The 547,500-nt window shown below is 45.4% G+C and overlaps 3 protein-coding genes, 3 long non-coding RNA genes and 11 other non-coding genes across 18 annotated transcripts in view; 11 read left to right on the top strand and 6 right to left on the bottom strand.

Annotated features, from left to right (window-relative positions):
• The window catches only part of LOC135821038 (spectrin beta chain-like), a 181,080-nt gene extending 154,041 nt beyond the window's left edge, over positions 1–27,039 (top strand). Inside the window, exons 75-90 of the mRNA XM_065334099.1 lie at positions 1–17; positions 4,670–4,825; positions 5,161–5,378; positions 5,806–5,995; positions 6,738–6,914; positions 7,139–7,243; positions 13,655–13,816; positions 15,671–15,991; positions 16,486–16,704; positions 18,242–18,313; positions 18,671–18,757; positions 19,393–19,484; positions 20,022–20,107; positions 20,605–20,640; positions 21,522–21,805; positions 26,176–27,039. The exon at positions 1–17 is cut by the window's left edge and continues 175 nt beyond it. Of these exons, the coding sequence (XP_065190171.1) occupies positions 1–17; positions 4,670–4,825; positions 5,161–5,378; positions 5,806–5,995; positions 6,738–6,914; positions 7,139–7,243; positions 13,655–13,816; positions 15,671–15,991; positions 16,486–16,704; positions 18,242–18,313; positions 18,671–18,757; positions 19,393–19,484; positions 20,022–20,107; positions 20,605–20,640; positions 21,522–21,805; positions 26,176–26,589 (2,636 nt within the window). The 3' untranslated portion in view covers positions 26,590–27,039. The remainder of the gene's footprint in view (positions 18–4,669; positions 4,826–5,160; positions 5,379–5,805; positions 5,996–6,737; positions 6,915–7,138; positions 7,244–13,654; positions 13,817–15,670; positions 15,992–16,485; positions 16,705–18,241; positions 18,314–18,670; positions 18,758–19,392; positions 19,485–20,021; positions 20,108–20,604; positions 20,641–21,521; positions 21,806–26,175) is intronic.
• Positions 7,585–7,658, top strand: Trnan-guu (transfer RNA asparagine (anticodon GUU)). The gene has a single exon. It is a non-coding gene; the product is annotated as a tRNA-Asn (tRNA).
• On the bottom strand, positions 7,718–7,789 carry Trnae-uuc (transfer RNA glutamic acid (anticodon UUC)). Its single transcript has one exon. It is a non-coding gene; the product is annotated as a tRNA-Glu (tRNA).
• On the bottom strand, positions 13,001–13,074 carry Trnan-guu (transfer RNA asparagine (anticodon GUU)). The gene has a single exon. It is a non-coding gene; the product is annotated as a tRNA-Asn (tRNA).
• On the top strand, positions 18,858–18,929 carry Trnap-agg (transfer RNA proline (anticodon AGG)). Its single transcript has one exon. It is a non-coding gene; the product is annotated as a tRNA-Pro (tRNA).
• Positions 21,220–21,291, top strand: Trnap-ugg (transfer RNA proline (anticodon UGG)). The gene has a single exon. It is a non-coding gene; the product is annotated as a tRNA-Pro (tRNA).
• Positions 25,060–25,131, top strand: Trnap-ugg (transfer RNA proline (anticodon UGG)). The gene has a single exon. It is a non-coding gene; the product is annotated as a tRNA-Pro (tRNA).
• Trnap-ugg (transfer RNA proline (anticodon UGG)) lies at positions 26,025–26,096 on the top strand. The gene has a single exon. It is a non-coding gene; the product is annotated as a tRNA-Pro (tRNA).
• A 40,483-nt stretch (positions 27,040–67,522) lies between the features above and the next one.
• On the top strand, positions 67,523–75,992 carry LOC135821039 (transcription factor btd-like). Its single transcript, XM_065334100.1, has 6 exons — positions 67,523–67,705; positions 68,341–68,431; positions 68,961–69,046; positions 69,449–69,484; positions 70,350–70,633; positions 75,081–75,992. Exons 3-6 carry the CDS (start codon positions 69,040–69,042, stop codon positions 75,501–75,503), a joined length of 750 nt encoding a protein of 249 aa, XP_065190172.1. The 5' UTR covers positions 67,523–67,705; positions 68,341–68,431; positions 68,961–69,039; the 3' UTR covers positions 75,504–75,992.
• On the top strand, positions 67,807–67,878 carry Trnap-agg (transfer RNA proline (anticodon AGG)). The gene has a single exon. It is a non-coding gene; the product is annotated as a tRNA-Pro (tRNA).
• Trnap-ugg (transfer RNA proline (anticodon UGG)) lies at positions 70,063–70,134 on the top strand. Its single transcript has one exon. It is a non-coding gene; the product is annotated as a tRNA-Pro (tRNA).
• Positions 74,931–75,002, top strand: Trnap-ugg (transfer RNA proline (anticodon UGG)). The gene has a single exon. It is a non-coding gene; the product is annotated as a tRNA-Pro (tRNA).
• Positions 75,993–84,027: 8,035 nt separating the features above from the next.
• On the bottom strand, positions 84,028–367,526 carry LOC135820714 (uncharacterized). 2 transcript variants are annotated; one of them, XR_010554184.1, is made up of 3 exons: positions 367,467–367,526; positions 196,746–196,803; positions 84,028–84,085 (listed from the first exon to the last, which is right to left on the bottom strand). It is a non-coding gene; the product is annotated as an uncharacterized LOC135820714 (long non-coding RNA). The 2 variants fall into 2 exon arrangements; XR_010554185.1 differs by lacking the exon at positions 367,467–367,526 and adding an exon at positions 204,447–204,506.
• On the top strand, positions 160,728–160,799 carry Trnap-agg (transfer RNA proline (anticodon AGG)). The gene has a single exon. It is a non-coding gene; the product is annotated as a tRNA-Pro (tRNA).
• A 4,342-nt stretch (positions 367,527–371,868) lies between the features above and the next one.
• Positions 371,869–379,527, bottom strand: LOC135820600 (uncharacterized). Its single transcript, XR_010554130.1, has 2 exons — positions 379,462–379,527; positions 371,869–371,928 (listed from the first exon to the last, which is right to left on the bottom strand). It is a non-coding gene; the product is annotated as an uncharacterized LOC135820600 (long non-coding RNA).
• Positions 379,528–397,811: 18,284 nt separating this feature from the next.
• Positions 397,812–400,441, bottom strand: LOC135821437 (uncharacterized). The gene is made up of 3 exons (XR_010554353.1): positions 400,381–400,441; positions 399,280–399,337; positions 397,812–397,869 (listed from the first exon to the last, which is right to left on the bottom strand). It is a non-coding gene; the product is annotated as an uncharacterized LOC135821437 (long non-coding RNA).
• Positions 400,442–535,543: 135,102 nt separating this feature from the next.
• Positions 535,544–546,394, bottom strand: LOC135821036 (uncharacterized). The gene is made up of 8 exons (XM_065334097.1): positions 546,243–546,394; positions 545,648–545,753; positions 544,854–544,899; positions 544,225–544,320; positions 542,561–542,809; positions 541,561–541,872; positions 536,937–540,632; positions 535,544–535,920 (listed from the first exon to the last, which is right to left on the bottom strand). The coding sequence occupies exons 2-8, from the start codon at positions 545,750–545,752 to the stop codon at positions 535,904–535,906; spliced, it is 4,521 nt and encodes a 1,506-aa protein (XP_065190169.1). The 5' UTR covers position 545,753; positions 546,243–546,394; the 3' UTR covers positions 535,544–535,903.
• Positions 546,395–547,500: the final 1,106 nt, after the last annotated feature.

Genomic DNA, 547,500 nt, shown 5'->3' with positions numbered 1-547,500 from the left:
CCCAACTGCGACGTGAGGTGAGTTTCATGATGTTAGTGAAGGTGATGGTTTTGTTGATGGTTGTCTGTGTGTGTGTGTGGGGGGGGGGGCATGTGGGTGTGGGTGTGGTGGGGGGGGGGACATGTGGGTGGGTGTATGTGTGTGTGGGTGGGGGGAGGGGGGGGGCATGTGGGTGGGTGTATGTGTGTGTGTGGGGGGGGGGGGGGGGGGCACGCTTGTGCATGTGGGTGTGTGTGGGTGCGTGTGTGTGTTTATGCTTGGCGTTGTGTTGTGTAGCACCATAGCTCTGTAGACCAGAGCCCCGTAGCACCAGTACTGTATTCCCTAGACCCCATCAGAATAGCATGGACATTCATACACATGCCGACGTACACACCACGAGCAACGCAATTGCCCCGATGACTGTCCTTGAGCGACTGTTTCGCACGACTGCTGCACATGACCGTGTTTGTGCAGGGGCTGGTGGTGCACTTGCTGTGCTGTGTGTATTGCTACTTGTAGCTATTTTGGACCGTGCAGTTCACAGCTGTTTGAGTGTGTGCAGACCACCTGCTCATGCCCGGTGGTCAGAAGACATACTGTACAAGCCGAAGGATAGTGTGCGCATTTGCTGGATAAAATTCATCCAACTCCCAACAAGGCGGTTCGGCTGAACATTTCACGTTGCGTACTGTGAAACGTGTTGAAAGGCCAGGCAACTCATTGCTTGGCTGGCATTCTATTTAGTCCGAAAGTTCTTTAGGAGAAAGCGATGCACGTCGGTTCCCGGATAAATAGTTCTGATCGTACCATGCTGAGTAGTAGGGAGATGCATGCGTACTATCACTAGTGATCCCACTACCCCCCCCCCCCCCACACACACATACACACACTTACACACACGCACACCGCAATAGCATGTATGTGTACATGTACTTGAAAGCATTGCTATGACCACAGAACATACTACCACCAGACTAAACTCCACTTTCAACAGGAATAGCATTCCCCACTCACTGGCTTGCCTAGAATTCTCGCCCCAAAAAAACTCTCCCGATTTTGAGCAGCCCTCCATGTCTTCTGTAGCTGCTACATCTTCACGTAGGAATGGCTATCACCTTGTGTAGTGTGGGTGACACCGCTAGCCCCCCATGAATCATGATGTACCGAAGACAATGACAGTAGCTAATTGCCCGCACGAGGTTTACTACACCACCACCACCACAGCACGTGAACACAGGAGAAGATCGGATGTTAAAATGAAATCTGTCGTACTTGTAGCCATGTGCCATGAATTTGAAACGCCAGAGCAGCATTATCATTACGGCTGAACAAGAGAGCTATCGCCATTGAGTACTGTGTGACTGCTGTAAAACGAGAGGTAAGGCATGCTTTATATTAAAAAAATTCAAACTGAAGAACCACACACCCAACTCGCAAGGGAGAAAAAAGCGAGGAAATGATAAGAACTGTGTGTTAGCAAAGAAATGTGGCGGGTGAGTTCTGCGGCTGTGCCATCAGCAGCAGCAGTATCGAGCACACACTGGCTGCCGGCTTACTTGCGATCCTCCATAGGCATGGGTACGGGCAGGGCACGCTGGTTGTTCTCGATTGAGGCACGCTCTCTCAGCTGCTGAATCCAGTTGTCTTCGCTCTCGCTGTAGTCTTCGTCATCATTGGAGGCGGCAGCAGCTTCTTCGTCCAGTTCGCTGCGCTCAAAGTCGTCACCCACGAGAGCGTTGTAGTCGTCGAACACGGAGTCGTAATTGTCGCTCTCCAAACTCTGTCGCTCTTCCGTGTCCTGCTGTCTATCCATGGCGTCTGTCATGTACTCCAGGTCTTGGTCTTCGTCCTGGTCTCCCTCCGCTAGGTCTTCCTCGTTTTCTACTTCCTCTTCTTCATCATTGTAGTCACTCTCTTGCTCCTCCTCGTTGTCAAATTCGCTTTCCATGTCCTCGTCACTGTTGTATACTGCGTCTGCGTCTTCGTCGGCATCATCATCGCTGTACCCTGTCAGCTTGCTTTCCAAGTCACTTAGAAAGCCATTTAGTTCCGCACTCTCTTCCTCTTCCTCCTCCTCCTCTTCTTCTTCGTTGTAGTTGTCACTGAAGTCGTTCTCTTCCTCAGCAGCAGCAGCAGCAGCAGCAGCATCAAAGTCTTGTCCCATGTCCTCCTGCTGGCCATCCATATCCAGTGCGATGTCGTCTCCATTCTCCTCCTCAGTGACCATGTCTGTCAGCGCAGAGGCGATTTCACCGGTCAGCTCATCTAGGTCTTCTTCGCTGTTGTCTTCTTCGCTGTTGTCTTCATTGCTGTCAGTAGCCTCCTCTTCATTGACACTGTAGTTGTCTTCGTACTGGTCAACCTCATCTTCAATAGCATCCTCAAGGGCATCCTCGACCATCTCTCCCACTGCATCCTCGACGACATCCTCCAGCTCTTCCCTGGCCTGTTCGCCTTCTGCCACCTCCTCTTCATCGTTGTCTTGGTCAGTAGAGGCCACCAGGCTGTCGTCCTGCTCGTTTGTCTCCGAAGCCAGCTGTTCAACGGTCTCCTGGTCAGAGTCCTGGGCAATGGCGCCCAAGAACTCCTGCATGTTGTCGTAGGCCGAGTCCTCTTGCTGCTGCTCGCTTTGCTCAGCATCCTCGTATACAGCACTATCATCGTTCGCAAATTCAAGTTCGCTGTCATCATTGTTGGCAAAGTCAAGTTCGCTGTCATCATTGTTGGCAAATTCAAGTTTGCTCTCATCGTTGCTCTCGCCGGCATTGTAGTACTCGTTGTCATTGGTAGCAGCTGCGTCCTCCAGAGCCTCGGTCAGTTCTTCTGCCAGCGTGTTGGCAACTAGCTCCACGGCGCCCTCCTCCAACTCGGCAAGCTCCTTCTGCTGCTGTTCCCTCTCGTTTGCAGCCTCTTGACTGATCGGATAGGCATGGCTGTTTGCAATGAATGCCACAATGGCGACTGATAGTAGCAAACACTTCATTTTGCCTGCAAGTTCTCCTTCTTCTTGTCTACAAAGATTGAGCACTGAAAGCCAAAAGCAATGTGGCTACTGCTAAAGGATTCTGGTCGGTTCTCTGCACTGTCTAAGCCTTTTCTGCTGCTCACTTTCAGGCCAGGTTGGTTGTGGCCAGGCTTTGCGCTCGTATTAGTAGCAGGTGGTTTCCACACGTGTGTGTGTGTGTGTGTGTTTATGTGTGTGTGTGTGTGTGTGTGTTTATGTGTGTGTGTGTGTGTGTGTGTGTGTGTGTGTCAGTGTGTGTGTGTGTGTGTGTGTGTGTGTGTGTGTGTGTGTGTGTGTGTGTGTGTGTATGTGTGTGTGTGTGTGTGTGTGTGTGTGTCAGTGTGTGTCAGTGTAGGTGTGTGCTGTTATGCCTGAATGATTTCCAGCTGTGTGATTGTCACTGACCCAGTAGTGTACATGTATATGTATGTCTGGTGACCACACTGCAATGCAGGAAGTACTCTACCACTCTAGCTTACTGATGGATGTATATGGACATTTGTGTGTGCATGCACATGCACATACATGCACATGCCCCCCCCCCCAACACACAAATACACACATGCACACACACCGCTGTGTGTGTGTCGCGTTCCTTGTGAACTGCGGATGCTCCGATGATGCAATGCCACACGGGCGTGGCCAAACTTTAAAATCAGGAGCACGTCTGTTTTCCAGATGTCGCCATTGTCTGGGTAGCTTGAGCAATCAGTCGTCATGTCACCTTGGCCGGGCAGATTGTACTGTAGACATGCTGCTCACACGTCACACAGTAGTATCCTACATGCAGCAAGTGTATGTCTGTACATGTACGTGTGTGTGTGCCTTCACTATGTGCTCACATAGCAAATGTCTGTCCGTGTATTGTGCTTTCACAGTGTTTGCGTGTTGTAAGTGTCAGTGTGTTTGTCTGTACATGTGTGTGTGTATGTGTATGTGTATGTGCCGTCACTATGTTCGTACATGGTGGCAAGTGTGCGTCTGTGTATTGTGTCGTCACAGTGTTTACATATTTGAAGTGTCTGTGTGTGTGTGTGTGTGTGTGTGTGTGTGTGTGTGTGTGTGTGTGTGTGTGTGTGTGTGTGTGTGTGTGTGCGTGTGCGTGTGTGTGCACATGTATGCGCCAGTGCTACTGCCAGTGTGTACTGCACAATTGCCAATGTTTGAAGTATACTGCACTGCACCACAGCTAGTCACAGCTAGTCACAGCCAGTCACAGCTACATGTAGTTTGCACCTGTCACCTTTATGTCCTATCATGCAATGTCTAGTCGTGTTTCTGTAGTCGTCTTGTAATAAATCGTCTTCCAAATGCAAATTTTCGTCCACTGTATATTGTATAAGTGTGGAGATGGCCCGGGGCTGGGAGCAGGTGAAGAAAGTCCAGATACAACATATCCACACATGAGACAGACACCACTAGTCATCCTCTTCCACTTGTTGAGACAAAGACACCCACACAGGACACTGTGCTACACACCAAATTCATGCTGTTGTTATTGTTGTCGTCTGTCTTCAAAACCTGTCTGTAATGATGGCCACATTGGCCTCTAAGGAGTCTCTCTCTCACTCACTCTCTCTCTCACTCACTCACTCACTCACTCACTCACTCACTCACTCTCTCTCTCTCTCTCTCTCTCTCTCTCTCTCTCTCTCTCCCTCTTGTGTACATTTCTGCACACAGTCTCTGGCTGGGGCAAAGCAGATACATACGTTCGACCATGATGCAGATGAGACACGTACATGGATACAGGAGAAGGAAGCCGCCGTGTCATCTGAAGACTATGGCCGTGACCTGGCCAGTGTGCAGGCTTTGAAGCGAAAACACGAAGGATTTGAGGTGAGTAACTTAACATACTATAAAGGAATAGAACACTCTGGCTTTGTCAGTATGTGCAAGTCATTGCCAGTTGTTCCTAGGTACAATGTAGGTCTTTGTTTGTTGGACTACGTACATACAGTGTATTGCTCTCTGAATGTGTGTGTGTGTGCCTGTCTGTGTGTGTGTGTGTGTGTGTGTGTGTGTGTGTGTGTGTGTGTGCGTGTGTGCGTGTGTGTCTGTGTGTGTGGGCGTGCGCATGTGTGCATGTGTGGGCGTGTATGTTTTGTGTACATGTGTCTACTTGTGTGCGTATGCATATGCAATGCCACAATCATTCCCACACCTGTGTACAGAGAGACATTGCAGCTCTGGAAGAGCGGGTGCACATTCTCGACAAGGAATGCCAGCGTCTTGTGTCCACATTCCCGGACTCGTCTGATCGCCTGGCCAGTAAACAAAGTGAGCTGGCTGCGCTGTGGCAACAGCTGAAAGAGCTGACTGCCAGCAGGAAGACACGACTGGAGGAGTCGGAGCAGCTACACCGCTACCTCAACACATTCAGAGATCTCAAGTACGTGTGTGGGTGTGTGCTCTTGTTGTTCATGATCACTTCGTCCACTTCCCCTGCACCATAGCAGTTTCTCCCAGCGGAGTGTGTGATTGATTAGCGGGGTGCCTGGGGCAAAGAGTTATATGGTGCATACTACTGTAATGTCTGTAGCGTGTCCGACGTCCCGTGGTACATGTACAGTGAAACCTGTCCAAGTCAACCGCTCAAGGGACCTTCAAAAGGTGATCGCTGTGTACAGGTGGCCGCTATGTACAGGTGGTTGCTATGTACAGGTGGTCTCCTTAGCAGGGTCATGTGACTGGAAATAACACCTCTTGGTTCTTGTTGTAGTGGTCCTCTGGTACAGGTGGTCTCCTTGACAGGGTTTACTGTGCTGGTGGAGGTACAGAACACTGACCATGTTTTCTGACCATGTGCTTTACCGTAGCTCCTGGATTGATGAGATGCTCAACTTGATCAAATCAGACAACTTGGCCAGAGATGTGACTAGTGCCGAAGCACTGCTGACGCGTCATCGAGAGCACCGTGCTGAGATCGACGCTAGGGAGACCGGCTTCTCCACATTTGTCAGCGATGGAGCCGAGATGATTGGACGCAAGCATTTTGCATCGGACGAGGTGAGCACATGTTGACTGTATGCACACACATCCTAGGCCGGCAGCACTGTATGCATTATCATCCTAGGCTGGCTGCACTGTATGCAGTATCATCCTAGGCCGGCAGAACTCTATACACACGAACATTGAGCAGACAGTTTGATCCCACATATAGCCACAATCCCTGCCAGAGATAATTGCGTCCTAGAGGGCAAGTTTAGAGAGGTTTTCAATGGAGAATGACTGATCCCCATCTGTTTGCTGGGATTGGGTAGGGTGGTCTGAGTGTAACAGCTGTTTATAAACTCATCACAAACATCTAGTCCTTGCCCAGCCTGCCATACAGTGTATCCTGCGCTGCATGGGACAGTGGGACATTGGGAGTCTGTGTGTACTATGCTGCATGGGACAGTGGGACATTGGGAGTCTGTGTGTACTCTGCTGCATGGGACAATGGGACATTGGGAGTCTGTGTGTACTCTGCTGCATGGGACAATGGGACATTGGGAGTCTGTGTGTACTCTGCTGCATGTTTATGGGTCTCTGTGAGTCTGTGTGTATTGTGCTGCATGTATAGGTCTGTGTGTGTACTGTGCTGCATGGGAGAGTGGGACAATGGGAGTCTGTGTGTTTGTCTGTGCTGCATGGGAGAGTGGGACAGTGGGAGTCTGTGTGTTTGTCTGTGCTGCATGGGAGAGTGGGATAATGGGAGTCTGTGTTTGTCTGTGCCTATCGTGTGTGCTTGCCGCTGTGCATTATTCAGATACGTGAAAAGATTGACACCCTGGCTGCAGCTAAGAGCGTGTTGTTATCGCTATGGGAAGACAGGCAACAGCAGTATGAGCATTGTCTGGACACACAACAGTTCATCAAGGAGGCACAGCAGGCCGGGGCTTGGATTGCGCTGCGCGAGGCATTCCTGGCCAATGAAGAGCTTGGCGTAAGTCATGTTGATGGTGCCGAGGTGATGACGGTGGTGGTGGTGTGCGCGTGTGCGTGTATGTGTGTGTATGTGTGTGTGTATGCATGTGTTCTGCCTCCAAAGAGGCTTCTAATACCAAGAGTAAAAAAATTCTTTAAAAATTCTTTTAAAGTGTATTTCACAAAGCGTAATCATTTGTTCTCTCTGGGGTTTTTTTTTCACTGTGGCTGCACACCTACCAGGCATCGCTGGAAGAAGTGGAAGAGCTGCTGAAGAAACAGGATGATTTTGAGAAGACGCTGGCTGCTCAGGTGGAGAAGTTCTCCGGTCTGAATCGCGAAACTGCGGTGAGTCTAGACTGGCCAGTCCCACAAGCCAAATATGGGGTGCCATTGCATGCACAATGTCCATACTTCTTTCTGTTTTGGACGTTCAGTTGGCATTCCGTTGAACAAAGCAGGATTCACAGAAGCTGTTTTGCGATTCGAACTGGCTCAACCAGTTGCGACGGTTGCGTGAGCTGTGTGGTGGGTGCGATTTGGGGATTTCTTGGCTTTGCGGCCGTCGCATCGTGCATCGCATCGCAAAAATGCTTCTGTGAATCCCGCTTGACAGTTACCTGTAACCCGATGGGGTTCATGCGACGACGTCAATGAAATTATTTGTTTGCTGCTTGGATGTCATGGGTGTCTCCGTGGCGCAATCGGTTAGCGCGTTCGGCTGTTAACCGAAAGGTTGGTGGTTCAAGCCCACCCGGGGACGAACTTTCCTTTTTGCATTCTTTTCCAAAATTTAACTAAGGCAAGAAAAAAAGTAAGCTGTTCCCACACCGGGAATTGAACCCGGGCCGTCTGGGTGAAAACCAGAAATCCTAACCACTAGACCATATGGGAGATGGCTGGAAGTTAATCATGTAGGAGGCCACTAGAACTGGTAGTTCTATGCAGGTTTCATCACAAATACAGGTGAAGGGGGCAGGAACACATAGAACGTTGGTAATTACCCAGGGTATGATCGATTGGGCGAATCCCGACCAAGTGCGCTCCGAGTGAGTGTGATCGTTTGGCCCAATCCGGAGTACTAGTAGGTGTACTTGGAGTGGAATCCGACCACACCGGCCCCCACCGTGATCAGGTGTGGCTGGAGTGGAAATGGACTTTGACGTTTTTTAACAGCTTCCAAAGAATCTTTGTGCGATTTGCGTACCTGTTGCGTACTACACCCTTGCTTTGTTCGATTGGGCCAGCGTTGCTTGGAACACACCGTCTGCTCGCACTCAATCCAGATCCGCCAATCGATGACACCCCTAAAGTGTTGGGGAAGCTTTGGTGCCAAACAAGTTACGGCTAAGCTTAGTCAAATCGATGCAGATGCGCAGGCCACCGTTGGATTTCGGGGCCAGAACGAGCGGGTGGCACCAATCAGTGGGCACGTCTCCGAGTGGCGTTATCACGCCTTGCCGTACCATGGTGTCCAGCTAAGCCTTGACATCGTCTCGATGTGCATATGGCACTGGACGGGTGCCGTGAACGCAGGCCGGGATAGCGTCCTCCTGCACATGGATGCGCATAGGTGGGCCGGCCATGGTCTGCAGAGTGTCCTCAGATGTAAACACGGATGAAAAGTGAGCAATTAGCTGATTACGGATACGGGCTCGATCTGACTCTGAGTGCGTGTCCGGAATGCGTCGTCCCAGCGAGGAGATATCAGTGAGTTGCTGCACCTGTGTATCGCCGTCAGTCGTGCAGATGTTCGGGGTTTCCACTTGCGCAATCTGGATGGGGTTCGGGTAGTCCTCCGGGATTATCTGCAACTGCCGACAGACTTCCCAGAAGAGGAGCATGCCATCATGGTTGCTGCACACAAATACCGTACCACCCTGTCGCCGTAGCGAGGGAAAGAGTGTCAATGCATGTCAGGCCGGATCTGTTGGCAGCGATGATCTGGGTAGCCTGAAAAGGGCATGATCTGATTTGGGTGGACAGTAAGAAACTCTAAGGGCCGGGTTCCACTGCGGCTCCGCTGCTCCGCTGCTCGTCTTTCGTGGCTTGAAACGTCATCATTACCATAGTGACCGCGGCTCGAGCTGGAGCAGCGAGGCCGCGGCTCACCGCGAGCTTTTGCTACGATTCTTGACCAAAAACTGTGAGCCGCGGTCGCGGCTCGACCTGTTTCCTGTACTTTACATTGTTTCGTACGCCAGAATTTAAAATTCAAAATTTAATTCGTTGCGCAGGCCAGAACACGAGGATTTTTTTGATTTCGCGCGCGCGCGCGCGCGCGCGCGCGCGTAGGCAGGTGAAACGTCATCAAAAAGTGTGGACCACGACCGCGGTACCACCAATGGCGAGTGTCAGTGGAACCGCGCTGCTCCGCTGCATGCAGCCAAGTGCCGCGGAGCAGCGGAGCCGCAGTGGAACCCGGCCCTAACAAGGAGTGGCCCATGATGCAGGCATCCGCCCCCGTGTCCGGAGTTGCCAAACATGTGCCGTAATCTTCCTTGTGAAATATACTGCCCAGCTGCACTCGGATCCTGGAGGCACGTGCTGTGCTGTGCTGCTTCCATAATGCATACTGACCGAGCTTCCGATTTGGAGGAGTGTGCCGATGCTGTGGACGTCTTCTCGCACACCCGAGCGTAATGTCCCTTCACCCCGCATGCGTTACACGTACTACCACGTGCGGGACATTTCCTGGCGACACCGCGCGGGGTGCCTCCGCAGTAACGACACTTTGTTTGGGGTGTCACCTCAGTCTTTGCTGCCTGGACCATGACCTCCGGTGACTTTGAGGTGGACAATATGGCGTTGTCCTTGACGGCTGCCCCCCCGCGAACGGCAGATATCCATGACGGATTTTAATGAGGGAAACGGGTGGACAGATAGCAACTTACGGCGCGTCTCCACGCAACGCACCCCACACATGATCCTGGTGACCATCTGCTGCTCCAAACAGTGATCACAAAGATCGGCATTCTTTGCAATGGCCTTGAGGGCCACGACGAAGTCGTCGAACGACTCGCCTGCCTCCTGCCGACGCTCCGCAAACACTGTGCGGTCCAGGGCAGCGTTGCGCTAGCTCCTGAGAAAGCCGTAAATGGCGTCCAGCACATCGGTGACGGACGCACACGAGCCTATGTCAATAGCGTGCTCCAGCGTGGCACGCATGTTGCTGGTCAGGCAAGTCCGCAAGTGGGCCAACTGCTCCCGTGTACTCAGTCTATCCAATCGGATTAGGGTGGCATAGTCATCCCACCGGGCTCTCCAGCCAGAGAAATCGTGGAGAGAGATTCTGGAGTCTAACTCGAGAGGGGGCTTGGCATTTGTTGCCCGTCCGACACTGGCAGCACTGGCAACCAATTCCTCCGTCGTGCGCCCTGGGGCCTCGTGCTCTGAGTGAGGTGATCCAGAAAAATCTATCGGGGTGCTGGAAACACGCTCGTCCATGTCAACGGAAGAAGACGCCGGATCATGTCGTGGGTGGCCTGACAATTTGGCCAGCAATGCTTCCTCCCGTCGACGGCTGTCGTCCTGCATTTGCTGGAGGATAGGCAGAAGCCAAGCCGGTGGCGCGTCTGCCTGAATTTCCTCACTGAAGGACGCCACGCTGGCTGATTGTCGCTTTTTCAAGTTTTTCTTGCCCATCACCGACGAGGTGCTACACGTAGGTTCAAACTACTACAAATACATACATGAAACTGTTGACTGCGCCATGTTTTGTTCGCCTCTAGCTCTGCGTGTCCATCTCTCACTCTCAGACAACACAAGGAGTCCTGGGACAAACATCTAACTTCTTCACGAAACTCCAACGAATATCTGAGCTCACGGACAGGGTTGCCCTGACCCGTCGCAAAGCGGTTTCCATGACGTCACGTCACCATGCACATCAGAAATAACATCCTTAGGTCCTGGTTTCAGTGGTCTTCTAGGACAGGTGGTCGCCTTATCCGAGTGGTCGCCTTGACAAGTTTTACTGTATACGATCTTGTGTTGAGTGAGATAGCAGTGGCCACGCCACTACAGTCCATTCATAAAAAAGATGAGCGCTGGCTCTGGCGAGCTCCCGTATTTGGCGATTTTTCGTGGTTTTATCGTACACAGTGCAGTGCCGCGGATTTTGAGGTTACAAAGTTGGTCCAAAAAAAGTACCTCAATTGGGGTTCGAACCGGACAATGCAGTGATGCAAGTGGCGTGAAACGGATTGGATTTTCATGGACTTTCCCAATTCAGTGCTTACAAGACAAAACCTGGCCGAAATCCTATTCTTGTTATGGCTTGCTTTTCGGAGAAATGGACTTCAGAAACATAATTAGAAGAGCATTCCAGAGGGGATTGCAGAAAAAATTGTGAAAAATCGAAATTTGACCCATTTAGGCCACACCAAGTTAATTCTATGTTTCGCGTCGGATATTTTCTGGAAAAGGCACGCGGGCGGGCGGAAAAAAAACAAAAACAGAAGAAAAAACAAAACTCCATTCTATGGGTACTGAGCCATGTTGCACACAGAATACCACTACTAAACTGTCACTTCTATCCAAAACGACAAGTCGTTACAGGACAGCTGGCAGACTGGGCTGGAGCGATACAATAAGAGATTTCATGGATGGCTCCTTCTGCATTTTTACATGAGTCGAGTGGGATCCCGCTCCATCACAATCGTGGAAAATCTCGAAGTCCTTGACACCTGGAATCTCTGCTCGCTCGCTTGGTGAGCAGGCCCTAGGCCTACCGCACGGCTTGGAAAAATAGAAATTTTCATCTCTCTCACCTTCTACGTACCATCGCCTGGAATGCAAGATTATCGAGAACCTGATAACCTCTGATCTGCCATACTGGCTAGAGTCTACTTGGTCCGTTTCATCGCAATTGTCGCTTATCTATCGCAACTAAGAACAGGAGTTTTTTTACAGCTCTGTGAAATTTCCAATACGCATAGTGAAGAAGCATGATACAGGATTCCTGTCCGCCACAAGAAATAAATTCAGCGATGGAATCTGATGAAGCAAGTCGAAGAAAGGAAGCAAGGTTACAAAAAATGTACAAAAGAAAACATCGACGGAGCGCCTTCTTGCACTCAGGCTTTAGTTTATCGGACTCTGGCTCTGTATCACTCGAGCTGATGCCACTTGAGCTCACATTCACTGGTGTGTATAGCTGCTAGCGTAGAGTACCGTATCTCTTGCTTTCTCCGCTTGGCGTATAGCAGCGATGGGAAAGGAACAGTCGCGGTTGTCACTTTGGCACTTGCAGGAACGTGGGCAGCGTGACCCGTCTGTCACTACAGTACTGTGTGTTCAACAATGTTTTTGAATCAGGCACACATCCCTCTCCAGACAGCTGTCATACGCTCTGCTGGATACGCTGACCACGACTCTTGTACTGCCGCTGCCAGGTCGGACAATGTCTTCTTTGCCACCATCTCGCCATTAGTTTGCAGGCTTGCAAAGAATACCAGGTCATTGCAGTTCAAACATTGCAGTTCAAACAACTGAGCTGGCTGGCCTGGCCGTGACTGTCACGCTCTCCAGGTCAGGATGTCGATTTCCCCTGCTACAGTTCCGGTCTTTGAGCTGCGCTTGGCTTTTCGCCGCAGTGAATGTGTGCATTCACTGCAGTGCATTCACTGCAGCGAAAAGTTTCCCACTTTCCCATCAAAATTGTATGAATCGCGATGCTACTGGCGCTAGTCGCGATGGTTTTTTTCTTTCTGGTCTCCTCTGATCTTGCCATCACAACCTCCCAAACGAATGTGAGTTAGATATCGAGATCGGACTGGGTTTTACCTGTCAAAAGGTGCGTGGGAGATAAGCGACAATTGCGATGAAACGGACCAAGTAGAATGTTAGCCAGAACATGGCAGCCATCGATTGGCTCGTCTAGGTTCTTTTTTTTCTTGTCAAGGATTCGAAAAGGTACGCGCGCGGGTGACGCGAAACATAGAAATAACTTGGTGTGGCCTTATGGCCAAAAGCTAGGATATCAAGCTTGATTACCACCTCGACTCCCAAACCCCGAAGAAGTGGTCAAAGCTTCCAGGTGTCCTCTCCCTCTTCTCTTTTTTTGGCACAACATGAAAATTAAAGAAAAAGAAAAAAAGAAATGCTCGTCCCCGGGTGGGCTTGAACCACCAACCTTTCGGTTAACAGCCGAACGCGCTAACCGATTGCGCCACGGAGACATGCTTGGCAACAATAGCAGTCCGGGAGGTATTCCTTGAGTTACAGGCAGGGAAAAGGAATTGCAATTCCGAATTCATCTGGGGACAATACCCCGATGGGTCAACTAGCATAACACTTGGCCAACTAGTCCTGTGTGGAGTTTTTCTACCATCCACGGTAGTATGAGTAAGCATTCGTATGTCCATTGCGCATTGCCAAATATGGAAGGTATGAGTAATGCATGTGAGTACGCTAGGACAAGGAATACACTGTTCAACACCGGCCCCAGACGACCATACCCAGGTGGGCTGAGGTGGTAGCGTGTGGGGTGTGTTTATGGTTCAAATTACGTCAGTGCACAATGGGCATATCGCTATGTGTCTACAACGTGCGGTTGAATGTAAGCCTAGTCTGCACCTCGGCTTGTACAGAAACAAGGCCAGCGTGCATGTGCACCATTGCGCTGTGTCCAGGCATTGTGTGAATCCGATGCTGACAAAACTCTAACGGCCAGGTGGTCTTCAACTGCAGAGGTTGCGTCACATCGCGTAACATTGCGTGTATTTAGCACCAAGTTCGCTGTGTGATTTGCTTCCGCAGATTGAAAACGAGGAGCGCCAACAGCTAGAGGCCGAGCAGCGCAAACGCGAGGTGCAACGCAAGGAAGCAGAGGAGCGTAAGCGCCAGGCCGAGGAGGAGAAGAAACGGCGAACGGCTGCGCTGCGTGCCAAGCAAGACGAAGAGCGACGTCAGAAAGAGGAGGTGAGTAGCATGGCGATGGTCCATGCTTTTGTCACGGCCGCGCTTTGGCGGGTTTGTGACTTGGCTTAGATCAGTCTAGTGGCTACCCAGGTAGACGACCAATATAGTCGCCATCCAAGTTAGCTAGCTCACACAGAACGACAGGTTTATAATTCCACTTGAGACAGTGTTTATTCAACCATTGCAATGCTAGATCGAAGATCAAGCGTGAAGAGTCAAAAGACCCAAAGCAGGAGAGAGTCGGAGTGACTCTCTCAGAATCGAGAGGAGTAGTGAGCTCCCCGGATCGAGGATGAATGTTAGCAAAACAGCTCCTTATATATGCTACATTATGAGATCAAAAGTATACAGCGGCAAGAATGCGTAAGGATTATTTCTATATTACAAACAGTGGTGCAATATATGCAATCAGCCAAACTAGAATATAGTACAAAGATCAATCAATACGGGGAGCTCGCTCACCCAAATGTGAATATCAGTGATCTCCAAGTGCTGGCATGATCTTCGTCCGCGATCCGGTGCTGGGTTGCATTGCAGCAGTACAGGCGGGAAGCGTAGCTGCGTCCTTCGGTTCACCCAATATGAGCTCTTCCCCCAAACATAGCAGCAGACGGCAATGCCGTGTTCCCTCCAACGGGCCTGGGGTCTAGAGTACGTGAAGTACTGTCGACCCTTTGCGTCTTACGACACGAGAAGAGGCGCCATGCTTGCTCGACTAACAAAGGTATCAGCTCCCTTGCAGGACTAAGCAGGGTCCCCTCAAGCTCAACAGTGTAGTGAGTACAATGCTGACGACTTGTACTGAAGGTGTGGTCGACGTACGACCACACTTTGCGGCTCTAGGCCACGAGTTGTAAGCCATGATTGCTCAACTAACGAAAGTGCCAAATCCTTCGCAGGACTAATCATGGTTCTTACAGAACTCTAGTATATTTCGGAGTCCAGCTTTTGGCTGCTGAGCTCCATGCGTGGTCGCTTTCACGACGAGTCTGATCCGGGTCATGACACTTTGATGGTTTGTGGAATCGGGAGTGTAGATAATGCCTGTGACCTTCGGTAGAGCGTACAGAACAATGCAACCTGAATCCAAGTGAGATGAAAATGCATGGCATGAACCGGCAACCCAGACCAACAAGTGCATCTCCTTAGAAACAAACCCGGTAGTCCTATTTCATTGAGTACTCCATACGCCCCTCGTCACAGATCATGTGACATCTCTATAATCATGACTTTTGACGCCTCTATGATCATGTGACATCTCACTGACCATGTGCCATCGATGATCAATACGGCTGCTGCGTGGAGGAACTGATCTCGCTGTGTAATAGTCTTGTTGCTGGTGTGGCGAGCGAGATTACCTGAAGAGCACATGCAGTGGGAAGTTTAGACTACTGTAAAAGCCATTATTCTAATGAGGCGCATATATAACGATTTCCCAAAATTGACTAGTTTACGTGTACCAAACGTAACGATTCTCACTCATTCTCAACGCTCAATAGGACAGTATATGTGTCGATTTCTGTATAACGATTTCTATTCTAACGACAGACTTCTCCTCGTTAACTTGTTAAGAGTTAGCACTTCGTTATGTATATGGCTTTTACAGTATAGCAAAGAAATCTTTGTGGAGTATGTGTTGTCGTCATCGTCGTTGTCGTCGTCACCGCTATTGTCATTGCCGTCGTTGTTTCAAATCTTTAACCTCACAATGGCCTGAGGTAAATAAGAGATAATAATTATAGTGAGATTAGTATGATGTGGAAAATGTCATGGCTAGCAGTGATCAAACTAGATGTACTTGTTGCTGCATGTACCGTACTATTTACTCCTTGTTCCTCTTCCCGGTGTGTGCAGGAGCAGAGGAAGGCGGAAGAAGAGAAAGCTCGCCAGCTCAAGGTGGAGGAGCGCAAGCGGCAAGAAGCCGAACGCAAGCTGCAGGCCGAGCTGGAACTGAAGCGCCAGCAAATAAAGGCAGAGCAAGAGAGAAAGGAGAAAGCTGCTGCCGCCGCCACTGCTGCTCTCCTGGTGGAGAAGAAGCGGAAAGAGAACGACGACGTGTTGCCGGCATCTACTGTGACGGGAATTCCAGGCGAGAAGAAAACCCCAGGTCGTGTAGCAGTACTACCTGCTGGTACTTCTCCGGATGCTGCTCTATCCACAACTGCCAGCAAACAGGTACACGGACATTGCACTACTGTCGGTCGTCAAAGAACTGGGGGGGGGGGGGGGGGGGGGGGGGGGCAGCCTCCTAGCCTAGACCGTTCTAATGTTCATGTATTACAGTCTATGCGCAGTTGAGTCACCGCGTATACATTGGTATGCTGGGCTTGGTGAAATCCTAGGCGGGTCGTTCTTCGACAGTACATTATCTCCCTGGTGCTGCTGTGATGTCACATCCAGTAGCAATCACAGCACCTCAGTGGATGTGACACCAGTACGTAAATGACATGATGTCATACACAACTGAATTTGGTCACGTCAAACTGTGACGCCATGCCGTGACGTCATCCAGCACTGTGCAGTGTGACATGGTAAAGTCATACTGTGACATGATGCCATGATGTCGTACTCCACTAGATTACGTGGCAACATCATGCTGTGAGATACTCATAGTGCCATGATCTCATATCCTGTGTAATATTACTGCTTTGCCTCGGTTTTGCCTTCAGGCGATCTCGCCAGTTTCCCCACTGTCATCGTCACTATCTGACAAGCGTCTGTCGTCGGACAGCACTGACTCCAAACCCGGCCATCGCAGCTCCTCTGGCTTGGACAGCAGTACTGAGAGATCTGCCAGTCCTATCGCACACCAACCAGCCAGTAGCACAGCTAACACTCACCCCCCAACTGTAGCCGTCACACCAGCAAACAAGGACCATGCTAACAAGGTACAGAGGCAGACATTGTTCTGCTGCATCTGCTTTACAACCCTTCAGTTCTCAGAGTTTACTCTGCACCTGCGGGCACATGTCATTGCTGAGCGGGCCATCCTCTGCCACCCTATAGATGGTTTCTAAATGCAATGAAGAGCAGTATTACACACAACCAATAGGATGTGTTCGGATGGTGGGCATTCGGTGATCAAACACATCTTTGAACTCAAAGTGGTTTTGGTGGTGGTGCTGCTGCTACTGCTACTGCTGCTACTGCTGCCGCCACTACTGTTGTCGTTGTTGTTCTTTTATGTAAAGTGGCATCGCAAGCAGGAATCTATTCCTTATTACATGTAGCACACTGGCAGACTTGTACTAGGACTAGCATAACATGAGCCGGTGTACCCTGTTTCTTGAGACGTACCGTCAACTCTGCGTATAACGACACTCGGCGGGGCATCAGAAAAGTGTCCTTATTCGCAAAGTGTCCTCATACCCGAAGTCTCAATATATGCATTACAGTTAAATGGGACATTGCTCTGGGCATGGAAATTCTGTCGTTATTCGCGAGTTGTTATATCCGCAGTCGTTGTTAGCCAAGTTGACTGTACTTGTGTACCTGAACAAGTATACTTTTAAACCATCGTAGGCCTAGTACAGCAATACAGCAATACAGCAATACAGCAATACAGCAATACAGCCTCACCATCACTATGCTCCCACTATGCAATTTTTGGTCTTTGCCTGTGAGCTGTGATCAATGTAAAAAAATAAAAAAATAAACCAGCAATACAGCAATACAGCAAAACAGTAATGCAACAATACAGTATAGGCATATTCCGCAATGTGTAGACCCTTACCAGTGGTTATTTGCACCTCCGTGTTCTCTGCATGTGCCCGAGCACTATACTAACGAGCTATGTGATACTGACTACAGACAAAGAGTTGAAGAATATGGTGCTGTGTGCCCGACTAAGCGGCACATTTGGTGCATGAGCACCCTATCCGACAATATTGTCTGATAACCCCTCCCCCGGTCTGTCATACTGTAAAAGCCATATAATTATATAACGAAGTGCTAATTCTAACGATTTAACGAGGAGAAATCTGTCGTTAAAATAGAAATCGTTATACAGAAATCGATACATTGTACTTCTCTATTGAGCGTAGGGAATGCGTGAGAATCGTTGCCTTTCGTACACGTAAGCCAGTCAATTTTGGGAAATCGTTATATATGCGCCTCGTTAGAATAATGGCTTTTACAGTATACGATCATACCTCATTTACCCGGGCGGTCCGGGACCGGGCACTGCTCGATACTTCGAAATATCCATAACTCCGAATCGCATACATTTTGATGGGGAAAGGCCATAGATATGGCATGTGACGTCACCATTTCCACATAAAGTGACAAAAGAGTGGTAATATTACCACTAAAACTCGCCCAAAGGGCTCCCGGTCGATCGAAGTGCCCGTAACTTCGGGTCCGGATAACCGAGGTACGAGTTACATGTATTTCTGTATTTGTGTTGTTGATTTCCCCGTGTTCTAGGTAACGATACTAAGCTGGGAATGCGAAGGAGTGCTGCAGAGAAAGAACGAGCTGGATGAGGGTGGACGGAAGGTAAACAGACGCCTCTATGCTCACGCACGCGCACATGCACGCGCACACACACACACACGCGCATACACCTCCCACCACACACGCGTGCACACGTTTCATTTCCTCATTTCATGCATGTGCTGTGCTATCGATTTTAAGTGTCCTTGTGTAATTTGTATGTGTGTATTGTGGGGGGGGGGGGCATGCGGTGCATGCTGATGCACTAAAAAGAGAGTAAATTATCGTGTCCGTTCCCAGAGGGAACTCACGACGGCCGCTAACACCCGGTAAACCCACTGCTGCATTGCTATCTAGATAATGACCATACTGACTTCGTTTTTTCTGTTCTTTCTTTGCATCAACTGCCCTTGGCTATAGTCTGCTGCTCGTTCTTGGAAAGCTTACTACACCGTGCTGAGTGGCCAACTACTCCACTTCTTCAAAGACAAGAGAGAATTTCAACAGGTACTGATATGTCATACCTCTGACGTCACGCGGTGGATTTTATCTCTTGGTACCAGAAAGATGCCAGAAAGTCTGTAATGTTTCAGTGTGCAGTGTGGTTGGTCTGTTGGTCTAGGGGTATGATTCTCGCTTAGGGTGCGAGAGGTCCCGGGTTCAAATCCCGGACAGACCCAACTTTTTTTCTTCCTTTACGCTGACGGCTGGTGCCGACGAAAGGATTACATCGTATTACTCATGCAGTATGTCTGGGTCAGATGTGCTGAATGCTATATCCATTTTGTTTCTAATTACGGAGCAGTCGATTTGATTTGCTGTCACGTATTAAAAGCCTGGCAATTGCTTGTTTGATTGTCCAGGACTAGTGTCCAATGTGCTGGTCTCTGAACAATGGTGGAGGCACTGGTATAAGTCTGTATTGTTGTTAGTTGCTTGACTATGACTGTTGCAGAAACCCCATGTAACAGTGGCGTACAAGGTGGCCGCTCATTCTCGCGTGCTTCCTCTGTGTGGTGTGTTGTGTGTGGTGTGTGTATGTGTGCGTTGTGTGTGAGTGTGTGTGCGCGTGCGTGCACGCGTGTTGTTTGTGTGCATGCGTCACGATGTGTATGTGTGTCTGTGCTGCTGTGTTTGTACAGCGTAACCCCTCAGCCCCAGCAATCAACATCACAGGCGGCCACTGCGAAGCGGCCACGGATTACACAAAGCGGAAAAACGTGCTGCGGCTAAAGTAAGCCGCTTTGCCGTGTGTACCCTTCAGCACTGGTGAATTCCGGTCTGCAGGGTTTGTTTAGAGCATTGCGTCCCACACTGTGACGGTGGGGGCTTGTACATCAGGGCGGTGGGAGACTGGAACATGATGTGATGTGGGTTTGTCTGCTGGATTACCGTTCTGGTTGCCCTTGGGTCACTTTATGCACACTCGCGTGACATCACTGTCTGAACCGTATTGGGGTTAGCAGATCAGAACTGTGATGGCATTCGTGTGTTGCACAGACTGCGAATCGTATAGAAGTGCTAATGCGTGTGTGTGTGTTTGTGTGTGTGTGTGTGTGCGTGCGCGTGAGCGTGCGTGTGCGTGCGTGTGTGTATGTGTGTGTACATGTGTTTGTACATGTATGCATGTGCATGCCTCGTACATGTGTGTGTATGTGTGTGTACGTATGCGTACGTGTTTATGCGTGTGTGGGCATATGCTTGTGCCTACTTGTGTGTGTATGTGTGTGTATGTGTGTGTATGTGTGTGTACCGCAATGTCTGTGTGTAGACTTCACAACGGAGCAGAATACCTATTTCTGGCCAACGACGGTGCAGAACGGCAACAGTGGGTCAGCAAGTTGCAGATGATGGCTGGTATGTTTTTAAACACACTCACCGTATTACCGTGACGACAGTGTGGTGCATCAAGTTAACAACTTATCATTTCTTCTGACCCCAGCGTTGTGTTTGACCTCTATCTAGTGCAGTAAAACCTGTGTTTGCCGGACCCTATACCAAGCGGAATCCTGTATTGACCGGATACATTTTCATGCACCAAAGTGCTTTGGATCGAATGTGCATCCCTGGATCAAGCGGACACCGACATACAAGTTATTCAACAGCAATGAATGGAGATCGGATGCCCTTATTGCAGCGGAAACTGATTGTATCAGTTTCCACTGCAATAAGGGCATCCGGTCTCCATTCATTGCTGTTGAATAACTTGTATGTCGGTGTCCGCTCTCTCTCTCTCTCTCTCTCTCTCTCTCTCTCTCTCTCTCTCTCTCTCTCTTTCTCTTTTTCTCTCTCTCTCTCTCTCTCTCACACACACTCACTCACTCACTCACTCTCTCTCCTATCTGCTGGTGTAGCACAAGGGAAGACAGACAGCGATGGCGATGATGACGGTACGTGAATTCACTCTCTCACACATGGTCTCCTAAACCAGACTGTACAACTCTGCATGAGTTGGAAAAGCGGGATCCATCATTTGCATAGTTTTCATGACTAATTCGAAGGCAGATCCGCAACTACTGTCTAGTGTCACATCGAGTACGACAAGTGGCATCAATATTTACCATGTTTTGACATCTACAATGACGTACACAACGAATGGCGGTGTCCTAGACCAATCTTTGTAGTTGCCCGGATTAGGGGTGTCCATATAAGGAGAGTTTTTACTGTACATCCAGTTTTTAGAGGCCTGTGCCGGTGGAAATGAAAGAAGGTTACGAAGTTGTTAGAAAAAAAGGTTGTGAAGTGTTTAGAAAAGGATTACAATGTTACTTCTACACCATGGCTCATATTGCTGGTGTGTTATTTGCTCTTTTCCTTTCCATAAAGAGGACAGAAGTAGATCATTTCTAAAGTTGGGCATGGACAAGACAAGTTTGGATTTAAACTGTGTGGAATCCTGCTGGTCTGTGTAGGTTGTTTGGTTGAGTAGCTTGTTCAGGGACAGTTAGCAATGTATTTTTCTTGTAGGTGGCCTGTTGGTCTAGGGGTATGATTCTCGCTTTGGGTGCGAGAGGTCCCGGGTTCAAATCCCGGACAGGCCCAATTTTTTTCTCCCTGCGCTGCTGCAGTCCACTGCATCGTTTTGGTAAGGAGAGCTGTGGTCGTGTGTGCAAACTGTTTTGAATAATCGCAAGCCAGCCGCATACATGTTTTGTTTTCTCACGCTTTCCTGACGACTTGCCTTTGTACCCGACTGACTCACGACTGCCAACACAAACACTTCTTTGTATTCCACTCCTATTTTTGTCTTATTTGTCTGCTTGCCTCACAGATCTACCCGGGGTTTCCCCTGGTCGTTTCAGCGCTGCTCTGGCATCTCCAAGTTCACCCACAACTCCTGTGACACCGCTGTCGGCTTCTCTACCGGCGTCTGCATACCTTTCACACCAACATCAGCAACAACAACAGCAACAACAGCATAGATCTGCGTCACCACAACACAGGTCAATCTCACCATTAGCAGAGAGTCTGCCGTCCACATCACCCCTAAGTGCTGGTGGTCCTGGTGGTGGTCCTGGTGGCGGTGGAAGTGCTGGTGGAGCTAGTGATACTCAGGTATGGGCGTGATGCTGTTGGCTTCTGAAGGGATCATCGTTGGGGTTTGTAGAGAGAGAAAGGGAGTTGGAAGTTGTGAACAATATGCTTGGAGAATAGGGGTTGTGTGGGGGGGGGGGGGATACTGATGGTTTGTAAAGGTGAACCTGAAAAGGAAGAGGGAGGGGAGGGGAGGGAAGGGAAGGGGAAGGGGGAGGGGGGATTTGGGTGATGACAGAAGTGAACAATAGTACCGCGGTGCTCAATGAAATTCTCAGCAGTATTAGGGGCACGGTGACATGATTTGTCCTCAGTGTGACTAATTGGTGACATTGAACGGATAGATCACGAACAGCACAAGAGACCATCATGATAATTCTACGTCGTGTTTTCATAATCCAAGGGAGTCCTAAAACAACCACTGGCTTCCAACTACCAAGGGAAAAGCAAGCCCTTTTCTCCAAGTGACAAAACAGCGAAAGGAGCCAGCCAGCCAGTAAAGGATACGGGAAAATACAAGTGGAACACTACGACGTTTGGACTTGGCACGACACACCCGCTCAAATGCCCCTTTTCGGTGACAGTACCAGCATCGGGTCTGCTTGTGCTGACACCTGTCAGCTAAGTGCCTTCTCGTGATGCTCCGTACTATTATGCCCTTGCACGGAGTCCGCATACGACATGATGGGCTGAGAGTTCCGTACGGCATTCCTCGTACCTGCTTCACCTGGGCAGTCTTTGGCCAGATGGCCAGAGACACTGCAGCGTTAACACGTTTGAACTTGACGTTTGTGCCATACTCTTACGGTACGGGAACCCGCTCGCAAGCTAGAAGGCACGACCTTCCTCAGGGAAACGTTGACATACCTGGTCCCGGTATCGACTGCAAAGCGCTCATGCCTAACCACCTTTCTCTTTGGAGGACAATGTACCCGACCATGCAATGAAAATTAATGCACAAGAGCACCATCTTGCAATGACAGGGGGCATCCGAATACATGGAGAGTAGTAACTGACACGCCTCGCATTACAACTTCAACACTCTTACTGACGACTACGAAATCCTCCTCAGACGTCAAGAGGCGGTCGCGCACTCCTTGGGTGACGAAGGTGACATTGCACCAGCCGGGCTTGCCGTTAAGGTCCAATTGGCTGAGTTTGGAGGGCTAAACACCCAGTCTAGGCTGCTCTTTGATAAGCAATGGTAATGAGTGCCCAGAAGATGGAGGCGGTGAAATGGATATGGCGTGAGAGGCCTTGAAGCTGCTCGTCGTATCGCTGGACTTCTTTGGAGGGCAAAGGCGATCTGCCGCTTCGTGTGCAGCAATGTACGCTCCAATAGCGTCTCTCAAGTCCTGACAGGTCCACGGCGTTGGGCCCTTTTTTTAACTCAAGGGTCACAAGTGTGGCACTTGGAAGCTTGCTAGTGATGATGGAGATGATAACACCCGAATCAATCTTTTCGCCGAGAGCATCGAGGATACACAAGTAGATTTTTAGTTGGTCACTCAACTTGCGTAAAGAGGTCGTGGTGTTTGATGCTGACGGCAAGTCAAGCATTGAAGTGTAATGAGAATCAACTAGTACTTGTTTAGTACCGAATCTGTCGCGGAGGATGTCTAGCGCAGCAGTGTCATTTGTGTTGGACAACGGTAGGCCGGAGATGGCGTCATGGGCCAACCCAGTAACGTGATCTTTGAGGTAGGTCAGTTTTTGGATGTCTGACAGTCCCTTGTTGCTGTCAATTGAGGACATGAACATATCATGGAACTCACTGCATTTCAAGAAATCTCCAGAAAATTTGGAAATTTCAATTTTGGTAACTTGACAGAAGTTGTAGGTGTTGTAGTGCGAGGCTGAGACTGAGATTGTAGCGTGTTGAGGAGAGCTGTCTGTTGTGGCACGAGCTGTGATTGTGTTTGAGCCATGGACTTGTGTTGTTCTTGTGTGGCACATAGCAGTTTTGTTGCGGTAGCGTGCAGAGAAGCTGAGGCTAAGGCATGTTGATCGTGTGAGTCTGGGTCGCTAGAGCTAGTTGTGTTTCCGATCGCGCTAGGCGATGATGTGTGCAACGTGCGTTTGAGGGCAGTGATTGTGGAGTGTACAGATGATGAGCACTTTACACAATCGTCTAACTCAGCTTCAACCTCTTCTTTAGAGATACCCAGATTCTAAGGAACCAAAATCTCAGCTTAACTACCACAAAAATCGTCATATGCTAACAAGGAAGATTCTAAAACACAGCACAAGAAACTTAGCTTTTGCAAGGTGTACGGATCGGGAGATGCAGCATCGATGGTGGCAAGCAGAGCAGAGGCTTCTTTGATGTCTATCGGAATGGCCACTTGCTGCGCCTGCACCTGCCTATGTCTGAGGAACAAAGTTCCAACGGGCATCTTATCCTTCTTCGCTGGCATCTACTTAGTAGGGTTTTGGCACCAGTTTGTCGTCGTTGTCATCGCATCGACAAGATTTTTTTGTCTTTTGTTAGTTTTGTTATTGCTATTGATGTAGCTCTGAGCTATATGGTGCCAAAAAAGGGGGCACAGAAATGATCACGACTCATGTTCGTGACAAAAAAATACATGGTCAATCCTTATGGACCACCGTACATGTAGAGGAGGCAGGAGCAGGAGCTCCAGAAGTGCTCCTGTCCTCCATGGTACAAAAGTATTGTTATCATCATTAGTTTTTTTGTTTGTATTCTTTATTTAAAGTGTGAAGTCCAAAACAAGCCCTAGCCTAATAACAATGGTCCCACTGGTGAGGGACTGCTGTATATCTGTGCATAAGGATCAGTGAGTGTAACAGCAACTGGTAGGGAAAAAAGAGAGAAGAAAAACAACTCAAAACAGGAGTTGCGACTTGCATAGGAAGAAAATAGTTGCCATGTACGAACACACAAGAGATGAGACCACACAACAGGGGTGCAGGGGCAAGCCAGGGGAGGGGTGCAGGGGCAAGCCAGGGGAGGGATGCAGGGGCAGGGGAGGGGGTGCAGGGGCAGGGCAGGGGAGAGGTGCAGGGGCAGGGGAGGGGAGGGGTGCAGGGGCAGGGGAGGGGTGCAGGGGCAGGGGAGGGGAGGGGTGCAGGGGCAGGGGAGGGGAGGGAATACTTACTACATAGTGAAGAAGAAGCATGTGCCACAGGAATGGCAATAAACAGGGAAATGTGACGGGTCAGACGGCTCAGATAGTATGGTACCAGTTCATCCATTACTAGTGTTCACGTTTAGTGTTCACATGAGCAGTCTCCTTCTATGCTATTCATGTGCAGGCCTGTTGGTCTAGGGGTATGATTCTCGCTTTGGGTGCGAGAGGTCCCGGGTTCAAATCCCGGACAGGCCCAATTTTTTTATTATTGCAAAATTTGGTACAATTATGCTGTCAAACGTAGACCAAATTTTGCGACTCAGCATTTACATGTGTGCTGCTGCATGGAACCAATTCCGCGGAGAAGTTTTTTTTATTAATTAAGTTGTCATGAATCCTGGGATATCATGTCACGGCCGTAGGTTGCCAAATCACCGCATCACCAAGTTGATATCGGAAAAAAATCGTGTGCACCCTTTGTAACTGCACATCGCAAGCATTGCCTTGGTGTTCTATACTGTATTTATACAGTGGTCCGTTTGTAATCCGGCACCATTTGTTCTAAAGAAATTCTGCTGGATTAGGGAGGGTGCTGGATTAACAAATCCGATTTACTGTTGTAATGTGCATGAAGAGGACATTTTGGCTAATGAAAATTGTGCTGGTTTATAGAGGGTGCTGGTTTATAAAGTGCCGGATTTAAAGAGTGGCCACTGTAGTGGGAATTCAAAACAGGCGTAGGCCTAATAAAAAATGGACCCTTTGTTGATAGGGTGGAACAGCCATGTAGGCCGGTGTGAGGTATGCAGCAAACATGACTCTCTATGACCTTTTAAACAGAAACATTGCCATGAGCTCTGTCTAGCATTGACGTCCATTTGCGGTGTTGTCCCCTGCCAGTATGGCGAGTGTCGAATGTTGCTTGCCACGCCCCTCTTCTTTCTTTCTTCTTTTTTTACAACTTCATTGATGTCCTTCTCCCGAGTGGGTCTATTTTTATTGGGCAGATGTCTGTTATACTGATAGTCACTACTATAAATAAAATCCGATCCAATCCACAACTGCAGAACCCATATTAACGGCCTCAGCTACGGCTCCACAGGGTAGTTTTCACATGGGGAGAATCGTTTCTAGTATGTTCGTGAGCAGGCCTGTTGGTCTTGGGGTATGATTCTCGCTTTGGGTGCGAGAGGTCCCGGGTTCAAATCCCGGACAGGCCCATTTTTTAAAATTTTTTTACCCGGCAGCATAACGTGAGAATGTGTTCGATTGCATGTGCGTGCGTGTATGCTTTTGCAGAGACACTCACACGACTCCCCGTCATCATTACGGCCCAGCATGGATACTGGATCAAGTCCAATGTCGCACGTGCCGCCACCCTCAGCGGCTCCAGCCGCAGGCAGCACTGCACCGGGGGTGAGCCGAGGGGGTACTTCACCATTGCAGCACACACCCTCACAGTCACACGCACAGCCACCACCATCCTCTGCTTCCAGTGCAACAGCAGGTAGTAGTGCTGCGAGCGGCTCACAGTGGCCCAGCACAACACAAGTAGCATCATCGGCACCGCCGGCCACAGCAGCAGCGGCAGAAGCAGGTACTCCAGCGGACGGTGGTAAACCCGGAGTCGTTGATGTTGCTGCTCTGGCACTGGACAGTCGGAAGAAGAAAGGCCGGCTTGGCTCCATATTTGGACGCAAGGATAAGAAGTAATTCCAATGTCGGACAGGCCCGGTACTGGAACAAGACCAACATTTGTCTAGTAACTGCTTTCCCTTCTTTTCTACAGCTTCTGGTAGTATATTTTAATAGATTTTTTTAATCACCAACTATATTTTCCCTCAACCAGTGAAAAAATATTTTTATTCGCCTTCTGCTTGCATCTTCCCAGTGCAATGTTGTGTCCACTTCTTTATGGAATCATGTTGTTTTTCTTCCCCCGTTACTTGTATTGCGCCGCAGTGTACTCACGGCTGGCCCTGTGCTGGCCCTTAGTGCTGCTGGCGTTTCGTAGCTTGCTCTTTTTTTGCATTTCCCCAGGCTCGAGTGGGTATTCTCATTTTCATTCTATGCTACTTTTTTCATGTTAGCGAATACCTGTTATGTTCAACAGCTCTGTTGATTGCAGTTTCCAAGCAGTGACTGGAAAGCTGGTCTGCGGAGTCCTCTCTTGCTGGTGCTAATCAGGGAATCGTATCTTTATGACTCCCCGGTGCTGATCAATTCAATGCCAGTGTGGTCCTCTGGTGATTGTGGGGGGGGGGGGGGGGGAGAGACAGGACGGGAGTGGTGGCCCCTATGGGCTATGGGCCCATGGACAGGTTTTCATGGCTCTGCATCTAGCGCTGCTACAACATGCACTCATGCTGAGTCATAGAACTCCCTTGTTTGTGATGCGGGGTAGGGACCGGCGGATTCTGTGTTTGTGATGCGGGGTAGGGACCGGCGGATTCTGTGTTTGTGATGCGGGGTAGGGACCGGCGGATTCTGTGTTTGTGATGCGGGGTAGGGACCGGTGGATTCTGTGCTTGTGATGCGGGGTAGGGACCGGCGGATTCTGTGTTTGTGATGCGGGGCAGGGACCGGCGGATTCTGTGTTTGTGATGCGGGGTAGGGACCGGCGGATTCTGTGTTTGTGATGCGGGGTAGGGACCGGCGGGTTCTGCTCGAAAAGGTGGCAGATTCTGCTCGAAAAGCCGTGAAATTGGCAGAACCATACAAAACTTATGGCGGGCAATTCCTCGAATTCTGCGCCATTTTTTTTATCCCAAACATGCATGAAACTTACCAGAAAAAGTACCGAATTCTGCCAATTTTTCTGCCGGCAGAATCCGCCGGGCCCTAATACAGGGCAGTGTGGAGCAGCCCCATGCCAGAGTACACGACTCTCTGGACCCTGATGATCCGTGACTGTACACCGATTGCGGTGGCAATAGAAATTTGCCACTTTGTCCGCACGACCGGCCCGGCACCCGGGTTCTCGGTGCGGGGGACCATTTGGGTTTGCCTGTAGACCTACCGGTGCTTTGTACCGTAATCTCGCGCACATAAGACCATGGTCTTGTAATCGAAAAGTCGCTGTTTTCGGTCCTTTCACAAGTGCGTTTTCGTTCGATTATAAGACCATGGTCTTATAATTATGCGAGGGACAAGCATCGCATCGCATCGACATGTACATGTGCAAGTACGCATACTAATGGTGAATGCCAGTACAATGGAACCATGATGAACCTCGTGTGGTCGTCCGATCAGATCAACCATCTCCACGTAGATCTACTACGTGACGTAGCTATTCCAAACTCTTCGAAACTAATCCACCTCTCCCATCGGATGAGGTTGTGGAGTTTCGAGAAGTTTCGAGGAGGTTCGTTTTTCTGAAGAGGCCAATAAGGCCACCTCTTCAGAAAAACGAAACTCCTCGAAAAGTCAATGAGTGACAATTCGAACGCGCTTTTAGTATGTAACGAACCTGCTGGTGGAGTGATCTAACGAAAGATTTCGTAAACGAAAATTTGTACTTTAGAAAGTTTAGTTATTATGCAGTATACTTTACAAGGTAACGAAACTCAAAAAAAGACGAAAGCCTGAACTGGATAATTTTGTGGTGTGCTTTCGTATCTAAGCAAAGTCATGTTGTCAAGAACTTCATTCTTGGCAGCAGAAGAACTGGAACTGTGCGCGCATCGTGGCATAGTGCGCTATGGAACGGCCCTTGACATAAGAAGTCAGTAGGTAGCGGTTGATGGGGAGATACAGATCGTCACCATTGGCATTGCAGGCTCTGTACGCTAGATATAAAACATCAGATGAATTTCTTGCCGATGGATGTGGTTCATGTTCATTCTTGGAATGCTGAGTCAAGATCGATGCTAAATGCTGAAAACAATGCAAAGCGTCCCTACGTTTACGTTAGCAGCTGGACAAGTGCAAGACAGCAGGAAACCAGAGGCATTTGATTGGAAACCTCGCTCGTAAACTGAGACTGGGCAGAAGTTTTGACCAGCCTAAGTCAGGTAAGTGAAGAATTGAGGAAACTGCATGATGATATCTTGGACTGGGATCTTACCACGTGATAATATCATGGCCATTGTGCAGTGACTGGATGAAAGACCGTGTGCGCTGAGGACGGACATGATGGAAGGAAGATGTCAAATTCTGCACAAAATTGACGTAGCTGTGGCAACCTGTACACCTCAGTGTTAGTTGCACTGATGAGTGGTGAAGCTGACTAGTCATACCTGAAGAGACTGGGATCTAGGAATGGCTCGCAGTGTATTCGAAGACGGCCATAATCGTGCAGGGCCGTCCGGGCACAGCCAGTGTCTAGGGCAGTGCAGCGACTGGTGTGAGTGCATCGCTAAAGACGAAGAGAGCCACCCACTGTCTGAAGGTGAGTTGCCGTATTTTCCGTGGTTTGGTCGTAAAGTCCGGAGCCACCAGCGAACCCCCCCCCCCCCCAACTTTTTAAAAGATACCGGTAGGTTAATTTCAGCTTTCAGCCGTTCTACGCAAGTTGTTTGGAGTAATGACACTCTTTTCGAGTCGTTTCTTCTGTGCACTACCCTTTACCCAGCTATTGGAGGAAATTAGGATGGCTCGGTCAGTCTTTGAGCTATGAATGGACGGAAAGGTGTTAAGGAGGTTCCCACCTAAAGACGTAAAAATAAAAGGTCCATGGACACCCTGTTTTTTATGCATAGAATGGTGGAGTGAAGTCTCTTCTTCAATTTGGTATAGTTTTTAGGTAGGGTCACCAGGCATATAAGAGGTATTCTGGTGTATTTAGTTAGTGTACAATTTCTTGATTTTCGGAAAAAAATGGTAAAACAATTTGGTTTTTGACCCAAAGAAGCCTCCTGGAAGGAGGATACTAAGCATTTTCTTCATCATGTGTTTAAGAACCACATTTGGAGGTATCTTGGCTACACAAGATAGACTGTGTCTTGGTTTTGCCCTTGGCGAGCCATTTTTTCGAAATTATGGGTACCGAAATTTCCATCGGGTGCTGAATTGTGAAAATGGTTCAGCCTGCAACATTTTGTCCATGGACATATTGATTTTTGTGGCTTTCTGTGATCCTTGAGCCCAAGAAGACCGATAATGGACAGTTTTGATGGTGTCACCAGGCACTTTAGGCGCCTACCAAACAGTATAGGTATCAAAATATGGCATTTTTAGACCAATTCTGAAAATAGCATTTTAGAAAATCTGACCATTCTTGCCTTCTTGACTAAATATCACTACCAATGACATGGTACACGGCTGTCAAGAAGCGGCAACTTAGACAGATGGCGTCGGTTCGAGATGGCATGGTAACCGCGCACGTGCCGTGGTTCGTGACTTGCTCATGTATGCACGCAAATGCAAGTCACAAACTCACAAAGATCGTCTTTGCATTTGGAGAAAATATCTTCGACTCTTGTTGGAGGTTGGCGAGGTTTGCCTAATCTTTACTTGATTGCGATGCTGGTATGTCCTCTCAATAATTAGAACAAAGAGAGCTGATGATCGCTTCATTGCTGAGCAGAAGTAACAATCAACTCTCCTCAGGTCCTCAGTGGCAAAGGCAGACAGACACTGCAATTCCACAACACTCATTTCACGATGATGGAAACAATAATAATTCACACTTGGACAATTTGGTCATCCCTATTCTAGCGGCTAGTCCGCCCAGCAAGCAGATATTGACTATTACGATAAGGAGAAATGCGTGAACGAGAGCTCGCCCAGCAAATACAATTCAAGTCGTGCCTCCAGTCAAGAATTAGGGTCTTACTCGAGAACTTCACAAATACAGGCCTAGGCACCCCACAAAACTGATAGGTGGCACGAACGAAAGACAAATAGGCTAGACAAAGTGTCCCAAGTGACTGAAAACAGCAGATCTACCAAATAAGACAGCTACAGGTGCCTAAACAACGATTCCAATACAGTAGAGAGTAGTATCAGGCAGAATGAAAGCCTTGGAAGTGCACAAATATAGCCACGACCGCCACAAAAAAATTCTCATTGCTCTACCTCCTTGAAGGGTGAAAATTACCAGTTATCCTATGGCGATGTCAGTTTATGCCTGTTGGAATCCCCCACAGCCCGCACGAAATACCTTTCAAATAATTCCAGGATTCAATTGCAGCTCCAGACAGGAGGAAGAAGAACACCGTGAAAAAGAACGGCAACGATGCCCAAACTCTCGGGATACGGCTGAAGTCTCCCTGAAGATGTTAACATTGAATAGCCATCGATTACCAGTGTGGTTTGGTGACTTTAGAACTGTTTTGAGACTTAGAACGAAGCGATATCTCAAATTTGATGGAATTGTTACCTGTCAAATGCGTGGGCGAGCAGGCCAGCTGACTGGTTATGCATGAGCATGCATTGATTTTTCATGGTTCACGTGCAGAAAACTAAGTTGCCGCGATCCAAGTGCAGCTAACAGCCGTGGGTAGTATGGTAATATTATTTTAGAAGAAGTTATTTTCATGCTGCAACCTCCTTTGGACATACCAGACAGTCTGTGCTTGGAAAGGTACATGTATCATTACATGTATGTCATGTAGCCTTCAGTCCTAGCACATTGATATACAAGTAGTGTACATGACTGTACATGTCAGGCAGCGAGGTTTCATAACAACCTCGACCATGAAACTGGCACATGAATAATGTGAAAGCAGGCATTCAAAACAGTGAACACTCACACGCGTGCATGCACACGCACATAAACACCAGATCAACATTGCGAACCCACACATGCGGGCACGAGCACGCGCGCACACACACACACACATGCGTACACACACACTCATACACCTGCCCAACGCTGAAGCAAGGATAGCAAACAAACTACGTTATACATACATGTAGCAACCTGTGCTCGGATTACACCTTTCAACAGCTTGCACACACACATACACACACACACACGCGCGCGCATGCGCGCACGTACACACACACGCGCGTGCGCGCGAGTACACACACACACACGCGCGCGCGCGCGCACGCACGTGCACACACACACACGCGCGTGCGCGTGAGTATACACACACACACGCGCGTGCGCGCACGCGCGTACACACAAACGCATGTACTTGCGCATAGGAAAGGATTCAAAATAATCAACCATAGGCATTTACCCAATACACACCTGAGTGTGCACATCTTAGTTGTGGCATCCCCATTTTTACAAAACTAGGATTTAGAAGTTCGTCCCTGGTTCAGAACACAAGCTTCTGGTCAGCGTTTTCCTTACACCATCAGCGCAGTACAATTGTTGACACGAACCTCATTCCTACAGGGACAGTAGCCCAAGTTCAGCAGCTCTGAGATGCGTCGTCCACTGAGCTCAGGATACTTAAGGATCCACAGAAAGTTTCAAACGGCACTCGTGCGACTGGAGCTGCAAGTGGGTCCACTTACCAGCGAGTGGGCAGCCACTTCACGCTCCACAGGTAGTCCATGCTAAATTCCAGTACCAGTACTAGTATCACTACGTTCGATATCGATGTCTTCACTGACTTCAGCCTGCTTTTCTCACCCTTCTTCGTCAGTAATATATTTGTTCTTCGTGGCCACCACGTACCGCTTCAACAAAGTTTTCACAAAAAATCAAGCAGCGTAGGAATTAACTGCCTTTGTTTTGCATTAGCCATGGCCAGTGATTCTTTCCAGCGTAGAAACAGCCACGGCTACAGGAACACTGCAACGAGTAAAACTACATCCTGGAACAACAGCGAGCACAGAGAAATCAAACAAATTCTTTCTGAACAACAGTTTGTTTCCGCATGGAACACGACATTTTTTGAATCTCGAGGCAAAAAACAGATTTCGGAGGTGCCCTTTTTACACTGCGCTGCGCAACTGTTCGGAGCCCCCTTAATTTGTGAATTTTTGACGACTTGCGTCAATACTCATACTCAGAGATACGTTGAAAGTGACACGTGGGCACAAATGGTCAAGAAGCGACAATTTCTCCCCTTTCTGCCCGTTCGAAGCTCAACAACTGACCATCGCCACCCTGATCTTGTTGTATAGCAGGACATAGGAAAGAGCACCAAGAAAAATTCCACATTTGAATAAACACTTCGCCCAGGGCTGCTCAAAGCTGAAATCAACCTATCTCGAAGTTTTGGGCCTTTTTGCCCGTGATTCTTCACTTTGCGACTAAACTATTCACAGGAGTGCCAAATTTTCGGCGTCACTGAATGTGGTTGCCAGCGGCCCACAAGCAAACCAAAACGATCAAATCAATGGGACCACTCATATCACAGCTGGGTCATGTTATAGAGAGGTACGTTGAAAGTGACACGTGGGCAGAAATGGTCAAAAAGCGACAATTTCTCACCTTTCTGCCCGTTCGAAACTCAAGAACTGACCATCGCCACCCTAATCTTGTTGTATAGCTGGACATAGGGTAGTGCACCAAGAAAAATTTCCACATTTCAATAAACACTTCGCCCAGGGCTGCTCAAAGCAGAAATCAACCTATCTCGAAGTTTTGAGCCTTTTTGCCCATGATACTTCACTTTGCGACTAAACTATTCACAGCAGTGCCAAATATCAGGCGTCACTGAATGCGGGTGCCAGCGGCCTACAAGCCAACCAAAAATCATATCAATGCGACCACTCACATCACAGCTGGGTCACGTTATAGAGAGGTACGTTGAAAGTGACACGTGGGCACAAATGGTCAAAAAGCGACAATTTCTCACCTTTCTGCCCGTTCGAAGCTCAAGAACTGACCGTCGCCACCCCAATCTTGTTGTATAGCTGGACATAGGGAAGTGCACCAAGACAAAATTCCACATTTCAATAAACACTTCGCCCAGGGCTGCTCAAAGCTGAAATCAACCTATCTCAAAGTGTTGGGCCTTTTTGCCCGTGATTCTTCACTTTGCAACTAGACTATTCACCTCAGTGGCAAATATCAGGCGTCACTGAATGCGGGTGCCAGCGGCCTACAAGCCAACCAAAAATCAAATGAATGTGACCACGCACAGCACAGCTGGGTCATGTTATAGAGACGTACGTTGAAAGTGACACGTGGGCACAAATGGTCAAGAAGCGACAATTTCTCACCTTTCTGCCTGTTCGAAGATCAGGAACTGACCATCGCCACCCTGATCTTGTTGTATAGCTGGACATAGGGAAGTGCAGCAAGACAAAATTCCACATTTCAATAAACACGCCGCCCAGGGCTGCTCAAAGCTGAAATCAACCTATCTCAAAGTGTTGGGCCTTTTTGCCCGTGATTCTTCACTTTGCGACTAGACTATTCACCTCAGTGCCAAATATCAGGCGTCACTGAATGCGGGTGCCAGCGGCCTACAAGCCAACCAAAAATCAAATGAATGTGACCACGCACAGCACAGCTGGGTCATGTTATAGAGAGGTACGTTGAAAGTGACACGTGGGCACAAATGGTCAAGAAGCGACAATTTCTCACCTTTCTGCCCGTTCGAAGATCAGGAACTGACCATCGCCACCCTGATCTTGTTGTATAGCTGGACATAGGGAAGTGCAGGAAGACAAAATTCCACATTTCAATAAACACTTCGCCCAGGGTTGCTCAAAGCTGTAATCAACTTATCTCAAAGTTTTGGGCCTTTTTGCCCGTGATTCTTCACTTTGTGACTAAACTATTCCCAGGAGTGCCAGATATCAGGCGTCACTGAATGCGGGTGCCAGCGGCTTACAAGCAAACCAAAAATCAAATCAATGCGACCACTCACATCACAGCTGGGTCATGTTATAGAGAGGTACGTCGAAACTGACACATGGGCGCAAATGGTCAAAAAGCGACAATTTCTCACCTTTCTGCCCGTTCGAAGCTCAAGAACTGAGTTATAAAGAGGTCCGTCGAAAGTGACACATGGGCGCAAATGGTCAAAAAGCGACAATTTCTCACGTTTCTGCCCATTCGAAGCTCAAGAACTGACCATCGCCACCCTGATCTTGTTGTATAGCTGGACATAGGGAAGTGCACCAAGAAAAATTTCCACATTTCAATAAACACTTCGCCCAGGGCTGCTCAAAGCTGAAATCAACCTATCTCGAAGTTTTGAGCCTTTTTGCCCATGCTTCTTCACTTTGCGACTAAACTATTCACAGCAGTGCCAAATAGCAGGCGTCACTGAATGCGGGTGCCAGCGGCCTACAAGCCAACCAAAAATCAAATCAATGCGACCACTCACATCACAGCTGGGTCATGTTATAGAGAGGTACGTTGAAAGTGACACGTGGGCACAAATGGTCAAAAAGCGACAATTTCTCACCTTTCTGCCCGTTCGGAGCTCAAGAACTGACCGTCGCCACCCCGATCTTGTTGTATAGCTGGACATAGGGAAGTGCACCAAGACAAAATTCCACATTTCAATAAACACTTCGCCCAGGGCTGCTCAAAGCTGAAATCAACCTATGTCGAAGTTTTGGGCCTTTTTGCCCGTGATTCTTCACTTTGCGACTAGACTATTCACCTCAGTGCCAAATGTTCGACGTCACTGAATGCGGGTGCCAGCGGCCTACAAGCCAACCAAAAATCAAATCAATGTGACCACTCACAGCACAGCTGTGTCATGTTATAGAGAGGTACGTCGAAAGTGACACATGGGCACAAATGGTCAAAAAGCGACAATTTCTCACCTTTCTGCCCGTTCGAAGCTCAAGAACTGACCGTTGCCACCCCGATCTTGTTGTATAGCTGGACATAGGGAAGTGCACCAAGACAAAATTCCACATTTGAATAAACACTTCGCCCAGGGCTGCTCAAAGCTGAAATCAAACTATCTCGAAGTTTTGGGCCTTTTTGCCCGTGATTCTTCACTTTGTGACTAAACTATTCCCAGGAGTGCCAGATATCAGGCGTCACTGAATGCGGGTGCCAGCGGCCTACAAGCCAACCAAAAATCAAATCAATGGAACCACTCACATCACAGCTGGGTCATGTTATAAAGAGGTACGTTGAAATTGAAAGGTGAGTACAAATGGTCAAAATCCGACATTTTCTCACCTTTATGCCCGTTCGCAGCTCAGAAAATGACAATGACCATCCTCATCTTGTTGTGTAGCTGGACATAGACAAGGGCACCCAGAAAAAGACTCACATTTCTCTAAAGAACTCGCCCACGGCTGCTGAAAGCTGAATACTAACCTATCACCAAGTTCGGGGCTTTTTACCCTTGCATCTTCACTTTGCGACTAAACTATTCACAGCAGTGCCAAATTTTCTCGGTCACTTAATGTGGGTGCCTGCGCCCTACAAGCAAACCAAAAATCAAACCAATGCGACTACTGACATTACAGCTGGATCATGTCGTAGAGAGGTACGTTGAAATTGAAAGGTGAGCACAAATGGTCAAAATCCGACATTTTCTAACCTTTATTCCCGTCTGCAGCTCAGAAAATGACAATGACCATCCTCATCTCGTTTTGTAGCTGGACATAGACAAGGGTACCCAGAAAAAGACCCACATTTCTCTTAAGAACTCGCCCACGGCTGCTGAAAGCTGAATAATAACCTATCACCAAATTCGCGGCTTTTTACCCGTGAATCTTCACTTTGTGACTAAACTATTCACAGCAGTGCCAAATTTTCTCGGTCACTGAATGTGGGTGCCTGCGCCCTGAAAGAAACCAAAAATCAAACCAATGCGACTACTGACAATACAGCCAGATCATGTCATAGAGAGGTACGTAGAAATTGAAAGGTGAGCACAAATGGTCAAAATCCGACATTTTCTAACCTTTATGCCCGTTCGCAGCTCAGAAAATGACAATGACCATCCTCATCTCGTTGTGTAGCTGGACATAGACAAGGGCACCCAGAAAAAGACTCACATTTCTCTAAAGAACTCGCCCACGGCTGCTGAAAGCTGAATAATAACCTATCTCCAAGTTTGGGGCTTTTTACCCGTGAATCTTCACTTTGCGACTAAACTATTCACAGCAGTGCCAAATTTTCTGGGTCACTGAATGTGGGTGCCTGCGCCCTACAAGCAAACCAAAAATCAAACCTACGTTGAAATTGAAAGGTGAGCACAAATGGTCAAAATCCGATTTGTGCTCAAGTTTCAATTTCAACGTACCTCTCTATAAAATGACCCAGCTGTAATGTCAATAGTCGCATTGGTTTGATTTTTGGTTTGCTTGTACGGCGCAGGCACCCACATTCAGTGACCCAGAAAATTTGGCACTGCTGTGAATAGTTTAGTCGCAAAGTGAAGATTCACGGGTAAAAAGCCCGAAACTTGGAGAAAAGTTATTATTCAGCTTTCAGCAGCCGTGGGCGAGTTCTTTAGAGAAATGTGGGTCTTTTTGTGGGTGCCCTTGTCTATGTCCAGCTACACAACGAGATGAGGATGGTCATTGTCATTTTCTGAGCAGCGAACGGGCATAAAGGTTAGAAAATGTCGGATTTTGACCATTTGTGCTCACCTTTCAATTTCAACGTACCTCTCTATAAAATGACCCAGCTGTAATGTCAGTAGTCGCATTGGTTTGATTTTTGGTTTTCTTGTAGGGCGCAGGCACCCACATTCAGTGACCGAGAAAATTTGGCACTGCTGTGAATAGTTTAGTCGCAAAGTGAAGATTCACGGGTAAAAAGCCCCAAACTTGGAGATAGGTTATTATTCAGCTTTCAGCAGCCGTGGGCGAGTTCTTTAGAGAAATGTGGGTCTTTTTCTGGGTGCCCTTGTCTATGTCCAGCTACACAACGAGATGAGGATGGTCATTGTCATTTTCTGAGCTGCGAACGGGCATAAAGGTTAGAAAATGTCGGATTTTGACCATTTGTGCTCACCTTTCAATTTCAACGTACCTCTCTATAAAATGACCCAGCTGTAATGTCAGTAGTCGCATTGGTTTGATTTTTGGTTTGCTGGTAGGGCGCAGGCACCCACATTCAGTGACCGAGAAAATTTGGCACTGCTGTGAATAGTTTAGTCGCAAAGTGAAGATTCACGGGTAAAAAGCCCGAAACTTGGAGAAAGGTTATTATTCAGCTTTCAGCAGCCGTGGGCGAGTTCTTTAGAGAAATGTGGGTCTTTTTGTGGGTGCCCTTGTCTATGTCCAGCTACACAACGAGATGAGGATGGTCATTGTCATTTTCTGAGCTGCGAAGGGCCATAAAGGTTAGAAAATGTCGGATTTTGACCATTTGTGCTCACCTTTCAATTTCAACGTACCTCTCTATAAAATGACCCAGCTGTAATGTCAGTAGTCGCATTGGTTTGATTTTTGGTTTGCTTGTAGGGCGCAGGCACCCACATTCAGTGACCCAGAAAATTTGGCACTGCTGTGAATAGTTTAGTCGCAAAGTGAAGATTCACGGGTAAAAAGCCCCAAACTTGGAGATAGGTTATTATTCAGCTTTCAGCAGCCGTGGGCGAGTTCTTTGGAGAAATGTGGGTCTTTTTGTGGGTGCCCTTGTCTATGTCCAGCTACACAACGAGATGAGGATGGTCATTGTCATTTTCTGAGCAGCGAACGGGCATAAAGGTTAGAAAATGTCGGATTTTGACCATTTGTGCTCACCTTTCAATTTCAACGTACCTCTCTATAAAATGACCCAGCTGTAATGTCAGTAGTCGCATTGGTTTGATTTTTGGTTTTCTTGTAGGGCGCAGGCACCCACATTCAGTGACCGAGAAAATTTGGCACTGCTGTGAATAGTTTAGTCGCAAAGTGAAGATTCACGGGTAAAAAGCCCCAAACTTGGAGATAGGTTATTATTCAGCTTTCAGCAGCCGTGGGCGAGTTCTTTAGAGAAATGTGGGTCTTTTTCTGTGTGCCCTTGTCTATGTCCAGCTACACAACGAGATGAGGATGGTCATTGTCATTTTCTGAGCTGCGAACGGGCATAAAGGTTAGAAAATGTCGGATTTTGACCATTTGTGCTCACCTTTCAATTTCAACGTACCTCTCTATAAAATGACCCAGCTGTAATGTCAGTAGTCGCATTGGTTTGATTTTTGGTTTGCTGGTAGGGCGCAGGCACCCACATTCAGTGACCGAGAAAATTTGGCACTGCTGTGAATAGTTTAGTCGCAAAGTGAAGATTCACGGGTAAAAAGCCCGAAACTTGGAGAAAGGTTATTATTCAGCTTTCAGCAGCCGTGGGCGAGTTCTTTAGAGAAATGTGGGTCTTTTTGTGGGTGCCCTTGTCTATGTCCAGCTACACAACGAGATGAGGATGGTCATTGTCATTTTCTGAGCTGCGAAGGGCCATAAAGGTTAGAAAATGTCGGATTTTGACCATTTGTGCTCACCTTTCAATTTCAACGTACCTCTCTATAAAATGACTCAGCTGTAATGTCAGTAGTCGCATTGGTTTGATTTTTGGTTTGCTTGTAGGGCGCAGGCACCCACATTCAGTGACCCAGAAAATTTGGCACTGCTGTGAATAGTTTAGTCGCAAAGTGAAGATTCACGGGTAAAAAGCCCCAAACTTGGAGATAGGTTATTATTCAGCTTTCAGCAGCCGTGGGCGAGTTCTTTAGAGAAATGTGGGTCTTTTTCTGTGTGCCCTTGTCTATGTCCAGCTACACAACGAGATGAGGATGGTCATTGTCATTTTCTGAGCAGCGAACGGGCATAAAGGTTAGAAAATGTCGGATTTTGACCATTTGTGCTCACCTTTCAATTTCAACGTACCTCTCTATAAAATGACCCAGCTGTAATGTCAGTAGTCGCATTGGTTTGATTTTAGGTTTTCTTGTAGGGCGCAGGCACCCACATTCAGTGACCGAGAAAATTTGGCACTGCTGTGAATAGTTTAGTCGCAAAGTGAAGATTCACGGGTAAAAAGCCCCAAACTTGGAGATAGGTTATTATTCAGCTTTCAGCAGCCGTGGGCGAGTTCTTTAGAGAAATGTGGGTCTTTTTGTGGGTGCCCTTGTCTATGTCCAGCTACACAACGAGATGAGGATGGTCATTGTCATTTTCTGAGCTGCGAAGGGCCATAAAGGTTAGAAAATGTCGGATTTTGACCATTTGTGCTCACGTTTCAATTTCAACGTACCTCTCTATAAAATGACCCAGCTGTAATGTCAGTAGTCGCATTGGTTTGATTTTTGGTTTGCTTGTAGGGCGCAGGCACCCACATTCAGTGACCCAGAAAATTTGGCACTGCTGTGAATAGTTTAGTCGCAAAGTGAAGATTCACGGGTAAAAAGCCCCAAACTTGGAGATAGGTTATTATTCAGCTTTCAGCAGCCGTGGGCGAGTTCTTTAGAGAAATGTGGGTCTTTTTGTGGGTGCCCTTGTCTATGTCCAGCTACACAACGAGATGAGGATGGTCATTGTCATTTTCTGAGCTGCGAACGGGCATAAAGGTGAGAAAATGTCGGATTTTGACCATTTGTGCTCACCTTTCAATTTCAACGTACCTCTCTATAAAATGACCCAGCTGTAATGTCAGTAGTCGCATTGGTTTGATTTTTGGTTTGCTTGTAGGGCGCAGGCACCCACATTAAGTGACCGAGAAAATTTGGCACTGCTGTGAATAGTTTAGTCGCAAAGTGAAGATTCACGGGTAAAAAGCCCCAAACTTGGAGATAGGTTATTATTCAGCTTTCAGCAGCCATGGGCGAGTTCTTTCGAGAAATGTGGGTCTTTTCTGGGTGCCCTTGTCTATGTCCAGCTACACAACGAGATGAGGATGGTCATTGTCATTTTCTGAGCTGCAGACGGGCATAAAGGTTAGAAAATGTCGGATTTTGACCATTTGTGCTCACCTTTCAATTTCAACGTACCTCTCTACAAAATGACCCAGCTGTAATGTCAGTAGTCGCATTGGTTTGATTTTTAGTTTGCTCTTAGGGCGCAGGCACCCACATTCAGTGACGGAGAAAATTTGGCACTGCTGTGAATAGTTTAGTCGCAAAGTGAAGATTCACGGGTAAAAAGCCCCAAACTTGGAGATAGGTTATTATTCAGCTTTCAGCAGCCGGGGGCGAGTTCTTTCGAGAAATGTGGGTCTTTTTGTGGGTGCCCTTGTCTATATCCAGCTACACAACGAGATGAGGATGGTCATTGTCATTTTCTGAGCTGGGAACGGGCATAAAGGTTAGAAAATGTCGGATTTTGACCATTTGTGCTCACCTTTCAATTTCAACGTACCTCTCTATAAAATGACCCAGCTGTAATGTCAGTAGTCGCATTGGTTTGATTTTTGGATTGCTGGTAGGGCGCAGGCACCCACATTCAGTGACCGAGAAAATTTGGCACTGCTGTGAATAGTTTAGTCGCAAAGTGAAGATTCACGGGTAAAAAGCCCGAAACTTGGAGAAAGGTTATTATTCAGCTTTCAGCAGCCGTGGGCGAGTTCTTTAGAGAAATGTGGGTCTTTTTGTGGGTGCCCTTGTCTATGTCCAGCTACACAACGAGATGAGGATGGTCATTGTCATTTTCTGAGCTGCGAAGGGCCATAAAGGTTAGAAAATGTCGGATTTTGACCATTTGTGCTCACCTTTCAATTTCAACGTACCTCTCTATAAAATGACCCAGCTGTAATGTCAGTAGTCGCATTGGTTTTATTTTTGGTTTGCTTGTAGGGCGCAGGCAACCACATTCAGTGACCCAGAAAATTTGGCACTGCTGTGAATAGTTTAGTCGCAAAGTGAAGATTCACGGGTAAAAAGCCCCAAACTTGGAGATAGGTTATTATTCAGCTTTCAGCAGCCGTGGGCGAGTTCTTTAGAGAAATGTGGGTCTTTTTCTGTGTGCCCTTGTCTATGTCCAGCTACACAATGAGATGAGGATGGTCATTGTCATTTTCTGAGGTGCGAACGGGCATAAAGGTTAGAAAATGTCGGATTTTGACCATTTGTGCTCACCTTTCAATTTCAACGTACCTCTCTATAAAATGACCCAGCCGTAATGTCAGTAGTCGCATTGGTTTGATTTTTGGTTTGCTGGTAGGGCGCAGGCACCCACATTCAGTGACCGAGAAAATTTGGCACTGCTGTGAATAGTTTAGTCGCAAAGTGAAGATTCACGGGTAAAAAGCCCGAAACTTGGAGAAAGGTTATTATTCAGCTTTCAGCAGCCGTGGGCGAGTTCTTTAGAGAAATGTGGGTCTTTTTGTGGGTGCCCTTGTCTATGTCCAGCTACACAACGAGATGAGGATGGTCATTGTCATTTTCTGAGCTGCGAAGGGCCATAAAGGTTAGAAAATGTCGGATTTTGACCATTTGTGCTCACCTTTCAATTTCAACGTACCTCTCTATAAAATGACCCAGCTGTAATGTCAGTAGTCGCATTGGTTTGATTTTTGGTTTGCTTGTAGGGCGCAGGCACCCACATTCAGTGACCCAGAAAATTTGGCACTGCTGTGAATAGTTTAGTCGCAAAGTGAAGATTCACGGGTAAAAAGCCCCAAACTTGGAGATAGGTTATTATTCAGCTTTCAGCAGCCGTGGGCGAGTTCTTTAGAGAAATGTGGGTCTTTTTCTGTGTGCCCTTGTCTATGTCCAGCTACACAACGAGATGAGGATGGTCATTGTCATTTTCTGAGCAGCGAACCGGCATAAAGGTTAGAAAATGTCGGATTTTGACCATTTGTGCTCACCTTTCAATTTCAACGTACCTCTCTATAAAATGACCCAGCTGTAATGTCAGTAGTCGCATTGGTTTGATTTTTGGTTTTCTTGTAGGGCGCAGGCACCCACATTCAGTGACCGAGAAAATTTGGCACTGCTGTGAATAGTTTAGTCGCAAAGTGAAGATTCACGGGTAAAAAGCCCCAAACTTGGAGATAGGGTATTATTCAGCTTTCAGCAGCCGTGGGCGAATTCTTTAGAGAAATGTGGGTCTTTTTCTGGGTGCCCTTGTCTATGTCCAGCTACATAACGAGATGAGAATGGTCATTGTCATTTTCTGAGCTGCGAACCGGCATAAAGGTTAGAAAATGTCGGATTTTGACCATTTGTGCTCACCGGCTTTCAATTTCAACGTACCTCTCTACGACATGATCCAGCTGTAATGTCAGTAGTCGCATTGGTTTGATTTTTAGTTTGCTCTTAGGGCGCAGGCACCCACATTCAGTGACCGAGAAAATTTGGCACTGCTGTGAATAGTTTAGTCGCAAAGTGAAGATTCACGGGTAAAAAGCCCAAAACTTGGAGATAGGTTATTATTCAGCTTTCAGCAGCCGTGGGCTAGTTCTTTAGAGAAATGTGGGTCTTTTTGTGGGTGCCCTTGTCTATGTCCAGCTACACAACGAGATGAGGATGGTCATTGTCATTTTCTGAGCTGCGAAGGGCCATAAAGGTTAGAAAATGTCGGATTTTGACCATTTGTGCTCACCTTTCAATTTCAACGTACCTCTCTATAAAATGACCCAGCTGTAATGTCAGTAGTCGCATTGGTTTTATTTTTGGTTTGCTTGTAGGGCGCAGGCACCCACATTCAGTGACCCAGAAAATTTGGCACTGCTGTGAATAGTTTAGTCGCAAAGTGAAGATTCACGGGTAAAAAGCCCTAAACTTGGAGATAGGTTATTATTCAGCTTTCAGCAGCCGTGGGCGAGTTCTTTAGAGAAATGTGGGTCTTTTTCTGTGTGCCCTTGTCTATGTCCAGCTACACAACGAGATGAGGATGGTCATTGTCATTTTCTGAGCTGCGAACGGGCATAAAGGTTAGAAAATGTCGGATTTTGACCATTTGTGCTCACCTTTCAATTTCAACGTACCTCTCTACGACATGATCCAGCTGTTATGTCAGTAGTCGCATTGGTTTGATTTTTGCTTTGCTGGTAGGGCGCAGGCACCCACATTCAGTGACCCAGAAAATTTGGCACTGCTGTGAATAGTTTAGTCGCAAAGTGAAGATTCACGGGTAAAAAGCCCCAAACTTGGAGATAGGTTATTATTCAGCTTTGAGCAGCCATGGGCGAGTTCTTTCGAGAAATGTGGGTCTTTTTCTGGGTGCCCTTGTCTATGTCCAGCTACACAACGAGATGAGAATGGTCATTGTCATTTTCTGAGCTGCGAACGGGCATAAAGGTTAGAAAATGTCGGATTTTGACCATTTGTGCTCACCTTTCAATTTCAACGTACCTCTCTACGACATGATCCAGCTGTAATGTCAGTAGTCGCATTGGTTTGATTTTTGGTTTGCTGGTAGGGCGCAGGCACCCACATTCAGTGATGGAGAAAATTTGGCACTGCTGTGAATAGTTTAGTCGCAAAGTGAAGATTCACGGGTAAAAAGCCCCAAACTTGGAGATAGGTTATTATTCAGCTTTCAGCAGCTGTGGGCGAATTCTTTAGAGAAATGTGGGTCTTTTTCTGTGTGCCCTTGTCTATTTTGTGCTCACCGGCTTTCAATTTCAACGTACCTCTCTATAAAATGACCCAGCTGTTATGTCAGTAGTCGCATTGGTTTGATTTTTGGTTTGCTGGTAGGGCGCAGGCACCCACATTCAGTGACCCAGAAAATTTGGCACTGCTGTGAATAGTTTAGTCGCAAAGTGAAGATTCACGGGTAAAAAGCCCCAAACTTGGAGATAGGTTATTATTCAGCTTTCAGCAGCTGTGGGCGAATTCTTTAGAGAAATGTGGGTCTTTTTCCGTGTGCCCTTGTCTATGTCCAGCTACACAACGAGATGAGGATGGTCATTGTCATTTTCTGAGCTGGGAACGGGCATAAAGGTTAGAAAATGTCGGATTTTGACCATTTGTGCTCACCTTTCAATTTCAACGTACCTCTCTACGACATGATCCAGCTGTAATGTCAGTAGTCGCATTGGTTTAATTTTTTGTTTGCTTGTAGGGCGCAGGCACCCACATTCAGTGACCGAGAAAATTTGGCACTGCTGTGAATAGTTTAGTCGCAAAGTGAAGATTCACGGGTAAAAAAGCCCCAAACTTGGAGATAGGTTATTATTCAGCTTTCAGCAGCCGTGGGCGAGTTCTTTCGAGAAATGTTTGTCTTTTTGTGGGTGCCCTTGTCTATGTCCAGCTACACAACGAGATAAGGATGGTCATTGTCATTTTCTGAGCTGCGATTGGGCATAAAAGTTAGAAAATGTCGGATTTTGACCATTTGTGCTCACCTTTCAATTTCAACGTACCTCTTTATAAAATGACCCAGCTGTAATGTCAGTAGTCGCATTGGTTGGATTTTTGGTTTGCTTGTAGGGCGCAGGCAGCCACATTCAGTGACCGAGAAAATTTGGCACTGCTGTGAATAGTTTAGTCGCAAAGTGAAGATTCACGGGTAAAAAGCCCCAAACTTGGAGATAGGTTATTATTCAGCTTTCAGCAGCCGTGGGCGAGTTCTTTCGAGAAATGTGGGTCTTTTTCTGGGTGCCCTTGTCTATGTCCAGCTACACAACGAGATGAGGATGGTCATTGTCATTTTCTGAGCTGCGAACGGGCATAAAGGTTAGAAAATGTCGGATTTTGACCATTTGTGCTCACCTTTCAATTTCAACGTACCTCTCTATAAAATGACCCAGCTGTTATGTCAGTAGTCGCATTGGTTTGATTTTTGGCTTGCTGGTAGGGCGCAGGCACCCACATTCAGTGACCCAGAAAATTTGGCACTGCTGTGAATAGTTTAGTCGCAAAGTGAAGATTCACGGGTAAAAAGCCCCAAACTTGGAGATAGGTTATTATTCAGCTTTCAGCAGCCGTGGGCGAGTTCTTTAGAGAAATGTGGGTCTTTTTCTGGGTGCCCTTGTCTATGTCCAGCTACACAACGAGATGAGGATGGTCATTGTCATTTTCTGAGCTGCGAACCGGCATAAAGGTTAGAAAATGTCGGATTTTGACCATTTGTGCTCACCTTTCAATTTCAACGTACCTCTCTATAAAATGACCCAGCTGTAATGTCAGTAGTCGCATTGGTTTGATTTTAGGTTTTCTTGTAGGGCGCAGGCACCCACATTCAGTGACCGAGAAAATTTGGCACTGCTGTGAATAGTTTAGTCGCAAAGTGAAGATTCACGGGTAAAAAGCCCCAAACTTGGAGATAGGTTATTATTCAGCTTTCAGCAGCCGTGGGCGAGTTCTTTAGAGAAATGTGGGTCTTTTTGTGGGTGCCCTTGTCTATGTCCAGCTACACAACGAGATGAGGATGGTCATTGTCATTTTCTGAGCTGCGAAGGGCCATAAAGGTTAGAAAATGTCGGATTTTGACCATTTGTGCTCACGTTTCAATTTCAACGTACCTCTCTATAAAATGACCCAGCTGTAATGTCAGTAGTCGCATTGGTTTGATTTTTGGTTTGCTTGTAGGGCGCAGGCACCCACATTCAGTGACCCAGAAAATTTGGCACTGCTGTGAATAGTTTAGTCGCAAAGTGAAGATTCACGGGTAAAAAGCCCCAAACTTGGAGATAGGTTATTATTCAGCTTTCAGCAGCCGTGGGCGAGTTCTTTAGAGAAATGTGGGTCTTTTTGTGGGTGCCCTTGTCTATGTCCAGCTACACAACGAGATGAGGATGGTCATTGTCATTTTCTGAGCTGCGAACGGGCATAAAGGTGAGAAAATGTCGGATTTTGACCATTTGTGCTCACCTTTCAATTTCAACGTACCTCTCTATAAAATGACCCAGCTGTAATGTCAGTAGTCGCATTGGTTTGATTTTTGGTTTGCTTGTAGGGCGCAGGCACCCACATTAAGTGACCGAGAAAATTTGGCACTGCTGTGAATAGTTTAGTCGCAAAGTGAAGATTCACGGGTAAAAAGCCCCAAACTTGGAGATAGGTTATTATTCAGCTTTCAGCAGCCATGGGCGAGTTCTTTCGAGAAATGTGGGTCTTTTCTGGGTGCCCTTGTCTATGTCCAGCTACACAACGAGATGAGGATGGTCATTGTCATTTTCTGAGCTGCAGACGGGCATAAAGGTTAGAAAATGTCGGATTTTGACCATTTGTGCTCACCTTTCAATTTCAACGTACCTCTCTACAAAATGACCCAGCTGTAATGTCAGTAGTCGCATTGGTTTGATTTTTAGTTTGCTCTTAGGGCGCAGGCACCCACATTCAGTGACGGAGAAAATTTGGCACTGCTGTGAATAGTTTAGTCGCAAAGTGAAGATTCACGGGTAAAAAGCCCCAAACTTGGAGATAGGTTATTATTCAGCTTTCAGCAGCCGGGGGCGAGTTCTTTCGAGAAATGTGGGTCTTTTTGTGGGTGCCCTTGTCTATATCCAGCTACACAACGAGATGAGGATGGTCATTGTCATTTTCTGAGCTGGGAACGGGCATAAAGGTTAGAAAATGTCGGATTTTGACCATTTGTGCTCACCTTTCAATTTCAACGTACCTCTCTATAAAATGACCCAGCTGTAATGTCAGTAGTCGCATTGGTTTGATTTTTGGATTGCTGGTAGGGCGCAGGCACCCACATTCAGTGACCGAGAAAATTTGGCACTGCTGTGAATAGTTTAGTCGCAAAGTGAAGATTCACGGGTAAAAAGCCCGAAACTTGGAGAAAGGTTATTATTCAGCTTTCAGCAGCCGTGGGCGAGTTCTTTAGAGAAATGTGGGTCTTTTTGTGGGTGCCCTTGTCTATGTCCAGCTACACAACGAGATGAGGATGGTCATTGTCATTTTCTGAGCTGCGAAGGGCCATAAAGGTTAGAAAATGTCGGATTTTGACCATTTGTGCTCACCTTTCAATTTCAACGTACCTCTCTATAAAATGACCCAGCTGTAATGTCAGTAGTCGCATTGGTTTTATTTTTGGTTTGCTTGTAGGGCGCAGGCAACCACATTCAGTGACCCAGAAAATTTGGCACTGCTGTGAATAGTTTAGTCGCAAAGTGAAGATTCACGGGTAAAAAGCCCCAAACTTGGAGATAGGTTATTATTCAGCTTTCAGCAGCCGTGGGCGAGTTCTTTAGAGAAATGTGGGTCTTTTTCTGTGTGCCCTTGTCTATGTCCAGCTACACAATGAGATGAGGATGGTCATTGTCATTTTCTGAGGTGCGAACGGGCATAAAGGTTAGAAAATGTCGGATTTTGACCATTTGTGCTCACCTTTCAATTTCAACGTACCTCTCTATAAAATGACCCAGCCGTAATGTCAGTAGTCGCATTGGTTTGATTTTTGGTTTGCTGGTAGGGCGCAGGCACCCACATTCAGTGACCGAGAAAATTTGGCACTGCTGTGAATAGTTTAGTCGCAAAGTGAAGATTCACGGGTAAAAAGCCCGAAACTTGGAGAAAGGTTATTATTCAGCTTTCAGCAGCCGTGGGCGAGTTCTTTAGAGAAATGTGGGTCTTTTTGTGGGTGCCCTTGTCTATGTCCAGCTACACAACGAGATGAGGATGGTCATTGTCATTTTCTGAGCTGCGAAGGGCCATAAAGGTTAGAAAATGTCGGATTTTGACCATTTGTGCTCACCTTTCAATTTCAACGTACCTCTCTATAAAATGACCCAGCTGTAATGTCAGTAGTCGCATTGGTTTGATTTTTGGTTTGCTTGTAGGGCGCAGGCACCCACATTCAGTGACCCAGAAAATTTGGCACTGCTGTGAATAGTTTAGTCGCAAAGTGAAGATTCACGGGTAAAAAGCCCCAAACTTGGAGATAGGTTATTATTCAGCTTTCAGCAGCCGTGGGCGAGTTCTTTAGAGAAATGTGGGTCTTTTTCTGTGTGCCCTTGTCTATGTCCAGCTACACAACGAGATGAGGATGGTCATTGTCATTTTCTGAGCAGCGAACCGGCATAAAGGTTAGAAAATGTCGGATTTTGACCATTTGTGCTCACCTTTCAATTTCAACGTACCTCTCTATAAAATGACCCAGCTGTAATGTCAGTAGTCGCATTGGTTTGATTTTTGGTTTTCTTGTAGGGCGCAGGCACCCACATTCAGTGACCGAGAAAATTTGGCACTGCTGTGAATAGTTTAGTCGCAAAGTGAAGATTCACGGGTAAAAAGCCCCAAACTTGGAGATAGGGTATTATTCAGCTTTCAGCAGCCGTGGGCGAATTCTTTAGAGAAATGTGGGTCTTTTTCTGGGTGCCCTTGTCTATGTCCAGCTACATAACGAGATGAGAATGGTCATTGTCATTTTCTGAGCTGCGAACCGGCATAAAGGTTAGAAAATGTCGGATTTTGACCATTTGTGCTCACCGGCTTTCAATTTCAACGTACCTCTCTACGACATGATCCAGCTGTAATGTCAGTAGTCGCATTGGTTTGATTTTTAGTTTGCTCTTAGGGCGCAGGCACCCACATTCAGTGACCCAGAAAATTTGGCACTGCTGTGAATAGTTTAGTCGCAAAGTGAAGATTCACGGGTAAAAAGCCCAAAACTTGGAGATAGGTTATTATTCAGCTTTCAGCAGCCGTGGGCTAGTTCTTTAGAGAAATGTGGGTCTTTTTGTGGGTGCCCTTGTCTATGTCCAGCTACACAACGAGATGAGGATGGTCATTGTCATTTTCTGAGCTGCGAAGGGCCATAAAGGTTAGAAAATGTCGGATTTTGACCATTTGTGCTCACCTTTCAATTTCAACGTACCTCTCTATAAAATGACCCAGCTGTAATGTCAGTAGTCGCATTGGTTTTATTTTTGGTTTGCTTGTAGGGCGCAGGCACCCACATTCAGTGACCCAGAAAATTTGGCACTGCTGTGAATAGTTTAGTCGCAAAGTGAAGATTCACGGGTAAAAAGCCCTAAACTTGGAGATAGGTTATTATTCAGCTTTCAGCAGCCGTGGGCGAGTTCTTTAGAGAAATGTGGGTCTTTTTCTGTGTGCCCTTGTCTATGTCCAGCTACACAACGAGATGAGGATGGTCATTGTCATTTTCTGAGCTGCGAACGGGCATAAAGGTTAGAAAATGTCGGATTTTGACCATTTGTGCTCACCTTTCAATTTCAACGTACCTCTCTACGACATGATCCAGCTGTTATGTCAGTAGTCGCATTGGTTTGATTTTTGCTTTGCTGGTAGGGCGCAGGCACCCACATTCAGTGACCCAGAAAATTTGGCACTGCTGTGAATAGTTTAGTCGCAAAGTGAAGATTCACGGGTAAAAAGCCCCAAACTTGGAGATAGGTTATTATTCAGCTTTCAGCAGCTGTGGGCGAATTCTTTAGAGAAATGTGGGTCTTTTTCTGTGTGCCCTTGTCTATTTTGTGCTCACCGGCTTTCAATTTCAACGTACCTCTCTATAAAATGACCCAGCTGTTATGTCAGTAGTCGCATTGGTTTGATTTTTGGTTTGCTGGTAGGGCGCAGGCACCCACATTCAGTGACCCAGAAAATTTGGCACTGCTGTGAATAGTTTAGTCGCAAAGTGAAGATTCACGGGTAAAAAGCCCCAAACTTGGAGATAGGTTATTATTCAGCTTTCAGCAGCTGTGGGCGAATTCTTTAGAGAAATGTGGGTCTTTTTCCGTGTGCCCTTGTCTATGTCCAGCTACACAACGAGATGAGGATGGTCATTGTCATTTTCTGAGCTGGGAACGGGCATAAAGGTTAGAAAATGTCGGATTTTGACCATTTGTGCTCACCTTTCAATTTCAACGTACCTCTCTACGACATGATCCAGCTGTAATGTCAGTAGTCGCATTGGTTTAATTTTTTGTTTGCTTGTAGGGCGCAGGCACCCACATTCAGTGACCGAGAAAATTTGGCACTGCTGTGAATAGTTTAGTCGCAAAGTGAAGATTCACGGGTAAAAAAGCCCCAAACTTGGAGATAGGTTATTATTCAGCTTTCAGCAGCCGTGGGCGAGTTCTTTCGAGAAATGTTTGTCTTTTTGTGGGTGCCCTTGTCTATGTCCAGCTACACAACGAGATAAGGATGGTCATTGTCATTTTCTGAGCTGCGATTGGGCATAAAAGTTAGAAAATGTCGGATTTTGACCATTTGTGCTCACCTTTCAATTTCAACGTACCTCTTTATAAAATGACCCAGCTGTAATGTCAGTAGTCGCATTGGTTGGATTTTTGGTTTGCTTGTAGGGCGCAGGCAGCCACATTCAGTGACCGAGAAAATTTGGCACTGCTGTGAATAGTTTAGTCGCAAAGTGAAGATTCACGGGTAAAAAGCCCCAAACTTGGAGATAGGTTATTATTCAGCTTTCAGCAGCCGTGGGCGAGTTCTTTCGAGAAATGTGGGTCTTTTTCTGGGTGCCCTTGTCTATGTCCAGCTACACAACGAGATGAGGATGGTCATTGTCATTTTCTGAGCTGCGAACGGGCATAAAGGTTAGAAAATGTCGGATTTTGACCATTTGTGCTCACCTTTCAATTTCAACGTACCTCTCTATAAAATGACCCAGCTGTTATGTCAGTAGTCGCATTGGTTTGATTTTTGGCTTGCTGGTAGGGCGCAGGCACCCACATTCAGTGACCCAGAAAATTTGGCACTGCTGTGAATAGTTTAGTCGCAAAGTGAAGATTCACGGGTAAAAAGCCCCAAACTTGGAGATAGGTTATTATTCAGCTTTCAGCAGCCGTGGGCGAGTTCTTTAGAGAAATGTGGGTCTTTTTCTGGGTGCCCTTGTCTATGTCCAGCTACACAACGAGATGAGGATGGTCATTGTCATTTTCTGAGCTGCGAACCGGCATAAAGGTTAGAAAATGTCGGATTTTGACCATTTGTGCTCACCTTTCAATTTCAACGTACCTCTCTACGACATGATCCAGCTGTAATGTCAGTAGTCGCATTGGTTTGATTTTTTGTTTGCTTGTAGGGCGCAGGCACCCACATTCAGTGACCGAGAAAATTTGGCACTGCTGTGAATAGTTTAGTCGCAAAGTGAAGATTCACGGGTAAAAAGCCCCAAACTTGGAGATAGGTTATTATTCAGCTTTCAGCAGCCATGGGCGAGTTCTTTCGAGAAATGTGGGTCTTTTTGTGGGTGCCCTTGTCTATGTCCAGCTACACAACGAGATGAGGATGGTCATTGTCATTTTCTGAGCTGCGAACGGGCATAAAGGTTAGAAAATGTCGGATTTTGACCATTTTGTGCTCACCTTTCAATTTCAACGTACCTCTCTACAAAATGACCCAGCTCTAATGTCAGTAGTCGCATTGGTTTGATTTTTAGTTTGCTTGTAGGGCGCAGGCACCCACATTCAGTGACCGAGAAAATTTGGCACTGCTGTGAATAGTTTAGTCGCAAAGTGAAGATTCACGGGTAAAAAGCCCCAAACTTTGAGATAGGTTATTATTCAGCTTTCAGCAGCCGGGGGCGAGTTCTTTCGAGAAATGTGGGTCTTTTTCTGGATGCCCTTGTCTATGTCCAGCTACACAACGAGATGAGGATGGTCATTGTCATTTTCTGAGCTGCGAACGGGCATAAAGGTTAGAAAATGTCGGATTTTGACCATTAATTTGTGCTCACCTTTCAATTTCAACGTACCTCTCTATAAAATGAGCCAGCTCTAATGTCAGTAGTCGCATTGGTTTGATTTTTGGTTTGCTTGTAGGGCGCAGGCAGCCACATTCAGTGACCCAGAAAATTTGGCACTGCTGTGAATAGTTTAGTCGCAAAGTGAAGATTCACGGGTAAAAAGCCCCAAACTTGGAGATAGGTTATTATTCAGCTTTCAGCAGCCGTGGGCGAGTTCTTTCGAGAAATGTGGGTCCTTTTCTGGGTGCCCTTGTCTATGTCCAGCTACACAACGAGATGAGGATGGTCATTGTCATTTTCTGAGCTGCGAACGGGCATAAAGGTTAGAAAATGTCGGATTTTGACCATTTGTGCTCACGTTTCAATTTCAACGTACCTCTCTGTAAAATGACCCAGCTGTAATGTCAGTAGTCGCATTGGTTTGATTTTTGGTTTGCTGGTAGGGCGCAGGCACCCACATTCAGTGACCGAGAAAATTTGGCACTGCTGTGAATAGTTTAGTCGCAAAGTGAAGATTCACGGGTAAAAAGCCCCAAACTAGGAGATAGGTTATTATTCAGCTTTCAGCAGCTGTGGGTGAATTCTTTAGAGAAATGTGGGTCTTTTTGTGGGTGCCCTTGTCTATGTCCAGCTACACAACGAGATGAGGATGGTCATTGTCATTTTCTGAGCTGGGAACGGGCATAAAGGTTAGAAAATGTCGGATTTTGACCATTTGTGCTCACCGGCTTTCAATTTCAACGTACCTCTCTACGACATGATCCAGCTGTAATGTCAGTAGTCGCATTGGTTTGATTTTTGGTTTACTGGTCGGACGCAGGCACCCACATTCAGTGACCCAGAAAATTTGGCACTGCTGTGAATAGTTTAGTCGCAACGTGAAGATTCACGGGTAAAAAGCCCCAAACTTGGAGATAGGTTATTATTCAGCTTTCAGCAGCCGTGGGCGAGTTCTTTAGAGAAATGTGGGTCTTTTTGTGGGTGCCCTTGTCTATGTCCAGCTACACAACGAGATGAGGATGGTCATTGTCATTTTCTGAGCTGCGAACGGCCATAAAGGTTAGAAAATGTCGGATTTTGACCATTTGTGCTCACCTTTCAATTTCAACGTACCTCTCTATAAAATGATCCAGCTGTAATGTCAGTAGTCGCATTGGTTTGATTTTTTGTTTGCTTGTAGGGCGCAGGCACCCACATTCAGTGACCGAGAAAATTTGGCACTGCTGTGAATAGTTTAGTCGCAAAGTGAAGATTCACGGGTAAAAAGCCCCAAACTTGGAGATAGGTTATTATTCAGCTTTCAGCAGCCGTGGGCGAGTTCTTTAGAGAAATGTGGGTCTTTTTGTGGGTGCCCTTGTCTATGTCCAGCTACACAACGAGATGAGGATGGTCATTGTCATTTTCTGAGCTGCGAACGGCCATAAAGGTTAGAAAATGTCGGATTTTGACCATTTGTGCTCACCTTTCAATTTCAACGTACCTCTCTATAAAATGATCCAGCTGTAATGTCAGTAGTCGCATTGGTTTGATTTTTTGTTTGCTTGTAGGGCGCAGGCACCCACATTCAGTGACCGAGAAAATTTGGCACTGCTGTGAATAGTTTAGTCGCAAAGTGAAGATTCACGGGTAAAAAGCCCCAAACTTGGAGATAGGTTATTATTCAGCTTTCAGCAGCCATGGGCGAGTTCTTTCGAGAAATGTGGGTTTTTTTGTGGGTGCCCTTGTCTATGTCCAGCTACACAACGAGATGAGGATGGTCATTGTCATTTTCTGAGCTGCGAACGGGCATAAAGGTTAGAAAATGTCGGATTTTGACCATTTTGTGCTCACCTTTCAATTTCAACGTACCTCTCTACAAAATGACCCAGCTGTAATGTCAGTAGTCGCATTGGTTTGATTTTTAGTTTGCTTGTAGGGCGCAGGCACCCACATTCAGTGACCGAGAAAATTTGGCACTGCTGTGAATAGTTTAGTCGCAAAGTGAAGATTCACGGGTAAAAAGCCCCAAACTTGGAGATAGGTTATTATTCAGCTTTCAGCAGCCGGGGGCGAGTTCTTTCGAGAAATGTGGGTCTTTTTCTGGATGCCCTTGTCTATGTCCAGCTACACAACGAGATGAGGATGGTCATTGTCATTTTCTGAGCTGCGAACGGGCATAAAGGTTAGAAAATGTCGGATTTTGACCATTAATTTGTGCTCACCTTTCAATTTCAACGTACCTCTCTATAAAATGAGCCAGCTCTAATGTCAGTAGTCGCATTGGTTTGATTTTTGGTTTGCTTGTAGGGCGCAGGCAGCCACATTCAGTGACCCAGAAAATTTGGCACTGCTGTGAATAGTTTAGTCGCAAAGTGAAGATTCACGGGTAAAAAGCCCCAAACTTGGAGATAGGTTATTATTCAGCTTTCAGCAGCCGTGGGCGAGTTCTTTCGAGAAATGTGGGTCCTTTTCTGGGTGCCCTTGTCTATGTCCAGCTACACAACGAGATGAGGATGGTCATTGTCATTTTCTGAGCTGCGAACGGGCATAAAGGTTAGAAAATGTCGGATTTTGACCATTTGTGCTCACGTTTCAATTTCAACGTACCTCTCTGTAAAATGACCCAGCTGTAATGTCAGTAGTCGCATTGGTTTGATTTTTGGTTTGCTGGTAGGGCGCAGGCACCCACATTCAGTGACCCAGAAAATTTGGCACTGCTGTGAATAGTTTAGTCGCAAAGTGAAGATTCACGGGTAAAAAGCCCCAAACTAGGAGATAGGTTATTATTCAGCTTTCAGCAGCTGTGGGTGAATTATTTAGAGAAATGTGGGTCTTTTTGTGGGTGCCCTTGTCTATGTCCAGCTACACAACGAGATGAGGATGGTCATTGTCATTTTCTGAGCTGGGAACGGGCATAAAGGTTAGAAAATGTCGGATTTTGACCATTTGTGCTCACCGGCTTTCAATTTCAACGTACCTCTCTACGACATGATCCAGCTGTAATGTCAGTAGTCGCATTGGTTTGATTTTTGGTTTACTGGTCGGACGCAGGCACCCACATTCAGTGACCCAGAAAATTTGGCACTGCTGTGAATAGTTTAGTCGCAACGTGAAGATTCACGGGTAAAAAGCCCCAAACTTGGAGATAGGTTATTATTCAGCTTTCAGCAGCCGTGGGCGAGTTCTTTAGAGAAATGTGGGTCTTTTTGTGGGTGCCCTTGTCTATGTCCAGCTACACAACGAGATGAGGATGGTCATTGTCATTTTCTGAGCTGCGAACGGGCATAAAGGTTAGAAAATGTCGGATTTTGACCATTTGTGCTCACCTTTCAATTTCAACGTACCTCTCTATAAAATGACCCAGCTGTAATTTCAGTAGTCGCATTGGTTTGATTTTTGGTTTGCTGGTCGGGCGCAGGCACCCACATTCAGCGACCGAGAAAATTTGGCACTGCTGTGAATAGTTTAGTCGCAAAGTGAAGATTCACGGGTAAAAAGCCCCAAACTTGGAGATAGGTTATTATTCAGCTTTCAGCAGCCATGGGCGAGTTCTTTCGAGAAATGTGGGTCTTTTTCTGGGTGCCCTTGTCTATGTCCAGCTACACAACGAGATGAGGATGGTCATTGTCATTTTCTGAGCTGCGAACGGGCATAAAGGTTAGAAAATGTCGGATTTTGACCATTTGTGCTCACCTTTCAATTTCAACGTACCTCTCTATAAAATGACCCAGCTGTTATGTCAGTAGTCGCATTGGTTTGATTTTTGGCTTGCTGGTAGGGCGCAGGCACCCACATTCAGTGACCCAGAAAATTTGGCACTCCTGTGAATAGTTTAGTCGCAAAGTGAAGATTCACGGGTAAAAAGCCCCAAACTTGGAGATAGGTTATTATTCAGCTTTCAGCAGCCGTGGGCGAGTTCTTTAGAGAAATGTGGATCTTTTTGTGGGTGCCCTTGTCTATGTCCAGATACACAACGAGATGAGGATGGTCATTGTCATTTTCTGAGCTGCGAACGAACATAACGGTTAGAAAATGTCGGATTTTGACCATTTGTGGTCACCTTTCAATTTCAACGAACCTCTCTATAAAATGACCCAGCTGTAATGTCAGTAGTCGCATTGGTTTGATTTTTGGTTTGCTTGTAGGGCGCAGGCACCCACATTCAGTGACCCAGAAAATTTGGCACTGCTGTGAATAGTTTAGTCGCAAAGTGAAGATTCACGGGTAAAAAGCCCCAAACTTGGAGATAGGTTATTATTCAGCTTTCAGCAGCCGTGGGCGAGTTTTTTCGAGAAATGTGGGTCTTTTTGTGGGTGACCTTGTCTATGTCCAGCTACACAACGAGATGAGGATGGTCATTGTCATTTTCTGAGCTGCGAACGGCCATAAAGGTTAGAAAATGTCGGATTTTGACCATTTGTGCTCACCTTTCAATTTCAACGTACCTCTCTATAAAATGACCCAGCTGTAATGTCAGTAGTCGCATTGGTTTGATTTTTGGTTTGCTGGTAGGGCGCAGGCACCCACATTCAGTGACCCAGAAAATTTGGCACTGCTGTGGATAGTTTAGTCGCAAAGTGAAGATTCACGGGTAAAAAGCCCCAAACTTGGAGATAGGTTATTATTCAGCTTTCAGCAGCCGTGGGCGAGTTCTTTCGAGAAATGTGGGTCTTGTTGTGGGTGCCCTTGTCTATGTCCAGCTACACAACGAGATGAGGATGGTCATTGTCATTTTCTGAGCTGCGAACGGCCATAAAGGTTAGAAAATGTCGGATTTTGACCATTTGTGCTCACCTTTCAATTTCAACGTACCTCTCTATAAAATGACCCAGCTGTTATGTCAGTAGTCGCATTGGTTTGATTTTTGGCTTGCTGGTAGGGCGCAGGCACCCACATTCAGTGACCCAGAAAATTTGGCACTCCTGTGAATAGTTTAGTCGCAAAGTGAAGATTCACGGGTAAAAAGCCCCAAACTTGGAGATAGGTTATTATTCAGCTTTCAGCAGCCGTGGGCGAGTTCTTTAGAGAAATGTGGATCTTTTTGTGGGTGCCCTTGTCTATGTCCAGATACACAACGAGATGAGGATGGTCATTGTCATTTTCTGAGCTGCGAACGAACATAAAGGTTAGAAAATGTCGGATTTTGACCATTTGTGGTCACCTTTCAATTTCAACGTACCTCTCTATAAAATGACCCAGCTGTAATGTCAGTAGTCGCATTGGTTTGATTTTTGGTTTGCTGGTAGGGCGCAGGCACCCACATTCAGTGACCCAGAAAATTTGGCACTGCTGTGGATAGTTTAGTCGCAAAGTGAAGATTCACGGGTAAAAAGCCCCAAACTTGGAGATAGGTTATTATTCAGCTTTCAGCAGCCGTGGGCGAGTTCTTTCGAGAAATGTGGGTCTTGTTGTGGGTGCCCTTGTCTATGTCCAGCTACACAACGAGATGAGGATGGTCATTGTCATTTTCTGAGCTGCGAACGGCCATAAAGGTTAGAAAATGTCGGATTTTGACCATTTGTGCTCACCTTTCAATTTCAACGTACCTCTCTATAAAATGACCCAGCTGTTATGTCAGTAGTCGCATTGGTTTGATTTTTGGCTTGCTGGTAGGGCGCAGGCACCCACATTCAGTGACCCAGAAAATTTGGCACTCCTGTGAATAGTTTAGTCGCAAAGTGAAGATTCACGGGTAAAAAGCCCCAAACTTGGAGATAGGTTATTATTCAGCTTTCAGCAGCCGTGGGCGAGTTCTTTAGAGAAATGTGGATCTTTTTGTGGGTGCCCTTGTCTATGTCCAGATACACAACGAGATGAGGATGGTCATTGTCATTTTCTGAGCTGCGAACGAACATAAAGGTTAGAAAATGTCGGATTTTGACCATTTGTGCTCCCATTTCAATTTCAACGAACCTCTCTATAAAATGACCCAGCTGTAATGTCAGTAGTCGCATTGGTTTGATTTTTGGTTTGCTTGTAGGGCGCAGGCACCCACATTCAGTGACCCAGAAAATTTGGCACTGCTGTGAATAGTTTAGTCGCAAAGTGAAGATTCACGGGTAAAAAGCCCCAAACTTGGAGATAGGTTATTATTCAGCTTTCAGCAGCCGTGGGCGAGTTCTTTCGAGAAATGTGGGTCTTTTTGTGGGTGACCTTGTCTATGTCCAGCTACACAACGAGATGAGGATGGTCATTGTCATTTTCTGAGCTGCGAACGGCCATAAAGGTTAGAAAATGTCGGATTTTGACCATTTGTGCTCACCTTTCAATTTCAACGTACCTCTCTATAAAATAACCCAGCTGTAATGTCAGTAGTCGCATTGGTTTGATTTTTGGTTTGCTGGTAGGGCGCAGGCACCCACATTCAGTGACCCAGAAAATTTGGCACTGCTGTGGATAGTTTAGTCGCAAAGTGAAGATTCACGGGTAAAAAGCCCCAAACTTGGAGATAGGTTATTATTCAGCTTTCAGCAGCCGTGGGCGAATTCTTTAGAGAAATGTGGGTCTTTTTGTGGGTGCCCTTGTCTATGTCCAGCTACACAATGAGATGAGGATGGTCATTGTCATTTTCTGAGCTGCGAACGGGCAGAAAGGTGAGAAAATGTCGGATTTTGACCATTTGTGCTCACCTTTCAATTTCAACGTACCCCTCTATAACATGACCCAGCTGTAATGTCAGCAGTCGCATTGGTTTGATTTTTGGTTTGCTTGTAGGGCGCAGGCACCCACATTCAGTGACGGAGAAAATTTGGCACTGCTGTGAATAGTTTAGTCGCAAAGTGAAGATTCACGGGTAAAAAGCCCCAAACTTGGAGATAGGGTATTATTCAGCTTTCAGCAGCCGTGGGCGAGTTCTTTCGAGAAATGTGGGTCTTTTTGTGGGTGCCCTTGTCTATGTCCAGCTGCACAACGAGATGAGGATGGTCATTGTCATTTTCTGAGCTGCGAACAGGCATAAAGGTTAGAAAATATCGGATTTTGACCATTTGTGCTCACCTTTCAATTTCAACGTACCTCTCTACGACATGACCCAGCTGTAATGTCAGTAGTCGCATTGGTTTGATTTTTTGGTTTGCTTGTAGGGCGCAGGCACCCACATTCAGTGACCGAGAAAATTTGGCCCTGCTGTGAATAGTTTAGTCGCAAAGTGAAGATTCACGGGTAAATAGCCCCAAATTTGGAGATAGGTTATTATTCAGCTTTCAGCAGCCGTGGGCGAGTTCTTTAGAGAAATGTGGATCTTTTTGTGGGTGCCCTTGTCTATGTCCATATACACAACGAGATGAGGATGGTCATTGTCATTTTCTGAGCTGCGAACGAAAATAACGGTTAGAAAATGTCGGATTTTGACCATTTGTGCTCACCTTTCAATTTCAACGTACCTCTTTATAAAATGACCCAGCTGTAATGTCAGTAGTCGCATTGGTTGGATTTTTGGTTTGTTTGTAGGGCGCAGGCAGCCACATTCAGTGACCGAGAAAATTTGGCACGGCTGTGAATAGTTTAGTCGCAAAGTGAAGATTCACGGGTAAAAAGCCCCAAACTTGGAGATAGGTTATTATTCAGCTTTCAGCAGCCGTGGGCGAGTTCTTTCGAGAAATGTGGGTCTTTTTCTGGGTGCCCTTGTCTATGTCCAGCTACACAACGAGATGAGGATGGTCATTGTCATTTTCTGAGCTGCGAACGGGCATAAAGGTTAGAAAATGTCGGATTTTGACCATTTGTGCTCACCTTTCAATTTCAACGTACCTCTCTATAAAATGACCCAGCTGTTATGTCAGTAGTCGCATTGGTTTGATTTTTGGGTTGCTGGTAGGGCGCAGGCACCCACATTCAGTGACCCAGAAAATTTGCCACTGCTGTGAATAGTTTAGTCGCAAAGTGAAGATTCACGGGTAAAAAGCCCCAAACTTGGAGATAGGTTATTATTCAGCTTTCAGCAGCCGTGGGCGAGTTCTTTAGAGAAATGTGGGTCTTTTTCTGGGTGCCCTTGTCTATGTCCAGCTACACAACGAGATGAGGATGGTCATTGTCATTTTCTGAGCTGCGAACCGGCATAAAGGTTAGAAAATGTCGGATTTTGACCATTTGTGCTCACCTTTCAATTTCAACGTACCTCTCTACGACATGATCCAGCTGTAATGTCAGTAGTCGCATTGGTTTGATTTTTTGTTTGCTTGTAGGGCGCAGGCACCCACATTCAGTGACCGAGAAAATTTGGCACTGCTGTGAATAGTTTAGTCGCAAAGTGAAGATTCACGGGTAAAAAGCCCCAAACTTGGAGATAGGTTATTATTCAGCTTTCAGCAGCCATGGGCGAGTTCTTTCGAGAAATGTGGGTCTTTTTGCGGGTGCCCTTGTCTATGTCCAGCTACACAACGAGATGAGGATGGTCATTGTCATTTTCTGAGCTGCGAACGGGCATAAAGGTTAGAAAATGTCGGATTTTGACCATTTTGTGCTCACCTTTCAATTTCAACGTACCTCTCTACAAAATGACCCAGCTGTAATGTCAGTAGTCGCATTTGTTTGATTTTTAGTTTGCTTGTAGGGCGCAGGCACCCACATTCAGTGACCGAGAAAATTTGGCACTGCTGTGAATAGTTTAGTCGCAAAGTGAAGATTCACGGGTAAAAAGCCCCAAACTTTGAGATAGGTTATTATTCAGCTTTCAGCAGCCGGGGGCGAGTTCTTTCGAGAAATGTGGGTCTTTTTCTGGATGCCCTTGTCTATGTCCAGCTACACAACGAGATGAGGATGGTCATTGTCATTTTCTGAGCTGCGAACGGGCATAAAGGTTAGAAAATGTCGGATTTTGACCATTAATTTGTGCTCACCTTTCAATTTCAACGTACCTCTCTATAAAATGAGCCAGCTCTAATGTCAGTAGTCGCATTGGTTTCATTTTTGGTTTGCTTGTAGGGCGCAGGCAGCCACATTCAGTGACCCAGAAAATTTGGCACTGCTGTGAATAGTTTAGTCGCAAAGTGAAGATTCACGGGTAAAAAGCCCCAAACTTGGAGATAGGTTATTATTCAGCTTTCAGCAGCCGTGGGCGAGTTCTTTCGAGAAATGTGGGTCCTTTTCTGGGTGCCCTTGTCTATGTCCAGCTATACAACGAGATGAGGATGGTCATTGTCATTTTCTGAGCTGCGAACGGGCATAAAGGTTAGAAAATGTCGGATTTTGACCATTTGTGCTCACGTTTCAATTTCAACAAACCTCTCTGTAAAATGACCCAGCTGTAATGTCAGTAGTCGCATTGGTTTGATTTTTGGTTTGCTTGTAGGGCGCAGGCACCCACATTCAGTGACCGAGAAAATTTGGCACTGCTGTGAATAGTTTAGTCGCAAAGTGAAGATTCACGGGTAAAAAGCCCCAAACTAGGAGATAGGTTATTATTCAGCTTTCAGCAGCTGTGGGTGAATTCTTTAGAGAAATGTGGGTCTTTTTGTGGGTGCCCTTGTCTATGTCCAGCTACACAACGAGATGAGGATGGTCATTGTCATTTTCTGAGCTGGGAACGGGCATAAAGGTTAGAAAATGTCGGATTTTGACCATTTGTGCTCACCGGCTTTCAATTTCAACGTACCTCTCTACGACATGATCCAGCTGTAATGTCAGTAGTCGCATTGGTTTGATTTTTGGTTTACTGGTCGGACGCAGGCACCCACATTCAGTGACCCAGAAAATTTGGCACTGCTGTGAATAGTTTAGTCGCAACGTGAAGATTCACGGGTAAAAAGCCCCAAACTTGGAGATAGGTTATTATTCAGCTTTCAGCAGCCGTGGGCGAGTTCTTTAGAGAAATGTGGGTCTTTTTGTGGGTGCCCTTGTCTATGTCCAGCTACACAACGAGATGAGGATGGTCATTGTCATTTTCTGAGCTGCGAACGGGCATAAAGGTTAGAAAATGTCGGATTTTGACCATTTGTGCTCACCTTTCAATTTCAACGTACCTCTCTATAAAATGACCCAGCTGTAATTTCAGTAGTCGCATTGGTTTGATTTTTGGTTTGCTGGTCGGGCGCAGGCACCCACATTCAGCGACCGAGAAAATTTGGCACTGCTGTGAATAGTTTAGTCGCAAAGTGAAGATTCACGGGTAAAAAGCCCCAAACTTGGAGATAGGTTATTATTCAGCTTTCAGCAGCCATGGGCGAGTTCTTTCGAGAAATGTGGGTCTTTTTCTGGGTGCCCTTGTCTATGTCCAGCTACACAACGAGATGAGGATGGTCATTGTCATTTTCTGAGCTGCGAACGGGCATAAAGGTTAGAAAATGTCGGATTTTGACCATTTGTGCTCACCTTTCAATTTCAACGTACCTCTCTATAAAATGACCCAGCTGTTATGTCAGTAGTCGCATTGGTTTGATTTTTGGCTTGCTGGTAGGGCGCAGGCACCCACATTCAGTGACCCAGAAAATTTGGCACTCCTGTGAATAGTTTAGTCGCAAAGTGAAGATTCACGGGTAAAAAGCCCCAAACTTGGAGATAGGTTATTATTCAGCTTTCAGCAGCCGTGGGCGAGTTCTTTAGAGAAATGTGGATCTTTTTGTGGGTGCCCTTGTCTATGTCCAGATACACAACGAGATGAGGATGGTCATTGTCATTTTCTGAGCTGCGAACGAACATAAAGGTTAGAAAATGTCGGATTTTGACCATTTGTGCTCACCTTTCAATTTCAACGTACCTCTCTATAAAATGACCCAGCTGTAATGTCAGTAGTCGCATTGGTTTGATTTTTGGTTTGCTGGTAGGGCGCAGGCACCCACATTCAGTGACCCAGAAAATTTGGCACTGCTGTGGATAGTTTAGTCGCAAAGTGAAGATTCACGGGTAAAAAGCCCCAAACTTGGAGATAGGTTATTATTCAGCTTTCAGCAGCCGTGGGCGAGTTCTTTAGAGAAATGTGGGTCTTTTTGTGGGTGCCCTTGTCTATGTCCAGCTACACAACGAGATGAGGATGGTCATTGTCATTTTCTGAGCTGCGAACGGGCAGAAAGGTGAGAAAATGTCGGATTTTGACCATTTGTGCTCACCTTTCAATTTCAACGTACCTCTCTATAAAATGACCCAGCTGTAATTTCAGTAGTCGCATTGGTTTGATTTTTGGTTTGCTGGTCGGGCGCAGGCACCCACATTCAGCGACCGAGAAAATTTGGCACTGCTGTGAATAGTTTAGTCGCAAAGTGAAGATTCACGGGTAAAAAGCCCCAAACTTGGAGATAGGTTATTATTCAGCTTTCAGCAGCCATGGGCGAGTTCTTTCGAGAAATGTGGGTCTTTTTCTGGGTGCCCTTGTCTATGTCCAGCTACACAACGAGATGAGGATGGTCATTGTCATTTTCTGAGCTGCGAACGGGCATAAAGGTTAGAAAATGTCGGATTTTGACCATTTGTGCTCACCTTTCAATTTCAACGTACCTCTCTATAAAATGACCCAGCTGTAATGTCAGTAGTCGCATTGGTTTGATTTTTGGCTTGCTGGTAGGGCGCAGGCACCCACATTCAGTGACCCAGAAAATTTGGCACTCCTGTGAATAGTTTAGTCGCAAAGTGAAGATTCACGGGTAAAAAGCCCCAAACTTGGAGATAGGTTATTATTCAGCTTTCAGCAGCCGTGGGCGAGTTCTTTAGAGAAATGTGGATCTTTTTGTGGGTGCCCTTGTCTATGTCCAGATACACAACGAGATGAGGATGGTCATTGTCATTTTCTGAGCTGCGAACGAACATAACGGTTAGAAAATGTCGGATTTTGACCATTTGTGCTCCCATTTCTATTTCAACGAACCTCTCTATAAAATGACCCAGCTGTAATGTCAGTAGTCGCATTGGTTTGATTTTTGGTTTGCTTGTAGGGCGCAGGCACCCACATTCAGTGACCCAGAAAATTTGGCACTGCTGTGAATAGTTTAGTCGCAAAGTGAAGATTCACGGGTAAAAAGCCCCAAACTTGGAGATAGGTTATTATTCAGCTTTCAGCAGCCGTGGGCGAGTTCTTTCGAGAAATGTGGGTCTTTTTGTGGGTGACCTTGTCTATGTCCAGCTACACAACGAGATGAGGATGGTCATTGTCATTTTCTGAGCTGCGAACGGCCATAAAGGTTAGAAAATGTCGGATTTTGACCATTTGTGCTCACCTTTCAATTTCAACGTACCTCTCTATAAAATGACCCAGCTGTAATGTCAGTAGTCGCATTGGTTTGATTTTTGGTTTGCTGGTAGGGCGCAGGCACCCACATTCAGTGACCCAGAAAATTTGGCACTGTTGTGGATAGTTTAGTCGCAAAGTGAAGATTCACGGGTAAAAAGCCCCAAACTTGGAGATAGGTTATTATTCAGCTTTCAGCAGCCGTGGGCGAGTTCTTTAGAGAAATGTGGGTCTTTTTGTGGGTGCCCTTGTCTATGTCCAGCTACACAACGAGATGAGGATGGTCATTGTCATTTTCTGAGCTGCGAACGGCCATAAAGGTTAGAAAATGTCGGATTTTGACCATTTGTGCTCACCTTTCAATTTCAACGTACCTCTCTATAAAATGACCCAGCTGTTATGTCAGTAGTCGCATTGGTTTGATTTTTGGCTTGCTGGTAGGGCGCAGGCACCCACATTCAGTGACCCAGAAAATTTGGCACTCCTGTGAATAGTTTAGTCGCAAAGTGAAGATTCACGGGTAAAAAGCCCCAAACTTGGAGATAGGTTATTATTCAGCTTTCAGCAGCCGTGGGCGAGTTCTTTAGAGAAATGTGGATCTTTTTGTGGGTGCCCTTGTCTATGTCCAGATACACAACGAGATGAGGATGGTCATTGTCATTTTCTGAGCTGCGAACGAACATAAAGGTTAGAAAATGTCGGATTTTGACCATTTGTGCTCCCATTTCAATTTCAACGAACCTCTCTATAAAATGACCCAGCTGTAATGTCAGTAGTCGCATTGGTTTGATTTTTGGTTTGCTTGTAGGGCGCAGGCACCCACATTCAGTGACCCAGAAAATTTGGCACTGCTGTGAATAGTTTAGTCGCAAAGTGAAGATTCACGGGTAAAAAGCCCCAAACTTGGAGATAGGTTATTATTCAGCTTTCAGCAGCCGTGGGCGAGTTCTTTCGAGAAATGTGGGTCTTTTTGTGGGTGACCTTGTCTATGTCCAGCTACACAACGAGATGAGGATGGTCATTGTCATTTTCTGAGCTGCGAACGGCCATAAAGGTTAGAAAATGTCGGATTTTGACCATTTGTGCTCACCTTTCAATTTCAACGTACCTCTCTATAAAATAACCCAGCTGTAATGTCAGTAGTCGCATTGGTTTGATTTTTGGTTTGCTGGTAGGGCGCAGGCACCCACATTCAGTGACCCAGAAAATTTGGCACTGCTGTGGATAGTTTAGTCGCAAAGTGAAGATTCACGGGTAAAAAGCCCCAAACTTGGAGATAGGTTATTATTCAGCTTTCAGCAGCCGTGGGCGAATTCTTTAGAGAAATGTGGGTCTTTTTCTGTGTGCCCTTGTCTATGTCCAGCTACACAATGAGATGAGGATGGTCATTGTCATTTTCTGAGCTGCGAACGGGCAGAAAGGTGAGAAAATGTCGGATTTTGACCATTTGTGCTCACCTTTCAATTTCAACGTACCCCTCTATAACATGACCCAGCTGTAATGTCAGCAGTCGCATTGGTTTGATTTTTGGTTTGCTTGTAGGGCGCAGGCACCCACATTCAGTGACGGAGAAAATTTGGCACTGCTGTGAATAGTTTAGTCGCAAAGTGAAGATTCACGGGTAAAAAGCCCCAAACTTGGAGATAGGGTATTATTCAGCTTTCAGCAGCCGTGGGCGAGTTCTTTCGAGAAATGTGGGTCTTTTTGTGGGTGCCCTTGTCTATGTCCAGCTGCACAACGAGATGAGGATGGTCATTGTCATTTTCTGAGCTGCGAACAGGCATAAAGGTTAGAAAATATCGGATTTTGACCATTTGTGCTCACCTTTCAATTTCAACGTACCTCTCTACGACATGACCCAGCTGTAATGTCAGTAGTCGCATTGGTTTGATTTTTTGGTTTGCTTGTAGGGCGCAGGCACCCACATTCAGTGACCGAGAAAATTTGGCCCTGCTGTGAATAGTTTAGTCGCAAAGTGAAGATTCACGGGTAAATAGCCCCAAATTTGGAGATAGGTTATTATTCAGCTTTCAGCAGCCGTGGGCGAGTTCTTTAGAGAAATGTGGATCTTTTTGTGGGTGCCCTTGTCTATGTCCAGATACACAACGAGATGAGGATGGTCATTGTCATTTTCTGAGCTGCGAACGAACATAACGGTTAGAAAATGTCGGATTTTGACCATTTGTGCTCCCATTTCAATTTCAACGAACCTCTCTATAAAATGACCCAGCTGTAATGTCAGTAGTCGCATTGGTTTGATTTTTGGTTTGCTTGTAGGGCGCAGGCACCCACATTCAGTGACCCAGAAAATTTGGCACTGCTGTGAATAGTTTAGTCGCAAAGTGAAGATTCACGGGTAAAAAGCCCCAAACTTGGAGATAGGTTATTATTCAGCTTTCAGCAGCCGTGGGCGAGTTCTTTCGAGAAATGTGGGTCTTTTTGTGGGTGACCTTGTCTATGTCCAGCTACACAACGAGATGAGGATGGTCATTGTCATTTTCTGAGCTGGGAACGGGCATAAAGGTTAGAAAATGTCGGATTTTGACCATTTGTTCTCACCTTTCAATTGTGGTGTGTGTGGAGGGGGGGGGGGGGGGAGGGGGAGATATGCAGCTTTCGAACACCAGCGGCCAGGGCCCTAGGATGGGAAACGACGACAGAAGAATAGAGCCCGTACACGCGTACGAGCGTATTGTCTCACCTGTCCTTTCTCGCCCAAAATGTGCCCGGTCGATCGAAGTGCCCGTGACTTCGGGTCCGGATACCCGAGGTGCGAGGTTCATGTATTTCTGTATTTCTGTATTTCTGTTGTTGATTCGTCATGTTCTAGGTGATGATACTAAGCTGGGAATGTGAAGGAGTGCTGCAGAGAAAGAATGAGCTGGATGAGGGTTGACGGAATGTAAACCGTACCTCTATGCACCCGCACGCGCGCATGCACACGCACACACACACACACACACACACACACACACACACACACACACACACGCACACACCTCCCACCACACACGCGTGCACACGTTTCATTTCATCATTTCATGCATGTGCTGTGCTATCGATTTTAAGTGCCCTTGTGTAATTTGTATGTGTGTATTGTGGGGGGGGGGGGCATGCGGTGCATGCTGATGCACTAAAACGAGAGTAAATTATCGTGTCCGTTCCCAGAGGGAACTCGCGACGGCCGCTAACACCCGGTAAACCCACTGCTGCATTGCTATCTAGATAATGACCATGCTGACTTCGTTTTTTCTGTTCTTTCTTTGCATCAACTGCCCTTGGCTATAGTCTGCTGCTCGTTCTTGGAAAGCTTACTACACCGTGCTCAGTGGCCAACTACTCCGCTTTTTCAAAGACAAGAGAGAATTTCAACAGGTACTGATTATGTCATACCTCTGACGTCACGCGGTGGATTTTATCTCTTGGTACCAGAAAGATGCCAGAAAGTCTGTAATGTTTCAGTGTGGTGTGTGGTTGGTCTGTTGGTCTAGGGGTATGATTCTCGCTTAGGGTGCGAGAGGTCCCGGGTTCAAATCCCGGACAGACCCAACTTTTTTCTTCCTTTTCGCTGACGGCTGGTGGCGACGAAAGGATTACATCGTATTACTCATGCAGTATGTCTGGGTCAGATGTGCTGAATGCTATATCCATTTTATTTCTAATTACGGAGCAGTCGGTTTGATTTGCTGTCACGTATTAAAAGCCTGGCAATTGTTTGTTTGATTGTGCAGGACTAGTGTCCAATGTGCTCGTCTCTGAACAATGGTGGAGGCACTGGTATAAGTCTGTATTGTTGTTAGTTGCTTGACTATGACTCTTGCAGAAACCCCATGTAACAGTGGCGTACAAGCTGGCCGCTCATTCTCGCGTGCTTCCTCTGTGTGGTGTGTTGTGTGTGGTGTGTGTATGTGTGTGTGTTGTGTGAGAGTGTGTATGCGCGTGCGTGCACGCGTGTTGTTTGTGTGCATGCGTCACGATGTGTATGTGTGTGTGCTGCTGTGTTTGTACAGCGTAACCCCTCAGCCCCAGCAATCAACATCACAGGCGGCCACTGTGAAGCGGCCACGGATTACACAAAGCGGAAAACGTGCTGCGGCTAAAGTAAGCCGCTTTGCCGTGTGTACCCTTCAGCACTGGTGAATTCCGGTTTGCAGGGTTTTTGTTTAGAGCATTGCGTATCACACTGTGACGGTGGGTGCTTGTACACCAGGGTGGTGGGGGACTGGAACATGAAGTAATCTGGGTTTGTCTGCCGGATTACCGTTCTGGTTGCCCTTGGGTCACTTTATGCACACGTGGCATTGCTGTCTGAACCGTATTGGGGTAAACAAAATTCATGACTGTGATGGCATTCGTGTGTTGCACAGACTGCGAATCGTATAGAAGTGCTAATACGTGTGTGTTTGTGTGTATGTGTGTGCGTGCGCGTGAGCGTGCGTGAGCGTGTGCGTGTGTGTATGTGTGTGTACATGTGTTTGTACATGTATGCATGCATATGTGCATGCCTCGTACATGTGTGTGTATGTGTGTGTACGTATGCGTACGTGTTTATGCGTGTGTGGGCATATGCTTGTGCCTACTTGTGTGTGTATGTGTGTGTATGTGTGTGTACCGCAATGTCTGTGTGTAGACTTCACAACGGAGCAGAATACCTATTTTTGGCCAACGACGGTGCAGAACGGCAACAGTGGGTCAGCAAGTTGCAGTTGATGGCTGGTATGTTTTTAAACACACTCACCCTATTACCGTGACGACAGTGTGGTGCATCAAGTTAACAACTTAGCATTTCTTCTGACCCCAGCGTTGTGTTTGACCTCTATCTAGTGCAGTAAAACCTGTGTTTGCTGGACCCTGTACCAAGCGGAATCCTGTATTGACCAGACTCTGTACCAAGCGGAATCCTGCATTGACCGGACAAATTTTCATGCACGAAAGTGCTTTGGATCGAACGTGCATCCCAGGAGCAAGCGGAATCCTGTTATATCAGTTTCCGCTGCCCTAAGGGCATCCGGTCTCCATTCATTGCTTCTGTTGAATAACTTGTATGTCGGTGTCCGTTCTCTCTCTCTCTCTCTCTCTCTCACTCACTCTCTCTCTCTCTCCTATCTGCTGGTGTAGCACAAGGGAAGACAGACAGCGATGGCGATGATGACGGTACGTGAATTCACTCTCTCACACATGCTCTCCTAAACCAGACTGTACAACTCTGCATGAGTTGGAAAAGCGGGATCCATCATTTGCATAGTTTTCATGACTGATCCGAAGGCAGATCCGCAACTACTGTCTAGTGTCACATCAGTACGACACGTGGCATCAATATTTACCATGTTTTGACATCTACAATGACGTACACAACGAATAGCGGTGTCCTAGACCAATCTTTGTAGTTGCCCGGATTAGGGGTGTCCATATAAGGAGAGTTTTTACTGTACATCCAGTTTTTAGAGGCCTGTGCCAGTGGAAATGCAAAAAAGGTTACGAAGTTTTTAGAAAAAAAAGGTTGTGAAGTGTTTAGAAAAGGAATACAATGTTACTTCTACACCATGGCTCGTATTGCTGATGCTAAATTTGCTCTTTTCCTTTCCATAGAGGACAGAAGTGGATATTTTCTAAAGTTGGGCATGGGCAATGCCAGTTTGGATTTGAACTGTGTGGAATCCTGCTGGTCTGTGTAGGTTGTTTGGTTGAGTAGCTTGTTCAGGGACAGTTAGCAATGTATTCTTCTTGTAGGTGGCCTGTTGGTCTAGGGGTATGATTCTCGCTTTGGGTGCGAGAGGTCCCGGGTTCAAATCCCGGACAGGCCCAAATTTTTTCCTGTTCTGCTCCAGTCCACTGCATCGTTTTGGTAAGGAGAGCTGTGGTCGTGTGTGCAAACTGGTTTGAATAATCGCAACCAGCCTCATGCATGCTTTTTTCTTCTCACGCTTGCCTTTGTACCCGACTGACTCACGACTGCCAACACAAACACTTATTTGTATTCCACTCCGATTTTTGTCTTGTCTGTCTGCTTGCCTCACAGATCTACCCGGGGTCTCCCCTGGTCGGTTCAGCGCTGCTCTGGCATCACCAAGTTCACCCACAACCCCCGTGACACCACTCTCGGCTTCTCTACCGGCGTCTGCATACCTTTCACACCAACATCAGCAACAACAACAGCAACAACAGCACAGATCTGCGTCACCACAGCACAGGTCAATCTCACCGTTAGCAGAGAGTCTGCCGTCCACATCACCCCTAAGTGCTGGCGGTCCTGGTGGTGGTCCTGGTGGTGGTGGAAGTGCTGGTGGAGCTAGCGATACTCAGGTATGGGCGTGATGCTGTTGGCTTCTGAAGGGATCATGGTGGGGGGGGGGGTTGCTAGAGTGACATGGGAGGGGGGGGGGTGGAAGTTGTGAACAATATGCTTGGAGAAGGGGGTTGTGTGTGTGCGGGGGGGGGGGGGGGGAGAGATACTGATTGTTTGTAAAGGTGAACCTGAAAAAGAAGAGGGGAAGGGGGGGGGGCATTGGGTGATGACCGCAGTGAACAATAGTACCGCGGTGCTCAATGAAATCCTCAGCAGTATTAAGGGCACGATGACACGATTTGCCCCCAGCGTGACGATTTGGTGACACCGGACGAATAGATCACGAACAGCACAGGAGACAATTATGATAATTCTACGTTGTGTTTGCATAATCCAAGGGAGTCCTAAAACAACCACTGGCTTCCAACTACCAAGGGAAAAGCAAGCCCTTTTCTCCAAGGGACAAAACAGCAAAAGGAGCCAGCCAGCCAGTAAAGGATACGGGAAAATACAAGTGGAACACTACGACGTTTGGACTTGGCACGACACACCCGCTCAAATGCCCCTTTTCGGTGACAGTACCAGCATCGGGTCTGCTTGTGCTGACACCTGTCAGCTAAGTGCCTTCTCATGATGCTCCGTACTCTTAAGCCCTTGCACGGAGTCCTCATACGACATGTTGGGTTGAGAGTTCCGTACAGCATTTCTCGTACCTGCTGTACCTGGGCAGTCTTTGGCCAGATGGCTAGAGATGCTGCAGCGTTAACACGTTTGAAATTGGACTTTGTGTCATACTCTTACGGTACGGGAACCCACTCGCAAACTAGAAGGCACGGCCTTCCTCAGGGAAACTTTGACATACCTGGTCCCGGTGTCAACTGCAAAGCCCTCATGGCTAACAACCTTCCTCTTTGGAGGACCGTGTACCTGACCATAGAGTGAAATTTCATGCGCAAGAGCAGCATCTTGCAATGACAGGGGGCATCCGAATGCATGGAGAGTAGTAACTGACATGCCTCGCATTACAACTTCAACACTTTTACTGACGAATACGAAATCCTCCTCAGACGTCAAGAGGCGGTCGCGCACTCCGTGGGTGACGATGGTGACATTGCAGCAGCCGGGTTTGCTGTTTAGGTCCAATTGGCTGAGTTCGGAGGGCTAAACACCCAGTCTAGACTGCTCTTTGATAAGCAACGGTAATGAGTGCTCAGAAGATGGAGACGGTGAAATGGATGTGGTGTGAGAGGCCTTGAAGGTGCTCGTCGTATCGCTGGACTTCTTTGGAGGGCAAAGGCGATCTGCCGCTTCGTGTGCAGCAATGTATGCTCCTATAGCGTCTCTCAAGTCCCGACAGGTCCACAGCGTTGGGCCCTTTTTTAACTCAAGGGCCACAAGTGTGGCACGTGGAAGCTTGCTAGTGATGATAGAGACGATAACACCCGAATCAATCTTTTCGCCGAGAGCATCGAGGCTACGCAAGTGGATTTCTAATTGGTCACACAACTTGCGTAAGGAGGTCGTGGTGTTTGATGCTGACGGCAAGTCAAGCATTGAAGTGTAATGAGAATCAACTAGTACTTGTTTAGTATCGAATCTGTCGCGAAGGATGTCCAGCGCAACAGTGTCATTTGTGTTGGACAACGGTAGGCCGGAGATGGCGTCATGGGCCAACCCAGTAACGTGATCTTTGAGGTAGGTCAGTTTTTGGATGTCTGACAGTTCCTTGTTATTGTCAATTGAGGACATGAACATGTCATGGAACTCACTTCATTTCAAGAAATCTCCAGAAAATTTGGAAATTACAAATTTTGGTAACTTGACAGAAGTTGTAGGTGTTGTAGTGCGAGGCTGAGACTGAGATTGTAGCGTGTTGAGGAGAGCTGTCTGTTGTTGCACGGGCTGTGATTGTGTTTGAGCCATGGGCTTGTGTTGTTCTTGTGTGACAGATAGCAGTTTTGTTGCGGTAGCGTGCAGTGAAGCCGAGGCTAAGGCATGTTGATCGTGTGAGTCTGGGTCGCTAGAGCCAGCTGTGTTTCCGATCGCGCTAGGCGATGATGTGAGCAACGTGCGTTTGAGGGCAGTGACTGTGGAGTGTACAGATGATGAGCACTTTACACAATCGTCTACCTCAGCTTCAACCTCTTCTTTAGAGATACCCAGATTCTAAGGAACCAAAAATCTCAGCTAAACTACCGCAAAAATCGTCATATGCTAACAAGGAAGATTCTAAAACACAGCACAAGAAACTTAGCTTTTGCAAGGTGTACGGATCGGGAGATGCAGCATCGATGGTGGTGCGCAGAGCAGAGGCTTCTTTGATGTCTATCGGAATGGCCACTTGCTGCGCCTGCACCTGCCTACGTCTGAGGAACAAGTCCCGACGGGCGTCTTATCCTTCTTCGCTGGCATCTACTTAGTAATGTTTTGGCACCAGTTTGTCGTCGTTGTCATCGCATCGACAATACCTTTTTTGTCTTTTAATATTGCTATCGATGTAGCCCTGAGGCACTGTTTAGAGCATGAAAACTGGTCTCTACTCTAAGAAGAGACACGAAGAAGACTAGAGAAAATCTGCTTGTAGAGCAGCAAAATGTAAAGTCGGCAATTCTCGCTGGAAACAGAGCTACATTCGGATCACTGGATCCATACTAGGCTCACGCGATTCCTCAGGGGTTAACACGGAGGCAGAAATAGACATGTGTGTATACATAGGAGAGCAAGGGACGTGCACCGCGAGCTGTAGCAGCCAGAAACGGATACGTGCGCAAAGGGGGGGGGGGGGCACACCGCGACATATGCACGGCAGCCAGAAATGGGTACATGCATACAACGGAGAGCAAGGGGAGCACACTGCGACATGCACAGCAGCTAGAAATGGGCATGTGCATACAAAGGGGAGCCCTTTGGTGCCAAAAAAAGGGGCACAGAAATGGTCACGACTCATGTAGGGTACCCTGTAAAAAGGCTTTAGGCCTGTGGGACGGGGATTGCCCTATTCAAAATTTAAATAATAAAGATTATAATAATAATGTTTCGAAATACCTTTTACCCTTATAAATTATACCCTTTCTTACAAAATAATGTTCATGACAAAAGAAATATGTGGTCAATCCTTGTGGACCCCAAATGTACAGGACGCAAGAGCATGAGCTCCCAAAGTGCTCCTGTCCTCCATCGTACAAAGCGGTATTGTTATTATCATTAGTAGCTGCCATGCACGGACACACAGGAGAGGAGACCACACAGCAGGAGTGCAGGGGCAAGCCTGGGGAGGGGGTGCAGGGGCAGGGCAGGGGTGCAGGGGCAGAGCAGGGGCAGGGGAGGGGTGCAGGGCCAGGGCAGGGGAAGGGTACATACTACATAGTGAAGAAGAAGCACGTGCCACAGGAATGGCAATAAAAATGGTCATGTGACGGGGCAGACAACTCAAATAGCACGGTACCAGTTCATCCATTACTAGTGTCCCCGTTTAGTGTTCACATGGGCAGTCTCATTTCCATATTGTTCATGTGCAGGCCTGTTGGTCTCAGGGTATGATTCTCGCTTTGGGTGCGAGAGGTCCCGGGTTCAAATCCCGGACAGCCCAATTTTTATTTTATTATTGCTAAAATCTGCTACAGTTTATATGCTGTCAAACGTAGACCAAATTTTGCGACTCAGCATTTGAATACATGTGTGCTGCTGCATGGAACCAATTCCGCGGAGAAGTTGTTTTATTAGGTTGTCATGAATCCTAGGATATCCATCCCGTCACGATCGACCGTAGGTTGCCAAATCACTGCATCACCAAGGCGATATCGAAAAAAAAATCGCGTGCACCCTTTGTGATTGCACATCGCCAGCATTGCCATACAGTGTTGTGTACTTTATTTATAGTGGGAATTCAAAACAGGCATAGGTCTAATAAAAATGGACCCTTTGGTGATAGGGTGGAAGAGCCATGTAAGCCGGTGTGAGATGCAGCAAACATGACTCACTATGACCTTTAAAATAACAGAAACATTGCCATGAGCTCTGTCTATTATTGACATCCATTTGCGGTGGTGTCCCCTACCAGTATGGAGAGTGTCGAATGTTGCTTGCCGAATCCCTCTTCTTACTTTCTTCTTGTTTCATTTTATTTCCTTCTCTCGTGTGGGTCTATTGTGATTGGGCAGATGTCTGTTATCGTCACCACTATAAATAAAATCCGATCCAATCCACCACTGTGCAGATTCTGCAAAGCCAATAAGGCAATATGAACGGCCTCAGCTACAGCTCCACTGGGTAGTTTTCACATGGGGAGTATCGTTTCTAGTATGTTCGTGAGCAGGCCTGTTGGTCTAGGGGTATGATTCTCGCTTTGGGTGCGAGAGGTCCCGGGTTCAAATCCCGGACAGGCCCATTTTTTAAATTTTTTTCCCCGGCAGCATAACGTGAGAATGTGTTCGACTGCATGTGCGTGCGTGTATGCTTTTGCAGAGACTCTCACACGACTCCCCGTCATCATTACGGCCCAGCATGGATACCGGATCAAGTCCAATGTCGCACGTGCCACCACCCTCAGCGGCCCCAGCAGCAGGCAGCAGTGCACCGGGGGTGAGCCGAGGGGGTACTTCACCATTGCAGCACACACCCTCACAGTCACATGCACAGCCACCACCATCCTCTGCTGCCAGTGCAACAGCAGGTAGTAGTGCTGCGAGCGGCTCACAGTGGCCCAGCACAAAACAAGTAGCATCATCGGCACCGCCGGCCACAGCAGCAGCAGCAGCAGCGGCAGAAGCAGGTACTCCAGCGGACGGTGGTAAACCCGGTGTCGCTGATGTTGCTGCTCTGGCACTGGACAGTCGCAAGAAGAAAGGCCGGCTTGGCTCCATATTTGGACGCAAGGATAAGAAGTAAATCCAATGTCGGACAGGCCCGGTACTGGAACAAGACCAACATTTGTCTAGTAACTGTTTTCCCTTCTTTTCTACCGCTTCTGGTAGAATATTTTAATAGATTTTTTTATCACCAACTATATTTCCCTCAACCAGTGAAAAAATATTTTTATTCGCCGTCTGCTTGCATCTTCCCAGTGCAATGTTGTGTCCACTTCTCTGTAGAATCATGTTGGCTTTCCTCCTCCGTTACTTGTATTGCGCCGCAGTGTACTCACGGCTGGCCCTGTGCTGGCCCTCAGTGCTGCTGACGTTTCGTAGCTTGCTCTTTTTTGCATTTCCCCAGGCTCGAGTGGGTATTCTCATTTTCATTCTATGCTACTTCTTTCATGTCAGCGAATACCTGTTATGTTCAACAGCTCTGTTGATTGTAGTTTCCAAGCAGTGACTGGAAAGCTGGTCTACGGAGTCCTCTGTTGCTGGTGCTAATCAGGGAATCGTATCTTTATGACTCCCCGGTGCCAATCAATTCAATGCCAGTGTGGTCCTCTGGTGATTGGGGGGGGGGGGGGAGGAGAGATAGGACGGGAGTGGTGGCCCCTATGGGCTATGGGCTATGGGCCCATGGACAGGTTTTCATGGCTCTGCATCTACCGCTGCTACAACATGCACTCATACTGAGTCATAGAACTCCCTTGTTTGTGATGCGGGGTAGGGACCGGCGGATTCTGCTCGAAAAGGTGGCAGATTCTGCTCGAAAAGCAGTGGAATTGGCAGAACCATACAAACCTTATGGCGGGCAATTCCTCGAATTCTGCTCCATTTTTTTAATACCAAACATGCATGAAACTTACCAGAAAAAGTACCGAATTCTGCCAATTTTTCTGCCGGCAGAATCCGCCGGACCCTAATGCAGGGCAGTGTGGAGCAGCCCCATGCCAGAGTACACAACTCTCTGGGCCCTGATGATCCGTGACTGTACACCGATTGCGGTAAAAAATATATAAAAAAAGTAAATTATCGTGTCCGTTCCGGAAGGGAACTCACGACGGCCGCTAACACCCGGTAAACCCTTGCGGTGGCAATTGAAATTTGCATGGTCTTGTAATCGAAAAGTCGCTGTTTTCGGTCCTTTCACAAGTGCGTTTTCGTTCGATTATAAGACCATGGTCTTATAATTATGCGAGGGACAAGCATCGCATCGCATCGACATGTACATGTGCAAGTACGCATACCAATGGTGAATGCCAGTACAATGGAACCATGATGAACCTTGTGTGGTCGTCCGATCAGATCAACCACCTCCACGTAGATCTACTACGTGTGACGTAGCTATTCCAAACTCTTCGAAACTAATCCACCTCTCCCATCGGATGAGGTTGTGGAGTTTCGAGGAGCTTCGTTTTTCTGAAGAGGCCAATAAGGCCACCTCTTCAGTAAAACGAAACTCCTCGAAAAGTCAATGAGTGACAATTCGAACGCGCTTTTAGTATGTAACGAACCTGCTGGTGGAGTGATCTAACGAAAGATTTCGTAAACGAAAATTTGTACTTTAGAAAGTTTAGTTATGCAGTATACTTTACAAGGTAACGAAACTCAAAAAAAGACGAAAGCCTGAACTGGATAATTTTGTGGTGTGCTTTTGTATCTAAGCAAAGTCATGTTGTCAAGAACTTCATTCTTGGCAGAAGAAGAACTGGAACTGTGCGCGCATCGTGGCATAGTGCGCTATGGAACGGCCCTTGACATAAGAAGTCAGTAGGTAGCGGTTGATGGGGAGATACAGATCGTCACCATTGCAGGCTCTGTACGCTAGATATAAAACATCAGATGAATTTCTTGCCGATGGATGTGGTTCATGTTCATTCTTGGAATGCTGAGTCAAGATCGATGCTAAATGCTGAAAACAATGCAAAGTGTCCCTGCGTTTACGTTAGCAGCTGGACAAGTGCAAGACAGCAGGAAACCAGAGGCATTTGATTGGAAACTTCGCTCGTAAACTCAGACTGAGCAGAAGTTTTGACCAGCCTAAGTCAGGTAAGTGAAGAATTGAGGAAACTGCATGATGATATCTTGGACTGGGATCTTACCACGTGATAATATCATGGCCATTGTGCAGTGACTGTCTGGATGAAAGACCGTGTGCGCTGAGGACGGACATGATGGAAGGAAGATGTCAAATTCTGCCCAAAATTGACGTAGCTGTGGCAACCTGTACACCTCAGTGTTAGGTGCACTGATGAGTGGTGAAGCTGACTAGTCATACCTGAAGAGACTGGGATCTAGGAATGGCTCGCAATGTATTCGAAGACGGCCATAATCGTGCAGGGCTGTCCGGGCACAGCCAGTGTCTAGGACAGTGCAGCGACTGGTGTGAGTGCATCGCTAAAGTCGAAGAGAGCCACCCACTGTCTGAAGGTGAGTTGCCGTATTTTCCGTGGTTTGGTCGTAAAGTCCGGAGCCACCAGCGAAACCCCCCAACTTTTTAAAAGATACCGGTAGGTTAATTTCAGCTTTCAGCCGCTCTACGCAAGTTGTTTGGAGTAATGACACTCTTTTCAAGTCTTTTCTTCTGTGCACTACCCTTTACCCAGCTATTGGAGGAAATTAGGATGGCTCGGTCAGTCTTTGAGCTATGAATGGACGGAATGGTGTTAAGGAGGCTCCCACCTAAAGACGTAAAAATAAAAGGTCCATGGACACCCTGTTTTTATGCATAGAATGGTGGAGTGATGTCTCTTCTTCAATTTGGTATAGTTTTTAGGTAGGGTCACCAGGCATATAAGAGGTATTCCGGTGTATTTAGTTAGTGTACAATTTCTTGATTTTCGGAAAAAAATGGTAAAACAATTTGGTTTTTAACCCAAAGAAGCCTCCTGGAAGGAGGATACTAAGCATTTTCTTCATCCTGTGTTTAAGAACCACATTTGGAGGTATCTTGGCTACACAAGATAGACTGTGTCTTGGTTTTGCCCTTGGCGAGCCATTTTTTTTCGAAATTATGGGTACTGAAATTTCCATCGGGTGCTGAATTGTGAAAATGGTTCAGCCTGCAACATTTTGTCCATGGACATATTGATTTTTGTGGCTTTCTGTGATCCTTGAGCCCAAGGAAACCGATAATGGACAGTTTTGATGGTGTTACCAGGCACTTTAGACCCCTACCAAACAGTATAGGTATCAAAATATGGTATTTTTAGACCAATTCTGAAAATAGCATTTTTAGAAAATCTGACCATTCTTGCCTTCTTGACTAAATATCACTACCAATGACATGGTACACGGCTGTCAAGAAGCGGCAACTTAGACAGATGGCGTCGGTTCGAGATGGCATGGTAACCGCGCACGTGCCGTGGTTCGTGACTTGCTCATGTATGCACGCAAATGCAAGTCACAAACTCACAAAGATCGTCTTTGCATTTGGAGAAAATATCTTCGACTCTTGTTGGAGGTTGGCGAGGTTTGCCTAATCTTTATTTGATTGCGATGCTGGTATGTCCTCTCAATAATTAGAACAAAGAGAGCTGATGATCGCTTCATTGCTGAGCAGAAGTAACAATCAACTCTCCTCAGGTCCTCAGTGGCAAAGGCAGACAGACACTGCAATTCCACAACGCTCATTTCACGATGATGGAAACAATAATAATTCACACTTGGACAATTTGGTCATCCCTATTCTAGCAGCTAGTCCGCCCAGCAAGCAGATATTGACTATTACGATAAGGAGAAATGCGTGAACGAGAGCTCGCCCAGCAAATACAATTCAAGTCGTGACTCCAGTCAAGAATTAGGGTCTTACTCGAGAACTTCACAAATACAGGCCTAGGCACCCCACAAAACTGATAGGTGGCACGAACGAAAGACAAATAGGCTAGACAAAGTGTCCCAAGTGACTGAAAACAGCAGATCTACCAAATAACACAGCTACAGGTGCCTAAACAACGATTCCAATACAGTAGAGAGTAGTATCAGGCAGAATGAAAGCCTTGGAAGTGCACAAATATAGCCACGACCGCCACGAAAAAATTCTCATTGCTCTACCTCTTTGAAGGGTGAAAGTTACCAGTTATCCTATAGCGATGTCAGTTTATGCCTGTTGGAATCCCCCACAGCCCGCACGAAATACCTTTCAAATAATTCCAGGATGCAATTGCAGCTCCAGACAGGAGGAAGAAGAACACCGTGAAAAAGAACGGCAACGATGCCCAAACTCTCGGGATACGGCTGAAGTCTCCCTGAAGATGTTAACATTGAATAGCCATCGATTACCAGCGTGGTTTGGTGACTTTAGAACTGTTTTGAGACTTAGAACGAAGCGATATCTCAAATTTGATGGAATTGTTACCTGTCAAATGCGTGGGCGAGCAGGCCAGCTGACTGGTTATGCATGAGCATGCATTGATTTTTCATGGTTCACGTGCAGAAAACTAAGTTGCCGCGATCCAAGTGCAGCTAACAGCCGTGGGTAGTATGGTAATATTATTTTAGAAGAAGTTATTTTCATGCTGCAACCTCCTTTGGACATACCAGACAGTCTGTGCTTGGAAAGGTACATGTATCATTACATGTATGTCATGTAGCCTTCAGACCTAGCACATTGATATACAAGTAGTGTACATGACTGTACATGTCAGGCAGCGAGGTTTCATAACAACCTCGACCATGAAACTGGCACATGAATAATGTGAAAGCAGGCATTCAAACAAGGCACAGTAAACACTCACACACGTGCGTGCGCACGCACATAAACACCAGATCAACATTGCGAACCCACACATGCGGGCACGAGCACGCGCGCGCACACACACACACATGCGTACACACACACACACTCATACACCTGCCCAACGCTGAAGCGAGGATAGCGAACAAACTACGTTATACATACATGTAGCAACTTGTGCTCGGATTACACCTTTCAACAGCTTGCACACACACACACACACACACACACGCGCGCGCATGCGCGCACGTACACACACACGCGCGCGTGCGCGCGCGAGTACACATACACACACGCGCGCGCGCACGCACGTGCACACACACACACGCGCGTGCGCGTGAGTATACACACACACACGCGCGTGCGCGCACGCGCGTACACACAAACGCATGTACTTGCGCATAGGAAAGGATTCAAAATAATCAACCATAGGCATTTACCCAATACACACCTGAGTGTGCACATCTTAGTTGTGGCATCCCCATTTTTACAAAACTAGGATTTAGAAGTTCGTCCCTGGTTCAGAACACAAGCTTCTGGTCAGCGTTTTCCTTACACCATCAGCGCAGTACAGTGGTTGACACGAACCTCATTCCTACAGGGACAGTAGCCCAAGTTCAGCAGCTCTGAGATGCGTCGTCCACTGAGCTCAGGATACTTAAGGATCCACAGAAAGTTTCAAACGGCACTCGTGCGACTGGAGCTGCAAGTGGGTCCACTTACCAGCGAGTGGGCAGCCACTTCACGCTCCACAGGTAGTCCATGCTAAATTCCAGTACAAGTACTAGTATCACTACGTTCGACATCGATGTCTTCACTGACTTCAGCCTGCTTTTCTCACCCTTCTTCGTCAGTAATATATTTGTTCTTCGTGGCCACCACGTACCCCTTCAACAAAGTTTTCACAAAAAATCAAGCAGCGTAGGAATTAACTGCCTTTGTTTTGCATTAGCCATGGCCAGTGATTCTTTCCAGCGTAGAAACAGCCACGGCTACAGGAACACTGCAACGAGTAAAACTACATCCTGGAACAACAGCGAGCACAGAGAAATCAAACAAATTCTTTCTGAACAACAGTTTGTTTCCGCATGGAACACGACATTTTTTGAATCTCGCGGCAAAAAACAGATTTCGGAGGTGCCCTTTTTACACTGCGCTGCGCAACTGTTCGGAGCCTCCTTAATTTGTGAATTTTTGACGACTTGCGTCAATACTCATACTCAGAGATACGTTGAAAGTGACACGTGGGCACAAATGGTCAAGAAGCGACAATTTCTCCCCTTTCTGCCCGTTCGAAGCTCAACAACTGACCATCGCCACCCTGATCTTGTTGTATAGCAGGACATAGGAAAGAGCACCAAGAAAAATTCCACATTTGAATAAACACTTCGCCCAGGGCTGCTCAAAGCTGAAATCAACTTATCTCGAAGTTTTGGGCCTTTTTGCCCGTGATTCTTCACTTTGCGACTAAACTATTCACAGGAGTGCCAAATTTTCGGCGTCACTGAATGTGGTTGCCAGCGGCCCACAAGCAAACCAAAACGATCAAATCAATGGGACCACTCATATCACAGCTGGGTCATGTTATAGAGAGGTACGTTGAAAGTGACACGTGGGCAGAAATGGTCAAAAAGCGACAATTTCTCACCTTTCTGCCCGTTCGAAACTCAAGAACTGACCATCGCCACCCTAATCTTGTTGTATAGCTGGACATAGGGTAGTGCACCAAGAAAAATTTCCACATTTCAATAAACACTTCGCCCAGGGCTGCTCAAAGCAGAAATCAACCTATCTCGAAGTTTTGAGCCTTTTTGCCCATGATTCTTCACTTTGCGACTAAACTATTCACAGCAGTGCCAAATATCAGGCGTCACTGAATGCGGGTGCCAGCGGCCTACAAGCCAACCAAAAATCATATCAATGCGACCACTCACATCACAGCTGGGTCACGTTATAGAGAGGTACGTTGAAAGTGACACGTGGGCACAAATGGTCAAAAAGCGACAATTTCTCACCTTTCTGCCCGTTCGAAGCTCAAGAACTGACCGTCGCCACCCCAATCTTGATTCTTCACTTTGCAACTAGACTATTCACCTCAGTGGCAAATATCAGGCGTCACTGAATGCGGGTGCCAGCGGCCTACAAGCCAACCAAAAATCAAATGAATGTGACCACGCACAGCACAGCTGGGTCATGTTATAGAGACGTACGTTGAAAGTGACACGTGGGCACAAATGGTCAAGAAGCGACAATTTCTCACCTTTCTGCCTGTTCGAAGATCTGGAACTGACCATCGCCACCCTGATCTTGTTGTATAGCTGGACATAGGGAAGTGCAGCAAGACAAAATTCCACATTTCAATAAACACGCCGCCCAGGGTTGCTCAAAGCTGAAATCAACCTATCTCAAAGTGTTGGGCCTTTTTGCCCGTGATTCTTCACTTTGCGACTAGACTATTCACCTCAGTGCCAAATATCAGGCGTCACTGAATGCGGGTGCCAGCGGCCTACAAGCCAACCAAAAATCAAATGAATGTGACCACGCACAGCACAGCTGGGTCATGTTATAGAGAGGTACGTTGAAAGTGACACGTGGGCACAAATGGTCAAGAAGCGACAATTTCTCACCTTTCTGCCCGTTCGAAGATCAGGAACTGACCATCGCCACCCTGATCTTGTTGTATAGCTGGACATAGGGAAGTGCAGGAAGACAAAATTCCACATTTCAATAAACACTTCGCCCAGGGTTGCTCAAAGCTGTAATCAACTTATCTCAAAGTTTTGGGCCTTTTTGCCCGTGATTCTTCCCTTTGTGACTAAAATATTCCCAGGAGTGCCAGATATCAGGCGTCACTGAATGCGGGTGCCAGCGGCTTACAAGCAAACCAAAAATCAAATCAATGCGACCACTCACATCACAGCTGGGTCATGTTATAGAGAGGTACGTCGAAAGTGACACATGGGCGCAAATGGTCAAAAAGCGACAATTTCTCACCTTTCTGCCCGTTCGAAGCTCAAGAACTGAGTTATAGAGAGGTCCGTCGAAAGTGACACATGGGCGCAAATGGTCAAAAAGCGACAATTTCTCACGTTTCTGCCCATTCGAAGCTCAAGAACTGACCGTCGCCACCCCGATCTTGTTGTATAGCTGGACATAGGGAAGTGCACCAAGACAAAATTCCACATTTCAATAAACACTTCGCCCAGGGCTGCTCAAAGCTGAAATCAACCTATGTCGAAGTTTTGGGCCTTTTTGCCCGTGATTCTTCACTTTGCGACTAGACTATTCACCTCAGTGCCAAATGTTCGACGTCACTGAATGCGGGTGCCAGCGGCCTACAAGCCAACCAAAAATCAAATCAATGTGACCACTCACAGCACAGCTGTGTCATGTTATAGAGAGGTACGTCGAAAGTGACACAAGGGCACAAATGGTCAAAAAGCGACAATTTCTCACCTTTCTGCCCGTTCGAAGCTCAAGAACTGACCGTTGCCACCCCGATCTTGTTGTATAGCTGGACATAGGGAAGTGCACCAAGACAAAATTCCACATTTGAATAAACACTTCGCCCAGGGCTGCTCAAAGCTGAAATCAAACTATCTCGAAGTTTTGGGCCTTTTTGCCCGTGATTCTTCACTTTGCGACTAGACTATTCGCCTCAGTGCCAAATTTTCGCCGTCACTGAATGCGGGTGCCAGCGGCCTACAAGCCAACCAAAAATCAAATCAATGGAACCACTCACATCACAGCTGGGTCATGTTATAAAGAGGTACGTTGAAATTGAAAGGTGAGTACAAATGGTCAAAATCCGACATTTTCTCACCTTTATGCCCGTTCGCAGCTCAGAAAATGACAATGACCATCCTCATCTTGTTGTGTAGCTGGACATAGACAAGGGCACCCACAAAAAGACTCACATTTCTCTAAAGAACTCGCCCACGGCTGCTGAAAGCTGAATAATAACCTATCACCAAGTTCGGGGCTTTTTACCCTTGCATCTTCACTTTGCGACTAAACTATTCACAGCAGTGCCAAATTTTCTCAGTCACTGAATGTGGGTGCCTGCGCCCTACAACCAAACCAAAAATCAAACCAATGCGACTACTGACATTACAGCTGGATCATGTCGTAGAGAGGTACGTTGAAATTGAAAGGTGAGCACAAATGGTCAAAATCCGACATTTTCTAACCTTTATTCCCGTCTGCAGCTCAGAAAATGACAATGACCATCCTCATCTCGTTTTGTAGCTGGACATAGACAAGGGTACCCAGAAAAAGACCCACATTTCTCTTAAGAACTCGCCCACGGCTGCTGAAAGCTGAATAATAACCTATCACCAAATTCGCGGCTTTTTACCCGTGAATCTTCACTTTGTGACTAAACTATTCACAGCAGTGCCAAATTTTCTGGGTCACTGAATGTGGGTGCCTGCGCCCTGAAAGAAACCAAAAATCAAACCAATGCGACTACTGACAATACAGCCAGATCATGTCATAGAGGTACGTTGAAATTGAAAGGTGAGCACAAATGGTCAAAATCCGACATTTTCTAACCTTTATGCCCGTTCGCAGCTCAGAAAATGACAATGACCATCCTCATCTCGTTGTGTAGCTGGACATAGACAAGGGCACCCAGAAAAAGACCCACATTTCTCTAAAGAACTCGCCCACGGCTGCTGAAAGCTGAATAATAACCTATCTCCAAGTTTGGGGCTTTTTACCCGTGAATCTTCACTTTGAGACTAAACTATTCACAGCAGTGCCAAATTTTCTGGGTCACTGAATGTGGGTGCCTGCGCCCTACAAGCAAACCAAAAATCAAACCTACGTTGAAATTGAAAGGTGAGCACAAATGGTCAAAATCCGATTTGTGCTCAAGTTTCAATTTCAACGTACCTCTCTATAAAATGACCCAGCTGTAATGTCAATAGTCGCATTGGTTTGGTTTTTGGTTTGCTTGTACGGCGCAGGCACCCACATTCAGTGACCCAGAAAATTTGGCACTGCTGTGAATAGTTTAGTCGCAAAGTGAAGATTCACGGGTAAAAAGCCCCAAACTTGGAGATAGGTTATTATTCAGCTTTCAGCAGCCGTGGGCGAGTTTTGTTTAGAGATATGCGGGTCTTTTCTTGTGTGCCCTTGTCTATGTCCAGCTACACAACGAGATGAGGATGGTCATTGTCATTTTCTGAGCTGCGAACGAACATAAAGGTTAGAAAATGTCGGATTTTGACCATTTGTGCTCCCATTTCAATTTCAACGAACCTCTCTATAAAATGACCCAGCTGTAATGTCAGTAGTCGCAATGGTTTGATTTTTGGTTTGCTTGTAGGGCGCAGGCACCCACATTCAGTGACCCAGAAAATTTGGCACTGCTGTGAATAGTTTAGTCGCAAAGTGAAGATTCACGGGTAAAAAGCCCCCAACTTGGAGATAGGTTATTATTCAGCTTTCAGCAGCCGTGGGCGAGCTCTTTAGAGAAATGTGGGTCTTTTTCTGGGCGCCCTTGTCTATCTCCAGCTACACAACGAGATGAGGATGGTCATTGTCGTTTTCTGAGCTGCGAACGGGCAGAAAGGTGAGAAAATGTCGGATTTTGACCATTTGTGCTCGCCTTTCAATTTCAACGTACCTCTCTATAACATGACCCAGCTGTAATGTCAGTAGTCGTATTTTTGTGATTTTTGGTTTGCTTGTAGGGCGCAGGCACGCACATTCATTGACCCAGAAAATTTGGCACTGCTGTGAATAGTTTAGTCGCAAAGTGAAGATTCACGGGTCAAAAGCCCCAAACTTGGAGATAGGGTATTATTCAGCTTTCAGCAGCCGTGGGCGAGTTCTTTAGAGAAATGTGGGTCTTTTTCTGGGTGCCCTTGTCTATGTCCAGCTACACAACGAGATGAGGATGGTCATTGTCATTTTCTGAGCTGCGAACGGGCAGAAAGGTGAGAACATGTCGGATTTTGACCATTTGTGGTCACCTTTCAATTTCAACGTACCTCTCTATAACATGACCCAGCTGTAATGTCAGTAGTCGCATTTTTTTGATTTTTGGTTTGCTTGTAGGGCGCAGGCACCCACATTCAGTGACCCAGAAAATTTGGCACTGCTGTGAATAGTTTAGTCGCAAAGTGAAGATTCACGGGTCAAAAGCCCCAAACTTGGAGATAGGGTATTATTCAGCTTTCAGCAGCCGTGGGCGAGTTCTTTAGAGAAATGTGGGTCTTTTTCTGGGTGCCCTTGTCTATGTCCAGCTACACAACGAGATGAGGATGGTCATTGTCATTTTCTGAGCTGCGAACGGGCAGAAAGATGAGAAATGTCGGATTTTGACCATTTGTGCTCACCTTTCAATTTCAACGTACCTCTCTATAACATGAGCCAGCTGTAATGTCAGTAGTCGCATATGTTTGATTTTTGGTTTGCTTGTAGGGCGCAGGCACCCACATTCAGTGACCCAGAAAATTTGGCACTGCTGTGAATAGTTTAGTCGCAAAGTGGAGATTCACGGGTAAAAAGCCCCAAACTTGGAGATAGGTTATTATTCAGCTTTCAGCAGCCGTGGGCGAGTTCTTTAGAGAAATGTGGGTCTTTTTCTGGGTGCCCTTGTCTATGTCCAGCTACACAACGAGATGCGGATGGGCATTGTCATTTTCTGAGCTGCGAACGGGCATAAAGGTTAGAAAATGTCGGATTTTGACCATTTGTGCTCGCCTTTCAATTTCAACGTACCTCTCTATAAAATGACCCAGCTGTAATGTCAGTAGTCACATTGGTTTGATTTTTTGTTTGCTTGTAGGGCGCAGGCACCCACATTCAGTGACCGAGAAAATTTGGCACTGCTGTGAATAGTTTAGTCGCAAAGTGAAGATTCACGGGTGAAAATCCCCAAACTTGGAGATAGGTTATTATTGAGCTTTCAGCAGCCGTGGGCGAGTTCTTTAGAGAAATGTGGGTCTTTTTCTGGGTGCCCTTGTCTATGTCCAGCTACACAACGAGATGAGGATGGTCATTGTCATTTTCTGAGCTGCGAACGGGCAGAAAGCCGAGAAAATGTCGGATTTTGACCATTTGTGCTCACCTTTCAATTTCAACGTACCTCTCTATAACATGAGCCAGCTGTAATGTCAGTAGTCGCATATGTTTGATTTTTGGTTTGCTTGTAGGGCGCAGGCACCCACATTCAGTGACCCAGAAATTTGGCACTGCTGTGAATAGTTTAGTCGCAAAGTGAAGATTCACGGGTAAAAAGCCCCAAACTTGGAGATAGGTTATTATTCAGCTTTCAGCAGCCGTGGGCGAGTTCTTTAGAGAAATGTGGGTCTTTTTCTGGGTGCCCTTGTCTATGTCCAGCTACACAACGAGATGAGGATGGTCATTGTCATTTTCTGAGCTGCGAACGGGCAGAAAGGTGAGAAAATGTCGGATTTTGACCATTTGTGCTCACCTTTCAATTACCACGTACCTCTCTATAACATGAGCCAGCTGTAATGTCAGTAGTCGCATATGTTTGATTTTTGGTTTGCTTGTAGGGCGCAGGCACCCACATTCAGTGACCGAGAAAATTTGGCACTGCTGTGAATAGTTTAGTCGCAAAGTGAAGATTCACGGGTAAAAAGCCCCAAACTTGGAGATAGGTTATTATTCAGCTTTCAGCAGCCGTGGGCGAGCTCTTTAGAGAAATGTGGGTCTTTTTCTGGGCGCCCTTGTCTATCTCCAGCTACACAACGATATGAGGATGGTCATTGTCGTTTTCTGAGCTGCGAACGGGCAGAAAGGTGAGAAAATGTCGGATTTTGACCATTTGTGGTCACCTTTCAATTTCAACGTACCTCTCTATAACATGACCCAGCTGTAATGTCAGTAGTCGCATTTTTTTGATTTTTGGTTTGCTTGTAGGGCGCAGGCACGCACATTCAGTGACCCAGAAAATTTGGCACTGCTGTGAATAGTTTAGTCGCAAAGTGAAGATTCACGGGTCAAAAGCCCCAAACTTGGAGATAGGGTATTATTCAGCTTTCAGCAGCCGTGGGCGAGTTCTTTAGAGAAATGTGGGTCTTTTTCTGGGTGCCCTTGTCTATGTCCAGCTACACAACGAGATGAGGATGGTCATTGTCATTTTCTGAGCTGCGAACGGGCAGAAAGGTGAGAAAATGTCGGATTTTGACCATTTGTGGTCACCTTTCAATTTCAACGTACCTCTCTATAACATGACCCAGCTGTAATGTCAGTAGTCGCATTTGTTTGATTTTTGGTTTGCTTGTAGGGCGCAGGCACGCACATTCAGTGACCCAGAAAATTTGGCACTGCTGTGAATAGTTTAGTCGCAAAGTGAAGATTCACGGGTCAAAAGCCCCAAACTTGGAGATAGGGTATTATTCAGCTTTCAGCAGCCGTGGGCGAGTTCTTTAGAGAAATGTGGGTCTTTTTCTGGGTGCCCTTGTCTATGTCCAGCTACACAACGAGATGAGGATGGTCATTGTCATTTTCTGAGCTGCGAACGGGCAGAAAGGTGAGAAAATGTCGGATTTTGACCATTTGTGGTCACCTTTCAATTTCAACGTACCTCTCTATAACATGAGCCAGCTGTAATGTCAGTAGTCGCATATGTTTGATTTTTGGTTTGCTTGTAGGGCGCAGGCACCCACATTCAGTGACCCAGAAAATTTGGCACTGCTGTGAATAGTTTAGTCGCAAAGTGGAGATTCACGGGTAAAAAGCCCCAAACTTGGAGATAGGTTATTATTCAGCTTTCAGCAGCCGTGGGCGAGTTCTTTAGAGAAATGTGGGTCTTTTTCTGGGTGCCTTTGTCTATGTCCAGCTACACAACGAGATGCGGATGGGCATTGTCATTTTCTGAGCTGCGAACGGGCAGAAAGGTGAGAAAATGTCGGATTTTGACCATTTGTGCTCACCTTTCAATTTCAACGTACCTCTCTATAACATGACCCAGCTGTAATGTCAGTAGTCGCATATGTTTGATTTTTGGTTTGCTTGTAGGGCGCAGGCACACACATTCAGTGACCCAGAAAATTTGGCACTGCTGTGAATAGTTTAGTCGCAAAGTGAAGATTCACGGGTAAAAAGCCCCAAACTTGGAGATAGGTTATTATTCAGCTTTCAGCAGCCGTGGGCGAGTTCTTTAGAGAAATGTGGGTCTTTTTCTGGGTGCCCTTGTCTATGTCCAGCTACACAACGAGATGCGGATGGGCATTGTCATTTTCTGAGCTGCGAACGGGCCGAAAGGTGAGAAAATGTCGGATTTTGACCATTTGTGGTCACCTTTCAATTTCAACGTACCTCTCTATAACATGACCCAGCTGTAATGTCAGTAGTCACATTTGTTTGATTTTTGGTTTGCTTGTAGGGCGCAGGCACCCACATTCATTGATCCAGAAAATTTGGCACTGCTGTGAATAGTTTAGTCGCAAAGTGAAGATTCACGGGTAAAAAGCCCCAAACTTGGAGATAGGTTATTATTCAGCTTTCAGCAGCCGTGGGCGAGTTCTTTAGAGAAATGTGGGTCTTTTTCTGGGTGCCCTTGTCTATGTCCAGCTACACAACGAGATGAGGATGGTTATTGTCATTTTCTGAGCTGCGAACGGGCAGAAAGGTGAGAAAATGTCGGATTTTGACCATTTGTGCTCACCTTTCAATTTCAACGTAGCTCTCTATAACATGACCCAGCTGTAATGTCAGTAGTCGCATTTGTTCGATTTTTGGTTTGCTTGTAGGGCGCAGGCACCCACATTCAGTGACCCAGAAATTTGGCACTGCTGTGAATAGTTTAGTCGCAAAGTGAAGATTCACGGGTAAAAAGCCCCAAACTTGGAGATAGGTTATTATTCAGCTTTCAGCAGCCGTGGGCGAGCTCTTTAGAGAAATGTGGGTCTTTTTCTGGGCGCCCTTGTCTATCTCCAGCTACACAACGATATGAGGATGGTCATTGTCGTTTTCTGAGCTGCGAACGGGCAGAAAGGTGAGAAAATGTCGGATTTTGACCATTTGTGGTCACCTTTCAATTTCAACGTACCTCTCTATAACATGACCCAGCTGTAATGTCAGTAGTCGCATTTTTTTGATTTTTGGTTTGCTTGTAGGGCGCAGGCACGCACATTCAGTGACCCAGAAAATTTGGCACTGCTGTGAATAGTTTAGTCGCAAAGTGAAGATTCACGGGTCAAAAGCCCCAAACTTGGAGATAGGGTATTATTCAGCTTTCAGCAGCCGTGGGCGAGTTCTTTAGAGAAATGTGGGTCTTTTTCTGGGTGCCCTTGTCTATGTCCAGCTACACAACGAGATGAGGATGGTCATTGTCATTTTCTGAGCTGCGAACGGGCAGAAAGGTGAGAAAATGTCGGATTTTGACCATTTGTGGTCACCTTTCAATTTCAACGTACCTCTCTATAACATGACCCAGCTGTAATGTCAGTAGTCGCATTTGTTTGATTTTTGGTTTGCTTGTAGGGCGCAGGCACGCACATTCAGTGACCCAGAAAATTTGGCACTGCTGTGAATAGTTTAGTCGCAAAGTGAAGATTCACGGGTCAAAAGCCCCAAACTTGGAGATAGGGTATTATTCAGCTTTCAGCAGCCGTGGGCGAGTTCTTTAGAGAAATGTGGGTCTTTTTCTGGGTGCCCTTGTCTATGTCCAGCTACACAACGAGATGAGGATGGTCATTGTCATTTTCTGAGCTGCGAACGGGCAGAAAGGTGAGAAAATGTCGGATTTTGACCATTTGTGGTCACCTTTCAATTTCAACGTACCTCTCTATAACATGAGCCAGCTGTAATGTCAGTAGTCGCATATGTTTGATTTTTGGTTTGCTTGTAGGGCGCAGGCACCCACATTCAGTGACCCAGAAAATTTGGCACTGCTGTGAATAGTTTAGTCGCAAAGTGGAGATTCACGGGTAAAAAGCCCCAAACTTGGAGATAGGTTATTATTCAGCTTTCAGCAGCCGTGGGCGAGTTCTTTAGAGAAATGTGGGTCTTTTTCTGGGTGCCTTTGTCTATGTCCAGCTACACAACGAGATGCGGATGGGCATTGTCATTTTCTGAGCTGCGAACGGGCAGAAAGGTGAGAAAATGTCGGATTTTGACCATTTGTGCTCACCTTTCAATTTCAACGTACCTCTCTATAACATGACCCAGCTGTAATGTCAGTAGTCGCATATGTTTGATTTTTGGTTTGCTTGTAGGGCGCAGGCACACACATTCAGTGACGGAGAAAATTTGGCACTGCTGTGAATAGTTTAGTCGCAAAGTGAAGATTCACGGGTAAAAAGCCCCAAACTTGGAGATAGGTTATTATTCAGCTTTCAGCAGCCGTGGGCGAGTTCTTTCGAGAAATGTGGGTCTTTTTCTGGGTGCCCTTGTCTATGTCCAGCTACACAACGAGATGCGGATGGGCATTGTCATTTTCTGAGCTGCGAACGGGCCGAAAGGTGAGAAAATGTCGGATTTTGACCATTTGTGCTCACCTTTCAATTTCAACGTAGCTCTCTATAACATGACCCAGCTGTAATGTAAGTAGTCGCATTTGTTTGATTTTTGGTTTGCTTGTAGGGCGCAGGCACCCACATTCAGTGACCCAGAAAATTTGGCACTGCTGTGAATAGTTTAGTCGCAAAGTGAAGATTCACGGGTAAAAAGCCCCAAACTTGGAGATAGGTTATTATTCAGCTTTCAGCAGCCGTGGGCGAGTTCTTTAGAGAAATGTGGGTCTTTTTCTGGGTGCCCTTGTCTATGTCCAGCTACACAACGAGATGAGGATGGTCATTGTCATTTTCTGAGCTGCGAACGGGCAGAAAGGTGAGAAAATGTCGGATTTTGACCATTTGTGCTCACCTTTCAATTTCAACGTACCTCTCTATACCATGACCCAGCTGTAATGTCAGTAGTCGCATATGTTTGATTTTTGGTTTGCTTGTAGGGCGCAGGCACCCACATTCAGTGACGGAGAAAATTTGGCACTGCTGTGAATAGTTTAGTCGCAAAGTGAAGATTCACGGGTAAAAAGCCCCAAACTTGGAGATAGGTTATTATTCAGCTTTCAGCAGCCGTGGGCGAGTTCTTTAGAGAAATGTGGGTCTTTTTCTGGGTGCCCTTGTCTATGTCCAGCTATACAACGAGATGAGGATGGGCATTGTCATTTTCTGAGCTGCGAACGGGCCGAAAGGTGAGAAAATGTCGGATTTTGACCATTTGTGGTCACCTTTCAATTTCAACGTACCTCTCTATAATATGACCCAGCTGTAATGTCAGTAGTCACATTTGTTTGATTTTTGGTTTGCTTGTAGGGCGCAGGCACCCACATTCATTGATCCAGAAAATTTGGCACTGCTGTGAATAGTTTAGTCGCAAAGTGAAGATTCACGGGTAAAAAGCCCCAAACTTGGAGATAGGTTATTATTCAGCTTTCAGCAGCCGTGGGCGAGTTCTTTCGAGAAATGTGGGTCTTTTTCTGGGTGCCCTTGTCTATGTCCAGCTACACAACGAGATGCGGATGGGCATTGTCATTTTCTGAGCTGCGAACGGGCCGAAAGGTGAGAAAATGTCGGATTTTGACCATTTGTGCTCACCTTTCAATTTCAACGTAGCTCTCTATAACATGACCCAGCTGTAATGTCAGTAGTCGCATTTGTTCGATTTTTGGTTTGCTTGTAGGGCGCAGGCACCCACATTCAGTGACCCAGAAAATTTGGCACTGCTGTGAATAGTTTAGTCGCAAAGTGAAGATTCACGGGTAAAAAGCCCCAAACTTGGAGATAGGTTATTATTCAGCTTTCAGCAGCCGTGGGCGAGTTCTTTAGAGAAATGTGGGTCTTTTTCTGGGTGCCCTTGTCTATGTCCAGCTACACAACGAGATGAGGATGGTCATTGTCATTTTCTGAGCTGCGAACGGGCAGAAAGGTGAGAACATGTCGGATTTTGACCATTTGTGGTCACCTTTCAATTTCAACGTACCTCTCTATAACATGACCCAGCTGTAATGTCAGTAGTCGCATTTGTTTGATTTTTGGTTTGCTTGTAGGGCGCAGGCACCCACATTCAGTGACCCAGAAAATTTGGCACTGCTGTGAATAGTTTAGTCGCAAAGTGAAGATTCACGGGTAAAAAGCCCCAAACTTGGAGATAGGTTATTATTCAGCTTTCAGCAGCCGTGGGCGAGTTCTTTAGAGAAATGTGGGTCTTTTTCTGGGTGCCCTTGTCTATGTCCAGCTACACAACGAGATGAGGATGGTCATTGTCATTTTCTGAGCTGCGAACGGGCAGAAAGGTGAGAAAATGTCGGATTTTGACCATTTGTGCTCACCTTTCAATTTCAACGTACCTCTCTATACCATGACCCAGCTGTAATGTCAGTAGTCGCATATGTTTGATTTTTGGTTTGCTTGTAGGGCGCAGGCACCCACATTCAGTGACGGAGAAAATTTGGCACTGCTGTGAATAGTTTAGTCGCAAAGTGAAGATTCACGGGTAAAAAGCCCCAAACTTGGAGATAGGTTATTATTCAGCTTTCAGCAGCCGTGGGCGAGTTCTTTAGAGAAATGTGGGTCTTTTTCTGGGTGCCCTTGTCTATGTCCAGCTACACAACGAGATGAGGATGGGCATTGTCATTTTCTGAGCTGCGAACGGGCCGAAAGGTGAGAAAATGTCGGATTTTGACCATTTGTGGTCACCTTTCAATTTCAACGTACCTCTCTATAATATGACCCAGCTGTAATGTCAGTAGTCACATTTGTTTGATTTTTGGTTTGCTTGTAGGGCGCAGGCACCCACATTCATTGATCCAGAAAATTTGGCACTGCTGTGAATAGTTTAGTCGCAAAGTGAAGATTCACGGGTAAAAAGCCCCAAACTTGGAGATAGGTTATTATTCAGCTTTCAGCAGCCGTGGGCGAGTTCTTTAGAGAAATGTGGGTCTTTTTCTGGGTGCCCTTGTCTATGTCCAGCTACACAACGAGATGAGGATGGTTATTGTCATTTTCTGAGCTGCGAACGGGCAGAAAGGTGAGAAAATGTCGGATTTTGACCATTTGTGCTCACCTTTCAATTTCAACGTAGCTCTCTATAACATGACCCAGCTGTAATGTCAGTAGTCGCATTTGTTCGATTTTTGGTTTGCTTGTAGGGCGCAGGCACCCACATTCAGTGACCCAGAAAATTTGGCACTGCTGTGAATAGTTTAGTCGCAAAGTGAAGATTCACGGGTAAAAAGCCCCAAACTTGGAGATAGGTTATTATTCAGCTTTCAGCAGCCGTGGGCGAGTTCTTTAGAGAAATGTGGGTCTTTTTCTGGGTGCCCTTGTCTATGTCCAGCTACACAACGAGATGAGGATGGTCATTGTCATTTTCTGAGCTGCGAACGGGCAGAAAGGTGAGAACATGTCGGATTTTGACCATTTGTGGTCACCTTTCAATTTCAACGTACCTCTCTATAACATGACCCAGCTGTAATGTCAGTAGTCGCATTTGTTTGATTTTTGGTTTGCTTGTAGGGCGCAGGCACCCACATTCAGTGACCCAGAAAATTTGGCACTGCTGTGAATAGTTTAGTCGCAAAGTGAAGATTCACGGGTAAAAAGCCCCAAACTTGGAGATAGGTTATTATTCAGCTTTCAGCAGCCGTGGGCGAGTTCTTTAGAGAAATGTGGGTCTTTTTCTGGGTGCCCTTGTCTATGTCCAGCTACACAACAAGATGAGGATGGTCATTGTCATTTTCTGAGCTGCGAACGGGCAGAAAGGTGAGAAAATGTCGGATTTTGACCATTTGTGCTCACCTTTCAATTTCAACGTACCTCTCTATACCATGACCCAGCTGTAATGTCAGTAGTCGCATATGTTTGATTTTTGGTTTGCTTGTAGGGCGCAGGCACCCACATTCAGTGACCCAGAAAATTTGGCACTGCTGTGAATAGTTTAGTCGCAAAGTGAAGATTCACGGGTAAAAAGCCCCAAACTTGGAGATAGGTTATTATTCAACTTTCAGCAGCCGTGGGCGAGTTCTTTAGAGAAATGTGGGTCTTTTTCTGGGTGCCCTTGTCTATGTCCAGCTACACAACGAGATGAGGATGGGCATTGTCATTTTCTGAGCTGCGAACGGGCAGAAAGGTGGGAAAATGTCGGATTTTGACCATTTGTGCTCACCTTTCAATTTCAACGTACCTCTCTATAACATGACCCAGCTGTAATGTCATTAGTCGCATTTGTTTGATTTTTGGTTTGCTTGTAGGGCGCAGGCACCCACATTCAGTGACCCAGAAAATTTGGCACTGCTGTGAATAGTTTAGTCGCAAAGTGAAGATTCACGGGTAAAAAGCCCCAAACTTGGAGATAGGGTATTATTCAGCTTTCAGCAGCCGTGGGCGAGTTCTTTAGAGAAATGTGGGTCTTTTTCTGGGTGCCCTTGTCTATGTCCAGCTACACAACGAGATGAGGATGGGCATTGTCATTTTCTGAGCTGCGAACGGGCAGAAAGGTGGGAAAATGTCGGATTTTGACCATTTGTGCTCACCTTTCAATTTCAACGTACCTCTCTATAACATGACCCAGCTGTAATGTCAGTAGTCGCATTTGTTTGATTTTTGGTTTGCTTGTAGGGCGCAGGCACCCACATTCAGTGACCCAGAAAATTTGGCACTGCTGTGAATAGTTTAGTCGCAAAGTGAAGATTCACGGGTAAAAAGCCCCAAACTTGGAGATAGGGTATTATTCAGCTTTCAGCAGCCGTGGGCGAGTTCTTTAGAGAAATGTGGGTCTTTTTCTGGGTGCCCTTGTCTATGTCCAGCTACACAACGAGATGAGGATGGTCATTGTCATTTTCTGAGCTGCGAACGGGCAGAAAGATGAGAAAATGTCGGATTTTGACCATTTGTGCTCACCTTTCAATTTCAACGTACCTCTCTATAACATGAGCCAGCTGTAATGTCAGTAGTCGCATATGGTTGATTTTTGGTTTGCTTGCAGGGCGCAGGCACCCACATTCAGTGACCCAGAAAATTTGGCACTGCTGTGAATAGTTTAGTCGCAAAGTGAAGATTCACGGGTAAAAAGCCCCAAACTTGGAGATAGGTTATTATTCAGCTTTCAGCAGCCGTGGGCGAGCTCTTTAGAGAAATGTGGGTCTTTTTCTGGGTGCCCTTGTCTATGTCCAGCTACACAACGAGATGAGGATGGGCATTGTCATTTTCTGAGCTGCGAACGGGCAGAAAGGTGAGAAAATGTCGGATTTTGACCAGTTGTGCTCACCTTTCAATTTCAACGTACCTCTCTATAACATGAGCCAGCTCTAATGTCAGTAGTCGCATATGTTTGATTTTTGGTTTGCTTGTAGGGCGCAGGCACCCACATTCAGTGACCCAGAAAATTTGGCACTGCTGTGAATAGTTTAGTCGCAAAGTGAAGATTCACGGGTAAAAAGCCCCAAACTTGGAGATAGGTTATTATTCAGCTTTCAGCAGCCGTGGGCGAGTTCTTTAGAGAAATGTGGGTCTTTTTCTGGGTGCCCTTGTCTATGTCCAGCTACACAACGAGATGGGGATGGGCATTGTCATTTTCTGAGCTGCGAACGGGCAGAAAGGTGAGAAAATGTCGGATTTTGACCATTTGTGCTCACCTTTCAATTTCAACGTACCTCTCTCTAACATGACCCAGCTGTAATGTCAGTAGTCACATTTGTTTGATTTTTGGTTTGCTTGTAGGGCGCAGGCACCCACATTCATTGACCCAGAAAATTTGGCACTGCTGTGAATAGTTTAGTCGCAAAGTGAAGATTCACGGGTAAAAAGCCCCAAACTTGGAGATAGGTTATTATTCAGCTTTCAGCAGCCGTGGGCGAGTTCTTTAGAGAAATGTGGGTCTTTTTCTGGGTGCCCTTGTCTATGTCCAGCTACACAACGAGATGAGGATGGTCATTGTCATTTTCTGAGCTGCGAACGGGCAGAAAGGTGAGAAAATGTCGGATTTTGACCATTTGTGCTCACCTTTCAATTTCAACGTACCTCTCTATACCATGACCCAGCTGTAATGTCAGTAGTCGCATATGTTTGATTTTTGGTTTGCTTGTAGGGCGCTGGCACCCACATTCAGTGACTCAGAAAATTTGGCACTGCTGTGAATAGTTTAGTCGCAAAGTGAAGATTCACGGGTAAAAAGCCCCAAACTTGGAGATAGGTTATTATTCAGCTTTCAGCAGCCGTGGGCGAGTTCTTTAGAGAAATGTGGGTCTTTTTCTGGGTGCCCTTGTCTATGTCCAGCTACACAACGAGATGAGCATGGTCATTGTCATTTTCTGAGCTGCGAACGGGCAGAAAGGTGAGAAAATGTCGGATTTTGACCATTTGTGCTCACCTTTCAATTTCAACGTACCTCTCTATAACATGACCCAGCTGTAATGTCAGTAGTCGCATTTGTTTGATTTTTGGTTTGCTTGTAGGGCGCAGGCACCCACATTCAGTGACCCAGAAAATTTGGCACTGCTGTGAATAGTTTAGTCGCAAAGTGAAGATTCACGGGTAAAAAGCCCCAAACTTGGAGATAGGGTATTATTCAGCTTTCAGCAGCCGTGGGCGAGTTCTTTAGAGAAATGTGGGTCTTTTTCTGGGTGCCCTTGTCTATGTCCAGCTACACAACGAGATGAGGATGGTCATTGTCATTTTCTGAGCTGCGAACGGGCATAAAGGTGAGAAAATGTCGGATTTTGACCATTTGTGCTCACCTTTCAATTTCAACGTACCTCTCTATAACATGACCCAGCTGTAATGTCAGTAGTCGCATATGTTTGATTTTTGGTTTGCTTGTAGGGCGCAGGCACCCACATTCAGTGACCCAGAAAATTTGGCACTGCTGTGAATAGTTTAGTCGCAAAGTGAAGATTCACGGGTAAAAAGCCCCAAACTTGGAGATAGGTTATTATTCAGCTTTCAGCAGCCATGGGCGAGCTCTTTAGAGAAATGTGGGTCTTTTTCTGGGTGCTCTTGTCTATGTCCAGCTACACAACGAGATGAGGATGGTCATTGTCATTTTCTGAGCTGCGAACGGGCAGAAAGGTGGGAAAATGTCGGATTTTGACCATTTGTGCCCACCTTTCAATTTCAGCGTACCTCTCTATAACATGACCCAGCTGTAATGTCAGTAGTCGCATTTGTTTGATTTTTGGTTTGCTTGTAGGGCGCAGGCACCCACATTCAGTGACCCAGACAATTTGGCACTGCTGTGAATAGTTTAGTCGCAAAGTGAAGATTCACGGGTAAAAAGCCCCAAACTTGGAGATAGGGTATTATTCAGCTTTCAGCAGCCGTGGGCGAGTTCTTTAGAGAAATGTGGGTCTTTTTCTGGGTGCCCTTGTCTATGTCCAGCTACACAACGAGATGAGGATGGTCATTGTCATTTTCTGAGCTGCGAACGGGCAGAAAGATGAGAAAATGTCGGATTTTGACCATTTGTGCTCACCTTTCAATTTCAACGTACCTCTCTATAACATGAGCCAGCTGTAATGTCAGTAGTCGCATATGTTTGATTTTTGGTTTGCTTGTAGGGCGCAGGCACCCATGTTCAGTGACCCAGAAAATTTGGCACTGCTGTGAATAGTTTAGTCGCAAAGTGAAGATTCACTGGTAAAAAGCCCCAAACTTGGAGATAGCTTATTATTCAGCTTTCAGCAGCCATGGGCGAGCTCTTTAGAGAAATGTGGGTCTTTTTCTGGGTGCTCTTGTCTATATCCAGCTACACAACGAGATGAGGATGGTCATTGTCATTTTCTGAGCTGCGAACGGGCAGAAAGGTGGGAAAATGTCGGATTTTGACCATTTGTGCTCACCTTTCAATTTCAGCGTACCTCTCTATAACATGACCCAGCTGTAATGTCAGTATTCGCATATGTTTGATTTTTGGTTTGCTTGTAGGGCGCAGGCACCCACATTCAGTGACCGAGACAATTTGGCACTGCTGTGAATAGTTTAGTCGCAAAGTGAAGATTCACGGGTAAAAAGCCCCAAACTTGGAGATAGGGTATTATTCAGCTTTCAGCAGCCGTGGGCGAGTTCTTTAGAGAAATGTGGGTCTTTTTCTGGGTGCCCTTGTCTATGTCCAGCTACACAACGAGATGAGGATGGTCATTGTCATTTTCTGAGCTGCGAACGGGCAGAAAGATGAGAAATGTCGGATTTTGACCATTTGTGCTCACCTTTCAATTTCAACGTACCTCTCTATAACATGAGCCAGCTGTAATGTCAGTAGTCGCATATGTTTGATTTTTGGTTTGCTTGTAGGGCGCAGGCACCCACATTCAGTGACCCAGAAAATTTGGCACTGCTGTGAATAGTTTAGTCGCAAAGTGAAGATTCACGGGTAAAAAGCCCCAAACTTGGAGATAGGTTATTATTCAGCTTTCAGCAGCCGTGGGCGAGCTCTTTAGAGAAATGTGGGTCTTTTTGTGGGTTCCCTTGTCTATGTCCAGCTACACAACGAGATGAGGATGGTCATTGTCATTTTCTGAGCTGCGAACGGGCAGAAAGGTGAGAAAATGTCGGATTTTGACCATTTGTGCTCACCTTTCAATTTCAACGTACCTCTCTATAACATGAGCCAGCTGTAATGTCAGTAGTCGCATATTTTTGATTTTTGGTTTGCTTGTAGGGCGCAGGCACCCACATTCAGTGACCCAGAAAATTTGGCACTGCTGTGAATAGTTTAGTCGCAAAGTGAAGATTCACGGGTAAAAAGCCCCAAACTTGGAGATAGGTTATTATTCAGCTTTCAGCAGCCGTGGGCGAGTTCTTTAGAGAAATGTGGGTCTTTTTCTGGGTGCCCTTGTCTATGTCCAGCTACACAACGAGATGAGGATGGTCATTGTCATTTTCTGAGCTGCAAACGGGCAGAAAGGTGGGAAAATGTCGGATTTTGACCATTTGTGCTCACCTTTCAATTTCAGCGTACCTCTCTATAACATGACCCAGCTGTAATGTCAGTAGTCGCATTTGTTTGATTTTTGGTTTGCTTGTAGGGCGCAGGCACCCACATTCAGTGACCCAGACAATTTGGCACTGCTGTGAATAGTTTAGTCGCAAAGTGAAGATTCACGGGTAAAAAGCCCCAAACTTGGAGATAGGGTATTATTCAGCTTTCAGCAGCCGTGGGCGAGTTCTTTAGAGAAATGTGGGTCTTTTTCTGGGTGCCCTTGTCTATGTCCAGCTACACAACGAGATGAGGATGGTCATTGTCATTTTCTGAGCTGCGAACGGGCAGAAAGATGAGAAATGTCGGATTTTGACCATTTGTGCTCACCTTTCAATTTCAACGTACCTCTCTATAACATGAGCCAGCTGTAATGTCAGTAGTCGCATATGTTTGATTTTTGGTTTGCTTGTAGGGCGCAGGCACCCACATTCAGTGACCCAGAAAATTTGGCACTGCTGTGAATAGTTTAGTCGCAAAGTGAAGATTCACGGGTAAAAAGCCCCAAACTTGGAGATAGGTTATTATTCAGCTTTCAGCAGCCGTGGGCGAGCTCTTTAGAGAAATGTGGGTCTTTTTGTGGGTGCCCTTGTCTATGTCCAGCTACACAACGAGATGAGGATGGTCATTGTCATTTTCTGAGCTGCGAACGGGCAGAAAGGTGAGAAAATGTCGGATTTTGACCATTTGTGCTCACCTTTCAATTTCAACGTACCTCTCTATAACATGAGCCAGCTGTAATGTCAGTAGTCGCATATTTTTGATTTTTGGTTTGCTTGTAGGGCGCAGGCACCCACATTCAATGACCCAGAAAATTTGGCACTGCTGTGAATAGTTTAGTCGCAAAGTGAAGATTCACGGGTAAAAAGCCCCAAACTTGGAGATAGGTTATTATTCAGCTTTCAGCAGCCGTGGGCGAGTTCTTTAGAGAAATGTGGGTCTTTTTCTGGGTGCCCTTGTCTATGTCCAGCTACACAACGAGATGAGGATGGGCATTGTCATTTTCTGAGCTGCGAACGGGCAGAAAGGTGAGAAAATATCGGATTTTGACCATTTGTGCTCACCTTTCAATTTCAACGTACCTCTCTATAACATGAGCCAGCTGTAATGTCAGTAGTCGCATATGTTTGATTTTTGGTTTGCTTGTAGGGCGCAGGCACCCACATTCAGTGACCCAGAAAATTTGGCACTGCTGTGAATAGTTTAGTCGCAAAGTGAAGATTCACGGGTCAAAAGCCCCAAACTTGGAGATAGGTTATTATTCAGCTTTCAGCAGCCGTGGGCGAGCTCTTTAGAGAAATGTGGGTCTTTTTCTGGGTGCCCTTGTCTATGTCCAGCTACACAACGAGATGAGGATGGTCATTGTCATTTTCTGAGCTGCGAACGGGCAGAAAGGTGAGAAAATGTCGGATTTTGACCATTTGTGCTCACCTTTCAATTTCAACGTACCTCTCTATAACATGACCCAGCTGTAATGTCAGTAGTCGCATTTGTTTGATTTTTGGTTTGCTTGTAGGGCGCAGGCACCCACATTCAGTGACCCAGAAAATTTGGCACTGCTGTGAATAGTTTAGTCGCAAAGTGAAGATTCACGGGTAAAAAGCCCCAAACTTGGAGATAGGTTATTATTCAGCTTTCAGCAGCCGTGGGCGAGTTCTTTAGAGAAATGTGGGTCTTTTTCTGGGTGCCCTTGTCTATGTCCAGCTACACAACGAGATGAGGATGGTCATTGTCATTTTCTGAGCTGCGAACGGGCAGAAAGGTGAGAAAATGTCGGATTTTGACCATTTGTGCTCACCTTTCAATTTCAACGTACCTCTCTATAACATGACCCAGCTGTAATGTCATTAGTCGCATATGTTTGATTTTTGGTTTGCTTGTAGGGCGCAGGCACCCACATTCAGTGACCCAGAAAATTTGGCACTGCTGTGAATAGTTTAGTCGCAAAGTGAAGATTCACGGGTAAAAAGCCCCAAACTTGGAGATAGGGTATTATTCAGCTTTTAGCAGCCGTGGGCGAGTTCTTTAGAGAAATGTGGGTCTTTTTCTGGGTGCCCTTGTCTATGTCCAGCTACACAACGAGATGAGGATGGTCATTGTCATTTTCTGAGCTGCGAACGGGCAGAAAGGTGAGAAAATGTCGGATCTTGACCATTTGTGCTCACCTTTCAATTTCAACGTACCTCTCTATAACATGACCCAGCTGTAATGTCAGTAGTCGCATTTGTTTGATTTTTGGTTTGCTTGTAGGGCGCAGGCACCCACATTCAGTGACCCAGAAAATTTGGCACTGCTGTGAATAGTTTAGTCGCAAAGTGAAGATTCACGGGTAAAAAGCCCCAAACTTGGAGATAGGTTATTATTCAGCTTTCAGCAGCCGTGGGCGAGTTCTTTAGAGAAATGTGGGTCTTTTTCTGGGTGCCCTTGTCTATGTCCAGCTACACAACGAGATGAGGATGGTCATTGTCATTTTCTGAGCTGCAAACGGGCAGAAAGGTGGGAAAATGTCGGATTTTGACCATTTGTGCTCACCTTTCAATTTCAGCGTACCTCTCTATAACATGACCCAGCTGTAATGTCAGTAGTCGCATTTGTTTGATTTTTGGTTTGCTTGTAGGGCGCAGGCACCCACATTCAGTGACCCAGAAAATTTGGCACTGCTGTGAATAGTTTAGTCGCAAAGTGAAGATTCACGGGTCAAAAGCCCCAAACTTGGAGATAGGTTATTATTCAGCTTTCAGCAGCCGTGGGCGAGTTCTTTAGAGAAATGTGGGTCTTTTTCTGGGTGCCCTTGTCTATGTCCAGCTACACAACGAGATGAGGATGGTCATTGTCATTTTCTGAGCTGCGAACGGGCAGAAAGGTGAGAAAATGTCGGATTTTGACCATTTGTGCTCACCTTTCAATTTCAACGTACCTCTCTATAACATGACCCAGCTGTAATGTCAGTAGTCGCATTTGTTTGATTTTTGGTTTGCTTGTAGGGCGCAGGCACCCACATTCAGTGACCCAGAAAATTTGGCACTGCTGTGAATAGTTTAGTCGCAAAGTGAAGATTCACGGGTAAAAAGCCCCAAACTTGGAGATAGGTTATTATTCAGCTTTCAGCAGCCGTGGGCGAGTTCTTTAGAGAAATGTGGGTCTTTTTCTGGGTGCCCTTGTCTATGTCCAGCTACACAACGAGATGAGGATGGTCATTGTCATTTTCTGAGCTGCGAACGGGCAGAAAGGTGAGAAAATGTCGGATTTTGACCATTTGTGCTCACCTTTCAATTTCAACGTACCTCTCTATAACATGACCCAGCTGTAATGTCATTAGTCGCATATGTTTGATTTTTGGTTTGCTTGTAGGGCGCAGGCACCCACATTCAGTGACCCAGAAAATTTGGCACTGCTGTGAATAGTTTAGTCGCAAAGTGAAGATTCACGGGTAAAAAGCCCCAAACTTGGAGATAGCTTATTATTCAGCTTTCAGCAGCCATGGGCGAGCTCTTTAGAGAAATGTGGGTCTTTTTCTGGGTGCTCTTGTCTATGTCCAGCTACACAACGAGATGAGGATGGTCATTGTCATTTTCTGAGCTGCGAACGGGCAGAAAGGTGAGAAAATGTCGGATCTTGACCATTTGTGCTCACCTTTCAATTTCAACGTACCTCTCTATAACATGACCCAGCTGTAATGTCAGTAGTCGCATTTGTTTGATTTTTGGTTTGCTTGTAGGGCGCAGGCACCCACATTCAGTGACCCAGAAAATTTGGCACTGCTGTGAATAGTTTAGTCGCAAAGTGAAGATTCACGGGTAAAAAGCCCCAAACTTGGAGATAGGTTATTATTCAGCTTTCAGCAGCCGTGGGCGAGCTCTTTAGAGAAATGTGGGTCTTTTTCTGGGTGCCCTTGTCTATGTCCAGCTACACAACGAGATGAGGATGGTCATTGTCATTTTCTGAGCTGCGAACGGGCAGAAAGGTGAGAAAATGTCGGATTTTGACCATTTGTGCTCACCTTTCAATTTCAACGTACCTCTCTATAACATGACCCAGCTGTAATGTCAGTAGTCGCATTGGTTTGATTTTTGGTTTGCTTGTAGAACGGAGGCACCCACATTCAGTCACCCAGAAAATTTGGCACTGCTGTGAATAGTTTAGTCGCAAAGTGAAGATTCACGGGTAAAAAGCCCCAAACTTGGAGATAGGGTATTATTTAGCTTTCAGCAGCCGTGGGCGAGTTCTTTAGAGAAATGTGGGTCTTTTTCTGGGTGCCCTTGTCTATGTCCAGCTACACAACGAGATGAGGATGGTCATTGTCATTTTCTGAGCTGCGAACGGGCAGAAAGGTGAGAAAATGTCGGATCTTGACCATTTGTGCTCACCTTTCAATTTCAACGTACCTCTCTCTAACATGACCCAGCTGTAATGTCAGTGGTCGCATTTGTTTGATTTTTGGTTTGCTTGTAGGGCGCAGGCACCCACATTCAGTGACCCAGAAAATTTGGCACTGCTGTGAATAGTTTAGTCGCAAAGTGAAGATTCACGGGTAAAAAGCCCCAAACTTGGAGATAGGTTATTATTCAACTTTCAGGAGCCGTGGGCGAGTTCTTTAGAGAAATGTGGGTCTTTTTCTGGGTGCCCTTGTCTATGTCCAGCTACACAACGAGATGAGGATGGTCATTGTCATTTTCTGAGCTGCGAACGGGCAGAAAGATGAGAAAATGTCGGATTTTGACCATTTGTGCTCACCTTTCAATTTCAACGTACCTCTCTATAACATGAGCCAGCTGTAATGTCAGTAGTCGCATATGTTTGATTTTTGGTTTGCTTGTAGGACGCAGGCACCCATATTCAGTGACCCAGAAAATTTGGCACTGCTGTGAATAGTTTAGTCGCAAAGTGAAGATTCACTGGTAAAAAGCCCCAAACTTGGAGATAGGTTATTATTCAGCTTTCAGCAGCCATGGGCGAGCTCTTTAGAGAAATGTGGGTCTTTTTCTGGGTGCTCTTGTCTATGTCCAGCTACACAACGAGATGAGGATGGTCATTGTCATTTTCTGAGCTGCGAACGGGCAGAAAGGTGGGAAAATGTCGGATTTTGACCATTTGTGCTCACCTTTCAATTTCAGCGTACCTCTCTATAACATGACCCAGCTGTAATGTCAGTAGTCGCATTTGTTTGATTTTTGGTTTGCTTGTAGGGCGCAGGCACCCACATTCAGTGACCCAGACAATTTGGCACTGCTGTGAATAGTTTAGTCGCAAAGTGAAGATTCACGGGTAAAAAGCCCCAAACTTGGAGATAGGGTATTATTCAGCTTTCAGCAGCCGTGGGCGAGTTCTTTAGAGAAATGTGGGTCTTTTTCTGGGTGCCCTTGTCTATGTCCAGCTACACAACGAGATGAGGATGGTCATTGTCATTTTCTGAGCTGCGAACGGGCAGAAAGATGAGAAATGTCGGATTTTGACCATTTGTGCTCACCTTTCAATTTCAACGTACCTCTCTATAACATGAGCCAGCTGTAATGTCAGTAGTCGCATATGTTTGATTTTTGGTTTGCTTGTAGGGCGCAGGCACCCACATTCAGTGACCCAGAAAATTTGGCACTGCTGTGAATAGTTTAGTCGCAAAGTGAAGATTCACGGGTAAAAAGCCCCAAACTTGGAGATAGGTTATTATTCAGCTTTCAGCAGCCGTGGGCGAGTTCTTTAGAGAAATGTGGGTCTTTTTCTGGGTGCCCTTGTCTATGTCCAGCTACACAACGAGATGAGGATGGGCATTGTCATTTTCTGAGCTGCGAACGGGCAGAAAGGTGAGAAAATGTCGGATTTTGACCATTTGTGCTCACCTTTCAATTTCAACGTACCTCTCTATAACATGAGCCAGCTGTAATGTCAGTAGTCGCATATGTTTGATTTTTGGTTTGCTTGTAGGGCGCAGGCACCCACATTCAGTGACCCAGACAATTTGGCACTGCTGTGAATAGTTTAGTCGCAAAGTGAAGATTCACGGGTCAAAAGCCCCAAACTTGGAGATAGGTTATTATTCAGCTTTCAGCAGCCGTGGGCGAGCTCTTTAGAGAAATGTGGGTCTTTTTCTGGGTGCCCTTGTCTATGTCCAGCTACACAACGAGATGAGGATGGTCATTGTCATTTTCTGAGCTGCGAACGGGCAGAAAGGTGAGAAAATGTCGGATTTTGACCATTTGTGCTCACCTTTCAATTTCAACGTACCTCTCTATAACATGACCCAGCTGTAATGTCAGTAGTCGCATTTGTTTGATTTTTGGTTTGCTTGTAGGGCGCAGGCACCCACATTCAGTGACCCAGAAAATTTGGCACTGCTGTGAATAGTTTAGTCGCAAAGTGAAGATTCACGGGTAAAAAGCCCCAAACTTGGAGATAGGTTATTATTCAGCTTTCAGCAGCCGTGGGCGAGTTCTTTAGAGAAATGTGGGTCTTTTTCTGGGTGCCCTTGTCTATGTCCAGCTACACAACGAGATGAGGATGGTCATTGTCATTTTCTGAGCTGCGAACGGGCAGAAAGGTGAGAAAATGTCGGATTTTGACCATTTGTGCTCACCTTTCAATTTCAACGTACCTCTCTATAACATGACCCAGCTGTAATGTCATTAGTCGCATATGTTTGATTTTTGGTTTGCTTGTAGGGCGCAGGCACCCACATTCACTGACCCAGAACATTTGGCACTGCTGTGAATAGTTTAGTCGCAAAGTGAAGATTCACGGGTAAAAAGCCCCAAACTTGGAGATAGGGTATTATTCAGCTTTTAGCAGCCGTGGGCGAGTTCTTTAGAGAAATGTGGGTCTTTTTCTGGGTGCCCTTGTCTATGTCCAGCTACACAACGAGATGAGGATGGTCATTGTCATTTTCTGAGCTGCGAACGGGCAGAAAGGTGAGAAAATGTCGGATCTTGACCATTTGTGCTCACCTTTCAATTTCAACGTACCTCTCTATAACATGACCCAGCTGTAATGTCAGTAGTCGCATTTGTTTGATTTTTGGTTTGCTTGTAGGGCGCAGGCACCCACATTCAGTGACCCAGAAAATTTGGCACTGCTGTGAATAGTTTAGTCGCAAAGTGAAGATTCACGGGTAAAAAGCCCCAAACTTGGAGATAGGTTATTATTCAGCTTTCAGCAGCCGTGGGCGAGCTCTTTAGAGAAATGTGGGTCTTTTTCTGGGTGCCCTTGTCTATGTCCAGCTACACAACGAGATGAGGATGGTCATTGTCATTTTCTGAGCTGCGAACGGGCAGAAAGGTGAGAAAATGTCGGATTTTGACCATTTGTGCTCACCTTTCAATTTCAACGTACCTCTCTATAACATGACCCAGCTGTAATGTCAGTAGTCGCATTGGTTTGATTTTTGGTTTGCTTGTAGAACGCAGGCACCCACATTCAGTCACCCAGAAAATTTGGCACTGCTGTGAATAGTTTAGTCGCAAAGTGAAGATTCACGGGTAAAAAGCCCCAAACTTGGAGATAGGGTATTATTTAGCTTTCAGCAGCCGTGGGCGAGTTCTTTAGAGAAATGTGGGTCTTTTTCTGGGTGCCCTTGTCTATGTCCAGCTACACAACGAGATGAGGATGGTCATTGTCATTTTCTGAGCTGCGAACGGGCAGAAAGGTGAGAAAATGTCGGATCTTGACCATTTGTGCTCACCTTTCAATTTCAACGTACCTCTCTCTAACATGACCCAGCTGTAATGTCAGTAGTCGCATTTGTTTGATTTTTGGTTTGCTTGTAGGGCGCAGGCACCCACATTCAGTGACCCAGAAAATTTGGCACTGCTGTGAATAGTTTAGTCGCAAAGTGAAGATTCACGGGTAAAAAGCCCCAAACTTGGAGATAGGTTATTATTCAACTTTCAGGAGCCGTGGGCGAGTTCTTTAGAGAAATGTGGGTCTTTTTCTGGGTGCCCTTGTCTATGTCCAGCTACACAACGAGATGAGGATGGTCATTGTCATTTTCTGAGCTGAGAACGGGCAGAAAGGTGAGAAAATGTCGGATTTTGACCATTTGTGCTCACCTTTCAATTTCAACGTACCTCTCTATAACATGACCCAGCTGTAATGTCAGTAGTCGCATATGTTTGATTTTTGGTTTGCTTGTAGGGCGCAGGCACCCACATTCAGTGACCCAGAAAATTTGGCACTGCTGTGAATAGTTTAGTCGCAAAGTGAAGATTCACGGGTAAAAAGCCCCAAACTTGGAGATAGGTTATTATTCAGCTTTCAGCAGCCGTGGGCGAGTTCTTTAGAGAAATGTGGGTCTTTTTCTGGGTGCCCTTGTCTATGTCCAGCTACACAACGAGATGAGGATGGTCATTGTCATTTTCTGAGCTGCGAACGGGCAGAAAGGTGAGAAAATGTCGGATCTTGACCATTTGTGCTCACCTTTCAATTTCAACGTACCTCTCTATAACATGACCCAGCTGTAATGTCAGTAGTCGCATTTGTTTGATTTTTGGTTTGCTTGTAGGGCGCAGGCACCCACATTCAGTGACCCAGAAAATTTGGCACTGCTGTTAATAGTTTAGTCGCAAAGTGAAGATTCACGGGTAAAAAGCCCCAAACTTGGAGATAGGGTATTATTCAGCTTTTAGCAGCCGTGGGCGAGTTCTTTAGAGAAATGTGGGTCTTTTTCTGGGTGCCCTTGTCTATGTCCAGCTACACAACGAGATGAGGATGGTCATTGTCATTTTCTGAGCTGCGAACGGGCAGAAAGGTGAGAAAATGTCGGATCTTGACCATTTGTGCTCACCTTTCAATTTCAACGTACCTCTCTATAACATGACCCAGCTGTAATGTCAGTAGTCGCATTTGTTTGATTTTTGGTTTGCTTGTAGGGCGCAGGCACCCACATTCAGTGACCCAGAAAATTTGGCACTGCTGTGAATAGTTTAGTCGCAAAGTGAAGATTCACGGGTAAAAAGCCCCAAACTTGGAGATAGGTTATTATTCAGCTTTCAGCAGCCGTGGGCGAGTTCTTTAGAGAAATGTGGGTCTTTTTCTGGGTGCCCTTGTCTATGTCCAGCTACACAACGAGATGAGGATGGGCATTGTCATTTTCTGAGCTGCGAACGGGCAGAAAGGTGAGAAAATGTCGGATTTTGACCATTTGTGCTCACCTTTCAATTTCAACGTACCTCTCTATAACATGAGCCAGCTGTAATGTCAGTAGTCGCATATGTTTGATTTTTGATTTGCTTGTAGGGCGCAGGCACCCACATTCAGTGACCCAGAAAATTTGGCACTGCTGTGAATAGTTTAGTCGCAAAGTGAAGATTCACGGGTAAAAAGCCCCAAACTTGGAGATAGGTTATTATTCAGCTTTCAGCAGCCGTGGGCGAGCTCTTTAGAGAAATGTGGGTCTTTTTCTGGGTGCCCTTGTCTATGTCCAGCTACACAACGAGATGAGGATGGTCATTGTCATTTTCTGAGCTGCGAACGGGCAGAAAGGTGAGAAAATGTCGGATTTTGACCATTTGTGCTCACCTTTCAATTTCAACGTACCTCTCTATAACATGACCCAGCTGTAATGTCAGTAGTCGCATATGTTTGATTTTTGGTTTGCTTGTAGGGCGCAGGCACCCACATTCAGTGACCCAGAAAATTTGGCACTGCTGTGAATAGTTTAGTCGCAAAGTGAAGATTCACGGGTAAAAAGCCCCAAACTTGGAGATAGGTTATTATTCAGCTTTCAGCAGCCGTGGGCGAGTTCTTTAGAGAAATGTGGGTCTTTTTCTGGGTGCCCTTGTCTATGTCCAGCTACACAACGAGATGAGGATGGTCATTGTCATTTTCTGAGCTGCGAACGGGCAGAAAGGTGAGAAAATGTCGGATTTTGACCATTTGTGCTCACCTTTCAATTTCAACGTACCTCTCTATAACATGACCCAGCTGTAATGTCAGTAGTCGCATTTGTTTGATTTTTGGTTTGCTTGTAGGGCGCAGGCACCCACATTCAGTGACCCAGAAAATTTGGCACTGCTGTTAATAGTTTAGTCGCAAAGTGAAGATTCACGGGTAAAAAGCCCCAAACTTGGAGATAGGGTATTATTCAGCTTTCAGCAGCCGTGGGCGAGTTCTTTAGAGAAATGTGGGTCTTTTTCTGGGTGCCCTTGTCTATGTCCAGCTACACAACGAGATGAGGATGGTCATTGTCATTTTCTGAGCTGCGAACGGGCAGAAAGTTTAGAAAATGTCGGATTTTGACCATTTGTGCTCACCTTTCAATTTCCACGTACCTCTCTATAACATGAGCCAGCTGTAATGTCAGTAGTCGCATATGTTTGATTTTTGGTTTGCTTGTAGGGCGCAGGCACCCACATTCAGTGACCCAGAAAATTTGGCACTGCTGTGAATAGTTTAGTCGCAAAGTGAAGATTCACGGGTAAAAAGCCCCAAACTTGGAGATAGGGTATTATTCAGCTTTCAGCAGCCGTGGGCGAGTTCTTTAGAGAAATGTGGGTCTTTTTCCTGGGTGCCCTTGTCTATGTCCAGCTACACAACGAGATGAGGATGGTCATTGTCATTATTTGAGCTGCGAACGGGCAGAAAGGTGAGAAAATGTCGGATTTTGACCATTTGTGCTCACCTTTCAATTTCAACGTACCTCTCTATAACATGACCCAGCTGTAATGTCAGTAGTCGCATTTGTTTGATTTTTGGTTTGCTTGTAGGGCGCAGGCACCCACATTCAGTGACCCAGAAAATTTGGCACTGCTGTGAATAGTTTAGTCGCAAAGTGAAGATTCACGGGTAAAAAGCCCCAAACTTGGAGATAGGTTATTATTCAGCTTTCAGCAGCCGTGGGCGAGCTCTTTAGAGAAATGTGGGTCTTTTTCTGGGTGCCCTTGTCTATGTCCAGCTACACAACGAGATGAGGATGGTCATTGTCATTTTCTGAGCTGCGAACGGGCAGAAAGGTGAGAAAATGTCGGATTTTGACCATTTGTGCTCACCTTTCAATTTCAACGTACATCTCTCTATAACATGACCCAGCTGTAATGTCAGTAGTCGAATTTGTTATATTTTTGGTTTGCTTGTAGGTCGCAGGCACCCACATTCAGTGACCCAGAAAATTTGGCACTGCTGTGAATACTTTAGTCGCAAAGTGAAGATTCACGGGTAAAAAGCCCCAAACTTGGAGATAGGTTATTATTCAGCTTTCAGCAGCCGTGGGCGAGTTCTTTTTAGAGAAATGTGGGTCTTTTTCTTGGTGCCCTTGTCTATGTCCAGCTACACAACGAGATGAGGATGGTCATTGTCATTTTCTGAGCTGCGAACGGGCAGAAAGGTGAGAAAATGTCGGATTTTGACCATTTGTGCTCACCTTTCAATTTCAACGTACCTCTCTATAACATGAGCCAGCTTTAATGTCAGTAGTCCCATGTGTTTGATTTTTGGTTTGCTTGTAGGGCGCAGGCACCCACATTCAGTGACCCAGAAAATTTGGCACTGCTGTGAATAGTTTAGTCGCAAAGTGAAGATTCACGGGTAAAAAGCCCCAAACTTGGAGATAGGGTATTATTCAGCTTTCAGCAGCCGTGGGCGAGTTCTTTAGAGAAAAGTGGGTCTTTTTCTGGGTGCCCCTGTCTATGTCCAGCTACACAACGAGATGAGGATGGTCATTGTCATTATTTGAGCTGCGAACGGGCAGAAAGGTGAGAAAATGTCGGATTTTGACCATTTGTGCTCACCTTTCAATTTCAACGTACCTCTCTATAACATGACCCAGCTGTAATGTCAGTAGTCGCATTGGTTTGATTTTTGGTTTGCTTGTAGGGCGCAGGCACCCACATTCAGTGACCGAGAAAATTTGGCCCTGCTGTGAATAGTTTAGTCGCAAAGTGAAGATTCACGGGTAAATAGCCCCAAACTTGGAGATAGGTTATTATTCAGCTTTCAGCAGCCGTGGGCGAATTCTTTAGAGAAATGTGGGTCTTTCTCTGGGTGCCCTTGTCTATGTCCAGCTACACAACGAGATGAGGATGGTCATTGTCATTTTCTGAGTTGCGAACGGGCAGAAAGATGAGAAAATGTCGGATTTTGACCATTTGTGCTCACCTTTCAATTTCAACGTACCTCTCTATAACATGACCCAGCTGTAATGTCAGTAGTCGCATGTGTTGTATTTTTGGTTTGCTTGTGGGGCGCAGGCACCCACATTCAGTGACCCAGAAAATTTGGCACTGCTGTGAATAGTTTAGTCGCAAAGTGAAGATTCACGGGTAAAAAGCCCCAAACTTGGAGATAGGTTATTATTCAGCTTTCAGCAGCCGTGGGCGAGTTCTTTAGAGAAATGTGGGTCTTTTTGTGGGTGCCCTTGTCTATGTCCAGCTACACAACGAGATGAGGATGGTCATTGTCATTTTCTGAGCTGCGAACGGGCAGAAAGGTGAGAAAATGTCGGATTTTGACCATTTGTGCTCACCTTTCAATTTCAACGTACCTCTCTATAACATGAGCCAGCTGTAATGTCAGTAGTCGCATATGTTTGATTTTTGGTTTGCTTGTAGGGCGCAGACACCCACATTCAGTGACCCAGAAAATTTGGCACTGCTGTGAATAGTTTAGTCGCAAAGTGAAGATTCACGGGTAAAAAGCCCCAAACTTGGAGATAGGTTATTATTCAGCTTTCAGCAGCCATGGGCGAGTTCTTTCGAGAAATGTGGGTCTTTTTGTGGGTGCCCTTGTCTATGTCCAGCTACACAACGAGATGAGAATGGTCATTGTCATTTTCTGAGCTGCGAACGGGCATAAAGGTGAGAAAATGTCGGATTTTGACCATTTGTGCTCACCTTTCAATTTCAACGTACCTCTCTACAAAACCACCCAGCTGTAATGTCAGTAGTCGCATTGGTTGGATTTTTGGTTTGCTTGTAGGGCGCAGGCACCCACATTCAGTGACCCAGAAAATTTGGCACTGCTGTCAATAGTTTAGTCGCAAAGTGAAGATTCACGGGTAAAAAGCCCCAAACTTGGAGATAGGTTATTATTCAGCTTTCAGCAGCCGTGGGCGAGTTCTTTAGAGAAATGTGGGTCTTTTTCTGGGTGCCCTTGTCTATGTCCAGCTACACAACGAGATGAGGATGGTCATTGTCATTTTCTGAGCTGCGAACGGGCAGAAAGGTGAGAAAATGTCGGATTTTGACCATTTGTGCTCACCTTTCAATTTCAACGTACCTCTCTATAACATGACCCAGCTGTAATGTCAGTAGTCGCATTTGTTTGATTTTTGGTTTGCTTGTAGGGCGCAGGCACCGACATTCAGTGACCCAGAAAATTTGGCACTGCTGTGAATAGTTTAGTCGCAAAGTGAAGATTCACGGGTAAAAAGCCCCAAACTTTGAGATAGGGTATTATTCAGCTTTCAGCAGCCGTGGGCGAGTTCTTTAGAGAAATGTGGGTCTTTTTCTGGGTGCCCTTGTCTATGTCCAGCTACACAACGAGATGAGGATGGTCATTGTCATTTTCTGAGCTGCGAACGGGCAGAAAGGTGAGAAAATGTCGGATTTTGACCATTTGTGCTCACCTTTCAATTTCAACGTACCTCTCTATAACATGACCCAGCTGTAATGTCAGTAGTCGCATATGTTTGATTTTTGGTTTGCTTGTAGGGCGCAGGCACCCACATTCAGTGACCCAGAAAATTTGGCACTGCTGTCAATAGTTTAGTCGCAAAGTGAAGATTCACGGGTAAAAAGCCCCAAACTTGGAGATAGGTTATTATTCAGCTTTCAGCAGCCGTGGGCGAGTTCTTTAGAGAAATGTGGGTCTTTTTCTGGGTGCCCTTGTCTATGTCCAGCTACACAACGAGATGAGGATGGTCATTGTCATTTTCTGAGCTGCGAACGGGCAGAAAGGTGAGAAAATGTCGGATTTTGACCATTTGTGCTCACCTTTCAATTTCAACGTACCTCTCTATAACATGACCCAGCTGTAATGTCAGTAGTCGCATTTGTTTGATTTTTGGTTTGCTTGTAGGGCGCAGGCACCCACATTCAGTGACCCAGAAAATTTGGCACTGCTGTGAATAGTTTAGTCGCAAAGTGAAGATTCACGGGTAAAAAGCCCCAAACTTGGAGATAGGGTATTATTCAGCTTTCAGCAGCCGTGGGCGAGTTCTTTAGAGAAATGTGGGTCTTTTTGTGGGTGCCCTTGTCTATGTCCAGCTACACAACGAGATGAGGATGGTCATTGTCATTTTCTGAGCTGCGAACGGGCATAAAGGTGAGAAAATGTCGGATTTTGACCATTTGTGCTCACCTTTCAATTTCAACGTACCTCTCTATAACATGACCCAGCTGTAATGTCAGTAGTCGCATATGTTTGATTTTTGGTTTGCTTGTAGGGCGCAGGCACCCACATTCAGTGACCCAGAAAATTTGGCACTGCTGTGGATAGTTTAGTCGCAAAGTGAAGATTCACGCGTAAAAAGCCCCAAACTTGGAGATAGGTTATTATTCAGCTTTCAGCAGCCGTGGGCGAGTTCTTTAGAGAAATGTGGGTCTTTTTCTGGGTGCCCTTGTCTATGTCCAGCTACACAACGAGATGAGGATGGGCATTGTCATTTTCTGAGCTGCGAACGGGCAGAAAGGTGAGAAAATGTCGGATTTTGACCATTTGTGCTCACCTTTCAATTTCAACGTACCTCTCTATAACATCAGCCAGCTGTAATGTCAGTAGTCGCATATGTTTGATTTTTGGTTTGCTTGTAGGGCGCAGGCACCCATATTCAGTGACCCAGAAAATTTGGCACTGCTGTGAATAGTTTAGTCGCAAAGTGAAGATTCACGGGTAAAAAGCCCCAAACTTGGAGATAGGTTGTTATTCAGCTTTCAGCAGCCATGGGCGAGCTCTTTAGAGAAATGTGGGTCTTTTTCTGGGTGCTCTTGTCTATGTCCAGCTACACAACGAGACGAGGATGGTCATTGTCATTTTCTGAGCTGCGAACGGGCAGAAAGGTGGGAAAATGTCGGATTTTGACCATTTGTGCTCACCTTTCAATTTCAACGTACCTCTCTATAACATGACCCAGCTGTAATGTCAGTAGTCGCATTTGTTTGATTTTTGGTTTGCTTGTAGGGCGCAGGCACCCACATTCAGTGACCCAGAAAATTTGGCACTGCTGTGAATAGTTTAGTCGCAAAGTGAAGATTCACGGGTAAAAAGCCCCAAACTTGGAGATAGGGTATTATTCAGCTTTCAGCAGCCGTGGGCGAGTTCTTTAGAGAAATGTGGGTCTTTTTCTGGGTGCCCTTGTCTATGTCCAGCTACACAACGAGATGAGGATGGTCTTTGTCATTTTCTGAGCTGCGAACGGGCAGAAAGATGAGAAAATGTCGGATTTTGACCATTTGTGCTCACCTTTCAATTTCAACGTACCTCTCTATAACATGAGCCAGCTGTAATGTCAGTAGTCGCATATGTTTGATTTTTGGTTTGCTTGTAGGGCGCAGGCACCCATATTCAGTGACCCAGAAAATTTGGCACTGCTGTGAATAGTTTAGTCGCAAAGTGAAGATTCACTGGTAAAAAGCCCCAAACTTGGAGATAGCTTATTATTCAGCTTTCAGCAGCCATGGGCGAATTCTTAAGAGAAACGTGGGTCTTTTTGTGGGTGCCCTTGTCTATGTCCAGCTACACAACGAGATGAGGATGGTCATTGTCATTTTCTGAGCTGCGAACGGGCATAAAAGTTAGAAAATGTCGGATTTTGACCATTTGTGCTCACCTTTCAATTTCAACGTACCTCTCTATAAAATGACCCAGCTGTAATGTCAGTAGTCGCATTGGTTTGATTTTTGGTTTGCTTGTAGGTCGCAGGCACCCACATTCAGTGACCCAGAAAATTTGGCACTGCTGTGAATAGTTTAGTCGCAAAGTGAAGATTCACGGGTAAAAAGCCCCAAACTTGGAGATAGGTTATTATTCAGCTTTCAGCAGCCATGGGCGAGTTCTTTCGAGAAATGTGGGTCTTTTTGTGGGTGCCCTTGTCTATGTCCAGCTACACAACGAGATGAGAATGGTCATTGTCATTTTCTGAGCTGCGAACGGGCATAAAGGTGAGAAAATGTCGGATTTTGACCATTTGTGCTCACCTTTCAATTTCAACGTACCTCTCTACAAAACCACCCAGCTGTAATGTCAGTAGTCGCATTGGTTGGATTTTTAGTTTGCTTGTAGGGCGCAGGCACCCACATTCAGTGACCGAGAAAATTTGGCACTGCTGTGAATAGTTTAGTCGCAAAGTGAAGATTCACGGGTAAAAAGCCCCAAACTTGGAGATAGGTTATTATTCAGGTTTCAGCAGCCGTGGGCGAGTTCTTTAGAGAAATGTGGGTCTTTTTCTGGGTGCCCTTGTCTATGTCCAGCTACACAACGAGATGAGGATGGTCATTGTCATTTTCTGAGCTGCGAACGGGCAGAAAGGTGAGAAAATGTCGGATTTTGACCATTTGTGCTCACCTTTCAATTTCAACGTACCTCTCTATAACATGACCCAGCTGTAATGTCAGTAGTCGCATATGTTTGATTTTTGGTTTGCTTGTAGGGCGCAGGCACCCACATTCACTGACCCAGAAAATTTGGCACTGCTGTCAATAGTTTAGTCGCAAAGTGAAGATTCACGGGTAAAAAGCCCCAAACTTGGAGATAGGTTATTATTCAGCTTTCAGCAGCCGTGGGCGAGTTCTTTAGAGAAATGTGGGTCTTTTTCTGGGTGCCCTTGTCTATGTCCAGCTACACAACGAGATGAGGATGGTCATTGTCATTTTCTGAGCTGCGAACGGGCAGAAAGGTGAGAAAATGTCGGATTTTGACCATTTGTGCTCACCTTTCAATTTCAACGTACCTCTCTATAACATGACCCAGCTGTAATGTCAGTAGTCGCATTTGTTTGATTTTTGGTTTGCTTGTAGGGCGCAGGCACCCACATTCAGTGACCCAGAAAATTTGGCACTGCTGTGAATAGTTTAGTCGCAAAGTGAAGATTCACGGGTAAAAAGCCCCAAACTTGGAGATAGGGTATTATTCAGCTTTCAGCAGCCGTGGGCGAGTTCTTTAGAGAAATGTGGGTCTTTTTCTGGGTGCCCTTGTCTATGTCCAGCTACACAACGAGATGAGGATGGTCATTGTCATTTTCTGAGCTGCGAACGGGCATAAAGGTGAGAAAATGTCGGATTTTGACCATTTGTGCTCACCTTTCAATTTCAACGTACCTCTCTATAACATGACCCAGCTGTAATGTCAGTAGTCGCATATGTTTGATTTTTGGTTTGCTTGTAGGGCGCAGGCACCCACATTCAGTGACCCAGAAAATTTGGCACTGCTGTGAATAGTTTAGTCGCAAAGTGAAGATTCACGCGTAAAAAGCCCCAAACTTGGAGATAGGTTATTATTCAGCTTTCAGCAGCCGTGGGCGAGTTCTTTAGAGAAATGTGGGTCTTTTTCTGGGTGCCCTTGTCTATGTCCAGCTACACAACGAGATGAGGATGGGCATTGTCATTTTCTGAGCTGCGAACGGGCAGAAAGGTGAGAAAATGTCGGATTTTGACCATTTGTGCTCACCTTTCAATTTCAACGTACCTCTCTATAACATCAGCCAGCTGTAATGTCAGTAGTCGCATATGTTTGATTTTTGGTTTGCTTGTAGGGCGCAGGCACCCATATTCAGTGACCCAGAAAATTTGGCACTGCTGTGAATAGTTTAGTCGCAAAGTGAAGATTCACGGGTAAAAAGCCCCAAACTTGGAGATAGGTTGTTATTCAGCTTTCAGCAGCCATGGGCGAGCTCTTTAGAGAAATGTGGGTCTTTTTCTGGGTGCTCTTGTCTATGTCCAGCTACACAACGAGACGAGGATGGTCATTGTCATTTTCTGAGCTGCGAACGGGCAGAAAGGTGGGAAAATGTCGGATTTTGACCATTTGTGCTCACCTTTCAATTTCAACGTACCTCTCTATAACATGACCCAGCTGTAATGTCAGTAGTCGCATTTGTTTGATTTTGGGTTTGCTTGTAGGGCGCAGGCACCCACATTCAGTGACCCAGAAAATTTGGCACTGCTGTGAATAGTTTAGTCGCAAAGTGAAGATTCACGGGTAAAAAGCCCCAAACTTGGAGATAGGGTATTATTCAGCTTTCAGCAGCCGTGGGCGAGTTCTTTAGAGAAATGTGGGTCTTTTTCTGGGTGCCCTTGTCTATGTCCAGCTACACAACGAGATGAGGATGGTCTTTGTCATTTTCTGAGCTGCGAACGGGCAGAAAGATGAGAAAATGTCGGATTTTGACCATTTGTGCTCACCTTTCAATTTCAACGTACCTCTCTATAACATGAGCCAGCTGTAATGTCAGTAGTCGCATATGTTTGATTTTTGGTTTGCTTGTAGGGCGCAGGCACCCATATTCAGTGACCCAGAAAATTTGGCACTGCTGTGAATAGTTTAGTCGCAAAGTGAAGATTCACGGGTAAAAAGCCCCAAACTTGGAGATAGCTTATTATTCAGCTTTCAGCAGCCATGGGCGAATTCTTAAGAGAAACGTGGGTCTTTTTGTGGGTGCCCTTGTCTATGTCCAGCTACACAACGAGATGAGGATGGTCATTGTCATTTTCTGAGCTGCCAACGGGCATAAAAGTTAGAAAATGTCGGATTTTGACCATTTGTGCTCACCTTTCAATTTCAACGTACCTCTCTATAAAATGACCCAGCTGTAATGTCAGTAGTCGCATTGGTTTGATTTTTGGTTTGCTTGTAGGTCGCAGGCACCCACATTCAGTGACCCAGAAAATTTGGCACTGCTGTGAATAGTTTAGTCGCAAAGTGAAGATTCACGGGTAAAAAGCCCCAAACTTGGAGATAGGTTATTATTCAGCTTTCAGCAGCCATGGGCGAGTTCTTTCGAGAAATGTGGGTCTTTTTGTGGGTGCCCTTGTCTATGTCCAGCTACACAACGAGATGAGAATGGTCATTGTCATTTTCTGAGCTGCGAACGGGCATAAAGGTGAGAAAATGTCGGATTTTGACCATTTGTGCTCACCTTTCAATTTCAACGTACCTCTCTACAAAACCACCCAGCTGTAATGTCAGTAGTCGCATTGGTTGGATTTTTAGTTTGCTTGTAGGGCGCAGGCACCCACATTCAGTGACCGAGAAAATTTGGCACTGCTGTGAATAGTTTAGTCGCAAAGTGAAGATTCACGGGTAAAAAGCCCCAAACTTGGAGATAGGTTATTATTCAGCTTTCAGCAGCCGTGGGCGAGTTCTTTAGAGAAATGTGGGTCTTTTTCTGGGTGCCCTTGTCTATGTCCAGCTACACAACGAGATGAGGATGGTCATTGTCATTTTCTGAGCTGCGAACGGGCAGAAAGGTGAGCAAATGTCGGATTTTGACCATTTGTGGTCACCTTTCAATTTCAACGTACCTCTCTATAACATGACCCAGCTGTAATGTCGGTAGTCGCATATGTTTGATTTTTGGTTTGCTTGTAGGGCGCAGGCACCCACATTCAGTGACCCAGAAAATTTGGCACTGCTGTGAATAGTTTAGTCGCAAAGTGAAGATTCACGCGTAAAAAGCCCCAAACTTGGAGATAGGTTATTATTCAGCTTTCAGCAGCCGTGGGCGAGTTCTTTAGAGAAATGTGGGTCTTTTTCTGGGTGCCCTTGTCTATGTCCAGCTACACAACGAGATGAGGATGGGCATTGTCATTTTCTGAGCTGCGAACGGGCAGAAAGGTGAGAAAATGTCGGATTTTGACCATTTGTGCTCACCTTTCAATTTCAACGTACCTCTCTATAACATCAGCCAGCTGTAATGTCAGTAGTCGCATATGTTTGATTTTTGGTTTGCTTGTAGGGCGCAGGCACCCATATTCAGTGACCCAGAAAATTTGGCACTGCTGTGAATAGTTTAGTCGCAAAGTGAAGATTCACGGGTAAAAAGCCCCAAACTTGGAGATAGGGTATTATTCAGCTTTCAGCAGCCGTGGGCGAGTTCTTTAGACAAATGTGGGTCTTTTTCTGGGTGCCCTTGTCTATGTCCAGCTACACAACGAGATGAGGATGGTCTTTGTCATTTTCTGAGCTGCGAACGGGCAGAAAGGTGAGAAAATGTCGGATTTTGACCATTTGTGCTCACCTTTCAATTTCAACGTACCTCTCTATAACATGAGCCAGCTGTAATGTCAGTAGTCGCATATGTTTGATTTTTGGTTTGCTTGTAGGGCGCAGGCACCCATATTCAGTGACCCAGAAAATTTGGCACTGCTGTGAATAGTTTAGTCGCAAAGTGAAGATTCACTGGTAAAAAGCCCCAAACTTGGAGATAGCTTATTATTCAGCTTTCAGCAGCCATGGGCGAGCTCTTTAGAGAAATGTGGGTCTTTTTCTGGGTGCTCTTGTCTATGTCCAGCTACACAACGAGATGAGGATGGTCATTGTCATTTTCTGAGCTGCGAACGGGCAGAAAGGTGGGAAAATGTCGGATTTTGACCATTTGTGCTCACCTTTCAATTTCAGCGTACCTCTCTATAACATGACCCAGCTGTAATGTCAGTAGTCGCATTTGTTTGATTTTTGGTTTGCTTGTAGGGCGCAGGCACCCACATTCAGTGACAAAGAAAATTTGGCACTGCTGTGAATAGTTTAGTCGCAAAGTGAAGATTCACGGGTAAAAAGCCCCAAACTTGGAGATAGGGTATTATTCAGCTTTCAGCAGCCGTGGGCGAGTTCTTTAGAGAAATGTGGGTCTTTTTCTGGGTGCCCTTGTCTATGTCCAGCTACACAACGAGATGAGGATGGTCATTGTCATTTTCTGAGCTGCGAACGGGCAGAAAGATGAGAAATGTCGGATTTTGACCATTTGTGCTCACCTTTCAATTTCAACGTACCTCTCTATAACATGAGCCAGCTGTAATGTCAGTAGTCGCATATGTTTGATTTTTGGTTTGCTTGTAGGGCGCAGGCACCCACATTCAGTGACCCAGAAAATTTGGCACTGCTGTGAATAGTTTAGTCGCAAAGTGAAGATTCACGGGTAAAAAGCCCCAAACTTGGAGATAGGTTATTATTCAGCTTTCAGCAGCCGTGGGCGAGCTTTTTAGAGAAATGTGGGTCTTTTTCTGGGTGCCCTTGTCTATGTCCAGCTACACAACGAGATGAGGATGGTCATTGTTATTTTCTGAGCTGCGAACGGGCAGAAAGGTGAGAAAATGTCGGATTTTGACCATTTGTGCTCACCTTTCAATTTCAACGTACCTCTCTATAACATGAGCCAGCTGTAATGTCAGTAGTCGCATATTTTTGATTTTTGGTTTGCTTGTAGGGCGCAGGCACCCACATTCAGTGACCCAGAAAATTTGGCACTGCTGTGAATAGTTTAGTCGCAAAGTGAAGATTCACGGGTAAAAAGCCCCAAACTTGGAGATAGGTTATTATTCAGCTTTCAGCAGCCGTGGGCGAGTTATTTAGAGAAATGTGGGTCTTTTTCTGGGTGCCCTTGTCTATGTCCAGCTACACAACGAGATGAGGATGGGCATTGTCATTTTCTGAGCTGCGAACGGGCAGAAAGGTGAGAAAATGTCGGATTTTGACCATTTGTGCTCACCTTTCAATTTCAACGTACCTCTCTATAACATGAGCCAGCTGTAATGTCAGTAGTCGCATATGTTTGATTTTTGGTTTGCTTGTAGGGCGCAGGCACCCACATTCAGTGACCCAGAAAATTTGGCACTGCTGTGAATAGTTTAGTCGCAAAGTGAAGATTCACGGGTAAAAAGCCCCAAACTTGGAGATAGGTTATTATTCAGCTTTCAGCAGCCGTGGGCAAGCTCTTTAGAGAAATGTGGGTCTTTTTCTGGGTGCCCTTGTCTATGTCCAGCTACACAACGAGATGAGGATGGTCATTGTCATTTTCTGAGCTGCGAACGGGCAGAAAGGTGAGAAAATGTCGGATTTTGACCATTTGTGCTCACCTTTCAATTTCAACGTACCTCTCTATAACATGACCCAGCTGTAATGTCAGTAGTCGCATTTGTTTGATTTTTGGTTTGCTTGTAGGGCGCAGGCACCCACATTCAGTGACCCAGAAAATTTGGCACTGCTGTGAATAGTTTAGTCGCAAAGTGAAGATTCACGGGTAAAAAGCCCCAAACTTGGAGATAGGTTATTATTCAGCTTTCAGCAGCCGTGGGCGAGTTCTTTAGAGAAATGTGGGTCTTTTTCTGGGTGCCCTTGTCTATGTCCAGCTACACAACGAGATGAGGATGGTCATTGTCATTTTCTGAGCTGCGAACGGGCAGAAAGGTGAGAAAATGTCGGATCTTGACCATTTGTGCTCACCTTTCAATTTCAACGTACCTCTCTATAACATGACCCAGCTGTAATGTCAGTAGTCGCATTTGTTTGATTTTTGGTTTGCTTGTAGGGCGCAGGCACCCACATTCAGTGACCCAGAAAATTTGGCACTGCTGTGAATAGTTTAGTCGCAAAGTGAAGATTCACGGGTAAAAAGCCCCAAACTTGGAGATAGGTTATTATTCAGCTTTCAGCAGCCGTGGGCGAGTTCTTTAGAGAAATGTGGGTCTTTTTCTGGGTGCCCTTGTCTATGTCCAGCTACACAACGAGATGAGGATGGGCATTGTCATTTTCTGAGCTGCGAACGGGCAGAAAGGTGAGAAAATGTCGGATTTTGACCATTTGTGCTCACCTTTCAATTTCAACGTACCTCTCTATAACATGAGCCAGCTGTAATGTCAGTAGTCGCATATGTTTGATTTTTGATTTGCTTGTAGGGCGCAGGCACCCACATTCAGTAACCCAGAAAATTTGGCACTGCTGTGAATAGTTTAGTCGCAAAGTGAAGATTCACGGGTAAAAAGCCCCAAACTTGGAGATAGGTTATTATTCAGCTTTCAGCAGCCGTGGGCGAGCTCTTTAGAGAAATGTGGGTCTTTTTCTGGGTGCCCTTGTCTATGTCCAGCTACACAACGAGATGAGGATGGTCATTGTCATTTTCTGAGCTGAGAACGGGCATAAAGGTGAGAAAATGTCGGATTTTGACCATTTGTGCTCACCTTTCAATTTCAACGTACCTCTCTATAACATGACCCAGCTGTAATGTCAGTAGTCGCATTGGTTTGATTTTTGGTTTGCTTGTAGAACGCAGGCACCCACATTCAGTGACCCAGAAAATTTGGCACTGCTGTGAATAGTTTAGTCGCAAAGTGAAGATTCACGGGTAAAAAGCCCCAAACTTGGAGATAGGTTATTATTCAACTTTCAGGAGCCGTGGGCGAGTTCTTTAGAGAAATGTGGGTCTTTTTCTGGGTGCCCTTGTCTATGTCCAGCTACACAACGAGATGAGGATGGTCATTGTCATTTTCTGAGCTGAGAACGGGCAGAAAGGTGAGAAAATGTCGGATTTTGACCATTTGTGCTCACCTTTCAATTTCAACGTACCTCTCTATAACATGACCCAGCTGTAATGTCAGTAGTCGCATATGTTTGATTTTTGGTTTGCTTGTAGGGCGCAGGCACCCACATTCAGTGACCCAGAAAATTTGGCACTGCTGTGAATAGTTTAGTCGCAAAGTGAAGATTCACGGGTAAAAAGCCCCAAACTTGGAGATAGGTTATTATTCAGCTTTCAGCAGCCGTGGGCGAGTTCTTTAGAGAAATGTGGGTCTTTTTCTGGGTGCCCTTGTCTATGTCCAGCTACACAACGAGACGAGGATGGTCATTGTCATTTTCTGAGCTGCGAACGGGCAGAAAGGTGAGAAAATGTCGGATTTTGACCATTTGTGCTCACCTTTCAATTTCAACGTACCTCTCTATAACATGACCCAGCTGTAATGTCATTAGTCGCATATGTTTGATTTTTGGTTTGCTTGTAGGGCGCAGGCACCCACATTCAGTGACCCAGAAAATTTGGCACTGCTGTGAATAGTTTAGTCGCAAAGTGAAGATTCACGGGTAAAAAGCCCCAAACTTGGAGATAGGGTATTATTCAGCTTTCAGCAGCCGTGGGCGAGTTCTTTAGAGAAATGTGGGTCTTTTTCTGGGTGCCCTTGTCTATGTCCAGCTACACAACGAGATGAGGATGGTCATTGTCATTTTCTGAGCTGCGAACGGGCAGAAAGGTGAGAAAATGTCGGATTTTGACCATTTGTGCTCACCTTTCAATTTCCACGTACCTCTCTATAACATGAGCCAGCTGTAATGTCAGTAGTCGCATATGTTTGATTTTTGGTTTGCTTGTAGGGCGCAGGCACCCACATTCAGTGACCCAGAAAATTTGGCACTGCTGTGAATAGTTTAGTCGCAAAGTGAAGATTCACGGGTAAAAAGCCCCAAACTTGGAGATAGGGTATTATTCAGCTTTCAGCAGCCGTGGGCGAGTTCTTTAGAGAAATGTGGGTCTTTTTCTGGGTGCCCTTGTCTATGTCCAGCTACACAACGAGATGAGGATGGTCATTGTCATTATTTGAGCTGCGAACGGGCAGAAAGGTGAGAAAATGTCGGATTTTGACCATTTGTGCTCACCTTTCAATTTCAACGTACCTCTCTATAACATGACCCAGCTGTAATGTCAGTAGTCGCATTTGTTTGATTTTTGGTTTGCTTGTAGGGCGCAGGCACCCACATTCAGTGACCCAGAAAATTTGGCACTGCTGTGAATAGTTTAGTCGCAAAGTGAAGATTCACGGGTAAAAAGCCCCAAACTTGGAGATAGGTTATTATTCAGCTTTCAGCAGCCGTGGGCGAGCTCTTTAGAGAAATGTGGGTCTTTTTCTGGGTGCCCTTGTCTATGTCCAGCTACACAACGAGATGAGGATGGTCATTGTCATTTTCTGAGCTGCGAACGGGCAGAAAGGTGAGAAAATGTCGGATTTTGACCATTTGTGCTCACCTTTCAATTTCAACGTACCTCTCTATAACATGACCCAGCTGTAATGTCAGTAGTCGAATTTGTTATATTTTTGGTTTGCTTGTAGGGCGCAGGCACCCACATTCAGTGACCGAGAAAATTTGGCACTGCTGTGAATAGTTTAGTCGCAAAGTGAAGATTCACGGGTAAAAAGCCCCAAACTTGGAGATAGGTTATTATTCAGCTTTCAGCAGCCGTGGGCGAGTTCTTTTTAGAGAAATGTGGGTCTTTTTCTTGGTGCCCTTGTCTATGTCCAGCTACACAACGAGATGAGGATGGTCATTGTCATTTTCTGAGCTGCGAACGGGCAGAAAGGTGAGAAAATGTCGGATTTTGACCATTTGTGCTCACCTTTCAATTTCAACGTACCTCTCTATAACATGAGCCAGCTTTAATGTCAGTAGTCCCATGTGTTTGATTTTTGGTTTGCTTGTAGGGCGCAGGCACCCACATTCAGTGACCCAGAAAATTTGGCACTGCTGTGAATAGTTTAGTCGCAAAGTGAAGATTCACGGGTAAAAAGCCCCAAACTTGGAGATAGGGTATTATTCAGCTTTCAGCAGCCGTGGGCGAGTTCTTTAGAGAAAAGTGGGTCTTTTTCTGGGTGCCCCTGTCTATGTCCAGCTACACAACGAGATGAGGATGGTCATTGTCATTATTTGAGCTGCGAACGGGCAGAAAGGTGAGAAAATGTCGGATTTTGACCATTTGTGCTCACCTTTCAATTTCAACGTACCTCTCTATAACATGACCCAGCTGTAATGTCAGTAGTCGCATTTGTTTGATTTTTGGTTTGCTTGTAGGGCGCAGGCACCCACATTCAGTGACCCAGAAAATTTGGCACTGCTGTGAATAGTTTAGTCGCAAAGTGAAGATTCACGGGTAAATAGCCCCAAACTTGGAGATAGGTTATTATTCAGCTTTCAGCAGCCGTGGGCGAATTCTTAAGAGAAATGTGGGTCTTTTTGTGGGTGCCCTTGTCTATGTCCAGCTACACAACGAGATGAGGATGGTCATTGTCATTTTCTGAGCTGCGAATGGGCATAAAGGTTAGAAAATGTCGGATTTTGACCATTTGTGCTCTCCTTTCAATTTCAACGTACCTCTCTACGACATGACCCAGCTGTAATGTCAGTAGTCGCATTGGTTTGATTTTTGGTTTGCTTGTAGGGCGCAGGCACCCACATTCAGTGACCGAGAAAATTTGGCCCTGCTGTGAATAGTTTAGTCGCAAAGTGAAGATTCACGGGTAAATAGCCCCAAACTTGGAGATAGGTTATTATTCAGCTTTCAGCAGCCGTGGGCGAGTTCTTTTTAGAGAAATGTGGGTCTTTTTCTTGGTGCCCTTGTCTATGTCCAGCTACACAACGAGATGAGGATGGTCATTGTCATTTTCTGAGCTGCGAACGGGCAGAAAGGTGAGAAAATGTCGGATTTTGACCATTTGTGCTCACCTTTCAATTTCAACGTACCTCTCTATAACATGAGCCAGCTTTAATGTCAGTAGTCCCATGTGTTTGATTTTTGGTTTGCTTGTAGGGAGCAGGCACCCACATTCAGTGACCCAGAAAATTTGGCACTGCTGTGAATAGTTTAGTCGCAAAGTGAAGATTCACGGGTAAAAAGCCCCAAACTTGGAGATAGGGTATTATTCAGCTTTCAGCAGCCGTGGGCGAGTTCTTTAGAGAAAAGTGGGTCTTTTTCTGGGTGCCCCTGTCTATGTCCAGCTACACAACGAGAGGAGGATGGTCATTGTCATTATTTGAGCTGCGAACGGGCAGAAAGGTGAGAAAATGTCGGATTTTGACCATTTGTGCTCACCTTTCAATTTCAACGTACCTCTCTATAACATGACCCAGCTGTAATGTCAGTAGTCGCATTTGTTTGATTTTTGGTTTGCTTGTAGGGCGCAGGCACTCACATTCAGTGACCCAGAAAATTTGGCACTGCTGTCAATAGTTTAGTCGCAAAGTGAAGATTCACGGGTAAATAGCCCCAAACTTGGAGATAGGTTATTATTCAGCTTTCAGCAGCCATGGGCGAATTCTTAAGAGAAACGTGGGTCTTTTTCTGGGTGCCCTTGTCTATGTCCAGCTACACAACGAGATGAGGATGGTCATTGTCATTTTCTGAGCTGCGAATGGGCATAAAGGTTAGAAAATGTCGGATTTTGACCATTTGTGCTCTCCTTTCAATTTCAACGTACCTCTCTACGACATGACCCAGCTGTAATGTCAGTAGTCGCATTGGTTTGATTTTTGGTTTGCTTGTAGGGCGCAGGCACCCACATTCAGTGACCGAGAAAATTTGGCCCTGCTGTGAATAGTTTAGTCGCAAAGTGAAGATTCACGGGTAAATAGCCCCAAACTTGGAGATAGGTTATTATTCAGCTTTCAGCAGCCGTGGGCGAATTCTTTAGAGAAATGTGGGTCTTTCTCTGGGTGCCCTTGTCTATGTCCAGCTACACAACGAGATGAGGATGGTCATTGTCATTTTCTGAGTTGCGAACGGGCAGAAAGATGAGAAAATGTCGGATTTTGACCATTTGTGCTCACCTTTCAATTTCAACGTACCTCTCTATAACATGACCCAGCTGTAATGTCAGTAGTCGCATGTGTTTGATTTTTGGTTTGCTTGTGGGGCGCAGGCACCCACATTCAGTGACCCAGAAAATTTGGCACTGCTGTGAATAGTTTAGTCGCAAAGTGAAGATTCACGGGTAAAAAGCCCCAAACTTGGAGATAGGTTATTATTCAGCTTTCAGCAGCCGTGGGCGAGTTCTTTAGAGAAATGTGGGTCTTTTTGTGGGTGCCCTTGTCTATGTCCAGCTACACAACGAGATGAGGGTGGTCATTGTCATTTTCTGAGCTGCGAACGGGCAGAAAGGTGAGAAAATGTCGGATTTTGACCATTTGTGCTCACCTTTCAATTTCAACGTACCTCTCTATAACATGAGCCAGCTGTAATGTCAGTAGTCGCATATGTTTGATTTTTGGTTTCAGTCACATTCAGTGACCCAGAAAATTTGGCACTGCTGTGAATAGTTTAGTCGCAAAGTGAAGATTCACGGGTAAAAAAGCCCCAAACTTGAAGATAGGTTATTATTCAGCTTTCAGCAGCCGTGGGCGAGTTCTTTCGAGAAATGTGGGTCTTTCTGTGGGTGCCCTTGTCTATGTCCAGCTACACAACGAGATGAGGATGGTCATTGTCATTTTCTGAGCTGCGAACGGGCATAAAAGTTAGAAAATGTCGGATTTTGACCATTTGTGCTCACCTTTCAATTTCAACGTACCTCTCTATAAAATGACCCAGCTGTTATGTCAGTAGTCGCATTGGTTTGATTTTTGGCTTGCTGGTAGGGCGCAGGCACCCACATTCAGTGACCCAGAAAATTTGGCACTGCTGTGAATAGTTTAGTCGCAAAGTGAAGATTCACGGGTAAAAAGCCCCAAACTTGGAGATAGGTTATTATTCAGCTTTCAGCAGCCGGGGGCGAGTTCTTTTGAGAAATGTGGGTCTTTCTCTGGGTGCCCTTGTCTATGTCCAGCTACACAACGAGATGAGGATGGTCATTGTCATTTTCTGAGCTGCGAACGGGCATAAAGGTTAGAAAATGTCGGATTTTGACTATTTGTGCTCACCGGCTTTCAATTTCAATGTACCTCTCTACGACATGATCCAGCTGTAATTTCAGTAGTCGCATTAGTTTGATTTTTGGTTTGCTAGTCGGACGCAGGCACCCAAATTCAGTGACCCAGAAAATTTGGCCCTGCTGTGAATAGTTTAGTCGCAAAGTGAAGATTCACGGGTAAAAAGCCCCAAACTTGGAGATGGTTATTATTCAGCTTTCAGCAGCCGTGGGCGAGTTCTTTAGAGAAATGTGGGTCTTTTTGTGGGTGCCCTTGTCTATGTCCAGCTACACAACGAGATGAGGATGGTCATTGTCATTTTCTGAGCTGCGAATGGGCATAAAGGTTAGAAAATGTCGGATTTTGACCATTTGTGCTCTCCTTTCAATTTCAACGTACCTCTCTACGACATGACCCAGCTGTAATGTCAATAGTCGCATTGGTTTGATTTTTGGTTTGCTTGTAGGGCGCAGGCACCCACATTCAGTGACCGAGAAAATTTGGCCCTGCTGTGAATAGTTTAGTCGCAAAGTGAAGATTCACGGGTAAATAGCCCCAAACTTGGAGATAGGTTATTATTCAGCTTTCAGCAGCCGTGGTTGAATTCTTTAGAGAAATGTGGGTCTTTCTCTGGGTGCCCTTGTCTATGTCCAGCTACACAACGAGATGAGGATGGTCATTGTCATTTTCTGAGTTGCGAACGGGCAGAAAGATGAGAAAATGTCGGATTTTGACCATTTGTGCTCACCTTTCAATTTCAACGTACCTCTCTATAACATGACGGGTAAAAAAGCCCCAAACTTGAAGATAGGTTATTATTCAGCTTTCAGCAGCCGTGGGCGAGTTCTTTCGAGAAATGTGGGTCTTTTTGTGGGTGCCCTTGTCTATGTCCAGCTACACAACGAGATGAGGATGGTCATTGTCATTTTCTGAGCTGCGAACGGGCATAAAAGTTAGAAAATGTCGGATTTTGACCATTTGTGCTCACCTTTCAATTTCAACGTACCTCTCTATAAAATGACCCAGCTGTAATGCCAGTAGTCGCATTGGTTTGATTTTTGGTTTGCTTGTAGGTCGCAGGCACCCACATTCAGTGACCCAGAAAATTTGGCACTGCTGTGAATAGTTTAGTCGCAAAGTGAAGATTCACGGGTAAAAAGCCCCAAACTTGGAGATAGGTTATTATTCAGCTTTCAGCAGCCATGGGCGAGTTCTTTCGAGAAATGTGGGTCTTTTTGTGGGTGCCCTTGTCTATGTCCAGCTACACAACGAGATGAGAATGGTCATTGTCATTTTCTGAGCTGCGAACGGGCATAAAGGTGAGAAAATGTCGGATTTTGACCATTTGTGCTCACCTTTCAATTTCAACGTACCTCTCTACAAAACCACCCAGCTGTAATGTCAGTAGTCGCATTGGTTGGATTTTTAGTTTGCTTGTAGGGCGCAGGCACCCACATTCAGTGACCGAGAAAATTTGGCACTGCTGTGAATAGTTTAGTCGCAAAGTGAAGATTCGCGGGTAAAAAGCCCCAAACTTGGAGATAGGTTATTATTCAGCTTTCAGCAGCCGGGGGCGAGTTCTTTTGAGAAATGTGGGTCTTTCTCTGGGTGCCCTTGTCTATGTCCAGCTACACAACGAGATGAGGATGGTCATTGTCATTTTCTGAGCTGCGAACGGGCATAAAGGTTAGAAAATGTCGGATTTTGACTATTTGTGCTCACCGGCTTTCAATTTCAATGTACCTCTCTACGACATGATCCAGCTGTAATTTCAGTAGTCGCATTAGTTTGATTTTTGGTTTGCTAGTCGGACGCAGGCACCCACATTCAGTGACCCAGAAAATTTGGCCCTGCTGTGAATAGTTTAGTCGCAAAGTGAAGATTCACGGGTAAAAAGCCCCAAACTTGGAGATGGTTATTATTCAGCTTTCAGCAGCCGTGGGCGAGTTCTTTAGAGAAATGTGGGTCTTTTTGTGGGTGCCCTTGTCTATGTCCAGCTACACAACGAGATGAGGATGGTCATTGTCATTTTCTGAGCTGCGAATGGGCATAAAGGTTAGAAAATGTCGGATTTTGACCATTTGTGCTCTCCTTTCAATTTCAACGTACCTCTCTACGACATGACCCAGCTGTAATGTCAATAGTCGCATTGGTTTGATTTTTGGTTTGCTTGTAGGGCGCAGGCACCCACATTCAGTGACCGAGAAAATTTGGCCCTGCTGTGAATAGTTTAGTCGCAAAGTGAAGATTCACGGGTAAATAGCCCCAAACTTGGAGATAGGTTATTATTCAGCTTTCAGCAGCCGTGGGCGAATTCTTTAGAGAAATGTGGGTCTTTCTCTGGGTGCCCTTGTCTATGTCCAGCTACACAACGAGATGAGGATGGTCATTGTCATTTTCTGAGTTGCGAACGGGCAGAAAGATGAGAAAATGTCGGATTTTGACCATTTGTGCTCACCTTTCAATTTCAACGTACCTCTCTATAACATGACCCAGCTGTAATGTCAGTAGTCGCATATGTTTGATTTTTGGTTTGCTTGTGGGGCGCAGGCACCCACATTCAGTGACCCAGAAAATTTGGCACTGCTGTGAATAGTTTAGTCGCAAAGTGAAGATTCACGGGTAAAAAGCCCCAAACTTGGAGATAGGTTATTATTCAGCTTTCAGCAGCCGTGGGCGAGTTCTTTCGAGAAATGTGGGTTTTTTTCTGGGTGCCCTTGTCTATGTCCAGCTACACAACGAGGTGAGGATGGTCTTTGTCATTTTCTGAGCTGCGAACGGGCATAAAGGTTAGAAAATGTCGGATTTTGACCATTTGTGCTCACCGGCTTTCAATTTCAACGTACCTCTCTACGACATGATCCAGCTGTAATGTCAGTAGTCGCATTGGTTTGATTTTTGGTTTGCTGGTCGGACGCAGGCACCCACATTCAGTGACCCAGAAAATTTGGCACTGCTGTGAATAGTTTAGTCGCAAAGCGAAGATTCACGGGTAAAAAGCCCCAAACTTGGAGATAGGTTATTATTCAGCTTTCAGCAGCCGTGGGCGAGTTCTTTAGAGAAATGTGGGTCTTTTTGTGGGTGCCCTTGTCTATGTCCAGCTACACAACGAGATGAGGATGGTCATTGTCATTTTCTGAGCTGCGAAGGGCCATAAAGGTTAGAAAATGTCGGATTTTGACCATTTGTGCTCACCTTTCAATTTCAACGTACCTCTCTATAAAATGACCCAGCTGTAATGTCAGTAGTCGCATTGGTTTGATTTTTGGTTTGCTTGTAGGGCGCAGGCACCCACATTCAGTGACCCAGAAAATTTGGCACTGCTGTGAATAGTTTAGTCGCAAAGTGAAGATTCACGGGTAAAAAGCCCCAAACTTGGAGATAGGTTATTATTCAGCTTTCAGCAGCCGTGGGCGAGTTCTTTAGAGAAATGTGGGTCTTTTTGTGGGTGCCCTTGTCTATGTCCAGCTACACAACGAGATGAGGATGGTCGTTGTCATTTTCTGAGCTGCGAACGGGCATAAAGGTGAGAAAATGTCGGATTTTGACCATTTGTGCTCACCTTTCAATTTCAACGTTCCTCTCTATAAAATGACCCAGCTGTAATGTCAGTAGTCGCATTGGTTTGATTTTTAGTTTGCTGGTCGGACGCAGGCACCCACATTCAGTGACCCAGAAAATTTGGCACTGCTGTGAATAGTTTAGTCGCAAAGCGAAGATTCACGGGTAAAAAGCCCCAAACTTGGAGATAGGTTATTATTCAGCTTTCAGCAGCCGTGGGCGAGTTCTTTAGAGAAATGTGGGTCTTTTTGTGGGTGCCCTTGTCTATGTCCAGCTACACAACGAGATGAGGATGGTCATTGTCATTTTCTGAGCTGCGAAGGGCCATAAAGGTTAGAAAATGTCGGATTTTGACCATTTGTGCTCACCTTTCAATTTCAACGTACCTCTCTATAAAATGACCCAGCTGTAATGTCAGTAGTCGCATTGGTTTGATTTTTGGTTTGCTTGTAGGACGCAGGCACCCACATTCAGTGACCCAGAAAATTTGGCACTGCTGTGAATAGTTTAGTCGCAAAGTGAAGATTCACGGGTAAAAAGCCCCAAACTTGGAGATAGGTTATTATTCAGCTTTCAGCAGCCGTGGGCGAGTTCTTTAGAGAAATGTGGGTCTTTTTGTGGGTGCCCTTGTCTATGTCCAGCTACACAACGAGATGAGGATGGTCATTGTCATTTTCTGAGCTGCGAACGGGCATAAAGGTGAGAAAATGTCGGATTTTGACCATTTGTGCTCGCCTTTCAATTTCAACGTACCTCTCTATAAAATGACCCAGCTGTAATGTCAGTAGTCGCATTGGTTTGATTTTTGGTTTGCTTGTAGGGCGCAGGCACCCACATTCAGTGACCGAGAAAATTTGGCACTGCTGTGAATAGTTTAGTCGCAAAGTGAAGATTCACGGGTAAAAAGCCCCAAACTTGGAGATAGGTTATTATTCAGCTTTCAGCAGCCATGGGCGAGTTCTTTCGAGAAATGTGGGTCTTTTCTGGGTGCCCTTGTCTATGTCCAGCTACACAACGAGATGAGGATGGTCATTGTCATTTTCTGAGCTGCAGACGGGCATAAAGGTTAGAAAATGTCGGATTTTGACCATTTGTGCTCACCTTTCAATTTCAACGTACCTCTCTACAAAATGACCCAGCTGTAATGTCAGTAGTCGCATTGGTTTGGTTTTTAGTTTGCTCTTAGGGCGCAGGCACCCACATTTAGTGACCGAGAAAATTTGGCACTGCTGTGAATAGTTTAGTCGCAAAGTGAAGATTCACGGGTAAAAAGCCCCAAACTTGGAGATAGGTTATTATTCAGCTTTCAGCAGCCGGGGGCGAGTTCTTTCGAGAAATGTGGGTCTTTTTGTGGGTGCCCTTGTCTATGTCCAGCTACACAACGAGATGAGGATGGTCATTGTCATTTTCTGAGCTGGGAACGGGCATAAAGGTTAGAAAATGTCGGATTTTGACCATTTGTGCTCACCTTTCAATTTCAACGTACCTCTCTATAAAATGACCCAGCTGTAATGTCAGTAGTCGCATTGGTTTGATTTTTGGTTTGCTGGTAGGGCGCAGGCACCCACATTCAGTGACCGAGAAAATTTGGCACTGCTGTGAATAGTTTAGTCGCAAAGTGAAGATTCACGGGTAAAAATCCCGAAACTTGGAGATAGGTTATTATTCAGCTTTCAGCAGCCGTGGGCGAGTTCTTTAGAGAAATGTGGGTCTTTTTGTGGGTGCCCTTGTCTATGTCCAGCTACACAACGAGATGAGGATGGTCATTGTCATTTTCTGAGCTGCGTAGGGCCATAAAGGTTAGAAAATGTCGGATTTTGACCATTTGTGCTCACCTTTCAATTTCAACGTACCTCTATATAAAATGACCCAGCTGTAATGTCAGTAGTCGCATTGGTTTGATTTTTGGTTTGCTTGTAGGGCGCAGGCACCCACATTCAGTGACCGAGAAAATTTGGCACTGCTGTGAATAGTTTAGTCGCAAAGTGAAGATTCACGGGTAAAAATCCCGAAACTTGGAGAAAGGTTATTATTCAGCTTTCAGCAGCCGTGGGCGAGTTCTTTAGAGAAATGTGGGTCTTTTTGTGGGTGCCCTTGTCTATGTCCAGCTACACAACGAGATGAGGATGGTCATTGTCATTTTCTGAGCTGCGAAGGGCCATAAAGGTTAGAAAATGTCGGATTTTGACCATTTGTGCTCACCTTTCAATTTCAACGTACCTCTCTATAAAATGACCCAGCTGTAATGTCAGTAGTCGCATTGGTTTGATTTTTGGTTTGCTTGTAGGGCGCAGGCACCCACATTCAGTGACCCAGAAAATTTGGCACTGCTGTGAATAGTTTAGTCGCAAAGTGAAGATTCACGGGTAAAAAGCCCCAAACTTGGAGATAGGTTATTATTCAGCTTTCAGCAGCTGTGGGCGAATTCTTTAGAGAAATGTGGGTCTTTTTCTGTGTGCCCTTGTCTATTTCCAGCTACACAACGAGATGAGGATGGTCATTGTCATTTTCTGAGCTGCGAACGGGCATAAAGGTTAGAAAATGTCGGATTTTGACCATTTTTGCTCACCTTCAATTTCAACGTACCTTTCTACGACATGATCCAGCTGTAATGTCAGTAGTCGATTTGGTTTGATTTTTGGTTTGCTTGTAGGGCGCAGGCACCCACATTCAGTGACCGAGAAAATTTGGCACTGCTGTGAATAGTTTAGTCGCAAAGTGAAGATTCACGGGTAAAAAGCCCCAAACTTGGAGATAGGTTATTATTCAGCTTTCAGCAGCCGTGGGCGAGTTTTTTTAGAGAAATGTGGGTCTTTTTGTGGGTGCCCTTGTCTATGTCCAGCTACACAACGAGATGAGGATGGTCATTGTCATTTTCTGAGCTGCGAACGGGCAGAAAGGTGAGAAAATGTCGGATTTTGACCATTTGTGCTCACCTTTCAATTTCAACGTACCTCTCTATAAAATGACCCAGCTGTAATGTCAGTAATCGCATTGGTTTGATTTTTGGTTTGCTTGTAGGACGCAGGCACCCACATTCAGTGACCCAGAAAATTTGGCACTGCTGTGAATAGTTTAGTCGCAAAGTGAAGATTCACGGGTAAAAAGCCCCAAACTTGGAGATAGGTTATTATTCAGCTTTCAGCAGCCGTGGGCGAGTTCTTTAGAGAAATGTGGGTCTTTTTGTGGGTGCCCTTGTCTATGTCCAGCTACACAACGAGATGAGGATGGTCATTGTCATTTTCTGAGCTGCGAACGGGCATAAAGGTGAGAAAATGTCGGATTTTGACCATTTGTGCTCGCCTTTCGATTTCAACGTACCTCTCTATAAAATGACCCAGCTGTAATGTCAGTAGTCGCATTGGTTTGATTTTTGGTTTGCTTGTAGGGCGCAGGCACCCACATTCAGTGACCCAGAAAATTTGGCACTGCTGTGAATAGTTTAGTCGCAAAGTGAAGATTCACGGGTAAAAAGCCCCAAACTTGGAGATAGGGTATTATTCAGCTTTCAGCAGCCGTGGGCGAGTTCTTTAGAGAAAAGTGGGTCTTTTTCTGGGTGCCCCTGTCTATGTCCAGCTACACAACGAGAGGAGGATGGTCATTGTCATTATTTGAGCTGCGAACGGGCAGAAAGGTGAGAAAATGTCGGATTTTGACCATTTGTGCTCACCTTTCAATTTCAACGTACCTCTCTATAACATGACCCAGCTGTAATGTCAGTAGTCGCATTTGTTTGATTTTTGGTTTGCTTGTAGGGCGCAGGCACTCACATTCAGTGACCCAGAAAATTTGGCACTGCTGTCAATAGTTTAGTCGCAAAGTGAAGATTCACGGGTAAATAGCCCCAAACTTGGAGATAGGTTATTATTCAGCTTTCAGCAGCCATGGGCGAATTCTTAAGAGAAACGTGGGTCTTTTTGTGGGTGCCCTTGTCTATGTCCAGCTACACAACGAGATGAGGATGGTCATTGTCATTTTCTGAGCTGCGAATGGGCATAAAGGTTAGAAAATGTCGGATTTTGACCATTTGTGCTCTCCTTTCAATTTCAACGTACCTCTCTACGACATGACCCAGCTGTAATGTCAGTAGTCGCATTGGTTTGATTTTTGGTTTGCTTGTAGGGCGCAGGCACCCACATTCAGTGACCGAGAAAATTTGGCCCTGCTGTGAATAGTTTAGTCGCAAAGTGAAGATTCACGGGTAAATAGCCCCAAACTTGGAGATAGGTTATTATTCAGCTTTCAGCAGCCGTGGGCGAATTCTTTAGAGAAATGTGGGTCTTTCTCTGGGTGCCCTTGTCTATGTCCAGCTACACAACGAGATGAGGGTGGTCATTGTCATTTTCTGAGCTGCGAACGGGCAGAAAGGTGAGAAAATGTCGGATTTTGACCATTTGTGCTCACCTTTCAATTTCAACGTACCTCTCTATAACATGAGCCAGCTGTAATGTCAGTAGTCGCATATGTTTGATTTTTGGTTTGCTTGTAGGGCGCAGACACCCACATTCAGTGACCCAGAAAATTTGGCACTGCTGTGAATAGTTTAGTCGCAAAGTGAAGATTCACGGGTAAAAAAGCCCCAAACTTGGAGATAGGTTATTATTCAGCTTTCAGCAGCCGTGGGCGAGTTCTTTCGAGAAATGTGGGTCTTTTGTGGGTGCCCTTGTCTATGTCCAGCTACACAACGAGATGAGGATGGTCATTGTCATTTTCTGAGCTGCGAACGGGCATAAAAGTTAGAAAATGTCGGATTTTGACCATTTGTGCTCACCTTTCAATTTCAACGTACCTCTCTATAAAATGACCCAGCTGTAATGCCAGTAGTCGCATTGGTTTGATTTTTGGTTTGCTTGTAGGTCGCAGGCACCCACATTCAGTGACTCAGAAAATTTGGCACTGCTGTGAATAGTTTAGTCGCAAAGTGAAGATTCACGGGTAAAAAGCCCCAAACTTGGAGATAGGTTATTATTCAGCTTTCAGCAGCCATGGGCGAGTTCTTTCGAGAAATGTGGGTCTTTTTGTGGGTGCCCTTGTCTATGTCCAGCTACACAACGAGATGAGAATGGTCATTGTCATTTTCTGAGCTGCGAACGGGCATAAAGGTGAGAAAATGTCGGATTTTGACCATTTGTGCTCACCTTTCAATTTCAACGTACCTCTCTACAAAACCACCCAGCTGTAATGTCAGTAGTCGCATTGGTTGGATTTTTAGTTTGCTTGTAGGGCGCAGGCACCCACATTCAGTGACCGAGAAAATTTGGCACTGCTGTGAATAGTTTAGTCGCAAAGTGAAGATTCACGGGTAAAAAGCCCCAAACTTGGAGATAGGTTATTATTCAGCTTTCAGCAGCCGTGGGCGAGTTCTTTTGAGAAATGTGGGTCTTTCTCTGGGTGCCCTTGTCTATGTCCAGCTACACAACGAGATGAGGATGGTCATTGTCATTTTCTGAGCTGCGAACGGGCATAAAGGTTAGAAAATGTCGGATTTTGACTATTTGTGCTCACCGGCTTTCAATTTCAATGTACCTCTCTACGACATGATCCAGCTGTAATTTCAGTAGTCGCATTAGTTTGATTTTTGGTTTGCTAGTCGGACGCAGGCACCCACATTCAGTGACCCAGAAAATTTGGCCCTGCTGTGAATAGTTTAGTCGCAAAGTGAAGATTCACGGGTAAAAAGCCCCAAACTTGGAGATAGGTTATTATTCAGCTTTCAGCAGCCGTGGGCGAGTTCTTTAGAGAAATGTGGGTCTTTTTGTGGGTGCCCTTGTCTATGTCCAGCTACACAACGAGATGAGGATGGTCATTGTCATTTTCTGAGCTGCGAATGGGCATAAAGGTTAGAAAATGTCGGATTTTGACCATTTGTGCTCTCCTTTCAATTTCAACGTACCTCTCTACGACATGACCCAGCTGTAATGTCAATAGTCGCATTGGTTTGATTTTTGGTTTGCTTGTAGGGCGCAGGCACCCACATTCAGTGACCGAGAAAATTTGGCCCTGCTGTGAATAGTTTAGTCGCAAAGTGAAGATTCACGGGTAAATAGCCCCAAACTTGGAGATAGGTTATTATTCAGCTTTCAGCAGCCGTGGGCGAATTCTTTAGAGAAATGTGGGTCTTTCTCTGGGTGCCCTTGTCTATGTCCAGCTACACAACGAGATGAGGATGGTCATTGTCATTTTCTGAGTTGCGAACGGGCAGAAAGATGAGAAAATGTCGGATTTTGACCATTTGTGCTCACCTTTCAATTTCAACGTACCTCTCTATAACATGACCCAGCTGTAATGTCAGTAGTCGCATATGTTTGATTTTTGGTTTGCTTGTGGGGCGCAGGCACCCACATTCAGTGACCCAGAAAATTTGGCACTGCTGTGAATAGTTTAGTCGCAAAGTGAAGATTCACGGGTAAAAAGCCCCAAACTTGGAGATAGGTTATTATTCAGCTTTCAGCAGCCGTGGGCGAGTTCTTTCGAGAAATGTGGGTTTTTTTCTGGGTGCCCTTGTCTATGTCCAGCTACACAACGAGGTGAGGATGGTCTTTGTCATTTTCTGAGCTGCGAACGGGCATAAAGGTTAGAAAATGTCGGATTTTGACCATTTGTGCTCACCGGCTTTCAATTTCAACGTACCTCTCTACGACATGATCCAGCTGTAATGTCAGTAGTCGCATTGGTTTGATTTTTGGTTTGCTGGTCGGACGCAGGCACCCACATTCAGTGACCCATAAAATTTGGCACTGCTGTGAATAGTTTAGTCGCAAAGCGAAGATTCACGGGTAAAAAGCCCCAAACTTGGAGATAGGTTATTATTCAGCTTTCAGGAGCCGTGGGCGAGTTCTTTAGAGAAATGTGGGTCTTTTTGTGGGTGCCCTTGTCTATGTCCAGCTACACAACGAGATGAGGATGGTCATTGTCATTTTCTGAGCTGCGAAGGGCCATAAAGGTTAGAAAATGTCGGATTTTGACCATTTGTGCTCACCTTTCAATTTCAACGTACCTCTCTATAAAATGACCCAGCTGTAATGTCAGTAGTCGCATTGGTTTGATTTTTGGTTTGCTTGTAGGGCGCAGGCACCCACATTCAGTGACCCAGAAAATTTGGCACTGCTGTGAATAGTTTAGTCGCAAAGTGAAGATTCACGGGTAAAAAGCCCCAAACTTGGAGATAGGTTATTATTCAGCTTTCAGCAGCCGTGGGCGAGTTCTTTAGAGAAATGTGGGTCTTTTTGTGGGTGGCCTTGTCTATGTCCAGCTACACAACGAGATGAGGATGGTCGTTGTCATTTTCTGAGCTGCGAACGGGCATAAAGGTGAGAAAATGTCGGATTTTGACCATTTGTGCTCACCTTTCAATTTCAACGTTCCTCTCTATAAAATGACCCAGCTGTAATGTCAGTAGTCGCATTGGTTTGATTTTTAGTTTGCTGGTCGGACGCAGGCACCCACATTCAGTGACCCAGAAAATTTGGCACTGCTGTGAATAGTTTAGTCGCAAAGCGAAGATTCACGGGTAAAAAGCCCCAAACTTGGAGATAGGTTATTATTCAGCTTTCAGCAGCCGTGGGCGAGTTCTTTAGAGAAATGTGGGTCTTTTTGTGGGTGCCCTTGTCTATGTCCAGCTACACAACGAGATGAGGATGGTCATTGTCATTTTCTGAGCTGCGAAGGGCCATAAAGGTTAGAAAATGTCGGATTTTGACCATTTGTGCTCACCTTTCAATTTCAACGTACCTCTCTATAAAATGACCCAGCTGTAATGTCAGTAGTCGCATTGGTTTGATTTTTGGTTTGTTTGGAGGGCGCAGGCACCCACATTCAGTGACCCAGAAAATTTGGCACTGCTGTGAATAGTTTAGTCGCAAAGTGAAGATTCACGGGTAAAAAGCCCCAAACTTGGAGATAGGTTATTATTCAGCTTTCAGCAGCCGTGGGCGAGTTCTTTAGAGAAATGTGGGTCTTTTTGTGGGTGCCCTTGTCTATGTCCAGCTACACAACGAGATGAGGATGGTCATTGTCATTTTCTGAGCTGCGAACGGGCATAAAGGTGAGAAAATCTCGGATTTTGACCATTTGTGCTCACCTTTCAATTTCAACGTACCTCTCTATAAAATGACCCAGCTGTAATGTCAGTAGTCGCATTGGTTTGATTTTTGGTTTGCTTGTAGGGCGCAGGCACCCACATTCAGTGACCGAGAAAATTTGGCACTGCTGTGAATAGTTTAGTCGCAAAGTGAAGATTCACGGGTAAAAAGCCCCAAACTTGGAGATAGGTTATTATTCAGCTTTCAGCAGCCATGGGCGAGTTATTTCGAGAAATGTGGGTCTTTTCTGGGTGCCCTTGTCTATGTCCAGCTACACAACGAGATGAGGATGGTCATTGTCATTTTCTGAGCTGCAGACGGGCATAAAGGTTAGAAAATGTCGGATTTTGACCATTTGTGCTCACCTTTCAATTTCAACGTACCTCTCTACAAAATGACCCAGCTGTAATGTCAGTAGTCGCATTGGTTTGGTTTTTAGTTTGCTCTTAGGGCGCAGGCACCCACATTTAGTGACCGAGAAAATTTGGCACTGCTGTGAATAGTTTAGTCGCAAAGTGAAGATTCACGGGTAAAAAGCCCCAAACTTGGAGATAGGTTATTATTCAGCTTTCAGCAGCCGGGGGCGAGTTCTTTCGAGAAATGTGGGTCTTTTTGTGGGTGCCCTTATCTATGTCCAGCTACACAACGAGATGAGGATGGTCATTGTCATTTTCTGAGCTGGGAACGGGCATAAAGGTTAGAAAATGTCGGATTTTGACCATTTGTGCTCACCTTTCAATTTCATTGTACCTCTATATAAAATGACCCAGCTGTAATGTCAGTAGTCGCATTGGTTTGATTTTTGGTTTGCTGGTAGGGCGCAGGCACCCACATTCAGTGACCGAGAAAATTTGGCACTGCTGTGAATAGTTTAGTCGCAAAGTGAAGATTCACGGGTAAAAATCCCGAAACTTGGAGAAAGGTTATTATTCAGCTTTCAGCAGCCGTGGGCGAGTTCTTTAGAGAAATGTGGGTCTTTTTGTGGGTGCCCTTGTCTATGTCCAGCTACACAACGAGATAAGGATGGTCATTGTCATTTTCTGAGCTGCGAAGGGCCATAAAGGTTAGAAAATGTCGGATTTTGACCATTTGTGCTCACCTTTCAATTTCAACGTACCTCTCTATAAAATGACCCAGCTGTAATGTCAGTAGTCGCATTGGTTTGATTTTTGGTTTGCTTGTAGGGCGCAGGCACCCACATTCAGTGACCCAGAAAATTTGGCACTGCTGTGAATAGTTTAGTCGCAAAGTGAAGATTCACGGGTAAAAAGCCCCAAACTTGGAGATAGGTTATTATTCAGCTTTCAGCAGCTGTGGGCGAATTCTTTAGAGAAATGTGGGTCTTTTTCTGTGTGCCCTTGTCTATGTCCAGCTACACAACGAGATGAGGATGGTCATTGTCATTTTCTGAGCTGCGAACGGGCATAAAGGTTAGAAAATGTCGGATTTTGACCATTTTTGCTCACCTTCAATTTCAACGTACCTTTCTACGACATGATCCAGCTGTAATGTCAGTAGTCGCATTGGTTTGATTTCTGGTTTGCTTGTAGGGCGCAGGCACCCACATTCAGTGACCGAGAAAATTTGGCACTGCTGTGAATAGTTTAGTCGCAAAGTGAAGATTCACGGGTAAAAAGCCCCAAACTTGGAGATAGGTTATTATTCAGCTTTCAGCAGCCGTGGGCGAGTTTTTTTAGAGAAATGTGGGTCTTTTTGTGGGTGCCCTTGTCTATGTCCAGCTACACAACGAGATGAGGATGGTCATTGTCATTTTCTGAGCTGCGAACGGGCAGAAAGGTGAGAAAATGTCGGATTTTGACCATTTGTGCTCACCTTTCAATTTCAACGTACCTCTCTATAAAATGACCCAGCTGTAATGTCAGTAGTCGCATTGGTTTGATTTTTGGTTTGCTTGTAGGACGCAGGCACCCACATTCAGTGACCCAGAAAATTTGGCACTGCTGTGAATAGTTTAGTCGCAAAGTGAAGATTCACGGGTAAAAAGCCCCAAACTTGGAGATAGGTTATTATTCAGCTTTCAGCAGCCGTGGGCGAGTTCTTTAGAGAAATGTGGGTCTTTTTGTGGGTGCCCTTGTCTATGTCCAGCTACACAACGAGATGAGGATGGTCATTGTCATTTTCTGAGCTGGGAACGGGCATAAAGGTTAGAAAATGTCGGATTTTGACCATTTGTGCTCACCTTTCAATTTCAACGTACCTCTATATAAAATGACCCAGCTGTAATGTCAGTAGTCGCATTGGTTTGATTTTTGGTTTGCTGGTAGGGCGCAGGCACCCACATTCAGTGACCGAGAAAATTTGGCACTGCTGTGAATAGTTTAGTCGCAAAGTGAAGATTCACGGGTAAAAATCCCGAAACTTGGAGAAAGGTTATTATTCAGCTTTCAGCAGCCGTGGGCGAGTTCTTTAGAGAAATGTGGGTCTTTTTGTGGGTGCCCTTGTCTATGTCCAGCTACACAACGAGATGAGGATGGTCATTGTCATTTTCTGAGCTGCGAAGGGCCATAAAGGTTAGAAAATGTCGGATTTTGACCATTTGTGCTCACCTTTCAATTTCAACGTACCTCTCTATAAAATGACCCAGCTGTAATGTCAGTAGTCGCATTGGTTTGATTTTTGGTTTGCTTGTAGGGCGCAGGCACCCACATTCAGTGACCCAGAAAATTTGGCACTGCTGTGAATAGTTTAGTCGCAAAGTGAAGATTCACGGGTAAAAAGCCCCAAACTTGGAGATAGGTTATTATTCAGCTTTCAGCAGCTGTGGGCGAATTCTTTAGAGAAATGTGGGTCTTTTTCTGTGTGCCCTTGTCTATGTCCAGCTACACAACGAGATGAGGATGGTCATTGTCATTTTCTGAGCTGCGAACGGGCATAAAGGTTAGAAAATGTCGGATTTTGACCATTTTTGCTCACCTTCAATTTCAACGTACCTTTCTACGACATGATCCAGCTGTAATGTCAGTAGTCGCATTGGTTTGATTTTTGGTTTGCTTGTAGGGCGCAGGCACCCACATTCAGTGACCGAGAAAATTTGGCACTGCTGTGAATAGTTTAGTCGCAAAGTGAAGATTCACGGGTAAAAAGCCCCAAACTTGGAGATAGGTTATTATTCAGCTTTCAGCAGCCGTGGGCGAGTTTTTTTTAGAGAAATGTGGGTCTTTTTGTGGGTGCCCTTGTCTATGTCCAGCTACACAACGAGATGAGGATGGTCATTGTCATTTTCTGAGCTGCGAACGGGCAGAAAGGTGAGAAAATGTCGGATTTTGACCATTTGTGCTCACCTTTCAATTTCAACGTACCTCTCTATAAAATGACCCAGCTGTAATGTCAGTAGTCGCATTGGTTTGATTTTTGGTTTGCTTGTAGGACGCAGGCACCCACATTCAGTGACCCAGAAAATTTGGCACTGCTGTGAATAGTTTAGTCGCAAAGTGAAGATTCACGGGTAAAAAGCCCCAAACTTGGAGATAGGTTATTATTCAGCTTTCAGCAGCCGTGGGCGAGTTCTTTAGAGAAATGTGGGTCTTTTTGTGGGTGCCCTTGTCTATGTCCAGCTACACAACGAGATGAGGATGGTCATTGTCATTTTCTGAGCTGCGAACGGGCATAAAGGTGAGAAAATGTCGGATTTTGACCATTTGTGCTCGCCTTTCAATTTCAACGTACCTCTCTATAAAATGACCCAGCTGTAATGTCAGTAGTCGCATTGGTTTGATTTTTGGTTTGCTTGTAGGGCGCAGGCACCCACATTCAGTGACCGAGAAAATTTGGCACTGCTGTGAATAGTTTAGTCGCAAAGTGAAGATTCACGGGTAAAAAGCCCCAAACTTGGAGATAGGTTATTATTCAGCTTTCAGCAGCCATGGGCGAGTTCTTTCGAGAAATGTGGGTCTTTTCTGGGTGCCCTTGTCTATGTCCAGCTACACAACGAGATGAGGATGGTCATTGTCATTTTCTGAGCTGCAGACGGGCATAAAGGTTAGAAAATGTCGGATTTTGACCATTTGTGCTCACCTTTCAATTTCAACGTACCTCTCTACAAAATGACCCAGCTGTAATGTCAGTAGTCGCATTGGTTTGGTTTTTAGTTTGCTCTTAGGGCGCAGGCACCCACATTTAGTGACCGAGAAAATTTGGCACTGCTGTGAATAGTTTAGTCGCAAAGTGAAGATTCACGGGTAAAAAGCCCCAAACTTGGAGATAGGTTATTATTCAGCTTTCAGCAGCCGGGGGCGAGTTCTTTCGAGAAATGTGGGTCTTTTTGTGGGTGCCCTTGTCTATGTCCAGCTACACAACGAGATGAGGATGGTCATTGTCATTTTCTGAGCTGGGAACGGGCATAAAGGTTAGAAAATGTCGGATTTTGACCATTTGTGCTCACCTTTCAATTTCAACGTACCTCTCTATAAAATGCCCCAGCTGTAATGTCAGTAGTCGCATTGGTTTGATTTTTGGTTTGCTGGTAGGGCGCAGGCACCCACATTCAGTGACCGAGAAAATTTGGCACTGCTGTGAATAGTTTAGTCGCAAAGTGAAGATTCACGGGTAAAAATCCCGAAACTTGGAGATAGGTTATTATTCAGCTTTCAGCAGCCGTGGGCGAGTTCTTTAGAGAAATGTGGGTCTTTTTGTGGGTGCCCTTGTCTATGTCCAGCTACACAACGAGATGAGGATGGTCATTGTCATTTTCTGAGCTGCGAACGGGCATAAAGGTGAGAAAATGTCGGATTTTGACCATTTGTGCTCGCCTTTCAATTTCAACGTACCTCTCTATAAAATGACCCAGCTGTAATGTCAGTAGTCGCATTGGTTTGATTTTTGGTTTGCTTGTAGGGCGCAGGCACCCACATTCAGTGACCGAGAAAATTTGGCACTGCTGTGAATAGTTTAGTCGCAAAGTGAAGATTCACGGGTAAAAAGCCCCAAACTTGGAGATAGGTTATTATTCAGCTTTCAGCAGCCATGGGCGAGTTCTTTCGAGAAATGTGGGTCTTTTTGTGGGTGCCCTTGTCTATGTCCAGCTACACAACGAGATGAGGATGGTCATTGTCATTTTCTGAGCTGCAGACGGGCATAAAGGTTAGAAAATGTCGGATTTTGACCATTTGTGCTCACCTTTCAATTTCAACGTACCTCTCTACAAAATGACCCAGCTGTAATGTCAGTAGTCGCATTGGTTTGGTTTTTAGTTTGCTCTTAGGGCGCAGGCACCCACATTTAGTGACCGAGAAAATTTGGCACTGCTGTGAATAGTTTAGTCGCAAAGTGAAGATTCACGGGTAAAAAGCCCCAAACTTGGAGATAGGTTATTATTCAGCTTTCAGCAGCCGGGGGCGAGTTCTTTCGAGAAATGTGGGTCTTTTTGTCGGTGCCCTTGTCTATGTCCAGCTACACAACGAGATGAGGATGGTCATTGTCATTTTCTGAGCTGGGAACGGGCATAAAGGTTAGAAAATGTCGGATTTTGACCATTTGTGCTCACCTTTCAATTTCAACGTACCTCTCTATAAAATGACCCAGCTGTAATGTCAGTAGTCGCATTGGTTTGATTTTTGGTTTGCTGGTAGGGCGCAGGCACCCACATTCAGTGACCGAGAAAATTTGGCACTGCTGTGAATAGTTTAGTCGCAAAGTGAAGATTCACGGGTAAAAATCCCGAAACTTGGAGATAGGTTATTATTCAGCTTTCAGCAGCCGTGGGCGAGTTCTTTAGAGAAATGTGGGTCTTTTTGTGGGTGCCCTTGTCTATGTCCAGCTACACAACGAGATGAGGATGGTCATTGTCATTTTCTGAGCTGCGTAGGGCCATAAAGGTTAGAAAATGTCGGATTTTGACCATTTGTGCTCACCTTTCAATTTCAACGTTCCTCTCTATAAAATGACCCAGCTGTAATGTCAGTAGTCGCATTGGTTTGATTTTTGGTTTGCTTGTAGGGCGCAGGCACCCACATTCAGTGACCCAGAAAATTTGGCACTGCTGTGAATAGTTTAGTCGCAAAGTGAAGATTCACGGGTAAAAAGCCCCAAACTTGGAGATAGGTTATTATTCAGCTTTCAGCAGCCGTGGGCGAGTTCTTTAGAGAAATGTGGGTCTTTTTCTGGATGCCCTTGTCTATGTCCAGCTACACAACGAGATGAGGATGGTCATTGTCATTTTCTGAGCTGCGAAAGGGCATAAACGTTAGAAAATGTCGGATTTTGACCATTTGTGCTCACCTTTCAATTTCAACGTACCTCTCTATAAAATGACCCAGCTGTAATGTCAGTAGTCGCATTGGTTTGATTTTTGGTTTGCTGGTCGGACGCAGGCACCCACATTCAGTGACCCAGAAAATTTGGCACTGCTGTGAATAGTTTAGTCGCAAAGTGAAGATTCACGGGTCAAAAGCCCCAAACTTGGAGATAGGTTATTATTCAGCTTTCAGCAGCCGTGGGCGAGTTCTTTAGAGAAATGTGGGTCTTTTTCTGGATGCCGTTGTCTATGTCCAGCTACACAACGAGATGAGGATGGTCATTGTCATTTTCTGAGCTGCGAACGGGCATAAACGTTAGAAAATGTCGGATTTTGACCATTTGTGCTCACCTTTCAATTTCAACGTACCTCTCTATAAAATGACCCAGCTGTAATGTCAGTAGTCGCATTGGTTTGATTTTTGGTTTGCTGGTCGGACGCAGGCACCCACATTCAGTGACCCAGAAAATTTGGCACTGCTGTGAATAGTTTAGTCGCAAAGCGAAGATTCACGGGTAAAAAGGCCCAAACTTGGAGATAGGTTATTATTCAGCTTTCAGCAGCCGTGGGCGAGTTCTTTAGAGAAATGTGGGTCTTTTTGTGGGTGCCCTTGTCTATGTCCAGCTACACAACGAGATGAGGATGGTCATTGTCATTTTCTGAGCTGCGAAGGGCCATAAAGGTTAGAAAATGTCGGATTTTGACCATTTGTGCTCACCTTTCAATTTCAACGTACCTCTCTACAAAATGACCCAGCTGTAATGTCAGTAGTCGCATTGGTTTGATTTTTGGTTTGCTTGTAGGGCGCAGGCACCCACATTCAGTGACCCAGAAAATTTGGCACTGCTGTGAATAGTTTAGTCGCAAAGTGAAGATTCACGGGTCAAAAGCCCCAAACTTGGAGATAGGTTATTATTCAGCTTTCAGCAGCCGTGGGCGAGTTCTTTAGAGAAATGTGGGTCTTTTTGTGGGTGCCCTTGTCTATGTCCAGCTACACAACGAGATGAGGATGGTCATTGTCATTTTCTGAGCTGCGAACGGGCATAAAGGTGAGAAAATGTCGGATTTTGACCATTTGTGCTCACCTTTCAATTTCAACGTACCTCTCTATAAAATGACCCAGCTGTAATGTCAGTAGTCGCATTGGTTTGAGTTTGGTTTGCTGGTCAGACGCAGGCACCCACATTCAGTGACCCAGAAAATTTGGCACTGCTGTGAATAGTTTAGTCGCAAAGCGAAGATTCACGGGTAAAAAGCCCCAAACTTGGAGATAGGTTATTATTCAGCTTTCAGCAGCCGTGGGCGAGTTCTTTAGAGAAATGTGGGTCTTTTTGTGGGTGCCCTTGTCTATGTCCAGCTACACAACGAGATGAGGTTGGTCATTGTCATTTTCTGAGCTGCGAAGGGCCATAAAGGTTAGAAAATGTCGGATTTTGACCATTTGTGCTCACCTTTCAATTTCAACGTACCTCTATATAAAATGACCCAGCTGTAATGTCAGTAGTCGCATTGGTTTGATTTTTGGTTTGCTTGTACGGCGCAGGCACCCACATTCAGTGACCCAGAAAATTTGGCACTGCTGTGAATAGTTTAGTCGCAAAGTGAAGATTCACGGGTAAAAAGCCCCAAACTTGGAGATAGGTTATTATTCAGCTTTCAGCAGCCATGGGCGAGTTCTTTCGAGAAATGTGGGTCTTTTCTGGGTGCCCTTGTCTATGTCCAGCTACACAACGAGATGAGGATGGTCATTGTCATTTTCTGAGCTGCGAACGGGCATAAAGGTTAGAAAATGTCGGATTTTGACCATTTGTGCTCACCTTTCAATTTCAACGTACCTCTATATAAAATGACCCAGCTGTAATGTCAGTAGTCGCATTGGTTTGATTTTTGGTTTGCTGGTAGGGCGCAGGCACCCACATTCAGTGACCGAGAAAATTTGGCACTGCTGTGAATAGTTTAGTCGCAAAGTGAAGATTCACGGGTAAAAAGCCCGAAACTTGGAGAAAGGTTATTATTCAGCTTTCAGCAGCCGTGGGCGAGTTCTTTAGAGAAATGTGGGTCTTTTTGTGGGTGCCCTTGTCTATGTCCAGCTACACAACGAGATGAGGATGGTCATTGTCATTTTCTGAGCTGCGAAGGGCCATAAAGGTTAGAAAATGTCGGATTTTGACCATTTGTGCTCACCTTTCAATTTCAACGTACCTCTCTATAAAATGACCCAGCTGTAATGTCAGTAGTCGCATTGGTTTGATTTTTGGTTTGCTGGTAGGGCGCAGGCACCCACATTCAGTGACCCAGAAAATTTGGCACTGCTGTGAATAGTTTAGTCGCAAAGTGAAGATTCACGGGTAAAAAGCCCCAAACTTGGAGATAGGTTATTATTCAGCTTTCAGCAGCCGGGGGCGAGTTCTTTCGAGAAATGTGGGTCTTTTTGTGGGTGCCCTTGTCTATGTCCAGCTACACAACGAGATGAGGATGGTCATTGTCATTTTCTGAGCTGGGAACGGGCATAAAGGTTAGAAAATGTTTGATTTTGACCATTTGTGCTCACCTTTCAATTTCAACGTACCTCTATATAAAATGACCCAGCTGTAATGTCAGTCGTCGCATTGGTTTGATTTTTGGTTTGCTGGTAGGGCGCAGGCACCCACATTCAGTGACCGAGAAAATTTGGCACTGCTGTGAATAGTTTAGTCGCAAAGTGAAGATTCACGGGTAAAAAGCCCGAAACTTGGAGAAAGGTTATTATTCAGCTTTCAGCAGCCGTGGGCGAGTTCTTTAGAGAAATGTGGGTCTTTTTCTGGGTGCCCTTGTCTATGTCCAGCTACACAACGAGATGAGAATGGTCATTGTCATTTTCTGAGCTGCGAAGGGCCATAAAGGTTAGAAAATGTCGGATTTTGACCATTTGTGCTCACCTTTCAATTTCAACGTACCTCTCTATAAAATGACCCAGCTGTAATGTCAGTAGTCGCATTGGTTTGATTTTTGGTTTGCTTGTAGGGCGCAGGCACCCACATTCAGTGACCCAGAAAATTTGGCACTGCTGTGAATAGGTTAGTCGCAAAGTGAAGATTCACGGGTAAAAAGCCCCAAACTTGGAGATAGGTTATTATTCATCTTTCAGCAGCCGTGGGCGAATTCTTTAGAGAAATGTGGGTCTTTTTCTGGGTGCCCTTGTCTATGTCCAGCTACATAACGAGATGAGAATGGTCATTGTCATTTTCTGAGCTGCGAACCGGCATAAAGGTTAGAAAATGTCGGATTTTGACCATTTGTGCTCACCGGCTTTCAATTTCAACGTACCTCTCTACGACATGATCCAGCTGTAATGTCAGTAGTCGCATTGGTTTGATTTTTGGTGTGCTGGTCGGACGCAGGCACCCACATTCAGTGACCCAGAAAATTTGGCACTGCTGTGAATAGTTTAGTCGCAAAGCGAAGATTCACGGGTAAAAAGCCCCAAACTTGGAGATAGGTTATTATTCAGCTTTCAGCAGCCGTGGGCGAGTTCTTTAGAGAAATGTGGGTCTTTTTGTGGGTGCCCTTGTCTATGTCCAGCTACACAACGAGATGAGGTTGGTCATTGTCATTTTCTGAGCTGCGAAGGGCCATAAAGGTTAGAAAATGTCGGATTTTGACCATTTGTGCTCACCTTTCAATTTCAACGTACCTCTATATAAAATGACCCAGCTGTAATGTCAGTAGTCGCATTGGTTTGATTTTTGGTTTGCTTGTAGGGCGCAGGCACCCACATTCAGTGACCCAGAAAATTTGGCACTGCTGTGAATAGTTTAGTCGCAAAGTGAAGATTCACGGGTAAAAAGCCCCAAACTTGGAGATAGGTTATTATTCAGCTTTCAGCAGCCATGGGCGAGTTCTTTCGAGAAATGTGGGTCTTTTCTGGGTGCCCTTGTCTATGTCCAGCTACACAACGAGATGAGGATGGTCATTGTCATTTTCTGAGCTGCGAACGGGCATAAAGGTTAGAAAATGTCGGATTTTGACCATTTGTGCTCACCTTTCAATTTCAACGTACCTCTCTACAAAATGACCCAGCTGTAATGTCAGTAGTCGCATTGGTTTGATTTTTAGTTTGCTCTTAGGGCGCAGGCACCCACATTCAGTGACCGAGAAAATTTGGCACTGCTGTGAATAGTTTAGTCGCAAAGTGAAGATTCACGGGTAAAAAGCCCCAAACTTGGAGATAGGTTATTATTCAGCTTTCAGCAGCCGGGGGCGAGTTCTTTCGAGAAATGTGGGTCTTTTTGTGGGTGCCCTTGTCTATGTCCAGCTACACAACGAGATGAGGATGGTCATTGTCATTTTCTGAGCTGGGAACGGGCATAAAGGTTAGAAAATGTCGGATTTTGACCATTTGTGCTCACCTTTCAATTTCAACGTACCTCTATATAAAATGACCCAGCTGTAATGTCAGTAGTCGCATTGGTTTGATTTTTGGTTTGCTGGTAGGGCGCAGGCACCCACATTCAGTGACCGAGAAAATTTGGCACTGCTGTGAATAGTTTAGTCGCAAAGTGAAGATTCACGGGTAAAAAGCCCGAAACTTGGAGAAAGGTTATTATTCAGCTTTCAGCAGCCGTGGGCGAGTTCTTTAGAGAAATGTGGGTCTTTTTGTGGGTGCCCTTGTCTATGTCCAGCTACACAACGAGATGAGGATGGTCATTGTCATTTTCTGAGCTGCGAAGGGCCATAAAGGTTAGAAAATGTCGGATTTTGACCATTTGTGCTCACCTTTCAATTTCAACGTACCTCTCTATAAAATGACCCAGCTGTAATGTCAGTAGTCGCATTGGTTTGATTTTTGGTTTGCTGGTAGGGCGCAGGCACCCACATTCAGTGACCCAGAAAATTTGGCACTGCTGTGAATAGTTTAGTCGCAAAGTGAAGATTCACGGGTAAAAAGCCCCAAACTTGGAGATAGGTTATTATTCAGCTTTCAGCAGCCGGGGGCGAGTTCTTTCGAGAAATGTGGGTCTTTTTGTGGGTGCCCTTGTCTATGTCCAGCTACACAACGAGATGAGGATGGTCATTGTCATTTTCTGAGCTGGGAACGGGCATAAAGGTTAGAAAATGTCGGATTTTGACCATTTGTGCTCACCTTTCAATTTCAACGTACCTCTATATAAAATGACCCAGCTGTAATGTCAGTCGTCGCATTGGTTTGATTTTTGGTTTGCTGGTAGGGCGCAGGCACCCACATTCAGTGACCGAGAAAATTTGGCACTGCTGTGAATAAGTAGTTTAGTCGCAAAGTGAAGATTCACGGGTAAAAAGCCCGAAACTTGGAGAAAGGTTATTATTCAGCTTTCAGCAGCCGTGGGCGAGTTCTTTAGAGAAATGTGGGTCTTTTTCTGGGTGCCCTTGTCTATGTCCAGCTACACAACGAGATGAGGATGGTCATTGTCATTTTCTGAGCTGCGAAGGGCCATAAAGGTTAGAAAATGTCGGATTTTGACCATTTGTGCTCACCTTTCAATTTCAACGTACCTCTCTATAAAATGACCCAGCTGTAATGTCAGTAGTCGCATTGGTTTGATTTTTGGTTTGCTGGTAGGGCGCAGGCACCCACATTCAGTGACCCAGAAAATTTGGCACTGCTTTTGAATAGTTTAGTCGCAAAGTGAAGATTCACGGGTAAAAAGCCCGAAACTTGGAGAAAGGTTATTATTCAGCTTTCAGCAGCCGTGGGCGAGTTCTTTAGAGAAATGTGGGTCTTTTTCTGGGTGCCCTTGTCTATGTCCAGCTACACAACGAGATGAGAATGGTCATTGTCATTTTCTGAGCTGCGAAGGGCCATAAAGGTTAGAAAATGTCGGATTTTGACCATTTGTGCTCACCTTTCAATTTCAACGTACCTCTCTATAAAATGACCCAGCTGTAATGTCAGTAGTCGCATTGGTTTGATTTTTGGTTTGCTTGTAGGGCGCAGGCACCCACATTCAGTGACCCAGAAAATTTGGCACTGCTGTGAATAGTTTAGTCGCAAAGTGAAGATTCACGGGTAAAAAGCCCCAAACTTGGAGATAGGTTATTATTCATCTTTCAGCAGCCGTGGGCGAATTCTTTAGAGAAATGTGGGTATTTTTCTGGGTGCCCTTGTCTATGTCCAGCTACATAACGAGATGAGAATGGTCATTGTCATTTTCTGAGCTGCGAACCGGCATAAAGGTTAGAAAATGTCGGATTTTGACCATTTGTGCTCACCGGCTTTCAATTTCAACGTACCTCTCTACGACATGATCCAGCTGTAATGTCAGTAGTCGCATTGGTTTGATTTTTGGTGTGCTGGTCGGACGCAGGCACCCACATTCAGTGACCCAGAAAATTTGGCACTGCTGTGAATAGTTTAGTCGCAAAGCGAAGATTCACGGGTAAAAAGCCCCAAACTTGGAGATAGGTTATTATTCAGCTTTCAGCAGCCGTGGGCGAGTTCTTTAGAGAAATGTGGGTCTTTTTGTGGGTGCCCTTGTCTATGTCCAGCTACACAACGAGATGAGGTTGGTCATTGTCATTTTCTGAGCTGCGAAGGGCCATAAAGGTTAGAAAATGTCGGATTTTGACCATTTGTGCTCACCTTTCAATTTCAACGTACCTCTATATAAAATGACCCAGCTGTAATGTCAGTAGTCGCATTGGTTTGATTTTTGGTTTGCTTGTAGGGCGCAGGCACCCACATTCAGTGACCCAGAAAATTTGGCACTGCTGTGAATAGTTTAGTCGCAAAGTGAAGATTCACGGGTAAAAAGCCCCAAACTTGGAGATAGGTTATTATTCAGCTTTCAGCAGCCATGGGCGAGTTCTTTCGAGAAATGTGGGTCTTTTCTGGGTGCCCTTGTCTATGTCCAGCTACACAACGAGATGAGGATGGTCATTGTCATTTTCTGAGCTGCGAACGGGCATAAAGGTTAGAAAATGTCGGATTTTGACCATTTGTGCTCACCTTTCAATTTCAACGTACCTCTCTACAAAATGACCCAGCTGTAATGTCAGTAGTCGCATTGGTTTGATTTTTAGTTTGCTCTTAGGGCGCAGGCACCCACATTCAGTGACCGAGAAAATTTGGCACTGCTGTGAATAGTTTAGTCGCAAAGTGAAGATTCACGGGTAAAAAGCCCCAAACTTGGAGATAGTTTATTATTCAGCTTTCAGCAGCCGGGGGCGAGTTCTTTCGAGAAATGTGGGTCTTTTTGTGGGTGCCCTTGTCTATGTCCAGCTACACAACGAGATGAGGATGGTCATTGTCATTTTCTGAGCTGGGAACGGGCATAAAGGTTAGAAAATGTCGGATTTTGACCATTTGTGCTCACCTTTCAATTTCAACGTACCTCTATATAAAATGACCCAGCTGTAATGTCAGTAGTCGCATTGGTTTGATTTTTGGTTTGCTGGTAGGGCGCAGGCACCCACATTCAGTGACCCAGAAAATTTGGCACTGCTGTGAATAGTTTAGTCGCAAAGTGAAGATTCACGGGTAAAAAGCCCGAAACTTGGAGAAAGGTTATTATTCAGCTTTCAGCAGCCGTGGGCGAGTTCTTTAGAGAAATGTGGGTCTTTTTGTGGGTGCCCTTGTCTATGTCCAGCTACACAACGAGATGAGGATGGTCATTGTCATTTTCTGAGCTGCGAAGGGCCATAAAGGTTAGAAAATGTCGGATTTTGACCATTTGTGCTCACCTTTCAATTTCAACGTACCTCTCTACGACATGATCCAGCTGTAATGTCAGTAGTCGCATTGGTTTGATTTTTGGTGTGCTGGTCGGACGCAGGCACCCACATTCAGTGACCCAGAAAATTTGGCACTGCTGTGAATAGTTTAGTCGCAAAGCGAAGATTCACGGGTAAAAAGCCCCAAACTTGGAGATAGGTTATTATTCAGCTTTCAGCAGCCGTGGGCGAGTTCTTTAGAGAAATGTGGGTCTTTTTGTGGGTGCCCTTGTCTATGTCCAGCTACACAACGAGATGAGGATGGTCATTGTCATTTTCTGAGCTGCGAACGGGCATAAAGGTCAGAAAATGTCGGATTTTGACCATTTGTGCTCACCTTTCAATTTCAACGTACCTCTCTATAAAATGACCCAGCTGTAATGTCAGTAGTCGCATTGGTTTGATTTTTGGTTTGCTTGTAGGGCGCAGGCACCCACATTCAGTGACCGAGAAAATTTGGCACTGCTGTGAATAGTTTAGTCGCAAAGTGAAGATTCACGGGTAAAAAGCCCCAAACTTGGAGATAGGTTATTATTCAGCTTTCAGCAGCCATGGGCGAGTTCTTTCGAGAAATGTGGGTCTTTTTGTGGGTGCCCTTGTCTATGTCCAGCTACACAACGAGATGAGGATGGTCATTGTCATTTTCTGAGCTGCAGACGGGCATAAAGGTTAGAAAATGTCGGATTTTGACCATTTGTGCTCACCTTTCAATTTCAACGTACCTCTCTACGACATGATCCAGCTGTAATGTCAGTAGTCGCATTGGTTTGATTTTTGGTGTGCTGGTCGGACGCAGGCACCCACATTCAGTGACCCAGAAAATTTGGCACTGCTGTGAATAGTTTAGTCGCAAAGCGAAGATTCACGGGTAAAAAGCCCCAAACTTGGAGATAGGTTATTATTCAGCTTTCAGCAGCCGTGGGCGAGTTCTTTAGAGAAATGTGGGTCTTTTTGTGGGTGCCCTTGTCTATGTCCAGCTACACAACGAGATGAGGATGGTCATTGTCATTTTCTGAGCTGCGAACGGGCATAAAGGTCAGAAAATGTCGGATTTTGACCATTTGTGCTCACCTTTCAATTTCAACGTACCTCTCTATAAAATGACCCAGCTGTAATGTCAGTAGTCGCATTGGTTTGATTTTTGGTTTGCTTGTAGGGCGCAGGCACCCACATTCAGTGACCGAGAAAATTTGGCACTGCTGTGAATAGTTTAGTCGCAAAGTGAAGATTCACGGGTAAAAAGCCCCAAACTTGGAGATAGGTTATTATTCAGCTTTCAGCAGCCATGGGCGAGTTCTTTCGAGAAATGTGGGTCTTTTTGTGGGTGCCCTTGTCTATGTCCAGCTACACAACGAGATGAGGATGGTCATTGTCATTTTCTGAGCTGCAGACGGGCATAAAGGTTAGAAAATGTCGGATTTTGACCATTTGTGCTCACCTTTCAATTTCAACGTACCTCTCTACAAAATGACCCAGCTGTAATGTCAGTAGTCGCATTGGTTTGATTTTTAGTTTGCTCTTAGGGCGCAGGCACCCACATTCAGTGACCGAGAAAATTTGGCACTGCTGTGAATAGTTTAGTCGCAAAGTGAAGATTCACGGGTAAAAAGCCCCAAACTTGGAGATAGGTTATTATTCAGCCTTCAGCAGCCGGGGGCGAGTTCTTTAGAGAAATGTGGGTCTTTTTCTGGGTGCCCTTGTCTATGTCCAGCTACACAACGAGATGAGGATGGTCATTGTCATTTTCTGAGCTGCGAACGGGCATAAAGGTTAGAAAATGTCGGATTTTGACCATTTGTGCTCACCTTTCAATTTCAACGTACCTCTCTATAAAATGACCCAGCTGTAATGTCAGTAGTCGCATTGGTTTGATTTTTGGTTTGCTGGTAGGGCGCAGGCACCCACATTCAGTGACTGAGAAAATTTGGCACTGCTGTGAATAGTTTAGTCGCAAAGTGAAGATTCACGGGTAAAAAGCCCCAAACTTGGAGATAGGTTATTATTCAGCTTTCAGCAGCCGTGGGCGAGTTCTTTAGAGAAATGTGGGTCTTTTTGTGGGTGCCCTTGTCTATGTCCAGCTACACAACGAGATGAGGATGGTCATTGTCATTTTCTGAGCTGCGATTGGGCATAAAAGTTAGAAAATGTCGGATTTTGACCATTTGTGCTCACCTTTCAATTTCAACGTACCTCTTTATAAAATGACCCAGCTGTAATGTCAGTAGTCGCATATGTTTGATTTTTGGTTTGCTTGTAGGGCGCAGGCACCCACATTCAGTGACCCAGAAAATTTGGCACTGCTGGTAATAGTTTAGTCGCAAAGTGAAGATTCACTGGTAAAAAAGCCCCAAACTTGGAGATAGGTTATTATTCAGCTTTCAGCAGCCGTGGGCGAGTTCTTTCGAGAAATGTTTGTCTTTTTGTGGGTGCCCTTGTCTATGTCCAGCTACATAACGAGATGAGAATGGTCATTGTCATTTTCTGAGCTGCGAACCGGCATAAAGGTTAGAAAATGTCGGATTTTGACCATTTGTGCTCACCTTTCAATTTCAACGTACCTCTCTACGACATGATCCAGCTGTAATGTCAGTAGTCGCATTGGTTTAATTTTTTGTTTGCTTGTAGGGCGCAGGCACCCACATTCAGTGACCGAGAAAATTTGGCACTGCTGTGAATAGTTTAGTCGCAAAGTGAAGATTCACGGGTAAAAAAGCCCCAAACTTGGAGATAGGTTATTATTCAGCTTTCAGCAGCCGTGGGCGAGTTCTTTCGAGAAATGTTTGTCTTTTTGTGAGTGCCCTTGTCTATGTCCAGCTACACAACGAGATGAGGATGGTCATTGTCATTTTCTGAGCTGCGATTGGGCATAAAAGTTAGAAAATGTCGGATTTTGACCATTTGTGCTCACCTTTCAGTTTCAACGTACCTCTCTACGACATGATCCAGCTGTAATGTCAGTAGTCGCATTGGTTTAATTTTTTGTTTGCTTGTAGGGCGCAGGCAGCCACATTCAGTGACCGAGAAAATTTGGCACTGCTGTGAATAGTTTAGTCGCAAAGTGAAGATTCACGGGTAAAAAGCCCCAAACTTGGAGATAGGTTATTATTCAGCTTTCAGCAGCCATGGGCGAGTTCTTTCGAGAAATGTGGGTCTTTTTCTGGGTGCCCTTGTCTATGTCCAGCTACACAACGAGATGAGGATGGTCATTGTCATTTTCTGAGCTGCGAACGGGCATAAAGGTTAGAAAATGTCGGATTTTGACCATTTGTGCTCACCTTTCAATTTCAACGTACCTCTCTATAAAATGACCCAGCCGTTATGTCAGTAGTTGCATTGGTTTGATTTTTGGCTTGCTGGTAGGGCGCAGGCACCCACATTCAGTGACCCAGAAAATTTGGCACTGCTGTCAATAGTTTAGTCGCAAAGTGAAGATTCACGGGTAAAAAGCCCCAAACTTGGAGATAGGTTATTATTCAGCTTTCAGCAGCCGTGGGCGAGTTCTTTAGAGAAATGTGGGTCTTTTTCTGGGTGCCCTTGTCTATGTCCAGCTACACAACGAGATGAGGATGGTCATTGTTATTTTCTGAGCTGCGAACCGGCATAATGGTTAGAAAATGTCGGATTTTGACCATTTGTGCTCACCTTTCAATTTCAACGTACCTCTCTACGACATGATCCAGCTGTAATGTCAGTAGTCGCATTGGTTTGATTTTTTGTTTGCTTGTAGGGCGCAGGCACCCACATTCAGTGACCGAGAAAATTTGGCACTGCTGTGAATAGTTTAGTCGCAAAGTGAAGATTCACTGGTAAAAAAGCCCCAAACTTGGAGATAGGTTATTATTCAGCTTTCAGCAGCCGTGGGCGAGTTCTTTCGAGAAATGTTTGTCTTTTTGTAGGTGCCCTTGTCTATGTCCAGCTACACAACGAGATGAGGATGGTCATTGTCATTTTCTGAGCTGCGAACGAACATAAAGGTTAGAAAATGTCGGATTTTGACCATTTGTGCTCCCATTTCAATTTCAACGAACCTCTCTATAAAATGACCCAGCTGTAATGTCAGTAGTCGCATTGGTTTGATTTTTGGTTTGCTTGTAGGGCGCAGGCACCCACATTCAGTGACCCAGAAAATTTGGCACTGCTGTGAATAGTTTAGTCGCAAAGTGAAGATTCACGGGTAAAAAGCCCCAAACTTGGAGATAGGTTATTATTCAGCTTTCAGCAGCCGTGGGCGAGTTCTTTCGAGAAATGTGGGTCTTTTTGTGGGTGACCTTGTCTATGTCCAGCTACACAACGAGATGAGGAAGGTCATTGTCATTTTCTGAGCTGCGAACGGCCATAAAGGTTAGAAAATGTCGGATTTTGACCATTTGTGCTCACCTTTCAATTTCAACGTACCTCTCTATAAAATGACCCAGCTGTAATGTCAGTAGTCGCATTGGTTTGATTTTTGGTTTGCTGGTAGGGCGCAGGCACCCACATTCAGTGACCCAGAAAATTTGGCACTGCTGTGGATAGTTTAGTCGCAAAGTGAAGATTCACGGGTAAAAAGCCCCAAACTTGGAGATAGGTTATTATTCAGCTTTCAGCAGCCGTGGGCGAATTCTTTAGAGAAATGTGGGTCTTTTTCTGTGTGCCCTTGTCTATGTCCAGGTACACAACGAGATGAGGATGGTCATTGTCATTTTCTGAGCTGCGAACGGGCAGAAAGGTGAGAAAATGTCGGATTTTGACCATTTGTGCTCACCTTTCAATTTCAACGTACCCCTCTATAACATGACCCAGCTGTAATGTCAGCAGTCGCATTGGTTTGATTTTTGGTTTGCTTGTAGGGCGCAGGCACCCACATTTAGTGACGGAGAAAATTTGGCACTACTGTGAATAGTTTAGTCGCAGAGTGAAGATTCACGGGTAAAAAGCCCCAAACTTGGAGATAGGGTATTATTCAGCTTTCAGCAGCCGTGGGCGAGTTCTTTCGAGAAATGTGGGTCTTTTTGTGGGTGCCCTTGTCTATATCCAGCTGCACAACGAGATGAGGATGGTCATTGTCATTTTCTGAGCTGCGAACAGGCATAAAGGTTAGAAAATATCGGATTTTGACCATTTGTGCTCACCTTTCAATTTCAACGTACCTCTCTACGACATGACCCAGCTGTAATGTCAGTAGTCGCATTGGTTTGATTTTTGGTTTGCTTGTAGGGCGCAGGCACCCACATTCAGTGACCGAGAAAATTTGGCCCTGCTGTGAATAGTTTAGTCGCAAAGTGAAGATTCACGGGTAAATAGCCCCAAATTTGGAGATAGGTTATTATTCAGCTTTCAGCAGCCGTGGGCGAATTCTTTAGAGAAATGTGGGTCTTTCTCTGGGTGCCCTTGTCTATGTCCAGCTACACAACGAGATGAGGATGGTCATTGTCATTTTCTGAGCTGGGAACGGGCATAAAGGTTAGAAAATGTCGGATTTTGACCATTTGTTCTCACCTTTCAATTGTGGTGTGTGTGGAGGGGGGGGGGGGGAGATATGCAGCTTTCGAACACCAGCGGCCGGGGCCCTAGGATGGGAAACGACGACAGAAGAATAGAGCCCGTACACGCGTACGAGCGTATTGTCTCACCTGTCCTTTCTCGCCCAAAATGTGCCCGGTCGATCGAAGTGCCCGTGACTTCGGGTCCGGATAACCGAGGTGCGAGGTTCATGTATTTCTGTATTTCTGTATTTCTGTTGTTGATTCGTCATGTTCTAGGTGATGATACTAAGCTGGGAATGTGAAGGAGTCATGCAGAGAAAGAATGAGCTGGATGAGGGTTGACGGAAGGTAAACCGTACCTCTATGCACCCGCACGCGCGCATGCACACGCACACACACACACACACACACACACACACACGCACACACCTCCCACCACGCACGCGTGCACACGTTTCATTTCATCATTTCATGCATGTGCTGTGCTATCGATTTTAAGTGCCCTTGTGTAATTTGTATGTGTGTATTGTGGGGGGGGGGGGGCATGCGGTGCATGCTGATGCACTAAAACGAGAGTAAATTATCGTGTCCGTTCCCAGAGGGAACTCGCGACGGCCGCTAACACCCGGTAAACCCACTGCTGCATTGCTATCTAGATAATGACCATGCTGACTTCGTTTTTTCTGTTCTTTCTTTGCATCAACTGCCCTTGGCTATAGTCTGCTGCTCGTTCTTGGAAAGCTTACTACACCGTGCTCAGTGGCCAACTACTCCGCTTTTTCAAAGACAAGAGAGAATTTCAACAGGTACTGATAATGTCATACCTCTGACGTCACGCGGTGGATTTTATCTCTTGGTACCAGAAAGATGCCAGAAAGTCTGTAATGTTTCAGTGTGGTGTGTGGTTGGTCTGTTGGTCTAGGGGTATGATTCTCGCTTAGGGTGCGAGAGGTCCCGGGTTCAAATCCCGGACAGACCCAACTTTTTTCTTCCTTTTCGCTGACGGCTGGTGGCGACGAAAGGATTACATCGTATTACTCATGCAGTATGTCTGGGTCAGATGTGCTGAATGCTATATCCATTTTATTTCTAATTACGGAGCAGTCGGTTTGATTTGCTGTCACGTATTAAAAGCCTGGCAATTGTTTGTTTGATTGTGCAGGACTAGTGTCCAATGTGCTCGTCTCTGAACAATGGTGGAGGCACTGGTATAAGTCTGTATTGTTGTTAGTTGCTTGACTATGACTGTTGCAGAAACCCCATGTAACAGTGGCGTACAAGCTGGCCGCTCATTCTCGCGTGCTTCCTCTGTGTGGTGTGTTGTGTGTGGTGTGTGTATGTGTGTGTGTTGTGTGAGAGTGTGTATGCGCGTGCGTGCACTCGTGTTGTTTGTGTGCATGCGTCACGATGTGTATGTGTGTGTGTGCTGCTGTGTTTGTACAGCGTAACCCCTCAGCCCCAGCAATCAACATCACAGGCGGCCACTGTGAAGCGGCCACGGATTACACAAAGCGGAAAACGTGCTGCGGCTAAAGTAAGCCGCTTTGCCGTGTGTACCCTTCAGCACTGGTGAATTCCGGTTTGCAGGGTTTTGTTTAGAGCATTGCGTATCACACTGTGACGGTGGGTGCTTGTACACCAGGGTGGTGGGGGACTGGAACATGAAGTAATCTGGGTTTGTCTGCCGGATTACCGTTCTGGTTGCCCTTGGGTCACTTTATGCACACGTGGCATTGCTGTCTGAACCGTATTGGGGTAAACAAAATTCATGACTGTGATGGCATTCGTGTGTTGCACAGACTGCGAATCGTATAGAAGTGCTAATACGTGTGTGTTTGTGTGTATGTGTGTGCGTGCGCGTGAGCGTGCGTGAGCGTGTGCGTGTGTGTATGTGTGTGTACATGTGTTTGTACATGTATGCATGCATATGTGCATGCCTCGTACATGTGTGTGTATGTGTGTGTACGTATGCGTCGTGTTTATGCGTGTGTGGGCACATGCTTGTGCCTACTTGTGTGTGTATGTGTGTGTATGTGTGTGTACCGCAATGTCTGTGTGTAGACTTCACAACGGAGCAGAATACCTATTTCTGGCCAACGACGGTGCAGTTTGGGGCTTTTTACCCGTGAATCTTCACTTTGCGACTAAACTATTCACAGCAGTGCCAAATTTTCTGGGTCACTGAATGTGGGTGCCTGCGCCCTACAAGCAAACCAAAAATCAAACAAATGCGACTACTGACATTACAGCCGGATCATGTTATAGAGAGGTACGTTGAAATTGAAAGGTGAGCACAAATGGTCAAAATCCGACATTTTCTCACCTTTCTGCCCGTTCGCAGCTCAGAAAATGACAATGACCATCCTCATCTCGTTGTGTAGCTGGACATAGACAAGGGCACCCAGAAAAAGACCCACATTTCTCTAAAGAGCTCGCCCACGGCTGCTGAAAGCTAAATAATAACCTATCTCCAAGTTTGGGGCTTTTTACCCGTGAATCTTCACTTTGCGACTAAACTATTCACAGCAGTGCCAAATTTTCTGGGTCACTGAATGTGGGTGCCTGCGCCCTACAAGCAAACCAAAAATCAAACATATGCGACTACTGACATTACAGCTGGCTCATGTTATAGAGAGGTACGTTGAAATTGAAAGGTGAGCACAAATGGTCAAAATCCGACATTTTCTCACCTTTCTGCCCGTTCGCAGCTCAGAAAATGACAATGACCATCCTCATCTCGTTGTGTAGCTGGACATAGACAAGGGCACCCAGAAAAAGACCCACATTTCTCTAAAGAACTCGCCCACGGCTGCTGAAAGCTGAATAATACCCTATCTCCAAGTTTGGGGCTTTTTACCCGTGAATCTTCACTTTGCGACTAAACTATTCACAGCAGTGCCAAATTTTCTGGGTCACTGAATGTGGGTGCCTGCGCCCTACAAGCAAACCAAAAATCAAACAAATGCGACTACTGACATTACAGCCGGGTCATGTTATAGAGAGGTACGTTGAAATTGAAAGGTGAGCACAAATGGTCAAAATCCGACATTTTCTCACCTTTCTGCCCGTTCGCAGCTCAGAAAATGACAATGACAATCCTCATCTCGTTGTGTAGCTGGACATAGACAAGGGCACCCAGAAAAAGACCCACATTTCTCTAAAGAACTCGCCCACGGCTGCTGAAAGCTGAATAATAACCTATCTCCAAGTTTGGGGCTTTTTACCCGTGAATCTTCACTTTGCGACTAAACTATTCACAGCAGTGCCAAATTTTCTGGGTCACTGAATGTGGGTGCCTGCGCCCTACAAGCAAACCAAAAATCAAACATATGCGACTACTGACATTACAGCTGGCTCATGTTATAGAGAGGTACGTTGAAATTGAAAGGTGAGCACAAATGGTCAAAATCCGACATTTTCTCACCTTTCTGCCCGTTCGCAGCTCAGAAAATGACAATGACCATCCTCATCTCGTTGTGTAGCTGGACATAGACAAGGGCACCCAGAAAAAGACCCACATTTCTCTAAAGAACTCGCCCACGGCTGCTGAAAGCTGAATAATAACCTATCTCCAAGTTTGGGGCTTTTTACCCGTGAATCTTCACTTTGCGACTAAACTATTCACAGCAGTGCCAATTTTTCTGGCTCACTGAATGTGGGTGCCTGCGCCCTACAAGCAAACCAAAAATCAAACATATGCGACTACTGACATTACAGCTGGCCCATGTTATAGAGAGGTACGTTGAAATTGAAAGGTGAGCACAAATGGGCAAAATCCGACATTTTCTCACCTTTCTGCCCGTTCGCAGCTCAGAAAATGACAATGACCATCCTCATCTCGTTGTGTAGCTGGACATAGACAAGGGCACCCAGAAAAAGACCCACATTTCTCTAAAGAACTCGCCCACGGCTGCTGAAAGCTGAATAATACCCTATCTCCAAGTTTGGGGCTTTTTACCCGTGAATCTTCACTTTGCGACTAAACTATTCACAGCAGTGCCAAATTTTCTGGGTCACTGAATGTGGGTGCCTGCGCCCTACAAGTAAACCAAAAATCAAACAAATGCGACTACTGGCATTACAGCCGGGTCATGTTATAGAGAGGTACGTTGAAATTGAAAGGTGAGCACAAATGGTCAAAATCCGACATTTTCTCACCTTTCTGCCCGTTCGCAGCTCAGAAAATGACAATGACCATCCTCATCTCGTTGTGTAGCTGGACATAGACAAGGGCACCCAGAAAAAGACCCACATTTCTCTAAAGAACTCGCCCACGGCTGCTGAAAGCTGAATAATAACTTATCTCCAAGTTTGGGGCTTTTTACCCGTGAATCTTCACTTTGCGACTAAACTATTCACAGCAGTGCCAGATTTTCTGGCTTACTGAATGTGGGTGCCTGCGCCCTACAAGCAAACCAAAAATCAAACATATGCGACTACTGACATTACAGCTGGCCCATGTTATAGAGAGGTACGTTGAAATTGAAAGGTGAGCACACATGGTCAAAATCCGACATTTTCTCACCTTTCTGCCCGTTCGCAGCTCAGAAAATGACAATGACCATCCTCATCTCGTTGTGTAGCTGGACATAGACAAGGGCACCCACAAAAAGACCCACATTTCTCTAAAGAACTCGCCCACGGCTGCTGAAAGATGAATAATACCCTATCTCCAAGTTTGGGGCTTTTTACCCGTGAATCTTCACTTTGCGACTAAACTATTCACAGCAGTGCCAAATTTTCTGGGTCACTGAATGAGGGTGCCTGCGCCCTACAAGCAAACCAAAAATCAAACAAATGCGACTACTGACATTACAGCTGGGTCATGTTATAGAGAGGTGCGTTGAAATTGAAAGGTGAGCACAAATGGTCAAAATCCGACATTTTCTAACCTTTATGCCCGTTCACAGCTCAGAAAATGACAATGACCATCCTCATCTCGTTGTGTAGCTGGACATAGACAAGGGCACCCAGAAAAAGACCCACATTTCTCTAAAGAACTCGCCCACGGCTGCTGAAAGCTGAATAATAACCTATCTCCAAGTTTGGGGCTTTTTACCCGTGAATCTTCACTTTGCGACTAAACTATTCACAGCAGTGCCAAATTTTCTGGGTCACTGAATGTGGGTGCCTGCACCCTACAAGCAAACCAAAAATCAAACAAATGCGACTACTGACATTACAGCTGGGTCATGTTATAGAGAGGTACGTTGAAATTGAAAGGTGACCACAAATGGTCAAAATCCGACATTTTCTCACCTTTCTGCCCGTTCGCAGCTCAGAAAATGACAATGACCATCCTCATCTCGTTGTGTAGCTGGACATAGACAAGGGCACCCAGAAAAAGACCCACATTTCTCTAAAGAACTCGCCCACGGCTGCTGAAAGCTGAATAACACCCTATCTCCAAGTTTGGGGCTTTTTACCCGTGAATCTTCACTTTGCGACTAAACTATTCACAGCAGTGCCAAATTTTCTGGCTCACTGAATGTGGGTGCCTGCGCCCTACAAGCAAACCAAAAATCAAACATATGCGACTACTGACATTACAGCTGGCCCATGTTATAGAGAGGTACGTTGAAATTGAAAGGTGAGCACAAATGGGCAAAATCCGACATTTTCTCACCTTTCTGCCCGTTCGCAGCTCAGAAAATGACAATGACCATCCTCATCTCGTTGTGTAGCTGGACATAGACAAGGGCACCCAGAAAAAGACCCACATTTCTCTAAAGAACTCGCCCACGGCTGCTGAAAGCTGAATAATACCCTATCTCCAAGTTTGGGGCTTTTTACCCGTGAATCTTCACTTTGCGACTAAACTATTCACAGCAGTGCCAAATTTTCTGGGTCACTGAATGTGGGTGCCTGCGCCCTACAAGTAAACCAAAAATCAAACAAATGCGACTACTGGCATTACAGCCGGGTCATGTTATAGAGAGGTACGTTGAAATTGAAAGGTGAGCACAAATGGTCAAAATCCGACATTTTCTCACCTTTCTGCCCGTTCGCAGCTCAGAAAATGACAATGACCATCCTCATCTCGTTGTGTAGCTGGACATAGACAAGGGCACCCAGAAAAAGACCCACATTTCTCTAAAGAACTCGCCCACGGCTGCTGAAAGCTGAATAATAACTTATCTCCAAGTTTGGGGCTTTTTACCCGTGAATCTTCACTTTGCGACTAAACTATTCACAGCAGTGCCAGATTTTCTGGCTTACTGAATGTGGGTGCCTGCGCCCTACAAGCAAACCAAAAATCAAACATATGCGACTACTGACATTACAGCTGGCCCATGTTATAGAGAGGTGCGTTGAAATTGAAAGGTGACCACAAATGGTCAAAATCCGACATTTTCTCACCTTTATGCCCGTTCGCAGCTCAGAAAATGACAATGACCATCCTCATCTCGTTGTGTAGCTGGACATAGACAAGGGCACCCACAAAAAGACGCACATTTTTCTAAAGAGCTCGCCCACGGCTGCTGAAAGCTGAATAATAACCTATCTCCAAGTTTGGGGCTTTTTACCCATGAATCTTCACTTTGCGACTAAACTATTCACAGCAGTGCCAAATTTTCTGGGTCACTGAATGTGGGTGCCTGCGCCCTACAAGCAAACCAAAAATCAAACATATGCGACTACTGACATTACAGCTGGCTCATGTTATAGAGAGGTACGTTGAAATTGAAAGGTGACCACAAATGGTCAAAATCCGACATTTTCTCACCTTTCTGCCCGTTCGCAGCTCAGAAAATGACAATGACCATCCTCATCTCGTTGTGTAGCTGGACATAGACAAGGGCACCCAGAAAAAGACCCACATTTCTCTAAAGAACTCGCCCACGGCTGCTGAAAGCTGAATAATACCCTATCTCCAAGTTTGGGGCTTTTTACCCGTGAATCTTCACTTTGCGACTAAACTATTCACAGCAGTGCCAAATTTTCTCGGTCACTGAATGAGGGTGCCTGCGCCCTACAAGCAAACCAAAAATCAAACAAATGCGACTACTGACATTACAGCTGGGTCATGTTATAGAGAGGTGCGTTGAAATTGAAAGGTGAGCACAAATGGTCAAAATCCGACATTTTCTCACCTTTCTGCCCGTCCACAGCTCAGAAAATGACAATGACCATCCTCATCTCGTTGTGTAGCTGGACATAGACAAGGGCACCCAGAAAAAGACCCACATTTCTCTAAAGAACTCGCCCACGGCTGCTGAAAGCTGAATAATAACCTATCTCCAAGTTTGGGGCTTTTTACCCGTGAATCTTCACTTTGCGACTAAACTATTCACAGCAGTGCCAAATTTTCTGGCTCACTGAATGTGGGTGCCTGCACCCTACAAGCAAACCAAAAATCAAACAAATGCGACTACTGACATTACAGCTGGGTCATGTTATAGAGAGGTACGTTGAAATTGAAAGGTGACCACAAATGGTCAAAATCCGACATTTTCTCACCTTTCTGCCCGTTCGCAGCTCAGAAAATGACAATGACCATCCTCATCTCGTTGTGTAGCTGGACATAGACAAGGGCACCCACAAAAAGACCCACATTTTTCTAAAGAGCTCGCCCACGGCTGCTGAAAGCTGAATAATAAGCTATCTCCAAGTTTGGGGCTTTTTACCCATGAATCTTCACTTTGCGACTAAACTATTCACAGCAGTGCCAAAATTTCTGGCTCACTGAATGTGGGTGCCTGCGCCCTACAAGCAAACCAAAAATCAAACATATGCGACTACTGACATTACAGCTGGCCCATGTTATAGAGAGGTACGTTGAAATTGAAAGGTGAGCACACATGGTCAAAATCCGACATTTTCTCACCTTTCTGCCCGTTCGCAGCTCAGAAAATGACAATGACCATCCTCATCTCGTTGTGTAGCTGGACATAGACAAGGGCACCCAGAAAAAGACCCACATTTCTCTAAAGAACTCGCCCACGGCTGCTGAAAGCTGAATAATACCCTATCTCCAAGTTTGGGGCTTTTTACCCGTGAATCTTCACTTTGCGACTAAACTATTCACAGCAGTGCCAAATTTTCTGGGTCACTGAATGAGGGTGCCTGCGCCCTACAAGCAAACCAAAAATCAAACAAATGCTTCACAGCAGTGCCAAATTTTCTGGCTCACTGAATGTGGGTGCCTGCACCCTACAAGCAAACCAAAAATCAAACAAATGCGACTCCTGACATTACAGCTGGGTCATGTTATAGAGAGGTACGTTGAAATTGAAAGGTGACCACAAATGGTCAAAATCCGACATTTTCTCACCTTTCTGCCCGTTCGCAGCTCAGAAAATGACAATGACCATCCTCATCTCGTTGTGTAGCTGGACATAGACAAGGGCACCCACAAAAAGACGCACATTTTTCTAAAGAGCTCGCCCACGGCTGCTGAAAGCTGAATAATAAGCTATCTCCAAGTTTGGGGCTTTTTACCCATGAATCTTCACTTTGCGACTAAACTATTCACAGCAGTGCCAAATTTTCTGGGTCACTGAATGTGGGTGCCTGCGCCCTACAAGCAAACCAAAAATCAAACATATGCGACTACTGACATTACAGCTGGCTCATGTTATAGAGAGGTACGTTGAAATTGAAAGGTGACCACAAATGGTCAAAATCCGACATTTTCTCACCTTTCTGCCCGTTCGCAGCTCAGAAAATGACAATGACCATCCTTATCTCGTTTTGTAGCTGGACATAGACAAGGGCACCCAGAAAAAGACCCACATTTCTCTAAAGAACTCGCCCACGGCTGCTGAAAGCTGAATAATAACCTATCTCCAAGTTTGGGGCTTTTTACCCGTGAATCTTCACTTTGCGACTAAACTATTCACAGCAGTGCCAAATTTTCTGGGTCACTGAATGTGGGTGCCTGCGCCCTACAAGCAAACCAAAAATCAAACATATGCGACTACTGACATTACAGCTGGCTCATGTTATAGAGAGGTACGTTGAAATTGAAAGGTGAGCACAAATGGTCAAAATCCGACATTTTCTCACCTTTCTGCCCGTTCGCAGCTCAGAAAATGACAATGACCATCCTCATCTCGTTGTGTAGCTGGACATAGACAAGGGCACCCAGAAAAAGACCCACATTTCTCTAAAGAGCTCGCCCACGGCTGCTGAAAGCTGAATAATAACCTATCTCCAAGTTTGGGGCTTTTTACCCGTGAATCTTCACTTTGCGACTAAACTATTCACAGCAGTGCCAAATTTTCTGGGTCACTGAATGTGGGTGCCTGCGCACTACAAGCAAACCAAAAATCAAACATATGCGACTACTGACATTACAGCTGGGTCATGTTATAGAGAGGTACGTTGAAATTGAAAGGTGAGCACAAATGGTCAAAATCCGACATTTTCTCACCTTTCTGCCCGTTTGCAGCTCAGAAAATGACAATGCCCATCCTCATCTCGTTGTGTAGCTGGACATAGACAAGGGCACCCAGAAAAAGACCCACATTTCTCTAAAGAACTCGCCCACGGCTGCTGAAAGCTGAATAATACCCTATCTCCAAGTTTGGGGCTTTTTACGCGTGAATCTTCACTTTGCGACTAAACTATTCACAGCAGTGCCAAATTTTCTGGCTCACTGAATGTGGGTGCCTGCGCCCTACAAGCAAACCAAAAATCAAACAAATGCGACTACTGACATTACAGCTGGGTCATGTTATAGAGAGGTCCGTTGAAATTGAAAGGTGAGCACAAATGGTCAAAATCCGACATTTTCTCACCTTTCTGCCCGTTCGCAGCTCAGAAAATGACAATGACCATCCTCATCTCGTTGTGTAGCTGGACATAGACAAGGGCACCCAGAAAAAGACCCACATTTCTCTAAAGAGCTCGCCCACGGCTGCTGAAAGCTGAATAATAACCTATCTCCAAGTTTGGGGCTTTTTACCCGTGAATCTTCACTTTGCGACTAAACTATTCACAGCAGTGCCAAATTTTCTGGGTCACTGAATGTGGGTGCCTGCGCCCTACAAGCAAACCAAAAATCAAACATATGCGACTACTGACATTACAGCTGGCTCATGTTATAGAGAGGTACGTTGAAATTGAAAGGTGAGCACAAATGGTCAAAATCCGACATTTTCTCACCTTTCTGCCCGTTCGCAGCTCAGAAAATGACAATGCCCATCCTCATCTCGTTGTGTAGCTGGACATAGACAAGGGCACCCAGAAAAAGACCCACATTTCTCTAAAGAACTCGCCCACGGCTGCTGAAAGCTGAATAATACCCTATCTCCAAGTTTTGGGCTTTTTACGCGTGAATCTTCACTTTGCGACTAAACTATTCACAGCAGTGCCAAATTTTCTGGGTCACTGAATGTGGGTGCCTGCGCCCTACAAGCAAACCAAAAATCAAACATATGCGACTATTGAGATCACAGCTGGCTCATGTTATAGAGAGGTACGTTGAAATTGAAAGGTGACCACAAATGGTCAAAATCCGACATTTTCTCACCTTTCTGCCCGTTCGCAGCTCAGAAAATGACAATGACCATCCTCATCTCGTTGTGTAGCTGGACATAGACAAGGGCACCCAGAAAAAGACCCACATTTCTCTAAAGAACTCGCCCACGGCTGCTGAAAGCTGAATAATAACCTATCTCCAAGTTTGGGGCTTTTTACCCGTGAATCTTCACTTTGCGACTAAACTATTCACAGCAGTGCCAAATTTTCTGGCTCACTGAATGTGGGTGCCTGCGCCCTACAAGCAAACCAAAAATCAAACATATGCGACTACTGACATTACAGCTGGCTCATGTTATAGAGAGGTACGTTGAAATTGAAAGGTGACCACAAATGGTCAAAATCCGACATTTTCTCACCTTTCTGCCCGTTCGCAGCTCAGAAAATGACAATGCCCATCCTCATCTCGTTGTGTAGCTGGACATAGACAAGGGCACCCAGAAAAAGACCCACATTTCTCTAAAGAACTCGCCCACGGCTGCTGAAAGCTGAATAATAACTTATCTCCAAGTTTGGGGCTTTTTACCCGTGAATCTTCCCTTTGCGACTAAACTATTCACAGCAGTGCCAAATTTTCTGGCTTACTAAATGTGGGTGCCTGCGCCCTACAAGCAAACCAAAAATCAAACATATGCGACTACTGACATTACAGCTGGCCCATGTTATAGAGAGGTACGTTGAAATTGAAAGGTGAGCACAAATGGTCAAAATCCGACATTTTCTCACCTTTCTGCCCGTTCGCAGCTCAGAAAATGACAATGACCATCCTCATCTCGTTGTGTAGCTGGACATAGACAAGGGCACCCAGAAAAAGACCCACATTTCTCTAAAGAGCTCGCCCACGGCTGCTGAAAGCTGAATAATACCCTATCTCCAAGTTTGGGGCTTTTTACCCGTGAATCTTCACTTTGCGACTAAACTATTCACAGCAGTGCCAAATTTTCTGGGTCACTGAATGTGGGTGCCTGCGCCCTACAAGCAAACCAAAAATCAAACATATGCGACTACTGACATTACAGCTGGCTCATGTTATAGAGAGGTACGTTGAAATTGAAAGGTGACCACAAATGGTCAAAATCCGACATTTTCTCACCTTTCTGCCCGTTCGCAGCTCAGAAAATGACAATGACCATCCTCATCTCGTTGTGTAGCTGGACATAGACAAGGGCACCCAGAAAAAGACCCACATTTCTCTAAAGAACTCGCCCACGGCTGCTGAAAGCGTAATAATACCCTATCTCCAAGTTTGGGGCTGTTTACCCGTGAATCTTCACTTTGCGACTAAACTATTCACAGCAGTGCCAAATTTTCTCGGTCATTGAATGAGGGTGCCTGCGCCCTACAAGCAAACCAAAAATCAAACAAATGCGACTCCTGACATTACAGCTGGGTCATGTTATAGAGAGGTACGTTGAAATTGAAAGGTGACCACAAATGGTCAAAATCCGACATTTGCTCACCTTTCTGCCCGTTCGCAGCTCAGAAAATGACAATGACCATCCTCATCTCGTTGTGTAGCTGGACATAGACAAGGGCACCCACAAAAAGACGCACATTTTTCTAAAGAGCTCGCCCACGGCTGCTGAAAGCTGAATAATAAGCTATCTCCAAGTTTGGGGCTTTTTACCCATGAATCTTCACTTTGCGACTAAACTATTCACAGCAGTGCCAAATTTTCTGGGTCACTGAATGTGGGTGCCTGCGCCCTACAAGCAAACCAAAAATCAAACATATGCGACTACTGACATTACAGCTGGCTCATGTTATAGAGAGGTACGTTGAAATTGAAAGGTGACCACAAATGGTCAAAATCCGACATTTTCTCACCTTTCTGCCCGTTCGCAGCTCAGAAAATGACAATGACCATCCTCATCTCGTTTTGTAGCTGGACATAGACAAGGGCACCCAGAAAAAGACCCACATTTCTCTAAAGAACTCGCCCACGGCTGCTGAAAGCTGAATAATAACCTATCTCCAAGTTTGGGGCTTTTTACCCGTGAATCTTCACTTTGCGACTAAACTATTCACAGCAGTGCCAAATTTTCTGGGTCACTGAATGTGGGTGCCTGCGCCCTACAAGCAAACCAAAAATCAAACATATGCGACTACTGACATTACAGCTGGCTCATGTTATAGAGAGGTACGTTGAAATTGAAAGGTGAGCACAAATGGTCAAAATCCGACATTTTCTCACCTTTCTGCCCGTTCGCAGCTCAGAAAATGACAATGACCATCCTCATCTCGTTGTGTAGCTGGACATAGACAAGGGCACCCAGAAAAAGACCCACATTTCTCTAAAGAGCTCGCCCACGGCTGCTGAAAGCTGAATAATAACCTATCTCCAAGTTTGGGGCTTTTTACCCGTGAATCTTCACTTTGCGACTAAACTATTCACAGCAGTGCCAAATTTTCTGGGTCACTGAATGTGGGTGCCTGCGCACTACAAGCAAACCAAAAATCAAACATATGCGACTACTGACATTACAGCTGGGTCATGTTATAGAGAGGTACGTTGAAATTGAAAGGTGAGCACAAATGGTCAAAATCCGACATTTTCTCACCTTTCTGCCCGTTTGCAGCTCAGAAAATGACAATGCCCATCCTCATCTCGTTGTGTAGCTGGACATAGACAAGGGCACCCAGAAAAAGACCCACATTTCTCTAAAGAACTCGCCCACGGCTGCTGAAAGCTGAATAATACCCTATCTCCAAGTTTGGGGCTTTTTACGCGTGAATCTTCACTTTGCGACTAAACTATTCACAGCAGTGCCAAATTTTCTGGCTCACTGAATGTGGGTGCCTGCGCCCTACAAGCAAACCAAAAATCAAACAAATGCGACTACTGACATTACAGCTGGGTCATGTTATAGAGAGGTCCGTTGAAATTGAAAGGTGAGCACAAATGGTCAAAATCCGACATTTTCTCACCTTTCTGCCCGTTCGCAGCTCAGAAAATGACAATGACCATCCTCATCTCGTTGTGTAGCTGGACATAGACAAGGGCACCCAGAAAAAGACCCACATTTCTCTAAAGAGCTCGCCCACGGCTGCTGAAAGCTGAATAATAACCTATCTCCAAGTTTGGGGCTTTTTACCCGTGAATCTTCACTTTGCGACTAAACTATTCACAGCAGTGCCAAATTTTCTGGGTCACTGAATGTGGGTGCCTGCGCCCTACAAGCAAACCAAAAATCAAACATATGCGACTACTGACATTACAGCTGGCTCATGTTATAGAGAGGTACGTTGAAATTGAAAGGTGAGCACAAATGGTCAAAATCCGACATTTTCTCACCTTTCTGCCCGTTCGCAGCTCAGAAAATGACAATGCCCATCCTCATCTCGTTGTGTAGCTGGACATAGACAAGGGCACCCAGAAAAAGACCCACATTTCTCTAAAGAACTCGCCCACGGCTGCTGAAAGCTGAATAATACCCTATCTCCAAGTTTTGGGCTTTTTACGCGTGAATCTTCACTTTGCGACTAAACTATTCACAGCAGTGCCAAATTTTCTGGGTCACTGAATGTGGGTGCCTGCGCCCTACAAGCAAACCAAAAATCAAACATATGCGACTATTGAGATCACAGCTGGCTCATGTTATAGAGAGGTACGTTGAAATTGAAAGGTGACCACAAATGGTCAAAATCCGACATTTTCTCACCTTTCTGCCCGTTCGCAGCTCAGAAAATGACAATGACCATCCTCATCTCGTTGTGTAGCTGGACATAGACAAGGGCACCCAGAAAAAGACCCACATTTCTCTAAAGAACTCGCCCACGGCTGCTGAAAGCTGAATAATAACCTATCTCCAAGTTTGGGGCTTTTTACCCGTGAATCTTCACTTTGCGACTAAACTATTCACAGCAGTGCCAAATTTTCTGGCTCACTGAATGTGGGTGCCTGCGCCCTACAAGCAAACCAAAAATCAAACATATGCGACTACTGACATTACAGCTGGCTCATGTTATAGAGAGGTACGTTGAAATTGAAAGGTGACCACAAATGGTCAAAATCCGACATTTTCTCACCTTTCTGCCCGTTCGCAGCTCAGAAAATGACAATTCCCATCCTCATCTCGTTGTGTAGCTGGACATAGACAAGGGCACCCAGAAAAAGACCCACATTTCTCTAAAGAACTCGCCCACGGCTGCTGAAAGCTGAATAATAACTTATCTCCAAGTTTGGGGCTTTTTACCCGTGAATCTTCACTTTGCGACTAAACTATTCACAGCAGTGCCAAATTTTCTGGCTTACTAAATGTGGGTGCCTGCGCCCTACAAGCAAACCAAAAATCAAACATATGCGACTACTGACATTACAGCTGGCCCATGTTATAGAGAGGTACGTTGAAATTGAAAGGTGAGCACAAATGGTCAAAATCCGACATTTTCTCACCTTTCTGCCCGTTCGCAGCTCAGAAAATGACAATGACCATCCTCATCTCGTTGTGTAGCTGGACATAGACAAGGGCACCCAGAAAAAGACCCACATTTCTCTAAAGAGCTCGCCCACGGCTGCTGAAAGCTGAATAATACCCTATCTCCAAGTTTGGGGCTTTTTACCCGTGAATCTTCACTTTGCGACTAAACTATTCACAGCAGTGCCAAATTTTCTGGGTCACTGAATGTGGGTGCCTGCGCCCTACAAGCAAACCAAAAATCAAACATATGCGACTACTGACATTACAGCTGGGTCATGTTATAGAGAGGTACGTTGAAATTGAAAGGTGAGCACAAATGGTCAAAATCCGACATTTTCTCACCTTTCTGCCCGTTCCCAGCTCAGAAAATGACAATGCCCATCCTCATCTCGTTGTGTAGCTGGACATAGACAAGGGCACCCAGAAAAAGACCCACATTTCTCTAAAGAACTCGCCCACGGCTGCTGAAAGCTGAATAATACCCTATCTCCAAGTTTGGGGCTTTTTACCCGTGAATCTTCACTTTGCGACTAAACTATTCACAGCAGTGCCAAATTTTCTGGGTCACTGAATGTGGGTGCCTGCGCCCTACAAGCAAACCAAAAATCAAACATATGCGACTACTGACATTACAGCTGGGTCATGTTATAGAGAGGTACGTTGAAATTGAAAGGCGAGCACAAATGGTCAAAATCCGACATTTTCTCATCTGTCTGCCCGTTCGCAGCTCAGAAAATGACAATAACCATCCTCATCTCGTTGTGTAGCTGGACATAGACAAGGGCACCCAGAAAAAGACCCACATTTCTCTAAAGAACTCGCCCACAGCTGCTGAAAGCTGAATAATAACCTATCTCCAAGTTTGGGGCTTTTTACCCGTGAATCTTCACTTTGCGACTAAACTATTCACAGCAGTGCCAAATTTTCTGGGTCACTGAATGTGGGTGCCTGCGCCCTACAAGCAAACCAAAAATCAAACATATGCGACTACTGACATTACAGCTGGGTCATGTTATAGAGAGGTACGTTGAAATTGAAAGGTGAGCACAAATGGTCAAAATCCGACATTTTCTCACCTTTCTGCCCGTTCGCAGCTCAGAAAATGACAATGACCATCCTCATCTCGTTGTGTAGCTGGACATAGACAAGGGCACCCAGAAAAAGACCCACATTTCTCTAAAGAACTCGCCCACGGCTGCTGAAAGCTGAATAATAACCTATCTCCAAGTTTGGGGCTTTTTACCCGTGAATCTTCACTTTGCGACTAAACTATTCACAGCAGTGCCAAATTTTCTGGGTCACTGAATGTGGGTGCCTGCGCCCTACAAGCAAACCAAAAATCAAACATATGCGACTACTGACATTACAGCTGGGTCATGTTATAGAGAGGTACGTGGAAATTGAAAGGTGAGCACAAATGGTCAAAATCCGACATTTTCTCACCTTTCTGCCCGTTCGCAGCTCAGAAAATGACAATGCCCATCCTCATCTCGTTGTGTAGCTGGACATAGACAAGGGCACCCAGAAAAAGACCCACATTTCTCTAAAACACTCGCCCACGGATGCTGAAAGCTGAATAATAACCTATCTCCAAGTTTGGGGCTTTTTACCCGTGAATCTTCACTTTGCGACTAAACTATTCACAGCAGTGCCAAATTTTCTGGGTCACTGAATGTGGGTGCCAGCGCCTTACAAGCAAACCAAAAATCAAACATATGCGACTACTGACATTACAGCTGGGTCATGTTATAGAGAGGTACGTTGAAATTGAAAGGCGAGCACAAATGGTCAAAATCCGACATTTTCTCATCTGTCTGCCCGTTCGCAGCTCAGAAAATGACAATGACCTTCCTCATCTCGTTGTGTAGCTGGACATAGACAAGGGCACCCAGAAAAAGACCCACATTTCTCTAAAGAGCTCGCCCACGGCTGCTGAAAGCTGAATAATAACCTATCTCCAAGTTTGGGGCTTTTTACCCGTGAATCTTCACTTTGCGACTAAACTATTCACAGCAGTGCCAAATTTTCTGGGTCACTGAATGTGGGTGCCTGCGCCCTACAAGCAAACCAAAAATCAAACATATGCGACTACTGACATTACAGCTGGGTCATGTTATAGAGAGGTACGTGGAAATTGAAAGGTGAGCACAAATGGTCAAAATCCGACATTTTCTCACCTTTCTGCCCGTTCGCAGCTCAGAAAATGACAATGACCATCCTCATCTCGTTGTGTAGCTGGACATAGACAAGGGCACCCAGAAAAAGACCCACATTTCTCTAAAGAACTCGCCCACGGCTGCTGAAAGCTGAATAATAACCTATCTCCAAGTTTGGGGCTTTTTACCCGTGAATCTTCACTTTGCGACTAAACTATTCGCAGCAGTGCCAAATTTTCTGGCTCACTGAATGTGGGTGCCTGCGCCCTACAAGCAAACCAAAAATCAAACATATGCGACTACTGACATTACAGCTGGCTCATGTTATAGAGAGGTACGTTGAAATTGAAAGGTGAGCAAAAAATTAATGGTCAAAATCCGACATTTTCTCACCTTTCTGCCCGTTCGCAGCTCAGAAAATGACAATGACCATCCTCATCTCGTTGTGTAGCTGGACATAGACAAGGGCACCCAGAAAAAGACCCACATTTCTCTAAAGAGCTCGCCCACGGCTGCTGAAAGCTGAATAATAACCTATCTCCAAGTTTGGGGCTTTTTACCCGTGAATCTTCACTTTGCGACTAAACTATTCACAGCAGTGCCAAATTTTCTGGGTCACTGAATGTGGGTGCCTGCGCCCTACAAGCAAACCAAAAATCAAACATATGCGACTAATGACATTACAGCTGGCTCATGTTATAGAGAGGTACGTTGAAATTGAAAGGTGACCACAAATGGTCAAAATCCGACATTTTCTCACCTTTCTGCCCGTTCGCAGCTCAGAAAATGACAATGACCATCCTCATCTCGTTGTGTAGCTGGACATAGACAAGGGCACCCAGAAAAAGACCCACATTTCTCTAAAGAACTCGCCCACGGCTGCTGAAAGCTGAATAATAACCTATCTCCAAGTTTGGGGCTTTTTACCCGTGAATCTTCACTTTGCGACTAAACTATTCACAGCAGTGCCAAATTTTCTGGCTTACTTAATGTGGGTGCCTGCGCCCTACAAGCAAACCAAAAATCAAACATATGCGACTACTGACATTACAGCTGGCCCATGTTATAGAGAGGTACGTTGAAATTGAAAGGTGAGCACAAATGGTCAAAATCCGACATTTTCTCACCTTTCTGCCCGTTCGCAGCTCAGAAAATGACAATGACCATCCTCATCTCGTTGTGTAGCTGGACATAGACAAGGGCACCCAGAAAAAGACCCACATTTCTCTAAAGAACTCGCCCACGGCTGCTGAAAGCTGAATAATAACCTATCTCCAAGTTTGGGGCTTTTTACCCGTGAATCTTCACTTTGCGACTAAACTATTCGCAGCAGTGCCAAATTTTCTGGCTCACTGAATGTGGGTGCCTGCGCCCTACAAGCAAACCAAAAATCAAACATATGCGACTACTGACATTACAGCTGGCTCATGTTATAGAGAGGTACGTTGAAATTGAAAGGTGAGCACAAATGGTCAAAATCCGACATTTTCTCACCTTTCTGCCCGTTCGCAGCTCAGAAAATGACAATGCCCATCCTCATCTCGTTGTGTAGCTGGACATAGACAAGGGCACCCAGAAAAAGACCCACATTTCTCTAAAGAACTCGCCCACGGCTGCTGAAAGCTGAATAATACCCTATCTCCAAGTTTGGGGCTTTTTACCCGTGAATCTTCACTTTGCGACTAAACTATTCACAGCAGTGCCAAATTTTCTGGGTCACTGAATGTGGGTGCCTGCGCCCTACAAGCAAACCAAAAATCAAACATATGCGACTAATGACATTACAGCTGGCTCATGTTATAGAGAGGTACGTTGAAATTGAAAGGTGAGCACAAATGGTCAAAATCCGACATTTTCTCACCTTTCTGCCCGTTCGCAGCTCAGAAAATGACAATGACCATCCTCATCTCGTTGTGTAGCTGGACATAGACAAGGGCACCCAGAAAAAGACCCACATTTCTCTAAAGAACTCGCCCACGGCTGCTGAAAGCTGAATAATAACCTATCTCCAAGTTTGGGGCTTTTTACCCGTGAATCTTCACTTTGCGACTAAACTATTCACAGCAGTGCCAAATTTTCTGGCTTACTTAATGTGGGTGCCTGCGCCCTACAAGCAAACCAAAAATCAAACATATGCGACTACTGACATTACAGCTGGCCCATGTTATAGAGAGGTACGTTGAAATTGAAAGGTGAGCACAAATGGTCAAAATCCGACATTTTCTCACCTTTCTGCCCGTTCGCAGCTCAGAAAATGACAATGACCATCCTCATCTCGTTGTGTAGCTGGACATAGACAAGGGCACCCAGAAAAAGACCCACATTTCTCTAAAGAACTCGCCCACGGCTGCTGAAAGCTGAATAATACCCTATCTCCAAGTTTGGGGCTTTTTACCCGTGAATCTTCACTTTGCGACTAAACTATTCACAGCAGTGCCAAATTTTCTGGGTAACTTAAAAGTGGGTGCCTGCGCCCTACAAGCAAACCAAAAATCAAACATATGCGACTACTGACATTACAGCTGGGTCATGTTATAGAGAGGTACGTGGAAATTGAAAGGTGAGCACAAATGGTCAAAATCCGACATTTTCTCACCTTTCTGCCCGTTCGCAGCTCAGAAAATGACAATGACCATCCTCATCTCGTTGTGTAGCTGGACATAGACAAGGGCACCCAGAAAAAGACCCACATTTCTCTAAAGAGCTCGCCCACGGCTGCTGAAAGCTGAATAATAACCTATCTCCAAGTTTGGGGCTTTTTACCCGTGAATCTTCACTTTGCGACTAAACTATTAACAGCAGTGCCAAATTTTCTGGGTCACTGAATGTGGGTGCTTGCGCCCTACAAACAAACCAAAAATCAAACATATGCGACTACTGACATTACAGCTGGCTCATGTTATAGAGAGGTACGTTGAAATTGAAAGGTGAGCACAAATGGTCAAAATCCGACATTTTCTCACCTTTCTGCCCGTTCGCAGCTCAGAAAATGACAATGCCCATCCTCATCTCGTTGTGTAGCTGGACATAGACAAGGGCACCCAGAAAAAGACCCACATTTCTCTAAAGAACTCGCCCACGGCTGCTGAAAGCTGAATAATAACCTATCTCCAAGTTTGGGGCTTTTTACCCGTGAATCTTCACTTTGCGACTAAACTATTCACAGCAGTGCCAAATTTTCTGGCTTACTTAATGTGGGTGCCTGCGCCCTACAAGCAAACCAAAAATCAAACATATGCGACTACTGACATTACAGCTGGCCCATGTTATAGAGAGGTACGTTGAAATTGAAAGGTGAGCACAAATGGTCAAAATCCGACATTTTCTCACCTTTCTGCCCGTTCGCAGCTCAGAAAATGACAATGACCATCCTCATCTCGTTGTGTAGCTGGACATAGACAAGGGCACCCAGAAAAAGACCCACATTTCTCTAAAGAACTCGCCCACGGCTGCTGAAAGCTGAATAATAACCTATCTCCAAGTTTGGGGCTTTTTACCCGTGAATCTTCACTTTGCGACTAAACTATTCGCAGCAGTGCCAAATTTTCTGGCTCACTGAATGTGGGTGCCTGCGCCCTACAAGCAAACCAAAAATCAAACATATGCGACTACTGACATTACAGCTGGCTCATGTTATAGAGAGGTACGTTGAAATTGAAAGGTGAGCAAAAAATTAATGGTCAAAATCCGACATTTTCTCACCTTTCTGCCCGTTCGCAGCTCAGAAAATGACAATGACCATCCTCATCTCGTTGTGTAGCTGGACATAGACAAGGGCACCCAGAAAAAGACCCACATTTCTCTAAAGAGCTCGCCCACGGCTGCTGAAAGCTGAATAATAACCTATCTCCAAGTTTGGGGCTTTTTACCCGTGAATCTTCACTTTGCGACTAAACTATTCACAGCAGTGCCAAATTTTCTGGGTCACTGAATGTGGGTGCCTGCGCCCTACAAGCAAACCAAAAATCAAACATATGCGACTAATGACATTACAGCTGGCTCATGTTATAGAGAGGTACGTTGAAATTGAAAGGTGACCACAAATGGTCAAAATCCGACATTTTCTCACCTTTCTGCCCGTTCGCAGCTCAGAAAATGACAATGACCATCCTCATCTCGTTGTGTAGCTGGACATAGACAAGGGCACCCAGAAAAAGACCCACATTTCTCTAAAGAACTCGCCCACGGCTGCTGAAAGCTGAATAATAACCTATCTCCAAGTTTGGGGCTTTTTACCCGTGAATCTTCACTTTGCGACTAAACTATTCACAGCAGTGCCAAATTTTCTGGCTTACTTAATGTGGGTGCCTGCGCCCTACAAGCAAACCAAAAATCAAACATATGCGACTACTGACATAACAGCTGGCCCATGTTATAGAGAGGTACGTTGAAATTGAAAGGTGAGCACAAATGGTCAAAATCCGACATTTTCTCACCTTTCTGCCCGTTCGCAGCTCAGAAAATGACAATGACCATCCTCATCTCGTTGTGTAGCTGGACATAGACAAGGGCACCCAGAAAAAGACCCACATTTCTCTAAAGAACTCGCCCACGGCTGCTGAAAGCTGAATAATACCCTATCTCCAAGTTTGGGGCTTTTTACCCGTGAATCTTCACTTTGCGACTAAACTATTCACAGCAGTGCCAAATTTTCTGGGTCACTGAATGTGAGTGCCTGCGCCCTACAAGCAAACCAAAAATCAAACAAATGCGACTACTGACATTACAGCTGGGTCATGTTATAGAGAGGTACGTGGAAATTGAAAGGTGAGCACAAATGGTCAAAATCCGACATTTTCTCACCTTTCTGCCCGTTCGCAGCTCAGAAAATGACAATGACCATCCTCATCTCGTTGTGTAGCTGGACATAGACAAGGGCACCCAGAAAAAGACCCACATTTCTCTAAAGAGCTCGCCCACGGCTGCTGAAAGCTGAATAATAACCTATCTCCAAGTTTGGGGCTTTTTACCCGTGAATCTTCACTTTGCGACTAAACTATTAACAGCAGTGCCAAATTTTCTGGGTCACTGAATGTGGGTGCTTGCGCCCTACAAACAAACCAAAAATCAAACATATGCGACTACTGACATTACAGCTGGCTCATGTTATAGAGAGGTACGTTGAAATTGAAAGGTGAGCACAAATGGTCAAAATCCGACATTTTCTCACCTTTCTGCCCGTTCGCAGCTCAGAAAATGACAATGCCCATCCTCATCTCGTTGTGTAGCTGGACATAGACAAGGGCACCCAGAAAAAGACCCACATTTCTCTAAAGAACTCGCCCACGGCTGCTGAAAGCCGAATAATACCCTATCTCCAAGTTTGGGGCTTTTTACCCGTGAATCTTCACTTTGCGACTAAACTATTCACAGCAGTGCCAAATTTTCTGGGTCACTGAATGTGGGTGCTTGCGCCCTACAAACAAACCAAAAATCAAACATATGCGACTACTGACATTACAGCTGTCTCATGTTATAGAGAGGTACGTTGAAATTGAAAGGTGAGCACAAAATTAATGGTCAAAATCCGACATTTTCTCACCTTTCTGCCCGTTCGCAGCTCAGAAAATGACAATGACCATCCTCATCTCGTTGTGTAGCTGGACATAGACAAGGGCACCCAGAAAAAGACCCACATTTCTCTAAAGAACTCGCCCACGGCTGCTGAAAGCTGAATAATAACCTATCTCCAAGTTTGGGGCTTTTTACCCGTGAATCTTCACTTTGCGACTAAACTATTCACAGCAGTGCCAAATTTTCTGGGTCACTGAATGTGGGTGCCTGCGCCCTACAAGCAAACCAAAAATCAAACATATGCGACTACTGACATTACAGCTGGCTCATGTTATAGAGAGGTACGTTGAAATTGAAAGGTGAGCACAAATGGTCAAAATCCGACATTTTCTCACCTTTCTGCCCGTTCGCAGCTCAGAAAATGACAATGACCATCCTCATCTCGTTGTGTAGCTGGACATAGACAAGGGCACCCAGAAAAAGACCCACATTTCTCTAAAGAACTCGCCCACGGCTGCTGAAAGCTGAATAATAACCTATCTCCAAGTTTGGGGCTTTTTACCCGTGAATCTTCACTTTGCGACTAAACTATTCACAGCAGTGCCAAATTTTCTGGGTCACTGAATGTGGGTGCCAGCGCCTTACAAGCAAACCAAAAATCAAACATATGCGACTACCGACATTACAGCTGGGTCATGTTATAGAGAGGTACGTTGAAATTGAAAGGCGAGCACAAATGGTCAAAATCCGACATTTTCTCATCTGTCTGCCCGTTCGCAGCTCAGAAAATGACAATAACCATCCTCATCTCGTTGTGTAGCTGGACATAGACAAGGGCACCCAGAAAAAGACCCACATTTCTCTAAAGAGCTCGCCCACGGCTGCTGAAAGCTGAATAATAACCTATCTCCAAGTTTGGGGCTTTTTACCCGTGAATCTTCACTTTGCGACTAAACTATTAACAGCAGTGCCAAATTTTCTGGGTCACTGAATGTGGGTGCTTGCGCCCTACAAACAAACCAAAAATCAAACATATGCGACTACTGACATTACAGCTGTCTCATGTTATAGAGAGGTACGTTGAAATTGAAAGGTGAGCACAAAATTAATGGTCAAAATCCGACATTTTCTCACCTTTCTGCCCGTTCGCAGCTCAGAAAATGACAATGACCATCCTCATCTCGTTGTGTAGCTGGACATAGACAAGGGCACCCAGAAAAAGACCCACATTTCTCTAAAGAACTCGCCCACGGCTGCTGAAAGCTGAATAATAACCTATCTCCAAGTTTGGGGCTTTTTACCCGTGAATCTTCACTTTGCGACTAAACTATTCACAGCAGTGCCAAATTTTCTGGCTCACTGAATGTGGGTGCCTGCGCCCTACAAGCAAACCAAAAATCAAACAAATGCGACTACTGACATTACAGCTGGGTCATGTTATAGAGAGGTACGTTGAAATTGAAAGGTGAGCACAAATGGTCAAAATCCGACATTTTCTCACCTTTCTGCCCGGTCGCAGCTCAGAAAATGACCATGCCCATCCTCATCTCGTTGTGTAGCTGGACATAGACAAGGGCACCCAGGAAAAGACCCACATTTCTCTAAAGAACTCGCCCACGGCTGCTGAAAGCTGAATAATACCCTATCTCCAAGTTTGGGGCTTTTTACCCGTGAATCTTCACTTTGCGACTAAACTATTCACAGCAGTGCCAAATTTTCTGGGTCACTGAATGTGGGTGCCTGCGCCCTACAAGCAAACCAAAAATCAAACATATGCGACTACTGACATTACAGCTGGGTCATGTTATAGAGAGGTACGTTGAAATTGAAAGGTGAGCACAAATGGTCAAAATCCGACATTTTCTCACCTTTCTGCCCGTTCGCAGCTCAGAAAATGACAATGCCCATCCTCATCTCGTTGTGTAGCTGGACATAGACAAGGGCACCCAGAAAAAGACCCACATTTCTCTAAAGAACTCGCCCACGGCTGCTGAAAGCTGAATAATAACCTATCTCCAAGTTTGGGGCTTTTTACCCGTGAATCTTCACTTTGCGACTAAACTATTCACAGCAGTGCCAAATTTTCTGGGTCACTGAATGTGGGTGCCTGCGCCCTACAAGCAAACCAAAAATCAAACATATGCGACTACTGACATTACAGCTGGCTCATGTTATAGAGAGGTACGTTGAAATTGAAAGGTGAGCACAAATGGTCAAAATCCGACATTTTCTCACCTTTCTGCCCGTTCGCAGCTCAGAAAATGACAATGACCATCCTCATCTCGTTGTGTAGCTGGACATAGACAAGGGCACCCAGAAAAAGACCCACATTTCTCTAAAGAACTCGCCCACGGCTGCTGAAAGCTGAATAATACCCTATCTCCAAGTTTGGGGCTTTTTACCCGTGAATCTTCACTTTGCGACTAAACTATTCACAGCAGTGCCAAATTTTCTGGGTCACTGAATGTGGGTGCCTGCGCCCTACAAGCAAACCAAAAATCAAACATATGCGACTACTGACATTACAGCTGGGTCATGTTATAGAGAGGTACGTTGAAATTGAAAGGTGAGCACAAATGGTCAAAATCCGACATTTTCTCACCTTTCTGCCCGTTCGCAGCTCAGAAAATGACAATGCCCATCCTCATCTCGTTGTGTAGCTGGACATAGACAAGGGCACCCAGAAAAAGACCCACATTTCTCTAAAGAACTCGCCCACGGCTGCTGAAAGCTGAATAATAACCTATCTCCAAGTTTGGGGCTTTTTACCCGTGAATCTTCACTTTGCGACTAAACTATTCACAGCAGTGCTAAATTTTCTGGGTCACTGAATGTGGGTGCCTGCGCCCTACAAGCAAACCAAAAATCAAACATATGCGACTACTGACATTACAGCTGGCTCATGTTATAGAGAGGTACGTTGAAATTGAAAGGTGAGCACAAATGGTCAAAATCCGACATTTTCTCACCTTTCTGCCCGTTCGCAGCTCAGAAAATGACAATGACCATCCTCATCTCGTTGTGTAGCTGGACATAGACAAGGGCACCCAGAAAAAGACCCACATTTCTCTAAAGAACTCGCCCACGGCTGCTGAAAGCTGAATAATAACCTATCTCCAAGTTTGGGGCTTTTTACCCGTGAATCTTCACTTTGCGACTAAACTATTCACAGCAGTGCCAAATTTTCTGGGTCACTGAATGTGGGTGCCAGCGCCTTACAAGCAAACCAAAAATCAAACATATGCGACTACCGACATTACAGCTGGGTCATGTTATAGAGAGGTACGTTGAAATTGAAAGGCGAGCACAAATGGTCAAAATCCGACATTTTCTCATCTGTCTGCCCGTTCGCAGCTCAGAAAATGACAATAACCATCCTCATCTCGTTGTGTAGCTGGACATAGACAAGGGCACCCAGAAAAAGACCCACATTTCTCTAAAGAACTCGCCCACGGCTGCTGAAAGCTGAATAATAACCTATCTCCAAGTTTGGGGCTTTTTACCCGTGAATCTTCACTTTGCGACTAAACTATTCACAGCAGTGCCAAATTTTCTGGCTTACTTAATGTGGGTGCCTGCGCCCTACAAGCAAACCAAAAATCAAACATATGCGACCACTGACATTACAGCTGGGTCATGTTATAGAGAGGTACGTTGAAATTGAAAGGTGAGCACAAATGGTCAAAATCCGACATTTTCTCACCTTTCTGCCCGTTCGCAGCTCAGAAAATGACAATGACCATCCTCATCTCGTTGTGTAGCTGGACATAGACAAGGGCACCCAGAAAAAGACCCACATTTCTCTAAAGAACTCGCCCACGGCTGCTGAAAGCTGAATAATACCCTATCTCCAAGTTTGGGGCTTTTTACCCGTGAATCTTCACTTTGCGACTAAACTATTCACAGCAGTGCCAAATTTTCTGGGTAACTTAAAAGTGGGTGCCTGCGCCCTACAAGCAAACCAAAAATCAAACATATGCGACTACTGACATTACAGCTGGGTCATGTTATAGAGAGGTACGTGGAAATTGAAAGGTGAGCACAAATGGTCAAAATCCGACATTTTCTCACCTTTCTGCCCGTTCGCAGCTCAGAAAATGACAATGACCATCCTCATCTCGTTGTGTAGCTGGACATAGACAAGGGCACCCAGAATAAGACCCACATTTCTCTAAAGAGCTCGCCCACGGCTGCTGAAAGCTGAATAATAACCTATCTCCAAGTTTGGGGCTTTTTACCCGTGAATCTTCACTTTGCGACTAAACTATTAACAGCAGTGCCAAATTTTCTGGGTCACTGAATGTGGGTGCTTGCGCCCTACAAACAAACCAAAAATCAAACATATGCGACTACTGACATTACAGCTGGCTCATGTTATAGAGAGGTACGTTGAAATTGAAAGGCGAGCACAAATGGTCAAAATCCGACATTTTCTCATCTGTCTGCCCGGTCGCAGCTCAGAAAATGACAATAACCATCCTCATCTCGTTGTGTAGCTGGACATAGACAAGGGCACCCAGAAAAAGACCCACATTTCTCTAAAGAACTCGCCCATAGCTGCTGAAAGCTGAATAATAACCTATCTCCAAGTTTGGGGCTTTTTACCCGTGAATCTTCACTTTGCGACTAAACTATTCACAGCAGTGCCAAATTTTCTGGGTCACTGAATGTGGGTGCCTGCGCCCTACAAGCAAACCAAAAATCAAACATATGCGACTACTGACATTACAGCTGGGTCATGTTATAGAGAGGTACGTTGAAATTGAAAGGTGAGCACAAATGGTCAAAATCCGACATTTTCTCACCTTTCTGCCCGTTCGCAGCTCAGAAAATGACAATGACCATCCTCATCTCGTTGTGTAGCTGGACATAGACAAGGGCACCCAGAAAAAGACCAACATTTCTCTAAAGAACTCGCCCACGGCTGCTGAAAGCTGAATAATACCCTATCTCCAAGTTTGGGGCTTTTTACCCGTGAATCTTCACTTTGCGACTAAACTATTCACAGCAGTGCCAAATTTTCTGGGTTACTTAAAAGTGGGTGCCTGCGCCCTACAAGCAAACCAAAAATCAAACATATGCGACTACTGACATTACAGCTGGGTCATGTTATAGAGAGGTACGTGGAAATTGAAAGGTGAGCACAAATGGTCAAAATCCGACATTTTCTCACCTTTCTGCCCGTTCGCAGCTCAGAAAATGACAATGACCATCCTCATCTCGTTGTGTAGCTGGACATAGACAAGGGCACCCAGAAAAAGACCCACATTTCTCTAAAGAGCTCGCTCACGGCTGCTGAAAGCTGAATAATAACCTATCTCCAAGTTTGGGGCTTTTTACCCGTGAATCTTCACTTTGCGACTAAACTATTAACAGCAGTGCCAAATTTTCTGGGTCACTGAATGTGGGTGCTTGCGCCCTACAAACAAACCAAAAATCAAACATATGCGACTACTGACATTACAGCTGTCTCATGTTATAGAGAGGTACGTTGAAATTGAAAGGTGAGCACAAAATTAATGGTCAAAATCCGACATTTTCTCACCTTTCTGCCCGTTCGCAGCTCAGAAAATGACAATGACAATCCTCATCTCGTTGTGTAGCTGGACATAGACAAGGGCACCCAGAAAAAGACCCACATTTCTCTAAAGAACTCGCCCACGGCTGCTGAAAGCTGAATAATAACCTATCTCCAAGTTTGGGGCTTTTTACCCGTGAATCTTCACTTTGCGACTAAACTATTCACAGCAGTGCCAAATTTTCTGGCTCACTGAATGTGGGTGCCTGCGCCCTACAAGCAAACCAAAAATCAAACATATGCGACTACTGACATTACAGCTGGGTCATGTTATAGAGAGGTACGTTGAAATTGAAAGGTGAGCACAAATGGTCAAAATCCGACATTTTCTCATCTTTCTGCCCGTTCGCAACTCAGAAAATGACAATGAACATCCTCATCTCGTTGTGTAGCTGGACATAGACAAGGGCACCCAGAAAAAGACCCACATTTCTCTAAAGAGCTCGCCCACGGCTGCTGAAAGCTGAATAATAACCTATCTCCAAGTTGGGGGCTTTTTACCCGTGAATCGTCACTTTGCGACTAAACTTTTCACAGCAGTGCCAAATTTTCTGGGTCACTGAATGTGGGTGCCTGCGCCCTACAAGCAAACCAAAAATCAAACATATGCGACTACTGACATTACAGCAGGGTCATGTTATAGAGAGGTACGTTGAAATTGAAAGGTGAGCACAAATGGTCAAAATCCGACATTTTTTCATCTTTCTGCCCGTTCGCAGCTCAGAAAATGACAATGACCATCCTCATCTCGTTGTGTAGCTGGACATAGACAAGGGCACCCAGAAAAAGACCCACATTGCTCTAAAGAACTCGCCCACGGCTGCTGAAAGCTGAATAATAACCTATCTCCAAGTTTGGGGCTTTTTACCCGTGAATCTTCACGTTGCGACTAAACTATTCACAGCAGTGCCAAATTTTCTGGGTCACTAAATGTGGGTGCCTGCGCCCTACAAGCAAACCAAAAATCAAACAAATGCGACTACTGACATTACAGCTGGGTCATGTTATAGAGAGGTACGTTGAAATTGAAAGGTGAGCACAAATGGTCAAAATCCGACATTTTCTCACCTTTCTGCCCGTTCGCAGCTCAGAAAATGACAATGACCATCCTCATCTCGTTGTGTAGCCCGACATAGACAAGGGTACCCAGAAAAAGACCCACATTTCTCTAAAGAACTCGCCCACGGCTGCTGAAAGCTGAATAATAACCTATCTCCAAGTTTGGGGCTTTTACCCGTGAATCTTCACTTTGCGACTAAACTATTCACAGCAGTCCCAAATTTTCTGGCTCATTGAATGTGGGTGCCTGCGCCCTACAAGCAAACCAAAAATCAAACATATGCGACTACTGACATTACAGCTGGCTGGTGTTATAGAGAGGTACGTTGAAATTGAAAGGTGAGCACAAATGGTCAAAATCCGACATTTTCTTACCTTTCTGCCGGTCGCAGCTCAGAAAATGACAATGCCCATCCTCTTCTCGTTGTGTAGCTGGACATAGACAAGGGCACCCAGAAAAAGACCCACATTTCTCTAAAGAACTCGCCCACGGCTGCTGAAAGCTGAATAATAACCTATCTCCAAGTTTGGGGCTTTTTACCCGTGAATCTTCCCTTTGCGACTAAACTATTCACAGCAGTGCCAAATTTTCTGGGTCACTGAATGTGGGTGCCTGCGCCCTACAAGCAAACCAAAAATCAAACATATGCGACTACTGACATTAAAGCTGGGTCATGTTATAGAGAGGTACGTTGAAATTGAAAGGCGAGCACAAATGGTCAAAATCCGACATTTTCTCATCTTTCTGCCCGTTCGCAGCTCAGAAAATGACAATGACCATCCTCATCTCGTTGTGTAGCTGGACATAGACAAGGGCACCCAGGAAAAGACCCACATTTCTCTAAAGAACTCGCCCACGGCTGCTGAAAGCTGAATAATAACCTATCTCCAAGTTTGGGGCTTTTTACCCGTGGATCATCACTTTGCGACTAAACTATTGACAGCAGTGCCAAATTTTCTGGGTCACTGAATGTGCGTGCCTGCGCCCTACAAGCCAACCAAAAATCAAACATATGCGACTACTGACATTACAGCTGGGTCATGTTATAGAGAGGTACGTTGAAATTGAAAGGTGACCACAAATGGTCAAAATCCGACATTTTCTCACCTTTCTGCCCGTTCGCAGCTCAGAAAATGACAATGACCATCCTCATCTCGTTGTGGAGCTGGACATAGACAAGGGCACCCAGGAAAAGACCCACATTTATCTAAAGAACTCGCCCACGGCTGCTGAAAGCTGAATAATAACCTATCTCCAAGTTTGGGGCTTTTTACCCGTGAATCTTCACTTTGCGACTAAACTATTCACAGCAGTGCCAAATTTTCTGGGTCACTGAATGTGGGTGCCTGCGCCCTACAAGCAAACCAAAAATCAAACAAATGCGACTACTGACATTACAGCTGGGTCATGTTATAGAGAGGTACGTTGAAATTGAAAGGTGAGCACAAATGGTCAAAATCCGACATTTTCTCACCTTTCTGCCCGTTCGCAGCTCAGAAAATGACAATGACCATCCTCATCTCGTTGTGTAGCTGGACATAGACAAGGGCACCCAGAAAAAGACCCACATTTCTCTAAAGAACTCGCCCACGGCTGCTGAAAGCTGAATAATAACCTATCTCCAAGTTTGGGGCTTTTTACCCGTGAATCTTCACTTTGCGACTAAACTATTCACAGCAGTGCCAAATTTTCTGGGTCACTGAATGTGGGTGCCTGCGCCCTACAAGCAAACCAAAAATCAAACATATGCGACTACTGACATTACAGCTGGGTCATGTTATAGAGAGGTACGTTGAAATTGAAAGGCGAGCACAAATGGTCAAAATCCGACATTTTCTCATCTTTCTGCCCGTTCGCAGCTCAGAAAATGACAATGACCATCCTCATCTCGTTGTGTAGCTGGACATAGACAAGGGCACCCAGGAAAAGACCCACATTTCTCTAAAGAACTCGCCCACGGCTGCTGAAAGCTGAATAATAACCTATCTCCAAGTTTGGGGCTTTTTACCCGTGAATCTTCACTTTGCGACTAAACTATTGACAGCAGTGCCAAATTTTCTGGGTCACTGAATGTGCGTGCCTGCGCCCTACAAGCAAACCAAAAATCAAACATATGCGACTACTGACATTACAGCTGGGTCATGTTATAGAGAGGTACGTTGAAATTGAAAGGTGACCACAAATGGTCAAAATCCGACATTTTCTCACCTTTCTGCCCGTTCGCAGCTCAGAAAATGACAATGACCATCCTCATCTCGTTGTGTAGCTGGACATAGACAAGGGTACCCAGAAAAAGACCCACATTTCTCTAAAGAACTCGCCCACGGCTGCTGAAAGCTGAATAATAACCTATCTCCAAGTTTGGGGCTTTTTACCCGTGAATCTTCACTTTGCGACTAAACTATTCACAGCAGTGCCAAATTTTCTGGGTCACTGAATGTGCGTGCCTGCGCCCTACAAGCAAACCAAAAATCAAACATATGCGACTACTGACATTACAGCTGGGTCATGTTATAGAGAGGTACGTTGAAATTGAAAGGTGACCACAAATGGTCAAAATCCGACATTTTCTCACCTTTCTGCCGGTTCGCAGCTCAGAAAATGACAATGACCATCCTCATCTCGTTGTGTAGCTGGACATAGACAAGGGCACCCAGAAAAATACCCACATTTCTCTAAAGAACTCGCCCACGGCTGCTGAAAGCTGAATAATAACCTATCTCAAGGTTTGGGGCTTTTTACCCGTGAATCTTCACTTTGCGACTAAACTATTCACAGCAGTGCCAAATTTTCTGGGTCACTGAATGTGGGTGCCTGCGCCCTACAAGCAAACCAAAAATCAAACAAATGCGACTACTGACATTACAGCTGGGTCATGTTATAGAGAGGTACGTTGAAATTGAAAGGTGAGCACAAATGGTCAAAATCCGACATTTTCTCACCTTTCTGCCCGTTCGCAGCTCAGAAAATGACAATGACCATCCTCATCTCGTTGTGTAGCTGGACATAGACAAGGGCACCCAGAAAAAGACCCACATTTCTCTAAAGAACTCGCCCACGGCTGCTGAAAGCTGAATAATAACCTATCTCCAAGTTTGGGGCTTTTTACCCGTGAATCTTCACTTTGCGACTAAACTATTCACAGCAGTGCCAAATTTTCTGGGTCACTGAATGTGGGTGCCTGCGCCCTACAAGCAAACCAAAAATCAAACATATGCGACTACTGACATTAAAGCTGGCTCATGTTATAGAGAGGTACGTGGAAATTGAAAGGTGAACACAAATGGTCAAAATCCGACATTTTCTCACCTTTCTGCCCGTTCGCAGCTCAGAAAATGACAATGACCATACTCATCTCGTTGTGTAGCTGGACATAGACAAGGGCACCCAGAAAAAGACCCACATTTCTCTAAAGAACTCGCCCACGGCTGCTGAAAGCTGAATAATAACCTATCTCCAAGTTTGGGGCTTTTTACCCGTGAATCTTCACTTTGCGACTAAACTATTCACAGCAGTGCCAAATTTTCTGGGTCACTGAATGTGGGTGCCTGCGCCCTACAAGCAAACCAAAAATCAAACATATGCGACTACTGACATTACAGCTGGCTCATGTTATAGAGAGGTACGTGGAAATTGAAAGGTGAGCACAAATGGTCAAAATCCGACATTTTCTCGCCTTTCTGCCCGTTCGCAGCTCAGAAAATGACAATGCCCATCCTCATCTCGTTGTGTGGCTGGACATAGACAAGGGCACCCAGAAAAAGACCCACATTTCTCTAAAGAACTCGCCCACGGCTGCTGAAAGCTGAATAATAACCTATCTCCAAGTTTGGGGCTTTTTACCCTTGAATCTTCACTTTGCGACCAAACTATTCACAGCAGTGCCAAATTTTCTGGGTCACTGAATGTGGGTGCCTGCGCCCTACAAGCAAACCAAAAATCAAACAAATGCGACTACTGACATTACAGCTGGCTCATGTTATAGAGAGGTACGTGGAAATTGAAAGGTGAGCACAAATGGTCAAAATCCGACATTTTCTCACCTTTCTGCCCGTTCGCAGCTCAGAAAATGACAATGACCATCCTCATCTCGTTGTGAAGCTGGACATAGACAAGGGCACCCAGAAAAAGACCCACATTTCTCTAAAGAACTCGCCCACGGCTGCTGAAAGCTGAATAATAACCTATCTCCAAGTTTGGGGCTTTTTACCCGCGAATCTTCACTTTGCGACTAAACTATTCACAGCAGTGCCAAATTTTCTGGCTCACTGAATGTGGGTGCCTGCGCCCTACAAGCAAACCAAAAGTCAAACATATGCGACTACTGACATTACAGCTGGCTCATGTTATAGAGAGGTACGTTGAAATTGAAAGGTGAGCACAAATGGTCAAAATCCGACATTTTCTCACCTTTCTGCCGGTCGCAGCTCAGAAAATGACAATGCCCATCCTCTTCTCGTTGTGTAGCTGGACATAGACAAGGGCACCCAGAAAAAGACCCACATTTCTCTAAAGAACTCGCCCACGGCTGCTGAAAGCTGAATAATAACCTATCTCCAAGTTTGGGGCTTTTTACCCGTGAATCTTCACTTTGCGACTAAACTATTCACAGCAGTGCCAAATTTTCTGGGTCACTGAATGTGGGTGCCTGCGCCCTACAAGCAAACCAAAAATCAAACATATGCGACTACTGACATTACAGCTGGGTCATGTTATAGAGAGGTACGTTGAAATTGAAAGGCGAGCACAAATGGTCAAAATCCGACATTTTCTCATCTTTCTGCCCGTTCGCAGCTCAGAAAATGACAATGACCATCCTCATCTCGTTGTGTAGCTGGACATAGACAAGGGCACCCAGAAAAAGACCCACATTTCTCTAAAGAACTCGCCCACGGCTGCTGAAAGCTGAATAATAACCTATCTCCAAGTTTGGGGCTTTTTACCCGTGAATCTTCACTTTGCGACTAAACTATTCACAGCAGTGCCAAATTTTCTGGGTCACTGAATGTGGGTGCCTGCGCCCTACAAGCAAACCAAAAATCAAACAAATGCGACTACTGACATTACAGCTGGCTCATGTTATAGAGAGGTACGTGGAAATTGAAAGGTGAGCACAAATGGTCAAAATCCGACATTTTCTCACCTTTCTGCCCGTTCGCAGCTCAGAAAATGACAATGACCATCCTCATCTCGTTGTGAAGCTGGACATAGACAAGGGCACCCAGAAAAAGACCCACATTTCTCTAAAGAACTCGCCCACGGCTGCTGAAAGCTGAATAATAACCTATCTCCAAGTTTGGGGCTTTTTACCCGTGAATCTTCACTTTGCGACTAAACTATTCACAGCAGTGCCAAATTTTCTGGGTCACTGAATGTGGGTGCCTGCGCCCTACAAGCAAACCAAAAATCAAACATATGCGACTACTGACATTACAGCTGGCTCATGTTATAGAGAGGTACGTGGAAATTGAAAGGTGAGCACAAATGGTCAAAATCCGACATTTTCTCGCCTTTCTGCCCGTTCGCAGCTCAGAAAATGACAATGCCCATCCTCATCTCGTTGTGTGGCTGGACATAGACAAGGGCACCCAGAAAAAGACCCACATTTCTCTAAAGAACTCGCCCACGGCTGCTGAAAGCTGAATAATAACCTATCTCCAAGTTTGGGGCTTTTTACCCTTGAATCTTCACTTTGCGACCAAACTATTCACAGCAGTGCCAAATTTTCTGGGTCACTGAATGTGGGTGCCTGCTCCCTACAAGCAAACCAAAAATCAAACAAATGCGACTACTGACATTACAGCTGGCTCATGTTATAGAGAGGTACGTGGAAATTGAAAGGTGAGCACAAATGGTCAAAATCCGACATTTTCTAACCTTTCTGCCCGTTCGCAACTCAGAAAATGACAATGACCATCCTCATCTCGTTGTGAAGCTGGACATAGACAAGGGCACCCAGAAAAAGACCCACATTTCTCTAAAGAACTCGCCCACGGCTGCTGATGGCTGAATAATAACCTATCTCCAAGTTTGGGGCTTTTTACCCGCGAATCTTCACTTTGCGACTAAACTATTCACAGCAGTGCCAAATTTTCTCGGTCACTGAATGTGGGTGCCTGCGCCCTACAAGCAAACCAAAAGTCAAACATATGCGACTACTGACATTACAGCTGGCTCATGTTATAGAGAGGTACGTTGAAATTGAAAGGTGAGCACAAATGGTCAAAATCCGACATTTTCTCACCTTTCTGCCGGTCGCAGCTCAGAAAATGACAATGCCCATCCTCTTCTCGTTGTGTAGCTGGACATAGACAAGGGCACCCAGAAAAAGACCCACATTTCTCTAAAGAACTCGCCCACGGCTGCTGAAAGCTGAATAATAACCTATCTCCAAGTTTGGGGCTTTTTACCCGTGAATCTTCACTTTGCGACTAAACTATTCACAGCAGTGCCAAATTTTCTGGGTCACTGAATGTGGGTGCCTGCGCCCTACAAGCAAACCAAAAATCAAACATATGCGACTACTGACATTACAGCTGGGTCATGTTATAGAGAGGTACGTTGAAATTGAAAGGCGAGCACAAATGGTCAAAATCCGACATTTTCTCATCTTTCTGCCCGTTCGCAGCTCAGAAAATGACAATGACCATCCTCATCTCGTTGTGTAGCTGGACATAGACAAGGGCACCCAGAAAAAGACCCACATTTCTCTAAAGAACTCGCCCACGGCTGCTGAAAGCTGAATAATAACCTATCTCCAAGTTTGGGGCTTTTTACCCGTGAATCTTCACTTTGCGACTAAACTATTCACAGCAGTGCCAAATTTTCTGGGTAACTGAATGTGGGTGCCTGCGCCCTACAAGCAAACCAAAAATCAAACAAATGCGACTACTGACATTACAGCTGGCTCATGTTATAGAGAGGTACGTGGAAATTGAAAGGTGAGCACAAATGGTCAAAATCCGACATTTTCTCACCTTTCTGCCCGTTCGCAGCTCAGAAAATGACAATGACCATCCTCATCTCGTTGTGAAGCTGGACATAGACAAGGGCACCCACAAAAAGACCCACATTTTTCTAAAGAACTCGCCCACGGCTGCTGAAAGCTGAATAATAACCTATCTCCAAGTTTGGGGCTTTTTACCCGTGAATCTTCACTTTGCGACTAAACTATTCACAGCAGTGCCAAATTTTCTGGGTCACTGAATGTGGGTGCCTGCGCCCTACAAGCAAACCAAAAATCAAACAAATGCGACTACTGACATTACAGCTGGGTCATGTTATAGAGAGGTACGTTGAAATTGAAAGGTGAGCACAAATGGTCAAAATCCGACATTTTCTCACCTTTCTGCCCGTTCGCAGCTCAGAAAATGACAATGACCATCCTCATCTCGTTGTGTAGCTGGACATAGACAAGGGCACCCACAAAAAGACCCACATTTCTCTAAAGAACTCGCCCACGGCTGCTGAAAGCTGAATAATAACCTATCTCCAAGTTTGGGGCTTTTTACCCGTGAATCTTCACTTTGCGACTAAACTATTCACAGCAGTGCCAAATTTTCTGGGTCACTGAATGTGGGTGCCTGCGCCCTACAAGCAAACCAAAAATCAAACATATGCGACTACTGACATTACAGCTGGGTCATGTTATAGAGAGGTACGTTGAAATTGAAAGGTGACCACAAATGGTCAAAATCCGACATTTTCTCACCTTTCTGCCCGTTCGCAGCTTAGAAAATGACAATGACCATCCTCATCTCGTTGTGTAGCTGGACATAGACAAGGGTACCCAGAAAAAGACCCACATTTCTCTAAAGAACTCGCCCACGGCTGCTGAAAGCTGAATAATAACCTATCTCCAAGTTTGGGGCTTTTTACCCGTGAATCTTCACTTTGCGACTAAACTATTGACAGCAGTGCCAAATTTTCTGGGTCACTGAATGTGCGTGCCTGCGCCCTACAAGCAAACCAAAAATCAAACATATGCGACTACTGACATTACAGCTGGGTCATGTTATAGAGAGGTACGTTGAAATTGAAACGTGACCACAAATGGTCAAAATCCGACATTTTCTCACCTTTCTGCCCGTTCGCAGCTCAGAAAATGACAATGACCATCCTCATCTCGTTGTGTAGCTGGACATAGACAAGGGCACCCAGAAAAGACCCACATTTCTCTAAAGAACTCGCCCACGGCTGCTGAAAGCTGAATAATACCCTATCTCCAAGTTTGGGGCTTTTTACCCGTGAATCTTCACTTTGCGACTAAACTATTCACAGCAGTGCCAAATTTTCTGGGTCACTGAATGTGGGTGCCTGCGCCCTACAAGCAAACCAAAAATCAAACAAATGCGACTACTGACATTACAGCTGGGTCATGTTATAGAGAGGTACGTTGAAATTGAAAGGTCAGCACAAATGGTCAAAATCCGACATTTTCTCACCTTTCTGCCCGTTCGCAGCTCAGAAAATGACAATGACCATCCTCATCTCGTTGTGTAGCTGGACATAGACAAGGGTACCCAGAAAAAGACCCACATTTCTCTAAAGAACTCGCCCACGGCTGCTGAAAGCTGAATATTAACCTATCTCCAAGTTTGGGGCTTTTTACCCGTGAATCTTCACTTTGCGACTAAACTATTGACAGCAGTGCCAAATTTTCTGGGTCACTGAATGTGCGTGCCTGCGCCCTACAAGCAAACCAAAAATCAAACATATGCGACTACTGACATTACAGCTGGGTCATGTTATAGAGAGGTACGTTGAAATTGAAACGTGACCACAAATGGTCAAAATCCGACATTTTCTCACCTTTCTGCCCGTTCGCAGCTCAGAAAATGACAATGACCATCCTCATCTCGTTGTGTAGCTGGACATAGACAAGGGCACCCAGAAAAGACCCACATTTCTCTAAAGAACTCGCCCACGGCTGCTGAAAGCTGAATAATAACCTATCTCCAAGTTTGGGGCTTTTTACCCGTGAATCTTCACTTTGCGACTAAACTATTCACAGCAGTGCCAAATTTTCTGGGTCACTGAATGTGGGTGCCTGCGCCCTACAAGCAAACCAAAAATCAAACAAATGCGACTACTGACATTACAGCTGGGTCATGTTATAGAGAGGTACGTTGAAATTGAAAGGTCAGCACAAATGGTCAAAATCCGACATTTTCTCACCTTTCTGCCCGTTCGCAGCTCAGAAAATGACAATGACCATCCTCATCTCGTTGTGTAGCTGGACATAGACAAGGGCACCCAGAAAAAGACCCACATTTCTCTAAAGAACTCGCCCACGGCTGCTGAAAGCTGAATAATAACCTATCTCCAAGTTTGGGGCTTTTTACCCGTGAATCTTCACTTTGCGACTAAACTATTCACAGCAGTGCCAAATTTTCTGGGTCACTGAATGTGGGTGCCTGCGCCCTACAAGCAAACCAAAAATCAAACATATGCGACTACTGACATTAAAGCTGGCTCATGTTATAGAGAGGTACGTGGAAATTGAAAGGTGAACACAAATGGTCAAAATCCGACATTTTCTCACCTTTCTGCCCGTTCGCAGCTCAGAAAATGACAATGACCATCCTCATCTCGTTGTGTAGCTGGACATAGGCAAGGGCACCCAGAAAAAGACCCACATTTCTCTAAAGAACTCGCCCACGGCTGCTGAAAGCTGAATAATAACCTATCTACAAGTTTGGGGCTTTTTACCCGTGAATCTTCACCTTGCGACCAAACTATTCACAGCAGTGCCAAATTTTCTGGGTCACTGAATGTGGGTGCCTGCGCCCTACAAGCAAACCAAAAATCAAACAAATGCGACTACTGACATTACAGCTGGCTCATGTTATAGAGAGGTACGTGGAAATTGAAAGGTGAGCACAAATGGTCAAAATCCGACATTTTCTCACCTTTCTGCCCGTTCGCAGCTCAGAAAATGACAATGACCATCCTCATCTCGTTGTGAAGCTGGACATAGACAAGGGCACCCAGAAAAAGACCCACATTTCTCTAAAGAACTCGCCCACGGCTGCTGAAAGCTGAATAATAACCTATCTCCAAGTTTGGGGCTTTTTACCCGCGAATCTTCACTTTGCGACTAAACTATTCACAGCAGTGCCAAATTTTCTGGCTCACTGAATGTGGGTGCCTGCGCCCTACAAGCAAACCAAAAGTCAAACATATGCGACTACTGACATTACAGCTGGCTCATGTTATAGAGAGGTACGTTGAAATTGAAAGGTGAGCACAAATGGTCAAAATCCGACATTTTCTCACCTTTCTGCCGGTCGCAGCTCAGAAAATGACAATGCCCATCCTCTTCTCGTTGTGTAGCTGGACATAGACAAGGGCACCCAGAAAAAGACCCACATTTCTCTAAAGAACTCGCCCACGGCTGCTGAAAGCTGAATAATAACCTATCTCCAAGTTTGGGGCTTTTTACCCGTGAATCTTCACTTTGCGACTAAACTATTCACAGCAGTGCCAAATTTTCTGGGTCACTGAATGTGGGTGCCTGCGCCCTACAAGCAAACCAAAAATCAAACATATGCGACTACTGACATTACAGCTGGGTCATGTTATAGAGAGGTACGTTGAAATTGAAAGGCGAGCACAAATGGTCAAAATCCGACATTTTCTCATCTTTCTGCCCGTTCGCAGCTCAGAAAATGACAATGACCATCCTCATCTCGTTGTGTAGCTGGACATAGACAAGGGCACCCAGAAAAAGACCCACATTTCTCTAAAGAACTCGCCCACGGCTGCTGAAAGCTGAATAATAACCTATCTCCAAGTTTGGGGCTTTTTACCCGTGAATCTTCACTTTGCGACTAAACTATTCACAGCAGTGCCAAATTTTCTGGGTCACTGAATGTGGGTGCCTGCGCCCTACAAGCAAACCAAAAATCAAACAAATGCGACTACTGACATTACAGCTGGCTCATGTTATAGAGAGGTACGTGGAAATTGAAAGGTGAGCACAAATGGTCAAAATCCGACAGTTTCTCACCTTTCTGCCCGTTCGCAGCTGAGAAAATGACAATGACCATCCTCATCTCGTTGTGAAGCTGGACATAGACAAGGGCACCCAGAAAAAGACCCACATTTCTCTAAAGAACTCGCCCACGGCTGCTGAAAGCTGAATAATAACCTATCTCCAAGTTTGGGGCTTTTTACCCGTGAATCTTCACTTTGCGACTAAACTATTCACAGCAGTGCCAAATTTTCTGGGTCACTGAATGTGCGTGCCTGCGCCCTACAAGCAAACCAAAAATCAAACATATGCGACTACTGACATTACAGCTGGGTCATGTTATAGAGAGGTACGTTGAAATTGAAAGGTGACCACAAATGGTCAAAATCCGACATTTTCTCACCTTTCTGCCGGTCGCAGCTCAGAAAATGACAATGCCCATCCTCTTCTCGTTGTGTAGCTGGACATAGACAAGGGCACCCAGAAAAAGACCCACATTTCTCTAAAGAACTCGCCCACGGCTGCTGAAAGCTGAATAATAACCTATCTCCAAGTTTGGGGCTTTTTACCCGTGAATCTTCACTTTGCGACTAAACTATTCACAGCAGTGCCAAATTTTCTGGGTCACTGAATGTGGGTGCCTGCGCCCTACAAGCAAACCAAAAATCAAACATATGCGACTACTGACATTACAGCTGGGTCATGTTATAGAGAGGTACGTTGAAATTGAAAGGCGAGCACAAATGGTCAAAATCCGACATTTTCTCATCTTTCTGCCCGTTCGCAGCTCAGAAAATGACAATGACCATCCTCATCTCGTTGTGTAGCTGGACATAGACAAGGGCACCCAGAAAAAGACCCACATTTCTCTAAAGAACTCGCCCACGGCTGCTGAAAGCTGAATAATAACCTATCTCCAAGTTTGGGGCTTTTTACCCGTGAATCTTCACTTTGCGACTAAACTATTCACAGCAGTGCCAAATTTTCTGGGTCACTGAATGTGGGTGCCTGCGCCCTACAAGCAAACCAAAAATCAAACAAATGCGACTACTGACATTACAGCTGGCTCATGTTATAGAGAGGTACGTGGAAATTAAAAGGTGAGCACAAATGGTCAAAATCCGACATTTTCTCACCTTTCTGCCCGTTCGCAGCTGAGAAAATGACAATGACCATCCTCATCTCGTTGTGAAGCTGGACATAGACAAGGGCACCCAGAAAAAGACCCACATTTCTCTAAAGAACTCGCCCACGGCTGCTGAAAGCTGAATAATAACCTATCTCCAAGTTTGGGGCTTTTTACCCGTGAATCTTCACTTTGCGACTAAACTATTCACAGCAGTGCCAAATTTTCTGGGTCACTGAATGTGCGTGCCTGCGCCCTACAAGCAAACCAAAAATCAAACATATGCGACTACTGACATTACAGCTGGGTCATGTTATAGAGAGGTACGTTGAAATTGAAAGGTGACCACAAATGGTCAAAATCCGACATTTTCTCACCTTTCTGCCCGTTCGCAGCTCAGAAAATGACAATGACCATCCTCATCTCGTTGTGTAGCTGGACATAGACAAGGGCACCCAGAAAAAGACCCACATTTCTCTAAAGAACTCGCCCACGGCTGCTGAAAGCTCAATAATAACCTATCTCCAAGTTTGGGGCTTTTTACCCGTGAATCTTCACTTTGCGACTTAACTATTCACAGCAGTGCCAAATTTTCTGGGTCACTGAATGTGGGTGCCTGCGCCCTACAAGCAAACCAAAAATCAAACAAATGCGACTGCTGACATTACAGCTGGGTCATGTTATAGAGAGGTACGTTGAAATTGAAAGGTGAGCACAAATGGTCAAAATCCGACATTTTCTCACCTTTCTGCCCGTTCGCAGCTCAGAAAATGACAATGACCATCCTCATCTCGTTGTGTAGGTGGACATAGACAAGGGCACCCAGAAAAAGACCCACATTTCTCTAAAGAACTCGCCCACGGCTGCTGAAAGCTGAATAATAACCTATCTAAGTTTGGGGCTTTTTACCCGTGAATCTTCACTTTGTGACTAAACTATTCACAGCAGTGCCAAATTTTCTGGGTCACTGAATGTGGGTGCCTGCGCCCTACAAGGAAACCAAAAATCAAACATATGCGACTACTGACTTTACAGCTGGCTCATGTTATAGAGAGGTACGTGGAAATTGAAAGGTCAGCACAAATGGTCAAAATCCAACATTTTCTCACCTGTCTGCCCGTTTGCAGCTCAGAAAATGACAATGACCATCCTCATCTCGTTGTGTAGCTGGACATAGACAAGGGCACCCAGAAAAAGACCCACATTTCTCTAAAGAACTCGCCCACGGCTGCTGAAAGCTGAATAATAACCTATCTCCAAGTTTGGGGCTTTTTACCCGTGAAACTTCACTTTGCGACTAAATTATTCACAGCAGTGCCAAATTTTCTGGGTCACTGAATGTGGGTGCCTGCGCCCTACAAGCAAACCAAAAATCAAACATATGCGACTACTGACATTACAGCTGGCTCATGTTATAGAGAGGTACGTGGAAATTGAAAGGAGAGCACAAATGGTTAAAATCCGACATTTTCTCACCTTTCTGCCCGTTCGCAGCTCAGAAAATGACAATGACCATCCTCATCTCGTTGTGTAGCTGGACATAGACAAGGGCACCCAGAAAAAGACCCACATTTCTCTAAAGAACTCGCCCACGGCTGCTGAAAGCTGAATAATACCCTATCTCCAAGTTTGGGGCTTTTTACCCGTGAATATTCACTTTGCGACTAAACTATTCACAGCAGTGCCAAATTTTCTCGGTCACTGAATGTGGGTGCCTGTGCCCTACAAGCAAACCAAAAATCAAACATATGCGACTACTGACATTACAGCTGGGTCATGTTATAGAGAGGTACGTTGAAATTGAAAGGTGAGCACAAATGGTCAAAATCCGACATTTTCTCATCTTTCTGCCCGTTCGCAACTCAGAAAATGACAATGACCATCCTCATCTCGTTGTGTAGCTGGACATAGACAAGGGCACCCAGAAAAAGATCCACATTTCTCTAAAGAACTCGCCCACGGCTGCTGAAAGCTGAATAATACCCTATCTCCAAGTTTGGGGCTTTTTACCCGTGAATCTTCACTTTGCGACTAAACTATTCACAGCAGTGCCAAATTTTCTGGGTCACTGAATGTGCGTGCCTGCGCCCTACAAGCAAACTAAAAATCAAACAAATGCGACTACTGACATTACAGCTGGGTCATGTTATAGAGAGGTACGTTGAAATTGAAAGGTGAGCACAAATGGTCAAAATCCGACATTTTCTCACCTTTCTGCCCGTTCGCAGCTCAGAAAATGACAATGCCCATCCTCATCTCGTTGTGTAGCTGGACATAGACAAGGGCACCCAGGAAAAGACCCACATTTCTCTAAAGAGCTCGCCCACGGCTGCTGAAAGCTGAATAATAACCTATCTCCAAGTTTGGGGCTTTTTACCCGTGAATCTTCACTTTACGACTAAACTATTCACAGCAGTGCCAAATTTTCTGGGTCACTGAATGTGGGTGCCTGCGCCCTACAAGCAAACCAGAAATCAAACATATGCGACTACTGACATTACAGCTGGGTCATGTTATAGAGAGGTACGTGGAAATTGAAAGGTGAGCACAAATGGTCAAAATCCGACATTTTCTCACCTTTCTGCCCGTTCGCAGCTCAGAAAATGACAATGCCCATCCTCATCTCGTTGTGTAGCTGGACATAGACAAGGGCCCCAAGAAAAAGACCCACATTTCTCTAAAGAACTCGCCCACGGCTGCTGAAAGCTGAATAATAACCTATCTCCAAGTTTGGGGCTTTTTACCCGTGAATCTTCACTTTGCGACTAAACTATTCACAGCAGTGCCAAATTTTCTGGGTCACTGAATGTGGGTGCCTGCGCCCTACAAGCAAACCAAAAATCAAACAAATGCGACTACTGACATTACAGCTGGGTCATGTTATAGTTAGGTACGTTGAAATTGAAAGGTGAGCACAAATGGTCAAAATCCGACATTTTCTCACCTTTCTGCCCGTTCGCAGCTCAGAAAATGACAATGACCATCCTCATCTCGTTGTGTAGCTGGACATAGACAAGGGCACCAAGAAAAAGACCCACATTTCTCTAAAGAACTCGCCCACGGCTGCTGAAAGCTGAATAATAACCTATCTCCAAGTTTGGGGCTTTTTACCCGTGAATCTTCACTTTGCGACTAAACTATTCACAGCAGTGCCAAATTTTCTAGGTCACTGAATGTGGGTGCCTGCGCCCTACAAGCAAACCAAAAATCAAACATATGCGACTACTGACTTTACAGCTGGCTCATGTTATAGAGAGGTACGTGGAAATTGAAAGGTCAGCACAAATGGTCAAAATCCGACATTTTCTCACCTTTCTGCCCGTTTGCAGCTCAGAAAATGACAATGACCATCCTCATCTCGTTGTGTAGCTGGACATAGACAAGGGCACCCAGAAAAAGACCCACATTTCTCTAAAGAACTCGCCCACGGCTGCTGAAAGCTGAATAATAACCTATCTCCAAGTTTGGGGCTTTTTACCCGTGAATCTTCACTTTGCGACTAAATTATTCACAGCAGTGCCAAATTTTCTGGGTCACTGAATGTGCGTGCCTGCGCCCTACAAGCAAACCAAAAATCAAACATATGCGACTACTGACATTACAGCTGGCTCATGTTATAGAGAGGTACGTTGAAATTGAAAGGTGAGCACAAATGGTCAAAATCCGACATTTTCTTATCTTTCTGCCCGTTCGCAACTCAGAAAATGACAATGACCATCCTCATCTCGTTGTGTAGCTGGACATAGACAAGGGCACCCAGAAAAAGATCCACATTTCTCTAAAGAACTCGCCCACGGCTGCTGAAAGCTGAATAATACCCTATCTCCAAGTTTGGGGCTTTTTACCCGTGAATCTTCACTTTGCGACTAAACTATTCACAGCAGTGCCAAATTTTCTGGGTCACTGAATGTGGGTGCCTGCGCCCTACAAGCAAACTAAAAATCAAACAAATGCGACTACTGACATTACAGCTGGGTCATGTTATAGAGAGGTACGTTGAAATTGAAAGGTGAGCACAAATGGTCAAAATCCGACATTTTCTCACCTTTCTGCCCGTTCGCAGCTCAGAAAATGACAATGCCCATCCTCATCTCGTTGTGTAGCTGGACATAGACAAGGGCACCCAGGAAAAGACCCACATTTCTCTAAAGAGCTCGCCCACGGCTGCTGAAAGCTGAATAATAACCTATCTCCAAGTTTGGGGCTTTTTACCCGTGAATCTTCACTTTGCGACTAAACTATTCACAGCAGTGCCAAATTTTCAGGGGCACTGAATGTGGGTGCCTGCGCCCTACAAGCAAACCAAAAATCAAACATATGCGACTACTGACATTACAGCTGGGTCATGTTATAGAGAGGTACGTGGAAATTGAAAGGTGAGCACAAATGGTCAAAATCCGACATTTTCTCACCTTTCTGCCCGTTCGCAGCTCAGAAAATGACAATGCCCATCCTCATCTCGTTGTGTAGCTGGACATAGACAAGGGCACCAAGAAAAAGACCCTCATTTCTCTAAAGAACTCGCCCACGGCTGCTGAAAGCTGAATAATAACCTATCTCCAAGTTTGGGGCTTTTTACCCGTGAATCTTCACTTTGCGACTAAACTATTCACAGCAGTGCCAAATTTTCTGGGTCACTGAATGTGCGTGCCTGCGCCCTACAAGCAAACCAAAAATCAAACAAATGCGACTACTGACATTACAGCTGGCTCATGTTATAGAGAGGTACGTTGAAATTGAAAGGTGAGCACAAATGGTCAAAATCCGACATTTTCTCACCTTTCTGCCCGTTCGCAGCTCAGAAAATGACAATGCCCATCCTCATCTCGTTCTGTAGCTGGACATAGACAAGGGCACCCAGAAAAAGACCCACATTTCTCTAAAGAACTCGCCCACGGCTGCTGAAAGCTGAATAATAACCTATCTCCAAGTTTGGGGCTTTTTACTCGTGAATCTTCACTTTGCGACTAAACTATTCACAGCAGTGCCAAATTTTCCGGGTCACTGAATGTGGGTGCCTGCGCCCTACAAGCAAACCAAAAATCAAAAATATGCGACTACTGACATTACAGCTGGCTCATGTTATAGAGAGGTACGTTGAAATTGAAAGGTGAGCACAAATGGTCAAAATCCGACATTTTCTCACCTTTCTGCCCGTTCGCAGCTCAGAAAATGACAATGACCATCCTCATCTAGTTGTGTAGCTGGACATAGACAAGGGCACCCAGAAAAAGACCCACATTTCTCTAAAGAGCTCGCCCACGGCTGCTGAAAGCTGAATAATAACCTATCTCCAAGTTTGGGGCTTTTTACCCGTGAATCTTCACTTTGCGACTAAACTATTCACAGCAGTGCCAAATTTTCTGGGTCACTGAATGTGGGTGCCTGCGCCCTAAGAGCAAACCAAAAATCAAACATATGCGACTACTGACATTACAGCTGGCTCATGTTATAGAGAGGTACGTTGAAATTGAAAGGTGAGCACAAATGGTCAAAATCCGACATTTTCTCATCTTTCTGCCCGTCCGCAGCTCAGAAAATGACAATGACCATCCGCATCTCGTTGTGTAGCTAGACATAGACAAGGGCACCCAGAAAAAGACCCACATTTCTCTAAAGAACTCGCCCACGGCTGCTGAAAGCTGAATAATACCCTATCTCCAAGTTTGGGACTTATTACCCGTGAATCTTCACTTTGCGACTAAACTATTCACAGCAGTGCCAAATTTTCTGGGTCACTGAATGTGGGTGCCTGCGCCCTACAAGCAAACCAAAAATCAAACAAATGCGACTACTGACATTACAGCTGGGTCATGTTATAGAGAGGTACGTTGAAATTGAAAGGTGACCACAAATGGTCAAAATCCGACATTTTCCCACCTTTCTGCCCGTTCGCAGCTCAGAAAATGACAATGCCCATCCTCATCTCGTTGTGTAGCTGGACATAGACAAGGGCACCCAGAAAAAGACCCACATTTCTCTAAAGAACTCGCCCACGGCTGCTGAAAGCTGAATAATAACCTATTTCCAAGTTTGGGGCTTTTTACCCGTGAATCTTCACTTTGCGACTAAACTATTCACAGCAGTGCCAAATTTTCTGGGTCACTGAATGTGGGTGCCTGCGCCCTACAAGCAAACCAAAAATCAAACATATGCGACTACTGACATTACAGCTGGGTCATGTTATAGAGAGGTACGTTGAAATTGAAAGGTGAGCACAAATGGTCAAAATCCGACATTTTCTCACCTTTCTGCCCGTTCGCAGCTCAGAAAATGACAATGACCATCCTCATCTCGTTGTGTAGCTGGACATAGACAAGGGCACCCAGAAAAAGACCCACATTTCTCTAAAGAACTCGCCCACGGCTGCTGAAAGCTGAATAATAACCTATCTCCAAGTTTGGGGCTTTTTACCCGTGAATCTTCACTTTGCGACTAAACTATTCACAGCAGTGCCAAATTTTCTGGGTCACTGAATGTGGGTGCCTGCGCCCTAAAAGCAAACCAAAAATCAACCAAATGTGGCTACTGACATTACAGCTGGGTCATGTTATCGAGAGGTACGTTGAAATTGAAAGGTGAGCACAAATGGTCAAAATCCGACATTTTCTCATCTTTCTGCCCGTTCGCAGCTCAGAAAATGACAATGACCATCCTCATCTCGTTGTGTAGCTAGACATAGACAAGGGCACCCAGAAAAAGACCCACATTTTTCTAAAGAACTCGCCCACGGCTGCTGAAAGCTGAATAATAACCTATCTCCAAGTTTGGGGCTTTTTACCCGTGAATCTTCACTTTGCGACTAAACTATTCACAGCAGTGCCAAATTTTCTGGGTCACTGAATGTGGGTGCCTGCGCCCTACAAGCAAACCAAAAATCAAACAAATGCGACTACTGACATTACAGCTGGGTCATGTTATAGAGAGGTACGTTGAAATTGAAAGGTGACCACAAATGGTCAAAATCCGACATTTTCCCACCTTTCTGCCCGTTCGCAGCTCAGAAAATGACAATGCCCATCCTCATCTCGTTGTGTAGCTGGACATAGACAAGGGCACCCAGAAAAAGACCCACATTTCTCTAAAGAACTCGCCCACGGCTGCTGAAAGCTGAATAATAACCTATCTCCAAGTTTGGGGCTTTTTACCCGTGAATCTTCACTTTGCGACTAAACTATTCACAGCAGTGCCAAATTTTCTGGGTCACTGAATGTGCGTGCCTGCGCCCTACAAGCAAACCAAAAATCAAACAAATGCGACTACTGACATTACAGCTGGCTCATGTTATAGAGAGGTACGTTGAAATTGAAAGGTGAGCACAAATGGTCAAAATCCGACATTTTCTCACCTTTCTGCCCGTTCGCAGCTCAGAAAATGACAATGCCCATCCTCATCTCGTTCTGTAGCTGGACATAGACAAGGGCACCCAGAAAAAGACCCACATTTCTCTAAAGAACTCGCCCACGGCTGCTGAAAGCTGAATAATAACCTATCTCCAAGTTTGGGGCTTTTTATTCGTGAATCTTCACTTTGCGACTAAACTATTCACAGCAGTGCCAAATTTTCCGGGTCACTGAATGTGGGTGCCTGCGCCCTACAAGCAAACCAAAAATCAAAAATATGCGACTACTGACATTACAGCTGGCTCATGTTATAGAGAGGTACGTTGAAATTGAAAGGTGAGCACAAATGGTCAAAATCCGACATTTTCTCACCTTTCTGCCCGTTCGCAGCTCAGAAAATGACAATGACCATCCTCATCTAGTTGTGTAGCTGGACATAGACAAGGGCACCCAGAAAAAGACCCACATTTCTCTAAAGAGCTCGCCCACGGCTGCTGAAAGCTGAATAATAACCTATCTCCAAGTTTGGGGCTTTTTACCCGTGAATCTTCACTTTGCGACTAAACTATTCACAGCAGTGCCAAATTCTCTGGGTCACTGAATGTGGGTGCCTGCGCCCTAAGAGCAAACCAAAAATCAAACATATGCGACTACTGACATTACAGCTGGCTCATGTTATAGAGAGGTACGTTGAAATTGAAAGGTGAGCACAAATGGTCAAAATCCGACATTTTCTCATCTTTCTGCCCGTCCGCAGCTCAGAAAATGACAATGACCATCCGCATCTCGTTGTGTAGCTAGACATAGACAAGGGCACCCAGAAAAAGACCCACATTTCTCTAAAGAACTCGCCCACGGCTGCTGAAAGCTGAATAATACCCTATCTCCAAGTTTGGGACTTATTACCCGTGAATCTTCACTTTGCGACTAAACTATTCACAGCAGTGCCAAATTTTCTGGGTCACTGAATGTGGGTGCCTGCGCCCTACAAGCAAACCAAAAATCAAACAAATGCGACTACTGACATTACAGCTGGGTCATGTTATAGAGAGGTACGTTGAAATTGAAAGGTGACCACAAATGGTCAAAATCCGACATTTTCCCACCTTTCTGCCCGTTCGCAGCTCAGAAAATGACAATGCCCATCCTCATCTCGTTGTGTAGCTGGACATAGACAAGGGCACCCAGAAAAAGACCCACATTTCTCTAAAGAACTCGCCCACGGCTGCTGAAAGCTGAATAATAACCTATCTCCAAGTTTGGGGCTTTTTACCCGTGAATCTTCACTTTGCGACTAAACTATTCACAGCAGTGCCAAATTTTCTGGGTCACTGAATGTGGGTGCCTGCGCCCTACAAGCAAACCAAAAATCAAACATATGCGACTACTGACATTACAGCTGGGTCATGTTATAGAGAGGTACGTTGAAATTGAAAGGTGAGCACAAATGGTCAAAATCCGACATTTTCTCACCTTTCTGCCCGTTCGCAGCTCAGAAAATGACAATGACCATCCTCATCTCGTTGTGTAGCTGGACATAGACAAGGGCACCCAGAAAAAGACCCACATTTCTCTAAAGAACTCGCCGACGGCTGCTGAAAGCTGAATAATAACCTATCTCCAAGTTTGGGGCTTTTTACTCGTGAATCTTCACTTTGCGACTAAACTATTCACAGCAGTGCCAAATTTTCCGGGTCACTGAATGTGGGTTCCTGCGCCCTACAAGCAAACCAAAAATCAAAAATATGCGACTACTGACATTACAGCTGGCTCATGTTATAGAGAGGTACGTTGAAATTGAACGGTGAGCACAAATGGTCAAAATCCGACATTTTCTCACCTTTCTGCCCGGTCGCAGCTCAGAAAATGACAATGACCATCCTCATCTAGTTGTGTAGCTGGACATAGACAAGGGCACCCAGAAAAAGACCCACATTTCTCTAAAGAACTCGCCCACGGCTGCTGAAAGCTGAATAATACCCTATCTCCAAGTTTGGGACTTATTACCCGTGAATCTTCACTTTGCGACTAAACTATTCACAGCAGTGCCAAATTTTCTGGGTCACTGAATGTGGGTGCCTGCGCCTACAAGCAAACCAAAAATCAAACAAATGCGACTACTGACATTACAGCTGGGTCATGTTATAGAGAGGTACGTTGAAATTGAAAGGTGACCACAAATGGTCAAAATCCGACATTTTCCCACCTTTCTGCCCGTTCGCAGCTCAGAAAATGACAATGCCCATCCTCATCTCGTTGTGTAGCTGGACATAGACAAGGACACCCAGAAAAAGACCCACATTTCTCTAAAGAACTCGCCCACGGCTGCTGAAAGCTGAATAATAACCTATCTCCAAGTTTGGGGCTTTTTACCCGTGAATCTTCACTTTGCGACTAAACTATTCACAGCAGTGCCAAATTTTCTGGGTCACTGAATGTGGGTGCCTGCGCCCTACAAGCAAACCAAAAATCAAACATATGCGACTACTGACATTACAGCTGGGTCATGTTATAGAGAGGTACGTTGAAATTGAAAGGTGAGCACAAATGGTCAAAATCCGACATTTTCTCACCTTTCTGCCCGTTCGCAGCTCAGAAAATGACAATGACCATCCTCATCTCGTTCTGTAGCTGGACATAGACAAGGGCACCCAGAAAAAGACCCACATTTCTCTAAAGAACTCGCCCACGGCTGCTGAAAGCTGAATAATAACCTATCTCCAAGTTTGGGGCTTTTTACTCGTGAATCTTCACTTTGCGACTTAACTATTCACAGCAGTGCCAAATTTTCCGGGTCACTGAATGTGGGTGCCTGCGCCCTACAAGCAAACCAAAAATCAAAAATATGCGACTACTGACATTACAGCTGGCTCATGTTATAGAGAGGTACGTTGAAATTGAAAGGTGAGCACAAATGGTCAAAATCCGACATTTTCTCACCTTTCTGCCCGGTCGCAGCTCAGAAAATGACAATGACCATCCTCATCTAGTTGTGTAGCTGGACATAGACAAGGGCACCCAGAAAAAGACCCACATTTCTCTAAAGAACTCGCCCACGGCTGCTGAAAGGTGAATATACCCTATCTCCAAGTTTGGGACTTATTACCCGTGAATCTTCACTTTGCGACTAAACTATTCACAGCAGTGCCAAATTTTCTGGGTCACTGAATGTGGGTGCCTGCGCCCTACAAGCAAACCAAAAATCAAACAAATGCGACTACTGACATTACAGCTGGGTCATGTTATAGAGAGGTACGTTGAAATTGAAAGGTGAGCACAAATGGTCAAAATCCGACATTTTCCCACCTTTCTGCCCGTTCGCAGCTCAGAAAATGACAATGCCCATCCTCATCTCGTTGTGTAGCTGGACATAGACAAGGGCACCCAGAAAAAGACCCACATTTCTCTAAAGAACTCGCCCACGGCTGCTGAAAGCTGAATAATAACCTATCTCCAAGTTTGGGGCTTTTTACCCGTGAATCTTCACTTTGCGACTAAACTATTCACAGCAGTGCAAAATTTTCTGGGTCACTGAATGTGGGTGCCTGCGCCCTAAGAGCAAACCAAAAATCAAACATATGCGACTACTGACATTACAGCTGGCTCATGTTATAGAGAGGTACGTTGAAATTGAAAGGTGAGCACAAATGGTCAAAATCCGACATTTTCTCATCTTTCTGCCCGTCCGCAGCTCAGAAAATGACAATGACCATCCGCATCTCGTTGTGTAGCTAGACATAGACAAGGGCACCCAGAAAAAGACCCACATTTCTCTAAAGAACTCGCCCACGGCTGCTGAAAGCTGAATAATACCCTATCTCCAAGTTTGGGACTTATTACCCGTGAATCTTCACTTTGCGACTAAACTATTCACAGCAGTGCCAAATTTTCTGGGTCACTGAATGTGGGTGCCTGCGCCCTACAAGCAAACCAAAAATCAAAAATATGCGACTACTGACATTACAGCTGGCTCATGTTATAGAGAGGTACGTTGAAATTGAAAGGTGAGCACAAATGGTCAAAATCCGACATTTTCTCACCTTTCTGCCCGGTCGCAGCTCAGAAAATGACAATGACCATCCTCATCTAGTTGTGTAGCTGGACATAGACAAGGGCACCCAGAAAAAGACCCACATTTCTCTAAAGAGCTCGCCCACGGCTGCTGAAAGCTGAATAATAACCTATCTCCAAGTTTGGGGCTTTTTACCCGTGAATCTTCACTTTGCGACTAAACTATTCACAGCAGTGCCAAATTTTCTGGGTCACTGAATGTGGGTGCCTGCGCCCTAAGAGCAAACCAAAAATCAAACATATGCGACTACTGACATTACAGCTGGCTCATGTTATAGAGAGGTACGTTGAAATTGAAAGGTGAGCACAAATGGTCAAAATCCGACATTTTCTCATCTTTCTGCCCGTCCGCAGCTCAGAAAATGACAATGACCATCCGCATCTCGTTGTGTAGCTAGACATAGACAAGGGCACCCAGAAAAAGACCCACATTTCTCTAAAGAACTCGCCCACGGCTGCTGAAAGCTGAATAATACCCTATCTCCAAGTTTGGGACTTATTACCCGTGAATCTTCACTTTGCGACTAAACTATTCACAGCAGTGCCAAATTTTCTGGGTCACTGAATGTGGGTGCCTGCGCCCTACAAGCAAACCAAAAATCAAACAAATGCGACTACTGACATTACAGCTGGGTCATGTTATAGAGAGGTACGTTGAAATTGAAAGGTGAGCACAAATGGTCAAAATCCGACATTTTCCCACCTTTCTGCCCGTTCGCAGCTCAGAAAATGACAATGCCCATCCTCATCTCGTTGTGTAGCTGGACATAGACAAGGGCACCCAGAAAAAGACCCACATTTCTCTAAAGAACTCGCCCACGGCTGCTGAAAGCTGAATAATAACCTATCTCCAAGTTTGGGGCTTTTTACCCGTGAATCTTCACTTTGCGACTAAACTATTCACAGCAGTGCAAAATTTTCTGGGTCACTGAATGTGGGTGCCTGCGCCCTACAAGCAAACCAAAAATCAAACATATGCGACTACTGACATTACAGCTGGGTCATGTTATAGAGAGGTACGTTGAAATTGAAAGGTGAGCACAAATGGTCAAAATCCGACATTTTCTCACCTTTCTGCCCGTTCGCAGCTCAGAAAATGACAATGACCATCCTCATCTCGTTGTGTAGCTGGACATAGACAAGGGCACCCAGAAAAAGACCCACATTTCTCTAAAGAACTCGCCCACGGCTGCTGAAAGCTGAATAATAACCTATCTCCAAGTTTGGGGCTTTTTACCCGTGAATCTTCACTTTGCGACTAAACTATTCACAGCAGTGCCAAATTTTCTGGGTCACTGAATGTGGGTGCCTGCGCCCTAAAAGCAAACCAAAAATCAAACAAATGTGACTACTGACATTACAGCTGGCTCATGTTATAGAGAGGTACGTTGAAATTGAAAGGTGAGCACAAATGGTCAAAATCCGACATTTTCTCACCTTTCTGCCCGGTCGCAGCTCAGAAAATGACAATGACCATCCTCATCTAGTTGTGTAGCTGGACATAGACAAGGGCACCCAGAAAAAGACCCACATTTCTCTAAAGAGCTCGCCCACGGCTGCTGAAAGCTGAATAATAACCTATCTCCAAGTTTGGGGCTTTTTACCCGTGAATCTTCACTTTGCGACTAAACTATTCACAGCAGTGCCAAATTTTCTGGGTCACTGAATGTGGGTGCCTGCGCCCTAAGAGCAAACCAAAAATCAAACATATGCGACTACTGACATTACAGCTGGCTCATGTTATAGAGAGGTACGTTGAAATTGAAAGGTGAGCACAAATGGTCAAAATCCGACATTTTCTCATCTTTCTGCCCGTCCGCAGCTCAGAAAATGACAATGACCATCCGCATCTCGTTGTGTAGCTAGACATAGACAAGGGCACCCAGAAAAAGACCCACATTTCTCTAAAGAACTCGCCCACGGCTGCTGAAAGCTGAATAATACCCTATCTCCAAGTTTGGGACTTATTACCCGTGAATCTTCACTTTGCGACTAAACTATTCACAGCAGTGCCAAATTTTCTGGGTCACTGAATGTGGGTGCCTGCGCCCTACAAGCAAACCAAAAATCAAACATATGCGACTACTGACATTACAGCTGGCTCATGTTATAGAGAGGTACGTTGAAATTGAAAGGTGAGCACAAATGGTCAAAATCCGACATTTTCTCACCTTTCTGCCCGGTCGCAGCTCAGAAAATGACAATGACCATCCTCATCTAGTTGTGTAGCTGGACATAGACAAGGGCACCCAGAAAAAGACCCACATTTCTCTAAAGAGCTCGCCCACGGCTGCTGAAAGCTGAATAATAACCTATCTCCAAGTTTGGGGCTTTTTACCCGTGAATCTTCACTTTGCGACTAAACTATTCACAGCAGTGCCAAATTTTCTGGGTCACTGAATGTGGGTGCCTGCGCCCTAAGAGCAAACCAAAAATCAAACATATGCGACTACTGACATTACAGCTGGCTCATGTTATAGAGAGGTACGTTGAAATTGAAAGGTGAGCACAAATGGTCAAAATCCGACATTTTCTCATCTTTCTGCCCGTCCGCAGCTCAGAAAATGACAATGACCATCCGCATCTCGTTGTGTAGCTAGACATAGACAAGGGCACCCAGAAAAAGACCCACATTTCTCTAAAGAACTCGCCCACGGCTGCTGAAAGCTGAATAATACCCTATCTCCAAGTTTGGGACTTATTACCCGTGAATCTTCACTTTGCGACTAAACTATTCACAGCAGTGCCAAATTTTCTGGGTCACTGAATGTGGGTGCCTGCGCCCTACAAGCAAACCAAAAATCAAACAAATGCGACTACTGACATTACAGCTGGGTCATGTTATAGAGAGGTACGTTGAAATTGAAAGGTGAGCACAAATGGTCAAAATCCGACATTTTCCCACCTTTCTGCCCGTTCGCAGCTCAGAAAATGACAATGCCCATCCTCATCTCGTTGTGTAGCTGGACATAGACAAGGGCACCCAGAAAAAGACCCACATTTCTCTAAAGAACTCGCCCACGGCTGCTGAAAGCTGAATAATAACCTATCTCCAAGTTTGGGGCTTTTTACCCGTGAATCTTCACTTTGCGACTAAACTATTCACAGCAGTGCCAAATTTTCTGGGTCACTGAATGTGGGTGCCTGCGCCCTACAAGCAAACCAAAAATCAAACATATGCGACTACTGACATTACAGCTGGGTCATGTTATAGAGAGGTACGTTGAAATTGAAAGGTGAGCACAAATGGTCAAAATCCGACATTTTCTCACCTTTCTGCCCGTTCGCAGCTCAGAAAATGACAATGACCATCCTCATCTCGTTGTGTAGCTGGACATAGACAAGGGCACCCAGAAAAAGACCCACATTTCTCTAAAGAACTCGCCCACGGCTGCTGAAAGCTGAATAATAACCTATCTCCAAGTTTGGGGCTTTTTACCCGTGAATCTTCACTTTGCGACTAAACTATTCACAGCAGTGCCAAATTTTCTGGGTCACTGAATGTGGGTGCCTGCGCCCTAAAAGCAAACCAAAAATCAAACAAATGTGACTACTGACATTACAGCTGGGTCATGTTATAGAGAGGTACGTTGAAATTGAAAGGTGAGCACAAATGGTCAAAATCCGACATTTTCTCACCTTTCTGCCCGTTCGCAGCTCAGAAAATGACAATGACCATCCTCATCTCGTTGTGTAGCTGGACATAGACAAGGGCACCCAGAAAAAGACCCACATTTCTCTAAAGAGCTCGCCCACGGCTGCTGAAAGCTGAATAATAACCTATCTCCAAGTTTGGGGCTTTTTACCCGTGAATCTTCACTTTGCGACTAAACTATTCACAGCAGTGCAAAATTTTCTGGGTCACTGAATGTGGGTGCCTGCGCCCTACAAGCAAACCAAAAATCAAACATATGCGACTACTGACATTACAGCTGGGTCATGTTATAGAGAGGTACGTTGAAATTGAAAGGTGAGCACAAATGGTCAAAATCCGACATTTTCTCACCTTTCTGCCCGTTCGCAGCTCAGAAAATGACAATGACCATCCTCATCTCGTTGTGTAGCTGGACATAGACAAGGGCACCCAGAAAAAGACCCACATTTCTCTAAAGAACTCGCCCACGGCTGCTGAAAGCTGAATAATAACCTATCTCCAAGTTTGGGGCTTTTTACCCGTGAATCTTCACTTTGCGACTAAACTATTCACAGCAGTGCCAAATTTTCTGGGTCACTGAATGTGGGTGCCTGCGCCCTAAAAGCAAACCAAAAATCAAACAAATGTGACTACTGACATTACAGCTGGCTCATGTTATAGAGAGGTACGTTGAAATTGAAAGGTGAGCACAAATGGTCAAAATCCGACATTTTCTCACCTTTCTGCCCGGTCGCAGCTCAGAAAATGACAATGACCATCCTCATCTAGTTGTGTAGCTGGACATAGACAAGGGCACCCAGAAAAAGACCCACATTTCTCTAAAGAGCTCGCCCACGGCTGCTGAAAGCTGAATAATAACCTATCTCCAAGTTTGGGGCTTTTTACCCGTGAATCTTCACTTTGCGACTAAACTATTCACAGCAGTGCCAAATTTTCTGGGTCACTGAATGTGGGTGCCTGCGCCCTAAGAGCAAACCAAAAATCAAACATATGCGACTACTGACATTACAGCTGGCTCATGTTATAGAGAGGTACGTTGAAATTGAAAGGTGAGCACAAATGGTCAAAATCCGACATTTTCTCATCTTTCTGCCCGTCCGCAGCTCAGAAAATGACAATGACCATCCGCATCTCGTTGTGTAGCTAGACATAGACAAGGGCACCCAGAAAAAGACCCACATTTCTCTAAAGAACTCGCCCACGGCTGCTGAAAGCTGAATAATACCCTATCTCCAAGTTTGGGACTTATTACCCGTGAATCTTCACTTTGCGACTAAACTATTCACAGCAGTGCCAAATTTTCTGGGTCACTGAATGTGGGTGCCTGCGCCCTACAAGCAAACCAAAAATCAAAAATATGCGACTACTGACATTACAGCTGGCTCATGTTATAGAGAGGTACGTTGAAATTGAAAGGTGAGCACAAATGGTCAAAATCCGACATTTTCTCACCTTTCTGCCCGGTCGCAGCTCAGAAAATGACAATGACCATCCTCATCTAGTTGTGTAGCTGGACATAGACAAGGGCACCCAGAAAAAGACCCACATTTCTCTAAAGAGCTCGCCCACGGCTGCTGAAAGCTGAATAATAACCTATCTCCAAGTTTGGGGCTTTTTACCCGTGAATCTTCACTTTGCGACTAAACTATTCACAGCAGTGCCAAATTTTCTGGGTCACTGAATGTGGGTGCCTGCGCCCTAAGAGCAAACCAAAAATCAAACATATGCGACTACTGACATTACAGCTGGCTCATGTTATAGAGAGGTACGTTGAAATTGAAAGGTGAGCACAAATGGTCAAAATCCGACATTTTCTCATCTTTCTGCCCGTCCGCAGCTCAGAAAATGACAATGACCATCCGCATCTCGTTGTGTAGCTAGACATAGACAAGGGCACCCAGAAAAAGACCCACATTTCTCTAAAGAACTCGCCCACGGCTGCTGAAAGCTGAATAATACCCTATCTCCAAGTTTGGGACTTATTACCCGTGAATCTTCACTTTGCGACTAAACTATTCACAGCAGTGCCAAATTTTCTGGGTCACTGAATGTGGGTGCCTGCGCCCTACAAGCAAACCAAAAATCAAACAAATGCGACTACTGACATTACAGCTGGGTCATGTTATAGAGAGGTACGTTGAAATTGAAAGGTGAGCACAAATGGTCAAAATCCGACATTTTCCCACCTTTCTGCCCGTTCGCAGCTCAGAAAATGACAATGCCCATCCTCATCTCGTTGTGTAGCTGGACATAGACAAGGGCACCCAGAAAAAGACCCACATTTCTCTAAAGAACTCGCCCACGGCTGCTGAAAGCTGAATAATAACCTATCTCCAAGTTTGGGGCTTTTTACCCGTGAATCTTCACTTTGCGACTAAACTATTCACAGCAGTGCCAAATTTTCTGGGTCACTGAATGTGGGTGCCTGCGCCCTACAAGCAAACCAAAAATCAAACATATGCGACTACTGACATTACAGCTGGGTCATGTTATAGAGAGGTACGTTGAAATTGAAAGGTGAGCACAAATGGTCAAAATCCGACATTTTCTCACCTTTCTGCCCGTTCGCAGCTCAGAAAATGACAATGCCCATCCGCATCTCGTTGTGTAGCTGGACATAGACAAGGGCACCCAGAAAAAGACCCACATTTCTCTAAAGAACTCGCCCACGGCTGCTGAAAGCTGAATAATAACCTATCTCCAAGTTTGGGGCTTTTTACCCGTGAATCTTCACTTTGCGACTAAACTATTCACAGCAGTGCCAAATTTTCTAGGTCACTGAATGTGGGTGCCTGCGCCCTACAAGCAAACCAAAAATCAAACATATGCGACTACTGACATTACAGCTGGGTCATGTTATAGAGAGGTACGTTGAAATTGAAAGGTGACCACAAATGGTCAAAATCCGACATTTTCTCACCTTTCTGCCCGTTCGCAGCTCAGAAAATGACAATGACAATCCTCATCTCGTTGTGTAGCTGGACATAGACAAGGGCACCCAGAAAAAGACCCACATTTCTCTAAAGAACTCGCCCACGGCTGCTGAAAGCTGAATAATACCCTATCTCCAAGTTTGGGGCTTTTTACCCGTGAATCTTCACTTTGCGACTAAACTATTCACAGCAGTGCCAAATTTTCTGGGTCAATGAATGTGGGTGCCTGCGCCCTACAAGCAAACCAAAAATCAAACAAATGCGACTACTGACATTACAGCTGGGTCATGTTATAGAGAGGTACGTTGAAATTGAAAGGTGACCACAAATGGTCAAAATCCGACATTTTCCCACCTTTCTGCCCGTTCGCAGCTCAGAAAATGACAATGCCCATCCTCATCTCGTTGTGTAGCTGGACATAGACAAGGGCACCCAGAAAAAGACCCACATTTCTCTAAAGAACTCGCCCACGGCTGCTGAAAGCTGAATAATAACCTATCTCCAAGTTTGGGGCTTTTTACCCGTGAATCTTCACTTTGCGACTAAACTATTCACAGCAGTGCCAAATTTTCTCGGTCACTGAATGTGGGTGCCTGCGCCCTACAAGCAAACCAAAAATCAAACATATGCGACTACTGACATTACAGCTGGGTCATGTTATAGAGAGGTACGTTGAAATTGAAAGGTGAGCACAAATGGTCAAAATCCGACATTTTCTCACCTTTCTGCCCGTTCGCAGCTCAGAAAATGACAATGCCCATCCGCATCTCGTTGTGTAGCTGGACATAGACAAGGGCACCCAGAAAAAGACCCACATTTCTCTAAAGAACTCGCCCACGGCTGCTGAAAGCTGAATAATAACCTATCTCCAAGTTTGGGGTTTTTTACCCGTGAATCTTCACTTTGCGACTAAACTATTCACAGCAGTGCCAAATTTTCTAGGTCACTGAATGTGGGTGCCTGCGCCCTACAAGCAAACCAAAAATCAAACATATGCGACTACTGACATTACAGCTGGGTCATGTTATAGAGAGGTACGTTGAAATTGAAAGGTGACCACAAATGGTCAAAATCCGACATTTTCTCACCTTTCTGCCCGTTCGCAGCTCAGAAAATGACAATGACAATCCTCATCTCGTTGTGTAGCTGGACATAGACAAGGGCACCCAGAAAAAGACCCACATTTCTCTAAAGAACTCGCCCACGGCTGCTGAAAGCTGAATAATACCCTATCTCCAAGTTTGGGGCTTTTTACCCGTGAATCTTCACTTTGCGACTAAACTATTCACAGCAGTGCCAAATTTTCTGGGTCAATGAATGTGGGTGCCTGCGCCCTACAAGCAAACCAAAAATCAAACAAATGCGACTACTGACATTACAGCTGGGTCATGTTATAGAGAGGTACGTTGAAATTGAAAGGTGACCACAAATGGTCAAAATCCGACATTTTCCCACCTTTCTGCCCGTTCGCAGCTCAGAAAATGACAATGCCCATCCTCATCTCGTTGTGTAGCTGGACATAGACAAGGGCACCCAGAAAAAGACCCACATTTCTCTAAAGAACTCGCCCACGGCTGCTGAAAGCTGAATAATAACCTATCTCCAAGTTTGGGGCTTTTTACCCGTGAATCTTCACTTTGCGACTAAACTATTCACAGCAGTGCCAAATTTTCTCGGTCACTGAATGTGGGTGCCTGCGCCCTACAAGCAAACCAAAAATCAAACATATGCGACTACTGACATTACAGCTGGGTCATGTTATAGAGAGGTACGTTGAAATTGAAAGGTGAGCACAAATGGTCAAAATCCGACATTTTCTCACCTTTCTGCCCGTTCGCAGCTCAGAAAATGACAATGACCATCCTCATCTCGTTGTGTAGCTGGACATAGACAAGGGCACCCACAAAAAGACCAACATTTCTCTAAAGAACTCGCCCACGGCTGCTGAAAGCTGAATAATAACCTATCTCCAAGTTTGGGGCTTTTTACCCGTGAATCTTCACTTTGCGACTAAACTATTCACAGCAGTGCCAAATTTTCTGGGTCACTGAATGTGGGTGCCTGCGCCCTAAAAGCAAACCAAAAATCAAACAAATGTGACTACTGACATTACAGCTGGGTCATGTTATCGAGAGGTACGTTGAAATTGAAAGGTGAGCACAAATGGTCAAAATCCGACATTTTCTCACCTTTCTGCCCGTTCGCAGCTCAGAAAATGACAATGCCCATCCTCATCTCGTTGTGTAGCTGGACATAGACAAGGGCACCCAGAAAAAGACCCACATTTCTCTAAAGAACTCGCCCACGGCTGCTGAAAGCTGAATAATACCCTATCTCCAAGTTTGGGGCTTTTTACCCGTGAATCTTCACTTTGCGACTAAACTATTCACAGCAGTGCCAATTTTTCTCGGTCACTGAATGTGGGTGCCTGCGCCCTACAAGCAAACCAAAAATCAAACATATTCGACTACTGACATTACAGCTGGGTCATGTTATAGAGAGGTACGTTGAAATTGAAAGGTGAGCACAAATGGTCAAAATCCGACATTTTCTCACCTTTCTGCCCGTTCGCAGCTCAGAAAATGACAATGACCATCCTCATCTCGTTGTGTAGCTGGACATAGACAAGGGCACCCAGAAAAAGACCCACATTTCTCTAAAGAACTCGCCCACGGCTGCTGAAAGCTGAATAATAACCTATCTCCAAGTTTGGGGCTTTTTACCCGTGAATCTTCACTTTGCGACTAAACTATTCACAGCAGTGCCAAATTTTCTGGGTCACTGAATGTGGGTGCCTGCGCCCTACAAGCAAACCAAAAATCAAACATATGCGACTACTGACATTACAGCTGGGTCATGTTATAGAGAGGTACGTTGAAATTGAAACGGGAGCACAAATGGTCAAAATCCGACATTTTCTCACCTTTCTGCCCGTTCGCAGCTCAGAAAATGACAATGACCATCCTCATCTCGTTGTGTAGCTGGACATAGACAAGGGCACCCAGAAAAAGACCCACATTTCTCTAAAGAACTCGCCCACGGCTGCTGAAAGCTGAATAATAACCTATCTCCAAGTTTGGGGCTTTTTACCCGTGAATCTTCACTTTGCGACTAAACTATTCACAGCAGTGCCAAATTTTCTGGGTCACTGAATGTGGGTGCCTGCGCCCTAAAAGCAAACCAAAAATCAAACAAATGTGACTACTGACATTACAGCTGGGTCATGTTATCGAGAGGTACGTTGAAATTGAAAGGTGAGCACAAATGGTCAAAATCCGACATTTTCTCACCTTTCTGCCCGTTCGCAGCTCAGAAAATGACAATGCCCATCCGCATCTCGTTGTGTAGCTGGACATAGACAAGGGCACCCAGAAAAAGACCCACATTTCTCTAAAGAACTCGCCCACGGCTGCTGAAAGCTGAATAATAACCTATCTCCAAGTTTGGGGCTTTTTACCCGTGAATCTTCACTTTGCGACTAAACTATTCACAGCAGTGCCAAATTTTCTAGGTCACTGAATGTGGGTGCCTGCGCCCTACAAGCAAACCAAAAATCAAACATATGCGACTACTGACATTACAGCTGGGTCATGTTATAGAGAGGTACGTTGAAATTGAAAGGTGACCACAAATGGTCAAAATCCGACATTTTCTCACCTTTCTGCCCGTTCGCAGCTCAGAAAATGACAATGACAATCCTCATCTCGTTGTGTAGCTGGACATAGACAAGGGCACCCAGAAAAAGACCCACATTTCTCTAAAGAACTCGCCCACGGCTGCTGAAAGCTGAATAATACCCTATCTCCAAGTTTGGGGCTTTTTACCCGTGAATCTTCACTTTGCGACTAAACTATTCACAGCAGTGCCAAATTTTCTGGGTCAATGAATGTGGGTGCCTGCGCCCTACAAGCAAACCAAAAATCAAACAAATGCGACTACTGACATTACAGCTGGGTCATGTTATAGAGAGGTACGTTGAAATTGAAAGGTGACCACAAATGGTCAAAATCCGACATTTTCCCACCTTTCTGCCCGTTCGCAGCTCAGAAAATGACAATGCCCATCCTCATCTCGTTGTGTAGCTGGACATAGACAAGGGCACCCAGAAAAAGACCCACATTTCTCTAAAGAACTCGCCCACGGCTGCTGAAAGCTGAATAATAACCTATCTCCAAGTTTGGGGCTTTTTACCCGTGAATCTTCACTTTGCGACTAAACTATTCACAGCAGTGCCAAATTTTCTCGGTCACTGAATGTGGGTGCCTGCGCCCTACAAGCAAACCAAAAATCAAACATATGCGACTACTGACATTACAGCTGGGTCATGTTATAGAGAGGTACGTTGAAATTGAAAGGTGAGCACAAATGGTCAAAATCCGACATTTTCTCACCTTTCTGCCCGTTCGCAGCTCAGAAAATGACAATGACCATCCTCATCTCGTTGTGTAGCTGGACATAGACAAGGGCACCCACAAAAAGACCAACATTTCTCTAAAGAACTCGCCCACGGCTGCTGAAAGCTGAATAATAACCTATCTCCAAGTTTGGGGCTTTTTACCCGTGAATCTTCACTTTGCGACTAAACTATTCACAGCAGTGCCAAATTTTCTGGGTCACTGAATGTGGGTGCCTGCGCCCTAAAAGCAAACCAAAAATCAAACAAATGTGACTACTGACATTACAGCTGGGTCATGTTATCGAGAGGTACGTTGAAATTGAAAGGTGAGCACAAATGGTCAAAATCCGACATTTTCTCACCTTTCTGCCCGTTCGCAGCTCAGAAAATGACAATGCCTATCCTCATCTCGTTGTGTAGCTGGACATAGACAAGGGCACCCAGAAAAAGACCCACATTTCTCTAAAGAACTCGCCCACGGCTGCTGAAAGCTGAATAATACCCTATCTCCAAGTTTGGGGCTTTTTACCCGTGAATCTTCACTTTGCGACTAAACTATTCACAGCAGTGCCAATTTTTCTCGGTCACTGAATGTGGGTGCCTGCGCCCTACAAGCAAACCAAAAATCAAACATATTCGACTACTGACATTACAGCTGGGTCTTGTTATAGAGAGGTACGTTGAAATTGAAAGGTGAGCACAAATGGTCAAAATCCGACATTTTCTCACCTTTCTGCCCGTTCGCAGCTCAGAAAATGACAATGACCATCCTCATCTCGTTGTGTAGCTGGACATAGACAAGGGCACCCAGAAAAAGACCCACATTTCTCTAAAGAACTCGCCCACGGCTGCTGAAAGCTGAATAATACCCTATCTCCAAGTTTGGGGCTTTTTACCCGTGAATCTTCACTTTGCGACTAAACTATTCACAGCAGTGCCAAATTTTCTGGGTCACTGAATGTGGGTGCCTGCGCCCTAAAAGCAAACCAAAAATCAAACAAATGCGACTACTGACATTACAGCTGGGTCATGTTATCGAGAGGTACGTTGAAATTGAAAGGTGAGCACAAATGGTCAAAATCCGACATTTTCTCACCTTTCTGCCCGTTCGCAGCTCAGAAAATGACAATGCCCATCCGCATCTCGTTGTGTAGCTGGACATAGACAAGGGCACCCAGAAAAAGACCCACATTTCTCTAAAGAACTCGCCCACGGCTGCTGAAAGCTGAATAATAACCTATCTCCAAGTTTGGGGCTTTTTACCCGTGAATCTTCACTTTGCGACTAAACTATTCACAGCAGTGCCAAATTTTCTAGGTCACTGAATGTGGGTGCCTGCGCCCTACAAGCAAACCAAAAATCAAACATATGCGACTACTGACATTACAGCTGGGTCATGTTATAGAGAGGTACGTTGAAATTGAAAGGTGACCACAAATGGTCAAAATCCGACATTTTCTCACCTTTCTGCCCGTTCGCAGCTCAGAAAATGACAATGACCATCCTCATCTCGTTGTGTAGCTGGACATAGACAAGGGCACCCAGAAAAAGACCCACATTTCTCTGAAGAACTCGCCCACGGCTGCTGAAAGCTGAATAATAACCTATCTCCAAGTTTGGGGCTTTTTACCCGTGAATCTTCACTTTGCGACTAAACTATTCACAGCAGTGCCAAATTTTCTCGGTCACTGAATGTGGGTGCCTGCGCCCTTCAAGCAAACCAAAAATCAAACATATGCGACTACTGACATTACAGCTGGCTCATGTTATAGAGAGGTACGTTGAAATTGAAAGGTGAGCACAAATGGTCAAAATCCGACATTTTCTCACCTTTCTGCCCGTTCGCAGCTCAGAAAATGACAATGACCATCCTCATCTCGTTGTGTAGCTGGACATAGACAAGGGCACCCAGAAAAAGACCCACATTTCTCTAAAGAACTCGCCCACGGCTGCTGAAAGCTGAATAATAACCTATCTCCAAGTTTGGGGCTTTTTACCCGTGAATCTTCACTTTGCGACTAAACTATTCACAGCAGTGCCAAATTTTCTGGGTCACTGAATGTGGGTGCCTGCGCCCTAAAAGCAAACCAAAAATCAAACAAATGTGACTACTGACATTACAGCTGGGTCATGTTATCGAGAGGTACGTTGAAATTGAAAGGTGAGCACAAATGGTCAAAATCCGACATTTTCTCACCTTTCTGCCCGTTCGCAGCTCAGAAAATGACAATGCCCATCCGCATCTCGTTGTGTAGCTGGACATAGACAAGGGCACCCAGAAAAAGACCCACATTTCTCTAAAGAACTCGCCCACGGCTGCTGAAAGCTGAATAATAACCTATCTCCAAGTTTGGGGCTTTTTACCCGTGAATCTTCACTTTGCGACTAAACTATTCACAGCAGTGCCAAATTTTCTGGGTCACTGAATGTGGGTGCCTGCGCCCTACAAGCAAACCAAAAATCAAACATATGCGACTACTGACATTACAGCTGGGTCATGTTATCGAGAGGTACGTTGAAATTGAAAGGTGAGCACAAATGGTCAAAATCCGACATTTTCTCACCTTTCTGCCCGTTCGCAGCTCAGAAAATGACAATGCCCATCCTCATCTCGTTGTGTAGCTGGACATAGACAAGGGCACCCAGAAAAAGACCCACATTTCTCTAAAGAACTCGCCCACGGCTGCTGAAAGCTGAATAATAACCTATCTCCAAGTTTGGGGCTTTTTACCCGTGAATCTTCACTTTGCGACTAAACTATTCACAGCAGTGCCAATTTTTCTCGGTCACTGAATGTGGGTGCCTGCGCCCTACAAGCAAACCAAAAATCAAACATATGCGACTACTGACATTACAGCTGGGTCATGTTATAGAGAGGTACGTTGAAATTGAAAGGTCAGCACAAATGGTCAAAATCCGACATTTTCTCACCTTTCTGCCCGTTCGCAGCTCAGAAAATGACAATGACCATCCTCATCTCGTTGTGTAGCTGGACATAGACAAGGGCACCCAGAAAAAGACCCACATTTCTCTAAAGAACTCGCCCACGGCTGCTGAAAGCTGAATAATAACCTATCTCCAAGTTTGGGGCTTTTTACCCGTGAATCTTCACTTTGCGACTAAACTATTCACAGCAGTGCCAAATTTTCTGGGTCACTGAATGTGGGTGCCTGCGCCCTAAAAGCAAACCAAAAATCAAACAAATGCGACTACTGACATTACAGCTGGGTCATGTTATCGAGAGGTACGTTGAAATTGAAAGGTGAGCACAAATGGTCAAAATCCGACATTTTCTCACCTTTCTGCCCGTTCGCAGCTCAGAAAATGACAATGCCCATCCGCATCTCGTTGTGTAGCTGGACATAGACAAGGGCACCCAGAAAAAGACCCACATTTCTCTAAAGAACTCGCCCACGGCTGCTGAAAGCTGAATAATAACCTATCTCCAAGTTTGGGGCTTTTTACCCGTGAATCTTCACTTTGCGACTAAACTATTCACAGCAGTGCCAAATTTTCTAGGTCACTGAATGTGGGTGCCTGCGCCCTACAAGCAAACCAAAAATCAAACATATGCGACTACTGACATTACAGCTGGGTCATGTTATAGAGAGGTACGTTGAAATTGAAAGGTGACCACAAATGGTCAAAATCTGACATTTTCTCACCTTTCTGCCCGTTCGCAGCTCAGAAAATGACAATGACCATCCTCATCTCGTTGTGTAGCTGGACATAGACAAGGGCACCCAGAAAAAGACCCACATTTCTCTAAAGAACTCGCCCACGGCTGCTGAAAGCTGAATAATAACCTATCTCCAAGTTTGGGGCTTTTTACCCGTGAATCTTCACTTTGCGACTAAACTATTCACAGCAGTGCCAAATTTTCTGGGTCACTGAATGTGGGTGCCTGCGCCCTACAAGCTTACCAAAAATCCAACAAATGTGACTACTGACATTACAGCTGGGTCATGTTATCGAGAGGTACGTTGAAATTGAAAGGTGAGCACAAATGGTCAAAATCCGACATTTTCTCACCTTTCTGCCCGTTCGCAGCTCAGAAAATGACAATGCCCATCCGCATCTCGTTGTGTAGCTGGACATAGACAAGGGCACCCAGAAAAAGACCCACATTTCTCTAAAGAACTCGCCCACGGCTGCTGAAAGCTGAATAATAACCTATCTCCAAGTTTGGGGCTTTTTACCCGTGAATCTTCACTTTGCGACTAAACTATTCACAGCAGTGCCAAATTTTCTGGGTCACTGAATGTGGGTGCCTGCGCCCTACAAGCAAACCAAAAATCAAACATATGCGACTACTGACATTACAGCTGGGTCATGTTATAGAGAGGTACGTTGAAATTGAAAGGTGACCACAAATGGTCAAAATCCGACATTTTCTCACCTTTCTGCCCGTTCGCAGCTCAGAAAATGACAATGACCATCCTCATCTCGTTGTGTAGCTGGACATAGACAAGGGCACCCAGAAAAAGACCCACATTTCTCTAAAGAACTCGCCCACGGCTGCTGAAAGCTGAATAATACCCTATCTCCAAGTTTGGGGCTTTTTACCCGTGAATCTTCACTTTGCGACTAAACTATTCACAGCAGTGCCAACTTTTCTGGGTCACTGAATGTGGGTGCCTGCGCCCTACAAGCAAACCAAAAATCAAACAAATGCGACTACTGACATTACAGCTGGGTCATGTTATAGAGAGGTACGTTGAAATTGAAAGGTGAGCACAAATGGTCAAAATCCGACATTTTCTCACCTTTCTGCCCGTTCGCAGCTCAGAAAATGACAATGACCATCCTCATCTCGTTGTGTAGCTGGACATAGACAAGGGCACCCAGAAAAAGACCCACATTTCTCTAAAGAGCTCGCCCACGGCTGCTGAAAGCTGAATAATACCCTATCTCCAAGTTTGGGGCTTTTTACCCGTGAATCTTCACTTTGCGACTAAACTATTCACAGCAGTGCCAAATTTTCTGGGTCACTGAATGTGGGTGCCTGCGCCCTACAAGCAAACCAAAAATCAAACAAATGCGACTACTGACATTACAGCTGGGTCATGTTATAGAGAGGTACGTTGAAATTGAAAGGTGACCACAAATGGTCAAAATCCGACATTTTCCCACCTTTCTGCCCGTTCGCAGCTCAGAAAATGACAATGCCCATCCGCATCTTGTTGTGTAGCTGGACATAGACAAGGGCACCCAGAAAAAGACCCACATTTCTCTAAAGAACTCGCCCACGGCTGCTGAAAGCTGAATAATAACCTATCTCCAAGTTTGGGGCTTTTTACCCGTGAATCTTCACTTTGCGACTAAACTATTCACAGCAGTGCCAAATTTTCTCGGTCACTGAATGTGGGTGCCTGCGCCCTACAAGCAAACCAAAAATCAAACATATGCGACTACTGACATTGCAGCTGGGTCATGTTTTAGAGAGGTACGTTGAAATTGAAAGGTGAGCACAAATGGTCAAAATCCGACATTTTCTCACCTTTCTGCCCGTTCGCAGCTCAGAAAATGACAATGACCATCCTCATCTCGTTGTGTAGCTGGACATAGACAAGGGCACCCAGAAAAAGACCCACATTTCTCTAAAGAACTCGCCCACGGCTGCTGAAAGCTGAATAATAACCTATCTCCAAGTTTGGGGCTTTTTACCCGTGAATCTTCACTTTGCGACTAAACTATTCACAGCAGTGCCAACTTTTCTGGGTCACTGAATGTGGGTGCCTGCGCCCTACAAGCAAACCAAAAATCAAACAAATGTGACTACTGACATTACAGCTGGGTCATGTTATAGAGAGGTACGTTGAAATTGAAAGGTGAGCACAAATGGTCAAAATCCGACATTTTCTCATCTTTCTGCCCGTTCGCAGCTCAGAAAATGACAATGACCATCCTCATCTCGTTGTGTAGCTGGACATAGACAAGGGCACCCAGAAAAAGAGCCACATTTTTCTAAAGAACTCGCCCACGGCTGCTGAAAGCTGAATAATACCCTATCTCCAAGTTTGGGGCTTTTTACCCGTGAATCTTCACTTTGCGACTAAACTATTCACAGCAGTGCCAAATTTTCTGGGTCACTGAATGTGGGTGCCTGCGCCCTACAAGCAAACCAAAAATCAAACAAATGCGACTACTGACATTACAGCTGGGTCATGTTATAGAGAGGTACGTTGAAATTGAAAGGTGACCACAAATGGTCAAAATCCGACATTTTCCCACCTTTCTGCCCGTTCGCAGCTCAGAAAATGACAATGCCCATCCTCATCTCGTTGTGTAGCTGGACATAGACAAGGGCACCAAGAAAAAGACCCACATTTCTCTAAAGAACTCGCCCACGGCTGCTGAAAGCTGAATAATAACCTATCTCCAAGTTTGGGGCTTTTTACCCGTGAATCTTCCCTTTGCGACTAAACTATTCACAGCAGTGCCAAATTTTCTCGGTCACTGAATGTGGGTGCCTGCGCCCTACAAGCAAACCAAAAATCAAACATATGCGACTACTGACATTACAGCTGGGTCATGTTATAGAGAGGTACGTTGAAATTGAAAGGTGAGCACAAATGGTCAAAATCCGACATTTTCTCACCTTTCTGCCCGTTCGCAGCTCAGAAAATGACAATGACCATCCTCATCTCGTTGTGTAGCTGGACATAGACAAGGGCACCCACAAAAAGACCCACATTTCTCTAAAGAACTCGCCCACGGCTGCTGAAAGCTGAATAATAACCTATCTCCAAGTTTGGGGCTTTTTACCCGTGAATTTTCACTTTGCGACTAAACTATTCACAGCAGTGCCAACTTTTCTGGGTCACTGAATGTGGGTGCCTGCGCCCTACAAGCAAACCAAAAATCAAACAAATGCGAATACTGAGATTACAGCTGGGTCATGTTATAGAGAGGTACGTTGAAATTGAAAGGTGAGCACAAATGGTCAAAATCCGACATTTTCTCATCTTTCTGCCCGTTCGCAGCTCAGAAAATGACAATGACCATCCTCATCTCGTTGTGTAGCTAGACAAAGACAAGGGCACCCAGAAAAAGACCCACATTTTTCTAAAGAACTCGCCCACGGCTGCTGAAAGCTGAATAATACCCTATCTCCAAGTTTGGGGCTTTTTACCCGTGAATCTTCACTTTGCGACTAAACTATTCACAGCAGTGCCAAATTTTCTGGGTCACTCACTGAATGTGGGTGCCTGCGCCCTACAAGCAAACCAAAAATCAAACAAATGCGACTACTGACATTACAGCTGGGTCATGTTATAGAGAGGTACGTTGAAATTGAAAGGTGAGCACAAATGGTCAAAATCCGACATTTTCTCATCTTTCTGCGCGTTCGCAGCTCAGAAAATGACAATGACCATCCTCATCTCGTTGTGTAGCTAGACATAGACAAGGGCACCCAGAAAAAGACCCACATTTTTCTAAAGAACTCGCCCACGGCTGCTGAAAGCTGAATAATACCCTATCTCCAAGTTTGGGGCTTTTTACCCGTGAATCTTCACTTTGCGACTAAACTATTCACAGCAGTGCCAAATTTTCTGGGTCACTGAATGTGGGTGCCTGCGCCCTACAAGCAAACCAAAAATCAAACAAATGCGACTACTGACATTACAGCTGGGTCATGTTATAGAGAGGTACGTTGAAATTGAAAGGTGAGCACAAATGGTCAAAATCCGACATTTTCTCATCTTTCTGCCCGTTCGCAGCTCAGAAAATGACAATGACCATCCTCATCTCGTTGTGTAGCTAGACATAGACAAGGGCACCCAGAAAAAGACCCACATTTTTCTAAAGAACTCGCCCACGGCTGCTGAAAGCTGAATAATACCCTATCTCCAAGTTTGGGGCTTTTTACCCGTGAATCTTCACTTTGCGACTAAACTATTCACAGCAGTGCCAAATTTTCTGGGTCACTCACTGAATGTGGGTGCCTGCGCCCTACAACAGTACAAGCAAACCAAAAATCAAACAAATGCGACTACTGACATTACAGCTGGGTCATGTTATAGAGAGGTACGTTGAAATTGAAAGGTGACCACAAATGGTCAAAATCCGACATTTTCCCACCTTTCTGCCCGTTCGCAGCTCAGAAAATGACAATGCCCATCCGCATCTTGTTGTGTAGCTGGACATAGACAAGGGCACCCAGAAAAAGACCCACATTTCTCTAAAGAACTCGCCCACGGCTGCTGAAAGCTGAATAATAACCTATCTCCAAGTTTGGGGCTTTTTACCCGTGAATCTTCACTTTGCGACTAAACTATTCACAGCAGTGCCAAATTTTCTCGGTCACTGAATGTGGGTGCCTGCGCCCTACAAGCAAACCAAAAATCAAACATATGCGACTACTGACATTGCAGCTGGGTCATGTTATAGAGAGGTACGTTGAAATTGAAAGGTGAGCACAAATGGTCAAAATCCGACATTTTCTCACCTTTCTGCCCGTTCGCAGCTCAGAAAATGACAATGACCATCCTCATCTCGTTGTGTAGCTGGACATAGACAAGGGCACCCACAAAAAGACCCACATTTCTCTAAAGAACTCGCCCACGGCTGCTGAAAGCTGAATAATAACCTATCTCCAAGTTTGGGGCTTTTTACCCGTGAATCTTCACTTTGCGACTAAACTATTCACAGCAGTGCCAACTTTTCTGGGTCACTGAATGTGGGTGCCTGCGCCCTACAAGCAAACCAAAAATCAAACAAATGTGACTACTGACATTACAGCTGGGTCATGTTATAGAGAGGTACGTTGAAATTGAAAGGTGAGCACAAATGGTCAAAATCCGACATTTTCTCATCTTTCTGCCCGTTCGCAGCTCAGAAAATGACAATGACCATCCTCATCTCGTTGTGTAGCTGGACATAGACAAGGGCACCCAGAAAAAGACCCACATTTTTCTAAAGAACTCGCCCACGGCTGCTGAAAGCTGAATAATACCCTATCTCCAAGTTTGGGGCTTTTTACCCGTGAATCTTCACTTTGCGACTAAACTATTCACAGCAGTGCCAAATTTTCTGGGTCACTGAATGTGGGTGCCTGCGCCCTACAAGCAAACCAAAAATCAAACAAATGCGACTACTGACATTACAGCTGGGTCATGTTATAGAGAGGTACGTTGAAATTGAAAGGTGACCACAAATGGTCAAAATCCGACATTTTCCCACCTTTCTGCCCGTTCGCAGCTCAGAAAATGACAATGCCCATCCTCATCTCGTTGTGTAGCTGGACATAGACAAGGGCACCAAGAAAAAGACCCACATTTCTCTAAAGAACTCGCCCACGGCTGCTGAAAGCTGAATAATAACCTATCTCCAAGTTTGGGGCTTTTTACCCGTGAATCTTCCCTTTGCGACTAAACTATTCACAGCAGTGCCAAATTTTCTCGGTCACTGAATGTGGGTGCCTGCGCCCTACAAGCAAACCAAAAATCAAACATATGCGACTACTGACATTACAGCTGGGTCATGTTATAGAGAGGTACGTTGAAATTGAAAGGTGAGCACAAATGGTCAAAATCCGACATTTTCTCACCTTTCTGCCCGTTCGCAGCTCAGAAAATGACAATGACCATCCTCATCTCGTTGTGTAGCTGGACATAGACAAGGGCACCCACAAAAAGACCCACATTTCTCTAAAGAACTCGCCCACGGCTGCTGAAAGCTGAATAATAACCTATCTCCAAGTTTGGGGCTTTTTACCCGTGAATCTTCACTTTGCGACTAAACTATTCACAGCAGTGCCAACTTTTCTGGGTCACTGAATGTGGGTGCCTGCGCCCTACAAGCAAACCAAAAATCAAACAAATGCGAATACTGAGATTACAGCTGGGTCATGTTATAGAGAGGTACGTTGAAATTGAAAGGTGAGCACAAATGGTCAAAATCCGACATTTTCTCATCTTTCTGCCCGTTCGCAGCTCAGAAAATGACAATGACCATCCTCATCTCGTTGTGTAGCTAGACAAAGACAAGGGCACCCAGAAAAAGACCCACATTTTTCTAAAGAACTCGCCCACGGCTGCTGAAAGCTGAATAATACCCTATCTCCAAGTTTGGGGCTTTTTACCCGTGAATCTTCACTTTGCGACTAAACTATTCACAGCAGTGCCAAATTTTCTGGGTCACTCACTGAATGTGGGTGCCTGCGCCCTACAAGCAAACCAAAAATCAAACAAATGCGACTACTGACATTACAGCTGGGTCATGTTATAGAGAGGTACGTTGAAATTGAAAGGTGACCACAAATGGTCAAAATCCGACATTTTCCCACCTTTCTGCCCGTTCGCAGCTCAGAAAATGACAATGCCCATCCTCATCTCGTTGTGTAGCTGGACATAGACAAGGGCACCCAGAAAAAGACCCACATTTCTCTAAAGAACTCGCCCACGGCTGCTGAAAGCTGAATAATAACCTATCTCCAAGTTTAGGGCTTTTTACCCATGAATCTTCACTTTGCGACTAAACTATTCACAGCAGTGCCAAATTTTCTCGGTCACTGAATGTGGGTGCCTGCGCCCTACAAGCAAACCAAAAATCAAACATATGCGACTACTGACATTACAGCTGGCTCATGTTATAGAGAGGTACGTTGAAATTGAAAGGTGAGCACAAATGGTCAAAATCCGACATTTTCTCACCTTTCTGCCCGTTCGCAGCTCAGAAAATGACAATGACCATCCTCATCTCGTTGTGTAGCTGGACATAGACAAGGGCACCCAGAAAAAGACCCACATTTCTCTAAAGAACTCGCCCACGGCTGCTGAAAGCTGAATAATAACCTATCTCCAAGTTTGGGGCTTTTTACCCGTGAATCTTCACTTTGCGACTAAACTATTCACAGCAGTGCCAAATTTTCTGGGTCACTGAATGTGGGTGCCTGCGCCCTACAAGCAAACCAAAAATCAAACAAATGTGACTACTGACATTACAGCTGGGTCATGTTATAGAGAGGTACGTTGAAATTGAAAGGTGAGCACAAATGGTCAAAATCCGACATTTTCTCATCTTTCTGCGCGTTCGCAGCTCAGAAAATGACAATGATCATCCTCATCTCGTTGTGTAGCTAGACATAGACAAGGGCACCCAGAAAAAGACCCACATTTTTCTAAAGAACTCGCCCACGGCTGCTGAAAGCTGAATAATACCCTATCTCCAAGTTTGGGGCTTTTTACCCGTGAATCTTCACTTTGCGACTAAACTATTCACAGCAGTGCCAAATTTTCTGGGTCACTGAATGTGGGTGCCTGCGCCCTACAAGCAAACCAAAAATCAAACAAAATGCGACTACTGACATTACAGCTGGGTCATGTTATAGAGAGGTACGTTGAAATTGAAAGGTGAGCACAAATGGTCAAAATCCGACATTTTCCCACCTTTCTGCCCGTTCGCAGCTCAGAAAATGACAATGCCCATCCTCATCTCGTTGTGTAGCTGGACATAGACAAGGGCACCCAGAAAAAGACCCACATTTCTCTAAAGAACTCGCCCACGGCTGCTGAAAGCTGAATAATAACCTATCTCCAAGTTTGGGGCTTTTTACCCGTGAATCTTCACTTTGCGACTAAACTATTCACAGCAGTGCCAAATTTTCTCGGTCACTGAATGTGGGTGCCTGCGCCCTACAAGCAAACCAAAAATCAAACATATGCGACTACTGACATTACAGCTGGGTCATGTTATAGAGAGGTACGTTGAAATTGAAAGGTGACCACAAATGGTCAAAATCCGACATTTTCTCACCTTTCTGCCCGTTCGCAGCTCAGAAAATGACAATGACCATCCTCATCTCGTTGTGTAGCTGGACATAGACAAGGGCACCCAGAAAAAGACCCACATTTCTCTAAAGAACTCGCCCACGGCTGCTGAAAGCTGAATAATACCCTATCTCCAAGTTTGGGGCTTTTTACCCGTGAATCTTCACTTTGCGACTAAACTATTCACAGCAGTGCCAACTTTTCTGGGTCACTGAATGTGGGTGCCTGCGCCCTACAAGCAAACCGAAAATCAAACAAAATGCGACTACTGACATTACAGCTGGGTCATGTTATAGAGAGGTACGTTGAAATTGAAAGGTGAGCACAAATGGTCAAAATCCGACATTTTCTCACCTTTCTGCCCGTTCGCAGCTCAGAAAATGACAAAGACCATCCTCATCTCGTTGTGTAGCTTGACATAGACAAGGGCACCCAGAAAAAGACCCACATTTCTCTAAAGAACTCGCCCACGGCTGCTGAAAGCTGAATAATACCCTATCTCCAAGTTTGGGGCTTTTTACCCGTGAATCTTCACTTTGCGACTAAACTATTCACAGCAGTGCCAAATTTTCTGGGTCACTGAATGTGGGTGCCTGCGCCCTACAAGCAAACCAAAAATCAAACAAATGCGACTACTGACATTACAGCTGGGTCATGTTATAGAGAGGTACGTTGAAATTGAAAGGTGAGCACAAATGGTCAAAATCCGACATTTTCTCATCTTTCTGCCCGTTCGCAGCTCAGAAAATGACAATGACCATCCTCATCTCGTTGTGTAGCTAGACATAGACAAGGGCACCCAGAAAAAGACCCACATTTTTCTAAAGAACTCGCCCACGGCTGCTGAAAGCTGAATAATACCCTATCTCCAAGTTTGGGGCTTTTTACCCGTGAATCTTCACTTTGCGACTAAACTATTCACAGCAGTGCCAAATTTTCTGGGTCACTCACTGAATGTGGGTGCCTGCGCCCTACAAGCAAACCAAAAATCAAACAAATGCGACTACTGACATTACAGCTGGGTCATGTTATAGAGAGGTACGTTGAAATTGAAAGGTGACCACAAATGGTCAAAATCCGACATTTTCCCACCTTTCTGCCCGTTCGCAGCTCAGAAAATGACAATGCCACTCCTCATCTCGTTGTGTAGCTGGACATAGACAAGGGCACCCAGAAAAAGACCCACATTTCTCTAAAGAACTCGCCCACGGCTGCTGAAAGCTGAATAATAACCTATCTCCAAGTTTGGGGCTTTTTACCCGTGAATCTTCACTTTGCGACTAAACTATTCACAGCAGTGCCAAATTTTCTCGGTCACTGAATGTGGGTGCCTGCGCCCTACAAGCAAACCAAAAATCAAACATATGCGACTACTGACATTACAGCTGGGTCATGTTATAGAGAGGTACGTTGAAATTGAAAGGTGAGCACAAATGGTCAAAATCCGACATTTTCTCACCTTTCTGCCCGTTCGCAGCTCAGAAAATGACAATGACCATCCTCATCTCGTTGTGTAGCTGGACATAGACAAGGGCACTCAGAAAAAGACCCACATTTCTCTAAAGAACTCGCCCACGGCTGCTGAAAGCTGAATAATAACCTATCTCCAAGTTTGGGGCTTTTTACCCGTGAATCTTCACTTTGCGACTAAACTATTCACAGCAGTGCCAACTTTTCTGGGTCACTGAATGTGGGTGCCTGCGCCCTACAAGCAAACCAAAAATCAAACAAATGTGACTACTGACATTACAGCTGGGTCATGTTATAGAGAGGTACGTTGAAATTGAAAGGTGAGCACAAATGGTCAAAATCCGACATTTTCTCATCTTTCTGCCCGTTCGCAGCTCAGAAAATGACAATGACCATCCTCATCTCGTTGTGTAGCTAGACATAGACAAGGGCACCCAGAAAAAGACCCACATTTTTCTAAAGAACTCGCCCACGGCTGCTGAAAGCTGAATAATACCCTATCTCCAAGTTTGGGGCTTTTTACCCGTGAATCTTCACTTTGCGACTAAACTATTCACAGCAGTGCCAAATTTTCTGGGTCACTGAATGTGGGTGCCTGCGCCCTACAAGCAAACCAAAAATCAAACAAAATGCGACTACTGACATTACAGCTGGGTCATGTTATAGAGAGGTACGTTGAAATTGAAAGGTGAGCACAAATGGTCAAAATCCGACATTTTCCCACCTTTCTGCCCGTTCGCAGCTCAGAAAATGACAATGCCCATCCTCATCTCGTTGTGTAGCTGGACATAGACAAGGGCACCCAGAAAAAGACCCACATTTCTCTAAAGAACTCGCCCACGGCTGCTGAAAGCTGAATAATAACCTATCTCCAAGTTTGGGGCTTTTTACCCGTGAATCTTCACTTTGCGACTAAACTATTCACAGCAGTGCCAAATTTTCTCGGTCACTGAATGTGGGTGCCTGCGCCCTACAAGCAAACCAAAAATCAAACATATGCGACTACTGACATTACAGCTGGGTCATGTTATAGAGAGGTACGTTGAAATTGAAAGGTGAGCACAAATGGTCAAAATCCGACATTTTCTCACCTTTCTGCCCGTTCGCAGCTCAGAAAATGACAATGACCATCCTCATCTCGTTGTGTAGCTGGACATAGACAAGGGCAACCAGAAAAAGACCCACATTTCTCTAAAGAACTCGCCCACGGCTGCTGAAAGCTGAATAATAACCTATCTCCAAGTTTGGGGCTTTTTACCCGTGAATCTTCACTTTGCGACTAAACTATTCACAGCAGTGCCAAATTTTCTGGGTCACTGAATGTGGGTGCCTGCGCCCTACAAACAAACCAAAAATCAAACAAATGTGACTACTGACATTACAGCTGGGTCATGTTATCGAGAGGTACGTTGAAATTGAAAGGTGAGCACAAATGGTCAAAATCCGACATTTTCTCACCTGTCTGCCCGTTCGCAGCTCAGAAAATGACAATGCCCATCCGCATCTCGTTGTGTAGCTGGACATAGACAAGGGCACCCAGAAAAAGACCCACATTTCTCTAAAGAACTCGCCCACGGCTGCTGAAAGCTGAATAATAACCTATCTCCAAGTTTGGGGCTTTTTACCCGTGAATCTTCACTTTGCGACTAAACTATTCACAGCAGTGCCAAATTTTCTCGGTCACTGAATGTGGGTGCCTGCGCCCTACAAGCAAACCAAAAATCAAACATATGCGACTACTGACATTACAGCTGGGTCATGTTATAGAGAGGTACGTTGAAATTGAAAGGTGAGCACAAATGGTCAAAATCCGACATTTTCTCACCTTTCTGCCCGTTCGCAGCTCAGAAAATGACAATGACCATCCTCATCTCGTTGTGTAGCTGGACATAGACAAGGGCACCCAGAAAAAGACCCACATTTCTCTAAAGAACTCGCCCACGGCTGCTGAAAGCTGAATAATAACCTATCTCCAAGTTTGGGGCTTTTTACCCGTGAATCTTCACTTTCCGACTAAACTATCCACAGCAGTGCCAAATTTTCTGGGTCACTGAATGTGGGTGCCTGCGCCCTACAAGCAAACCAAAAATCAAACATATGCGACTACTGGCATTACAGCTGGGTCATGTTATAGAGAGGTACGTTGAAATTGAAAGGTGAGCATAAATGGTCAAAATCCGACATTTTCTCACCTTTCTGCCCGTTCGCAGCTCAGAAAATGACAATGCCCATCCGCATCTCGTTGTGTAGCTGGACATAGACAAGGGCACCCAGAAAAAGACCCACATTTCTCTAAAGAACTCGCCCACGGCTGCTGAAAGCTGAATAATAACCTATCTCCAAGTTTGGGGCTTTTTACCCGTGAATCTTCACTTTGCGACTAAACTATTCACAGCAGTGCCAAATTTTCTCCGTCACTGAATGTGGGTGCCTGCGCCCTACAAGCAAACCAAAAATCAAACAAATGTGACTACTGACATTACAGCTGGGTCATGTTATCGAGAGGTACGTTGAAATTGAAAGGTGAGCACAAATGGTCAAAATCCGACATTTTCTCACCTTTCTGCCCGTTCGCAGCTCAGAAAATGACAATGCCCATCCGCATCTCGTTGTGTAGCTGGACATAGACAAGGGCACCCAGAAAAAGACCCACATTTCTCTAAAGAACTCGCCCACGGCTGCTGAAAGCTGAATAATAACCTATCTCCAAGTTTGGGGCTTTTTACCCGTGAATCTTCACTTTGCGACTAAACTATTCACAGCAGTGCCAAATTTTCTGGGTCACTGAATGTGGGTGCCTGCGCCCTACAAGCAAACCAAAAATCAAACATATGCGACTACTGACATTACAGCTGGCTCATGTTATAGAGAGGTACGTTGAAATTGAAAGGTGAGCACAAATGGTCAAAATCCGACATTTTCTCACCTTTCTGCCCGTTCGCAGCTCAGAAAATGACAATGACAATCCTCATCTCGTTGTGTAGCTGGACATAGACCAGGGCACCCAGAAAAAGACCCACATTTCTCTAAAGAACTCGCCCACGGCTGCTGAAAGCTGAATAATAACCTATCTCCAAGTTTGGGGCTTTTTACCCGTGAATCTTCACTTTGCGACTAAACTATTCACAGCAGTGCCAAATTTTCTCGATCACTGAATGTGGGTGCCTGCGCCCTACAAGCAAACCAAAAATCAAACAAATGCGACTACTGACATTACAGCTGGGTCATGTTATAGAGAGGTGCGTTGAAATTGAAAGGTGAGCACAAATGGTCAAAATCCGACATTTTCTCATCTTTCTGCCCGTTCGCAGCTCAGAAAATGACAATGACCATCCTCATCTCGTTGTGTAGCTAGACATAGACAAGGGCACCCAGAAAAAGACCCACATTTTTCTAAAGAACTCGCCCACGGCTGCTGAAAGCTGAATAATACCCTATCTCCAAGTTTGGGGCTTTTTACCCGTGAATCTTCACTTTGCGACTAAACTATTCACAGCAGTGCCAAATTTTCTGGGTCACTGAATGTGGGTGCCTGCGCCCTACAAGCAAACCAAAAATCAAACAAATGCGACTACTGACATTACAGCTGGGTCATGTTATAGAGAGGTACGTTGAAATTGAAAGGTGACCACAAATGGTCAAAATCCGACATTTTCTCATCTTTCTGCCCGTTCGCAGCTCAGAAAATGACAATGACCATCCTCATCTCGTTGTGTAGCTAGACATAGACAAGGGCACCCAGAAAAAGCCCCACATGTCTCTAAAGAACTCGCCCACGGCTGCTGAAAGCTGAATAATACCCTATCTCCAAGTTTGGGGCTTTTTACCCGTGAATCTTCACTTTGCGACTAAACTATTCACAGCAGTGCCAAATTTTCTGGGTCACTGAATGTGGGTGCCTGCGCCCTACAAGCAAACCAAAAATCAAACAAATGCGACTACTGACATTACAGCTGGGTCATGTTATCGAGAGGTACGTTGAAATTGAAAGGTGACCACAAATGGTCAAAATCCGACATTTTCCCACCTTTCTGCCCGTTCGCAGCTCAGAAAATGACAATGCCCATCCTCATCTCGTTGTGTAGCTGGACATAGACAAGGGCACCCAGAAAAAGACCCACATTTCTCTAAAGAACTCGCCCACGGCTGCTGAAAGCTGAATAATAACCTATCTCCAAGTTTGGGGCTTTTTACCCGTGAATCTTCACTTTGCGACTAAACTATTCACAGCAGTGCCAAATTTTCTGGGTCACTGAATGTGGGTGCCTGCGCCCTACAAGCAAACCAAAAATCAAACAAATGCGACTACTGACATTACAGCTGGGTCATGTTATAGAGAGGTACGTTGAAATTGAAAGGTGACCACAAATGGTCAAAATCCGACATTTTCTCATCTTTCTGCCCGTTCGCAGCTCAGAAAATGACAATGACCATCCTCATCTCGTTGTGTAGCTGGACATAGACAAGGGCACCCAGAAAAAGACCCACATTTCTCTAAAGAACTCGCCCACGGCTGCTGAAAGCTGAATAATAACCTATCTCCAAGTTTGGGGCATTTTACCCGTGAATCTTCACTTTGCGATTAAACTATTCACAGCAGTGCCAAATTTTCTCGGTCACTGAATGTGGGTGCCTGCGCCCTACAAGCAAACCAAAAATCAAACAAATGCGACTACTGACATTACAGCTGGGTCATGTTATCGAGAGGTACGTTGAAATTGAAAGGTGAGCACACATGGTCAAAATCCGACATTTTCTCACCTTTCTGCCCGTTCGCAGCTCAGAAAATGACAATGCCCATCCGCATCTCGTTGTGTAGCTGGACATAGACAAGGGCACCCAGAAAAAGACCCACATTTCTCTAAAGAACTCGCCCACGGCTGCTGAAAGCTGAATAATAACCTATCTCCAAGTTTGGGGCATTTTACCCGTGAATCTTCACTTTGCGACTAAACTATTCACAGCAGTGCCAAATTTTCTCGGTCACTGAATGTGGGTGCCTGCGCCCTACAAGCAAACCAAAAATCAAACAAATGCGACTACTGACATTACAGCTGGGTCATGTTATCGAGAGGTACGTTGAAATTGAAAGGTGAGCACACATGGTCAAAATCCGACATTTTCTCACCTTTCTGCCCGTTCGCAGCTCAGAAAATGACAATGACCATCCTCATCTCGTTGTGTAGCTGGACATAGACAAGGGCACCCAGAAAAAGACCCACATTTCTCTAAAGAACTCGCCCACGGCTGCTGAAAGCTGAATAATAACCTATCTCCAAGTTTGGGGCATTTTACCCGTGAATCTTCACTTTGCGACTAAACTATTCACAGCAGTGCCAAATTTTCTCGGTCACTGAATGTGGGTGCCTGCGCCCTACAAGCAAACCAAAAATCAAACAAATGCGACTACTGACATTACAGCTGGGTCATGTTATCGAGAGGTACGTTGAAATTGAAAGGTGAGCACACATGGTCAAAATCCGACATTTTCTCACCTTTCTGCCCGTTCGCAGCTCAGAAAATGACAATGCCCATCCGCATCTCGTTGTGTAGCTGGACATAGACAAGGGCACCCAGAAAAAGACCCACATTTCTCTAAAGAACTCGCCCACGGCTGCTGAAAGCAGAATAATAACCTATCTCCAAGTTTGGGGCATTTTACCCGTGAATCTTCACTTTGCGACTAAACTATTCACAGCAGTGCCAAATTTTCTCGGTCACTCAATGTGGGTGCCTGCGCCCTACAAGCAAACCAAAAATCAAACAAATGCGACTACTGACATTACAGCTGGGTCATGTTATCGAGAGGTACGTTGAAATTGAAAGGTGAGCACACATGGTCAAAATCCGACATTTTCTCACCTTTCTGCCCGTTCGCAGCTCAGAAAATGACAATGCCCATCCGCATCTCGTTGTGTAGCTGGACATAGACAAGGGCACCCAGAAAAAGACCCACATTTCTCTAAAGAACTCGCCCACGGCTGCTGAAAGCTGAATAATAACCTATCTCCAAGTTTGGGGCTTTTTACCCGTGAATCTTCACTTTGCGACTAAACTATTCACAGCAGTGCCAAATTTTCTCCGTCACTGAATGTGGGTGCCTGCGCCCTACAAGCAAACCAAAAATCAAACAAATGCGACTACTGACATTACAGCTGGGTCATGTTATCGAGAGGTACGTTGAAATTGAAAGGTGAGCACAAATGGTCAAAATCCGACATTTTCTCACCTTTCTGCCCGTTCGCAGCTCAGAAAATGACAATGCCCATCCGCATCTCGTTGTGTAGCTGGACATAGACAAGGGCACCCAGAAAAAGACCCACATTTCTCTAAAGAACTCGCCCACGGCTGCTGAAAGCTGAATAATAACCTATCTCCAAGTTTGGGGCTTTTTACCCGTGAATCTTCACTTTGCGACTAAACTATTCACAGCAGTGCCAAATTTTCTGGGTCACTGAATGTGGGTGCCTGCGCCCTACAAGCAAACCAAAAATCAAACATATGCGACTACTGACATTACAGCTGGCTCATGTTATAGAGAGGTACGTTGAAATTGAAAGGTGAGCACAAATGGTCAAAATCCGACATTTTCTCACCTTTCTGCCCGTTCGCAGCTCAGAAAATGACAATGACCATCCTCATCTCGTTGTGTAGCTGGACATAGACAAGGGCACCCAGAAAAAGACCCACATTTCTCTAAAGAACTCGCCCACGGCTGCTGAAAGCTGAATAATAACCTATCTCCAAGTTTGGGGCTTTTTACCCGTGAATCTTCACTTTGCGACTAAACTATTCACAGCAGTGCCAAATTTTCTCGGTCACTGAATGTGGGTGCCTGCGCCCTACAAGCAAACCAAAAATCAAACATATGCGACTACTGACATTACAGCTGGCTCATGTTATAGAGAGGTACGTTGAAATTGAAAGGTGAGCACAAATGGTCAAAATCCGACATTTTCTCACCTTTCTGCCCGTTCGCAGCTCAGAAAATGACAATGACCATCCTCATCTCGTTGTGTAGCTGGACATAGACAAGGGCACCCAGAAAAAGACCCACATTTCTCTAAAGAACTCGCCCACGGCTGCTGAAAGCTGAATAATAACCTATCTCCAAGTTTGGGGCTTTTTACCCGTGAATCTTCACTTTGCGACTAAACTATTCACAGCAGTGCCAAATTTTCTGGGTCACTGAATGTGGGTGCCTGCGCCCTACAAGCAAACCAAAAATCAAACAAATGCGACTACTGACATTACAGCTGGGTCATGTTATAGAGAGGTACGTTGAAATTGAAAGGTGACCACAAATGGTCAAAATCCGACATTTTCTCATCTTTCTGCCCGTTCGCAGCTCAGAAAATGACAATGACCATCCTCATCTCGTTGTGTAGCTGGACATAGACAAGGGCACCCAGAAAAAGACCCACATTTCTCTAAAGAACTCGCCCACGGCTGCTGAAAGCTGAATAATAACCTATCTCCAAGTTTGGGGCATTTTACCCGTGAATCTTCACTTTGCGATTAAACTATTCACAGCAGTGCCAAATTTTCTCGGTCACTGAATGTGGGTGCCTGCGCCCTACAAGCAAACCAAAAATCAAACAAATGCGACTACTGACATTACAGCTGGGTCATGTTATCGAGAGGTACGTTGAAATTGAAAGGTGAGCACACATGGTCAAAATCCGACATTTTCTCACCTTTCTGCCCGTTCGCAGCTCAGAAAATGACAATGCCCATCCGCATCTCGTTGTGTAGCTGGACATAGACAAGGGCACCCAGAAAAAGACCCACATTTCTCTAAAGAACTCGCCCACGGCTGCTGAAAGCTGAATAATAACCTATCTCCAAGTTTGGGGCATTTTACCCGTGAATCTTCACTTTGCGACTAAACTATTCACAGCAGTGCCAAATTTTCTCGGTCACTGAATGTGGGTGCCTGCGCCCTACAAGCAAACCAAAAATCAAACAAATGCGACTACTGACATTACAGCTGGGTCATGTTATCGAGAGGTACGTTGAAATTGAAAGGTGAGCACACATGGTCAAAATCCGACATTTTCTCACCTTTCTGCCCGTTCGCAGCTCAGAAAATGACAATGACCATCCTCATCTCGTTGTGTAGCTGGACATAGACAAGGGCACCCAGAAAAAGACCCACATTTCTCTAAAGAACTCGCCCACGGCTGCTGAAAGCTGAATAATAACCTATCTCCAAGTTTGGGGCTTTTTACCCGTGAATCTTCACTTTGCGACTAAACTATTCACAGCAGTGCCAAATTTTCTGGGTCACTGAATGTGGGTGCCTGCGCCCTACAAGCAAACCAAAAATCAAACATATGCGACTACTGACATTACAGCTGGCTCATGTTATAGAGAGGTACGTTGAAATTGAAAGGTGAGCACAAATGGTCAAAATCCGACATTTTCTCACCTTTCTGCCCGTTCGCAGCTCAGAAAATGACAATGACCATCCTCATCTCGTTGTGTAGCTGGACATAGACAAGGGCACCCAGAAAAAGACCCACATTTCTCTAAAGAACTCGCCCACGGCTGCTGAAAGCTGAATAATAACCTATCTCCAAGTTTGGGGCTTTTTACCCGTGAATCTTCACTTTGCGACTAAACTATTCACAGCAGTGCCAAATTTTCTCGGTCACTGAATGTGGGTGCCTGCGCCCTACAAGCAAACCAAAAATCAAACATATGCGACTACTGACATTACAGCTGGCTCATGTTATAGAGAGGTACGTTGAAATTGAAAGGTGAGCACAAATGGTCAAAATCCGACATTTTCTCACCTTTCTGCCCGTTCGCAGCTCAGAAAATGACAATGACCATCCTCATCTCGTTGTGTAGCTGGACATAGACAAGGGCACCCAGAAAAAGACCCACATTTCTCTAAAGAACTCGCCCACGGCTGCTGAAAGCTGAATAATAACCTATCTCCAAGTTTGGGGCTTTTTACCCGTGAATCTTCACTTTGCGACTAAACTATTCACAGCAGTGCCAAATTTTCTGGGTCACTGAATGTGGGTGCCTGCGCCCTACAAGCAAACCAAAAATCAAACAAATGCGACTACTGACATTACAGCTGGGTCATGTTATAGAGAGGTACGTTGAAATTGAAAGGTGACCACAAATGGTCAAAATCCGACATTTTCTCATCTTTCTGCCCGTTCGCAGCTCAGAAAATGACAATGACCATCCTCATCTCGTTGTGTAGCTGGACATAGACAAGGGCACCCAGAAAAAGACCCACATTTCTCTAAAGAACTCGCCCACGGCTGCTGAAAGCTGAATAATAACCTATCTCCAAGTTTGGGGCATTTTACCCGTGAATCTTCACTTTGCGATTAAACTATTCACAGCAGTGCCAAATTTTCTCGGTCACTGAATGTGGGTGCCTGCGCCCTACAAGCAAACCAAAAATCAAACAAATGCGACTACTGACATTACAGCTGGGTCATGTTATCGAGAGGTACGTTGAAATTGAAAGGTGAGCACACATGGTCAAAATCCGACATTTTCTCACCTTTCTGCCCGTTCGCAGCTCAGAAAATGACAATGCCCATCCGCATCTCGTTGTGTAGCTGGACATAGACAAGGGCACCCAGAAAAAGACCCACATTTCTCTAAAGAACTCGCCCACGGCTGCTGAAAGCTGAATAATAACCTATCTCCAAGTTTGGGGCATTTTACCCGTGAATCTTCACTTTGCGACTAAACTATTCACAGCAGTGCCAAATTTTCTCGGTCACTGAATGTGGGTGCCTGCGCCCTACAAGCAAACCAAAAATCAAACAAATGCGACTACTGACATTACAGCTGGGTCATGTTATCGAGAGGTACGTTGAAATTGAAAGGTGAGCACACATGGTCAAAATCCGACATTTTCTCACCTTTCTGCCCGTTCGCAGCTCAGAAAATGACAATGACCATCCTCATCTCGTTGTGTAGCTGGACATAGACAAGGGCACCCAGAAAAAGACCCACATTTCTCTAAAGAACTCGCCCACGGCTGCTGAAAGCTGAATAATAACCTATCTCCAAGTTTGGGGCATTTTACCCGTGAATCTTCACTTTGCGACTAAACTATTCACAGCAGTGCCAAATTTTCTCGGTCACTGAATGTGGGTGCCTGCGCCCTACAAGCAAACCAAAAATCAAACAAATGCGACTACTGACATTACAGCTGGGTCATGTTATCGAGAGGTACGTTGAAATTGAAAGGTGAGCACACATGGTCAAAATCCGACATTTTCTCACCTTTCTGCCCGTTCGCAGCTCAGAAAATGACAATGCCCATCCGCATCTCGTTGTGTAGCTGGACATAGACAAGGGCACCCAGAAAAAGACCCACATTTCTCTAAAGAACTCGCCCACGGCTGCTGAAAGCAGAATAATAACCTATCTCCAAGTTTGGGGCATTTTACCCGTGAATCTTCACTTTGCGACTAAACTATTCACAGCAGTGCCAAATTTTCTCGGTCACTCAATGTGGGTGCCTGCGCCCTACAAGCAAACCAAAAATCAAACAAATGCGACTACTGACATTACAGCTGGGTCATGTTATCGAGAGGTACGTTGAAATTGAAAGGTGAGCACACATGGTCAAAATCCGACATTTTCTCACCTTTCTGCCCGTTCGCAGCTCAGAAAATGACAATGCCCATCCGCATCTCGTTGTGTAGCTGGACATAGACAAGGGCACCCAGAAAAAGACCCACATTTCTCTAAAGAACTCGCCCACGGCTGCTGAAAGCTGAATAATAACCTATCTCCAAGTTTGGGGCTTTTTACCCGTGAATCTTCACTTTGCGACTAAACTATTCACAGCAGTGCCAAATTTTCTCCGTCACTGAATGTGGGTGCCTGCGCCCTACAAGCAAACCAAAAATCAAACAAATGCGACTACTGACATTACAGCTGGGTCATGTTATCGAGAGGTACGTTGAAATTGAAAGGTGAGCACAAATGGTCAAAATCCGACATTTTCTCACCTTTCTGCCCGTTCGCAGCTCAGAAAATGACAATGCCCATCCGCATCTCGTTGTGTAGCTGGACATAGACAAGGGCACCCAGAAAAAGACCCACATTTCTCTAAAGAACTCGCCCACGGCTGCTGAAAGCTGAATAATAACCTATCTCCAAGTTTGGGGCTTTTTACCCGTGAATCTTCACTTTGCGACTAAACTATTCACAGCAGTGCCAAATTTTCTGGGTCACTGAATGTGGGTGCCTGCGCCCTACAAGCAAACCAAAAATCAAACATATGCGACTACTGACATTACAGCTGGCTCATGTTATAGAGAGGTACGTTGAAATTGAAAGGTGAGCACAAATGGTCAAAATCCGACATTTTCTCACCTTTCTGCCCGTTCGCAGCTCAGAAAATGACAATGACCATCCTCATCTCGTTGTGTAGCTGGACATAGACAAGGGCACCCAGAAAAAGACCCACATTTCTCTAAAGAACTCGCCCACGGCTGCTGAAAGCTGAATAATAACCTATCTCCAAGTTTGGGGCTTTTTACCCGTGAATCTTCACTTTGCGACTAAACTATTCACAGCAGTGCCAAATTTTCTCGGTCACTGAATGTGGGTGCCTGCGCCCTACAAGCAAACCAAAAATCAAACATATGCGACTACTGACATTACAGCTGGCTCATGTTATAGAGAGGTACGTTGAAATTGAAAGGTGAGCACAAATGGTCAAAATCCGACATTTTCTCACCTTTCTGCCCGTTCGCAGCTCAGAAAATGACAATGACCATCCTCATCTCGTTGTGTAGCTGGACATAGACAAGGGCACCCAGAAAAAGACCCACATTTCTCTAAAGAACTCGCCCACGGCTGCTGAAAGCTGAATAATAACCTATCTCCAAGTTTGGGGCTTTTTACCCGTGAATCTTCACTTTGCGACTAAACTATTCACAGCAGTGCCAAATTTTCTCGGTCACTGAATGTGGGTGCCTGCGCCCTACAAGCAAACCAAAAATCAAACATATGCGACTACTGACATTACAGCTGGCTCATGTTATAGAGAGGTACGTTGAAATTGAAAGGTGAGCACAAATGGTCAAAATCCGACATTTTCTCACCTTTCTGCCCGTTCGCAGCTCAGAAAATGACAATGACCATCCTCATCTCGTTGTGTAGCTGGACATAGACAAGGGCACCCAGAAAAAGACCCACATTTCTCTAAAGAACTCGCCCACGGCTGCTGAAAGCTGAATAATAACCTATCTCCAAGTTTGGGGCTTTTTACCCGTGAATCTTCACTTTGCGACTAAACTATTCACAGCAGTGCCAAATTTTCTCGGTCACTGAATGTGGGTGCCTGCGCCCTACAAGCAAACCAAAAATCAAACATATGCGACTATTGACATTACAGCTGGCTCATGTTATAGAGAGGTACGTTGAAATTGAAAGGTGAGCACAAATGGTCAAAATCCGACATTTTCTCACCTTTCTGCCCGTTCGCAGCTCAGAAAATGACAATGACCATCCTCATCTCGTTGTGTAGCTGGACATAGACAAGGGCACCCAGAAAAAGACCCACATTTCTCTAAAGAACTCGCCCACGGCTGCTGAAAGCTGAATAATAACCTATCTCCAAGTTTGGGGCTTTTTACCCGTGAATCTTCACTTTGCGACTAAACTATTCACAGCAGTGCCAAATTTTCTCGGTCACTGAATGTGGGTGCCTGCGCCCTACAAGCAAACCAAAAATCAAACAAATGCGACTACTGACATTACAGCTGGGTCATGTTATAGAGAGGTGCGTTGAAATTGAAAGGTGAGCACAAATGGTCAAAATCCGACATTTTCTCACCTTTCTGCCCGTTCGCAGCTCAGAAAATGACAAAGACCATCCTCATCTCGTTTTGTAGCTGGACATAGACAAGGGCACCCAGAAAAAGACCCACATTTCTCTAAAGAACTCGCCCACGGCTGCTGAAAGCTGAATAATAACCTATCTCCAAGTTTGGGGCTTTTTACCCGTGAATCTTCACTTTCCGACTAAACTATCCACAGCAGTGCCAAATTTTCTGGGTCACTGAATGTGGGTGCCTGCGCCCTACAAGCAAACCAAAAATCAAACATATGCGACTACTGGCATTACAGCTGGGTCATGTTATAGAGAGGTACGTTGAAATTGAAAGGTGAGCACAAATGGTCAAAATCCGACATTTTCTCACCTTTCTGCCCGTTCGCAGCTCAGAAAATGACAATGCCCATCCGCATCTCGTTGTGTAGCTGGACATAGACAAGGGCACCCAGAAAAAGACCCACATTTCTCTAAAGAACTCGCCCACGGCTGCTGAAAGCTGAATAATAACCTATCTCCAAGTTTGGGGCTTTTTACCCGTGAATCTTCACTTTGCGACTAAACTATTCACAGCAGTGCCAAATTTTCTGGGTCACTGAATGTGGGTGCCTGCGCCCTACAAGCAAACCAAAAATCAAACATATGCGACTACTGACATTACAGCTGGGTCATGTTATAGAGAGGTACGTTGAAATTGAAAGGTGAGCACAAATGGTCAAAATCCGACATTTTCTCACCTTTCTGCCCGTTCGCAGCTCAGAAAATGACAATGACCATCCTCATCTCGTTGTGTAGCTGGACATAGACAAGGGCACCCAGAAAAAGACCCACATTTCTCTAAAGAACTCGCCCACGGCTGCTGAAAGCTGAATAATACCCTATCTCCAAGTTTGGGGCTTTTTACCCGTGAATCTTCACTTTGCGACTAAACTATTCACAGCAGTGCCAAATTTTCTGGGTCACTGAATGTGGGTGCCTGCGCCCTACGAGCAAACCAAAAATCAAACAAATGCGACTACTGACATTACAGCTGGGTCATGTTATAGAGAGGTACGTTGAAATTGAAAGGTGAGCACAAATGGTCAAAATCCGACATTTTCTCATCTTTCTGCCCGTTCGCAGCTCAGAAAATGACAATGACCATCCTCATCTCGTTGTGTAGCTAGACATAGACAAGGGCACCCAGAAAAAGACCCACATTTTTCTAAAGAACTCGCCCACGGCTGCTGAAAGCTGAATAATAACCTATCTCCAAGTTTGGGGCTTTTTACCCGTGAATCTTCACTTTGCGACTAAACTATTCACAGCAGTGCCAAATTTTCTGGGTCAATGAATGTGGGTGCCTGCGCCCTACAAGCAAACCTAAAAGCAAACAAATGCGACTACTGACATTACAGCTGGGTCATGTTATAGAGAGGTACGTTGAAATTGAAAGGTGACCACAAATGGTCAAAATCCGACATTTTCTCACCTTTCTGCCCGTTCGCAGCTCAGAAAATGACAATGACCATCCTCATCTCGTTGTGTAGCTAGACATAGACAAGGGCACCCAGAAAAAGACCCACATTTTTCTAAAGAACTCGCCCACGGCTGCTGAAAGCTGAATAATACCCTATCTCCAAGTTTGGGGCTTTTTACCCGTGAATCTTCACTTTGCGACTAAACTATTCACAGCAGTGCCAAATTTTCTCGGTCACTGAATGTGGGTGCCTGCGCCCTACAAGCAAACCAAAAATCAAACATATGCGACTACTGACATTACAGCTGGCTCATGTTATAGAGAGGTACGTTGAAATTGAAAGGTGACCACAAATGGTCAAAATCCGACATTTTCTCACCTTTCTGCCCGTTCGCAGCTCAGAAAATGACAATGACCATCCTCATCTCGTTGTGTAGCTGGACATAGACAAGGGCACCCAGAAAAAGACCCACATTTCTCTAAAGAACTCGCCCACGGCTGCTGAAAGCTGAATAATAACCTATCTCCAAGTTTGGGGCTTTTTACCCGTGAATCTTCACTTTGCGACTAAACTATTCACAGCAGTGCCAAATTTTCTGGGTCACTGAATGTGGGTGCCTGCGCCCTACAAGCAAACCAAAAATGAAACAAATGTGACTACTGACATTACAGCTGGGTCATGTTATCGAGAGGTACGTTGAAATTGAAAGGTGAGCACAAATGGTCAAAATCCGACATTTTCTCATCTTTCTGCCCGTTCGCAGCTCAGAAAATGACAATGCCCATCCGCATCTCGTTGTGTAGCTGGACATAGACAAGGGCACCCAGAAAAAGACCCACATTTCTCTAAAGAACTCGCCCACGGCTGCTGAAAGCTGAATAATAACCTATCTCCAAGTTTGGGGCTTTTTACCCGTGAATCTTCACTTTGCGACTAAACTATTCACAGCAGTGCCAAATTTTCTCGGTCACTGAATGTGGGTGCCTGCGCCCTACAAGCAAACCAAAAATCAAACATATGCGACTACTGACATTACAGCTGGCTCATGTTATAGAGAGGTACGTTGAAATTGAAAGGTGAGCACAAATGGTCAAAATCCGACATTTTCTCACCTTTCTGCCCGTTCGCAGCTCAGAAAATGACAATGACCATCCTCATCTCGTTGTGTAGCTGGACATAGACAAGGGCACCCAGAAAAAGACCCACATTTCTCTAAAGAACTCGCCCACGGCTGCTGAAAGCTGAATAATAACCTATCTCCAAGTTTGGGGCTTTTTACCCGTGAATCTTCACTTTGCGACTAAACTATTCACAGCAGTGCCAAATTTTCTCGGTCACTGAATGTGGGTGCCTGCGCCCTACAAGCAAACCAAAAATCAAACATATGCGACTATTGACATTACAGCTGGCTCATGTTATAGAGAGGTACGTTGAAATTGAAAGGTGAGCACAAATGGTCAAAATCCGACATTTTCTCACCTTTCTGCCCGTTCGCAGCTCAGAAAATGACAATGACCATCCTCATCTCGTTGTGTAGCTGGACATAGACAAGGGCACCCAGAAAAAGACCCACATTTCTCTAAAGAACTCGCCCACGGCTGCTGAAAGCTGAATAATAACCTATCTCCAAGTTTGGGGCTTTTTACCCGTGAATCTTCACTTTGCGACTAAACTATTCACAGCAGTGCCAAATTTTCTCGGTCACTGAATGTGGGTGCCTGCGCCCTACAAGCAAACCAAAAATCAAACAAATGCGACTACTGACATTACAGCTGGGTCATGTTATAGAGAGGTGCGTTGAAATTGAAAGGTGAGCACAAATGGTCAAAATCCGACATTTTCTCACCTTTCTGCCCGTTCGCAGCTCAGAAAATGACAAAGACCATCCTCATCTCGTTTTGTAGCTGGACATAGACAAGGGCACCCAGAAAAAGACCCACATTTCTCTAAAGAACTCGCCCACGGCTGCTGAAAGCTGAATAATAACCTATCTCCAAGTTTGGGGCTTTTTACCCGTGAATCTTCACTTTCCGACTAAACTATCCACAGCAGTGCCAAATTTTCTGGGTCACTGAATGTGGGTGCCTGCGCCCTACAAGCAAACCAAAAATCAAACATATGCGACTACTGGCATTACAGCTGGGTCATGTTATAGAGAGGTACGTTGAAATTGAAAGGTGAGCACAAATGGTCAAAATCCGACATTTTCTCACCTTTCTGCCCGTTCGCAGCTCAGAAAATGACAATGCCCATCCGCATCTCGTTGTGTAGCTGGACATAGACAAGGGCACCCAGAAAAAGACCCACATTTCTCTAAAGAACTCGCCCACGGCTGCTGAAAGCTGAATAATAACCTATCTCCAAGTTTGGGGCTTTTTACCCGTGAATCTTCACTTTGCGACTAAACTATTCACAGCAGTGCCAAATTTTCTGGGTCACTGAATGTGGGTGCCTGCGCCCTACAAGCAAACCAAAAATCAAACATATGCGACTACTGACATTACAGCTGGGTCATGTTATAGAGAGGTACGTTGAAATTGAAAGGTGAGCACAAATGGTCAAAATCCGACATTTTCTCACCTTTCTGCCCGTTCGCAGCTCAGAAAATGACAATGACCATCCTCATCTCGTTGTGTAGCTGGACATAGACAAGGGCACCCAGAAAAAGACCCACATTTCTCTAAAGAACTCGCCCACGGCTGCTGAAAGCTGAATAATACCCTATCTCCAAGTTTGGGGCTTTTTACCCGTGAATCTTCACTTTGCGACTAAACTATTCACAGCAGTGCCAAATTTTCTGGGTCACTGAATGTGGGTGCCTGCGCCCTACGAGCAAACCAAAAATCAAACAAATGCGACTACTGACATTACAGCTGGGTCATGTTATAGAGAGGTACGTTGAAATTGAAAGGTGAGCACAAATGGTCAAAATCCGACATTTTCTCATCTTTCTGCCCGTTCGCAGCTCAGAAAATGACAATGACCATCCTCATCTCGTTGTGTAGCTAGACATAGACAAGGGCACCCAGAAAAAGACCCACATTTTTCTAAAGAACTCGCCCACGGCTGCTGAAAGCTGAATAATAACCTATCTCCAAGTTTGGGGCTTTTTACCCGTGAATCTTCACTTTGCGACTAAACTATTCACAGCAGTGCCAAATTTTCTGGGTCAATGAATGTGGGTGCCTGCGCCCTACAAGCAAACCTAAAAGCAAACAAATGCGACTACTGACATTACAGCTGGGTCATGTTATAGAGAGGTACGTTGAAATTGAAAGGTGACCACAAATGGTCAAAATCCGACATTTTCTCACCTTTCTGCCCGTTCGCAGCTCAGAAAATGACAATGACCATCCTCATCTCGTTGTGTAGCTAGACATAGACAAGGGCACCCAGAAAAAGACCCACATTTTTCTAAAGAACTCGCCCACGGCTGCTGAAAGCTGAATAATACCCTATCTCCAAGTTTGGGGCTTTTTACCCGTGAATCTTCACTTTGCGACTAAACTATTCACAGCAGTGCCAAATTTTCTCGGTCACTGAATGTGGGTGCCTGCGCCCTACAAGCAAACCAAAAATCAAACATATGCGACTACTGACATTACAGCTGGCTCATGTTATAGAGAGGTACGTTGAAATTGAAAGGTGACCACAAATGGTCAAAATCCGACATTTTCTCACCTTTCTGCCCGTTCGCAGCTCAGAAAATGACAATGACCATCCTCATCTCGTTGTGTAGCTGGACATAGACAAGGGCACCCAGAAAAAGACCCACATTTCTCTAAAGAACTCGCCCACGGCTGCTGAAAGCTGAATAATAACCTATCTCCAAGTTTGGGGCTTTTTACCCGTGAATCTTCACTTTGCGACTAAACTATTCACAGCAGTGCCAAATTTTCTGGGTCACTGAATGTGGGTGCCTGCGCCCTACAAGCAAACCAAAAATGAAACAAATGTGACTACTGACATTACAGCTGGGTCATGTTATCGAGAGGTACGTTGAAATTGAAAGGTGAGCACAAATGGTCAAAATCCGACATTTTCTCATCTTTCTGCCCGTTCGCAGCTCAGAAAATGACAATGCCCATCCGCATCTCGTTGTGTAGCTGGACATAGACAAGGGCACCCAGAAAAAGACCCACATTTCTCTAAAGAACTCGCCCACGGCTGCTGAAAGCTGAATAATAACCTATCTCCAAGTTTGGGGCTTTTTACCCGTGAATCTTCACTTTGCGACTAAACTATTCACAGCAGTGCCAAATTTTCTCGGTCACTGAATGTGGGTGCCTGCGCCCTACAAGCAAACCAAAAATCAAACAAATGCGACTACTGACATTACAGCTGGGTCATGTTATAGAGAGGTGCGTTGAAATTGAAAGGTGAGCACAAATGGTCAAAATCCGACATTTTCTCACCTTTCTGCCCGTTCGCAGCTCAGAAAATGACAAAGACCATCCTCATCTCGTTTTGTAGCTGGACATAGACAAGGGCACCCAGAAAAAGACCCACATTTCTCTAAAGAACTCGCCCACGGCTGCTGAAAGCTGAATAATAACCTATCTCCAAGTTTGGGGCTTTTTACCCGTGAATCTTCACTTTCCGACTAAACTATCCACAGCAGTGCCAAATTTTCTGGGTCACTGAATGTGGGTGCCTGCGCCCTACAAGCAAACCAAAAATCAAACATATGCGACTACTGGCATTACAGCTGGGTCATGTTATAGAGAGGTACGTTGAAATTGAAAGGTGAGCACAAATGGTCAAAATCCGACATTTTCTCACCTTTCTGCCCGTTCGCAGCTCAGAAAATGACAATGCCCATCCGCATCTCGTTGTGTAGCTGGACATAGACAAGGGCACCCAGAAAAAGACCCACATTTCTCTAAAGAACTCGCCCACGGCTGCTGAAAGCTGAATAATAACCTATCTCCAAGTTTGGGGCTTTTTACCCGTGAATCTTCACTTTGCGACTAAACTATTCACAGCAGTGCCAAATTTTCTGGGTCACTGAATGTGGGTGCCTGCGCCCTACAAGCAAACCAAAAATCAAACATATGCGACTACTGACATTACAGCTGGGTCATGTTATAGAGAGGTACGTTGAAATTGAAAGGTGAGCACAAATGGTCAAAATCCGACATTTTCTCACCTTTCTGCCCGTTCGCAGCTCAGAAAATGACAATGACCATCCTCATCTCGTTGTGTAGCTGGACATAGACAAGGGCACCCAGAAAAAGACCCACATTTCTCTAAAGAACTCGCCCACGGCTGCTGAAAGCTGAATAATACCCTATCTCCAAGTTTGGGGCTTTTTACCCGTGAATCTTCACTTTGCGACTAAACTATTCACAGCAGTGCCAAATTTTCTGGGTCACTGAATGTGGGTGCCTGCGCCCTACGAGCAAACCAAAAATCAAACAAATGCGACTACTGACATTACAGCTGGGTCATGTTATAGAGAGGTACGTTGAAATTGAAAGGTGAGCACAAATGGTCAAAATCCGACATTTTCTCATCTTTCTGCCCGTTCGCAGCTCAGAAAATGACAATGACCATCCTCATCTCGTTGTGTAGCTAGACATAGACAAGGGCACCCAGAAAAAGACCCACATTTTTCTAAAGAACTCGCCCACGGCTGCTGAAAGCTGAATAATAACCTATCTCCAAGTTTGGGGCTTTTTACCCGTGAATCTTCACTTTGCGACTAAACTATTCACAGCAGTGCCAAATTTTCTGGGTCAATGAATGTGGGTGCCTGCGCCCTACAAGCAAACCTAAAAGCAAACAAATGCGACTACTGACATTACAGCTGGGTCATGTTATAGAGAGGTACGTTGAAATTGAAAGGTGACCACAAATGGTCAAAATCCGACATTTTCTCACCTTTCTGCCCGTTCGCAGCTCAGAAAATGACAATGACCATCCTCATCTCGTTGTGTAGCTAGACATAGACAAGGGCACCCAGAAAAAGACCCACATTTTTCTAAAGAACTCGCCCACGGCTGCTGAAAGCTGAATAATACCCTATCTCCAAGTTTGGGGCTTTTTACCCGTGAATCTTCACTTTGCGACTAAACTATTCACAGCAGTGCCAAATTTTCTCGGTCACTGAATGTGGGTGCCTGCGCCCTACAAGCAAACCAAAAATCAAACATATGCGACTACTGACATTACAGCTGGCTCATGTTATAGAGAGGTACGTTGAAATTGAAAGGTGACCACAAATGGTCAAAATCCGACATTTTCTCACCTTTCTGCCCGTTCGCAGCTCAGAAAATGACAATGACCATCCTCATCTCGTTGTGTAGCTGGACATAGACAAGGGCACCCAGAAAAAGACCCACATTTCTCTAAAGAACTCGCCCACGGCTGCTGAAAGCTGAATAATAACCTATCTCCAAGTTTGGGGCTTTTTACCCGTGAATCTTCACTTTGCGACTAAACTATTCACAGCAGTGCCAAATTTTCTGGGTCACTGAATGTGGGTGCCTGCGCCCTACAAGCAAACCAAAAATGAAACAAATGTGACTACTGACATTACAGCTGGGTCATGTTATCGAGAGGTACGTTGAAATTGAAAGGTGAGCACAAATGGTCAAAATCCGACATTTTCTCATCTTTCTGCCCGTTCGCAGCTCAGAAAATGACAATGCCCATCCGCATCTCGTTGTGTAGCTGGACATAGACAAGGGCACCCAGAAAAAGACCCACATTTCTCTAAAGAACTCGCCCACGGCTGCTGAAAGCTGAATAATAACCTATCTCCAAGTTTGGGGCTTTTTACCCGTGAATCTTCACTTTGCGACTAAACTATTCACAGCAGTGCCAAATTTTCTGGGTCACTGAATGTGGGTGCCTGCGCCCTACAAGCAAACCAAAAATCAAACATATGCGACTACTGACATTACAGCTGGCTCATGTTATAGAGAGGTACGTTGAAATTGAAAGGTGAGCACAAATGGTCAAAATCCGACATTTTCTCACCTTTCTGCCCGTTCGCAGCTCAGAAAATGACAATGACCATCCTCATCTCGTTGTGTAGCTGGACATAGACAAGGGCACCCAGAAAAAGACCCACATTTCTCTAAAGAACTCGCCCACGGCTGCTGAAAGCTGAATAATAACCTATCTCCAAGTTTGGGGCTTTTTACCCGTGAATCTTCACTTTGCGACTAAACTATTCACAGCAGTGCCAAATTTTCTGGGTCACTGAATGTGGGTGCCTGCGCCCTACAAGCAAACCAAAAATCAAACAAATGCGACTACTGACATTACAGCTGGGTCATGTTATCGAGAGGTACGTTGAAATTGAAAGGTGAGCACAAATGGTCAAAATCCGACATTTTCTCACCTTTCTGCCCGTTCGCAGCTCAGAAAATGACAATGCCCATCCGCATCTCGTTGTGTAGCTGGACATAGACAAGGGCACCCAGAAAAAGACCCACATTTCTCTAAAGAACTCGCCCACGGCTGCTGAAAGCTGAATAATAACCTATCTCCAAGTTTGGGGCTTTTTACCCGTGAATCTTCACTTTGCGACTAAACTATTCACAGCAGTGCCAAATTTTCTGGGTCACTGAATGTGGGTGCCTGTGCCCTACAAGCAAACCAAAAATCAAACATATGCGACTACTGACATTACAGCTGGCTCATGTTATAGAGAGGTACGTTGAAATTGAAAGGTGAGCACAAATGGTCAAAATCCGACATTTTCTCATCTTTCTGCCCGTTCGCAGCTCAGAAAATGACAATAACCATCCTCATCTCGTTGTGTAGCTGGACATAGACAAGGGCACCCAGAAAAGACCCACATTTCTCTAAAGAACTCGCCCACGGCTGCTGAAAGCTGAATAATAACCTATCTCCAAGTTTGGGGCTTTTTACCCGTGAATCTTCACTTTCCGACTAAACTATCCACAGCAGTGCCAAATTTTCTGGGTCACTGAATGTGGGTGCCTGCGCCCTACAAGCAAACCAAAAATCAAATATATGCGACTACTGACATTACAGCTGGGTCATGTTATAGAGAGGTACGTTGAAATTGAAAGGTGAGCACAAATGGTCAAAATCCGACATTTTCTCACCTTTCTGCCCGTTCGCAGCTCAGAAAATGACAATGACCATCCTCATCTCGTTGTGTAGCTGGACATAGACAAGGGCACCCAGAAAAAGACCCACATTTCTCTAAAGAACTCGCCCACGGCTGCTGAAAGCTGAATAATAACCTATCTCCAAGTTTGGGGCTTTTACCCGTGAATCTTCACTTTGCGACTAAACTATTCACAGCAGTGCCAAATTTTCTGGGTCACTGAATGTGGGTGCCTGCGCCCTACAAGCAAACCAAAAATCAAACAAATGCGACTACTGACATTACAGCTGGGTCATGTTATAGAGAGGTCCGTTGAAATTGAAAGGTGAGCACAAATGGTCAAAATCCGACATTTTCTTACCTTTCTGCCCGTTCGCAGCTCAGAAAATGACAATGCCCATCCTCATCTCGTTGTGTAGCTGGACATAGACAAGGGCACCCAGAAAAAGACCCACATTCCTCTAAAGAACTCGCCCACGGCTGCTGAAAGCTGAATAATAACCTATCTCCAAGTTTGGGGCTTTTTACCCGTGAATCTTCACTTTGCGACTAAACTATTCACAGCAGTGCCAAATTTTCTGGGTCACTGAATGTGGGTGCCTGCGCCCTACAAGCAAACCAAAAATCAAACATATGCGACTACTGACATTACAGCTGGCTCATGTTATAGAGAGGTACGTTGAAATTGAAAGGTGAGCACAAATGGTCAAAATCCGACATTTTCTCATCTTTCTGCCCGTTCGCAGCTCAGAAAATGACAATGACCATCCTCATCTCGTTGTGTAGCTGGACATAGACAAGGGCACCCAGAAAAAGACCCACATTTCTCTAAAGAACTCGCCCACGGCTGCTGAAAGCTGAATAATACCCTATCTCCAAGTTTGGGGCTTTTTACCCGTGAATCTTCACTTTGCGACTAAACTAATCACAGCAGTGCCAAATTTTCTGGGTCACTGAATGTGGGTGCCTGCGCCCTACAAGCAAACCAAAAATCAAACAAATGCGACTACTGACATTACAGCTGGCTCATGTTATAGAGAGGTACGTTGAAATTGAAAGGTGAGCACAAATGGTCAAAATCCGACATTTTCTCACCTTTCTGCCCGTTCGCAGCTCAGAAAATGACAATGACCATCCTCATCTCGTTGTGTAGCTGGACATAGACAAGGGCACCCAGAAAAAGCCCCACATTTCTCTAAAGAACTCCCCCACGGGTACTGAAAGCTGAATAATAACCTATCTCCAAGTTTGGGGCTTTTTACCCGTGAATCTTCACTTTGCGACTAAACTATTCACAGCAGTGCCAAATTTTCTTGGTCACTGAATGTGGGTGCCTGCGCCCTACAAGCAAACCAAAAATCAAACATATGCGACTACTGACATTACAGCTGGGTCATGTTATAGAGAGGTGCGTTGAAATTGAAAGGTGAGCACAAATGGTCAAAATCCGACATTTTCTCACCTTTCTGCCCGTTCGCAGCTCAGAAAATGACAAAGACCATCCTCATCTCGTTTTGTAGCTGGACATAGACAAGGGCACCCAGAAAAAGACCCACATTTCTCTAAAGAACTCGCCCACGGCTGCTGAAAGCTGAATAATAACCTATCTCCAAGTTTGGGGCTTTTTACCCGTGAATCTTCACTTTCCGACTAAACTATCCACAGCAGTGCCAAATTTTCTGGGTCACTGAATGTGGGTGCCTGCGCCCTACAAGCAAACCAAAAATCAAACATATGCGACTACTGGCATTACAGCTGGGTCATGTTATAGAGAGGTACGTTGAAATTGAAAGGTGAGCACAAATGGTCAAAATCCGACATTTTCTCACCTTTCTGCCCGTTCGCAGCTCAGAAAATGACAATGCCCATCCGCATCTCGTTGTGTAGCTGGACATAGACAAGGGCACCCAGAAAAAGACCCACATTTCTCTAAAGAACTCGCCCACGGCTGCTGAAAGCTGAATAATAACCTATCTCCAAGTTTGGGGCTTTTTACCCGTGAATCTTCACTTTGCGACTAAACTATTCACAGCAGTGCCAAATTTTCTGGGTCACTGAATGTGGGTGCCTGCGCCCTACAAGCAAACCAAAAATCAAACATATGCGACTACTGACATTACAGCTGGCTCATGTTATAGAGAGGTACGTTGAAATTGAAAGGTGAGCACAAATGGTCAAAATCCGACATTTTCTCACCTTTCTGCCCGTTCGCAGCTCAGAAAATGACAATGACCATCCTCATCTCGTTGTGTAGCTGGACATAGACAAGGGCACCCAGAAAAAGACCCACATTTCTCTAAAGAACTCGCCCACGGCTGCTGAAAGCTGAATAATACCCTATCTCCAAGTTTGGGGCTTTTCACCCGTGAATCTTCACTTTGCGACTAAACTATTCACAGCAGTGCCAAATTTTCTCGGTCACTGAATGTGGGTGCCTGCGCCCTACAAGCAAACCAAAAATCAAACATATGCGACTACTGACATTACAGCTGGCTCATGTTATAGAGAGGTACGTTGAAATTGAAAGGTGACCACAAATGGTCAAAATCCGACATTTTCTCACCTTTCTGCCCGTTCGCAGCTCAGAAAATGACAATGACCATCCTCATCTCGTTGTGTAGCTGGACATAGACAAGGGCACCCAGAAAAAGACCCACATTTCTCTAAAGAACTCGCCCACGGCTGCTGAAAGCTGAATAATAACCTATCTCCAAGTTTGGGGCTTTTTACCCGTGAATCTTCACTTTGCGACTAAACTATTCACAGCAGTGCCAAATTTTCTGGGTCACTGAATGTGGGTGCCTGCGCCCTACAAGCAAACCAAAAATGAAACAAATGTGACTACTGACATTACAGCTGGGTCATGTTATCGAGAGGTACGTTGAAATTGAAAGGTGAGCACAAATGGTCAAAATCCGACATTTTCTCATCTTTCTGCCCGTTCGCAGCTCAGAAAATGACAATGCCCATCCGCATCTCGTTGTGTAGCTGGACATAGACAAGGGCACCCAGAAAAAGACCCACATTTCTCTAAAGAACTCGCCCACGGCTGCTGAAAGCTGAATAATAACCTATCTCCAAGTTTGGGGCTTTTTACCCGTGAATCTTCACTTTCCGACTTAACTATCCACAGCAGTGCCAAATTTTCTGGGTCACTGAATGTGGGTGCCTGCGCCCTACAAGCAAACCAAAAATCAAACATATGCGACTACTGACATTACAGCTGGCTCATGTTATAGAGAGGTACGTTGAAATTGAAAGGTGACCACAAATGGTCAAAATCCGACATTTTCTCACCTTTCTGCCCGTTCGCAGCTCAGAAAATGACAATGACCATCCTCATCTCGTTGTGTAGCTGGACATAGACAAGGGCACCCAGAAAAAGACCCACATTTCTCTAAAGAACTCGCCCACGGCTGCTGAAAGCTGAATAATAACCTATCTCCAAGTTTGGGGCTTTTTACCCGTGAATCTTCACTTTGCGACTAAACTATTCACAGCAGTGCCAAATTTTCTGGGTCACTGAATGTGGGTGCCTGCGCCCTACAAGCAAACCAAAAATGAAACAAATGTGACTACTGACATTACAGCTGGGTCATGTTATCGAGAGGTACGTTGAAATTGAAAGGTGAGCACAAATGGTCAAAATCCGACATTTTCTCATCTTTCTGCCCGTTCGCAGCTCAGAAAATGACAATGCCCATCCGCATCTCGTTGTGTAGCTGGACATAGACAAGGGCACCCAGAAAAAGACCCACATTTCTCTAAAGAACTCGCCCACGGCTGCTGAAAGCTGAATAATAACCTATCTCCAAGTTTGGGGCTTTTTACCCGTGAATCTTCACTTTGCGACTAAACTATTCACAGCAGTGCCAAATTTTCTGGGTCACTGAATGTGGGTGCCTGCGCCCTACAAGCAAACCAAAAATCAAACATATGCGACTACTGACATTACAGCTGGCTCATGTTATAGAGAGGTACGTTGAAATTGAAAGGTGAGCACAAATGGTCAAAATCCGACATTTTCTCACCTTTCTGCCCGTTCGCAGCTCAGAAAATGACAATGACCATCCTCATCTCGTTGTGTAGCTGGACATAGACAAGGGCACCCAGAAAAAGACCCACATTTCTCTAAAGAACTCGCCCACGGCTGCTGAAAGCTGAATAATAACCTATCTCCAAGTTTGGGGCTTTTTACCCGTGAATCTTCACTTTGCGACTAAACTATTCACAGCAGTGCCAAATTTTCTGGGTCACTGAATGTGGGTGCCTGCGCCCTACAAGCAAACCAAAAATCAAACAAATGCGACTACTGACATTACAGCTGGGTCATGTTATCGAGAGGTACGTTGAAATTGAAAGGTGAGCACAAATGGTCAAAATCCGACATTTTCTCACCTTTCTGCCCGTTCGCAGCTCAGAAAATGACAATGCCCATCCGCATCTCGTTGTGTAGCTGGACATAGACAAGGGCACCCAGAAAAAGACCCACATTTCTCTAAAGAACTCGCCCACGGCTGCTGAAAGCTGAATAATAACCTATCTCCAAGTTTGGGGCTTTTTACCCGTGAATCTTCACTTTGCGACTAAACTATTCACAGCAGTGCCAAATTTTCTGGGTCACTGAATGTGGGTGCCTGTGCCCTACAAGCAAACCAAAAATCAAACATATGCGACTACTGACATTACAGCTGGCTCATGTTATAGAGAGGTACGTTGAAATTGAAAGGTGAGCACAAATGGTCAAAATCCGACATTTTCTCATCTTTCTGCCCGTTCGCAGCTCAGAAAATGACAATAACCATCCTCATCTCGTTGTGTAGCTGGACATAGACAAGGGCACCCAGAAAAGACCCACATTTCTCTAAAGAACTCGCCCACGGCTGCTGAAAGCTGAATAATAACCTATCTCCAAGTTTGGGGCTTTTTACCCGTGAATCTTCACTTTCCGACTAAACTATCCACAGCAGTGCCAAATTTTCTGGGTCACTGAATGTGGGTGCCTGCGCCCTACAAGCAAACCAAAAATCAAATATATGCGACTACTGACATTACAGCTGGGTCATGTTATAGAGAGGTACGTTGAAATTGAAAGGTGAGCACAAATGGTCAAAATCCGACATTTTCTCACCTTTCTGCCCGTTCGCAGCTCAGAAAATGACAATGACCATCCTCATCTCGTTGTGTAGCTGGACATAGACAAGGGCACCCAGAAAAAGACCCACATTTCTCTAAAGAACTCGCCCACGGCTGCTGAAAGCTGAATAATAACCTATCTCCAAGTTTGGGGCTTTTACCCGTGAATCTTCACTTTGCGACTAAACTATTCACAGCAGTGCCAAATTTTCTGGGTCACTGAATGTGGGTGCCTGCGCCCTACAAGCAAACCAAAAATCAAACAAATGCGACTACTGACATTACAGCTGGGTCATGTTATAGAGAGGTCCGTTGAAATTGAAAGGTGAGCACAAATGGTCAAAATCCGACATTTTCTTACCTTTCTGCCCGTTCGCAGCTCAGAAAATGACAATGCCCATCCTCATCTCGTTGTGTAGCTGGACATAGACAAGGGCACCCAGAAAAAGACCCACATTCCTCTAAAGAACTCGCCCACGGCTGCTGAAAGCTGAATAATAACCTATCTCCAAGTTTGGGGCTTTTTACCCGTGAATCTTCACTTTGCGACTAAACTATTCACAGCAGTGCCAAATTTTCTGGGTCACTGAATGTGGGTGCCTGCGCCCTACAAGCAAACCAAAAATCAAACATATGCGACTACTGACATTACAGCTGTCTCATGTTATAGAGAGGTACGTTGAAATTGAAAGGTGAGCACAAATGGTCAAAATCCGACATTTTCTCATCTTTCTGCCCGTTCGCAGCTCAGAAAATGACAATGACCATCCTCATCTCGTTGTGTAGCTGGACATAGACAAGGGCACCCAGAAAAAGACCCACATTTCTCTAAAGAACTCGCCCACGGCTGCTGAAAGCTGAATAATACCCTATCTCCAAGTTTGGGGCTTTTTACCCGTGAATCTTCACTTTGCGACTAAACTAATCACAGCAGTGCCAAATTTTCTGGGTCACTGAATGTGGGTGCCTGCGCCCTACAAGCAAACCAAAAATCAAACAAATGCGACTACTGACATTACAGCTGGCTCATGTTATAGAGAGGTACGTTGAAATTGAAAGGTGAGCACAAATGGTCAAAATCCGACATTTTCTCACCTTTCTGCCCGTTCGCAGCTCAGAAAATGACAATGACCATCCTCATCTCGTTGTGTAGCTGGACATAGACAAGGGCACCCAGAAAAAGCCCCACATTTCTCTAAAGAACTCCCCCACGGGTACTGAAAGCTGAATAATAACCTATCTCCAAGTTTGGGGCTTTTTACCCGTGAATCTTCACTTTGCGACTAAACTATTCACAGCAGTGCCAAATTTTCTGGGTCACTGAATGTGGGTGCCTGCGCCCTACAAGCAAACCAAAAATCAAACATATGCGACTACTGACATTACAGCTGGGTCATGTTATAGAGAGGTACGTTGAAATTGAAAGGTGACCACAAATGGTCAAAATCCGATATTTTCTCATCTTTCTGCCCGTTCGCAGCTCAGAAAATGACAATGACCATCCTCATCTCGTTGTGTAGCTGGACATAGACAAGGGCACCCAGAAAAAGACCCACATTTCTCTAAAGAACTCGCCCACGGCTGCTGAAAGCTGAATAATACCCTATCTCCAAGTTTGGGGCTTTTTACCCGTGAATCTTCTCTTTGCGACTAAACTAATCACAGCAGTGCCAAATTTTCTGGGTCACTGAATGTGGGTGCCTGCGCCCTACAAGCAAACCAAAAATCAAACAAATGCGACTACTGACATTACAGCTGGCTCATGTTATATAGAGGTACGTTGAAATTGAAAGGTGAGCACAAATGGTCAAAATCCGACATTTTCTCACCTTTCTGCCCGTTCGCAGCTCAGAAAATGACAATGACCATCCTCATCTCGTTGTGTAGCTGGACATAGACAAGGGCACCCAGAAAAAGACCCACATTTCTCTAAAGAACTCGCCCACGGCTGCTGAAAGCTGAATAATAACCTATCTCCAAGTTTGGGGCTTTTTACCCGTGAATCTTCACTTTGCGACTAAACTATTCACAGCAGTGCCAAATTTTCTGGGTCACTGAATGTGGGTGCCTGCGCCCTACAAGCAAACCAAAAATCAAACAAATGCGACTACTGACATTACAGCTGGGTCATGTTATAGAGAGGTGCGTTGAAATTGAAAGGTGAGCACAAATGGTCAAAATCCGACATTTTCTCACCTTTCTGCCCGTTCGCAGCTCAGAAAATGACAAAGACCATCCTCATCTCGTTTTGTAGCTGGACATAGACAAGGGCACCCAGAAAAAGACCCACATTTCTCTAAAGAACTCGCCCACGGCTGCTGAAAGCTGAATAATACCCTATCTCCAAGTTTGGGGCTTTTCACCCGTGAATCTTCACTTTGCGACTAAACTATTCACAGCAGTGCCAAATTTTCTCGGTCACTGAATGTGGGTGCCTGCGCCCTACAAGCAAACCAAAAATCAAACATATGCGACTACTGACATTACAGCTGGCTCATGTTATAGAGAGGTACGTTGAAATTGAAAGGTGACCACAAATGGTCAAAATCCGACATTTTCTCACCTTTCTGCCCGTTCGCAGCTCAGAAAATGACAATGACCATCCTCATCTCGTTGTGTAGCTGGACATAGACAAGGGCACCCAGAAAAAGACCCACATTTCTCTAAAGAACTCGCCCACGGCTGCTGAAAGCTGAATAATAACCTATCTCCAAGTTTGGGGCTTTTTACCCGTGAATCTTCACTTTGCGACTAAACTATTCACAGCAGTGCCAAATTTTCTGGGTCACTGAATGTGGGTGCCTGCGCCCTACAAGCAAACCAAAAATGAAACAAATGTGACTACTGACATTACAGCTGGGTCATGTTATCGAGAGGTACGTTGAAATTGAAAGGTGAGCACAAATGGTCAAAATCCGACATTTTCTCATCTTTCTGCCCGTTCGCAGCTCAGAAAATGACAATGCCCATCCGCATCTCGTTGTGTAGCTGGACATAGACAAGGGCACCCAGAAAAAGACCCACATTTCTCTAAAGAACTCGCCCACGGCTGCTGAAAGCTGAATAATAACCTATCTCCAAGTTTGGGGCTTTTTACCCGTGAATCTTCACTTTCCGACTAAACTATCCACAGCAGTGCCAAATTTTCTGGGTCACTGAATGTGGGTGCCTGCGCCCTACAAGCAAACCAAAAATCAAACATATGCGACTACTGGCATTACAGCTGGGTCATGTTATAGAGAGGTACGTTGAAATTGAAAGGTGAGCACAAATGGTCAAAATCCGACATTTTCTCACCTTTCTGCCCGTTCGCAGCTCAGAAAATGACAATGCCCATCCGCATCTCGTTGTGTAGCTGGACATAGACAAGGGCACCCAGAAAAAGACCCACATTTCTCTAAAGAACTCGCCCACGGCTGCTGAAAGCTGAATAATAACCTATCTCCAAGTTTGGGGCTTTTTACCTGTGAATCTTCACTTTGCGACTAAACTATTCACAGCAGTGCCAAATTTTCTGGGTCACTGAATGTGGGTGCCTGCGCCCTACAAGCAAACCAAAAATCAAACATATGCGACTACTGACATTACAGCTGGGTCATGTTATAGAGAGGTACGTTGAAATTGAAAGGTGAGCACAAATGGTCAAAATCCGACATTTTCTCACCTTTCTGCCCGTTCGCAGCTCAGAAAATGACAATGACCATCCTCATCTCGTTGTGTAGCTGGACATAGACAAGGGCACCCAGAAAAAGACCCACATTTCTCTAAAGAACTCGCCCACGGCTGCTGAAAGCTGAATAATACCCTATCTCCAAGTTTGGGGCTTTTTACCCGTGAATCTTCACTTTGCGACTAAACTATTCACAGCAGTGCCAAATTTTCTGGGTCAATGAATGTGGGTGCCTGCGCCCTACAAGCAAACCAAAAATCAAACAAATGCGACTACTGACATTACAGCTGGGTCATGTTATAGAGAGGTACGTTGAAATTGAAAGGTGAGCACAAATGGTCAAAATCCGACATTTTCTCACCTTTCTGCCCGTTCGCAGCTCAGAAAATGACAATGATCATCCTCATCTCGTTGTGTAGCTGGACATAGACAAGGGCACCCAGAAAAAGACCCACATTTTTCTAAAGAACTCGCCCACGGCTGCTGAAAGCTGAATAATACCCTATCTCCAAGTTTGGGGCTTTTCACCCGTGAATCTTCACTTTGCGACTATACTATTCACAGCAGTGCCAAATTTTCTCGGTCACTGAATGTGGGTGCCTGCGCCCTACAAGCAAACCAAAAATCAAACATATGCGACTACTGACATTACAGCTGGCTCATGTTATAGAGAGGTACGTTGAAATTGAAAGGTGACCACAAATGGTCAAAATCCGACATTTTCTCACCTTTCTGCCCGTTCGCAGCTCAGAAAATGACAATGACCATCCTCATCTCGTTGTGTAGCTGGACATAGACAAGGGCACCCAGAAAAAGACCCACATTTCTCTAAAGAACTCGCCCACGGCTGCTGAAAGCTGAATAATAACCTATCTCCAAGTTTGGGGCTTTTTACCCGTGAATCTTCACTTTGCGACTAAACTATTCACAGCAGTGCCAAATTTTCTGGGTCACTGAATGTGGGTGCCTGCGCCCTACAAGCTAACCAAAAATGAAACAAATGTGACTACTGACATTACAGCTGGGTCATGTTATCGAGAGGTACGTTGAAATTGAAAGGTGAGCACAAATGGTCAAAATCCGACATTTTCTCATCTTTCTGCCCGTTCGCAGCTCAGAAAATGACAATGCCCATCCGCATCTCGTTGTGTAGCTGGACATAGACAAGGGCACCCAGAAAAAGACCCACATTTCTCTAAAGAACTCGCCCACGGCTGCTGAAAGCTGAATAATAACCTATCTCCAAGTTTGGGGCTTTTTACCCGTGAATCTTCACTTTCCGACTAAACTATCCACAGCAGTGCCAAATTTTCTGGGTCACTGAATGTGGGTGCCTGCGCCCTACAAGCAAACCAAAAATCAAACATATGCGACTACTGGCATTACAGCTGGGTCATGTTATAGAGAGGTACGTTGAAATTGAAAGGTGAGCACAAATGGTCAAAATCCGACATTTTCTCACCTTTCTGCCCGTTCGCAGCTCAGAAAATGACAAAGCCCATCCGCATCTCGTTGTGTAGCTGGACATAGACAAGGGCACCCAGAAAAAGACCCACATTTCTCTAAAGAACTCGCCCACGGCTGCTGAAAGCTGAATAATAACCTATCTCCAAGTTTGGGGCTTTTTACCCGTGAATCTTCACTTTGCGACTAAACTATTCACAGCAGTGCCAAATTTTCTGGGTCACTGAATGTGGGTGCCTGCGCCCTACAAGCAAACCAAAAATCAAACATATGCGACTACTGACATTACAGCTGGGTCATGTTATAGAGAGGTACGTTGAAATTGAAAGGTGAGCACAAATGGTCAAAATCCGACATTTTCTCATCTTTCTGCCCGTTCGCAGCTCAGAAAATGACAATGACCATCCTCATCTCGTTGTGTAGCTAGACATAGACAAGGGCACCCAGAAAAAGACCCACATTTTTCTAAAGAACTCGCCCACGGCTGCTGAAAGCTGAATAATACCCTATCTCCAAGTTTGGGGCTTTTTACCCGTGAATCTTCACTTTGCGACTAAACTATTCACAGCAGTGCCAAATTTTCTGGGTCAATGAATGTGGGTGCCTGCGCCCTACAAGCAAACCAAAAATCAAACAAATGCGACTACTGACATTACAGCTGGGTCATGTTATAGAGAGGTACGTTGAAATTGAAAGGTGAGCACAAATGGTCAAAATCCGACATTTTCTCACCTTTCTGCCCGTTCGCAGCTCAGAAAATGACAATGATCATCCTCATCTCGTTGTGTAGCTGGACATAGACAAGGGCACCCAGAAAAAGACCCACATTTTTCTAAAGAACTCGCCCACGGCTGCTGAAAGCTGAATAATACCCTATCTCCAAGTTTGGGGCTTTTTACCCGTGAATCTTCACTTTGCGACTAAACTATTCACAGCAGTGCCAAATTTTCTCGGTCACTGAATGTGGGTGCCTGCGCCCTACAAGCAAACCAAAAATCAAACATATGCGACTACTGACATTACAGCTGGCTCATGTTATAGAGAGGTACGTTGAAATTGAAAGGTGACCACAAATGGTCAAAATCCGACATTTTCTCACCTTTCTGCCCGTTCGCAGCTCAGAAAATGACAATGACCATCCTCATCTCGTTGTGTAGCTGGACATAGACAAGGGCACCCAGAAAAAGACCCACATTTCTCTAAAGAACTCGCCCACGGCTGCTGAAAGCTGAATAATAACCTATCTCCAAGTTTGGGGCTTTTTACCCGTGAATCTTCACTTTGCGACTAAACTATTCACAGCAGTGCCAAATTTTCTGGGTCACTGAATGTGGGTGCCTGCGCCCTACAAGCAAACCAAAAATGAAACAAATGTGACTACTGACATTACAGCTGGGTCATGTTATCGAGAGGTACGTTGAAATTGAAAGGTGAGCACAAATGGTCAAAATCCGACATTTTCTCATCTTTCTGCCCGTTCGCAGCTCAGAAAATGACAATGCCCATCCGCATCTCGTTGTGTAGCTGGACATAGACAAGGGCACCCAGAAAAAGACCCACATTTCTCTAAAGAGCTCACCCACGGTTGCTGAAAGCTGAATAATAACCTATCTCCAAGTTTGGGGCTTTTTACCCGTGAATCTTCTCTTTGCGACTAAACTAATCACAGCAGTGCCAAATTTTCTCGGTCACTGAATGTGGGTGCCTGCGCCCTACAAGCAAACCAAAAATCAAACAAATGCGACTACTGACATTACAGCTGGCTCATGTTATATAGAGGTACGTTGAAATTGAAAGGTGAGCACAAATGGTCAAAATCCGACATTTTCTCACCTTTCTGCCCGTTCGCAGCTCAGAAAATGACAATGACCATCCTCATCTCGTTGTGTAGCTGGACATAGACAAGGGCACCCAGAAAAAGACCCACATTTCTCTAAAGAACTCGCCCACGGCTGCTGAAAGCTGAATAATAACCTATCTCCAAGTTTGGGGCTTTTTACCCGTGAATCTTCACTTTGCGACTAAACTATTCACAGCAGTGCCAAATTTTCTGGGTCACTGAATGTGGGTGCCTGCGCCCTACAAGCAAACCAAAAATCAAACAAATGCGACTACTGACATTACAGCTGGGTCATGTTATAGAGAGGTGCGTTGAAATTGAAAGGTGAGCACAAATGGTCAAAATCCGACATTTTCTCACCTTTCTGCCCGTTCGCAGCTCAGAAAATGACAAAGACCATCCTCATCTCGTTTTGTAGCTGGACATAGACAAGGGCACCCAGAAAAAGACCCACATTTCTCTAAAGAACTCGCCCACGGCTGCTGAAAGCTGAATAATAACCTATCTCCAAGTTTGGGGCTTTTTACCCGTGAATCTTCACTTTCCGACTAAACTATCCACAGCAGTGCCAAGTTTTCTGGGTCACTGAATGTGGGTGCCTGCGCCCTACAAGCAAACCAAAAATCAAACATATGCGACTACTGGCATTACAGCTGGGTCATGTTATAGAGAGGTACGTTGAAATTGAAAGGTGAGCACAAATGGTCAAAATCCGACATTTTCTCACCTTTCTGCCCGTTCGCAGCTCAGAAAATGACAATGCCCATCCGCATCTCGTTGTGTAGCTGGACATAGACAAGGGCACCCAGAAAAAGACCCACATTTCTCTAAAGAACTCGCCCACGGCTGCTGAAAGCTGAATAATAACCTATCTCCAAGTTTGGGGCTTTTTACCCGTGAATCTTCACTTTGCGACTAAACTATTCACAGCAGTGCCAAATTTTCTGTGTCACTGAATGTGGGTGCCTGCGCCCTACAAGCAAACCAAAAATCAAACATATGCGACTACTGACATTACAGCTGGGTCATGTTATAGAGAGGTACGTTGAAATTGAAAGGTGAGCACAAATGGTCAAAATCCGACATTTTCTCACCTTTCTGCCCGTTCGCAGCTCAGAAAATGACAATGACCATCCTCATCTCGTTGTGTAGCTGGACATAGACAAGGGCACCCAGAAAAAGACCCACATTTCTCTAAAGAACTCGCCCACGGCTGCTGAAAGCTGAATAATACCCTATTTCCAAGTTTGGGGCTTTTTACCCGTGAATCTTCACTTTGCGACTAAACTATTCACAGCAGTGCCAAATTTTTTGGGTCACTGAATGTGGGTGCCTGCGCCCTACGAGCAAACCAAAAATCAAACAAATGCGACTACTGACATTACAGCTGGGTCATGTTATAGAGAGGTACGTTGAAATTGAAAGGTGAGCACAAATGGTCAAAATCCGACATTTTCTCATCTTTCTGCCCGTTCGCAGCTCAGAAAATGACAATGACCATCCTCATCTCGTTGTGTAGCTAGACATAGACAAGGGCACCCAGAAAAAGACCCACATTTTTCTAAAGAACTCGCCCACAGCTGCTGAAAGCTGAATAATACCCTATCTCCAAGTTTGGGGCTTTTTACCCGTGAATCTTCACTTTGCGACTAAACTATTCACAGCAGTGCCAAATTTTCTGGGTCAATGAATGTGGGTGCCTGCGCCCTACAAGCAAACCAAAAATCAAACAAATGCGACTACTGACATTACAGCTGGGTCATGTTATAGAGAGGTACGTTGAAATTGAAAGGTGAGCACAAATGGTCAAAATCCGACATTTTCTCACCTTTCTGCCCGTTCGCAGCTCAGAAAATGACAATGACCATCCTCATCTCGTTGTGTAGCTAGACATAGACAAGGGCACCCAGAAAAAGACCCACATTTTTCTAAAGAACTCGCCCACGGCTGCTGAAAGCTGAATAATACCCTATCTCCAAGTTTGGGGCTTTTTACCCGTGAATCTTCACTTTGCGACTAAACTATTCACAGCAGTGCCAAATTTTCTCGGTCACTGAATGTGGGTGCCTGCGCCCTACAAGCAAACTAAAAATCAAACATATGCGACTACTGACATTACAGCTGGCTCATGTTATAGAGAGGTACGTTGAAATTGAAAGGTGAGCACAAATGGTCAAAATCCGACATTTTCTCACCTTTCTGCCCGTTCGCAGCTCAGAAAATGACAAAGACCATCCTCATCTCGTTTTGTAGCTGGACATAGACAAGGGCACCCAGAAAAAGACCCACATTTCTCTAAAGAGCTCACCCACGGTTGCTGAAAGCTGAATAATAACCTATCTCCAAGTTTGGGGCTTTTTACCCGTGAATCTTCACTTTGCGACTAAACTATTCACAGCAGTGCCAAATTTTCTGGGTCACTGAATGTGGGTGCCTGCGCCCTACAAGCAAACCAAAAATCAAACATATGCGACTACTGACATTACAGCTGGCTCATGTTATAGAGAGGTACGTTGAAATTGAAAGGTGAGCACAAATGGTCAAAATCCGACATTTTCTCATCTTTCTGCCCGTTCGCAGCTCAGAAAATGACAATGACCATCCTCATCTCGTTGTGTAGCTGGACATAGACAAGGGCACCCAAAAAAGACCCACATTTCTCTAAAGAACTCGCCCACGGCTGCTGAAAGCTGAATAATAACCTATCTCCAAGTTTGGGGCTTTTTACCCGTGAATCTTCACTTTCCGACTAAACTATCCACAGCAGTGCCAAATTTTCTGGGTCACTGAATGTGGGTGCCTGCGCCCTACAAGCAAACCAAAAATCAAACATATGCGACTACTGACATTACAGCTGGGTCATGTTATAGAGAGGTACGTTGAAATTGAAAGGTGAGCACAAATGGTCAAAATCCGACATTTTCTCACCTTTCTGCCCGTTCGCAGCTCAGAAAATGACAATGACCATCCTCATCTCGTTGTGTAGCTGGACATAGACAAGGGCACCCAGAAAAAGACCCACATTTCTCTAAAGAACTCGCCCACGGCTGCTGAAAGCTGAATAATAACCTATCTCCAAGTTTGGGGCTTTTACCCGTGAATCTTCACTTTGCGACTAAACTATTCACAGCAGTGCCAAATTTTCTGGGTCACTGAATGTGGGTGCCTGCGCCCTACAAGCAAACCAAAAATCAAACAAAGTCGACTACTGACATTACAGCTGGGTCATGTTATAGAGAGGTCCGTTGAAATTGAAAGGTGAGCACAAATGGTCAAAATCCGACATTTTCTTACCTTTCTGCCCGTTCGCAGCTCAGAAAATGACAATGCCCATCCTCATCTCGTTGTGTAGCTGGACATAGACAAGGGCACCCAGAAAAAGACCCACATTCCTCTAAAGAACTCGCCCACGGCTGCTGAAAGCTGAATAATAACCTATCTCCAAGTTTGGGGCTTTTTACCCGTGAATCTTCACTTTGCGACTAAACTATTCACAGCAGTGCCAAATTTTCTGGGTCACTGAATGTGGGTGCCTGCGCCCTACAAGCAAACCAAAAATCAAACATATGCGACTACTGACATTACAGCTGGCTCATGTTATAGAGAGGTACGTTGAAATTGAAAGGTGACCACAAATGGTCAAAATCCGACATTTTCTCATCTTTCTGCCCGTTCGCAGCTCAGAAAATGACAATGACCATCCTCATCTCGTTGTGTAGCTGGACATAGACAAGGGCACCCAGAAAAAGACCCACATTTCTCTAAAGAACTCGCCCACGGCTGCTGAAAGCTGAATAATACCCTATCTCCAAGTTTGGGGCTTTTTACCCGTGAATCTTCACTTTGCGACTAAACTAATCACAGCAGTGCCAAATTTTCTGGGTCACTGAATGTGGGTGCCTGCGCCCTACAAGCAAACCAAAAATCAAACAAATGCGACTACTGACATTACAGCTGGCTCATGTTATAGAGAGGTACGTTGAAATTGAAAGGTGAGCACGAATGGTCAAAATCCGACATTTTCTCACCTTTCTGCCCGTTCGCAGCTCAGAAAATGACAATGACCATCCTCATCTCGTTGTGTAGCTGGACATAGACAAGGGCACCCAGAAAAAGACCCACATTTCTCTAAAGAACTCCCCCACGGGTACTGAAAGCTGAATAATAACCTATCTCCAAGTTTGGGGCTTTTTACCCGTGAATCTTCACTTTGCGACTAAACTATTCACAGCAGTGCCAAATTTTCTGGGTCACTGAATGTGGGTGCCTGCGCCCTACAAGCAAACCAAAAATCAAACATATGCGACTACTGACATTACAGCTGGGTCATGTTATAGAGAGGTACGTTGAAATTGAAAGGTGAGCACAAATGTTCAAAATCCGATATTTTCTCATCTTTCTGCCCGTTCGCAGCTCAGAAAATGACAATGACCATCCTCATCTCGTTGTGTAGCTGGACATAGACAAGGGCACCCAGAAAAAGACCCACATTTCTCTAAAGAACTCGCCCACGGCTGCTGAAAGCTGAATAATACCCTATCTCCAAGTTTGGGGCTTTTTACACGTGAATCTTCACTTTGCGACTAAACTAATCACAGCAGTGCCAAATTTTCTGGGTCACTGAATGTGGGTGCCTGCGCCCTACAAGCAAACCAAAAATCAAACAAATGCGACTACTGACATTACAGCTGGGTCATGTTATAGAGAGGTCCGTTGAAATTGAAAGGTGAGCACAAATGGTCAAAATCCGACATTTTCTTACCTTTCTGCCCGTTCGCAGCTCAGAAAATGACAATGCCCATCCTCATCTCGTTGTGTAGCTGGACATAGACAAGGGCACCCAGAAAAAGACCCACATTCCTCTAAAGAACTCGCCCACGGCTGCTGAAAGCTGAATAATAACCTATCTCCAAGTTTGGGGCTTTTTACCCGTGAATCTTCACTTTGCGACTAAACTATTCACAGCAGTGCCAAATTTTCTCGGTCACTGAATGTGGGTGCCTGCGCCCTACAAGCAAACCAAAAATCAAACAAATGCGACTACTGACATTACAGCTGGGTCATGTTATAGAGAGGTGCGTTGAAATTGAAAGGTGAGCACAAATGGTCAAAATCCGACATTTTCTCACCTTTCCGCCCGTTCGCAGCTCAGAAAATGACAAAGACCATCCTCATCTCGTTTTGTAGCTGGACATAGACAAGGGCACCCAGAAAAAGACCCACATTTCTCTAAAGAGCTCACCCACGGTTGCTGAAAGCTGAATAATAACCTATCTCCAAGTTTGGGGCTTTTTACCCGTGAATCTTCACTTTGCGACTAAACTATTCACAGCAGTGCCAAATTTTCTGGGTCACTGAATGTGGGTGCCTGCGCCCTACAAGCAAACCAAAAATCAAACATATGCGACTACTGACATTACAGCTGGCTCATGTTATAGAGAGGTACGTTGAAATTTAAAGGTGAGCACAAATGGTCAAAATCCGACATTTTCTCATCTTTCTGCCCGTTCGCAGCTCAGAAAATGACAATGACCATCCTCATCTCGTTGTGTAGCTGGACATAGACAAGGGCACCCAGAAAAGACCCACATTTCTCTAAAGAACTCGCCCACGGTTGCTGAAAGCTGAATAATAACCTATCTCCAAGTTTGGGGCTTTTTACCCGTGAATCTTCACTTTCCGACTAAACTATCCACAGCAGTGCCAAATTTTCTGGGTCACTGAATGTGGGTGCCTGCGCCCTACAAGCAAACCAAAAATCAAACAAATGCGACCACTGACATTACAGCTGGCTCATGTTATAGAGAGGTACGTTGAAATTGAAAGGTGAGCACGAATGGTCAAAATCCGACATTTTCTCACCTTTCTGCCCGTTCGCAGCTCAGAAAATGACAATGACCATCCTCATCTCGTTGTGTAGCTGGACATAGACAAGGGCACCCAGAAAAAGACCCACATTTCTCTAAAGAACTCCCCCACGGGTACTGAAAGCTGAATAATAACCTATCTCCAAGTTTGGGGCTTTTTACCCGTGAATCTTCACTTTGCGACTAAACTATTCACAGCAGTGCCAAATTTTCTGGGTCACTGAATGTGGGTGCCTGCGCCCTACAAGCAAACCAAAAATCAAACATATGTGACTACTGACATTACAGCTGGGTCATGTTATAGAGAGGTACGTTGAAATTGAAAGGTGAGCACAAATGGTCAAAATCCGATATTTTCTCATCTTTCTGCCCGTTCGCAGCTCAGAAAATGACAATGACCATCCTCATCTCGTTGTGTAGCTGGACATAGACAAGGGCACCCAGAAAAAGACCCACATTTCTCTAAAGAACTCGCCCACGGCTGCTGAAAGCTGAATAATACCCTATCTCCAAGTTTGGGGCTTTTTACACGTGAATCTTCACTTTGCGACTAAACTAATCACAGCAGTGCCAAATTTTCTGGGTCACTGAATGTGGGTGCCTGCGCCCTACAAGCAAACCAAAAATCAAACAAATGCGACTACTGACATTACAGCTGGCTCATGTTATATAGAGGTACGTTGAAATTGAAAGGTGAGCACAAATGGTCAAAATCCGACATTTTCTCACCTTTCTGCCCGTTCGCAGCTCAGAAAATGACAATGACCATCCTCATCTCGTTGTGTAGCTGGACATAGACAAGGGCACCCAGAAAAAGCCCCACATTTCTCTAAAGAACTCCCCCACGGGTACTGAAAGCTGAATAATAACACATCTCCAAGTTTGGAGCTTTTTACCCGTGAATCTTCACTTTGCGACTAAACTATTCACAGCAGTGCCAAATTTTCTGGGTCACTGAATGTGGGTGCCTGCGCCCTACAAGCAAACCAAAAATCAAACATATGCGACTACTGACATTACAGCTGGATCATGTTACAGAGAGGTACGTTGAAATTGAAAGGTGAGCACAAATGGTCAAAATCCGACATTTTCTCACCTTTCTGCCCGTTCGCAGCTCAGAAAATGACAATGACCATCCTCATCTCGTTGTGTAGCTGGACATAGACAAGGGCACCCAGAAAAAGACCCACATTCCTCTAAAGAACTCGCCCACGGCTGCTGAAAGCTGAATAATAACCTATCTCCAAGTTTGGGGCTTTTTACCCGTGAATCTTCACTTTGCGACTAAACTATTCACAGCAGTGCCAAATTTTCTGGGTCACTGAATGTGGTTGCCTGCGCCCTACAAGCAAACCAAAAATCAAACATATGCGACTACTGACATTACAGCTGGCTCATGTTATAGAGAGGTACGTTGAAATTGAAAGGTGAGCACAAATGGTCAAAATCCGACATTTTCTCACCTTTCTGCTCGTTCGCAGCTCGGAAAATGACAATGACCATCCTCATCTCGTTGTGTAGCTGGACATAGACAAGGGCACCCAGAAAAAGCCCCACATTTCTCTAAAGAACTCCCCCACGGGTACTGAAAGCTGAATAATAACCTATCTCCAAGTTTGGGGCTTTTTACCCGTGAATCTTCACTTTGCGACTAAACTATTCACAGCAGTGCCAAATTTTCTGGGTCACTGAATGTGGGTGCCTGCGCCCTACAAGCAAACCAAAAATCAAACATATGCGACTACTGACATTACAGCTGGCTCATGTTATAGAGAGGTACGTTGAAATTGAAAGGTGAGCACAAATGGTCAAAATCCGACATTTTCTCATCTTTCTGCCCGTTCGCAGCTCAGAAAATGACAATGACCATCCTCATCTCGTTGTGTAGCTGGACATAGACAAGGGCACCCAGAAAAAGACCCACATTTCTCTAAAGAACTCGCCCACGGCTGCTGAAAGCTGAATAATACCCTATCTCCAAGTTTGGGGATTTTTACCCGTGGATCTTCACTTTGCGACTAAACTATTCACAGCAGTGCCAAATTTTCTGGGTCACTGAATGTGGGTGCCTGCGCCCTACAAGCAAACCAAAAATCAAACAAATGCGACTACTGATATTACAGCTGGCTCATGTTATATAGAGGTACGTTGAAATTGAAAGGTGAGCACAAATGGTCAAAATCCGACATTTTCTCACCTTTCTGCCCGTTCGCAGCTCAGAAAATGACAATGACCATCCTCATCTCGTTGTATAGCTGGACATAGACAAGGGCACCCAGAAAAAGCCCCACATTTCTCTAAAGAACTCCCCCACGGGTACTGAAAGCTGAATAATAACATATCTCCAAGTTTGGAGCTTTTTACCCGTGAATCTTCACTTTGCGACTAAACTATTCACAGCAGTGCCAAATTTTCTGGGTCACTGAATGTGGGTGCCTGCGCCCTACAAGCAAACCAAAAATCAAACATATGCGACTACTGACATTACAGCTGGCTCATGTTATAGAGAGGTACGTTGAAATTGAAAGGTGAGCACAAATGGTCAAAATCCGACATTTTCTCACCTTTCTGCCCGTTAGCAGCTCAGAAAATGACAATGCCCATCCTCATCTCGTTGTGTAGCTGGATATAGACAAGGGCACCCAGAAAAAGACCCACATTCCTCTAAAGAACTCGCCCACGGCTGCTGAAAGCTGAATAATAACCTATCTCCAAGTTTGGGGCTTTTTACCCGTGAATCTTCACTTTGCGACTAAACTATTCACAGCAGTGCCAAATTTTCTGGGTCACTGAATGTGGGTGCCTGCGCCCTACAAGCAAACCAAAAATCAAACATATGCGACTACTGACATTACAGCTGGCTCATGTTATAGAGAGGTACGTTGAAATTGAAAGGTGAGCACAAATGGTCAAAATCCGACATTTTCTCACCTTTCTGCTCGTTCGCAGCTCGGAAAATGACAATGACCATCCTCATCTCGTTGTGTAGCTGGACATAGACAAGGGCACCCAGAAAAAGCCCCACATGTCTCTAAAGAACTCCCCCACGGGTACTGAAAGCTGAATAATAACCTATCTCCAAGTTTGGGGCTTTTTACCCGTGAATCTTCACTTTGCGACTAAACTATTCACAGCAGTGCCAAATTTTCTGGGTCACTGAATGTGGGTGCCTGCGCCCTACAAGCAAACCAAAAATCAAACATATGCGACTACTGACATTACAGCTGGGTCATGTTATAGAGAGGTACGTTGAAATTGAAAGGTGAGCACAAATGGTCAAAATCCGACATTTTCTCATGTTTCTGCCCGTTCGCAGCTCAGAAAATGACAATGACCATCCTCATCTCGTTGTGTAGCTGGACATAGACAAGGGCACCCGGAAAAAGACCCACATTTCTCTAAAGAACTCGCCCACGGCTGCTGAAAGCTGAATAATAACCTATCTCCAAGTTTGGGGCTTTTTACCCGTGAATCTTCACTTTGCGACTAAACTAATCACAGCAGTGCCAAATTTTCTGGGTCACTGAATGTGGGTGCCTGCGCCCTACAAGCAAACCAAAAATCAAACAAATGCGACTACTGACATTACAGCTGGGTCATGTTATAGAGAGGTACGTTGAAATTGAAAGGTGAGCACAAATGGTCAAAATCTGACATTTTCTCACCTTTCTGCCCGTTCGCAGCTCAGAAAATGACAATGCCCATCCTCATCTCGTTGTGTAGCTGGACATAGACAAGGGCACCCAGAAAAAGACCCACATTCCTCTAAAGAACTCGCCCACGGCTGCTGAAAGCTGAATAATAACCTATCTCCAAGTTTGGGGCTTTTTACCCGTGAATCTTCACTTTGCGACTAAACTATTCACAGCAGTGCCAAATTTTCTGGGTCACTGAATGTGGGTGCCTGCGCCCTACAAGCAAACCAAAAATCAAACATATGCGACTACTGACATTACAGCTGGCTCATGTTATAGAGAGGTACGTTGAAATTGAAAGGTGAGCACAAATGGTCAAAATCCGACATTTTCTCATCTTTCTGCCCGTTCGCAGCTCAGAAAATGACAATGACCATCCTCATCTCGTTGTGTAGCTGGACATAGACAAGGGCACCCAGAAAAAGACCCACATTTCTCTAAAGAACTCCCCCACGGGTACTGAAAGCTGAATGATAACCTATCTCCAAGTTTGGGGCTTTTTACCCGTGAATCTTCACTTTGCGACTAAACTAATCACAGCAGTGCCAAATTTTCTGGGTCACTGAATGTGAGTGCCTGCGCCCTACAAGCAAACCAAAAATCAAACAAATGCGACTACTGATATTACAGCTGGCTCATGTTATATAGAGGTACGTTGAAATTGAAAGGTGAGCACAAATGGTCAAAATCCGACATTTTCTCACCTTTCTGCCCGTTCGCAGCTCAGAAAATGACAATGACCATCCTCATCTCGTTGTATAGCTGGACATAGACAAGGGCACCCAGAAAAAGCCCCACATTTCTCTAAAGAACTCCCCCACGGGTACTGAAAGCTGAATAATAACATATCTCCAAGTATGGAGCTTTTTACCCGTGAATCTTCACTTTGCGACTAAACTAATCACAGCAGTGCCAAATTTTCTGGCTCACTGAATGTGGGTGCCTGCGCCCTACAAGTAAACCAAAAATCAAACATATGCGACTACTGACATTACAGCTGGGTCATGTTATAGAGAGGTACGTTGAAATTGAAAGGTGAACAAATGGTCAAAATCCGACATTTTCTCACCTTTCTGCCCGTTCGCAGCTCAGAAAATGACAATGCCCATCCTCATCTCGTTGTGTAGCTGGACATAGACAAGGGCACCCAGAAAAAGACCCACATTCCTCTAAAGAACTCGCCCACGGCTGCTGAAAGCTGAATAATAACCTATCTCCAAGTTTGGGGCTTTTTACCCGTGAATCTTCACTTTGCGACTAAACTATTCACAGCAGTGCCAAATTTTCTGGGTCACTGAATGTGGGTGCCTGCGCCCTACAAGCAAACCAAAAATAAAACATATGCGACTACTGACATTACAGCTGGCTCATGTTATAGAGAGGTACGTTGAAATTGAAAGGTGAGCACAAATGGTCAAAATCCGACATTTTCTCACCTTTCTGCTCGTTCGCAGCTCGGAAAATGACAATGACCATCCTCATCTCGTTGTGTAGCTGGACATAGACAAGGGCACCCAGAAAAAGCCCCACATGTCTCTAAAGAACTCCCCCACGGGTACTGAAAGCTGAATAATAACCTATCTCCAAGTTTGGGGCTTTTTACCCGTGAATCTTCACTTTGCGACTAAACTATTCACAGCAGTGCCAAATTTTCTGGGTCACTGAATGTGGGTGCCTGCGCCCTACAAGCAAACCAAAAATCAAACATATGCGACTACTGACATTACAGCTGGGTCATGTTATAGAGAGGTACGTTGAAATTGAAAGGTGAGCACAAATGGTCAAAATCCGACATTTTCTCATGTTTCTGCCCGTTCGCAGCTCAGAAAATGACAATTACCATCCTCATCTCGTTGTGTAGCTGGACATAGACAAGGGCACCCGGAAAAAGACCCACATTTCTCTAAAGAACTCGCCCACGGCTGCTGAAAGCTGAATAATAACCTATCTCCAAGTTTGGGGCTTTTTACCCGTGAATCTTCACTTTGCGACTAAACTAATCACAGCAGTGCCAAATTTTCTGGGTCACTGAATGTGGGTGCCTGCGCCCTACAAGCAAACCAAAAATCAAACAAATGCGACTACTGACATTACAGCTGGGTCATGTTATAGAGAGGTACGTTGAAATTGAAAGGTGAGCACAAATGGTCCAAATCTGACATTTTCTCACCTTTCTGCCCGTTCGCAGCTCAGAAAATGACAATGACCATCCTCATCTCGTTGTGTAGCTGGACATAGACAAGGGCACCCAGAAAAAGACCCACATTTCTCTAAAGAGCTCGCCAACGGCTGCTGAAAGCTGAATAATAACCTATCTCCAAGTTTGGGGCTTTTTACCTGTGAATCTTCACTTTGCGACTAAACTATTCACAGCAGTGCCAAATTTTCAGGGTCACTTAATGTGGGTGCCTGCGCCCTACAAGCGAACCAAAAATCAAACATATGCGACTACTGACATTACAGCTTGCTCATGTTATAGATAGGTACGTTGAAATTGAAAGGTGAGCACAAATGGTCAAAATCCGACATTTTCTCACCTTTCTGCCCGTTCGCAGCTCAGAAAATGACAATGCCCATCCTCATCTCGTTGTGTAGCTGGACATAGACAAGGGCACCCAGAAAAAGACCCACATTCCTCTAAAGAACTCGCCCACGGCTGCTGAAAGCTGAATAATAACCTATCTCCAAGTTTGGGGCTTTTTACCCGTGAATCTTCACTTTGCGACTAAACTATTCACAGCAGTGCCAAATTTTCTGGGTCACTGAATGTGGGTGCCTGCGCCCTACAAGCAAACCAAAAATCAAACATATGCGACTACTGACATTACAGCTGGCTCATGTTATAGAGAGGTACGTTGAAATTGAAAGGTGAGCACAAATGGTCAAAATCCGACATTTTCTCATCTTTCTGCCCGTTCGCAGCTCAGAAAATGACAATGACCATCCTCATCTCGTTGTGTAGCTGGACATAGACAAGGGCACCCAGAAAAAGACCCACATTTCTCTAAAGAACTCCCCCACGGGTACTGAAAGCTGAATGATAACCTATCTCCAAGTTTGGGGCTTTTTACCCGTGAATCTTCACTTTGCGACTAAACTAATCACAGCAGTGCCAAATTTTCTGGGTCACTGAATGTGAGTGCCTGCGCCCTACAAGCAAACCAAAAATCAAACAAATGCGACTACTGACATTACAGCTGGGTCATGTTATAGAGAGGTACGTTGAAATTGAAAGGTGAGCACAAATGGTCAAAATCCGACATTTTCTCACCTTTCTGCCCGTTCGCAGCTCAGAAAATGACAATGACCATCCTCATCTCGTTGTGTAGCTGGACATAGACAAGGGCACCCAGAAAAAGACCCACATTACTCTAAAGAGCTCGCCCTCGGCTGCTGAAAGCTGAATAATAACCTATCTCCAAGTTTGGGGCTTTTTACCTGTGAATCTTCACTTTGCGACTAAACTATTCACAGCAGTGCCAAATTTTCAGGGTCACTTAATGTGGGTGCCTGCGCCCTACAAGCAAACCAAAAATCAAACATATGCGACTACTGACATTACAGCTGGCTCATGTTATAGAGAGGTACGTTGAAATTGAAAGGTGAGCACAAATGGTCAAAATCCGACATTTTCTCACCTTTCTGCCCGTTCGCAGCTCAGAAAATGACAATGACCATTCTCATCTCGTTGTGTAGCTGGACATAGACAAGGGCACCCAGAAAAAGACCCACATTTCTCTAAAGAACTCGCCCACGGCTGCTGAAAGCTGAATAATAACCTATCTCCAAGTTTAGGGCTTTTTACCCCTGAATCTTCACTTTGCGACTAAACTATTCACAGCAGTGCCAAATTTTCTGGGTCACTGAATGTGAGTGCCTGCGCCCTAAAAGCAAACCAAAAATCAAACAAATGCGACTACTGACATTACAGCTGGGTCATGTTATAGAGAGGTTTGTTGAAATTGAAAGGTGAGCACAAATGGTCAAAATCCGACATTTTCTCACCTTTCTGCCCGTTCGCAGCTCAGAAAATGACAATGACCATCCTCATCTCGTTGTGTAGCTGGACATAGACAAGGGCACCCAGAAAAAGACCCACATTTCTCTAAAGAACTCGCCCACGGCTGCTGAAAGCTGAATAATACCCTATCTCCAAGTTTGGGGCTTTTTACCCGTGAATCTTCACTTTGCGACTAAACTATTCACAGCAGTGCCAACTTTTCTGGGTCACTGAATGTGGGTGCCTGCGCCCTACAAGCAAACCAAAAATCAAACAAATGCGACTACTGAAATTACAGCTGGGTGATGTTATAGAGAGGTACGTTGAAATTGAAAGGTGAGCACAAATGGTCAAAATCCGACATTTTCTCACCTTTCTGCCCGTTCGCAGCTCAGAAAATGACAATGACCATCCTCATCTCGTTGTGTAGCTGGACATAGACAAGGGCACCCAGAAAAAGACCCACATTTCTCTAAAGAACTCGCCCACGGCTGCTGAAAGCTGAATAATAACCTATCTCCAAGTTTGGGGCTTTTTACCCGTGAATCTTCACTTTGCGACTAAACTATTCACAGCAGTGCCAAATTTCTGGGTCACTGAATGTGGGTGCCTGCGCCCTACAAGCAAACCAAAAATCAAACATATGCTACTACTGACATTACAGCTGGCTCATGTTATAGAGAGGTACGTTGAAATTGAAAGGTAAGCACAAATGGTCAAAATCCGACATTTTCTCACCTTTCTGCCCGTTCGCAGCTCAGAAAATGACAATGACCATCCTCATCTCGTTGTGTAGCTGGACATAGACAAGGGCACCCAGAAAAAGACCCACATTTCTCTAAAGAACTCCCCCACGGGTACTGAAAGCTGAATAATAACCTATCTCCAAGTTTGGGGCTTTTTACCCGTGAATCTTCACTTTGCGACTAAACTATTCACAGCAGTGCCAAATTTTCTGGGTCACTGAATGTGGGTGCCTGCGCCCTACAAGCAAACCAAAAATCAAACATATGCGACTACTGATATTACAGCTGGGTCATGTTATAGAGAGGTACGTTGAAATTGAAAGGTGAGCACAAATGGTCAAAATCCGACATTTTCTCACCTTTCTGCCCGTTCGCCGCTCAGAAAATGACAATGACCATCCTCATCTCGTTGTGTAGCTGGACATAGACAAGGGCACCCAGGAAAAGACCCACATTTCTCTAAAGAACTCGCCCACGGCTGCTGAAAGCTGAATAATACCCTATCTCCAAGTTTGGGGCTTTTTACCCGTGAATCTTCACTTTGCGACTAAACTATTCACAGCAGTGCCAAATTTCTGGGTCACTGAATGTGGGTGCCTGCGCCCTACAAGCAAACCAAAAATCAAACATATGCTACTACTGACATTACAGCTGGCTCATGTTATAGAGAGGTACGTTGAAATTGAAAGGTAAGCACAAATGGTCAAAATCCGACATTTTCTCACCTTTCTGCCCGTTCGCAGCTCAGAAAATGACAATGACCATCCTCATCTCGTTGTGTAGCTGGACATAGACAAGGGCACCCAGAAAAAGACCCACATTTCTCTAAAGAACTCCCCCACGGGTACTGAAAGCTGAATAATAACCTATCTCCAAGTTTGGGGCTTTTTACCCGTGAATCTTCACTTTGCGACTAAACTATTCACAGCAGTGCCAAATTTTCTGGGTCACTGAATGTGGGTGCCTGCGCCCTACAAGCAAACCAAAAATCAAACATATGCGACTACTGATATTACAGCTGGGTCATGTTATAGAGAGGTACGTTGAAATTGAAAGGTGAGCACAAATGGTCAAAATCCGACATTTTCTCACCTTTCTGCCCGTTCGCCGCTCAGAAAATGACAATGACCATCCTCATCTCGTTGTGTAGCTGGACATAGACAAGGGCACCCAGGAAAAGACCCACATTTCTCTAAAGAACTCGCCCACGGCTGCTGAAAGCTGAATAATACCCTATCTCCAAGTTTGGGGCTTTTTACCCGTGAATCTTCACTTTGCGACTAAACTATTCACAGCAGTGCCAAATTTTCTGGGTCACTGAATGTGGGTGCCTGCGCCCTACAAGCAAACCAAAAATCAAACCAATGCGACTACTGACATTACAGCTGGGTCATGTTATAGAGAGGTACGTTGAAATTGAAAGGTGAGCACAAATGGTCAAAATCCGACATTTTCTCACCTTTCTGCCCGTTCGCAGCTCAGAAAATGACAATGCCCATCCTCATCTCGTTGTGTAGCTGGACATAGACAAGGGCACCCAGAAAAAGACCCACATTTCTCTAAAGAACTCGCCTACGGCTGGTGAAAGCTGAATAATAACCTATCTCCAAGTTTGGGGCTTTTTACCCGTGAATCTTCACTTTGCGACTAAACTATTCACAGCAGTGCCAAATTTTCTGGGTCACTGAATGTGGGTGCCTGCGCCCTAAAAGCAAACCAAAAATCAAACATATGCGACTACTGATATTACAGCTGGGTCATGTTATAGAGAGGTACGTTGAAATTGAAAGGTGACCACAAATGGTCAAAATCCGACATTTTCTCACCTTTCTGCCCGTTCGCAGCTCAGAAAATAACAATGCCCATCCTCATCTCGTTGTGTAGCTGGACATAGACAAGGGCACCCAGAAAAAGACCCACATTTCTCTAAAGAACTCGCCCACGGCTGCTGAAAGCTGAATATTAACCTATCTCCAAGTTTAGGGCTTTTTACCCGTGAATCTTCACTTTGCGACTAAACTATTCACAGCAGTGCCAAATTTTCTGGGTCACTGAATGTGAGTGCCTGCGCCCTAAAAGCAAACCAAAAATCAAACAAATGCGACTACTGACATTACAGCTGGGTCATGTTATAGAGAGGTACAGTCAACCTACCCTTATAACGATAACCTCTATAACGATATTACCCTTATAACGATATTTTTCTGCCAAACCAAATCACTCCATTGACTTGTGTATACAATGCCTTACCTCTATAACAATATTGCTATAACGATAGTACCCCTATAACAATATAAAATGGGCTGACCAATCGACATTTTCCATTTTATAACAATATCTAGCAGGGAATATGTAGAGCCCACTATCCAGGTAAGGCAAGCTTCACTTGATAAGTCGCTGGGACACGACGAAATGCAACAGGGGCACCAGTGGGCACCTTGCTGTGTACATAATGTGCATGTAAAATGATGTACATTTTTTGTTTATCAGTTTTTATGCTATGAAGAGTGTAAAAAATGAACAAAATCCATGCATTATTACGTATGTGTATGAAATGAACCAGTTACCCCTATAACAATATTACCCTTATAACAATATTTCTTGGTCTGACGCAAATATCGTTATAAGGGTAGGTCGACTGTACGTTGAAATTGAAAGGTGAGCACAAATGGTCAAAATCCGACATTTTCTCACCTTTCTGCCCGTTCGCAGCTCAGAAAATGACAATGACCATCCTCATCTCGTTGTGTAGCTGGACATAGACAAGGGCACCCAGAAAAAGACCCACATTTCTCTAAAGAACTCGCCCACGGCTGCTGAAAGCTGAATAATAACCTATCTCCAAGTTTGGGGCTTTCTACCCGTGAATCTTCACTTTGCGACTAAACTATTCACAGCAGTGCCAAATTTTCTGGGTCACTGAATGTGGGTGCCTGCGCCCTACAAGCAAACCAAAAATCAAACATATGCGACTACTGACATTACAGCTGGCTCATGTTATAGAGAGGTACGTTGAAATTGAAAGGTGAGCACAAATGGTCAAAATCTGACATTTTCTCACCTTTCTGCCCGTTCGCAGCTCAGAAAATGACAATGCCCATCCTCATCTCGTTGTGTAGCTGGACATAGACAAGGGCACCCAGAAAAAGACCCACATTTCTCTAAAGAACTCGCCCACGGCTGCTGAAAGCTGAATAATAACCTATCTCCAAGTTTGGGGCTTTTTACCCGTGAATCTTCACTTTGCGACTAAACTATTCACAGCAGTGCCAAATTTTCTGGGTCACTGAATGTGGGTGCCTGCGCCCTACAAGCAAACCAAAAATATAACAAATGCGACTACTGACATTGCAGCTGGGTCATGTTATAGAGAGGTACGTTGAAATTGAAAGGTGAGCACAAATGGTCAAAATCCGACATTTTCTCACCTTTCTGCCCGTTCGCAGCTCAGAAAATGACAATGACCATCCTCATCTCGTTGTGTAGCTGGACATAGACAAGGGCACCCAGAAAAAGACCCACATTTCTCTAAAGAACTCGCTCACGGCTGCTGAAAGCTGAATAATACCCTATCTCCAAGTTTGGGGCTTTTTACCCGTGAATCTTCACTTTGCGACTAACCTATTCACAGCAGTGCCAAATTTTCTGGGTCACTGAGTGTGGGTGCCTGCGCCCTACAAGCAAACCAAAAATCAAACATATGCGACTACTGACATTACAGCTGGCTCATGTTATAGAGAGGTACGTTGAAATTGAAAGGTGAGCACAAATGGTCAAAATCCGACATTTTCTCACCTTTCTGCCCGTTCGCAGCTCAGAAAATGACAATGCCCATCCTCATCTCGTTGTGTAGCTGGACATAGACAAGGGCACCCAGAAAAAGACCCACATTCCTCTAAAGAACTCGCCCACGGCTGCTGAAAGCTGAATAATAACCTATCTCCAAGTTTGGGGCTTTTTACCCGTGAATCTTCACTTTGCGACTAAACTATTCACAGCAGTGCCAAATTTTCTGGCTCACTGAATGTGGGTGCCTGCGCCCTACAAGCAAACCAAAAATCAAACATATGCGACTACTGACATTACAGCTGGCTCATGTTATAGAGAGGTACGTTGAAATTGAAAGGTGAGCACAAATGGTCAAAATCCGACATTTTCTCACCTTTCTGCCCGTTCGCAGCTCAGAAAATGACAATGACCATCCTCATCTCGTTGTGTAGCTGGACATAGACAAGGGCACCCAGAAAAAGACCCACATTTCTCTAAAGAACTCGCCCACGGCTGCTGAAAGCTGAATAATGACCTATCTCCAAGTTTGGGGCTTTTTACCCGTGAATCTTCACTTTGCGACTAAACTATTCACAGCAGTGCCAAATTTTCTGTGTCACTGAATGTGGGTGCCTGCGCCCTACAAGCAAACCAAAAATCAAACATATGCGACTACTGACATTACAGCTGGCTCATGTTATAGAGAGGTACGTTGAAATTGAAAGGTGAGCACAAATGGTCAAAATCCGACATTTTCTCACCTTTCTGCCCGTTCGCAGCTCAAAAAATGACAATGACCATCCTCATCTCGTTGTGTAGCTGGACATAGACAAGGGCACCCAGAAAAAGACCCACATTTCTCTAAAGAACTCGCCCACGGCTGCTGAAAGCTGAATAATAACCTATCTCCAAGTTTGGGGCTTTTTAACCGTGAATCTTCACTTTGCGACTAAACTATTCACAGCAGTGCCAAATTTTCTGGGTCACTGAATGTGGGTGCCTGCGCCCTACAAGCAAACCAAAAATCAAACATATGCGACTACTGACATTACAGCTGGCTAATGTTATAGAGAGGTACGTGGAAATTGAAAGGTGAGCACAAATGGTCAAAATCCGACATTTTCTCACCTTTCTGCCCGTTCGCAGCTCAGAAAATGACGATGACCATCCTCATCTCGTTGTGTAGCTGGACATAGACAAGGGCACCAAGAAAAAGACCCACATTTCTCTAAAGAACTCGCCCACGGCTGCTGAAAGCTGAATAATAACCTATCTCCAAGTTTGGGGCTTTTTACCCGTGAATCTTCACTTTGCGACTAAACTATTCACAGCAGTGCCAAATTTTCTGGCTCACTGAATGTGGGTGCCTGCGCCCTACAAGCAAACCAAAAATCAAACAAATGCGACTACTGACATTACAGCTGGGTCATGTTATAGAGAGGTGCGTTGAAATTGAAAGGTGAGCACAAATGGTCAAAATCCGACATTTTCTCACCTTTCTGCCCGTTCGCAGCTCAGAAAATGACAAAGACCATCCTCATCTCGTTGTGTAGCTGGACATAGACAAGGGCACCCAGAAAAAGACCCACATTTCTCTAAAGAGCTCGCCCACGGCTGCTGAAAGCTGAATAATAACCTATCTCCAAGTTTGGGGCTTTTTACCCGTGAATCTTCACTTTGCGACTAAACTATTCACAGCAGTGCCAAATTTTCTGGGTCACTGAATGTGGGTGCCTGCGCCCTACAAGCAAACCAAAAATCAAACATATGCGACTACTGACATTACAGCTGGCTAATGTTATAGAGAGGTACGTGGAAATTGAAAGGTGAGCACAAATGGTCAAAATCCGACATTTTCTCACCTTTCTGCCCGTTCGCAGCTCAGAAAATGACGATGACCATCCTCATCTCGTTGTGTAGCTGGACATAGACAAGGGCACCAAGAAAAAGACCCACATTTCTCTAAAGAACTCGCCCACGGCTGCTGAAAGCTGAATAATAACCTATCTCCAAGTTTGGGGCTTTTTACCCGTGAATCTTCACTTTGCGACTAAACTATTCACAGCAGTGCCAAATTTTCTGGCTCACTGAATGTGGGTGCCTGCGCCCTACAAGCAAACCAAAAATCAAACATATGCGACTACTGACATTACAGCTGGCTCATGTTATAGAGAGGTACGTTGAAATTGAAAGGTGAGCACAAATGGTCAAAATCCGACATTTTCTCACCTTTCTGCCCGTTCGCAGCTCAGAAAATGACAATGACCATCCTCATCTCGTTGTGTAGCTGGACATAGACAAGGGCACCCAGAAAAAGACCCACATTTCTCTAAAGAACTCGCCCACGGCTGCTGAAAGCTGAATAATGACCTATCTCCAAGTTTGGGGCTTTTTACCCGTGAATCTTCACTTTGCGACTAAACTATTCACAGCAGTGCCAAATTTTCTGTGTCACTGAATGTGGGTGCCTGCGCCCTACAAGCAAACCAAAAATCAAACATATGCGACTACTGACATTACAGCTGGCTCATGTTATAGAGAGGTACGTTGAAATTGAAAGGTGAGCACAAATGGTCAAAATCCGACATTTTCTCACCTTTCTGCCCGTTCGCAGCTCAGAAAATGACGATGACCATCCTCATCTCGTTGTGTAGCTGGACATAGACAAGGGCACCAAGAAAAAGACCCACATTTCTCTAAAGAACTCGCCCACGGCTGCTGAAAGCTGAATAATAACCTATCTCCAAGTTTGGGGCTTTTTACCCGTGAATCTTCACTTTGCGACTAAACTATTCACAGCAGTGCCAAATTTTCTGGCTCACTGAATGTGGGTGCCTGCGCCCTACAAGCAAACCAAAAATCAAACAAATGCGACTACTGACATTACAGCTGGGTCATGTTATAGAGAGGTGCGTTGAAATTGAAAGGTGAGCACAAATGGTCAAAATCCGACATTTTCTCACCTTTCTGCCCGTTCGCAGCTCAGAAAATGACAAAGACCATCCTCATCTCGTTGTGTAGCTGGACATAGACAAGGGCACCCAGAAAAAGACCCACATTTCTCTAAAGAGCTCGCCCACGGCTGCTGAAAGCTGAATAATAACCTATCTCCAAGTTTGGGGCTTTTTACCCGTGAATCTTCACTTTGCGACTAAACTATTCACAGCAGTGCCAAATTTTCTGGGTCACTGAATGTGGGTGCCTGCGCCCTACAAGCAAACCAAAAATCAAACATATGCGACTACTGACATTACAGCTGGCTAATGTTATAGAGAGGTACGTGGAAATTGAAAGGTGAGCACAAATGGTCAAAATCCGACATTTTCTCACCTTTCTGCCCGTTCGCAGCTCAGAAAATGACGATGACCATCCTCATCTCGTTGTGTAGCTGGACATAGACAAGGGCACCAAGAAAAAGACCCACATTTCTCTAAAGAACTCGCCCACGGCTGCTGAAAGCTGAATAATAACCTATCTCCAAGTTTGGGGCTTTTTACCCGTGAATCTTCACTTTGCGACTAAACTATTCACAGCAGTGCCAAATTTTCTGGCTCACTGAATGTGGGTGCCTGCGCCCTACAAGCAAACCAAAAATCAAACATATGCGACTACTGACATTACAGCTGGCTCATGTTATAGAGAGGTACGTTGAAATTGAAAGGTGAGCACAAATGGTCAAAATCCGACATTTTCTCACCTTTCTGCCCGTTCGCAGCTCAGAAAATGACAATGACCATCCTCATCTCGTTGTGTAGCTGGACATAGACAAGGGTACCCAGAAAAAGACCCACATTTCTCTAAAGAACTCGCCCACGGCTGCTGAAAGCTGAATAATAACCTATCTCCAAGTTTGGGGCTTTTTACCCGTGAATCTTCACTTTGCGACTAAACTATTCACAGCAGTGCCAAATTTTCTCGGTCACTGAATGTGGGTGCCTGCGCCCTACAAGCAAACCAAAAATCAAACAAATGCGACTACTGACATTACAGCTGGGTCATGTTATAGAGAGGTGCGTTGAAATTGAAAGGTGAGCACAAATGGTCAAAATCCGACATTTTCTCACCTTTCTGCCCGTTCGCAGCTCAGAAAATGACAAAGACCATCCTCATCTCGTTGTGTAGCTGGACATAGACAAGGGCACCCAGAAAAAGACCCACATTTCTCTAAAGAACTCGCCCACGGCTGCTGAAAGCTGAATAATAACCTATCTCCAAGTTTGGGGCTTTTTACCCGTGAATCTTCACTTTGCGACTAAACTATTCACAGCAGTGCCAAATTTTCTGGCTCACTGAATGTGGGTGCCTGCGCCCTACAAGCAAACCAAAAATCAAACATATGCGACTACTGACATTACAGCTGGCTCATGTTATAGAGAGGTACGTGGAAATTGAAAGGTGAGCACAAATGGTCAAAATCCGACATTTTCTCACCTTTGTGCCCGTTCGCAGGTCAGAAAATCACGATGACCATCCTCATCTCGTTGTGTAGCTGAACATAGACAAGGGCACCCAGAAAAAGACCCACATTTCTCTAAAGAACTCGCCCACGGCTGCTGAAAGCTGAATAATACCCTATCTCCAAGTTTGGGGCTTTTTACCCGTGAATCTTCACTTTGCGACTAAACTATTCACAGCAGTGCCAAATTTTCAGGGTCACTGAATGTGGGTGCCTGCGCCCTACAAGCAAACCAAAAATTAAACATATGCGACTACTGACATTACAGCTGGCTCATGTTATAGAGAGGTACGTGGAAATTGAAAGGTGAGCACAAATGGTCAAAATCCGACATTTTCTCACCTTTCTGCCCGTTCGCAGCTCAGAAAATGACGATGACCATCCTCATCTCGTTGTGTAGCTGGACATAGACAAGGGCACCCAGAAAAAGACCCACATTTCTCTAAAGAACTCGCCCACGGCTGCTGAAAGCTGAATAATAACCTATCTCCAAGTTTGGGGCTTTTTACCCGTGAATCTTCACTTTGCGACTAAACTATTCACAGCAGTGCCAAATTTTCTGGGTCACTGAATGTGGGTGCCTGCGCCCTACAAGCAAACCAAAAATCAAACATATGCGACTACTGACATTACAGCTGGCTCATGTTATAGAGAGGTACGTTGAAATTGAAAGGTGAGCACAAATGGTCAAAATCCGACATTTTCTCACCTTTCTGCCCGTTCGCAGCTCAGAAAATGACAATGACCATCCTCATCTCGTTGTGTAGCTGGACATAGACAAGGGTACCCAGAAAAAGACCCACATTTCTCTAAAGAACTCGCCCACGGCTGCTGAAAGCTGAATAATAACCTATCTCCAAGTTTGGGGCTTTTTACCCGTGAATCTTCACTTTGCGACTAAACTATTCACAGCAGTGCCAAATTTTCTCGGTCACTGAATGTGGGTGCCTGCGCCCTACAAGCAAACCAAAAATCAAACAAATGCGACTACTGACATTACAGCTGGGTCATGTTATAGAGAGGTGCGTTGAAATTGAAAGGTGACCACAAATGGTCAAAATCCGACATTTTCTCACCTTTCAGCCCGTTCGCAGCTCAGAAAATGACAAAGACCATCCTCATCTCGTTGTGTAGCTGGACATAGACAAGGGCACCCAGAAAAAGACCCACATTTCTCTAAAGAGCTCGCCCACGGCTGCTGAAAGCTGAATAATAACCTATCTCCAAGTTTGGGGCTTTTTACCCGTGAATCTTCACTTTGCGACTAAACTATTCACAGCAGTGCCAAATTTTCTGGGTCACTGAATGTGGGTGCCTGCGCCCTACAAGCAAACCAAAAATCAAACATATGCGACTACTGACATTACCGCTGGGTCATGTTATAGAGAGGTGCGTTGAAATTGAAAGGTGACCACAAATGGTCAAAATCCGACATTTTCTCACCTTTCTGCCCGTTCGCAGCTCAGAAAATGACAATGACCATCCTCATCTCGTTGTGTAGCTGGACATAGACAAGGGCACCCAGAAAAAGACCCACATTTCTCTAAAGAACTCGCCCACGGCTGCTGAAAGCTGAATAATAACCTATCTCCAAGTTTGGGGCTTTTTACCCGTGAATCTTCACTTTGCGACTAAACTATTCACAGCAGTGCCAAATTTTCTGGGTCACTGAATGTGGGTGCCTGCGCCCTACAAGCAAACCAAAAATCAAACATATGCGACTACTGACATTACAGCTGGCTCATGTTATAGAGAGGTACGTGGAAATTGAAAGGTGAGCACAAATGGTCAAAATCCGACATTTTCTCACCTTTCTGCCCGTTCGCAGGTCAGAAAATGACGATGACCATCCTCATCTCGTTGTGTAGCTGGACATAGACAAGGGCACCCAGAAAAAGACCCACATTTCTCTAAAGAACTCGCCCACGGCTGCTGAAAGCTGAATAATACCCTATCTCCAAGTTTGGGGCTTTTTACCCGTGAATCTTCACTTTGCGACTAAACTATTCACAGCAGTGCCAAATTTTCTGTGTCACTGAATGTGGGTGCCTGCGCCCTACAAGCAAACCAAAAATCAAACATATGCGACTACTGACATTACAGCTGGCTCATGTTATAGAGAGGTACGTTGAAATTGAAAGGTGAGCACAAATGGTCAAAATCCGACATTTTCTCACCTTTCTGCCCGTTCGCAGCTCAGAAAATGACAATGACCATCCTCATCTCGTTGTGTAGCTGGACATAGACAAGGGCACCCAGAAAAAGACCCACATTTCTCTAAAGAACTCGCCCACGGCTGCTGAAAGCTGAATAATAACCTATCTCCAAGTTTGGGGCTTTTTACCCGTGAATCTTCACTTTGCGACTAAACTATTCACAGCAGTGCCAAATTTTCTGGCTCACTGAATGTGGGTGCCTGCGCCCTACAAGCAAACCAAAAATCAAACATATGTGACTACTGACATTACAGCTGGCTCATGTTATAGAGAGGTACGTTGAAATTGAAAGGTGAGCACAAATGGTCAAAATCCGACATTTTCTCACCTTTCTGCCCGTTCGCAGCTCAGAAAATGACAATGACCATCCTCATCTCGTTGTGTAGCTGGACATAGACAAGGGCACCCAGAAAAAGACCCACATTTCTCTAAAGAACTCGCCCACGGCTGCTGAAAGCTGAATAATAACCTATCTCCAAGTTTGGGGCTTTTTACCCGTGAATCTTCACTTTGCGACTAAACTATTCACAGCAGTGCCAAATTTTCTGGGTCACTGAATGTGGGTGCCTGCGCCCTACAAGCAAACCAAAAATCAAACATATGCGACTACTGACATTACAGCTGGCTCATGTTATAAAGAGGTACGTTGAAATTGAAAGGTGAGCACAAATGGTCAAAATCCGACATTTTCTCACCTTTCTGCCCGTTCGCAGCTCAGAAAATGACAATGACCATCCTCATCTCGTTGTGTAGCTGGACATAGACAAGGGCACCCAGAAAAAGACCCACATTTCCCTAAAGAACTCGCCCACGGCTGCTGAAAGCTGAATAATAACCTATCTCCAAGTTTGGGGCTTTTTACCCGTGAATCTTCACTTTGCGACTAAACTATTCACAGCAGTGCCAAATTTTCTCGGTCACTGAATGTGGGTGCCTGCGCCCTACAAGCAAACCAAAAATCAAACATATGCGACTACTGACATTACAGCTGGGTCATGTTATAGAGAGGTGCGTTGAAATTGAAAGGTGACCACAAATGGTCAAAATCCGACATTTTCTCACCTTTCTGCCCGTTCGCAGCTCAGAAAATGACAATGACCATCCTCATCTCGTTGTGTAGCTGGACATAGACAAGGGCACCCAGAAAAAGACCCACATTTCTCTAAAGAACTCGCCCACGGCTGCTGAAAGCTGAATAATACCCTATCTCCAAGTTTGGGGCTTTTTACCCGTGAATCTTCACTTTGCGACTAAACTATTCACAGCAGTGCCAAATTTTCTGGGTCACTGAATGTGGGTGCCTGCGCCCTACAAGCAAACCAAAAATCAAACATATGCGACTACTGACATTACAGCTGGCTCATGTTATAGAGAGGTACGTGGAAATTGAAAGGTGAGCACAAATGGTCAAAATCCGACATTTTCTCACCTTTGTGCCCGTTCGCAGGTCAGAAAATGACGATGACCATCCTCATCTCGTTGTGTAGCTGGACATAGACAAGGGCACCCAGAAAAAGACCCACATTTCTCTAAAGAACTCGCCCACGGCTGCTGAAAGCTGAATAATACCCTATCTCCAAGTTTGGGGCTTTTTACCCGTGAATCTTCACTTTGCGACTAAACTATTCACAGCAGTGCCAAATTTTCTGTGTCACTGAATGTGGGTGCCTGCGCCCTACAAGCAAACCAAAAATCAAACATATGCGACTACTGACATTACAGCTGGCTCATGTTATAGAGAGGTACGTTGAAATTGAAAGGTGAGCACAAATGGTCAAAATCCGACATTTTCTCACCTTTCTGCCCGTTCGCAGCTCAGAAAATGACAATGACCATCCTCATCTCGTTGTGTAGCTGGACATAGACAAGGGCACCCAGAAAAAGACCCACATTTCTCTAAAGAACTCGCCCACGGCTGCTGAAAGCTGAATAATAACCTATCTCCAAGTTTGGGGCTTTTTACCCGTGAATCTTCACTTTGCGACTAAACTATTCACAGCAGTGCCAAATTTTCTGGCTCACTGAATGTGGGTGCCTGCGCCCTACAAGCAAACCAAAAATCAAACATATGTGACTACTGACATTACAGCTGGCTCATGTTATAGAGAGGTACGTTGAAATTGAAAGGTGAGCACAAATGGTCAAAATCCGACATTTTCTCACCTTTCTGCCCGTTCGCAGCTCAGAAAATGACAATGACCATCCTCATCTCGTTGTGTAGCTGGACATAGACAAGGGCACCCAGAAAAAGACCCACATTTCTCTAAAGAACTCGCCCACGGCTGCTGAAAGCTGAATAATAACCTATCTCCAAGTTTGGGGCTTTTTACCCGTGAATCTTCACTTTGCGACTAAACTATTCACAGCAGTGCCAAATTTTCGGGGTCACTGAATGTGGGTGCCTGCGCCCTACAAGCAAACCAAAAATCAAACATATGCGACTACTGACATTACAGCTGGCTCATGTTATAAAGAGGTACGTTGAAATTGAAAGGTGAGCACAAATGGTCAAAATCCGACATTTTCTCACCTTTCTGCCCGTTCGCAGCTCAGAAAATGACAATGACCATCCTCATCTCGTTGTGTAGCTGGACATAGACAAGGGCACCCAGAAAAAGACCCACATTTCCCTAAAGAACTCGCCCACGGCTGCTGAAAGCTGAATAATAACCTATCTCCAAGTTTGGGGCTTTTTACCCGTGAATCTTCACTTTGCGACTAAACTATTCACAGCAGTGCCAAATTTTCTCGGTCACTGAATGTGGGTGCCTGCGCCCTACAAGCAAACCAAAAATCAAACATATGCGACTACTGACATTACAGCTGGGTCATGTTATAGAGAGGTGCGTTGAAATTGAAAGGTGACCACAAATGGTCAAAATCCGACATTTTCTCACCTTTCTGCCCGTTCGCAGCTCAGAAAATGACAATGACCATCCTCATCTCGTTGTGTAGCTGGACATAGACAAGGGCACCCAGAAAAAGACCCACATTTCTCTAAAGAACTCGCCCACGGCTGCTGAAAGCTGAATAATACCCTATCTCCAAGTTTGGGGCTTTTTACCCGTGAATCTTCACTTTGCGACTAAACTATTCACAGCAGTGCCAAATTTTCTGGGTCACTGAATGTGGGTGCCTGCGCCCTACAAGCAAACCAAAAATCAAACATATGCGACTACTGACATTACAGCTGGCTCATGTTATAGAGAGGTACGTGGAAATTGAAAGGTGAGCACAAATGGTCAAAATCCGACATTTTCTCACCTTTGTGCCCGTTCGCAAGTCAGAAAATGACGATGACCATCCTCATCTCGTTGTGTAGCTGAACATAGACAAGGGCACCCAGAAAAAGACCCACATTTCTCTAAAGAACTCGCCCACGGCTGCTGAAAGCTGAATAATACCCTATCTCCAAGTTTGGGGCTTTTTACCCGTGAATCTTCACTTTGCGACTAAACTATTCACAGCAGTGCCAAATTTTCTGGGTCACTGAATGTGGGTGCCTGCGCCCTACAAGCAAACCAAAAATCAAACATATGCGACTACTGACATTACAGCTGGCTCATGTTATAGAGAGGTACGTGGAAATTGAAAGGTGAGCACAAATGGTCAAAATCCGACATTTTCTCACCTTTCTGCCCGTTCGCAGCTCAGAAAATGACGATGACCATCCTCATCTCGTTGTGTAGCTGGACATAGACAAGGGCACCAAGAAAAAGACCCACATTTCTCTAAAGACCTCGCCCACGGCTGCTGAAAGCTGAATAATAACCTATCTCCAAGTTTGGGGCTTTTTACCCGTGAATCTTCACTTTGCGACTAAACTATTCACAGCAGTGCCAAATTTTCTGGCTCACTGAATGTGGGTGCCTGCGCCCTACAAGCAAACCAAAAATCAAACATATGCGACTACTGACATTACAGCTGGCTCATGTTATAGAGAGGTACGTTGAAATTGAAAGGTGAGCACAAATGGTCAAAATCCGACATTTTCTCACCTTTCTGCCCGTTCGCAGCTCAGAAAATGACAATGACCATCCTCATCTCGTTGTGTAGCTGGACATAGACAAGGGTACCCAGAAAAAGACCCACATTTCTCTAAAGAACTCGCCCACGGCTGCTGAAAGCTGAATAATAACCTATCTCCAAGTTTGGGGCTTTTTACCCGTGAATCTTCACTTTGCGACTAAACTATTCACGGCAGTGCCAAATTTTCTCGGTCACTGAATGTGGGTGCCTGCGCCCTACAAGCAAACCAAAAATCAAACAAATGCGACTACTGACATTACAGCTGGGTCATGTTATAGAGAGGTGCGTTGAAATTGAAAGGTGAGCACAAATGGTCAAAATCCGACATTTTCTCACCTTTCTGCCCGTTCGCAGCTCAGAAAATGACAAAGACCATCCTCATCTCGTTGTGTAGCTGGACATAGACAAGGGCACCCAGAAAAAGACCCACATTTCTCTAAAGAGCTCGCCCACGGCTGCTGAAAGCTGAATAATAACCTATCTCCAAGTTTGGGGCTTTTTACCCGTGAATCTTCACTTTGCGACTAAACTATTCACAGCAGTGCCAAATTTTCTGGGTCACTGAATGTGGGTGCCTGCGCCCTACAAGCAAACCAAAAATCAAACATATGCGACTACTGACATTACAGCTGGGTCATGTTATAGAGAGGTGCGTTGAAATTGAAAGGTGACCACAAATGGTCAAAATCCGACATTTTCTCACCTTTCTGCCCGTTCGCAGCTCAGAAAATGACAATGACCATCCTCATCTCGTTGTGTAGCTGGACATAGACAAGGGCACCCAGAAAAAGACCCACATTTCTCTAAAGAACTCGCCCACGGCTGCTGAAAGCTGAATAATAACCTATCTCCAAGTTTGGGGCTTTTTACCCGTGAATCTTCACTTTGCGACTAAACTATTCACAGCAGTGCCAAATTTTCTGGGTCACTGAATGTGGGTGCCTGCGCCCTACAAGCAAACCAAAAATCAAACATATGCGACTACTGACATTACAGCTGGCTCATGTTATAGAGAGGTACGTGGAAATTGAAAGGTGAGCACAAATGGTCAAAATCCGACATTTTCTCACCTTTGTGCCCGTTCGCAGGTCAGAAAATGACGATGACCATCCTCATCTCGTTGTGTAGCTGAACATAGACAAGGGCACCCAGAAAAAGACCCACATTTCTCTAAAGAACTCGCCCACGGCTGCTGAAAGCTGAATAATACCCTATCTCCAAGTTTGGGGCTTTTTACCCGTGAATCTTCACTTTGCGACTAAACTATTCACAGCAGTGCCAAATTTTCTGGGTCACTGAATGTGGGTGCCTGCGCCCTACAAGCAAACCAAAAATCAAACATATGCGACTACTGACATTACAGCTGGCTCATGTTATAGAGAGATACGTTGAAATTGAAAGGTGAGCACAAAAGGTCAAAATCCGACATTTTCTCATCTTTCTGCCCGTTCGCAGCTCAGAAAATGACAATGACCATCCTCATCTCGTTGTGTAGCTGGACATAGACAAGGGCACCCAGAAAAAGACCCACATTTCTCTAAAGAACTCGCCCACGGCTGCTGAAAGCTGAATAATAACCTATCTCCAAGTTTGGGGCTTTTTACCCGTGAATCTTCACTTTGCGACTAAACTATTCACAGCAGTGCCAAATTTTCTGGGTCACTGAATGTGGGTGCCTGCGCCCTACAAGCAAACCAAAAATCAAACATATGCGACTACTGACATTACAGCTGGGTCATGTTATAGAGAGGTGCGTTGAAATTGAAAGGTGACCACAAATGGTCAAAATCCGACATTTTCTCACCTTTCTGCCCGTTCGCAGCTCAGAAAATGACAATGACCATCCTCATCTCGTTGTGTAGCTGGACATAGACAAGGGCACACAGAAAAAGACCCACATTTCTCTAAAGAACTCGCCCACGGCTGCTGAAAGCTGAATAATAACCTATCTCCAAGTTTGGGGCTTTTTACCCGTGAATCTTCACTTTGCGACTAAACTATTCACAGCAGTGCCAAATTTTCTGGGTCACTGAATGTGGGTGCCTGCGCCCTACAAGCAAACCAAAAATCAAACATATGCGACTACTGACATTACAGCTGGCTCATGTTATAGAGAGGTACGTGGAAATTGAAAGGTGAGCACAAATGGTCAAAATCCAACATTTTCTCACCTTTCTGCCCGTTCGCAGGTCAGAAAATGACGATGACCATCCTCATCTCGTTGTGTAGCTGGACATAGACAAGGGCACCCAGAAAAAGACCCACATTTCTCTAAAGAACTCGCCCACGGCTGCTGAAAGCTGAATAATACCCTATCTCCAAGTTTGGGGCTTTTTACCCGTGAATCTTCACTTTGCGACTAAACTATTCACAGCAGTGCCAAATTTTCTGGGTCACTGAATGTGGGTGCCTGCGCCCTACAAGCAAACCAAAAATCAAACATATGCGACTACTGACATTACAGCTGGGTCATGTTATAGAGAGGTGCGTTGAAATTGAAAGGTGACCACAAATGGTCAAAATCCGACATTTTCTCACCTTTCTGCCCGTTCGCAGCTCAGAAAATGACAATGACCATCCTCACCTCGTTGTGTAGCTGGACATAGACAAGGGCACACAGAAAAAGACCCACATTTCTCTAAAGAACTCGCCCACGGCTGCTGAAAGCTGAATAATAACCTATCTCCAAGTTTGGGGCTTTTTACCCGTGAATCTTCACTTTGCGACTAAACTATTCACAGCAGTGCCAAATTTTCTGGGTCACTGAATGTGGGTGCCTGCGCCCTACAAGCAAACCAAAAATCAAACATATGCGACTACTGACATTACAGCTGGCTCATGTTATAGAGAGGTACGTGGAAATTGAAAGGTGAGCACAAATGGTCAAAATCCGACATTTTCTCACCTTTCTGCCCGTTCGCAGGTCAGAAAATGACGATGACCATCCTCATCTCGTTGTGTAGCTGGACATAGACAAGGGCACCCAGAAAAAGACCCACATTTCTCTAAAGAACTCGCCCACGGCTGCTGAAAGCTGAATAATACCCTATCTCCAAGTTTTCGGCTTTTTACCCGTGAATCTTCACTTTGCGACTAAACTATTCACAGCAGTGCCAAATTTTCTGGCTCACTGAATGTGGGTGCCTGCGCCCTACAAGCAAACCAAAAATCAAACATATGCGACTACTGACATTACAGCTGGCTCATGTTATAGAGAGGTACGTTGAAATTGAAAGGTGAGCACAAATGGTCAAAATCCGACATTTTCTCACCTTTCTGCCCGTTCGCAGCTCAGAAAATGACAATGACCATCCTCATCTCGTTGTGTAGCTGGACATAGACAAGGGCACCCAGAAAAAGACCCACATTTCTCTAAAGAACTCGCCCACGGCTGCTGAAAGCTGAATAATAACCTATCTCCAAGTTTGGGGCTTTTTACCCGTGAATCTTCACTTTGCGACTAAACTATTCACAGCAGTGCCAAATTTTCTGGCTCACTGAATGTGGGTGCCTGCGCCCTACAAGCAAACCAAAAATCAAACATATGCGACTACTGACATTACAGCTGGCTCATGTTATAGAGAGGTACGTTGAAATTGAAAGGTGAGCACAAATGGTCAAAATCCGACATTTTCTCACCTTTCTGCCCGTTCGCAGCTCAGAAAATGACAATGACCATCCTCATCTCGTTGTGTAGCTGGACATAGACAAGGGCACCCAGAAAAAGACCCACATTTCTCTAAAGAACTCGCCCACGGCTGCTGAAAGCTCAATAATAACCTATCTCCAAGTTTGGGGCTTTTTACCCGTGAATCTTCACTTTGCGACTAAACTATTCACAGCAGTGCCAAATTTTCTGGGTCACTGAATGTGGGTGCCTGCGCCCTACAAGCAAACCAAAAATCAAACATATGCGACTACTGACATTACAGCTGGCTCATGTTATAAAGAGGTACGTTGAAATTGAAAGGTGAGCACAAATGGTCAAAATCCGACATTTTCTCACCTTTCTGCCCGTTCGCAGCTCAGAAAATGACAATGACCATCCTCATCTCGTTGTGTAGCTGGACATAGACAAGGGCACCCAGAAAAAGACCCACATTTCCCTAAAGAACTCGCCCACGGCTGCTGAAAGCTGAATAATAACCTATCTCCAAGTTTGGGGCTTTTTACCCGTGAATCTTCACTTTGCGACTAAACTATTCACAGCAGTGCCAAATTTTCTGGGTCACTGAATGTGGGTGCCTGCGCCCTACAAGCAAACCAAAAATCAAACATATGCGACTACTGACATTACAGCTGGCTCATGTTATAGAGAGGTACGTTGAAATTGAAAGGTGAGCACAAATGGTCAAAATCCAACATTTTCTCACCTTTCTGCCCGTTCGCAGGTCAGAAAATGACGATGACCATCCTCATCTCGTTGTGTAGCTGGACATAGACAAGGGCACCCAGAAAAAGACCCACATTTCTCTAAAGAACTCGCCCACGGCTGCTGAAAGCTGAGTAATACCCTATCTCCAAGTTTGGGGCTTTTTACCCGTGAATCTTCACTTTGCGACTAAACTATTCACAGCAGTGCCAAATTTTCTGGGTCACTGAATGTGGGTGCCTGCGCCCTACAAGCAAACCAAAAATCAAACATATGCGACTACTGACATTACAGCTGGGTCATGTTATAGAGAGGTGCGTTGAAATTGAAAGGTGACCACAAATGGTCAAAATCCGACATTTTCTCACCTTTCTGCCCGTTCGCAGCTCAGAAAATGACAATGACCATCCTCATCTCGTTGTGTAGCTGGACATAGACAAGGGCACACAGAAAAAGACCCACATTTCTCTAAAGAACTCGCCCACGGCTGCTGAAAGCTGAATAATAACCTATCTCCAAGTTTGGGGCTTTTTACCCGTGAATCTTCACTTTGCGACTAAACTATTCACAGCAGTGCCAAATTTTCTGGGTCACTGAATGTGGGTGCCTGCGCCCTACAAGCAAACCAAAAATCAAACATATGCGACTACTGACATTACAGCTGGCTCATGTTATAGAGAGGTACGTGGAAATTGAAAGGTGAGCACAAATGGTCAAAATCCGACATTTTCTCACCTTTCTGCCCGTTCGCAGGTCAGAAAATGACGATGACCATCCTCATCTCGTTGTGTAGCTGGACATAGACAAGGGCACCCAGAAAAAGACCCACATTTCTCTAAAGAACTCGCCCACGGCTGCTGAAAGCTGAATAATACCCTATCTCCAAGTTTGGGGCTTTTTACCCGTGAATCTTCACTTTGCGACTAAACTATTCACAGCAGTGCCAAATTTTCTGGGTCACTGAATGTGGGTGCCTGCGCCCTACAAGCAAACCAAAAATCAAACATATGCGACTACTGACATTACAGCTGGCTCATGTTATAGAGAGGTACGTTGAAATTGAAAGGTGAGCACAAATGGTCAAAATCCGACATTTTCTCACCTTTCTGCCCGTTCGCAGCTCAGAAAATGACAATGACCATCCTCATCTCGTTGTGTAGCTGGACATAGACAAGGGCACCCAGAAAAAGACCCACATTTCTCTAAAGAACTCGCCCACGGCTGCTGAAAGCTGAATAATAACCTATCTCCAAGTTTGGGGCTTTTTACCCGTGAATCTTCACTTTGCGACTAAACTATTCACAGCAGTGCCAAATTTTCTGGGTCACTGAATGTGGGTGCCTGCGCCCTACAAGCAAACCAAAAATCAAACATATGCGACTACTGACATTACAGCTGGCTCATGTTATAGAGAGGTACGTTGAAATTGAAAGGTGAGCACAAATGGTCAAAATCCGACATTTTCTCACCTTTCTGCCCAATCGCAGCTCAGAAAATGACAATGACCATCCTCATCTCGTTGTGTAGCTGGACATAGACAAGGGCACCCAGAAAAAGACCCACATTTCTCTAAAGAACTCGCCCACGGCTGCTGAAAGCTGAATAATAACCTATCTCCAAGTTTGGGGCTTTTTACCCGTGAATCTTCACTTTGCGACTAAACTATTCACAGCAGTGCCAAATTTTCTGGGTCACTGAATGTGGGTGCCTGCGCCCTACAAGCAAACCAAAAATCAAACATATGCGACTACTGACATTACAGCTGGCTCATGTTATAAAGAGGTACGTTGAAATTGAAAGGTGAGCACAAATGGTCAAAATCCGACATTTTCTCACCTTTCTGCCCGTTCGCAGCTCAGAAAATGACAATGACCATCCTCATCTCGTTGTGTAGCTGGACATAGACAAGGGCACCCAGAAAAAGACCCACATTTCCCTAAAGAACTCGCCCACGGCTGCTGAAAGCTGAATAATAACCTATCTCCAAGTTTGGGGCTTTTTACCCGTGAATCTTCACTTTGCGACTAAACTATTCACAGCAGTGCCAAATTTTCCGGGTCACTGAATGTGGGTGCTAGCGCCCTACAAGCAAACCAAAAATCAAACATATGCGACTACTGACATTACAGCTGGGTCATGTTATAGAGAGGTGCGTTGAAATTGAAAGGTGACCACAAATGGTCAAAATCCGACATTTTCTCACCTTTCTGCCCGGTCGCAGCTCAGAAAATGACAATGACCATCCTCATCTCGTTGTGTAGCTGGACATAGACAAGGGCACCCAGAAAAAGACCCACATTTCTCTAAAGAACTCGCCCACGGCTGCTGAAAGCTGAATAATAACCTATCTCCAAGTTTGGGGCTTTTTACCCGTGAATCTTCACTTTGCGACTAAACTATTCACAGCAGTGCCAAATTTTCTGGGTCACTGAATGTGGGTGCCTGCGCCCTACAAGCAAACCAAAAATCAAACATATGCGACTACTGACATTACAGCTGGCTCATGTTATAGAGAGGTACGTGGAAATTGAAAGGTGAGCACAAATGGTCAAATCCGACATTTTCTCACTGTTCGTATTTTCTACTCACACGCACACGAACCCTTCGAAGACTGTATATTCATGCACTCGAGTACTCATACACTCGAATCATCACACAAACTGTGGGGCTTGATCTGTCTTACAACGTTCTTGCAAGACGATACAACAACAGCTCCTGTTCTCTACAAATCCTTACACACACACCACTAAAACACTATCAACTAAAACCAGCTTATTTATGCACAGAACATATCCTGAAAAGCAGCGAAACAAAGGAAGCCAAAGCAGCAGGCATGGAAAGATCCCGTACGCACTATGAACTCTTGCACTCTAGATATGTGCAGCGTACGATACTAGTTCAGCGGCTACTAACACTAGCATGACAGACATGAATGAAACCGCAACCAAGTGAGCGTGACACAGATTACGAAGGTAATGAAAAGAACCAGACTGTCATCGCACAACCCCCTATTGTCGGCTCACACACAGAAACCAGATAGTCTAGCAATATATGAAATGCGACGGAACATAATCCCCCTCTCACACGAAGGGTATAAGACTGAGTGTGATACCAAACAGTAACGATAGAACATGAAAAGACAAAGAACTAAAAGGAAATATGCAGGTCCATTCTATGCTGCTACTGTCACTACGGTGGGCTAAGGCACTGAATTCCTCAGCCACTATCTGCACACAATGGAACAAGCTGGTAAACACTCCGGCGCTTGATCTTGTCGGCGATCTTCACGTCCACTACCCTTACATGACCATCGGCTCCTGGATGGGTTCCTACGACTCTGCCTAGTGGCCACTGGCCACGTGTCACATCCGGACTTGGGCACAGCACCAAGTCGCCTTTCTGCAGCTCTCTTCTCTCTGCTCTCCATTTCTTCCTGAGGTTCAATAGCGGAACCAGTTCCTTCATCCAGCGGGTCCATACATGACACACATGCTGCTGTACTACTTGCCAACGCTTCCGCGGGTGGACGGCGTCAGAGGCATTCACTTCCATCTCCAAATCAAGTGGTTGCACTATGCGGCCAACGAGGAAATGATTCGGGGTCAGCACATCGGCATCCTGCGGGTCAGTGCTGAGCTGTGTGAGAGGACGGGAATTCAGGATATTCTCAACCTCGGTGAAGGCAGTGACGAGCTCCTCATCAGTCAAGCTGGCCTTGCCCAGCACATGAGTGAGTGCACGCTTTGCTGCTTTCACTACTGCTTCGAAGATACCGCCAAAGTGGGGAGAACGTGGTGGATTGAAACGCCATTTGATACCATCATCGGCGGACCGACGTTCTACCTTCTGCCAATCAATCTGCTCGGCAGCTTCACGAAGCTCTCTCTCAGCGGCAACGAAATTGGTGCCGTTGTCGGATATCATTACGGATGGATTTCCCCGACGCTTTACGAATCTAGAGAACGCCATCAAGAAGCTGTCTGCGTTCAACGATGTCGCCATCTCTAGGTGACAGGCCCGGGTCTCCACACAAGTGAAGACGCACAGATAGCGTTTCTGCTGTGCCCGACTGCGGCCTTGTTTCGTGAGAAATGGGCCCGCGAAGTCGACTCCACAATTGCTGAAGGGTTTGAACGACTGAGTTGTTCGTACACTGGGCACAGGTCCCATCAGCTGTTCTGCTGGTTTAGCATTCATCCGCTGGCACCTCACACAGCTTCGGCGTGCGCGTTTTACAGCTGAAAGGCCGTTCACGATCCAGAACCTCTGCCTGAGATTCGCCAGTAGGTGTTGGGACCCTGCAGAATGGTGGCATTGTTGATCCTCTTGCATGATCAACAGCTGTGTCACCCGATGGTTTGGTGGCAGCAACATGGGCTGCTGTAGACCACGGCCGAGATGTGCCGATTCCTTTAGTCGTCCACTCAGTGTCAGTATAGGAACACCTTCAATTGTGAGCAACACCGGATTCAGCCGTTGTAGCGGGTCGGATGCTGGCAGAGTCTTTCCAAGTGCAAGTCGCTGGATTGTGCCTCCATAGGTGTCGACTTGAGCCGCTCTAATCCAGTGTAGTTCCGCATTCTGCAGTTCTTGCGGCGACAACTCCTCCGTAGCGTGTTGTTCTGTGGAGTTGCTGGCTGCACTCTTTGCAGACGTCCCGTCAGTCTGTTGCAATGGTACCACTACCGCGCTGGTGGGAACCGCTCGCCCCCTCGTGATCCTTGCTCTCAGGTTGCCTAGGAATCGCAAGCACCATGCCGTGATGCGTACTAGCCGCGACCAGGACGAGTACGTAGATGGGCTTAGCCTGATCTGTTCATGTTCGACGGCGAACGTGATGGCTGGCTTCTTCTTCAGTTGTCCGGGGAGCTGAGCTGGCACAGTGAGGTTGGTTTTCGGCCATTCTGCCGGTGCCGACTGCAGAAACTGGGGTCCTCTCCACCAGGTATCGTTCCGTATGAAGTCGGCTGCGCGCTCGCCACGGGTGCCGAGGTCGGCTGGATTGACTTTGCCTGGCACATGGCGCCATTGATCGGCTGTAGTACTCTTCTGGATCTCAACAATACGAGTGGCAATGTCGCTCCGGAAGTTCTTGGCGTTGCTGCGCAGCCAGTACAGAACGTTGGTTGAGTCAGTCCAGTATACATGCTTCTCTACTGGTATGTCTAGCGCTCGAGCTACGACTTGACTCGCACGTACTCCCAGGGCTGCGCCACGAAGTTCGAGCTTCGGGATGGTGGTTGGCTTGATTGGTGCGGTCTTGGCTTTGGCGAATGCGAGCGTGACTATCATGAAGCCATCAGGGTACTCGCAGCGCACGTATACTGCTGTAGCGACTGCATGCGATGACGCATCGGTGAAGACGTGCACTGAGAGTGCCGCGGACTCTGGAGGACGACGTGCATCCTTGAAACATCGATCTGCCTTGATCTCTGCCAGCAATGGTAATTCCGCAAACCACCGCTGCCACTTAGAGCTCTGTTCATCAGACAGTGCGGCGTCCCAATCCTTCTGCTGCGTACATAGCTCTTGGAACATCAGCCGTGCACGGATAGTGAAGGGTGACAGCTGACCTCGTGGATCATAGATGGTAGCCATCTTGGACAACACTGATCGTTTCGTGAGTTGCTGCGGTGATGTTGCTTTGTAAACGAAGGTGAACACATCATCTCTCGCATTCCAAGCTACGCCGAGTGTCTTGACTGGATTGGAGATGGTCGGGTTGTCGTTGCTACTGAGATGCAGTAGCGAATCTGTAGCACGGTCAGCCTCGGGTATAGCCTCCAGCACTTGGCGGTCGTTGCTCCGCCATTTGCGCAGGTGGAATGAACCATGTTGCAGGAGGGACTGGACTTCCCGCTGAGTGGTGATAGCGCTATCAGTTGTAGGACAGGACTTGAGCAGGTCGTCCACGTACAGAGACCGGTCGATAGCACTACGAGCCATGTCACTGTAGTTAGAGCCAAATCTGCTTCCAACCTCCTTGACGGCACGGCAGGCTAGATATGGCGACGCCTTGAGGCCAAATACCAATCGGTTGAATTCAAACGCTTCCATGGTGGATTGTGGGGACTCTCGCCACAAGAATCTCACATACCGCCTATCTGCGGGTTTGAGGCCGACTTGCAGGAACATCTCAGCGATGTCGCCGACGAGTGCAACAGGTTCCTGACAGAATCCTAGCAGGACCTCCACCAGGTCTTGCTGTAGTTTCGGCCCAGCATACATATGGTCATTCAGTGACTGGCCGTCGTGGGTGGCTGCAGCGTCAAAGACCATACGCACTTTCGTTGTCTCCTTGTCCTGCCGCACTATTGGAAAATGGGGCAGGAACCACTGGTCTGGCTCGGTGAGAACGTCGGCATCGCACCTCGTGATGTAACCCTTCTCTAGATGTTGAGCTACAAGCTGACGGTACTGGTCGTATACTGGTGGGCGCCGAGCTAGCGAGCGCTCCAGGTTGAATAAGCGGCTCTTGGCTGTCGCGATGTTGCTTGTCAGTTGCGGCCGACCACCGTCACTCGTCCATGGGATGCCAGTGACGATCCGAGTACCATCGTGCGTAGTCATCTCACGTACCAGACGGTCGGCTTCGATTTCAGCCTGGGTGAGGGTAGACTGTGTCACAGTCCCAACATCGTCCCACAACCAGAACTTCTCCACAATAGCGTCCAATCGCTGCTGTGGTGTCATGTCATCTGCTGGCGTGACGGCTGTGGTCATCGAGCACTGTGAGGGCGTCACTACTGGTCCAAAGCACACCCAGCCCAATGGTAGGCGACGAGCGATTGGGTCACCATCATTGCCAACGACTTCTTCCAGTGTAGTATGTGCTCCCGGCACATTCAGGCCTACTAGTAGCTCCGGAGTGCGGGTGTTGGTTGGTGGTAATGGAATATCTCTCAGGTGCTCATAACAGCATTTGATCTTGTCCCAGTTGACCGGTGCTGTGTGGGTGGTAATCTGTGGCTGGGTCCACACCTCGAGGTCCGCACTGTAGTTGCCATCCACACTTCTCATAGTGACCTCGACACACTGGTGTTGTCCTGTCACTGTCTTACCGCCCAGAACAGTTGTCTGGAGCGACTGGGGCTTGCCGACTATGCCAAGCTTACTCGCAGCGTCATCCGTCAGAAAGCTGGTAGTAGAGGCTGGGTCCAGCAATGCGGTGACGCGCTGTTGGCGACCCTCATACTCCAGCACTACTGGCACAGTCATGAAGGCAATCTGATCTCCCATCGATGCACTGGTTTGATGGTTGGTCGCTGCCTGGGGCTGTGTTCCGTCAGTGTTCGAGCCCTCTCGTGCTCCACTCGTTCCGTCAGTCGTCGAGCCCTCTCGTGCTCCACTCGTTCCGTCAGTCGTCGAGCCCCCTCGTGCTCCACTAGTCCGCTGGGTACGCTCTTGGTGGAGCAGAGTGTGGTGCCTGGCTGGACAACGTTCGCATCCTCCCGACTGACACGCTGCCCTCCAGTGCCCGGACCTCAGGCAGCAGGTGCATAGCTTCCATTCGTATACTAATTCCCGGCGCTGTTTCACTGGCAGTGCCTTGAAGCTTCGGCACCAGGTGATGCAGTGGCTGCCGTTGCAATTCCGGCAGGACCGAACTGGTTTGTCTCGCCTGGCCTCATTTGCAGATGAGCTGGCGGCGTGCAGTGCTGTCTGCCTGCGAGGCTTGTACGTTGTCGTTGGTTGTGCAAGGCTCTTGGCTGGCGCCACCAGCGCTGCAGCCTCAGCTCGCTCTCCCAGCCAGGACGAGAACGTGTCGAGTCCGAGCTGATCTGTCGTCAACCCTTGCGTCTTTAGATACTCTCCCCATTGCATCCGTTGAGCTGGTGGTAACTTCGTGACCAACTCGTTGCGCAATGCAGGGTTGGTCAGGTGGCCCTGGCTGTTGAGCAGCTTCATTGTCAGCACGATGTTGTTGATGGCCGTTGCCAGTCCGATCAAGCTGTCGGGGTCGTCTGCCCTCACGGGTTTGAGTGATTTGGCTTGCTCGATCAGCTCAGTTACGACGAGCTCCGGCCTGCCAAACCGTCGCTCGAGCGTCTGCACGGCCTGCTCCACATTGTCGGGCACGGAGAGCATCAGCTGTACCGCATCCCGTGCTTTGCCCTTCAGGCACGCTTGCAGGCGTTGAACGTTCTCGGCATTGCTGAATCCGCACTGCTTGGTGCTGCTCCTGTATGTGCTGATGAACGTTGGCCATTCCTCAGGTCTCCCAGAGAACGTGGGCAGCTTGGTGTTGATGGAGCTGTGTCGGGCTGCTAGCTGGTGTAGGCCAGTGTCAGGGTCAGGAGTAGTACTGTGGCTGGTGGTGGTGTTGTTGCCACTACTCCGTAGTGCTGCTGTCAAAGCACCCATAAACTCCTGTGCCATGTTGGCGATGCCTATGGTGCCCTGGCCAGTACACTGGTCTGAGTCAGCATTGCCAGCTGTACTGCTACAATCATTACTAGAGTCACTGCTGGCTGGCACGGGCACTTGACTGCTGGCCTCATCTCTGACCACTCGACTGTGACTGCCACTCATCTGACAGGCAGACAGCCCGTGCGTTACACACTTGGCACCATCACGACTGTCTGTACTATTCACGGATTGAGGAGAATTCACACGTGATGCAACTACAGCTGTGGACTCGTCACATACCTTGCTGTGTGCATACTGCACGCGCCGCTCCATCTCCGCGAGTTCGTGCCGCGCTTGCTCCAGCTCACTGTACATGCTCTTCTCCTTTTCGTAGCTGGTTTGCAACAGGTCTCGATTCTCCCGCTGTGCGACCCTAAGCTTGCTTTCGGCGACCTCCAGCTTCTGGACGATCGATTGAGCACGGTCTTTTACCCTTCTCGACTCCTTTCGGCACTCGTTCAACTGCTCGCCGAGGTAGCCGATTTCCTGCTCGTACCTGAGTTCCTTCAGCTGGAACTCGCGTTGGAGGTGACTTTCGGCGTCCGACTCTATCTCCTGGACGTGTCCTGCTACGTCCCCGACATCTCCTGCAACCAGTCCGACGACTACTGCGTCCGGTTGAGAGTTGTCGTGTGGCTCTCCTTGTGGTGCCTCCTCGCCTGCATCAAGCACTTCTGCGGCCTCCGCAAACACTTGTTGTTGCATCCCGAGAGACGGGGACCTCCCTGTCCCGGAGCCTGGCGAACGAACACTACTTGTCCTTACAAGAGTTTCCGCTGCCAATTCAGATTCTCGCAGTTCCAACTGCGCCTTTGCGACTCGAATCTCAGCTTCCAACACTGCTCGTCGCGAGCTACCACTGTGCTGGGCTGATGATGTCCGCGATCGAGCACTCACAGCTCGACTTCCATTGCCGGACGTCGGCACTGCTCCTTGCTGGTCACGATTACCTTCGACAGCTTCGGTCTCGAAACCCCATCGCTGAGGAGGTACACCTATCGTGGAACGGCTGCTCCTACGCATACCAGGATCCGACTCCATGCCACGATCCGACGCCATGCCACGATCCGGCTCGAAGGACCAGATATGTTCGTATTTTCTACTCACACGCACACGAACCCTTCGAAGACTGTATATTCATGCACTCGAGTACTCATACACTCGAATCATCACACAAACTGTGGGGCTTGATCTGTCTTACAACGTTCTTGCAAGACGATACAACAACAGCTCCTGTTCTCTACAAATCCTTACACACACACCACTAAAACACTATCAACTAAAACCAGCTAATTTATGCACAGAACATATCCTGAAAAGCAGCGAAACAAAGGTCGCCAAAGCAGCAGGCATGGAAAGATCCCGTACGCACTATGAACTCTTGCACTCTAGATATGTGCAGCGTACGATACTAGTTCAGCGGCTACTAACACTAGCATGACAGACATGAATGAAACCGCAACCAAGTGAGCGTGACACAGATTACGAAGGTAATGAAAAGAACCAGACTGTCATCGCACAACCCCCTATTGTCGGCTCACACACAGAAACCAGATAGTCTAGCAATATATGAAATGCGACGGAACACTCACCTTTCTGCCCGTTCGCAGGTCAGAAAATGACGATGACCATCCTCATCTCGTTGTGTAGCTGGACATAGACAAGGGCACCCAGAAAAAGACCCACATTTCTCTAAAGAACTCGCCCACGGCTGCTGAAAGCTGAATAATACCCTATCTCCAAGTTTGGGGCTTTTTACCCGTGAATCTTCACTTTGCGACTAAACTATTCACAGCAGTGCCAAATTTTCTGGGTCACTGAATGTGGGTGCCTGCGCCCTACAAGCAAACCAAAAATCAAACATATGCGACTACTGACATTACAGCTGGCTCATGTTATAGAGAGGTACGTTGAAATTGAAAGGTGAGCACAAATGGTCAAAATCCGACATTTTCTCACCTTTCTGCCCGTTCGCAGCTCAGAAAATGACAATGACCATCCTCATCTCGTTGTGTAGCTGGACATAGACAAGGGCACCCACAAAAAGACCCACATTTCTCTAAAGAACTCGCCCACGGCTGCTGAAAGCTGAATAATACCCTATCTCCAAGTTCGGGGCTTTTTACCCGTGAATCTTCACTTTGCGACTAAACTATTCACAGCAGTGCCAAATTTTCTCGGTCACTGAATGTGGGTGCCTGCGCCCTACAAGCAAACCAAAAATCAAACATATGCGACTACTGACATTACAGCTGGCTCATGTTATAGAGAGGTACGTTGAAATTGAAAGGTGAGCACAAATGGTCAAAATCCGACATTTTCTCACCTTTCTGCCCGTTCGCAGCTCAGAAAATGACAATGACCATCCTCATCTCGTTGTGTATCTGGACATAGACAAGGGCACCCAGAAAAAGACCCACATTTCTCTAAAGAGCTCGCCCACGGCTGCTGAAAGCTGAATAATAACCTATCTCCAAGTTTGGGGCTTTTTACCCGTGAATCTTTACTTTGCGACTAAACTATTCACAGCAGTGCCAAATTTTCTGGGTCACTGAATGTGGGTGCCTGCGCCCTACAAGCAAACCAAAAATCAAACATATGCGACTACTGACATTACAGCTGGCTCATGTTATAGAGAGGTACGTTGAAATTGAAAGGTGACCACAAATGGTCAAAATCCGACATTTTCTCACCTTTCTGCCCGTTCGCAGCTCAGAAAATGACAATGACCATCCTCATCTCGTTGTGTAGCTGGACATAGACAAGGGCACCCAGAAAAAGACCCACATTTCTCTAAAGAACTCGCCCACGGCTGCTGAAAGCTGAATAATACCCTATCTCCAAGTTTGGGGCCTTTTACCCGTGAATCTTCACTTTGCGACTAAACTATTCACAGCAGTGCCAAATTTTCTGGGTCACTGAATGTGGGTGCCTGCGCCCTACAAGCAAACCAAAAATCAAACATATGCGACTACTGACATTACAGCTGGCTCGTGTTATAGAGAGGTACGTTGAAATTGAAAGGTGAGCACAAATGGTCAAAATCCGACATTTTCTCATCTTTCTGCCCGTTCGCAGCTCAGAAAATGACAATGACCATCCTCATCTTGTTGTGTAGCTGGACATAGACAAGGGCACCCAGAAAAAGACCCACATTTCTCTAAAGAACTCGCCCACGGCTGCTGAAAGCTGAATAATACCCTATCTCCAAGTTTGGGGCTTTTTACCCGTGAATCTTCACTTTGCGACTAAACTATTCACAGCAGTGCCAAATTTTCTGGGTCACTGAATGTGGGTGCCTGCGCCCTACAAGCAAACCAAAAATCAAACATATGCGACTACTGACATTACAGCTGGCTCATGTTATAGAGAGGTACGTTGAAATTGAAAGGTGACCACAAATGGTCAAAATCCGACATTTTCTAACCTTTCTGCCCGTTCGCAGCTCAGAAAATGACAATGACCATCCTCATCTCGTTGTGTAGCTGGACATAGACAAGGGCACCCAGAAAAAGACCCACATTTCTCTAAAGAACTCGCCCACGGCTGCTGAAAGCTGAATAATACCCTATCTCCAAGTTTGGGGCTTTTTACCCGTGAATCTTCACTTTGCGACTAAACTATTCACAGCAGTGCCAAATTTTCTCGGTCACTGAATGTGGGTGCCTGCGCCCTACAAGCAAACCAAAAATCAAACATATGCGACTACTGACATTACAGCTGGCTCATGTTATAGAGAGGTACGTTGAAATTGAAAGGTGAGCACAAATGGTCAAAATCCGACATTTTCTCACCTTTCTGCCCGTTCGCAGCTCAGAAAATGACAATGACCATCCTCATCTCGTTGTGTATCTGGACATAGACAAGGGCACCCAGAAAAAGACCCACATTTCTCTAAAAAACTCGCCCACGGCTGCTGAAAGCTGAATAATAACCTATCTCCAAGTTTGGGGCTTTTTACCCGTGAATCTTTACTTTGCGACTAAACTATTCACAGCAGTGCCAAATTTTCTGGGTCACTGAATGTGGGTGCCTGCGCCCTACAAGCAAACCAAAAATCAAACATATGCGACTACTGACATTACAGCTGGCTCATGTTATAGAGAGGTACGTTGAAATTGAAAGGTGACCGCAAATGGTCAAAATCCGACATTTTCTCACCTTTCTGCCCGTTCACAGCTCAGAAAATGACAATGACCATCCTCATCTCGTTGTGTAGCTGGACATAGACAAGGGCACCCAGAAAAAGACCCACATTTCTCTAAAGAACTCGCCCACGGCTGCTGAAAGCTGAATAATACCCTATCTCCAAGTTTGGGGCTTTTTACCCGTGAATTTTCACTTTGCGACTAAACTATTCACAGCAGTGCCAAATTTTCTGGCTCACTGAATGTGGGTGCCTGCGCCCTACAAGCAAACCAAAAATCAAACATATGCGACTACTGACATTACAGCTGGCTCATGTTATAGAGAGGTACGTTGAAATTGAAAGGTGAGCACAAATGGTCAAAATCCGACATTTTCTCACCTTTCTGCCCGTTCGCAGCTCAGAAAATGACAATGACCATCCTCATCTCGTTGTGTATCTGGACATAGACAAGGGCACCCAGAAAAAGACCCACATTTCTCTAAAGAACTCGCCCACGGCTGCTGAAAGCTGAATAATAACCTATCTCCAAGTTTGGGGCTTTTTACCCGTGAATCTTCACTTTGCGACTAAACTATTCACAGCAGTGCCAAATTTTCTGGGTCACTGAATGTGGGTGCCTGCGCCCTACAAGCAAACCAAAAATCAAACATATGCGACTACTGACATTACAGCTGGCTCATGTTATAGAGAGGTACGTTGAAATTGAAAGGTGACCACAAATGGTCAAAATCCGACATTTTCTCACCTTTCTGCCCGTTCGCAGCTCAGAAAATGACAATGACCATCCTCATCTCGTTGTGTAGCTGGACATAGACAAGGGCACCCAGAAAAAGACCCACATTTCTCTAAAGAACTCGCCCACGGCTGCTGAAAGCTGAATAATACCCTATCTCCAAGTTTGGGGCTTTTTACCCGTGAATCTTCACTTTGCGACTAAACTATTCACAGCAGTGCCAAATTTTCTGGGTCACTGAATGTGGGTGCCTGCGCCCTACAAGCAAACCAAAAATCAAACAAATGCGACTACTGACATTACAGCTGGGTCATGTTATAGAGAGGTACGTTGAAATTGAAAGGTGAGCACAAATGGTCAAAATCCGACATTTTCTCACCTTTCTGCCCGTTCGCAGCTCAGAAAATGACAATGACCATCCTCATCTCGTTGTGTAGCTGGACATAGACAAGGGCACCCAGAAAAAGACCCACATTTCTCTAAAGAACTCGCCCACGGCTGCTGAAAGCTGAATAATAACCTATCTCCAAGTTTGGGGCTTTTTACCCGTGAATCTTCACTTTGCGACTAAACTATTCACAGCAGTGCCAAATTTTCTAGCTCACTGAATGTGGGTGCCTGCGCCCTACAAGCAAACCAAAAATCAAACATATGCGACTACTGACATTACAGGTGGCTCATGTTATAGAGAGGTACGTTGAAATTGAAAGGTGAGCACAAATGGTCAAAATCCGACATTTTCTCACCTTTCTGCCCGTTCGCAGCTCAGAAAATGACAATGACCATCCTCATCTCGTTGTGTATCTGGACATAGACAAGGGCACCCAGAAAAAGACCCACATTTCTCTAAAGAACTCGCCCACGGCTGCTGAAAGCTGAATAATAACCTATCTCCAAGTTTGGGGCTTTTTACCCGTGAATCTTCACTTTGCGACTAAACTATTCACAGCAGTGCCAAATTTTCTGGGTCAATGAATGTGGGTGCCTGCGCCCTACAAGCAAACCAAAAATCAAACAAATGCGACTACTGACATTACAGCTGGGTCATGTTATAGAGAAGTGCGTTGAAATTGAAAGGTGACCACAAATGGTCAAAATCCGACATTTTCTCACCTTTCTGCCCGTTCGCAGCTCAGAAAATGACAAAGACCATCCTCATCTCGTTGTGTAGCTGGACATAGACAAGGGCACCCAGAAAAAGACCCACATTTCTCTAAAGAGCTCGCCAACGGCTGCTGAAAGCTGAATAATAACCTATCTCCAAGTTTGGGGCTTTTTACCCGTGAATCTTCACTTTGCGACTAAACTATTCACAGCAGTGCCAAATTTTCTGGGTCACTGAATACGGGTGCCTGCGCCCTACAAGCAAACCAAAAATCAAACATATGCGACTACTGACATTACAGCTGGGTCATGTTATAGAGAGGTACGTTGAAATTGAAAGGTGAGCACAAATGGTCAAAATCCGACATTTTCTCATCTTTCTGCCCGTTCGCAGCTCAGAAAATGACAATGCCCATCCTCATCTCGTTGTGTAGCTGGACATAGACAAGGGCACCCAGAAAAAGACCCACATTTCTCTAAAGAACTCGCCCACGGCTGCTGAAAGCTGAATAATACCCTATCTCCAAGTTTGGGGCTTTTTACCCGTGAATCTTCACTTTGCGACTAAACTATTCACAGCAGTGCCAAATTTTCTGGGTCAATGAATGTGGGTGCCTGCGCCCTACAAGCAAACCAAAAATCAAACATATGCGACTACAGACATTACAGCTGGCTCATGTTATAGAGAGGTACGTTGAAATTGAAAGGTGAGCACAAATGGTCAAAATCCGACATTTTCTCACCTTTCTGCCCGTTCGCAGCTCAGAAAATGACGATGACCATCCTCATCTCGTTGTGTAGCTGGACATAGACAAGGGCACCAAGAAAAAGACCCACATTTCTCTAAAGAACTCGCCCACGGCTGCTGAAAGCTGAATAATAACCTATCTCCAAGTTTGGGGCTTTTTACCCGTGAATCTTCACTTTGCGACTAAACTATTCACAGCAGTGCCAAATTTTCTGGGTCACTGTATGTGGGTGCCTGCGCCCTACAAGCAAACCAAAAATCAAACATATGCGACTACTGACATTACAGCTGGGTCATGTTATAGAGAGGTACGTTGAAATTGAAAGGTGAGCACAAATGGTCAAAATCCGACATTTTCTCACCTTTCTGCCCGTTCGCAGCTCAGAAAATGACAATGACCATCCTCATCTCGTTGTGTAGCTGGACATAGACAAGGGCACCCAGAAAAAGACCCACATTTCTCTAAAGAACTCGCCCACGGCTGCTGAAAGCTGAATAATAACCTATCTCCAAGTTTGGGGCTTTTTACCCGTGAATCTTCACTTTGCGACTAAACTATTCACAGCAGTGCCAAATTTTCTGGGTCACTGAATGTGGGTGCCTGCGCCCTACAAGCAAACCAAAAATCAAACATATGCGACTACTGACATTACAGCCGGCTCATGTTATAGAGAGGTACGTGGAAATTGAAAGGTGAGCACAAATGGTCAAAATCCGACATTTTCTCACCTTTCTGCCCGTTCGCAGCTCAGAAAATGACGATGACCATCCTCATCTCGTTGTGTAGCTGGACATAGACAAGGGCACCCAGAAAAAGACCCACATTTCTCTAAAGAACTCGCCCACGGCTGCTGAAAGCTGAATAATAACCTTTCTTTTCTCACTCACACGTCAGTACTGCACACATACTCACACACACACTCTCTCTCTCTCTCTCACATACACACACACACACACTCACACACACTCATCACAGAATAACAACTGCGGGGGGACAGCCACAGCAAGGCTGGTTGCACTCTTGTGTCCAGAACACAGACAGAAAAACGTCCAGCGAAAACAGCGAAAACAACACCTCATAGAGTGACAGCATTGTGCGAGGTGAATCATACAGAAAAGCACAGCAATCGACAGAGCATCCGCACATTCCACACCTCGCACAACTTATAACCTGTATTGTAGCAGCAATATTGAGAAATCTATCAGAGAGAGAGAGTAACGCAGCGCTCTCACAATCATGATCTGTGTGTGAAAACCGTACAAAGCTCCTCATTGGGAGGGAGGGTGGGAAACCAGCTTGCAAAGCAAGAAAACAAAAGATGAGGGACTGCGGCGTACCAGTACGCCCAAAACTGTTGGACCTCGGTCCCAGACCTGTTCGTTCGAAAAGAACAACATTTCTTGTTTATTTCGTAAAACTCAGCCAACAAGAAATGAAAACTTCTTTTCTCACTCACACGTCAGTACTGCACACATACTCACACACACACTCTCTCTCTCTCACATACACACACACACACACTCACACACACTCATCACAGAATAACAACTGCGGGGGGACAGCCACAGCAAGGACACTAAAGCATAGCAGTAGAGTCACACAGCTAGCACTTGAGACACCTGCAGCAGATTGGGCAGGGATTCCTGAATGTAAGCCTTCATAGCATCACTTCTCCATCCTCCCTGTCGCTGAATGAGCCTATCTGGTACTCCTGCTGCAGCAGCCGTGGATGCACCTCCCGATCTCAAACTGTGTAAACCATACTCATCTGGGTTTACGCCGATACGCTTCAGAGCTTCACGCACTAACTCTCTTGCTCTGCTGTAGGATAGCGAGTGCTTGATGGCGGTCCTGCCCTTTACACGAGCTATACGCCCGAACAGCTTGACATGACCTTGGTGCCCTCCTTTTTCAATCAGATGCTCCACTAGCGATACCGGGCACAGGTCACTCTCCCACCGGCTGATGAACACCCAGCTACCTTGCCTCAGTTGGTCGTTCTTGCGAACTTGCAGGAAGACCGCCATATGTGATGACTTGATGGCTACCTCATCCACGAAGATGTTGGCCAAATCATCCCACCTCATCATACCGGCATAACCCAGTACTATGAGGGTTAGGGTCTGCAGGTCTTGCAGTGATGAGCTTGACAGTTCCCGATGGAGGCGCTCCAGAAGTGGTTTTGATAATGGCAATTTTCTATCCTTCGGTCGAGCCAGAGAGCGCTTGGCTGCCTGCATCACATTCTTCACCACTCCGTTAGAGCATGGGTTCGAGTATCCCTGGATATCATGTTTCCATGACAAGGCGCACACGGCTGAGACCAATGGGCTGACAGTTTTGGCATCTTGCATGATGTAGACCAGATATAGGGCTACGTGAAATGGGTCTGCTGGCAGATGAGGCACCTTCTGACGCTCTGCCCATTTGCTCCATCTACAGAAAGCAGAGTCGTACTTCTTCACAGTTCTTGGTGCCCGACTCATATTCATAATGGATGGCAGACATTGTTCCAGCGCCTTCATGTCCTCTGAGAGGTTGTCCTTGGCTGGTTCTGAACAGAGAATAGAATGGTTTCTGTCAATGCTTCCTAGCTGGCTATGTCAGAGCAGTCGACTCGTCAGCTTCCTTCTTCCCCCAGGGGGATGTCGTCGCTATACCTGGCGATCTTCCACCACTCCTGCCATTCACTCGCACCCACAGCTTTCCACTGCCAGGCAGTTGCTTACGTGCTCAGAGCACAATCACCTCCCCACAGTGGGGACATCCTGCAGCAGGACCTCGCAGACACTGCATGCACGCATTCTCGCTCATCACCACATGCTCCACAAACAGACATCTTTCCGTCAGAGAAAAACTCCAGCGGCCGGCGAATTTCAGCATCCCTCTTCTAACAAACACAGTTTGTCACTGTACAAATGCGTAGTGCGTACACGTCACAAGGACTCACACTGCCCCCAAAGAAATTGTATGGACAAGTACCCTCCAGGAAGGTATCATGAGACTTTGGCAGGCTGATTGCCTCCTTAACGAAATCTGCCCACTTTGGGCCGCAACGCAACTTTGGCCACCATGGCGCCGATTGCCATTCTGGAACAACCAAAGTACCGTGGCATTTTGACACGATCAACATATCTACCACACGCCCTATCAAGTACATTGGTGGTACCAGCCAAACTCTTTCTCCGCTCCAATTCACAGTGAATGCATCAATACCCGAGCACCCCGGGTTCCACCACCTTGAGCAGAATCTACTCATTTGCTTTGTTCTGCTGCTTGCAAAGCAATCAATGCTGTGAGGGCCCCACATCGAATCAAGCCAATCGAACAATTTGGGATTTAACTGCCAGTCATCCGTATCAGACAGCTTTGAAAGGTAATCGGCCAGCTCATTTTCTTCGCGAGGCACCCATTCTGCCAGCAACTGAATACCATGCACGGCGCACAGCTTGTGAATCTCCAGTGCTTCGCTCTGCAAATGAGATTTTGAACTGCCTACTTGTATTATGTGCACGGCTGCCTGGTTATCGCTTCTGTGAATGCAAACGCCACCTTCAATCTCTTTCGACAGCGAACTCAGAACCAACAAAATAGCTCGCAGCTCACGCCATGTGGAGCTGGCACCAGCCTGCACAATTTCTTTGGTCCATTCCCCTTTAGCTAATTCAGTTCCTTTTGATGTAACTGAGAAACCTCCCCAGCCAGAGTCGCTCGCGTCGGACCACGAGAGCACTGTCACCCTGGGGTCTTTTTTCCAAAAAGGTTGACCGTGGCATTGACTAAACGAGCCAGACCAAAACTCCAGATCTTGAAGCGCCATTTGAGACCAGCTGAGTTTTGCATGCCACGACTCACGGTTCATAATCAGTGCATAAAATGACCTCGTCCTCAACCTGCACACGGGGCCCAATGCCAGCGACATAGATAGCAAATACCCCGTAAGCCTGGCCAATTGTCTGGCAGTTGGATATTCGACCTGTGACAGCTTTTCTACAAACGTCTTCAGCTTTTCCACCCGTCCCTTAGTGACCCGTATGATCCCTTCCCTCATGTCGACTTCCATGCCAAGCATTTCTACCGTCTGTGAGGGCTCCCAGTGGCACTTATTTTCGTTTGGAACAAATCCGGCCTGAACTAGATCTGATTTCAATCTTTTCGCTACTGCCTGTGCACCCTCAACTGTAGAGTGCCCACCCGACCCGTCATCCATGTAAAGCTGGCATCTGATGCCGTCCCTCCGCCAGTGTCTTAGTAAGACACGGGTTACCTTCGTGAAAATGTATGGGGCAGTGGATAAACCGAAGGGGAGAACACGGAAAACGAACCACCTGCGATCACCCCCCTTCCCCACCCAGGAGAAACCTAAGTACTTCCAATACGCCTTCGCAATTTCAATATGATGGTACCCACTCTTCAAATCGAACGTAACCAAATAATCTCCCTGAGAGTACACATTTGCCACGACCTTCATGTCCTCGAGCTTGAACTTAAAGTTTTGCAAATGCTTGTTTACATACCTCAAGTCCACAATGAGTCGTAGCTTCTTGCCGTTGTTCACAACGCCTAACGGACTGGTGACTACAACATCCTCCCTTTTTACTTCTTGAATGCAACCCTGGTTCAGCAGACTTTCCACCGAGTCACAAACAAACTCGGCATTCTCGCATGCACTGCGGTGGTTTGCAAATTCTCTTGCACGCGGGACCTCTATGAAGGGCAGTGCGTATCCATGCAGTACTATGGTTTGAATAAACCTAGATGCCCCCATCATGCGCCAAAATTGCATACATTTAGCTAGGCTACCTACTTGAACATCTTGAACACCAACTTCACGCACATCCCACCCACCATCAGCCTCCATCAAATAAGAATCAACATCTCTTTCTTCATCGGAATGAATTGGTGCAACAACAGCAGGCTTATTTTCTAGCAGCGGGGGCAGAGATGGTCTGGGTGCAGAATCTGACGAAGTGGTCAGCGCTGCCGCAGCGGTGGCACACAGGCCTGGGGGGTCTGGGGGGAACTGCTGGGGCAGGGGTTGCTGTGACGCCCGGCGTGAAGGGGATTGGGGAATTGCCCCAGCTCCTGGACGAGGTGGCTGGGGCACTGCCACGAAAGGGCTGCCTAACGTTAACAGTGGGGGCTCTTTGCTTCGTGCTTTGAATCGCAGCGATTAGCTTTTTTGACTTTTCGGAGGACGACAGGATGTCGACCAGCTCACCCCCCTCTTGAAACCTGCTGGCCGCCTCGTGGCCATGCACATCCGCCACCACCAACCATTCTTGTCTAGCAGACAGCAACGACTCACCTCTTCTGAGCCTCTTAGAGAGACTTCGGCCACCCTTCAGCTTCCGCAGGTCCCGCCTGGTCTTCTTGAGTTGGCGTTGCAGCTGCTCATTCAGGCCGTGCTGCACTTCATAAGACCTTGTCTTCCACTTTCGCGCTGACATCGAGGTGGAGGATCTTCGCGACTTCTTCGATTTTTTGAATTTTTTGGTTTTTCTTTTCCGGCGGGAGTCATCCGACGAGTCAGACGAATCTGATGACGAGGACGATGAAGAAGATGATGACGAAGAAGATGAAGACGACGACGACACAGAAACATTACGGCGTTTACGCTTGGACGAGGACGACTCATTTCCCCGTTCCAGCTGTCCCTCGAGGAGCCTGATTCTCAGGGCGCTCTCTTCCTTTTCCGCCTCAAACTTCTCCCTCATTGCATTGAGCTCCACGGTCAGCTGCGCTGCCGAGGGGGCCTTGGATTTTTTCCTTGGAGGTACCAGCTGCGCTGCCGAGGGGGCCTTGGATTTCCTTGGAGGCATAACGGAAAGGCAGGTAGATCTACGACTGACGAAATCAAGGGAGTCCAGAAAAAGGCAACCAGCTTGCAAAGCAAGAAAACAAAAGATGAGGGACTGCGGCGTACCAGTACGCCCAAAACTGTTGGACCTCGGTCCCAGACCTGTTCGTTCGAAAAGAACAACATTTCTTGTTTATTTCGTAAAACTCAGCCAACAAGAAATGAAAACATCTCCAAGTTTGGGGCTTTTTACCCGTGAATCTTCACTTTGCGACTAAACTATTCACAGCAGTGCCAAATTTTCTGGCTCACTGAATGTGGGTGCCTGCGCCCTACAAGCAAACCAAAAATCAAACATATGCGACTACTGACATTACAGCTGGCTCATGTTATAGAGAGGTACGTTGAAATTGAAAGGTGAGCACAAATGGTCAAAATCCGACATTTTCTCACCTTTCTGCCCGTTCGCAGCTCAGAAAATGACAATGACCATCCTCACCTCGTTGTGTAGCTGGACATAGACAAGGGCACCCAGAAAAAGACCCACATTTCTCTAAAGAACTCGCCCACGGCTGCTGAAAGCTGAATAATAACCTATCTCCAAGTTTGGGGCTTTTTACCCGTGAATCTTCACTTTGTGACTAACCTATTCACAGCAGTGCCAAATTTTCTGGGTCACTGAATGTGGGTGCCTGCGCCCTACAAGCAAACCAAAAATCAAACATATGCGACTACTGACATTACAGCTGGGTCATGTTATAGAGAGGTGCGTTGAAATTGAAAGGTGACCACAAATGGTCAAAATCCGACATTTTCTCACCTTTCTGCCCGTTCGCAGCTCAGAAAATGACAATGACCATCCTCATCTCGTTGTGTAGCTGGACATAGACAAGGGCACCCAGAAAAAGACCCACATTTCTCTAAAGAACTCGCCCACGGCTGATGAAAGCTGAATAATAACCTATCTCCAAGTTTGGGGCTTTTTACCCGTGAATCTTCACTTTGCGACTAAACTATTCACAGCAGTGCCAAATTTTCTGGGTCACTGAATGTGGGTGCCTGCGCCCTACAAGCAAACCAAAAATCAAACATATGCGACTACTGACATTACAGCTGGCTCATGTTATAGAGAGGTACGTGGAAATTGAAAGGTGAGCACAAATGGTCAAAATCCGACATTTTCTCACATTTCTGCCCGTTTGCAGCTCAGAAAATGATGATGACCATCCTCATCTCGTTGTGTAGCTGGACATAGACAAGGGCACCCAGAAAAAGACCCACATTTCTCTAAAGAACTCGCCCACGGCTGCTGAAAGCTGAATAATAACCTATCTCCAAGTTTGGGGCTTTTTACCCGTGAATCTTCACTTTGCGACTAAACTATTCACAGCAGTGCCAAATTTTCTGGGTCACTGAATGTGGGTGCCTGCGCCCTACAAGCAAACCAAAAATCAAACATATGCGACTACTGACATTACAGCTGGGTCATGTTATAGAGAGGTGCGTTGAAATTGAAAGGTGACCACAAATGGTCAAAATCCGACATTTTCTCACCTTTCTGCCCGTTCGCAGCTCAGAAAATGACAATGACCATCCTCATCTCCTTGTGTAGCTGGACATAGACAAGGGCACCCAGAAAAAGACCCACATTTCTCTAAAGAACTCGCCCACGGCTGCTGAAAGCTGAATAATAACCTATCTCCAAGTTTGGGGCTTTTTACCCGTGAATCTTCACTTTGCGACTAAACTATTCACAGCAGTGCCAAATTTTCTGGGTCACTGAATGTGGGTGCCTGCGCCCTACAAGCAAACCAAAAATCAAACATATGCGACTACTGACATTACAGCTGGCTCATGTTATAGAGAGGTACGTGGAAATTGAAAGGTGAGCACAAATGGTCAAAATCCGACATTTTCTCACCTTTCTGCCCGTTCGCAGCTCAGAAAATGACGATGACCATCCTCATCTCGTTGTGTAGCTGGACATAGACAAGGGCACCCAGAAAAAGACCCACATTTCTCTAAAGAACTCGCCCACGGCTGCTGAAAGCTGAATAATAACCTATCTCCAAGTTTGGGGCTTTTTACCCGTGAACCTTCACTTTGCGACTAAACTATTCACAGCAGTGCCAAATTTTCTGGCTCACTGAATGTGGGTGCCTGCGCCCTACAAGCAAACCAAAAATCAAACATATGCGACTACTGACATTACAGCTGGCTCATGTTATAGAGAGGTACGTTGAAATTGAAAGGTGAGCACAAATGGTCAAAATCCGACATTTTCTCACCTTTCTGCCCGTTCGCAGCTCAGAAAATGACGATGACCATCCTCATCTCGTTGTGTAGCTGGACATAGACAAGGGCACCCAGAAAAAGACCCACATTTCTCTAAAGAACTCGCCCACGGCTGCTGAAAGCTGAATAATAACCTATCTCCAAGTTTGGGGCTTTTTACCCGTGAATCTTCACTTTGCGACTAAACTATTCACAGCAGTGCCAAATTTTCTAGGTCACTGAATGTGGGTGCCTGCGCCCTACAAGCAAACCAAAAATCAAACATATGCGACTACTGACATTACAGCTGGGTCATGTTATAGAGAGGTGCGTTGAAATTGAAAGGTGACCACAAATGGTCAAAATCCGACATTTTCTCACCTTTCTGCCCGTTCGCAGCTCAGAAAATGACAATGACTATCCTCATCTCGTTGTGTAGCTGGACATAGACAAGGGCACCCAGAAAAAGACCCACATTTCTCTAAAGAACTCGCCCACGGCTGCTGAAAGCTGAATAATAACCTATCTCCAAGTTTGGGGCTTTTTACCCGTGAATCTTCACTTTGCGACTAAACTATTCACAGCAGTGCCAAATTTTCTGGGTCACTGAATGTGGCTGCCTGCGCCCTACAAGCAAACCAAAAATCAAACATATGCGACTACTGACATTACAGCTGGCTCATGTTATAGAGAGGTACGTGGAAATTGAAAGGTGAGCACAAATGGTCAAAATCCGACATTTTCTCACCTTTCTGCCCGTTCGCAGCTCAGAAAATGACGATGACCATCCTCATCTCGTTGTGTAGCTGGACATAGACAAGGGCACCCAGAAAAAGACCCACATTTCTCTAAAGAACTCGCCCACGGCTGCTGAAAGCTGAATAATAACCTATCTCCAAGTTTGGGGCTTTTTACCCGTGAATCTTCACTTTGCGACTAAACTATTCACAGCAGTGCCAAATTTTCTGGGTCACTGAATGTGGCTGCCTGCGCCCTACAAGCAAACCAAAAATCAAACATATGCGACTACTGACATTACAGCTGGCTCATGTTATAGAGAGGTACGTGGAAATTGAAAGGTGAGCACAAATGGTCAAAATCCGACATTTTCTCACCTTTCTGCCCGTTCGCAGCTCAGAAAATGACGATGACCATCCTCATCTCGTTGTGTAGCTGGACATAGACAAGGGCACCCAGAAAAAGACCCACATTTCTCTAAAGAACTCGCCCACGGCTGCTGAAAGCTGAATAATAACCTATCTCCAAGTTTGGGGCTTTTTACCCGTGAATCTTCACTTTGCGACTAAACTATTCACAGCAGTGCCAAATTTTCTCGGTCACTGAATGTGGGTGCCTGCGCCCTACAAGCAAACCAAAAATCAAACAAATGCGACTACTGACATTACAGCTGGGTCATGTTATAGAGAGGTACGTTGAAATTGAAAGGTGAGCACAAATGGTCAAAATCCGACATTTTCTCACCTTTCTGCCCGTTCGCAGCTCAGAAAATGACAATGACCATCCTCATCTCGTTGTGTAGCTGGACATAGACAAGGGCACCCAGAAAAAGACCCACATTTCTCTAAAGAACTCGCCCACGGCTGCTGAAAGCTGAATAATAACCTATCTCCAAGTTTGGGGCTTTTTACCCGTGAATCTTCACTTTGCGACTAAACTATTCACAGCAGTGCCAAATTCTCTGGGTCAATGAATGTGGGTGCCTGTGCCCTACAAGCAAACCAAAAATCAAACATATGCGACTACAGACATTACAGCTGGCTCATGTTATAGAGAGGTACGTGGAAATTGAAAGGTGAGCACAAATGGTCAAAATCCGACATTTTCTCACCTTTCTGCCCGTTCGCAGCTCAGAAAATGACGATTACCATCCTCATCTCGTTGTGTAGCTGGACATAGACAAGGGCACCAAGAAAAAGACCCACATTTCTCTAAAGAACTCGCCCACGGCTGCTGAAAGCTGAATAATAACCTATCTCCAAGTTTGGGGCTTTTTACCCGTGAATCTTCACTTTGCGACTAAACTATTCACAGCAGTGCCAAATTTTCTGGGTCACTGAATGTGGGTGCCTGCGCCCTACAAGCAAACCAAAAATCAAACATATGCGACTACTGACATTACAGCTGGCTCATGTTATAGAGAGGTACGTTGAAATTGAAAGGTGAGCACAAATGGTCAAAATCCGACATTTTCTCACCTTTCTGCCCGTTCGCAGTTAAGAAAATGACAATGACCATCCTCATCTCGTTGTGTATCTGGACATAGACAAGGGCACCCAGAAAAAGACCCACATTTCTCTAAAGAACTCGCCCACGGCTGCTGAAAGCTGAATAATACCCTATCTCCAAGTTTGGGGCTTTTTACCCGTGAATCTTCACTTTGCGACTAAACTATGCACATCAGTGCCAAATTTACTGGGTCACTGAATGTGGGTGCCTGCGCCCTACAAGCAAACCAAAAATCAAACCAGTGCCACTACTGACATTACAGCTGGGTCATGTTATAGAGAGGTACGTTGAAATTGAAAGGTGAGCAGAACTGGTCAAAATCCGACATTTTCCCACCTTTCTGCCCGTTCGCAGCTCAGAAAATGACAATGACCATCCTCATCTCGTTGTGTAGCTTGACATAGACAAGGGCACCCACAAAAAGACCCACATTTCTCTAAAGAACTCGCCCATGCCTGCTGAAAGCTGAATATTAACCTATCTCCAAGTTTGGGGCTTTTTACCCGTGAATCTTCACTTTGCGACTAAACTATTCACAGCAGTGCCAAATTTTCTGGGTCACTGAATAGGGGTGCCTGCGCCCTACAAGCAAACCAAAAATCAAACCAGTGCGACTACTGACATTACAGCTGGGTCATGTTATAGAGAGGTATGTTGAAATTGAAAGGTGAGCACAAATGGTCAAAATCCGACATTTTCTCACCTTTCTGCCCGTTCGCAGCTCAGAAAATGACAATGACCATCCTCATCTCGTTGTGTATCTGGACATAGACAAGGGCACCCAGAAAAAGACCCACATTTCTCTAAAGAAATCGCCCACGGCTGCTGAAAGCTGAATAATAACCTATCTCCAAGTTTGGGGCTTTTTACACGTGAATCTTCACTTTGCGACTAAACTATTCACAGCAGTGCCAAATTTTCTGGGTCACTGAATGTGGGTGCCTGCGCCCTACAAGCAAACCAAAAATCAAACATATGCGACTACTGACATTACAGCTGGCTCATGTTATAGAGAGGTACGTTGAAATTGAAAGGTGAGCACAAATGGTCAAAATCCGACATTTTCTCACCTTTCTGCCCGTTCGCAGCTCAGAAAATGACAATGACCATCCTCATCTCGTTGTGTAGCTGGACATAGACAAGGGCACCCAGAAAAAGACCCACATTCCTCTAAAGAACTTGCCCACGGCTGCTGAAAGCTGAATAATAACCTATCTCCAAGTTTGGGGCTTTTTACCCGTGAATCTTCACTTTGCGACTAAACTATGCACAGCAGTGCCAAATTTACTGGGTCACTGAAAGTGGGTGCCTGCGCCCTACAAGCAAACCAAAAATCAAACCAGTGCCACTACTGACATTACAGCTGGGTCATGTTATAGAGAGGTACGTTGAAATTGAAAGGTGAGCAGAAATGGTCAAAATCCGACATTTTCCCACCTTTCTGCCCGTTCGCAGCTCAGAAAATGACAATGACCATCCTCATCTCGTTGTGTAGCTGGACATAGACAAGGGCACCCAGAAAAAGACCCACATTTCTCTAAAGAACTCGCCCACGCCTGCTGAAAGTTGAATAATAACCTATCTCCAAGTTTAGGGCTTTTTACCCGTGAATCTTCACTTTGCGACTAAACTATTCACAGCAGTGCCAAATTTTCTAGGTCACAAAATGTGAGTGCCTGCGCCCTACAAGCAAACCAAAAATCAAACATATGCGACTACTGACATTACAGCTGGGTCATGTTATAGAGAGGTACGTTGAAATTGAAAGGTGAGCACAAATGGTCAAAATCCGACATTTTCTCACCTTTCTGCCCGTTCGCAGCTCAGAAAATGACAATGACCATCCTCATCTCGTTGTGTAGCTGGACATAGACAAGGGCACCCAGAAAAAGACCCACATTCCTCTAAAGAACTTGCCCACGGCTGCTGAAAGCTGAATAATAACCTATCTCCAAGTTTGGGGCTTTTTACCCGTGAATCTTCACTTTGCGACTAAACTATTCACAGCAGTGCCAAATTTTCTGGGTCAATGAATGTGGGTGCCTGCGCCCTACAAGCAAACCAAAAATCAAACATATGCGACTACAGACATTACAGCTGGCTCATGTTATAGAGAGGTACGTGGAAATTGAAAGGTGAGCACAAATGGTCAAAATCCGACATTTTCTCACCTTTCTGCCCGTTCGCAGCTCAGAAAATGACGATTACCATCCTCATCTCGTTGTGTAGCTGGACATAGACAAGGGCACCAAGAAAAAGACCCACATTTCTCTAAAGAACTCGCCCACGGCTGCTGAAAGCTGAATAATAACCTATCTCCAAGTTTGGGGCTTTTTACCCGTGAATCTTCACTTTGCGACTAAACTATTCACAGCAGTGCCAAATTTTCTGGGTCACTGAATGTGGGTGCCTGCGCCCTACAAGCAAACCAAAAATCAAACATATGCGACTACTGACATTACAGCTGGCTCATGTTATAGAGAGGTACGTTGAAATTGAAAGGTGAGCACAAATGGTCAAAATCCGACATTTTCTCACCTTTCTGCCCGTTCGCAGTTAAGAAAATGACAATGACCATCCTCATCTCGTTGTGTATCTGGACATAGACAAGGGCACCCAGAAAAAGACCCACATTTCTCTAAAGAACTCGCCCACGGCTGCTGAAAGCTGAATAATACCCTATCTCCAAGTTTGGGGCTTTTTACCCGTGAATCTTCACTTTGCGACTAAACTATGCACATCAGTGCCAAATTTACTGGGTCACTGAATGTGGGTGCCTGCGCCCTACAAGCAAACCAAAAATCAAACCAGTGCCACTACTGACATTACAGCTGGGTCATGTTATAGAGAGGTACGTTGAAATTGAAAGGTGAGCTGAAATGGTCAAAATCCGACATTTTCCCACCTTTCTGCCCGTTCGCAGCTCAGAAAATGACAATGACCATCCTCATCTCGTTGTGTAGCTTGACATAGACAAGGGCACCCACAAAAAGACCCACATTTCTCTAAAGAACTCGCCCATGCCTGCTGAAAGCTGAATATTAACCTATCTCCAAGTTTGGGGCTTTTTACCCGTGAATCTTCACTTTGCGACTAAACTATTCACAGCAGTGCCAAATTTTCTGGGTCACTGAATGTGGGTGCCTGCGCCCTACAAGCAAACCAAAAATCAAACCAGTGCGACTACTGACATTACAGCTGGGTCATGTTATAGAGAGGTATGTTGAAATTGAAAGGTGAGCACAAATGGTCAAAATCCGACATTTTCTCACCTTTCTGCCCGTTCGCAGCTCAGAAAATGACAATGACCATCCTCATCTCGTTGTGTATCTGGACATAGACAAGGGCATTCAGAAAAAGACCCACATTTCTCTAAAGAAATCGCCCACGGCTGCTGAAAGCTGAATAATAACCTATCTCCAAGTTTGGGGCTTTTTACACGTGAATCTTCACTTTGCGACTAAACTATTCACAGCAGTGCCAAATTTTCTGGGTCACTGAATGTGGGTGCCTGCGCCCTACAAGCAAACCAAAAATCAAACATATGCGACTACTGACATTACAGCTGGCTCATGTTATAGAGAGGTACGTTGAAATTGAAAGGTGAGCACAAATGGTCAAAATCCGACATTTTCTCACCTTTCTGCCCGTTCGCAGCTCAGAAAATGACAATGACCATCCTCATCTCGTTGTGTAGCTGGACATAGACAAGGGCACCCAGAAAAAGACCCACATTCCTCTAAAGAACTTGCCTACGGCTGCTGAAAGCTGAATAATAACCTATCTCCAAGTTTGGGGCTTTTTACCCGTGAATCTTCACTTTGCGACTAAACTATGCACACCAGTGCCAAATTTACTGGGTCACTGAATGTGGGTGCCTGCGCCCTACAAGCAAACCAAGAATCAAACCAGTGCCACTACTGACATTACAGCTGGGTCATGTTATAGAGAGGTACGTTGAAATTGAAAGGTGAGCAGAAATGGTCAAAATCCGACATTTTCCCACCTTTCTGCCCGTTCGCAGCTCAGAAAATGACAATGACCATCCTCATCTCGTTGTGTAGCTGGACATAGACAAGGGCACCCAGAAAAAGACCCACATTTCTCTAAAGAACTCGCCCACGCCTGCTGAAAGTTGAATAATAACCTATCTCCAAGTTTAGGGCTTTTTACCCGTGAATCTTCACTTTGCGACTAAACTATTCACAGCAGTGCCAAATTTTCTAGGTCACAAAATGTGAGTGCCTGCGCCCTACAAGCAAACCAAAAATCAAACATATGCGACTACTGACATTACAGCTGGGTCATGTTATAGAGAGGTACGTTGAAATTGAAAGGTGAGCACAAATGGTCAAAATCCGACATTTTCTCACCTTTCTGCCCGTTCGCAGCTCAGAAAATGACAATGACCATCCTCATCTCGTTGTGTAGCTGGACATAGACAAGGGCACCCAGAAAAAGACCCACATTTCTCTAAAGAACTCGCCCACGGCTGCTGAAAGTTGAATAATAACCTATCTCCTAGTTTGGGGCCTTTTACCCGTGAATCTTCACTTTGCGACTAAACTATTCACAGCAGTGCCAAATTCTCTGGCTCACTGAATGTGGGTGCCTGCACCCTACAAGCAAACCTAACATCAAACCAGTGCGACTACTGACATTACAGCTGGGCCATGTTATAGAGAGGCACCTTGAAATTGAAAGGTGATCACAAATGGTCAAAATCCGACATTTTCTCACCTTTCTGCCCGTTCGCAGCTCAGAAAATGACAATGACCATCCTCATCTCGTTGTGTAGCTGGACATAGACAAGGGCGCCCAGAAAAAAGACCCACATTTCTCTAAAGAACTCGCCCACGGCTGCTGAAAGCTTAATAATAACCTATCTCCAAGTTTGGGGCTTTTTACCCGTGAATCTTCACTCTGCGACTAAACTATTCACAGGAGTGCCAAATTTTCTTGGTCACTGAATGTGGGTGCCTGCGCCCTACAAGCAAACCAAAAATCAAACATATGCGACTTCTGATATTACGGCTGGCTCATGTTATAGAGAGGTACGTTAAAATTGAAAGGTGAGCACAAATGGTTAATACCCGACATTTTCTCACCTTTCTGCCCGTTCGCAGCTCAGAAAATGACAATGACCATCCTCATCTCGTTGTGTATCTGGACATAGACAAGGGCACGCAGAAAAAGACCCACATTTCTCTAAAGAACTCGCCCACGGCTGCTGAAAGCTGAATAATAACCTATCTCCAAGTTTGGGGCTTTTTACACGTGAATCTTCACTTTGCGACTAAACTATTCACAGCAGTGCCAAATTTTCTCGGTCACTGAATGCGGGTTACTGCGCCCTACAAGCAAACCAAAAATCAAACATATGCGACTACTGACATTACAGCTGGCTCATGTTATAGAGAGGTACGTTGAAATTGAAAGGTGAGCACAAATGGTCAAAATCCGACATTTTCTCACCTTTCTGCCCGTTCGCAGCTCAGAAAATGACAATGACCATCCTCATCTCGTTGTGTAGCTGGACATAGACAAGGGCACCCACAAAAAGACCCACATTTCTCTAAAGAACTCGCCCACGGCTGCTGAAAGCTGAATAATAACCTATCTCCAAGTTTGGGGCTTTTTACCCGTGAATCTTCACTTTGCGACTAAACTATGCACAGCAGTGCCAAATTTACTGGGTCACTGAATGTGGGTGCCTGCGCCCTACAAGCAAACCAAAAATCAAACCAGTGCCACTACTGACATTACAGCTGGGTCATGTTATAGAGAGGTACGTTGAAATTGAAAGGTGAGCAGAAATGGTCAAAATCCGACATTTTCCCACCTTTCTGCCCGTTCGCAGCTCAGAAAATGACAATGACCATCCTCATCTCGTTGTGTAGCTGGACATAGACAAGGGCACCCAGAAAAAGACCCACATTTCTCTAAAGAACTCGCCCACGCCTGCTGAAAGTTGAATAATAACCTATCTCCAAGTTTAGGGCTTTTTACCCGTGAATCTTCACTTTGCGACTAAACTATTCACAGCAGTGCCAAATTTTCTAGGTCACAAAATGTGAGTGCCTGCGCCCTACAAGCAAACCAAAAATCAAACATATGCGACTACTGACATTACAGCTGGGTCATGTTATAGAGAGGTACGTTGAAATTGAAAGGTGAGCACAAATGGTCAAAATCCGACATTTTCTCACCTTTCTGCCCGTTCGCAGCTCAGAAAATGACAATGACCATCCTCATCTCGTTGTGTAGCTGGACATAGACAAGGGCACCCAGAAAAAGACCCACATTTCTCTAAAGAACTCGCCCACGGCTGCTGAAAGTTGAATAATAACCTATCTCCTAGTTTGGGGCCTTTTACTCGTGAATCTTCACTTTGCGACTAAACTATTCACAGCAGTGCCAGATTTTCTGGGTCACTGAATGTGGGTGCCTGCGCCCTACAAGCAAACTTAACATCAAACCAGTGCGACTACTGACATTACAGCTGGGCCATGTTATAGAGAGGCACGTTGAAATTGAAAGGTGATCACAAATGGTCAAAATCCGACATTTTCTCACCTTTCTGCCCGTTCGCAGCTCAGAAAATGACAATGACCATCCTCATCTCGTTGTGTAGCTGGACATAGAGAAGGGCACCCAGAAAAAAGACCCACATTTCTCTAAAGAACTCGCCCACGGCTGCTGAAAGCTGAATAATAACCTATCTCCAAGTTTGGGGCTTTTTACCCGTGAATCTTCACTTTGCGACTAAACTATTCACAGCAGTGCCAAATTTTCTTGGTCACTGAATGTGGGTGCCTGCCCCCTACAAGCAAACCAAAAATCAAACATATGCGACTTCTGATATTACGGCTGGCTCATGTTATAGAGAGGTACGTTAAAATTGAAAGGTGAGCACAAATGGTTAATACCCGACATTTTCTCACCTTTATGCCCGTTCGCAGCTCAGAAAATGACAATGACCATCCTCATCTCGTTGTGTAGCTGGACATAGACAAGGGCACCCAGAAAAAGACCCACATTTCTCTAAAGAACTCGCCCACGGCTGCTGAAAGCTGAATAATAACCTATCTCCAAGTTTGGGGCTTTTTACCCGTGAATCTTCACTTTGCGACTAAACTATTCACAGGAGTGCCAAATTTTCTGGGTCACTGAATGTGGGTGCCTGCGCCCTACAAGCAAACCAAAAATCAAATATATGCGACTACTGACATTACAGCTGGGTCATGTTATAGAGAGGTACGTTGAAATTGAAAAGGTGAGCACAAATGGTCAATATCCGACTTTTTCTCACCTTTCTGCCCGTTCGCAGCTCAGAAAATGACAATGACCATCCTCATCTCGTTGTGTAGCTGGACATAGACAAGGGCACCCAGAAAAAGACCCACATTTCTCTAAAGAACTCGCCCACGGCTGCTGAAAGCTGAATAATATCCTATCTCCAAGTTTGGGGCTTTTTACCCGTGAATCTTCACTTTGCGACTAAACTATTCACAGCAGTGCTAAATTTTCTGGGTCACTGAATGTGGGTGCCTGCGCCCTACAAGCAAACCAAAAATCAAACATATGCGACTACTGACATTACAGCTGGGTCGTGTTATAGAGAGGTACATTGAAATTGAAAGGTGATCACAAATGGTCAAAATCCGACATTTCCTCACCTTTCTGGCCGTTCGCAGCTCAGAAAATGACAATGACCATCCTCGTTTTGTTGTGTAGCTGGACATAGACAAGGGCACCCAGAAAAAGACCCACATTTCCCTAAAGAACTCGCCCACGGCTGCTGAAAGCTGAATATTAACCTATCTTCAAGTTTGGGGCTTTTTACCCGTGAATCTTCACTTTGCGACTAAACTATTCACAGCAGTGCCAAGTTTCCTGGGTCACTGAATGTGGGTGCCTGCGCCCTACAAGCAAAACAAAAATCAAACCAGTGCGACTACTGACATTACAGCTGGGTCATGTTATAGAGAGGTACGTTGAAATTGAAAGGTGATCACAAATGGTCAAAATCCGACATTTTCTCACCTTTCTGCCCGTTCGCAGCTCAGAAAATGACAATGACCATCCTCATCTCGTTGTGTAGCTGAACATAGACAAGGGCACCCAGAAAAAGACCCACATTTCTCTAAAGAACTCGCCCACGGCTGCTGAAAGCTGAATAATATCCTATCTCCAAGTTTGGGGCTTTTTACCCGTGAATCTTCACTTAGCGACTAAACTATTCACAGGAGTGCCAAATTTTCTGGGTCACTGAATGTGGGTGCCTGCGCCCTACAAGCAAACCAAAAATCAAACATATGCGACTACTGAAATTACAGGTGGGTCATGTTATAGAGAGGTACGTTGAAATTGAAAGGTGAGCACAAATGGGCAAAATCCGACATTTTCTCGTCTATATGCCCGTTCGCAGCTCAGAAAATGACAATGACCATCCTCATCTCGTTGTATAGCTGGACATAGAGAAGGGCACCCAGAAAAAGACACATATTTCTTGAAAGAACTCGCCCAAGGCTGCTGAAAGCTGAATCGTCAGGCGAAATTACTGGTCAGTCGGCGACACGCATTTTTCACAAAAATTTGCGTTTCACCTGCTGGGAGAGTATGCGTGTACTCGAGTCTCATCCTGAGCACGTTCTTTTCTTCTTTTTTTCAGCTCCAGTATAGCTGTATTTTTCATTGCAAAGCCGTCCTCGATTGTTGTGTTCGTTGTTCAAACGAAGTGGACATTCAATCATGAAGGCAGAGGACATAGGAGCCTGATTGGAGTTTCTCGTGGCATAGGACGGCCACACAGAGACACTTTGGGATTTTCTGAATATAAAATACCGTACGCACGATGCTGAGATCAATTTGTGCGATATCAAATTGTTTGTGATCTACCACATCGAGCAGAACGGGATCCAAACACAAGCTTACCGACGGTTAGGCTGCCGACCTGACTGGACAAATGATCCCTGGCTTCACCAGACGCCAGAAGTCGGAGACCATGTCCTTTGCCGCGACGTCCATCTCCAAAAAGAACTCCATCTTCGTCGTGAAAAGGCTTGAAATACTCAATATTCAACCGAGATTCGCGGACTCGCGCTTTCTCAGATCGATTAATTTCCTGTTGGAACAGTTGTAGGGCAGCTTCCCACCACTGTTTCAACAGGCGATAGCTCCAAAGCAAGCCTGGAACAAGCCATATCGAGGTTGCAAGCCACCCCTCTATGCAAAAAATTCGAAGAAATTCGAAATTTCAGTGGTGGAAGATATACTATGAAGAGAATTTCAAAAAGGATGTTTCGCGGAGCGATCGCTCAACCTACGTCATTCAAACTTTGCAGGATGGTTCAGACGTACATGCTAGGCATGGAACCACAGGCGATGATGCCATAGCTGACACAGAGAGTAACACACACAGCAGATTCGTGTGCACAGATACTAAATTAGTGGACGTCGTTATCTTCTTCCCGCTGATCTCGAATGTACTATGACGTGCTATTTCGCCTGACGAATAACCTATCTCCAAGTTTGGGGCTTTTTACCCGTGAATCTTCACTTTGCGACTAAACTATTCACAGCAGTGCCAAATTTTCTGGCTCACTGAATGTGGTTGCCTGCGCCCTACAAGCAAACCAAAAACCAAACATATGCGACTACTGACATTACAGCTGGGTCATGTTATAGAGAGGTACGTTGAAATTGAAAGGTGACCACAAATGGTCAAAATCCGACATTTTCTCACCTTTCTGCCCGTTCGCAGCTCAGAAAATGACAATGACCATCCTCATCTCGTTGTGTAGCTGGACATAGACAAGGGCACCCAGAAAAAGACCCACATTTCTCTAAAGAACTCGCCCACGGCTGCTGGAAGCTGAATATTAACCTATCTCCAAGTTTGGGGCTTTTTACCCTTGAATCTTCACTTTGCGACTAAACTATTCACAGCAGTGCCAAATTTTCTGGGTCACTGAATATGAGTGTTTGCGCCCTACAAGCAAACCAAAAATCAAACCAGTGCGACTACTGACATTACAGCTGGGTCATGTTATAGAGAGGTACGTTGAAATTGAAAGGTGAGCACAAATGGTCAAAATCCGACATTTCTCACCTTTCTGCCCATTCGCAGCTCAGAAAATGACAATGACCATCCTCATCTCGTTGTGTAGCTGGACATAGACAAGGGCACCCAGAAAAAGACCCACATTTCTCTAAAGAACTCGCCCACGGCTGCTGAAAGCTGAATAATAACCTATCTCCAAGTTTGGGGCTTTTTACCCGTGAATCTTCACTTTGCGACTAAACTATTCACAGCAGTGCCAAGTTTTCTGGGTCACTGAATGTGGGTGCCTGCGCCCTACAAGCAAACCAAAAATCAAACATATTCGCCTACTGACATTACAGCTGGGTCATGTTATAGAGAGGTACGTTGAAATTGAAAGGTGAGCACAAATGGTCAAAATCCGACATTTTCTCACCTTTCTGCCCGTTCGCAGCTCAGAAAATGACAATGACCATCCTCATCTCGTTGTGTAGCTGGACATAGACAAGGGCACCCAGAAAAAGACCCACATTTCTCTAAAGAACTCGCCCACGGCTGCTGAAAGCTGAATAATATCCTATCTCCAAGTTTGGGGCTTTTTACCCGTGAATCTTCACTTTGCGACTAAACTATTCACAGCAGTGCCAAGTTTCCTGGGTCACTGAATGTGGGTGCCTGCGCCCTACAAGCAAAACAAAAATCAAACCAGTGCGACTACTGACATTACAGCTGGGTCATGTTATAGAGAGGTACGTTGAAATTGAAAGGTGATCACAAATGGTCATAATCCGACATTTTCTCACCTTTCTGCGCGTTCGCAGCTCAGAAAATGACAATGACCATCCTCATCTCGTTGTGTAGCTGAACATAGACAAGGGCACCCAGAAAAAGACCCACATTTCTCTAAAGAACTCGCCCACGGCTGCTGAAAGCTGAATAATATCCTATCTCCAAGTTTGGGGCTTTTTACCCGTGAATCTTCACTTAGCGACTAAACTATTCACAGGAGTGCCAAATTTTCTGGGTCACTGAATGTGGGTGCCTGCGCCCTACAAGCAAACCAAAAATCAAACATATGCGACTACTGAAATTACAGGTGGGTCATGTTATAGAGAGGTACGTTGAAATTGAAAGGTGAGCACAAATGGGCAAAATCCGACATTTTCTCGTCTATATGCCCGTTCGCAGCTCAGAAAATGACAATGACCATCCTCATCTCGTTGTATAGCTGGACATAGAGAAGGGCACCCAGAAAAAGACACATATTTCTTGAAAGAACTCGCCCAAGGCTGCTGAAAGCTGAATAATAACCTATCTCCAAGTTTGGGGCTTTTTACCCGTGAATCTTCACTTTGCGACTAAACTATTCACAGCAGTGCCAAATTTTCTGGCTCACTGAATGTGGTTGCCTGCGCCCTACAAGCAAACCAAAAACCAAACATATGCGACTACTGACATTACAGCTGGGTCATGTTATAGAGAGGTACGTTGAAATTGAAAGGTGACCACAAATGGTCAAAATCCGACATTTTCTCACCTTTCTGCCCGTTCGCAGCTCAGAAAATGACAATGACCATCCTCATCTCGTTGTGTAGCTGGACATAGACAAGGGCACCCAGAAAAAGACCCACATTTCTCTAAAGAACTCGCCCACGGCTGCTGGAAGCTGAATATTAACCTATCTCCAAGTTTGGGGCTTTTTACCCTTGAATCTTCACTTTGCGACTAAACTATTCACAGCAGTGCCAAATTTTCTGGGTCACTGAATGAGAGTGTTTGCGCCCTACAAGCAAACCAAAAATCAAACCAGTGCGACTACTGACATTACAGCTGGGTCATGTTATAGAGAGGTACGTGGAAATTGAAAGGTGAGCACAAATGGTCAAAATCCGACATTTTCTCACCTTTCTGCCCATTCGCAGCTCAGAAAATGACAATGACCATCCTCATCTCGTTGTGTAGCTGGACATAGACAAGGGCACCCAGAAAAAGACCCACATTTCTCTAAAGAACTCGCCCACGGCTGCTGAAAGCTGAATAATAACCTATCTCCAAGTTTGGGGCTTTTTACCCGTGAATCTTCACTTTGCGACTAAACTATTCACAGCAGTGCCAAGTTTTCTGGATCACTGAATGTGGGTGCCTGCGCCCTACAAGCAAACCAGAAATCAAACATATTCGCCTACTGACATTTTAGCTGGCTCATGTTATAGAGAGGTACGTTGAAATTGAAAGGTGAGCACAAATGGTCAAAATCCGACATTTTCTCACCTTTCTGCCCATTCGCAGCTCAGAAAATGACAATGACCATCCTCATCTCGTTGTGTAGCTGGACATAGACAAGGGCACCCAGAAAAAGACCCACATTTCTCTAAAGAACTCGCCCACGGCTGCTGAAAGCTGAATAATATCCTATCTCCAAGTTTGGGGCTTTTTACCCGTGAATCTTCACTTTGCGACTAAACTATTTACAGCAGTGCCAAATTTTCTGGGTCACTGAATGTGGGTGCCTGCGCTCTACAAGCAAACCAAAAATCAAACATATGCGACTACTGACATTACAGCTGGCTCATGTTATAGAGAGGTACGTTGAAATTGAAAGGTGAGCACAAATGGTCAAAATCCGACATTTTCTCACCTTTCTGCCCGTTCACAGCTCAGAAAATGACAATGACCATCCTCATCTCGTTGTGTAGCTGGACATAGACAAGGGCACCCAGAAAAAGACCCACATTCCTCTAAAGAACTTGCCCACGGCTGCTGTAAGCTGAATAATATCCTATCTCCAAGTTTGTGGTTTTTTACCCGTGAATCTTCACTTTGCGACTAAACTATTCACAGCAGTGCCAAATTTTCTGGGTCACTGAATGTGGGTGCCTGCGCCCTACAAGCAAACCAAAAATCAAACCAGTGCGACTACTGACATTACAGCTGAGTCATTTTATAGAGAGGTACGTTGAAATTGAAAGGTGAGCACAAATGGTCAAAATCCGACATTTTCTCGTCTATATGCCCGTTCGCAGCTCAGAAAATGACAATGACCATCCTCATCTCGTTGTATAGCTGGACATAGAGAAGGGCACCCAGAAAAAGACACATATTTCTTGAAAGAACTCGCCCAAGGCTGCTGAAAGCTGAATAATAACCTATCTCCAAGTTTGGGGCTTTTTACCCGTGAATCTTCACTTTGCGACTAAACTATTCACAGCAGTGCCAAATTTTCTGGCTCACTGAATGTGGTTGCCTGCGCCCTACAAGCAAACCAAAAACCAAACATATGCGACTACTGACATTACAGCTGGGTCATGTTATAGAGAGGTACGTTGAAATTGAAAGGTGACCACAAATGGTCAAAATCCGACATTTTCTCACCTTTCTGCCCGTTCGCAGCTCAGAAAATGACAATGACCATCCTCATCTCGTTGTGTAGCTGGACATAGACAAGGGCACCCAGAAAAAGACCCACATTTCTCTAAAGAACTCGCCCACGGCTGCTGGAAGCTGAATATTAACCTATCTCCAAGTTTGGGGCTTTTTACCCTTGAATCTTCACTTTGCGACTAAACTATTCACAGCAGTGCCAAATTTTCTGGGTCACTGAATGAGAGTGTTTGCGCCCTACAAGCAAACCAAAAATCAAACCAGTGCGACTACTGACATTACAGCTGGGTCATGTTATAGAGAGGTACGTGGAAATTGAAAGGTGAGCACAAATGGTCAAAATCCGACATTTTCTCACCTTTCTGCCCATTCGCAGCTCAGAAAATGACAATGACCATCCTCATCTCGTTGTGTAGCTGGACATAGACAAGGGCACCCAGAAAAAGACCCACATTTCTCTAAAGAACTCGCCCACGGCTGCTGAAAGCTGAATAATAACCTATCTCCAAGTTTGGGGCTTTTTACCCGTGAATCTTCACTTTGCGACTAAACTATTCACAGCAGTGCCAAGTTTTCTGGATCACTGAATGTGGGTGCCTGCGCCCTACAAGCAAACCAGAAATCAAACATATTCGCCTACTGACATTTTAGCTGGCTCATGTTATAGAGAGGTACGTTGAAATTGAAAGGTGAGCACAAATGGTCAAAATCCGACATTTTCTCACCTTTCTGCCCATTCGCAGCTCAGAAAATGACAATGACCATCCTCATCTCGTTGTGTAGCTGGACATAGACAAGGGCACCCAGAAAAAGACCCACATTTCTCTAAAGAACTCGCCCACGGCTGCTGAAAGCTGAATAATATCCTATCTCCAAGTTTGGGGCTTTTTACCCGTGAATCTTCACTTTGCGACTAAACTATTTACAGCAGTGCCAAATTTTCTGGGTCACTGAATGTGGGTGCCTGCGCTCTACAAGCAAACCAAAAATCAAACATATGCGACTACTGACATTACAGCTGGCTCATGTTATAGAGAGGTACGTTGAAATTGAAAGGTGAGCACAAATGGTCAAAATCCGACATTTTCTCACCTTTCTGCCCGTTCACAGCTCAGAAAATGACAATGACCATCCTCATCTCGTTGTGTAGCTGGACATAGACAAGGGCACCCAGAAAAAGACCCACATTCCTCTAAAGAACTTGCCCACGGCTGCTGTAAGCTGAATAATATCCTATCTCCAAGTTTGTGGTTTTTTACCCGTGAATCTTCACTTTGCGACTAAACTATTCACAGCAGTGCCAAATTTTCTGGGTCACTGAATGTGGGTGCCTGCACCCTACAAGCAAACCAAAAATCAAACCAGTGCGACTACTGACATTACAGCTGAGTCATTTTATAGAGAGGTACGTTGAAATTGAAAGGTGAGCACAAATGGTCAAAATCCGACATTTTCTCACCTTTCTGCCCGTTCGCAGCTCAGAAAATGAAAATGACCATCCTCATCTCGTTGTGTATCTGGACATAGACAAGGGCACCCAGAAAAAGACCCACATTTCTCTAAAGAACTCGCCCACGGCTGCTGAAAGCTGAATAATAGCCTATCTGCAAGTTTGGGGCTTTTTACCCGTGAATCTTCACTTTGCGACTAAACTATTCACAGCAGTGCCAAATTTTCTGGGTCCCTGAATGTTGGTGTCTGCGCCCTACAAGCAAACCAAAAATCAAACAAATGCGACTACTGACATTACAGCTGGGTCATGTTATAGAGAGGTACGTTGAAATTGAAAGGTGAGCACAAATGGTCAAAATCCGACATTTTCTCACCTTTCTGCCCGTTCGCAGCTCAGAAAATGACAATGACCATCCTCATCTCGTTGTGTAGCTGGACATAGACAAGGGCACCCAGAAAAAGACCCACATTTCTCTAAAGAACTCGCCCACGGCTGCTGAAAGCTGAATAATAACCTATCTCCAAGTTTGGGGCTTTTTACCCGTGAATCTTCACTTTGCGACTAAACTATTCACAGCAGTGCCAAGTTTCCTGGGTCAATGAATGTGGGTGCCTGCGCCCTACAAGCAAACCAAAAATCAAACATATGCGACTACTGACATTACAGCTGGCTCATGTTATAGAGAGGTACGTTGAAATTGAAAGGTGAGCACAAATGGTCAAAATCCGACATTTTCTCACCTTTCTGCCCGTTCGCAGCTCAGAAAATGACAATGACCATCCTCATCTCGTTGTGTAGCTGGACATAGACAAGGGCACCCAGAAAAAGACCCACATTTCTCTAAAGAACTCGCCCACGGCTGCTGAAAGCTGAATAATAACCTATCTCCAAGTTTGGGGCTTTTTACCCGTGAATCTTCACTTTGCGACTAAACTATTCACAGCAGTGCCAAATTTTCTCGGTCACTGAATGTGGGTGCCTGCGCCCTACAAGCAAACCAAAAATCAAACATATTCGCCTACTGACATTTTAGCTGGCTCATGTTATAGAGAGGTACGTTGAAATTGAAAGGTGAGCACAAATGGTCAAAATCCGACATTTTCTCACCTTTCTGCCCATTCGCAGCTCAGAAAATGACAATGACCATCCTCATCTCGTTGTGTAGCTGGACATAGACAAGGGCACCCAGAAAAAGACCCACATTTCTCTAAAGAACTCGCCCACGGCTGCTGAAAGCTGAATAATATCCTATCTCCAAGTTTGGGGCTTTTTACCAGTGAATCTTCACTTTGCGACTAAACTATTCACAGCAGTGCCAAATTTTCTCGGTCACTGAATGTGGGTGCCTGCGCCCTACAAGCAAACCAAAAATCAAACATATTCGCCTACTGACATTTTAGCTGGCTCATGTTATAGAGAGGTACGTTGAAATTGAAAGGTGAGCACAAATGGTCAAAATCCGACATTTTCTCACCTTTCTGCCCATTCGCAGCTCAGAAAATGACAATGACCATCCTCATCTCGTTGTGTAGCTGGACATAGACAAGGGCACCCAGAAAAAGACCCACATTTCTCTAAAGAACTCGCCCACGGCTGCTGAAAGCTGAATAATATCCTATCTCCAAGTTTGGGGCTTTTTACCAGTGAATCTTCACTTTGCGACTAAACTATTCACAGCAGTGCCAAATTTTCTGGGTCACTGAATGTGGGTGCCTGCGCTCTACAAGCAAACCAAAAATCAAACATATGCGACTACTGACATTACAGCTGGCTCATGTTATAGAGAGGTACGTTGAAATTGAAAGGTGACCACAAATGGTCAAAATCCGACATTTTCTCACCTTTCTGCCCGTTCACAGCTCAGAAAATGACAATGACCATCCTCATCTCGTTGTGTAGCTGGACATAGACAAGGGCACCCAGAAAAAGACCCACATTCCTCTAAAGAACTTGCCCACGGCTGCTGAAAGCTGAATAATATCCTATCTCCAAGTTTGTGGTTTTTTACCCGTGAATCTTCACTTTGCGACTAAACTATTCACAGCAGTGCCAAATTTTCTCGGTCACTGAATGTGGGTGCCTGCGCCCTACAAGCAAACCAAAAATCAAACCAGTGCGACTACTGACATTACAGCTGAGTCATTTTATAGAGAGGTACGTTGAAATTGAAAGGTGAGCACAAATGGTCAAAATCCGACATTTTCTCACCTTTCTGCCCGTTCGCAGCTCAGAAAATGACAATGACCATCCTCATCTCGTTGTGTATCTGGACATAGACAAGGGCACCCAGAAAAAGACCCACATTTCTCTAAAGAACTCGCCCACGGCTGCTGAAAGCTGAATAATAGCCTATCTGCAAGTTTGGGGCTTTTTACCCGTGAATCTTCACTTTGCGACTAAACTATTCACAGCAGTGCCAAATTTTCTGGGTCCCTGAATGTTGGTGCCTGCGCCCTACAAGCAAACCAAAAATCAAACAAATGCGACTACTGACATTACAGCTGGGTCATGTTATAGAGAGGTACGTTGAAACTGAAAGGTGAGCACAAATGGTCAAAATCCGACATTTTCTCACCTTTCTGCCCGTTCGCAGCTCAGAAAATGACAATGACCATCCTCATCTCGTTGTGTAGCTGGACATAGACAAGGGCACCCAGAAAAAGACCCACATTTCTCTAAAGAACTCGCCCACGGCTGCTGAAAGCTGAATAATAACCTATCTCCAAGTTTGGGGCTTTTTACCCGTGAATCTTCACTTTGCGACTAAACTATTCACAGCAGTGCCAAATTTTTAGGTCACTGAATGTGGGTGCCTGCGCCCTAAAAGCACACCAAAAATCAAACAAATGCGACTACTGACATTACAGCTGGGTCATGTTATAGAGAGGTACGTTGAAATTGAAAGGTGGGCACAAATGGTCAAAATCCGACATTTTCTCACCTTTCTGCCTGTTCGCAGCTCAGAAAATGACAATGACCATCCTCATCTCGTTGTGTAGCTGGACATAGACAAGGGTACCCAGAAAAAGACCCACATTTCTCTAAAGAACTCGCCCACGGCTGCTGAAAGCTGAATAATAACCTATCTCCAAGTTTGGGGCTTTTTACCCGTGAATCTTCACTTTGCGACTAAACTATTCACAGCAGTGCCAAATTTTCTGGGTCACTGAATGTGGGTGCCTGCGCCCTACTAGCAAACCAAAAATCAAACATATGCGACTACTGACATTACAGCTGGGTCATGTTATAGAGAGGTACGTTGAAATTGAAAGGTGACCACAAATGGTCAAAATCCGACATTTTCTCACCTTTCTGCCCGTTTGCAGCTCAGAAAATGACAATGACCATCCTCATCTCGTTGTGTAGCTGGACATAGACAAGGGCACCCAGAAAAAGACCCACATTCCTCTAAAGAACTTGCCCACGGCTGCTGAAAGCTGAATAATATCCTATCTCCAAGTTTGTGGTTTTTTACCCGTGAATCTTCACTTTGCGACTAAACTATTCACAGCAGTGCCAAATTTTCTCGGTCACTGAATGTGGGTGCCTGCGCCCTACAAGCAAACCAAAAATCAAACCAGTGCGACTAATGACATTACAGCTGAGTCATTTTATAGAGAGGTACGTTGAAATTGAAAGGTGAGCACAAATGGTCAAAATCCGACATTTTCTCACCTTTCTGCCCGTTCGCAGCTCAGAAAATGACAATGACCATCCTCATCTCGTTGTGTATCTGGACATAGACAAGGGCACCCAGAAAAAGACCCACATTTCTCTAAAGAACTCGCCCACGGCTGCTGAAAGCTGAATAATAGCCTATCTGCAAGTTTGGGGCTTTTTACCCGTGAATCTTCACTTTGCGACTAAACTATTCACAGCAGTGCCAAATTTTCTGGGTCCCTGAATGTTGGTGCCTGCGCCCTACAAGCAAACCAAAAATCAAACAAATGCGACTACTGACATTACAGCTGGGTCATGTTATAGAGAGGTACGTTGAAACTGAAAGGTGAGCACAAATGGTCAAAATCCGACATTTTCTCACCTTTCTGCCCGTTCGCAGCTCAGAAAATGACAATGACCATCCTCATCTCGTTGTGTAGCTGGACATAGACAAGGGCACCCAGAAAAAGACCCACATTTCTCTAAAGAACTCGCCCACGGCTGCTGAAAGCTGAATAATAACCTATCTCCAAGTTTGGGGCTTTTTACCCGTGAATCTTCACTTTGCGACTAAACTATTCACAGCAGTGCCAAATTTTTAGGTCACTGAATGTGGGTGCCTGCGCCCTAAAAGCAAACCAAAAATCAAACAAATGCGACTACTGACATTACAGCTGGGTCATGTTATAGAGAGGTACGTTGAAATTGAAAGGTGGGCACAAATGGTCAAAATCCGACATTTTCTCACCTTTCTGCCTGTTCGCAGCTCAGAAAATGACAATGCCCATCCTCATCTCGTTGTGTAGCTGGACATAGACAAGGGTACCCAGAAAAAGACCCACATTTCTCTAAAGAACTCGCCCACGGCTGCTGAAAGCTGAATAATAACCTATCTCCAAGTTTGGGGCTTTTTACCCGTGAATCTTCACTTTGCGACTAAACTATTGACAGCAGTGCCAAATTTTCTGGGTCACTGAATGTGGGTGCCTGCGCCCTACTAGCAAACCAAAAATCAAACATATGCGACTACTGACATTACAGCTGGGTCATGTTATAGAGAGGTACGTTGAAATTGAAAGGTGACCACAAATGGTCAAAATCCGACATTTTCTCACCTTTCTGCCCGTTCGCAGCTCAGAAAATGACAATGACCATCCTCATCTCGTTGTGTAGCTGGACATAGACAAGGGCACCCAGAAAAAGACCCACATTTCTCTAAAGAACTCGCCCACGGCTGCTGAAAGCTGAATAATAACCTATCTCCAAGTTTGGGGCTTTTTACCCGTGAATCTTCACTTTGCGACTAAACTATTCACATCAGTGCCAAATTTTCTGGCTCACTGAATGTGGGTGCCTGCGGCCTACAAGCAAACGAAAAATCAAACATATGCGACTACTGACATTACAACTGGCTCATGTTATAGAGAGGTATGTTGAAATTGAAAGGTGAGCACAAATGGTCAAAATCCGACATTTTCTCACCTTTCTGCCCGTTCGCAGCTCAGAAAATGACAATGACCATCCTCATCTCGTTGTGTAGCTGGACATAGACAAGGGCACCCAGAAAAAGATCCACATTTCTCTAAAGAGATCGCCCACGGCTGCTGAAAGCTGAATAATAACCTATCTCCAAGTTTGGGGCTTTTTACCCGTGAATCTTCACTTTGCGACTAAACTATTCACAGCAGTGCCAAATTTTCTGGCTCACTGAATGTGGGTGCCTGCGCCCTACGAGCAAACCAAAAATCAAACATATGCGACTACTGACATTACAGCTGGCTCATGTTATAGAGAGGTATGTTGAAATTGAAAGGTGAGCACAAATGGTCAAAATCCGACATATTCTCATCTTTCTGCTCGTTCGCAGCTCAGAAAATGACAATGACAATCCTCATCTCGTTGTGTAGCTGGACATAGACAAGGGCACCCAGAAAAAGACCCACATTTCTCTAAAGAACTCGCCCACGGCTGCTTAAAGCTGAATAATAACCTATCTCCAAGTTTGGGGCTTTTTACCCGTGAATCTTCACTTTGCGACTAAACTATTCACAGCAGTGCCAAATTTTCTCGGTCACTGAATGTGGGTGCCTGCGCCCTACAAGCAAACCAAAAATCAAACAAATGCGACTACTGACATTACAGCTGGGTCATGTTATAGAGAGGTACGTTGAAATTGAAAAGTGAGCACAAATGGTCAAAATCCGACATTTTCTCACCTTTCTGCCCGTTCGCAGCTCAGAAAATGACAATGACCATCCTCATCTCGTTGTGTAGCTGGACATAGACAAGGGCACCCAGAAAAAGACCCACATTTCTCTAAAGAGCTCGCCCACGGCTGCTGAAAGCTGAATATTAACCTATCTCCAAGTTTGGGGCTTTTTACCCGTGAATCTTCACTTTGCGACTAAACTATTCACAGCAGTGCCAAATTTTCTGGGTCACTGAATGTGGGTGCCTGCGCCCTACAAGCAAACCAAAAATCAAACATATGCGACTACTGACATTACAGCTGGCTCATGTTATAGAGAGGTACGTTGATATTGAAAGGTAAGCACAAATGGTCAAAATCCGACATTTTCTCATCTTTCTGCCCGTTCCCAGCTCAGAAAATGACAATGACCATCCTCATCTCGTTGTGTAGCTGGACATAGACAAGGGCACCCAGAAAAAGACCCACATTTCTCTAAAGAACTCGCCCACGGCTGCTGAAAGCTGAATAATAACCTATCTCCAAGTTTGGGGCTTTTTACCCGTGAATCTTCACTTTGCGACTAAACTATTCACAGCAGTGCCAAATTTTTAGGTCACTGAATGTGGGTGCCTGCGCCCTAAAAGCAAACCAAAAATCAAACAAATGCGACTACTGACATTACAGCTGGGTCATGTTATAGAGAGGTACGTTGAAATTGAAAGGTGGGCACAAATGGTCAAAATCCGACATTTTCTCACCTTTCTGCCTGTTCGCAGCTCAGAAAATGACAATGCCCATCCTCATCTTGTTGTGTAGCTGGACATAGACCAGGGTACCCAGAAAAAGACCCACATTTCTCTAAAGAACTCGCCCACGGCTGCTGAAAGCTGAATAATAACCTATCTCCAAGTTTGGGGCTTTTTACCCGTGAATCTTCACTTTGCGACTAAACTATTCACAGCAGTGCCAAATTTTCTGGGTCACTGAATGTGGGTGCCTGCGCCCTACTAGCAAACCAAAAATCAAACATATGCGACTACTGACATTACAGCTGGGTCATGTTATAGAGAGGTACGTTGAAATTGAAAGGTGACCACAAATGGTCAAAATCCGACATTTTCTCACCTTTCTGCCCGTTCGCAGCTCAGAAAATGACAATGACCATCCTCATCTCGTTGTGTAGCTGGACATAGACAAGGGCACCCAGAAAAAGACCCACATTTCTCTAAAGAACTCGCCTACGGCTGCTGAAAGCTGAATAATAACCTATCTCCAAGTTTGGGGCTTTTTACCCGTGAATCTTCACTTTGCGACTAAACTATTCACAGCAGTGCCAAATATTCTGGCTCACTGAATGTGGGTGCCTGCGCCCTACAAGCAAACCAAAAATCAAACATGCGACTACTGACATTACAGCTGGGTCATGTTATAGAGAGGTACGTTGAAATTGAAAGGTGAGCACAAATGGTCAAAATCCGACATTTTCTCACCTTTCTGCCCGTTCGCAGCTCAGAAAATGACAATGACCATCATCATCTCGTTGTGTAGCTGGACATAGACAAGGGCACCCAGAAAAAGACCCACATTTCTCTAAAGAACTCGCCCACGGCTGCTGAAAGCTGAATAATAACCTATCTCCAAGTTTGGGGCTTTTACCCGTGAATCTTCACTTTTCGACTAAACTATTCACAGCAGTGCCAAATTTTCTGGGTCACTGAATGTGGGTGCCTGCGCCCTACAAGCAAACCAAAAATCAAACATATTCGCCTACTGACATTTTAGCTGGCTCATGTTATAGAGAGGTACGTTGAAATTGAAAGGTGAGCACAAATGGTCAAAATCCGACATTTTCTCACCTTTCTGCCCATTCGCAGCTCAGAAAATGACAATGACCATCCTCATCTCGTTGTGTAGCTGGACATAGACAAGGGCACCCAGAAAAAGACCCACATTTCTCTAAAGAACTCGCCCACGGCTGCTGAAAGCTGAATAATATCCTATCTCCAAGTTTGGGGCTTTTTACCGGTGAATCTTCACTTTGCGACTAAACTATTCACAGCAGTGCCAAATTTTCTGGCTCACTGAATGTGGGTGCCTGCGCTCTACAAGCAAACCAAAAATCAAACATATGCGACTACTGACATTACAGCTGGCTCATGTTATAGAGAGGTACGTTGAAATTGAAAGGTGACCACAAATGGTCAAAATCCGACATTTTCTCATCTTTCTGCCCGTTCGCAGCTCAGAAAATGACAATGACAATCCTCATCTCGTTGTGTAGCTGGATATAGACAAGGGCACCCAGAAAAAGACCCACATTTCTCTAAAGAACTCGCCCACGGCTGCTGAAAGCTGAATAATAACCTATCTCCAAGTTTGGGGCTTTTTACCCGTGAATCTTCACTTTGCGACTAAACTATTCACATCAGTGCCAAATTTTCTGGCTCACTGAATGTGGGTGCCTGCGGCCTACAAGCAAACCAAAAATCAAACATATGCGACTACTGACATTACAGCTGGCTCATGTTATAGAGAGGTATGTTGAAATTGAAAGGTGAGCACAAATGGTCAAAATCCGACATTTTCTCACCTTTCTGCCCGTTCGCAGCTCAGAAAATGACAATGACCATCCTCATCTCGTTGTGTAGCTGGACATAGACAAGGGCACCCAGAAAAAGATCCACATTTCTCTAAAGAGATCGCCCACGGCTGCTGAAAGCTGAATAATAACCTATCTCCAAGTTTGGGGCTTTTTACCCGTGAATCTTCACTTTGCGACTAAACTATTCACAGCAGTGCCAAATTTTCTGGCTCACTGAATGTGGGTGCCTGCGCCCTACGAGCAAACCAAAAATCAAACATATGCGACTACTGACATTACAGCTGGCTCATGTTATAGAGAGGTATGTTGAAATTGAAAGGTGAGCACAAATGGTCAAAATCCGACATTTTCTCATCTTTCTGCCCGTTCGCAGCTCAGAAAATGACAATGACAATCCTCATCTCGTTGTGTAGCTGGACATAGACAAGGGCACCCAGAAAAAGACCCACATTTCTCTAAAGAACTCGCCCACGGCTGCTTAAAGCTGAATAATAACCTATCTCCAAGTTTGGGGCTTTTTACCCGTGAATCTTCACTTTGCGACTAAACTATTCACAGCAGTGCCAAATTTTCTCGGTCACTGAATGTGGGTGCCTGCGCCCTACAAGCAAACCAAAAATCAAACAAATGCGACTACTGACATTACAGCTGGGTCATGTTATAGAGAGGTACGTTGAAATTGAAAAGTGAGCACAAATGGTCAAAATCCGACATTTTCTCACCTTTCTGCCCGTTCGCAGCTCAGAAAATGACAATGACCATCCTCATCTCGTTGTGTAGCTGGACATAGACAAGGGCACCCAGAAAAAGACCCACATTTCTCTAAAGAGCTCGCCCACGGCTGCTGAAAGCTGAATAATAACCTATCTCCAAGTTTGGGGCTTTTTACCCGTGAATCTTCACTTTGCGACTAAACTATTCACAGCAGTGCCAAATTTTCTGGGTCACTGAATGTGGGTGCCTGCGCCCTACAAGCAAACCAAAAATCAAACATATGCGACTACTGACATTACAGCTGGCTCATGTTATAGAGAGGTACGTTGATATTGAAAGGTAAGCACAAATGGTCAAAATCCGACATTTTCTCATCCTTCTGCCCGTTCCCAGCTCAGAAAATGACAATGACCATCCTCATCTCGTTGTGTAGCTGGACATAGACAAGGGCACCCAGAAAAAGACCCACATTTCTCTAAAGAACTCGCCCACGGCTGCTGAAAGCTGAATAATAACCTATCTCCAAGTTTGGGGCTTTTTACCCGTGAATCTTCACTTTGCGACTAAACTATTCACAGCAGTGCCAAATTTTTAGGTCACTGAATGTGGGTGCCTGCGCCCTAAAAGCAAACCAAAAATCAAACAAATGCGACTACTGACATTACAGCTGGGTCATGTTATAGAGAGGTACGTTGAAATTGAAAGGTGGGCACAAATGGTCAAAATCCGACATTTTCTCACCTTTCTGCCTGTTCGCAGCTCAGAAAATGACAATGCCCATCCTCATCTTGTTGTGTAGCTGGACATAGACCAGGGTACCCAGAAAAAGACCCACATTTCTCTAAAGAACTCGCCCACGGCTGCTGAAAGCTGAATAATAACCTATCTCCAAGTTTGGGGCTTTTTACCCGTGAATCTTCACTTTGCGACTAAACTATTCACAGCAGTGCCAAATTTTCTGGGTCACTGAATGTGGGTGCCTGCGCCCTACTAGCAAACCAAAAATCAAACATATGCGACTACTTACATTACAGCTGGGTCATGTTATAGAGAGGTACGTTGAAATTGAAAGGTGACCACAAATGGTCAAAATCCGACATTTTCTCACCTTTCTGCCCGTTCGCAGCTCAGAAAATGACAATGACCATCCTCATCTCGTTGTGTAGCTGGACATAGACAAGGGCACCCAGAAAAAGACCCACATTTCTCTAAAGAACTCGCCCACGGCTGCTGAAAGCTGAATAATAACCTATCTCCAAGTTTGGGGCTTTTTACCCGTGAATCTTCACTTTGCGACTAAACTATTCACAGCAGTGCCAAATTTTCTGGCTCACTGATTGTGGGTGCCTGCGCCCTACAAGCAAACCAAAAATCAAACATGCGACTACTGACATTACAGCTGGGTCATGTTATAGAGAGGTACGTTGAAATTGAAAGGTGAGCACAAATGGTCAAAATCCGACATTTTCTCACCCTTCTGCCCGTTCGCAGCTCAGAAAATGACAATGACCATCATCATCTCGTTGTGTAGCTGGACATAGACAAGGGCACCCAGAAAAAGACCCACATTTCTCTAAAGAACTCGCCCACGGCTGCTGAAAGCTGAATAATAACCTATCTCCAAGTTTGGGGCTTTTTACCCGTGAATCTTCACTTTTCGACTAAACTATTCACAGCAGTGCCAAATTTTCTGGGTCCCTGAATGTTGATGCCTGCTCCCTACAAGCAAACCAAAAATCAAACAAATGCGACTACTGACATTACAGCTGGGTCATGTTATAGAGAGGTACGTTGAAATTGAAAGGTGAGCACAAATGGTCAAAATCCGACATTTTCTCACCTTTCTGCCCGTTCGCAGCTCAGAAAATGACAATGACCATCCTCATCTCGTTGTGTAGCTGGACATAGACAAGGGCACCCAGAAAAAGACCCACATTTCTCTAAAGAACTCGCCCACGGCTGCTGAAAGCTGAATAATAACCTATCTCCAAGTTTGGGGCTTTTTACCCGTGAATCTTCACTTTTCGACTAAACTATTCACAGCAGTGCCAAATTTTCTGGGTCCCTGAATGTTGGTGCCTGCGCCCTACAAGCAAACCAAAAATCAAACAAATGCGACTACTGACATTACAGCTGGGTCATGTTATAGAGAGGTACGTTGAAATTGAAAGGTGAGCACAAATGGTTCAAATCGGACATTTTCTCACCTTTCTGCCCGTTCGCAGCTCAGAAAATGACAATGACCATCCTCATCTCGTTGTGTAGCTGGACATAGACAAGGGCACCCAGAAAAAGACCCACATTTCTCTAAAGAACTCGCCCACGGCTGCTGAAAGCTGAATAATACCCTATCTCCAAGTTTGGGGCTTTTTACCCGTGAATCTTCACTTTGCGACTAAACTATTCACAGCAGTGCCAAATTTTCTCGGTCACTGAATGTGGGTGCCTGCGCCCTACAAGCAAACCAAAAATCAAACAAATGCGACTACTGACATTACAGCTGGGTCATGTTATAGAGAGGTGCGTTGAAATTGAAAGGTGAGCACAAATGGTCAAAATCCGACATTTTCTCACCTTTCTGCCCGTTCGCAGCTCAGAAAATGACAAAGACCATCCTCATCTCGTTGTGTAGCTGGACATAGACAAGGGCACCCAGAAAAAGACCCACATTTCTCTAAAGAACTCGCCCACGGCTGCTGAAAGCTGAATAATAACCTATCTCCAAGTTTGGGGCTTTTTACCCGTGAATCTTCACTTTGCGACTAAACTATTCACAGCAGTGCCAAATTTTTAGGTCACTGAATGTGGGTGCCTGCGCCCTAAAAGCAAACCAAAAATCAAACAAATGCGACTACTGACATTACAGCTGGGTCATGTTATAGAGAGGTACGTTGAAATTGAAAGGTGGGCACAAATGGTCAAAATCCGACATTTTCTCACCTTTCTGCCTGTTCGCAGCTCAGAAAATGACAATGCCCATCCTCATCTTGTTGTGTAGCTGGACATAGACAAGGGTACCCAGAAAAAGACCCACATTTCTCTAAAGAACTCGCCCACGGCTGCTGAAAGCTGAATAATAACCTATCTCCAAGTTTGGGGCTTTTTACCCGTGAATCTTCACTTTGCGACTAAACTATTCACAGCAGTGCCAAATTTTCTGGGTCACTGAATGTGGGTGCCTGCGCCCTACTAGCAAACCAAAAATGAAACATATGCGACTACTTACATTACAGCTGGGTCATGTTATAGAGAGGTACGTTGAAATTGAAAGGTGACCACAAATGGTCAAAATCCGACATTTTCTCACCTTTCTGCCCGTTCGCAGCTCAGAAAATGACAATGACCATCCTCATCTCGTTGTGTAGCTGGACATAGACAAGGGCACCCAGAAAAAGACCCACATTTCTCTAAAGAACTCGCCCACGGCTGCTGAAAGCTGAATAATAACCTATCTCCAAGTTTGGGGCTTTTTACCCGTGAATCTTCACTTTGCGACTAAACTATTCACAGCAGTGCCAAATTTTCTGGCTCACTGATTGTGGGTGCCTGCGCCCTACAAGCAAACCAAAAATCAAACATGCGACTACTGACATTACAGCTGGGTCATGTTATAGAGAGGTACGTTGAAATTGAAAGGTGAGCACAAATGGTCAAAATCCGACATTTTCTCACCTTTCTGCCCGTTCGCAGCTCAGAAAATGACAATGACCATCATCATCTCGTTGTGTAGCTGGACATAGACAAGGGCACCCAGAAAAAGACCCACATTTCTCTAAAGAACTCGCCCACGGCTGCTGAAAGCTGAATAATAACCTATCTCCAAGTTTGGGGCTTTTTACCCGTGAATCTTCACTTTGCGACTAAACTATTCACAGCAGTGCCAAATTTTCTGGCTCACTGATTGTGGGTGCCTGCGCCCTACAAGCAAACCAAAAATCAAACATGCGACTACTGACATTACAGCTGGGTCATGTTATAGAGAGGTACGTTGAAATTGAAAGGTGAGCACAAATGGTCAAAATCCGACATTTTCTCACCTTTCTGCCCGTTCGCAGCTCAGAAAATGACAATGACCATCATCATCTCGTTGTGTAGCTGGACATAGACAAGGGCACCCAGAAAAAGACCCACATTTCTCTAAAGAACTCGCCCACGGCTGCTGAAAGCTGAATAATAACCTATCTCCAAGTTTGGGGCTTTTTACCCGTGAATCTTCACTTTTCGACTAAACTATTCACAGCAGTGCCAAATTTTCTGGGTCCCTGAATGTTGATGCCTGCGCCCTACAAGCAAACCAAAAATCAAACAAATGCGACTACTGACATTACAGCTGGGTCATGTTATAGAGAGGTACGTTGAAATTGAAAGGTGAGCACAAATGGTCAAAATCCGACATTTTCTCACCTTTCTGCCCGTTCGCAGCTCAGAAAATGACAATGACCATCCTCATCTCGTTGTGTAGCTGGACATAGACAAGGGCACCCAGAAAAAGACCCACATTTCTCTAAAGAACTCGCCCACGGCTGCTGAAAGCTGAATAATAACCTATCTCCAAGTTTGGGGCTTTTTACCCGTGAATCTTCACTTTTCGACTAAACTATTCACAGCAGTGCCAAATTTTCTGGGTCCCTGAATGTTGGTGCCTGCGCCCTACAAGCAAACCAAAAATCAAACAAATGCGACTACTGACATTACAGCTGGGTCATGTTATAGAGAGGTACGTTGAAATTGAAAGGTGAGCACAAATGGTTCAAATCGGACATTTTCTCACCTTTCTGCCCGTTTGCAGCTCAGAAAATGACAATGACCATCCTCATCTCGTTGTGTAGCTGGACATAGACAAGGGCACCCAGAAAAAGACCCACATTTCTCTAAAGAACTCGCCCACGGCTGCTGAAAGCTGAATAATACCCTATCTCCAAGTTTGGGGCTTTTTACCCGTGAATCTTCACTTTGCGACTAAACTATTCACAGCAGTGCCAAATTTTCTCGGTCACTGAATGTGGGTGCCTGCGCCCTACAAGCAAACCAAAAATCAAACAAATGCGACTACTGACATTACAGCTGGGTCATGTTATAGAGAGGTGCGTTGAAATTGAAAGGTGAGCACAAATGGTCAAAATCCGACATTTTCTCACCTTTCTGCCCGTTCGCAGCTCAGAAAATGACAAAGACCATCCTCATCTCGTTGTGTAGCTGGACATAGACAAGGGCACCCAGAAAAAGATCCACATTTCTCTAAAGAGATCGCCCACGGCTGCTGAAAGCTGAATAATAACCTATCTCCAAGTTTGGGGCTTTTTACCCGTGAATCTTCACTTTGCGACTAAACTATTCACAGCAGTGCCAAATTTTCTGGCTCACTGAATGTGGGTGCCTGCGCCCTACGAGCAAACCCAAAATCAAACATATGCGACTACTGACATTACAGCTGGCTCATGTTATAGAGAGGTACGTTGAAATTGAAAGGTGAGCACAAATGGTCAAAATCCGACATTTTCTCACCTTTCTGCCCGTTCGCAGCTCAGAAAATGACAATGACCATCCTCATCTCGTTGTGTAGCTGGACATAGACAAGGGCACCCAGAAAAAGACCCACATTTCTCTAAAGAACTCGCCCACGGCTGCTGAAAGCTGAATAATAACCTATCTCCAAGTTTGGGGCTTTTTACCCGTGAATCTTCACTTTGCGACTAAACTATTCACAGCAGTGCCAAATTTTCTGGGTCACTGAATGTGGGTGCCTGCGCCCTACAAGCAAACCAAAAATCAAACAAATGCGACTACTGACATTACAGCTGGCTCATGTTATAGAAAGGTACGTTGAAATTGAAAGGTGAGCACAAATGGTCAAAATCCGACATTTTCTCACCTTTCTGCCCGTTCGCAGCTCAGAAAATGACAATGACCATCCTCATCTCGTTGTGTAGCTGGACATAGACAAGGGCACCCAGAAAAAGACCCACATTTCTTTAAAGAGCTCGCCCACGGCTGCTTAAAGCTGAATAATAACCTATCTCCAAGTTTGGGGCTTTTTACCCGTGAATCTTCACTTTGCGACTAAACTATTCACAGCAGTGCCAAATTTTCTCGGTCACTCAATGTGGGTGCCTGCGCCCTACAAGCAAACCAAAAATCCAACAAATGCGACTACTGGCATTACAGCTGGGTCATGTTATAGAGAGGTACGTTGAAATTGAAAGGTGAGCACAAATGGTCAAAATCCGACATTTTCTCACCTTTCTGCCCGTTCGCAGCTCAGAAAATGACAAAGACCATCCTCATCTCGTTGTATAGCTGGACATAGACAAGGGCACCCAGAAAAAGATCCACATTTCTCTAAAGAGATCGCCCACGGCTGCTGAAAGCTGAATAATAACCTATCTCCAAGTTTGGGGCTTTTTACCCGTGAATCTTCACTTTGCGACTAAACTATTCACAGCAGTGCCAAATTTTCTGGCTCACTGAATGTGGGTGCCTGCGCCCTACGAGCAAACCAAAAATCAAACATATGCGACTACTGACATTACAGCTGGCTCATGTTATAGAGAGGTACGTTGAAATTGAAAGGTGAGCACAAATGGTCAAAATCCGACATTTTCTCATCTTTCTGCCCGTTCGCAGCTCAGAAAATGACAATGACCATCCTCATCTCGTTGTGTAGCTGGACATAGACAAGGGCACCCAGAAAAAGACCCACATTTCTCTAAAGAACTCGCCCACGGCTGCTGAAAGCTGAATAATACCCTATCTCCAAGTTTGGGGCTTTTTACCCGTGAATCTTCACTTTGCGACTAAACTATTCACAGCAGTGCCAAATTTTCTGGGTCACTGAATGTGGGTGCCTGCGCCCTACAAGCAAACCAAAAATCAAACATATGCGACTACTGACATTACAGCTGGGTCATGTTATAGAGAGGTACGTTGAAATTGAAAGGTGAGCACAAATGGTCAAAATCCGACATTTTCTCATCTTTCTGCCCGTTCGCAGCTCAGAAAATGACAATGACCATCCTCATCTCGTTGTGTAGCTGGACATAGACAAGGGCACCCAGAAAAAGACCCACATTTCTCTAAAGAACTCGCCCACGGCTGCTGAAAGCTGAATAATAACCTATCTCCAAGTTTGGGGCTTTTTACCCGTGAATCTTCACTTTACGACTAAACTATTCACAGCAGTGCCAAATTTTCTGGCTCACTGAATGTGGCTGCCTGCGCCCTACAAGCAAACCAAAAATCAAACATATGCGACTACTGACATTACAGCTGGCTCATGTTATAGAGAGGTACGTTGAAATTGAAAGGTGAGCACAAATGGTCAAAATCCGACATTTTCTCACCTTTCTGCCCGTTCGCAGCTCAGAAAATGACAATGACCATCCTCATCTCGTTGTGTAGCTGGACATAGACAAGGGCACCCAGAAAAAGACCCACATTTCTTTAAAGAACTCGCCCACGGCTGCTTAAAGCTGAATAATAACCTATCTCCAAGTTTGGGGCTTTTTACCCGTGAATCTTCACTTTGCGACTAAACTTTTCACAGCAGTGCCACATTTTCTCGGTCACTGAATGTGGGTGCCTGCGCCCTACAAGCAAACCAAAAATCAAACAAATGCGACTACTGACATTGCAGCTGGGTCATGTTATAGAGAGGTACGTTGAAATTGAAAGGTGACCACAAATGGTCAAAATCCGACATTTTCTCACCTTTCTGCCCGTTCGCAGCTCAGAAAATGACAATGACCATCCTCATCTCGTTGTGTAGCTGGACATAGACAAGGGCACCCAGAAAAAGACCCACATTTCTCTAAAGAACTCGCCCACGGCTGCTGAAAGCTGAATAATAACCTATCTCCAAGTTTGGGGCTTTTTACCCGTGAATCTTCACTTTGCGACTAAACTATTCACAGCAGTGCCAAATTTTCTGGGTCACTGAATGTGGGCGCCTGCGCCCTACAAGCAAACCAAAAATCAAACATATGCGACTACTGACATTACAGCTGGCTCATGTTATAGAGAGGTACGTGGAAATTGAAAGGTGAGCACAAATGGTCAAAATCCGACATTTTCTCACCTTTCTGCCCGTTCGCAGCTCAGAAAATGACAATGACCATCCTCATCTCGTTGTGTAGCTGGACATAGACAAGGGCACCCAGAAAAAGACCCACATTTCTCTAAAGAACGCGCCCACGGCTGCTGAAAGCTGAATAATAACCTATCTCCAAGTTTGGGGCTTTTTACCCGTGAATCTTCACTTTGCGACTAAACTATTCACAGCAGTGCCAAATTTTCTGGGTCACTGAATGTGGGTGCCTGGGCCCTACAAGCAAACCAAAAATCAAACATATGCGACTACTGACATTACAGCTGGGTCATGTTATAGAGATAATAATAATAATAATAATAATAATAATACCACAGCACGCGTAATAATATAATTATGTGGGTATAATTATACGTTCCGCTTCTGTCCTATCTCCTATGATCAAATTCCATTATCAAGGTAATTATTAACACGGCGCACTGATGACCTGTGACGCCAGATCATGGATTGTCGGCCAGATTTCTCCATGTAGGCTTGTCCAGAGCGATGGCCCTCACATTCCCCAGCTGACTGCTGCGCTTCAAGTCGATGTTCCTCCTCTGTAAGTCGCTTGTGATGCGCGTCGCAATGGATGTCCTAGGACGTCCACGCCCAGCCTTGGCATCTCCCGCAAAATAGCCCGTCAGCGCGATCCATGGCGGCGCATCCCTGTCCATACGGAGAATATGGCCGGTTAGCTGCCATCTTCTCCTGTCCACGATGTCAGATAGTGGTTCCGTGTTGCACCTCTCATACAGCTCAGTATTTGATATCCTGGCTGGGTAGACTATGCCAATGAGCCGTCGGAGCTGCTTCCGGTGGAAAACGTTAAGCGATTCTGCTTGTGCTGCCGTGAGCCCCCATGCGCCGCAGTTATACAAAAGGACGGGCAGAACCAGGGCATTATACAGGCGGATGCGCCTCTGCTCACTGACCTTCCCACGCCTCAGCCAGAGGCTATACATCCTGCCGTATGCACTCGAAGCGAGGTCTTTCCTCCGCTCCAGGTCCTCACTGTCGCCAATGAGGGACCCTAGCTGCCTGCTGGACCGCCAGGAGTCTGAAGTTGATGTCAGATGCAAGAATTCGGTCTTGGTCTCGTTTACTGTAAGGGACCAATCCCCGAGTTCTGCGCTAATGATGGGGAGGCTTCGCTTCAGCCACTCCTCACTGGTTGAGTACAATGTCACATCATCGGCGTAACCTGTTTCTCCGGGTATGTGACGGTCGGCGAAAGGGCGTTCGGGAAGGTTTGCTCTCACTTGGCGCAGTGCTGCCTCCAGGTAACAAATAAAAAGAACAGGGCTCAAGCCATCTCCCTGGGGGGTGCCGATGGTGCTGAGAAACGGATTGGCAGTTGCCTTTCCTACTTTCACTGATATTTGTGTGTGGAACAGTAGGTGCTGGATCATGCGCACTTCATCGGGGCCAGTCACTAATGCCATGACGTCTAACAGTTTGGTGCGATCGATCGTGTCGAACGCACGGGACATGTCAATCCCCAGCATGTGGCATTCCCAGTTGTATCGAGTCGCCTTGGCCGCAATCCATCGCTGTGTCCATACCACATCTGTTGTACTTCGGCCTTGTCTGAAGCCAGATTGAGTTGGACCAACATAACGAGCAACGTCCTTTGCGATTCGGCAGAGCACTACAAGGGAGAAAACTTTTCGGATGGTGTTCAGGAGGACAATGGGACGCAGGCTAGTCACGGGTCCCCTAGGTTTTTTTGGTTTTTGTAAAGGAATCAATGTGCCAAGTCCGATGAACGATGACATGTCGGCACCCTCTGCTACGCTTTGGTTGATGATGTCTGCCGCTACGATGGATAGCTGTGATGTTCCATACTTCAGTAATTCTCCAGGGACTTTGTCCGGCCCACAAGCCTTTCCGTTTTTGAGTCGTTTCATCGCTGTTTCCACCTCCGCTGGAGACACTGCCACACTTAGCCGGTGAGGGACTGGCTTCTGGATAGCAGCTGATTGATCTCTACAGAATAGATCCTTGAAGTGCTCCGTGACGCGCTCTGCCTTCTGCTTATCTGAAGCCAAAATGTGGCCATCAGCAGAGCTGACCATGATACTGGATGGCTGAGATCCACTTTTCATGGCCGAAGCAGCAAGGAACATCTGTGCTGAGTCAGGTGCCTGCTCCACCTTCTCTGCCAGTCTGTCGAGGCGTTCATTGGCATCCGCCCGCTGAATGGAACGGATCTTGTGCTGTATCTGGTTCCGCTGCCTCTTTAGCTCTGCCAAGGAGTGGCGACCCGACTCTGCAAGAAGCCGAACCTCCCGCTGCTGCTCCGATAGGCGTGCCACTTCCTGGTTGGGCAGAGTTAACCTCCCGGATGTGGATCTGTGCATATGGCCAACACTGCTCTCTGCCGCTTTCAGGGTGCCATTTACTGCGCTGGACCATTTCTGAGATGGAGAATGTTTATGAGTTTCTTCTGAGCAAGGGTTGGTATGGCTGATGGAAACGCTTTCTTTGAGTTTTGCTTTGTAGTCTTGCCTCACCGTGGCGTCCGACGAAAGCCTCCGTACAGCCAATGGACCAACGGACCTCTTTGTTTTTGGGTTTGAGCGATAAGCTTTGAACAATCGTTGGAAATCCATGTCGGCGATGACAATTTTATGGTCGCTTGATGTCAGTGTCCCTGCATACGAGCGAGCACGTTTGATAAGGGGCCTGCAGCGAGCCGGTACTGCGATAAAATCAATCATATTGTATACTCTGCTGATTACACCAGTATCTCTGTTTGTGACTGAGCCAGTCCACGTTGTCCTGTAACGCATGGAATAACGGAAAAGGGTGTTGGCAAGGACAATTTCCCACGAATTTGCCCACTGAACTAGCGCCTGGCCGTTGTTATTCCGCACTCCTTTACCGTATAGACCAATGCAGGGCGTCTTGCTGGTGCCGACTTTGCTGTTAAAATCGCCCAAACCAAACATCAGAGTTCGGCTGTTGGGAGTATTCCATGCTTTAGAGAGGCAGTCGTAGAAATCTTCTCTCAGCGATGGGGTCTTGTCTGCCGACGGGGCTGTGGGTCCATACGCCACAACGAATCTCACATCGACAGAGGTCTCTGAGGAGCTCTTTGCGGGCAGCGAGAAGTCAGCGTAGCCGACTCGGTCCGACAGCTTTTTATGTTTTCTCAGGAATTCGTTGAAATATTTCGACACGGCGAATCCAATTCCTCCGTGGTGACCCGCGTCCTGGCCAAAGCCCACAAGCCTGTATCCGTCGTCGATAGACCTGTCAAACGGCTCAGCAATTTTTAGCTCCTGGAGGCCGCAGACGTCCACTCTGTAGGACAATAGGTCTTTCGCTAGCTGTTGTTTCTTGACATTTGAAGTTAGGCCGCGTACATTGAACGTTGCAATTCTCGCTTTAGCGAGGGTCGGTGAACTACGAGCCAGCATGCTACAGGCTGGCATTTCTCACAAGGATAAGCGTTGACAGAGATAGGTAGAGTAGAAGGATGAAGAAGAGAGACAGGAGAGAAAGGGAGAGAGAGAGAAAAAGAACGCTGAGCAGTCAGCCCAACACCAGTTATAGAGAGGTACGTTGAAATTGAAAGGTGAGCACAAATGGTAAAAATCCGACATTTTCTCACCTTTCTGCCCGTTCGCAGCTCAGAAAATGACAATGACCATCCTCATCTCGTTGTGTAGCTGGACATAGACAAGGGCACCCAGAAAAAGACCCACATTTCTCTAAAGAACTCGCCCACGGCTGCTGAAAGCTGAATAATAACCCATCTCCAAGTTTGGGGCTTTTTACCCGTGAATCTTCACTTTGCGACTAAACTATTCACAGCAGTGCCAAATTTTCTGGGTCACTGAATGTGGGTGCCTGCGCCCTACAAGCAAACCAAAAATCAAACAAATGCGACTACTGACATTACAGCCGGATCATGTTATAGAGAGGTACGTTGAAATTGAAAGGTGAGCACAAATGGTCAAAATCCGACATTTTCTCACCTTTCTGCCCGTTCGCAGCTCAGAAAATGACAATGACCATCCTCATGTCGTTGTGTAGCTGGACATAGACAAGGGCACCCAGAAAAAGACCCACATTTCTCTAAAGAACTCGCCCACGGCTGCTGAAAGCTGAATAATAACCCATCTCCAAGTTTGGGGCTTTTTACCCGTGAATCTTCACTTTGCGACTAAACTATTCACAGCAGTGCCAAATTTTCTGGGTCACTGAATGTGGGTGCCTGCGCCCTACAAGCAAACCAAAAATCAAACAAATGCGACTACTGACATTACAGCCGGGTCATGTTATAGAGAGGTACGTTGAAATTGAAAGGTGAGCACAAATGGTCAAAATCCGACATTTTCTCACCTTTCTGCCCGTTCGCAGCTCAGAAAATGACAATGACCATCCTCATCTCGTTGTGTAGCTGGACATAGACAAGGGCACCCAGAAAAAGACCCACATTTCTCTAAAGAACTCGCCCACGGCTGCTGAAAGCTGAATAATAACCTATCTCCAAGTTTGGGGCTTTTTACCCGTGAATCTTCACTTTGCGACTAAACTATTCACAGCAGTGCCAAATTTTCTGGCTCACTGAATGTGGGTGCCTGCGCCCCACAAGCAAACCAAAAATCAAACATATGCGACTACTGACATTACAGCTGGCCCATGTTATAGAGAGGTACGTTGAAATTGAAAGGTGAGCACAAATGGTCAAAATCCGACATTTTCTCACCTTTCTGCCCGTTCGCAGCTCAGAAAATGACAATGACCATCCTCATCTCGTTGTGTAGCTGGACATGGACAAGGGCACCCAGAAAAAGACCCACATTTCTCTAAAGAACTCGCCCACGGCTGCTGAAAGCTGAATAATACCGTATCTCCAAGTTTGGGGCTTTTTACCCGTGAATCTTCACTTTGCGACTAAACTATTCACAGCAGTGCCAAATTTTCTGGCTCACTGAATGTGGGTGCCTGCGCCCTACAAGCAAACCAAAAATCAAACAAATGCGACTACTGACATTACAGCTGGGTTATGTTATAGAGAGGTCCGTTGAAATTGAAAGGTGAGCACAAATGGTCAAAATCCGACATTTTCTCACCTTTCTGCCCGTTCGCAGCTCAGAAAATGACAATGACCATCCTCATCTCGTTGTGTAGCTGGACATAGACAAGGGCACCCAAAAAAAGACCCACATTTCTCTAAAGAACTCGCCCACGGCTGCTGAAAGCTGAATAATAACCTATCTCCAAGTTTGGGGCTTTTTACCCGTGAATCTTCACTTTGCGACTAAACTATTCACAGCAGTGCCAAATTTTCTGGCTCACTGAATGTGGGTGCCTGCGCCCTATAAGCAAACCAAAAATCAAACAAATGCGACTACTGACATTACAGCTGGGTCATGTTATAGAGAGGTCCGTTGAAATTGAAAGGTGAGCACAAATGGTCAAAATCCGACATTTTCTCACCTTTCTGCCCGTTCGCAGCTTAGAAAATGACAATGACCATCCTCATCTCGTTGTGTAGCTGGACATAGACAAGGGCACCCAGAAAAAGACCCACATTTCTCTAAAGAGCTCGCCCACGGCTGCTGAAAGCTGAATAATAACCTATCTCCAAGTTTGGGGCTTTTTACCCGTGAATCTTCACTTTGCGACTAAACTATTCACAGCAGTGCCAAATTTTCTGGGTCACTGAATGTGGGTGCCTGCGCCCTACAAGCAAACCAAAAATCAAACATATGCGACTACTGACATTACAGCTGGCTCATGTTATAGAGAGGTACGTTGAAATTGAAAGGTGAGCACAAATGGTCAAAATCCGACATTTTCTCACCTTTCTGCCCGTTCGCAGCTCAGAAAATGACAATGACCATCCTCATCTCGTTGTGTAGCTGGACATAGACAAGGGCACCCAGAAAAAGACCCACATTTCTCTAAAGAACTCGCCCAAGGCTGCTGAAAGCTGAATAATAACCTATCTCCAAGTTTGGGGCTTTTTACCCGTGAATCTTCACTTTGCGACTAAACTATTCACAGCAGTGCCAAATTTTCTGGCTCACTGAATGTGGGTGCCTGCGCCCTACAAGCAAACCAAAAATCAAACATATGCGACTACTGACATTACAGCTGGCCCATGTTATAGAGAGGTACGTTGAAATTGAAAGGTGAGCACAAATGGGCAAAATCCGACATTTTCTCACCTTTCTGCCCGTTCGCAGCTCAGAAAATGACAATGACCATCCTCATCTCGTTGTGTAGCTGGACATAGACAAGGGCACCCAGAAAAAGACCCACATTTCTCTAAAGAACTCGCCCACGGCTGCTGAAAGCTGAATAATACCCTATCTCCAAGTTTGGGGCTTTTTACCCGTGAATCTTCACTTTGCGACTAAACTATTCACAGCAGTGCCAAATTTTCTGGCTCACTGAATGTGGCTGCCTGCGCCCTACAAGCAAACCAAAAATCAAACAAATGCGACTACTGACATTACAGCCGGGTCATGTTATAGAGAGGTACGTTGAAATTGAAAGGTGAGCACAAATGGTCAAAATCCGACATTTTCTCACCTTTCTGCCCGTTCGCAGCTCAGAAAATGACAATGACCATCCTCATCTCGTTGTGTAGCTGGACATAGACAAGGGCACCCAGAAAAAGACCCACATTTCTCTAAAGAACTCGCCCACGGCTGCTGAAAGCTGAATAATAACCTATCTCCAAGTTTGGGGCTTTTTACCCGTGAATCTTCACTTTGCGACTAAACTATTCTTAGCAGTGCCAAATTTTCTGGGTCACTGAATGTGGGTGCCTGCGCCCTACAAGCAAACCAAAAATCAAACATATGCGACTACTGACATTACAGCTGGCTCATGTTATAGAGAGGTACGTGGAAATTGAAAGGTGACCACAAATGGTCAAAATCCGACATTTTCTCACCTTTCTGCCCGTTCGCAGCTCAGAAAATGACAATGACCATCCTCATCTCGTTGTGTAGCTGGACATAGACAAGGGCACCCAGAAAAAGACCCACATTTCTCTAAAGAACTCGCCCAAGGCTGCTGAAAGCTGAATAATAACCTATCTCCAAGTTTGGGGCTTTTTACCCGTGAATCTTCACTTTGCGACTAAACTATTCACAGCAGTGCCAAATTTTCTGGCTCACTGAATGTGGGTGCCTGCGCCCTACAAGCAAACCAAAAATCAAACATATGCGACTACTGACATTACAGCTGGCCCATGTTATAGAGAGGTACGTTGAAATTGAAAGGTGAGCACAAATGGGCAAAATCCGACATTTTCTCACCTTTCTGCCCGTTCGCAGCTCAGAAAATGACAATGACCATCCTCATCTCGTTGTGTAGCTGGACATAGACAAGGGCACCCAGAAAAAGACCCACATTTCTCTAAAGAACTCGCCCACGGCTGCTGAAAGCTGAATAATACCCTATCTCCAAGTTTGGGGCTTTTTACCCGTGAATCTTCACTTTGCGACTAAACTATTCACAGCAGTGCCAAATTTTCTGGGTCACTGAATGTGGGTGCCTGCGCCCTACAAGCAAACCAAAAATCAAACAAATGCGACTACTGACATTACAGCCGGGTCATGTTATAGAGAGGTACGTTGAAATTGAAAGGTGAGCACAAATGGTCAAAATCCGACATTTTCTCACCTTTCTGCCCGTTCGCAGCTCAGAAAATGACAATGACCATCCTCATCTCGTTGTGTAGCTGGACATAGACAAGGGCACCCAGAAAAAGACCCACATTTCTCTAAAGAACTCGCCCACGGCTGCTGAAAGCTGAATAATAACCTATCTCCAAGTTTGGGGCTTTTTACCCGTGAATCTTCACTTTGCGACTAAACTATTCACAGCAGTGCCAAATTTTCTGGGTCACTGAATGTGGGTGCCTGCGCCCTACAAGCAAACCAAAAATCAAACATATGCGACTACTGACATTACAGCTGGCTCATGTTATAGAGAGGTACGTTGAAATTGAAAGGTGACCACAAATGGTCAAAATCCGACATTTTCTCACCTTTCTGCCCGTTCGCAGCTCAGAAAATGACAATGACCATCCTCATCTCGTTGTGTAGCTGGACATAGACAAGGGCACCCAGAAAAAGACCCACATTTCTCTAAAGAACTCGCCCAAGGCTGCTGAAAGCTGAATAATAACCTATCTCCAAGTTTGGGGCTTTTTACCCGTGAATCTTCACTTTGCGTCTAAACTATTCACAGCAGTGCCAAATTTTCTGGCTCACTGAATGTGGGTGCCTGCGCCCTACAAGCAAACCAAAAATCAAACATATGCGACTACTGACATTACAGCTGGCTCATGTTATAGAGAGGTACGTTGAAATTGAAAGGTGAGCACAAATGGGCAAAATCCGACATTTTCTCACCTTTCTGCCCGTTCGCAGCTCAGAAAATGACAATGACCATCCTCATCTCGTTGTGTATCTGGACATAGACAAGGGCACCCAGAAAAAGACCCACATTTCTCTAAAGAACTCGCCCACGGCTGCTGAAAGCTGAATAATAACCTATCTCCAAGTTTGGGGCTTTTTACCCGTGAATCTTCACTTTGCGACTAAACTATTCACAGCAGTGCCAAATTTTCTGGGTCACTGAATGTGGGTGCCTGCGCCCTACAAGCAAACCAAAAATCAAACATATGCAACTACTGAAATTACAGCTGGCTCATGTTATAGAGAGGTACGTTGAAATTGAAAGGTGAGCACAAATGGTCAAAATCCGACATTTTCTCACCTTTCTGCCCGTTCGCAGCTCAGAAAATGACAATGACCATCCTAATCTCGTTGTGTAGCTGGACATAGACAAGGGCACCCAGAAAAAGACCCACATTTCTCTAAAGAACTCGCCCACGGCTGCTGAAAGCTGAATAATACCCTATCTCCAAGTTTGCGGCTTTTTACCCGTGAATCTTCACTTTGCGACTAAACTATTCACAGCAGTGCCAAATTTTCTGGGTCACTGAATGTGGGTGCCTGCGCCCTACAAGCAAACCCAAAATCAAACAAATGCGACTACTGACATTACAGCTGGGTCATGTTATAGAGAGGTCCGTTGAAATTGAAAGGTGAGCACAAATGGTCAAAATCCGACATTTTCTCACCTTTCTGCCCGTTCGCCGCTTAGAAAATGACAATGACCATCCTCATCTCGTTGTGTAGCTGGACATAGACAAGGGCAACCAGATAAAGACCTACATTTCTCTAAAGAGCTCGCCCACGGCTGCTGAAAGCTGAATAATAACCTATCTCCAAGTTTGGGGCTTTTTACCCGTGAATCTTCACTTTGCGACTAAACTATTCACAGCAGTGCCAAATTTCCTGGCTCACTGAATGTGGGTGCCTGCGCCCTACAAGCAAACCAAAAATCAAACATATGCGACTACTGACATTACAGCTGGCTCATGTTATAGAGAGGTACGTTGAAATTGAAAGGTGAGCACAAATGGTCAAAATCCGACATTTTCTCACCTTTCTGCCCGTTCGCAGCTCAGAAAATGACAATGCCCATCCTCATCTCGTTGTGTAGCTGGACATAGACAAGGGCACCCAGAAAAAGACCCACATTTCTCTAAAGAACTCGCCCACGGCTGCTGAAAGCTGAATAATACCCTATCTCCAAGTTTGGGGCTTTTTACCCGTGAATCTTCACTTTGCGACTAAACTATTCACAGCAGTGCCAAATTTTCTGGCTCACTGAATGTGGCTGCCTGCGCCCTACAAGCAAACCAAAAATCAAACATATGCGACTACTGACATTACAGCTGGCTCATGTTATAGAGAGGTACGTTGAAATTGAAAGGTGAGCACAAATGGTCAAAATCCGACATTTTCCCAGCTTTCTGCCCGTTCGCAGCTCAGAAAATGACAATGACCATCCTCATCTCGTTGTGTAGCTGGACATAGACAAGGGCACCCAGAAAAAGACCCACATTTCTCTAAAGAACTCGCCCACGGCTGCTGAAAGCTGAATAATAACCTATCTCCAAGTTTGGGGCTTTTTACCCGTGAATCTTCACTTTGCGACTAAACTATTCACAGCAGTGCCAAATTTTCTGGGTCACTGAATGTGGGTGCCTGCGCCCTACAAGCAAACCAAAAATCAAACATATGCGACTACTGACATTACAGCTGGCTCATGTTATAGAGAGGTACGTTGAAATTGAAAGGTGAGCACAAATGGTCAAAATCCGACATTTTCTCACCTTTCTGCCCGTTCGCAGCTCAGAAAATGACAATGACCATCCTAATCTCGTTGTGTAGCTGGACATAGACAAGGGCACCCAGAAAAAGACCCACATTTCTCTAAAGAACTCGCCCACGGCTGCTGAAAGCTGAATAATACCCTATCTCCAAGTTTGGGGCTTTTTACCCGTGAATCTTCACTTTGCGACTAAACTATTCACAGCAGTGCCAAATTTTCTGGCTCACTGAATGTGGGTGCCTGCGCCCTACAAGCAAACCAAAAATCAAACATATGCGACTACTGACATTACAGCTGGCCCATGTTATAGAGAGGTACGTTGAAATTGAAAGGTGAGCACACATGGTCAAAATCCGACATTTTCTCACCTTTCTGCCCGTTCGCAGCTCAGAAAATGACAATGACCACCCTAATCTCGTTGTGTAGCTGGACATAGACAAGGGCACCCAGAAAAAGACCCACATTTCTCTAAAGAACTCGCCCACGGCTGCTGAAAGCTGAATAATACCCTATCTCCAAGTTTGGGGCTTTTTACCCGTGAATCTTCACTTTGCGACTAAACTATTCACAGCAGTGCCAAATTGTCTGGGTCACTGAATGTGGGTGCCTGCACCCTACAAGCAAACCAACAATCAAACAAATGCGACTACTGACATTACAGCTGGGTCATGTTATAGAGAGGTACGTTGAAATTGAAAGGTGACCACAAATGGTCAAAATCCGACATTTTCTCACCTTTCTGCCCGTTCGCAGCTCAGAAAATGACAATGACCATCCTCATCTCGTTGTGTAGCTAGACATAGACAAGGGCACCCAGAAAAAGACCCACATTTCTCTAAAGAGCTCGCCCACGGCTGCTGAAAGCTGAATAATAACCTATCTCCAAGTTTGGGGCTTTTTACCCGTGAATCTTCACTTTGCGACTAAACTATTCACAGCAGTGCCAAATTTTCTGGGTCACTGAATGTGGGTGCCTGCGCCCTACAAGCAAACCAAAAATCAAACAAATGTGACTACTGACATTACAGCCGGGTCATGTTATAGAGAGGTACGTTGAAATTGAAAGGTGAGCACAAATGGTCAAAATCCGACATTTTCTCACCTTTCTGCCCGTTCGCAGCTCAGAAAATGACAATGACCATCCTCATCTCGTTGTGTAGCTGGACATAGACAAGGGCACCCAGAAAAAGACCCACATTTCTCTAAAGAACTCGCCCACGGCTGCTGAAAGCTGAATAATAACCTATCTCCAAGTTTGGGGCTTTTTACCCGTGAATCTTCACTTTGCGACTAAACTATTCACAGCAGTGCCAAATTTTCTGGCTCACTGAATGTGGGTGCCTGCGCCCCACAAGCAAACCAAAAATCAAACATATGCGACTACTGACATTACAGCTGGCCCATGTTATAGAGAGGTACGTTGAAATTGAAAGGTGAGCACAAATGGGCAAAATCCGACATTTTCTCACCTTTCTGCCCGTTCGCAGCTCAGAAAATGACAATGACCATCCTCATCTCGTTGTGTAGCTGGACATAGACAAGGGCACCCAGAAAAAGACCCACATTTCTCTAAAGAACTCGCCCACGGCTGCTGAAAGCTGAATAATACCCTATCTCCAAGTTTGGGGCTTTTTACCCGTGAATCTTCACTTTGCGACTAAACTATTCACAGCAGTGCCAAATTTTCTGGGTCACTGAATGTGGGTGCCTGCGCCCTACAAGCAAACCAAAAATCAAACATATGCGACTACTGACATTACAGCTGGCTCATGTTATAGAGAGGTACGTTGAAATTGAAAGGTGAGCACAAATGGTCAAAATCCGACATTTTCTCACCTTTCTGCCCGTTCGCAGCTCAGAAAATTACAATGCCCATCCTCATCTCGTTGTGTAGCTGGACATAGACAAGGGCACCCAGAAAAAGACCCACATTTCTTTAAAGAACTCGCCCACGGCTGCTGAAAGCTGAATAATACCCTATCTCCAAGTTTGGGGCTTTTTACCCGTGAATCTTCACTTTGCGACTAAACTATTCACAGCAGTGCCAAATTTTCTGGGTCACTGAATGTGGGTGCCTGCGCCCTACAAGCAAACCAAAAATCAAACAAATGTGACTACTGACATTACAGCCGGGTCATGTTATAGAGAGGTACGTTGAAATTGAAAGGTGAGCACAAATGGTCAAAATCCGACATTTTCTCACCTTTCTGCCCGTTCGCAGCTCAGAAAATGACAATGACCATCCTCATCTCGTTGTGTAGCTGGACATAGACAAGGGCACCCAGAAAAAGACCCACATTTCTCTAAAGAACTCGCCCACGGCTGCTGAAAGCTGAATAATAACCTATCTCCAAGTTTGGGGCTTTTTACCCGTGAATCTTCACTTTGCGACTAAACTATTCACAGCTGTGCCAAATTTTCTGGCTCACTGAATGTGGGTGCCTGCGCCCCACAAGCAAACCAAAAATCAAACATATGCGACTACTGACATTACAGCTGGCCCATGTTATAGAGAGGTACGTTGAAATTGAAAGGTGAGCACAAATGGTCAAAATCCGACATTTTCTCACCTTTCTGCCCGTTCGCAGCTCAGAAAATGACAATGACCATCCTCATCTCGTTGTGTAGCTGGACATAGACAAGGGCACCCAGAAGAAGACCCACATTTCTCTAAAGAACTCGCCCACGGCTGCTGAAAGCTGAATAATACCCTATCTCCAAGTTTGGGGCTTTTTACCCGTGAATCTTCACTTTGCGACTAAACTATTCACAGCAGTGCCAAATTTTCTGGGTCACTGAATGTGGGTGCCTGCGCCCTACAAGCAAACCAAAAATCAAACATATGCGACTACTGACATTACAGCTGGCTCATGTTATAGAGAGGTACGTTGAAATTGAAAGGTGAGCACAAATGGTCAAAATCCGACATTTTCTCACCTTTCTGCCCGTTCGCAGCTCAGAAAATGACAATGACCATCCTCATCTCGTTGTGTAGCTGGACATAGACAAGGGCACCCAGAAGAAGACCCACATTTCTCTAAAGAACTCGCCCACGGCTGCTGAAAGCTGAATAATACCCTATCTCCAAGTTTGGGGCTTTTTACCCGTGAATCTTCACTTTGCGACTAAACTATTCACAGCAGTGCCAAATTTTCTGGGTCACTGAATGTGGGTGCCTGCGCCCTACAAGCAAACCAAAAATCAAACATATGCGACTACTGACATTACAGCTGGCTCATGTTATAGAGAGGTACGTTGAAATTGAAAGGTGAGCACAAATGGTCAAAATCCGACATTTTCTCACCTTTCTGCCCGTTCGCAGCTCAGAAAATTACAATGCCCATCCTCATCTCGTTGTGTAGCTGGACATGGACAAGGGCACCCAGAAAAAGACCCACATTTCTCTAAAGAACTCGCCCAAGGCTGCTGAAAGCTGAATAATAACCTATCTCCAAGTTTGGGGCTTTTTACCCGTGAATCTTCACTTTGCGACTAAACTATTCATAGCAGTGCCAAATTTTCTGGCTCACTGAATGTGGGTGCCTGCGCCCTACAAGCAAACCAAAAATCAAACATATGCGACTACTGACATTACAGCTGGCTCATGTTATAGAGAGGTACGTGGAAATTGAAAGGTGAGCACAAATGGTCAAAATCCGACATTTTCTCACCTTTCTGCCCGTTCGCAGCTCAGAAAATGACAATGACCATCCTCATCTCGTTGTGTAGCTGGACATAGACAAGGGCACCCAGAAAAAGACCCACATTTCTCTAAAGAACTCGCCCAAGGCTGCTGAAAGCTGAATAATAACCTATCTCCAAGTTTGGGGCTTTTTACCCGTGAATCTTCACTTTGCGACTAAACTATTCACAGCAGTGCCAAATTTTCTGGCTCACTGAATGTGGGTGCCTGCGCCCTACAAGCAAACCAAAAATCAAACATATGCGACTACTGACATTACAGCTGGCCCATGTTATAGAGAGGTACGTTGAAATTGAAAGGTGAGCACAAATGGGCAAAATCCGACATTTTCTCACCTTTCTGCCCGTTCGCAGCTCAGAAAATGACAATGACCATCCTCATCTCGTTGTGTAGCTGGACATAGACAAGGGCACCCAAAAAAAGACCAACATTTCTCTAAAGAACTCGCCCACGGCTGCTGAAAGCTGAATAATACCCTATCTCCAAGTTTGGGGCTTTTTACCCGTGAATCTTCACTTTGCGACTAAACTATTCACAGCAGTGCCAAATTTTCTCGGTCACTGAATGTGGGTGCCTGCGCCCTACAAGCAAACCAAAAATCAAACAAATGCGACTACTGACATTACAGCTGGGTCATGTTATAGAGAGGTCTGTTGAAATTGAAAGGTGAGCACAAATGGTCAAAATCCGACATTTTCTCACCTTTCTGCCCGTTCGTAGCTTAGAAAATGACAATGACCATCCTCATCTCGTTGTGTAGCTGGACATAGACAAGGGCAACCAGATAAAGACCCACATTTCTCTAAAGAGCTCGCCCACGGCTGCTGAAAGCTGAATAATAACCTATCTCCAAGTTTGGGGCTTTTTACCCGTGAATCTTCACTTTGCGACTAAACTATTCACAGCAGTGCCAAATTTTCTGGGTCACTGAATGTGGGTGCCTGCGCCCTACAAGCAAACCAAAAATCAAACATATGCGACTACTGACATTACAGCTGGCTCATGTTATAGAGAGGTACGTTGAAATTGAAAGGTGAGCACAAATGGTCAAAATCCGACATTTTCTCACCTTTCTGCCCGTTCGCAGCTCAGAAAATGACAATGCCCATCCTCATCTCGTTGTGTAGCTGGACATAGACAAGGGCACCCAGAAAAAGACCCACATTTCTCTAAAGAACTCGCCCACGGCTGCTGAAAGCTGAATAATACCCTATCTCCAAGTTTGGGGCTTTTTACCCGTGAATCTTCACTTTGCGACTAAACTATTCACAGCAGTGCCAAATTTTCTGGGTCACTGAATGTGGGTGCCTGCGCCCTACAAGCAAACCAAAAATCAAACATATGCGACTACTGACATTACAGCTGGCTCATGTTATAGAGAGGTACGTGGAAATTGAAAGGTGACCACAAATGGTCAAAATCCGACATTTTCTCACCTTTCTGCCCGTTCGCAGCTCAGAAAATGACAATGACCATCCTCATCTCGTTGTGTAGCTGGACATAGACAAGGGCACCCAGAAAAAGACCCACATTTCTCTAAAGAACTCGCCCAAGGCTGCTGAAAGCTGAATAATAACCTATCTCCAAGTTTGGGGCTTTTTACCCGTGAATCTTCACTTTGCGACTAAACTATTCACAGCAGTGCCAAATTTTCTGGCTCACTGAATGTGGGTGACTGCGCCCTACAAGTAGGCACTTCAGTCACGTGACACGACCTGTCAAAAAGTGCTAACGCTGAATCGCGTACATGCGTGGCACCACGGAAAGGCGCATGCATAGATCGATCTGTAGCTGCACGGAATCTGCGCAGGGCCTTCTCGTGTGGCGCAGCGTGTAGCTGAGGCCCTCAGCTTTCGTTTGAGCCCACATACGTCATGATGCGGCAATTTTTTGAACTCACGTACAGTTCGAGTAAAATCGGCAAGGATTTTTCGGGCATTTCACTTGATTGCACGCATTTGCCATGTAGCTCATCGTCTTCAGCGTCGTATTTCCTTTCGGAATCAGTTGTCCTCGTTTGTCCAACACTTTGCGCATTGCTGCGCAAGAAGAAATAATGCGAGGTGTTATTAAAAGCGAGCCGCGGCAGGCGTCCTCCCGGCAGTAGTCCTTGTTCGTCGGAGCCCATGCGCATGGCTGCGCAAGAAGAAAAATTAATATTGCCAGGTATTATTGGAGTCGCATCGGAGCAGTCGTCCTCTCCTGCAGGCAACGAGTAGGACAGTATATACTTCGGCGACTGGACCAAGAGAGCTGACATCAAAACGGCCTGCTTGGAACAAATCGTCAGCTGATCAGCAGGTGGCTTCCAGCGACCAAGAAAAGCATTGACGGTGATATAATACCAAGAATCCAGCACACACTCTATGCACAAAATCTCTCATGCTGGAGTTGCTGAAGTTTCAGTAGTCCCAAACATTTGCAAACGATGTTCTACATGTAATAGTTTGTCATTTCTTTCCGTCAAATACTCTGTAAAATTCTAGTTTGCTCCGTCTGTGGCTCATTGTTCTTCTGTACTCATCACCACGTCAGTACTGTACATGTAGCAACAATGTGTTCTGGCACTGAATTATTGTAGTTACTTTATCTTACCTCAAAGTCTCATCTTATGCTTTTCCAAAGGCTTCTCTGCACTGTTTTCATGCTGTTGCGATGGAGTTGCTATGGAGTTGCCATGGTGACCACACCCGATATCTTCGTCTGAGCTGCCGGACGGATGAAAAATGCGAAGTTTTTCCAAACCATGCTGTTTCTGCATTCATCTGGTTATTTTGACCTGCTTCGAGCGAGCCTGGAATTTTGCCACTATAGACACTGAAGCAAGTCCTACCAATTTCTGATATGCTGCTGGTGCCGTCGAAATACTGAAATTGCCGTTATTCAATTCTCCGACTTTGGATGGCTATATCTCTGTGCCAAGTTATTCTTTTTGCTTCAAATTTTCTGTGGAGTCTTCCTAAACCTATCTGAATCGGATACAAGAAAGAAATACGAGTATTTCTGGTTTTGAAAAAACCGCCTGAAGTGCCTACTACAAGCAAACCAAAAATCAAACATATGCGACTACTGACATTACAGCTGGCCCATGTTATAGAGAGGTACGTTGAAATTGAAAGGTGAGCACAAATGGGCAAAATCCGACATTTTCTCACCTTTCTGCCCGTTCGCAGCTCAGAAAATGACAATGACCATCCTCATCTCGTTGTGTAGCTGGACATAGACAAGGGCACCCAGAAAAAGACCCACATTTCTCTAAAGAACTCGCCCACGGCTGCTGAAAGCTGAATAATACCCTATCTCCAAGTTTGGGGCTTTTTACCCGTGAATCTTCACTTTGCGACTAAACTATTCACAGCAGTGCCAACTTTTCTGGGTCACTGAATGTGGGTGCCTGCGCCCTACAAGCAAACCAAAAATCAAACAAATGCGACTACTGACATTACAGCCGGGTCATGTTATAGAGAGGTACGTTGAAATTGAAAGGTGAGCACAAATGGTCAAAATCCGACATTTTCTCACCTTTCTGCCCGTTCGCAGCTTAGAAAATGACAATGACCATCCTCATCTCGTTGTGTAGCTGGACATAGACAAGGGCAACCAGATAAAGACCCACATTTCTCTAAAGAGCTCGCCCACGGCTGCTGAAAGCTGAATAATAACCTATCTCCAAGTTTGGGGCTTTTTACCCGTGAATCTTCACTTTGCGACTAAACTATTCACAGCAGTGCCAAATTTTCTGGGTCAATGAATGTGGGTGCCTGCGCCCTACAAGAAAACCAAAAATCAAACATATGCGACTACTGACATTACAGCTGGCTCATGTTATAGAGAGGTACGTGGAAATTGAAAGGTGAGCACAAATGGTCAAAATCCGACATTTTCTCACCTTTCTGCCCGTTCGCAGCTCAGAAAATGACAATGCCCATCCTCATCTCGTTGTGTAGCTGGACATAGACAAGGGCACCCAGAAAAAGACCCACATTTCTCTAAAGAACTCGCCCACGGCTGCTGAAAGCTGAATAATACCCTATCTCCAAGTTTGGGGCTTTTTACCCGTGAATCTTCACTTTGCGACTAAACTATTCACAGCAGTGCCAAATTTTCTGGCTCACTGAATGTGGGTGCCTGCGCCCTACAAGCAAACCAAAAATCAAACATATGCGACTACTGACATTACAGCTGGCTCATGTTATAGAGAGGTACGTTGAAATTGAAAGGTGACCACAAATGGTCAAAATCCGACATTTTCTCACCTTTCTGCCCGTTCGCAGCTCAGAAAATGACAATGCCCATCCTCATCTCGTTGTGTAGCTGGACATAGACAAGGGCACCCAGAAAAAGACCCACATTTCTCTAAAGAACTCGCCCACGGCTGCTGAAAGCTGAATAATACCCTATCTCCAAGTTTGGGGCTTTTTACCCGTGAATCTTCACTTTGCGACTAAACTATTCACAGCAGTGCCAAATTTTCTGGGTCACTGAATGTGGGTGCCTGCGCCCTACAAGCAAACCAAAAATCAAACATATGCGACTACTGACATTACAGCTGGCCCATGTTATAGAGAGGTACGTTGAAATTGAAAGGTGAGCACACATGGTCAAAATCCGACATTTTCTCACCTTTCTGCCCGTTCGCAGCTCAGAAAATGACAATGACCATCCTCATCTCGTTGTGTAGCTGGACATAGACAAGGGCACCCAGAAAAAGACCCACATTTCTCTAAAGAACTCGCCCACGGCTGCTGAAAGCTGAATAATACCCTATCTCCAAGTTTGGGGCTTTTTACCCGTGAATCTTCACTTTGCGACTAAACTATTCACAGCAGTGCCAAATTTTCTGGGTCACTGAATGTGGGTGCCTGCGCCCTACAAGCAAACCAAGAATCAAACAAATGCGACTACTGACATTACAGCTGGGTCATGTTATAGAGAGGTCTGTTGAAATTGAAAGGTGAGCACACATGGTCAAAATCCGACATTTTCTCACCTTTCTGCCCGTTTGCAGCTTAGAAAATGACAATGACCATCCTCATCTCGTTGTGTAGCTCTACATAGACAAGGGCAACCAGATAAAGACCCACATTTCTCTCAAGAGCTCGCCCACGGCTGCTGAAAGCTGAATAATAACCTATCTTCAAGTTTGGGGCTTTTTACCCGTGAATCTTCACTTTGCGACTAAACTATTCACAGCAGTGCCAAATTTTCTGGGTCACTGAATGTGGGTGCCTGCGCCCTACAAGCAAACCAAAAATCAAACATATGCGACTACTGACATTACAGCTGGCTCATGTTATAGAGAGGTACGTGGAAATTGAAAGGTGACCACAAATGGTCAAAATCCGACATTTTCTCACCTTTCTGCCCGTTCGCAGCTCAGAAAATGACAATGACCATCCTCATCTCGTTGTGTAGCTGGACATAGACAAGGGCACCCAGAAAAAGACCCACATTTCTCTAAAGAACTCGCCCACGGCTGCTGAAAGCTGAATAATAACCTATCTCAAAGTTTGGGGCTTTTCACCCGTGAATCTTCACTTTGCGACTAAACTATTCACAGCAGTGCCAAATTTTCTGGCTCACTGAATGTGGGTGCCTGCACCCTACAAGCAAACCAAAAATCAAACAAATGCGACTACTGACATTACAGCTGGGTCATGTTATAGAGAGGTACGTTGAAATTGAAAGGTGACCACAAATGGTCAAAATCCGACATTTTCTCACCTTTCTGCCCGTTCGCAGCTCAGAAAATGACAATGACCATCCTCATCTCGTTGTGTAGCTAGACATAGACAAGGGCACCCAGAAAAAGACCCACATTTCTCTAAAGAGCTCGCCCACGGCTGCTGAAAGCTGAATAATAACCTATCTCCAAGTTTGGGGCTTTTTACCCGTGAATCTTCACTTTGCGACTAAACTATTCACAGCAGTGCCAAATTTTCTGGGTCACTGAATGTGGGTGCCTGCGCCCTACAAGCAAACCAAAAATCAAACAAATGTGACTACTGACATTACAGCCGGGTCATGTTATAGAGAGGTACGTTGAAATTGAAAGTTGAGCACAAATGGTCAAAATCCGACATTTTCTCACCTTTCTGCCCGTTCGCAGCTCAGAAAATGACAATGACCATCCTCATCTCGTTGTGTAGCTGGACATAGACAAGGGCACCCAGAAAAAGACCCACATTTCTCTAAAGAACTCGCCCACGGCTGCTGAAAGCTGAATAATACCCTATCTCCAAGTTTGGGGCTTTTTACCCGTGAATCTTCACTTTGCGACTAAACTATTCACAGCAGTGCCAAATTTTCTGGCTCACTGAATGTGGGTGCCTGCGCCCTACAAGCAAACCAAAAATCAAACATATGCGACTACTGACATTACAGCTGGCTCATGTTATAGAGAGGTACGTTGAAATTGAAAGGTGAGCACAAATGGTCAAAATCCGACATTTTCTCACCTTTCTGCCCGTTCGCAGCTCAGAAAATGACAATGCCCATCCTCATCTCGTTGTGTAGCTGGACATAGACAAGGGCACCCAGAAAAAGACCCACATTTCTCTAAAGAACTCGCCCACGGCTGCTGAAAGCTGAATAATACCCTATCTCCAAGTTTGGGGCTTTTTACCCGTGAATCTTCACTTTGCGACTAAACTATTCACAGCAGTGCCAAATTTTCTGGGTCACTGAATGTGGGTGCCTGCGCCCTACAAGCAAACCAAAAATCAAACATATGCGACTACTGACATTACAGCTGGCTCATGTTATAGAGAGGTACGTGGAAATTGAAAGGTGAGCACAAATGGTCAAAATCCGACATTTTCTCACCTTTCTGCCCGTTCGCAGCTCAGAAAATGACAATGACCATCCTCATCTCGTTGTGTAGCTGGACATAGACAAGGGCACCCAGAAAAAGACCCACATTTCTCTAAAGAACTCGCCCAAGGCTGCTGAAAGCTGAATAATAACCTATCTCCAAGTTTGGGGCTTTTTACCCGTGAATCTTCACTTTGCGACTAAACTATTCACAGCAGTGCCAAATTTTCTGGCTCACTGAATGTGGGTGCCTGCGCCCTACAAGCAAACCAAAAATCAAACATATGCGACTACTGACATTACAGCTGGCTCATGTTATAGAGAGGTACGTGGAAATTGAAAGGTGACCACAAATGGTCAAAATCCGACATTTTCTCACCTTTCTGCCCGTTCGCAGCTCAGAAAATGACAATGACCATCCTCATCTCGTTGTGTAGCTGGACATAGACAAGGGCACCCAGAAAAAGACCCACATTTCTCTAAAGAACTCGCCCACGGCTGCTGAAAGCTGAATAATACCCTATCTCCAAGTTTGGGGCTCTTTACCCGTGAATCTTCACTTTGCGACTAAACTATTCACAGCAGTGCCAAATTTTCTCGGTCACTGAATGTGGGTGCCTGCGCCCTACAAGCAAACCAAGAATCAAACAAATGCGACTACTGACATTACAGCTGGGTCATGTTATAGAGAGGTCTGTTGAAATTGAAAGGTGAGCACAAATGGTCAAAATCCGACATTTTCTCACCTTTCTGCCCGTTCGCAGCTTAGAAAATGACAATGACCATCCTCATCTCGTTGTGTAGCTCTACATAGACAAGGGCAACCAGATAAAGACCCACATTTCTCTCAAGAGCTCGCCCACGGCTGCTGAAAGCTGAATAATAACCTATCTCCAAGTTTGGGGCTTTTCACCCGTGAATCTTCACTTTGCGACTAAACTATTCACAGCAGTGCCAAATTTTCTGGCTCACTGAATGTGGGTGCCTGCACCCTACAAGCAAACCAAAAATCAAACAAATGCGACTACTGACATTACAGCTGGGTCATGTTATAGAGAGGTACGTTGAAATTGAAAGGTGACCACAAATGGTCAAAATCCGACATTTTCTCACCTTTCTGCCCGTTCGCAGCTCAGAAAATGACAATGACCATCCTCATCTCGTTGTGTAGCTAGACATAGACAAGGGCACCCAGAAAAAGACCCACATTTCTCTAAAGAGCTCGCCCACGGCTGCTGAAAGCTGAATAATAACCTATCTCCAAGTTTGGGGCTTTTTACCCGTGAATCTTCACTTTGCGACTAAACTATTCACAGCAGTGCCAAATTTTCTGGGTCACTGAATGTGGGTGCCTGCGCCCTACAAGCAAACCAAAAATCAAACAAATGTGACTACTGACATTACAGCCGGGTCATGTTATAGAGAGGTACGTTGAAATTGAAAGTTGAGCACAAATGGTCAAAATCCGACATTTTCTCACCTTTCTGCCCGTTCGCAGCTCAGAAAATGACAATGACCATCCTCATCTCGTTGTGTAGCTGGACATAGACAAGGGCACCCAGAAAAAGACCCACATTTCTCTAAAGAACTCGCCCACGGCTGCTGAAAGCTGAATAATACCCTATCTCCAAGTTTGGGGCTTTTTACCCGTGAATCTTCACTTTGCGACTAAACTATTCACAGCAGTGCCAAATTTTCTGGCTCACTGAATGTGGGTGCCTGCGCCCTACAAGCAAACCAAAAATCAAACATATGCGACTACTGACATTACAGCTGGCTCATGTTATAGAGAGGTACGTTGAAATTGAAAGGTGAGCACAAATGGTCAAAATCCGACATTTTCTCACCTTTCTGCCCGTTCGCAGCTCAGAAAATTACAATGCCCATCCTCATCTCGTTGTGTAGCTGGACATAGACAAGGGCACCCAGAAAAAGACCCACATTTCTCTAAAGAACTCGCCCACGGCTGCTGAAAGCTGAATAATACCCTATCTCCAAGTTTGGGGCTTTTTACCCGTGAATCTTCACTTTGCGACTAAACTATTCACAGCAGTGCCAAATTTTCTGGGTCACTGAATGTGGGTGCCTGCGCCCTACAAGCAAACCAAAAATCAAACATATGCGACTACTGACATTACAGCTGGCTCATGTTATAGAGAGGTACGTGGAAATTGAAAGGTGAGCACAAATGGTCAAAATCCGACATTTTCTCACCTTTCTACCCGTTCGCAGCTCAGAAAATGACAATGACCATCCTCATCTCGTTGTGTAGCTGGACATAGACAAGGGCACCCAGAAAAAGACCCACATTTCTCTAAAGAACTCGCCCAAGGCTGCTGAAAGCTGAATAATAACCTATCTCCAAGTTTGGGGCTTTTTACCCGTGAATCTTCACTTTGCGACTAAACTATTCACAGCAGTGCCAAATTTTCTGGCTCACTGAATGTGGGTGCCTGCGCCCTACAAGCAAACCAAAAATCAAACATATGCGACTACTGACATTACAGCTGGCTCATGTTATAGAGAGGTACGTGGAAATTGAAAGGTGACCACAAATGGTCAAAATCCGACATTTTCTCACCTTTCTGCCCGTTCGCAGCTCAGAAAATGACAATGACCATCCTCATCTCGTTGTGTAGCTGGACATAGACAAGGGCACCCAGAAAAAGACCCACATTTCTCTAAAGAACTCGCCCACGGCTGCTGAAAGCTGAATAATACCCTATCTCCAAGTTTGGGGCTCTTTACCCGTGAATCTTCACTTTGCGACTAAACTATTCACAGCAGTGCCAAATTTTCTCGGTCACTGAATGTGGGTGCCTGCGCCCTACAAGCAAACCAAGAATCAAACAAATGCGACTACTGACATTACAGCTGGGTCATGTTATAGAGAGGTCTGTTGAAATTGAAAGGTGAGCACAAATGGTCAAAATCCGACATTTTCTCACCTTTCTGCCCGTTCGCAGCTTAGAAAATGACAATGACCATCCTCATCTCGTTGTGTAGCTCTACATAGACAAGGGCAACCAGATAAAGACCCACATTTCTCTCAAGAGCTCGCCCACGGCTGCTGAAAGCTGAATAATAACCTATCTCCAAGTTTGGGGCTTTTTACCCGTGAATCTTCACTTTGCGACTAAACTATTCACAGCAGTGCCAAATTTTCTGGGTCACTGAATGTGGGTGCCTGCGCCCTACAAGCAAACCAAAAATCAAACATATGCGACTACTGACATTACAGCTGGGTCATGTTATAGAGAGGTACGTTGAAATTGAAAGGTGAGCACAAATGGTCAAAATCCGACATTTTCTCACCTTTCTGCCCGTTCGCAGCTCAGAAAATGACAATGCCCATCCTCATCTCGTTGTGTAGCTGGACATAGACAAGGGCACCCAGAAAAAGACCCACATTTCTCTAAAGAACTCGCCCACGGCTGCTGAAAGCTGAATAATACCCTATCTCCAAGTTTGGGGCTTTTTACCCGTGAATCTTCACTTTGCGACTAAACTATTCACAGCAGTGCCAAATTTTCTGGGTCACTGAATGTGGGTGCCTGCGCCCTACAAGCAAACCAAAAATCAAACATATGCGACTACTGACATTACAGCTGGCTCATGTTATAGAGAGGTACGTGGAAATTGAAAGGTGACCACAAATGGTCAAAATCCGACATTTTCTCACCTTTCTGCCCGTTCGCAGCTCAGAAAATGACAATGACCATCCTCATCTCGTTGTGTAGCTGGACATAGACAAGGGCACCCAGAAAAAGACCCACATTTCTCTAAAGAACTCGCCCACGGCTGCTGAAAGCTGAATAATAACCTATCTCAAAGTTTGGGGCTTTTTACCCGTGAATCTTCACTTTGCGACTAAACTATTCACAGCAGTGCCAAATTTTCTGGCTCACTGAATGTGGGTGCCTGCACCCTACAAGCAAACCAAAAATCAAACAAATGCGACTACTGACATTACAGCTGGGTCATGTTATAGAGAGGTACGTTGAAATTGAAAGGTGACCACAAGTGGTCAAAATCCGACATTTTCTCACCTTTCTGCCCGTTCGCAGCTCAGAAAATGACAATGACCATCCTCATCTCGTTGTGTAGCTAGACATAGACAAGGGCACCCAGAAAAAGACCCACATTTCTCTAAAGAGCTCGCCCACGGCTGCTGAAAGCTGAATAATAACCTATCTCCAAGTTTGGGGCTTTTTACCCGTGAATCTTCACTTTGCGACTAAACTATTCACAGCAGTGCCAAATTTTCTGGGTCACTGAATGTGGGTGCCTGCGCCCTACAAGCAAACCAAAAATCAAACAAATGTGACTACTGACATTACAGCCGGGTCATGTTATAGAGAGGTACGTTGAAATTGAAAGTTGAGCACAAATGGTCAAAATCCGACATTTTCTCACCTTTCTGCCCGTTCGCAGCTCAGAAAATGACAATGACCATCCTCATCTCGTTGTGTAGCTGGACATAGACAAGGGCACCCAGAAAAAGACCCACATTTCTCTAAAGAACTCGCCCACGGCTGCTGAAAGCTGAATAATACCCTATCTCCAAGTTTGGGGCTTTTTACCCGTGAATCTTCACTTTGCGACTAAACTATTCACAGCAGTGCCAAATTTTCTGGGTCACTGAATGTGGGTGCCTGCGCCCTACAAGCAAACCAAAAATCAAACATATGCGACTACTGACATTACAGCTGGCTCATGTTATAGAGAGGTACGTTGAAATTGAAGGTGAGCACAAATGGTCAAAATCCGACATTTTCTCACCTTTCTGCCCGTTCGCAGCTCAGAAAATTACAATGCCCATCCTCATCTCGTTGTGTAGCTGGACATAGACAAGGGCACCCAGAAAAAGACCCACATTTCTCTAAAGAACTCGCCCACGGCTGCTGAAAGCTGAATAATACCCTATCTCCAAGTTTGGGGCTTTTTACCCGTGAATCTTCACTTTGCGACTAAACTATTCACAGCAGTGCCAAATTTTCTGGCTCACTGAATGTGGGTGCCTGCGCCCTACAAGCAAACCAAAAATCAAACATATGCGACTACTGACATTACAGCTGGCTCATGTTATAGAGAGGTACGTTGAAATTGAAAGGTGAGCACAAATGGTCAAAATCCGACATTTTCTCACCTTTCTGCCCGTTCGCAGCTCAGAAAATGACAATGCCCATCCTCATCTCGTTGTGTAGCTGGACATAGACAAGGGCACCCAGAAAAAGACCCACATTTCTCTAAAGAACTCGCCCACGGCTGCTGAAAGCTGAATAATACCCTATCTCCAAGTTTGGGGCTTTTTACCCGTGAATCTTCACTTTGCGACTAAACTATTCACAGCAGTGCCAAATTTTCTGGGTCACTGAATGTGGGTGCCTGCGCCCTACAAGCAAACCAAAAATCAAACATATGCGACTACTGACATTACAGCTGGCTCATGTTATAGAGAGGTACGTGGAAATTGAAAGGTGACCACAAATGGTCAAAATCCGACATTTTCTCACCTTTCTGCCCGTTCGCAGCTCAGAAAATGACAATGACCATCCTCATCTCGTTGTGTAGCTGGACATAGACAAGGGCACCCAGAAAAAGACCCACATTTCTCTAAAGAACTCGCCCACGGCTGCTGAAAGCTGAATAATAACCTATCTCAAAGTTTGGGGCTTTTTACCCGTGAATCTTCACTTTGCGACTAAACTATTCACAGCAGTGCCAAATTTTCTGGCTCACTGAATGTGGGTGCCTGCACCCTACAAGCAAACCAAAAATCAAACAAATGCGACTACTGACATTACAGCTGGGTCATGTTATAGAGAGGTACGTTGAAATTGAAAGGTGACCACAAGTGGTCAAAATCCGACATTTTCTCACCTTTCTGCCCGTTCGCAGCTCAGAAAATGACAATGACCATCCTCATCTCGTTGTGTAGCTAGACATAGACAAGGGCACCCAGAAAAAGACCCACATTTCTCTAAAGAGCTCGCCCACGGCTGCTGAAAGCTGAATAATAACCTATCTCCAAGTTTGGGGCTTTTTACCCGTGAATCTTCACTTTGCGACTAAACTATTCACAGCAGTGCCAAATTTTCTGGGTCACTGAATGTGGGTGCCTGCGCCCTACAAGCAAACCAAAAATCAAACAAATGTGACTACTGACATTACAGCCGGGTCATGTTATAGAGAGGTACGTTGAAATTGAAAGTTGAGCACAAATGGTCAAAATCCGACATTTTCTCACCTTTCTGCCCGTTCGCAGCTCAGAAAATGACAATGACCATCCTCATCTCGTTGTGTAGCTGGACATAGACAAGGGCACCCAGAAAAAGACCCACATTTCTCTAAAGAACTCGCCCACGGCTGCTGAAAGCTGAATAATACCCTATCTCCAAGTTTGGGGCTTTTTACCCGTGAATCTTCACTTTGCGACTAAACTATTCACAGCAGTGCCAAATTTTCTGGGTCACTGAATGTGGGTGCCTGCGCCCTACAAGCAAACCAAAAATCAAACATATGCGACTACTGACATTACAGCTGGCTCATGTTATAGAGAGGTACGTTGAAATTGAAGGTGAGCACAAATGGTCAAAATCCGACATTTTCTCACCTTTCTGCCCGTTCGCAGCTCAGAAAATTACAATGCCCATCCTCATCTCGTTGTGTAGCTGGACATAGACAAGGGCACCCAGAAAAAGACCCACATTTCTCTAAAGAACTCGCCCACGGCTGCTGAAAGCTGAATAATACCCTATCTCCAAGTTTGGGGCTTTTTACCCGTGAATCTTCACTTTGCGACTAAACTATTCACAGCAGTGCCAAATTTTCTGGCTCACTGAATGTGGGTGCCTGCGCCCTACAAGCAAACCAAAAATCAAACATATGCGACTACTGACATTACAGCTGGCTCATGTTATAGAGAGGTACGTTGAAATTGAAAGGTGAGCACAAATGGTCAAAATCCGACATTTTCTCACCTTTCTGCCCGTTCGCAGCTCAGAAAATTACAATGCCCATCCTCATCTCGTTGTGTAGCTGGACATAGACAAGGGCACCCAGAAAAAGACCCACATTTCTCTAAAGAACTCGCCCACGGCTGCTGAAAGCTGAATAATACCCTATCTCCAAGTTTGGGGCTTTTTACCCGTGAATCTTCACTTTGCGACTAAACTATTCACAGCAGTGCCAAATTTTCTGGGTCACTGAATGTGGGTGCCTGCGCCCTACAAGCAAACCAAAAATCAAACATATGCGACTACTGACATTACAGCTGGCTCATGTTATAGAGAGGTACGTGGAAATTGAAAGGTGAGCACAAATGGTCAAAATCCGACATTTTCTCACCTTTCTACCCGTTCGCAGCTCAGAAAATGACAATGACCATCCTCATCTCGTTGTGTAGCTGGACATAGACAAGGGCACCCAGAAAAAGACCCACATTTCTCTAAAGAACTCGCCCAAGGCTGCTGAAAGCTGAATAATAACCTATCTCCAAGTTTGGGGCTTTTTACCCGTGAATCTTCACTTTGCGACTAAACTATTCACAGCAGTGCCAAATTTTCTGGCTCACTGAATGTGGGTGCCTGCGCCCTACAAGCAAACCAAAAATCAAATATATGCGACTACTGACATTACAGCTGGCTCATGTTATAGAGAGGTACGTGGAAATTGAAAGGTGACCACAAATGGTCAAAATCCGACATTTTCTCACCTTTCTGCCCGTTCGCAGCTCAGAAAATGACAATGACCATCCTCATCTCGTTGTGTAGCTGGACATAGACAAGGGCACCCAGAAAAAGACCCACATTTCTCTAAAGAACTCGCCCACGGCTGCTGAAAGCTGAATAATACCCTATCTCCAAGTTTGGGGCTCTTTACCCGTGAATCTTCACTTTGCGACTAAACTATTCACAGCAGTGCCAAATTTTCTCGGTCACTGAATGTGGGTGCCTGCGCCCTACAAGCAAACCAAGAATCAAACAAATGCGACTACTGACATTACAGCTGGGTCATGTTATAGAGAGGTCTGTTGAAATTGAAAGGTGAGCACAAATGGTCAAAATCCGACATTTTCTCACCTTTCTGCCCGTTCGCAGCTTAGAAAATGACAATGACCATCCTCATCTCGTTGTGTAGCTCTACATAGACAAGGGCAACCAGATAAAGACCCACATTTCTCTCAAGAGCTCGCCCACGGCTGCTGAAAGCTGAATAATAACCTATCTCCAAGTTTGGGGCTTTTTACCCGTGAATCTTCACTTTGCGACTAAACTATTCACAGCAGTGCCAAATTTTCTGGCTCACTGAATGTGGGTGCCTGCGCCCTACAAGCAAACCAAAAATCAAACATATGCGACTACTGACATTACAGCTGGGTCATGTTATAGAGAGGTACGTTGAAATTGAAAGGTGAGCACAAATGGTCAAAATCCGACATTTTCTCACCTTTCTGCCCGTTCGCAGCTCAGAAAATGACAATGCCCATCCTCATCTCGTTGTGTAGCTGGACATAGACAAGGGCACCCAGAAAAAGACCCACATTTCTCTAAAGAACTCGCCCACGGCTGCTGAAAGCTGAATAATACCCTATCTCCAAGTTTGGGGCTTTTTACCCGTGAATCTTCACTTTGCGACTAAACTATTCACAGCAGTGCCAAATTTTCTGGGTCACTGAATGTGGGTGCCTGCGCCCTACAAGCAAACCAAAAATCAAACATATGCGACTACTGACATTACAGCTGGCTCATGTTATAGAGAGGTACGTGGAAATTGAAAGGTGACCACAAATGGTCAAAATCCGACATTTTCTCACCTTTCTGCCCGTTCGCAGCTCAGAAAATGACAATGACCATCCTCATCTCGTTGTGTAGCTGGACATAGACAAGGGCACCCAGAAAAAGACCCACATTTCTCTAAAGAACTCGCCCACGGCTGCTGAAAGCTGAATAATAACCTATCTCAAAGTTTGGGGCTTTTTACCCGTGAATCTTCACTTTGCGACTAAACTATTCACAGCAGTGCCAAATTTTCTGGCTCACTGAATGTGGGTGCCTGCACCCTACAAGCAAACCAAAAATCAAACAAATGCGACTACTGACATTACAGCTGGGTCATGTTATAGAGAGGTACGTTGAAATTGAAAGGTGACCACAAGTGGTCAAAATCCGACATTTTCTCACCTTTCTGCCCGTTCGCAGCTCAGAAAATGACAATGACCATCCTCATCTCGTTGTGTAGCTAGACATAGACAAGGGCACCCAGAAAAAGACCCACATTTCTCTAAAGAGCTCGCCCACGGCTGCTGAAAGCTGAATAATAACCTATCTCCAAGTTTGGGGCTTTTTACCCGTGAATCTTCACTTTGCGACTAAACTATTCACAGCAGTGCCAAATTTTCTGGGTCACTGAATGTGGGTGCCTGCGCCCTACAAGCAAACCAAAAATCAAACAAATGTGACTACTGACATTACAGCCGGGTCATGTTATAGAGAGGTACGTTGAAATTGAAAGTTGAGCACAAATGGTCAAAATCCGACATTTTCTCACCTTTCTGCCCGTTCGCAGCTCAGAAAATGACAATGACCATCCTCATCTCGTTGTGTAGCTGGACATAGACAAGGGCACCCAGAAAAAGACCCACATTTCTCTAAAGAACTCGCCCACGGCTGCTGAAAGCTGAATAATACCCTATCTCCAAGTTTGGGGCTTTTTACCCGTGAATCTTCACTTTGCGACTAAACTATTCACAGCAGTGCCAAATTTTCTGGGTCACTGAATGTGGGTGCCTGCGCCCTACAAGCAAACCAAAAATCAAACATATGCGACTACTGACATTACAGCTGGCTCATGTTATAGAGAGGTACGTTGAAATTGAAGGTGAGCACAAATGGTCAAAATCCGACATTTTCTCACCTTTCTGCCCGTTCGCAGCTCAGAAAATTACAATGCCCATCCTCATCTCGTTGTGTAGCTGGACATAGACAAGGGCACCCAGAAAAAGACCCACATTTCTCTAAAGAACTCGCCCACGGCTGCTGAAAGCTGAATAATACCCTATCTCCAAGTTTGGGGCTTTTTACCCGTGAATCTTCACTTTGCGACTAAACTATTCACAGCAGTGCCAAATTTTCTGGGTCACTGAATGTGGGTGCCTGCGCCCTACAAGCAAACCAAAAATCAAACATATGCGACTACTGACATTACAGCTGGCTCATGTTATAGAGAGGTACGTGGAAATTGAAAGGTGAGCACAAATGGTCAAAATCCGACATTTTCTCACCTTTCTGCCCGTTCGCAGCTCAGAAAATGACAATGACCATCCTCATCTCGTTGTGTAGCTGGACATAGACAAGGGCACCCAGAAAAAGACCCACATTTCTCTAAAGAACTCGCCCAAGGCTGCTGAAAGCTGAATAATAACCTATCTCCAAGTTTGGGGCTTTTTACCCGTGAATCTTCACTTTGCGACTAAACTATTCACAGCAGTGCCAAATTTTCTGGGTCACTGAATGTGGGTGCCTGCGCCCTACAAGCAAACCAAAAATCAAACATATGCGACTACTGACATTACAGCTGGCTCATGTTATAGAGAGGTACGTGGAAATTGAAAGGTGAGCACAAATGGTCAAAATCCGACATTTTCTCACCTTTCTGCCCGTTCGCAGCTCAGAAAATGACAATGACCATCCTCATCTCGTTGTGTAGCTGGACATAGACAAGGGCACCCAGAAAAAGACCCACATTTCTCTAAAGAACTCGCCCAAGGCTGCTGAAAGCTGAATAATAACCTATCTCCAAGTTTGGGGCTTTTTACCCGTGAATCTTCACTTTGCGACTAAACTATTCACAGCAGTGCCAAATTTTCTGGCTCACTGAATGTGGGTGCCTGCGCCCTACAAGCAAACCAAAAATCAAACATATGCGACTACTGACATTACAGCTGGCCCATGTTATAGAGAGGTACGTTGAAATTGAAAGGTGAGCACAAATGGTCAAAATCCGACATTTTCTCACCTTTCTGCCCGTTCGCAGCTCAGAAAATGACAATGACCATCCTCATCTCGTTGTGTAGCTGGACATAGACAAGGGCACCCAAAAAAAGACCAACATTTCTCTAAAGAACTCGCCCACGGCTGCTGAAAGCTGAATAATACCCTATCTCCAAGTTTGGGGCTTTTTACCCGTGAATCTTCACTTTGCGACTAAACTATTCACAGCAGTGCCAAATTTTCTCGGTCACTGAGTGTGGGTGCCTGCGCCCTACAAGCAAACCAAAAATCAAACAAATGCGACTACTGACATTACAGCTGGGTCATGTTATAGAGAGGTCTGTTGAAATTGAAAGGTGAGCACAAATGGTCAAAATCCGACATTTTCTCACCTTTCTGCCCGTTCGCAGCTTAGAAAATGACAATGACCATCCTCATCTCGTTGTGTAGCTGGACATAGACAAGGGCAACCAGATAAAGACCCACATTTCTCTAAAGAGCTCGCCCACGGCTGCTGAAAGCTGAATAATAACCTATCTCCAAGTTTGGGGCTTTTTACCCGTGAATCTTCACTTTGCGACTAAACTATTCACAGCAGTGCCAAATTTTCTGGGTCACTGAATGTGGGTGCCTGCGCCCTACAAGCAAACCAAAAATCAAACATATGCGACTACTGACATTACAGCTGGCTCATGTTATAGAGAGGTACGTGGAAATTGAAAGGTGACCACATTAATGGTCAAAATCCGACATTTTCTCACCTTTCTGCCCGTTCGCAGCTCAGAAAATGACAATGACCATCCTCATCTCGTTGTGTAGCTGGACATAGACAAGGGCACCCAGAAAAAGACCCACATTTCTCTAAAGAACTCGCCCAAGGCTGCTGAAAGCTGAATAATAACCTATCTCCAAGTTTGGGGCTTTTTACCCGTAAATCTTCACTTTGCGACTAAACTATTCACAGCAGTGCCAAATTTTCTGGCTCACTGAATGTGGGTGACTGCGCCCTACAAGCAAACCAAAAATCAAACATATGCGACTACTGACATTACAGCTGGCCCATGTTATAGAGAGGTACGTTGAAATTGAAAGGTGAGCACAAATGGGCAAAATCCGACATTTTCTCACCTTTCTGCCCGTTCGCAGCTCAGAAAATGACAATGACCATCCTCATCTCGTTGTGTAGCTGGACATAGACAAGGGCACCCAGAAAAAGACCCACATTTCTCTAAAGAACTCGCCCACGGCTGCTGAAAGCTGAATAATACCCTATCTCCAAGTTTGGGGCTTTTTACCCGTGAATCTTCACTTTGCGACTAAACTATTCACAGCAGTGCCAAATTTTCTGGGTCACTGAATGTGGGTGCCTGCGCCCTACAAGCAAACCAAAAATCAAACATATGCGACTACTGACATTACAGCTGGCTCATGTTATAGAGAGGTACGTGGAAATTGAAAGGTGAGCACAAATGGTCAAAATCCGACATTTTCTCACCTTTCTGCCCGTTCGCAGCTCAGAAAATGACAATGACCATCCTCATCTCGTTGTGTAGCTGGACATAGACAAGGGCACCCAGAAAAAGACCCACATTTCTCTAAAGAACTCGCCCAAGGCTGCTGAAAGCTGAATAATAACCTATCTCCAAGTTTGGGGCTTTTTACCCGTGAATCTTCACTTTGCGACTAAACTATTCACAGCAGTGCCAAATTTTCTGGCTCACTGAATGTGGGTGCCTGCGCCCTACAAGCAAACCAAAAATCAAACATATGCGACTACTGACATTACAGCTGGCTCATGTTATAGAGAGGTACGTGGAAATTGAAAGGTGAGCACAAATGGTCAAAATCCGACATTTTCTCACCTTTCTGCCCGTTCGCAGCTCAGAAAATGACAATGACCATCCTCATCTCGTTGTGTAGCTGGACATAGACAAGGGCACCCAGAAAAAGACCCACATTTCTCTAAAGAACTCGCCCAAGGCTGCTGAAAGCTGAATAATAACCTATCTCCAAGTTTGGGGCTTTTTACCCGTGAATCTTCACTTTGCGACTAAACTATTCACAGCAGTGCCAAATTTTCTGGGTCACTGAATGTGGGTGCCTGGGCCCTACAAGCAAACCAAAAATCAAACATATGCGACTACTGACATTACAGCTGGCCCATGTTATAGAGAGGTACGTTGAAATTGAAAGGTGAGCACAAATGGGCAAAATCCGACATTTTCTCACCTTTCTGCCCGTTCGCAGCTCAGAAAATGACAATGACCATCCTCATCTCGTTGTGTAGCTGGACATAGACAAGGGCACCCAAAAAAAGACCAACATTTCTCTAAAGAACTCGCCCACGGCTGCTGAAAGCTGAATAATACCCTATCTCCAAGTTTGGGGCTTTTTACCCGTGAATCTTCACTTTGCGACTAAACTATTCACAGCAGTGCCAAATTTTCTCGGTCACTGAGTGTGGGTGCCTGCGCCCTACAAGCAAACCAAAAATCAAACAAATGCGACTACTGACATTACAGCTGGGTCATGTTATAGAGAGGTCTGTTGAAATTGAAAGGTGAGCACAAATGGTCAAAATCCGACATTTTCTCACCTTTCTGCCCGTTCGCAGCTCAGAAAATGACAATGACCATCCTCATCTCGTTGTGTAGCTGGACATAGACAAGGGCAACCAGATAAAGACCCACATTTCTCTAAAGAGCTCGCCCACGGCTGCTGAAAGCTGAATAATAACCTATCTCCAAGTTTGGGGCTTTTTACCCGTGAATCTTCACTTTGCGACTAAACTATTCACAGCAGTGCCAAATTTTCTGGGTCACTGAATGTGGGTGCCTGCGCCCTACAAGCAAACCAAAAATCAAACATATGCGACTACTGACATTACAGCTGGCTCATGTTATAGAGAGGTACGTGGAAATTGAAAGGTGACCACATTAATGGTCAAAATCCGACATTTTCTCACCTTTCTGCCCGTTCGCAGCTCAGAAAATGACAATGACCATCCTCATCTCGTTGTGTAGCTGGACATAGACAAGGGCACCCAGAAAAAGACCCACATTTCTCTAAAGAACTCGCCCAAGGCTGCTGAAAGCTGAATAATAACCTATCTCCAAGTTTGGGGCTTTTTACCCGTAAATCTTCACTTTGCGACTAAACTATTCACAGCAGTGCCAAATTTTCTGGCTCACTGAATGTGGGTGACTGCGCCCTACAAGCAAACCAAAAATCAAACATATGCGACTACTGACATTACAGCTGGCCCATGTTATAGAGAGGTACGTTGAAATTGAAAGGTGAGCACAAATGGGCAAAATCCGACATTTTCTCACCTTTCTGCCCGTTCGCAGCTCAGAAAATGACAATGACCATCCTCATCTCGTTGTGTAGCTGGACATAGACAAGGGCACCCAGAAAAAGACCCACATTTCTCTAAAGAACTCGCCCACGGCTGCTGAAAGCTGAATAATAACCTATCTCCAAGTTTGGGGCTTTTTACCCGTGAATCTTCACTTTGCGACTAAACTATTCACAGCAGTGCCAAATTTTCTGGTCACTGAATGTGGGTGCCTGCGCCCTACAAGCAAACCAAAAATCAAACATATGCGACTAATGACATTACAGCTGGCCCATGTTATAGAGAGGTACGTTGAAATTGAAAGGTGAGCACAAATGGGCAAAATCCGACATTTTCTCACCTTTCTGCCCGTTCGCAGCTCAGAAAATGACAATGACCATCCTCATCTCGTTGTGTAGCTGGACATAGACAAGGGCACCCAAAAAAAGACCAACATTTCTCTAAAGAACTCGCCCACGGCTGCTGAAAGCTGAATAATACCCTATCTCCAAGTTTGGGGCTTTTTACCCGTGAATCTTCACTTTGCGACTAAACTATTCACAGCAGTGCCAAATTTTCTGGGTCACTGAATGTGGGTGCCTGCGCCCTACAAGCAAACCAAAAATCAAACAAATGCGACTACTGACATTACAGCTGGGTCATGTTATAGAGAGGTCTGTTGAAATTGAAAGGTGAGCACAAATGGTCAAAATCCGACATTTTCTCACCTTTCTGCCCGTTCGCAGCTTAGAAAATGACAATGACCATCCTCATCTCGTTGTGTAGCTGGACATAGACAAGGGCAACCAGATAAAGACCCACATTTCTCTAAAGAGCTCGCCCACGGCTGCTGAAAGCTGAATAATAACCTATCTCCAAGTTTGGGGCTTTTTACCCGTGAATCTTCACTTTGCGACTAAACTATTCACAGCAGTGCCAAATTTTCTGGGTCACTGAATGTGGGTGCCTGCGCCCTACAAGAAAACCTAAAATCAAACATATGCGACTACTGACATTACAGCTGGCTCATGTTATAGAGAGGTACGTTGAAATTGAAAGGTGAGCACAAATGGTCAAAATCCGACATTTTCTCACCTTTCTGCCCGTTCGCAGCTCAGAAAATGACAATGCCCATCCTCATCTCGTTGTGTAGCTGGACATAGACAAGGGCACCCAGAAAAAGACCCACATTTCTCTAAAGAACTCGCCCACGGCTGCTGAAAGCTGAATAATACCCTATCTCCAAGTTTGGGGCTTTTTACCCGTGCATCTTCACTTTGCGACTAAACTATTCACAGCAGTGCCAAATTTTCTGGCTCACTGAATGTGGGTGCCTGCGCCCTACAAGCAAACCAAAAATCAAACATATGCGACTACTGACATTACAGCTGGCTCATGTTATAGAGAGGTACGTTGAAATTGAAAGGTGACCACAAATGGTCAAAATCCGACATTTTCTCACCTTTCTGCCCGTTCGCAGCTCAGAAAATGACAATGCCCATCCTCATCTCGTTGTGTAGCTGGACATAGACAAGGGCACCCAGAAAAAGACCCACATTTCTCTAAAGAACTCGCCCACGGCTGCTGAAAGCTGAATAATACCCTATCTCCAAGTTTGGGGCTTTTTACCCGTGAATCTTCACTTTGCGACTAAACTATTCACAGCAGTGCCAAATTTTCTGGGTCACTGAATGTGGGTGCCTGCGCCCTACAAGCAAACCAAAAATCAAACATATGCGACTACTGACATTACAGCTGGCCCATGTTATAGAGAGGTACGTTGAAATTGAAAGGTGAGCACACATGGTCAAAATCCGACATTTTCTCACCTTTCTGCCCGTTCGCAGCTCAGAAAATGACAATGACCATCCTCATCTCGTTGTGTAGCTGGACATAGACAAGGGCACCCAGAAAAAGACCCACATTTCTCTAAAGAACTCGCCCACGGCTGCTGAAAGCTGAATAATACCCTATCTCCAAGTTTGGGGCTTTTTACCCGTGAATCTTCACTTTGCGACTAAACTATTCACAGCAGTGCCAAATTTTCTCGGTCACTGAATGTGGGTGCCTGCGCCCTACAAGCAAACCAAAAATCAAACAAATGCGACTACTGACATTACAGCTGGGTCATGTTATAGAGAGGTCTGTTGAAATTGAAAGGTGAGCACAAATGGTCAAAATCCGACATTTTCTCACCTTTCTGCCCGTTCGCAGCTTAGAAAATGACAATGACCATCCTCATCTCGTTGTGTAGCTGGACATAGACAAGGGCAACCAGATAAAGACCCACATTTCTCTCAAGAGCTCGCCCACGGCTGCTGAAAGCTGAATAATAACCTATCTCCAAGTTTGGGGCTTTTTACCCGTGAATCTTCACTTTGCGACTAAACTATTCACAGCAGTGCCAAATTTTCTGGCTCACTGAATGTGGGTGCCTGCGCCCTACAAGCAAACCAAAAATCAAACATATGCGACTACTGACATTACAGCTGGCTCATGTTATAGAGAGGTACGTTGAAATTGAAAGGTGACCACAAATGGTCAAAATCCGACATTTTCTCACCTTTCTGCCCGTTCGCAGCTCAGAAAATGACAATGCCCATCCTCATCTCGTTGTGTAGCTGGACATAGACAAGGGCACCCAGAAAAAGACCCACATTTCTCTAAAGAACTCGCCCACGGCTGCTGAAAGCTGAATAATACCCTATCTCCAAGTTTGGGGCTTTTTACCCGTGAATCTTCACTTTGCGACTAAACTATTCACAGCAGTGCCAAATTTTCTGGGTCACTGAATGTGGGTGCCTGCGCCCTACAAGCAAACCAAAAATCAAACATATGCGACTAATGACATTACAGCTGGCCCATGTTATAGAGAGGTACGTTGAAATTGAAAGGTGAGCACACATGGTCAAAATCCGACATTTTCTCACCTTTCTGCCCGTTCGCAGCTCAGAAAATGACAATGACCATCCTCATCTCGTTGTGTAGCTGGACATAGACAAGGGCACCCAGAAAAAGACCCACATTTCTCTAAAGAACTCGCCCACGGCTGCTGAAAGCTGAATAATACCCTATCTCCAAGTTTGGGGCTTTTTACCCGTGAATCTTCACTTTGCGACTAAACTATTCACAGCAGTGCCAAATTTTCTGGCTCACTGAATGTGGGTGCCTGCGCCCTACAAGCAAACCAAAAATCAAACAAATGCGACTACTGACATTACAGCTGGGTCATGTTATAGAGAGGTCTGTTGAAATTGAAAGGTGAGCACAAATGGTCAAAATCCGACATTTTCTCACCTTTCTGCCCGTTCGCAGCTTAGAAAATGACAATGACCATCCTCATCTCGTTGTGTAGCTGGACATAGACAAGGGCAACCAGATAAAGACCCACAATTCTCTCAAGAGCTCGCCCACGGCTGCTGAAAGCTGAATAATAACCTATCTCCAAGTTTGGGGCTTTTTACCCGTGAATCTTCACTTTGCGACTAAACTATTCACAGCAGTGCCAAATTTTCTGGCTCACTGAATGTGGGTGCCTGCGCCCTACAAGCAAACCAAAAATCAAACATATGCGACTACTGACATTACAGCTGGCCCATGTTATAGAGAGGTACGTTGAAATTGAAAGGTGAGCACACATGGTCAAAATCCGACATTTTCTCACCTTTCTGCCCGTTCGCAGCTCAGAAAATGACAATGCCCATCCTCATCTCGTTGTGTAGCTGGACATAGACAAGGGCACCCAGAAAAAGACCCACATTTCTCTAAAGAACTCGCCCACGGCTGCTGAAAGCTGAATAATACCCTATCTCCAAGTTTGGGGCTCTTTACCAGTGAATCTTCACTTTGCGACTAAACTATTCACAGCAGTGCCAAATTTTCTGGGTCACTGAATGTGGGTGCCTGCGCCCTACAAGCAAACCAAAAATCAAACATATGCGACTACTGACATTACAGCTGGCTCATGTTATAGAGAGGTACGTGGAAATTGAAAGGTGACCACAAATGGTCAAAATCCGACATTTTCTCACCTTTCTGCCCGTTCGCAGCTCAGAAAATGACAATGACCATCCTCATCTCGTTGTGTAGCTGGACATAGACAAGGGCACCCAGAAAAAGACCCACATTTCTCTAAAGAACTCGCCCAAGGCTGCTGAAAGCTGAATAATAACCTATCTCCAAGTTTGGGGCTTTTTACCCGTGAATCTTCACTTTGCGACTAAACTATTCACAGCAGTGCCAAATTTTCTGGGTCACTGAATGTGGGTGCCTGCGCCCTACAAGCAAACCAAAAATCAAACATATGCGACTACTGACATTACAGCTGGCTCATGTTATAGAGAGGTACGTTGAAATTGAAAGGTGAGCACAAATGGGCAAAATCCGACATTTTCTCACCTTTCTGCCCGTTCGCAGCTCAGAAAATGACAATGACCATCCTCATCTCGTTGTGTAGCTGGACATAGACAAGGGCACCCAGAAAAAGACCCACATTTCTCTAAAGAACTCGCCCACGGCTGCTGAAAGCTGAATAATACCCTATCTCCAAGTTTGGGGCTTTTTACCCGTGAATCTTCACTTTGCGACTAAACTATTCACAGCAGTGCCAAATTTTCTGGCTCACTGAATGTGGGTGCCTGCGCCCTACAAGCAAACCAAAAATCAAACAAATGCGACTACTGACATTACAGCCGGGTCATGTTATAGAGAGGTACGTTGAAATTGAAAGGTGAGCACAAATGGTCAAAATCCGACATTTTCTCACCTTTCTGCCCGTTCGCAGCTCAGAAAATGACAATGACCATCCTCATCTCGTTGTGTAGCTGGACATAGACAAGGGCACCCAGAAAAAGACCCACATTTCTCTAAAGAACTCTCCCACGGCTACTGAAAGCTGAATAATAACCTATCTCCAAGTTTGGGGCTTTTTACCCGTGAATCTTCACTTTGCGACTAAACTATTCACAGCAGTGCCAAATTTTCTGGCTCACTGAATGTGGGTGCCTGCGCCCTACAAGCAAACCAAAAATCAAACATATGCGACTACTGACATTACAGCTGGCCCATGTTATAGAGAGGTACGTTGAAATTGAAAGGTGAGCACACATGGTCAAATTCCGACATTTTCTCACCTTTCTGCCCGTTCGCAGCTCAGAAAATGACAATGACCATCCTCATCTCGTTGTGTAGCTGGACATAGACAAGGGCACCCAGAAAAAGACCCACATTTCTCTAAAGAACTCGCCCACGCCTGCTGAAAGCTGAATAATACCCTATCTCCAAGTTTGGGGCTTTTTACCCGTGAATCTTCACTTTGCGACTAAACTATTCACAGCAGTGCCAAATTTTCTCGGTCACTGAATGTGGGTGCCTGCGCCCTACAAGCAAACCAAAAATCAAACAAATGCGACTACTGACATTACAGCTGGGTCATGTTATAGAGAGGTGCGTTGAAATTGAAAGGTGAGCACAAATGGTCAAAATCCGACATTTTCTCACCTTTCTGCCCGTTCACAGCTCAGAAAATGACAATGACCATCCTCATCTCGTTGTGTAGATGGACATAGACAAGGGCACCCAGAAAAAGACCCACATTTCTCTAAAGAACTCGCCCACGGCTGCTGAAAGCTGAATAATAACCTATCTCCAAGTTTGGGGCTTTTTACCCGTGAATCTTCACTTTGCGACTAAACTATTCATCAATAACCTGGCTCCAAGTTTGGGGCTTTTTACCCGTGAATCTTCACTTTGCGACTAAACTATTCACAGCAGTGCCAAATTTTCTGGCTCACTGAATGTGGGTGCCTGCGCCCTACAAGCAAACCAAAAATCAAACATATGCGACTACTGGCATTACAGCTGGGTCATGTTATAGAGAGGTACATTGAAATTGAAAGGTGAGCACAAATGGTCAAAATCCGACATTTTCTCACCTTTCTGCCCGTTCGCAGCTCAGAAAATGACAATGACCATCCTCATTTCGTTGTGTGGCTGGACATAGACAAGGGCACCCAGAAAAAGACCCACATTTCTCTAAAGAACTCGCCCACGGCTGCTGAAAGCTGAATAAAAACCTATCTCCAAGTTTGGGGCTTTTTACCCGTGAATCTTCACTTTGCGACTAAACTATTCACAGCAGTGCCAAATTTTCTGGGTCACTGAATGTGGGTGCCTGCGCCCAACAAGCAAACCAAAAATCAAACATATGCGACTACTGACATTACAGCTGGCTCATGTTATAGAGAGGTACGTGGAAATTGAAAGGTGAGCACAAATGGTCAAAATCCGACATTTTCTCACCTTTCTGCCCGTTCGCAGCTCAGAAAATGACAATGACCATCCTCATCTCGTTATGTAGCTGGACATAGACAAGGGCACCCAGAAAAAGACCCACATTTCTCTAAAGAACTCGCCCACGGCTGCTGAAAGCTGATTAATACCCTATCTCCAAGTTTGGGGCTTTTTACCCGTGAATCTTCACTTTGCGACTAAACTATTCACAGCAGTGCCAAATTTTCTGGCTCACTGAATGTGGGTGCCTGCGCCCAACAAGCAAACCAAAAATCAAACATATGCGACTACTGACATTACAGCTGGCTCATGTTATAGAGAGGTACGTTGACATTGAAAGGTGAGCACAAATGGTCAAAATCCGACATTTTCTCACCTTTCTGCCCGTTCGCAGCTCATAAAATGACAATGACCATCCTCATCTCGTTATGTAGCTGCACATAGACAAGGGCACCCAGAAAAAGACCCACATTTCTCTAAAGAACTCGCCCACGGCTGCTGAAAGCTGATTAATACCCTATCTCCAAGTTTGGGGCTTTTTACCCGTGAATCTTCACTTTGCGACTAAACTATTCACAGCAGTGCCAAATTTTCTGGGTCACTGAATGTGGGTGCCTGCGCCCTACAAGCAAACCAAAAATCAAACATATGCGACTACTGACATTAAAGCTGGCTCATGTTATAGAGAGGTACGTTGAAATTGAAAGGTGAGCACAAATGGTCAAAATCCGACATTTTCTCATCTTTCTGCCCGTTCGCAACTCAGAAAATGACAATGACCATCCTCATCTCGTTGTGTAGCTGGACATAGACAAGGGCACCCAGGAAAAGACCCACATTTCTCTAAAGAACTCGCCCACGGCTGCTGAAAGCTGAATAATAACCTATCTCCAAGTTTGGGGCTTTTTACAAGGGAATCTTCACTTTGCGACTAAACTATTCACAGCAGTGCCAAATTTTCTGGGTCACTGAATGTGGGTGCCTGCGCCCCACAAGCAAACCAAAAATCAAACATATGCGACTACTGACATTAAAGCTGGCTCATGTTATAGAGAGGTACGTTGAAATTGAAAGGTGAGCACAAATGGTCAAAATCCGACATTTTCTCATCTTTCTGCCCGTTCGCAACTCAGAAAATGACAATGACCATCCTCATCTCGTTGTGTAGCTGGACATAGACAAGGGCACCCAGAAAAAGATCCACATTTCTCTAAAGAACTCGCCCACGGCTGCTGAAAGCTGAATAATACCCTATCTCCAAGTTTGGGGCTTTTTACCCGTGAATCTTCACTTTGCGACTAAACTATTCACAGCAGTGCCAAATTTTCTGGGTCACTGAATGTGCGTGCCTGCGCCCTACAAGCAAACTAAAAATCAAACAAATGCGACTACTGACATTACAGCTGGGTCATGTTATAGAGAGGTGCGTTGAAATTGAAAGGTGAGCACAAATGGTCAAAATCCGACATTTTCTCACCTTTCTGCCCGTTCGCAGCTCAGAAAATGACAATGCCCAACCTCATCTCGTTGTGTAGCTGGACATAGACAAGGGCACCCAGGAAAAGACCCACATTTCGCTAAAGAACTCGCCCACGGCTGCTGAAAGCTGAATAATAACCTATCTCCAAGTTTGGGGCTTTTTACAAGGGAATCTTCACTTTGCGACTAAACTATTCACAGCAGTGCCAAATTTTCTGGGTCACTGAATGTGGGTGCCTGCGCCCCACAAGCAAACCAAAAATCAAACATATGCGACTACTGACATTAAAGCTGGCTCATGTTATAGAGAGGTACGTTGAAATCGAAAGGTGAGCACAAATGGTCAAAATCCGACATTTTCTCATCTTTCTGCCCGTTCGCAACTCAGAAAATGACAATGACCATCCTCATCTCGTTGTGTAGCTGGACATAGACAAGGGCACCCAGAAAAAGATCCACATTTCTCTAAAGAACTCGCCCACGGCTGCTGAAAGCTGAATAATACCCTATCTCCAAGTTTGGGGCTTTTTACCCGTGAATCTTCACTTTGCGACTAAACTATTCACAGCAGTGCCAAATTTTCTGGGTCACTGAATGTGCGTGCCTGCGCCCTACAAGCAAACTAAAAATCAAACAAATGCGACTACTGACATTACAGCTGGGTCATGTTATAGAGAGGTGCGTTGAAATTGAAAGGTGAGCACAAATGGTCAAAATCCGACATTTTCTCACCTTTCTGCCCGTTCGCAGCTCAGAAAATGACAATGCCCAACCTCATCTCGTTGTGTAGCTGGACATAGACAAGGGCACCCAGGAAAAGACCCACATTTCTCTAAAGAGCTCGCCCACGGCTGCTGAAAGCTGAATAATAACCTATCTCCAAGTTTGGGGCTTTTTACCCGTGAATCTTCACTTTGCGACTAAACTATTCACAGCAGTGCCAAATTTTCTGGGTCACTGAATGTGGGTGCCTGCGCCCTACAAGCAAACCAAAAATCAAATAAATGCGACTACTGACATTACAGCTGGGTCATGTTATAGAGAGGTACGTTGAAATTGAAAGGTGAGCACAAATGGTCAAAATCCGACATTTTCTCACCTTTCTGCCCGTTCGCAGCTCAGAAAATGACAATGACCATCCTCATCTCGTTGTGTAGCTGGACATAGACAAGGGCACCCAGAAAAAGACCCACATTTCTCTAAAGAACTCGCCCATGGCTGCTGAAAGCTGAATAATAACCTATCTCCAAGTTTGGGGCTTTTTACCCGTGAATCTTCACTTTGCGACTAAACTATTCACAGCAGTGCCAAATTTTCTGGGTCACTGAATGTGGGTGCCTGCGCCCTACAAGCAAACCAAAAATCAAACATATGCGACTACTGACATTACAGCTGGCTCATGTTATAGAGAGGTACGTTGAAATTGAAAGGTGAGCACAAATGGTCAAAATCCGACATTTTCTCACCTTTCTGCCCGTTCGCAGCTCAGAAAATGACAATGACCATCCTCATCTCGTTGTGTAGCTGGACATAGACAAGGGCACCCAGAAAAAGACCCACATTTCTCTAAAGAACTCGCCCAAGGCTGCTGAAAGCTGAATAATAACCTATCTCAAAGTTTGGGGCTTTTTACACGTGAATCTTCACTTTGCGACTAAACTATTCACAGCAGTGCCAAATTTTCTTAGTAACTAAATGTGGGTGCCTGCGCCCTACAAGCAAACCAAAAATCAAACATATGCGACTACTGACATTACAGCTGGCTCATGTTATAGAGAGGTACGTTGACATTGAAAGGTGAGCACAAATGGTCAAAATCCGACATTTTCTCACCTTTCTGCCCGTTCGCAGCTCAGAAAATGACAATGACCATCCTCATCTCGTTATGTAGCTGGACATAGACAAGGGCACCCAGAAAAAGACCCACATTTCTCTAAGGAACTCGCCCACGGCTGCTGAAAGCTGAATAATAACCTGTCTCCAAGTTTGGGGCTTTTTACCCGTGAATCTTCACTTTGCGACTAAACTACTCACAGCAGTGCCAAATTTTCTGGGTCACTGAATGTGGGTGCCTGCGCCCTACAAGCAAACCAAAAATCAAACATATGCGACTACTGATATTACAGCTGGCTCATGTTATAGAGAGGTACGTGGAAATTGAAAGGTGAGCACAAATGGTCAAAATCCGACATTTTCTCACCTTTCTGCCCGTTCGCAGCTCAGAAAATGACGATGACCATCCTCATCTCGTTGTGTAGCTGGACATAGACAAGGGCACCCAGAAAAAGACCCACATCTCTCTAAAGAACTCGCCCACGGCTGCTGAAAGCTGAATAATAACCTTTCTCCAAGTTTGGGGCTTTTTACCCGTGAATCTTCACTTTGCGACTAAACTATTCACAGCAGTGCCAAATTTTCTGGGTCACTGAATGTGGGTGCCTGCGCCCTACAAGCAAACCAAAAATCAAACATATGCGACTACTGACATTACAGCTGGCTCATGTTATAGAGGGGTACGTTGACATTGCAAGGTGAGCACAAATGGTCAAAATCCGACATTTTCTCACCTTTCTGCCCGTTCGCAGCTCAGAAAATGACAATGACCATCCTCATCTCGTTGTGTAGCTGGACATAGACAAGGGCACCCAGAAAAAGACCCACATTTCTCTAAAGAACTCGCCCGCGGCTGCTGAAAGCTGAATAATAACCTATCTCCAAGTTTGGGGCTTTTTACACGTGAATCTTCACTTTGCGACTAAACTATTCACAGCAGTGCCAAATTTTCTGGGTCACTAAATGTGGGTGCCTGCGCCCTACAAGCAAACCAAAAATCAAACATATGCGACAACTGACATTACAGCTGGGTCATGTTATAGAGAGGTACGTTGAAATTGTAAGGTGAGCACAAATGGTCAAAATCCGACATTTTCTCACCTTTATGCCCGTTCGCAGCTCAGAAAATGACAATGACCATCCTCATCTCGTTGTGTAGCTGGACATAGACAAGGGCACCCAGAAAAAGACCCACATTTCTCTAAAGAACTCGCCCACGGCTGCTGAAAGCTGAATAATTTTCTATCTCCAAGTTTGGGGCTTTTTACCCGTGAATCTTCACTTTGCGACTAAACTATTCACAGCAGTGCCAAATTTTCTGGGTCACTGAATGTGGGTGCCTGCGCCCTACAAGCAAACCAAAAATCAAACATATGCGACTACTGACATTACAGCTGGCTCATGTTATAGAGAGGTACGTTGAAATTGAAAGGTGAGCACAAATGGTCAAAATCCGACATTTTCTCACCTTTCTGCCCGTTCGCAGCTCAGAAAATGACAATGACCATCCTCATCTCGTTGTGTAGCTGGACATAGACAAGGGCACCCAGGAAAAGACCCACATTTCTCTAAAGAGCTCGCCCACGGCTGCTGAAAGCTGAATAATAACCTATCTCCAAGTTTGGGGCTTTTTACCCGTGAATCTTCATTTTGCGACTAAATTATTCACAGCAGTGCCACATTTTCTGGGTCACTGAATGTGGGTGCCTGCGCCCCACAAGCAAACCAAAAATCAAACATATGCGACTACTGACATTAACGCTGGCTCATGTTATAGAGAGGTACGTTGAAATTGAAAGGTGAGCACAAATGGTCAAAATCCGACATTTTCTCATCTTTCTGCCCGTTCGCAACTCAGAAAATGACAATGACCATCCTCATCTCGTTGTGTAGCTGGACATAGACAAGGGCACCCAGAAAAAGATCCACATTTCTCTAAAGAACTCGCCCACGGCTGCTGAAAGCTGAATAATACCCTATCTCCAAGTTTGGGGCTTTTTACCCGTGAATCTTCACTTTGCGACTAAACTATTCACAGCAGTGCCAAATTTTCTGGGTCACTGAATGTGCGTGCCTGCGCCCTACAAGCAAACTAAAAATCAAACAAATGCGACTACTGACATTACAGCTGGGTCATGTTATAGAGAGGTACGTTGAAATTGAAAGGTGAGCACAAATGGTCAAAATCCGACATTTTCTCACCTTTCTGCCCGTTCGCAGCTCAGAAAATGACAATGCCCATCCTCATCTCGTTGTGTAGCTGGACATAGACAAGGGCACCCAGGAAAAGACCCACATTTCTCTAAAGAGCTCGCCCACGGCTGCTGAAAGCTGAATAATAACCTATCTCCAAGTTTGGGGCTTTTTACCCGTGAATCTTCACTTTGCGACTAAACTATTCACAGCAGTGCCAACTTTTCTGGGTCACTGAATGTGGGTGCCTGCGCCCTACAAGCAAACCAAAAATCAAACAAATGCGACTACTGACATTACAGCTGGGTCATGTTATAGAGAGGTACGTTGAAATTGAAAGGTGAGCACAAATGGTCAAAATCCGACATTTTCTCACCTTTCTGCCCGTTCGCAGCTCAGAAAATGACAATGACCATCCTCATCTCGTTGTGTAGCTGGACATAGACAAGGGCACCCAGAAAAAGACCCACATTTCTCTAAAGAACTCGTCCATGGCTGCTGAAAGCTGAATAATAACCTATCTCCAAGTTTGGGGCTTTTTACCCGTGAATCTTCACTTTGCGACTAAACTATTCACAGCAGTGCCAAATTTTCTGGGTCACTGAATGTGGGTGCCTGCGCCCTACAAGCAAACCAAAAATCAAACATATGCGACTACTGACATTACAGCTGGCTCATGTTATAGAGAGGTACGTTGACATTGAAAGGTGAGCACAAATGGTCAAAATCCGACATTTTCTCACCTTTCTGCCCGTTCGCAGCTCAGAAAATGACAATGACCATCCTCATCTCGTTGTGTAGCTGGACATAGACAAGGGCACCCAGAAAAAGACCCACATTTCTCTAAAGAACTCGCCCACGGCTGCTGAAAGCTGAATAATAACCTATCTCCAAGTTTGGGGCTTTTTACCCGTGAATCTTCACTTTGCGACTAAACTATTCACAGCAGTGCCAAATTTTTTGGGTCACTGAATGTGGGTGCCTGCGCCCTACAAGCAAACCAAAAATCAAACATATGCGACTACTGACATTACAGCTGGCTCATGTTATAGAGAGGTACGTTGAAATTGAAAGGTGAGCACAAATGGTCAAAATCCGACATTTTCTCACCTTTCTGCCCGTTCGCAGCTCAGAAAATGACAATGACCATCCTCATCTCGTTGTGTAGCTGGACATAGACAAGGGCACCCAGAAAAAGACCCACATTTCTCTAAAGAACTCGCCCAAGGCTGCTGAAAGCTGAATAATAACCTATCTCAAAGTTTGGGGCTTTTTACACGTGAATCTTCACTTTGCGACTAAACTATTCACAGCAGTGCCAAATTTTCTGAGTCACTAAATGAAGGTGCCTGCGCCCTACAAGCAAACCAAAAATCAAACATATGCGACTACTGACATTACAGCTGGCTCATGTTATAGAGAGGTACGTTGACATTGAAAGGTGAGCACAAATGGTCAAAATCCGACATTTTCTCACCTTTCTGCCCGTTCGCAGCTCAGAAAATGACAATGACCATCCTCATCTCGTTGTGTAGCTGGACATAGACAAGGGCACCCAGAAAAAGACCCACATTTCTCTAAAGAACTCGCCCACGGCTGCTGAAAGCTGAATAATAACCTATCTCCAAGTTTGGGGCTTTTTACCCGTGAATCTTCACTTTGCGACTAAACTATTCACAGCAGTGCCAAATTTTCTGGGTCACTGAATGTGGGTGCCTGCGCCCTACAAGCAAACCAAAAATCAAACATATGCGACTACTGACATTACAGCTGGCTCATGTTATAGAGAGGTACGTTGAAATTGAAAGGTGAGCACAAATGGTCAAAATCCGACATTTTCTCACCTTTCTGCCCGTTCGCAGCTCAGAAAATGACGATGACCATCCTCATCTCGTTGTGTAGCTGGACATAGACAAGGGCACCCAGAAAGAGACCCACATCTCTCTAAAGAACTCGCCCACGGCTGCTGAAAGCTGAATAATAACCTATCTCCAAGTTTGGGGCTTTTTACCCGTGAATCTTCACTTTGCGACTAAACTATTCACAGCAGTGCCAAATTTTCTGGCTCACTGAATGTGGGTGCCTGCGCCCTACAAGCAAACCAAAAATCAAACATATGCGACTACTGACATTACAGCTGGGTCATGTTATAGAGAGGTACGTTGAAATTGAAAGGTGAGCACAAATGGTCAAAATCCGACATTTTCTCACCTTTATGCCCGTTCGCAGCTCAGAAAATGACAATGACCATCCTCATCTCGTTGTGTAGCTGGACATAGACAAGGGCACCCAGAAAAAGACCCACATTTCTCTAAAGAACTCGCCCACGGCTGCTGAAAGCTGAATAATAACCTATCTCCAAGTTTTGGGCTTTTTACCCGTGAATCTTCACTTTGCGACTAAACTATTCACAGCAGTGCCAAATTTTCTGGGTCACTGAATGTGGGTGCCTGCGCCCTACAAGCAAACCAAAAATCAAACATACGCGACTACTGACATTACAGCTGGCTCATGTTATAGAGAGGTACGTTGAAATTGAAAGGTGAGCACAAATGGTCAAAATCCGACATTTTCTCACCTTTCTGCCCGTTCGCAGCTCAGAAAATGACAATGACCATCCTCATCTCGTTGTGTAGCTGGACATAGACAAGGGCACCCAGAAAAAGACCCACATTTCTCTAAAGAACTCGCCCGCGGCTGCTGAAAGCTGATTAATAACCTATCTCAAAGTTTGGGGCTTTTTACACGTGAATCTTCACTTTGCGACTAAACTATTCACAGCAGTGCCAAATTTTCTGAGTCACTAAATGTGGGTGCCTGCGCCCTACAAGCAAACCAAAAATCAAACATATGCGACTACTGACATTACAGCTGGCTCATGTTATAGAGAGGTACGTTGACATTGAAAGGTGAGCACAAATGGTCAAAATCCGACATTTTCTCACCTTTCTGCCCGTTCGCAGCTCAGAAAATGACAATGACCATCCTCATCTCGTTGTGTAGCTGGACATAGACAAGGGCACCCAGAAAAAGACCCACATTTCTCTAAAGAACTCGCCCACGGCTGCTGAAAGCTGAATAATAACCTATCTCCAAGTTTGGGGCTTTTTACCCGTGAATCTTCACTTTGCGACTAAACTATTCACAGCAGTGCCAAATTTTCTGGGTCACTGAATGTGGGTGCCTGCGCCCTACAAGCAAACCAAAAATCAAACATATGCGACTACTGACATTACAGCTGGCTCATGTTATAGAGAGGTACGTTGAAATTGAAAGGTGAGCACAAATGGTCAAAATCCGACATTTTCTCACCTTTCTGCCCGTTCGCAGCTCAGAAAATGACGATGACCATCCTCATCTCGTTGTGTAGCTGGACATAGACAAGGGCACCCAGAAAGAGACCCACATCTCTCTAAAGAACTCGCCCACGGCTGCTGAAAGCTGAATAATAACCTATCTCCAAGTTTGGGGCTTTTTACCCGTGAATCTTCACTTTGCGACTAAACTATTCACAGCAGTGCCAAATTTTCTGGCTCACTGAATGTGGGTGCCTGCGCCCTACAAGCAAACCAAAAATCAAACATATGCGACTACTGACATTACAGCTGGGTCATGTTATAGAGAGGTACGTTGAAATTGAAAGGTGAGCACAAATGGTCAAAATCCGACATTTTCTCATCTTTCTGCCCGTTCGCAGCTCAGAAAATGACAATGACCATCCTCATCTCGTTGTGTAGCTGGACATAGACAAGGGCACCCAGAAAAAGACCCACATTTCTCTAAAGAACTCGCCCACGGCTCCTGAAAGCTGAATAATAACCTATCTCCAAGTTTTGGGCTTTTTACCCGTGAATCTTCACTTTGCGACTAAACTATTCACAGCAGTGCCAAATTTTCTGGGGTCACTGAATGTGCGTGCCTGCGCCCTACAAGCAAACCAAAAATCAAACAAATGCGACTACTGACATTACAGCTGGCTCATGTTATGGAGAGGTACGTTGAAATTGAAAGGTGAGCACAAATGGTCAAAATCCGACATTTTCTCACCTTTCTGCCCGTTCGCAGCTCAGAAAATGACAATGCCCATCCTCATCTCGTTCTGTAGCTGGACATAGACAAGGGCACCCAGAAAAAGGCCCACATTTCTCTAAAGAACTCGCCCACGGCTGCTGAAAGCTGAATAATAACCTATCTCCAAGTTTGGGGCTTTTTACTCGTGAATCTTCACTTTGCGACTAAACTATTCACAGCAGTGCCAAATTTTCCGGGTCACTGAATGTGGGTGCCTGCGCCCTACAAGCAAACCAAAAATCAAACAAATGCGACTACTGACATTACAGCTGGCTCATGTTATAGAGAGGTACGTTGAAATTGAAAGGTGAGCACAAATGGTCAAAATCCGACATTTTCTCACCTTTCTGCCCGTTCGCAGCTCAGAAAATGACAATGACCATCCTCATCTAGTTGTGTAGCTGGACATAGACAAGGGCACCCAGAAAAAGACCCACATTTCTCTAAAGAGCTCGCCCACGGCTGCTGAAAGCTGAATAATAACCTATCTCCAAGTTTGGGGCTTTTTACCCGTGAATCTTCACTTTGCGACTAAACTATTCACAGCAGTGCCAAATTTTCTGGGTCACTGAATGTGGGTGCCTGCGCCCTACAAGCAAACCAAAAATCAAACAAATGCGACTACTGACATTACAGCTGGGTCATGTTATAGAGAGGTACGTTGAAATTGAAAGGTGAGCACAAATGGTCAAAATCCGACATTTTCTCACCTTTCTGCCCGTTCGCAGCTCAGAAAATGACAATGACCATCCTCATCTCGTTTTGTAGCTGGACATAGACAAGGGCAACCAGAAAAAGACCCACATTTCTCTAAAGAACTCGTCCATGGCTGCTGAAAGCTGAATAATAACCTATCTCCAAGTTTGGGGCTTTTTACCCGTGAATCTTCACTTTGCGACTAAACTATTCACAGCAGTGCCAAATTTTCTGGGTCACTGAATGTGGGTGCCTGCGCCCTACAAGCAAACCAAAAATCAAACATATGCGACTACTGACATTACAGCTGGCTCATGTTATAGAGAGGTACGTTGACATTGCAAGGTGAGCACAAATGGTCAAAATCCGACATTTTCTCACCTTTCTGCCCGTTCGCAGCTCAGAAAATGACAATGACCATCCTCATCTCGTTGTGTAGCTGGACATAGACAAGGGCACCCAGAAAAAGACCCACATTTCTCTAAAGAACTCGCCCACGGCTGCTGAAAGCTGAATAATAACCTATCTCCAAGTTTGGGGCTTTTTACCCGTGAATCTTCACTTTGCGACTAAACTATTCACAGCAGTGCCAAATTTTCTGGGTCACTGAATGTGGGTGCCTGCGCCCTACAAGCAAACCAAAAATCAAACATATGCGACTACTGACATTACAGCTGGCTCATGTTATAGAGAGGTACGTTGAAATTGAAAGGTGAGCACAAATGGTCAAAATCCGACATTTTCTCACCTTTCTGCCCGTTCGCAGCTCAGAAAATGACAATGACCATCCTCATCTCGTTGTGTAGCTGGACATAGACAAGGGCACCCAGAAAAAGACCCACATTTCTCTAAAGAACTCGCCCGCGGCTGCTGAAAGCTGAATAATAACCTATCTCAAAGTTTGGGGCTTTTTACACGTGAATCTTCACTTTGCGACTAAACTATTCACAGCAGTGCCAAATTTTCTGAGTCACTAAATGTGGGTGCCTGCGCCCTACAAGCAAACCAAAAATCAAACATATGCGACTACTGACATTACAGCTGGCTCATGTTATAGAGAGGTACGTTGACATTGAAAGGTGAGCACAAATGGTCAAAATCCGACATTTTCTCACCTTTCTGCCCGTTCGCAGCTCAGAAAATGACAATGACCATCCTCATCTCGTTGTGTAGCTGGACATAGACAAGGGCACCCAGAAAAAGACCCACATTTCTCTAAAGAACTCGCCCACGGCTGCTGAAAGCTGAATAATAACCTATCTCCAAGTTTGGGGCTTTTTACCCGTGAATCTTCACTTTGCGACTAAACTATTCACAGCAGTGCCAAATTTTCTGGGTCACTGAATGTGGGTGCCTGCGCCCTACAAGCAAACCAAAAATCAAACATATGCGACTACTGACATTACAGCTGGCTCATGTTATAGAGAGGTACGTTGAAATTGAAAGGTGAGCACAAATGGTCAAAATCCGACATTTTCTCACCTTTCTGCCCGTTCGCAGCTCAGAAAATGACAATGACCATCCTCATCTCGTTGTGTAGCTGGACATAGACAAGGGCACCCAGAAAAAGACCCACATCTCTCTAAAGAACTCGCCCACGGCTGCTGAAAGCTGAATAATGACCTATCTCCAAGTTTGGGGCTTTTTACCCGTGAATCTTCACTTTGCGACTAAACTATTCACAGCAGTGCCAAATTTTCTGGCTCACGGAATGTGGGTGCCTGCGCCCTACAAGCAAACCAAAAATCAAACATATGCGACTACTGACATTACAGCTGGGTCATGTTATAGAGAGGTACGTTGAAATTGAAAGGTGAGCACAAATGGTCAAAATCCGACATTTTCTCACCTTTATGCCCGTTCGCAGCTCAGAAAATGACAATGACCATCCTCATCTCGTTGTGTAGCTGGACATAGACAAGGGCACCCAGAAAAAGACCCACATTTCTCTAAAGAACTCGCCCACGGCTGCTGAAAGCTGAATAATAACCTATCTCCAAGTTTTGGGCTTTTTACCCGTGAATCTTCACTTTGCGACTAAACTATTCACAGCAGTGCCAAATTTTCTGGGGTCACTGAATGTGCGTGCCTGCGCCCTACAAGCAAACCAAAAATCAAACAAATGCGACTACTGACATTACAGCTGGCTCATGTTATGGAGAGGTACGTTGAAATTGAAAGGTGAGCACAAATGGTCAAAATCCGACATTTTCTCACCTTTCTGCCCGTTCGCAGCTCAGAAAATGACAATGCCCATCCTCATCTCGTTCTGTAGCTGGACATAGACAAGGGCACCCAGAAAAAGGCCCACATTTCTCTAAAGAACTCGCCCACGGCTGCTGAAAGCTGAATAATAACCTATCTCCAAGTTTGGGGCTTTTTACTCGTGAATCTTCACTTTGCGACTAAACTATTCACAGCAGTGCCAAATTTTCTGGGTCACTGAATGTGGGTGCCTGCGCCCTACAAGCAAACCAAAAATCAAAAATATGCGACTACTGACATTACAGCTGGCTCATGTTATAGAGAGGTACGTTGAAATTGAAAGGTGAGCACAAATGGTCAAAATCCGACATTTTCTCACCTTTCTGCCCGTTCGCAGCTCAGAAAATGACAATGACCATCCTCATCTCGTTGTGTAGCTGGACATAGACAAGGGCACCCAGAAAAAGACCCACATTTCTCTAAAGAGCTCGCCCACGGCTGCTGAAAGCTGAATAATAACCTATCTCCAAGTTTGGGGCTTTTTACCCGTGAATCTTCACTTTGCGACTAAACTATTCACAGCAGTGCCAAATTTTCTGGCTCAGTGAATGTGGGTGCCTGCGCCCTAAGAGCAAACCAAAAATCAAACATATGCGACTACTGACATTACAGCTGGGTCATGTTATAGAGAGGTACGTGGAAATTGAAAGGTGAGCACAAATGGTCAAAATCCGACATTTTCTCACCTTTCTGCCCGTTCGCAGCTCAGAAAATGACAATGCCCATCCTCATCTCGTTGTGTAGCTGGACGTAGACAAGGGCACCAAGAAAAAGACCCACATTGCTCTAAAGAACTCGCCCACGGCTGCTGAAAGCTGAATAATAACCTATCTCCAAGTTTGGGGCTTTTTACCCGTGAATCTTCACTTTGCGACTAAACTATTCACAGCAGTGCCAAATTTTCTGGGTCACTGAATGTGGGTGCCTGCGCCCTACAAGCAAACCAAAAATCAAACATATGCGACTACTGACATTACAGCTGGGTCATGTTATAGAGAGGTACGTTGAAATTGAAAGGTGAGCACAAATGGTCAAAATCCGACATTTTCTCACCTTTATGCCCGTTCGCAGCTCAGAAAATGACAATGACCATCCTCATCTCGTTGTGTAGCTGGACATAGACAAGGGCACCCAGAAAAAGACCCACATTTCTCTAAAGAACTCGCCCACGGCTGCTGAAAGCTGAATAATAACCTATCTCCAAGTTTTGGGCTTTTTACCCGTGAATCTTCACTTTGCGACTAAACTATTCACAGCAGTGCCAAATTTTCTGGGGTCACTGAATGTGCGTGCCTGCGCCCTACAAGCAAACCAAAAATCAAACAAATGCGACTACTGACATTACAGCTGGCTCATGTTATGGAGAGGTACGTTGAAATTGAAAGGTGAGCACAAATGGTCAAAATCCGACATTTTCTCACCTTTCTGCCCGTTCGCAGCTCAGAAAATGACAATGCCCATCCTCATCTCGTTCTGTAGCTGGACATAGACAAGGGCACCCAGAAAAAGGCCCACATTTCTCTAAAGAACTCGCCCACGGCTGCTGAAAGCTGAATAATAACCTATCTCCAAGTTTGGGGCTTTTTACTCGTGAATCTTCATTTTGCGACTAAACTATTCACAGCAGTGCCAAATTTTCCGGGTCACTGAATGTGGGTGCCTGCGCCCTACAAGCAAACCAAAAATCAAAAATATGCGACTACTGACATTACAGCTGGCTCATGTTATAGAGAGGTACGTTGAAATTGAAAGGTGAGCACAAATGGTCAAAATCCGACATTTTCTCACCTTTCTGCCCGTTCGCAGCTCAGAAAATGACAATGACCATCCTCATCTAGTTGTGTAGCTGGACATAGACAAGGGCACCCAGAAAAAGACCCACATTTCTCTAAAGAGCTCGCCCACGGCTGCTGAAAGCTGAATAATAACCTATCTCCAAGTTAGGGGCTTTTTACCCGTGAATCTTCACTTTGCGACTAAACTATTCACAGCAGTGCCAAATTTTCTGGCTCAGTGAATGTGGGTGCCTGCGCCCTAAGAGCAAACCAAAAATCAAACATATGCGACTACTGACATTACAGCTGGGTCATGTTATAGAGAGGTACGTGGAAATTGAAAGGTGAGCACAAATGGTCAAAATCCGACATTTTCTCACCTTTCTGCCCGTTCGCAGCTCAGAAAATGACAATGCCCATCCTCATCTCGTTGTGTAGCTGGACGTAGACAAGGGCACCAAGAAAAAGACCCACATTGCTCTAAAGAACTCGCCCACGGCTGCTCATTGCGCGAAATCACGCGACACCTGTACATTTTCGATCTGCGGGATGAAGATGACGACGTCCATGCATCAGGTATCAAGGGGTAGTAAGATACTGGTATATTACTACTCCACGCCTCAAATTGTGCTGTCAAGCGTATGCGGGGGAGTGTAGCATGCCATCCCTTACACTTTCCAGCTCAGGGTTACCCTCGCTACCAATGGACGAAATTTCAGGGTCACAGCTTGCGCAACGGCTTTGTCCTGTGCGAATGGCCACTCGACATACTCAGCACAAATTTTCTATTGCATGCATGCACAAAATGTTCAACTTTCGTATTTTTGGCGACTTTACCACCGTCGTGGAGGCTGGTTGGTGAGGAGCAGGTAGCCATCCCTTGTAGAATCAAACACATGGTTCCACAGTGTGGCTGATTCCGCAAGAGCCAGGTCCATACGAGGAACATTCGCTTTGTCTTTTGCCATCGAAGTAAGTCACTTTTCTTGTTCTCAGTGTTTTTTACGTTCAACGTTTCTGAGATTTTTGAATTATTCACTTTTCATTCTTTCATACTTTATTTCTTCATGTTCACTGCCTCACTTGCCTTCTGATCTGGAGAATGTGACGGAGGTGACTGTTGGTTACTGCCTGGTATAACGGTTGTCGTGCTGTTGCTGTATTTCCGTCCTGCTCGCGACGTTGTAGATCACAAACAATTTGAAATCACATGAATTGTACTTACCGTCGTGCGTGCGGTATTAGGAAACACTGTGCAGATTAGATCGTCGCAATGTATCTATATGTGTGTCTGGTCATCCTGTGCCACGCAAGAACTCCAACCAGACTCATTCGTCCTCGGCCCTGTTGATCGATTGTCCACTCGTCTTTCCTTGAAGAACGATCGATCAAAAAAAATCGAGCTCGAGGACTTTTTGCAAAAAAACGGCTGAAAAAAGGAAGAAAAAAGGGTGCTCAGAATGAGATTCGAGTACACAACCATGGTCCCAGCAGTTTATGTGGATGTCGCTCATAGATGCGCGATTTCGCGCAATGGAAAGCTGAATAATAACCTATCTCCAAGTTTGGGGCTTTTTACCCGTGAATCTTCACTTTGCGACTAAACTATTCACAGCAGTGCCAAATTTTCTGGGTCACTGAATGTGGGTGCCTGCGCCCTACAAGCAAACCAAAAATCAAACATATGCGACTACTGACATTACAGCTGGCTCATGTTATAGAGAGGTACGTTGACATTGCAAGGTGAGCACAAATGGTCAAAATCCGACATTTTCTCACCTTTCTGCCCGTTCGCAGCTCAGAAAATGACAATGACCATCCTCATCTAGTTGTGTAGCTGGACATAGACAAGGGCACCCAGAAAAAGACCCACATTTCTCTAAAGAGCTCGCCCACGGCTGCTGAAAGCTGAATAATAACCTATCTCCAAGTTTGGGGCTTTTTACCCGTGAATCTTCACTTTGCGACTAAACTATTCACAGCAGTGCCAAACTTTCTGGCTCAATGAATGTGGGTGCCTGCGCCCTAAGAGCAAACCAAAAATCAAACATATGCGACTACTGACATTACAGCTGGGTCATGTTATAGAGAGGTACGTGGAAATTGAAAGGTGAGCACAAATGGTCAAAATCCGACATTTTCTCACCTTTCTGCCCGTTCGCAGCTCAGAAAATGACAATGTCCATCCTCATATCGTTGTGTAGCTGGACGTAGACAAGGGCACCAAGAAAAAGACCCACATTTCTCTAAAGAACTCGCCCACGGCTGCTGAAAGCTGAATAATAACCTATCTCCAAGTTTGGGGCTTTTTACCCGTGAATCTTCACTTTGCGACTAAACTATTCACAGCAGTGCCAAATTTTCTGGGTCACTGAATGTGGGTGCCTGCGCCCTACAAGCAAACCAAAAATCAAACATATGCGACTACTGACATTACAGCTGGCTCATGTTATAGAGAGGTACGTGGAAATTGAAAGGTGAGCACAAATGGTCAAAATCCGACATTTTCTCACCTTTCTGCCCGTTCGCAGCTCAGAAAATGACGATGACCATCCTCATCTCGTTGTGTAGCTGGACATAGACAAGGGCACCCAGAAAAAGACCCACATCTCTCTAAAGAACTCGCCCACGGCTGCTGAAAGCTGAATAATAACCTATCTCCAAGTTTGGGGCTTTTTACCCGTGAATCTTCACTTTGCGACTAAACTATTCACAGCAGTGCCAAATTTTCTGGGTCACTGAATGTGGGTGCCTGCGCCCTACAAGCAAACCAAAAATCAAACATATGCGACTACTGACATTACAGCTGGCTCATGTTATAGAGAGGTACGTGGAAATTGAAAGGTGAGCACAAATGGTCAAAATCCGACATTTTCTCACCTTTCTGCCCGTTCGCAGCTCAGAAAATGACGATGACCATCCTCATCTCGTTGTGTAGCTGGACATAGACAAGGGCACCCAGAAAAAGACCCACATCTCTCTAAAGAACTCGCCCACGGCTGCTGAAAGCTGAATAATAACCTATCTCCAAGTTTGGGGCTTTTTACCCGTGAATCTTCACTTTGCGACTAAACTATTCACAGCAGTGCCAAATTTTCTGGGTCACTGTATGTGGGTGCCTGCGCCCTACAAGCAAACCAAAAATCAAACATATGCGACTACTGACATTACAGCTGGCTCATGTTATAGAGAGGTACGTTGACATTGCAAGGTGAGCACAAATGGTCAAAATCCGATATTTTCTCACCTTTCTGCCCGTTCGCAGCTCAGAAAATGACAATGACCATCCTCATCTCGTTGTGTAGCTGGACATAGACAAGGGCACCCAGAAAAAGACCCACATTTCTCTAAAGAACTCGCCCACGGCTGCTGAAAGCTGAATAATTTTCTATCTCCAAGTTTGGGGCTTTTTACCCGTGAATCTTCACTTTGCGACTAAACTATTCACAGCAGTGCCAAATTTTCTGGGTCACTGAATGTGGGTGCCTGCGCCCTACAAGCAAACCAAAAATCAAACATATGCGACTACTGACATTACAGCTGGCTCATGTTATAGAGAGGTACGTTGAAATTGAAAGGTGAGCACAAATGGTCAAAATCCGACATTTTCTCACCTTTCTGCCCGTTCGCAGCTCAGAAAATGACAATGACCATCCTCATCTCGTTGTGTAGCTGGACATAGACAAGGGCACCCAGAAAAAGACCCACATTTCTCTAAAGAACTCGCCCGCGGCTGCTGAAAGCTGAATAATAACCTATCTCAAAGTTTGGGGCTTTTTACACGTGAATCTTCACTTTGCGACTAAACTATTCACAGCAGTGCCAAATTTTCTGGGTCACTAAATGTGGGTGCCTGCGCCCTACAAGCAAACCAAAAATCAAACATATGCGACTACTGACATTACAGCTGGCTCATGTTATAGAGAGGTACGTTGACATTGAAAGGTGAGCACAAATGGTCAAAATCCGACATTTTCTCACCTTTCTGCCCGTTCGCAGCTCAGAAAATGACAATGACCATCCTCATCTCGTTATGTAGCTGGACATAGACAAGGGCACCCAGAAAAAGACCCACATTTCTCTAAAGAACTCGCCCACGGCTGCTGAAAGCTGAATAATACCCTATCTCCAAGTTTGCGGCTTTTTACCCGTGAATCTTCACTTTGCGACTAAACTATTCACAGCAGTGCCAAATTTTCTGGGTCACTGAATGTGGGTGCCTGCGCCCTACAAGCAAACCAAAAATCAAACAAATGCGACTACTGACATTACAGCTGGGTCATGTTATAGAGAGGTACATTGAAATTGAAAGGTGAGCACAAATGGTCAAAATCCGACATTTTCTCACATTTCTGCCCGTTCGCAGCTCAGAAAATGACAATGACCATCCTCATCTCGTTGTGTAGCTGGACATAGACAAGGGCACCCAGAAAAAGACCCACATTTCTCTAAAGAACTCGCCCACGGCTGCTGAAAGCTGAATAATAACCTATCTCCAAGTTTGGGGCTTTTTACCCGTGAATCTTCACTTTGCGACTAAACTATTCACAGCAGTGCCACATTTTCTGGGTCACTGAATGTGGGTGCCTGCGCCCTACAAGCAAACCAAAAATCAAACATATGCGACTACTGACATTACAGCTGGCTCATGTTATAGAGAGGTACGTTGAAATTGAAAGGTGAGCACAAATGGTCAAAATCCGACATTTTCTCACCTTTCTGCCCGTTCGCAGCTCAGAAAATGACGATGACCATCCTCATCTCGTTGTGTAGCTGGACATAGACAAGGGCACCCAGAAATAGACCCACATCTCTCTAAAGAACTCGCCCACGGCTGCTGAAAGCTGAATAATAACCTATCTCCAAGTTTGGGGCTTTTTACCAGTGAATCTTCACTTTGCGACTAAACTATTCACAGCAGTGCCAAATTTTCTGGCTCACTGAATGTGGGTGCCTGAGCCCTACAAGCAAACCAAAAATCAAACATATGCGACTACTGACATTACAGCTGGGTCATGTTATAGAGAGGTACGTTGAAATTGTAAGGTGAGCACAAATGGTCAAAATCCGACATTTTCTCACCTTTATGCCCGTTCGCAGCTCAGAAAATGACAATGACCATCCTCATCTCGTTGTGTAGCTGGACATAGACAAGGGCACCCAGAAAAAGACCCACATTTCTCTAAAGAACTCGCCCGCGGCTGCTGAAAGCTGAATAATAACCTATCTCAAAGTTTGGGGCTTTTTACACGTGAATCTTCACTTTGCGACTAAACTATTCACAGCAGTGCCAAATTTTCTGGGTCACTAAATGTGGGTGCCTGCGCCCTACAAGCAAACCAAAAATCAAACATATGCGACTACTGACATTACAGCTGGCTCATGTTATAGAGAGGTACGTTGACATTGAAAGGTGAGCACAAATGGTCAAAATCCGACATTTTCTCACCTTTCTGCCCGTTCGCAGCTCAGAAAATGACAATGACCATCCTCATCTCGTTATGTAGCTGGACATAGACAAGGGCACCCAGAAAAAGACCCACATTTCTCTAAAGAACTCGCCCACGGCTGCTGAAAGCTGAATAATACCCTATCTCCAAGTTTGGGGCTTTTTACCCGTGAATCTTCACTTTGCGACTAAACTATTCACAGCAGTGCCAAATTTTCTGGGTCACTGAATGTGGGTGCCTGCGCCCTACAAGCAAACCAAAAATCAAACATATGCGACTGCTGACATTACAGCTGGGTCATGTTATAGAGAGGTACGTTGAAATTGAAAGGTGAGCACAAATGGTCAAAATCCGACATTTTCTCACCTTTCTGCCCGTTCGCAGCTCAGAAAATGACAATGACCATCCTCATCTCGTTGTGTAGCTGGACATAGACAAGGGCGCCCAGAAAAAGACCCACATTTCTCTAAAGAACTCGCCCACGGCTGCTGAAAGCTGAATAATAACCTATCTCCAAGTTTGGGGCTTTTTACCCGTGAATCTTCACTTTGCGACTAAACTATTCACAGCAGTGCCAAATTTTCTGGGTCACTGAATGTGGGTGCCTGCGCCCTACAAGCAAACCAAAAATCAAACAAATGTGACTACTGACATTACAGCTGGGTCATGTTATCGAGAGGTACGTTGAAATTGAAAGGTGAGCACAAATGGTCAAAATCCGACATTTTCTCACATTTCTGCCCGTTCGCAGCTCAGAAAATGACAATGCCCATCCGCATCTCGTTGTGTAGCTGGACATAGACAAGGGCACCCAGAAAAAGACCCACATTTCTCTAAAGAACTCGCCCACGGCTGCTGAAAGCTGAATAATAACCTATCTCAAAGTTTGGGGCTTTTTACCCGTGAATCTTCACTTTGCGACTAAACTATTCACAGCAGTGCCAAATTTTCTGGCTCACTGAATGTGGGTGCCTGCGCCCTACAAGCAAACCAAAAATCAAACATATGCGACTACTGACATTACAGCTGGGTCATGTTATAGAGAGGTACGTTGAAATTGAAAGGTGACCACAAATGGTCAAAATCCGACATTTTCTCACCTTTCTGCCCGTTCGCAGCTCAGAAAATGACAATGACCATCCTCATCTCGTTGTGTAGCTGGACATAGACAAGGGCACCAAGAAAAAGACCCACATTTCTCTAAAGAACTCGCCCACGGCTGCTGAAAGCTGAATAATACCCTATCTCCAAGTTTGGGGCTTTTTACCCGTGAATCTTCACTTTGCGACTAAACTATTCACAGCAGTGCCAAATTTTCTCGGTCACTGAATGTGGGTGCCTGCGCCCTACAAGCAAACCAAAAATCAAACAAATGCGACTACTGACATTACAGCTGGGTCATGTTATCGAGAGGTACGTTGAAATTGAAAGGTGAGCACAAATGGTCAAAATCCGACATTTTCTCATCTTTCTGCCCGTTCGCAGCTCAGAAAATGACAATGACCATCCTCATCTCGTTGTGTAGCTAGACATAGACAAGGGCACCCAGAAAAAGACCCACATTTTTCTAAAGAACTCGCCCACGGCTGCTGAAAGCTGAATAATACCCTATCTCCAAGTTTGGGGCTTTTTACCCGTGAATCTTCACTTTGCAACTAAACTATTCACAGCAGTGCCAAATTTTCTGGGTCACTGAATGTGGGTGCCTGCGCCCTACAAGCAAACCAATAATCAAACAAATGCGACTACAGACATTACAGCTGGGTCATGTTATAGAGAGGTACGTTGAAATTGAAAGGTGACCACAAATGGTCAAAATCCGACATTTTCCCACCTTTCTGACCGTTCGCAGCTCAGAAAATGACAATGCCCATCCTCATCTCGTTGTGTAGCTGGACATAGACAAGGGCACCCAGAAAAAGACCCACATTTCTCTAAAGAACTCGCCCACGGCTGCTGAAAGCTGAATAATAACCTATCTCGAAGTTTGGGGCTTTTTACCCGTGAATCTTCACTTTGCGACTAAACTATTCACAGCAGTGCCAAATTTTCTCGGTCACTGAATGTGGGTGCCTGCGCCCTACAAGCAAACCAAAAATCAAACATTTGCGACTACTGACATTACAGCTGGGTCATGTTATAGAGAGGTACGTTGAAATTGAAAGGTGAGCACAAATGGTCAAAATCCGACATTTTCTCACCTTTCTGCCCGTTCGCAGCTCAGAAAATGACAATGACCATCCTCATCTCGTTGTGTAGCTGGACATAGACAAGGGCACCCGGAAAAAGACCCACATTTCTCTAAAGAACTCGCCCACGGCTGCTGAAAGCTGAATAATAACCTATCTCCAAGTTTGGGGCTTTTTACCCGTGAATCTTCACTTTGCGACTAAACTATTCACAGCAGTGCCAAATTTTCTGGCTCACTGAATGTGGGTGCCTGCGCCCTACAAGCAAACCCAAAAACAAGCATATGCGACTACTGACATTACAGCTGGCTCATGTTATAGAGAGGTACGTTGAAATTGAAAGGTGACCACAAATGGTCAAAATCCGACATTTTCTCACCTTTCTGCCCGTTCGCAGCTCAGAAAATGACAATGACCATCCACATCTCGTTGTGTAGCTGGACATAGACAAGGGCACCCAGAAAAAGACCCACATTTCTCTAAAGAACTCGCCCACGGCTGCTGAAAGCTGAATAATAACCTATCTCCAAGTTTGGGGCTTTTTACCCGTGAATCTTCACTTTGCGACTAAACTATTCACAGCAGTGCCAAATTTTCTGGGTCACTGAATGTGGGTGCCTGCGCCCTACAAGCAAACCAAAAATCAAACATATGCGACTACTGACATTACAGCTGGCTCATGTTATAGAGAGGTACGTGGAAATTGAAAGGTGACCACAAATGGTCAAAATCCGACATTTTCTCACCTTTCTGCCCGTTCGCAGCTCAGAAAATGACAATGACCATCCTCATCTCGTTGTGTAGCTGGACATAGACAAGGGCACCCAGAAAAAGACCCACATTTCTCTAAAGAACTCGCCCACGGCTGCTGAAAGCTGAATAATACCCTATCTCCAAGTTTGGGGCTTTTTACCCGTGAATCTTCAATTTGCGACTAAACTATTCACAGCAGTGCCAAATTTTCTGGGTCACTGAATGTGGGTGCCTGCGCCCTACAAGCAAACCAAAAATCAAACAAATGTGACTACTGACATTACAGCTGGGTCATGTTATCGAGAGGTACGTTGAAATTGAAAGGTGAGCACAAATGGTCAAAATCCGACATTTTCTCACCTTTCTGCCCGTTCGCAGCTCAGAAAATGACAATGACCATCCTCATCTCGTTGTGTAGCTGGACATAGACAAGGGCACCCAGAAAAAGACCCACATTTCTCTAAAGAACTCGCCCACGGCTGCTGAAAGCTGAATAATAACCTATCTCCAAGTTTGGGGCTTTTTACCCGTGAATCTTCACTTTGCGACTAAACTATTCACAGCAGTGCCAAATTTTCTCGATCACTGAATGTGGGTGCCTGCGCCCTACAAGCAAACCAAAAATCAAACATATGCGACTACTGACATTACAGCTGGGTCATGTTATAGAGAGGTACGTTGAAATTGAAAGGTGACCACAAATGGTCAAAATCCGACATTTTCTCACCTTTCTGCCCGTTCGCAGCTCAGAAAATGACAATGACCATCCTCATCTCGTTGTGTAGCTGGACATAGACAAGGGCACCAAGAAAAAGACCCACATTTCTCTAAAGAACTCGCCCACGGCTGCTGAAAGCTGAATAATACCCTATCTCCAAGTTTGGGGCTTTTTACCCGTGAATCTTCACTTTGCGACTAAACTATTCACAGCAGTGCCAAATTTTCTGGGTCACTGAATGTGGGTGCCTGCGCCCTACAAGCAAACCAAAAATCAAACAAATGCGACTACTGCCATTACAGCTGGGTCATGTTATAGAGAGGTACGTGGAAATTGAAAGGTGAGCACAAATGGTCAAAATCCGACATTTTCTCATCTTTCTGCCCGTTCGCAGCTCAGAAAATGACAATGACCATCCTCATCTCGTTGTGTAGCTAGACATAGACAAGGGCACCCAGAAAAAGACCCAGATTTTTCTAAAGAACTCGCCCACGGCTGCTGAAAGCTGAATAATACCCTATCTCCAAGTTTGGGGCTTTTTACCCGTGAATCTTCACTTTGCAACTAAACTATTCACAGCAGTGCCAAATTTTCTGGGTCACTGAATGTGGGTGCCTGCGCCCTACAAGCAAACCAAAAATCAAACAAATGCGACTACTGACATTACAGCTGGGTCATGTTATAGAGAGGTACGTTGAAATTGAAAGGTGACCACAAATGGTCAAAATCCGACATTTTCCCACCTTTCTGCCCGTTCGCAGCTCAGAAAATGACAATGCCCATCCTCATCTCGTTGTGTAGCTGGACATAGACAAGGGCACCCAGAAAAAGACCCACATTTCTCTAAAGAACTCGCCCACGGCTGCTGAAAGCTGAATAATAACCTATCTCCAAGTTTGGGGCTTTTTACCCGTGAATCTTCACTTTGCGACTAAACTATTCACAGCAGTGCCAAATTTTCTCGGTCACTGAATGTGGGTGCCTGCGCCCTACAAGCAAACCAAAAATCAAACATATGCGACTACTGACATTACAGCTGGCTCATGTTATCGAGAGGTACGTTGAAATTGAAAGGTGAGCACAAATGGTCAAAATCCGACATTTTCTCACCTTTCTGCCCGTTCGCAGCTCAGAAAATGACAATGACCATCCTCATCTCGTTGTGTAGCTGGACATAGACAAGGGCACCCAGAAAAAGACCCACATTTCTCTAAAGAACTCGCCCACGGCTGCTGAAAGCTCAATAATAACCTATCTCCAAGTTTGGGGCTTTTTACCCGTGAATCTTCACTTTGCGACTAAACTATTCACAGCAGTGCCAAATTTTCTCGGTCACTGAATGTGGGTGCCTGCGCCCTACAAGCAAACCAAAAATCAAACAAATGTGACTACTGACATTACAGCTGGGTCATGTTATCGAGAGGTACGTTGAAATTGAAAGGTGAGCACAAATGGTCAAAATCCGACATTTTCTCACCTTTCTGCCCGTTCGCAGCTCAGAAAATGACAATGACCATCCTCATCTCGTTGTGTAGCTGGACATAGACAAGGGCACCCAGAAAAAGACCCACATTTCTCTAAAGAACTCGCCCACGGCTGCTGAAAGCTGAATAATACCCTATCTCCAAGTTTGGGGCTTTTTACCCGTGAATCTTCACTTTGCGACTAAACTATTCACAGCAGTGCCAAATTTTCTGGGTCACTGAATGTGGGTGCCTGCGCCCTACAAGCAAACCAAAAATCAAACAAATGCGACTACTGACATTACAGCTGGGTCATGTTATAGAGAGGTACGTTGAAATTGAAAGGTGAGCACAAATGGTCAAAATCCGACATTTTCTCATCTTTCTGCCCGTTCGCAGCTCAGAAAATGACAATGACCATCCTCATCTCGTTGTGTAGCTAGACATAGACAAGGGCACCCAGAAAAAGACCCACATTTTTCTAAAGAACTCGCCCACGGCTGCTGAAAGCTGAATAATACCCTATCTCCAAGTTTGGGGCTTTTTACCCGTGATACTTCACTTTGCAACTAAACTATTCACAGCAGTGCCAAATTTTCTGGCTCACTGAATGTGGGTGCCTGCGCCCTACAAGCAAACCAAAAATCAAACATATGCGACTACTGACATTACAGCTGGGTCATGTTATAGAGAGGTACGTTGAAATTGAAAGGTGACCACAAATGGTCAAAATCCGACATTTTCTCATCTTTCTGCCCGTTCGCAGCTCAGAAAATGACAATGACCATCCTCATCTCGTTGCGTAGCTAGACATAGACAAGGGCACCCAGAAAAAGACCCACATTTTTCGAAAGAACTCGCCCACGGCTGCTGAAAGCTGAATAATACCCTATCTCCAAGTTTGGGGCTTTTTACCCGTGAATCTTCACTTTGCGACTAAACTATTCACAGCAGTGCCAAATTTTCTGGGTCACTGAATGTGGGTGCCTGCGCCCTACAAGCAAACCAAAAATCAAACAAATGCGACTACTGACATTACAGCTGGGTCATGTTATAGAGAGGTACGTTGAAATTGAAAGGTGAGCACAAATGGTCAAAATCCGACATTTTCTCACCTTTCTGCCCGTTCGCAGCTCAGAAAATGACAATGCCCATCCTCATCTCGTTGTGTAGCTGGACATAGACAAGGGCACCCAGAAAAAGACCCACATTTCTCTAAAGAACTCGCCCACGGCTGCTGAAAGCTGAATAATAACCTATCTCCAAGTTTGGGGCTTTTTACCCGTGAATCTTCACTTTGCGACTAAACTATTCACAGCAGTGCCAAATTTTCTCGGTCACTGAATGTGGGTGCCTGCGCCCTACAAGCAAACCAAAAATCAAACATATGCGACTACTGACATTACAGCTGGCTCATGTTATCGAGAGGTACGTTGAAATTGAAAGGTGAGCACAAATGGTCAAAATCCGACATTTTCTCACCTTTCTGCCCGTTCGCAGCTCAGAAAATGACAATGACCATCCTCATCTCGTTGTGTAGCTGGACATAGACAAGGGCACCAAGAAAAAGACCCACATTTCTCTAAAGAACTCGCCCACGGCTGCTGAAAGCTGAATAATACCCTATCTCCAAGTTTGGGGCTTTTTACCCGTGAATCTTCACTTTGCGACTAAACTATTCACAGCAGTGCCAAATTTTCTGGGTCACTGAATGTGGGTGCCTGCGCCCTACAAGCAAACCAAAAATCAAACAAATGCGACTACTGCCATTACAGCTGGGTCATGTTATAGAGAGGTACGTGGAAATTGAAAGGTGAGCACAAATGGTCAAAATCCGACATTTTCTCATCTTTCTGCCCGTTCGCAGCTCAGAAAATGACAATGACCATCCTCATCTCGTTGTGTAGCTAGACATAGACAAGGGCACCCAGAAAAAGACCCACATTTTTCTAAAGAACTCGCCCACGGCTGCTGAAAGCTGAATAATACCCTATCTCCAAGTTTGGGGCTTTTTACCCGTGAATCTTCACTTTGCAACTAAACTATTCACAGCAGTGCCAAATTTTCTGGGTCACTGAATGTGGGTGCCTGCGCCCTACAAGCAAACCAAAAATCAAACAAATGCGACTACTGACATTACAGCTGGGTCATGTTATAGAGAGGTACGTTGAAATTGAAAGGTGACCACAAATGGTCAAAATCCGACATTTTCCCACCTTTCTGCCCGTTCGCAGCTCAGAAAATGACAATGCCCATCCTCATCTCGTTGTGTAGCTGGACATAGACAAGGGCACCCAGAAAAAGACCCACATTTCTCTAAAGAACTCGCCCACGGCTGCTGAAAGCTGAATAATAACCTATCTCCAAGTTTGGGGCTTTTTACCCGTGAATCTTCACTTTGCGACTAAACTATTCACAGCAGTGCCAAATTTTCTCGGTCACTGAATGTGGGTGCCTGCGCCCTACAAGCAAACCAAAAATCAAACATATGCGACTACTGACATTACAGCTGGCTCATGTTATCGAGAGGTACGTTGAAATTGAAAGGTGAGCACAAATGGTCAAAATCCGACATTTTCTCACCTTTCTGCCCGTTCGCAGCTCAGAAAATGACAATGACCATCCTCATCTCGTTGTGTAGCTGGACATAGACAAGGGCACCCAGAAAAAGACCCACATTTCTCTAAAGAACTCGCCCACGGCTGCTGAAAGCTCAATAATAACCTATCTCCAAGTTTGGGGCTTTTTACCCGTGAATCTTCACTTTGCGACTAAACTATTCACAGCAGTGCCAAATTTTCTCGGTCACTGAATGTGGGTGCCTGCGCCCTACAAGCAAACCAAAAATCAAACAAATGTGACTACTGACATTACAGCTGGGTCATGTTATCGAGAGGTACGTTGAAATTGAAAGGTGAGCACAAATGGTCAAAATCCGACATTTTCTCACCTTTCTGCCCGTTCGCAGCTCAGAAAATGACAATGACCATCCTCATCTCGTTGTGTAGCTGGACATAGACAAGGGCACCCAGAAAAAGACCCACATTTCTCTAAAGAACTCGCCCACGGCTGCTGAAAGCTCAATAATAACCTATCTCCAAGTTTGGGGCTTTTTACCCGTGAATCTTCACTTTGCGACTAAACTATTCACAGCAGTGCCAAATTTTCTCGGTCACTGAATGTGGGTGCCTGCGCCCTACAAGCAAACCAAAAATCAAACAAATGTGACTACTGACATTACAGCTGGGTCATGTTATCGAGAGGTACGTTGAAATTGAAAGGTGAGCACAAATGGTCAAAATCCGACATTTTCTCACCTTTCTTACCGTTCGCAGCTCAGAAAATGACAATGACCATCCTCATCTCGTTGTGTAGCTGGACATAGACAAGGGCACCCAGAAAAAGACCCACATTTCTCTAAAGAACTCGCCCACGGCTGCTGAAAGCTGAATAATACCCTATCTCCAAGTTTGGGGCTTTTTACCCGTGAATCTTCACTTTGCGACTAAACTATTCACAGCAGTGCCAAATTTTCTGGGTCACTGAATGTGGGTGCCTGCGCCCTACAAGCAAACCAAAAATCAAACAAATGCGACTACTGACATTACAGCTGGGTCATGTTATAGAGAGGTACGTTGAAATTGAAAGGTGAGCACAAATGGTCAAAATCCGACATTTTCTCATCTTTCTGCCCGTTCGCAGCTCAGAAAATGACAATGACCATCCTCATCTCGTTGTGTAGCTAGACATAGACAAGGGCACCCAGAAAAAGACCCACATTTTTCTAAAGAACTCGCCCACGGCTGCTGAAAGCTGAATAATACCCTATCTCCAAGTTTGGGGCTTTTTACCCGTGATACTTCACTTTGCAACTAAACTATTCACAGCAGTGCCAAATTTTCTGGCTCACTGAATGTGGGTGCCTGCGCCCTACAAGCAAACCAAAAATCAAACATATGCGACTACTGACATTACAGCTGGGTCATGTTATAGAGAGGTACGTTGAAATTGAAAGGTGACCACAAATGGTCAAAATCCGACATTTTCTCATCTTTCTGCCCGTTCGCAGCTCAGAAAATGACAATGACCATCCTCATCTCGTTGCGTAGCTAGACATAGACAAGGGCACCCAGAAAAAGACCCACATTTTTCGAAAGAACTCGCCCACGGCTGCTGAAAGCTGAATAATACCCTATCTCCAAGTTTGGGGCTTTTTACCCGTGAATCTTCACTTTGCGACTAAACTATTCACAGCAGTGCCAAATTTTCTGGGTCACTGAATGTGGGTGCCTGCGCCCTACAAGCAAACCAAAAATCAAACAAATGCGACTACTGACATTACAGCTGGGTCATGTTATAGAGAGGTACGTTGAAATTGAAAGGTGAGCACAAATGGTCAAAATCCGACATTTTCTCACCTTTCTGCCCGTTCGCAGCTCAGAAAATGACAATGCCCATCCTCATCTCGTTGTGTAGCTGGACATAGACAAGGGCACCCAGAAAAAGACCCACATTTCTCTAAAGAACTCGCCCACGGCTGCTGAAAGCTGAATAATAACCTATCTCCAAGTTTGGGGCTTTTTACCCGTGAATCTTCACTTTGCGACTAAACTATTCACAGCAGTGCCAAATTTTCTCGGTCACTGAATGTGGGTGCCTGCGCCCTACAAGCAAACCAAAAATCAAACATATGCGACTACTGACATTACAGCTGGCTCATGTTATCGAGAGGTACGTTGAAATTGAAAGGTGAGCACAAATGGTCAAAATCCGACATTTTCTCACCTTTCTGCCCGTTCGCAGCTCAGAAAATGACAATGACCATCCTCATCTCGTTGTGTAGCTGGACATAGACAAGGGCACCAAGAAAAAGACCCACATTTCTCTAAAGAACTCGCCCACGGCTGCTGAAAGCTGAATAATACCCTATCTCCAAGTTTGGGGCTTTTTACCCGTGAATCTTCACTTTGCGACTAAACTATTCACAGCAGTGCCAAATTTTCTGGGTCACTGAATGTGGGTGCCTGCGAAACCAAAAATCAAACAAATGCGACTACTGCCATTACAGCTGGGTCATGTTATAGAGAGGTACGTGGAAATTGAAAGGTGAGCACAAATGGTCAAAATCCGACATTTTCTCATCTTTCTGCCCGTTCGCAGCTCAGAAAATGACAATGACCATCCTCATCTCGTTGTGTAGCTAGACATAGACAAGGGCACCCAGAAAAAGACCCACATTTTTCTAAAGAACTCGCCCACGGCTGCTGAAAGCTGAATAATACCCTATCTCCAAGTTTGGGGCTTTTTACCCGTGAATCTTCACTTTGCAACTAAACTATTCACAGCAGTGCCAAATTTTCTGGGTCACTGAATGTGGGTGCCTGCGCCCTACAAGCAAACCAAAAATCAAACAAATGCGACTACTGACATTACAGCTGGGTCATGTTATAGAGAGGTACGTTGAAATTGAAAGGTGACCACAAATGGTCAAAATCCGACATTTTCCCACCTTTCTGCCCGTTCGCAGCTCAGAAAATGACAATGCCCATCCTCATCTCGTTGTGTAGCTGGACATAGACAAGGGCACCCAGAAAAAGACCCACATTTCTCTAAAGAACTCGCCCACGGCTGCTGAAAGCTGAATAATAACCTATCTCCAAGTTTGGGGCTTTTTACCCGTGAATCTTCACTTTGCGACTAAACTATTCACAGCAGTGCCAAATTTTCTCGGTCACTGAATGTGGGTGCCTGCGCCCTACAAGCAAACCAAAAATCAAACATATGCGACTACTGACATTACAGCTGGCTCATGTTATCGAGAGGTACGTTGAAATTGAAAGGTGAGCACAAATGGTCAAAATCCGACATTTTCTCACCTTTCTGCCCGTTCGCAGCTCAGAAAATGACAATGACCATCCTCATCTCGTTGTGTAGCTGGACATAGACAAGGGCACCCAGAAAAAGACCCACATTTCTCTAAAGAACTCGCCCACGGCTGCTGAAAGCTCAATAATAACCTATCTCCAAGTTTGGGGCTTTTTACCCGTGAATCTTCACTTTGCGACTAAACTATTCACAGCAGTGCCAAATTTTCTCGGTCACTGAATGTGGGTGCCTGCGCCCTACAAGCAAACCAAAAATCAAACAAATGTGACTACTGACATTACAGCTGGGTCATGTTATCGAGAGGTACGTTGAAATTGAAAGGTGAGCACAAATGGTCAAAATCCGACATTTTCTCACCTTTCTGCCCGTTCGCAGCTCAGAAAATGACAATGACCATCCTCATCTCGTTGTGTAGCTGGACATAGACAAGGGCACCCAGAAAAAGACCCACATTTCTCTAAAGAACTCGCCCACGGCTGCTGAAAGCTGAATAATACCCTATCTCCAAGTTTGGGGCTTTTTACCCGTGAATCTTCACTTTGCGACTAAACTATTCACAGCAGTGCCAAATTTTCTGGGTCACTGAATGTGGGTGCCTGCGCCCTACAAGCAAACCAAAAATAAAAAAATATGCGACTACTGACATTACAGCTGGCTCATGTTATAGAGAGGTACGTTGAAATTGAAAGGTGAGCACAAATGGTCAAAATCCGACATTTTCTCACCTTTCTGCCCGTTCGCAGCTCAGAAAATGACAAAGACCATCCTCATCTCGTTGTGTAGCTGGACATAGACAAGGGCACCCAGAAAAAGACCCACATTTCTCTATAAAGAACTCGCCGACGGCTGCTGAAAGCTGAATAATAACCTATCTCCAAGTTTGGGGCTTTTTACCCGTGAATCTTCACTTTGCGACTAAACTATTCACAGCAGTGCCAAATTTTCTGGGTCACTGAATGTGGGTGCCTGCGCCCTACAAGCAAACCAAAAATATAACAAATGCGACCACTGACATTACAGCTGGGTCATGTTATAGAGAGGTACGTTGAAATTGAAAGGTGAGCACAAATGGTCAAAATCCGACATTTTCTCACCTTTCTGCCCGTTCGCAGCTCAGAAAATGACAATGACCATCCTCATCTCGTTGTGTAGCTGGACATAGACAAGGGCACCCAGAAAAAGACCCACATTTCTCTAAAGAGCTCGCCCACGGCTGCTGAAAGCTGAATAATAACCTATCTCCAAGTTTGGGGCTTTTTACCCGTGAATCTTCACTTTGCGACTTAACTATTCACAGCAGTGCCAAATTTTCTGGGTCACTGAATGTGGGTGCCTGCGCCCTACAAGCAAACCAAAAATCAAACAAATGCGACTACTGACATTACAGCTGGGTTATGTTATAGAGAGGTACGTTGAAATTGAAAGGTGAGCACAAATGGTCAAAATCCGACATTTTCTCACCTTTCTGCCCGTTCGTAGCTCAGAAAATGACAATGACCATCCTCATCTCGTTGTGTAGCTGGACATAGACAAGGGCACCCAGAAAAAGACCCACATTTCTCTAAAGAACTCGCCCACGGCTGCTGAAAGCTGAATAATAACCTATCTCCAAGTTTGGGGCTTTTTACCCGTGAATCTTCACTTTGCGACTAAACTATTCACAGCAGTGCCAAATTTTCTGGGTCACTGAATGTGGGTGTCTGCGCCCTACAAGCAAACCAAAAATTAAAAATATGCGACTACTGACATTACAGCTGGCTCATGTTATAGAGAGGTACGTTCAAATTGAAAGGTGAGCACAAATGGTCAAAATCCGACATTTTCTCACCTTTCTGCCCGTTCGCAGCTCAGAAAATGACAATGACCATCCTCATCTCGTTGTTTAGCTGGACATAGACAAGGGCACCCAGAAAAAGACCCACATTTCTCTAAAGAACTCGCCCACGGCTGCTGAAAGCTGGATAATAACCTATCTCCAAGTTTGGGGCTTTTTACCCGTGAATCTTCACTTTGCGACTAAACTATTCACAGCAGTGCCAAATTTTCTGGCTCACTGAATGTGGGTGCCTGCGCCCTACAAGCAAACCAAAAATCAAACATATGCGACTACTGACATTACAGCTGGGTCATGTTATAGAGAGGTACGTGGAAATTGAAAGGTGAGCACAAATGGTCAAAATCCGACATTTTCTCACCTTTCTGCCCGTTCGCAGCTCAGAAAATGACAATGACCATCCTCATCTCGTTGTGTAGCTGGACATAGACAAGGGCACCCAGAAAAAGACCCACATTTCTCTAAAGAACTCGTCCACGGCTGCTGAAAGCTGAATAATAACCTATCTCCAAGTTTGGGGCTTTTTACCCGTGAATCTTCACTTTGCGACTAAACTATTCACAGCAGTGCCAAATTTTCTGGGTCACTGAATGTGGGTGCCTGCGCCCTACAAGCAAACCAAAAATCAAACATATGCGACTACTGACAATACAGCTGGCTCATGTTATAGAGAGGTACGTTGAAATTGAAAGGTGAGCACAAATGGTCAAAATCCGACATTTTCTCACCTTTCTGCCCGTTCGCAGCTCAGAAAATGACAAAGACCATCCTCATCTCGTTGTGTAGCTGGACATAGACAAGGGCACCCAGAAAAAGACCCACATTTCTCTAAAGAGCTCGCCCACGGCTGCTGAAAGCTGAATAATAACCTATCTCCAAGTTTGGGGCTTTTTACCCGTGAATCTTCACTTTGCGACTAAACTATTCACAGCAGTGCCAAATTTTCCGGCTCACTGAATGTGGGTGCCTGCGCCCTACAAGCAAACCAAAAATCAAACATATGCGACTACTGACATTACAGCTGGGTCATGTTATAGAGAGGTACGTTGAAATTGAAAGGTGAGCACAATTGGTCAAAATCCGACATTTTCTCACCTTTCTGCCCGTTCGCAGCTCACAAAATGACGATGACCATCCTCATCTCGTTGTGTAGCTGGACATGGACAAGGGGCTCAGAAAAAGACCCACATTTCTCTAAAGAACTCGCCCACGGCTGCTGAAAGCTGAATAATAACCTATCTCCAAGTTTGGGGCTTTTTACCCGTGAATCTTCACTTTGCGACTAAACTATTCACAGCAGTGCCAAATTTTCTGGCTCACTGAATGTGGGTGCCTGCGCCCTACAAGCAGACCAAAACTCAAACATATGCGACAACTGACATTACAGTTGGGTCATGTTATAGAGAGGTACGTTGAAATTGAAAGGTGAGCACAAATGGTCAAAATCCGACATTTTCTCATCTTTCTGCCCGTTCGCAGCTCAGAAAATGACAATGACCATCCTCATCTCGTTGTGTAGCTGGACATAGACAAGGGCACCCAGAAAAAGACCCACATTTCTCTAAAGAACTCGCCCACGGCTGCTGAAAGCTGAATAATACCCTATCTCCAAGTTTGGGGCTTTTTACCCGTGAATCTTCACTTTGCGACTAAACTATTCACAGCAGTGCCAAATTTTCTGGGTCACTGAATGTGGGTGCCTGCGCCCTACAAGCAAACCAAAAATCAAACAAATGCGACTACTGACATTACAGCTGGGTCATGTTATAGAGAGGTCCGTTGAAATTGAAAGGTGAGCACAAATGGTCAAAATCCGACATTTTCTCACCTTTCTGCCCGTTCACAGCTCAGAAAATGACAATGACCATCCTCATCTCGTTGTGTAGCTGGACATAGACAAGGGCACCCAGAAAAAGACCCACATTTCTCTAAAGAACTCGCCCACGGCTGCTGAAAGCTGAATAATAACCTATCTCCAAGTTTGGGGCTTTTTACCCGTGAATCTTCACTTTGCGACTAAACTATTCACAGCAGTGCCAAATTTTCTCGGTCACTGAATGTGGGTGCCTGCGCCCTACAAGCAAACCAAAAATCAAACAAATGCGACTACTGACATTACAGCTGGGTCATGTTATAGAGAGGTGCGTTGAAATTGAAAGGTGAGCACAAATGGTCAAAATCCGACATTTTCTCACCTTTCTGCCCGTTCGCAGCTCAGAAAATGACAAAGACTATCCTCATCTCATTGTGTAGCTGGACATAGACAAGGGCACCCAGAAAAAGACCCACATTTCTCTAAAGAGCTCGCCCACGGCTGCTGAAAGCTGAATAATAACCTATCTCCAAGTTTGGGGCTTTTTACCCGTGAATCTTCACTTTGCGACTAAACTATTCACAGCAGTGCCAAATTTTCTGGGTCACTGAATGTGGGTGCCTGCGCCCTACAAGCAAACTAAAAATCAAACATATGCGACAACTGACATTACAGTTGGGTCATGTTATAGAGAGGTACGTTGAAATTGAAAGGTGAGCACAAATGGTCAAAATCCGACATTTTCTCACCTTTCTGCCCGTTCGCAGCTCAGAAAATGACAATGACCATCCTCATCTCGTTGTGTAGCTGGACATAGACAAGGGCACCCAGAAAAAGACCCACATTTCTCTAAAGAACTCGCCCACGGCTGCTGAAAGCTGAATAATAACCTATCTCCAAGTTTGGGGCTTTTTACCCGTGAATCTTCACTTTGCGACTAAACTATTCACAGCAGTGCCAAATTTTCTGGGTCACTGAATGTGGGTGCCTGCGCCCTACAAGCAAACTTAAAATCAAACATATGCGACAACTGACATTACAGTTGGGTCATGTTATAGAGAGGTACGTTGAAATTGAAAGGTGAGCACAAATGGTCAAAATCCGACATTTTCTCACCTTTCTGCCCGTTCGCAGCTCACAAAATGACAATGACCATCCTCATCTCGTTGTTTAGCTGGACATAGACAAAGGGCTCAGAAAAAGACCCACATTTCTCTAAAGAACTCGCCCACGGCTGCTGAAAGCTGAATAATAACCTATCTCCAAGTTTGGGGCTTTTTACCCGTGAATCTTCACTTTGCGACTAAACTATTCACAGCAGTGCCAAATTTTCTGGGTCACTGAATGTGGGTGCCTGCGCCCTACAAGCAAACCAAAAATCAAACAAATGCGACTACTGACATTACAGCTGGCTCATGTTATAGAGAGGTACGTGGAAATTGAAAGGTGAGCACAAATGGTCAAAATCCGACATTTTCTCACCTTTCTGCCCGTTCGCAGCTCAGAAAATGACAATGACCATCCTCATCTCGTTGTGTAGCTGGACATAGACAAGGGCACCCAGAAAAAGACCCACATTTCTCTAAAGAACTCGCCCACGGCTGCTGAAAGCTGAATGATAACCTATCTCCAAGTTTGGGGCTTTTTACCCGTGAATCTTCACTTTGCGACTAAACTATTCACAGCAGTGCCAAATTTTCTGGGTCACTGAATGTGGGTGCCTGCGCCCTACAAGCAAACCAAAAATCAAACAAATGCGACTACTGACATTACAGCTGGCTCATGTTATAGAGAGGTACGTGGAAATTGAAAGGTGAGCACAAATGGTCAAAATCCGACATTTTCTCACCTTTCTGCCCGTTCGCAGCTCAGAAAATGACAATGACCATCCTTATTTCGTTGTGTAGCTGGACATAGACAAGGGCACCCAGAAAATGACCCACATTTCTCTAAAGAACTCGCCCACGGCTGCTGAAAGCTGAATAATAACCTATCTCCAAGTTTGGGGCTTTTTACCCGTGAATCTTCACTTTGCGACTAAACTATTCACAGCAGTGCCAAATTTTCTGGGTCACTGAATGTGGGTGCCTGCGCCCTACAAGCAAACTAAAAATCAAACATATGCGACAACTGACATTACAGTTGGGTCATGTTATAGAGAGGTACGTTGAAATTGAAAGGTGAGCACAAATGGTCAAAATCCGACATTTTCTCATCTTTCTGCCCGTTCGCAGCTCAGAAAATGACAATGACCATCCTCATCTCGTTGTGTAGCTGGACATAGACAAGGGCACCCAGAAAAAGACCCACATTTCTCTAAAGAACTCGCCCACGGCTGCTGAAAGCTGAATAATACCCTATCTCCAAGTTTGGGGCTTTTTACCCGTGAATCTTCACTTTGCGACTAAACTATTCACAGCAGTGCCAAATTTTCTGGGTCACTGAATGTGGGTGCCTGCGCCCTACAAGCAAACCAAAAATCAAACAAATGCGACTACTGACATTACAGCTGGGTCATGTTATAGAGAGGTCCGTTGAAATTGAAAGGTGAGCACAAATGGTCAAAATCCGACATTTTCTCACCTTTCTGCCCGTTCGCAGCTCACAAAATGACAATGACCATCCTCATCTCGTTGTGTAGCTGGACATAGACAAGGGGCTCAGAAAAATACCCACATTTCTCTAAAGAACTCGCCCACGGCTGCTGAAAGCTGAATAAGAACCTATCTCCAAGTTTGGGGCTTTTTACCCGTGAATCTTCACTTTGCGACTAAACTATTCACAGCAGTGCCAAATTTTCTGGGTCACTGAATGTGGGTGCCTGCGCCCTACAAGCAAACCAAAAATCAAACAAATGCGACTACTGACATTACAGCTGGCTCATGTTATAGAGAGGTACGTTGAAATTGAAAGGTGAGCAAAAATGGTCAAAATCCGACATTTTCTCACCTTTCTGCCCGTTCACAGTTCAGAAAATGACAATGACCATCCTCATCTCGTTGTGTAGCTGGACATAGGCAAGGGCACCCAGAAAAAGACCCACATTTCTCTAAAGAACTCGCCCACGGCTGCTGAAAGCTGAATAATAACCTATCTCCAAGTTTGGGGCTTTTTACCCGTGAATCTTCACTTTGCGACTATACTATTCACAGCAGTACCAAATTTTCTGGCTCCCTGAATGTGGGTGCCTGCGCCCTACAAGCAAACCAAAAATCAAACATATGCGACTACTGACATTACAGCTGGCTCATGATATAGAGAGGTACGTTGAAATTGAAAGGTGAGCACAAATGGTCAAAATCCGACATTTTCTCACCTTTCTGCCCGTTCGCAGCTCAGAAAATGACAATGCCCATCCTCATCTCGTTGTGTAGCTGGACATAGACAAGGGCACCCAGAAAAAGACCCACATTTCTCTAAAGAACTCGCCCACGGCTGCTGAAAGCTGAATAATAACCTATCTCCAAGTTTGGGGCTTTTTACCCGTGAATCTTCACTTTGCGACTAAACTATTCACAGCAGTGCCAAATTTTCTGGGTCACTTAATGTGGGTGCCTGCGCCCTACAAGCAAACTAAAAATCAAACATATGTGACAACTGACATTACAGTTGGGTCATGTTATAGAGAGGTACGTTGAAATTGAAAGGTGAGCACAAATGGTCAAAATTCGACATTTTCTCATCTTTCTGCCCGTTCGCAGCTCAGAAAATGACAATGACCATCCTCATCTCGTTGTGTAGCTGGACATAGACAAGGCCACCCGGAAAAAGACCCACATTTCTCTAAAGAACTCGCCCACGGCTGCTGAAAGCTGAATAATACCCTATCTCCAAGTTTGGGGCTTTTTACCCGTGAATCTTCACTTTGCGACTAAACTAATCACAGCAGTGCCAAATTTTCTGGGTCACTGAATGTGGGTGCCTGCGCCCTACAAGCAAACCAAAAATCAAACATATGCGACTACTGACATTACAGCTGGCTCATGTTATAGAGAGGTACGTGGAAATTGAAAGGTGAGCACAAATAGTCAAAATCCGACATTTTCTCACCTTTCTGCCCGTTCGCAGCTCAGAAAATGACAATGACCATCCTCATCTCGTTGTGTAGCTGGACTTAGACAAGGGCACCCAGAAAAAGACCCACATTTCTCTAAAGAACTCCCCCACGGGTACTGAAAGCTGAATAATAACCTATCTCCAAGTTTGGGGCTTTTTACCCGTGAATCTTCACGTTGCGACTAAACTATTCACAGCAGTGCCAAATTTTCTGGGTCACTGAATGTGGGTGCCTGCGCCCTACAAGCAAACCAAAAATCAAACATATGCGACTACTGACATTACAGCTGGGTCATGTTATAGAGAGGTACGTTGAAATTGAAAGGTGAGCACAAATGGTCAAAATCCGACACTTTCTCACCTTTCTGCCCGTTCGCAGCTCACAAAATGACAATGACCATCCTCATCTCGTTGTGTAGCTGGACATAGACAAGGGCACCCAGGAAAAGACCCACATTTCTCTAAAGAACTCGCCCACGGCTGCTGAAAGCTGAATAATACCCTATCTCCAAGTTTGGGGCTTTTTACCCGTGAATCTTCACTTTGCGACTAAACTATTCACAGCAGTGCCAAATTTTCTGGGTCACTGAATGTGGGTGCCTGCGCCCTACAAGCAAACCAAAAATCAAACAAATGCGACTACTGACATTACAGCTGGCTCATGTTATAGAGAGGTACGTTGAAATTGAAAGGTGAGCACAAATGGTCAAAATCCGACATTTTCTCACCTTTCTGCCCGTTCGCAGCTCAGAAAATGACAATGACCATCCTTATCTCGTTGTGTAGCTGGACATAGACAAGGGCACCCAGAAAAAGACCCACATTTCTCTAAAGAACTCGCCCACGGCTGCTGAAAGCTGAATAATAACCTATCTCCAAGTTTGGGGCTTTTTACCCGTGAATCTTCACTTTGCGACTAAACTATTCACAGCAGTGCCAAATTTTCTGGGTCACTGAATGTGGGTGCCTGCGCAATACAAGCAAACTAAAAATCAAACATATGCGACAACTGACATTACAGTTGGGTCATGTTATAGAGAGGTACGTTGAAATTGAAAGGTGAGCACAAATGGTCAAAATCCGACATTTTCTCATCTTTCTGCCCGTTCGCAGCTCAGAAAATGACAATGACCATCCTCATCTCGTTGTGTAGCTGGACATAGACAAGGGCACCCAGAAAAAGACCCACATTTCTCTAAAGAACTCGCCCACGGCTGCTGAAAGCTGAATAATACCCTATCTCCAAGTTTGGGGCTTTTTACCCGTGAATCTTCACTTTGCGACTAAACTATTCACAGCAGTGCCAAATTTTCTGGGTCACTGAATGTGGGTGCCTGCGCCCTACAAGCAAACCAAAAATCAAACAAATGCGACTACTGACATTACAGCTGGGTCATGTTATAGAGAGGTCCGTTGAAATTGAAAGGTGAGCACAAATGGTCAAAATCCGACATTTTCTCACCTTTCTGCCCGTTCGCAGCTCACAAAATGACAATGACCATCCTCATCTCGTTGTGTAGCTGGACATAGACAAGGGGCTCAGAAAAATACCCACATTTCTCTAAAGAACTCGCCCACGGCTGCTGAAAGCTGAATAATAACCTATCTCCAAGTTTGGGGCTTTTTACCTGTGAATCTTCACTTTGCGACTAAACTATTCACAGCAGTGCCAAATTTTCTGGGTCACTGAATGTGGGTGCCTGCGCCCTACAAGCAAACCAAAAATCAAACAAATGCGACTACTGACATTACAGCTGGCTCATGTTATAGAGAGGTACGTTGAAATTGAAAGGTGAGCAAAAATGGTCAAAATCCGACATTTTCTCACCTTTCTGCCCGTTCACAGTTCAGAAAATGACAATGACCATCCTCATCTCGTTGTGTAGCTGGACAAAGGCAAGGGCACCCAGAAAAAGACCCACATTTCTCTAAAGAACTCGCCCACGGCTGCTGAAAGCTGAAGCATAACCTATCTCCAAGTTTGGGGCTTTTTACCCGTGAATCTTCACTTTGCGACTATACTATTCACAGCAGTACCAAATTTTCTGGCTCCCTGAATGTGGGTGCCTGCGCCCTACAAGCAAACCAAAAATCAAACATATGCGACTACTGACATTACAGCTGGCTCATGATATAGAGAGGTACGTTGAAATTGAAAGGTGAGCACAAATGGTCAAAATCCGACATTTTCTCACCTTTCTGCCCGTTCGCAGCTCAGAAAATGACAATGCCCATCCTCATCTCGTTGTGTAGCTGGACATAGACAAGGGCACCCAGAAAAAGACCCACATTTCTCTAAAGAACTCGCCCACGGCTGCTGAAAGCTGAATAATAACCTATCTCCAAGTTTGGGGCTTTTTACCCGTGAATCTTCACTTTGCGACTAAACTATTCACAGCAGTGCCAAATTTTCTGGGTCACTTAATGTGGGTGCCTGCGCCCTACAAGCAAACTAAAAATGAAACATATGTGACAACTGACATTACAGTTGGGTCATGTTATAGAGAGGTACGTTGAAATTGAAAGGTGAGCACAAATGGTCAAAATCCGACATTTTCTCATCTTTCTGCCCGTTCGCAGCTCAGAAAATGACAATGACCATCCTCATCTCGTTGTGTAGCTGGACATAGACAAGGCCTTCCGGAAAAAGACCCACATTTCTCTAAAGAACTCGCCCACGGCTGCTGAAAGCTGAATAATACCCTATCTCCAAGTTTGGGGCTTTTTACCCGTGAATCTTCACTTTGCGACTAAAGTAATCACAGCAGTGCTAAATTTTCTGGGTCACTGAATGTGGGTGCCTGCGCCCTACAAGCAAACCAAAAATCAAACATATGCGACTACTGACATTACAGCTGGCTCATGTTATAGAGAGGTACGTGGAAATTGAAAGGTGAGCACAAATAGTCAAAATCCGACATTTTCTCACCTTTCTGCCCGTTCGCAGCTCAGAAAATGACAATGACCATCCTCATCTCGTTGTGTAGCTGGACTTAGACAAGGGCACCCAGAAAAAGACCCACATTTCTCTAAAGAACTCCCCCACGGGTACTGAAAGCTGAATAATAACCTATCTCCAAGTTTGGGGCTTTTTACCCGTGAATCTTCACGTTGCGACTAAACTATTCACAGCAGTGCCAAATTTTCTGGGTCACTGAATGTGGGTGCCTGCGCCCTACAAGCAAACCAAAAATCAAACATATGCGACTACTGACATTACAGCTGGGTCATGTTATAGAGAGGTACGTTGAAATTGAAAGGTGAGCACAAATGGTCAAAATCCGACACTTTCTCACCTTTCTGCCCGTTCGCAGCTCACAAAATGACAATGACCATCCTCATCTCGTTGTGTAGCTGGACATAGACAAGGGCACCCAGGAAAAGACCCACATTTCTCTAAAGAACTCGCCCACGGCTGCTGAAAGCTGAATAATACCCTATCTCCAAGTTTGGGGCTTTTTACCCGTGAATCTTCACTTTGCGACTAAACTATTCACAGCAGTGCCAAATTTTCTGGGTCACTGAATGTGGGTGCCTGCGCCCTACAAGCAAACCAAAAATCAAACCAATGCGACTACTGACATTACAGCTGGCTCATGTTATAGAGAGGTACGTTGAAATTGAAAGGTGAGCACAAATGGTCAAAATCCGACATTTTCTCACCTTTCTGCCCGTTCGCAGCTCAGAAAATGACAATGACCATCCTCATCTCGTTGTGTAGCTGGACATAGGCAAGGGCACCCAGAAAAAGACCCACATTTCTCTAAAGAACTCGCCCACGGCTGCTGAAAGCTGAATAATAACCTATCTCCAAGTTTGGGGCTTTTTACCCGTGAATCTTCACTTTGCGACTATACTATTCACAGCAGTACCAAATTTTCTGGTTCCCTGAATGTGGGTGCCTGCGCCCTAGAAGCAAACCAAAAATCAAACATATGCGACTACTGACATTACAGCTGGCTCATGTTATAGAGAGGTACGTTGAAATTGAAAGGTGAGCACAAATGGTCAAAATCCGACATTTTCTCACCTTTCTGCCCGTTCGCAGCTCAGAAAATGACAATGCCCATCCTCATCTCGTTGTGTAGCTGGACATAGACAAGGGCACCCAGAAAAAGACCCACATTTCTCTAAAGAACTCGCCCACGGCTGCTGAAAGCTGAATAATAACCTATCTCCAAGTTTGGGGCTTTTTACCCGTGAATCTTCACTTTGCGACTAAACTATTCACAGCAGTGCCAAATTTTCTGGGTCACTTAATGTGGGTGCCTGCGCCCAACAAGCAAACTAAAAATCAAACATATGTGACAACTGACATTACAGTTGGGTCATGTTATAGAGAGGTACGTTGAAATTGAAAGGTGAGCACAAATGGTCAAAATCCGACATTTTCTCATCTTTCTGCCCGTTCGCAGCTCAGAAAATGACAATGACCATCCTCATCTCGTTGTGTAGCTGGACATAGACAAGGGCACCCAGAAAAAGACCCACATTTCTCTAAAGAACTCGCCCACGGCTGCTGAAAGCTGAATAATAACCTATCTCCAAGTTTGGGGCTTTTTACCCGTGAATCTTCACTTTGCGACTAAACTATTCACAGCAGTGCCAAATTTTCTGGGTCACTGAATGTGGTTTCCTGCGCCCTACAAGCAAACCAAAAATCAAACATATGCGACTACTGACATTACAGCTGGGTCATGTTATAGAGAGGTACGTTGAAATTGAAAGGTGACCACAAATGGTCAAAATCCGACATTTTCTCACCTTTCTGCCCGTTCGCAGCTCAGAAAATGACAATGCCCATCCGCATCTCGTTGTGTAGCTGGACATAGACAAGGGCACCCAGAAAAAGACCCACATTTCTCTAAAGAACTCGCCCACGGCTGCTGAAAGCTGAATAATAACCTATCTCCAAGTTTGGGGCTTTTTACCCGTGAATCTTCACTTTGCGACTAAACAATTCACAGCAGTGCCAAATTTTCTGGGTCACTGAATGTGAGTGCATGCGCCCTACAAGCAAACATAAAAACAAACCAAATGCGACTACTGACATTACAGCTGGCTCATGTTATAGAGAGGTACGTGGAAATTGAAAGGTGAGCACAAATGGTCAAAATCCGACATTTTCTCACCTTTCTGCCCGTTCGCAGCTCAGAAAATGACAATGACCATCCTCATCTCGTTGTGTAGCTGGACATAGACAAGGGCACCCAGAAAAAGACCCACATTTCTCTGAAGAACTCGCCCACGGCTGCTGAAAGCTGAATAATACCCTATCTCCAAGTTTGGGGCTTTTTACCCGTGAATCTTCACTTTGCGACTAAACTATTCACAGCAGTGCCAAATTTTCTGGGTCACTGAATGTGGGTGCCTGCGCCCTACAAGCAAACCAAAAATCAAACAAATGCGACTACTGACATTACAGCTGGGTCATGTTATAGAGAGGTACGTTGAAATTGAAAGGTGAGCACAAATGGTCAAAATCCGACATTTTCTCACCTTTCTGCCCGTTCGCAGCTCAGAAAATGACAATGCCCATCCTCATCTCGTTGTGTAGCTGGACATAGACAAGGGCACCCAGAAAAAGACCCACATTTCTCTAAAGAACTCGCCCACGGCTGCTGAAAGCTGAATAATAACCTATCTCCAAGTTTGGGGCTTTTTACCCGTGAATCTTCACTTTGCGACTAAACAATTCACAGCAGTGCCAAATTTCCTGGGTCACTGAATGTGAGTGCCTGCGCCCTACAAGCAAACCAAAAATCAAACAAATGCGACTACTGACATTACAGCTGGGTCATGTTATAGAGAGGTACGTTGAAATTGAAAGGTGAGCACAAATGGTCAAAATCCGACATTTTCTCACCTTTCTGCCCGTTCGCAGCTCAGAAAATGACAATGACCATCCTTATCTCGTTGTGTAGCTGGACATGGACAAGGGCACCCAGAAAAAGACCCACATTTCTCTTAAGAGCTCGCCCACGGCTGCTGAAAGCTGAATAATAACCTGTCTCCAAGTTTGGGGCTTTTTACCCGTGAATCTTCACTTTGCGACTAAACTATTCACAGCAGTGCCAAATTTTCTGGGTCACTGAATGTGGGTGCCTGCGCCCTACAAGCAAACCAAAAATCAAACATATGCGACTACTGACATTACAGCTGGCTCATGTTATAGAGAGGTACCTTGAAATTGAAAGGTGAGCACAAATGGTCAAAATCCGACATTTTCTCACCTTTCTGCCCGTTCGCAGCTCAGAAAATGACAATGACCATCCTCATCTCGTTGTGTAGCTGGACATAGACAAGGGCACCCAGAAAAAGACTCACATTTCTCTAAAGAACTCGCCCACGGCTGCTGAAAGCTGAATAATACCCTATCTCCAAGTTTGGGGCTTTTTACCCGTGAATCTTCACTTTGCGACTAAACTATTCACAGCAGTGCCAAATTTTCTGGGTCACTGAATGTGGGTGCCTGCGCCCTACAAGCAAACCAAAAATCAAACCAATGTGACTACTGACATTACAGCTGGGTCATGTTATAGAGAGGTACGTTGAAATTCAGGGCTAGTACTTGTACAGAAACACGTGGGCGCCATTTTGGTTCACGTGACATGTGTCAGACCATGCTGTGTACAGGGAATCTTGCCGTACTTCGCGTCGACTCTGGCCTGTTCAAATCCACGCAAGTGAGCCACAGTTCTCTCTAGCAGGCTGAGATTTTGCAGGCACCGAGTTCAGATGTGGGCAAAGGGATTCACCGAAGGATTTTTTGATTTTCGCAATTTAGACCTCAAATACCACCCTCAAACTCGGTAAACGTGTCCCACCTCTAGGATCGTTTTGGCGAAATTCGCTTCGGTCAAAGTATGGAGCATCTCCTACTGAAAATTTTGAGCCATCGATTGTCAAAATCGGCTCATGTGGAGCTCACTTGTGTCGTTTTGAAGGACGCCGCGCCACGCGCGATTTGCGCTGGTTCTTTCACAAACGGAAGACACCTTCCAATCAGAAGTGCAGACTGTGCACATGTGACAGTGCAGTGCGCACGGCAAGGAAAAGAAGGAGACGTGCATTTTCCATTTGTTGCACTGTGTCCTTTGCTTTTATTGTTCAATGATAACATGTTCGCAAAATCTTGAGCTAGAGAGAAGACTGACTTACAATCTGATTCATATAGGCTTCAGCGTGATGCACGTATCCAGACCATAGGAAATATTGGGAAAGGAACCGGGAACCACGAGAATAATTTTCTGGAGCGAATCCAATTATTATTACCATGGTTCTTTGTTCTTGAACACCGCGCTCCACATCGTCAATGTTCTGCGAGGTAAGGATTTCAGGACTACTGTCGGCTTGTTCGACCTCGGGGCGATCTGATCTACGTCCAGCTGGCCATGATACTGAGCCGAACTGGCCACTAGTTCACTTCTTTCTCGACTCGGGATAATCAAGCCGGTCAGAGTGCGACTTTTTCCTACCCTGGATGCGACCCATGGCGCGGACTGAAAATAACTACTGAACACCTCCTTGTACAAGCACTGACATACAAGACCGGTGGTGGATACAAACTGACAACAGGAAACCCTAACAGCACCCGCTCTGTCAAAGAAAGTCGAAGGGAAGCAGTTCGAACCGTGCTAGTTCAAGCACCACCAAAAAATAAAATAGCACTTGCTCTTGCAGCTAGGTCAAAGACTGCACTGGCAAGTACACTTTTGCGCAGTCGCGATCTCGCGGCCCCGCATCACGTGCGGGTATCTGATGACGTAGAGTGATTCAAGATGGCCTCCGACGTGTTTCCCGTTTTGTGATCCCAAATACCAGCCCTGAAATTGAAAGGTGAGCACAAATGGTCAAAATCCGACACTTTCTCACCTTTCTGCCCGTTCGCAGCTCAGAAAATGACAATGCCCATCCTCATCTCGTTGTGTAGCTGGACATAGACAAGGGTACCCAGAAAAAGACCCACATTTCTCTAAAGAACTCGCCCACGGCTGCTGAAAGCTGAATAATAACCTATCTCCAAGTTTGGGGCTTTTTACCCGTGAATCTTCACTTTGCGACTAAACTATTCACAGCAGTGCCAAATTTTCTGGGTCACTGAATGTGGGTGCCTGCGCCCTAAAAGCAAACCAAAAATCAAACATATGCGACTACTGACATTACAGCTGGCTCATGTTATAGAGAGGTACGTTGAAATTGAAAGGTGACCACAAATGGTCAAAATCCGACATTTTCTCACCTTTCTGCCCGTTCGCAGCTCAGAAAATGACAATGCCCATCCTCATCTCGTTGTGTAGCTGGACATAGACAAGGGCACCCAGAAAAAGACCCACATTTCTCTAAAGAACTCGCCCACGGCTGCTGAAAGCTGAATAATAACCTATCTCCAAGTTTGGGGCTTTTTACCCGTGAATCTTCACTTTGCGACTAAACTATTCACAGCAGTGCCAAATTTTCTGGGTCACTGAATGTGGGTGCCTGCGCCCTACAAGCAAACCAAAAATCAAACAAATGCGACTACTGACATTACAGCTGGGTCATGTTATAGAGAGGTACGTTGAAATTGAAAGGTGAGCACAAATGGTCAAAATCCGACATTTTCTCACCTTTCTGCCCGTTCGCAGCTCAGAAAATGACAATGACCATCCTCATCTCGTTGTGTAGCTGGACATAGACAAGGGCACCCAGAAAAAGACCCACATTTCTCTAATGAACTCGCCCACGGCTGCTGAAAGCTGAATAATACCCTATCTCCAAGTTTGGGGCTTTTTACCCGTGAATCTTCACTTTGCGACTAAACTATTCACAGCAGTGCCAAATTTTCTGGGTCACTGAATGTGGGTGCCTGCTCCTACAAGCAAACCAAAAATCAAACATATGCGACTACTGACATTACAGCTGGGTCATGTTATAGAGAGGTACGTTGAAATTGAAAGGTGAGCACAAATGGTCAAAATCCGACATTTTCTCACCTTTCCGCCCGTTCGCAGCTCAGAAAATGACAATGACCATCCTCATCTCGTTGTGTAGCTGGACATAGACAAGGGCACCCAGAAAAAGACCCACATTTCTCTAAAGAGCTCGCCCACGGCTGCTGAAAGCTGAATAATAACCTATCTCCAAGTTTGGGGCTTTTTACCCGTGAATCTTCACTTTGCGACTAAACTATTCACAGCAGTGCCAAATTTTCTGGGTCACTGAATGTGGGTGCCTGCGCCCTACAAGCAAACCAAAAATCAAACATATGCGACTACTGACATTACAGCTGGCTCATGTTATAGAGAGGTACGTTGAAATTGAAAGGTGAGCACAAATGGTCAAAATCCGACATTTTCTCACCTTTCTGCCCGTTCGCAGCTCAGAAAATGACAATGCCCATCCTCATCTCGTTGTGTAGCTGGACATAGACAAGGGTACCCAGAAAAAGACCCAACTTTCTCTAAAGAACTCGCCCACGGCTGCTGAAAGCTGAATAATAACCTATCTCCAAGTTTGGGGCTTTTTACCCGTGAATCTTCACTTTGCGACTAAATTATTCACAGCAGTGCCAAATTTTCTGGGTCACTGAATGTGGGTGCCTGCGCCGTACAAGCAAACCAAAAATCAAACATATGCGACTACTGACATTACAGCTGGGTCATGTTATAGAGAGGTACGTGGAAATTGAAAGGTGACCACAAATGGTCAAAATCCGACATTTTCTCACCTTTCTGCCCGTTCGCAGCTCAGAAAATGACAATGACCATCCTCATCTCATTGTGTAGCTGGACATAGACAAGGGCACCCAGAAAAAGACCCACATTTCTCTAAAGAACTCGCCCATGGCTGCTGAAAGCTGAATAATAACCTATCTCCAAGTTTGGGGCTTTTTACCCGTGAATCTTCACTTTGCGACTAAACTATTCACAGCAGTGCCAAATTTTTTGGGTCACTAAATGTGGGTGCCTGCGCCCTACAAGTAAACCAAAAATCAAACATATGCGACTACTGACATTACAGCTGGCTCATGTTATAGAGAGGTACGTTGAAATTGAAAGGTGAGCACAAATGGTCAAAATCCGACATTTTCTCACCTTTCTGCCCGTTCGCAGCTCAGAAAATGACAATGACCATCCTCATCTCGTTGTGTAGCTGGACATAGACAAGGGCACCCAGAAAAAGACCCACATTTCTCTAAAGAACTCGCCCACGGCTGCTGAAAGCTGAATAATAACCTATCTCCAAGTTTGGGGCTTTTTACCCGTGAGTCTTCACTTTGCGACTAAACTATTCACAGCAGTGCCAAATTTTCTGGGTCACTGAATGTGGGTGCCTGCGCCCTACAAGCAAACCAAAAATCAAACATATGCGACTACTGACATTACAGCTGGCTCATGTTATAGAGAGGTACGTTGAAATTGAAAGGTAAGCACAAATGGTCAAAATCTGACATTTTCTCACCTTTCTGCCCGTTCGCAGCTCAGAAAATGACAATGACCATCCTCATCTCGTTGTGTAGCTGGACATAGACAAGGCCACCCGGAAAAAGACCCACATTTCTCTAAAGAACTCGCCCATGGCTGCTGAAAGCTGAATAATAACCTATCTCCAAGTTTGGGGCTTTTTACCCGTGAATCTTCACTTTGCGACTAAACTATTCACAGCAGTGCCAAATTTTCTGGCTCACTGAATGTGGGTGCCTGCGCCCTACAAGCAAACCAAAAAACAAACATATGCGACTACTGACATTACAGCTGGCTCATGTTATAGAGAGGTACGTTGAAATTGAAAGGTGAGCACAAATGGTCAAAATCCGACATTTTCTCACCTTTCTGCCCGTTCGCAGCTCAGAAAATGACAATGACCATCCACATCTCGTTGTGTAGCTGGACATAGACAAGGGCACCCAGAAAAAGACCCACATTTCTCTAAAGAACTCGCCCACGGCTGCTGAAAGCTGAATAATACCCTATAACCAAGTTTGGGGCTTTTTACCCGTGAATCTTCACTTTGCGACTAAACTATTCACAGCAGTGCCAAATTTTCTGGGTCACTAAATGTGGGTGCCTGCGCCCTACAAGCAAACCAAAAATCAAACATATGCGACTACTGACATTACAGCTGGCTCATGTTATAGAGAGGTACGTTGAAATTGAAAGGTGAGCACAAATGGTCAAAATCCGACATTTTCTCACCTTTCTGCCCGTTCGCAGCTCAGAAAATGACAATGACCATCCTCATCTCGTTGTGCAGCTGGACATAGACAAGGGCACCCAGAAAAAGACCCACATTTCTCTAAAGAACTCGCCCATGGCTGCTGAAAGCTGAATAATAACCTATCTCCAAGTTTGGGGCTTTTTACCCGTGAATCTTCACTTTGCAACTAAACTATTCACAGCAGTGCCAAAATTTCTGGGTCACTGAATGTGGGTGCCTGCGCCCTACAAGCAAACCAAAAATCAAACATATGCGACTACTGACATTACAGCTGGCTCATGTTATAGAGAGGTACGTTGAAATTGAAAGGTGAGCACAAATGGTCAAAATCCGACATTTTCTCACCTTTCTGCCCGTTCGCAGCTCAGAAAATGACAATGCCCATCCGCATCTCGTTGTGTAGCTGGACATAGACAAGGGCACCCAGAAAAAGACCCACATTTCTCTAAAGAACTCGCCCACGGCTGCTGAAAGCTGAATAATAACCTATCTCCAAGTTTGGGGCTTTTTACCCGTGAATCTTCACTTTGCGACTAAACTATTCACAGCAGTGCCAAATTTTCTGGCTCACTGAATGTGGGTGCCTGCGCCCTACAAGCAAACCAAAAAACAAACATATGCGACTACTGACATTACAGCTGGCTCATGTTATAGAGAGGTACGTTGAAATTGAAAGGTGAGCACAAATGGTCAAAATCCGACATTTTCTCACCTTTCTGCCCGTTCGCAGCTCAGAAAATGACAATGACCATCCACATCTCGTTGTGTAGCTGGACATAGACAAGGGCACCCAGAAAAAGACCCACATTTCTCTAAAGAACTCGCCCACGGCTGCTGAAAGCTGAATAATACCCTATAACCAAGTTTGGGGCTTTTTACCCGTGAATCTTCACTTTGCGACTAAACTATTCACAGCAGTGCCAAATTTTCTGGGTCACTAAATGTGGGTGCCTGCGCCCTACAAGCAAACCAAAAATCAAACATATGCGACTACTGACATTACAGCTGGGTCATGTTATAGAGAGGTACGTTGAAATTGAAAGGTGAGCACAAATGGTCAAAATCCGACATTTTCTCACCTTTCTGCCCGTTCGCAGCTCAGAAAATGACAATGACCATCCTCATCTCGTTGTGTAGCTGGACATAGACAAGGGCACCCAGAAAAAGACCCACATTTCTCTAAAGAACTCGCCCACGGCTGCTGAAAGCTGAATAATACCCTATCTCCAAGTTTGGGGCTTTTTACCCGTGAATCTTCACTTTGCGACTAAACTATTCACAGCAGTGCCAAATTTTCTGGGTCACTGAATGTGGGTGCCTGTTCCTACAAGCAAACCAAAAATCAAACAAATGCGACTACTGACATTACAGCTGGGTCATGTTATAGAGAGGTACGTTGAAATTGAAAGGTGAGCACAAATGGTAAAAATCCGACATTTTCTCACCTTTCCGCCCGTTCGCAGCTCAGAAAATGACAATGACCATGCTCATCTCGTTGTGTAGCTGGACATAGACAAGGGCACCCAGAAAAAGACCCACATTTCTCTAAAGAGCTCGCCCACGGCTGCTGAAAGCTGAATAATAACCTATCTCCAAGTTTGGGGCTTTTTACCCGTGAATCTTCACTTTGCGACTAAACTATTCACAGCAGTGCCAAATTTTCTGGGTCACTGAATGTGGGTGCCTGCGCCCTACAAGCAAACCAAAAATCAAACATATGCGACTACTGACATTACAGCTGGCTCATGTTATAGAGAGGTACGTGGAAATTGAAAGGTGACCACAAATGGTCAAAATCCGACATTTTCTCACCTTTCTGCCCGTTCGCAGCTCAGAAAATGACAATGACCATCCTCATCTCATTGTGTAGCTGGACATAGACAAGGGCACCCAGAAAAAGACCCACATTTCTCTAAAGAACTCGCCCACGGCTGCTGAAAGCTGAATAATAACCCATCTCCAAGTTTGGGGCTTTTTACCCGTGAATCTTCACTTTGCGACTAAACTTTTCACAGCAGTGCCAAATTTTTTGGGTCACTAAATGTGGGTGCCTGCGCCCTACAAGTAAACCAAAAATCAAACATATGCGACTACTGACATTACAGCTGGCTCATGTTATAGAGAGGTACGTTGAAATTGAAAGGTGAGCACAAATGGTCAAAATCCGACATTTTCTCACCTTTCTGCCCGTTCGCAGCTCAGAAAATGACAATGACCATCCTCATCTCGTTGTGTAGCTGGACATAGACAAGGGCACCCAGAAAAAGACCCACATTTCTCTAAAGAACTCGCCCACGGCTGCTGAAAGCTCAATAATAACCTATCTCCAAGTTTGGGGCTTTTTACCCGTGAATCTTCACTTTGCGACTAAACTATTCACAGCAGTGCCAAATTTTCTGGGTCACTGAATGTGGGTGCCTGCGCCCTACAAGCAAACCAAAAATCAAACATATGCGACTACTGACATTACAGCTGGCTCATGTTATAGAGAGGTACGTGGAAATTGAAAGGTGGCCACAAATGGTCAAAATCCGACATTTTCTCACCTTTCTGCCCGTTCGCAGCTCAGAAAATGACAATGACCATCCTCATCTCGTTGTGTAGCTGGACATAGACAAGGGCACCCAGAAAAAGACCCACATTTCTCTAAAGAACTCGCCCACGGCTGCTGAAAACTGAATAATAACCTATCTCCAAGTTTGGGGCTTTTTACCCGTGAATCTTCACTTTGCGACTAAACTATTCACAGCAGTGCCAAATTTTCTGGGTCACTGAATGTGGGTGCCTGCGCCCTACAAGCAAACCAAAAATCAAACATATGCGACTACTGACATTACAGCTGGGTCATGTTATAGAGAGGTACGTTGAAATTGAAAGGTGAGCACAAATGGTCAAAATCCGACATTTTCTCACCTTTCTGCCCGTTCGCAGCTCAGAAAATGACAATGACCATCCTCATCTCGTTGTGTAGCTGGACATAGACAAGGGCACCCAGAAAAAGACCCACATTTCTCTAAAGAACTCGCCCACGGCTGCTGAAAGCTGAATAATACCCTATCTCCAAGTTTGGGGCTTTTTACCCGTGAATCTTCACTTTGCGACTAAACTATTCACAGCAGTGCCAAATTTTCTGGGTCACTGAATGTGGGTGCCTGTTCCTACAAGCAAACCAAAAATCAAACAAATGCGACTACTGACATTACAGCTGGGTCATGTTATAGAGAGGTACGTTGAAATTGAAAGGTGAGCACAAATGGTCAAAATCCGACATTTTCTCACCTTTCCGCCCGTTCGCAGCTCAGAAAATGACAATGACCATGCTCATCTCGTTGTGTAGCTGGACATAGACAAGGGCACCCAGAAAAAGACCCACATTTCTCTAAAGAGCTCGCCCACGGCTGCTGAAAGCTGAATAATAACCTATCTCCAAGTTTGGGGCTTTTTACCCGTGAATCTTCACTTTGCGACTAAACTATTCACAGCAGTGCCAAATTTTCTGGGTCACTGAATGTGGGTGCCTGCGCCCTACAAGCAAACCAAAAATCAAACATATGCGACTACTGACATTACAGCTGGCTCATGTTATAGAGAGGTACGTGGAAATTGAAAGGTGACCACAAATGGTCAAAATCCGACATTTTCTCACCTTTCTGCCCGTTCGCAGCTCAGAAAATGACAATGACCATCCTCATCTCATTGTGTAGCTGGACATAGACAAGGGCACCCAGAAAAAGACCCACATTTCTCTAAAGAACTCGCCCACGGCTGCTGAAAGCTGAATAATAACCCATCTCCAAGTTTGGGGCTTTTTACCCGTGAATCTTCACTTTGCGACTAAACTTTTCACAGCAGTGCCAAATTTTTTGGGTCACTAAATGTGGGTGCCTGCGCCCTACAAGTAAACCAAAAATCAAACATATGCGACTACTGACATTACAGCTGGCTCATGTTATAGAGAGGTACGTTGAAATTGAAAGGTGAGCACAAATGGTCAAAATCCGACATTTTCTCACCTTTCTGCCCGTTCGCAGCTCAGAAAATGACAATGACCATCCTCATCTCGTTGTGTAGCTGGACATAGACAAGGGCACCCAGAAAAAGACCCACATTTCTCTAAAGAACTCGCCCACGGCTGCTGAAAGCTCAATAATAACCTATCTCCAAGTTTGGGGCTTTTTACCCGTGAATCTTCACTTTGCGACTAAACTATTCACAGCAGTGCCAAATTTTCTGGGTCACTGAATGTGGGTGCCTGCGCCCTACAAGCAAACCAAAAATCAAACATATGCGACTACTGACATTACAGCTGGCTCATGTTATAGAGAGGTACGTGGAAATTGAAAGGTGGCCACAAATGGTCAAAATCCGACATTTTCTCACCTTTCTGCCCGTTCGCAGCTCAGAAAATGACAATGACCATCCTCATCTCGTTGTGTAGCTGGACATAGACAAGGGCACCCAGAAAAAGACCCACATTTCTCTAAAGAACTCGCCCACGGCTGCTGAAAACTGAATAATAACCTATCTCCAAGTTTGGGGGTTTTTACCCGTGAATCTTCACTTTGCGACTAAACTATTCACAGCAGTGCCAAATTTTCTGGGTCACTGAATGTGGGTGCCTGCGCCCTACAAGCAAACCAAAAATCAAACATATGCGACTACTGACATTACAGCTGGGTCATGTTATAGAGAGGTACGTTGAAATTGAAAGGTGAGCACAAATGGTCAAAATCCGACATTTTCTCACCTTTCTGCCCGTTCGCAGCTCAGAAAATGACAATGACCATCCTCATCTCGTTGTGCAGCTGGACATAGACAAGGGCACCCAGAAAAAGACCCACATTTCTCTAAAGAACTCGCCCACGGCTGCTGAAAGCTGAATAATAACCTATCTCCAAGTTTGGGGCTTTTTACCCGTGAATCTTCACTTTGCGACTAAACTATTCACAGCAGTGCCAAATTTTCTGGGTCACTGAATGTGGGTGCCTGCGCCCTACAAGCAAACCAAAAATCAAACAAATGTGACTACTGACATTACAGCTGGGTCATGTTATCGAGAGGTACGTTGAAATTGAAAGGTGAGCACAAATGGTCAAAATCCGACATTTTCTCACCTTTCTGCCCGTTCGCAGCTCAGAAAATGACAATGACCATCCTCATCTCGTTGTGTAGCTGGACATAGACAAGGGCACCCAGAAAAAGACCCACATTTCTCTAAAGAACTCGCCCACGGCTGCTGAAAGCTGAATAATAACCTATCTCCAAGTTTGGGGCTTTTTACCCGTGAATCTTCACTTTGCGACTAAACTATTCACAGCAGTGCCAAATTTTATGGGTCACTGAATGTGGGTGCCTGCGCCCTACAAGCAAACCAAAAATCAAACAAATGTGACTACTGACATTACAGCTGGGTCATGTTATCGATAGGTACGTTGAAATTGAAAGGTGAGCACAAATGGTCAAAATCCGACATTTTCTCATCTTTCTGCCCGTTCACAGCTCAGAAAATGACAATGACCATCCTCATCTCGTTGTGTAGCTGGACATAGACAAGGGCACCCAGAAAAAGACCCACATTTCTCTAAAGAACTCGCCCACGGCTGCTGAAAGCTGAATAATAACCTATCTCCAAGTTTGGGGCTTTTTACCCGTGAATCTTCACTTTCCGACTAAACTATTCACAGCAGTGCCAAATTTTCTGGCTCACTGAATGTGGGTGCCTGCGCCCTACAAGCAGACCAAAAATCAAACATATGCGACTACTGACATTACAGCTGGGTCATGTTATAGAGAGGTACGTTGAAATTGAAAGGTGACCACAAATGGTCAAAATCCGACATTTTCTCACCTTTCTGCCCGTTCGCAGCTCAGAAAATGACAATGACCATCCTCATCTCGTTGTGTAGCTGTACATAGACAAGGGCACCCAGAAAAAGACCCACATTTCTCTAAAGAACTCGCCCACGGCTGCTGAAAGCTGAATAATAACCTATCTCCAAGTTTGGGGCTTTTTACCCGTGAATCTTCACTTTGCGACTAAACTATTCACAGCAGTGCCAAATTTTCTGGGTCACTGAATGTGGGTGCCTGCGCCCTACAAGCAAACCAAAAATCAAACAAATGCGACTACTGACATTACAGCTGGGTCATGTTATAGAGAGGTACGTTGAAATTGAAAGGTGAGCACAAATGGTCAAAATCCGACATTTTCTCACCTTTCTGCCCGTTCGCAGCTCACAAAATGACAATGACCATCCTAATCTCGTTGTGTAGCTGGACATAGACAAGGGCACCCAGAAAAAGACCCACATTTCTCTAAAGAGCTCGCCCACGGCTGCTGAAAGCTGAATAATAACCTATCTCCAAGTTTGGGGCTTTTTACCCGTGAATCTTCACTTTGCGACTAAACTATTCACAGCAGCGCCAAATTTTCTGGGTCACTGAATGTGGGTGCCTGCGCCCTACAAGCAAACCAAAAATCAAACATATGCGACTACTGACATTACAGCTGGCTCATGTTATAGAGAGGTACGTTGAAATTGAAAGGTGAGCACAAATGGTCAAAATCCGACATTTTCTCACCTTTCTGCCCGTTCGCAGCTCAGAAAATGACAATGCCCATCCTCATCTCGTTGTGTAGCTGGACATAGACAAGGGCACCCAGAAAAAGACCCACATTTCTCTAAAGAACTCGCCCACGGCTGCTGAAAGCTGAATAATAACCTATCTCCAAGTTTGGGGCTTTTTACCCGTGAATCTTCACTTTGCGACTAAACTATTCACAGCAGTGCCAAATTTTCTGGGTCACTGAATGTGGGTGTCTGCGCCCTACAAGCAAACCAAAAATCAAAAATATGCGACTACTGACATTACAGCTGGCTCATGTTATAGAGAGGTACGTTGAAATTGAAAGGTGAGCACAAATGGTCAAAATCCGACATTTTCTCACCTTTCTGCCCGTTCGCAGCTCAGAAAATGACAATGACCATCCTCATCTCGTTGTGTAGCTGGACATAGACAAGGGCACCCAGAAAAAGACCCACATTTCTCTAAAGAACTCGCCCACGGCTGCTGAAAGCTGGATAATAACCTATCTCCAAGTTTGGGGCTTTTTACCCGTGAATCTTCACTTTGCGACTAAACTATTCACAGCATTGCCAAATTTTCTGGCTTACTGAATGTGGGTGCCTGCGCCCTACAAGCAAACCAAAAATCAAACATATGCGACTACTGACATTACAGCTGGGTCATGTTATAGAGAGGTACGTTGAAATTGAAAGGTGAGCACAAATGGTCAAAATCCGACATTTTCTCACCTTTCTGCCCGTTCGCAGCTCAGAAAATGACAATGACCATCCTCATCTCGTTGTGTAGCTGGACATAGACAAGGGCACCCAGAAAAAGACCCACATTTCTCTAAAGAACTCGTCCACGGCTGCTGAAAGCTGAATAATAACCTATCTCCAAGTTTGGGGCTTTTTACCCGTGAATCTTCACTTTGCGACTAAACTATTCACAGCAGTGCCAAATTTTCTGGGTCACTGAATGTGGGTGCCTGCGCCCTACAAGCAAACCAAAAATCAAACATATGCGACTACTGACAATACAGCTGGCTCATGTTATAGAGAGGTACGTTGAAATTGAAAGGTGAGCACAAATGGTCAAAATCCGACATTTTCTCACCTTTCTGCCCGTTCGCAGCTCAGAAAATGACAAAGACCATCCTCATCTCGTTGTGTAGCTGGACATAGACAAGGGCACCCAGAAAAAGACCCACATTTCTCTAAAGAGCTCGCCCACGGCTGCTGAAAGCTGAATAATAACCTATCTCCAAGTTTGGGGCTTTTTACCCGTGAATCTTCACTTTGCGACTAAACTATTCACAGCAGTGCCAAATTTTCTGGCTCACTGAATGTGGGTGCCTGCGCCCTACAAGCAAACCAAAAATCAAACATATGCGACTACTGACATTACAGCTGGGTCATGTTATAGAGAGGTACGTTGAAATTGAAAGGTGAGCACAATTGGTCAAAATCCGACATTTTCTCACCTTTCTGCCCGTTCGCAGCTCACAAAATGACGATGACCATCCTCATCTCGTTGTGTAGCTGGACATGGACAAGGGGCTCAGAAAAAGACCCACATTTCTCTAAAGAACTCACCCACGGCTGCTGAAAGCTGAATAATAACCTATCTCCAAGTTTGGGGCTTTTTACCCGTGAATCTTCACTTTGCGACTAAACTATTCACAGCAGTGCCAAATTTTCTGGCTCACTGAATGTGGGTGCCTGCGCCCTACAAGCAGACCAAAACTCAAACATATGCGACAACTGACATTACAGTTGGGTCATGTTATAGAGAGGTACGTTGAAATTGAAAGGTGAGCACAAATGGTCAAAATCCGACATTTTCTCATCTTTCTGTCCGTTCGCAGCTCAGAAAATGACAATGACCATCCTCATCTCGTTGTGTAGCTGGACATAGACAAGGGCACCCAGAAAAAGACCCACATTTCTCTAAAGAACTCGCCCACGGCTGCTGAAAGCTGAATAATAACCTATCTCCAAGTTTGGGGCTTTTTACCCGTGAATCTTCACTTTGCGACTAAACTATTCACAGCAGTGCCAAATTTTCTGGCTCACTGAATGTGGGTGCCTGCGCCCTACAAGCAAACCAAAAATCAAACAAATGCGACTACTGACATTACAGCTGGGTCATGTTATAGAGAGGTCCGTTGAAATTGAAAGGTGAGCACAAATGGTCAAAATCCGACATTTTCTCACCTTTCTGCCCGTTCGCAGCTCACAAAATGACAATGACCATCCTCATCTCGTTGTGTAGCTGGACATAGACAAGGGGCTCAGAAAAAGACCCACATTTCTCTAAAGAACTCGCCCACGGCTGCTGAAAGCTGAATAATAACCTATCTCCAAGTTTGGGGCTTTTTACCCGTGAATCTTCACTTTGCGACTAAACTATTCACAGCAGTGCCAAATTTTCTGGGTCACTGAATGTGGGTGCCTGCGCCCTACAAGCAAACCAAAAATCAAACAAATGCGACTACTGACATTACAGCTGGCTCATGTTATAGAGAGGTACGTGGAAATTGAAACGTGAGCACAAATGGTCAAAATCCGACATTTTCTCACCTTTCTGCCCGTTCGCAGCTCAGAAAATGACAATGACCATCCTCATCTCGTTGTGTAGCTGGACATAGACAAGGGCACCCAGAAAAAGACCCACATTTCTCTAAAGAACTCGCCCACGGCTGCTGAAAGCTGAATGATAACCTATCTCCAAGTTTGGGGCTTTTTACCCGTGAATCTTCACTTTGCGACTAAACTATTCACAGCAGTGCCAAATTTTCTGGGTCACTGAATGTGGGTGCCTGCGCCCTACAAGCAAACTAAAAATCAAACATATGCGACAACTGACATTACAGTTGGGTCATGTTATAGAGAGGTACGTTGAAATTGAAAGGTGAGCACAAATGGTCAAAATCCGACATTTTCTCACCTTTCTGCCCGTTCGCAGCTCAGAAAATGACAATGACCTTCCTCATCTCGTTGTGTAGCTGGACATAGACAAGGGCACCCAGAAAAAGACCCACATTTCTCTAAAGAACTCGCCCACGGCTGCTGAAAGCTGAATAATAACCTATCTCCAAGTTTGGGGCTTTTTACCCGTGAATCTTCACTTTGCGACTAAACTATTCACAGCAGTGCCAAATTTTCTGGGTCACTTAATGTGGGTGCCTGCGCCCTACAAGCAAACCAAAAATCAAACAAATGCGACTACTGACATTACAGCTGGGTCATGTTATAGAGAGGTCCGTTGAAATTGAAAGGTGAGCACAAATGGTCAAAATCCGACATTTTCTCACCTTTCTGCCCGTTCGCAGCTCACAAAATGACAATGACCATCCTCATCTCGTTGTGTAGCTGGACATAGACAAGGGGCTCAGAAAAATACCCACATTTCTCTAAAGAACTCGCCCACGGCTGCTGAAAGCTGAATAATAACCTATCTCCAAGTTTGGGGCTTTTTACCCGTGAATCTTCACTTTGCGACTAAACTATTCACAGCAGTGCCAAATTTTCTGGCTCACTGAATGTGGGTGCCTGCGCCCTACAAGCAAACCAAAAATCAAACAAATGCGACTACTGACATTACAGCTGGCTCATGTTATAGAGAGGTACGTTGAAATTGAAAGGTGAGCACAAATGGTCAAAATCCGACATTTTCTCACCTTTCTGCCCGTTCGCAGCTCAGAAAATGACAATGACCATCCTCATCTCGTTGTGTAGCTGGACATAGACAAGGGCCCCCAGAAAAAGACCCACATTTCTCTAAAGAACTCGCCCACGGCTGCTGAAAGCTCAATAATAACCTATCTCCAAGTTTGGGGCTTTTTACCCGTGAATCTTCACTTTGCGACTAAACTATTCACAGCAGTGCCAAATTTTCTGGGTCACTTAATGTGGGTGCCTGCGCCCTACAAGCAAACTAAAAATCAAACATATGTGACAACTGACATTACAGTTGGGTCATGTTATAGAGAGGTACGTTGAAATTGAAAGGTGAGCACAAATGGTCAAAATCCGACATTTTCTCATCTTTCTGCCCGTTCGCAGCTCAGAAAATGACAATGACCATCCTCATCTCGTTGTGTAGCTGGACATAGACAAGGCCACCCAGAAAAAGACCCACATTTCTCTAAAGAACTCGCCCACGGCTGCTGAAAGCTGAATAATACCCTATCTCCAAGTTTGGGGCTTTTCACCCGTGAATCTTCACTTTGCGACTAAACTAATCACAGCAGTGCCAAATTTTCTGGGTCACTGAATGTGGGTGCCTGCGCCCTACAAGCAAACCAAAAATCAAACATATGCGACTACTGACATTACAGCTGGCTCATGTTATAGAGAGGTACGTGGAAATTGAAAGGTGAGCACAAATAGTCAAAATCCGACATTTTCTCACCTTTCTGCCCGTTCGCAGCTCAGAAAATGACAATGACCATCCTCATCTCGTTGTGTAGCTGGACTTAGACAAGGGCACCCAGAAAAAGACCCACATTTCTCTAAAGAACTCCCCCACGGGTACTGAAAGCTGAATAATAACCTATCTCCAAGTTTGGGGCTTTTTACCCGTGAGTCTTCACGTTGCGACTAAACTATTCACAGCAGTGCCAAATTTTCTGGGTCACTGAATGTGGGTGCCTGCGCCCTACAAGCAAACCAAAAATCAAACATATGCGACTACTGACATTACAGCTGGCTCATGTTATAGAGAGGTACGTTGAAATTGAAAGGTGAGCACAAATGGTCAAAATCCGACACTTTCTCACCTTTCTGCCCATTCGCAGCTCACAAAATGACAATGACCATCCTCATCTCGTTGTGTAGCTGGACATAGACAAGGGCACCCAGGAAAAGACCCACATTTCTCTAAAGAACTCGCCCACGGCTGCTGAAAGCTGAATAATACCCTATCTCCAAGTTTGGGGCTTTTTACCCGTGAATCTTCACTTTGCGACTAATCTATTCACAGCAGTGCCAAATTTTCTGGGTCACTGAATGTGGGTGCCTGCGCCCTACAAGCAAACCAAAAATCAAACCAATGCGACTACTGACATTACAGCTGGCTCATGTTATAGAGAGGTACGTTGAAATTGAAAGGTGAGCACAAATGGTCAAAATCCGACATTTTCTCACCTTTCTGCCCGTTCGCAGCTCAGAAAATGACAATGACCATCCTCATCTCGTTGTGTAGCTGGACATAGGCAAGGGCACCCAGAAAAAGACCCACATTTCTCTAAAGAACTCGCCCACGGCTGCTGAAAGCTGAATAATAACCTATCTCCAAGTTTGGGGCTTTTTACCCGTGAATCTTCACTTTGCGACTATACTATTCCCAGCAGTACCAAATTTTCTGGTTCCCTGAATGTGGGTGCCTGCGCCCTACAAGCAAACCAAAAATCAAACATATGCGACTACTGACATTACAGTTGGGTCATGTTATAGAGAGGTACGTTGAAATTGAAAGGTGAGCACAAATGGTCAAAATCCGACATTTTCTCATCTTTCTGCCCGTTCGCAGCTCAGAAAATGACAATGACCATCCTCATCTCGTTGTGTAGCTGGACATAGACAAGGGCACCCAGAAAAAGACCCACATTTCTCTAAAGAACTCGCCCACGGCTGCTGAAAGCTGAATAATAACCTATCTCCAAGTTTGGGGCTTTTTACCTGTGAATCTTCACTTTGCGACTAAACTATTCACAGCAGTGCCAAATTTTCTGGGTCACTGAATGTGGGTGCCTGCGCCCTACAAGCAAACCAAAAATCAAACCAATGCGACTACTGACATTACAGCTGGCTCATGTTATAGAGAGGTACGTTGAAATTGAAAAGTGAGCACAAATGGTCAAAATCCGACATTTTCTCACCTTTCTGCCCGTTCGCAGTTCAGAAAATGACAATGACCATCCTCATCTCGTTGTGTAGCTGGACATAGGCAAGGGCACCCAGAAAAAGACCCACATTTCTCTAAAGAACTCGCCCACGGCTGCTGAAAGCTGAATAATAACCTATCTCCAAGTTTGGGGCTTTTTACCTGTGAATCTTCACTTTGCGACTAAACTATTCACAGCAGTGCCAAATTTTCTGGGTCACTGAATGTGGTTTCCTGCGCCCTACAAGCAAACCAAAAATCAAACATATGCGACTACTGACATTACAGCTGGGTCATGTTATAGAGAGGTACGTTGAAATTGAAAGGTGACCACAAATGGTCAAAATCCGACATTTTCTCACCTTTCTGCCCGTTCGCAGCTCAGAAAATGACAATGCCCATCCGCATCTCGTTGTGTAGCTGGACATAGACAAGGGCACCCAGAAAAAGACCCACATTTCTCTAAAGAACTCGCCCACGGCTGCTGAAAGCTGAATAATAACCTATCTCCAAGTTTGGGGCTTTTTACCCGTGAATCTTCACTTTGCGACTAAACTATTCACAGCAGTGCCAAATTTTCTGGGTCACTGAATGTGAGTGCCTGCGCCCTACAAGCAAACCAAAAATCAAACCAAATGCGACTACTGACATTACAGCTGGGTCATGTTATAGAGAGGTACGTTGAAATTGAAAGGTGAGCACAAATGGTCAAAATCCGACATTTTCTCACCTTTCTGCCCGTTCGCAGCTCAGAAAATGACAATGACCATCCTCATCTCGTTGTGTAGCTGGACATAGACAAGGGCACCCAGAAAAAGACCCACATTTCTCTAAAGAACTCGCCCACGGCTGCTGAAAGCTGAATAATACCCTATCTCCAAGTTTGGGGCTTTTTACCCGTGAATCTTCACTTTGCGACTAAACTATTCACAGCAGTGCCAAATTTTCTGGGTCACTGAATGTGGGTGCCTGCGGCCTTCAAGCAAACCAAAAATCAAACAAATGCGACTACTGACATTACAGCTGGGTCATGTTATAGAGAGGTACGTTGAAATTGAAAGGTGAGCACAAATGGTCAAAATCCGACATTTTCTCACCTTTCTGCCCGTTCGCAGCTCAGAAAATGACAATGCCCATCCTCATCTCGTTGTGTAGCTGGACATAGACAAGGGCACCCAGAAAAAGACCCACATTTCTCTAAAGAACTCGCCCACGGCTGCTGAAAGCTGAATAATAACCTATCTCCAAGTTTGGGGCTTTTTACCCGTGAATCTTCACTTTGCGACTAAACAATTCACAGCAGTGCCAAATTTCCTGGGTCACTGAATGTGAGTGCCTGCGCCCTACAAGCAAACCAAAAATCAAACAAATGCGACTACTGACATTACAGCTGGGTCATGTTATAGAGAGGTACGTTGAAATTGAAAGGTGACCACAAATGGTCAAAATCCGACATTTTCTCACCTTTCTGCCCGTTCGCAGCTCAGAAAATGACAATGACCATCCTCATCTCGTTGTGTAGCTGGACATAGACAAGGGCACCCAGAAAAAGACCCACATTTCTCTTAAGAGCTCGCCCACGGCTGCTGAAAGCTGAATAATAACCTGTCTCCAAGTTTGGGGCTTTTTACCTGTGAATCTTCACTTTGCGACTAAACTATTCACAGCAGTGCCAAATTTTCTGGGTCACTGAATGTGGGTGCCTGCGCCCTACAAGCAAACCAAAAATCAAACATATGCGACTACTGACATTACAGCTGGCTCATGTTATAGAGAGGTACGTTGAAATTGAAAGGTGAGCACAAATGGTCAAAATCTGACATTTTCTCACCTTTCTGCCCGTTCGCAGCTCAGAAAATGACAATGACCATCCTCATCTCGTTGTGTAGCTGGACATAGACAAGGGCACCCAGAAAAAGACCCACATTTCTCTAAAGAACTCGCCCACGGCTGCTGAAAGCTGAATAATAACCTATCTCCAAGTTTGGGGCTTTTTACCCGTGAATCTTCACTTTGCGACTAAACTATTCACGGCAGTGCCAAATTTTCTGGGTCACTGAATGAGGGTGCCTGCGCCCTACAAGCAAACCAAAAATCAAACAAATGCGACTACTGACATTACAGCTGGGTCATGTTATAGAGAGGTACGTTGAAATTGAAAGGTGAGCACAAATGGTCAAAATCCGACATTTTCTCACCTTTCTGCCCGTTCGCAGCTCAGAAAATGACAATGCCCATCCTCATCTCGTTGTGTAGCTGGACATAGACAAGGGTACCCAGAAAAAGACCCACATTTCTCTAAAGAACTCGCCCACGGCTGCTGAAAGCTGAATAATAACCTATCTCCAAGTTTGGGGCTTTTTACCCGTGAATCTTCACTTTGCGACTAAACTATTCACAGCAATGCCAAATCTTCTGGGTCACTGAATGTGGGTGCCTGCGCCCTAAAAGCAAACCAAAAATCAAACATATGCGACTACTGACATTACAGCTGGCTCATGTTATAGAGAGGTACGTTGAAATTGAAAGGTGACCACAAATGGTCAAAATCCGACATTTTCTCACCTTTCTGCCCGTTCGCAGCTCAGAAAATGACAATGCCCATCCTCATCTCGTTGTGTAGCTGGACATAGACAAGGGCACCCAGAAAAAGACCCACATTTCTCTAAAGAACTCGCCCACGGCTGCTGAAAGCTGAATAATACCCTATCTCCAAGTTTGGGGCTTTTTACCCGTGAATCTTCACTTTGCGACTAAACTATTCACAGCAGTGCCAAATTTTCTGGGTCACTGAATGTGGGTGCCTGCGCCCTACAAGCAAACCAAAAATCAAACATATGCGACTACTGACATTACAGCTGGGTCATGTTATAGAGAGGTACGTTGAAATTGAAAGGTGACCACAAATGGTCAAAATCCGACATTTTCTCACCTTTCTGCCCGTTCGCAGCTCAGAAAATGACAATGCCCATCCGCATCTCGTTGTGTAGCTGGACATAGACAAGGGCACCCAGAAAAAGACCCACATTTCTCTAAAGAACTCGCCCACGGCTGCTGAAAGCTGAATAATAACCTATCTCCAAGTTTGGGGCTTTTTACCCGTGAATCTTCACTTTGCGACTAAACTATTCACAGCAGTGCCAAATTTTCTGGGTCACTGAATGTGAGTGCCTGCGCCCTACAAGCAAACCAAAAATCAAACCAAATGCGACTACTGACATTACAGCTGGGTCATGTTATAGAGAGGTACGTTGAAATTGAAAGGTGAGCACAAATGGTCAAAATCCGACATTTTCTCACCTTTCTGCCCGTTCGCAGCTCAGAAAATGACAATGACCATCCTCATCTCGTTGTGTAGCTGGACATAGACAAGGGCACCCAGAAAAAGACCCACATTTCTCTAAAGAACTCGCCCACGGCTGCTGAAAGCTGAATAATACCCTATCTCCAAGTTTGGGGCTTTTTACCCGTGAATCTTCACTTTGCGACTAAACTATTCACAGCAGTGCCAAATTTTCTGGGTCACTGAATGTGGGTGCCTGCGGCCTTCAAGCAAACCAAAAATCAAACAAATGCGACTACTGACATTACAGCTGGGTCATGTTATAGAGAGGTACGTTGAAATTGAAAGGTGAGCACAAATGGTCAAAATCCGACATTTTCTCACCTTTCTGCCCGTTCGCAGCTCAGAAAATGACAATGCCCATCCTCATCTCGTTGTGTAGCTGGACATAGACAAGGGCACCCAGAAAAAGACCCACATTTCTCTAAAGAACTCGCCCACGGCTGCTGAAAGCTGAATAATAACCTATCTCCAAGTTTGGGGCTTTTTACCCGTGAATCTTCACTTTGCGACTAAACAATTCACAGCAGTGCCAAATTTCCTGGGTCACTGAATGTGAGTGCCTGCGCCCTACAAGCAAACCAAAAATCAAACAAATGCGACTACTGACATTACAGCTGGGTCATGTTATAGAGAGGTACGTTGAAATTGAAAGGTGACCACAAATGGTCAAAATCCGACATTTTCTCACCTTTCTGCCCGTTCGCAGCTCAGAAAATGACAATGACCATCCTCATCTCGTTGTGTAGCTGGACATAGACAAGGGCACCCAGAAAAAGACCCACATTTCTCTTAAGAGCTCGCCCACGGCTGCTGAAAGCTGAATAATAACCTGTCTCCAAGTTTGGGGCTTTTTACCTGTGAATCTTCACTTTGCGACTAAACTATTCACAGCAGTGCCAAATTTTCTGGGTCACTGAATGTGGGTGCCTGCGCCCTACAAGCAAACCAAAAATCAAACATATGCGACTACTGACATTACAGCTGGCTCATGTTATAGAGAGGTACGTTGAAATTGAAAGGTGAGCACAAATGGTCAAAATCTGACATTTTCTCACCTTTCTGCCCGTTCGCAGCTCAGAAAATGACAATGACCATCCTCATCTCGTTGTGTAGCTGGACATAGACAAGGGCACCCAGAAAAAGACCCACATTTCTCTAAAGAACTCGCCCACGGCTGCTGAAAGCTGAATAATAACCTATCTCCAAGTTTGGGGCTTTTTACCCGTGAATCTTCACTTTGCGACTAAACTATTCACGGCAGTGCCAAATTTTCTGGGTCACTGAATGAGGGTGCCTGCGCCCTACAAGCAAACCAAAAATCAAACAAATGCGACTACTGACATTACAGCTGGGTCATGTTATAGAGAGGTACGTTGAAATTGAAAGGTGAGCACAAATGGTCAAAATCCGACATTTTCTCACCTTTCTGCCCGTTCGCAGCTCAGAAAATGACAATGCCCATCCTCATCTCGTTGTGTAGCTGGACATAGACAAGGGTACCCAGAAAAAGACCCACATTTCTCTAAAGAACTCGCCCACGGCTGCTGAAAGCTGAATAATAACCTATCTCCAAGTTTGGGGCTTTTTACCCGTGAATCTTCACTTTGCGACTAAACTATTCACAGCAATGCCAAATCTTCTGGGTCACTGAATGTGGGTGCCTGCGCCCTAAAAGCAAACCAAAAATCAAACATATGCGACTACTGACATTACAGCTGGCTCATGTTATAGAGAGGTACGTTGAAATTGAAAGGTGAGCACAAATGGTCAAAATCCGACATTTTCTCACCTTTCTGCCCGTTCGCAGCTCAGAAAATGACAATGCCCATCCTCATCTCGTTGTGTAGCTGGACATAGACAAGGGCACCCAGAAAAAGACCCACATTTCTCTAAAGAACTCGCCCACGGCTGCTGAAAGCTGAATAATACCCTATCTCCAAGTTTGGGGCTTTTTACCCGTGAATCTTCACTTTGCGACTAAACTATTCACAGCAGTGCCAAATTTTCTGGGTCACTGAATGTGGGTGCCTGCGCCCTACAAGCAAACCAAAAATCAAACAAATGCGACTACTGACATTACAGCTGGGTCATGTTATAGAGAGGTACGTTGAAATTGAAAGGTGAGCACAAATGGTCAAAATCCGACATTTTCTCACCTTTCTGCCCGTTCGCAGCTCAGAAAATGACAATGACCATCCTCATCTCGTTGTGTAGCTGGACATAGACAAGGGCACCCAGAAAAAGACCCACATTTCTCTAAAGAACTCGCCCACGGCTGCTGAAAGCTGAATAATACCCTATCTCCAAGTTTGGGGCTTTTTACCCGTGAATCTTCACTTTGCGACTAAACTATTCACAGCAGTGCCAAATTTTCTGGCTCACTGAATGTGGGTGCCTGCGCCCTACAAGCAAACCAAAAATCAAACAAATGCGACTACTGACATTACAGCTGGGTCATATTATAGAGAGGTACGTTGAAATTGAAAGGTAAGCACAAATGGTCAAAATCCTGACATTTTCTCATCTTTCTGCCCGTTCCCAGCTCAGAAAATGACAATGACCATCCTCATCTCGTTGTGTAGCTGGACATAGACAAGGGCACCCAGAAAAGACCCACATTTCTCTAAAGAACTCGCCCACGGCTGCTGAAAGCTGAATAATACCCTATCTCCAAGTTTGGGGCTTTTTACCCGTGAATCTTCACTTTGCGACTAAACTATTCACAGCAATGCCAAATCTTCTGGGTCACTGAATGTGGGTGCCTGCGCCCTAAAAGCAAACCAAAAATCAAACATATGCGACTACTGACATTACAGCTGGCTCATGTTATAGAGAGGTACGTTGAAATTGAAAGGTGAGCACAAATGGTCAAAATCCGACATTTTCTCACCTTTCTGCCCGTTCGCAGCTCAGAAAATGACAATGCCCATCCTCATCTCGTTGTGTAGCTGGACATAGACAAGGGCACCCAGAAAAAGACCCACATTTCTCTAAAGAACTCGCCCACGGCTGCTGAAAGCTGAATAATACCCTATCTCCAAGTTTGGGGCTTTTTACCCGTGAATCTTCACTTTGCGACTAAACTATTCACAGCAGTGCCAAATTTTCTGGGTCACTGAATGTGGGTGCCTGCGCCCTACAAGCAAACCAAAAATCAAACAAATGCGACTACTGACATTACAGCTGGGTCATGTTATAGAGAGGTACGTTGAAATTGAAAGGTGAGCACAAATGGTCAAAATCCGACATTTTCTCACCTTTCTGCCCGTTCGCAGCTCAGAAAATGACAATGACCATCCTCATCTCGTTGTGTAGCTGGACATAGACAAGGGCACCCAGAAAAAGACCCACATTTCTCTAAAGAACTCGCCCACGGCTGCTGAAAGCTGAATAATACCCTATCTCCAAGTTTGGGGCTTTTTACCCGTGAATCTTCACTTTGCGACTAAACTATTCACAGCAGTGCCAAATTTTCTGGCTCACTGAATGTGGGTGCCTGCGCCCTACAAGCAAACCAAAAATCAAACAAATGCGACTACTGACATTACAGCTGGGTCATATTATAGAGAGGTACGTTGAAATTGAAAGGTAAGCACAAATGGTCAAAATCCTGACATTTTCTCATCTTTCTGCCCGTTCCCAGCTCAGAAAATGACAATGACCATCCTCATCTCGTTGTGTAGCTGGACATAGACAAGGGCACCCAGAAAAGACCCACATTTCTCTAAAGAACTCGCCCACGGCTGCTGAAAGCTGAATAATACCCTATCTCCAAGTTTGGGGCTTTTTACCCGTGAATCTTCACTTTGCGACTAAACTATTCACAGCAGTGCCAAATTTTCTGGGTCACTGAATGTGGGTGCCTGCTCCTACAAGCAAACCAAAAATCAAACATATGCGACTACTGACATTACAGCTGGGTCATGTTATAGAGAGGTACGTTGAAATTGAAAGGTGAGCACAAATGGTCAAAATCCGACATTTTCTCACCTTTCCGCCCGTTCGCAGCTCAGAAAATGACAATGACCATCCTCATATCGTTGTGTAGCTGGACATAGACAAGGGCACCCAGAAAAAGACCCACATTTCTCTAAAGAGCTCGCCCACGGCTGCTGAAAGCTGAATAATAACCTATCTCCAAGTTTGGGGCTTTTTACCCGTGAATCTTCACTTTGCGACTAAACTATTCACAGCAGTGCCAAATTTTCTGGGTCACTGAATGTGGGTGCCTGCGCCCTACAAGCAAACCAAAAATCAAACATATGCGACTACTGACATTACAGCTGGCTCATGTTATAGAGAGGTACGTTGAAATTGAAAGGTGAGCACAAATGGTCAAAATCCGACATTTTCTCACCTTTCTGCCCGTTCGCAGCTCAGAAAATGACAATGCCCATCCTCATCTCGTTGTGTAGCTGGACATAGACAAGGGTACCCAGAAAAAGACCCAACTTTCTCTAAAGAACTCGCCCACGGCTGCTGAAAGCTGAATAATACCCTATCTCCAAGTTTGGGGCTTTTTACCCGTGAATCTTCACTTTGCGACTAAATTATTCACAGCAGTGCCAAATTTTCTGGGTCACTGAATGTGGGTGCCTGCGCCGTACAAGCAAACCAAAAATCAAACATATGCGACTACTGACATTACAGCTGGGTCATGTTATAGAGAGGTACGTGGAAATTGAAAGGTGACCACAAATGGTCAAAATCCGACATTTTCTCACCTTTCTGCCCGTTCGCAGCTCAGAAAATGACAATGACCATCCTCATCTCATTGTGTAGCTGGACATAGACAAGGGCACCCAGAAAAAGACCCACATTTCTCTAAACAACTCGCCCATGGCTGCTGAAAGCTGAATAATAACCTATCTCCAAGTTTGGGGCTTTTTACCCGTGAATCTTCACTTTGCGACTAAACTATTCACAGCAGTGCCAAATTTTTTGGGTCACTAAATGTGGGTGCCTGCGCCCTACAAGTAAACCAAAAATCAAACATATGCGACTACTGACATTACAGCTGGCTCATGTTATAGAGAGGTACGTTAAAATTGAAAGGTGAGCACAAATGGTCAAAATCCGACATTTTCTCACCTTTCTGCCCGTTCGCAGCTCAGAAAATGACAATGACCATCCTCATCTCGTTGTGTAGCTGGACATAGACAAGGGCACCCAGAAAAAGACCCACATTTCTCTAAAGAACTCGCCCACGGCTGCTGAAAGCTGAATAATAACCTATCTCCAAGTTTGGGGCTTTTTACCCGTGAATCTTCACTTTGCGACTAAACTATTCACAGCAGTGCTAAATTTTCTGGGTCACTGAATATGGGTGCCTGCGCCCTACAAGCAAACCAAAAATCAAACATATGCGACTACTGACATTACAGCTGGGTCATGTTATAGAGAGGTACGTGGAAATTGAAAGGTGACCACAAATGGTCAAAATCCGACATTTTCTCACCTTTCTGCCCGTTCGCAGCTCAGAAAATGACAATGACCATCCTCATTTCGTTGTGTAGCTGGACATAGACAAGGGCACCCAGAAAAAGACCCACATTTCTCTAAAGAACTCGCCCACGGCTGCTGAAACCTAAATAATAACCTATCTCCAAGTTTGGGGCTTTTTACCCGTGAATCTTCACTTTGCGACTAAACTATTCACAGCAGTGCCAAATTTTTTGGGTCACTAAATGTGGGTGCCTGCGCCCTACAAGTAAACCAAAAATCAAACATATGCGACTACTGACATTACAGCTGGCTCATGTTATAGAGAGGTACGTGGAAATTGAAAGGTGAGCACAAATGGTCAAAATCCGACATTTTCTCACCTTTCTGCCCGTTCGCAGCTCAGAAAATGACAATGACCATCCTCATCTCGTTGTGTAGCTGGACATAGACAAGGGCACCCAGAAAAAGACCCACATTTCTCTAAAGAACTCGCCCACGGCTGCTGAAAGCTGAATAATAACCTATCTCCAAGTTTGGGGCTTTTTACCCGTGAATCTTCACTTTGCGACTAAACTATTCACAGCAGTGCCAAATTTTCTGGGTCACTGAATGTGGGTGCCTGCGCCCTACAAGCAAACCAAAAATCAAACATATGCGACTACTGACATTACAGCTGGTTCATGTTATAGAGAGGTACGTTGAAATTGAAAGGTGAGCACAAATGGTCAAAATCCGACATTTTCTCACCTTTCTGCCCGTTCGCAGCTCAGAAAATGACAATGACCATCCTCATCTCGTTGTGTAGCTGGACATAGACAAGGGCACCCAGAAAAAGACCCACATTTCTCTAAAGAACTCGCCCACGGCTGCTGAAAGCTGAATAATAACCTATCTTCAAGTTTGGGGCTTTTTACCCGTGAATCTTCACTTTGCGACTAAACTATTCACAGCAGTGCCAAATTTTCTGGGTCACTGAATGTGGGTGCCTGCGCCCTACAAGCAAACCAAAAATCAAACATATGCGACTACTGACATTACAGCTGGCTCATGTTATAGAGAGGTACGTTGAAATTGAAAGGTGAGCACAAATGGTCAAAATCCGACATTTTCTCACCTTTCTGCCCGTTCGCAGCTCAGAAAATGACAATGCCCATCCTCATCTCGTTGTGTAGCTGGACATAGACAAGGGCACCCAGGAAAAGACCCACATTTCTCTAAAGAACTCGCCCACGGCTGCTGAAAGCTGAATAATACCCTATCTCCAAGTTTGGGGCTTTTTACCCGTGAATCTTCACTTTGCGACTAAACTATTCACAGCAGTGCCAAATTTTTTGGGTCACTAAATGTGGGTGCCTGCGCCCTACAAGTAAACCAAAAATCAAACATATGCGACTACTGACATTACAGCTGGCTGATGTTATAGAGAGGTACGTGGAAATTGAAAGGTGAGCACAAATGGTCAAAATCCGACATTTTCTCACCTTTCTGCCCGTTCGCAGCTCAGAAAATGACAATGACCATCCTCATCTCGTTGTGTAGCTGGACATAGACAAGGGCACCCAGAAAAAGACCCACATTTCTCTAAAGAACTCGCCCACGGCTGCTGAAAGCTGAATAATAACCTATCTCCAAGTTTGGGGCTTTTTACCCGTGAATCTTCACTTTGCGACTAAACTATTCACAGCAGTGCCAAATTTTCTGGGTCACTGAATGTGGGTGCCTGCGCCCTCCAAGCAAACCAAAAATCAAACATATGCGACTACTGACATTACAGCTGGTTCATGTTATAGAGAGGTACGTTGAAATTGAAAGGTGAGCACAAATGGTCAAAATCCGACATTTTCTCACCTTTCTGCCCGTTCGCAGCTCAGAAAATGACAATGACCATCCTCATCTCGTTGTGTAGCTGGACATAGACAAGGGCACCCAGAAAAAGACCCACATTTCTCTAAAGAACTCGCCCACGGCTGCTGAAAGCTGAATAATAACCTATCTTCAAGTTTGGGGCTTTTTACCCGTGAATCTTCACTTTGCGACTAAACTATTCACAGCAGTGCCAAATTTTCTGGGTCACTGAATGTGGGTGCCTGCGCCCTACAAGCAAACCAAAAATCAAACATATGCGACTACTGACATTACAGCTGGCTCATGTTATAGAGAGGTACGTTGAAATTGAAAGGTGAGCACAAATGGTCAAAATCCGACATTTTCTCACCTTTCTGCCCGTTCGCAGCTCAGAAAATGACAATGCCCATCCTCATCTCGTTGTGTAGCTGGACATAGACAAGGGCACCCAGGAAAAGACCCACATTTCTCTAAAGAACTCGCCCACGGCTGCTGAAAGCTGAATAATACCCTATCTCCAAGTTTGGGGCTTTTTACCCGTGAATCTTCACTTTGCGACTAAACTATTCACAGCAGTGCCAAATTTTCTGGGTCACTGAATGTGGGTGCCTGCGCCCTAAAAGCAAACCAAAAATCAAACATATGCGACTACTGACATTACAGCTGGCTCATGTTATAGAGAGGTACGTTGAAATTGAAAGGTGACCACAAATGGTCAAAATCCGACATTTTCTCACCTTTCTGCCCGTTCGCAGCTCAGAAAATGACAATGCCCATCCTCATCTCGTTGTGTAGCTGGACATAGACAAGGGCACCCAGAAAAAGACCCACATTTCTCTAAAGAACTCACCCACGGCTGCTGAAAGCTGAATAATAACCTATCTCCAAGTTTGGGGCTTTTTACCCGTGAATCTTCACTTTGCGACTAAACTATTCACAGCAGTGCCAAATTTTCTGGGTCACTGAATGTGGGTGCCTGCGCCGTACAAGCAAACCAAAAATCAAACATATGCGACTACTGACATTACAGCTGGGTCATGTTATAGAGAGGTACGTGGAAATTGAAAGGTGACCACAAATGGTCAAAATCCGACATTTTCTCACCTTTCTGCCCGTTCGCAGCTCAGAAAATGACAATGACCATCCTCATCTCATTGTGTAGCTGGACATAGACAAGGGCACCCAGAAAAAGACCCACATTTCTCTAAAGAACTCGCCCATGGCTGCTGAAAGCTGAATAATAACCTATCTTCAAGTTTGGGGCTTTTTACCCGTGAATCTTCACTTTGCGACTAAACTATTCACAGCAGTGCCAAATTTTCTGGGTCACTGAATGTGGGTGCCTGCGCCCTACAAGCAAACCAAAAATCAAACATATGCGACTACTGACATTACAGCTGGCTCATGTTATAGAGAGGTACGTTGAAATTGAAAGGTGAGCACAAATGGTCAAAATCCGACATTTTCTCACCTTTCTGCCCGTTCGCAGCTCAGAAAATGACAATGACCATCCTCATCTCGTTGTGTAGCTGGACATAGACAAGGGCACCCAGGAAAAGACCCACATTTCTCTAAAGAACTCGCCCACGGCTGCTGAAAGCTGAATAATACCCTATCTTCAAGTTTGGGGCTTTTTACCCGTGAATCTTCACTTTGCGACTAAACTATTCACAGCAGTGCCAAATTTTCTGGGTCACTGAATGTGGGTGCCTGCGCCCTAAAAGCAAACCAAAAATCAAACATATGCGACTACTGACATTACAGCTGGCTCATGTTATAGAGAGGTACGTTGAAATTCAAAGGTGACCACAAATGGTCAAAATCCGACATTTTCTCACCTTTCTGCCCGTTCGCAGCTCAGAAAATGACAATGCCCATCCTCATCTCGTTGTGTAGCTGGACATAGACAAGGGCACCCAGAAAAAGACCCACATTTCTCTAAAGAACTCACCCACGGCTGCTGAAAGCTGAATAATAACCTATCTCCAAGTTTGGGGCTTTTTACCCGTGAATCTTCACTTTGCGACTAAACTATTCACAGCAGTGCCAAATTTTCTGGGTCACTGAATGTGGGTGCCTGCGCCGTACAAGCAAACCAAAAATCAAACAAATGCGACTACTGACATTACAGCTGGGTCATGTTATAGAGAGGTACGTTGAAATTGAAAGGTGAGCACAAATGGTCAAAATCCGACATTTTCTCACCTTTCTGCCCGTTCGCAGCTCAGAAAATGACAATGACCATCCTCATCTCGTTGTGTAGCTGGACATAGACAAGGGCACCCAGAAAAAGACCCACATTTCTCTAAAGAACTCGCCCACGGCTGCTGAAAGCTGAATAATACCCTATCTCCAAGTTTGGGGCTTTTTACCCGTGAATCTTCACTTTGCGACTAAACTATTCACAGCAGTGCCAAATTTTCTGGCTCACTGAATGTGGGTGCCTGCGCCCTACAAGCAAACCAAAAATCAAACAAATGCGACTACTGACATTACAGCTGGGTCATGTTATAGAGAGGTACGTTGAAATTGAAAGGTAAGCACAAATGGTCAAAATCCTGACATTTTCTCATCTTTCTGCCCGTTCCCAGCTCAGAAAATGACAATGACCATCCTCATCTCGTTGTGTAGCTGGACATAGACAAGGGCACCCAGAAAAGACCCACATTTCTCTAAAGAACTCGCCCACGGCTGCTGAAAGCTGAATAATACCCTATCTCCAAGTTTGGGGCTTTTTACCCGTGAATCTTCACTTTGCGACTAAACTATTCACAGCAGTGCCAAATTTTCTGGGTCACTGAATGTGGGTGCCTGCTCCTACAAGCAAACCAAAAATCAAACATATGCGACTACTGACATTACAGCTGGGTCATGTTATAGAGAGGTACGTTGAAATTGAAAGGTGAGCACAAATGGTCAAAATCCGACATTTTCTCACCTTTCCGCCCGTTCGCAGCTCAGAAAATGACAATGACCATCCTCATCTCGTTGTGTAGCTGGACATAGACAAGGGCACCCAGAAAAAGACCCACATTTCTCTAAAGAGCTCGCCCACGGCTGCTGAAAGCTGAATAATAACCTATCTCCAAGTTTGGGGCTTTTTACCCGTGAATCTTCACTTTGCGACTAAACTATTCACAGCAGTGCCAAATTTTCTGGGTCACTGAATGTGGGTGCCTGCGCCCTACAAGCAAACCAAAAATCAAACATATGCGACTACTGACATTACAGCTGGCTCATGTTATAGAGAGGTACGTTGAAATTGAAAGGTGAGCACAAATGGTCAAAATCCGACATTTTCTCACCTTTCTGCCCGTTCGCAGCTCAGAAAATGACAATGCCCATCCTCATCTCGTTGTGTAGCTGGACATAGACAAGGGTACCCAGAAAAAGACCCAACTTTCTCTAAAGAACTCGCCCACGGCTGCTGAAAGCTGAATAATAACCTATCTCCAAGTTTGGGGCCTTTTACCCGTGAATCTTCACTTTGCGACTAAATTATTCACAGCAGTGCCAAATTTTCTGGGTCACTGAATGTGGGTGCCTGCGCCGTACAAGCAAACCAAAAATCAAACATATGCGACTACTGACATTACAGCTGGGTCATGTTATAGAGAGGTACGTTGAAATTGAAAGGTGAGCACAAATGGTCAAAATCCGACATTTTCTCACCTTTCTGCCCGTTCGCAGCTCAGAAAATGACAATGACCATCCTCATCTCGTTGTGTAGCTGGACATAGACAAGGGCACCCAGAAAAAGACCCACATTTCTCTAAAGAACTCGCCCACGGCTGCTGAAAGCTGAATAATACCCTATCTCCAAGTTTGGGGCTTTTTACCCGTGAATCTTCACTTTGCGACTAAACTATTCACAGCAGTGCCAAATTTTCTGGCTCACTGAATGTGGGTGCCTGCGCCCTACAAGCAAACCAAAAATCAAACAAATGCGACTACTGACATTACAGCTGGGTCATGTTATAGAGAGGTACGTTGAAATTGAAAGGTAAGCACAAATGGTCAAAATCCTGACATTTTCTCATCTTTCTGCCCGTTCCCAGCTCAGAAAATGACAATGACCATCCTCATCTCGTTGTGTAGCTGGACATAGACAAGGGCACCCAGAAAAGACCCACATTTCTCTAAAGAACTCGCCCACGGCTGCTGAAAGCTGAATAATACCCTATCTCCAAGTTTGGGGCTTTTTACCCGTGAATCTTCACTTTGCGACTAAACTATTCACAGCAGTGCCAAATTTTCTGGGTCACTGAATGTGGGTGCCTGCTCCTACAAGCAAACCAAAAATCAAACATATGCGACTACTGACATTACAGCTGGGTCATGTTATAGAGAGGTACGTTGAAATTGAAAGGTGAGCACAAATGGTCAAAATCCGACATTTTCTCACCTTTCCGCCCGTTCGCAGCTCAGAAAATGACAATGACCATCCTCATCTCGTTGTGTAGCTGGACATAGACAAGGGCACCCAGAAAAAGACCCACATTTCTCTAAAGAGCTCGCCCACGGCTGCTGAAAGCTGAATAATAACCTATCTCCAAGTTTGGGGCTTTTTACCCGTGAATCTTCACTTTGCGACTAAACTATTCACAGCAGTGCCAAATTTTCTGGGTCACTGAATGTGGGTGCCTGCGCCCTACAAGCAAACCAAAAATCAAACATATGCGACTACTGACATTACAGCTGGCTCATGTTATAGAGAGGTACGTTGAAATTGAAAGGTGAGCACAAATGGTCAAAATCCGACATTTTCTCACCTTTCTGCCCGTTCGCAGCTCAGAAAATGACAATGCCCATCCTCATCTCGTTGTGTAGCTGGACATAGACAAGGGTACCCAGAAAAAGACCCAACTTTCTCTAAAGAACTCGCCCACGGCTGCTGAAAGCTGAATAATAACCTATCTCCAAGTTTGGGGCCTTTTACCCGTGAATCTTCACTTTGCGACTAAATTATTCACAGCAGTGCCAAATTTTCTGGGTCACTGAATGTGGGTGCCTGCGCCGTACAAGCAAACCAAAAATCAAACATATGCGACTACTGACATTACAGCTGGCTCATGTTATAGAGAGGTACGTGGAAATTGAAAGGTGACCACAAATGGTCAAAATCCGACATTTTCTCACCTTTCTGCCCGTTCGCAGCTCAGAAAATGACAATGACCATCCTCATCTCATTGTGTAGCTGGACATAGACAAGGGCACCCAGAAAAAGACCCACATTTCTCTAAAGACCTCGCCCATGGCTGCTGAAAGCTGAATAATAACCTATCTCCAAGTTTGGGGCTTTTTACCCGTGAATCTTCACTTTGCGACTAAACTATTCACAGCAGTGCCAAATTTTTTGGGTCACTAAATGTGGGTGCCTGCGCCCTACAAGTAAACCAAAAATCAAACATATGCGACTACTGACATTACAGCTGGCTCATGTTATAGAGAGGTACGTTAAAATTGAAAGGTGAGCACAAATGGTCAAAATCCGACATTTTCTCACCTTTCTGCCCGTTCGCAGCTCAGAAAATGACAATGCCCATCCTCATCTCGTTGTGTAGCTGGACATAGACAAGGGCACCCAGAAAAAGACCCACATTTCTCTAAAGAACTCGCCCACGGCTGCTGAAAGCTGAATAATAACCTATCTCCAAGTTTGGGGCTTTTTACCCGTGAATCTTCACTTTGCGACTAAACTATTCACAGCAGTGCTAAATTTTCTGGGTCACTGAATGTGGGTGCCTGCGCCCTACAAGCAAACCAAAAATCAAACATATGCGACTACTGACATTACAGCTGGGTCATGTTATAGAGAGGTACGTGGAAATTGAAAGGTGACCACAAATGGTCAAAATCCGACATTTTCTCACCTTTCTGCCCGTTCGCAGCTCAGAAAATGACAATGACCATCCTCATCTCGTTGTGTAGCTGGACATAGACAAGGGCACCCAGAAAAAGACCCACATTTCTCTAAAGAACTCGCCCACGGCTGCTGAAAGCTGAATAATAACCTATCTCCAAGTTTGGGGCTTTTTACCCGTGAATCTTCACTTTGCGACTAAACTATTCACAGCAGTGCCAAATTTTTTGGGTCACTAAATGTGGGTGCCTGCGCCCTACAAGTAAACCAAAAATCAAACATATGCGACTACTGACATTACAGCTGGCTCATGTTATAGAGAGGTACGTGGAAATTGAAAGGTGAGCACAAATGGTCAAAATCCGACATTTTCTCACCTTTCTGCCCGTTCGCAGCTCAGAAAATGACAATGACCATCCTCATCTCGTTGTGTAGCTGGACATAGACAAGGGCACCCAGAAAAAGACCCACATTTCTCTAAAGAACTCGCCCACGGCTGCTGAAAGCTGAATAATAACCTATCTCCAAGTTTGGGGCTTTTTACCCGTGAATCTTCACTTTGCGACTAAACTATTCACAGCAGTGCCAAATTTTCTGGGTCACTGAATGTGGGTGCCTGCGCCCTACAAGCAAACCAAAAATCAAACATATGCGACTACTGACATTACAGCTGGTTCATGTTATAGAGAGGTACGTTGAAATTGAAAGGTGAGCACAAATGGTCAAAATCCGACATTTTCTCACCTTTCTGCCCGTTCGCAGCTCAGAAAATGACAATGACCATCCTCATCTCGTTGTGTAGCTGGACATAGACAAGGGCACCCAGAAAAAGACCCACATTTCTCTAAAGAACTCGCCCACGGCTGCTGAAAGCTGAATAATAACCTATCTCCAAGTTTGGGGCTTTTTACCCGTGAATCTTCACTTTGCGACTAAACTATTCACAGCAGTGCCAAATTTTCTGGGTCACTGAATGTGGGTGCCTGCGCCCTACCAGCAAACCAAAAATCAAACATATGCGACTACTGACATTACAGCTGGCTCATGTTATAGAGAGGTACGTTGAAATTGAAAGGTGAGCACAAATGGTCAAAATCCGACATTTTCTCACCTTTCTGCCCGTTCGCAGCTCAGAAAATGACAATGACCATCCTCATCTCGTTGTGTAGCTGGACATAGACAAGGGCACCCAGAAAAAGACCCACATTTCTCTAAAGAACTCGCCCACGGCTGCTGAAAGCTGAATAATAACCTATCTCCAAGTTTGGGGCTTTTTACCCGTGAATCTTCACTTTGCGACTAAACTATTCACAGCAGTGCCAAATTTTCTGGGTCACTGAATGTGGGTGCCTGCGCCCTACAAGCAAACCAAAAATCAAACAAATGCGACTACTGACATTACAGCTGGGTCATGTTATAGAGAGGTACGTTGAAATTGAAAGGTGAGCACAAATGGTCAAAATCCGACATTTTCTCACCTTTCTGCCCGTTCGCAGCTCAGAAAATGACAATGACCATCCTCATCTCGTTGTGTAGCTGGACATAGACAAGGGCACCCAGAAAAAGACCCACATTTCTCTAAAGAACTCGCCCACGGCTGCTGAAAGCTGAATAATAACCTATCTCCAAGTTTGGGGCTTTTTACCCGTGAATCTTCACTTTGCGACTAAACTATTCACAGCAGTGCCAAATTTTCTGGGTCACTAAATGTGGGTGCCTGCGCCCTACAAGTAAACCAAAAATCAAACATATGCGACTACTGACATTACAGCTGGCTCATGTTATAGAGAGGTACGTTGAAATTGAAAGGTGAGCACAAATGGTCAAAATCCGACATTTTCTCACCTTTCTGCCCGTTCGCAGCTCAGAAAATGACAATGACCATCCTCATCTCGTTGTGTAGCTGGACATAGACAAGGGCACCCAGAAAAAGACCCACATTTCTCTAAAGAACTCGCCCACGGCTGCTGAAAGCTGAATAATAACCTATCTCCAAGTTTGGGGCTTTTTACCCGTGAATCTTCACTTTGCGACTAAACTATTCACAGCAGTGCCAAATTTTCTGGGTCACTGAATGTGGGTGCCTGCGCCCTACAAGCAAACCAAAAATCAAACATATGCGACTACTGACATTACAGCTGGCTCATGTTATAGAGAGGTACGTTGAAATTGAAAGGTGAGCACAAATGGTCAAAATCCGACATTTTCTCACCTTTCTGCCCGTTCGCAGCTCAGAAAATGACAATGACCATCCTCATCTCGTTGTGTAGCTGGACATAGACAAGGGCACCCAGAAAAAGACCCACATTTCTCTAAAGAACTCGCCCACGGCTGCTGATAGCTGAATAATAACCTATCTCCAAGTTTGGGGCTTTTTACCCGTGAATCTTCACTTTGCGACTAAACTATTCACAGCAGTGCCAAATTTTCTGGGTCACTGAATGTGGGTGCCTGCGCCCTACAAGCAAACCAAAAATCAAACATATGCGACTACTGACATTACAGCTGGCTCATGTTATAGAGAGGTACGTTGAAATTGAAAGGTGAGCACAAATGGTCAAAATCCGACATTTTCTCACCTTTCTGCCCGTTCGCAGCTCAGAAAATGACAATGACCATCCTCATCTCGTTGTGTAGCTGGACATAGACAAGGGCACCCAGAAAAAGACCCACATTTCTCTAAAGAACTCGCCCACGGCTGCTGAAAGCTGAATAATAACCTATCTCCAAGTTTGGGGCTTTTTACCCGTGAATCTTCACCTTGCGACTAAACTATTCACAGCAGTGCCAAATTTTCTGGGTCACTGAATGTGGGTGCCTGCGCCCTACAAGCAAACCAAAAATCAAACATATGCGACTACTGACATTACAGCTGGGTCATGTTATAGAGAGGTACGTTGAAATTGAAAGGTGAGCACAAATGGTCAAAATCCGACATTTTCTCACCTTTCTGCCCGTTCGCAGCTCAGAAAATGACAATGCCCATCCTCATCTCGTTGTGTAGCTGGACATAGACAAGGGCACCCAGAAAAAGACCCACATTTCTCTAAAGAACTCGCCCACGGCTGCTGAAAGCTGAATAATAACCTATCTCCAAGTTTGGGGCTTTTTACCCGTGAATCTTCACTTTGCGACTAAACTATTCACAGCAGTGCCAAATTTTCTGGGTCACTGAATGTGGGTGCCTGCGCCCTACAAGCAAACCAAAAATCAAACATATGCGACTACTGACATTACTGTAATAGTTTTACCTTGACACCTCTTGCTTGTCTTCTGGTAACACCTTGTGTTCCTACTATTCTCACTCCTGCGGTTCTCGCCTTTCTTTTGCTTTATAACCTCTGGTTTGAACATCATTCGGTGAATTCTCCAATCAATCAAGTCTATACTGTTACACTGGTAGCTTGAGGATGGTTGAGATCATCGTTTGCCCTTTGACGTGCCTTGTGCTCCTGGCCGCTACTGCTCTGCTATACGCCGCTTTCCGTGAGATCCGCTGCGCTCGGGACAACGTGGCTGCTACAGTTGGACGACATCAATTACCTGCTACATCAAGCTCAAGTCCTCCGGATCTAGCCCCGTGTCGATCGCGTTCTCTCTCCCAGACAAGCCCGAGCGTCAAACGCGTTACCAGAGAACCGAATGTTTTCCATGGCAACCCTTCCGAGTTCAAAGAGTGGGTATTTACGGTCGAGTTAGCCTTGAAGTGCTCACCTCAAGGTGACCCGGAGAGCCAAGTTAACTTTGCGGCTAGCTACCTCGCTGGGAATGCGCGTCTTTGGCTAATTTCTTCCATGGAAGCAGGTGAGCAATTTTCGGATTGGCATTCTTTGAAAAGCGCCCTAGCGCGAGTGTATGGCCCGCACTATGACGGGGAAAGAGTGCGGTTGGATATGTTCTCTATCCAACAGCGTGGGTCAATTGAATCGTACGTAACGGAGTTTTCTCGGCTAAGTTTACAGGTGCCGGAACTTGACGAACTCTCCAGAGCCTTGCTATTTGTCAACGGCCTGCACGGTAACATGCGGACCTTGGTAGTGAAGGAACACCCCACTACACTGTCAGCCGCCGTTCAGTCAGCGCTAGCAGTCGCCTCAGACAGCCGATTTCAGCGCAGACCACCACTGGCGACCGCGCCGGGATTCGCACCACCATCAGGTAGCAGAAAGCTAACAAAACTAAGCCCCGAGGAACGTGAGACATTACGAGCCCAGGGGGGCTGCTTCGCATGTCGTCGACCAGGCCATATGGCCCAGAATTGCCCGCAGCATCGAGATCACCCAAACGGTGGACGTCAGTAAGGCCGATGCGATTACTGACGCAGCAAGAAAAGGCATCACCTGCGTGTAGTGTGTGCTCCGTCTCTACCCGTAACCGATTCGGTAGCCTCGCTGTGGAGGATGTTGACGATGATGCTGAATGCTCCGAAGCCAATTTCAAGCGAGATGTTACACCAACTATTGAGGCCCAGGTTACCAGCGTCAATGTGGAAACGGAACATGAGCTCCTGCGTGTAGAAGGCAAAATCAACGGTCGTCGCGCGCTTATGTTAATAGATTCGGGCTCGACCCATGATTTCATTGCCGAACAGTTTGCCAGGAGAGTTAACCTGCCAACCGAAATTGGCTCGGAAAACCTGAATGTCACCCTGGCTGATGGAGCATCAAGCTCGTTTCCCATGGAGACGACCCATGAATTGAAGGTTATCGTAGGCGACTTCAGCGATAACCAAACCTTCACGGTGTTCCCCCTTCATCGCTATGACGCTATATTGGGGAAACCTTGGTTAACGCGTAACAATCCAGACATAAATTTCCGGACGAATGAAGTCAGGTTGAACTCGAATGGTTTGCCTTGTGCGTCGCCCAGTCAAAGCGAACCGACCGCTCCTGTGGAGGCGATGTTCATATCTGGTCGTCAGGCTAGGCATGCTCTTAGGAGTGGAGACGAAAGTGTTCTGGCGTGGGTCAGCGTAGAAGACGGCATTGGCAAGGAACCTCCCGACAAATCCACTCAGAACGAGCACCCAGATCTCAAGGCCATGTTCCGTGACTATGACGATCTTTTCCCGGATGATCTGCCAGCTAGACTCCCACCAGAGAGGTCTGTAGACCACGAAATCCGCCTGGAGGAAGGCTCATCACCCCCATCGCGACCTGCCTATCGCCTGCCCAGGCCAGAAATGGAGGAATTGAAGAAACAGCTCACAGAACTCTTGAAAAAGGGTTTCGTAGAACCAAGTAAGTCCCCCTTTGGTGCACCGGTGTTTTTTGTCAAGAAAGCTGATGGTTCGTTACGCATGGTCTGCGATTGGAGGGAGCTAAACAAGATAACTGTTAAGAACAAGGCGTGCTTGCCCAATGTGGATGATTTATTCGATACCGTACAGGGCGCTAGGTACTTCACGAAACTAGACCTCCGATCAGGGTATAATCAGATTCGCATTCAAGCTGAGGACGTGCCCAAAACCGCGATTAACACTCCCTTTGGGCATTACCAATTTAGGGTCATGGGATTTGGTCTCACCAATGCACCGGCAACATTTCAATCCATGATGAATACGATTCTTCAACCATATCTGAGGGAGTTCGTAGTCGTGTTCCTAGATGAAATACTCATCTTCAGCAAAACATGGTCGGAGCATATGCAGCATGTCCGGTCGGTATTGAGCGTGCTCCGGGACAACCAGTTATTTTGCAAACGGTCAAAATGTGAATTTGGCGTGGAGAGTGTGCGGTTCCTGGGACATTGCATCGATGGACTGCACATCGCCCCTGACCCAGACAAGATTGCCGCAGTAAAGGTCTGGCCCGCTCCGACTTCCGTCACAGAGGTGAGGCAATTTCTTGGATTTACGAATTATTTTAGGCGATTCATAGATCGATACTCATCGCTCTCTAAGAACTTAGAGGAGATAACGGGAAAACATGCACGATTCAAGTGGAACAGCTCTCGGCAACATGCCTTTGAATCGCTAAAGCATGCCTTGTTGAATGCGCCCCTATTGCGGCTGGCTGATGTGAACCGACCATTCAGAGTGGTAACAGATGCAAGCGATTTCGCCTTGGGATGTGTCCTTCTCCAAGAACTAGAGGAAGATGCCTGGCATCCAGTGGCTTATGCTAGCCGAAAATTGTCTGCTGCTGAACAGAATTATACAGCTACAGAAAGAGAAACATTGGCCGTAGTGTTTGCGCTAAAGACCTGGCGCATCTACCTCTTTCAACACTTTGAGGTCATTACAGACAACATGGCGGTAGTTTATCTGAAAACAAAACCAAGCATTACAAAGAGAGAGGCGCGATGGGTCGAATTCCTAGCTGACTATGACTACACAGTCCGTCACAGACCCGGCAGAGAGAACCCTGCAGATCCCCTTTCGCGTCGCCCAGATCTCCATGAGAGTAACCTCGTGGAGAATGCAGTACCACGTTTGAATGCTATTGAGTATGCTTTAGCAATGAATGATGACGTGTCCAATACAATATCAGATGCCTACCAGAGAGACAAAGAGCTAACTCCCATCATAGAAAGATTGAAGCATTCTCTCCGAGATAATTTGCATGATCGCTATTATTGGGACGAATCCACTGATCGCTTGTACCTCAAGGCATCCCCCAATAACCGGTTGTGCATACCACAGTGCGGTGTCCGGTTAAAGCTCATTCAAGAACACCATGAGTGTGCAACGGCTGGCCACCCGGGTCGTGATCGAACGTACTTCCGCCTAGCACGTTTTTTCTACTGGCCCCGAATGGGTCTCGATATCAAGAGATTTGTCAAAACCTGTGATCTCTGCCAGCGAACGAAGGGAGGTCAGCCACGAACAGGGCTTCTCCAGTCACTTCCAATATCTAATAGAACCTTGGGCTTCCTATGGGGCCGGGAGAGTGTAATAGTTTTACCTTGACACCTCTTGCTTGTCTTCTGGTAACACCTTGTGTTCCTACTATTCTCACTCCTGCGGTTCTCGCCTTTCTTTTGCTTTATAACCTCTGGTTTGAACATCATTCGGTGAATTCTCCAATCAATCAAGTCTATACTGTTACAATTACAGCTGGCTCATGTTATAGAGAGGTACGTTGAAATTGAAAGGTGAGCACAAATGGTCAAAATCCGACATTTTCTCACCTTTCTGCCCGTTCGCAGCTCAGAAAATGACAATGACCATCCTCATCTTGTTGTGTAGCTGGACATAGACAAGGGCACCCAGAAAAAGACCCACATTTCTCTAAAGAACTCGCCCACGGCTGCTGAAAGCTGAATAATACCCTATCTCCAAGTTTGGGGCTTTTTACCCGTGAATCTTCACTTTGCGACTAAACTATTCACAGCAGTGCCAAATTTTCTGGGTCACTGAATGTGGGTGCCTGCGCCCTACAAGCAAACCAAAAATCAAACATATGCGACTACTGACATTACAGCTGGCTCATGTTATAGAGAGGTACGTTGAAATTGAAAGGTGAGCACAAATGGTCAAAATCCGACATTTTCTCACCTTTCTGCCCGTTCGCAGCTCAGAAAATGACAATGACCATCCGCATCTCGTTGTGTAGCTGGACATAGACAAGGGCACCCAGAAAAAGACCCACATTTCTCTAAAGAACTCGCCCACGGCTGCTGAAAGCTGAATAATAACCTATCTCCAAGTTTGGGGCTTTTTACCCGTGAATCTTCACTTTGCGACTAAACTATTCACAGCAGTGCCAAATTTTCTGGCTCACTGAATGTGGGTGCCTGCGCCCTACAAGCAAACCAAAAATCAAACATATGCGACTACTGACATTACAGCTGGCTCATGTTATAGAGAGGTACGTTGAAATTGAAAGGTGAGCACAAATGGTCAAAATCCGACATTTTCTCACCTTTCTGCCCGTTCGCAGCTCAGAAAATGACAATGACCATCCACATCTCGTTGTGTAGCTGGACATAGACAAGGGCACCCAGAAAAAGACCCACATTTCTCTAAAGAACTCGCCCACGGCTGCTGAAAGCTGAATAATACCCTATAACCAAGTTTGGGGCTTTTTACCCGTGAATCTTCACTTTGCGACTAAACTATTCACAGCAGTGCCAAATTTTCTGGGTCACTGAATGTGGGTGCCTGCGCCCTACAAGCAAACCAAAAATCAAACATATGCGACTACTGACATTACAGCTGGGTCATGTTATAGAGAGGTACGTTGAAATTGAAAGGTGAGCACAAATGGTCAAAATCCGACATTTTCTCACCTTTCTGCCCGTTCGCAGCTCAGAAAATGACAATGACCATCCTCATCTCGTTGTGTAGCTGGACATAGACAAGGGCACCCAGAAAAAGACCCACATTTCTCTAAAGAACTCGCCCACGGCTGCTGAAAGCTGAATAATACCCTATCTCCAAGTTTGGGGCTTTTTACCCGTGAATCTTCACTTTGCGACTAAACTATTCACAGCAGTGCCAAATTTTCTGGGTCACTGAATGTGGGTGCCTGTTCCTACAAGCAAACCAAAAATCAAACAAATGCGACTACTGACATTACAGCTGGGTCATGTTATAGAGAGGTACGTTGAAATTGAAAGGTGAGCACAAATGGTCAAAATCCGACATTTTCTCACCTTTCCGCCCGTTCGCAGCTCAGAAAATGACAATGACCATGCTCATCTCGTTGTGTAGCTGGACATAGACAAGGGCACCCAGAAAAAGACCCACATTTCTCTAAAGAGCTCGCCCACGGCTGCTGAAAGCTGAATAATAACCTATCTCCAAGTTTGGGGCTTTTTACCCGTGAATCTTCACTTTGCGACTAAACTATTCACAGCAGTGCCAAATTTTCTGGGTCACTGAATGTGGGTGCCTGCGCCCTACAAGCAAACCAAAAATCAAACATATGCGACTACTGACATTACAGCTGGCTCATGTTATAGAGAGGTACGTGGAAATTGAAAGGTGACCACAAATGGTCAAAATCCGACATTTTCTCACCTTTCTGCCCGTTCGCAGCTCAGAAAATGACAATGACCATCCTCATCTCATTGTGTAGCTGGACATAGACAAGGGCACCCAGAAAAAGACCCACATTTCTCTAAAGAACTCGCCCACGGCTGCTGAAAGCTGAATAATAACCCATCTCCAAGTTTGGGGCTTTTTACCCGTGAATCTTCACTTTGCGACTAAACTTTTCACAGCAGTGCCAAATTTTTTGGGTCACTAAATGTGGGTGCCTGCGCCCTACAAGTAAACCAAAAATCAAACATATGCGACTACTGACATTACAGCTGGCTCATGTTATAGAGAGGTACGTTGAAATTGAAAGGTGAGCACAAATGGTCAAAATCCGACATTTTCTCACCTTTCTGCCCGTTCGCAGCTCAGAAAATGACAATGACCATCCTCATCTCGTTGTGTAGCTGGACATAGACAAGGGCACCCAGATAAAGACCCACATTTCTCTAAAGAACTCGCCCACGGCTGCTGAAAGCTGAATAATAACCTATCTCCAAGTTTGGGGCTTTTTACCCGTGAATCTTCACTTTGCGACTAAACTATTCACAGCAGTGCCAAATTTTCTGGGTCACTGAATGTGGGTGCCTGTGCCCTACAAGCAAACCAAAAATCAAACATATGCGACTACTGACATTACAGCTGGCTCATGTTATAGAGAGGTACGTGGAAATTGAAAGGTGACCACAAATGGTCAAAATCCGACATTTTCTCACCTTTCTGCCCGTTCGCAGCTCAGAAAATGACAATGACCATCCTCATCTCGTTGTGTAGCTGGACATAGACAAGGGCACCCAGAAAGAGACCCACATTTCTCTAAAGAACTCGCCCACGGCTGCTGAAAGCTGAATAATAACCTATCTCCAAGTTTGGGGCTTTTTACCCGTGAATCTTCACTTTGCGACTAAACTATTCACAGCAGTGCCAAATTTTCTGGGTCACTGAATGTGGGTGCCTGCGCCCTACAAGCAAACCAAAAATCAAACATATGCGACTACTGACATTACAGCTGGCTCATGTTATAGAGAGGTACGTTGAAATTGAAAGGTGAGCACAAATGGTCAAAATCCGACATTTTCTCACCTTTCTGCCCGTTCGCACCACAGAAAATGACAATGACCATCCTCATCTCGTTGTGTAGCTGGACATAGACAAGGGCACCCAGAAAAAGACCCACATTTCTCTAAAGAACTCGCCCACGGCTGCTGAAAGCTGAATAATAACCTATCTCCAAGTTTGGGGCTTTTTACCCGTGAATCTTCACTTTGCGACTAAACTATTCACAGCAGTGCCAAATTTTCTGGGTCACTAAATGTGGGTGCCTGCGCCCTACAAGTAAACCAAAAATCAAACATATGCGACTACTGACATTACAGCTGGCTCATGTTATAGAGAGGTACGTGGAAATTGAAAGGTGAGCACAAATGGTCAAAATCCGACATTTTCTCACCTTTCTGCCCGTTCGCAGCTCAGAAAATGACAATGACCATCCTCATCTCGTTGTGTAGCTGGACATAGACAAGGGCACCCAGAAAAAGACCCACATTTCTCTAAAGAACTCGCCCACGGCTGCTGAAAGCTGAATAATAACCTATCTCCAAGTTTGGGGCTTTTTACCCGTGAGTCTTCACTTTGCGACTAAACTATTCACAGCAGTGCCAAATTTTCTGGGTCACTGAATGTGGGTGCCTGCGCCCTACAAGCAAACCAAAAATCAAACATATGCGACTACTGACATTACAGCTGGCTCATGTTATAGAGAGGTACGTTGAAATTGAAAGGTGAGCACAAATGGTCAAAATCCGACATTTTCTCACCTTTCTGCCCGTTCGCTGCTCAGAAAATGACAATGACCATCCTCATCTCGTTGTGTAGCTGGACATAGACAAGGGCACCCAGAAAAAGACCCACATTTCTCTAAAGAACTCGCCCACGGCTGCTGAAAGCTGAATAATAACCTATCTCCAAGTTTGGGGCTTTTTACCCGTGAATCTTCACTTTGCGACTAAACTATTCACAGCAGTGCCAAATTTTCTGGGTCACTGAATGTGGGTGCTAGCGCCCTACAGGCAAACATAGAATCAAACATATGCGACTACTGACATTACAGCTGGGTCATGTTATAGAGAGGTACGTTGAAATTGAAAGGTGAGCACAAATGGTCAAAATCCGACATTTTCTCACCTTTCTGCCCGTTCGCAGCTCAGAAAATGACAATGACCATCCTCATCTCGTTGTGTAGCTGGACATAGACAAGGGCACCCAGAAAAAGACCCACATTTCTCTAAAGAACTCGCCCACGGCTGCTGAAATTTGAATAATAACCTATCTCCAAGTTTGGGGCTTTTTACCCGTGAATCTTCACTTTGCGACTAAACTATTCACAGCAGTGCCAAATTTTCTGGGTCACTGAATGTGGGTGCCTGCGCCCTACAAGCAAACCAAAAATCAAACATATGCGACTACTGACATTACAGCTGGCTCATGTTATAGAGAGGTACGTTGAAATTGAAAGGTGAGCACAAATGGTCAAAATCCGACATTTTCTCACCTTTCTGCCCGTTCGCACCACAGAAAATGACAATGACCATCCTCATCTCGTTGTGTAGCTGGACATAGACAAGGGCACCCAGAAAAAGACCCACATTTCTCTAAAGAACTCGCCCACGGCTGCTGAAAGCTGAATAATAACCTATCTCCAAGTTTGGGGCTTTTTACCCGTGAATCTTCACTTTGCGACTAAACTATTCACAGCAGTGCCAAATTTTCTGGGTCACTAAATGTGGGTGCCTGCGCCCTACAAGTAAACCAAAAATCAAACATATGCGACTACTGACATTACAGCTGGCTCATGTTATAGAGAGGTACGTGGAAATTGAAAGGTGAGCACAAATGGTCAAAATCCGACATTTTCTCACCTTTCTGCCCGTTCGCAGCTCAGAAAATGACAATGACCATCCTCATCTCGTTGTGTAGCTGGACATAGACAAGGGCACCCAGAAAAAGACCCACATTTCTCTAAAGAACTCGCCCACGGCTGCTGAAAGCTGAATAATAACCTATCTCCAAGTTTGGGGCTTTTTACCCGTGAGTCTTCACTTTGCGACTAAACTATTCACAGCAGTGCCAAATTTTCTGGGTCACTGAATGTGGGTGCCTGCGCCCTACAAGCAAACCAAAAATCAAACATATGCGACTACTGACATTACAGCTGGCTCATGTTATAGAGAGGTACGTTGAAATTGAAAGGTGAGCACAAATGGTCAAAATCCGACATTTTCTCACCTTTCTGCCCGTTCGCTGCTCAGAAAATGACAATGACCATCCTCATCTCGTTGTGTAGCTGGACATAGACAAGGGCACCCAGAAAAAGACCCACATTTCTCTAAAGAACTCGCCCACGGCTGCTGAAAGCTGAATAATAACCTATCTCCAAGTTTGGGGCTTTTTACCCGTGAATCTTCACTTTGCGACTAAACTATTCACAGCAGTGCCAAATTTTCTGGGTCACTGAATGTGGGTGCTAGCGCCCTACAGGCAAACATAGAATCAAACATATGCGACTACTGACATTACAGCTGGGTCATGTTATAGAGAGGTACGTTGAAATTGAAAGGTGAGCACAAATGGTCAAAATCCGACATTTTCTCACCTTTCTGCCCGTTCGCAGCTCAGAAAATGACAATGACCATCCTCATCTCGTTGTGTAGCTGGACATAGACAAGGGCACCCAGAAAAAGACCCACATTTCTCTAAAGAACTCGCCCACGGCTGCTGAAATTTGAATAATAACCTATCTCCAAGTTTGGGGCTTTTTACCCGTGAATCTTCACTTTGCGACTAAACTATTCACAGCAGTGCCAAATTTTCTGGGTCACTGAATGTGGGTGCCTGCGCCCTACAAGCAAACCAAAAATCAAACATATGCGACTACTGACATTACAGCTGGCTCATGTTATAGAGAGGTACGTTGAAATTGAAAGGTGAGCACAAATGGTCAAAATCCGACATTTTCTCACCTTTCTGCCCGTTCGCACCACAGAAAATGACAATGACCATCCTCATCTCGTTGTGTAGCTGGACATAGACAAGGGCACCCAGAAAAAGACCCACATTTCTCTAAAGAACTCGCCCACGGCTGCTGAAAGCTGAATAATAACCTATCTCCAAGTTTGGGGCTTTTTACCCGTGAATCTTCACTTTGCGACTAAACTATTCACAGCAGTGCCAAATTTTCTGGGTCACTGAATGTGGGTGCTAGCGCCCTACAAGCAAACATAGAATCAAACATATGCGACTACTGACATTACAGCTGGGTCATGTTATAGAGAGGTACGTTGAAATTGAAAGGTGAGCACAAATGGTCAAAATCCGACATTTTCTCACCTTTCTGCCCGTTCGCAGCTCAGAAAATGACAATGACCATCCTCATCTCGTTGTGTAGCTGGACATAGACAAGGGCACCCAGAAAAAGACCCACATTTCTCTAAAGAACTCGCCCACGGCTGCTGAAAGCTGAATAATAACCTATCTCCAAGTTTGGGGCTTTTTACCCGTGAATCTTCACTTTGCGACTAAACTATTCACAGCAGTGCCAAATTTTCTGGGTCACTGAATGTGGGTGCCTGCGCCCTACAAGCAAACCAAAAATCAAACATATGCGACTACTGACATTACAGCTGGCTCATGTTATAGAGAGGTACGTTGAAATTGAAAGGTGAGCACAAATGGTCAAAATCCGACATTTTCTCACCTTTCTGCCCGTTCGCAGCTCAGAAAATGACAATGACCATCCTCATCTCGTTGTGCAGCTGGACATAGACAAGGGCACCCAGAAAAAGACCCACATTTCTCTAAAGAACTCGCCCACGGCTGCTGAAAGCTGAATAATAACCTATCTCCAAGTTTGGGGCTTTTTACCCGTGAATCTTCACTTTGCGACTAAACTATTCACAGCAGTGCCAAATTTTCTGGCTCACTGAATGTGGGTGCCTGCGCCCTACGAGCAAACCAAAAATCAAACATATGCGACTACTGACATTACAGCTGGCTCATGTTATAGAGAGGTACGTTGAAATTGAAAGGTGAGCACAAATGGTCAAAATCCGACATTTTCTCACCTTTCTGCCCGTTCGCAGCTCAGAAAATGACAATGACCATCCTCATCTCGTTGTGTAGCTGGACATAGACAAGGGCACCCAGAAAAAGACCCACATTTCTCTAAAGAACTCGCCCACGGCTGCTGAAAGCTGAATAATACCCTATAACCAAGTTTGGGGCTTTTTACCCGTGAATCTTCACTTTGCGACTAAACTATTCACAGCAGTGCCAAATTTTCTGGGTCACTGAATGTGGGTGCCTGCGCCCTACAAGCAAACCAAAAATCAAACATATGCGACTACTGACATTACAGCTGGGTCATGTTATAGAGAGGTACGTTGAAATTGAAAGGTGAGCACAAATGGTCAAAATCCGACATTTTCTCACCTTTCTGCCCGTTCGCAGCTCAGAAAATGACAATGACCATCCTCATCTCGTTGTGTAGCTGGACATAGACAAGGGCACCCAGAAAAAGACCCACATTTCTCTAAAGAGCTCGCCCACGGCTGCTGAAAGCTGAATAATAACCTATCTCCAAGTTTGGGGCTTTTTACCCGTGAATCTTCACTTTGCGACTAAACTATTCACAGCAGTGCCAAATTTTCTGGGTCACTGAATGTGGGTGCCTGCGCCCTACAAGCAAACCAAAAATCAAACATATGCGACTACTGACATTACAGCTGGCTCATGTTATAGAGAGGTACGTTGAAATTGAAAGGTGAGCACAAATGGTCAAAATCCGACATTTTCTCACCTTTCTGCCCGTTCGCAGCTCAGAAAATGACAATGCCCATCCTCATCTCGTTGTGTAGCTGGACATAGACAAGGGCACCCAGAAAAGGACCCACATTTCTCTAAAGAACTCGCCCACGGCTGCTGAAAGCTGAATAATAACCTATCTCCAAGTTTGGGGCTTTTTACCCGTGAATCTTCACTTTGCGACTAAACTATTCACAGCAGTGCCAAATTTTCTGGGTCACTGAATGTGGGTGCTAGCGCCCTACAAGCAAACATAAAATCAAACATATGCGACTACTGACATTACAGCTGGCTCATGTTATAGAGAGGTACGTTGAAATTGAAAGGTGAGCACAAATGGTCAAAATCCGACATTTTCTCACCTTTCTGCCCGTTCGCAGCTCAGAAAATGACAATGACCATCCTCATCTCGTTGTGTAGCTGGACATAGACAAGGGCACCCAGAAAAAGACCCACATTTCTCTAAAGAACTCGCCCACGGCTGCTGAAAGCTCAATAATAACCTATCTCCAAGTTTGGGGCTTTTTACCCGTGAATCTTCACTTTGCGACTAAACTATTCACAGCAGTGCCAAATTTTCTGGCTCACTGAATGTGGGTGCCTGCGCCCTACAAGCAAACCAAAAATCAAACATATGCGACTACTGACATTACAGCTGGCTCATGTTATAGAGAGGTACGTTGAAATTGAAAGGTGAGCACAAATGGTCAAAATCCGACATTTTCTCACCTTTCTGCCCGTTCGCAGCTCAGAAAATGACAATGCCCATCCTCATCTCGTTGTGTAGCTGGACATAGACAAGGGCACCCAGAAAACGACCCACATTTCTCTAAAGAACTCGCCCACGGCTGCTGAAAGCTGAATAATAACCTATCTCCAAGTTTGGGGCTTTTTACCCGTGAATCTTCACTTTGCGACTAAACTATTCACAGCAGTGCCAAATTTTCTGGGTCACTGAATGTGGGTGCTAGCGCCCTACAAGCAAACATAAAATCAAACATATGCGACTACTGACATTACAGCTGGGTCATGTTATAGAGAGGTACGTTGAAATTGAAAGGTGAGCACAAATGGTCAAAATCCGACATTTTCTCACCTTTCTGCCCGTTCGCAGCTCAGAAAATGACAATGACCATCCTCATCTCGTTGTGTAGCTGGACATAGACAAGGGCACCCAGAAAAAGACCCACATTTCTCTAAAGAACTCGCCCACGGCTGCTGAAAGCTCAATAATAACCTATCTCCAAGTTTGGGGCTTTTTACCCGTGAATCTTCACTTTGCGACTAAACTATTCACAGCAGTGCCAAATTTTCTGGGTCACTGAATGTGGGTGCTAGCGCCCTACAAGCAAACATAGAATCAAACATATGCGACTGCTGACATTACAGCTGGGTCATGTTATAGAGAGGTACGTTGAAATTGAAAGGTGAGCACAAATGGTCAAAATCCGACATTTTCTCACCTTTCTGCCCGTTCGCAGCTCAGAAAATGACAATGACCATCCTCATCTCGTTGTGTAGCTGGACATAGACAAGGGCACCCAGAAAAAGACCCACATTTCTCTAAAGAACTCGCCCACGGCTGCTGAAAGCTGAATAATAACCTATCTCCAAGTTTGGGGCTTTTTACCCGTGAATCTTCACTTTGCGACTAAACTATTCACAGCAGTGCCAAATTTTCTGGGTCACTGAATGTGGGTGCTAGCGCCCTACAAGCAAACATAGAATCAAACATATGCGACTGCTGACATTACAGCTGGGTCATGTTATAGAGAGGTACGTTGAAATTGAAAGGTGAGCACAAATGGTCAAAATCCGACATTTTCTCACCTTTCTGCCCGTTCGCAGCTCAGAAAATGACAATGACCATCCTCATCTCGTTGTGTAGCTGGACATAGACAAGGGCACCCAGAAAAAGACCCACATTTCTCTAAAGAACTCGCCCACGGCTGCTGAAAGCTGAATAATACCCTATAACCAAGTTTGGGGCTTTTTACCCGTGAATCTTCACTTTGCGACTAAACTATTCACAGCAGTGCCAAATTTTCTGGCTCACTGAATGTGGGTGCCTGCGCCCTACAAGCAAACCAAAAATCAAACATATGCGACTACTGACATTACAGCTGGCTCATGTTATAGAGAGGTACGTTGAAATTGAAAGGTGATCACAAATGGTCAAAATCCGACATTTTCTCACCTTTCTGCCCGTTCGCAGCTCAGAAAATGACAATGACCATCCTCATCTCGTTGTGTAGCTGGACATAGACAAGGGCACCCAGAAAATAACCCACATTTCTCTAAAGAACTCGCCCACGGCTGCTGAAAGCTGAATAATACCCTATCTCCAAGTTTGGGGCTTTTTACCCGTGAATCTTCACTTTGCGACTAAACTATTCACAGCAGTGCCAAATTTTCTGGGTCACTGAATGTGGGTGCCTGCGCCCTACAAGCAAACCAAAAATCAAACATATGCGACTACTGACATTACAGCTGGGTCATGTTATAGAGAGGTACGTTGAAATTGAAAGGTGAGCACAAATGGTCAAAATCCGACATTTTCTCACCTTTCTGCCCGTTCGCAGCTCAGAAAATGACAATGACCATCCTCATCTCGTTGTGTAGCTGGACATAGACAAGGGCACCCAGAAAAAGACCCACATTTCTCTAAAGAACTCGCCCACGGCTGCTGAAAGCTCAATAATAACCTATCTCCAAGTTTGGGGCTTTTTACCCGTGAATCTTCACTTTGCGACTAAACTATTCACAGCAGTGCCAAATTTTCTGGCTCACTGAATGTGGGTGCCTGCGCCCTACAAGCAAACCAAAAATCAAACAAATGCGACTACTGATATACAGCTGGGTCATGTTATAGAGAGGTACGTTGAAATTGAAAGGTGAGCACAAATGGTCAAAATCCGACATTTTCTCACCTTTCTGCCCGTTCGCAGCTCAGAAAATGACAATGACCATCCTCATCTCGTTGTGTAGCTGGACATAGACAAGGGCACCCAGAAAAAGACCCACATTTCTCTAAAGAACTCGCCCACGGCTGCTGAAAGCTGAATAATAACCTATCTCCAAGTTTGGGGCTTTTTACCCGTGAATCTTCACTTTGCGACTAAACTATTCACAGCAGTGCCAAATTTTCTGGGTCACTGAATGTGGGTGCCTGCGCCCTACAAGCAAACCAAAAATCAAACATATGCGACTACTGACATTACAGCTGGGTCATGTTATAGAGAGGTACGTTGAAATTGAAAGGTGAGCACAAATGGTCAAAATCCGACATTTTCTCACCTTTCTGCCCGTTCGCAGCTCAGAAAATGACAATGACCATCCTCATCTCGTTGTGTAGCTGGACATAGACAAGGGCACCCAGAAAAAGACCCACATTTCTCTAAAGAGCTCGCCCACGGCTGCTGAAAGCTGAATAATAACCTATCTCCAAGTTTGGGGCTTTTTACCCGTGAATCTTCACTTTGCGACTAAACTATTCACAGCAGTGCCAAATTTTCTGGCTCACTGAATGTGGGTGCCTGCGCCCTACAAGCAAACCAAAAATCAAACATATGCGACTACTGACATTACAGCTGGCTCATGTTATAGAGAGGTACGTTGAAATTGAAAGGTGAGCACAAATGGTCAAAATCCGACATTTTCTCACCTTTCTGCCCGTTCGCAGCTCAGAAAATGACAATGCCCATCCTCATCTCGTTGTGTAGCTGGACATAGACAAGGGCACCCAGAAAAGGACCCACATTTCTCTAAAGAACTCGCCCACGGCTGCTGAAAGCTGAATAATAACCTATCTCCAAGTTTGGGGCTTTTTACCCGTGAATCTTCACTTTGCGACTAAACTATTCACAGCAGTGCCAAATTTTCTGGGTCACTGAATGTGGGTGCTAGCGCCCTACAAGCAAACATAAAATCAAACATATGCGACTACTGACATTACAGCTGGCTCATGTTATAGAGAGGTACGTTGAAATTGAAAGGTGAGCACAAATGGTCAAAATCCGACATTTTCTCACCTTTCTGCCCGTTCGCAGCTCAGAAAATGACAATGACCATCCTCATCTCGTTGTGTAGCTGGACATAGACAAGGGCACCCAGAAAAAGACCCACATTTCTCTAAAGAGCTCGCCCACGGCTGCTGAAAGCTCAATAATAACCTATCTCCAAGTTTGGGGCTTTTTACCCGTGAATCTTCACTTTGCGACTAAACTATTCACAGCAGTGCCAAATTTTCTGGCTCACTGAATGTGGGTGCCTGCGCCCTACAAGCAAACCAAAAATCAAACATATGCGACTACTGACATTACAGCTGGCTCATGTTATAGAGAGGTACGTTGAAATTGAAAGGTGAGCACAAATGGTCAAAATCCGACATTTTCTCACCTTTCTGCCCGTTCGCAGCTCAGAAAATGACAATGCCCATCCTCATCTCGTTGTGTAGCTGGACATAGACAAGGGCACCCAGAAAACGACCCACATTTCTCTAAAGAACTCGCCCACGGCTGCTGAAAGCTGAATAATAACCTATCTCCAAGTTTGGGGCTTTTTACCCGTGAATCTTCACTTTGCGACTAAACTATTCACAGCAGTGCCAAATTTTCTGGGTCACTGAATGTGGGTGCTAGCGCCCTACAAGCAAACATAAAATCAAACATATGCGACTACTGACATTACAGCTGGGTCATGTTATAGAGAGGTACGTTGAAATTGAAAGGTGAGCACAAATGGTCAAAATCCGACATTTTCTCACCTTTCTGCCCGTTCGCAGCTCAGAAAATGACAATGACCATCCTCATCTCGTTGTGTAGCTGGACATAGACAAGGGCACCCAGAAAAAGACCCACATTTCTCTAAAGAACTCGCCCACGGCTGCTGAAAGCTCAATAATAACCTATCTCCAAGTTTGGGGCTTTTTACCCGTGAATCTTCACTTTGCGACTAAACTATTCACAGCAGTGCCAAATTTTCTGGGTCACTGAATGTGGGTGCTAGCGCCCTACAAGCAAACATAGAATCAAACATATGCGACTGCTGACATTACAGCTGGGTCATGTTATAGAGAGGTACGTTGAAATTGAAAGGTGAGCACAAATGGTCAAAATCCGACATTTTCTCACCTTTCTGCCCGTTCGCAGCTCAGAAAATGACAATGACCATCCTCATCTCGTTGTGTAGCTGGACATAGACAAGGGCACCCAGAAAAAGACCCACATTTCTCTAAAGAACTCGCCCACGGCTGCTGAAAGCTGAATAATAACCTATCTCCAAGTTTGGGGCTTTTTACCCGTGAATCTTCACTTTGCGACTAAACTATTCACAGCAGTGCCAAATTTTCTGGGTCACTGAATGTGGGTGCTAGCGCCCTACAAGCAAACATAGAATCAAACATATGCGACTGCTGACATTACAGCTGGGTCATGTTATAGAGAGGTACGTTGAAATTGAAAGGTGAGCACAAATGGTCAAAATCCGACATTTTCTCACCTTTCTGCCCGTTCGCAGCTCAGAAAATGACAATGACCATCCTCATCTCGTTGTGTAGCTGGACATAGACAAGGGCACCCAGAAAAAGACCCACATTTCTCTAAAGAACTCGCCCACGGCTGCTGAAAGCTGAATAATACCCTATAACCAAGTTTGGGGCTTTTTACCCGTGAATCTTCACTTTGCGACTAAACTATTCACAGCAGTGCCAAATTTTCTGGCTCACTGAATGTGGGTGCCTGCGCCCTACAAGCAAACCAAAAATCAAACATATGCGACTACTGACATTACAGCTGGCTCATGTTATAGAGAGGTACGTTGAAATTGAAAGGTGATCACAAATGGTCAAAATCCGACATTTTCTCACCTTTCTGCCCGTTCGCAGCTCAGAAAATGACAATGACCATCCTCATCTCGTTGTGTAGCTGGACATAGACAAGGGCACCCAGAAAATAACCCACATTTCTCTAAAGAACTCGCCCACGGCTGCTGAAAGCTGAATAATACCCTATCTCCAAGTTTGGGGCTTTTTACCCGTGAATCTTCACTTTGCGACTAAACTATTCACAGCAGTGCCAAATTTTCTGGGTCACTGAATGTGGGTGCCTGCGCCCTACAAGCAAACCAAAAATCAAACATATGCGACTACTGACATTACAGCTGGGTCATGTTATAGAGAGGTACGTTGAAATTGAAAGGTGAGCACAAATGGTCAAAATCCGACATTTTCTCACCTTTCTGCCCGTTCGCAGCTCAGAAAATGACAATGACCATCCTCATCTCGTTGTGTAGCTGGACATAGACAAGGGCACCCAGAAAAAGACCCACATTTCTCTAAAGAACTCGCCCACGGCTGCTGAAAGCTGAATAATACCCTATCTCCAAGTTTGGGGCTTTTTACCCGTGAATCTTCACTTTGCGACTAAACTATTCACAGCAGTGCCAAATTTTCTGGGTCACTGAATGTGGGTGCCTGCGCCCTACAAGCAAACCAAAAATCAAACATATGCGACTACTGACATTACAGCTGGGTCATGTTATAGAGAGGTACGTTGAAATTGAAAGGTGAGCACAAATGGTCAAAATCCGACATTTTCTCACCTTTCTGCCCGTTCGCAGCTCAGAAATCGACAATGACCATCCTCATCTCGTTGTGTAGCTGGACATAGACAAGGGCACCCAGAAAAAGACCCACATTTCTCTAAAGAGCTCGCCCACGGCTGCTGAAAGCTGAATAATAACCTATCTCCAAGTTTGGGGCTTTTTACCCGTGAATCTTCACTTTGCGACTAAACTATTCACAGCAGTGCCAAATTTTCTGGCTCACTGAATGTGGGTGCCTGCGCCCTACAAGCAAACCAAAAATCAAACATATGCGACTACTGACATTACAGCTGGCTCATGTTATAGAGAGGTACGTTGAAATTGAAAGGTGAGCACAAATGGTCAAAATCCGACATTTTCTCACCTTTCTGCCCGTTCGCAGCTCAGAAAATGACAATGCCCATCCTCATCTCGTTGTGTAGCTGGACATAGACAAGGGCACCCAGAAAAGGACCCACATTTCTCTAAAGAACTCGCCCACGGCTGCTGAAAGCTGAATAATAACCTATCTCCAAGTTTGGGGCTTTTTACCCGTGAATCTTCACTTTGCGACTAAACTATTCACAGCAGTGCCAAATTTTCTGGGTCACTGAATGTGGGTGCTAGCGCCCTACAAGCACATAAAATCAAACATATGCGACTACTGACATTACAGCTGGCTCATGTTATAGAGAGGTACGTTGAAATTGAAAGGTGAGCACAAATGGTCAAAATCCGACATTTTCTCACCTTTCTGCCCGTTCGCAGCTCAGAAAATGACAATGACCATCCTCATCTCGTTGTGTAGCTGGACATAGACAAGGGCACCCAGAAAAAGACCCACATTTCTCTAAAGAACTCGCCCACGGCTGCTGAAAGCTCAATAATAACCTATCTCCAAGTTTGGGGCTTTTTACCCGTGAATCTTCACTTTGCGACTAAACTATTCACAGCAGTGCCAAATTTTCTGGCTCACTGAATGTGGGTGCCTGCGCACTACAAGCAAACCAACAATCAAACATATGCGACTACTGACATTACAGCTGGCTCATGTTATAGAGAGGTACGTTGAAATTGAAAGGTGAGCACAAATGGTCAAAATCCGACATTTTCTCACCTTTCTGCCCGTTCGCAGCTCAGAAAATGACAATGCCCATCCTCATCTCGTTGTGTAGCTGGACATAGACAAGGGCACCCAGAAAACGACCCACATTTCTCTAAAGAACTCGCCCACGGCTGCTGAAAGCTGAATAATAACCTATCTCCAAGTTTGGGGCTTTTTACCCGTGAATCTTCACTTTGCGACTAAACTATTCACAGCAGTGCCAAATTTTCTGGGTCACTGAATGTGGGTGCTAGCGCCCTACAAGCAAACATAAAATCAAACATATGCGACTACTGACATTACAGCTGGGTCATGTTATAGAGAGGTACGTTGAAATTGAAAGGTGAGCACAAATGGTCAAAATCCGACATTTTCTCACCTTTCTGCCCGTTCGCAGCTCAGAAAATGACAATGACCATCCTCATCTCGTTGTGTAGCTGGACATAGACAAGGGCACCCAGAAAAAGACCCACATTTCTCTAAAGAACTCGCCCACGGCTGCTGAAAGCTCAATAATAACCTATCTCCAAGTTTGGGGCTTTTTACCCGTGAATCTTCACTTTGCGACTAAACTATTCACAGCAGTGCCAAATTTTCTGGCTCACTGAATGTGGGTGCCTGCGCCCTACAAGCAAACCAAAAATCAAACAAATGCGACTACTGATATACAGCTGGGTCATGTTATAGAGAGGTACGTTGAAATTGAAAGGTGAGCACAAATGGTCAAAATCCGACATTTTCTCACCTTTCTGCCCGTTCGCAGCTCAGAAAATGACAATGACCATCCTCATCTCGTTGTGTAGCTGGACATAGACAAGGGCACCCAGAAAAAGACCCACATTTCTCTAAAGAACTCGCCCACGGCTGCTGAAAGCTCAATAATAACCTATCTCCAAGTTTGGGGCTTTTTACCCGTGAATCTTCACTTTGCGACTAAACTATTCACAGCAGTGCCAAATTTTCTGGGTCACTGAATGTGGGTGCTAGCGCCCTACAAGCAAACATAGAATCAAACATATGCGACTGCTGACATTACAGCTGGGTCATGTTATAGAGAGGTACGTTGAAATTGAAAGGTGAGCACAAATGGTCAAAATCCGACATTTTCTCACCTTTCTGCCCGTTCGCAGCTCAGAAAATGACAATGACCATCCTCATCTCGTTGTGTAGCTGGACATAGACAAGGGCACCCAGAAAAAGACCCACATTTCTCTAAAGAACTCGCCCACGGCTGCTGAAAGCTGAATAATAACCTATCTCCAAGTTTGGGGCTTTTTACCCGTGAATCTTCACTTTGCGACTAAACTATTCACAGCAGTGCCAAATTTTCTGGCTCACTGAATGTGGGTGCCTGCGCCCTACAAGCAAACCAAAAATCAAACATATGCGACTACTGACATTACAGCTGGCTCATGTTATAGAGAGGTACGTTGAAATTGAAAGGTGAGCACAAATGGTCAAAATCCGACATTTTCTCACCTTTCTGCCCGTTCGCAGCTCAGAAAATGACAATGACCATCCTCATCTCGTTGTGTAGCTGGACATAGACAAGGGCACCCAGAAAAAGACCCACATTTCTCTAAAGAACTCGCCCACGGCTGCTGAAAGCTGAATAATACCCTATAACCAAGTTTGGGGCTTTTTACCCGTGAATCTTCACTTTGCGACTAAACTATTCACAGCAGTGCCAAATTTTCTGGCTCACTGAATGTGGGTGCCTGCGCCCTACAAGCAAACCAAAAATCAAACATATGCGACTACTGACATTACAGCTGGCTCATGTTATAGAGAGGTACGTTGAAATTGAAAGGTGATCACAAATGGTCAAAATCCGACATTTTCTCACCTTTCTGCCCGTTCGCAGCTCAGAAAATGACAATGACCATCCTCATCTCGTTGTGTAGCTGGACATAGACAAGGGCACCCAGAAAAAGACCCACATTTCTCTAAAGAACTCGCCCACGGCTGCTGAAAGCTGAATAATACCCTATCTCCAAGTTTGGGGCTTTTTACCCGTGAATCTTCACTTTGCGACTAAACTATTCACAGCAGTGCCAAATTTTCTGGCTCACTGAATGTGGGTGCCTGCGCCCTACAAGCAAACCAAAAATCAAACATATGCGACTACTGACATTACAGCTGGGTCATGTTATAGAGAGGTACGTTGAAATTGAAAGGTGAGCACAAATGGTCAAAATCCGACATTTTCTCACCTTTCTGCCCGTTCGCAGCTCAGAAAATGACAATGACCATCCTCATCTCGTTGTGTAGCTGGACATAGACAAGGGCACCCAGAAAAAGACCCACATTTCTCTAAAGAGCTCGCCCACGGCTGCTGAAAGCTGAATAATAACCTATCTCCAAGTTTGGGGCTTTTTACCCGTGAATCTTCACTTTGCGACTAAACTATTCACAGCAGTGCCAAATTTTCTGGCTCACTGAATGTGGGTGCCTGCGCCCTACAAGCAAACCAAAAATCAAACATATGCGACTACTGACATTACAGCTGGCTCATGTTATAGAGAGGTACGTTGAAATTGAAAGGTGAGCACAAATGGTGAAAATCCGACATTTTCTCACCTTTCTGCCCGTTCGCAGCTCAGAAAATGACAATGACCATCCTCATCTCGTTGTGTAGCTGGACATAGACAAGGGCACCCAGAAAAAGACCTACATTTCTCTAAAGAGCTTGCCCACGGCTGCTGAAAGCTGAATAATAACCTATCTCCAAGTTTGGGGCTTTTTACCCGTGAATCTTCACTTTGCGACTAAACTATTCACAGCAGTGCCAAATTTTCTGGCTCACTGAATGTGGGTGCCTGCGCCCTACAAGCAAACCAAAAATCAAACATATGCGACTACTGACATTACAGCTGGCTCATGTTATAGAGAGGTACGTTGAAATTGAAAGGTGAGCACAAATGGTCAAAATCCGACATTTTCTCACCTTTCTGCCCGTTCGCAGCTCAGAAAATGACAATGCCCATCCTCATCTCGTTGTGTAGCTGGACATAGACAAGGGCACCCAGAAAAGGACCCACATTTCTCTAAAGAACTCGCCCACGGCTGCTGAAAGCTGAATAATAACCTATCTCCAAGTTTGGGGCTTTTTACCCGTGAATCTTCACTTTGCGACTAAACTATTCACAGCAGTGCCAAATTTTCTGGGTCACTAAATGTGGGTGCCTGCGCCCTACAAGTAAACCAAAAATCAAACATATGCGACTACTGACATTACAGCTGGCTCATGTTATAGAGTTATAGAGAGGTACGTGGAAATTGAAAGGTGAGCACAAATGGTCAAAATCCGACATTTTCTCACCTTTCTGCCCGTTCGCAGCTCAGAAAATGACAATGACCATCCTCATCTCGTTATGTAGCTGGACATAGACAAGGGCACCCAGAAAAAGACCTACATTTCTCTAAAGAGCTTGCCCACGGCTGCTGAAAGCTGAATAATAACCTATCTCCAAGTTTGGGGCTTTTTACCCGTGAATCTTCACTTTGCGACTAAACTATTCACAGCAGTGCCAAATTTTCTGGCTCACTGAATGTGGGTGCCTGCGCCCTACAAGCAAACCAAAAATCAAACATATGCGACTACTGACATTACAGCTGGCTCATGTTATAGAGAGGTACGTGGAAATTGAAAGGTGAGCACAAATGGTCAAAATCCGACATTTTCTCACCTTTCTGCCCGTTCGCAGCTCAGAAAATGACAATGCCCATCCTCATCTCGTTGTGTAGCTGGACATAGACAAGGGCACCCAGAAAACGACCCACATTTCTCTAAAGAACTCGCCCACGGCTGCTGAAAGCTGAATAATAACCTATCTCCAAGTTTGGGGCTTTTTACCCGTGAATCTTCACTTGGCGACTAAACTATTCACAGCAGTGCCAAATTTTCTGGGTCACTGAATGTGGGTGCTAGCGCCCTACAAGCAAACATAAAATCAAACATATGCGACTACTGACATTACAGCTGGGTCATGTTATAGAGAGGTACGTTGAAATTGAAAGGTGAGCACAAATGGTCAAAATCCGACATTTTCTCACCTTTCTGCCCGTTCGCAGCTCAGAAAATGACAATGACCATCCTCATCTCGTTGTGTAGCTGGACATAGACAAGGGCACCCAGAAAAAGACCCACATTTCTCTAAAGAACTCGCCCACGGCTGCTGAAAGCTCAATAATAACCTATCTCCAAGTTTGGGGCTTTTTACCCGTGAATCTTCACTTTGCGACTAAACTATTCACAGCAGTGCCAAATTTTCTGGCTCACTGAATGTGGGTGCCTTCGCCCTACAAGCAAACCAAAAATCAAACAAATGCGACTACTGATATACAGCTGGGTCATGTTATAGAGAGGTACGTTGAAATTGAAAGGTGAGCACAAATGGTCAAAATCCGACATTTTCTCACCTTTCTGCCCGTTCGCAGCTCAGAAAATGACAATGACCATCCTCATCTCGTTGTGTAGCAGGACATAGACAAGGGCACCCAGAAAAAGACCCACATTTCTCTAAAGAACTCGCCCACGGCTGCTGAAAGCTGAATAATAACCTATCTCCAAGTTTGGGGCTTTTTACCCGTGAATCTTCACTTTGCGACTAAACTATTCACAGCAGTGCCAAATTTTCTGGCTCACTGAATGTGGGTGCCTGCGCCCTACAAGCAAACCAAAAATCAAACATATGCGACTACTGACATTACAGCTGGCTCATGTTATAGAGAGGTACGTTGAAATTGAAAGGTGAGCACAAATGGTCAAAATCCGACATTTTCTCATCTTTCTGCCCGTTCGCAACTCAGAAAATGACAATGACCATCCTCATCTCGTTGTGTAGCTGGACATAGACAAGGGCACCCAGAAAAAGACCCACATTTCTCTAAAGAACTCGCCCACGGCTGCTGAAAGCTGAATAATAACCTATCTCCAAGTTTGGGGCTTTTTACCCGTGAATCTTCACTTTGCGACTAAACTATTCACAGCAGTGCCAAATTTTCTGGGTCACTGAATGTGGGTGCCTGCGCCCTACAAGCAAACCAAAAATCAAACATATGCGACTACTGACATTACAGCTGGCTCATGTTATAGAGAGGTACGTTGAAATTGAAAGGTGAGCACAAATGGTCAAAATCCGACATTTTCTCACCTTTCTGCCCGTTCGCAGCTCAGAAAATGACAATGACCATCCTCATCTCGTTGTGCAGCTGGACATAGACAAGGGCACCCAGAAAAAGACCCACATTTCTCTAAAGAACTCGCCCACGGCTGCTGAAAGCTGAATAATAACCTATCTCCAAGTTTGGGGCTTTTTACCCGTGAATCTTCACTTTGCGACTAAACTATTCACAGCAGTGCCAAATTTTCTTGTCCACTAAATGTGGGTGCCTGTGCCCTACAAGTAAACCAAAAATCAAACATATGCGACTACTGACATTACAGCTGGCTCATGTTATAGAGAGGTACGTGGAAATTGAAAGGTGAGCACAAATGGTCAAAATCCGACATTTTCTCACCTTTCTGCCCGTTCGCAGCTCAGAAAATGACAATGACCATCCTCATCTCGTTGTGTAGCTGGACATAGACAAGGGCACCCAGAAAAAGACCCACATTTCTCTAAAGAACTCGCCCACGGCTGCTGAAAGCTGAATATTAACCTATCTCCAAGTTTGGGGCTTTTTACCCGTGAATCTTCACTTTGCGACTAAACTATTCACAGCAGTGCCAAATTTTCTGGCTCACTGAATGTGGGTGCCTGCGCCCTACAAGCAAACCAAAAATCAAACATATGCGACTACTGACATTACAGCTGGCTCATGTTATAGAGAGGTACGTTGAAATTGAAAGGTGAGCACAAATGGTCAAAATCCGACATTTTCTCACCTTTCTGCCCGTTCGCAGCTCAGAAAATGACAATGACCATCCTCATCTCGTTGTGTAGCTGGACATAGACAAGGGCACCCAGAAAAAGACCCACATTTCTCTAAAGAACTCGCCCACGGCTGCTGAAAGCTGAAAAATAACCTATCTCCAAGTTTGGGGCTTTTTACCCGTGAATCTTCACTTTGCGACTAAACTATTCACAGCAGTGCCAAATTTTCTGGCTCACTGAATGTGGGTGCCTGCGCCCTACAAGCAAACCAAAAATCAAACATATGCGACTACTGACATTACAGCTGGGTCATGTTATAGAGAGGTACGTTGAAATTGAAAGGTGAGCACAAATGGTCAAAATCCGACATTTTCTCATCTTTCTGCCCGTTCGCAACTCAGAAAATGACAATGACCATCCTCATCTCGTTGTGTAGCTGGACATAGACAAGGGCACCCAGAAAAAGACCCACATTTCTCTAAAGAACTCGCCCACGGCTGCTGAAAGCTGAATAATAACCGATCTCCAAGTTTGGGGCTTTTTACCCGTGAATCTTCACTTTGCGACTAAACTATTCACAGCAGTGCCAAATTTTCTGGCTCACTGAATGTGGGTGCCTGCGCCCTACAAGCAAACCAAAAATCAAACAAATGCGACTACTGACATTACAGCTGGGTCATGTTAGAGAGAGGTACGTTGAAATTGAAAGGTGAGCACAAATGGTCAAAATCCGACATTTTCTCACCTTTCTGCCCGTTCGCAGCTCAGAAAATGACAATGACCATCCTCATCTCGTTGTGTAGCTGGACATAGACAAGGGCACCCAGAAAAAGACCCACATTTCTCTAAAGAACTCGCCCACGGCTGCTGAAAGCTGAATAATAACCTATCTCCAAGTTTGGGGCTTTTTACCCGTGAATCTTCACTTTGCGACTAAACTATTCACAGCAGTGCCAAATTTTCTGGGTCACTGAATGTGGGTGCTAGCGCCCTACAAGCAAACATAGAATCAAACATATGCGACTGCTGACATTACAGCTGGGTCATGTTATAGAGAGGTACGTTGAAATTGAAAGGTGAGCACAAATGGTCAAAATCCGACATTTTCTCACCTTTCTGCCCGTTCGCAGCTCAGAAAATGACAATGACCATCCTCATCTCGTTGTGTAGCTGGACATAGACAAGGGCACCCAGAAAAAGACCCACATTTCTCTAAAGAACTCGCCCACGGCTGCTGAAAGCTGAATAATAACCTATCTCCAAGTTTGGGGCTTTTTACCCGTGAATCTTCACTTTGCGACTAAACTATTCACAGCAGTGCCAAATTTTCTGGCTCACTGAATGTGGGTGCCTGCGCCCTACAAGCAAACCAAAAATCAAACATATGCGACTACTGACATTACAGCTGGCTCATGTTATAGAGAGGTACGTTGAAATTGAAAGGTGAGCACAAATGGTCAAAATCCGACATTTTCTCACCTTTCTGCCCGTTCGCAGCTCAGAAAATGACAATGACCATCCTCATCTCGTTGTGTAGCTGGACATAGACAAGGGCACCCAGAAAAAGACCCACATTTCTCTAAAGAACTCGCCCACGGCTGCTGAAAGCTGAATAATAACCTATCTCCAAGTTTGGGGCTTTTTACCCGTGAATCTTCACTTTGCGACTAAACTATTCACAGCAGTGCCAAATTTTCTGGGTCACTAAATGTGGGTGCCTGCGCCCTACAAGTAAACCAAAAATCAAACATATGCGACTACTGACATTACAGCTGGCTCATGTTATAGAGAGGTACGTGGAAATTGAAAGGTGAGCACAAATGGTCAAAATCCGACATTTTCTCACCTTTCTGCCCGTTCGCAGCTCAGAAAATGACAATGACCATCCTCATCTCGTTGTGTAGCTGGACATAGACAAGGGCACCCAGAAAAAGACCCACATTTCTCTAAAGAGCTCGCCCACGGCTGCTGAAAGCTGAATAATAACCTATCTCCAAGTTTGGGGCTTTTTACCCGTGAATCTTCACTTTGCGACTAAACTATTCACAGCAGTGCCAAATTTTCTGGCTCACTGAATGTGGGTGCCTGCGCCCTACAAGCAAACCAAAAATCAAACATATGCGACTACTGACATTACAGCTGGGTCATGTTATAGAGAGGTACGTTGAAATTGAAAGGTGAGCACAAATGGTCAAAATCCGACATTTTCTCATCTTTCTGCCCGTTCGCAACTCAGAAAATGACAATGACCATCCTCATCTCGTTGTGTAGCTGGACATAGACAAGGGCACCCAGAAAAAGACCCACATTTCTCTAAAGAACTCGCCCACGGCTGCTGAAAGCTGAATAATAACCTATCTCCAAGTTTGGGGCTTTTTACCCGTGAATCTTCACTTTGCGACTAAACTATTCACAGCAGTGCCAAATTTTCTGGCTCACTGAATGTGGGTGCCTGCGCCCTACAAGCAAACCAAAAATCAAACAAATGCGACTACTGACATTACAGCTGGGTCATGTTAGAGAGAGGTACGTTGAAATTGAAAGGTGAGCACAAATGGTCAAAATCCGACATTTTCTCACCTTTCTGCCCGTTCGCAGCTCAGAAAATGACAATGACCATCCTCATCTCGTTGTGTAGCAGGACATAGACAAGGGCACCCAGAAAAAGACCCACATTTCTCTAAAGAACTCGCCCACGGCTGCTGAAAGCTGAATAATAACCTATCTCCAAGTTTGGGGCTTTTTACCCGTGAATCTTCACTTTGCGACTAAACTATTCACAGCAGTGCCAAATTTTCTGGCTCACTGAATGTGGGTGCCTGCGCCCTACAAGCAAACCAAAAATCAAACAAATGCGACTACTGACATTACAGCTGGGTCATGTTAGAGAGAGGTACGTTGAAATTGAAAGGTGAGCACAAATGGTCAAAATCCGACATTTTCTCACCTTTCTGCCCGTTCGCAGCTCAGAAAATGACAATGACCATCCTCATCTCGTTGTGTAGCAGGACATAGACAAGGGCACCCAGAAAAAGACCCACATTTCTCTAAAGAACTCGCCCACGGCTGCTGAAAGCTGAATAATAACCTATCTCCAAGTTTGGGGCTTTTTACCCGTGAATCTTCACTTTGCGACTAAACTATTCACAGCAGTGCCAAATTTTCTGGCTCACTGAATGTGGGTGCCTGCGCCCTACAAGCAAACCAAAAATCAAACATATGCGACTACTGACATTACAGCTGGCTCATGTTATAGAGAGGTACGTTGAAATTGAAAGGTGAGCACAAATGGTCAAAATCCGACATTTTCTCATCTTTCTGCCCGTTCGCAACTCAGAAAATGACAATGACCATCCTCATCTCGTTGTGTAGCTGGACATAGACAAGGGCACCCAGAAAAAGACCCACATTTCTCTAAAGAACTCGCCCACGGCTGCTGAAAGCTGAATAATAACCTATCTCCAAGTTTGGGGCTTTTTACCCGTGAATCTTCACTTTGCGACTAAACTATTCACAGCAGTGCCAAATTTTCTGGGTCACTGAATGTGGGTGCCTGCGCCCTACAAGCAAACCAAAAATCAAACATATGCGACTACTGACATTACAGCTGGCTCATGTTATAGAGAGGTACGTTGAAATTGAAAGGTGAGCACAAATGGTCAAAATCCGACATTTTCTCACCTTTCTGCCCGTTCGCAGCTCAGAAAATGACAATGACCATCCTCATCTCGTTGTGCAGCTGGACATAGACAAGGGCACCCAGAAAAAGACCCACATTTCTCTAAAGAACTCGCCCACGGCTGCTGAAAGCTGAATAATAACCTATCTCCAAGTTTGGGGCTTTTTACCCGTGAATCTTCACTTTGCGACTAAACTATTCACAGCAGTGCCAAATTTTCTTGTCCACTAAATGTGGGTGCCTGCGCCCTACAAGTAAACCAAAAATCAAACATATGCGACTACTGACATTACAGCTGGCTCATGTTATAGAGAGGTACGTGGAAATTGAAAGGTGAGCACAAATGGTCAAAATCCGACATTTTCTCACCTTTCTGCCCGTTCGCAGCTCAGAAAATGACAATGACCATCCTCATCTCGTTGTGTAGCTGGACATAGACAAGGGCACCCAGAAAAAGACCCACATTTCTCTAAAGAGCTCGCCCACGGCTGCTGAAAGCTGAATATTAACCTATCTCCAAGTTTGGGGCTTTTTACCCGTGAATCTTCACTTTGCGACTAAACTATTCACAGCAGTGCCAAATTTTCTGGGTCACTGAATGTGGGTGCCTGCGCCCTACAAGCAAACCAAAAATCAAACATATGCGACTACTGACATTACAGCTGGGTCATGTTATAGAGAGGTACGTTGAAATTGAAAGGTGAGCACAAATGGTCAAAATCCGACATTTTCTCATCTTTCTGCCCGTTCGCAACTCAGAAAATGACAATGACCATCCTCATCTTGTTGTGTAGCTGGACATAGACAAGGGCACCCAGAAAAAGACCCACATTTCTCTAAAGAACTCGCCCACGGCTGCTGAAAGCTGAATAATAACCGATCTCCAAGTTTGGGGCTTTTTACCCGTGAATCTTCACTTTGCGACTAAACTATTCACAGCAGTGCCAAATTTTCTGGCTCACTGAATGTGGGTGCCTGCGCCCTACAAGCAAACCAAAAATCAAACAAATGCGACTACTGACATTACAGCTGGGTCATGTTAGAGAGAGGTACGTTGAAATTGAAAGGTGAGCACAAATGGTCAAAATCCGACATTTTCTCACCTTTCTGCCCGTTCGCAGCTCAGAAAATGACAATGACCATCCTCATCTCGTTGTGTAGCTGGACATAGACAAGGGCACCCAGAAAAAGACCCACATTTCTCTAAAGAACTCGCCCACGGCTGCTGAAAGCTGAATAATAACCTATCTCCAAGTTTGGGGCTTTTTACCCGTGAATCTTCACTTTGCGACTAAACTATTCACAGCAGTGCCAAATTTTCTGGCTCACTGAATGTGGGTGCCTGCGCCCTACAAGCAAACCAAAAATCAAACATATGCGACTACTGACATTACAGCTGGCTCATGTTATAGAGAGGTACGTTGAAATTGAAAGGTGAGCACAAATGGTCAAAATCCGACATTTTCTCATCTTTCTGCCCGTTCGCAACTCAGAAAATGACAATGACCATCCTCATCTCGTTGTGTAGCTGGACATAGACAAGGGCACCCAGAAAAAGACCCACATTTCTCTAAAGAACTCGCCCACGGCTGCTGAAAGCTGAATAATAACCTATCTCCAAGTTTGGGGCTTTTTACCCGTGAATCTTCACTTTGCGACTAAACTATTCACAGCAGTGCCAAATTTTGTGGGTCACTGAATGTGGGTGCCTGCGCCCTACAAGCAAACCAAAAATCAAACAAATGCGACTACGGACATTACAGCTGGGTCATGTTATAGAGAGGTGCGTTGAAATTGAAAGGTGAGCACAAATGGTCAAAATCCGACATTTTCTCACCTTTCTGCCCGTTCGCAGCTCAGAAAATGACAATGACCATCCTCATCTCGTTGTGTAGCTGGACATAGACAAGGGCACCCAGAAAAAGACCCACATTTCTCTAAAGAACTCGCCCACGGCTGCTGAAATTTGAATAATAACCTATCTCCAAGTTTGGGGCTTTTTACCCGTGAATCTTCACTTTGCGACTAAACTATTCACAGCAGTGCCAAATTTTCTGGCTCACTGAATGTGGGTGCCTGCGCCCTACAAGCAAACCAAAAATCAAACATATGCGACTACTGACATTACAGCTGGCTCATGTTATAGAGAGGTACGTTGAAATTGAAAGGTGAGCACAAATGGTCAAAATCCGACATTTTCTCATCTTTCTGGCCGTTCGCAACTCAGAAAATGACAATGACCATCCTCATCTCGTTGTGTAGCTGGACATAGACAAGGGCACCCAGAAAAAGACCCACATTTCTCTACATGGCCAGCAATCGAGGACATCTGAGAGTTGTAATTTTTGTACTCCTCGGAGGAGTGATTTTTGGCGTGCTGGGCCAACACAAGGAAGCCATCTGCAAAAAAACTGCAGAAAATGGTTGTTGTTTGATCCTTTGGTGTAATCTTTGTTTCTAGTCGAAGCTAGTTGCTGTTTGGAGCAGAAACGCTGAAATTGACTATTTTCTGCATGTACTCATACATGTACTCATGTACTCAGGCATGCAGTCTCACTCGTATTTTAGCTCTTTTTCTAGAATGGATGCTGCTCTGCGCCCCTTGGTGAACATTTCCTGCGCTCGTGGAGCAGCTGAAAAGGACCACTGGTATGTCTGGTTCCTGGTTTGAAAGTGGAGAGTCGACTTTTGTGCCTTGAAAAAGGAGTAGAGAGCGATAAAGGTACGTCTGTGGCTGATTTTTGTGTGCTCCTCGTACATTTTTGATCGTGATAGAAATTCTCAGACCAAAGTCAGACCAAAGTCAGCGCGATGATGGTCGTACAGTTTTCTTGTGGATTTTTTAGTTGTTTCATCTCGTATCTATGTCAGTATCGTGATGGTGAAGTGGAGAGGGTGATTTTCTTCCTCTAGGCTTCGTTCGGCCGACTTTGCTTCGTCCTCGTTGAAAAGTGATCCTGAAAAAAAGGTCGATTCGCAAAATTATGTTGATTTTCAATGTACGAGATGACATGCGATTGCTGGCTATGAAGAACTCGCCCACGGCTGCTGAAAGCTGAATAATAACCTATCTCCAAGTTTGGGGCTTTTTACCCGTGAATCTTCACTTTGCGACTAAACTATTCACAGCAGTGCCAAATTTTCTGGGTCACTGAATGTGGGTGCCTGCGCCCTACAAGCAAACAAAAAATTAAACAAATGCGACTACTGACATTACAGCTGGGTCATGTTATAGAGAGGTACGTTGAAATTGAAAGGTGAGCACAAATGGTCAAAATCCGACATTTTCTCACCTTTCTGCCCGTTCGCAGCTCAGAAAATAACAATGACCATCCTCATCTCGTTGTGTAGCTGGACATAGACAAGGGCACCCAGAAAAAGACCCACATTTCTCTAAAGAGCTCGCCCACGGCTGCTGAAAGCTGAATAATAACCTATCTCCAAGTTTGGGGCTTTTTACCCGTAAAATCTTCACTTTGCGACTAAACTATTCACAGCAGTGCCAAATTTTCTGGGTCACTGAATGTGGGTGCCTGCGCCCTACAAGAAAACCAAAAATCAAACATATGCGACTACTGACATTACAGCTGGCTCATGTTATAGAGAGGTACGTTGAAATTGAAAGGTGAGCACAAATGGTCAAAATCCGACATTTTCTCACCTTTCTGCCCGTTCGCAGCTCAGAAAATGACAATGACCATCCTCATCTCGTTGTGTAGCTGGACATAGACAAGGGCACCCAGAAAAAGACCCACATTTCTCTAAAGAACTCGCCCACGGCTGCTGAAAGCTGAATAATAACCTATCTCCAAGTTTGGGGCTTTTTACCCGTGAATCTTCACTTTGCGACTAAACTATTCACAGCAGTGCCAAATTTTCTGGCTCACTGAATGTGGGTGCCTGCGCCCTACAAGCAAACCAAAAATCAAACATATGCGACTACTGACATTACAGCTGGCTCATGTTATAGAGAGGTACGTGGAAATTGAAAGGTGAGCACAAATGGTCAAAATCCGACATTTTCTCACCTTTCTGCCCGTTCGCAGCTCAGAAAATGACAATGGCCATCCTCATCTCGTTGTGTAGCTGGACATAGACAAGGGCACCCAGAAAAAGACCCACATTTCTCTAAAGAACTCGCCCACGGCTGCTGAAAGCTGAATAATAACCTATCTCCAAGTTTGGGGCTTTTTACCCGTGAATCTTCACTTTGCGACTAAACTATTCACAGCAGTGCCAAATTTTCTGGCTCACTGAATGTGGGTGCCTGCGCCCTACAAGCAAACCAAAAATCAAACATATGCGACTACTGACATTACAGCTGGGTCATGTTATAGAGAGGTACGTTGAAATTGAAAGGTGAGCACAAATGGTCAAAATCCGACATTTTCTCATCTTTCTGCCCGTTCGCAACTCAGAAAATGACAATGACCATCCTCATCTCGTTGTGTAGCTGGACATAGACAAGGGCACCCAGAAAAAGACCCACATTTCTCTAAAGAACTCGCCCACGGCTGCTGAAAGCTGAATAATAACCTATCTCCAAGTTTGGGGCTTTTACCCGTGAATCTTCACTTTGCGACTAAACTATTCACAGCAGTGCCACATTTTCTGGGTCACTGAATGTGGGTGCCTGCGCCCTACAAGCAAACAAAAAATCAAACAAATGCGACTACTGACATTACAGCTGGGTCATGTTAGAGAGAGGTACGTTGAAATTGAAAGGTGAGCACAAATGGTCAAAATCTGACATTTTCTCAACTTTCTGCCCGTTCGCAGCTCAGAAAATGACAATGCCCATCCTCATCTCTTTGTGTAGCTAGACATAGACAAGGGCACCCAGAAAAAGACCCACATTTCTCTAAAGAACTCGCCCACGGCTGCTGAAAGCTGAATAATAACCTATCTCCAAGTTTGGGGCTTTTTACCCGTGAATCTTCACTTTGCGACTAAACTATTCACAGCAGTGCCAAATTTTCTTGTCCACTAAATGTGGGTGCCTGCGCCCTACAAGTAAACCAAAAATCAAACATATGCGACTACTGACATTACAGCTGGCTCATGTTATAGAGAGGTACGTGGAAATTGAAAGGTGAGCACAAATGGTCAAAATCCGACATTTTCTCACCTTTCTGCCCGTTCGCAGCTCAGAAAATGACAATGACCATCCTCATCTCGTTGTGTAGCTGGACATAGACAAGGGCACCCAGAAAAAGACCCACATTTCTCTAAAGAGCTCGCCCACGGCTGCTGAAAGCTGAATATTAACCTATCTCCAAGTTTGGGGCTTTTTACCCGTGAATCTTCACTTTGCGACTAAACTATTCACAGCAGTGCCAAATTTTCTGGCTCACTGAATGTGGGTGCCTGCGCCCTACAAGCAAACCAAAAATCAAACATATGCGACTACTGACATTACAGCTGGCTCATGTTATAGAGAGGTACGTTGAAATTGAAAGGTGAGCACAAATGGTCAAAATCCGACATTTTCTCACCTTTCTGCCCGTTCGCAGCTCAGAAAATGACAATGACCATCCTCATCTCGTTGTGTAGCTGGACATAGACAAGGGCACCCAGAAAAAGACCCACATTTCTCTAAAGAACTCGCCCACGGCTGCTGAAAGCTGAAAAATAACCTATCTCCAAGTTTGGGGCTTTTTACCCGTGAATCTTCACTTTGCGACTAAACTATTCACAGCAGTGCCAAATTTTCTGGGTCACTGAATGTGGGTGCCTGCGCCCTACAAGCAAACCAAAAATCAAACATATGCGACTACTGACATTACAGCTGGGTCATGTTATAGAGAGGTACGTTGAAATTGAAAGGTGAGCACAAATGGTCAAAATCCGACATTTTCTCATCTTTCTGCCCGTTCGCAACTCAGAAAATGACAATGACCATCCTCATCTCGTTGTGTAGCTGGACATAGACAAGGGCACCCAGAAAAAGACCCACATTTCTCTAAAGAACTCGCCCACGGCTGCTGAAAGCTGAAAAATAACCTATCTCCAAGTTTGGGGCTTTTTACCCGTGAATCTTCACTTTGCGACTAAACTATTCACAGCAGTGCCAAATTTTCTGGGTCACTGAATGTGGGTGCCTGCGCCCTACAAGCAAACCAAAAATCAAACATATGCGACTACTGACATTACAGCTGGGTCATGTTATAGAGAGGTACGTTGAAATTGAAAGGTGAGCACAAATGGTCAAAATCCGACATTTTCTCATCTTTCTGCCCGTTCGCAACTCAGAAAATGACAATGACCATCCTCATCTCGTTGTGTAGCTGGACATAGACAAGGGCACCCAGAAAAAGACCCACATTTCTCTAAAGAACTCGCCCACGGCTGCTGAAAGCTGAATAATAACCGATCTCCAAGTTTGGGGCTTTTTACCCGTGAATCTTCACTTTGCGACTAAACTATTCACAGCAGTGCCAAATTTTCTGGCTCACTGAATGTGGGTGCCTGCGCCCTACAAGCAAACAAAAAATCAAACAAATGCGACTACTGACATTACAGCTGGGTCATGTTAGAGAGAGGTACGTTGAAATTGAAAGGTGAGCACAAATGGTCAAAATCCGACATTTTCTCACCTTTCTGCCCGTTCGCAGCTCAGAAAATGACAATGACCATCCTCATCTCGTTGTGTAGCTGGACATAGACAAGGGCACCCAGAAAAAGACCCACATTTCTCTAAAGAACTCGCCCACGGCTGCTGAAAGCTGAATAATAACCTATCTCCAAGTGTGTGGCTTTTTACCCGTGAATCTTCACTTTGCGACTAAACTATTCACAGCAGTGCCAAATTTTCTGGCTCACTGAATGTGGGTGCCTGCGCCCTACAAGCAAACCAAAAATCAAACAAATGCGACTACTGACATTACAGCTGGCTCATGTTATAGAGAGGTACGTTGAAATTGAAAGGTGAGCACAAATCGTCAAAATCCGACATTTTCTCACCTTTATGCCCGTTCGCAGCTCAGAAAATGACAATGACCATCCTCTTCTCGTTGTGTAGCTGGACATAGACAAGGGCACCCAGAAAAAGACCCACATTTCTATAAAGAACTCGCCCACGGCTGCTGAAAGCTGAATAATAACCTATCTCCAAGTTTGGGGCTTTTTACCCGTGAATCTTCACTTTGCGACTAAACTATTCACAGCAGTGCCAAATTTTCTGGGTCACTGAATGTGGGTGCCTGCGCCCTACAAGCAAACCAAAAATCAAACAAATGCGACTACGGACATTACAGCTGGGTCATGTTATAGAGAGGTACGTTGAAATTGAAAGGTGAGCACAAATGGTCAAAATCCGACTTTTTCTCACCTTTCTGCCCGTTCGCAGCTCAGAAAATGACAATGACCATCCTCATCTCGTTGTGTAGCTGGATATAGACAAGGGCACCCAGAAAAAGACCCACATTTCTCTAAAGAACTCGCCCACGGCTGCTGAAAGCTGAATAATAACCTATCTCCAAGTGTGTGGCTTTTTACCCGTGAATCTTCACTTTGCGACTAAACTATTCACAGCAGTGCCAAATTTTCTGGCTCACTGAATGTGGGTGCCTGCGCCCTACAAGCAAACCAAAAATCAAACATATGCGACTACTGACATTACAGCTGGCTCATGTTATAGAGAGGTACGTTGAAATTGAAAGGTGAGCACAAATGGTCAAAATCCGACATTTTCTCATCTTTCTGGCCGTTCGCAACTCAGAAAATGACAATGACCATCCTCATCTCGTTGTGTAGCTGGACATAGACAAGGGCACCCAGAAAAAGACCCACATTTCTCTACATGGCCAGCAATCGAGGACATCTGAGAGTTGTAATTTTTGTACTCCTCGGAGGAGTGATTTTTGGCGTGCTGGGCCAACACAAGGAAGCCATCTGCAAAAAAACTGCAGAAAATAGTTGTTGTTTGATCCTTTGGTGTAATCTTTGTTTCTAGTCGAAGCTAGTTGCTGTTTGGAGCAGAAACGCTGAAATTGACTATTTTCTGCATGTACTCATACATGTACTCATGTACTCAGGCATGCAGTCTCACTCGTATTTTAGCTCTTTTTCTAGAATGGATGCTGCTCTGCGCCCCTTGGTGAACATTTCCTGCGCTCGTGGAGCAGCTGAAAAGGACCACTGGTATGTCTGGTTCCTGGTTTGAAAGTGGAGAGTCGACTTTTGTGCCTTGAAAAAGGAGTAGAGAGCGATAAAGGTACGTCTGTGGCTGATTTTTGTGTGCTCCTCGTACATTTTTGATCGTGATAGAAATTCTCAGACCAAAGTCAGACCAAAGTCAGCGCGATGATGGTCGTACAGTTTTCTTGTGGATTTTTTAGTTGTTTCATCTCGTATCTATGTCAGTATCGTTATGGTGAAGTGGAGAGGGTGATTTTCTTCCTCTAGGCTTCGTTCGGCCGACTTTGCTTCGTCCTCGTTGAAAAGTGATCCTGAAAAAAAGGTCGATTCGCAAAATTATGTTGATTTTCAATGTACGAGATGACATGCGATTGCTGGCTATGAAGAACTCGCCCACGGCTGCTGAAAGCTGAATAATAACCTATCTCCAAGTTTGGGGCTTTTTACCCGTGAATCTTCACTTTGCGACTAAACTATTCACAGCAGTGCCAAATTTTCTGGCTCACTGAATGTGGGTGCCTGCGCCCTACAAGCAAACCAAAAATCAAACATATGCGACTACTGACATTACAGCTGGCTCATGTTATAGAGAGGTACGTTGAAATTGAAAGGTGAGCACAAATGGTCAAAATCCGACATTTTCTCACCTTTCTGCCCGTTCGCAGCTCAGAAAATGACAATGACCATCCTCATCTCGTTGTGTAGCTGGACATAGACAAGGGCACCCAGAAAAAGACCCACATTTCTCTAAAGAACTCGCCCACGGCTGCTGAAAGCTGAAAAATAACCTATCTCCAAGTTTGGGGCTTTTTACCCGTGAATCTTCACTTTGCGACTAAACTATTCACAGCAGTGCCAAATTTTCTGGGTCACTGAATGTGGGTGCCTGCGCCCTACAAGCAAACCAAAAATCAAACATATGCGACTACTGACATTACAGCTGGGTCATGTTATAGAGAGGTACGTTGAAATTGAAAGGTGAGCACAAATGGTCAAAATCCGACATTTTCTCATCTTTCTGCCCGTTCGCAACTCAGAAAATGACAATGACCATCCTCATCTCGTTGTGTAGCTGGACATAGACAAGGGCACCCAGAAAAAGACCCACATTTCTCTAAAGAACTCGCCCACGGCTGCTGAAAGCTGAATAATAACCGATCTCCAAGTTTGGGGCTTTTTACCCGTGAATCTTCACTTTGCGACTAAACTATTCACAGCAGTGCCAAATTTTCTGGCTCACTGAATGTGGGTGCCTGCGCCCTACAAGCAAACAAAAAATCAAACAAATGCGACTACTGACATTACAGCTGGGTCATGTTAGAGAGAGGTACGTTGAAATTGAAAGGTGAGCACAAATGGTCAAAATCCGACATTTTCTCACCTTTCTGCCCGTTCGCAGCTCAGAAAATGACAATGACCATCCTCATCTCGTTGTGTAGCTGGACATAGACAAGGGCACCCAGAAAAAGACCCACATTTCTCTAAAGAACTCGCCCACGGCTGCTGAAAGCTGAATAATAACCTATCTCCAAGTGTGTGGCTTTTTACCCGTGAATCTTCACTTTGCGACTAAACTATTCACAGCAGTGCCAAATTTTCTGGCTCACTGAATGTGGGTGCCTGCGCCCTACAAGCAAACCAAAAATCAAACAAATGCGACTACTGACATTACAGCTGGCTCATGTTATAGAGAGGTACGTTGAAATTGAAAGGTGAGCACAAATCGTCAAAATCCGACATTTTCTCACCTTTATGCCCGTTCGCAGCTCAGAAAATGACAATGACCATCCTCTTCTCGTTGTGTAGCTGGACATAGACAAGGGCACCCAGAAAAAGACCCACATTTCTATAAAGAACTCGCCCACGGCTGCTGAAAGCTGAATAATAACCTATCTCCAAGTTTGGGGCTTTTTACCCGTGAATCTTCACTTTGCGACTAAACTATTCACAGCAGTGCCAAATTTTCTGGGTCACTGAATGTGGGTGCCTGCGCCCTACAAGCAAACCAAAAATCAAACAAATGCGACTACGGACATTACAGCTGGGTCATGTTATAGAGAGGTACGTTGAAATTGAAAGGTGAGCACAAATGGTCAAAATCTGACATTTTCTCACCTTTCTGCCCGTTCGCAGCTCAGAAAATGACAATGACCATCCTCATCCCGTTGTGTAGCTGGACATAGACAAGGGCACCCAGAAAAAGACCCACATTTCTCTAAAGAACTCGCCCACGGCTGCTGAAAGCTGAATAATAACCTATCTCCAAGTGTGTGGCTTTTTACCCGTGAATCTTCACTTTGCGACTAAACTATTCACAGCAGTGCCAAATTTTCTGGCTCACTGAATGTGGGTGCCTGCGCCCTACAAGCAAACCAAAAATCAAACAAATGCGACTACTGACATTACAGCTGGCTCATGTTATAGAGAGGTACGTTGAAATTGAAAGGTGAGCACAAATCGTCAAAATCCGACATTTTCTCACCTTTATGCCCGTTCGCAGCTCAGAAAATGACAATGACCATCCTCTTCTCGTTGTGTAGCTGGACATAGACAAGGGCACCCAGAAAAAGACCCACATTTCTATAAAGAACTCGCCCACGGCTGCTGAAAGCTGAATAATAACCTATCTCCAAGTTTGGGGCTTTTTACCCGTGAATCTTCACTTTGCGACTAAACTATTCACAGCAGTGCCAAATTTTCTGGGTCACTGAATGTGGGTGCCTGCGCCCTACAAGCAAACCAAAAATCAAACAAATGCGACTACGGACATTACAGCTGGGTCATGTTATAGAGAGGTACGTTGAAATTGAAAGGTGAGCACAAATGGTCAAAATCCGACTTTTTCTCACCTTTCTGCCCGTTCGCAGCTCAGAAAATGACAATGACCATCCTCATCTCGTTGTGTAGCTGGATATAGACAAGGGCACCCAGAAAAAGACCCACATTTCTCTAAAGAACTCGCCCACGGCTGCTGAAAGCTGAATAATAACCTATCTCCAAGTGTGTGGCTTTTTACCCGTGAATCTTCACTTTGCGACTAAACTATTCACAGCAGTGCCAAATTTTCTGGCTCACTGAATGTGGGTGCCTGCGCCCTACAAGCAAACCAAAAATCAAACAAATGCGACTACTGACATTACAGCTGGCTCATGTTATAGAGAGGTACGTTGAAATTGAAAGGTGAGCACAAATGGTCAAAATCCGACATTTTCTCACCTTTATGCCCGTTCGCAGCTCAGAAAATGACAATGACCATCCTCATCTCGTTGTGTAGCTGGACATAGACAAGGGCACCCAGAAAAAGACCCACATTTCTCTAAAGAACTCGCCCACGGCTGCTGAAAGCTGAATAATAACCTATCTCCAAGTTTGGGGCTTTTTACCCGTGAATCTTCACTTTGCCACTAAACTATTCACAGCAGTGCCAAATTTTCTGGGTCACTGAATGTGGGTGCCTGCGCCCTACAAGCAAACCAAAAATCAAACATATGCAACTACTGACATTACAGCTGGGTCATGTTATAGAGAGGTACGTTGAAATTGAAAGGCGAGCACAAATGGTCAAAATCCGACATTTTCTCATCTTTCTGCCCATTCGCAGCTCAGAAAATGACAATGACCATCCTCATCTCGTTGTGTAGCTGGACATAGACAAGGGCACCCAGAAAAAGACCCACATTTCTCTAAAGAACTCGCCCACGGCTGCTGAAAGCTGAATAATAACCTATCTCCAAGTTTGGGGCTTTTTACCCGTGAATCTTCACTTTGCGACTAAACTATTCACAGCAGTGCCAAATTTTCTGTGTCACTGAATGTGGGTGCCTGCGCCCTACAAGCAAACCAAAAATCAAAAATATGCGACTACTGACATTACAGCTGGCTCATGTTATAGAGAGGTACGTTGAAATTGAAAGGTGAGCACAAATGGTCAAAATCCGACATTTTATCACCTTTCTGCCCGTTCGCAGCTCAGAAAATGACAATGCCCATCCTCATCTCTTTGTGTAGCTAGACATAGACAAGGGCACCCAGAAAAAGACCCACATTTCTCTAAAGAACTCGCCCACGGCTGCTGAAAGCTGAATAATAACCTATCTCCAAGTTTGGGGCTTTTTACCCGTGAATCTTCACTTTGCGACTAAACTATTCACAGCAGTGCCAAATTTTCTGGGTCACTGAATGTGGGTGCCTGCGCCCTACAAGCAAACCAAAAATCAAAAATATGCGACTACTGACATTACAGCTGGCTCATGTTATAGAGAGGTACGTTCAAATTGAAAGGTGAGCACAAATGGTCAAAATCCGACATTTTCTCACCTTTCTGCCCGTTCGCAGCTCGGAAAATGACAATGACCATCCTCATCTCGTTGTGTAGCTGGACATAGACAAGGGCACCCAGAAAAAGATCCACATTTCTCTAAAGAACTCGCCCACGGCTGCTGAAAGCTGAATAATAACCTATCTCCAAGTTTGGGGCTTTTACCCGTGAATCTTCACTTTGCGACTAAACTATTCACAGCAGTGCCAAATTTTCTGGGCCACTGAATGTGGGTGCCTGCGCCCTACAAGCAAACCAAAAATCAAACAAATGCGACTACTGACATTACAGCTGGGTAATGTTAGAGAGAGGTACGTTGAAATTGAAAGGTGAGCACAAATGGTCAAAATCCGACATTTTCTCACCTTTCTGCCCGTTCGCAGCTCAGAAAATGACAATGACCATCCTCATCTCGTTGTGTAGCTGGACATAGACAAGGGCACCCAGAAAAAGACCCACATTTCTCTAAAGAACTCGCCCACGGCTGCTGAAAGCTGAATAATAACCTATCTCCAAGTTTGGGGCTTTTTACCCGTGAATTTTCACTTTGCGACTAAACTATTCACAGCAGTGCCAAATTTTCTGGGTCACTGAATGTGGGTGACTGCGCCCTACAAGCAAACCAAAAATCAAACATATGCGACTACTGACATTACAGCTGGCTCATGTTATAGAGAGGTACGTTGAAATTGAAAGGTGAGCACAAATGGTCAAAATCCGACATTTTCTCACCTTTCTGCCCGTTTGCAGCTCAGAAAATGACAATGACCATCCTCATCTCGTTGTGCAGCTGGACATAGACAAGGGCACCCAGAAAAAGACTCACATTTCTCTAAAGAACTCGCCCACGCTCCTGAAAACTGAATAATAACCTATCTCCAAGTTTTAGGAATTTGAGACCGCTTTTCTTCTTGCCATCGTCAACTTCAGCATTTCGTATTCAGGAGAGATACCAGGATTCTTATACCCGAACTTGCAGTCTTGATAAATGCCCACGCGAACGATGTGGGACGGCACGAACTCCAGAAAATGAAATGCGCTCTGGGGCGGAATAGTGCGGAGCGCGATGGATTTGCTTGGTGCGGAAGAGAGCTCCGACAAAGTCCGAGACCACCACGGCTTCAGTGACAAGTAGACATTGCGCAGGAAGGGTCGCACCAGTGTGCGAACAAAAAAAAAACAGCGATTCCGACAGTCTGACTAAGACGAGCCAAGTCTCAAAAGTTGCGATGTGCGAAGCGACAATTTTAATGACGCGGAGGAAGTACGTCACAGCATAGCAATGGCATAGCAACAATTTGAAAAATTCAGAAACTGGATCCACCTGGATCCAGTTTTTGTATGGATCCAAGCACATTTCATGCGGTCTTACTCACAGCAAGGTGATGTAGCCAGTGAAACTGACTGATTTGGCTAGTGGGGGCTGGGTGACAACTGGTGGCGAAGTAAAAGTCGCACCTGCATACGACATGAGTGGGTTGCTATGCACCCACATACTGAGGCAATAGCAACGTCACACCTTAGTGGATCCAAAATAGAAATCTGATGTCAACTTACTTGTTTCTTTTCTTTTTTCACCAACACAGTTTTGTACTTAATAATTATTATTACAAAGCACGAAGTGTAAAAACAACAGAAAAATGATAAGACACCCATTTTGATAATCCAGGGGATGGCCCACGCCTGGTACTGCCATTGCATTATAAATCATACGTAATGACTGATAAAATGCTACACCTGTGAAGTAAAAGAAAAAGGCTTAACCCTGCCCTGCCAGCTATTTGGGCTTACGGGGGTCGCCATGGCAAATAATATTAAAGAACTAAAGACTACAAAATTAATGACGGGAAGTGCCAGCTTCGGCAGCAAGTAGGGAGGCAGAAGAAGAGACAGGTGCATGCACAGCGAAAACAGAGCGGCTACCACGCAGGCACATGACACTTGCTCTGAGCAACGCAAAGCTAAGGCGGCAGCGGATGAATGACATAACAACCGAATACGGTTCGCTGCTTTTCATTGCACGTATACAGTACATGACATGGTGAAGGTGTAGTTTAGGGTCCCAAATAATTAATTATTTCGCACTTTCCCAGTGTTTTGTGTACTGTGACGCGTGCTTTCTGTGTACTGTATTTTTCGGAGTATAGTGCGCACTTTAGACGTGCTATTTTAGGCCCTAAATCGCAGGTGCGCACTATGCTCCGAATATGAAATGCATGTACTTCAATGAAGATTGGGGGTGCGCATTATACAAAGGTGGGCACTATACTCCGAAAAATACGGTACATGAACCCCAGAAACCTTGCAAATCAAGATCAAAAACACAGTAGCTGTTGACATGGACTTTATTTTCATCAGAACCGATTATTGCTACGGAGCAGGGTGCCGAAGGTGTTTTCTTCCTCTCGAACTCTTTGCCTCCATACGAACTCGCGGAGGTATATGTAGGTGGGAAACAAATCGCGAGACGTGCCAAGTATTAGTTGGCCGTAGTCTTAGAGTCTACGCATGAAAGTACACAAAAAGCACGCGTGACAGTACACAGAACACTGGCAAAGCGCGAAATAATTTCGGACCCTAAACTACACCTTTATTTTGGCCATTTTTTCACCTCACCTTTATCCCAGGTCCAAGTTCATAAATCAGTAGACGGGCAAGAAACCTCTCCCCTTCAACAGATGTGACATTCGAAGGTAGAAAAAGAGAAAGTGAACTTCTGCCTCCCTTCATTAGCATGTTACTTGCGGAATTATTATTTGCGCGCCACGCGCCACTAACTCGCTGCTTCTGACACTGCTCTACATTCGGTTGTCACTCAGAGTCAGAGGAAAATAGCAAGGCTGTGTAGATTCTGCTAGCGTCGCTTGGGAAACGCTTGCTCTATAGAAGCGCTCAAGTCAGGATGTCACGCTAGTATGGCTGAGGACGGGCAATACGACAGTGAAAGCTCGCCACCACCGTGCAACATTCTACTCATACAAGAACTATCTAAAAGCCTGTGTGAGATTTTCTGTCCGCAAATCTACACTAGAAGTTAGAACACTGGCAGGGTACGGACGGTACGGTCCTTGGCACAGGCACTTCCTTGTTCGGCGTAGCTTCTCATGGTACATGTAGATCTACTCGGCCGGTGTCCACACTCGACTACACTACAGACTACAATGTACTGAGTCTGTCAGTACAGACCAGGCCAGGGCCAGGGCCAGAGGTCACTAGTCTAGTGTGAACAGACTCAGTGTGACCAGGTCACGACGTAGAATCTGTCTTACGTATTACTATTAGTACTAGTGTCAAGTACTAGTAGTAGATCTACTACGAAAAGCGCGCGCTCGCGCGCGGCCACACGTGCACCATGCCCATGGGCATGGTGCACAGCAGCCGCAAACAGTAGATTTACATATCGACACCTTTACTCGCATCCGGTGGTCATTTGCCTTTGGTCTTTCCTGAAGGAGCACACACGTACACCAGTACACCAGGTACTAGGTAAACGCTCACACTGACTGTAAGAAATCGAATTTTGACTTCCGTTCGGCGGGGTGAAGGCCGGATCCTATAACTATGTAGATCTACAAGTATACTCGTTGTAGGCTTGCTCTGTGATGACCCAACATGCATGATACTGCACGACATGGCTGACTGTACTCAGTCTAGACGTCTTTGCCTTGGTCGACTTACCCAGGGCCAGGGAGACGGAGTCGTATGTACGACTCCCTCCGACTACTGCACACATTTTGGTTCACGGAATCTTTGGTTACATCACTCCACCAGCAGGCTTGTTAGGGGCCGTCCGTAAATATCGATGTTTTTTTAGAGACGATATTGGTGCGTCTGGGGGGATCGGGAGGGGGTTTGAGCCATGTGCGTCTTTTCGAGCATCAGAAAAATATCGATGTAAATATCCGAAGTTTCGCCGATCCCTGCACGCGGACGTCTAAATGGCTATACAAGAAATGTGAAACGAGCTTCCGTTCGCAGAGCTAAAACTTGCGACATAAGAACAAAATAAAAAATTGGAAGCTGTACGCCCATGGCGAATTTCAAGAGCAAAAGAATGAGCTATTGATTGTGGAAATCGGCCGAACGATGCCTGCAGGAGACCTTTTTCAAGACGGACCCTCAACATCCTGGGCACTTCAAGACCTACCTGCAGATGGTCTTCAGGGTCTTGGATGGCACTTTGCTCTTGGCAAAGGCTGCACCGGCAGACCAGTTTATCCATCGCCAAGCTGGCACAGACGCTGAGAATGGTACAACGGAGCGATGCGAGCACTGCAAGTATGTCTTCTTGTCAGCGGCTGATAAGCTTCGCCACAACCGCCTGAGTCATAGCAGTGAAGGCACTACATCCAGGCAGCAGAAGGAGCATGTGTGCTCGTATTTGGATGGTGCTTCTACTTGTGGCTTAGCCTTCACCACCTACTATGGGCTAATGCAGCACAAGAAGGCTGCTGGCCACAAGTGTTCTCGAGGGCGACCAAAAAAGTCATAATGCTCTCCTTCTCAATTAGACCATAATTATAAATACTGCAAACTTGCCATCTTGGGTTCATATTATTGACAAAAAAAGGAAAAAAATGAGCATCCAAAATATTGATTCCATGATCTAGATGTACATGTGCGTCTTCTGGGGGGAGGGGGGGGGGGGTCAAGGGAGAGAAGCACCAATATCGTCTCTAAAAAAACATCGATATTTACGGACGGCCCCTTACGTACTAAATTTCGTTTTTGGTCGAGGTCTGTCACCCCGAACGTTAAGAAAAAAAACTTAGTTTGGTACAAACTTTAGTTATTTCGTGCCCCCTATATATAACGAATATACTAATAATAATTATAGCGAAAGTCCGCAAACGAAACTCCAACGCAGCCATTTACGCAAATAGGAAACTTCACTACAGTGCATTTCAAAACTATAGACGCGTAGGGTTTTTGAAATATTTAAAATTTGGCTGGAACTTTTTGAGAATAGTTTTCGGAATATTGCTCAGGATCGCTCCACAATTACTCTCATATAGTTTCTAAAGGATTGGATAACAGACGCCCAATTTGGAAAAATTTATGCACAAAGTGATCACAGATTTTATGTGGTATAGATGCTGGCATAACGGTTTTTGCCTAGGTACGCGTCTATAGTTTTGAAATGGACTGTAGTCAACTCCAAACTCCAAAAACGGTCTCTTCACTGCGATTCAGATTCAAATTTACATTAGCGGTACACCAAATTTTCGGACCTGGCCCATCATCCTATTACCGGGTGCGACAAAGCTCTCGGCCATTGAAGAAAATGTTGAGCCACCTCCACCATTACACTGCGCTCTTTAGCCGACTAGACCCTCCTGCACACAACCAGCACCACTGCGAGGACACTTCCGTAGACGATATTGATAAACTCCTTCAGACAGCTGTTTCGCTAATACATAGCTCATCAGTGAAGGTAGACGTTGAATGATTAAAAATATAGACCAAACTGCTATAGGGTTTCCACATACAAAACTGTATGGGAAACTGTACAGTATACTGTATGGGAAAGGTAATAGCAGTTTGGTCTACATCTACCTTCACTGATGAGCTATGATCATGATGATTGTTATGTATTAGCGAAACAGCTGTCTGAAGGAGTTTATCAATATCGTCTACGGAAGTGTCCTCGCAGTGGTGCTGGTTGTGTGCAGGAGGGTCTACCGTCTAGTCGGCTAAAGAGCGCAGTGTAATCATGGTTATACTGAGCTTGTATACAAACTCCCATCTCTCCCCACACAACACTCCAGACTTGTATTTTGCATATAACAGGTACTTCGATGACGAGAATATAAACTGGTATATAAACTGGTATATAAACTGGTATATAAACTGGTGTATAAACTGGTATATAAACTCCTTTTTTTTAGGATTACACTAGTGACCTGCAGTCCGCCTTGATGGTTTTTCGACATGCACGACGGTCCCAACTTCAGGATCTCTTTCCCGTCAACGATGAAGAATACAACGTCGTCCTTTGTAACATGTGCCTTGTGCTGCACCTGGCGTTCGAGGCTGTCCTTCTTTCGCTGTTTCAGCACTCCGTCTGTCAAGCGCAGCACTCGACACGTGCGGCTGAAGAGCCCCGCGTGCCGCTCCTCCTGCGTTTTTGCATGGACATAGAATGCAGATAGCAGGGGCGACGGAACTTCACTACTGATGGTTTTCCAATCGATGTTCTCCTTTCCGCGTCCCTCGCAGAGCGGACGGAACATGCGCAGCCATAATCCGTGGCACTGCCAGTGTTCTTAGAAACTGCTGCTTGAATAATGGCATCGTGATTCGTGGTCGTCCTCAGAAGAAACGTTTGGGAGTCGATTCAACAGGCTCGTGCTGATTCATTTTACTCTTACTTAGTCTTTGGAAAGGAGACGAACTCTATGTCTCTAAAGTCTAATGAGCAAACGGTTCTTTTACAGAGCCCGCGGTGAGATCTGCGCGCGGTAACGGTCACTAGCACTGTGAGGTTCAAACTAACTTACTTGGCGCATAGCTGTTACTTCCGATGTAACTAGTAGTAGTACTTCAGTACTAAACTGAAGTCACAAAGAGTGTGTGATGGTACTGCACTAGCACTGCATGCACTGCACAGAGTCAGTGGTAGTCTTGTACTTGATCCGCACAGGTTGGTGAAAGGAAGACTCGTCGAGCCATGGTTGTGGGTTGGGGTGTGGGTTGGAATTCCAATCTCTACCCTTGTGGGGGAGAGGGGAGTTTGTATATCAGCTCAGTATAAGCATAATATAACCTACTCAGTTGATTATATGGGAAATATAAACCAATATACAAACCTCGGCTTCGCCTCGGTTTGTATACAGGTTTATATTTCCCATATAATCAACTGGTTAGGTTATATTATATACTAATCATGGTAATGGTGGAGGTGACTCAACATTTTTTGGCCCATCATCGGGTGATGAATGACAAAATTACATAGGCACCTCAACTACAGTGCTGGCAACTGAAATCCGACCCCCCCAGGGCGGCGCGGCACGCCGCCCAGGGGGGTCGGATTTCAGTTGCCAGCACTGTTACTGTAGTAGAACATGAGTGTAGGAAATTCCAGTAACCATGGTAACTAAGCTATAGGACCTCGCGCGAAAGAGACGCCTGCAACATAATCATTGCAGTGCCTGTTATCGGAACTGTTCAGCAGTAGTCAGTGGGGAAACATCGGCCACCCAGCTACCAGGAATACTGAATAGGAGAATAGCAGTACGCCAGCACTGCCTACGTCCACTGCCTCGATGACAACCTGAGAGATCAGCTGCTACGCATAAGTAAGAGAGCACTTAGATGCATATTTGAGCATGACACGTCCACGCGGACATCATACTTGCTTCAGCGGTACCACATAATTAGCTTAGACAAAAGATATCATACTAAGTCCATATTCTTCGTGTTCCGTTGCATCCACAATATCTGCAGTTCACTCCTCTCTGACATTAGGACTTGACAGATTATGCTAATATTTTTCGTGAAATTATGCTTTTCGCATTGCTGAAAAAATTACAGATTTATGCTATTTTTATGCTAAAAGTTATCATAATTATTATGCCGCATTATGCTCACATATGCTGCTAATGTATAATGGTTCTGTGCAAAATAACAGGGGAATTTTTTTGTAGAGGGCGTTGTACTGTAGTAGCAAAAGTTCAACGGGGTCAACGCTGCTGTTACGCACCGTCCGACCTAGCTACGACCGTCACTGATTGTAGTGGACTGGACATGTTCTCAAGGGAGTCGTAAACCTACGACTTTGTGGTGCATCTACTTGTACTTGTACTTGTAGAACATGTACAACTGTATGGAATTTGATGCGAACAGGCGGATTATTCCAATTTTATGCGATTCGTATGCAATTTGCCTCGAATTATGCGATTATTCGATTTTGGTTGGAATTATGCGAAAAATTATGCTAGCATAATCTGTCAAGGCCTATCTGACATGTTCTCCCTTCGCCGTGACTGCGGTCACACAGATAGAGTCACCCGCGGCCAAGTCAGTTATTCCCTTTCTTTACCCATTGTGCAAGCTCAAGCTGGATACAAATCTATTTCATTCCTTGGTGCTGACCGCTTTAATGCGCTTCCCGAATCCCTTCGCACAAATTATCCCTAATTCATTTCGCCAGGAACTTAACAAATTCATTCATCTTGGGCACCCTTTTTTTGTAGGGTCTGTTGGGAATGCCCAAGTAAAATAATAAAATACAATGCAATACCAATACAAAAAAATAGGCCGGAAAGAAAAGTGAAATGAATGGGACCAACAGTCAATAGTTTAGCGGTTGAAATTTAAAATAATTGTGACAAGGGGTTTTGCACATAAAAACCATTTTATTTTATGGGATACTTCTTTCATCCAGGACCAAACAACCCCTTTTTCCATGAATTAATGCTTTGCAGCTCGAGCCCCTGGGTACTTCAAAATCCTGCTGAACTGTACCCATGCATTGGACCACAGCCTGAGCTCCACCGTTGCCCCTTCAGGTGGAACAGCAGATGTGTCCGTCTTTTAAAAATTGGATTGGAGAATGATCCTATTCTATCACGATGTCCACGTTATGATCTGCTTGTTTCATCCTTTAGCACCCCCCCCCCCCCTACACACACACACCTACACACATTTGTCTGCAGTGCACCAGGAACCGTACACATGAAGAGGAGTCTGCGCTCCAGTGGCCCGACTAGTGTGCCTTATCACAGCAATCAGCACCCGGGATTATCGCAGGTGGACCATGCACCTATGCGGGTATGCAGGAACGGCAAACTGGTACAAACTGTCACAGGATACTTGCTGCCTACGCAACTGCACGTTTCATGGCGGTTGGTCAACACTCGCCATTCAGGCAAAGATATGCCCGACTTGAACCAGCAGAGAGATCCAACACACCAAAATTTCAGCACAGCACATTCAACCGGGCCTGCATGCACCCACATACGCTGCATACACTGGAAATATTCGAGCTGTTCTTGCTCTGTTTTAAGGAATATCTCGTCTGGATTCTCACACCTATTGCAGAAAGCTTCAATTCCAGCTGGTTGCTTCAAAGGATTCCCATAATAATGTATGAGTTATTGACAGAATTGGCGGGGAAGCCAGAAATGAAAAAAGGTAGGACGTATAGAAAAGAAAGCCAGGCAAAGATAACGACATGCTCAAGCCAGTTTGGGGCACGCTATGGAAAGTTCGGAACTATCTTGTCCGAGGTGGGAGGACTCCTATAAAAGAACTTCATAGAGCAGGTAAGAACTGAAACTGAAAGCGATGAGTAAGACGTGTACCCAAAGATAGCTGCCTTGCAAGTTGAGTCCTTAGCCGACTACCTCCGTTGGATCAGTAGCAGGGAATTTCTACACCGCAAACATTGCACGAGAGAGAGAGAGAGAGAGAGAGAGAGAGAGAGAGAGAGAGAGACGCACACACACACACACACACACACACACACGCACACGCACAAACACACAGAGACAAAGAGATCATACAATGACCAATAAGGCTGATGGCAGGCGCATTCAATTACTGCTTTCTATCTGCATTCGCCACCTTTTCATTGGGCGGATCTGCCCGTTTGGTTTGCGAATTAAAATGAACACAACAACAATTCTCTTTTACTAGATAATGTACACTTGCACTGAGAGAAATGACGTCCCATTACTTAGCCAGCAACTAAATAAGTAAACATGGGCATTGGATTGTCTACACTTTCTGGAATATTCCTCATGATAAACACACACACATACACAAGTACAGTAAAACCTGGTTTAAGCGACCACCCCACGGTGCAAGCAAAAGCGGTCGTAAAAGCCAGGTGGTCTTTAGAACCAGGTCCCACAGTGTGTGTCTAGAAGTGTCGGTGCATGGAAAAACGGTCGTTAAGAGCAGTTGGTCGCTAAACCCAGAGGTCGCTAAACCCAGAGGTCGCTTACACCAGCTTTTACTGCACAAGACTAGTTAGAATTTGGAATAGAATATTTGTACGAGGTACCTAGCAATCGCTCCAGGCCTTACACCGACACTGGGTCACATTGCAGAGCTTTCAGAACTGCACGAATAACACGAACTCCACTGGGACGTGGCCCGTGAAAAGTTGAAAAATGAAAACCTGCTCCCGTTGGGTGAGAATTAGTTTATCCGGAACTCTGTCGGGATTCTTATATTCTCAGTTTTCTCTAGCCCTCGTTTTTTCAATCACTCCCGTATCCCGAGCGCAGTGTTCTACTAGGGACAGCTATGTTTCTGTCTTCATACACCCATATCACACAGTTTCAACGCCCAACACACCAAAGGGAGGGGCCAGCTGGCAACGTACGGCCAGCAGACATGAAAATGACCATTGGGCAACACATTCACAAAGTCTCGTGCTTACCTCTGATAGGAATGTGAGTGATGGTCCACTCTGGGAAGACGGCTGACGCTAGTTCATGGATGGCCTGCATCGGGTTGGGTGGTTCCCAGAATACGTCCATAGCGTGAAGCATGTAGTGATAGATGGTGTCAAAGAAGTTCGATTCAAAGTACGCCATCGACACCCAAGTATCGAAGATGTAGGAATGCATGAATGTGGTCATGCCAACTCCCAAATTGGACACCGTGCTCTGGTGAATGATAGAATTGTTCACCAGCATCATTTGCAGCGAAACGTTCTTCACCGCTGCATGTTCCAGACGCGTGTACTCGAACGAGGAGTTGAACACGCCGACATTCTCTATGTACGGAGTGGCATGGAAACTCTCGCTATCCTGCTGGCAGTCCTTCCTGTAGATGAAGGAGAAATCGTTCACGAGCTCAACTGGCCATCTGGCACCGGTCCATGTGACGTTATTGAAGTAGGTCTGGCCCATAGAGACATTCACAAACTGCGGCGCCAGGTCAATGGTGTTGATCATGATGAAGAGTTTCACCAGGCACCTGCTCATCGTCATGTTGAACGATGCGCTGTTGATAAGCGTGTAATTTGTGAGCTGAGCATTCATGATGCTGTAGTTGGCACTGGTGAAGTTCACCATAGAGACGTTGAACAAGAGAGCGTTCGAGAGGGACACGTTCACCATACTCGAGTTGACCATCAACTTCTCGGTCAGCGAGACGTTGACAAACGACACGTTCCTGTACTTGGCACGGAGCAGAGTCATATTGTAAAACTTTGCGTTGATCACAGAGATGTTGTGCAGCTCGAAGACATGGGAACTGAAGTTGCTGACAACCCAGTGGAAAAGTGAGCTATTGGCAATGGTGAAGTTCATAGCAGACACATTGTAGAACATGGCATTCAGAACGGATGTGTTGAACATGGTGAAGTTCTCCGCGGTCAAGTTTGAGAGCGAATAATTGTACGCCGTGACGTTGTACATGGTGTAGTTCACGAGGCTTGCGTTGATCATGCTGACATTGTAGAATGTGCTATTGATGAAGGTGAAGTTAGTGGCGTTAATGGACTGCAGGCTGACATTGTAGAATGTAGCGTTGTATAGGGTGAAGTTGGTCAGGTTGTTGAACAGTGGGATGCTGATGTTGTTCAGGAAAGTGACGTTCTTCCACATGGTGTTGTTCAATGTCACATTCTTGTAGATGGAGCCATTGATGGTAACGTTCCACTTGGTCAGGTTGAAAGCCGACACATTGACCATGCTGTAGTTGTGAGCTGACACGTTGTACATTGTGTAGTTTACGAGACTCGCATTGATCATGCTGACATTGTAGAATGTGCTGTTGATGAAGGTGAAGTTGGTAGCATTGATCGACTGCAGGCTGACATTGTAGAATGTAGCATTGTACAGGGTGAAGTTGGTCAGGTTGTTGAACAGTGGGATGCTGATGTTGTTCAAGAAGGTGACGTTCTTCCACATGGTGTTGTTCAATGTCACATTGCTGTAGATGGAGCCATTGATGGTGACGTTCCACTTGGTCAGGTTGAAAGCCGACACATTGACCATGCTGTAGTTATGAGCTGACACGTTGTACATGGTGTAGTTCACAAGGCTCGCGTTGATGATGCTGACGTTGTAGAATGTGCTGTTGATGAAGGTGAAGTTGGTGGCGTTAATGGACTGCATGCTGACATTGTAGAATGTAGCGTTGTACAGAGTGAAGTTGGTCAGATTGTTGAACAGTGAGATCAGGCGCGTGCTTGGCAATGGGCACGGGGGGCACATGCACCTCTCAAAAATGTCCCCGCTGATGTTGTTCAGGAAAGTGACGTTCTTCCACATGGTGTTGTTCAATGTCACATTGCTGTAGATGGAGCCATTGATGGTGACGTTCCACTTGGTCAGGTTGAAAGCAGATACATTGACCATGCTGTAGTTGTGAGCAGACACATTGTACATTGTGTAGTTTACCAGGCTTGCGTTGATCATGCTGACATTGTAGAATGTGCTGTTGATGAAGGTGAAGTTGGTGGCATTGATCGACTGCAGGCTGACATTGTAGAACGTGGCATTGTACAGGGTGAAGTTGGTCAGGTTGTTGAACAGTGGGATGCTGATGTTGTTCAAGAAGGTGACGTTCCTCCACATGGTGTTGTTCAATGTCACATTGCTGTAGATGGAGCCATTGATGGTGACGTTCCACTTGGTCAGGTTGAAAGCGGACACATTGACCATGCTGTAGTTGTGAGCTGACACGTTGTACATGGTGTAGTTCACAAGGCTCGCGTTGATGATGCTGACATTGTAGAATGTGCTGTTGATGAAGGTGAAGTTGGTGGCGTTAATGGACTGTAGGCTGACATTGTAGAATGTAGCGTTGTACAGGGTGAAGTTGGTCAGGTTGTTGAACAGTGGGATGCTGATGTTGTTGAGGAAAGTGACGTTCTTCCACATTGTGTTGTTCAAGGTGACATTGTTGTAAATGGAGCCATTGATGGTGACGTTCCACTTGGTAAAGTTGAGAGCGGATACGTTGATCATGCTGTAGTTGTGAGCAGACACGTTGTACATCGTGTAGTTCACAAGGCTTGCGTTGATCATGCTGACATTGTAGAATGTGCTGTTGATGAAAGTGAAGTTGGTGGCATTGATCGACTGCAGGCTGACATTGTAGAATGTGGCATTGTACAGAGTGAAGTTGGTCAGGTTGTTGAACAGTGGGATGCTGATGTTGTTGAGGAAAGTGACGTTCTTCCACATAGTGTTGTTCAAGGTGACATTGTTGTAAATGGAGCCATTGATGGTGACGTTCCACTTGGTAAAGTTGAGAGCGGATACGTTGATCATGCTGTAGTTGTGAGCAGACACGTTGTACATCGTGTAGTTCACAAGGCTTGCGTTGATCATGCTGACATTGTAGAATGTGCTGTTGATGAAAGTGAAGTTGGTGGCATTGATCGACTGCAGGCTGACATTGTAGAATGTGGCATTGTACAGAGTGAAGTTGGTCAGGTTGTTGAACAGTGGGATGCTGATGTTATAAAGGAAAGTGACGTTCTTCCACATGGTGTTGTTCAATGTCACATTGCTGTAGATGGAGCCATTGATGGTGACGTTCCACTTGGTAAGGTTGAAGGCAGTGACATTAACGAGAGTGTGGTTGGTGATTGTGGAGTTGAGCATCGTCACATTGACCATGGTAGCGTTGATCAGGGTTAGGTTCTTGAAGACGGTTGAATTCATTGTCTTGTTGAAGATGGTAGAGTTGATGTAGGTGAAGTTGTAGATGGTGGAGTTGAGGAAGGTATGGTTAGTGATGGTGGTGTTGAGGTACGTGAAGTTGTAAGCAGTCGCGTTGACGAATGTGTGATTAAGTAGAGTCACGTTGACAAAGGTCATGTTCAGCAGTGTGCTGTTGAGGAAAGTGATGTTCATCACCGTTGAGTTGATCACCTCAATGTGTCTAACCTGCGTGAAGTTAGCCAGCGTCAGGTTGGTGATGTGGCTGTTGACAATGCGAATCGTCTCGAACGAACAGTTTGTGGCGTGCACGTTGCTGGCCTTGAAGTCGATCCATGTGATGTCCTTGGCAGTGACGTTGTGAATCTGACAGTGGCGGAAGTCTGCTTCTGGACTCTCAGCATCGAAGAGGAGGTGCTCATGCGTAGAGTGGACAATATCAAAGCAGGTTGCCTCTACAATACAGAAATCACAGGAGGAGGCAGAAGCGCAGAAACGGGTTACATGTATCTCACTCGTCTTTAAGGCTGTGCTCACAGGATATTACTGCTGAAAACACAAACTACTGGCCTGCCGGGTTCTGCTCGTCAGCAAACACGGGACCTCTCGAAGGACACAGGGCAGATGCTGGGCGGACTTGTACAGTGCTGGTCGATGAAATCCAGATGAGTCATTCAAGTTTGCGCCTTGCATCATTTCGTAGCCCAGTGCTCGCAGGTCTATGGCTGCGCAACGCCCGGCGCGTTCTTGAGTGACGCGACTGGATTTCATTCAGCAACACTGTACATCACCTCACACTAGAAACATGGCTGCTGCCCTAAGGATATTCAACAAAACCCCGATTGTGCGAGCAAGTCCAAGCACGGTACTGTGAAGGCCTAGACGGACCTGCCAACCGTGACTAGGCCACGGACTGCCCTGGACGGACCTGCCAACCGTGACTAGGCCACGCACTGCCCTGGACGAACCTGCCAACCGTGACTAGGCCACGCACTGCCCTGGACGGACCTGCCGGCACTAGGTCATGCACTGCCCTAGGTTTCTTTCTCCACCTGTTTAGTATTTGCCAGTGCGCCAGTGCTAAATCATAGCCGCTACAGTGGCCTTGGTGTTTCTGCAGTTGTCTTTGCCACACTGCCGCATGGTGAACATGAAGAAGACCAGTAACTACAAACACATCTATACTATTCCGGGGACTTCCAGCATTTGACCAGTTCTGACGCACAGAACCGTGCATGCATAGCATTGCATACGTAGTGCTACGCACAACCGATTCAACGCATTTTCTGGGTGCTATGTTGGTTACCGTGGCAGCAAAGCGAAAATTCCCCACTGCTACTAGCAGATCTATGTATGCTAGTTGCAGATTTATGTACTACATACCTGGCTCAACATGTCCTGGCTCGTGAAGTCTGGCCACCCGGAATGGGCATTCAGGTCGGTCGGAGCAAGCACACTTGAATCGGTTCTCGTCCTCCGGTTCCACCTGAGTGATGAGAATGGAGGAACCGTAGCCAGTCGGACGACGACGCACAGTGTAGCGCTCGGTGGACTGAGCTGGGATGAGAAGCTTTGGCGGACCAACCATCCACTTGGCGTCACAAATTTCCCGCGGGTCTTTACAGCTCAGATAGGCTGCAGAGTCCTCTTGCTGAGCGTCGACTTCCAAAATCGGGCAGTTGTCATTCTCAGCAGCTGCAGCATGGAGATACGTGAAGCAAACAGCAGAACATAATTGAGTCTGGGTAATACAGTGTGCACGACAATCGGCTATGGAGACGCAGTTCCTACAACGGCGCTAAAATTTTACAATGGGTACAAATGCGAGAGATTTCATGCACAACTCGCAGTGTGCAATACATATTATTATTCCGTGAAAAACATCCACGCAGATGCCAAACAAATAATCCACTCCCACGCTGCACAGTATTTCCTACAGCTTTGGCAAAGGGGTACGACATCACCTAGTGATACAGTCAACTTCGCTTATAACAACACTCGGCGGGGCATCAAAAAGGTGTCGCTATTCGCGAAGTGTCGTTATACCCGAAGTCTCATTATATGTATTACAGTGGGATGGGACTTCGCTATGGGCATGGAAATTACGTCGCTATTCGTGAATTGTCGTTATATCCGCAGTCGTTATTAGCGAAGTTGACTGTATATCATGAGTGGTACAATGATCACTTGGTGAATAGCAAAGCAAGGGTCTTGAGTCTATGTTCTTTCTTGTCTCTAATTCTGGGCTGGCTAGTTGTTCACATGCAACTTGTAACGTTATAAACATGGTCACAAGCTAGCGGCTTAAACATCTGGTGAAACCAAGCGTTGTCGGCCAACAATTGACCGCCATGATAAGAAGTATTTCCTATAAGACACTCACGCAGGCAGGATCCTCTATGGAGGATGCGGATAGCACGATTGGCTCTGCAGGCCTCGCGGTGCAAGTGACAGTGGCTGGGATACGTATGACCATCGTCTCCACACACCTCTTCGTCAGTTCTGGGCTCCGGACACTGCTCCATGCACTGGCATTGGTACGTATACTCGTCGCCAGGTTTCTCCGCCTGGACATTGTCAGTACGCTGCGTCTTCAAACAGAGCTGGGTGTGACCCGGTTCGGCAATGGCCTCTGTACAAAGAGCAATGCATACAGATACAGAATAGTACATGAGGCTGGGGCTAGCGAACAGTGACTGCATATACAAGTCAACACACACGCTAAACATACTCCTATACTACAGGTGCAGTGCCGCTCAATGAAATCCGATCGCGAGAATCACGTTTGTGCCCTGCACCAGTTCATACTGTTAGTTTCACGATTCCATGTATGCACGCACTCACACACCATTGACCTCTCACCCATATATGCACGTACACACACACTCATACACACATTACTGCATGCACCCTTTCCCATTCCCGCTTCTCGAATACGCTACAACTTCTTGCTCCCGCACTCTCCCCTCGCTTTCCCGCATTCCCGTATATTTCGTTCGGCCTGGGTAGCTGCATTTGCGCTCTCATAAATTCATTGCCATAGCTACCCAGGCCCTTCATAACCTCGGGTCTCATCCTTTCTCGCTCTCAATCTCATCATTTCAATATCATCATCTCGAGTCCCTAGTGCGAACCAAGAACTTTGACTTCTGTTGTGCCTGCGTACGTGCCGCGAGTATTTTAACATTGCCGTTCTCACACCGGGAATCGAAAACCCAGGCCGCGGCGGTGAGAGCGCCGAATCCTAACCACTAGACCAACCACATGAGAGTAGTGTTTGCAGTAGTCTAGGGCTGCACAGCGCATACTTGACTCACTCGATCGAATTTCATTGAGCACCACTGTAGTTAGTAACTCTCTGCATGGCAGGGAGGAAAGGCAATACGGCTTGTTGGTGCCCGACAAATTGACCCAAAGGCGTGACTGGTCGGGCACCAATAAGCCATCCTCAACTGGCATCCACTCACCTACTTTAGAACAGGGTTATCATTCATTCCCCTCACGTAGAAACTGAAAATAAATTTTAATTCAAAGCAAGGCAAGGCGACGAAGAGATGCTAGCTTCACGCTCGGCTATTACACTTCGATCTAGGACTCCATCACTCCAGAATACACTCGCCACCGACCAACTCCTCCCCCTCCACTGATGGGGTTGTTGAGGTCATGGGAACCATGGTGGTAAATGGGTTTGATCTGCACCCCCCCCCCCCCACCACCACCACCCACCCCCCCCCCCCCCCCACCCCCACCACCACCACCACCACCACCACCACCACCCCACCCACCCGCGACTACTTCTACAGTGCTGCTGTATGAAATCCGACCAAGCGAGTCACGCTGGCCGCTGTGCAGCCCTAGACCTGCGAACACAGACAGTACTGCTACACTGGGATGTGTACTGGTGCAGGGCAGCACAAACTTGATTCGCGCGATCGCATTTCACTGACCAGCCCTGTAGTGTATACCAGCCTGCCGCTGCTAGAGTGGCTGCCCAGCAAACGCTCTAAGTCGAAGCAACAGGATTTCTCTCTGGCACGTCCACTGTACCTGTCAGAGAACGGCATAGCGGCTTGATGGCAGGCAGTGCAGATTGATCCAGTTCACAGACAAAATCGGGCTCGCAGGTTTCATAGTCACAGGGATCTAGCGAATAGCGGACAAAACCACAAAAATGCAAAGCCTCGTGACAAGGACAAATTCTCGCCTCGGTTATTATTCCCAGCACAGCTTGCAACGGCTTAGTAAACACATAGCCAGAACGAGCTCAAGTTATGCTCCAATTACCTCAGAAATTGCGACATTATTCATTCCACTGCACGACAAGCTTCACTAGTAACCAGCTCGCTACGAACCACAGTTGGTTGGTGACACAGCAGATGACAACTGCATTACTGAATTAGAGTAGCCAACGAGATATTCAAGTCAGCTATGCATCACGACGCCTTCGACTTTGTCTATAGACATGCAATACTTAAATCTTTAGAAAGCAACTGTACTCTCAAGTCTCGACAAAATCTACAGATAACTAATTGTGGAAATATACGGCGCAAAATCTGCAAAGGGAATTTCAGCAGCTCAGCTCAGCTGCACCGGCTGCTTCAACGCCTGACCCTTGGCCGTGTGCTGTCTGAAAGCGCGCAGGATCCAAACACGCTCACAATCGACAGAGAGCTTACGTGCAGGGAGGAGATTCTCAGCAACGATAATAACAGTGCTCTCGTCCTGTACGTACCGGGAAGCAGAAGCACACAAAAAAAGATCATTAGAGTCATGTCACCATGATCACTGGATGGAGTGAAAAGCCATGCATGATATGACTGCGTGAGCAATCAAGGGAAAAAGAAGATAAAAACAGCCATCAATCAAGGGCAGTACTCGTACTCGTAGATATCACTATCATCAGGGAGTCGTAAAATACCGGTATTTTACGACTCCCTAGTATTATTATAATGCCAAGTCCACGTGCACAAAGTCAATCACCAGACCACAGAGCTAGAGCAGCACGCTCGTCCGGAAAATCCTAGAAAGGCTACAAGTACAACACTTTCATGATTTTGTAGATCCTAAGCCAAGGTAGCGACGTCAATAGTGGCCACCCGCTTTCATGATTTCAGGGGAAAGTAGTTCAAAGTGCTCGTAGCATGACAGAATGCATGTACATGTACATGACTGTACTTCAACTTAAAGCACTTGAATATTCATTGACCCATATTTTCATGTAACGTTAGAGTAAGGCTTAATGTTATTACTAGTTTCACGGCAAGCTGCTCTGGCCCCACGACGCATGACTACTCCCCCGGATTAGTACTTGGAAGTGCTTTGGTGTAAGCAGTACAACTAATAACTTTTTGCTATTCCATCTTTGTGTTCTTTCCAATGAAGGGTTTGAGTAGTAACACGAATGCCCAAGACCAAGATCATAATCTCCTATCCTGAGACATAGCTCAGAGCTAGATAGAAATGTACTTACGTGGGGTAGTGCGAAGATGACTTCCTCCACCAACTCGTTCTCCACAATCTCGTTCTCCGCGAACGCGGCACCAACAAGAGCCAGAAGAAGAATGGATCGATACATGCTGTGCGGTATGGTCAAAGAAGACAGAGTACACAGTGACCGTCACAATACTTGGCTCGAATACTAGTACAAGCCATGAGAGGGAGGCTAGTGGTCCCATTCGCTCGTGACAAGAACACATTCGGTGTCTATATCCGACTTCAGGATGATGACAGTACACAAGCCTCCCACCTTTTGAAGACTGATCACCACCATGGGGTGGACTCCTTACACCCGCACACACAGCAGGAGGAGAGGACAGCTATACAGTTTAGTTACAACTCCAAGTTTCACGGCCCTACGCAATATTCAGATTGCCTGAGGCCCGATACTATTACGAGCATTAGGCATTTGAAGGGCATCGATACCCGACATCTATAGAGTGTCTCAAACGGATCCTAACGTTATCCTGTATCTAATGTTTTTCATGTTACAAAAATCGGGTGCAGAAGCCTGTGAAGAACAACGGTAAAGGGACGTTTCCTTCGCAGATACCGTGATATCTCCATACCTTTCGCGCTGTTCTTGGCCGCGACGCTTTAAAAAGAAATTAACTAACTTGACGAAAACTATACTGGGACGAAAAGCTCCAAAGTGGTCTCTGCTTTGCGTTGGCAGAAGTGGCGATCCTGCGAGGATCGTTTGACGTTATAACCTAGGCGAGCATCATCGCCGTGGTCGTCCGTGGCTTGGCGTTCGCACGAAAGGGTCAAAGTTGGGAGGTAGGTAGAGGGAGTGGTGGCAGTGGCGGTGGTGTGCTGTTGCTTGTTCACGCTAGTGGGAACATCAATACAATTACATCGTGACTCAGTGTACGGCAGGCAGCGAGGTGACATGTAAGGTTACTATTGTGTTCCTGTCACAATCACGTCTGCTACAAGTGTATGGTAGTGGCGCCGGACACGACAGGACACCACGCGCAACACGCAGGGCACATCGCGTGCTGCACTTTTAGGTCTTGGTTGAGTTGGTCGAGCCCTGAAGCTGTGACCTTAAACATGATACCAGTAGGGCAGCAGCAGCAGCAGCAGCAGTACGCTTTCAGTGATCGCTACGTCTCTAGTCACATTAGCAACGTAATAATCAAGAGTACAATCAGTCATGTACATGTACACGGATGCATCGCACCTTTCTGAGATTATAACTCTCCTTCAGCGTATCGCCGCGATCTGTACATGTCTCTGGCTTGTTGTTGAACTTCTGACGTTTTCTGTATGCAGCAAGTTGACAGGATCCATCAGAAGTCTGCTACGGGCTTGACAACTATTGAATTATACGTCAAGAGAAAATGGGATCACTTGTCTGCGAAACTGAGCCTTTCATTATGTCCAGTGAAGTTCAGTGACAGGATCCGCGTCTGCATCTTTCCCTGGCTCATACCTCCGTGCTCGCGTGGACCTCTTTGCTACGCAGTCTCTCCGCTAGGCAACTACGGACTTCTGCTGACTGGGTTAGCAGTTTGGCTGAGCCAAAGTGCGTTGCCTGCCGCTAAGTAAATCCCTAATTGCATGACGCCATTGCCTGCGGCAGCATTTTCAAGAATATCTGCCTGCCGCTAAGTAAATCCCTAATTGCATGACGCCATTGCCTGCGGCAGCATTTTCAAGAATATCTACCTACGCCGAGACACTGGGCACGGCGTCCCTGTGCCGACTAAATCTATCTAGCTACACTAGAGTAGGTACAGCCTACAAACGATGTTTTCACGTAAACATCGTTGGCGCTAGGAAAGGTGATGAAGATTCCAGTGAACTGAGTAAATGAACCGT

Source organism: Sycon ciliatum, chromosome 7, assembly GCF_964019385.1.
Source record: "Sycon ciliatum chromosome 7, ocSycCili1.1, whole genome shotgun sequence".
In the NCBI taxonomy this organism is placed as follows: Eukaryota; Metazoa; Porifera; class Calcarea; order Leucosolenida; family Sycettidae; genus Sycon; species Sycon ciliatum.
Note: the sequence above shows the minus strand (reverse complement) of the source record. Positions and strands in the feature narration are given on the sequence as shown.

Excerpts from the sequence above, each read along its gene's own strand:
- LOC135821039 (XM_065334100.1), top strand. Across the intron at positions 69,485-70,349 it reads CAGCGATGGCGATGATGACG|ATCTACCCGGGGTCTCCCCT; the intron begins GTACGTGAATTC and ends CTTGCCTCACAG. Across the intron at positions 70,634-75,080 it reads GTGGAGCTAGCGATACTCAG|AGACTCTCACACGACTCCCC; the intron begins GTATGGGCGTGA and ends ATGCTTTTGCAG.
- LOC135821036 (XM_065334097.1), bottom strand. The coding sequence starts at position 545,752 with ATGTATCGATCCATTCTTCTTCTGGCTCTTGTTGGTGCCGCGTTCGCG. Across the intron at positions 542,810-544,224 it reads GCTATGCCGTTCTCTGACAG|AGGCCATTGCCGAACCGGGT; the intron begins GTACAGTGGACG and ends CTCTTTGTACAG. Across the intron at positions 540,633-541,560 it reads GCCAGGACATGTTGAGCCAG|AGGCAACCTGCTTTGATATT; the intron begins GTATGTAGTACA and ends TCTGTATTGTAG.